General features: G+C 44.9%; 3 protein-coding genes across 16 annotated transcripts in view; 1 reads left to right on the top strand and 2 right to left on the bottom strand.

Annotated features, from left to right (window-relative positions):
- Positions 1–44,418: 44,418 nt before the first annotated feature.
- On the bottom strand, positions 44,419–156,014 carry WARS1 (tryptophanyl-tRNA synthetase 1). Of its 2 annotated transcripts, none has more exons than XM_083166969.1 (11): positions 155,857–156,014; positions 148,491–148,678; positions 146,767–146,962; positions 144,534–144,642; positions 132,978–133,097; positions 94,683–94,865; positions 75,239–75,339; positions 74,862–74,974; positions 60,566–60,739; positions 59,712–59,852; positions 44,419–44,733 (listed from the first exon to the last, which is right to left on the bottom strand). In XM_083166969.1, the coding sequence occupies exons 2-11, from the start codon at positions 148,602–148,604 to the stop codon at positions 44,575–44,577; spliced, it is 1,410 nt and encodes a 469-aa protein (XP_083023095.1). In that variant the 5' UTR covers positions 148,605–148,678; positions 155,857–156,014; the 3' UTR covers positions 44,419–44,574. The 2 variants fall into 2 exon arrangements, with proteins under 2 accessions (XP_083023095.1, XP_083023096.1); XM_083166970.1 differs by lacking the exon at positions 155,857–156,014 and adding an exon at positions 155,801–155,820.
- Positions 155,977–393,748, top strand: WDR25 (WD repeat domain 25). Of its 2 annotated transcripts, none has more exons than XM_083166968.1 (7): positions 155,977–156,129; positions 191,004–191,630; positions 283,210–283,357; positions 302,260–302,390; positions 355,860–355,949; positions 364,019–364,159; positions 393,502–393,748. In XM_083166968.1, exons 2-7 carry the CDS (start codon positions 191,028–191,030, stop codon positions 393,721–393,723), a joined length of 1,335 nt encoding a protein of 444 aa, XP_083023094.1. In that variant the 5' UTR covers positions 155,977–156,129; positions 191,004–191,027; the 3' UTR covers positions 393,724–393,748. The 2 variants fall into 2 exon arrangements, with proteins under 2 accessions (XP_083023094.1, XP_083023093.1); XM_083166967.1 differs by having other exon boundaries at positions 355,860–356,030.
- A 16,319-nt stretch (positions 393,749–410,067) lies between these two features.
- Positions 410,068–433,383, bottom strand: part of BEGAIN (brain enriched guanylate kinase associated) — a 330,134-nt gene continuing 306,818 nt past the window's right edge. For 11 of the 12 annotated variants that reach the window (XM_083166756.1, XM_083166758.1, XM_083166764.1 and 8 more), the window contains 3 exons: positions 432,102–432,209; positions 415,750–415,833; positions 410,068–412,031 (listed from right to left, as the gene is read on the bottom strand). In XM_083166756.1, coding sequence (XP_083022882.1) covers positions 410,655–412,031; positions 415,750–415,833; positions 432,102–432,209 — 1,569 coding nt within the window. In that variant the 3' untranslated portion in view covers positions 410,068–410,654. The remainder of the gene's footprint in view (positions 412,032–415,749; positions 415,834–432,101; positions 432,210–433,383) is intronic. The other variant, XM_083166763.1, reaches the window with a different exon arrangement.

Genomic DNA, 433,383 nt, shown 5'->3' with positions numbered 1-433,383 from the left:
TGTCATCCACCATCTTTAGCTAGTTTTGAAGGTTTTCAATTAGACTAGGGTGAGGAAAGACCTAAGTAAGTTATGGAAAACAAATAAATCCCTTATGCAAATTAGTTTGGAAATTAGACCATCTGATTAGTTGATGCAATTCTCATTAGGGATGGCCATCAGCCATCGATGTTTATAAACCATCGATGGGTTATGGTCGATATTCAATAGTTTTTACATCGATGGGTGAGAACCAGATGGTTTCACACCATCAATGTCAAGCTCAAACTACTAGTTTTGTTTTGCTATTTCCTGGCACACAGAGCATAGCTCCACCCACGACACCAGTGAAGCCCCGCCCCCATATTCTGATTAGCCCACAGGCCAGTCAGTCAAATACAATGGATGACCACTGATATGTAAAAACATTGATGGCAAAGGCAACAATGACCATCATTAATACTCATTCAAAACAATCCATTCCGATTGGTTTATGTACTGTCAGCCAACAGTTTTCTATTTTACTACTTTTGATGGGACCATCATGCAATAGTTTTCAACCAGGAAGCCAATTGGCCAAGAATGTTCTTGTTATCAACCATCTTTAACCAGGTTTGTAAGTTTTCAACTAGACTAGGGTGAGGAAGGACCTAAGTAAGTTATGGAGAGCAAATAAATTCCTTATGCAAATTAGCTTGGAAATTAGACCATCTGATTGGTTGATGCAATTCTCATTAGGGATGGCCATCGGCCATCGATGTTTATAAACCATCGATGGGTTATGGTCGATGTTCAATAGTTTTGACATCGATGGGGTTGAACCAGATGGTTTCACACCATCAATGTCAAGCTCAAACTACTAGTTTTGTTTTGCTATTTCCTGGGACACGGAGCATAGCTCCACCCACGAGATTAGTGAAGCCCCGCCCCATATTCTGATTGGCCCATAGGCCAGTCAGTCAAATACAATGGATGACCACTGAAATGTAACACACATCGATGGCAAAGGCAACAATGGCCATCATTAATACTCATTCAAAACAATCCATTCCGATTGGTTTATGTACTGTCAGTCAACAGTTTTCTATTTTACTACTTTAGTATTACCATCATGCAATAGTCTTCAACCAGCAAGCCAATTGGTCAAAATTGTTCTGGTCATCCACCATCTTTAGCTGGTTTTGTAGGTTTTCAATTAGACTAGGGTGAGGAAGGACCTAAGTAAGTTATGGAGAACAAATAAATTCCTTATTCAAATTAGGTTGGAAACCAGAACATCTGATTGGTTGATGCAATTCTCACTAGGGATGACCCTCAAAATTTATAAAACATCTATCAGTTATGGTCGATGTTCAATACTTTTGAAATCGATGGGGGGAGAACCAGATGGTTTCACAACATCAATGTCAAGCTCAAATGACTAGTTTTGTTTTATTTCCTGGGACAAGGAGTATAGCCCCGCCCCCATATTCTGATTGGCCCACAGGCCAGTCAGTCAAATACAATGGATGACCACTGATATGTAAAAACATTGATGGCAAAGGCAACAATGACCATCATTAATACTCATTCAAAACAATCCATTCCGATTGGTTCATGTACGGTCAGCCAACAGTTTTCTATTTTACTACTTTTGATGGGACCATCATGCAATAGTCTTCAACCAGGAAGCCAATTGGTCAAAAATGTTCTTGTTATCAACCATCTTTGGCTGGTTTTGTAGGTTTTCAATTAGACTAGGGTGAGGAAGGACCTAAGTAAGTTATGGAAAACAAATAAATTCCTTATGCAAATTAGTTTGGAAATTAGACCATCTGATTGGTTGATGCAATTCTCATTAGGGATGGCCATCGGCAATCGGCCATCGATGTTTACAAACCATCGATGGGTTATGGTCGATGTTCAATAGTTTTGACATCGATGGGGGATAACCAGATGGTTTCACACCATCAATGTCAAGCTCAAACTACTAGTTTTGTTTTGCTATTTCCTGGGGCACGGAGCATAGCTCCACCCACGACACCAGTGAAGCCCCGCCCCCATATTCTGATTGGCCCACAGGCCAGTCAGTCAAATACAATGGATGACCACTGATATGTAAAAACATTGATGGCATAGGCAACAATGGCCATCATAATAATCATTCAAAACAAACCCTTCCGATTGGTTTATGTACTGTCAGCCAACAGTTTTCTATTTTACTACTTTTGATGGGACCATCATGCAATAGTCTTCAACCAGGAAGCCAATTGGTCAAGAATGTTCTTGTTATCAACCATCTTAGGCTGGTTTTGTAGGTTTTCAATTAGACTAGGGTGAGGAAGGACCTAAGTTATGGAGAGCAAATAAATTCCTTATGCAAATTAGTTTGGAAATTAGACCATCTGATTGGTTGATGCAATTCTCATTAGGGATGACCCTCAACATTTATAAAACATCCATGAGTTATGGTCAATGTTCAATAGTTTTAACATCGATGGGGGGAGAACCAGATGGTTTCACACCATCAATGTCAAGCTCAAATGACTAATTTTGTTATTTCCTGGGACAAGGAGCATAGCTCCACCCACAACACCAGTGAAGCCCCGCCCCTGTATTCTGATTGTCCACAAGCCAGTCAGTAAAATACGATGGATTAAAATCGATATGTTACAACATCAATGGCAAAGGCAACTATGGGCATCACTAATTCTCATTGAAAATAATCGATTATGATTGGTTTATGTACTGTCAGTCAACAGTTTTCTATTTTACTACTTTAGGTGGGACCATCATGCAATAGTCTTCAACCAGCAAGCCAATTGGTCAAAATTGTTCTTGTCATCCACCATCTTTAGCTAGTTTTGTAGGTTTTCAATTAGACTAGGGTGAGGAAAGAGCTAAGTAAGTTATGGAAAACAAATAAAGCCCTTATGCAAATTAGTTTAGAAATTAGACCATCTGATTGGTTGATGCAATTCTCATTAGGGATGGCCATCGGCCATCGATGGTTATAAACCATCGATGGGTTATGGTCGATGTTCAATAGTTTTGACATCGATGGGGGAGAACCAGATGGTTTCACACCATCAATGTCAAGTTAAAACGACTAGTTTTGTTTTGCTATTTCCTGGTACACGGAGCATAGCTCCACCCACGACACCAGTGAAGCCCCGCCCCCATATTCTGATTGTCCCACAGGCCAGTCTTTCAAATACAATGGATGACCACTGATATGTAACAACATCGATGGCAAAGGCAATAATGGCCTTCATTAATACTCATTCAAAACAATCCATTCCGATTGGTTTATGTACTGTCAGCCAACAGTTTTCTATATTATTACTTTTGATGGGACCATCATGCAATAGTCTTCAACCAGGAAGCCAATTGGTCAAGAATGATCTTGTTATAAACCATCTTTGGCTGGTTTTGTAGGTTTTCAATTAGACTAGGGTGAGGAAGGACCTAAGTAAGTTATGGAGAGCAAATAAATTCCTTATGCAAATTAGTTTGTAAATTAGACCATCTGATTGGTTGATGCAATTCTCATTAGGGATGGCCATCGGCCACCGGCCATCGATGTTTATAAACCATCGATTGGTTATGGTCGATGTTAAATAGTTTTTACATCGATGGGGGATAACCAGATGGTTTCACACCATCAATGTCAAGCTCAAACTACTAGTTTTGTTTTGCTATTTCCTGGGGCACGGAGCATAGCTCCACCCACGACACCAGTGAAGCCCCGCCCCCATATTCTGATTGGCCCACAGGCCAGTCAGTCAAATACAATGGATGACCACTGATATGTAAAAACATTGATGGCATAGGCAACAATGGCCATCATAATAATCATTCAAAACAAACCCTTCCGATTGGTTTATGTACTGTCAGCCAACAGTTTTCTATTTTACTACTTTTGATGGGACCATCATGCAATAGTCTTCAACCAGGAAGCCAATTGGTCAAGAATGTTCTTGTTATCAACCATCTTAGGCTGGTTTTGTAGGTTTTCAATTAGACTAGGGTGAGGAAGGACCTAAGTTATGGAGAGCAAATAAATTCCTTATGCAAATTAGTTTGGAAATTAGACCATCTGATTGGTTGATGCAATTCTCATTAGGGATGACCCTCAACATTTATAAAACATCCATGAGTTATGGTCAATGTTCAATAGTTTTAACATCGATGGGGGGAGAACCAGATGGTTTCACACCATCAATGTCAAGCTCAAATGACTAATTTTGTTATTTCCTGGGACAAGGAGCATAGCTCCACCCACAACACCAGTGAAGCCCCGCCCCTGTATTCTGATTGTCCACAAGCCAGTCAGTAAAATACGATGGATTAAAATCGATATGTTACAACATCAATGGCAAAGGCAACTATGGGCATCACTAATTCTCATTGAAAATAATCGATTATGATTGGTTTATGTACTGTCAGTCAACAGTTTTCTATTTTACTACTTTAGGTGGGACCATCATGCAATCGTCTTCAACCAGCAAGCCAATTGGTCAAAATTGTTCTTGTCATCCACCATCTTTAGCTAGTTTTGTAGGTTTTCAATTAGACTAGGGTGAGGAAAGAGCTAAGTAAGTTATGGAAAACAAATAAAGCCCTTATGCAAATTAGTTTAGAAATTAGACCATCTGATTGGTTGATGCAATTCTCATTAGGGATGGCCATCGGCCATCGATGGTTATAAACCATCGATGGGTTATGGTCGATGTTCAATAGTTTTGACATCGATGGGGGAGAACCAGATGGTTTCACACCATCAATGTCAAGCTCAAACTACTAGTTTTGTTTTGCTATTTCCTGGGGCACGGAGCATAGCTCCACCCACGACACCAGTGAAGCCCCGCCCCCATATTCTGATTGGCCCACAGGCCATTCAGTCAAATACAATGGATGACCACTGACATGTAACAACATCGATGGCAAAGGCACCAATGGCCATCATTAATACTCATTCAAAACAATCCATTCCGATTGGTTTATGTACTGTCAGTCAACAGTTTTCTATTTTACTACTTTTTAAGGGAACATCATGCAATAGTCTTTAACCAGGAAGCCAATTGGTCAAGAATGTTCTTGCTATCAACCAACTTTGGCTGGTTTTGTAGGTGTTCAATTAGACTAGGGTGAGGAAGGACCTAAGTAAGTTATGGAGAGCAAATAAATTCCTTATGCAAATTAGTTTGGAAATTAGACCATCTGATTGGTTGATGCAATTCTCATTAAGGCTGGCCATCGGCCATCGATGTTTGTAAACCATCAATGGGTTATGGTTGATGTTCAATCGTTTCGTTTTTACATCGATGGGGTTGAACCAGATGGTTTCACACCATCAATGTCAAGCTCGAACTACTAGTTTTGTTTTGCTATTTCCTGGGACACGGAGCAAAGCTCCACCCACGACACTAGTGAAGCCCCGCCCCCATATTCTGATTGGCCCATAGGCCAGTCAGTCAAATACAATGGATGACCACTGATATGTAACACACATCGATGGCAAAGGCAACAATGGCCATCATTAATACTCATTCAAAACAATCCATTCCGATTGGTTTATGTACTGTCAGTCAACAGTTTTCTATTTTACTACTTTAGTTGGGACCATCCTGCAATAGTCTTCAACCAGCAAGCCAATTGGTCAAAATTGTTCTTGTCATCCACCATCTTTAGCTGGTTTTGTAGGTTTTCAATTAGACTAGGGTGAGGAAGGACCTAAGTAAGTTATGGAAAACAAATAAATTCCTTATGCAAATTAGTTTGGAAATTAGACCATCTGATTAGTTGATGCAATTCTCATTAGGTATGGCCATCGATGTTTATAAACCATCGATGGGTTATGGTCGATGTTCAATAGTTTTAACATCGATGGGGGGAGAACTAGATGGTTTCACACCATCAATGTCAAGCTCAAATGAATAGTTTTGTTATTTCCTGGGACAAAGAGCATAGCTCCACCCACGACACCAGTGAAGCCCCGCCCCTGTATTCTGATTGTCCACAAGCCAGTCAGTAAAATACGATGGATGAAAATCGATATGTTACAACATCAATGGCAAAGGCATCACTAATTCTCATTGAAAATAATCGATTATGATTGGTTTATGTACTGTCAGTCAACAGTTTTCTATTTTTCTACTTTAGGTGGGACCATCATGCAATAGTCTTCAACCAGCAAGCCAATTGGTCAAAATTGTTCTTGTCATCCACCATCTTTAGCTAGTTTTGTAGATTTTCAATTAGACTAGGGTGAGGAAAGAGCTAAGTAAGTTATGGAAAACAAATAAAGCCCTTATGCAAATTAGTTTAGAAATTAGACCATCTGATTGGTTGATGCAATTCTCATTAGGGATGGCCATCGGACATCGATGTTTATAAACCATCGATGGGTTATGGTCGATGTTCAAAAGTTTTTATATCGATGGGGGAGAACCAGATGGTTTTACACCATCAATGTCAAGTTAAAACGACTAGTTTTGTTTTGCTATTTCCTGGTACACGGAGCATAGCTCCACCCACGACACCAGTGAAGCCCCGCCCCATATTCTGATTGGCCCACAGGCCAGTCATTCAAATACAATGGATGACCACTGATATGTAACAACATCGATGGCAAAGGCAACAATGGCCTTCATTAATACTCATTCAAAACAAACCATTCCGATTGGTTTATGTACTGTCAGCCAACAGTTTTCTATATTACTACTTTTGATGGGACCATCATGCAATAGTCTTTAACCAGGAAGCCAATTGGTCAAGAATGATCTTGTTATAAACCATCTTTGGCTGGTTTTGTAGGTTTTCAATTAGACTAGGGTGAGGAAGGACCTAAGTAAGTTATGGAGAGCAAATAAATTCCTTTTGCAAATTAGTTTGTAAATTAGACCATCTGATTGGTTGATGCAATTCTCATTAGGGATGACCATCGGCCACCGGCCATCGATGTTTATAAACCATCGATTGGTTATGGTCGATGTTAAATAGTTTTTACATCGATGGGGGAGAACCGGATGGTTTCACACCATCAATGTCAAGCTTAAACTACTAGTTTTGTTTTGCTATTTCCTGGGGCACGGAGCATAGCTCCACCCACATATTCTGATTGGCCCACAGGCCATTCAGTCAAATACAATGGATGACCACTGACATGTAACAACATCGATAGCAAAGGCACCAATGGCCATCATTAATACTCATTCAAAATAATCCATTCCGATTGGTTTATGTACTGTCAGTCAACAATTTTCTATTTTACTACTTTTGATGGGACCATCATGCAATAGTCTTCAACCAGGAAGCCAATTGGTCAAGAATGTTCTTGCTATTCATGCAATAGTCTTCAACCAGGAAGCCAATTGGTCAAGAATGTTCTTGCTATCAACCATCTTTGGCTGGTTTTGTAGGTTTTCTATTAGACTAGGGTGAGGAAGGACCTAAGTAAGTTATGGATAGCAAATAAATTCCTTTTGCAAATTAGTTTGGAAATTAGACCATCTGATTGGTTGATGCAATTCTCATTAGGGATGACCCTCAATATTTATAAAACATCTATGAGTTATGGTCGATGTTCAATAGTTTTGACATCGATGGGGGGAGAACCAGATGGTTTCACACCATCAATGTCAAGCTCAAATGACTAGTTTTGTTTTGCTATTTCCTGGGACAAGGAGCATAGCTACACCCACAACACCAGTGAAGCCCCGCCCCGGTATTCTGATTGGCCCACAGGCCAGTCAGTCAAATACGATGGATGAAAATCGATATGTTACAACATCGATGGCAAAGGCAACTATGGGCATCACTAATTCTCATTGAAAATAATCCATTCCGATTGGTTTATGTACTGTCAGTCAACAGTTTTCTATTTTACTCTTTTTGATGGGACCATCATGCAATAGTCTTCAACCAGGCAGCCAATTGGTCAAGAATGTTCTTGCTATCAACCATCTTTGGCTGGTTGTGTTGGTTTTCAATTAGACTAGGGTGAGGAAGGACCTAAGTAAGTTATGGAGAGCAAATACATTCCTTATGCAAATTAGTTTGGAAATTAGACCATCTGATTGGTTGATGCAATTCTCATTAGGGATGGCCATCGATGTTTGTAAACCATCAATGGGTTATGGTTGATGTTCAATCGTTTTTACATCGATGTGGGAGAACCAGATGGTTTCACACCATCAATGTCAAGCTCAAACTACTAGTTTTGTTTTGCTATTTCCTGGCACACAGAGCATAGCTCCACCCACGACACCAGTGAAGCCCCGCCCCCATATTCTGATTAGCCCACAGGCCAGTCAGTCAAATACAATGGATGACCACTGATATGTAACAACATCAATGGCAAAGGCAACAATGGCCATCATTAATACTCATTCAAAACAATCCATTCCGATTAGTTTATGTACTGTCAGTCAACAGTTTTCTATTTTACTACTTTAGTATTACCATCATGCAATAGTCTTCAACCAGCAAGCCAATTGGTCAAAATTGTTCTTGTCATCCACTATCTTTAGCTAGTTTTGAAGGTTTTCAATTAGACTAGGGTGAGGAAAGACCTAAGTAAGTTATGGAAAACAAATAAAGCCCTTATGCAAATTAGTTTGGAAATTAGACCATCTGATTAGTTGATGCAATTCTCATTAGGGATGGCCATCGGCCATCGATGTTTATAAACCATCGATGGGTTATGGTCGATATTCAATAGTTTTTACATCGATGGGTGAGAACCAGATGGTTTCACACCATCAATGTCAAGCTCAAATGACTAGTTTTGTTTTACTATTTCCTGGGACAAGGAGTATAGCCCCGCCCCCATATTCTGATTGGCCCACAGGCCAGTCAGTCAAATACAATGGATGACCACTGATATGTAAAAACATTGATGGCAAAGGCAACAATGACCATCATTAATACTCATTCAAAACAATCCATTCCGATTGGTTCATGTACTGTCAGCCAACAGTTTTCTATTTTACTACTTTTGATGGGACCATCATGCAATAGTCTTCAACCAGGAAGCCAATTGGTCAAAAATGTTCTGGTTATCAACCATCTTTGGCTGGTTTTGTAGGTTTTCAATTAGACTAGGGTGAGGAAGGACCTAAGTAAGTTATGGAAAACAAATAAATTCCTTATGCAAATTAGTTTGGAAATTAGACCATCTGATTGGTTGATGCAATTCTCATTAGGGATGGCCATCGGCAATCGGCCATCGATGTTTACAAACCATCGATGGGTTATGGTCGATGTTCAATAGTTTTGACATCGATGGGGGATAACCAGATGGTTTCACACCATCAATGTCAAGCTCAAACTACTAGTTTTGTTTTGCTATTTCCTGGGGCACGGAGCATAGCTCCACCCACGACACCAGTGAAGCCCCGCCCCCATATTCTGATTGGCCCACAGGCCAGTCAGTCAAATACAATGGATGACCACTGATATGTAAAAACATTGATGGCATAGGCAACAATGGCCATCATAATAATCATTCAAAACAAACCATTCCGATTGGTTTATGTACTGTCAGCCAACAGTTTTCTATTTTACTACTTTTGATGGGACCATCATGCAATAGTCTTCAACCAGGAAGCCAATTGGTCAAGAATGTTCTTGTTATCAACCATCTTAGGCTGGTTTTGTAGGTTGTCAATTAGACTAGGGTGAGGAAGGACCTAAGTAAGTTATGGATAGCAAATAAATTCCTTTTGCAAATTAGTTTGGAAATTAGACCATCTGATTGGTTGATGCAATTCTCATTAGGGATGACCCTCAACATTTATAAAACATCCATGAGTTATGGTCAATGTTCAATAGTTTTAACATCGATGGGGGGAGAACCAGATGGTTTCACACCATCAATGTCAAGCTCAAATGACTAATTTTGTTATTTCCTGGGACAAGGAGCATAGCTCCACCCACAACACCAGTGAAGCCCCGCCCCTGTATTCTGATTGTCCACAAGCCAGTCAGTAAAATACGATGGATTAAAATCGATATGTTACAACATCAATGGCAAAGGCAACTATGGGCATCACTAATTCTCATTGAAAATAATCGATTATGATTGGTTTATGTACTGTCAGTCAACAGTTTTCTATTTTACTACTTTAGGTGGGACCATCATGCAATAGTCTTCAACCAGCAAGCCAATTGGTCAAAATTGTTCTTGTCATCCACCATCTTTAGCTAGTTTTGTAGGTTTTCAATTAGACTAGGGTGAGGAAAGAGCTAAGTAAGTTATGGAAAACAAATAAAGCCCTTATGCAAATTAGTTTAGAAATTAGACCATCTGATTGGTTGATGCAATTCTCATTAGGGATGGCCATCGGCCATCGATGGTTATAAACCATCGATGGGTTATGGTCGATGTTCAATAGTTTTGACATCGATGGGGGAGAACCAGATGGTTTCACACCATCAATGTCAAGTTAAAACGACTAGTTTTGTTTTGCTATTTCCTGGTACACGGAGCATAGCTCCACCCACGACACCAGTGAAGCCCCGCCCCCATATTCTGATTGGCCCACAGGCCAGTCTTTCAAATACAATGGATGACCACTGATATGTAACAACATCGATGGCAAAGGCAATAATGGCCTTCATTAATACTCATTCAAAACAATCCATTCCGATTGGTTTATGTACTCAGCCAACAGTTTTCTATATTATTACTTTTGATGGGACCATCATGCAATAGTCTTCAACCAGGAAGCCAATTGGTCAAGAATGATCTTGTTATAAACCATCTTTGGCTGGTTTTGTAGGTTTTCAATTAGACTAGGGTGAGGAAGGACCTAAGTAAGTTATGGAGAGCAAATAAATTCCTTATGCAAATTAGTTTGTAAATTAGACCATCTGATTGGTTGATGCAATTCTCATTAGGGATGGCCATCGGCCACCGGCCATCGATGTTTATAAACCATCGATTGGTTATGGTCGATGTTAAATAGTTTTTACATCGATGGGGGATAACCAGATGGTTTCACACCATCAATGTCAAGCTCAAACCACTAGTTTTGTTTTGCTATTTCCTGGGACACGGAGCAAAGCTCCACCCACGACACTAGTGAAGCCCCACCCCCATATTCTGATTGGCCCATAGGCCAGTCAGTCAAATACAATGGATGATCACTGATATGTAACACACATCGATGGCAAAGGCAACAATGGCCATCATTAATACTCATTCAAAACAATCCATTCCGATTGGTTTATGTACTGTCATTTAACAGTTTTCTATTTTACTACTTTAGTTGGGACCATCCTGCAATAGTCTTCAACCAGCAAGCCAATTGGTCAAAATTGTTCTGGTCATCCACCATCTTTAGCTGGTTTTGTAGGTTTTCAATTAGACTAGGGTGAGGAAGGACCTAAGTAAGTTATGGAAAACAAATAAATTCCTTATGCAAATTAGTTTGGAAATTAGACCATCTGATTAGTTGATGCAATTCTCATTAGGTATGGCCATCGATGTTTATAAACCATCGATGGGTTATGGTCGATGTTCAATAGTTTTAACATCGATGGGGGGAGAACTAGATGGTTTCACACCATCAATGTCAAGCTCAAATGAATAGTTTTGTTATTTCCTGGGACAAAGAGCATAGCTCCACCCACGACACCAGTGAAGCCCCGCCCCTGTATTCTGATTGTCCACAAGCCAGTCAGTAAAATACGATGGATGAAAATCGATATGTTACAACATCAATGGCAAAGGCATCACTAATTCTCATTGAAAATAATCGATTATGATTGGTTTATGTACTGTCAGTCAACAGTTTTCTATTTTACTACTTTAGGTGGGACCATCATGCAATCGTCTTCAACCAGCAAGCCAATTGGTCAAAATTGTTCTTGTCATCCACCATCTTTAGCTAGTTTTGTAGGTTTTCAATTAGACTAGGGTGAGGAAAGAGCTAAGTAAGTTATGGAAAACAAATAAAGCCCTTATGCAAATTAGTTTAGAAATTAGACCATCTGATTGGTTGATGCAATTCTCATTAGGGATGGCCATCGGCCATCGATGTTTATAAACCATCGATGGGTTATGGTCGATGTTCAAAAGTTTTTATATCGATGGGGGAGAACCAGATGGTTTTACACCATCAATGTCAAGTTAAAACGACTAGTTTTGTTTTGCTATTTCCTGGTACACGGAGCATAGCTCCACCCACGACACCAGTGAAGCCCCGCCCCATATTCTGATTGGCCCACAGGCCAGTCATTCAAATACAATGGATGACCACTGATATGTAACAACATCGATGGCAAAGGCAACAATGGCCTTCATTAATACTCATTCAAAACAAACCATTCCGATTGGTTTATGTACTGTCAGCCAACAGTTTTCTATATTACTACTTTTGATGGGACCATCATGCAATAGTCTTTAACCAGGAAGCCAATTGGTCAAGAATGATCTTGTTATAAACCATCTTTGGCTGGTTTTGTAGGTTTTCAATTAGACTAGGGTGAGGAAGGACCTAAGTAAGTTATGGAGAGCAAATAAATTCCTTTTGCAAATTAATTTGTAAATTAGACCATCTGATTGGTTGATGCAATTCTCATTAGGGATGACCATCGGCCACCGGCCATCGATGTTTATAAACCATCGATTGGTTATGGTCGATGTTAAATAGTTTTTACATCGATGGGGGAGAACCGGATGGTTTCACACCATCAATGTCAAGCTTAAACTACTAGTTTTGTTTTGCTATTTCCTGGGGCACGGAGCATAGCTCCACCCACATATTCTGATTGGCCCACAGGCCATTCAGTCAAATACAATGGATGACCACTGACATGTAACGACATCGATAGCAAAGGCACCAATGGCCATCATTAATACTCATTCAAAATAATCCATTCCGATTGGTTTATGTACTGTCAGTCAACAATTTTCTATTTTACTACTTTTGATGGGACCATCATGCAATAGTCTTCAACCAGGAAGCCAATTGGTCAAGAATGTTCTTGCTATTCATGCAATAGTCTTCAACCAGGAAGCCAATTGGTCAAGAATGTTCTTGCTATCAACCATCTTTGGCTGGTTGTGTTGGTTTTCAATTAGACTAGGGTGAGGAAGGACCTAAGTAAGTTATGGAGAGCAAATACATTCCTTATGCAAATTAGTTTGGAAATTAGACCATCTGATTGGTTGATGCAATTCTCATTAGGGATGGCCATCGATGTTTGTAAACCATCAATGGGTTATGGTTGATGTTCAATCGTTTTTACATCGATGTGGGAGAACCAGATGGTTTCACACCATCAATGTCAAGCTCAAACTACTAGTTTTGTTTTGCTATTTCCTGGCACACAGAGCATAGCTCCACCCACGACACCAGTGAAGCCCCGCCCCCATATTCTGATTAGCCCACAGGCCAGTCAGTCAAATACAATGGATGACCACTGATATGTAACAACATCAATGGCAAAGGCAACAATGGCCATCATTAATACTCATTCAAAACAATCCATTCCGATTAGTTTATGTACTGTCAGTCAACAGTTTTCTATTTTACTACTTTAGTATTACCATCATGCAATAGTCTTCAACCAGCAAGCCAATTGGTCAAAATTGTTCTTGTCATCCACCATCTTTAGTTAGTTTTGAAGGTTTTCAATTAGACTAGGGTGAGGAAAGACCTAAGTAAGTTATGGAAAACAAATAAAGCCCTTATGCAAATTAGTTTGGAAATTAGACCATCTGATTAGTTGATGCAATTCTCATTAGGGATGGCCATCGGCCATCGATGTTTATAAACCATCGATGGGTTATGGTCGATATTCAATAGTTTTTACATCGATGGGTGAGAACCAGATGGTTTCACACCATCAATGTCAAGCTCAAATGACTAGTTTTGTTTTACTATTTCCTGGGACAAGGAGTATAGCCCCGCCCCCATATTCTGATTGGCCCACAGGCCAGTCAGTCAAATACAATGGATGACCACTGATATGTAAAAACATTGATGGCAAAGGCAACAATGACCATCATTAATACTCATTCAAAACAATCCATTCCGATTGGTTCATGTACTGTCAGCCAACAGTTTTCTATTTTACTACTTTTGATGGGACCATCATGCAATAGTCTTCAACCAGGAAGCCAATTGGTCAAAAATGTTCTGGTTATCAACCATCTTTGGCTGGTTTTGTAGGTTTTCAATTAGACTAGGGTGAGGAAGGACCTAAGTAAGTTATGGAAAACAAATAAATTCCTTATGCAAATTAGTTTGGAAATTAGACCATCTGATTGGTTGATGCAATTCTCATTAGGGATGGCCATCGGCAATCGGCCATCGATGTTTACAAACCATCGATGGGTTATGGTCGATGTTCAATAGTTTTGACATCGATGGGGGATAACCAGATGGTTTCACACCATCAATGTCAAGCTCAAACTACTAGTTTTGTTTTGCTATTTCCTGGGGCACGGAGCATAGCTCCACCCACGACACCAGTGAAGCCCCGCCCCCATATTCTGATTGGCCCACAGGCCAGTCAGTCAAATACAATGGATGACCACTGATATGTAAAAACATTGATGGCATAGGCAACAATGGCCATCATAATAATCATTCAAAACAAACCATTCCGATTGGTTTATGTACTGTCAGCCAACAGTTTTCTATTTTACTACTTTTGATGGGACCATCATGCAATAGTCTTCAACCAGGAAGCCAATTGGTCAAGAATGTTCTTGTTATCAACCATCTTAGGCTGGTTTTGTAGGTTTTCAATTAGACTAGGGTGAGGAAGGACCTAAGTAAGTTATGGATAGCAAATAAATTCCTTTTGCAAATTAGTTTGGAAATTAGACCATCTGATTGGTTGATGCAATTCTCATTAGGGATGACCCTCAACATTTATAAAACATCCATGAGTTATGGTCAATGTTCAATAGTTTTAACATCGATGGGGGGAGAACCAGATGGTTTCACACCATCAATGTCAAGCTCAAATGACTAATTTTGTTATTTCCTGGGACAAGGAGCATAGCTCCACCCACAACACCAGTGAAGCCCCGCCCCTGTATTCTGATTGTCCACAAGCCAGTCAGTAAAATACGATGGATTAAAATCGATATGTTACAACATCAATGGCAAAGGCAACTATGGGCATCACTAATTCTCATTGAAAATAATCGATTATGATTGGTTTATGTACTGTCAGTCAACAGTTTTCTATTTTACTACTTTAGGTGGGACCATCATGCAATAGTCTTCAACCAGCAAGCCAATTGGTCAAAATTGTTCTTGTCATCCACCATCTTTAGCTAGTTTTGTAGGTTTTCAATTAGACTAGGGTGAGGAAAGAGCTAAGTAAGTTATGGAAAACAAATAAAGCCCTTATGCAAATTAGTTTAGAAATTAGACCATCTGATTGGTTGATGCAATTCTCATTAGGGATGGCCATCGGCCATCGATGGTTATAAACCATCGATGGGTTATGGTCGATGTTCAATAGTTTTGACATCGATGGGGGAGAACCAGATGGTTTCACACCATCAATGTCAAGTTAAAACGACTAGTTTTGTTTTGCTATTTCCTGGTACACGGAGCATAGCTCCACCCACGACACCAGTGAAGCCCCGCCCCCATATTCTGATTGGCCCACAGGCCAGTCTTTCAAATACAATGGATGACCACTGATATGTAACAACATCGATGGCAAAGGCAATAATGGCCTTCATTAATACTCATTCAAAACAATCCATTCCGATTGGTTTATGTACTGTCAGCCAACAGTTTTCTATATTATTACTTTTGATGGGACCATCATGCAATAGTCTTCAACCAGGAAGCCAATTGGTCAAGAATGATCTTGTTATAAACCATCTTTGGCTGGTTTTGTAGGTTTTCAATTAGACTAGGGTGAGGAAGGACCTAAGTAAGTTATGGAGAGCAAATAAATTCCTTATGCAAATTAGTTTGTAAATTAGACCATCTGATTGGTTGATGCAATTCTCATTAGGGATGGCCATCGGCCACCGGCCATCGATGTTTATAAACCATCGATTGGTTATGGTCGATGTTAAATAGTTTTTACATCGATGGGGGATAACCAGATGGTTTCACACCATCAATGTCAAGCTCAAACCACTAGTTTTGTTTTGCTATTTCCTGGGACATGGAGCAAAGCCCCACCCCCATATTCTGATTGGCCCATAGGCCAGTCAGTCAAATACAATGGATGACCACTGATATGTAACACACATCGATGGCAAAGGCAACAATGGCCATCATTAATACTCATTCAAAACAATCCATTCCGATTGGTTTATGTACTGTCATTTAACAGTTTTCTATTTTACTACTTTAGTTGGGACCATCCTGCAATAGTCTTCAACCAGCAAGCCAATTGGTCAAAATTGTTCTGGTCATCCACCATCTTTAGCTGGTTTTGTAGGTTTTCAATTAGACTAGGGTGAGGAAGGACCTAAGTAAGTTATGGAAAACAAATAAATTCCTTATGCAAATTAGTTTGGAAATTAGACCATCTGATTAGTTGATGCAATTCTCATTAGGTATGGCCATCGATGTTTATAAACCATCAATGGGTTATGGTCGATGTTCAATAGTTTTAACATCGATGGGGGGAGAACTAGATGGTTTCACACCATCAATGTCAAGCTCAAATGAATAGTTTTGTTATTTCCTGGGACAAAGAGCATAGCTCCACCCACGACACCAGTGAAGCCCCGCCCCTGTATTCTGATTGTCCACAAGCCAGTCAGTAAAATACGATGGATGAAAATCGATATGTTACAACATCAATGGCAAAGGCATCACTAATTCTCATTGAAAATAATCGATTATGATTGGTTTATGTACTGTCAGTCAACAGTTTTCTATTTTACTACTTTAGGTGGGACCATCATGCAATAGTCTTCAACCAGCAAGCCAATTGGTCAAAATTGTTCTTGTCATCCACCATCTTTAGCTAGTTTTGTAGGTTTTCAATTAGACTAGGGTGAGGAAAGAGCTAAGTAAGTTATGGAAAACAAATAAAGCCCTTATGCAAATTAGTTTAGAAATTAGACCATCTGATTGGTTGATGCAATTCTCATTAGGGATGGCCATCGGCCATCGATGTTTATAAACCATCGATGGGTTATGGTCGATGTTCAAAAGTTTTTATATCGATGGGGGAGAACCAGATGGTTTTACACCATCAATGTCAAGTTAAAACGACTAGTTTTGTTTTGCTATTTCCTGGTACACGGAGCATAGCTCCACCCACGACACCAGTGAAGCCCCGCCCCATATTCTGATTGGCCCACAGGCCAGTCATTCAAATACAATGGATGACCACTGATATGTAACAACATCGATGGCAAAGGCAACAATGGCCTTCATTAATACTCATTCAAAACAAACCATTCCGATTGGTTTATGTACTGTCAGCCAACAGTTTTCTATATTACTACTTTTGATGGGACCATCATGCAATAGTCTTTAACCAGGAAGCCAATTGGTCAAGAATGATCTTGTTATAAACCATCTTTGGCTGGTTTTGTAGGTTTTCAATTAGACTAGGGTGAGGAAGGACCTAAGTAAGTTATGGAGAGCAAATAAATTCCTTTTGCAAATTAGTTTGTAAATTAGACCATCTGATTGGTTGATGCAATTCTCATTAGGGATGACCATCGGCCACCGGCCATCGATGTTTATAAACCATCGATTGGTTATGGTCGATGTTAAATAGTTTTTACATCGATGGGGGAGAACCGGATGGTTTCACTCCATCAATGTCAAGCTTAAACTACTAGTTTTGTTTTGCTATTTCCTGGGGCACGGAGCATAGCTCCACCCACATATTCTGATTGGCCCACAGGCCATTCAGTCAAATACAATGGATGACCACTGACATGTAACAACATCGATAGCAAAGGCACCAATGGCCATCATTAATACTCATTCAAAATAATCCATTCCGATTGGTTTATGTACTGTCAGTCAACAATTTTCTATTTTACTACTTTTGATGGGACCATCATGCAATATTCTTCAACCAGGAAGCCAATTGGTCAAGAATGTTCTTGCTATTCATGCAATAGTCTTCAACCAGGAAGCCAATTGGTCAAGAATGTTCTTGCTATCAACCATCTTTGGCTGGTTTTGTAGGTTTTCTATTAGACTAGGGTGAGGAAGGACCTAAGTAAGTTATGGATAGCAAATAAATTCCTTTTGCAAATTAGTTTGGAAATTAGACCATCTGATTGGTTGATGCAATTCTCATTAGGGATGACCCTCAATATTTATAAAACATCTATGAGTTATGGTCGATGTTCAATAGTTTTGACATCGATGGGGGGAGAACCAGATGGTTTCACACCATCAATGTCAAGCTCAAATGACTAGTTTTGTTTTGCTATTTCCTGGGACAAGGAGCATAGCTCCACCCACAACACCAGTGAAGCCCCGCCCCGGTATTCTGATTGGCCCACAGGCCAGTCAGTCAAATACGATGGATGAAAATCGATATGTTACAACATCGATGGCAAAGGCAACTATGAGCATCACTAATTCTCATTGAAAATAATCCATTCCGATTGGTTTATGTACTGTCAGTCAACAGTTTTCTATTTTACTCTTTTTGATGGGACCATCATGCAATAGTCTTCAACCAGGCAGCCAATTGGTCAAGAATGTTCTTGCTATCAACCATCTTTGGCTGGTTGTGTTGGTTTTCAATTAGACTAGGGTGAGGAAGGACCTAAGTAAGTTATGGAGAGCAAATACATTCCTTATGCAAATTAGTTTGGAATTTAGACCATCTGATTGGTTGATGCAATTCTCATTAGGGATGGCCATCGGCCATCGGCCATCGATGTTTGTAAACCATCAATGGGTTATGGTTGATGTTCAATCGTTTTTACATCGATGGGGGAGAACCAGATGGTTTCACACCATCAATGTCAAGCTCAAACTACTAGTTTTGTTTTGCTATTTCCTGGCACACGGAGCATAGCTCCACCCACGACACCAGTGAAGCCCCGCCCCCATATTCTGATTAGCCCACAGGCCAGTCAGTCAAATACAATGGATGACCACTGATATGTAACAACATCAATGGCAAAGGCAACAATGGCCATCATTAATACTCATTCAAAACAATCCATTCCGATTAGTTTATGTACTGTCAGTCAACAGTTTTCTATTTTACTACTTTAGTATTACCATCATGCAATAGTCTTCAACCAGCAAGCCAATTGGTCAAAATTGTTCTTGTCATCCACCATCTTTAGCTAGTTTTGAAGGTTTTCAATTAGACTAGGGTGAGGAAAGACCTAAGTAAGTTATGGAAAACAAATAAAGCCCTTATGCAAATTAGTTTGGAAATTAGACCATCTGATTAGTTGATGCAATTCTCATTAGGGATGGCCATCGGCCATCGATGTTTATAAACCATCGATGGGTTATGGTCGATATTCAATAGTTTTTACATCGATGGGTGAGAACCAGATGGTTTCACACCATCAATGTCAAGCTCAAACTACTAGTTTTGTTTTGCTATTTCCTGGCACACGGAGCATAGCTCCACCCACGACACCAGTGAAGCCCCGCCCCCATATTCTGATTAGCCCACAGGCCAGTCAGTCAAATACAATGGATGACCACTGATATGTAAAAACATTGATGGCAAAGGCAACAATGACCATCATTAATACTCATTCAAAACAATCCATTCCGATTGGTTTATGTACTGTCAGCCAACAGTTTTCTATTTTACTACTTTTGATGGGACCATCATGCAATAGTTTTCAACCAGGAAGCCAATTTTTTTTTTTTTTTTTTATAAAACCATCAGGTTTAAAAGCAATCGCTTAAATAGTCTACCCTTTAGACTATCTCTCACGTGACTTTCTGAGCGATAAACTTTTCTCCTTCATCAACTGTTTTTTTTTTGCTTTTTTGAAATGAAAAAAAAACTTACAAAGAACCAATAAAAATCACCACAATACCATATCCCCTCTCCCCTAAACTATACAAATTTTACAACATGCATCCATTGCTTTACTTTCCACACTCCCTCTGCATCCATACCACCTCCACCTTCTTTATCAAACAAATAACATGTATACAATTTCCCCAACACCATCCTAATACAATCATTCACACTTTTATCTTCTTTCTTATACACATACATATTCCTATTATCCCACAATACTTCCATTACACAACACATTAATAGCCACATCACTCTTTCTTTTATTTTCCCATTTACTCCCAAACCAAACATTGCCAACCTCCATGAAATCCCATTTACACCACACAATTCTCTACATAATCCACTCATACCCTTCCATACTTTTTTAGCAAAACCACATCCCCACATTACATGCAATACTGTCTCATTTATTCCACATTCTTCTCTCGGGCATATTTCTATTCTTGTCAAATCTCTCTTTTTAAGTACCATTCTTACAGGCAAGACACCATGCATAACTTTCCAAACCACATCTTTTTGTTTATTTGACATCCCATTCATTTCCATTTTCTTCCACACCACTTCTGCTTCTTTCAATCTCAAATATACAATATTGCATACAGTTTCTCTGTCTTTCAAAATCTTTATTATTTTCTTCCTCCCCATAAAATCTTCCATACTCATACTTAACAAATCATTCTTCCTAATAAATCACTCCACAAACACATACCATTCTGGGCAACTAAAGGCCATTGGCACACTCAAAGACCTCTTCATCCATCCAATCCCACACAACATCCATCCACCCAGGTATTTTGTCATATATGAGGTTTTTGAACTCCCCTTTAACAATCTCGCCACAATTGCCACATAATTCACTCCTATAAATCTATCAAAATTTGGAAAATGTCCCCCTCCTTTAATCCTAGATTTAACCACATTCTCACGTCTCAACCACTCCATTTTACTACCCCACAGAAAAACAAAACATTTCCTTACAATTTTTCTAAAAACACCATTTGGGGGGGGGGGAAACACACATGCAACATACAATATTATGGGAAGAATCACACTCTTCACAACTAGTACTTTCCCTGTCATTGATAAATTTCTTAATTTCCAGAAATCCAATTTCTTCATAATCTTCCTATTACATTCATTCCAACTATCATTACCTTTTAAGTTATCATCGAAAATTAAACCCAACACCTTTATCCGCCCTGCCACTCTTGTAATCTCATTCACTTCCACATTAATTTCACCAAACACTCTATAATTACTTTTATCCCAATTAATTTTAAAGCCTGAAGCATTACAAAAACCCCCCACTAATAATCTTGTCCTGTTTAAGGCTGCTTGGTTTTGACACAATACCACCACATCATCCATGTACCCCATTACTTTAGCACTCTTACCACCACTCCCAGGTATAAGTACTCCTCTCACAACCTTATCACACCTAATCATTTGTAACAGTGGCTCCATCACACAAATAAACAACACAGGGGACACAGGACACCCCTGCCTTACACCTGATTTAACCATGATCTCCTCACTCACATTCCCATTCACCAATATACGACTCGATGCCAAAACATACAAACTTCTTACCCTTTCTACAAACCCAGCGGGAAACCCCATTTTTAACAAAACTCTGAACATAAACTCATGTGCAACTTTATCAAAGGCTTTTTCAAAATCAAGACTCAAAACCACACAACCTTGTTTCCTATCTTTACAATCTCTCAATATATCCCTTAATAAAATCAAATTATCACTAATTTTACGTTCCGGTACAGCACATACTTGGTCTTCATTCACAATTTTTCCTATTACACTTCTCATTCGATTCGCCAACATTTTTGAATATATTTTGTAATCTGAATTTAACAAAGTTATAGGCCTCCAGTTGCCCAGATCTCTTCTATCATTCTTTTTATATATTAAAACTACAACACCCTTACCCATAGACTTGCCAATTATACCATTTATCCACATAAACTGGCATACTTCCACTAAATCACTTCCCAACATATCCCAACACATACAATATAACTCTACTGGCAATCCATCTTGCCCAGGAGTTTTGTTTTTTCTTGCATTCATAACCACCATTTTTACTTCTTCCACACCAATATCTTCCATCAAAACACTTTTATCGTCCTGACTCACTTCATTCTGTAATACACTTAAAACTTCATCTCCCATATCACTTTCAATACTTTTTATTCCATACAATTCTTTGTAAAACTTAACTACTTCTTCCGTTAATTTACCACCACTAACATCCATTCCTTCTCCATTCCTTAATACATCCATATCATTTTTCCTTTTACATATTTTCCGGAAAAAAAACCTTGTACATTTCTCATTTTTCTCTTGATGCTCAACTTTCGCTCTAAAAATGATTTTTTTCCCCCTAGTTTCCAAATAGTTGTTTAACACACACCTTTCTTTCACAATCTCTTCACTCATGTCAAATCCTAGATCTCTCATTTTGTAAAGATACCTCATTCTTACACATAATGCCTCATGCCTCATTCTTTCCTTCCTTACTTTTTTGATTCCCCATTTTCTGAAAAAACACCTCATCCTAACTTTCAGCCACTCCCACCATACTAATATATTCTCAAAGTCATTTTTTCTCCTCTTCCATATTGTATACATCTTAACCAAATCATCCCTTACTTTACAGTCTTCTAGCAAACGAACATTTAATTTCCATATACCTCTACCATATACATTGTTTACATTCCCTTGGACTTCACATATAATGCATTCGTGATCTGAAAAAGGCATTCTTACCTGCTCTCCATTCATACATGATATACCTTTGGATATGAAAATATAGTCAATTCTGGAAGTTATGCCTCCTCTATCAGCAATATACATTGGTGGAGGTGGCTTCCCCATACACACCGCAGCTGCATCTATAAAGGAAAAATCCGTAATAATCTGATTTAATATATTCCCGGTTATATCAACACTCCTAGTACTTCCATATCCTCTCCCACTTTTCTCAATTATACAATTGAAATCCCCCATTAACATAAGGGGTGTTCTTCCAAGAAGGAATAACCTTATCTTATCAAACAATTTCTTTCTTTCTAATTTACAAGCAGGAGCATATATACACATGATCCTAAACCTCCACCCTCTAAGACTAAAAGTCCCAACAATACACCTCCCTTCTTCCACCACAAAAAAATCCTCCCCTATAATATCCCTATTATTTATTACAATACCCACCCCATCATTTTTATTTAAACAAGACCCAGACCAAAAACTATCCCCTTTGTCCCATTCTTCTTTTTTAATGGGCTCTGAAATCCCACATTCCTGTACACAAATTATATCAGCTTTTAAGTTTTTTAATATTTCAAAAACCGCAGCACGCCTGGGTCTGCTTGTTATCAGCCTGACATTTAATGTTGCAACTTTTACGCTAATGTTGCTTTTAATATTAGGCATAGGTAGATTTTGAAGTCCCGTAAATAATTTCAAAGTAGTTGGATTACAAAAACACAACTTAAATCAGCATCATCCAATTTCATCATAGTTCTCCTTCCCAGTCAAACGTGCGATTGACTGTTTGGATGCCCCAAAAATATTGGAAGATTCAGTGGAAGATGGGGAACTGGCATTGTCTTCGGAACTTAAGGTAGTATCCATACCATCTGGTTCAATTGCTGGGGGACTGTATTTAACCCTTTCAATTCTGGCTTTTTTAACAGCCCTTCCATCAGGAGTTGCTTTCCTCAGTTTTATAGACTCCTCATCAGACAATAAGGTATCAGCACTTTGAATATCCTCTGAATCTAAATTTTGACTTTCAGCTGAGCTTTCATCACTCTCAATATTCTCTGTAACGAGTTGACTAGCCTCAGCTGCAAAGACTTTCAACTGCTCCTCACTGTGGTCAGTTGCAGTATCAGCAGTTTGCATTGCCTTAACTGGCTGTTGTGGATCTGGTGTAGCCTGTGCCTCCACCTCCATCTGTACTCCATTTTGCACAACAAGCACCGGGGCTATACATGTCTTTTTAGCCTCCGTTGTGCGAGTATCCTTAGCCATTTGGCATGCTGCCTCTCTGGCTTCTCTTTCAGCTTGCTCAGCTAATCTTCGAGCACCTTGCTCTTTTCGAGCTTTGGTGAATTCTGAGCATGTTTTAAAAGAATGTCCAGGTTCCCCGCAGAGGTCCCATTTGCGTTCCTCTGGGCACCGGTTTGCTTCATGCCCCTCTTTTCTGCAGTTTCTACAGGTTCTCCCTTTCTCACACTCTTCCCTTGTGTGGCCATATTCAAAACATTTTCTGCAGAATCTGGGTTGGGTGGGGTAATATAGGAAGCACCTGTTGCCTCCAATTGTGAAATTTGCAGGGGGATGCATTACCCCACCTGGACATCTCTCATCCCTCCTTAGTTTACACCAAAATTTTCTTTTGGCATTAAAGATACCCATACTGTTTTTCAAAAATTCCCCTCCTCTCACCGAACTGCAATACCTTGCAAGGAAAGCAAGTAACAAATCATAGTTCATAAACGGATTGTAAGCATGTACTGTGATTGGGACTTCTTGTGCAGTAAATAGGGGAAACATTTCTATCCCCTCCATTTTAGGGTCCAGATATTTCTCTTTTAACATTTCATAAACTTTGTAACTGTCTTTCCCATCGAAAAAACTGACATCATACATGCCCTGGTTAGGAAAATCTTGGATACAAAAAATAGTACTTCGCTTCACTCCTGCCAGCTCCACCAAAACTTCCCTCACGAGATGATAAAGTCCACAGTCTTTCCTCCTTCTTTCTTGCACGAAAAAACGGATTGAATTCTTCAGTCCAGGTGTTCCAGCCATGATGCTTCAAAATTCCTGCGGTGTTGATACCTCCTCAGCGTAGTAGATCCCACAGAAAAGTTTCCCAACCTCACAACCTCAGGCCCAGACCTCAGCCCGGGCCAAAGGGCTGCGAAGCTCAGACAATTGGTCAAGAATGCTCTTGTTATCCACCATCTTTAACCGGGTTTGTAGGTTTTCAACTAGACTAGGGTGAGGAAGGACCTAAGTAAGTTATGGAGAGCAAATAAATTCCTTATGCAAATTAGCTTGGAAATTAGACCATCTGATTGGTTGATGCAATTCTCATTAGTGATGGCCATCGGCCATCGATGTTTATAAACCATCGATGGGTTATGGTCGATGTTCAATAGTTTTGACATCGATGGGGTTGATCCAGATGGTTTCACACCATCAATGTCAAGCTCAAACTACTAGTTTTGTTTTGCTATTTCCTGGGACACGGAGCATAGCTCCACCCACGACACTAGTGAAGCCCCGCCCCCATATTCTGATTGGCCCATAGGCCAGTCAGTCAAATACAATGGTTGACCACTGATATGTAACACACATCGATGGCAAAGGCAACAATGGCCATCATTAATACTCATTCAAAACAATCCATTCCGATTGGTTTATGTACTGTCAGTCAACAGTTTTCTATTTTACTACTTTAGTTGGGACCATCATGCAATAGTCTTCAACCAGCAAGCCAATTGGTCAAAATTGTTCTTGTCATCCACCATCTTTAGCTGGTTTTGTAGGTTTTCAATTAGACTAGGGTGAGGAAGGACCTAAGTAAGTTATGGAAAACAAATAAATTCCTTATGCAAATTAGTTTGGAAATTAGACCATCTGATTAGTTGATGCAATTCTCATTAGGTATGGCCATCGATGTTTATAAACCATCGATGGGTTATGGTCGATGTTCAATAGTTTTAACATCGATGGGGGGAGAACCAGATGGTTTCACACCATCAATGTCAAGCTCAAATGAATAGTTTTGTTATTTCCTGGGACAAGGAGCATAGCTCCACCCACAACACCAGTGAAGCCCCGCCCCTGTATTCTGATTGTCCACAAGCCAGTCAGTAAAATACGATGGATGAAAATCGATATGTTACAACATCAATGGCAAAGGCAACTATGGGCATCACTAATTCTCATTGAAAATAATCGATTATGATTGGTTTATGTACTGTCAGTCAACAGTTTTCTATTTTACTACTTTAGGTGGGACCATCATGCAATAGTCTTCAACCAGCAAGCCAATTGGTCAAAATTGTTCTTGCCATCCACCATCTTTAGCTAGTTTTGTAGGTTTTCAATTAGACTAGGGTGAGGAAAGAGCTAAGTAAGTTATGGAAAACAAATAAAGCCCTTATGCAAATTAGTTTAGAAATTAGACCATCTGATTGGTTGATGCAATTCTCATTAGGGATAGCCATCGATGTTTATAAACCATCGATGGGTTATGGTCGATGTTCAAAAGTTTTTATATCGATGGGGGAGAACCAGATGGTTTTACACCATCAATGTCAAGTTAAAACGACTAGTTTTGTTTTGCTATTTCCTGGTACACGGAGCATAGCTCCACCCATGACACCAGTGAAGCCCCGCCCCCATATTCTGATTGGCCCACAGGCCAGTCATTCAAATACAATGGATGACCACTGATATGTAACAACATCGATGGCAAAGGCAACAATGGCCTTCATTAATACTCATTCAAAACAAACCATTCCGATTGGTTTATGTACTGTCAGCCAACAGTTTTCTATATTACTACTTTTGATGGGACCATCATGCAATAGTCTTCAACCAGGAAGCCAATTGGTCAAGAATGATCTTGTTATAAACAATCTTTGGCTGGTTTTGTAGGTTTTCAATTAGACTAGGGTGAGGAAGGACCTAAGTAAGTTATGGAGAGCAAATAAATTCCTTATGCAAATTAGTTTGGAAATTAGACCATCTGATTGGTTGATGCAATTCACATTAGGGATGACCCTCAATATTTATAAAACATCTATGAGTTATGGTCGATGTTCAATAGTTTTGATATCGATGGGGGAGAACCAGATGGTTTCACACCATCAATGTCAAGCTCAAATGACTAGTATTGTTATTTCCTGGGACAAGGAGCATAGCTCCACCCACAACACCAGTGAAGCCCCGCCCCTGTATTCTGATTGTCCACAAGCCAGTCAGTAAAATACGATGGATGAAAATCGATATGTTACAACATCAATGGCAACGGCAACTATGGGCATCACTAATTCTCATTGAAAATAATCGATTATGATTAGTTTATGTACTGTCAGTCAACAGTTTTCTATTTTACTACTTTAGGTGGGACCATCATGCAATAGTCTTCAACCAGCAAGCCAATTGGTCAAAATTGTTCTTGTCATCCACCATCTTTAGCTAGTTTTGTAGGTTTTCAATTAGACTAGGGCAGTGGTTCCCAAACTTTTTTGAATCACGGCACCTTAGTGCATCAACATTTTTCAAGGCACCCCTAGGCCAAACGTTTCTTTTTGATAAATACATAAACAAATATTAAATTAAGTAGATTGTATTTATATGTCAACCTACTGGTGAGTTATGTGGTAAGGAACAGAATAGGCTTCTATTTGTACACATATGTTATGATTGATGGCCGCAAGCGCTGGTTTTACCTTTTACATTGAACATAAATATATCAAATTAGTCTTGGACCATCAATCCAAGGCACCCTTGCAAGTTTCTCAGGGCACCCCAGGGTGCCTAGGCACACAGTTTGGGAACCACTGGACTAGGGTGAGGAAAGAGCTAAGTAAGTTATGGAAAAAAAATAAAGCCCTTATGCAAATTAGTTTAGAAATTAGACCATCTGATTGGTTGATGCAATTCTCATTAGGGATGGCCATCGATGTTTATAGACCATCGATGGGTTATGGTGGATGTTCAATAGTTTTGACATTGATTGGGGAGAACCAGATGGTTTCACACCATCAATGTCAAGTTAAAACGACTAGTTTTGTTTTGCTATTTCCTGGTACACGGAACATAGCTCCACCCACGACACCAGTGAAGCCCCGCCCCCATATTCTGATTGGCCCACAGGCCATTCAGTCAAATACAATGGATGACCACTGACATGTAACATCATCGATGGCAAAGGCAACAATGGCCATCATTTATACTCATTCAAAACAATCCATTCCGATTGGTTTATGTACTGTCAGTCAACAGTTTTGTATTTTACTACTTTTGATGGGACCATCATGCAATAGTCTTCAACCAGGAAGCCAATTGGTCAAGAATTTTCTTGCTATCAACCATCTTTGGCTGGTTGTGTAGGTTTTCAATTAGACTAAGGTGAGTAAGGACCTAAGTAAGTTATGGAGAGCAAATAAGTTCCTTATGCAAATTAGTTTGGAAATTAGACCATCTGATTGGTTGATGCAATTCTCATTAGGGATGGCCATCGGCCTTAGCCATCGATGTTTATAAACCATCAATTTGTTATGGTCGATGTTCAATAGTTTTGACATCGATGGGGAGAACCAGATGGTTTCACACCATCAATGTCAAGCTCAAACTACTAGTTTTGTTTAGCTATTTCCTGGGGCACGGAGCATAGCTCCACCCACAACACCAGTGAAGCCCCACCCCATATTCTGATTGGCCCACAGGCCAGTCAGTCAAATACAATGGATGACCACTGATATGTAAAAACATTGATGGCAAAGGCAACAATGGCCATCATTAATACTCATTCAAAACAAACCATTCCGATTGGTTTATGTACTGTCAGCCAACAGTTTTCTATTTTACTACTTTTGATGGGACCATCATGCAATAGTCTTCAACCAGGAAGCCAATTGGTCAAGAATGTTCTTGTTATCAACCATCTTTGGCTGGTTTTGTAGGTTTTCAATTAGACTAAGGTGAGGAAGGACCTAAGTAAGTTATGGAGAGCAAATAAGTTCCTTATGCAAATTAGTTTGGAAATTAGACCATCTGATTAGTTGATGCAATTCTCATTAGGGATGGCCATCGGCCATCGATGTTTATAAACCATCGATGGGTTATGGTCGATATTCAATAGTTTTTACATCGATGGGTGAGAACCAGATGGTTTCACACCATCAATGTCAAGCTCAAACTACTAGTTTTGTTTTGCTATTTCCTGGGACAAGGAGCATAGCTCCACCCACAACACCAGTGAAGCCCCGCCCCGGTATTCTGATTGGCCCACAGGCCAGTCAGTCAAATACGATGGATGAAAATCGATATGTTACAACATCGATGGCAAAGGCAACTATGGGCATCACTAATTCTCATTGAAAATAATCGATTCTGATTGGTTTATGTACTGTCAGTCAACAGTTTTCTATTTTACTACTTTAGGTGGGACCATCATGCAGAAGTCTTCAACCAGCAAGCCAATTGGTCAAAATTGTTCTTGTCATCCACCATCTTTAGCTAGTTTTGTAGGTTTTCAATTAGACTAGGGTGAGGAAAGACCTAAGTAAGTTATGGAAAACAAATAAAGCCCTTATGCAAATTAGTTTAGAAATTAGACCATCTGATTGGTTGATGCAATTCTCATTAGGGATGGCCATCGGCCATCGATGTTTATAAACCAACGATGTTCAGTAGTTTTTACATCGATGGGGGAGAACCAGATGGTTTCACACCATCAATGTCAAGTTAAAACGACTAGTTTTGTTTTGCTATTTTCTGTTACACGGAGCATAGCTCCACCCACGACACCAGTGAAGCCCCGCCCCCATATTCTGATTGGCGCACAGGCCAGTCATTCAAATACAATGGATGACCACGTGGTCCTGCTCATCTTCATCCAATGCCATGAGTCTAATCTGGCGAGTCATCACCTCAGATGTATCTGGTGTCTGCCTTGGCCTTTTACGGCCTCTCCTTGGTGGACCTTCAGACTGCGTGGCTTGTTTAGTGCTGGTTGTGGGTGTAGGCGTAGAGCAGAGGAGGGGTGAAGGCAGCTGTGAGGGTACATCCAGTGTCGGTGAACACTGCTCTTCCGCAAATAGAGAAGGCTGTAAAACATAATGTAACAACAAAATCACTGATTTGTTTTGTAAAACCTCTTTACTTCTGTATTTCAGTTCCATACGACTACTGAGTAGTGGCAAGCTATTGGCCAAGATTTCAAGGATCTTTGGAATTTCCCCAATTGTGGTGGTGCCATCGATGGAAAGCATATCCGAATTATTCACCCTGCTAATAGTGGCTTTTTTCTATAATTATAAGGGCTTCTTTAGCATTGTTTTAATGGCTATTGCCAATGCCAAATATGAATTTACCTTTGTGGACATTGGCAAAAATGGCAGGGTTTCTGACTGTGGGGCTTTGAAAAGACCATGTTCCATGACAAACTTAAAAACAATGGACTTAATTTACCAGAGTGGACACAGAATGTGCATGGTTTGAACTTTGTTTTTGTGGCTGACGAGGCCTTTGCCTTGCACACCAATGTTGTGAAACCCTACCCCCAAAAGGTCCCTTAACAGAGAACGTAGAATTTTCAACTACCGCCTGTCAAGAGCTAGGCGAGTGGTTCAAAATATATTTGGCATACTTAGCAATAAATTTAGGATTTTACATAGTGCCATAAATCTGCGACTAGATAAAATAGACAAGGTAGTTACAGCCTTTTGTGTGCTGCAAAACTATCTATGCAGAAAAACACTGTCTCACACCCCATTTTCAACCATGGATGACAGTGAAACAGTTGAGGAGCCAGTAGGATTGACATGTTTGGAGACCAATCTAAACTCAAAAAATGCTACTATGCACGCAAAATTAACCAGAGACGAGTACTTGCAGTACTTTAATGGTGTAGGCACAGTGGATTGGCAGGATGACATGATCTTCTAAAAGTTGCTATGACATGCTACATTTGTACTGTACTTTCTTTGTACTTTTTATCTTCATTTTCAATAAATATTTCAAATGTGTAATCTGTGTACTGTACTTACTGTGCCAGAGAGGATTTCCTCAGCAGGTTCAGTGTTTTGAGATGTGGAGCATGGGGCAGCCTGGTCCGCAGCATAATTGCCGATGGAGTCCCTCGGCAGCTCTTGGTCCACCTTGAATGCCAGTAGATCGTAGTACCAGAGCCTGGGCACATAAACTTGGTCCGTACCAGCCCCTGATTTTTTGGATCCCTCAACCTTGTTCAGCTCCTTTTTGAACACGGTCCTCATGTTGGCAATCCTTGTCTGCACCCATTCGATGTTCGCCGTGGGGTAATAAGGGAGGCTGACCTTCACCAACTCCTCCAGCGTGACAGCTCTCTTCTGCCTGTTGGAATAGTCTCTGGATTTACTATTCCAGAGACAATTCTGATCTCTGTAGGCCTCAATGAACTCCTTCATAAACTCCACGTTCTTCTCTGCCATTCTCGAAATTTCTGCTAAAAAATAAAACATAATGGACATTACTTTCATGGGGATGCAGTTAATATCCCGGCGGTCGGGATCCCGGCGTTCAGAATCCCGACGCCGGAATCCCGACCGCCGAAATGCCGACACATTCTCCCTCCTGGGGCGTCCACGACACCCCTGGAGGGAGAATAAATTAGTGTGCCGAGCGTAGCGAGGCACCGGGCCCGCTGCGTGGCGAGTGCAGCGAGCCCGCAAGGGGGGGCGATCCACGTCCCCCCCCTTGTCGGCATTTCGGCTGTCGGGATTCCGGCGTCGGGATTCTGTACGCCAGGATCCCGACCGCCGGGATTCAATACTGAATCCCTTTCATGATACACACAATACATCAATACAGCATTTGTCATAACTGTGGTTGAGTACTCACCAAAGGAAAGCGTGAAAGGAAGAGTGTGTATTCTGCTGTTTACGTCCACATAAGGAAGAGTGTGTATTCTGCTGTTTAAGTCCACGTATTCCACCAGAATGAAGATTCTTTTGTGTCGCAAGTATAGAAAACTGTGATTGGTTAATAACTGTACACGCTTTCCCCGGTCTTTATAGCAGCCGGCAGGGTGACTAGGGACAGATACGGCAATCTGCTACAAAGATGGGGTGCATGTATATTATTATTATTTCTTTAATCATACATGGGGAGAGGTGAACACTTCATGTGCTGTAGGAGACATCATGCAGCTATGGAACGCCCACATGGGCGGAACGCTTTGGCAGTATAGTCGCAAGAAAGTCCAGCATATAGATCGAATGTGCGTACACACTGCACTTTTGTTCCGATATTGGCCCGGCCGGATGAAAATTAAACAGCAATGAACCTTTGACCGACCAAGTATGGATGGACATGACCGTTTTTGGACGTTTATCGCTCGTACGAGACAGCGTACACACCTATACAATTGGACGGCCATCCGACAAAGAATGGAAGAACGGCCCGACGATTGTATGTATGTGTACCCAGCTTTACACTGACGATCTACAGGCAGGGCTTGTATTAGCAACATATTAAAGGCTGGCTAATACTTAGTTGCAAAACTAATACACAGCAACACTAACCATATAAAATAATTTCTAGGTACAGACTTATTTTGGGGACTATAGCTCATTGATACACACAGGTACTACTCCCTATAACATATATGGAATTGGCCACGTAGCCAAACAATTAAATGGAAGGAAACACAAGCACTCACTCCGATTAATCAGAAAAAACTGTATATAAGGAGGAAGACACATGGTGACCCCGCACGTGCTCTTTTAACAAGCACTGTATTCACTTTGTCTGTGTTTTATGTTATATGTAGTTAGTTATATTTCACATTTTTTATTCAATCTGATTAAAGGTACATTTTATAGTATTCGCTTTCTATTTTCTTTTGGTGCACCACACCGTGACAAACTATACCCTCAGTGATAACATTAGGCAGATAGAGAATGACTGTATACAGATTCGGGATGCAGTCAATTTACCTATTGTGAAAATAACAACCACCATTGACCGACAATCAAAGTACAGACACATTCAAAATACTGACATTCATTATGCCGACCGACATGGTCAAAATACATACATTTAAAATGTTAACAGGTCAAAAATTAACATTCATTTTTCGTGATTTTTTTATTTTAAACCGAATTATTCATACTGTACAATCCCAGTAGACGTGGCAGGGGAATAGAATAGAGTGCCGCAAGGCACCATTCCAGAATAAGTGTACCGCATCCGTTTGCATGGTGAGCGAGGAGACACGGTACACTTGTACGATGTCCAGGTCGGCAGACCTAAAAACAGATCCACTTTTTGATTTGGCGATATTTTAAATATCGCCATTTTGCCATAGGCCAATGGTGGTCGAAATTTTGACCTTCAAGATTTTGATTATAGGTAAATCATACTGAACCTAAGAATGACAGCTAAAGGACTATGGGGGTTATTCAGATGTCATAGCTGTTGTGCGAATTTGCATGGCGATCGATTATTGAACAACAGCGCCTGTGTATATGTATCATAGCATGCATGTGCAAGGCCAAACAGCAACAAAAATCTGAGATCTTTTTTATCGCAACCCCCCTCAGAACTTGACTAACAGGAACTTGGCATTTGGGGGGTGGGGGTGGTAAGCGGCCGTTTTCTGAAAGTATCAGGAAAAATGCAGGCGTGCCCAGGCATCATTAGGGAGGGTCTGTGACGTCAGCTCTTGTCCCGATCAGCCTGTCTGTCACACAGTTGTGGAAGGGTCAGCGTTCCACACAGACTGCACATATTGGGAAAATCATTCTATGGTGAGTGAGTTGTGAATGGATTTGCCATTCGCAGACTTGCACGGAGTGGGATTTCACCATCTGGGATGCGGCCATCTGCAAATTCACCCATCAATGATCAAGTCTGAATCAGGCTCAATGGTTTATGCTCTGCAAACTTGTTGTGAAAATGTGTAAAAAAAAAATAAAAAAGAAAAATTCGACCCACAGACCCACACTCACTGCTAAACTGCATAATGAACAATGATTTCAGTGCCAATGTGACGATATCGCCAATGTGTCCGGCAGAGGTATCCTGTGTAAGATGTGGTTGATTAAGCCCATCCTTTACACATAGGGCAGGTGGTGGACAATGATCAGATACCAGCACAGGTATCCCCACCTCAAGTTACACTGTGATGGTGCTTAGTACGGTGTCAAGCAGAGGTAACCGCAGAGTGTGATACATTTAGGGTGTATAATGTCAAGGATTGACTATGTATTGGTAGCCGAATCCTTTTTCGCCTCTATTAAATCTATTACTATCCAGCCTCCAATCTTATCGGACCATGGTCTCATATCTGTAGTCTTGAATCTGTCCAATACATCAACTCCTTCGCGGGGTTGGAGCTTCCCCTCACATCTAGCTCAATCAAGATTTGCGAGATAAACTAACATCCACGTGGCAAGAGTATTGTAAAAATAACCCTAGCGATGGAGAATCCAATCCTATGACATTTTGGCAGGCGGCCAAAGCAGTGTTACGAGGAGAAATGATTGCTTATGTCTCCAGACTTAAAAAAAAGGCAAAAACGCAACTATCTAGATTTACAACAAAACCTAACAGACGCATGTGAGGTTATCAGATTCACTGTAAATCTGTAATTACTATATTTTATTAGGTGTAGTAATTAATGTACTATTTTAGTCCGTCGGTACCCTCTTGTTCTCCATATATGTCTATATACTCCCTATATGTGTGTGTAGTTCCAGATCAGATCGCTCTCGCCCTAATATGGTCTGCCAGGAAATACCCAGGAAATAAGTCACCAAAAGGTTATGTCCCATTACCATACTTTTGTTCCTGCTATCACAGGAGGGTGGAAGCTGAGGGGCAATCTCCACAGGGGGGTTTACAATTCTTTGCAAACCTCTGGGCTCTAGCAGACTTTGTGGAACCGGCCACCACAGGGGGTGATCAGCCCATAATGTAATCAGCCGATTATTGTTCCTGCTGTTTACATGAGGGGGATAGCTGAAGGACAATCACCACAGGGGGTGATCAAATTCCCCTACTATCAACAGGAGGGTTGTCCACAGGGGGTGACCACCACATAATGTAATCAGACTGTGTTTTATATCTTGTGTTGACTCTGCTATGCATATCTTGGCTACTTCCAGACTTTCTGGAACCGACCCCAGCAGGGGGCAGAAGCAGATGGGCAGCAGCAGTACCTGGGAGGGGGGATAAACCTGACTTGAATCCACCAATAGGGATTGAGTGCAAGCCCACTGATGGTATGGAGAAGCGTGGGAAATTGGAAGTTTTTAAAATGACTTGTACACCTGCCAGCTCAGTATGTTAGTCGCAATCCGGTCTCAGGGGTCCTACCCTTCACTGGATCTTGTGGAACACATCGTTTGCCCGGGAAGGGGGCATCCTACCAAGCTCTGGTGTGGAGCGTCTGTGTTGTGTGGATTTACACAGGTTTCGGCTATCACTGCTGTGTGGATTAAGTGATAGTTTTGTGCTTTGGAACTGCTGCTACAAGGACTGCCATTGGACTGCTACCCGATAACGTTTATATGCTACATTTGACTCTTTTTCCTGTCTTCATCTACTTTCGTGTGCTGTGATAAAAATAAACCATATTTTGGTTTCATCTGCTCGGTGTCTGAGTGATTGAGGAACTCGTACCCTCACATTTGGCGGCAGCGACAGTGGGATCATTCAGACACCAACCATCGAGCACAGAAAGCACAGAGAACAAAGGATCAGACCATATGTAAGGAAACGGAAAATGCAATAAGGTGATGTTCAGCAAGTGAGCAGGTGTCAGTCCTGTGAAAGGGAAAATGTTTCCAAGGAAAGAAAATCGATGCCTCAAGACCCCTGTAGCAGAGGAGCTCAGGGATGGAGGTTCTTCAGTGTATCGGCAGGCTGGGAAGCCGGATCTGTTATTTATTGTCAGGAAAATGCAGTATATCTGGAAGTACTGGGAAGACGCTCAGCAGATGGTCAGCGGGTGGAGAGTATCCAGCATACAGGACAAAGTGTGTTACCTGGGGGATGCATTCCTGCACTGTAAAGGTGAGGCCACTTCTTGGAATCTGCTAGGAGAGCCAGAGTTTGTAGAATTTACAGAGGAAGTGATTGCTACAGTTACCCAGATGCTACAAAGAGGACAATATTCTGAGGCTGAAGGACAAGTCCAGAATAAATTGATGCCCCAGATAGAACCAGAGGAAAGGTCTAGAAGGGGGCTACTGCAATCTGGGCAGACAACCGAGGGGTCTGCCACAGAATTAATTGTTACCGCAAGAGAAGGGTCGTTGTCAGGGGGGCCCCTAACTGCCCTTGAAGAAATGAGTATGGAGGAGCTGATAGCAGAAGGTCAGCTGCGAGGTATACCCATCCAATCCTGCACTCGCGGGGAAATCCTTCAGCAGATCCTTCACGATCAGGGAGATCCTACAAATGCATTTGCTGATTATCGAGCCTGGATCCTCCATTTCGGTGCCCAGTTGAGTGTGTGGGAACAATTGCAGTGTCTGGAGGAGTGCTTCGTGGTGGCAGAGGAAGAGGCGATTGATCGGGGGCTCCTGGATACCCCAGCATGGCAAGATCAGTGTCGCAGGGGGCGTGATGAAAGGCACCGTTTGCAATTGCTTCTCCCCCATCCTAGGGAGGAGCTGCACTACTGCTTCCCTTTTGCTGAGGTGGGAGATGCAGAGCTATTATCCTGCTGCCAGGGGATCTATGAGGACTGCGTCCAAGAAGAGATCGCCGTGGTTAGAGGAGTATCCGACAACATCCAGGCCACCAGCCCACCAGTCACAGATGACGTCGTGTTTCGGGCTGCCCAGCATACTCAGCTGGGGAAGGAGGCTATCGCGGAGAAGGAGGTGTGCGCAGAAGTAGCTGCAGGTGAGCATCTGGCTTTTAAGGGGACAGAGCTGACACAGCCTGTCCTGCAGCCACCAGCGGAATTGTTTGTGATGGAGGGTCCCTCCTCAGCCCTGGACATTGAGACCAAATGCTGGACTGAAATGTGCCATGCCCCTAGTTTGGGTTTGGGGGAGGAAGGACATGACGGGGTGGTGGAAGTGCCAGGGCCAGAGCCCCTATATTGGCCTGCTGTTTGGCCCCTGTTCCTTGGGCAAGAGGGGGAGGTGGAAAGTGGTCCCTGCCCCATTGTGCCCGAGGCAAAAGTATTAGTAGGTTACAATGTTGCAGAGGGGGGGTACCCAGAATCCGAAGAAGAGGAATTGCTACAGCCCTTGTTAGTTCCAATGTATGACTTAGACTGTAATCATGCCCTTGCTGGTTCTGCAAACCAGCCGCCTTTTACAAGATGGGTTTGGTATGATGTCACCCTGTGGGACTCAGGTGGTATATCCAAACCCCAGATTCTCGGCTCTGCATCCCGCTATTCCAGGTTGTTATTGGTTCCTGAACAGCTGGGTACCGGGACTACAATAGTAGGGGAAGGAATGTGAGGTTATCAGATTCACTGTAAATCTGTAATTACTATATTTTATTAGGTGTAGTAATTAATGTACTATTTTAGTCCGTCGGTACCCTCTTGTTCTCCATATATGTCTATATACTCCCTATATGTGTGTGTAGTTCCAGATCAGATCGCTCTCGCCCTAATATGGTCTGCCAGGAAATACCCAGGAAATAAGTCACCAAAAGGTTATGTCCCATTACCATACTTTTGTTCCTGCTATCACAGGAGGGTGGAAGCTGAGGGGCAATCTCCACAGGGGGGTTTACAATTCTTTGCAAACCTCTGGGCTCTAGCAGACTTTGTGGAACCGGCCACCACAGGGGGTGATCAGCCCATAATGTAATCAGCCGATTATTGTTCCTGCTGTTTACATGAGGGGGATAGCTGAAGGACAATCACCACAGGGGGTGATCAAATTCCCCTACTATCAACAGGAGGGTTGTCCACAGGGGGTGACCACCACATAATGTAATCAGACTGTGTTTTATATCTTGTGTTGACTCTGCTATGCATATCTTGGCTACTTCCAGACTTTCTGGAACCGACCCCAGCAGGGGGCAGAAGCAGATGGGCAGCAGCAGTACCTGGGAGGGGGGATAAACCTGACTTGAATCCACCAATAGGGATTGAGTGCAAGCCCACTGATGGTATGGAGAAGCGTGGGAAATTGGAAGTTTTTAAAATGACTTGTACACCTGCCAGCTCAGTATGTTAGTCGCAATCCGGTCTCAGGGGTCCTACCCTTCACTGGATCTTGTGGAACACATCGTTTGCCCGGGAAGGGGGCATCCTACCAAGCTCTGGTGTGGAGCGTCTGTGTTGTGTGGATTTACACAGGTTTCGGCTATCACTGCTGTGTGGATTAAGTGATAGTTTTGTGCTTTGGAACTGCTGCTACAAGGACTGCCATTGGACTGCTACCCGATAACGTTTATATGCTACATTTGACTCTTTTTCCTGTCTTCATCTACTTTCGTGTGCTGTGATAAAAATAAACCATATTTTGGTTTCATCTGCTCGGTGTCTGAGTGATTGAGGAACTCGTACCCTCACAACGCATATCAGGCTTTTAAAACTAATTCATCTCAGGAGAATAGAATGAAATACCAGTCAGCTAAATTACATTTCGAAGAATACCTCAAACTACAAGGAGACAAATATCTTTTTAACGTTAATTTAAAAAAATTTCAATTTGGAAACAAAGTAGGATCTATGCTTACTAACCTCTTAAGAGGATCTAGAAAGAAAACAGTAGTGCACCCATTAACTAAGGAAGATGGTTCCAAGACTGATTCAGATGAACAAATAGCAGAAGAATTGAGAAAATACTATATGAAACTTTATACACCCCCTTTAACTCCCTCCGAAAAGAGACCAACCACAACCCCCTAACACACATCTCCCTTCTCAACCTAACCCCCCCTCTTTTTGGGATTTACTCCCCCTTCCACAAATAACAGAACAATCACGTAAGGCACTGATTGATCCCATTAGTGCTGAGGAGGTATCATGGGCGATTGGGAAGTTGAAACTTGTCAAGGCTCCTGGCCCTGACGGGTATTCCAATGAGTTTTATAAGCTCATGGAACCACACATTGTTCGGCCCCTGACCGCTTGTTTTAATCATATTATAGAGCAAGAAACCTTGCCTCGCTACTTCTCGGATGCAATAATACGGGTTATCCCCAAGGCAGGAAGGGATCTTAGTAACGCTGGCTCATATCGTCCAATCTCTCTGCTAAACACAGATTACAAAATATTCACAAAAATTTTAGCAGAGAGATTGAAACTGATATTACCAACGATAATCCACAGAGACCAGACAGGACGCCATTCTGTCACTAATGTGCGTAGGGTTCTAGCAGCAATACAACATTCCAACGCATCCCACAACACTAAAGATACACCTAACATGATTCTCACGATTGATGCCGAGAAGGCGTTTGATTTAGTATTATGGTCCCATCTATTTAAAACCCTCACTCAATTCGGATTCCCCTCTAAATTTATAGCAATGATCCGTACTATTTACACTGAACCTAGATCTTCTATAGCCTGCAATGGACTTCTGTCAAACTACTTCCAGCTTGGCAGGGGAACCCGGCAAGGATGTCCCCTATCCCCTTTGCTTTTTGCCATCGCGGTTGAGCCAATGGCGATGGCAATTAGAACTTCCCCACTAATAAATGGCATAAAGATAAACACAGAAGAACTCAAAATAGCACTCTGCTGACAATACCCTGATATTCCTCTCAAAACCCTCTCAATCTATACCAGCAGTTTTAAATCTTATTCAGTCTTTTGGAGTGATATCAGGATACAAAGTTAACATATCAAAATCTGAAATCTTACTTCTAGCAGGAGCAAACCCCTCTACCCTTCATAACCTTAACATCCCCTTCGCTCTTACTCAATCTAGCTTCAAATATCTAGGGATACAGATTCCTTCTGACCTGACTAAGATTTATTCACTAAACTTCTCTCAAACCATAAACACCATAGCGACTAAATTAACAGCCTGGAAAGATCCTTTTGGGGCGTCTGGCGATCATAAACTCAATAATTTTTCCTAAAATATTCTATAAAATGCAGATGCTCCCAATAGTGCTTACACGGACTGACATCTTACGTTTAGAATCCATGTTCTTGAAATTTATTTGGCAGGGTAAGAGACCTAGAATTGCTAAGACAAAACTGCAAACACCACATTCTGAAGGAGGTTTTGGATTACCAGACTTAAAAATCTATAATCATGCTATCTTTTACAGATACATATCCGATTGGATTTTAAATAAAGCCTCTTATACTGATCCCATATTGGATAGAGCCGTATTTTACCCTTATGCCCCAGGAGCTTTGATCCAAACAAAACTCTCTGCAATTCCCACAGCTATTAGAAATAACATATTGCTTAGAGACACTCATGCTGCATGGATAATGATAAACAAGATGTCACAATCCTGCCAGAACTCAGTGTGTTTGTCCTGTCTTACCTGCCTGTCAGTCTTGTTTCTCAGCCTGCTGCAGCAAGATCTGAGTATGTGCTTGTAATGAGCACCTGGGTGATTCTGATTCAGCCATTAACTCTGTGGTTACCACTTGAAAGGATGTATACAAGTTCCCTGTTGGCCTCATCCAGAGACTGTTCTAGGTGTGGCCATTCCCAATCACCCGGATGGCCAATCAGTGCTGCTCTGAGGGGTTATCCTCCCAGCCCTGCATAGACGCTTTGCTTTTGCATTGTTGTCAAAAACTTGGGAGGAAGCTTCAGCTTGTGTTCCTGCTTTAGCTCTGTGGTATTCCAGTTACCCAGCATTTGTATCCTGCTTCCAAGACCCTGCACCAGCATTTCTACACCTGCGTGTCTCCAAGTACCTGCTCCAGCATTCCTACACCTGTGTGCTTCCAAGACCCTGCACCAGTGTTCCTGCACCTGTGTGCCTCCAACACCCTGCACCAGCGTTCCTACACCTGTGTGCCTCCAACACCCTGCACCAGCGTTCCTACACCTGTGTGCCTCCAAAACCCTGCACCAGCGTTCCTACACCTGTGTGCCTTCAAGACCCTGCACCAGTGTTCACCTGTTCCTGCATTACAAGTACCTGCACCAGTGTTACCCTGTACCTGTATCCAGTACCTGCTTCCTGTCCCAGCACCTGTGTTCCCGAGTCGCCTGCACCTGTGTTCCCGAGTCGCCTGCACCTGTGTTCCCGAGTCGCCTGCACCTGTGTTCCCAGTTACCTGCACCTGTGCTTCCAAGTTATCTGCACCTGTGTTCATCTGTGCCAGTGTTCATCCGTACCTGTGCTTCCGAGTTACCTGCACCTGTGCTTCCGAGTTACCTGCACCTGTGCTTCCTGCACCTGTGCTTCCGAGTTTCCTGCACCTGTGTTCATCCGTTCCTGCATTTCGAGTTACCTGCACCTGTGCTTCCGAGTTACCTGCACCTGTGCTTCCGAGTTACCTGCACCTGTGACCACTTGCACCCGCACGCTCCAGCATCTGCACCTGTCTCTGCGTGCCTCAGTACCTGCACCCGCAACCACCTTCACCACTGCCTACAGTGCTTCCGGCACCTGCTCTCCAGTGGCCATACTCTGTGCTTTCCAGCTCCTGTGCTCCCGTGCCTCTACTACGTGCCTCCAAGTAACTTATCAGTTCCCAGCTTTCCAAAGACTTTTACAGACTTTCTAATGTCCCCTGTACCAGTTCATTCTATGCAATAAACATTACCCATTTGTATCCACTTGCCTCCGTCCTGTTTCCATTGGGTTGTCAGCTAGCCACCAAGGTCACTCCTGGGTCCCAAATCCCTAGTCGTGACACAAGATTTGCAAGAGGAATCCCTTTATCTCACAATATATACACCTATGGGGAAACCCATCCTTTACTCCCTCTATTTCTAATCCGTTGTTTAATTCTTGGAGGAACAGGGGACTTGACCTATCCAGCAAAGTGTTTGATCCCGGTGGCAATATACATACATTTTTATTTCTCTCCCAAAAATATGATCTACCACAATCACACTTCTTTCTATATCTCCAAATGAGACACTTCCTTCTCACGATAAAAGCACCACATGCCTCTCCAACACAACCTACATTTATCTCCCAAGTTACCTCTTTAGATTTACTTTTTAATTATTTTGAGATTAAACAATATAAATTCAAATATTTGTACCAATTCCTTATGAAACAGAAGTGTTTAGACAACACACAGTGGAGGTTACTTCTAAATAAATGGATACAAGATATACCCCAGATAACAAATCTAGACGATGTAATTGGGCTACATATGGTCTCCTTGAAAACACTAAAGTCTGTGTATTTGCAGGAAGTATATCTCCGCACGGTCCATAGGGCGTATATTACACCTCACAGACGCAAATATATGGTACCAGAAGAGACAGGCAAATGCCTTAAATGTAAATATGTAACAGCAGATTTTGCACATTGTATGTGGTTATGTCCCAAGGTTAGGAGATTCTGGTGGAAAGTATTGAATCTCTTATTTGAAATATTTCATGTCAGATTCTCTATGGAACCTATGGCGTAAATGGGCTTATCCTTCCGGTTATGGCCCACGGATAAAATCAAGGGACCTAATCTCTCACTCCTAATTACAATTCTAGCAGTTGCATAGAAATGCATCCTGATTCATTGGACTCAGAAGACCGCACCACAGTTGAGGACTCTACAGCAAAAGCTCATACAGATACTATACTATGACAGAAAATATGCTAAAACAGACTCAACAAATGGAACTCTAAAATTCCTCCAAAAATGGAATCCTTTGATAGAAACATTGGACGCATCTACCAAGTCTCATATTCTTTCGCGGTTTATTAATACATGAGAATATAGGTGTTGGCTATATTATTTGGTGTACAATATCATAGACAAATGGGATGATCTGGTTTCAGATCATCACATTTAATGGATAATAACTGGTAAACTGGAGTGTGGTCAGCCTTTCTCTTCCCGAAACTCGTGGGAGTTTAGCCCAGCTACTTCTCCTTGCTTTTCGTGCGGAGGGGGTTGAATCTATACCCTTACATGTCTATTTATGTGTCTTCTGTCCTAGGCTTCTGAGAAACTTATAGAATCACTATTTTGTTAGCTCATAACTTACTAAAAAGCTATTAGTACATGGTTGGCTCCTGACGTGGGTATGATGCTCCCCCTCTTTGTGTCTAGACACATAACACTATTCTATAGCAATACCTGGATTATATAAGATTCAACTTTTATTAGCATGCTTCTAACAAAAATAACAAAAATATAAAAGACATATAAAATGATAGGTATTCCAGTTCCCTCCCCCCCCCCCCATCCTTCCTTACTTCCCTTTGTATGTTGTATGTCCTATGTCTTTTGTCTTTAATACATAATCTGCCTTGACTGATTAAGATATGTCATCCACTAAAAAATATTGCGCAATGAATAAAACTTTTTTGGAGGGATTTGAAAAAAGGGGGGTTTGATGCAAGCACTTAGCTCTGGAAAAGATGAATGAAGGTAGTTCATGTGCCAATATTGTTATAGTTACCAGCATATGGTTAGAACATCAGGGTCTCATCTGGGGACCTGAAGATGGTACCGGTTAATTCCCAGCTTGTAGGTCCGAAATACCTCGGATGGAATTGGAGCAGGAATGGTAGGTGGATAATGGGATGGCCACCGCCGTGAATCTCTGCCAAGGAGGTATGGACCTATGCCTCAGGAGGATAGAAGCAGGGGTGGTGGGTGGAAGATGGATTGGCCACCGCCGTGAATCACTGCTGGAGGAGGTGGGGACCAATTGGCCCAAGATGGTGAAAGCTGGTCCGGGATAGGATCACTGGGTACTTATGTATTATCTGGACTCCCATGTTAAATGCACCCCATTTTTTCATACCCCCACTATCCAACTACGCATGGAGTTGATTTTATATAGTGTGGCGAGCGCAGCGCGCCACCGTGCCCGAAGCGTGGCGAGCACAGCGAGCCCCGCGAGGGGACACAGTCTCATAAGAAAACCGGGAGCCCAGATATTACATAAGTACCGATCACTGTTATGGAGCCTGGTTCAAGATGGTCTCGGCTCTCAATTAGAGTCCAAATGAAGGATAGGACTTTGGTGGATGTCAGGATATGGCTCAACGCGTTTCAACGTCTCAAACGTCTTCATCAGGAGCAGTTTTATCCTTAGAGAGTACTCTCTTAACTTGTATTTGTATAATAAATGTATTTGTAATTTACTACATTAAGTGTGTTGTGGTCATCATTCAGAAACTACCCAGCGCTGTATACCTCCTTTTCTCTGTTCCACATACAGGGAGCCTTACACACTCCCATATACAGCAGCTTTAACTGGTTTCGAGGTTCACGCTTTTCTTTCTGATTAAGATATGTGCCTGTTGGTTCACACCTCTCTTTAAGGGATTATCACCAAGGCTTGATGTTTGTTCTGCATGTATCATTAATATTAATATTACATATTTCTAACTATAGTACCCTATGATATTGTTTGGTACACAGCATTATGTCAAAATGTCATATATGTTTATGTAAAATTATATACCCAATAAAAAGCATTTAAAAAAAAAATAATGCAGCTTCTGTGCATTTATGGGTTACTTATTCTTCACTTTCAGCAGAATATCAAATCAATTATGCGCTAATAAACTATTTAGTTCAGTATAGCTGAAAAAGTTTACTCACAAAGCAAGAAATAAGTTTAACAGATGAATGTCATTATAAATTTATTGCAATAATTTACAATATCTGTTCTCAGAAGGAGAAATCGGACGATACTTGGACTTAGAATGTTCCGGAATATGCAAACTGAATCAGGTTATTGATAAATTACAGAGGCCAACATGGAAAACTTCTAGAAAGATGCTAAAAATCAAACGCCAATTTGCGTGGAGTCATAAATCTCTTCACCATCTCTTCTGTAACTTGTTTCCGCCGCTCCTGATGTGCTGCAATCATGGGCTGTAACGTATCTATCAAGGTTTTCTTCAGCTCCCCTGTGAGCAGCGCCCCACTGGTATAATCCTGTAATCCAGAAGAGAAAGGAGTAACCAACATGATCACATATTACATGGCAGGGAGAGTGCTAATGGCGGTGGTGCCAGAGACATATGGCACCCAGCTAAGATTCCACCAGAGCGTATGCTTTTGTGCTGCATTATAACATGCTATATACAGTATAAGTTGTGTCCAAATGAAAATGATACTTCTGCTGTAGTGGTGTTGTATCTAATCGGTTCATGTGTTTGCCGATAGAAGGCTTTTCCCCAGCTTCGCTTCAGTTTTTTCATTCTTGGAAAGTTGTTTTGCACGGTCGGATGCATGATGGATTCCTCCAGACCAGCATGACACCATGGAAAATTGGATACGTCAACAACCCAGGAGTTTCAACACTCAAGCCACCCACTCCCTTCCTACACGTTGGAATCAGTGCATCAATGGCAATTATGTGTAGTTTTATTGTTACACATGAACTGTACTTAAATATTCTTAAATTAAAATATTCTTCACTTACAACCGTAGTCTCCTTTCATTTTTGCACACCTTATGTAATGCGCTCTGCACAACTGCAGAAACATAGAAATGTTGGTAAACAGATGGAGCCGCTCTCATTATAGCGGCTCTTGGCAATCTGATCGCCATCTGCCGTCCCCCGCCAGCGCACGCCGTCCCCTTCCATCGGCCACGCACCCACCAGAACTATGGATAGGTCGCACTGGCTCCATCTGTATATGGATAGGTCACACTGTCTCCATCTGTATATGAATGGACAGCGCATTTGCAGACACCTAACAGCATAAGTGAAATAATTTATAAGACTTTGCCATTTGTGGACAAACCGTGAATCAATGAGCCACCAATGTGTGCACAGATGTGTATGAGCATGCTCTGCCCCCAGTATTGGCGCATCCCCCAGGAAAAATGAAGGTTTATATACCTTCGCCGTTGGTGACTCCTGGAGGAGAATCAGTGTTTCTAGGTCCTTCCTGGAAGCCACGCCCAACTAGTTTCATTACGGGGTGGTTACTACACTGCCCAGTAGATAACGAGATTAAGGTCTTACCTGTTAAATCTCTTCCTTCGAGGACATCAGTGACCACAGGCTTAAAACTGGGTAGTGGAGTGGTGAAAGAGCATTTCAGCACCAGAAAGGTTAAACTTCTTGCTGCCTCCCAGACAGCCAGGCTCCTCTCCTCCTTTACCCCGCCACCAGGCCAGGGAGCTCAGTTTTTAACAAGCCAAGGTAGGGGGCAAGAGAGAAGGAAGAGAAAGACCATAAAGAAACACATTCCGAACTTATGGGAGTTCCCTCAATGGAGGAACTAATAACTCTAACATAACTAAAGCAGGTGTGGCAGGTAGGGATCCCTGTGGCCCCTGACGTACTCAAAGGGTCCAATAAACGTAAGGGCTCAAACAGTGGGGCCTAAAGAGCAGTGAGTACCTGGGAAAGGTCCCACAGGACTACCTGGGGAAGAGAGAGAGGCTGGATATGTAGTACGCCCTGCAAAAACGAGCAGAGTACTGACAACAGCGTCAACTTCCGACGGAACAAGATGGACAAAGCTGAGACCTGTACCTTCAAAAGTAGAGAAACGCAACCCAGCCTCCAGGCCCTTTTGTAAGAAGGACAAAATCCTGGCCAGGCGGTAAATCCTGGGATTGAAGTGGCGAGCATGACACCAGGAAAAGTAAGCCCCCCAGATGTGTTGGAAGCAGTGCCACAGAAGGTTTGAGTGCCCTAAGAAATGTTGAGATTACTCTTGTGTTAAAGCCTTTAGCCAGTAACAGGGAGGTCTCAACAGCCACCAAGTCAAAGCCAGACGCTGTAAATCGGGTGTAGACATGGTCTCAGAGAGCTGATCTCGACGTAGAGGTAGACGGATCGGAGGGACCAATGTCAGTGCCTGTAGATCCGAGAACCAGAACCGTCTGGGCCAATATGGAGCCACCAGGCTCAAAGTGCCGCCCCCCCCCCCCAATCCAACTTGCAGACCACTCGCAAGAGGAGCGAAATTGGGGGGTGGGAAGGCATGGAAGAGAGCAAAACGAACCTAGGTCCACCATGCAAGCCTTTGGGGTCACGAGACCTGGACCCGTACAGGGTGACCTTGAGGTTGTGGCACGATGCAATCAAGTCCACTCAGGGTCTGCCGCAACCGGGTACCAGCATCTGGAACACCGCCGGATGGAGAGCCCATTTGCCGCCATCCAGAGCCTGTTCCCAACTGAGAATTCCTGGAAAAAAGTTTACTGAGAGAGCAGGGATCTTTATCTCCGCACTGAAAGATGCGGGATGTTTGCACCATGGCAGCCGGACTGCGAGTGCTGCCATGATATAATCCACAGCCATCGCATTGTCTGACTGGACCTGCAGATGGCGATTTCCTAGCCAGGGGTCCTCTGGTGGATCCAAAATGGTCTCCCCACTTGAGGGTCAGGCCTAGAAGCCACCAGTAAAGCAAGAGATGTACCGCCAGTGTTTAAGGCTATCATCCGGATGTTGTGGTAGGATACTGACCGCTTGGTGAGGATCACCCCTGGGAATATTCCGCCATGCCGGAGGTCGATACTATCAAACCTAGTACCCTCATGCCAGTATGCATGGACACCCGGCCGAGGGAGAGGAGATGTCAGATACGTGACCACAGTGTCCCGCGACATTCCTCTGGCAGGTAGATATTTTGATGTGTTGTATCTAACCGGGCTCCAAGATGGATCATAGACTGAGCTGGAAGCATGGATGACTTGGGCCAATTGATGATCCAGCCGACATGTTCCGGGACAATCACCACTGTAGGCATTTGGTCCTGGTAAACTTCTGTTGGGTGCGCCAAAAACAACAGGTCGTCCAGATATGGAAGTATCCAGACTCCCCGGGTGCGAAGCCTGCTGTCCGAAAGGCAGAGCCTGAAACGGAAGGTCTTGCAGTGCAAACTGCAGAAACTGATGATGTTCCGTCCCGAATGGGATATGCAGATATGGATCCTGGATGTCCAGGAAAACCACAGTCTACTGGTCGTAAGTGCCAAAACTATGGATCACAAAGTTTCCACTCTGAACCTCAGGACCCCAACAAACTTGTTGAGTCATGTTAAGTTGAGAATGTGACGGCATGACCCGCTGGGATTTCTGCACAGAAAAAAGGCTGGTGTAGAATCCTGAGCCGAAGGGACAGGTTAGCAGGAGCTTCTGGCTGGAGTGTTCCAGAGCCCTGAACTTTACCCAGTTCTTTGGAGAACCCATGGAAAAGAACAAATTGGGTGGGCAACGGCAAAAGGTTAGGGATTAGCCTCGGGGGACCACATCCCGAACCCATGCGTCAGTTGTGGATACCAGCTAGACGGCTGAAAACCCCAACAGGCGTCATGCGAAGGTTTGCCCACTGGCTGAGAGTCAGGGCGCCTGGTGGCCCAAGGATGCTTACACCTGGCCCGGAGAACTTGGCAGGCTGGGGCCAGGTTCTTCAAAAAAAATGTCCCATAACACAGGGATGGGGTGTAAGAGTGAGTGGTAGGAAAGCTGCTCTGGAAGCTGCTACCTTAGCCACAATTTTATCCAGTTCAGACCCAAACAAGAGGGAACCCTCAAAGGGAAGCGCTTCTGAGGTTTTCACAGAGGCCAGGTCCGCCATCCAAAAGCACAGCCACAGGGATCGCCGTGCTGCAACAGGATAAGCAGACACACGGGAGGTTAGGGGAACAGGGTCAAGAACTGCCTCCCCCAACTAGGGTGTGGCTTGATGTACCCCTCTCAAGGTGGCCCCAACGCCTGGGGGATGGGGCAATCCAGTGCAATGAGGAAGGTGTAACAGGCTGTAGGTACGGGGCAGATGAGAGCCCATCTACTAGCTGCGCCATCATCTGAGTAAGTGACGTGGCCCAAGCAGGCTCCTAAGAGGAGGCTGGAGCTGTGAGTGGTGCTTGCGCATTGTGTCAGCTTGCGCATAAGCCGTCCTGGACATAGTCCTGGGGGGGTAAGCCAGCATGACATGATGTACAAAACAGCAATGTTGGGGCCCCTGTCTTATTGAATTTATCCTTAGACGACACTAACAGGCTCTGTAAAACACTGAAAAAGTAAAATAAACAGGCAGCTTAAAAAAAAGGTACAGCTAACGCAGTATACTTCTGACAGGCAGTTATAGTGTTAAAGCAGTACAAAGCTTTTACAAGGCATACAATGCAGTGAAATAGACAGGCGGCCTACAGATGGAGCAGCTCCAGATGGAGATGCTCCTGGCGATAGGATCGGCATCTGCCATAAGCCCCCGCAAACCGACGGCAGGTCCCGTTCTGTCTGAGCCCTCCGTTGCCAGTCCCCAGCTTCCCCCCCCCACTCTCTGTCCGTCTCCGCCGAACTGCTCCGTGCAGATGGGGATGCGCGTGCCTGTGAGACGCTCGCGTGTCCCAGTCAGATGGAGCGCCTCTCCACCAGCTAAGGAAATCTGGGAATTCCCAGCGCTGGTTGAGAGGCACCCCATCTGCATATGTACACAGTACACATACAATGTTGCAATGCAAAATGGTCACTAGGCTCCTTAAGCAGCCATGGCTGACTGGAGCATAAACTCTGTAACCCGACTCCTTGGAGGAGAGTTACAAGCAGGACTGTCAGAGTGGATAGCTGGGTGGCTGATAAGCTATCTGTGTCCCTCCACATTTGCTGCCAGGCAGGAAGGATTAGTGGCTGTAACTTGTATGGGCATGTCTTCCTACTGTCCCTGGGGGAGGAGCTGTGTGAGGGGAGCCCACTCTCCCTGCTAACAAATGGCAGCCAGGGAAGATGACTTCATGCGAGCACCGTGCTGCCCCACTTACCGGCGCCACTGCCCACACACTTTATCACGGGTGGTCCAGCAGGAGGCGTATCAGCCATCCGCTTGCTAGCGCAGCCATAAAATACGTATGCGCAGTCAAACGCGTTACCTGATGCCGTGGCTGTGGTGTCCCAAGTGCCTGGGGACAGTTGAGGTCACTCAACTGTCCCCAGGCTGGTAATCATTTTGCCAGCCCCCGGCAAGATGAGACCTACATCTGTAGTAACACTGATCCTCCCTCCTCCAGGAGTCACCAGTGGCGAGTGTACGGCTGTTTCCTGGGTCTCACCAGAGGTTCATTTTATGCCTTGCTAGCAGCATGGCAGGAGCTAATCAATGTTTCGGTCCACCAATGGGACCTTTGTCAAGACTTGACAAGTCTTGACAAAGGTCCCATAGGTGGACCGAAACGTTGATATTTGTTGTGAGCAGGCACTCCCACGGGGATGTATCAAAACGGTACTGACCCGGTGCCCTCCAGCGTGGACTCGCGGTCCTGATACAGGGGTAGGAATCAGGCGGCACTCTCGGATTTGATGCAAAGTGAAAAATTATTTATTCATCCGACATGTTTCGGGCATATAGCCAGTCCTCAGGGATAAACATAAGTGATAATGCCACACATATAAATACTAAAACAAGTGAAAAAAGCTCCCCCATGATCAATCTGCGCCGCCCCTCTCGCCTGCGCCATCCAGGGCCGGTCCCTGCTTCCGTCTCCCCCCAGCGTGTAGTCAAGTGTGCTACGCCGTTGAGAAGGCTGTACTTCCGCCCGGCACTTCTCGCTGACGTCATCAAGCGTCAACCACGCTGCGGGTCAGCTGGACAGCCAGGCCTCGCTCTGGATCCCGCAAGAAGGGCGGTTGCCAAGGTGACCATAAATATTGTACCGTGATCTAAAACAACAAACAGCAATTCAAATATGAAAATCGTGCAATAAGAGGCTATGGTATAGCCATTTAAAAGGTGTGAATACGCCAGTGCATATGAAAATACAATAAATGACAAAATGTACATGAACACATACATACAAAAACAATTAAAAAATCTGCAGATTGTTACAAATGCACAGTTGCACAATGCATATTTACATCTTTAGATACATGCAAATATAGCGAGCTATAATGTAACATATCTAGTATCTTGCATAAGCGATAAAAAGATCTATATTTCTTATACATTTATTAACCATTGCTACGCTATGCATTTTAGGGCCATGGGCATTCTATTTGTTAATAATCAAAAATTATGGGTGCTAAATTTATTACCTTCTGGTCTTATGATATTGCCTATAAGAAGTGATACAACCCATGTTGCTCATTTAACCCTCTAGGTGCGAGCGTGTCGAGCTTGTGAATCCACCTTGCCTCAAGCTGTAGGAGCTTTTTCTTTCTATTGCCCCCTCTGGCAGGTATGGGAACCTGGTCTATAATTTTAGATCTTATACTAGCCCGGTTGTGTTTTCTCTCCGCACAATGCCTTGCCACTGGCTGTTCGCTTTGGCCAGATGACAATGCCTGTCTTATGGCTAGGCGATGATTCGCCATTCTTTCTTTAAATTGGCACTCTGTCTTGCCCACATAGTACAACCCACATGGGCAAGACAGAATGTATATCACATACCTGCTAGAACAAGTGACCAGTATGGGGATGGCTCACCGTATCTCCTATAATCATGGAGCTACAGGTCACACACCCGTACATCTGTAACACCCCTTGGGTCGGGACAAAAAGTGGGATGGTTTGCTGTCTTTGGCTAACCTGGCTATGTCAGTTTTTACCAGCAAATCTGCCAGATTACGTCCTCTTTTGTACGCTGGCATGATTTGCGGGTTGTGTAGGCTTTTAAGATCTTTATCTGACGTTAATACGGGCCATAATTTTTTGTAACAGGACTCTACACTTGCATACCCCACACGGAGGGGATGCGGGCTGTGGAGAACCTGATCAGCAACAATGAGACATACAAAGGTCCGCCAATTCCTTTGTTTATGGATTTGTTGTATTTGGTTTTTGTGAAAATTAGTCTCAATCACAACCAAATAGTGACATCACTATATATAAAAGAGACAGACCGCAATACCCTCCTTAGGTATGAAAGTTGCCATCCCAGAGCATTGCGAGAGGGACTGCCCTACTCGCAAATGCTAAGAGTACGGAGGATAGTCAGCAATGAGGCCCAAGCACACACAGAATTGGATGCAATGCAAACCAAATTCGAACAGAGGGGTTACAAAAAGAAAGAATTGTCCAAAATTAAAGAAAAGGTGTTGAACATCCCACGCGAAACAGCACTAAAAACTACCACCAACAAGAAGGAATTAGGGTCCAAAATTCCCTGGGTTACACAGCATGCGATGGGCAGTTGTGAAACCACAAAAAGAGTTAAAAAATTATGGCCCATATTAACGTCAGATAAAGATCTTAAAAGCCTACACAACACGCAAATTATGCCAGCGTACAAAGGAGGACGTAATCTGGCAGATTTGCTGGTAAAAACTGACATAGCCAGGTTAGCCAAAGACAGCAAACCATCCCACTTTTTGTCCCGACCCAAGGGGTGTTACAGATGTACGGGGTGTGTGACCTGTAGCTCCATGATTATAGGAGATACGGTGAGCCATCCCCATACTGGTCACTTGTTCTAGCAGGTATGTGATATACATTCTGTCTTGCCCATGTGGGTTGTACTACGTGGGCAAGGCAGAGTGCCAATTTAAAGAAAGAATGGCGAATCATCGACTAGCCATAACACAGGCATTGTCATCTGGCCAAAGCGAACAGCCAATGGCAAGGCATTGTGCAGAGAGAAAACACAACCTGGCTAGTATAAGATCTAAAATTATAGACCATGTTCCCATACCTGCCAGAGGGGGCAATAGAAAGAAAAAGCTCCTACAGCTTGAGGCAAGGTGGATTCATAAGCTTGACACGCTCGCACCTAGAGAGTTAAATGAGCAACATGGGTTGTATCACTTCTTATAGGCAATATCATAAGCCCAGAAGGTAATAAATTTAGCACCCATAATTTTCGATTATTAACAAATAGAATGCCCATGGCCCTAAAATGCACAGCGTAGCAATGGTTAATAAATGTATAAGAAATCTAGATATTTTTATCGCTTATGCAAGATACTACATATTTTACATTATAGCTCGCTATATTTGCATGTATCTAAAGATGTAAATATGCATTGTGCAACTGTGCATTTATAACAATCTGCAGATTTTTTTATTGTTTTTGTATGTATGTGTTCATGTACATTTTGTCATTTATTGTATTTTCATATGCACTGGCGTATTCACGCCTTTTAAATGGCTATACCATAGCCTCTTAATGCACGATTTTCATATTTGAATTGCTGTTTGTTGTTTTAGATCACGGTACAATATTTATGGTCACCTTGGCAACCACCCTCCTTGCGGGATCCAGAGCGAGGCCTGGCTGTCCAGCTGACCCGCAGCGTGGTTGACGCTTGATGGCGTCAGCGAGAAGTGGCGGGCGGAAGTACAGCCTTCTCAACGGCGTAGCACACGCGACTACACGCTGGGGGAAGGCGGAAGCAGGGACCGGCCCTGGATGGCGCAGGCGAGAGGGGCGGCGCAGATTGATCATGGGGGAGCTTTTTTCACTTGTTTTAGTATTTATATGTGTGGCATTATCACTTATGTTTATCCCTGAGGACGGGCTATATGCCTGAAACATGTCGAATGAATAAATAATTTTTCACTTTGCATCAAATCCGAGAGTGCCGCCTGATTCCTACATATATATATATATATTTCTTGTACCATATATTTATACTACTTGCTCTACTCCTGATACTCCATATATATGTTTTAGACTATTTCCATAGATGCGGTTACAAATCGAGATTAAGATCTACATAGGATCTTTTCTTACACCCCTTCCATATTGGGTCAGAAAACTTCTGACATCTGGAGCTATAACATCTGCATTCAAAGTTAAGTTGCCTACAGGTATGTACATATAAAGCCTCTAGACACATTATTCCATTCTATGTTCCTAGTTAGTAATATGGCTTCTCTCCACCACCTAGAAAGCTACCCCTGAGGAAGTCTTTTATCGACGAAACGCATTGGGTTTTCATTGCATTTGACCGAACTGAACCAATGTCTATATACAGATGAAAAAGTGTTTTATTGTCTTTTAAAAATTGTATTAAATAGCTGTACTATAATTCGGCTGTTGTTTTTTGGACATCCGGTGGTGGACACTGCCAATTAGGGGCACACTCTGTTTCTTGCTACCTATCCCTTCACCATTCCCCCACTAACAGGGGGGATTAACAAAGTTGCTGCCCGCCTACAACCTCTAGCGCACTGAAAGGGTACCTCTTCTTGTTATATAGCGTGGTGCGCTGATCCCGGAGCCCTGCAGGCCATATGCCAGAGTGCTAGATATAAATCATGTGGTAATTTTATGCCACACCAGATGATTTATTCGGTACGAGATTTATCTTTTGGTCTGTTTTAAAATAAAATTTTACTACAATTAAATAAGAAGCTTACTGCACTATGAGACTGTGGTGTGTGTGTGTGTGTGTATATATATATATACAGGTTGAGTATCCCGTATCCAAAATGCTCGGGACCAGGAGAATTTTGGATAACGGATTATTCCGTATTTCGGAATATTTTAATATTTCAATGATGTATTTTGAAGTATCTTGCATTTATGCTGTATAAACACATAATATACACACAAATATATTTTATTACCACATAAAATACACACAAATATATTTTAATTGTTCAAAAAACAAGGTTTCAAAACGTGAAACAAAATTTGTGTACTATCTCAGCACTGAATTTGAATGCCAAGCAATCATTGTCTTGCACATATATAGTGCCAGTTACATATCATGTCCCCAGTGATGCTGTTACAAATGTCCCCAGTGAGTTTTTAGCAAAAAAAAAAAAAATTTCACTTTCTGGAAAGTCCGTATTTCGGAATAATTTGGATAACGGATATTCGGATACGGGATACTCGACCTGTATATATATATATATATATATATATATATTTTTATTATTATTATTATTTCGTGTGACTGGCACTCACGCCATTTTCTGCAGTTGTTTCACACCCATAGGACGAGGATGGTTCTAACACAGGGGAGTGACGGTCTTCACATTTGGACTCTTGAGTGCATGGTCATCTTTGAGACAGTATCTCAGTGACCCTTGTGGACTTTAGCGCACCTATATAGTTTGTGTATATATATATATATATATATATATATATATATATATATATATATATATATATATATATATATATATATATGTATATATATATATATATATATATATATATTCCAATAAAAGATGTCACTCACCATCACTTTTTGACTGAGTTTACAGACTGGTGAGTGACATCTTTTATTGGAATTTGGATTTAGCCTATGGTTCACTAAAAACCTAAGGTTTTGGATTGTCACCCCAGCAATTGGATTTAACCCTAATGTGAGTGCCAGGCATTCGGAATATAAATATATATATATATATACATACATACACACATATATACATATAAGTACATACACATATACAAATATGGAAACAAAGGTGCGCTCCATAGTGCATTAAAAGAGTTTAATCGGATAAAACACAATATCCCAGGTACATTACAAAAAAGCCTTGTACCAAATATATTAGCGCTGTGGGCTGGGTACCACAAGTTTTGACATATAAGGCAAAGCTGCTCATGCTGCTGGAACAGGGTCCGCCCGATATCCCTCGGATGGTCCGCCTGGCTGGATTGCCGTGCAGGCAAACGGGGGGGGGGGGGGGGGGGGGGGGGTGTCCTCGAGAACGAGCCAGCTACAGGAACAAACACTGGTGGGAGACGTAGGCCACGCCCTGACGCGTTTCGTCAGAGGACGTGGTCACTACGTCCAGTCCCCGGTGCTTTAAGGTAGAGAACTGTCAATCAAATGATGACAGTCGGCGGGATTGGTGTACAGTGCAAGGCGTGTGTTGCCTTGGTCCACCCGCTTTATAATAACAAACCAGACCTAATAGACCTTGACAGCCCCACTGCTCCTTTAAAAATATGCCCCACTGCTCCGTTAAAAAAACGCCCCAGTCCACAATTCCCATCCCAGTCAACCAATCTTCCACATGCCCCCACCTGCCCCACCTGTTTGTGTTTGTGTACCGGATCTCAGCCCCGCCGGCGCTGTGTGCACTGATCAGCAGCCGCGTGATGTGCGCGGCGTGACATCACGCCGCGCCTACCGCAATGCATCCCTGGGAACGGGAGCCGCGGTATTACTGAACAGGCGAGGTGAGCGGAGGTGAGCGGGGCTGAGCAGGGCTACACTTTGACAAATGCAAAAAAATACATGGGAAATTTCATAGGTCTTAATTTCGGGGGAGGGCTTATTTTAGACAAATGGTCCAAATCTGGGGTAGGGCTTATTATCGGGGTAGGTCTAATTATCGGGGAAACACGGTATAAGAACAATGGCCACACTTGTATCAATGGTCCCTGTTTCTTTATCATAATTAGCAGAAATCACCAGCAGGGCATATTAAATGTATAGTGTATAGTAACATGCCTATATTCATATTAGTACCATAATTAAATCCATACATAATACCAGCATCAAAATATGGCCCATTATGAAATGCTATTAATTTAAGAACTCTTTTTAATTGATAAATGGAGTAATTTCAAGACCTTCATTAAGGCCAGCAGGAGCCAGTGTGTTCATTTTAAGTATCCACATTGTCTTGCGCTTAAGTAAAAATTTCATGGGTATTATATTGTGTGATGAAAAGGGCATCTGACGATTTCTTATGCATGGGGGAACCAGTAGACAGCGTCTCATTAGGGTATAATAGTTTTTCTCTTTCAAGACTTCTGGCTCTAGTAAGCGAGCCTTGTACAATCCCCGTAGGGTACCCTCTTTCTTTAAAACGCTGTGTATACACACAAGCTTGTTGTTCGAAAACCGCAGTATCAGAGCAGTTCCTTCTTAATCGAAGGAACTGCGAAAAAGGAATGTTGTCCTTCCAGGCATTAAAATGGCAACTAGAGTAGTCTAGGTAGCTATTTGCATTTACCGGCTTGAAAAAGGTAGATGTTTAGATTTTTCTTTGACCCTGGGAACCTATTGCACTCAGTACAATATCAAGAAATTCCATTTTGGATTTGTGGAAATTCGATGTGAATTTCAAATTGTAGATGTGAATTTCACATTGTGTTTAATTTCATTAACTGTAACTCCACATACCATATATATTCGAGTATAAGCCTACTTTTTCAGAACATTTTTTATGCTGAAGAAGCCACCTCTCGGCTTATACTCGAGTGAGGGTCCCACTTGAGTCAATACATTTTCCCAGTTTTTTGTTGTGAAATTAGGTATCTCGTCTTATATTCGGGTTGACTTATACTCGAGTATATACAGTATGAGGTTTATTTGATAACCTGTGGTTGCGATATTAATTACATTTGAAAGACCAAAAGATGTTTGAAAATAAGAATCCTTGAACATCTTTGAAATATCAAGCACGGGCTCATGAACCACAGTTTGTCTCGTCACTCTCGGAAAAGCATAACTGTGACCATAGTAGCTTGTCCTTTAAAGGTATCGAATTAGTAACTAAACATAAGAGAGGTGGTGACCAAGAAAAAGTTTTTACTTATGCGCTAGACAATGTGGATACTTAAAATGAACACGCTGGCTCCTGATGGCCTTAATGAAGGTTATGAAATTACTCCATTTATCCATTAAAAAGAGTTCTTAAATTAATAGCCTTTCATAATGGGGCCATATTTTGATGCTGGAATATGTATGGATTTAATTATTGTACTAATATGAATATAGGCATGTTACTATACATTTAATATGCCCAGCTGGTGATTTCTGCTAATTATGAAAAAGAAACAGGGACCATTGATACAAGTGTGGCCATTGTTCTTATATATGTTTTATTTTCAATGTTTCTTAACATTAATGTGTCTGTGCTCTTTTGTAAAAATGTTTATTTTATATGGACAAAGTTTGTTTATGTATATGCAGATAATACTGTGTATCAGGTGAATTTGCAATAAGCCGCAATACCGATTATCAATTGGGTTGTGAATATATCATTTATCTAAGTGTATTATTACAACTTTGGTAACTTGAAAAACTTTCTTGTGTGCTAAAAGGCAATGCTGTTAATATTTTATTAAGTCTGGTTTGTAATTATAAAGCGGACGGACCAAGGCAACACACGTCTTGCCTCTGTACACAATCCCGCTGACTGTCATCATTTGATTGACAGTTCTCTACCTTAAAGCACCGGGGACTGGACGTAGATACTACGCCCTCTGTGTTTGTTCCTGTAGCTGGCTCGTTCTACAGGAGTCTGTTGCCCCGGGACCCCCCCGTTTGCCTGCATGGCAATCCAGCCAGGCGGACCATCCGAGGGATATCGGGCGGACCCTGTTCCAGCAGCGTGAGCAGCTTTGCCTTTGGCTTATATGTCAAAACTTGTGGTACCCTGCCCACAGCGCTAATATATTTGGTAAGAGGCTTTTTTGTAATGTACCTGGGATATTGCGTTTTATCGGATTAAATGCTTTTAATGCACTATGGAGCACACCTTTCTTTCCATTTTTGCCTAGATCTTGCCTCTGTGGATCCCAGAGGTTCCCCCATCCAAGAAAGGTTGCTGCATATATATATATATATATATATATATATATATATATATAGATAGAAAGAGAAATAGGGGTGGCTATACATATAATGAATAAAAACCGTATTTTTCATAAAAGCAGAACAGCATTTATTAAAGGTTCATCCAACAGTAAAAGAATCTTTCATTTGTTTAGAGTTTTTCAGACGTGTGCCACATACACTGTAAATCCGCGTCCCAACGCGTTTCGTCCCTTAGGACTTCATCAGGGGCAGTGAATCAATCGGAATGGATGTGGTCTTCTTTGACCAAAGAGCAGGGTTTGCACAGATCAATAGATAAATAACAGTGTGGGTTTCTTCAGATTTCTAGCGGGTGTGTTTATAACCCTTTAGGGTGGAAAGATGGACTTCAACACCAACAATGGAATCACATATACAAAAAAATTGTGATATCCCTCCGTTCACAAAAGGATGCAATTTCCTTTAGGGTGGAAAGATGGACTTCAACACCAACAATGGAATCACATATACAAAAAAATTGTGATATCCCTCCGTTCACAAAAGGATGCAATTTCCTTTAGGGTGGAAAGATGGACTTCAACACCAATACAAAAAATTTTTTGGGGTATCCCTCTGTTCACAAATAAATGCAATTTCTAAAAGCGTGTAGACCAAGTATCACAGGGTCTCCAGGAGTTTATGTGCAAATGGCTGGATAGGGCACCTAGAAAGCGTGTCAACCGAGTATCACGGAGTCTCCAGGAGCCTGTGTCACACTTTGGTGATACCCTGCTGCTGGCTGCTGTTCTAGGATCCCTGTATACTGATGAGATTATACATCAGGGCCATCTGTAGTGATATCAATTCAAATTGCCTGCGGTGAATTTTATTTGAACTACCTGCTGTGATACTTAAAAGACACTTCTGTTTGATTCCGAATATTGAAAAACCATCGGATTATCCTATGAAATCTATGTCTTCAGATTCTATTCGATATAAGACACGTATAATGTCTACTGGCTATGCTATCTGCCCCTGATGAAGTCAGGAACTGACGAAACGCGTTGGGCTATTTTCTGCTGAATCGAACAATATTCATGTGAACCTGTACAAGCATATGTGCCTTATCCTGTATTAAGCAGTTTTATGAGTATGTGTATATTAGATGTATTTGTGATACCCCATTAAGGGTTTTTTTTCCACTTTTATATTAAACGGTAAAAACCGATCTGTACCTGATTATTATTGGCTAGCGCCCTCTGGAAACCCCCCTTTTTCCCATTTCTATTCTGGGTCTTGTCTAACAGAGGACCCCCCAGAGGTGCTGCTCCCACTTTCTCGAGCGCAGAAAGGGTACCCCCATTTTGCTATATATATATATATATATATATATATATATATATATATATATATACATATATATATACATATATATATACACACACATATATATATATATATATATACACACACACACACACACATACATACATACATACACATTCACGCAGGTCTCATACTTGTTTAATTTTTTCCAGCTTCTCATCATCTTCAAGAAAAAAGGTCAGATACATGTAACACACGTCAACCTCACAGTTGCCCCCGTACTTCTGGTGTTCTTCTACAGTGTCTCTGCCCCCGGAGAATGCATGCTTGTTTATCTGTAAGAGGAGAAAGGAGCCGGGTTACTTAGTAATGCTAGGAAGAAGTAGAAAGCAAATGTTTTCATATAGGACCACCAGCAAACTAACTTACTGTAGGATTCGGTGGCAATGAACTAAAACCTCTATATCGGCTACTTACTACTGGTGCAGGGAGGGTCACAGTAATGACCCCTTTCATAATTTCAAGAGCAGTAATTTTCAACCTTTTTCAAGTAGCAGAACAAACAAGATTTTAAAATTGCAAAGGCATACCAGAAGATACATTGGTCTCCAAAGAAATAAAAGCAAACCCATTAGCCCCATATGAAAAAACAATCACACCGATAGCAGTTGAACTGGTGGTGGTGGCGGTTGTAAACTGGTGTTGATATTTTCAGATCTGGTGGCACACATGAAAACAGCTCCCAGAGGGACAAACAGCAAATACTGTATAGGTGTTCAGCAATGAGCATGTACTGTATATGGCCAGGCTGGCATTAGGGTCCAGGTGTACCTTGTACATTCCAAACAGAATGAAAATTATGTCTTATTTTGCAATTACTGAGATTATATTTTACTAGTCTTCAGGCCTGTCCAACGGATGGAAGAAAGTTTATGCTTAAGCAATTCTTGTTCCACCTACCCTTCCCAACCACATACTAAAAAGGAAAATAGACAGCGCTGTAAATAATCACCAAAGCAGCAGATGACTGATCAGTACGAAGCTGTACCTTAGTTTTGATCTGCTTGGCTGTGTCGGTGAGGAAGATGGAGGAGTTGGGGTCACTTGCACTCATTTTGGTCTGTGCTCCTTGTAATGCTGGGAAGAAGGTAGAATGCAGTAGGGCTGGCTTAAGAAAAGTGATCCTTGGTGCCACGTCTCTAGTCATCCTGAAGTAGGGATCCTAATGCAGAAAAATGCAGAAAGGACACGAGATATCTTAAATATCTGTAAAGAAAGAATCTGGTCATCTGAAATGTAGTGTGTCCAAGAACATCCTCAGGGAGATGGGACTAGACTGCACTCTTACATGTGTCCATGCCCCCTATTGGTGGAAGATCCTCAATTCCCTGAAGCTGCCATCGCCATAGCCTTTGTAACAAGTGGCAAAGGCAACACGAAAAGCCTTGCTTGTTTATTCATCAAGCAGAGAAAACAGTGGAGGAGTTGCTCATGACAACCAACTTTGAAGAAACAGTTAAAAAATGCACTAGATTAAGTTAAAGGTAGTAGCTAATTGGTTGCCATGGGCAACTTCTACACTGGCTCACTTCACCACTCTTTCTTCTTCAGTCCATAGGAGACACAGGACTGATGCTGGGTACAGGTTGACAGACCTGGCAGGCAATAAATGAGTTAAAAGATTTGCCTCCGGGCAAGCCAGGCTCCTCTCCTCCTATACCCCGCCTCCAGGCAGCCAGCTTTTCATTTGATGGGGCAGGAGCAGCACCTTTATAAACGGGGGCTGCCTTATGCAGCCAGTTTTTCATATTTGTACTTTTTATTTGGGCAAGCAGCGCTGGGCGTCCTGGGGATGCCTGCGCTGCGGCGCCAACACCACTAGCAGCACCACGACTGGGTGAGTGACCTCGGCCAGGATCCTCTGCATCGGGACCCACAGTCACAGCCGGGAGCAGGTAAGATGTGTCACTGCTGTGCGCCTATCGCGGCTTGCAGCTCCGGTGCGTGTGGACCATGCTGATCAGTGGGGACAGGGTCGTTCGCTCCCCCACTAGACCACCAGGGTACTGGGCGACGGAGACGCAGCACTGGCAGCGGGACGGCTGGCCGCTTCGCTCGTGCTGTGGGAGGCCACCTTCCCTGGGAGGCTCTGGAATCAGCAGGGGGAGGCAGGCTCACTCCGTCGGCCCCTCCCCCAGGTCTGTAGGTGCCAAACTTACAGGGTTTCCCACCACAGGCTCTCTCCTTCATCTTCCTCCCTGGTTAGGATGCAGAGCGGCCATTACTGCCTGGGTCTACACTCCTGGTGCACCATCCGGAGAACTTGGGCTGTCCCCAGTATACCTCTTCTCCACAGGTTAGGCTGTACTAGCTTCCTCCTGCTAGCTTTGGGGCTTTGGTCAGTGAGAGCTGCTGCATTTATTATTTTTCATGCATTGTATGGTCTGTTGTGTGTAGTGCTGTGTGGGTACACCAGTTAAACCACATCCCTGCGCCTGCAGTTCGCTTTGCTCAGATATTTTTCACCTACATGGTGTTGGGGCCTAGTTGCCTGACGTTACTAAGTTTAGAGGCAAGGCACCTAAGGAGGTGGGAGCTCCTGTGCTGCAGGTCTGTCCCCTCAAGATGAGTTATATGGCGACCTATGCACATGCTGTCACAAACATCAGCGGGAGGTTTCAACCACCACGTCCACGGCTGAGCCGGCATGGGCCTTTTCCCTCACTCAGATCATGGCACAGCTAGTGGACAGCCCCCCACCCCCCTGCACAGCCTGCTCTACCGGTGGCCCCTTCCACCTCAGTCCATGGAGACTTGCCCTCTATGTTAGAGCTCGCTGACCGCTTCAGTTCAGGGCTGGCAGCAGATGCTAAGCAAAAAGCCATCTAAACTGCTGAGAGGGATAGCTCTCCCTCTCAGCTTATGGGTGACACCGACACTGACTCGGATTCTGAACAAGAGACAGGATATATACCTAACATGGGCCCTTATTCTGGTCGGTGCGGATATATCCGCGTGCGTTCGGGTCGCCAATGTTTTGTATCTGCGCATGTGCAGAGGCGTCTCTGCGCATATGCGAGCGGGGCGTACGGCCAAATCCCGCATGATATGTGAACACTCCGAACAGGGGGTGGAGAGGGGCGTGAAGGGCTATTTGGGCTCATTACCATTTGCATACGCCCCGCGTTTCATGGGCGTTCCCATGCAAACGCTGGGCGTACGTATGGTAATGCGGCCGTGACGCACGTGTAGGGGGCGGACATATGACATCGCCAGATGTCAGCTGCCCGCCCAGATCCCTGCTTTTGCACGGAAAAATGTCCGTGTGGTCTGAGGTTGCGGGAGCTGGTGGAGCACTCGGTCCTGCATTCGATGGTCTGCGACCATCGAATGATGGGGGAGGTTCCCTTAGATGGAGGAGGCGTATTCCGTGAAAAATACACGTGCGGTCCGTTCGGCCAGCTTCTTACCGCGTACGGACGGAGTTGGCGATCCGTATGGAAGGCGGGGTTTCGCACGCACGGTCCTGGCCGCATAATCGGATCCGGCCGCACCGATCAGAATAAGGGCCATAGTAACATAGTAATTAAGGATGAAAAAAGACATTAGTCCATTGAGTCCAACCAATCTAACTTGTGACTACTGACTTGAGTTATATCTATAGGATTCCCTTAGTGGCCAAAAATTCATACAGTTTTGATTCAAATTAATCAGTAGTTGCTGTAATCACCCCCAGCGGCAGAATTTTACTACTCTAATGGTGAAGAATCCTCTTCTTAATTCAGTATGTAATTTCTTTTCCCCATACGATTCCCAATCCTGTATTTGAACATAATAATCATATCACTTCTCAACCTCCATTTCTCCAGTGAAAACACATTCAGCCTGGTTAACCTATCTTTGTATTCTAGTGATTCGAGACCTTTTAATAGCTTAGTCGCCCTTATCTGTACCTTTTCTAATTAACGTCCTTTTAAAGGTGCGGTGCTCAGAACCGAACACAATATTACAAGTGTGGTCTCAACAATGCCTTGTAAAGAGGCACTATCACATTAGCATCCCTTGAATCCATACCCCTCTTAATGCATGCCAGTGTCCTGTTTGCTTTTGCTGCTGCAGTTGAGCAGTGTGCACTATTACCCAATTTTTAATCTATGATGACTCCCAAGTCCTTCTCTACAGCACAACTAAATATAATAACTCCATTTAGCCTATAAGTGGCTTGTTCATTTTTGTTCCATAATGAATTACTTTACATTTTTCAACGTAAAACTGCATTTTCCACCTTTCCAGTTTTTTATTTAAGTCACTTTGTAATGTCCCCACATCCTCTCCTGAGTTAATTTCCTTACTCAATTTAGTGTCGTCCGCAAATATTATATATAATATTATATTCACTATGTCACTTCCAATATCATTAATGAATATATTGAACAAGTTCGGTCCCAAAATTGAACCTTGTGGGACTCCACTTTGGACCTTTACCCCAGATGGAATGTATACCATTTACCACCACTCTCTGTCCCAGATTTTGCAACCAGTTTTTAATCCAATTACAAATGTTATCTCCTAACCCTAAATTACCTAGTCTCATTAATAACCTTTTATGAGGCACCAGGTCAAAAGCGTTAGCGAAATCCATCAGTATTACATCAACAGATTTCAAGCCCCATACGGACTTCCTCACAGAAGCAAATAAAATTAGTCTGACATGATCTATTTTTGACAAACCCATGCTGAGCCTTACTTATCACTTTCTCCTGTTCTAAGAAACTTTGGATACAATATCTTATTATTGCTTCTAATATTTTCCCCACAATGGCTGACCGGTCTATAATTTTCAGGGTTAGTTTAGCTACCTTTCTTCCATACTTGGAACGGTGGCAGAGTTCCCAGATATCAGCTCTGAGCGGTGCAGTCCATCAAAAGAATCACCTTGCACCTCCGGCTTTCCCGCAGCGGCGCCGATCAGGCTGAATAGCCACACGTCTGGGACGGGTAATATACCTATACTTACCATTGTATTATCTGGACACACTAACTGTACCTCAGCGCTGGATGCGCTTGTGTCATGAGAATTGACTTGCTCTAAGTACAACAAAAAAACTGGCGGTTGGAAATTTATCTGCCAAAAAAGCTCCAGCATGGAGTTTTTTTGTATATAATTATATATGGTATATAATTATATACAAAAAAAAACGGAGGGTAACTGCACTTAATGTTGGACAGACATGCTTCATTCAAGGCTGACCCCTCATTCAGTATAACATCCCCTACTTATTTCATTTACTTTCCTAAAAGTTATTATTGACTGTTTATTCATTGTTTCTTTTTTTCATTATTAGTATTATTATTAGTTTCATTTTTATTTATTTAATATTATTTTCCTTCTATATTTTTATTTTATTTTATTTTGTTTCTGTGTATTTTATTCATTCCTTTAAAATTCTTTTATTATGTGTATTTCTAATGTGATTATTGTTGCAAAATTTGCACATTAACTAATATGAGATGTGTACCTAATAAACTTTATTGATTTTAACTGTCTAGTGTGTCACTTCAGCGCCCCATACTATTTTTTGGTATTTTTGTGGTATTTGGAGAGGTTGGCATTCCTCCAGTACGGTGGCTGCAGTAGGTACACTGCCCAGTACACGCTACGCTAGCCCCGAGCGCCGTAGACATTTGTTGTTCCAATGGGTAACAGACAGACTTGGAGGTAGGAGGGCCCTACTGCAAGTTTACAATCTATAGGGACATAGGAGGGAAACACAAGGATATGCACCAGTACATATGCACCAGCACAGCATAGCAATCCCACCAAGTTGCAAGTCCAGAAGGGGAGCTATATAATACATAAGTGCCTCAGAGGGTTATACATGTAGAACTTAAATTGGATAGGCTTGCCTAAAGAGGTGAGTTTTCAGGGAACACTTGAAAAGTCTGGCGGCTAGTGGAGAGTCTGTCTGTGCGTGGAAGGGCATTCCATAGGATGAGAGCAGCCAGATGGAAGTCCTGTAATAGTAAATGGGAGATAGTGATCCATGCAGAAGAGAGACACAGATTTTGTGCAGAGCGCAGTGGTCGAGATAGGAGATATTTTGTGATAAGTAAAGAGATATATGCTGGTGCAGTATGGTTAATAGCTTTATATGTGAGTAGAAGTGTTTTATATTGAATACGGTAAGATACAGGCAACCAATGGAAGGACTGGCAGAGCGGATCAGCAGATGATGAGCATCCTGCAAGGAAGATCAGCTTAGTAGCAGCATTTAAAATGGCTTGCAGTGGTGAGATTCTGTTCTTGGGAAGACCAGTTAGGAGGCTATTGCAATAATCAATGCGGGATATAATGAGTGCATGGATAAGAGATTTAGTAGTGTCTTGTGCGAGATACGGTCGTATTTTGGATATGTTTTTTAGATGCATGTAACATGATTTGGAGATAGATTGAATGTGAGGAAGAAAGGACAGTTCAGAGTCGAGGATGACCCCAAGGCAACCAGATTGCGGGGTAGGGTAGATTGTCGAGTTGTCAACAGTTATGGAGATATTAGTATGGTAACTGTTCTTAGCTGGCGGGAATATAAGTAATTCCGTTTTGGAAATATTGAGTTTGAGTTGGCGAGAAGACATTCAAGATGAGATAGCAGAGAGACATTCAGAGACTCTGCCCAAAACCACTGGTGGCAACTGAGGTTGATAGATAGATTTGAGTATGTTTCGCATATAAGTGATACTGAAATCCGAGAGAGCGGATTAGTTTGCATGAGAGGAAGTATAGATTGAGAAAAGCAGAAGACCCAAAACTCAGACTTGCGGAACTCCAACTGACAGAGGAAGTAGAGTCAGAGAAGTGAACACAAAGAGCGATCAGATAGATAAGATGAGAACCAGGAAAGGGCTGTATCATTAAGACCTAGGGAGTGTAGTGTTTGTAAGAGAAGAGTGTGATCCACAGTGTCAAACGCAGAAGAAATATCTAGAAGAATATGTAGTGAGTAATGGCATTTAGACTTGGCAGTTGCCAGATCCTTCACCACTTTAGTCAGTGATGTCTCAGTGGAGTGCTGGGAACGAAAGCCTTACTGAAGTGGGTCTAATAGGGCGTGAGAGTTAAGAAAGTATGTGAGGCGAGAGTAGACAAGTCTCTCCAGTAGCTTGGAGAGGCAAGGGAGCAGAGAGATATGACAGTAGTTAGAGGGAGAGTTAGGGTCAGAATTGTGTTTTTTTTTTTCAGAATGGGAGTAATCACTGCATGTTTGAACAGAGAAGGAAAAATACCAGCAGCAGAAGAGAGATTGCAGATTTTAGTTAAGGTTGGAATAAGCACAGGAGATAGAGTTTTAATGACTTGTGCAGGTATAGGATCAAGAGGAGAGGTAGTAAAGTAGGAGGATAAGAAGAGTGTGGCTACTTGCTTTTAATTTGTGGGCTCCAATGAAGAGAAAGTGCCAGAGGGTTCAGCAGGGGAAAAAAGTGGGTTAGAGGTTGAGGAAGAGTATAACATTTCATATCCAATGTTATCAATCTTGTCCTTAAAGTAGGAGGCAAGTTCTTGTGCACTGATGGTAGCCGGTGGGTGAGGGTAAAGAAGAGACTTAGATGTGTTAAAAAGTTGCTTAGGGTTGGTGGCATGAGAAGAGATGAGAGATTGGTAGAATGTTCGTTTGGCAGTGTCCAAAGCATTGCAGTAGGAGTGGTAGCTAGTCTTATATGTGAGGAAATCAGAGATTTGTGCCATTGGCGTTGTATTTTCTGTGACTGATTTCATAGTTGTCTTGATGTTTTGGAGTGCCACGGTTGGCATCTAAGCCTACGTGGGGTGTAATGGAAGGCTGGAGCAATTTCATCAAGGGCTGTTTCAAGAGTCTGGTAGAGGTGGGAAACAGCCGAGTCAGGAGAGCTAAATGTAGAAATGAGTTAGAGATGTTGTTGCAGGGAGGTGGAAAGTTGTGGAAAATTAATAGCATTAGTATTTCTGCGGGTTACAGTATCTTGCGCTATTTTACGTTCAGTCTTTAATTTAGCCATCTTGATTGTATTTTTACATTTCTTATTACATTATTTATATGCGCAAATGATTTGGGTGTCCCATCTGGTTTAAACACTGAGGTTCAGACCCCCACGACCCATGAGGAGGCTCCTCCTTCCATAGAAGTTGATGCCTTATTCAAGGCGGTCATAGAGACTTTAGACATGGGGGAGGAGGTGGTTTCAAGTAACTAAGGGCCCTGATTTTAAGCGTAGAAATAAAGCAGCTGCTTTATTCCCTAAATCAGAGCAGCTGGAGGACATGTTAGAGGAGGCTTGGGCTACCAGTAATCGAAGGATTCAGCTCCCTATGAGGTTTCTATCCCTTTATCCCCTTCCCTCTGATAGGGCCAAATGAGAAAACTCTCCCACAGTGGATGCCCACGTTGCCAACTTGGTACGGGCTTCTACTCTGCCTATCCCCAATACTGCTATTTTGAAGGAGCCCACCAACAGAAAGTTAGAAATCTTTCTAAAAGTCATTTATTCACATGCGGGCACTGTCGCTAGACCTGCCTCAGCCTCTGCGTGGGTCTCTAAAACTCTTGCTGACTGGGCTGAGGGTGGGCAGAGGGTTATCTGAGGGCACTCCCCGCAAGGAGCTACTTCCATTGGCGTGTCACGTCCAACAAGCTGCCTCTTATTTAGGAGAGACTGCCCTAGATGCTGGGGTTCTCACTTCTAAGGTTTCGGCATCTGCAGTTTCCCCCCCAGACGAGCCTTGTGGCTCCGTTCTTGGTGAGCAGCCGCGGACTCAGACAGGGCTCTAGGTGCCTTGCCCGTCACCGGTTCGATCCTTTTTGGTCCGGAACTAAATAAGATAGTGGGCAGCACGGATGGTGTAATGGTTAGCATTACTGCCTCACAGCACTGAGGTCATGGGTTTGATACACACTATGGCCCTAACTGTGTGGAGTTTGTGTATTCTCCCTGTGCTTGCGTGGGTTTACTCCGGGTACTCGCCGTTTCCGCCTCCCTTCTAAAAATATACCGGTAGGTCAATTGTCTTCCAACAAAAATTAACCCTAAAATGGCTGTGTGTGCGTGTACATGTGGAAGGGGATATAGATTGTAAGCTCCATTGGGGCAGGGACTGATGTGAATGCTCAAATATTCTCTGTAAAGCACTGCGGAATATGTATGCGCTATATAAGAAACGGTTAATAATAATAATAATAGTGGCTACGGTGGCGGCTTCTAAGAAAGCATTTCTGCCTTTCACTGCGGGCCTGGACCCCGTCCTTTTGGTCCTTTCACCCACATGGTAAGGTGCGCGGACATTCCCCAGGTCACCGCCTCAGCCTTCCAGACCTCCTAAACAGCGAGGTAAACAGGCCTGGTCTACCCGCCGTACCGTGCCCAAACAGTCGGACAAACCTAGACCTTCACCTGGGAGACCCCAGGATGGGAGGTCGTCTGTTGCACTTTTTGGCCGTATGGCTGGACATAACATTGGGTCCACAATGTGGTTACGAGGTTACACACTCACATTTCAACATCGGCCCTCATCTCAATTCTTTTCCATAAGTTTACCAGGAGATCCAAGCAAAGCTCCGGGAATCCATTCAATCACTACTCCGATCCGGGGTAATTGTACAGGTTTTCTTGACACAACGGAGCCTGCGGTTCTACGCCAGCTTATTCCTGGTACGCAAACCCAATGGGGCGTATCGACTGAAACTCCCCTTCTAATACCTCAATCGGTTCCTCCGGGTCCCAAAATTTTATATGGAATCCCTGCGATCTATCATTCTGGCCTTGGAGCCGGGGGAATTCATGGCATCCCTGGATAACCAGGACGCCTACCTTCACGTGCCCATTCATCGGGACCATCAGAGGTTCATGCACTTTGCTCTGCTAGGAGAGCACTTTCAATTTTGTGCACTGCCCTTTGGTCTTTCAACTGGACCTTGGGTGTTCACGAACATCATGGCAGGACACCTCCAATGACAGGGGATCAGAATCTTCCCTTATTTAGATGACCTCCTTCTGTTAGCACAGTCTCTGTGGGTACGCCAGATCACATTCAGCAGACTTTGTCCCTCTTTCAGAGGCACGGATGGATTATGTTGATCCAAATTGGCTGTCATTCCATCTCAGCGGATGGTCCATCTTGTGGCCCTCTTGGACTCCAACCTTCAGAAAGTTTTACTACCAGAGGACAGACTTCGGACCCTGCAGTCCAGAATCCGGGATCTTCTCGGGCACAAGAATGTGTCCGTTAATGCGGGTTCTGGGCATCCTTCGAGATGGTGGAATACGCCTAGTTCCACTCCTGGCCACTTCAACTGGAAATCCTATCCAAATGGAATGGTTCTCATCAACACATCAAGACTCAGAGGATTATTCTCTCCTGGGAGGTTTGCCTGTCACTGATGTGGTGGCTTCTCTTTCGGAACCTGCAGATGGGCCGTCCCTTCTGGAAACAGGAATGGGTCGACAGATGCCAGTCTGCACGGCTTGTGGGTCATCACCTGTCAGAGATCCTTCCAGGGGTTATGGTCTGTGACAGACAGCCTTCTATCCATTAATTGATTGGAGTTGAGGGTGGTATACAGTGCCCTGTCCAAGTGCAGTGAACAATGTTATGACACCAGCATCCATCAACCACCAGGGAGGCACTCGCAGTCGAGGCGCCATGGTAGAGACCAGATGCATCTTCCAATGGGCGGAGAGACGTGTCCCAGCCATCTTGGTGGTTTTCATACCAGGGGTGTTGAACTGGGAGGCGGATTTTACTCAGCTGTCAGATGCTCCACTCCACTCTGGGGAATGGTCTCTTCATCCAGACATGTTCGACCGACTAGTGGACAGATGGGGAGTTCCGGAAGTGGACTTGATGGCGTGTTGCCAAAATCGCAAAGTCCAACGGTATGGATCTCGCACCTGAGATCCAGAAGCCTGTCTCACAGATGCCCTGTTGGCCCTATGGCCGTTCCACCACATGTATGCATTTCCTTCTTATACCGCTCCTTCCCAGGGTTCTCCGCAAGTTCCAAGATGAAGGGGGAAACTTGATCCTAATGGCGTCGGAATGGCCTGGACGGGTCTGGTACGCCGATCTCCTGGGTCTGTCAGCGGCATCTCAGTTCCTTCTTCCTCAATGACTGGACCTCATCAGTCAGGGCCTGCACCAGGACCTGTCCCGTCTCCATTTTATGGGGTGGCTCTTGAAACCTCTTTCTTGAGAGCAAAATGCTTTTCTTCAAAACGATCCAGACGATGCTTCAAGCATGTCGCTCTTCCTCTGCAGGAGTATACTACAGGATCTGGAAAGCCTTCTTTTCTTGGTGTGCGGCCAGGGGTCTTAAACCCAGGATCTATATATTGGCTAGGGTCTTATCCTTCCTCCAGTCGGGCTTGGATGCCGGGTTGCGCCTTTCCTGCTTGAAGGTGCAGATCTTGGCCTTGTCAACTATTTTCTTTCCAGAGAAAACTGGCCTTCCTTCTAGACATCTGTACCTTCTTACAGGGTGTTGTCCAGATCTAGCCTGTTTGTCCCTCCGGTGGTCCCCTGGGTCCCCACTTGTAAATCAGATGCTCTATTTGTCTTAGCAGCGGGGCTGACCTGCATCTTAACAGATGACCCATTGGTTCAGATGTGCTATCCGTCACTTATGTTGAGGCAGGTCTTAGGGTCTCGAACGGGGTCCAGGCTCACTCCACAAGGTCGGTAAGTGCCTCTTGGGCTGTCCGTGGGGGGGGTGCTACTGCGGAGCAGCTGTGCAGGGAGGCAACATGGTCGTCCCCTTATATTTTCCTGCACTTCTATGCGTTGGATACTTTTTACACTTCTGGGGACTCTGCCTTAGCGCCGCTCAGGCGATGTCCTAAAGTAGGGGTGTCCAAACATTTTTGCGACGAAGGCCAGATTTGGTGAGGTGAAAATGTGGGGGGCCGACCATTCAGCCTGACATTCTTTGAATCATTAATCACATCAGAATGGTCCCCCACTCTGCCCCCATTCACTGTATGTCCCCCAGCCTGCCCCTCCTTCACTATATGTCCCCACTCTGCCCTCATTCACTCTGTCCTCACAGCCTGACCCCTTCTCTTAATGTCCATCAGTGCCTCCATTCATTGTATGTCCCCAAGCCTGACCCTCCTTCACTGTATGACCCCCATACACTATGTACCCCACTCTGCCCCAATTTACTGTATGTCCCCCAGCCTGCCCCCCCTTCTCTGAATGGCCATCACTGCCTAAATTCACTGTATGTCCCCCAGCCTGACCCTCTTTCACTGTATGTCCCCCACTCTGCCCCCTCCCTTCTCTGTATGTTTCCCAGCCCCTTGAGTGAGCCAGAGGAAGGAGAGGCAAAGCAGGCACTGCAAGGACAGGAGATGTTTGGGCTCCCGATGCTGCCCTCCTCCACTCTGCATGTTACTGGAGCAAGCTTCCCCCTTGCTGCCCCCCTCCCCAAACACTGCTGTCACTGATTGTGGAGCAGGGTGATACACGATTGCAGCAGCAGGGGTAGGACGCCAAACACATCTGACTGTGTTGGCCGGCACCTCCTCACTGCAGCAGACAACAAGGTAAAGGCGCGCTCGCCGGAGCTCCACCTTTAGTGTCCTGTGCTGTGCTTCCCACATCTGATGCTCTGCCCGCTTCCAGATGGAGGCTGCGGGCCGCTTTAAATGACAGCATGGGCCGCATTTGGCCCCCGGGCCTGACTTTGGGCATGCCTGTCCTAAAGCAACACCTCAAAGGTGGTCCTTTTTGCTTTAGGACATCCCAGCGTCAGCTCTATCTCTCCTATGGCTCGAAGAAAAGGAGATTTATGTTACCTGTTAAATCTCTTTCGAAGAGATCCATAGGAGACACAGGGATCACTCCCTGACGCGCCTGCTATTATACGTTTTATTACAGTTTACTGGTTTACTTTTAGGTTAGTCCCAATGTGGACTTTTTTTTTCTTCTCTCTTTTCTCCTGCCTTGGGGATTGTTACCAAAACTGGCTGCTGAAGGCGGAGGTGGGGTTTAGGAAGGGAGGAGCCTGGGTTGCCCGGAGGCAAATCTTTTAACCAGTTAACCAGCGTCAGTCCTGTTTCTACTATGGATCTCAAAGAAAGAACATAAATCTACTTTTTCATGGCTTCATAAATAACGCCCCTAGACCAGTAATAATGAGGCTGGATGAGAAACCTGAGCAAAAACAGATGTTCATCCCAGAGAGGAACATGCAGGTAATCATCTGTGAGGCTAAAGACTGCAGGGACTTCACATTTACTATGAACAGGAATGGCCAATCAGACGTGCGCCCTCTGGAAGCCACAATTAGCAACTAAGGACACAAGCCTCACTGCTGGCTCCTGTTCACGCACTATACCTCAGTATTCCACTATTCCACCAAGAGGTCACTAATACCCCTTTTACACCAAAAACCCTGGTCTTTGAACGCTGGAGTTTCCAGGGTCTGACCCTGCTTTATACACCATTTACACAGCACTTCGACCTGGGTCGGACCTGGGTCTGCATCATTTACACTGAACCTGGGGCAGCCCTGCCTTTCCATTGTGATGTCGTTAAAAAGGCTTGCTCGTTGCCAAGGGAGGTGAAATTGCTCGTTGCCAAGGGGCAGGGCCATGCTAAGATCATAAGGGGCCCCGGGCAAAGTAGTGCAGTGGGCCCATATATATATGCCCTCAGCCCCACTCTCACTGTGCAGTACCCCCAGCCCCACTCCCACTGTACAGTACCCCCAGCCGGTACTCACACTGCATACAGGGACTGTCAGAGAGTGAGTGACAGCTCAGCATAGGCAGAGGTTCTGCAGCAGCTGTGACACTACTGCCAGTAACACGTGGTGCTGGAGTGGACTGTAGCCCCAGTCTCCCCCTGGTCAGTGGTGCTGTGCAGCGCAGGTGCAGTGGTGGTGGGTGGGTGTGCGACACAGACCTCGTGCATTTGTTATAGAAACAAGACAAGTGTGGAGAGACCCCGGCAGCACTGGGGGGTACCCCGCCACCTACCCGGCAGCATTGGTGGGAACCAGCCAGGCGGATGGGAACTACTCGCTGCAGGGACCCCCGCCACTTACATCCCATTCGCTGAAGGGACCACCGCCACTGATATCAGCTTTGCCGCAGGTACCCCACGGCTGCAGGGGTGAGTTACGAGTTCCGTCTCCCCGCTCAGCAGCCTGACAGCTTCCTCCCCACCCCTCAACAGACATCCCCCTCCTCCCACAGCAGAGGGGACACTGACAGCTTCCCACTCTGCAGGCCGTGCACGGACCCGCTGCGGGTGTCTCAACCCGCAACGGGACCATTTACACCGGCCTCTACACGGGTCCTGACCGTGTTCTACCCAGGTCAGGACCTGGGTAGAGGACCTGTGTAAATGGACACTGCTTCACCCCATTTACACCACCGCAGATCCGGGTCTGACCCGCCGCTGACTCTGATTTTTCGGCGGTGTAAAAGGGGTATAAACCTGTTATACAAGTATGTCTCTCTGCCGGCTTCTGTCCATGCACTATACCTCGGTATTACACTATCCCACCAAGAGGTCACTCATAGTGACTAACCCTGTATATACCTTACTGCTGGCTCTTGTCCATGGTCATCAGCAATTATACTGGAGGTACAGTATAGGCTGCAAATTCCTATTCTTACTATAGTTATGTGTTATTTATACCATAGAACAGTGGTACCCAAACTGTGCGCCTAGGCTCCCTGGGGTGCCTCTGAGCATTTACAGGGGTGCCTCAGGTTGGTATTCCAGAACCAATTCAAATTATTTATGTTCAATCAAATGGGCAAAATCACTGCTTTTAGATTCCAATTATCAAATATGTGGGTAAACAGAAGTAAATAATTTTCTTCACAAAATAACTGGGCCTGAGAATAAGCTTTAATAACAACTTCAATTTTTTCTAAAACACTCAGTAACAAACTTTTGGCCTAGGGGTGCCTTAAAAAAATATTCTTATACTGTAGGGTGCCGTGATTCAAAAAGTTTTGGAACAACTGCCATAGAACAAGAGTTACATAGAGACCTAGATGTGAATGGAATATGCAGCAATAACATAGTACAGAATTATGGCAGTTCTTTACACACCTAAATACCACAGAAGGAGAAATATCAGGTTCAAAAAATGACATTGTAGAGGCTACGGGCTGTGCAAATATATCTGAGAATACATATAAGTTACTTCGGTGAGGTGTGAGACATAAAGTACCTCATTGAAGTTACCCCTAATTCTGTATGCACACTATGGCACAGAGCCTAGGGAAGGTTGTATGGCACCATTTTACTGGCAGAAGCAGAACATAACATTATCCAGCACAGTAGGGTTCTGTACCTGGTCTATAGCACATGGGATCAGGCACTGGACATCCTTCCTGCCATGGAATATTTCCGGGAAGGAGCTGCTGAAGGACGGTGCGGCCTGGATTGCAGGGAAGCTGATCTTACCTACAACACAAGGCAGTGCATGTCAGGCAGGTGACACAAACACACAAGGCAGTGTACAGTATGTGAGGCAGGTGAGCCAAACACACAATGCAGTGCATGTCAGGCAGGTGACCCAAACACACAATGCAGTGCATGTCAGGCATGTGACACAGAAACTCACAACGCAGTGCATGCAAGGCAGGTGACACAGTAGAACACAATGCAGTGCATGTCAGACAGGTAACACACTGATACACCACATCCAATGGGGTGACAACATCTTACCAATACAGTCGCTGTCTGTGAAGCCAAATATCCCTTTCACTTGGTTGAAGGTCACATGCTTCTGGACTTGGACCACATTCTTGTAGAAACCAGAACTCTGCCTTAAATTAAGTTTCAGTTGCATTATAAGTTTAATACATTTGTGTTTCATAAGAAATAAATGAACAGGACAAATAAATCCCACCACAGAACGCCGCTCTACTCAGCTATTACAGTAATGCCAACTGCATAACCTCAAAGCACAGGAACACATCTGAAAATATGTACTGGGACTAAAATTTCTTGGGGAGCGAGTAATGCCCCTTTCCCACTTTCCCGCAGGTCTTAAACGGTAAATTGCCGTTTTTTCCCCACTATTTACCGTTTAAGGCTGCAGTGGGAAAGTGCCAGAGTTGATTTACCGGTTAAAGACACGTCCTACACGTTTCAGACCCGTTTTTTTTGTCAGTGGGAACGGGTCTGAAACGGTATTTAGGACCCCAACACCAGTCAACCCCCTCCCCTGGTACCTGGCTTACAACCCCCGTACCTGTCCATCCTGCATGCCACCCCCCTCCCCTGGTACTTGCCAGCTCGCCGGATCATGCAGCGGGGCCCGTTCATTGAATCCCTGTGGGTGACAGCTCCTGACTGATCTCTGCTTGCAGTCAGGGCTGTCTTGGACAACCCCCCCCCCATGACCCAGTGACCCCCTGCCATGTATGACCTCCCGGCCGGGCAATGCAGGGACATGCATGGGGATTGCAATACAAAAACAGGTGACAGTAGGTACGTGGCGCAGTGCTGCCTTGAATCACAATCCCTGAAGGTACACCTTTACTTCAAAATACAAATGTGGAAAAAGAGGTGGGATATCGACACAATGGCGCAAAATAGATACTTGAAGTCGTTCTTTTTAACTTCTATTTTCATATGGTTAGCTTGGTCTCAAGTGAAGGTGGTCAAGCAGTATAAATTCGTGAAAAACAAGAAAAAATAAACAATAATTAAAAATCCGTGTGTGTGTCTTATTATAAACACTCTAGTGAGTGATATCGTAAATGCTGAGACAAGTTGAGTTCCACAAGGCGTACCAAGACTCACGTTGGTTCTAGATGTTATCCTTCTTATAAAGGTTTCTTTGGTCGTAGTCTCGGGGAGCTCAGCCTCTCAGCAGCGATGGATATATTCTCATATATGGCGGTTTTCACCAGTGCTCAATAAAGAGAAAAAGTAGTATCTCAGAAACAAAGTGACTTGTTTTTTAGGTAAGTGGGAGCTGTACAAAAATAATGTCTTGCCAGCGTACCTCACTTACGTTTAAATCAAATATTATACACACATAAAGGTTTCTTTATATTGAATGACGTGAAGGCGTACCCCTACTCACGGTGTGTTTAGTAGTTTTCAAACCTATAAAGGTTTCTTTGTGTTGATGGGTGAGGTGTTAATGAAGCCGGATATGTATCGGTTAGCCCGGTAGCTCCAGTATATCAGGGTTTTCACCAGTGCTCACTTACGTTTAAATCAAATATTATAGACACATAAAGGTTTCTTTATATTGAATGACGTGAAGGTGTACCCCTACTCACGGTGTGTTTAGTAATTTTCAAACCTATAAAGGTTTCTTTGTGTTGATGAGTGAGGTGTTATTGAAGCCGGATATGTACAGTTGTCTTCAAAATTATTCAACCCCCACTGAAATTGAATGTTTTGGCCAGTTTGACATTGATTTTGATCATTCAGTCATCTTGCTTACATTTACATGAAAGAGGCACTTGTAGGTCAGAGAAATATAAACTTAAGTTTATAATGAAATAACCACAAATGTCTTTTCTGTGCTCACATCATTATTAGTTTTTATTCAACCCCTAAGTGACATTCAATCTTAGTACAACATCCTTTTACAGTTATAACAGCTTTTAAACGTGAAGCATAGCTTGACACAAGTGTCTTGCAGCGATCTACGGGTATCTTCGCCCATTCTTCATGGGCAAAAGCCTCCAGTTCAGTCAAATTCTTAGGCTTGCGCACTGCAACTGCTTTCTTTAAGTCCCACCAGAGGTTCTCAATCGGATTTAAGTCTGGTGACTGCGATGGCCACTCCAAAATGTTCCAGCCTTTCCTCTGCAACCATGCTCTAGTGGACTTGGAGGTATGCTTGGGATCATTGTCCTGTTGAAAGGTCCAACGTCTCCCAAGCCTCAGGTGTGTGACGGACTGCATCACATTTTCATCCAATATCTCCTGGTACTGAAGAGAATTCATGGTACCTTGTACACGCTGAAGCTTCCCTGTACCTGCAGAAGCAAAATAGCCCCAAAGCATAATTGACCCTCCGCCATGCTTCACAGTAGGCAAGGTGTTCTTTTCGTCATATGCCTTGTTCTTCCTCCTCCAAACATAGCGTTGATCCATGGGCCCAAACAGTTCTAATTTTGTTTCATCAGTCCACAGAACACTATCCCACAACTTTTGTGGTTTGCCCACATGACTTTTGGCATACTGCAGTCGACTTTTCTTATTCTTGGGAGACAGCAAGGGGGTGCGCCTGGGGGTTCTGGCATGGAGACCTTCATTACGCAGTGTGCGCCTTATTGTCTGAGCTGAAACTTCTATACCCACATCTGACAAATCTTTTTTCAGTTCCTCAGCAGTCACACAGGGACTTTTATCCACTCTACGCTTCAGGTAGCGCACAGCAGTCGAAGTCAGGATCTTCTTTCTTCCACGACCAGGTAGCATTTCAATAGTGCCCTTTGCCTTGAATTTGCGAATGATGCTTCCTATGGTGTCTCTTGGTATGTTTAACTTCTTTGCAATCTTCTTATAGCCATTGCCCTTCCTGTGAAGACAAATCACCTCTTCTCTGGTCTTCCTGGACCATTCTCTTGACTTCACCATGTTTGTAACCACACCAGTAAATGTCTAGAAGGAGCTGAGTATCACAGTCATTTTAAAGCTGCCTAATTGGTGCTTATTATGCTTGATTGGTGCTCGGTGACATCCACAGGTGTTTTCAATACCTGATTGAAAACACCAGAATTAACCTCTCTTCTTCAGAGTGGTAGTCTTTAAGGGGTTGAATAATTGTGGCAATGAAGAAACCACAAAATACACATTTACTACTGTGTTATATAAACAATTGATGTCAGTTTAGTTGCATTTGGTTCTTTAAAACGTCCTTGTAGGATTTCATTCTGAATACAATTCCAAATGTACACTATAGTCCCTAAACCCCTTTACAGCATTGGGGGTTGAATAATTTTAAACACAACTGTATCTGTTAGCCCGGTAGCTCCAGTATATCGGGGTCCATAAAACATAAAAGTGTTTTTTAGGGGAGGTAGGGTGTCACCAAATTTGTGTAATCGATCTATCTTGCCAACCAGTAGTGGCGTACCTTCCTCACCCCTTATAGAGGGGGGCAAAAGCCCATAGCAGTTTCTTTTCCTATTGGTGGGCATTCGGATTTTAACAGGAATGAAGCCGGAGATTCAATTTTGATAAAAATCTTTCACAACGTTTTAATCCATATAAAAAAGTATGTCCCATATACAGTCATGCGGACATAGATGCGAGACAAAAAATACAAAAATACAAAAAAGATCCAAAATGTCCAATATGATCCAAAAACATTAAAATATAGCTAAAAAAGCACATACATACATCCAGGAGTGTGGCTGCTCACTTTCCTCTGACAGGATCTACGCGTTTCGGTCTAGCTGACCTTTATCAAGATGAAGGTCAGCTAGACCGAAACGCGTAGATCCTGTCAGAGGAAAGTGAGCAGCCACACTCCTGGATGTATGTATGTGCTTTTTTAGCTATACTTTAATGTTTTTGGATCATATTGGACATTTTGGATCTTTTTTGTATTTTTTGTCTCGCATCTATGTCCGCATGATCTGTATATGGGACATACTTTTTTTATATGGATTAAAAAGTTGGGAAAGATTTTTATCAAAATTGAATCTCCGGTTTCATTCCTGTTAAAATCTGAGTGCCCAACAATAGGAAAAGAAACTGCTATGGGCTTTTGCCCCCCTCTATAAAGGGGTGAGGAAGGTACGCCACTACTGGTTGGCAAGATAGATCGATTACACAAATTTGGTGACACCCTACCTCCCCTAAAAAACACTTTTATGTTTTATGGACCCCGATATACTGGAGCTACCGGGCTAACAGATACATATCCGGCTTCATTAACACCTCACTCATCAACACAAAGAAACCTTTATAGGTTTGAAAACTACTAAACACACCGTGAGTAGGGGTACGCCTTCACGTCATTCAATATAAAGAAACCTTTATGTGTGTATAATATTTGATTTAAACGTAAGTGAGCACTGGTGAAAACCCCAATATACTGGAGCTACCGGGCTAACAGATACATATCCGGCTTCATTAACACCTCACCCATCAACACAAAGAAACCTTTATAGGTTTGAAAACTACTAAACACACCGTGAGTAGGGGTACGCCTTCACGTCATTCAATATAAAGAAACCTTTATGTGTGTATAATATTTGATTTAAACGTAAGTGAGGTACGCTGGCAAGACATTATTTTTGTACAGCTCCTACTTACCTAAAAAACAAGTCACTTTGTTTCTGAGACACTACTTTTTCTCTTTATTGAGCACTGGTGAAAACCGCCATATATGAGAATATATCCATCGCTGCTGAGAGGCTGAGCTCCCCGAGACTACGACCAAAGAAACCTTTATAAGAAGGATAACATCTAGAACCAACGTGAGTCTTGGTACGCCTTGTGGAACTCAACTTGTCTCAGCATTTACGATATCACTCACTAGAGTGTTTATAATAAGACACACACACGGATTTTTAATTATTGTTTATTTTTCTTGTTTTTCACGAATTTATACTGCTTGACCACCTTCACTTGAGACCAAGCTAACCATATGAAAATAGAAGTTAAAAAGAACGACTTCATGCATGGGGATTGACAGCGCAGGAACAGCAACCCCACTGCTCATCACTCTCCCAGCAGCAGTCCCCTTACTACAAGCGCTGAGCATACAGCAGCCTCGGAGCACAGGTACCCGGGAGCGCAGGAATGCTCGGTGCTGGCTGCACATGCGGGCACCCGGCACAGCATAGTAATCCTGACCTGCAGCCTAGTATGCGATCTATAGGGGGGGACATGGCACAGGTGCGTCCCGGGACAGCGGTACATCCATCCCATACACACATGCTACCAGGGGCGGATCCAGGATTAAATGACAGGGGGGGCACCATGATAAAAAAGGGTTTGGGTGGGGGAGGGGCGGTGTTAGTGGTGCCAGTGTACATGCTAAGAGAGCGGCAGGAGAGGGTGGGAATGGAATTAAAAATAGGCCCTGGCATTTAAAGTACGCAGGCCCACCATGGCGACAAAAGGCGCGCTCCGGAAAAGGGTGTGTGGCCACTCAACAGGGGCGCGTGTCAACACCATATACAACTTCTACACATTATGCAACAAAATACTAGACCCCATTATACTTGCCCCTTACACATGATGCCAAATGGAATGAGCCAAAATCGACATAATGCCACATGGATTGAGACAAAATTCAAATAATGCCACATGGATTGTGTCAAAATTCACATAATGCCACATGGATTTAGACAAAATTTACATAAAAACACACACGGATTAAGCCAAAATTCACATAATGCCACATGGATTGGGAAAAAAATTCACATAATGCCACACGGACTGAGCCAAAATTCCCATAATGCCACATGGATTGAGCCAAATGCATAAAATGCCATACGGATTGAACCAAAATTCACATAATGCCACATGGATTGAGCCAAAATTCCCATAATGCCACATGGATTGAGAAAAAATTCAAATAATGCCACACGGACTGAGCCAAAATTCCCATAATGCCACATGGATTGAGCCAAAATTCACATAATGCCACACGGATTGAGCCAGAATTCACATAATGCCACACAGATTACACAAAATTCACAATACACTTCATAAACAGGGACATTGTCCACCAAAGGCTTGCATTAAACATTTACACCATAATGTCCATTACACATTAAGTTACACGCCATTATGTCCATTATGTATTATGCCAAACACCATAATGCTGGGGTAGCCAACCCTAGTCCTCGAGAGCTACCAACAGTGCATGTTTTGCAGGTCTCCTCACAGAAACACAAGTGAGCTAATTAGCTCCATCTGTGTATCTTTTAAAATGTGTCAGTGATTAATGAGTGCAGCTGTGCAGCAGCTAGGTTGTCTGGAAAATGTGAACTGTTGGTAGCTCTCGAGGGCTAGGGTTGGCTACCACTGCCATAATGCCTATTAAAAATTATGCTACATAAGTGCTGCTTCTCTACATGCTCATTGCCAAGGGTTCCATGCTCATTGCCAGAGGTTCCATGCTCATTGCCATGTGGGATTACATGCTCATTGCCAAGGGGGAATACATGCTCGTGGTAAATGGGGGACAGCCGCCGCCAGGCAGAAGTGATAGCCACTGACAGTGGCAGAGCCTAGCAGTATTCAGAGCACTGCAGGTCCCGGATATTTGAAATACCCCTTTCAAACCAGAAAATGCATTCCTAGGTTGGCCCCTTTTACACCAGCCTAGTCCCTGAATTTTCTGGTGTGAGGGGGAGAGAAAACCACCCCTCCCCCCTTTAACCAGTTATCTAATTTAACTGGTTATATCTTCGGAACCAACTGACCCATTTACATGAGACAAGTATTATATTGAAGAACTTTTGAGTGGGCTTTGAATGATTTTGGTCCAGTGAAACTGGAACGTTTGGTTCCAGAGTAATCTGCCCTCAAAGAACATGAACAGCCATGAAATTACATTTCAAAAATAAAAAAAAATCGGTTTACACGCAATATCTCTGGAACCGACTGACCGATATGGACCAGCCTGGTATCATATTGAAGGCCAAGCGATTTGGAATTGAATGAAATCAACCACAAGCTTCTGTGATACCAGGGCGGGAACTGGCAGCCGTTGGAATCGAGTGGGGGTCAGAATTGACGTGTCCCATATTATCCTATGGGGAAAAAAACTTTACAGGTTTGCCAGGCGATATCTCCGGTTCCCGGGGGGCTAGAGACACGGGGCTGGGCTCGTTGGAAAGCCCTGGTCCTCAGCTACAAAATTAATGACAGGGGGCACGTGTCCGGGCAACCCCCCCCCCCTGAATCTGCCACTGCATGCTACGGGGAAGCACGCAGTTGGCTATAGCAGTAGCGGGGATGAGGGCTGGCCGTAGCCGCCGCAATACCCGGCACCCCCTGCTGTGTGGAGCCCCCCCCCCCGCACAACTATCAGATCCTGCTGCCAGCATACACGATGGTGCAAGCATGGGGGGTGATACAGCCGGAGCCTCCACAGCGTCCAAAGGAGAGTGTGCTGCGGAGTCAGGAGCTGTCACCCGCCGGCACTGCAAGAGTCAGGAGCTGTCACCCACCGGAATTCAATGAACAAAGCATGATCCGATGCACTGGCAAGTACCAGGGGAGGGGGGCGGGTGTGCAAGACAGGTACAGGGTTTGTAGTTTGTAGGCCAGGTACCAGGGGAGGGAGGGGGGGTGCAGGGCAGGAAAGACAGGCACTCTTTTTTAAACGGTACACTGCAGTGGGAATAGCACTTAAACAGTATTTAAAAACGGTAATCTAGTGCAATGTGAATGCTAATACCGTTTTAAAAACCGTTTAAAAATACCGGTACTTTAACTGGCTCTGCAGTGGGAAAGCAGCAAGAGAGTGTCACTTTGTGATGCACCAAAGGGTATAATAAAACATAACCTTTATTATTTTATTTCCTAAAATCTGTAGCGAAAATAAAAGGACACAATACAGACATATAACATAGACATATAAAAAAAAGGAGAAACATATCCTTATAACCGTGGGGTCCCACTCCCCAATATGTATATAAATGGTTTTTTTTTTACTTGAGCTGCAATTGTGTGTTGTTCTGTAACTTAGAAGCAAGTATTGCCGATTTATTTACTCATAGAACGTTTTTCAGTTACTAGCGGTATAGACTGTGCACATCGGAGTAAAATATCCGGTTAAAGCTGGGAGGTGAAAAATGCCCACAAAGATATGGTCACACACCAAGCGATAATCTTTTAATCAGAGTGGTGAAATATACGGGCCTGCTAAATGCACCAATCGGGTACCCAAAATTTATCTGGTGTTACCCCGGGCTCAGGCAGCATAAATACACCATGAGAGTAGCTAGGATCACAGCACACTAAGCAGTTGAGAAGTGCTGTGTGCCCGGTCTGTCAGCTGGGACGGCGGGGCTCGCAGTGTCAGGGTGAAGTACACTGCGCCCGCTTGTCGCGTCGCCTCGCCAATGACGTGGCCAGGTAAGCACCGTATGCGGCAGTGGCCGGGTAAGCCTGTAGGGCTGTAAGCCGCTACGTAAACAGCACTGGAGTCAAGTAATATACGCCGTGCTAGTGTGCCGGAAATAAGTGCTTAATGTAAGCCGCTAGATTACCGCTAGTGTGTATGTTAATATGGTTGTGATGAATACAACCCATACATTGATAGATGAGTGGGGGAAGACAGAGTATGTGCAGAATTACATCTTATATACCTAATTTATTATAAGGCTGAGCAGAGTCTTCTCTATGCATGATATGCAGACATCCTATTACCCATTAAATTAGTGGTACATGTTGAAGTTGTATGCTGGAGAGCAATGCTGGTTTGGACATAGGTCGACATGTCGACCATGTAAAAATAATGGTGCTGATTGGGGTGTGTAGGATTCCGGGCCAATATTAGTATAATACCTGTTATTTGGTGGATATTAATTTGGAATAGGGAGGAAATCCTAACACATATAAACATCCAAAATAGCGGGATGCTGATGTACACTGGCTGTTTGTCGACCACATATTGTTTAGAATGAATAGGATTCCCGGGCCAGCGTGAAGACATTTTATTTGAATACCCCTGATCCTGTGTGTAATTGACTATCTCATAAATACTTTACAATTTTTCTGTGTGTCATAAAAAGCTTCACTGTGTATATTACACTGAAAATCAGTGCATTACCATTAACTACCAGTAGATGGCATCAAAGGATTACCTATAAATAAATGGTATAAAATAAAGATATTTCCAACAAGATCCCTATCTGATGAAATCAGTGCAATATAATTAATCACCCATAGGTGGCACCAAATGGTGGACAAATAAAATATATTGCAACCAGAACACAAAACATTCCTGAGATCTTTATTGGATATCATATAAATCCTATAAATCTTTATTGACACAACAGATTAGTAGAAGCTCTTTACACCATTACAAACGGTTACCCACAGAGGGAGAAAATTATATGTTGCACAACGTCACTGACAGAAATTAAACTAACATTTTTCGAATTGGATTCAAATGTGATTTTAAAACACTATTTCTTTCTTTGAACACAATATATGTTTGTATGTCAAAAGTTTTTTAACCCCTATTTTTCGCTGCAAATCCCATTTCCCGCATAGTAAATTCTGGGAATATTAATGATTCAATAAATAAAAGTTAACATTTTATGATTTTTTGCTCTCTTAGTGCGTTCCTCACACAGCAGTCCCTTTTTTTCTCCTGTCCCAAAAACCATAATATATTAATTCAAAATGAAAGAGATCCCTTAACATGGATATAGTATTTCAAAATGAGGAAAAAATCCTAAGACATGTAGACATCTCTTATAGCGGAATGCTGATGGACAATGGTTGCTGATAAGGACATTGTAAGAGAAATGCGGTTAAGAATGAGTACATTGTATGTGGGGTTACAATTCTTGTGCTAACATACGCGTTATTGATCTTGGAAAATATGTGGAGCAATAAAGAATTTGATATAAAGAGTTAGTTGTCTCTATGGGCAGTATTCAATGAGAAAAGTTCTCCGTGTTTTGTGGAGAATTTGTGCTTTGTTCGCCTTGGACGGAGCATTTTGCTCTCCAAAAGCGAGCAACCCTATTCAATGTGAAATATTCTCCGTCTTTCTAAGTGATTTTCTCCGTGTCTCTCTGTGTAGCAATTCTCCATCTTTTGATGGGGAGCTGGAATGTGAACTTTTAAACTAAAAGGTTTTTTTTTTTAATTTTGGTGTAAAAAAATCAGGTTGTTTTTTTTCTGTGAAGGGGCATGTTATTTTTATTCATGTGCTTATAGCACATGAATATATATTTAATTTAAAAAAAAAAAATATATATATATATTTTTTTTTTACACAGTGCAGCCAGCAGGGGGCCGGAGCGCTCGAGCCGCTCATTAGATATTCATATATTCACTGCACCCGATCGTTAATATGCACGAACGGGTGCAGTGAATACTGGGTCCCCCGCTGGCTATAGGGGGGGGGGCAGCCTGTGCTGCCTGGGTCCCGGAGAGCCCCCCTCCCCTCCACAGTCCTCTGGAGCAGCCAGGGAGACTTTAATCTCTCTGGCTGCTTCCGTCCCCCGGCTCCCTGAAAGCTCCCTGCCGCGGACGCTCGTCCGCTGCAGGGGTTAAGACTCGCCGCGAGTGGCGGCGAGTCTTAACCACATTGAATAGAGGGAGCAGGAGTGGCAGCGAGCCCTCCGAAACACGGAGAGTGCATGGAGAGCGAAATAAAACGCTCTCCATGCACGGAGAACTTTGTCATTGAATACTGCCCTATGTAGAAATATAGAAAAATACAGAGGGGGAAAGAGAAGCAAACGTTATACAGGTTGAGTATCCCGTTTCCGAGTATCCGTTATCCGAATTATTCCGAAAACCATACTTTCCAGAAAGTGCAAAAAAAAATATTTTTTTTTGCTAAAAACTCACTGGGGACATTTGTAACAGCACTACTGGTGACATGATATGTAACTGGCACTATATATGTGCAAGAAAATGATTGCTTGGCATTCAAATTCAATATCTGAGATAGTACACAAATTTTGTTTCATGTTTTGAAACCTTGTTTTTTGAACAAATAAAATATATTTGTGTGTATTTTATGTGGTAATAAAATATATTTGTGTGTATTTTATGTGTTTATACAGCATACATGCAAGATACTCAAAATACATAATTGAAATATTCCGAAATACGGAATAATCCGTTATCCGAAATTCTCCTGGTCCCAAGCATGTTGGATACGGGATACTCAACCTGTAGTATATTCTATGTGCAGAGAAAGGCCATCGAAGCCAATAGAGCATATACTCAGAGTGGGTCACAGTCTGCCCCCATCCAAATGTGCTTCGGGGTATGTGTGATATATTTAGACACACATCCCTTTGGCACACAAGGGTGGCGGCTGACCGTTGATGACAATAAATTTGTGACATGGTGTGTATACAATAGTAGGGTGTGTGCATTTATTATAATGTAAGGAGTAAGACAATATAAATATGAATACACATTTGCCATGGTACAAAAAAGTGGGTTATGTTGAGGTGATGGTGATTGTTGTAATGTGTGTAAATGTAGAGGGAAAAAAATCCCATATATTAAAGTATTGTGCCTTAAGACGAAAAGACAGAGAATTAGAAGGTGACGGGATGGAGAGGGACTGGGAAATTGTATATATCCATATGTGTACACATAAGTATACGCATAAAGATACATACACACATATATATGTAAAAAAGTGAGGGTGTAGCATGCGTGCAAACATAATTCATGTGACAAATAAATACGTGATCTGTGGTGGATGGGGAGAAGAGAAGGAAGGGGTGTGAAAAAATGTTTTTATGCTATGTGTATATGATGAATAAATGGTAATGTTCATGTTCGGTTTTAATGGTATTAGATCACAGGAAGACTGTATAATTATTTTCTTCATTGAGACCTATAGGGGACATAGTTCCCCTATAGGTCTCGGGGATCCTACTCATTCTAAACAATATGTGGTCGACACGCAGCCAGTGTACATCAGCATCCCGCTATTTTGGATGTTTATATGTGTTAGGATTTCCTCCCTATTCCAAATTAATATCCACCAAATAACAGGTATTGTACTAATATTGGCCCCGGAATCCTACATACCCCAATCAGCACCATTATTTTTACATGGTGGACATGTCGACCTATGTCCAAACCAGCATTGCTCTCCAGCATACAACTTCAACATGTACCACTAATTTAATGGGTAATAGGATGTCTAAATATCATGCATAGAGAAGACTCTGCTCAGCCTCATAATAAATTAGGTATATAAGATTTAATTCTGCACATACTCGGTCTTCCCCCACTCATCTATCAATGTATGGTTTGTATTCATCACAACCATATTAACATACACACTGGGTCAAATCTCCTGACCAAGGACCAACTATTCCACCTTTGCATACTGACAACCAGATACGTTATTAACTAAACAAGCAATCAATCAATCAATCAATCCACTGGTGATGTAATTAGCGACAGTGAGCCAGACCTCATGAATATGTATGACCAAGCAGGTACTTATTGGGCTTCCAGACAATACCCAGGTGGTCCTGACGAAGCTCAATAGCGAAGCGTACGCCGACCGTACACTCTGTGGTGTGCTCCCACTTGCCCTCCCTTACATGATTGCATTTTGATCTGTATTTTTTTCTAGCGGTAATCTAGCGGCATGCATTAAGCACTTATTTCCGGCACACTAGCACGGCGTATATTACTTGACTCCAGTGCTGTTTACGTAGCGGCTTACAGCCCTACAGGCTTACCCGGCCACTGCCGCATACGGTGCTGATAGCCGGCCACGTCATTGGCGAGCCGACGTGACAAGCGGGCGCAGTGTACCTCACCCCGGGCCCCGGCTGACGGACCGGGCGCACAGCATTTCTCAACCGCTTAGTTGCTGTGCTCCTAGCTACCCTCATGGTGTATTTATGCTGCCTGAGCCCGGGGTAACACCAGATAATTTTTGGGTACCCGATTGGCGCATTTAGCAGGCCCGTATATTTCACCACTCTGATTAAGAGATTATCGCTTGGTGTGTGACCATATATTTGTGGGCATTTTTCACCTCCCAGCTTTAACTGGATATTTCACTCCGATGTGCACAGCCTATACCGCTAGTAACTGCAAAACGTTCTATAAGTATATAAATCAGCAATACTTGCTACTAAGTTACAGAACAACACACAATTGCAGCTCAAGTAAAAAACACAACATTTATATACATATTGGGGAGTGGGACCCCACGGTTATAAATGTTTCTCCTTTTTTATATGTCTATGTTATATGTCTGTATTGTGTCCTTTTATTTTCGCTACAGATTTTAGGAAATAAAATAATAAAGGTTATGTTTTATTATACCCTTTGGTGCATCACAAAGTGACACTCTCTCTCTTGCTACCCTAGAAATTTTGCTCTAAATTCCGTTTACAGTGTCGCACACCCTCATTTCAATAATGTATTCATACACCATGATTATTTGAGGGGGACACACAATATCTATCACCAATATACTTTCCTGTGCGATTAACCCTTTTCTCCTTGTAACATGTACTGGGACTAGAGGATACAAGCCTCAAAGTGGGAGGAGGAACACATTTGGAACAATAATGTGTAGGGAGCGAATCTGTCTTGTGGCATCGTTACATTAATGTGACCTTTTTCTGGCAAGGAGTGGAGGAGGACTTGCAATCCTTCTGCCAATCTTTGAACAACTTCAATGTCAACTTGATATTTTCCTTTAAAATAAGCAAAACAGAAATTCACTACTTGAACTTGACTATATACGGTACTTTACATACAAAAACTTTCCGCAAGCCCACCAATACTAATAGCTACATCCAGAGAGAAAGCAAAAGTCAATTCCTTCGAGTTAGAAGGAACTGTACCGAAAATTACACATGCCAGGATCAAATGGAGGACAAGATGACTAACTTTATAACCAGGGGCTATGAAGAATCCGAATTAAGAAAAAACTAAAAAAAAAGTAAACCCAGAAGATGGAGAGAAAACCACTCTTGGAGAAACAGAAAAAAAGACAACAGTGAACAAATACGCTTTCCTCACCACTTACGGCTCAACTACTAAAAACTGGAGTCCATATTTAAGAAACACTGGCAAATACTTCAAAAAGACTCCATTTTAGCCAAAGCCCAACTTAATTTACAAAAAAGCTGAAAATCTCCAAAACTGTGTCACAGCTGATCTCAGCGTGAACATTATGCCGGCTATCACAAGAACTGGTTTGGATTTTAGAACGTTTACATGTGAACTTATAGGATTGCACTAGTGGTTAGTAGTCTATGTCTGGAATTAGGCCAATTTCTGTGAATTGTATGTTTGGGTATAAATACCCTGGCAGAGGAACATGTCTCCAAGCCTTGATAAAGGACAAAATCAGTCTGAAACGCGTTGGCGGAGGGGATTTATGCGCTTTGGACAGACCACCAGGACCGGGAGATCCAGCAGCATCCAGGGACGCCTGAAGTAATTACCATCTTATGCTGTTTGAGTCTGCTTTTGTTCAAGTAGACATCTCATTCTGGTGAGAGTCCAAGACATATATCCCAATTTCATGTTGAATGTTTTTTAATTTTGTGTCTTCATTAAAACGGTATTTCACCATATGGAGATATCTTCTTATATATTCTCTATTTACGGGATAAATATGGAGGAATAAGGAGGACCACATTTGAGAACCTGGCTTCCAGATTTACTAACCACATGCGCAGATTGTCTACTTAATTGGTGGACAATTCATTAGGGTACGGTTCCCATCAAAATATACCACTTGGAATTTATTCATTCATTTTTTTATGGTTTTACACTATATCATTGTCTTTTCCTTACATGTCATATGAGTAACCCTTTGAGACACATGTGAAGGAGTGACACAAAGAAGGAGCGCCTGAAAGAACTGTCGGTATTTTGTCTGTTGTAGTTCTATGTGTAGTGTGTTTGGTGACACACTTGCCGTGCAGGTCAGGCTGCCCCACAGCGCAGTATTTAATTTCAACAAAACCCATTATATTGCTCGTAAAGAAATTCTTTCTACTAGCTGAATGAAATCTTTTTTCTTCTAATCTATATTCATGCCCTCGCGTCCTAGATTCCTTTCTAGTAGAAAAGAGGGTAAGTGGCAGTTCCTTATATTGGCCCTTGATATACTTGTACATGTTGAGCATGTCCCCCCTTAAACGTCTCTTTTCTAATGTAAATAGTCCCAAATTGCTTAATCTCTCCCCGTAGCTTAAATTTTCCATTCCCCTAATAAGCTTTGTTGCTCGCCTTTGGACTTTTTCTAATTCTATGATGTCCTTTTTATAGTGTGGGGCCCAGAACTGTACTCCGCACTCTAGGTGAGGTCTCACCAATGCTTTATATAGTGGCATAATTACCCTTGAGTCCCTAGTTTCCATTCCCCTCTTAATACATGCCAGAATTTTGTTGGCCTTTTTTGTAGCTACATTACAATGTCTATTTGGACTCCTAGATCCTTTTCAAGTATGGAATTACCCAGTTCCTCTCCGCTAAGGTTGTAACTTGCACACTGGTTGTGTCTCCCAAGGTGCATAACCTTACATTTATCTACATTGAACCTCATCTTCCATTTTTTTGCCCACTCATCTAGAATTGCAAGATCATTTTGAAGCATGGTGATGTCTTCTGATGATTTGATGACTTTGCTAAGTTTTGTATAGTCCGCAAAGATGGATACATTGCTGAGTAACCCTATCCCAATATCGTTAATAAAAATGTTAAACAAAATGGGCCCCAAAACCGAACCCTGGGGCACTCCACTTAGTACCAGTATCATATCTGATACGGCACCATTCACAACCACTCTTTGTTCTCTATTACATAGCCAATTCCCTACCCACCTGCAGATATTTTCACCCAATCCTAGGTTCTCCATTTTATTAATCAATCTCTTGTGTGGGACAGTATCAAATGCTTTAGCGAAATCTAGGAAAATCACATCTACAGCATTTCCATTATCGAGGTTTTTGCTAACCTCTTCATAGAACCCTAGTAGATTAGTTTGGCATGAACGATTTTTCACGAACCCATGTTGGTTAGTACTGAGTAGACGGTGATGGTCTAAATATTCCTGGATACCATCCCTTAAAATCCTTCAAATAGTTTAACATCAATTGATGTTAAACTAACGGGTCTGTAATTAGCGGGATCTTCCTTTTTTCCTTTTTTGAATATTGGCACTACCTCTGCTATTCTCCAATCTTTTGGTACTATACCTGACGATAGTGACTTGCTAAAGATATAATGTAGGGGGGTAGCTAGTTCATCCCTTAATTCCATTAATACCCTCGGATGAATCCCATCTGGCCCTGGTGATTTATTTGTTTTGAGTTTGCTTAGCCTCAGTATTATTTCCTTCGGCGTGAAATCCACAATGAGATCTGGCTTATTTGTCCCGTTTGTGGTAAATGTTCGTTCCACAGTCTGCTCTCCCTTAGTAAATACTGATGAGAAGAACTAATTTAACAGTTTTGCTTTTCCCTTGTCCTCAGTAACACTTTTCCACTAGTATCAGTTAGTGGGCCTATGTTTTCCTTAATTAAACGTTTACTATTTATGTATTTAAAAAACTTCTTTGGGTTGGTTTTGCTTTCAGTGGCCCCAGGTAATCCCCCTGGTGCCTGAACCTTACACCCAACGCGTCCCACAGCCTAACCCCTAACACGCAAAGACATACTTACGATCAGGTTTCCAGTGTCTGGAGTTTGAGGTCCGGAATGCCAACAACTAAATACATCCAAGCTTACATTTTTATACCCACCAATGATGGAAGCATGTTGTACCTGTATAACACAATATTTTGTAGCTCCACAAATCAGTAGTAATAATCTAAGAACAGACTGGCTGCCATAAGATATAGATTGCAGACCCTGGAGCACAGCAGATGTACAGATGTGTCCTCTTACATCCTTGCTGTAGTCACATTACATAGTCCAAGTCACCCCACTCCATAGCACCTACTGATGACATTTATGTGACAAGCCTTTGTATTGGAGAGAAAATGCAGCTGTATCTGTGTACGGAATGCTGCATTAGTGTGAGTAATGTGATATGTGGTGTGTGTATACTGTATCTGTATATGGAATGCTGCATTAGTGTCCATAATATGATATATGGTGGGTATACTGTGCGCATGACCGCAGCTGTATCTGCATACGGAATGCTGTGTTACAGCTTTGGTAAAATGATATGTGGTGTGTGTATCCGTGGCTATATTTGCATACGAAATGTTGCATTATAGTGTCAGTAATATGATATGTGGTGTGTGTAAACTGTGTGTGACCATGGCTGTATCTGTATATGGTTAACTTATTTTTTTATTTGGGATGGAGATGACACTTCTATCACTTCTTTCGTATCTCACCTCAATTCCAATAAGTTTAATTTGAAATTTACTCACACTTCTCACCCTCACACTATTCATTTTTTAGACATCACTCTTAGGGGGGTATTCAATTTCAGGGGTACGGCTGTCGAGCAAGCTCGACAGCCATGCCCCTGTCCCGTTCTCGTTTTGCTAGACTGGAGCTCGGCGGTCGGGATTCAATGTCCCGGCCGCCGAGCGGTGAGAAAGGGGTGTGGCTACGAGTTGAGGGCGGAAAGAGATGAGCTCCGGCCAGGAGCTCTCCTATTTCTGGCTTTTCTCGGCAGAACGAGCCCGACAGCTTGTTATGTCGGGCTCGTTCTGCGGAGAAACCCTGTTCAATGCTGTATTTTCCACTTTTCAGCTTTAAGTTTTATTAAATGTTAGATTCCCCTGACTCTGGTTACAAGGAGTATACAGCTGCACCAAGTGTCTTCCGTTTCATCTAGATATGAATCTTCTAAGGAATAAACTCTGTTATCTCCGTTTATCTCCAGTATTACATGTGAATAAGAACGCAATGTGAGTGCTGACATGCGCTTGCATATAAAAGACTTGTTTGTAGACTCCAGTCATAGGGTCGAACATTAATGGTCGACACGGTCAAAAAGGTCGACATGAGTTTTTAATGTTTTTAGGGTGTCAACATAGGTCAACATGGACACTGTCTACGTGTACCGTGTCCCCTTGCATGGATCGCTATGCTTCGGGCTTTGTGGGCTCAGCACACTATTGTATTCTCCCTCCATGCCCTAGTGGATGGTAGGGCATGAAATACCACCTGCCGGCACATATCTGCTGAAAATTTTGTAAAAAATTGCATGCCGACCTTGTTCATGTCGACCTATTGCCTGTCGACCTTTAAACCCTGTCTAAGTATTGTATGTTGACCTTTAAACACTGTCGACCATATGACTTTCTATGATGAGTCAGTCTATGATTAGTCCGGATACCCCCTGCGGTGGCTGGGCAGTCAGCGGGGTTCCTGCGGTGGATGGGCAGCCAATGGAAACTAGTAGCAGTATTGGCGGCTCGGGAAATGGCTGCTGAATGTAAAACCATATTTTGAAAAGAGAGAATTCTCTCAGCCAATAAACAGCCAGCCAGTCTTTTCAAAATATAGTTGCACGCTCAGCAGCAGCTTTCCACCCCGCCAATAGCGCTACTAGTTCCCATCCACCGCAGGGACCCTGCCAGTGACTGCCCATCTGCCACAGGAAAGCCACTGCCTCCCCAGCCACTGCCCGCCCCACGGACCCCACTGCTGCACATAACGTGGGATGTCTGCACATGCAATTTGGGACCATTTCACGGCCCAATACATCCGCTACTAGTTCCCATCCACCACAGGGACCCCGCTGCCTGTCCCACGGACCACACCGCTGCACAAAGGTGTGTGCCAGCAGTGCTTCACCGCTGGCACACACCTTGGATCGGACCAAATACATTGCGGTGCTAAAAAGCATCCGCGATGTGCCAGTGGTTGGTGCGATCCGATAAATTTAATGTGGGATGTCTGCAAATGCGATTTGGGATGATTTCACAGCCTGATCCATCTGAATCGGGTGAAGTCAGGCACAACTCACATAGTGTATGGGGGCCTTTAGCTTTGTAGACCCTAGGGCTACTAACCGAACACTCAAAGGAATTCATTTAAAAAACAAAATAAAGTAACTTGACCCTGATGTACAATATCTCCACATGCTTCCATACAGTGACTGGCTTTCTGCACTCCGATTGGTAGAGACCTCCAGCCATCCACCAATCTGCTGCTCTATTAATTCAAAAGCAAGTTTGGACATGTTTTAGAGGTAATGTACTGCGTAACCTGCATGTGTGCCCAAGACCCCCCTGATGCTTCAGGTTACAAACATTGTTGTTTTGTTTCTGGTTGAGAGTTGTGGATCTTCCTTCACACCCTATGTTTTGGATCCACTAGCGTCTTGTTTGTCTCTACTTTATGCACCTATGCGATTTGGACTTTGTACATTGTTTACATATGTACAGATTAACCTTTCAGTTGTATACTTGTGTTGTGCATTTCAATGCTTTCTTGCTTTAACAAAGACATAGATGGTTGAGGTTGTAAGCCGCATCCTAAGTGCCAGTATTAGGCAAGTCACTCACCCCATGTATTCCAGGTCGGAGAAGATAAAGGTTTTCTCCACATCAAAACCACATGCTATAATGTCTTTGGCGTTCTCAATCGTGTACTTATAAGCTTTTTCGATGCTCAGATCTTTCCAGAGATACTTCTCATCGTCAGTCATCTGGACAACAAGAGGGACGTTAAACACGTCTTGTAGCCACCTGTTCATAGGAAGAGAAGCAATCAGTCATGTTAAACATTTCATCAGGATTTTGAAAGCAGCGAATTATACTCACAGATAATTCCATTTCTGGACAAATACTTCCCACTAGGGAAAACTATAGCACTGTTTTTTTTTTTTACTATAAGGAGCTGCCATAAAACGAAATGCCTGCCAATCCTACTAATAATTATTTCTGAATAAACACATAATATAAGGAATCAATTGGCTTGGGCAACTGAAAAGTCTATTTGTAACTCAGGGAGACCAGACAAGTTAACGTGCAAATAAACTGTTTAATGTGGAGCTTCTGAACTCCAGTGATTTTGTCTGCTCCCAACAACAGTAAAGGCCCCCATACACTATGCGATTTTGGGCCGATAAATCGGGTGAAATCGGCCCAAAATCGCATGTGTTTGACATCTGATCTGATGCGCGGTCCCGCGTGCATCGGATCGGATCACGGTGTCGGACCTGCAGAACATAAGATATATCGGAATCTGAGCCATCATGGGTGCTTTTTAGCACCCACGATATTCAGATCCGATATATCTTTATATACAGCCCCCCTGTCTTACTAGCAGTGCCCCCCCCGCATTGACGGCTCCCGGCGGAGGTAGTGCAGGCGGGGACCGCAGGCGTCACAGAGCAGAGACCGTCGGCGCGGCGGGAGAATAGGAAGAAATCCTATTCAAAAGACTGGGCGGCCGCTGATTGGCTGAGCTCAGCGGCCGCCCAGTCTTTTGAATAAGATTTCTTTCTATTCTCTAGCCGCGCCGACAGTCTCTGCTTTGCGACGCCTGCGGTCCCCGCCTGCACTACCTCCGCAGGGAGCCTTTAATGCGGGGGGGGGGGGGGGGGGGGCGCGCTGCTAGTAAGACAGGGGGGCGCTGCGGGGGACACAGAGTTGGCAGTACAAGAGCTGGGCAGGAAAAGCTGTCAGCGCTGGAAAAAAAAGCCCATACAAAGAATGGGCAGCCTGTGATTGGCTGAGCGCTCTCTCAGCCAGTCAGCAATTGGCTGAGAGAGCACTCAGCCAATCACAGGCTGCCCATTCGTTGTATGGGCTTTTTTTTCCAGCTCTGACAGCTCCCGCCTCCCCCTGCCCGGATCTCTCACTGTCCCCCGCAGCATCCCCTGCACGCTGCCTTAGCAGCGCCCCCCACCAGCAGCCCTGTTCTGCAGCTTCCCCCCTGCTCCCCGGGTTTACATGTGATAAATCAAGACGATTTATCACATGTAAAAAATGGCACATCAAGTGCCAATCTTATCAAGCTGCCGGGGAAGCTCAGGGGGAAGTCGGCCTAGTGTATGGGGCGCCTTAACACTTAATATACCAATCCTTTCAAATAAACTGATACTTAGTACAAAACTATCATTGTACAGTAGAAACATATAGGGTTTTGGTCTAACCGTGTATCCAGACATATCAAATTATCCCAATCAAAACAATACATAAATGAAACGACACACACAGCTACAATAATTTAATACTCATTTTTATTAATTTTCTGTTCATTTTTAATTCATTTCAAGTCAAATTTTCTTTTAAATAAATATCAATAAAAAGGCACATTTTTAAATCATTCTTCTTTTCTTCTTTAAGTGCGCCAACAAAGAGACAATCCTTTTCTGGTTTTTTCATTGTACACTATTGTCCTTGGCAGCACCCCTAACAACCAAAATCATAATAACTAATAAATCGTTTATAATTAAAGAATTGGGGCCATTCATGGGTACAATAAGTACCTACCTGTGCAAAAGTAACTTCCCCGTTCCCCTTTCCTCTAAGTATTCTTCTTAGAGATTCCATGGCAGCCATGACACTGGGATATCTTCCCCCTCCTCTAGTTTAGACAGGATGTTTTTCTAGGGACCGCTCCCACCTGGTGGTATATAACCGCACTCCTCCCTTTCTGTCTCCTTACTTAAGTCCCTGGAAAAACACTACAAGGGGAGGGCATTCTGATGGCTGTCATGGGATCTCTAAGAAGAAAAAAATGGTACTTGTGTAGTATCACGGCTCGCATCGCATGCCATCGCATGCCAAATGTTGTGGCATGAGATGGCATGCGATGCGATGCTTCCCGGTTTTTGATGCATTTTTTTAAAAATTTTGATCACAAATGCATCCAAATTAGTAGGAAACATGTGAAAAGCACCCCAAATGCCATTTTTCACACTGTACCACCCCCACTATCAACGCCAACCCGAAGCGTCCCCTCGCGTGCTTCACAGGTGTCCGCGTCCCGTCGCAGGGCTCGCTGCGCTCGCCACATTTTCTATTCTCAACTCCACGCCGACGTGGATAGTGGGGGTATGAAAAGGTCGTAGGACGCGTACCGCCGCTGCTCGCCACGCTTTGGGTTAGCGTTGATAGTGGGGATGGTACAGTGTGTAAAATGGCATTTGGGGTGCATTTAACATGTTTCCTACTAATTTGGATGCATTTGTGATCAAAATCGCATGTGATGCAATTTTTTACTATACGATGCCCATCGTGGGAGCCGTGATACTACACAAGTACCAAAAAAATCAGTGAGTAGAATTTGCTGCTTTCTTCTACAATCCCCATGGCAGCCATAACCCTGGGACATACCAAAGCAGAATAAAGGGTGGGAAACCATAAATGCAACATGATTTACTTAGCAAGAGACCTTGCAAGACAGGATCCCCAAGTGTGTAGCAACATTTAAAGCATAATGTTTAGAGAACGTATGAATAGATCACCAAGGTGTTACTTCACAAATGTCCTTTCTGGAAACCTGAGTCTTCCTGGTCATTGATGGCTAACCTTGACACTCCAGCTGTTGTTGAACGACACATCCCAGCATGCTCTGCATCAGATTTATCAAGGCCAAATAGCAAAACTGAAGCAGAGCATGCTGGGATGTGTACACGTAGTTCAACAACATCTGGAGTGTCAAGGACCTAGGCCATAAAGTCTCCACAGCCCTGGTTGAGTGTGCCTTGATTAAAACCTGAACCTCTCAACCCTCATTTCTTTAGATCAATATAATCAGTAGGGCGGAGTGAAAATGATGAAATAAGTTAGCCTTTCTGAAGTTTAGTATTTTTGTCGATCCTTTATGATGTAATTTACTGAAGTTGATTTCCAGTGAAACCATATTGTGGTCACTGTTCCCTAGGTGCTCAATTACTTTTGTGTTTGTGTATAGGGTGATATTTTTAACTACTTTTTGGACGCCATTTTGTCATGTATAACCTCCATTTTGTATCTGTATAACTTCATTGCTATATAAATGTACTTTACATTAGGATTAGTGTTTTTACAGACATATAGGCACCAGTTAGAAATATAGTTCCATTCTAAGTGCCAGCTGTTTTTTACCCTTGACCTGGTGCGAAAGATATAGTGTGTGGGAAGGGTAGCCAGTGTTTAGGCAAACTGATTATAATAAATATATGTTCCTGCTATCAGTATGTCTGATGGAAACGGTCTAGTAAGCTGTATGGGCTATTGTGTCCATAACTATGTGAATGGGAATCGTGTCATTTTGGATAATTTATATCATGTGAACAGACTGCTAACATCTAGCTTCACAGAATAGGTATAAAGTCTAGAGACTTTTACATAGCAGAAGGTCCTGAAGCTAGGTCTGTCTGCAGCGGACATAGATTTCTAAATCACCTCAGTGTAAGAACTCAGTAGAGTTACTTAAAGAGGGACCCTAAGGACGACTGGACTTTTATTCTTTAAACTACTGATGACAACCATCCGGGACAGATCTTAAAACATCTTAGATAAAAGCTGAGTATTAACTTGTTACTTATTTGCATGTTTTTATTATTGTAGCTTAAATAAATGTTTATCTTTGTTTTGAAATGTCCTGTGTCAGTCTCCATATTTAACACATTGTATCCTAGAACCTGGTCGCTTGAGTTATTACTTTCAACCGACAACATTTGGCGTAGTCGGCAGGATACACACACACCTGCACACGTACGCCACACACACCTGAGCACGAACGCCACACACACACACACACCTGCACACGAACACCACACACACCTGCACAGGAACGCCACACACACACCTGCACACAAACGCCACACACACACACACACACACCTGCACACAAACGCCACACACACACCTGCACACAAACGCCACACACACGTGCACACAAACGCCACACACACACACACACACACACACACCTGCACACAAACGCCACACACACACACCTGCACACAAACGCCACACACACCTGCACACAAACGCCACACACACACACACCTGCACACAAAAGGATTCAGTATTGAATCCCGGCGGTCGGGATCCCGGCGTTCAGAATCCCGACACCGGAATCCCGACAGCCGAAATGCCGACAAGGGGGGGACGTGGATCACCCCCCCCCTTGCGGGCTCGCTGCGCTCGCCACGCAGCGGGCCCGGTGCCTCGCTACGCTCGGCACACTACTTTATTCTCCCTCCAGGGGTGTCGTGGACACCCCAGGAGGGAGAATGTGTAGGCATTTCGGCGCTCGGGATTCCGGCGTCGGGATTCTGAACGCCGGGATCCCGACCGCCGGGATTTTAACTGCATCCCACACAAACGCCACACACACTCACCTGCACACAAACGCCACACACACACACTCACCTACACACAAACGCCCCACACACACCTGCACACGAACCCCCCCCCCCACACACACACACACACACACACACCTGCACACAAACGCCACACACACCTGCACACGACCACATACACACCTGCACACGAATGCCACACACACACACACACACACACCTGCACACGAATGCCACACACACACCTGCACACGAACGCCACACACACACACACAGCTGCACACGAACGCCACACACACACACCTGCACACAAACGCCACACACACACACCTGCACACAAACGCCACACACACACACGCCACACACACCTGCACACAAACGCCACACACACCTGCACACAAACGCCACACACACCTGCACACAAACGCCACACACACCTGCACACAAACGCCACACACACCTGCACACAAACGCCACACACACCTGCACACATACACCACACACACAAATGCCACACACACTCACCTGCACACAAACGCCACACACACACTCACCTGCACATGAACGCCACACACACACTCACCTACACATGAACGCCACACACACCTGCACACAAATGCCACACACACACACCTGCACACAAACGCCACACACACCTGCACACGACCACATACACACCTGCACACGAACGCCACACACACACCTGCACACGAATGCCACACACACCTGCACACGAACACCACGGGAAGCGGTCATCTATTAGAATGAACTTAGGTCTACAGTCATTAGGTCGACCCCACAAGGTCGACCTGACTTAAGGTCGACATGGGCCAAGGTCGACATGACTTAAGGTCGAATTTGCATAAAGGTCGACATGAGGAAGGCCGACTGGTCATAAGGTCGACATGGGTTTTTCACTGTCTTTTTGGGCCGACATGTGCCGACAGGCGGTATTTCATGCCCTACCATCCACTAGGGTGTGGAGGAGGTTATTAAAGCTGTGGCGAGCGAAGCGAGCCACCGTGCCCGAAGCATTGCGAGCGAAGCGAGCAATGCGAGGGTCCGATTCTCATTGCCAACTGTGTCTATGTCGACTGTGTCGACATTCGGGTAAAAAATCAATGAAAAACCCATGTCGACCTTATGACCAGTCGACCTTCCTCATGTCAACCTTTATGCAAATTCGACCTTAAGTCATGTCGACCTTGGCCCATGTTGACCTTAAGTCAGGTCGACCTTCCTGCCAGTCGACCTAGTGGGGTCGACCTAATGACTGTAGACCTAAGTGTGGTCTGACAGATGTACCGATTCCGAACGCCACACACACACACACACCTGCAAACGAACGCCACACACACACACCTGCACACGAACGCCCCCCACACACCTGCACACGAACGCCACACACACACCTGCACACGAATGCCACACACACACACACACACCTGCACACGAATGCCACACACACACCTGCACACGAACGCCACAAACACACACACACACACACCTGCACACGAACGCCACACACACACCTGCACACGAACGCCACACACACACACACACACCTGCACACGAATGCCACACACACACCTGCACACGAATGCCACACACACACACACCTGCACACGAATGCCACACACACACACACCTGCACACGAATGCCACACACACACCTGCACACGAACGCCACACACACACACACCTGCACACGAACGCCACACACACACCTGCACACGAACGCCACACACACACACACACACCTGCACACAAACGCCACAAACACCTGCACACGACCACATACACACCTGCACAAGAATGCCACACACACACCTGCACACGAATGCCACACACACACCTGCACACGAATGCCACACACACACCTGCACACAAACGCCACACACACAAACACACACACCTGCACACGAACGCCACACACACACCTGCACACGAACGCCACACACACACCTGCACACGAACGCCACACACACACACCTGCACACGAACGCCACACACACACACACCTGCACACGAACGCCACACACACACCTGCACACAAACGCCACACACACACACACACCTGCACACAAACGCCACACACACCTGCACACAAACGCCACCCCTGCATATCTATGCCCCTCCACACACCTGCATACGTACGCCACACACACACAAACCTGCATACGTACGCCACACACACCTGCATACGTACACCACACACACCTGCATACGTACGCCACACACACAGCTGCATACTTACGCCACACACGTACGTAACACACACCTGCACACCACACCTGCAAACGTACTTAACACACAACTGCATGCATATGCTACACACACACCTGCATACGTACGCACCCCCCACACACACGCATACATACGCACCTGCATACGTATGTCCCCCCCACACCAGCATACCTACGCCACACACACACACACACACACCTGCACACGTAGGCCACACACACACCTGCACACGTAGGCCACACACACACACACACACCTGCACACGTATGCCACAAACGCACACACCTGCACAGGTACGCCACACACACACACACACACACACACACACACCTGCACCAAACACACACATACCTGCACACGTACTCCAAACACACACACACCTGCATACGTGCGCCACACACTACCTGCATACGTACGCCACACACAACCTGCATACGTGCGCCACACACAACCTGCATACGTGCGCCACACACAACCTGCATACGTGCGCCACACACAACCTGCATACGTGCGCCACACACAACCTGCATACGTGCGCCACACACAACCTGCATACGTGCGCCACACACAACCTGCATACGTGCGCCACACACAACCTGCATACGTGCGCCACACACAACCTGCATACGTGCGCCACACACAACCTGCATACGTGCGCCACACACAACCAGCATATGTGTGCCACACACACACTGCATGTGTGCCACAAACACACAACCTGCATACGTGCGCCACACACACACAACCTGCATAAGTATGTGCCACGCACACACCTGCATACATATGTGCCACGCACATACCTGCATACATATGTGCCACGCGCACACCTGCATACATGCGCCCCCCCCACGCACTCACCTGCATACCTACGCCACACACACCTGCATACGTACGCCCCCCACACACTGTGGAAGTCGAAATTGTACCTCTACGCCATTAAGGTATTACGACCGCCCTCTGCGCAATTCCATTACGCCATTTGCATCTTATTAGCTTAAACGTAACAACCAAGGTCGGACGTGAAACATTAATGGTTAATTCTTAAAGATACTGTATGTTCCCTTTTGTCTCTTTATGGGCCAGATTCTCTAAGCTTCAAAAGTGATACAATGGAGAGTGATAAACAACCAGCCAATCAGCTCCTGCCTGACATTTTTCAAGCACAGTCTGTGACATGGCAGGAAGGAGCTGATTGGCTGGCTGTTTATCACTCTCCATTTTTATCACTTTTGAAGTTTAGAGAATCTGGCCCTATGTTTGTGTGAAACTCTCTGGGCCGTATTCAATGAGAATATTCACTGCGTGCAGCAAATCCTGTTTAGGATTCGCTGCACAGTCGCCACTGCCTGCCGTGTTCCGGAGCCTCGCTGTAACCCCTATTCAACGTCGCTGGGGCTCGCTGCCCCTGATGGCGAGTGTGAATCCCTGCGGTGGACGCCGCAGGGAGCCTGATCACGGTGGTAGGCAGGGAGATGGAAGCCTCCCTGCCTGCCCCAGAATGTATGGGGGGGGGGGAGGTGGGCTCCCAGGTATTCACTGCAAAAATCACTTAGAAAGACGGCGAGAAGTGCACGTTGAATAGGGCGATTCGCTTTCTGACCCAAAAAAAATCACCTTCCAATGCGAAAATAGCACAGATTCGTCGTGAAACAGGGCGAATTATCCTCATTGAATACTGCCCTCTGAGTAAACCCCAATTGCCGTCAACAGTCGCAAAGGTCAGTATAGTAAAACAATCACTATACTGCATATGACCTTACAGATACCTAGTCTGTGTTATAGAATGAATCAGTGTGCTTAAGAAACAAAAGGCTAGAATTCCAGCTCACACCAGTTCTCAGTTTCGCCTCACCCCAAGAACAAAGAAAACAAGCATGCTCTGACGAGATTCCCATGAACAGGAAATCGTACCCGTGATGTGGAGGACCAAAGAAGAGATGCCTAGTCCCTTTACCGCATCCAATGATATTCCATCTTTTCCCCACTCCCCCTTGCTTTAAAGTCTGGCCCCGGGATCGCTCAGGGACACATGTGATCTAAACAGAACACATTCTCAGGATAATGGAGGAAACCTATCCAATCATGGTATCTGCTCTTTTCGACGGTAATTGCATCCTGTGATAGTTCTTATGTGTGTTGGCGGAACCTGCAATTAAATCTGTTGTAGTAATGTCTCTATTCCATGTATAAGCTGCAATATATATATATATATATATATATATATATATATATATATATATACACACACACACACTGTATACCGCGGCAGTTCCCTTTCAGCAGATGAGTGCCAGTCATCCGAGCTCTACAAAGAGGAACAACTTTTACAGTTGTCCCACGTGTCGAGGTACCCGCAATACCATTGATATTATAAGATTACTTTATACTGGTTTCACCACAGGCTGCACAGGAATGTAAGCTCTTTTCTTCACCAGTCACTATATACCGTACCGGTACCGCAGCACCAGCTCCAGATGGAGCCTGCACAAAAGGAGGGCCTAACATTTCAAGAAATTCAGCAACATCTGGATGAGACCTTCTCCTACACACAGGAGCACGTACAGTCCGTTTTATTCAAGGAGGACCATCTGTCTATACAAGCCAATAAGTCGGCAGATGATATATATAATATCCTGCTTAAGCTGCAGAAAAAAGAAATAGATTTTCAGCTGCACGGCTCCACCCTCTCTGACTACTACAGGGCACAGAGAATCCCCCGGGGCTTTCGAGTATCCAATATCCCCACAATAGGGAGAAACAACCCTCAATTTTGTCTAAAGTGGATCTCTATTCTAAATAAATGTAGCCAGGACCTAATGGTCCTGGTTATAGAAGAAGCTGGTCACACCTTACAAACAACTAGATCCAAGATCACTGAGGTGAAGAAGGAACACAAACACCTGCTTCAAGATAAAAAATTACAAGCCCAATGGGAGAAATTGGAGACACAAATAGCCCAACATAAGAAAGATCTAGAAAAGTTTAAAAAGAGAAAGTGGCAAACAGTGGAGGCCGACTATGAGGACGGGAGAGTGTATCGGTGGTTGTCTGGAATGACCCCCCAAAAACCCAGAGGCCGACGCCAACAAAGACCCAGTTGGAGAGACAGACAGGGAAGGGACCAATCCCGCTACACAAGCGACAGCGACTTTTATGTCGACGATTCAGACGAAAACCCATCAACTTCTGCCCTCCCTTTAGGCCGGACCACCCGGGCCAGAACCGGTTGTGCGCACGGCACTGGACCAGAAGAGGGGGCCAAACGAACCGGATCTACAAAACCGTCAAGCAATGCGAACAAAAGGAAACCATAACCTTTAACCTCTCATCACGACCCCTCACAGCAGCTGAAGAGAAAATTCTAAATAGAGGCCTGACATTCATTCCAACTAACCGACACAACCATTTCAAATGGAACACAGAACTACACAAATTTGGGAGATCACTTCGAGTCAAGGAATTCTTTCAGAAAGCACCTACTCCGACCACAGATGTGCATGAAACATTTCTGACCAAACATTTCCATTACTTTTGACCCGCAATCACATAACCCGTCGATTAAAACGTTTACCAAATTAGTTGATGACTCAGTACAAAGATTTGACCTTACCACCAACAAAAAGTGGTCCAACATCAGTAAAGAAGAGTCAGAGGCTTTAAAAACACTGGCCAGTTGTCCAGAAATCACTATACGCCCCGCTGATAAGGGCGGGGGTATAGTGATACAAGACACAAGTAAATACATAGCCCAACTCGATACTCTATTGGCTGATGAAACAACCTATATTAAACTGACGGGCGATCCAACTCGGGTGTTTAAAAAGGAGCTGGATTCGGTTCTAAAATTTGCATACCAACAAGGACTATTCAGCAAGAAAGAATTTTAAACCCTCACTCAAGACCACCCAATAGCTCCTGTAATCTATACTATCCCCAAAATACACAAAGACGCCATAAACCCGCCAGGCAGACCCATAATTTCTGCCCGTGGCTCATTATTCCAACCTATATCACAGTTTTTGGACACATTAATCCAACCTTACATCTCTACTCAAAAAACCTATCTGAAAGACACGACTCAACTCTTGATCAAATTGAAACAACTCGGCAATATTCCCCAGGACGCCACTCTGTGCACAATGGACGTGAAAAATTTATACACCGTGATACCTCATTCACAAGCCATAACAGCCATGAGCACCTTTTTGCACAGAGTTAATTTTTTTGCACTTGACATCCCCTTGTTTTTGGAATTATTACAACTCACACTTACCAAAAACTATTTTTTGCACAATGGACATTATTATTTACAGCTCACTGGGTGCTCTATGGGATCGAATGTTTCCCCCTCCCTTGCAAACGTGTTTATGTTCGAACAGGAGAATGACTTTTTCTTTACAGACAGCAACATCTCTCGACAGGTCATCCTGTATACACGATATATAGATGACCTCTTAATGATATGGTCTGGACCCGAGACATCCCTCAAAAATTTAATTGAAGAAATCAACCAGAGAGAAGGTCCAATAAAATTCACATACTGCCTGGACAAGAAACAAGTGAACTATCTCGATGTATCTATTAAAATCCATCAAGGTACAATCAGTACATCAATATTTCACAAACAAACGGACAGAAACACGTTATTGGAGTACAGCAGCCACCACCCTCCAGCCCTCAAAAGGGGCCTTCCTAAATCACAAATGATTAGAGTGGTGCGCATAACCAGTGAAACTACCCAACTCGCTACTAATTTAGACATTATGCAAAAAAGATTTGCTGATCGGGGATATGATCAGACTATACTAGAAAAACAGAAGAAAGAGGTCCTGGCTATACCGAGGGAAGCCCTATTCAAAACAAAAGAAAGAAAAACATTAGACAAGAAGATCCCCTTTGTGTCTACATTCACACCGGCAACACAATTACTATCCAGGGCGACAAAAGCACTCTGGCCAATCGTCTCAAGCGACAGTACTCTGCCAGCATTCAAGGACAAAACTATCATGCCAAGTTACAAACGGGGAAAAAATCTCAAAGATATATTAGTAAAAACCAATATAACAATTAAACCCAGTCCCACATTATTTGGCATCCAAACCAAAAAACCAGGCTGTTATAGATGCCCTTCTTGCACAACATGCAAGACAATGGAGATGGGCCACAAGTTCGAACATCCTCAAACAGGACAACAATTTAAGATCCGACATGTTCTACATTGTAGGTCACAATCTCTTATATATTTAGCCAGATCTGTCACTCAACCCCTGTGTAGAACGTTCCTGTGTAGAACATTTTCATGTGTATAACGTTCCACCCCCTTGAAATCACCTCCCCCAAGCAGCCAGGGCTACAGTACACGCCCACCATCCACCATTACTCCTGCACATCCCTACCCTCTGCCAGGACCCCCGCGTCCCCCCTCCTGCGTTTCGCGGGACCCCTGCGACTCCCCCGATTCGCGGGACCCCCATGACCCCCCCCCCGCGATTCACGGGACCCCCGCGACCCTCCCGCGAATCACGGGACCCCCGTGAATCGCGGGACCCCCGCGACCCTCCCGTGAATCGCGGGACCCCCGCGACCCCCCCCTCTCCCGCGATTCGCGGGACCCCTGCAACCTCCCCTCCCTCCAGCGATTCGCGGGACCCCCGCGACCCCCCCTCCCGGCATTAAAAGGGCCCCCCGCGACCCCCCCTCCCGCGATTTGCGGATTACCGCCCCCTCCCGTGATTCACGGCACCCCCCCTACTGCGATTTGCGACCCCCCCTCCCGCAATTCGCGCCCCCCCTCTCGCAATTCGCGGAACCCCTCAGCACCTCTCGCGATTTGCGACCGCCCCGTAATTCACACACCACCTCCAGCGCCCCCTCCCGTGATTCGGGGACCGCCCTCTCCCGCGATTCACGCCCCCCTCATGCAATTCACAGCACCCCCCCCCCACACCCCACCTCCTGCGATTCGCAGCCCCCCACGACCACCCCTCCTGCGATTCATGACCCCTCCCGCGATTCACGGACCCCCGCACCACCCCCCAGCGCCCCCCCCCCTTGACTCACGGAACCCCCCGTGCCCCTCCCGCAATTCACGGACCTCCAAAACCCCCCCTCCCGCAATTCACTAACCCCGACAACCCTCCTCCCGCAATTTGCGGACCCCCCTTCCCACGATTCAAGCCCCCCGCACCCCTCCCACGATTTGCGGACCCCCGTCCCCTCCCACTAATCGCGGATCCCCGCACACCATCCCCCCCCTCCCGCAATTTGCAGACCCCCTTCCGGCAATTCCACCCCCCAGCGGACCACCGCAACCCCGCTCCCGCATTTCACGTACCCCCGTGACAATGGGGGATCCTGTACCGCCACAAGCAGGTACCGCCCCTAGGTGGGAAATCCGGCCCTGGCTGCCGCACTGCAGGTTTCCCCACTGCCCTCTGCACCAGCGCCACAACTTTTATCAATGTCTTGCCCACATACCACTATTATCCAGCCTCCTGCTCTCATGCACGCTCACTCCCTCTCAGTGGGAGGAGACGCTCACCCACTGCCGGGAGCTGCATACTGTCCCCCACCCTCCTCCAGTTCTAGGGATGCCCATCGACCATCAATGATTTCAAATAATCGATGGTTTATGGCCGATGTTGAATACTTTTGCCATCAATGTGGGAGGACAAGATGGTTTCCCTACAACGATGGCAAAGGAGAACCGATCAAGTTTCAAATTTTTTTCGGCCACCAAGTTCTGATTGACCCACGGCCTATTCAGTCAGATATAATGGATGACCATCGATAGCTACAACAATCGATGGTTATCCAAGTAATATGTTACTACTATCGATGGCAGGGTGCAAAATCGCCATCAATGCCAACCATCGATGGTGTCTGCACCAATGCCTATCCCTATTCGGCAACAGCCAAAAACCTTTATTACCCCTCATGCCCACACACCTCTATCACTGCCCTGCCTCCTGTTCTCCGGCCCCGTAACTTCCGCCAGTGGGGACCCGCTCACCCTGTGTTGCCCACATTCCCCTATCATGCTTTACCGCCCAGCCTCCTGCTCTCATGCACCCTAACTCCCACCCAGTCGGAGGAGACACTGACTCAGGGCCACCGTCCTGTACTTCTGTGCTGCCACGCTGGACCCTCACCCACTGGCAAAAGCTGCACAGTGTCCACCACCCTCTTTAGTCCCCTGTATGCCCACACACCCCTATCACTACCCAGCTTCCTGCTCTCCTGAACCGTAACTTCCACCACTGGGTAATCGCTGACGCTGTGTTGCCCACATACCCCTATTATGCCTCATATCCCAGCCTCCTGCTCTCATGCACCCTAACTCCCACCCAGTAGGAGGAGACACTGACTCAGGGCCACCGTCCTGTACTCCTGTGCTGCCACGCTGGACCCTCACCCACTGGCAGAAGCTGCAATACAGGGCATCTTTCATACAATTCTAACCATATTTCTCACAATACAAACGTTCACAAATTAAGAGGCGTAGCCCCTTACGCCGGTGTGAAGAGCGCCTGTAGGGCGCGATGAATCACCTAGTACATTATATATACCATCAGATGCCCGTGTGGCAAAATATATGTGGGACAAACAATTAGGACGCCATCCGCCATCATGTCTACGGCAAAGGGGAAACCAGTAGACTAACCCGTTGCTAGGCACTATAGAGAAAATGGACATACAGTATCAGACCTAAAAAGTCAAATCATAGACCATATCCCACCACTAATGAGAGGTGGTGATAGACAAAAACTATTATCCCAAAGAGAATCAGAATGGATATTTAGACTTAATGCCATGGCACCGTCCGGTCTTAACGAGATGATAGCCTGGAATGTATTTTTATAAATTGAAGCTACTAGTGTCTGAGTTTCTGGTGAGATGCACTTGTGTCAGGTTTAATAATTATGTTTAACTGTACATGCTTTTGTAAATGGGGAAAAAGGTGCATACAGTGCTGCTACAACGAATCCCTCAGTATCCTAGTTACAAAATACATACAATAAGCTACCGGTACTTTAAAATAATGCTCAACCTTTTATATGTAATTCACGTCACAATAGTAATTCACAAACGATGGCAGACTGATTTTAATTGTTTTATTGTGCTACACATGTTTTTATATCCAGCGTTTTTTGTTACAGCTGGTCTTCTTAAATGACGAATCTGACAGCGGCAGCAGGGAGACACAATCGCGCTCCGGACAGCGCGAGTTGACAGATCCAGGATAGCGTTGCCAGGTAACCAGCGATACACAGACCCTTCGGCCAATAGGAAGATGTGTCTGGTGGTTGCTGGGGAACAGCCACGCTAGAGCGGAAGAACGTCACTAGCACTTCCGGACCGGCGGACCCCGCACGCAGCAGAGACGCCAGTTAGTTGCACTATCAGTCAGCTATTTAAGGTAAGAAAAGCACACACCTTTATGCACCGCACTTTTTCACAGCACTTTATGCACCTTGGAGGACACACGTCCTGATGAAAAGGCCAGTCGGCCTTGAAACGTCGACATGACGTCCCTGCAATTTATCTTGATGAAATAAACACTGTCATCCTTTTGAATCAAGCCCGCTGAGTGCCACTTTCTTTCTTCCCCTCGGGGGGCTGAAAAATCGAGACTGCATCCACATTTAAGGAGGCACCGCGGCAGTTCCCTTTTTAAAGGAGGCACCGCGGCAGTTCCCTTTCAGCAGAATGCCAGTCATCCGTGAAAATATACATATACACATACATATATACATATACATACATACACATACACACACACACACACATATATATGAAAGACCGCACTCTCACCCAATCAAAACAACAGCGGGGTGCCCAGCAAGGGTGCATGCAAATTGCATGTCCCAAAATGTAGTCCAGAATATCTGCACATAGTTGTGCAGATGCGGAGCACTCTCCGTAATCACAAATCAGCCTTGTGATAAAAGCAAATAAGTATTTTAATCCAACTGGGTCAACACAGTTATATACATCTGAGGAGCATACATACCTCAGATGTATATAACTGTGTTGACCCAGTTGGATTAAAATACTTATTTGCTTTTATCACAAGGCTGATATGTGATTACGGAGAGTGCTCCGCATCTGCACAACTGCGTGCAGATATTCAGGAATATAATATAATACCGTGTTTCCCCGATAATTAGACCTACCCCGATAATAAGCCCTACCCCAGATTGGAACATTTGTCCAAAATAAGCCCTCCCCCGAAAATAAGACCTATAAAAATTTCCCATCGATTTTTTTACAGTTGTTAAAGTGTAGCCCTGCTCACCTCGCCTGTACGGTAATACCGCGGCTCCCGTTCCCAGGGATGCATTGCGGTAGGCGCGGCGTCACGCTGCGCACATCACGCGGCTGCTGAACAGTACAGCACACAGCGCCGACGGATGTTTTGGGGCCATCAATACCGTACCGTACGGAGTTCCGGTAAACAAACAGGTTTGGGGCCATCAAGAATGTGGGGGCATGTGGAAGATGGATGACTGGGTTAAATTTTGAGATGGTGGTCTATTAAAATAAGACCTATGGTCTTTTTTGAGTGAAAAAAAAATATCAGATTCTTACCTGATAATGTGTTTTCTTCTACTCCACCATGGCAGCCATTACAACATGGGTTCCTCCCCCGTGGGTAGTGACAGGAAAGGGAAAAAAAGACACCATCCCCCTATATTAGGGCGCCTCCTCCTTGGCTCAGTGTCTTTTGACTTTTCCAGCTTAAATAAAACACAGTTAGTACATACCAGCATAATACAACACAATTGGGTCGGGAATATATGCTGCCATGGTGGAGTAGAAGAAAACACATTATCAGGTAAGAATCTGATATTTCTTCTACCTCCCCATGGCAGCCATTACAACATGGGTACTATCCCAGCAGTTACCTCACTTGGGAGGGGAAAAAACCATAGGTTAACAACATAAATTTTTCATATATATACACATATAATTTTTTTTTTTTTTTTTTTTTTTTTATATTACCGCACTAAGGACCTTCCTACCAAACTTCGCGTCTGCCGAAGATAGGACATCAATCCGATAGTGCCTGGTAAACGTATGGATGGACGACCACCCTGCTGCTTTACACAGATCTACTGCCGAAGCTGATTCTTTCTCAGCCCACGATGCGGCTACTGCCCTAGTAGAATGTGCTTTGAGCCCCATGGGCGGTTCTTTTCCTCTGATCTCATATGCTTTAATTATGCATAACCTGATCCATCTTGCAATTGTGGCCTTTGAGGCCATATGACCCTTGTTTCTTCCACTTGTAAGCACAAATAGATTCTTTGCCTTACGAAAACTCTTGACTCTTTCCGTATAAACAGTCAATGCCCTTACTAGGTCTAGCTTATTTAATCGGTCTTCTTTCTCATTCCCTGGATTCATACATAACGAAGGCAATACTATTTCCTGATTAAGATGAAATTCCGATACTACCTTCGGCAAAAACTTAGGATTTGTACGTAACACGACTTTATCACTAAAAAAATTCAAAAATGGCTCCTCCGCCCATAACGCCTGCAGCTCGGACACCCTCCTTGCTGAGGTAATTGCTACTAAAAAAACAACTTTCCAGGTAAGAAGACTTAGATTAATTTCTTCCAGTGGTTCGAATGGCTCAGCTGCCAACACCCCCAATACTAGATTCAAGTCCCATGGTGCCATTGTTGCCCTGACTCTTGGTCTTATTTTCTTGGCTGCCTGAAAAAAACGGCGTACAAACTTATTGTCAGCAATTCTACGATCCATCATTGCTCCAAGCGCTGCCACCTGTACTTTAAGCGTGTTGACTGCTAGTTTCATTTGTAACCCTTTTTGCAAAAACTCCAAAATAGAAGAAATTTTCTTCGGAATCATTTGATTCTCACGACACCAAAAAATGTATTTCCTCCACACTTTATAATAGGACTTTGAGGTTGAAGCTTTCCTTGCTTTCAGAAGTGTGTTTATAACATTCTTTGAAAAACCTTCACTTCTTAAAGAGTTGACCTCAACCGCCAGGCCGTCAGCCTCCAGGCCTCCGGCTGCGCCTGACGTACTCGGCCTTGTATCAGAAGGTCCGGTGTTGATGGGAGTGTCCATGGTTCGTCTACCGCCATCTGGAGGACTTTGTTGAACCAAGCTCTCCTTGGCCAAAAAGGTAATATTGCCAGAACTTCTGTCTTCTCTCTCTGGATCTTCCTGAGTAATTTTGCAATGATCGGGAAAGGTGGGAACACATATGCCCTTGCCATGTTCCAAGTGGCCGTCAGCGCATCTATCTGTGATGCTTGAGGTTCCTGAAACCTTGAGAAAAAAACTGGAACCTTCCTGTTGGCTGCTGTCGCCATAAGGTCCACTTGTGGGACCCACCACCTGCTTGTTAATGCTGCAAACACTTCGTTGTTGAGCTCCCATTCGCCTGGCTGACATCTTTTCCTGCTCAGCTCGTCCGCGATTTGGTTCTCTTTTCCCGCAAGAAAGACTGCTATGATTGATGGGACTTTGGTTTCTGCCCATTCAAACAACTCTGTTACACCCTTCATAAGTTGACGACTTCTTGTGCCCCCTTGTCGATTGACATAAGACACTACTGACTGGTTGTCGGACCTCACCACAACTTCTTTTCCGACCAGTTCTTCCTGAAAGAACTGACAAGCCAGCACTACCGCCTTCATTTCTCTCAAGTTTGAATGCGCCTCTCGCCAAACTCTTGACCACTCGCCTTGGGCCACCTTTTGTCCGCAGGTCGCCCCCCATCCTGATTGACTGGCGTCCGTAGTCACTATGACTTGTTCGATTGTTGCGAACGACTTGCCTCTCTTTAGGCGGTTCTCGTCCGCCCACCATTCTAGGTCTGACCTTGCGGCCTTTGTTAGGACGATCCTTTGTGAAAGATCCTTGCTCTTTCCGTCCCATTGCGCCAGGAATGCGTTTTGTAATTTCCTTGTGTGCCACCTGGCCCACTGTACTGTATCTAGTGCCGCTGCCATGAGGCCTAGCACTGTCATACAGTCCTTTGATGACACCACCATTCTTTTGGACATTGCTCTTGCCTGGTTCACAATTTTGTTCCTTCTTTCTTCTGTCAGTTTTACTGTCATTCTTTGAGTGTTTATCACCACCCCTAAGTACTTTATTTGTTGAGTCGGAGTCAAATGGCTTTTCTCCCCATTGATTAGCCACCCATGCTCCTTTAGACACTGGATAACTTTTTCTGTGTCCCTTCTCGCCGCTTCTTCCAATTTTGCGACTACCAGAATATCGTCTAGATATGGCCAAAGGGTAACACCTTCTTTCCTTAGTTTTGCTATTACCACTACTAAGACCTTGGAGAAGGTCCTTGGCGACGTGGCCAGGCCGAATGGTAGTGCCGTGAATTGGTAACAAACGCCTTGTATACAGAATCTCAGGAACTTTTGGTGTTTCCAGAAAATGGGGACGTGTAGGTAGGCATCTTTTAAATCTATAGATGTCATATAGTCTCCTTGCCTGAGATCCGGAAGAATTGATCTGATTGACTCCATTTTGAATGGTCTGACTATCACAAATTGGTTTAATTTCCTTAAGTCCAATATGGTTCGAAAACCTCCTGTGGCCTTCTTTACTATAAAGAATCTGGAGAACCACCCGATCTGTCTTTGATCGCTTGGCACAACTTCGACCACCTTTTGTTGTAACATTAGGTCTAAACTTGAGAACAGCGCTTCTCGTTCTTCTTTTTCTCTGGGGACTGGTGATTCCAGAAAACACCTCCCCGGATACTTTGAAAACTCTATTTTGTATCCTGTGTGTGTTATCTCTAACACCCACTGGTCTGTGGTGGTTTGTTGCCAGACCTGGTGAAATTGCAATAGTCTGGCCCCTACCACCGGAGTCCTGGCGTCATTGACTATCCTTCTGGAACGTGGACTTATTGTCCTTTCCTCTTTGGGTCCGAAAATTCATCCTTGAATTCCACGACCCTCTTCTGAATGCTCTCCCCGGCCTATAGGCCCTTGTATCTCTATAGTCTTGCGGCTGAAACCTGCCAAACCTGCCGGTGGTATTCTTTTTTGCCACCTTGTCCTGGGGCAGCCATACTGACTTGCCCCCTGAAATCTTTGTGATTAACTCATCCAGCTGCTTCCCAAACAAGTAGTTCCCTTGGAACGGTAAAGAGATCAATTTGTTTTTTGACTGGACATCAGCTGCCCAAGGCTTCAGCCACAGCGCCCGTCTAACTACAGCTGTAGTTGCTGCTGCCCTGGCCGCTAAACGTATCGAATCCATGGAAGCCTCGCACATGAACTCAATGGCCAGCTGGATATCCTGGATACTTTTTAGTAAATCAGACCTCCTGATACCGTCCAACAAATCTGCCTCCAATTGGTGGCACCAACCTCTAGCCACTCTTGACGTGACCGCCATAGCAGCTGCCGGTTTTAAGGACGCACCCATCATAAGGTGTTGTTTCCTTAACCCCAATTCTATTTTTCTGTCCATGGGGTCCTTAAAGATATTCGCTTCTTCGAGCGGAAGCGTAGTCTTTTTAGACAGGCGTGCAACTGCTGCATCTACCTTAGGGGATTCATCCCAAGATTGGACCTGATCCTTTGGAAAAGGGTACATTTTCCCTACTTTTAAAGGAACCGTGACCCTTTTGTCAGGCACTTTCCATTCCTCTGCTATCACCTCCTTTAAAGACTGGGATAAAGGAAATGTTTTCCCCTTTTTTTTTTTTCTTTAAATAATAGTTCTTGAAGATTCAAATCCTCTTGTGGGTCTTCTATATTAAGGGCTGTATGGATCAACGTGAGCAAATTGTCCACCATATCTGGATTAAAATCTTCATCAGATTTATCCAACCCTGTATCATCCTCATCGTCAATACTCTGACTTAACATAGGCTCCTTAGCTGGCCCTTCTATTGCATCATCAGAGTCCTCACTTAAGACTGCATGCTTCCTTTTGGCCGTTATTTTAACCAAATCCTCCTTGGTTACAAAGGAACCTGCGAGTGCACTTCTAAGCATCTCCACCAGGCTTGCCATCTGCGCCGGGGGCAGAATCTGAGGCGATTTACATCCATCGCAAATATTGCCCACATGCTTTTCTGGCAGCAAAAGATCACATAAACTGCACTTAGGCACATTGACTTTTTTTGGTTTAGCCTTGGACTCCTTGTCCTTGCTTGACTCTGATCTACAACACAATAAAAATAAAAAATATTTTACCCTCAGAAAAAAATCCCTGCAAGCTATACACCAACAATCACAGGGAAACAGGCTTACCCTGACTTTTTAACAGACTGCCGTTTTTCCTCCTCCATGGTATCAGGGGCGCAGCACTAGCAATAACAAAAACCAGAGTGAATCCACCATATGGAAAACACATTTCACTCCTCCTGCATAATGAGTGATCCTACCTGCACCACTTTCCAACACTAGGTAACAGCTGAAAACACAATACACAGCCGCACTTCTCCGCAATAATGCTAACCTATCAACACATAACAGAAAATACATATGAGCCCAGCGCTCCTTTAAGTGGTGCAGTGGAGGGATAGGTAAGCGAAAAAAATATACCGTTGGTGGTATAGTGCTTACCGGCGTCTCCGCGTCCTCGTGCGTTCACACAGAACGCTGTCCCCCGACTTCCGCCACACTCCGGCGGAAGTCGTCACTCTTATGCGCCGCCGCCGCCTGATGACGTCCGCCCGCTTTCCCTATGGATGAACGCAGGCCCGGCGTGACGCGCGCTCCAACCTGCCGATGTGCCACGCCGGGGACGCCGCCGCTTGTAGCTCACCCTGGGGGTCGCATGCAGCACCTGGAGCCGATGCTCCCAGAGGCCAGCTCCACCTCTCCTCCGCTTGCCAGAACGCCGCAGCGGTGGCTTGGGAGATATCTGCACTTCACAGGGTAAGCCCTCACACCTTCACTACCCCGGAAAGGGAAAAAAAAGACACTGAGCCAAGGAGGAGGCGCCCTAATATAGGGGGATGGTGTCTTTTTTTCCCTTTCCTGTCACTACCCACGGGGGAGGAACCCATGTTGTAATGGCTGCCATGGGGAGGTAGAAGAAAAATAAGACAGTGTCTTATTATCGGGGAAACACGGTATATATATATATATATATATATATATATATATATATATATATATATATATATATATATATATATATATTTTTTTTTTTTTTATTTTTTTTTTTTGCTACACTGTACCCCCCCTGTCTACTTTAGACTTCAATATATAAGGCACGGGGTCAGATCCGTGATCACCACATAACCAATGTCTGGGTGTATTATTTCTTTATAATCAAGCAAGCGTCTCAAAACGCTTTATCAGCTGTAATCGTAATCAGTGTGCAATACGACTGATGGAATTGGTGAGCTGATTGTGTACTTAAGGTTATAAAGTAATATTAATTTCATAAACTCTTATTGAGAGTCTAGTTCGCAGATGCGTTTGTATAGTACGTTTTAATAGCCGTGCGGCTGCATTAGACATTATATAAAGGGTATAGCTTTAATTCCTATATAGCAGGGAACAGGTTAATCTTGTAAGGAATCTGTACAATAGAGCCAGCAGCCTCTATTCATATGCAAATGTGGTTTACAACCATTCACATTGTTTGTGAAAGGGGAGAGACATGAAATCAAGAAGCACAAAGATGATGAATGTTTAATGTTATAATGCACAAAATCAGAGAACCCTCTGAAAGGTGGTCAGAGGAAACTTTGTAAGTTTCCATTGGTGTCCCGGAGAGTGGAAGTGGATAGGGAATAGCCCTATCAGGGGTGTATGTAAGGGTATAAGGGAGGAGGGAGTGTATAAGGGGGTATAGGGAAGTAAGTATCCTTGATGGGTAAGGTATACAGGGTGGGGGGGGGGGGGGAGGGTGGGCTAGGGAAGGTAGATTGCAGGAAAACGTTCTATTGAAAGGTACATTACTGAAAGGAGCACTAGTGACTAAACAAAGAATAATATGGAAAGGCACTGTCACTAAAAAGTTGAAATACAGCACGTTTAAAATAAATGTAAAACTGGTTTGAATGGTAAATTTTCTGTATTGGAATGTTCGTGGGTTGAACGATAGTATAAAAAGAACCACTGTAATGTCACAAGTTAAAAAATATGATGCACAAATAATATGTTTAAGTGAAACACATTTATGTGGAGGTAAGGAGGGATTATTAAAAAGGCAGTGGATTGGCGCGCCATATCACTCCACATTTACAAATTGCGCACGAGGGGTATCGGTCCTGATACACAAAAATGTCCCATTCTTATTGAATAGGAAGGAAATAGATAGGTATGGAAGATATGCGTTTTTGGAGGGTGAAGTTAACAGAATTAAAGTGTGTATATTAGCAATATATATTCCCCCACCATTTCAGTATGCAGTGCTAGAACGGGCAAGTTCAATTTGCGGCCAAGATAACAGATGCAGAAGTGATCTGCCTGGGTAATATGAATAATGTGATGAACCCTAGGATTGATAAATGGAATAGAGCAAGTGGTGGAGGAAGTAGGGGGAATAGAGGCCTTGACGGATTTATAAGTGCAATAGGATGTCGAGATGTATGGCGTGAAAAGAATCCAGAAAAACTGTCCTACACATGCTACTCCAGGTCTTTGGAGGCCCTGTCCCGTATAGACTTGATATTTACAGATGATAAAATGTTCCAAAGGATAGGGAAAGTAGAAATACTGCCACATGGGATATCAGACCATTCACCCATACTGGTACAGATGGAGGTACAGGAAAAGAAAGGATGTAAACCCTGGAAGTGCCACCCAGTGTGGATAGAACAAATGGGAACTGGCATAGAATTGGAAAGGGAATGGGACATGTATTTTCAAGAAAATCAAAATTCGACACCTCAGGCGACTGTATGGAATGCAGGAAAAGCAGTTATCAGAGGGACATTAATTAAAAGAATAGCCCAAATAAAAAAAACACCAGACAAAAAAAGACAGGAGCTGCAAGACCAAAATAATAAATACCAGATCCAGTACTGGCTGAATAAAACGGAGCAAAATAAATTAGAATGGACCCAATCAAATGAAGTATGGCTAAGGGAGATAAGAGAGGAGATAGTAAGGCAACAAGGTTCAGGACCCACTATAGGTATTTAAATGAGGATAGGCCTGGGAGCTACCTGGCCAAATTAGTTAAGAAACATATAACTAAGATACAGGTAGATCAGGGTAACATGGTAGAAAATGCACAGGTCTTTGTCGACTACTATAGGGAATTGTACTCCTCAACACTCGAATATGAGGATATGCAAATCAGGCAATTCCTGGAGTATATTCAACTTCCTAAGATAACAAGGGAACAAAGAGAAAGGCTGGAGGAAGAAATAACGGTAGAGGAAATTCAACTGGCAATTAAACATCTTCCTAATGGGAAGGCCTCGGGGTGCGACGGCTTACCGGCCGAAATCTTTAAAAAACATCAGGAGAAAATGACACCCTGGATGAGGGCACTATTTAATGGAAGCCTAACAGCAGGTAAACTGCCCGAATCTATGGAGGAAGCTCTGATAGTGGTAATCCCTAAGGAGGGCAAAGACCTGTGCAAGACCAAATCATATAGACCAATATCATTGATAAACGTAGATGCTAAGAACCTAGCAAAAGTCCTGGCCCACAGGTTAGAGAGTATAGTAGATGAGGTCATCCACCCGGACCAATCGGGATTCCGCAGGGGGAGGTGTACGAGCGATAACATCAGAAGGCTATACACTAACTTACAATTAGAACAAATGCAGGAAAATGGGACGGCCATAGTGGCATTAGACGCAGCTAAGGCGTACGACAGTATCGAATGGAGGTATCTGTGGTTAGTCTTAGAAATATATGGAATGGGCCCGAACTTTATACAATGGGTTAAATTGCTATATAAGAACCCCAGAGCCAGGGCCCAAATAAATGGATATTGTACGGAGCCATTTGACCTTGCCAGGGGGACAAGGAAGGGGTGCCCACTGTCCCCTGCCTTGTTCAACATGGCACTGGAACCACTAGCATGCACCCTGATGGAGACAGAAGAGTTAAGGGGAATTGAGATCGGAGGAGGGCATAGAGAAATCATATCTATGTATGCTGATGATATGCTGGTATACTTAAGGAATTATGGAACTGAAATTCCGGCCCTCCTAGAAATAGTGGAGAAATTTGGCAGATACTCCGGATTAAAAATAAACTGGGGGAAGTCGAATGTAATACCAGGTAGGGGAAGGTGCCAGGAACTAAGGCAGAGGACGGATGGCTTGAGGTGGGCAGATGAAACCAGATACTTGGGGATCAATATTACAAATAGAACAGAAAACTTCATAAAAAACAACATAGAGCCATTCACCAAATTTTACCAGGAAAAGGCTCGATCATGGGTAATACTACCGCTAACTATGACGGGGAAAGTTAACCTAACAAAGATGGTAATTTTACCAAAATTACTATATATAATTCAGAATTCTCCAGTATACTTACCAAAAAGTTTGTTCAAAAGGATAGAAAGTATACCAACATCACTGATATGGGGAGGAAGTAGGGTCAGAATAGAAAGTGAAATCTTGAACAAACCTAAGAAAGAGGGAGGCCTTGGCCTACCGAACTTCTATAAATATTACATGGCCGCACAGGCAACCCAGCTTCAAGGGTGGATAAACAAACAGGATAATTATGTAGTGAATAGGTTAATAGCACAAACATACGGAGTGCTGACCCCAAGACAAAGCCTAGTAATAGGAAATATTAAAAAAGCCCATAACCCAATAATAAAGCAAGCCAAGAAAGTGTGGGAAGGGGTGAATAAAAAAGGGATTTTTGTAAGAACTTACCGTTCGAATCCCTTTCTCTGATATGGTCCTAGTGACACAGCTCAACATTGGGATGTAGGAGGGTCCGTAGGAGCCAGGCACCTATCCTTAAGCTTTTGGAGGGTAGGCTCCTCCCTTCTGCATCCCAGACTCCTCAGTTCAATCTTTCAAAGCCACTGGAATACATTAACTCAGTACAAAAACCTGCACATATCATATGCACAATTTCAAAAATAACTTTTCAACCATATAGAACATGAAACATCATGAACACTGGCATACTTACTGAGCGTAAGGAAGGGATCGCTGTGTCACCAGGACCATATAAGAGAAGTGGATTCGGACGGTAAGTTCTTACAAAAATCCCTTTTTCTCTTTCAATGGTCCTGGTGACACAGCTCAACATTGGGACGTTCCAGAGCCGGTCCTTTGGGTGGGTACACTCAGGTCTGCAGCTCTCATCACTGCTCGCCCGAATGATGCGTCCTCCGACACGAACTCATGGAACCTATAGAATTTGGCAATAGTGTGAAGAGATGACCAAGTGGCGGCCCTGCAAACCTGCTCAGCTGTGGCCCCATGTCTAACCGCCCAAGAGGTGGCGACCGACCTGGTGGTATGCGCATTAATCCTGGCCGGCACAGGCCTACCAACCTTAGCATATGCAAAGGCAATGACAGAACGCAACCACCTAGCAATGGTCTGCTTAGAGGCAGGCCAACCAATCTTGTGCACATCATACAAGACTAGCAAAGTGTCAAGTCTTCCTGACACCCTTCACCCTGTCCACATAAATGCGCAACATCCAAATTCCTCAATTTGTCCCTTTTTCTTGAACCCTCTGGGGGTTGAAACACAGGCAGAACTATCTCCTGATTCAGATGAAAAGCAGAGACTACTTTTGGCAAACATTGGGGTACTGTTCGAAGAACAGCCCTGTCATCATGAAAAATAAGAAAAGGAGACTTGCATGACAATGCTCCCAACTCTGATACTCTCTTTGCTGACGCAACAACCAACAAAAATACAAGCTTCCATGCAAGGAACTTAAGGTCAGCCGACCTCAGCGGCTCAAAGGGCGCCTTTTGAAGACACTCCAGTACCAGCGATAAATCCCATGGAGCCACTGGTTGCTTGTAGGTAGGTTTCAATCGTGAAACCCCTTGCAGGAAAGTTTGCACCTCCAGTGGCAAAGCTATCCTTTTCTGGAAATAAATCGACAAGGCCGATATCTGTACCTTGAGTGATTGAAGGCTTAACCCAGACGAAAAACCATCCTGCAAAAACTCCAACAATTTTGAAAGTTGAAACCGCGATGTATGCGACTTCTGCCTTTCACACCACCTAATATAGGTCTTCCAGACCCTATAATAGTTTGCTGAAGACACTGACTTCCTAGCTTTTACCATGGTGTTAACCACAGCCTCCGAGAAACCCTTGTTCTTCAAGATAGCGGTTTCAATAGCCAAGCCGTCAAATTTAGCCGAGCTGAACCCATGTGTAAGAACGGCCCTTGGTTTAACAGATCTGACCTCAGAGGTAGACGCCACGAGTCCACAGACAATCTCTGAAGCCTCGAGTACCAGGACCTCCTTGGCCAATCCGGGGCTACTAGAATCACCGGAATTCCTTGGGACTGGATTCTTTTCCATACTCCCGCCAGCATTGGAAACGGCGGAAAGGCATAAAGCAGATTCCCCTCCCAGGGAATAGTCATTGGATCCACTGCTTCGGCCCGTGGATCTCTTGTCCTGGCATAAAACCTGGGCACCTGATGATTTAACCTCAATGCCATCAGGTCCACCTCCGGAGTTCCCCACTTCAGTGTAATCTGATGAAACACCTGTGGGTTCAGGCTCCATTCCCCTTCTAGCAGCTCCTCCCTGCTCAGGAAATCGGCCTCGATATTCTCCACCCCCGGGATGAATATCGCTGACAACGCTGGAACATTCTGTTCCGCTCACAAGAAGATCCGGGAAACCTCCCACATGGCCAGCTTGCTCCCTGATGATTCAGGTACGCCACAGCCGTGGCGTTGTCGGTCTGAATCCTTAAAGGAAGACCCTGCAATCTTTTTCCTGCCAGAGATATCACTTTCCACACAGCCCGCAGTTCCAGGATATTGATCGGCAAGGCAGACTCCTCCGAGGTCCATAAGCCCTGGAAGCGCAGGTCCAAAACCACGGCCCCCCAGGCCCTGAGACTGGCGTCGGTAGTGACTACCAGCCAGTCCCAGGACTGCAGAGACCGACCCCACTGAAGGGAATCCACCTCCATCCACCAATGCAGGGAAGACCGTGTTTCTGGAGACAATACTATGTGCTCTGACTTCATGGTCTGAGTATTCCCTGACCAAGATGTCCAGATGTTCCACTGGAACACTCGAGAGTGGAACCTGGCGAACTGTAGCGTCTCGAAAGTCGCCACCATTTTCCCCAACAGTTTGAGACACCTCCAAACCGATGGGCTCTGAGACCCCAGGATCTCCTGCACCAAGGAGGCCAGGTCCCTGGCCTTTGTCTCTGGTAGGAATACCCGATGTAGATGGGTATCCAGGACAACTCCCAGGAACTGGAGTCTCTGTGACGGCACCAACTGAGACTTTTGTAAATTTAAAAGCCAACCGTGAGCCTGCAAAAACCTGATGGCTTCTGCCAAGTGACTCTGCAACCTTTCTGCCGACTCCGCTTTGAACAGCAGGTCGTCCAAATACGGAATCACAGTGATTCCCCTCAGTCGGAGGGCCGCCGCCATTACTGACATTATTTTGGTGAATAACCTTGGCGCTGTGGCCAGACCAAAGGGCAACGCCTGGAATTGCAAATGCAGGTCTCCTATCACAAACCTCAAGAGAGCCTGATGTTCCGGATGGATTGGCACATGAAGATATGCGTCCTGGACATCCATGGACGCCAAAAATTCTCCCTGGTCCAGGCTTAGCAGCACAGACCGTAGAGATTCCATCTTGAAATGGTCTACCCACAGATGGAGATTCAAGGACTTTAGATTTAAGATTGGTCTGAAAGACCCGTCTGGCTTGGGCACCAAAAACAGAGTGGAATAAAAGCCTTTCTTCCACTCCACTCGAGGGACCGGGATAACCACACCTTTCTCTAAGAGAGATTGAGTCGCCGCCAAAAGAGCAACACAGAGCCGCGACTCCTTTGGCAGTGGTGTAGGAATGAATCTTTTCGGAGGAAGACCTTTGAAGGTAATTCTGTAACCCTGGGATACAATGTCTAGCACCCAGGAATCCCGGCCCAACAATGCCCACGCATCCCTGAACCATCTCAGACACCCCCCCCACCTTGACCACCGCTGGGGTATTCCCCAGGTAGTCATGCAGAGGGCTTGTCCTCTCCTTTGGTGCTTGGTTTCTTATGAAAGGAACCAAACTTTGACTTTGGGGCCTTGCCCCTGGAAGACTGAAACCTTCCCCTAAAAGAATGTCCTCGAAAGGACGCACCCCCTCTAGGGGAGGGCCGAAAGGACGGCCTAAAAGCAGAAAACCTTGAGGCCTGCTTAGCTGCAGGAGCCGGCAGGAAGGTACTTTTGCCTCCTGTGGCCTGCTTAATAATCTCTTCCAGCTCTGAACCAAACAACAGCTTTCCTTTAAAAGCTAATGCCTCTAAGGCCTTTTTTGATTCGTTATCCGCCTTCCAGGCTTTAAGCCAAAGCACTTTCCTGGCATTGACGGATACCGTGGATACTCTGGAAGCCATTTTGAGCGCTTCCTCTTCAGCCTTAAGCACATACTCTGCAGCTGCCTTTAGCTTCTCAGCAAGCAGTAACACACCTGGATCAGCATGCAAAATTGTACATAAGTCATTGGCCCACACAATCATCGCCTTAGAGACCCAGGCTGATGCTATAAGAGGGCGTAAAGTGAAGCCTACCCCCTCAAATATTGCCTTGAGGTTACCTTCCAGCTTCTTGTCTATGGGGTCCTTAAAGGCTGCCCCCCTGGACAGGTAGCACCGTGGCTTTAGAAAGCCGTGCCACAGAAGCATCTACCACCGGAACTTGTCTAGATGAGCCTCAGGCATTGGGTATAGACTTAAAAATCTCTTAGGCATCTGCAGCCTTTTATCGGGTGTTTTCCAAGCCCCTTCCAATAAATCCTGTAAACCTTCATCCGCAGGGAAGGTAACAGTTTCCTTACGCTGCCTTTTAAAAACACCTTTTGCAGGAGTTTTATCCTCCACAGACAAGTTCAAAGCCTGTTTAACAGCAGGAAGCAAATCCTCCACCCCTGAGGCCGAGGGATCCCAGGGGATGTCTGTGTACTCTCCCTCCTCTTCAGCAACAAGTAATGGCACTGAATAAGACCTTTTAGGGGTCCCCACTGTATCACCATCAAATTTGTCTAACAAATCATTAAACCTGCTGATCCCCTTAGCAGTATCCTGCATGACCTGTAAGAAGCTAGGATCTGCCTGAGTCAGAGGCAAGGAGCCAGAGGACTGCTGAGATGATGACATAGGTCTCGGGGAAGCTACCAACACATCACTCTGCCTGTCCAGCAATTGCACTAAGGCATTAACAGACCTTCCCAGGGCACTGGCCCACGCAGGTTCCGATTGCTCTACCCTCTGGGGTTCACTCCCCATGGGTCTCACAGCAGCGCAAGTAATACACAAGCCCCCCTTGGCCATCTGCTCAGGGACAAAATTCAGTGTACAAACACTGCAAGCGCTCAATGCATTAAGGGCTCCCTCCCCCAAAGCCACAGACTGTTGCTCAGACATGATGTAAAATTAACACAGTCACAGCGCAAAATGTACAGGCGTTTTATACAGAGCCAATGTACTCAGTCACTTATCTGTCTGAAGCGTTCACAGTGGGGAAAAACGATGCCCAGGATCTGTCAGCCAGCTCAGCTCCGCTGCAAGCGTTCCAAATGGCGCCAAAACAGAGTGAGGGAAGAGACCAAGTCCCTGCTGCTGCGGGGTCCGTGGCTTTTGGCGCCAACCACCCCCAGACAGCCGCTCTCACTGCAGGATCTCCAAGTTCCAGTGTCTCCCCCTCTGCTGGGGACCACTTGGAACATGCCTGTAACACACTGCTGTCCTCTCATATAGGAGCTCAGTGTGTAAGCTCCGCAGAAAATGGCCGCCGCCATCACGGAGCGCCTGTCCCTCATGTTCCCCACCTAGCGTGAAGCCAGTTTCAGAGCGCTCCGGAGCCCAGGCAGCTTCTTAATAACAGGATTTCTGTACTTACCGTAAATCCCTTTTTCCGAGTCCACAGGTGTCACTGGAGCATAGACAGTGGGGATAGAAGGGCGACCACAGGGAGCTAGGGCACTATGTAATTTCAGTGTGGCCAACTCCTCCCCTTATACTCCCCCCCCCCCCCGGCAGTCTCAAGGATCGTGCCCAGAGGGAGCTGGAAGATAGAAACACACTTCCGAAGGAGAGGTAAGAACACTTTTAACTCAACACAGATGCAGATAGAGAACAGAGTAAAGCAGTGATGAAAGAAACATAAAACTGAACCACAGTTAATCACACAAGAACTAGTTAGCAGGAAGAAACCCCCCAAAAAAGGACTAGAAGGGTCCTTTCCTACCTATAATCGGCAACAGTGCCGAGGAGGGCGTCCAGTGACACCTGTGGATTCGGAGAAAGGGATTTACGGTAAGTACAGAAATCCTGTTTTCTCCTTCCTCCACTAGGTGTCACTGGAGCGTAGACAGCGGGGATGTCCCAGAGCTCCCAACACGGGTGGGAAGGCGCTGTGAACTCCAAGAACTGCTCGGCCAAACTGAGAGGCCGATGAAGCAAACGTGTCAAATCTATAGATCCTAACAAAGGTTTGCCTACCCGAACACGTAGCAGCTCTGCAAAGCTGGTGGATGGACACCCCTCGAGCAGCCGCCCAAGAGGGTCCTACTGAAGGTGTAGAATGTGCCGAAATGGAAGCGGGTGGCGTCTGGGCCGCTGCCACGTACGCTTGTCTTATAGTCAAACGAATCCATCTCGCCAGAGTCTGTTTAGACGCGGGCCATCCACGACGGATTGAATCATAAGTGACAAAGAGACAGTCGAATCTTCTAACTGAAGCTGTTCTAGTGACATAAATCTTCAAAGCCCTCACTACTTCCAAAGATTCTGCCTGTGGATCTTCTGTGAACGCAGGGACTACAATAGGCTGGTTAAGGTGGAAGGAAGATACCACCTTTGGAAGGAAAGATAAAGATGTACGGAGCTCCGCTCTGTCTGCGTGAAATACCAGAAAGGGTGAGCGACATGAAAGAGCTCCCAGTTCTGAAAACCTTCGGGCTGAGGCCAAAGCTAGTAAGAGAATCGTCTTCCAAGTGAGGTATTTGAGATCTACCTCTTCCAAAGGTTCAAAAACTGAGGAACACAGATAATCTAGGACCAAATCCAAGTCCCATGGGGCAGTCGGAGGTCGAACAGGAGGCTGCAAGCGTAGCACTCCCTGAAATAAAGTTTGTACCTCTGGTAGCAGGGCTAAACGTTTTTGGAAAAAAAAAACGGATAATGCGGACACCTGTACCTTCAGTGATCCTAAACGCAAACCTGCAGACAGCCCCGTCTGAAGGAATAACAGAAGTCTGGCCTTTTTGAATGCCGTTGTGGAGACCCCACGGCCTTCACACCAGGCCAAATACGATTTCCAAATCCGGTGCTTTGATGTTACCTCCTTTCTTGCACTCATCATGGTCGGGATTACCGTCCTAGGAATCCCTGCTTGTCTTTGGATGGACTTCTCAGTAGCCAAGCCGTTAAATGAAGCAGCTTTAAGTCTGGAAAGACGAAAGGGCCTTGAGTGAGTAGATCTTCTTGCAATGGTAGAGGCCACGGCTCTTCGACCAGCAGAGTTGTGAGGTTGGTGTACCAGGCTCGGCGAGGCCAGTCCGGAGCGATTAGGAGAGCCAACACCTTCTCCCTCCTTATTCGTTGTAGAATCTTGGGTATCAACGGAAATGGAGGGAACAAGTAAACAAAACTGAATGGCCAGGGAGCCGTCAGGGCATCCACCCCCGCTGCTGCTGGCTCTCGGGTCCGTGCGAAGTATAACGGAAGCTGATGGTTGAGACGTGATGCCATCAGGTCGACTTGAGGATAACCCCATTTTCGAACCAGTCGCTGAAAGATCTGAGGATGAAGGCACCACTCTCCCTGGTGGACATCCTGCCGACTCAGTAGTCGGCCTCCCAATTTTCCACTCCTGGAATGAAGATGGCTGAAATGGCCGTCGCGTGGTCCTGAGCCCATAGCAGGATTCAGCTCACCTCCTTCATGGCTGCCCGACTTCTTGTGCCGCCCTGTTTGTTTATATAGGCTACCGTTGTTGCGTTGTCGCACTGAACCCGTATTAGTCGACCTTGAAGGAGGGGTTGCGCTTGGATGAGAGCGTAGTATACTGCTCTGAGTTCCAGGAGATTTATATGCAGGTGAGATTCCTGACAAGTCCCTGAAATTGATGGTCCAGAGTTAGTGCTCCCCATCCTCGGAGACTCGGATCCGTTGTGATGACTGTCCAGTTCCAAAGAGCGAAACTTCTCCCTCCCTGAGATTGGCTGAATAAAGCCACCAAAGGGAAAGTCTCGCTCTCGGGGACAGGGTCACCAGACGTTGTAGGTGCAGGTGCGAACCTGACCATTGTCTCAGAAGATTGAGTTGAAAAGGTCTTGACCTGAAGCGAGCATACTGGACTGCTTCGAAGGAGGCGGTCATCTTCCCCAGCAGACGCGTACAGAGAAGCACCGAGACCTTCCTGTGTTGTAGTACTAGACGTACCAACTCCTGAAGCGATCTGATCTTGTCTTCCGGTAAGAAAACCTTAAGTTGTATGGTGTCCAGGATCATTCCCAAAAACTGCATTCTCTGAGATGGTTGCAGCAAGGGACTTTTCGTAGTTCAGGATCCAGCCATGTTCTACGAGTATCTTCTTGGTTAGATTGATGTTTGTCAAGAGTTCCTCCTGTGAAGAGCCCTTCAGAAGGAGGTCGTCGAGATATGGGATTATCGTAACACCCTTTGAGCGAAGAATCTCCATCATTACCGCCATCACCTTGGTGAACACCCGTGGTGCTGAGGAGAGTCCGAAGGAATTTGAATTTTTTTTATCTGGATGATTCCAGGCTTGTACTACAAAATCATCCAACTCCTCCGATTGAGGGAAGTTTGATGACTGCTTGGTTTTTTTTCCGAACAGCGAAGGTCTTTCTGGAGTCTCAGAGGTATCCACATAATCAGTGGCTAATGTAACCATGGCAATTAAATTCTCTAAGCCATGTACTACAGGATCTGGGTCGGGAAGAACAACCATCTGAGGACCCTGAGCCTCTGGAATAAAGCATTCTCCTTCCTCTAAATCAGGCATGTCATCTGAGTCAGAGTCGGCGACATGAGTAAACTGCCTTCCCCCTTGTGAGAGAAGAGGGGGTGCAGTTGAGGATGCCTGGCCCCGTTCAACAGGAGCCACAGGAGTAAGGGCCTTAGTTAACCCCTGTACAGCCATGGCTAAAGAGATCTGCTGATCTCTTGCCTGCTTTCTGTCTTTCTGTGAAGCAGAGAGTTCAGAAGACAGATGTGTCATAACATCTGTGAGCTGTGAGGCCCACACAGGAACCTCCTGAGCTTTAGATGAGGAGGGGTTAACAGTACATTTCTCACAGAAGGTTTCTCCAGCTTCAGAAGGAGTAAACTTCCCCTTACAGCCCTTACATTTGGTGTTCCCTCCTGCCATAATGAACAGTATATGACACCACACACTCACTTCACAATACAGAGGTTAGGAGTGAGACTGACAGGGGAGACAGCAGAGAAAGGGTTAAGAGCTGGCCTGGCCAAACTTGCTTTATAATAAAAGCACTGAAGCCTATATTTTTGCACAGCCCAATCTGTCTCACCCTACTCTAAACCCCCGCTGTGTACCTCACAGACTGGGTAGAGTCTATAGCAGGATGGTCACCGGAGGCTTATCAGCAGCGTGCAGAGGCGCCAAATGACACAAAAATGGCCGCCCGCATCGCTGAGAGGGGTTGGACTATGCAGGGTTAACTGCAGCTGCCCGCGTTAAGCCCCGCCCCCTCCGGTCCGTTCCCGGAGCCAGGTTAATAAAAAAAAAACCTCTGCTAGCCGCCTTGCAGTCTGACCTCCTCCACTAGCTGGAGAGAGGTCAGTAATACTCACAGTAGCCGTCTGAGCTGGCCGGTCGGCGGCTTGGCTCGGGAAGCGTCCGTCGCCGCCATTTGCATTATGGGGCGCGTGATGCCACACAGAGACTGAGGTCCCTTCAGCCGGGATCACGGGCGCAGTGCTTTGAAGCAGCGACCGGGTCCCCACCGGCAGCTTCCCGCGTAGCAGGCAGGTAGAGACAGCTAACTGCCTGCCTGTCCTCTTTCCCTAAACTAATAACTCTGCCCAGGAGCAGTCATGAAACATGCCCAGCTCCCTCGGGCACGATCTAAGACTGCCAGGGGGGGGGGGGGGGGGGGGGAGGAGGAGTTGGCCACACTGAAATTACATAGAGTGCCCTAGCTCCCTGTGTTCGCCCTTCTATCCCCACTGTCTACGCTCCAGTGACACCTAGTGGAGGAAGGAGAAAGAAGCTGTAAGCGCTGCACAGGGAGACCAGACAGTGTCTCCCCCGTGCACAGTGAGCTGACAGGACGCGCTTCTGTCAGCTCCTGCTGCGCTTCAGTGAGAATCCTCACACTGTGCCTACCTAGCTAGTGTAAAAGTTAATAAAATAAAAAACTCCTAACTAACTCTAATCCTTCGGCTACTCCAGCAGCCCTTTAGAATAGCACCCACTCCAGTGGGCACCTAACACCAACTGAGGAGTCTGGGATGCAGAAGGGAGGAGCCTACCCTCCAAAAGCTTTAGGATAGGTGCCTGGCTCCTACAGACCCTCCTACATCCCAATGTTGAGCTGTGTCACCAGGACCATTGAAAGAGAAATTCTGGAATATGAAGGTATAGATCCGGAAGTGCCAGTATGGGTGAAGGGAAGAATAGAGAAGAGGGGAGGAGTTAGTGAAGAAGTAGTAAGAAGTACCTGGGAAAAGGTAGGGATAAGTAAGATCGGCCAAGTATATCAAGATGGGAAAGTGAGATCATAGCAAAGTTTAGAACAGGAATACCAGCTCCCTAGAGGGTATACCTTTAGATACCTGCAATTAAAAGGGCAATTAAACCAAAGATATGGGACGGGATATGTGAAGGTGGAAGATTCCCCACTAAAAATACTGCTAAATAAAGAGAAAAAAGTGAGGGTGGCAGAAATGTACAAAATATTAATAGATAAAGCCCACCACCCAAGAATAGACAAAGTAAAACAGGAGTGTGAGCAAGATCTGGGGCAAATAAATGCCCAAGCATGGAAAAGTGCAATGGCATCGCCCACGAGAGCGACAAAGGCGATAAAAACACAGCAAATCCAGCTATATATATTACACCGGGCCTATGTCACCCCAGTAAAAAAGATAAAATATGATAAGAACACAGATGACTTATGCCCTAAATGCAAAAAGGAACCAGGCACCTTTATCCATATGATATGGAAGTGTGAAAAGGTCAAACAATTCTGGGACCAAATAGGCCATATAATGGTAGAACTGGAGTTAGATGAGAGGAATTGTAACCCGAGGCTGTGTCTGCTGAGTATATGGGACTATCAAGGAATAGAGGAAACAAACAAACATTAATAGAAAAAAATCACTGCACTGGCAAAGACAATGGTGGCCAAGAACTGGTGGGCAAGCGAAACACCCAGAATAGAACAATGGGAAAAACTAGTGAACAATACCCTAGAACAGTGGTTCCCAAACTTTTGTGGATCAGGGCACCCTAGAGTATCAGATTTTTTTCCATGGCACCCCATGGGAAAAAGTTTGATACCAAGAACTTCAGAAAAAAATATTAAATTAAGTTGCGCTTATATGAATATATATAAAGATTAATAATGTACAATATAGGATGGAATCAAGCAATCGGAAGGGAGGGGAGGGAGGTAAACTGGGGGTTAAGAAATTAGGGAGGGAGGGGGGTAAGCAGGGTAATATAAGGTAAAATGTATAATGTATGTTGTAATGTATAACTCATGCTGATAATGCACTGTAACCATTTAAAATTGTATATGGATTATAACAAATATGGATTATAACAAATGAAAATAAAGAAATACTGAATTAAAAAAAAATTATATATATATATATATATATATATATATATAATAGAGAGAGAGAGAGAGAGAGAGAGAGAGAGAGAGAGAGAGAGAGAGAGAGAGAGAGAGAGAGAGAGAGAGAGAGAGAGAGAGAAAAAATGTTGACCTAAACACTGTCGACCATTCAACCGTACCCCTTATTGTGCATCACACAAAACCATCATCATCATCATACAATGTCCTAGTTATCATGTGTACATCACTGACCTCCCCAGGCATCAGCCCATTGTGCGGGTGGCTGCAGTCACCTGGGCACCACACGCCATCATACAGGTGTTCCTTCTCACAATGAGACACTATCCTCGTTATTATGAGCACATCGCTGACCTCCCCAGCTATTACGTCAATAGTCAGTCTTGCATCCCTAAATCAGCAGCGATTTCCATATACAGTAATGGGGATGTACACATGGTCGATTAGGCTTGCTATTATAGTGTTCCCGCTAGACTGTTTTAGCGGGGCGCTGCGCCCTGCCCGATTTTTAAAGGGCAAAATGCGCCCTGCCCCTCTCGCAGCGCCCCGCTAAAACAGCCTCACGGGGAAGCCCAGCGTCGCCGTAGACGGCGATGCCCGGCTCTTCCCCGGCAGCATAGTGGCTTTGGAGGAGCCGGTCCCACCCCCTTTGATGACGCCGGCGGCCCGGGCATGCCCCTTTGATGACGCCGGCACCCCGGCACGCCCCTTTGATGACGCCGGCGGCCCGGGCACGCCCCTTTGACGACGCCGGCGGCCCGGGCACGCCCCTTTGACGACGCCGACGGCCCGGGCATGCCCCTTTGACGACGCCGGCGGCCCGGGCACGCCCCCAGCTGTGGCCCGGTCCGCCCCCCGGGCGCCCTGCCCGGTCTGAATCCTAGAGTGAACACTATATTATATACGCATTGGATCAAATCGCACGGCAAGCAACCTGACATATATGCGATTTTGACTATATAGTGCAGATCTGCACTATATAGTCATTGCTGCCCGGTATATCTGGATTTCGATTTCTGCTGTCCCGGGACTATATATTAAAAATTGTATGCTGTATGTACACACCATTAGTGTCTCAGTCAGAAAATCCTATTCTACAGATGGGGATATAAAAGCCATAATCACCATCTGATCACACGACTCGTCCAACAATTATCGTGTTTCCTGTGCAGTATGAGTATAGTGACACCATTACTGCGCCTATACATCTCACTAAGCTTTGTGCTCATCATAGCAACTGATGCTTTCAATGACATTTATACTGAACAATTACAGCACAGTGCTGATTTATGGCCAACAGCCACCCCACTTACTTGGTGAAGATAAAGGGAATGAGGTGTCCTACATGCATTGCCTCTGACGAAGGCCCTCTTCCAGTATACAGGTAAAATGGTTTATTTTTCTCAGCTGCATCCAGAATCTGGTGCATGTCCCTAGGAAGAAGATGACAGCACATTTTGGTTACACGTACTAGTCCATGTGATCGGCTTATACAAACACCACCCACAAAGACCAGTACAGGCTCTAGTGATGACAACAACTAGTGTTCCCGCTAGGCTTATTTTACAGGGCGCTGCGCCCTGCCCCTTTAAAAGCCGCCGATTTCCGCCCTGCCCGTTTTTGCCCGCCCTGCGCCCTGTACAAGTTAATAACTGCTGTCAGCTATTCCATCAAGCATCCCTCCTCCCCCCTGCCACGCTGACATGCCGCTCACCTCCTCTTATGTGAGCGGCTGTCAGCTATTCCAAGGAGCATCTCTCCTCCCAGCGCACCGTCCGCTACAACCCCCCCCCCACCCTCACCTGATCTGCCCCGCATACCTCCGCCCTCAAAGTTTAGTGCACTCGCAGCTCCCCCCCCCCGCCCGCATAGCTGAGTGCTGTGTGTCAGCGCAGGAGCTGGTGTCAGTAACAGTCACTGCTCCTGCGCTGTTAAAAAAATAAAAAAACACAGCGCAGGAGTAGTGACTGTTACTGACACCAGCTCCTGCGCTGACAGTTGGGGGGACGACACACTTTGTGCGCACCACCAGAACCCGCTATCGTAGCCCTGCGGGTGGACCATGCATGGAAAAAAAATAAGACCTCATCTCTGCCTGTGCCGAATCAAGCCCCGCCCACCGGGCCCGGGAGGAAGGCACAGCAGGGACACCAACACCATCTTCCCCCCATCAAGCAGCAAGAAGGGAGAGCAGCGGCACCAGCATGTTTGCCATGGACAGGGACTCTGCACGCACAGCCGGCCACCCCTTACAACTGGTAAGTGCAATCCCATCTGCACTTTATGCCTTGTGGGGTCTTGTAGAGAAGGCAGTCACCGGGCTAAGGAGCAGCCATGCACATTCTGACAACAGGGGGGCCTTATAATAGGTCGGGGGTGGGGGGCGGCAAAAAATGTAGTGCCTATGGGCGGTCAGGCACTTAAATCCGGCCCTGGTTTGGGGGGGGGGGGTTGTCGCGGATGGTGCGCTGGGAGGAGAGAGGAGAGCCCTACAACTTAGCACACCGCCACCGCGATGACAGGCGCTGCCCTATTTGCTGCTGCTCTTTCCCATCCCTGTCTTCCCACTGGCGGGTAGGCAGTAGCAGCCGGAATATAGTCACATGCGCGGCGCTTGCTCCTCCCACCTGCAAAGGGACAGGAGCGCAGTGTCACATGAAAAGCACATGACTTCACTTCATCACCTCACCCTCCTCTCTCCTTCCATCACCTTACCCCCTGATATGTGATATAGGTGATGGAGGAATAGGCAGGTATTCAATGCCACTGCGAGCGGCCGACGAGGGGGTTAAACAACGAGGATCGCAGAAAACCAGCGATCCTCCCTGTTTAACCGATGCGCCGGCCGGTTGCACTATTCAACGTTATGGGGAAATCCTCGCCATCACAGGATGGCGAGAATTCCCCTAAACAGCGAGACCTGCAGCTAATGCAGCAAACTCACTGTAATTAGCCGCAAGTCTCGCAGCTTCTACAGCCACATACGCCGATTCCCCCTCACTCAAAAAACGGAGCGAGGGGGAATTGGCGTATGAGGGGGGGGTTAGTTGAATACTGACAGGGTGAGCGGTGACAGCGAGCAGAAAGCCCTGCTCGCTGTCACCGCTCCCCCACGACATTGAATACACCCCAATATGTGTGATGTAGGGGCTGGAGGCATTATGTGTGATGTAGGGGCTGGAGGCATAATGTGTGATGTAGGGGCTGGAGGCATAATGTGTGATGTAGGCATAAGGTGTGATTTAGGTGACCGAGGCATGAGGGGCTGGAGGCATAAGGTGTGATGTAGGGGATGGAGGCATAAGGTGTGATGTAGGGGATGTGGGATAAATATGCTGATGGTGTGACGCTCAGGTGTCACAAGATGGTTATATAGCATAAATGTGCTGATGGTGTGACGCTCAGGTGTCACAAGATGGTTATATAGCATAAATGTGCTGATGGTGTGACGCTCAGGTGTCACAAGATGGTTATATAGCATAAATGTGCTGATGGTGTGACGCTCAGGTGTCACAAGATGGTTATATAGCATAAATGTGCTGATGGTGTGACGCTCAGGTGTCACAAGATGGTTATATAGCATAAATGTGCTGATGGTGTGACGCTCAGGTGTCACAAGATGGATTATATAGCATAAATGTGCTGATGGTCTGACACTCAGGTGTCACAAGATGGTTATATAGCATAAATGTGCTGATGGTGTGACGCTCAGGTGTCACAAGATGGATTATATAGCATAAATGTGCTGATGGTGTGACGCTCCGTTGTCACAAGAGGGTTTATATAGATGTGCTGATGGTGTGACGCTCCAGGGGGCAGTCCTTCACATCGCAAAGCACAAAAAGTATGTGCTGCACATACTTTTTAACTAGATGCGATGTGATCTAGTTCAAAATGCATGGAGCACATCGCTTCATGTATGGGCACCTTAACATGAATTTTGTCTGATTCCGTGTGGCATAATGTTTATGGGGCAAGTAAAAGGGGATCTACTATGTGTTACATAATGTACATAAGAGGTACACTCAAGGACACGTCCCATTTTGTCGCGGATGGTGCGCTGGGAGGAGAGCCCTACAACTTAGCACACCGCCACCACGATGACAGGCGCTGCCCTATTTGCTGCTGCTCTTTCCCATCCCTGTCTTCCCACCGGCGGGTAGGCAGTAGCAGCCGGAATATAGTCACATGCGCGGCGCTTGCTCCTCCCACCTGCAAAGGGACAGGAGCGCAGTGTCACATGAAAAGCACATGACTTCACTTCATCACCTCACCCTCCTCTCTCCTTCCATCACCTTACCCCCTGATATGTGATATAGGTGATGGAGGAATAGGCAGGTATTCAATACCACTGCGAGCGGCCGACGAGGGGGTTAAACAACGAGGATCGCAGAAAACCAGCGATCCTCGCTGTTTAACCGATGCGCCGGCCGGTTGCACTATTCAACGTTATGGGTGACGCTCAGGTGTCACAAGATGGTTATATAGCATAAATGTGCTGATGGTGTGACGCTCAGGTGTCACAAGATGGTTATATAGCATAAATGTGCTGATGGTGTGACGCTCAGGTGTCACAAGATGGTTATATAGCATAAAGGTGCTGATGGTGTGACGCTCAGGTGTCACAAGATGGTTATATAGCATAAATGTGCTGATGGTGTGACGCTCAGGTGTCACAAGATGGATTATATAGCATAAATGTGCTGATGGTCTGACACTCAGGTGTCACAAGATGGTTATATAGCATAAATGTGCTGATGGTGTGACGCTCAGGTGTCACAAGATGGATTATTTAGCATAAATGTGCTGATGGTGTGACGCTCCGTTGTCACAAGAGGGTTTATATAGATGTGCTGATGGTGTGACGCTCCAGGGGGCAGTCCTTCACATCGCAAAGCACAAAAAGTATGTGCTGCACATACTTTTTAACTAGATGCGATGTGATCTAGTTCAAAATGCATGGAGCACATCGCTTCATGTATGGGCACCTTAACATGAATTTTGTCTGATTCCGTGTGGCATAATGTTTATGGGGCAAGTAAAAGGGGATCTACTATGTGTTACATAATGTACATAAGAGGTACACTCAAGGACACGTCCCATTTTAGGTGATCACGCCCCCTTTTTCTGGAGCCTTCGGCGCGCACATAACCCCAACCTTCATTTTGCCCTTTAAAATTAAAATGTGCCTTCCTGACTGAAAAATGTGCCCTCACGATTGAAAAATGTGCCCTCCCCGTGGTCAGCACCCTGCCCTAAAAAGTTTCTAGAGTGAACACTAAACAACCACTGTAAATTCTCCTCTCTGTAGATTACCATTGCCAAATCCCCCACCCCTATATTGTAACAAGCATGAGGACACCACCTGGAGGACGCTGGTCATCACATGCTGTAGAGAGCAGAACCTGTGTGATGTGCGGAATTCACCATCCTGAGAAAAGCATTGTGGTTCTAGCTCTTGCACTGTACCCAGTAAGAAGCACCTTTATTATATACGTGTACCCGCAGTATATACACAATATAGCAAAGGATTATACTTACGATAATTCCTTTTCTTCGGAATACTTCATGGCAGCCCAACAATGGGTTCATCCCTCTCTCCCTATATACTTAGGCAGGTAGTTTTTCCCTAGGACACGCCCCTTCTTCCTCCTGCATATTAACCAACTCCTTCCCCCATGCCTTCAGTCTTTTGACATGTCTCCGCCACCGATCCTAGGGAAAAGCACAAACACCTACTTCATGGCAGCCCAACAATGGGATATACCAAAGCAGTAGGGTGGGCTACAATACCTTAGATCAAGGCCTGATGTAGGACCTTGCTCCCAAACTGATCTTCGCACACATCCAGTGCATAATGTTTAGCAAAGGTGTGAATGGACAACCATGTCGCTGCCTGTCATATGTCTTTGACCGAAACGTTAGCCTCTCTCCCCCAGGAAGTTGTCATTGCTCTAGCCGAGTGTGCCTTTATGCCCTCTGGAACTTGTCGACCTACTTTCTTGTACGTGAAACTAATTACTTCCTTGAGCCATCTTGAGATGGTTTGTTTGGAAGGAGCAAATCCTCTCTTTGCCCCTTGTGGAATAACATAACGACTTTGTCTTCCTGAAGCTGGCTGTTCGATCCAAATAATTTTTTATTGCCCTAACCATATCCAACGTATGGAGATCCTCTTCTCTTCTACTGGTTGGATTAGGAAAAAATCATGGTAAAATAATATCTGGATCCATGTGAAAAGAAGAAACAACCTTCGGCAAAAATGAAGACCTGGTCCGGAGGACTACTTGGTCCGGAAATAACTTAAGATAGGGTTCGGAAAATAATAAAGCATGTAGCTCCCCCACTCGCCTCGCTGAAGTGATAGCTACAAGAAAAAACACTTTCCATGTGAGAAACTTCAGTTTAGACCTATCACATGACATGAGGCCGTTTAAAACTAAGTTGAGATCCCACTGAGGGACCACCGACCTGATCTTTGGCCGAATCCTTTTTATTGCTTGACAGAACCTCTTTATTAGAGTGTGTTCGGCCAATCTTCTATCCAGCAACGCACTAAGTGCCATAAATATGTACCTTCAGCATTGCTACTGCGTGTCCTTTGTTGAATCCTTCACAGAGGAACAGCAGAATATGTGAGATGCTTGCGTCAGGAAAATGGAACTGATCTTTCGACCACCCAGCAAAGATTATCCAGGTCCTGTAATATATGTTCTAAGACACCTTCTTCCTTGCCTGTAAGACTATGTCGATCACTACCGGAGACAGACCCCTATCTATCAACTGCTTCCTTTCAATCTCCACGCCGCTAAACGTAACTTCTGTGGATCCTGACACAACACTGGCCCCTGCTTCAGTAGATTGTGAGATATTGGGAGAAACCATGGCTCTGCCACCACCATACTTTCTACCATTAGGAACAAGGACCTCATGGGCCAATATGGAAGAATGGCTATTGCTTGAACTTGCTCCGACCTGATTTTCCACAAGACTTTGCGAATGAGTGGGAACAGTGGAAATATGTTCACGAGAGCAAACTTCCACCTCTGGGACAGGGCGTCTACACCTTCGGACCCTCGAGCCGGGAACCTGGAAAAGAACAGAGGTGTCTTCGCATTCTTTGGGGTTGCCATGAGATCTATCTGTGGTTGTCCGAATCGATACACTATTGGTTGGAAGACAGAGTCCTTTAGCTCCCACTCCCCTGGCAACACTTGATTCCAGCTCAGAAAGTCTGCCAGTTGGTTCTCTTCCCCTGGTACGTGCAGTGCCGAGACAGACAACAGGTGTTCTTCTGCCCAAACCATACTAGAAGAAATTTCTTCCAACAGTGAGAGGCTCCTTGTCCCTCCTTGCCGATATATGAGACTGTGGTTGCATTGTCCGAAAAGACTCATAAGTGGGATTGGATCCTACTACGTTTGGACTGAAAGCTTCTATGGTCATACGTACTGCTCTAAGTTCTCTGTGATTTGATGACAGATCTGACTCTTGAATGGACCAGATACCTTGGGTAGTTTTGCCTAAACAATGTGCTCCCCAACTCTGTGGAGCTTGCGTCCTTGTTAATACCACATACTGTGGGCTTGACAGAGACGTTGTCCTGGAAGCCAGGTATTCGCTTTGCCACCAGAGTAGGGATTGGATTACTGACCGCAGCAACATGATTTAACGGTCTAGTGATACCCGACTTTTGGTATACCTGAGGAGGTGCCACTGTAATGTCCTCATATGCCACCTGGCCTAAGGGACCACGTCCACTGTTGATGCCATCATCCCTAAAAGACTTATTGCTAGTCTTAATGGGATCTTCTGATTTTCATGAATAACACCAATGAGATCTTGAATCTTGTCGCACCTTTGACTGGTCAAAGCAATTTCGAACTTTGCTGTGTCTATGACGATGCCCAAGTACTGAATAGTTTGAGTAGGGGTTCGATGGCTTTTGTCCCAGTTGATCAACCAACCGTGTTCCTGTAAAAACTGGATGACTGCGTCTCGAATGGCTTCGCTCTCTGATCTTGCAGAAATGAGTACCGCAATATATTTCTTCCATTTCTTCCTTAGACACTTTATAATGACCATTAACACTTTTGTGAATACCCTCGGTGAGGATGTAAGGCCAAATGGAAGGCAGGTGAACTGAAAACGGTTTTCTTTTTTTTACGCTAAACGTGAGAAACTTTCTGTCTAGTGAACAGATAGGGACATGAGAATAAGCGTCCTTTAAATCTATTGAGATGAGGTAGTCGTTTCTCCTCAGCCCCATTAAGATAGACCTGGCTGTCTCCATGTGAAACTTCTGTTTCCAAATTCTGGTGTTTAGGTCTCTTAAATATAAAATAGTCCTGAGTCCTCCAGAACTTTTTGTTACCACAAATAGACGAGAGTAGAACCCTAGGCCTTTTTCTGCCTCTGGAACGGTTTCAACCACTCCCGATTCTAGCAGGTCTTCTATACTTGAGATCAGAGCTTCCCGTTCCGCCCCTGGGCATGGGAGCTGCGTCTCAAGACACGCCGGAAGGAGGAAGTAGCTGATCGCTATGTTCAACCTCTACAAACCAGGACCGGACTTTCCACGATTCTTATGTACATGTGCCGCACACCATATATATATGATTTATGATCTGTATTGTGGTAATTTTTATATATGTATTATATGTAATGTATTAGTATGTATGCAATTTTATGGAATCATGTTTTATGCAAGTTTTTTAAAGAAAGAAAAAAATGTTCCGCTCCATGTTTTATCTTTTTCTACCTAAGGGAATAATTGGCAAGGGTATAAATACCCTTCAACATCAAGCTCCTTCATACCTTGAAAAAGGGTAAATTACAAAGACCCGAAACGCGTTGGTGAGAAGGAGGATAGCCACCAGAAGAACCCTGAAGTCCCTGACCACTTTTTTCATCAGTGTGGTATCCATCTTGGTTCTCTTCCCGGGTGAGATCAAGTTTGCCTGTTTTGGGCCCAGTGGTTCTCTGGTTCTATCTGGATATATTTTTTGGAGCTTTTTATTGTATCTTTCATCTGGAAGTGTGACGTTCCTTATTGTTGTCCTATGGCGAATAAATCTTTTTGGAATTTATCCATTGGTTTCCTGTGAGCAGTCCTTGTCTCTTGGCGGAGATCGTGACTAAAAGAAACCCTTATATGCACATAGGGCATAGACACAAGGTGAGCACTTTCTACCTATGAGCGGGTGACCTGACGGGCAACAAAGATACCTTTATGTGAAAATAGGGCAAGACGAAAAGGTCAGTTACGGAGTACCCCTGGTGTGAATGAATATCCATTGACATCTGACTGACCATTTTCCCTTTGTCTTCTTTTACACATCCCCCCCATCGAAGTTTGGGGTTCACAAGGTTCTAAAAGAATCTCTACAAGCCGAGGCAGCGCAACTGTAGACATCAATTTCTGGCTACATTGTTTCTATGAGGAGTGGTAATCCTTGGGTGGCTACAGTGCAGCAGTCTTTTGGCGCAATCGTTTCAAACTAATCTCTTCAATTCTGTGAAATTAAAATCTTTCCCTTCTGGGTTTTGAAAGGAACTCTAACAGACACCGAGGAGACCACTTCTAGAACCCAAGTGTCTCGGACAGTTTGCTTCCATTTGGGAGCGAACTGTAACAATCTTCTGGCCACCTGAACTCTCCCCACGGGACATGGTTTGTCACTGTTTTTGATTACCTCTTTTACCAGTTTGTCGGAAGAATGCCCTGAAGATCCCAGATGTATACCTCTCCCCAAATGGCCCATAGGATCTGGCTTGCCTTAAACTTTGTCTGTGGAAATAGTCTGAGGCCCTTCCCCTTTTATCCTGAGGCAACCTCACCGACTTGCCTCCTGACATTCTCTGTATCATTTGGTCAAGCTTACTACCAAAGAGGAATTCCCCCTCGAATGGCAAGGTAGCTAATTTATTTTTAGAGTGGGAGTCCGCTGCCCAGGACTTAAGCCACAGGGTCCTCCTCGCCACTACTCCAGATGTTAACGATTTTGCTGAATAATCCAGCACGTCTAATGACACCTCACAGATATAGTCAACCGCTAGCTGTATTTGAGCTAGGCTACTAATAATGTTCTCTGGCCACTCGCTCCTGTAGAGAGGCACACCAAATTCTGAGAGCCCTTGCTGAAGAAGCTATGGCCACTCCTGACTTAATTAATACCGAGCTGGAGATATGTAGTCTTTTCAATGCACTCTCCATCCTCTTATCCATTGCCTCTTTAAGAGAGGCGCCGTCTTCTAAAGGAATAGTGGTTCTAGTGGTGACCTCTGACACCGCCGCATCTATTTTGGGAATATTGCAGCATTTCAGGAACTCCACATGCTCTATCATGCACTCTTAACTGAACCAATACGTTTGTCTGTATTGGCCCACTCTTTTGTAATGATTTCTTTAACAACTTTATGAACCTTCTCTTTTTGGATCTATCCTCGAATAATGCGTCATACTCTGTTTTCACTGTTTGTTTGTAATTCAATGTTTTATATAAATCTTTGAGAACAACCTCCACAAACTCCAGATTAAATGAGTGTTCCTCTTCTACCAATTCACCAGACTCTGCACCAGAGCCCCAGATCCATCATCATCATCAGTATCCACAATACCAGGTACCATGTCAAACTCTTGGTCTAAACTTGTTTGTGACCTGGACTTTTAACCTTGAAACTCCTTTTTAGTTACAAAGTTTTTCTTCATTCATGTCATTAACTCAATAAGTTGAGACACTGTACCAATACTAGCAGCAGCATCTTGAGAACACCCCTGACACATGGGGTGAGATTTAATAGGATGAGAGATTCAGAAAATGAGAGATTGTGAGAAATCTCCAGTTTTTTTAAAGCGGCAATCATTTCAACTGCAAAATCAAACTGGTATTGCAGTGTAAATGACTGCCACTTTAAAAAAACTGAAGATTTCTCACAAAATCTCTCACTTTCTGAATCTCTCATCCTATTAAATCTCACCCATGGACTTTTCACCAGTGAAAACTTTATCACATCCAAAGCAAGTCTTAGTAGCATGCTTCTTCTTAGCAAGTTTCTTCTTAGTCACCACAGGCCCACTATAATTAAACAAATGATAATCACTAACTAACCTAACAGCAATAAAATAAAAATAAACCAGTCCTCTAAGAAGAGGACTTACCTGGGCAGCAATGCAGAAACTTTCTGAGAGGCTTCCTCTGTGTCCATCGCTATGTCCAGCAATCTCTGACACAAACACACAGGACTTTGGAAGTGCCTATTACACTGACCAGGCGCATAATATAGGGCACTTCCGCCCCCGCTGGAATGCACGTCGGCCTGGAACGCGCAGCGCTTCCGGCCAGGCGTCAGTAGACAAGACGCGCGTCACTCTGCGCGCCCGCCTAGTTGGAACGCACAGTGCTTCCGCCAGAAGGACAGGATCGCGTGTAGTCCAACACACCTGCTTTCAGCAGCTACTGACTAACAGCGCTGCCTGGTTCCAGCGTCTCTCCTTCCTCCGGACGCCATGCCTGCCATAGCCCATCCAACAATACTTACAGCCACCAACAGCACCGCAATAAAGGAGAGTCTGTGCTATATTTGTCCACGCCACAGGCCAGGACTTCTCAAAGGGAACTGGCACCGCCATCCCTATGCTGCACAGGACTGGCAGCATAAAGCCTACCAGTAAGTGCAAAATAAATAAATAACCTATTCTAACCTGTCTAGTCTCTTAGGAGACAGGAAAAAGACTGAAGGCATGGGGGAAGGAAGTTGGTTAATATGCAGGAGGAAGAAGGGGCATGTCCTAGGGAAAAACTACCTGTCTAAGTATATAGGGAGAGAGGGATGAACCCATTGTTGGGCTGCCATGAAGTAGGAAGAAGAAATAAAGGTAGCATTAATATCAGTCACAAATAAGACTACAGTGTGCATTTACTAAAGCTTCTAATAATGGAAAGAGGTCATGTTGCCCTTAGCAACCAATCAGATCCTTTCTATTTCTAGGCCGGAAGTATGTGAGCTTGTGTAGCTGCACGGCTATGAGACTGCAACTTGCCGATCCCAGCCGCACGCTCTGCACATGACTGCATGCATGGGACAGCTGGGAGTATGTGAGCTTGTGTAGCTGCATGGCTGTGAGATAGCGACTTGCTGATCCCAGCCGTATACTCTGCACATGACTGCGTGCATGGGACAGCTGGGAGGGAGCATTCTCCTTGGCTTTCTTCAGTGTCCTCAGTTGCTTTTTGGCTTGAAGGTAGCCCTGCTTAATGGCCGGGACCTGATGCCTCCTAAAAGCAATTAACTGCTATGGTTTGCCCAGTATCTGGTGCAGCCCCTTTTTATCCCACTGTTCAGTACATGGATTGGGTGACATAGCAAACCATTATATAATAATCAATATAATCACTGACAAGTGCCTTCCCCACTCACCGAAAAGTTACGGTGTAGTGATCACCACCAGGTAAAAAGCGATGGAAGAGTTTGGGGGCGGCCCAGCATTTCCGTAAGTGATGGACGCGCCCCACATGAGTGACGATGGAGCCACACCCCCTTTTCATGCTCATGGATACAGTGTCTGAAACTTCAGCTCACACTACCCCTCTCAGAGCCTAGCAGGAACACTAATACCTCTACTCTACTAATACCTCTTCATGTGCAAACATATCAGGGTTTGGATTCATCAAGATAGTGTCCAAAACTTTCTGGACTCGTAGGGTTATTTATTAAGCATCTGGTTCTAAAAACGAGCACCGATAATAAAATCATTGCCCTTTTAAACTTAAGGCATAGACACCAACAGAAACGCCGGCTTGACAAGTGGTAGCTTAATAAATGTTAAGTCATATTAAATGCTACAGCACAGAGAGAAATTAGATTACCTGTGTGAAAAGAAGATGCCCCTTCGTAAGAAATGGTGCGCCTTGTGCCCAGTGACATGCTCTATCCGATCAATAAGGTCCTGATCGATTTTGCTGCTCCCAAACCGAACTATGGAAGAGTGAGGAAACTAAATGAATGAGATCAGGCAGGTAGAGAAGTGTAACACGCTGGGGTTGCGCTATGGGACAGCACCCAAGGACAGCACGTGACACTTTATGTCCGGCTATCTCTAAGGCAAGATAATAGACAACAAGTTGTCTATTTAGAGGTGCTTATAGAATGGGGTGCTTCTCCAGTGTCAATCTCCTGATATAGATAAAAAGGAAGAAAATTAGGTTATGCTGCGCTTCTTCTAAAATAGATAGACTTTTAATAAGCAACAAATATAATAAAAAAACTTTTTTACATATCTAAAAAGAATGACAACATAAAAAGGTGCAAATGTTTAGTGCAGTATAATCACCCGCCACTTTATCAAGTGTCACAAATTTCAATTTCTGTAGAGCCAATCTGTCCCAAAATAATTGGAAGAAAAGCGTCTCTCTTTGTCCTGGGGCAATATGCAGATTCCTTTGGCATATTTAAGGCAAGGTGTCTTTCCTTTGTGGTGAGACAGCAGTAATCTGTATGATGTCAGCAGGATGGATATGTCTGTCTCCCTTAGTGCCTTATTCAGATCTGAGCTCAATACAAATTTGTTTGGAAAATGGGCAAAACCATGTGCACTGCAGGAGGGGCAGATGTAACATGTTGAGCATCTACCACTATCTGTATGTATGTTGTTAGAGGCAGAAGGGAGCCCATATTAGGAGGAGATGTGGGTCCTGATATGCCACATGGAGTAGTCTGGGGTTGCTCCAAGGTAGGTAGCTCTTAGTTTGGATATATCAAGTAAGGAGCCATTATCATATGGCTCTTTGCTGGTTAATCGTAGACCCAATTTATGGTAACGGTGGTGTGGGGTGCGGTGCCCCTGGACTGGTTGGCTTTAGTGCGGCACACCCTTACATTCTATTAACACTTTTCCCTCACTAACACTATCTCTGTCTTATTTTAATTACATTTCATTTTATCTCTCTATATATATACAGGTTGAGTATCCCGTATCCAAAATGCTCGGGACCAGGAGAATTTTGGATAACGGATTATTCCGTATTTCGGAATATTTTAATATTTCAATGATGTATTTTGAAGTATCTTGCATTTATGCTGTATAAACACATAATATACACACAAATATATTTTATTACCACATAAAATACACACAAATATATTTTAATTGTTCAAAAAACTAGGTTTCAAAACGTGAAACAAAATGTGTGTACTATCTCAGCACTGAATTTGAATGCCAAGCTATCATTGTCTTGCACATATATAGTGCCAGTTACATATCATGTCCCCAGTGATGCTGTTACAAATGTCCCCAGTGAGTTTTTATAAAAAAAAAAAAAAAAATTCACTTTCTGGAAAGTCCGTATTTCGGAATAATTTGGATAACAGATATTCGGATACGGGATACTCGACCTGTATATATATATATATATATATATATATATATATATATATATATATATATATATATATATATATATATATATATATATATATATATATATATATATATATATATATATATATATACATATATACATATACACACACACACACACACACACTTCGGCTTCCTATCACTAATTATTAACACTATAGTATCTCACTGGCGTGCCACACTGGGCTTCCTAGCTTATGATATTTTTTGGGGCGCCGCACCCTGCACCCTAGATATAGCGCTAGGGACCCCCAATATACAGAGAAGCCTTGACGTGGCTTGGGGGCACATCATACACCTGTGCAGGTATATGTAACCAATATCTCTGAATTCTATTATCAGTAGTGTTCAAGATTGGTTACTAATACTATTCAGTGAGCTGGGGGAAAAATGTCTTGTTTACTTACTCAGTATTAACCCCTCCTTCATGCATCCAAGTAATATTACTGAACTAATTGAGCATCTACCACTATCTGTATGTGCATTCATAAATGTATTTATATAACTGAATACTGTTCAACCAATGTAAAGTTATAGTGGTATCAGTTATAAGTGCACTAGTACAAAAGCCATTATGGATGAGTATAAATTCAAGTAAAAGGACATGCAGCAATTTGACGTTATACTGAAGATGCACTCTCTGTTACTAATCAATCAGCTTTGTGATGTAATTCTTCTCTTACCTATAAGTTTGTCATAGTCCACCCCCTTCGCACTGCCTGTCTGCACCGTCCATGGATCAACAAAGTCGTCCCCACAGTTGTTAGGAACAGGAGTGAGATCTGTTGGGGGGGAGCCGGGTTTGTAATCCTGCCCTACAGAATTCTTATATTCCACTTTCAGAGCCAAAAGCAGCTTCAACGCAGCATCTATTTCATCCTGAAAATAAACACACACACACCAATGTCATCTGACACAGGGATATGGCAGTACAAAAGCACACTATTAATGATAAACAACTCCAGCTTTGACTGGATGCCCCTTCATTACAAATTTGGTAACGAAGTTTAGGGACACTGAAATATAAGGCGCAAAAACAGCTCCACAATATCCAAAAAACTTGTTTAACCAAAACAAGTAGAAAGACATTATAAAGGAAAGGTTTAAGATATATCCAGAGTGCTGTCAATATAGATTCTTCTATCTTCTCCAATTCTCACCATATGGTTTATGTGGAAAAAGAGAAGAATTAAATGTGTAGCATTATGACTTTTAGAGTGGGAAATGGATAAGGGATGTGGATTTTCACAAGACATACCACACTCACTATAAAGTGTGTATAACACTCACAAGACATTTGTATCTCATGGGACCTGGCAGATAGGGATTCCCTCTTCCCGTCAGTAATTGCTCGTTACCGACAGGAGTATGTTGCAGTCACCACCAGGTCCTACCACTGGCCCTGGAACCACTTTACTGCTCAGGCACCATCCACCTGAATACCACTTACTGCTGTGTATGCATAGTCATGCTGCCATACCTCCTGGTTGGCATTGGCTGGTTCTCCACTGATCAGTCCCCTGCATCGGAAGACGATGCTGGGGCACATTTCTAGAATGGAATAATGTTTTGTACAATTCTGTGGTCGCTGGATCAGGACGCAAACATTGTAAAGGCAAGATGTTTATTGCTTAAATAGCCTTAAAAGAAGACTCTTCTGTATTTCTGGGTGATACAGCATATAAGATGTTAGCAGCAGTTCAGTGCTTCTTGATGTCACCGAAAGTATATACACAAGGCACACAGGGCTACTTTATATCAAGGGCCATATACTACAGCCCTTTATAAAGCAGGATGTGCATCTTTATACCATATACTACAACACTTACTAAAGCAGGATGTGCATCTTTATACAATATACTACAACACTTACTAAAGCAGGATGTGCATCTTTATAACATATACTACAGCCCTTTATCCGATATATGACAGCCCTTTATAAAGCAGGATGTGAATTGTTATACCATATACAGTCTTTTATACCATTCTATATACTCTATAAACTGAGGTATCTGCTGAGAAGTGACTAACTACTTTTTGCCTCAATATTTACAATCACACATGGAGAAAAAAAAAAAAAACATGTTACGTTGCAGCTCGATTTGTATCACAGTAAGGAAGGTAGTGCTGTCTGCTGTGGTTTTTCTAGCAAAGGTCTGGTTTGCATATTGCTGATATACAGACCACTCTGTGCTAGAAGCACTACAGCAGACAGCGACACCCCAGGCAGGGAAGAGGAACTGCATGGGTTTTCAAAGACAGCGGGTGCTGGAATGAACACTACTATAGGTGTCTCCTGTCTGATCTGTGCAAGTACCACCACTAGCATTAGTCCTAGCAGCAGTAATACTCACAGAACATTTTCTATATGACAAACATTCTCCACACATACATATAATACACATACCTTTGTTGCCTTCTCTGTTTTCAGTGCTCGGACTTTGTCACCTTGCATGGTTACCTGATTATACAGCTCACTAGGAGAGATTTGCCTGCAACTACAATCCTCAGGGTCTGCCATAACTTTGTAGAAAGGGCTGTTAAATATGTATCACAACTGACAAGTTTACTGTAGATTTCCGAACAGTGTCAATCCTGAGACAGAAATGAGATATCAGAAGAATATTCCTTCATTGTGGGAAAGATATGACAGCTGAGCCTTCATTAGATAATGTCTGTATACGTGCAGAGAGCTTGTGTCACGCAGCAATGACTGGAGTCTCTGCTAACCTCCCTTACATTATTACATCTATAGATATAGGACACCTGTACATCTGGCAAGTCATACTGATGGCCCAATCTGCAAGGTCCTCTCTGCTCTTGTTCTAGATGGGTGTGGATCATTAGGTCTACAGCATGTTGGTCGACAGTCATTAGGTCGACACCACTAGGTTGACATGCTGAAAGGTTGACATGGGTCTAGGTCCTTGATGGCTAACCTTAACACTCCAGCTGTTGTTGAACTACACATCCCAGCATGCTCTGCATCAGATTTAGCATGGCCAAATAGCAAAACTAAAGCAGAGCATGCTGGGATGTGTAGTTCAACAGCTGGAGTGTCAAGGTTAGCCATCAAGGGTCTAGGTCGACATGAGACAAGGTCGACAGGTGATTAGGTCAACAAGCATTAGGTCGACATGGGGTTTTTCACTGATTTTTGACCCGAATGTCAGCAATCGACATGGACACTGAGCATAGCACCGTGTCCCCTTGACCCTGTCCCATATCGACCTAAACCCATGTCAACCAATTGACCATATCCTGTCCTAGACAAGTGTAGTTCTCACATTGTTTTCTGCTGTCGTTTGGTCATTTTACAGATCCTACCTGCTGCTGGTAGGATCTGTAAAAGATCCATTCAACTGGATACAGACTCAGATCGGATTGGGATCAGATTGGATGCAGATCGTTAGCATCACAATGCACTTTGTACGTCATGTTTGAGGCACTTACCTCATGCACGTCACATACAAGTTGCTTATATTGTGTATAGTAGAAGGGTATATTTACAAAAAGAGCAGCCAGGTTTTTAACGTTTGTGTGATCCCATATCATATGGTGATCTCCCATGTATAAATAGGCTTCGGCCCCGTACACACCAGAACGATCCTGATTGTTAGTAGATCGTTAACAGATTGTGTGATGGTCGCACGATCTGTTGGAGCACACAATCTGCTAACGATCTGCATCCAATCTGATCCCAATCCGATCTGAGTCTGTATCCAGTTAAATGGATCTTTTACAGATCCTACCAGCAGCAGGTAGGATCTGTAAAATGACCAAACGACAGCGGGGACGTGCATTGGATTGGAATTGGATGTAAACATGCCCAATCTACATACAATCTGCATCCAATCGGTCGGAATTGGATCCAGATTGATGAAATTGAGCCCTAATCGTTCTGGTGTGTACCCCCTTACTTTCCTACCTCTTCACCCTGGGACATTCATGGATTACACAGGTTCTGTGGCAGGCTGATTTCTAGCTGGCATTTCACATTGTTTTATACCAGCCAAATAACCTGCGTAAGCCATGAATGTGCCGTAAAGGTGAAGTATGGGAATTCTATGCATGCATATTGGCCCTTATTCTGGTTCACCTGCAAGGGCAAATTTCTTCTCAAATGGATAAAACCATGTGCACTGCAGGGGGGGGCAGACAGTGGTGCAAGTAGAATTTTTTTCTTGGTGGTACTGATAACCTCCACCAAAATGGGCGTGGCCATGTGTCTAAATGACAATAGTGGTGTGGCATCAGGAGACAGGGAATGAGAAACATGGAATGACTGGGGGTGGGTTGGCTCTTGCTTGGGGGGGAGCCGAGCAACTTGTGCTTACAATTGTGGAGCCTGCTCTTCATGCTGTCGGTGCTGCTGATGCCAAAAGTAGCTGGTAGCTGCATAACGCTGGGTGTGGATGCATTATATTTAGACTTAAAATAAAAATAGAATTGACAGTGGGTCAGGGGGTAAGTGGTACTGCGTACCTGCAACATATTTCTTACAGGTACTCCGTACCACGCCGTACCCCCTTACTTGCAACACTGGGGGCAGATGTAACATGTGCAGAGAGAATTAGATTTGCGTGAGTTATTTCTGTGCAGGGAAAATGCTGACTGCTTTATTTTTTACACTGCAATATAGATCTCACTTTAAAGTGAAACTCCACCCAAATCTAATTCTCTCTGTATAAGTTACATCTGCCCCCCCTACAGTGCACATGGTTTTGTCAATTTGAGAAGGAATTTGCCTTTGCTATTGAACCAGGTTAAGGGCCATTGGGGTAGATGTATCAATCTGCCCCATAAGTTTTAATAACGGATCCCGCTTCTCCTGCATAACATGTAGAAGCGGTCACCAGTTATGGGCAGATGTATTAATCCCCCCCCCCCCAGCTGATAAGGAGAGCCGTTAAGCCCAGTGTTAACGGCTCTCCTTATTGGCGGCCCTGCGCATGCGCAGTCATGCGGTCCCCATCCCGGCAGTACTGGGCATGCGCGAGATCTCCATGCAGGAGCCAGCAGTAGGGCTAGCGTTGTCCCCACAGTGGGGGATAGGACAACGCTAGCCCTGAACAGGTGAAAGGGGCCGGGGCAATTTAACACCTGGGCGGCTGTTAATACTTTGCTCGGCCGCTAATCACTGGGGAGGATTGCAGGAGACAGCCCCGCTGAGCTCGGCGGGCTGCCACTAGCGCACATCAGGTTCACTAGTAATACATTAGGGAAACAGAAATCCCCCCCCAGTTAACTAGCGTTAAGTGAATTTCTGCACTTAACGCTGGTTAGTACATCTGCCCCAGTGTGAGCAAAGAACTTGTAACCTGGTGCACATCATTCCATACGATAAGTACATGTAACAGTGTGTATGCTGCATATCTGTACAATGTATACGTACACCGTATTACGTGTGTGTGTGTGTGTGTGTGTGTGTGTGTGTGTATGTGTAATCCCCAACCAAGTAAGAATTTATTTTCCAATAGCCGTAGGTTGGACTTCTCACTAAGGTAAGTATGACTCTTCTCGTCTTCTCAGAAAAGCTCACGTAGAGAATTTTAAACGGTTTATTTCAATCCAGCTTTGCATACAATAGATATAAACAATATTTCAAAACAGTACATATTTAGTAAACTCTTGTCAATATGAAAATCAGACAGTACACCAGTTGCTTTTATTGTACCGGAACATGCACTGTTTCACCGTGTATCTCCTCCGGTCCAGACTGCCTCGGCTAAACGAATATATTACCTTACCGTATATACTGTAAACAAGACCTTTAAGTACAACACTGTTAATGGTAACAAACACTTTTATACACAGCAAACCTCAAGGTTTTTCTTCTGTACTATTTTTCAGTTATACTAAACTCATCTATGTTCTATGTGTTAATTAACACCTTATCATTGCGCAATAATAATTTTAACTTATTCCTTATCTCTATTCTATACAGTAAGCGCTTCTTTTACCCTTACCGAGCTCTACCTAGTGGCCACAGTCCAGGAAACGTTCCAGTCTACAACGCGGATTGACAGGGCAAGAGAAGGTAAGTAGGGTATGATTAGTCTCCACCAACGGTGACACCAAGTTATAACCTAAATCTGTATGTAGAATGCATTCTCCTAAGTTGAATCAACACGTTATCCTTTCTGACCCTTATTTGCTACAATGAAGCCTGGCTGTTAGTAAGATGGATCCTTTCTTGTTTCCTAGCGTGGCTGCAGATCATCAGCTGACTTCCCTTTCCTGACTGCCTGTTGTCCAAGTCTCCTGTGATACTGGACTGCGATGAAGAGGTATACTCCCTCTTTTGGCCTTCCCCTGGCTCGCAAAGCCGGGTTTCGCCTGTTTACTGCACTGTAGTTTAGATATAAGACTCAGTCTCTGGTTTAAGCTCCTTTCCTTTGGGCGTCCCCTGACGTGAATTCGTCGGGTTTAGCCCGGGTTCCTCTGCTAATTGTCTTTATATGACTATGCTCAACCGTTATAAACGCTGGTTTAGATTATCTGTCCCTGAAGGAAACTCAACAACTACCTCCTGGTTCCAGCTACTGTAATTCTCTAAAAAATTTCCTCGTATTATCACTGACGGGCTTTATGAATACACTTAGTTTGGTTATCCTACCGTAACAGTTCGGTAACTTCTTTTTAGCAGGAGTAATTATAGAAATGTTTAGCCCTTCCTGGAGAAATGTTTTACATCAACTTAAACAGGGTCAGATATTTTATGCAATCCTCTCAGTTTATACTTTAACAGGAATTAGTTCCTATTCTTCAGAGACCTGGTTTTAGTATCTGGTTCTGTCACCGCTGAGCGAGATTTATTAGGGTAATAATACTCCACTGCCAGTGAATCTGTCTTCAAACACAGTCTTTTAATATCAACTTTGCTTTTGCTAGCAAATGGTTTAGAGCTCACAGTTTTAAGCGTCTATTGGCTACCTCTGAGGTAAACTGTGATATGTAGTTATAAAGTCTCTCTGTGAGTGATTACTTGCAATTACAACACAAACTGCTGGTGTTATAGCTGGTGCTGGGCTATGACACTGCTCCCTTTCTCCTGCACTGAGCCTTTTTCTACATTGCCTGTCACTCAGTTCTCATAGTCCTCCCTTGACTTTATTATGGGCAGGAGGGGCGGACCTGGCTTCAATATGGTGGGGCTGGGTAACACTCACCACACCTCATCTTCTCCTGCTGTAGCTGGTCAGCGTCTCCACAAAGCCCGCCTGGTCTCCGCCTCTGTTCCGCCTTCCGGATGATGCGGTCTCCTCCGTCCTCCCCTCGGATGACGCGGCCGCCTGCAAGACGCGACTCCTTCCTTCTGACAGGGCCGGGCTACCGATGACGCGTCTGGGATTCCCCGTGAGTATGGGAGTGCTCCTGTCACCTCCCCTCCGCCTCCGGACTCACGTTGCGTCCCGCCTCCCGGTGCTTGCTGCTGGACTTCAGCAGATGAAGCTGCGGAGACTGTCCCCGTACACTCCGGCTCCGTCCCCAGCAGCAGAGGAGGCTTAAGGAACCTCCGGTAAGCGTCCCTCTTTACCAGCACCGCTGTCCGCCGCCTATCCAGCTGCGCAGCTCTGCTTTACACCAGTTCCCTCAGGAATTACCTCAGCGTACCCTGCGGCTCCCCTTTATATCAGCTGTTTGAGCGGGCAACAACAGGGGCTCGCGCTGGTCGCGAGTCCTCCAACTTTATTAACCATTTACATCTCAGTTTTACAATGTAAGGAGCATAGATCCTCCCTCTAGTGTAGGGAGATTGGTATAGTCCACGCAGCTTTTCCAAAGATCAGGCTGTCTGGAATAGTCAACTTCCCTCTGAGAGGGGTGTTTTAATATGCTGTGCATACTTTCCACGAAGGGGTTCATGTGTACACTATAATCTTTACATTAAAGTCCATGTTGCCCTCCATGAGGGTATTTGTATGTCCCACTATGAATCAAGGGCTAGCTATTCTTCTGTGGAAGTCTATATTGCCTTCTGTGAAGGCAGTTCTGTATATGCCAATATAACATTAAATGTCCCCTATGGAGGTGGTGTATATGGAACTAATTCCTGTTAAAGTATAAACTGAGAGGATTGCATAAAATATCTGACCCTGTTTAAGTTGATGTAAAACATTTCTCCAGGAAGGGCTAAACATTTCTATAATTACTCCTGCTAAAAAGAAGTTACCGAACTGTTACGGTAGGATAACCAAACTAAGTGTATTCATAAAGCCCGTCAGTGATAATACGAGGACATCTTTTAGAGAATTACAGTAGCTGGAACCAGGAGGTAGTTGTTGAGTTTCCTTCAGGGACAGATAATCTAAACCAGCGTTTATAACGGTTGAGCATAGTCATATAAAGACAATCAGCAGAGGAACCCGGGCTAAACCCGACGAATTCACGTCAGGGGACGCCCAAAGGAAAGGAGCTTAAACCAGAGACTGAGTCTTATATCTAAACTACAGTGCAGTAAACAGGCGAAACCCGGCTTTGCGAGCCAGGGGAAGGCCAAAAGAGGGAGTATACCTCTTCATCGCAGTCCAGTATCACAGGAGACTTGGACAACAGGCAGTCAGGAAAGGGAAGTCAGCTGATGATCTGCAGCCGCGCTAGGAAACAAGAAAGGATCCATCTTACTAACAGCCAGGCTTCATTGTAGCAAATAAGGGTCAGAAAGGATAACGTGTTGATTCAACTTAGGAGAATGCATTCAACATACAGATTTAGGTTATAACTTGGTGTCACCGTTGGTGGAGACTAATCATACCCTACTTACCTTCTCTTGCCCTGTCAATCCGCGTTGTAGACTGGAACGTTTCCTGGACTGTGGCCACTAGGTAGAGCTCGGTAAGGGTAAAAGAAGCGCTTACTGTATAGAATAGAGATAAGGAATAAGTTAAAATTATTATTGCGCAATGATAAGGTGTTAATTAACACATAGAACATAGATGAGTTTAGTATAACTGAAAAATAGTACAGAAGAAAAACCTTGAGGTTTGCTGTGTATAAAAGTGTTTGTTACCATTAACAGTGTTGTACTTAAAGGTCTTGTTTACAGTATATACGGTAAGGTAATATATTCGTTTAGCCGAGGCAGTCTGGACCGGAGGAGATACACGGTGAAACAGTGCATGTTCCGGTACAATAAAAGCAACTGGTGTACTGTCTGATTTTCATATTGACAAGAGTTTACTAAATATGTACTGTTTTGAAATATTGTTTATATCTATTGTATGCAAAGCTGGATTGAAATAAACCGTTTAAAATTCTCTACGTGAGCTTTTCTGAGAAGACGAGAAGAGTCATACTTACCTTAGTGAGAAGTCCAACCTACGGCTATTGGAAAATAAATTCTTACTTCGTAGGGGATTACATATGTATGACAGGCATGGCCAAACTGTGGCCCTCCAGCTGTAGTGAAACTACACATCCCAGCATGCCTTGCCATAGTTTTAGCATTCCATCAAAGAAAACTGTGGCAAGGCATGATGGGACTTTTAGTATGCCAACAGCTGGAGGGCCATAGTTGCATGCCTGGTGTATGATGAGGGATGGGAGGGGGAATGAGCCTATAGGACATTACAGGAATGATGTGTATATATATATATATATATATATATATATATATATATATATATATATATATATATATATATATCAGATCTGGAGAACGGCGGCACTCGTTGCAATAACGACAGAAGACCACATTACAGGAATGATAATTACAAGTGACAAGAATTACTATGGGGGACTGCACCCTCTCACGCAGCAGCTGCTCTCACCTCTCCCAGCGTGTTATAATACCAGCCACCACCAGCAAGCAGATGCTGCAATCCCAGGAACAGGCAACCGTCCGAATGCACTACTTTCCCCCACTGAAACATAAGTCGCACAATGGTTCCGACTCCACCCGGAACCTTTAGGAACACTGCGCCTATGCACTCATTTCCTGGAGGAAGGATTTGTGAACGGACACAGTGGAATTTCTGTGCACTGCGCTGAGGACCGCTATCACCAATTGGATCCAGGTCTGTAGGCGGGCTGAGCGTCTGGTGGTAAGTAGCGCAGCGCTAGTATGTACACACAGACCCTCAAGCGTACCCCGGGTAATCTCAAGTGGATTTGGGCTTGTTATTTATTTTAGTAACTTTTTTTTTTTATTTGGATGGTCGCCCCTTGTTTTGGGCTTATAAATTTTTTTAGTAGCTTGTTTTGGGCTTGTTTTATTTTGGGCTTAGTGGTTTTGTTTTTTTGTAAGTCAGTCATTCAGCACAGACACAGAGATAAGGGACAAACACATAGGTGAGAACCAGTAGAACTAAGTAGAGGCTTCCTCATCTTTGCGGCCACAGTTTACACTACGGAACTTACATAGTGTAACCCGCACCACCCTCCTGTGTCCACGCCACGATTTATTACCTTTAGTAAAGTTTAGGCGAGCGAAGAGAGACACCGAGCCTGAGGCGTGGCGAGTGGACAATGGTGCTATAATGAAATCGGCTAACGTAACTCGCGTAAACTGGGGGGTCATCTAAACCCCACCTGCATGAAGGTCCACTCGCAGATTTCACTTACACACATGCGAATGGATGTTTTGTGTTAACATTCATTCGCAGCTTGCATGTGGGGCAAATATCATGTGATGTTCGCTGAACATCGAATGATTTCTTTAATGCTCGCAGATCTAAGACACTCTCTGGTGTCTTAGATCTGCAATGCCCCTGTACAGGAAGAGGGCGGGCAGGTGACATCAGCTGGCTGCCCCATCACCCGCGTCAATGGCGAATGCCTATTAAACGCTGGGCAAGAAGCCTGAAGAGAATAGAAACTGTGCGCATGCATCTATTCTTAGCTGCTGCCCTACGACCCCCGCCCACACTGCTATGTGCAAAAGGGCTGGCAAATAATCAATTTGCCGATCCCGATTGCACAAAGAGGCTGCACGTGCACAGTAGCTAAATATTGCTACCCTGTACGAACGCGCAGGGGAGCGCTCAGACCAAAATTAGGGCCCATTTATAGGCACCTTTAGAAAAAAAAATTCCCAGTGCATACAAAAGGACCACTAATGTATACAGTGGGCAATGTACACTTGAGATTTTTCTTTAGAGAATTTATTTTATTTTTTTTAAATAAAATCTCAAATTCACAATATCTCATATTGCACTATAATATTTACAAAAATTCCAGTATTCTTTAAAAGCCAGTTTTGTGCTGATAAAATATCGTTGTTAAGGCATTAAAGGCAGATTGTATAAATAATATGTATTTTAATCAAACAATCAAAAATGTTTGTTGTTATTATATAAACAAACCAGATTTAACTTGGGCTTTTTAGATTGATTTGGGCTTGTTTTTCATTTCAGAGTTTGCACCACTGCTAGGGTGTGCGTGATGATGGAACTCATACAGAACCCTATCTAACCCTACCTATCACTACCAACAGGATAGCCTTAACCTACCTCAAATTGAAGCCTAGCTTTACCCATCACTAACTGTAGCCTATGCTCTGTTCCTACACTTCCCTGGTAATGTACGATTGTTAGGTCATTGATAAGAAAGCTGTTTCACCACAGTGATGGCAATTGTTCATTACCAGGGAAGTCCAGGAACAGAGCATTTTCTCTCTGAAGGAGAGGTTTACCTATCACTTTCCACATCCTAGCCCTAATCTGTCCCTTATCTAGCCCTCACCACAGCCTAGCCCTAATTTAACTCTAAAGGCCCATACACAATTGCCGATTTTCAGCTTAAAGTCTGCAAGTGTGTATTGGCCACTGATGCCCGACGGGACTGCGCATCATCGCTAGTGAGGTGGTTCATCTGCTGTGTTACTAGAAGATGTAGTGATGATGATGATGGATGATTTTTCATCCATCATCGCTGTGTATGGCAAGTCGGGCTGAAAGATTAGCCACTTTCAGCCCGGCTGACCACCCCGCTCCTCCCCCCCTCCCCCCCCTCCCCCCCCCCCCCTGCTCCCCCACATTCTATACTCACCTGCTTGCCGCCCCCATCTACGGCTGCTGGCTCTGACTCCGAGCCCTGCTCCCCCGCCCGGCATCTGAGTGAAGCCCCACAGGGAGCACTGCTTGCCCCGCCCCCGGCTCGCCCCACCCCGCCGCCCTGCTCAATCCTGCGACCAATGTAATATTTCTAAGCCAGTACATACGTACATTGCTGGCACCACTGCCCACCAATGTCTATATTTTTATATGCAAAATGGCACCAATGAAGTGACTATGTACTGTATATTGCCGGTTTGCACCAAAAAAAAAATATATATATATATATATATATATATATATATATATATATATTATTATATAATATATATATATATATATATATATATATATATATATATATATATATGTCCAATGCACTCACGGTTACTGATAATCCTTTGGGTGGTGCTCCCATCAGGCTCGTATTTAACTATACGGTCCAAATCCACAATTTCTCAAAGAATCAGGGCACTTGCCAAACAGCAGTAGATCAATGCTTTTTATTCCATCAAAGTAGTTGGTAGTAAGCCGACGTTTCGGACCTATTCAGGCCCTTAATCATGGCAGTCCAACTCCCACATAAAAATGCAACTGCAAAAATGCATTTCTCTTTCGTTCAGTCCGGTGACACAGCTCACGATGGGATGTAGGAGGGTCTGCCAGGAGCCAGGCACCTATGCCAGGCTCCTCCCTACTGCATCCCATAATGCTTCAGTTCGTTTTAGGTGCCACAGGAGTGGGTGCTATGCTGCGCTGCAGCTGCGTTTTTTTCTTTGGATTTTTTTTCAGATAGTTAGGTTTTTATTATTTTATTAATGCACTAGCTTAGAGCAGGTTTGAGAGTGTGTTGCTTCTAACTGAAGCGCATACACGCTGAGAGCGCAGCAGAGGCTGACAGAAGCACATCCTGTCAGCTCTCTGTGTGCAGAGGGACACCTTTTTATTCCCTTTGCACATCGCATAGTCTCTCTGGGTAAGAGGCTTTCCTGGGCCCCGGGGGTGTCCTAACCGGCTCCTTTGAGAAGGGGATCTTGGGGGACGGACCCCCCGCGATGGTGCCCGCCATCTTGAAGGGTTTAGGGATGGAAATCCCTCCAGGGAAGTGAACTCCCTTACAGGAGTCCAGTGCTGCTGGACAACTCCATTGTGGTCCCATTGAAGGTAGGTACAAGGAGGTGAGAAGAGACAACTGCGGGAGGTGGGAGAAAGCACCAGATGGGCTAGTCTCCCCGCTGATGCAGAGACTTGGTCTCTTCCTACACTGTGTTTTGGCGCCTTTTCCCCATGCTGTGAGGCTGACAGGGTGATTTTTACACAGTCTCCAGTCTCTTCAGAGAAGCGCTTCCCTCGCTGATCGCTGACAGGATTACCAGCTCAGATAAGTACACTGATACATTGCTCTGTGCGGTGCCTGTTCATTTTGCATTGTGTTTAAATACATGGCTGAGGGGTTTACTTCTGCTGCTGTGGAGGAGGGAGCGCTGGACATGTTTATTTACGGCAAAAAGTGTGAGGCTAAATTTACATGTGAACATGCGGATCAGGGGGATTTATGCCCGTCCTGTGAGGCTGTTCCCAGTGGGTCACGCGCCCCCAGAACGGAGATAGCTGAACCTGCGTGGGCTTTGGCGTTGGGCAGGTGTATGAATGCTCTTACTGAGGCTTTGAATAGGCAGAAGGACTCCTTGTTAGGGTCTCCTGGCCACTTTACTTCGTCTCAGGTGTCTGGGGGTCTGTTACACCAGCTCAGGGGGGCCCCATTTTGCTGCAAGCTTCGCAGGATACTGCTCAAGGGGTTCATAAAATGACTGCCTTAATGGAGCAGTTTACAAAATTCTCTGATGAGTGTGCTTAGGCACCCGGTTTCTACACCACCTATTTTACAGGATTTGGATGATGATGGTGTGTGTGAGGAGAACTGGAGTTGGGACAGGGGTGATGAAGCCAAGGCCTTAACTTCAGGCATTGAGGATTTGATTGGGCTGTTAAACAGACTAAAGGTGCCCATACACGTTACAATTATTGTATACAATATCGCATCTCATCGCATATCGGTTTTGCGATGAGATGAGATCTAGTACAAAAAGTATGTGCTGCACATACTTTTTGTACTAGATCTCATCTCATCGCAAAACCGATATGCGATGAGATGTGATATTGTATCCAATAATTGTAACGTGTATGGGCACCTTTAGGAGTCTTTTCCTCCTCCGTAAGATTCAATCTCCTCTGTGTTTAAAAAGAGTCACAGGGACCCTGTGTGTGTTTTCCCTCTGATGAGGGAATGACATCTCTTTTAAATGAAGCAGGAAAGACTCCTGATAAAAGATTGTTGATGGCAAAGAAGTATGCTAATATGTACCCCATGCCAGAGGAACATAGCAAATTATGGGGAAAAGCCCCATTAGTGGATGCATCAGTTGCTAGACTGTCTAAAGCCACTGCGTTTCCTGTCCAGGGGTTGCTGCCTTTAAAGACCCAGTGGACAAGAAAGTGGAAGTTTGCTTGAAGGCTATTTTTGAAGGCGTGGGTTATACCTTGAGGCCTATTATTGCATCTGCTTGGGTTACAAAAGCTATGATCAAGTGGGCGGAGGAGCTTAGTGTGCTACTCCACCAAAATTCGGAGGCCTTTATACTGGCAGAGAAATTGAGATCTGCCGCAGAGTATGTTTGTAAGGCTGGTGAGGAAAGAGCTAAAATGGCGTCCAGAGTGTCTATAACCTCAGTCTCTGCTAGAAGGACTCTTTGGCTCAAAGTGTGGGAAGCTGATAGTGAGTCCAAGAAGTCTCTTGAGAACTTGCCCTTTAAGGGGGAGTTATTGTTCAGCTCTGAGCTGGAAGCCATCATTAAGCAGGCTACTGGGGGTAAGAGTTCAGGCTCCAAGTTTGGACTTTTCAAGCCGTCCTTTCGGGGTGGGGCGTCCAACAGAGGACAGTCTGGCCGGGGCAGATTTCAGACCGGCAGAGGAAAGGTTTCCAAGTCCCGGTTTGGGGCCTTTACAAAAAAGCATGCAGCAAAAAGGGATGATAAGTCCTCTGCATGATGGGGTGGGGGCTCCCCGTTCTGGGCTCAGAGTGGGGGGTCGCCTCCTGCACTTTCGGGACAGGTGGAGGTAATCCGTTGTGGATCCTTGGGTCCTTTCCATCATTTCCGAAGGTTACCGGATAAATCTCAAAGGCAATCCACCCAAGAGATTTCTTCCTACACCTTTGCCTCGGGCCGCGTCACTAAGGTCCGCTCTTCTGGGGGCAGCTTTGTCCCTCAGGGAAAAGGGAGTAGTGATTCCGGTGCCTCAGGAGGAAAGAAAACAGGGTTTTTATTCTATCCTCTTCCTAGTCCCCAAGCCAGACGGGTCGTTCAGGCCTATTCTAAATTTAAAGTCTTTAAATCTTCACTTATGGGTAGATCAATTTCGCATGGAGTCCCTGCGTTCTGTGCTCCTGAGCATAGAGCAGGGGGAGTTTCTGGCATCGGTAGACATTCAGGATGCGTACCTCCATGTGCCCATTTACAAGGATCACCAGTCCCTTCTCAGATTTTCAATTGGAGAGAACCATTGGCAGTTTCAAGCCCTGCCGTTCGGTTTGGCTACGGCTCCGAGAGTGTTCACAAAAGTAATGGCGGTTATGGCTGCAGCTCTCCGTCTGAAGGGAATAGTAATTATTCCCTATCTGGATGACCTTTTATTCAAGGCGGAGTCGTCGGGAAAACTTCAGGAACACCTGAGTATTGCGACACAGTTCTTGCAAGAGCAGGGCTGGGTGCTAAACCTTCCCAAGTCACATTTAACACCCACTCAGAGTCTGCAATTCCTCTGGGTAATCCTGGACACACACCTTCACAGGGTGTTCTTGCCACATCCCAAGGCAGTGGAGATTCGGCACATGGTGCTGACACTTATTCAGGCTCCTGCACCGACGGTGTGGCAGGGAGTAAGGTTGCTGGGCAAAATGGTAGCGACTTTCGAGACGCTACAGTTTGCCAGATTCCATTTGAGGTGCTTCCAGTGGAACATCCTAGCATGCTGGTCTGGCAATGCAAAAACAATGAAGCAGGAACGACTGGTCTTGTCAAGGAAACAAGAGTAACCTTGGAATGGTGGACGGACATAGAGACTCTGCAGATGGGGAGGTCCCTTTGCTCCTTTGATTGGTTGGTCATCACGACGGATGCCAGTCTCATGGGTTGGGGGGCAGTGGTGCAACACCGAATGTTACAGGGCCTTTGGTCCGTGGAGGAATCCAGACTTCCTATAAACATACTTGAACTGAGAGCGGTATGGAATGCCTTGTGCCAAGCAGAGGAGTTTCTGAAAGGATTGCCAGTACGAGTGCAATCCGACAATGCCACAACAGTGGCATACCTGAACCATCAGGGCGGAACTCGCAGCAAGATGTCGATGACAGAGATTGTGAGGATTTTCACCTGGGTGGAAGTGCAGGTGCCAGCACTGTCAGCCGTATTCATTCCGGTGATCCGGAATGTGGAGGCGGACTATCTCAGCAGGGCGGATCTGCTGGAGGGGGAGTGGTCACTCCATCGGGAAGAGTTTCAGAAAATTGTAGACCGTTGGGGACTGCCAGACAGATCTTAAGGCGTCAAGGATCAATTGTCAGGTGCCGAGGTTTTGCTCTCGGTCGAGGGACCCGTCGGCTTGGGCAGTTGATGCCATGACAATTCCTTGGTGTTTCAGTCTGGTCTACATCTTTCCCCTGTTTCCAATGATCTCGAGGATAAAGAACCAGAGAGTACCGGCCATACTGATTGCACCAGATTGGCCCAGGAGGTCATGGTACTCAGACATACTGAGATTATCGATGGAATCGTGGCGACTTCCTCTTCAGCCGGAGTTACTAAGTCAAGGACCGTTCCTACACCTGGTCCTAGCTCATCTCAATTTGACGGCGTGGCATATGAGTCCTTCTTATTGAGAAAGAAAGGATTTTCAGAAGAGGTTATCCAGACCATGTTACGGGCCCAAAAGCCGGTGTCTGCGGCTAATTACCATAGGGTGTGGAGGATATACATCAGGTGGTGTCAACGGCAGAGAGTTCATACATCCAGGTTTAAGGTAGCGAGGCTACTGGAGTTCCTACAGGATGGCCTGTCATCTGGTCTAAGTTTACAATCTTTGAAAGTGCAAATTTCGGCGCTTTCCATTTTCTTTCAAAAGAGGGTGGCTCTGTTGCCAGAGGTGCAGACCTTTTTGCAGGGTGTGACCAGGATTAAGCCTCCTTACAGGTAGCCAGTTGCACCGTGGGACTTATCCCTTGTTTTATCTATGCTCCATTTGAGCCACTGAGATCAGCTGAGCTCAAATATCTTTCCTGGAAACTTACCTTTTTATTGGCCATTGCCTCGCCTAGGCGTGTGTCGGAGTTGGGTGCCTTGTCCTGCAAGTCACCATTTTTTATTTTCCATGATGACAGGGCTGTACTCAGGACAGTACCTAAATTTCTACCTAAGGTAGTATCCTCATTTCATTTGAATCAGGACATTGTGCTCCCGTTTTTTTCAACGCCTGAGGGAACGAGGAATAGGGACAGTTTGAAAAAGTTGGATGTGGTTCGCGCATTGCGAATCTATGTCAGTAGGGTAAAGGATGTTTGCAAATCTGATTTGCTGCTGGTTTTGTACGATGTACATAAGATTGGGTGGCCTGCTTCAAAGCAGACAATTGCGCGTTGGTTGAGATCAACTATTGCGTTTGCCTACTGTAAGGCAGGTAGGCCTGTGCCGTCTCGCATAAATGCCCATACTACAAGATCAGTTGCTTCTTCGTGGGCGGTGCGTCATGGGGCCACAGCGGAGCAGCCATGCAGGGCAGCCACCTGATCCTCTGTTCACACCTTTACAAAATTCTACAGGTTTCATGAGTTCACGTCGGAGGACGCTTCATTTGGACGGGCAGTGATGAGAACTGGCAGTCTGAGCGTACCCTCCCAAAGGACCGGCTCATGAACGTCCCATCGTGAGCTGTGTCACCGGACTGGACGAAAGAGAAAAGGGGATTTTTGTAAGAACTTACCGTTCGAACCCCTTTCTCTGAGTCCAGTCCTGTGACACAGCGATCCCTCCCTAACGCTCAGTAAGTTGTACCGTTCATGGTTGCCATGTTATGTGTTATCAGTTGCATATATGATGTTCAGGCATTTTACTGAGTTGTGTATCCTAGTGTGCTGCTGAAGTTTAACTGAGGCATTATGGGATGCAGAAAGGAGGAGCCTGCTCCCAAAGAAATTAGAAGCATTGGCTCCTGGCGGACCCTCCTACATCCCATCGTGAGCTGTGTCACCGGACTGGACTCAGAGAAAGGGGTTTGAACGGTAAGTTCTTACAAAAATCCCCTTTTTGAATCTGAAGTCACTGAACCCTTTTCTTCGGGTGTTCAAATTCAAAATGGAGTAGCTCAGGTCGGTGATTGCCTCCCTGGAACAAGGAGAGTTCCTGGCCTCCGTAGACATCAAGGATGCCTACTTGCATGTCCCGATTTGGCCTCCCCATCAAGTCTTTCTAAGATTTGCGGTGGGAAGCAGCCATTACCAATTTCAGGCGCTACCCTTTGGGCTGTCAAATGCCCTGCGCGTCTTTACCAAGCTCATGGCAGAAATGATGTTTCTTCTCAGGCTCCAGAGGGTCAATGTGATACCCTATCTGGACGACCTGCTGATCAAGGCCGGATCAGAGTAGGCCCTGAGAAGTGCACTCAATCTGACTATGTAGGTACTGAGGGACCACGGGTGGATTTTAAATATACCAAAATCCTCATTGATCCCGAGCCGGAGAATTGTGTTCCTGGGTATGACTATGGACACGGTGGAGCAGAAGGTATTCCGGCTGGTCGACAAGGCCTCGGCTACACAAGAGTTGGTAAGAGAGGTCCTAACAAACCCTCGGGTCTCGGTGCACCTCTGCCTCAGGCTGCTGGGCAAAATGGTTGCTTCATTCGAAGCTATCCAGTATGGATTTGCCTGTCAATGCAGACCAAACTCTCCCTGCAGTGGTGGCTCTATTCGCCAAATCTCTTGGCGGGTCACGGTTTCCAGAACCAGGACTGGCTTCTGCTTACCACGGATGCCAGTATCAGAGGTTGGGGAGCCGTGATACATGCATATAAACAACCTGGAATTGAGGGCAATCTACTACGCCCTGTTACAGGCAGAGCCAATGCTGCAGGGCAGGGCGGTGCAAGTCCAGTCTGACAATGCAACTACGGTTGCTTTTATCAACTGCCAAGGAGGGACGAGGAGCATGCCTTGTATGAGGGAAACCAACAAGAAATTCTCCTGGGCAGAATGCCATGTGAAGGCCCTGTTGGCAATCTTTATACCGGGAGTCGACAACTGGGAGGCGGATTTCCTCAGTTGTCACGACCTCCACCCCGGGGAGTGGGGACTTCACCCATAGGTGTTCCAGGACATTGTGGATCTTTGGGGGCTCCCTCAAATCGACCTTATGGCCTCTCGGTTGAATAGCATGGTGGACAGGTACTGTGCACGGACCAGGGATCCAGGGGCAGTAGCTGGTGTACCTGTTCCCACCGATCCCGTTACTGGCGCGGGTGCTAAAAAGGATTCGGCACCAGAGAGCAGAAGCCATCCTAGTGGCACCAGACTGGCCTCGAAGGGCCTAGTACGGGGACATTCAGGCCATGCAGGTAGAAGACCCGTGGCGTCTTCCTCAAAGAAAAGATCTTCTCCTCCAGGGACTGTTCCTCTTTCAGGACTTACCGAGGCTGCGTTTAACGGCCTGGAGGTTGAACGGCAGATATTAGGCCACAAGGCCTACGTCCCTCGGTCATTACCACCATGACGCGTGCCAGGAAACCAGTCACGGCTTCTCACTATCATGTGATATGGAAGAAATACATAGCCTGGTGTGAAAGAAATACCTTGCCACCAGCTGTATTTCGTCTTAACAATAAGATTTCTTTAAGCCGGCTTGAAGCTGGGCCTCTGGTTGGGTTCCTTGAAGGTCCAGATCTCGGCTCTGTCTGTATTTTTTCAAAAGAAACTGGCGGTTTTGCCTGAGGTCCAAACCTTTCTGCAAGGGGTGCTGAGGATTCAGCCTCCTTTTGTGCCACCTACTGCACCTTGGGACCTGGAGGTGGTTCTCACCTTTCTCAAGTCCTCTTGGTTCGTTCCTTTGGAACAAGCTGAGTTAAAACAAATTACTTGGAAGACTGTGGTCCTGCTGGCGTTGGCATCAGCCAGTCGGGTGTCTGAGCTTGGGGCATTGTCCTGTAAAAGCCCTTACCTGGTGTTCCATGAGGATAGGGCGGAGCTCAGGACTATGCCGCAGTGCCAAAGGTTGTTTCGGCATTCCACCTTAACCAACCTATTGTGGTTCCTTCCAGCAAGGTACATCCGGAGATACCTCTCTCTTTGGATGTGGTACATACCCTCAAGGTGTATGTTAAGCGCACGGGTATAATCCGGAAAACGGATAGTCTCTTTGTATTGTACGATGCGCAAAAGAAGGGCTCTCCTGCTTCTACAAGAACCATAGCACGTTGGATTCGGTGCACGATACAACAGTCCTATGCATCGGCTGGTTTGTCCCTTCCTCCGTCATTGAAGGCCCATTCCACCAGATCTGAGGGAACTTCTTGGGCGGCGGCCCGAGGGGTCTCGGCCCCCGCAACTTGGTCAGGGAATAACACATTTGTCAAGTTCTACAGATTTGACACCCTGGCCAGGGAGGATTCCCAGGTCGGACAAGCGGTTCTACAGCAGATTCTGCACATTCCTGCCCATTCTGGTAGCTTTGGGACCTCCCCATAGTATTCAACCCAGTATCCCATTGGACGGTAGAGAAAATAGGATTTTCTCGGCTACTGATTGGAAAAAAATGTGATTTTGGCCGTTTTGCAAAATAAATTGCCAAAGTCAGATTATCTCAATCCATAGAATGTCACCCATGATGTAAACCACAGAAAGGGAAATCCGGCGCTCAATAACCAAAAATTAATGATATTCTCTATATGACATATAAAAATTACTCAACCTGTGTGTGTGTGTGTGTGTTGTGTGTGTGTGTATATATATATATATGTGTGTGTGTGTGTGTGTGTGTGTGTGTATATATGTATATGTGTGTGTATGTGTGTATATATATATATATATATATATATATATATATATATATATATATATATATATATATATATATAGAATCCAATGAGACACGTCACTCCAGGTCTGGTAGATTTCAAAACAACGTTTATCTGGGCACCAGATAAACGTTGTTTTGAAATCTACCAGACCTGGAGTGACGTGTCTCATTGGATTCTATGCATGTGGTCAGGTTTTTCCTGCACACGGAACGAGCACCCGGGCAAGTTATTGAGCATACTGGTGGGCAGTGCCGGATTGACAGGAGAGATATATATATATGTATGTATGTATGTATGTATGTATGTATGTATATGTTGAGTATCCCGTATCCGAATTATTCCGAAAACCATACATTCCAGAAAGTGAAAAAAAATCTTTTTTTTTTCTGCTACAAACCCACTGGGGACATCTGTAACAACACTACTGAGGACATGATATGTAACTTTCACTATATATGTACAAGAAAATGGTTGCTTGGCATTCAAATTCAATATCTGAGATAGTACACAAATTTTGTTTTATGTTTTTAAACCTTGTTTTTTGAACAAATAAAATATATTTGTGTGCATTTTAGGTGGTTGATGTGTTTATACAGCATAAATGCAAGATACTTCAAAATACATCATTGAAATATTTAAATATTCCAAAATACGGAATAATCCGTTATCCAAAATTCTTCTGGTCCCAAGCATTTTGGATACGGGATACTCAACCTGTGTGTGTGTGTGTGTGTGTGTGTGTGTGTGTGTGTGTATGTATATGTGTATGTGTGTGTATATATATATATATATATATATATATATATATATATATATATATATATATATATATATATATATATATATATATATATATATATATATATATATATATATATATATATATATATATTTCTGAATAGTAATAAAATTCAATCAAAATGACATATATAGGACACTTCTGAACATGCACAATTTTTAGTGATCAGCAATTAATTGTATCATTCACAGTGGAACACACATTCTTATCTTATTCTCTCTGCACGAGTAACATCTGTCCATCTAAGAAGGATTTTGTCAGAAAGAGTGAACTAGAATAAGGCCATTAGTCTCTAACACATAGAGTCTACATTGCTATACTTTCACACTGCATACTGACACCTGTGTGCCTTACAGCAGTGTGTGTGTGTGTGGTGTGTGTGTGTGTGTGTGTGTGTGTGTGTGTGTGTGTGTGTGTGTGTGTGTGTGTGTGTGTGTGTGGTGCTGTGGGGTGTTTACAGGCTCCATAATGGTAAAGAAATTGACCTGCATGGTTTGCTACACCAAATTCATTCCAGCTTCCCAGGCACAAGTTACCTGTGAACCGTGCATGTCACCACAACCTAGTGGTGTAACCCCTCAGGTCAGTGGCGTGCCCCCACAACTTTGTGTCACAGGTTGAAAGCCAGGGGAGAATAAAATCACTGCTGGACACTGTATCTTCCCAGCTGGCTGCCAATAGTCAGCAGACCCAGAGGGTGCAGAGGGATTTGTCCATCATATCTGCATGGGTTGATATCCTCACCCCACTCCCGGGCCAGCCTCAGATAAGGCCCATTACAGCACTTGAACCTGAGACTGATGATGATGAAATAGTGTAGGAGGGGGAGGAGGAAGAACAGGAGCCGGGTTCAAGAGCAGGCACCAGCATATGTGCGTACCATCAGATTAGTGGAATATTCTCATATAGTGATATCTTTCTTTCAAACAACCTCCTTCCCTCGCTTTCTCTACTGTAGGTACGTCTCAAAGGAACATTCCAATCATAGGGAAAAGTCGCAAGAGGAGTGTATTATTACAGGTGGTTATTTTTATGATTTAGTAGATTAATATTTATAGGTGCTTGTGCATAAGGAATATTGGTTGGTGAAAAATGCCACCTTGTAGTACAGTATGTTTAAATTAATGCACATGCTAGTCACCTCGTGAAAAAAAGGAAAATGTTTAAAAAAGGTATATTCAGGAGACTCACACTTGGAGCATGTATATGTACAATAATTAAAAAAGTATGCAGACATCAAAGCAGTAAAAAATGGACCCGTACATTGTCAAAAAAAGATATAGCTCTTATCTGATTTGTGATGCCAGTGGGGGATGGAGAGGTATTCTACCCAACCGGTTTTGTCCCTTTTGATCCTTATAGTGGGACTTCCTCAGGGGTTAAGTCAAGTTAAGTTATGCATACTTTTTTTAATTATTGTACATTGTTTTTTTTTTTTAAATAAATGTCTTGTTGTTTATATAAACAATATTACGCTATGAATTTTTGCCGTTCTGAGACTTTTCTGGTTTTAAGGGTTCTGGACATCACTTGTTGAAATACACCTGGATATACATGCTCCAAGTGGGAGTCGCCTGAATATACCTTTTTTTTTTTAAACCTTTTCCTTTTTTCACGAGGTGACTAGTATACCACAAAGTGGCGTTGTTCACCAACCAATATTCCATATGCACAAGCACCTATAAATATTAATCTGTCACAAAAATAATCACTTGTAATAATACACTCCTCCTGTGACTTTTCCCTATGTTTGGAATGTTCCTTTGAGACGTACCTACAGGAGAGAAAGCGAGGGAAGGAGGTCGTTTGAAAGAAAGATACCACTATATGAGAATACTCCACTAATCTGATGGTACGCACATATAAATATCTAAGAAGGATTATTAATACACTGAAGGCGCAGAAGTCATACCACTATAATACCATACTATAGTCATACCATACCATAAAATAGTCATACCATACTATAATAAACAACATGCTGGAAAGAACCCAGCATGCATATAGATGTTATAGTGAATGGTTGATTGAAAATATTATTATTAAACTGGATAAGTGACTTCTAGCCATCTAGTACTGGAATGCACCCGGAACCATGTTCCACTGATGCCATGCACAGGGTCAGGGATAGTAAAAAGGTCAGCCCGGACGTCAGCACTATTGTTGACCCCACAAACATAAATAAACTAAACTAGTGATATGAAAGCACAAATAATATATAATGAAAAACACTAATGCTTTCATGCAAATTATGGACAGATTAGTAGCATACCCATATACAATACAAATAATACATGCATTAACATAGAAAAAATAACACTATTTTGTAAAATAACATCATGTCATCCCCCACACACCTCAAGGACACTACGAGTTTCCTAAACAAATTAACCCAATGTCCACTGGTCACTAAAGACACTGTCCTCTGCACGATGGATGTAACCGCATTATATACATCCATACCGCATCGGCAGGGCCTGGAGGCCATGCAGTCCATCTTATCCAGCTTGGGTGATGATTTTGGCTTCGACACTACGCTGTTCCTCACATTAATGGAAAAAGTCCTCACTAGGAATTATTTCCTATTCGATGGAAACATCTACCTACAACTAGAGGGATGTGCGATGGGGTCGGCAGTGGCCCCATCGTACGCCAATGTGTACATGATCCAACAAGAGCGTACCCTGCTGTACAGTCATCCATCCAGTCACAAGATTCTGATGCTATGTAGATACATAGACGATCTTTTCCTGCTATGGGCAGGTAGCCCTGAAGAATTCATGAAAATGATGGAGGACATCAGTGAATACAATAGCCCCATAAAGTTCACATCCACATGCAGTCGTGAGCAAATAAATTTTCTAGATGTGGTAGTGACTTTAAAGGACGGTAACATCACCACAAATCTATATTGCAAAGACACTGACCGAAATACCTTGTTGAGAGCCAGCAGCCACCATCCTCCCTCCCTGAAACGGGGCTTGCCCTTTAGCCAAATGCAATCTGTAGCGATAACAGCAAGCTACCAGAACAACTGGATACAATAGTTGACAAATTCCATCAGAGAGGATACAAATTAAGGGCCTTATTCTGGTTGGTGCGGCTGGATCCGAATATGCGGCCAGGACCGAGCGTCCTAAACCCCACCTTTCATACGGATCGCTCACGGCGTCCGAATGCGGTAAGCCGCTGACCGCACAGAGCATGAGTGGATTTCTCAGGTATAGACCTCCTCCATCTCTGGGAACCTCCCCCATCATTCGATGGTCGCAGCACCCGTGTGCTCAGACCACTCGGGCATTTCTCCGTACAAAAGCAAGGATCTGGGCGGGCAGCTGACATCCGGCAATGTCATATGTCCGCCCCCTACACGTGCATCACGGCCGCATTACCATACGTACGCCCAGCGTTTTCATGGGAACGCCCATGAAACCCGGGGTGTACACATATGGTAATGAGCCCAAACAGCCCTTCACGCCCCTCTACTCAACCTGTTCATGGTATAAACAATTCATGCAGAATTTGGACGTATGTCCCTTTCGCACATGCGCAGATATGCCTGTGCACATGCGCAAACACAAAACATCGGCGGAACGAACGCACGCGGACATATCCGCACCAACAGAATAAGGCCCTAAGAGACCTGCATCTACAAAGGAGAAAGGCTCTGCGGCTAGATAGACAAGTGCTTCTGGAACAAAACAAAGTCAAACAAAAAACAGATGTATTTCCATGGACCAGCAATTATGACACCGGCATCCCGGTTCTCTCAGTAGCCAGCAAGGCACTTTGGCCAATCATAAAAACAGATAGAGATCTTTCATGTATGGCACAGTTAAGACCAATGGCCTGCTTTCGAAGAGGACGAAATTTGAGGGATGCTCTTGTCCATACGAACATCACAATTGTTGGTGAAAACTGACATCAATTATAAATCACTTTCTAGCAAATCAACATGGCTGGGTGGACAACCAACAGGCAACTTCAGATAACATGTGTTACCTGTCAGTTTCTACAAACAGGAGACACATTCAACCATCCGCACACTGGCAGAGCATACAAGATTATATCCCATTTTATGTGCAACTCAATTTCATTGTGTACATGATAACCTGTCCCTGCAGCTTATGTTATATAGGGAAAACTGAGCGTAAACTTAAGGAACGCATGTCCATGCACAGATTTGCTATACTTAATGCCATTTAAAGCGGCACTAGTGACCAGCCGGTGGCTAGGCACTTTGCCGAGTTGAAACAGCCCTTATCAAGTTTGAAAAAGAGGGGTGGTGATCGGGCTAGAGCACTTCTTAGGAAGGAATCATGGTGGATCCATCAATTAGATACTATCTCCCCACGAGGCCTTAATGAGCAGTTCCCATTAGGCGTGTTCAGATAGACTGTCTAGATGCGATACGATTTAATTGTGATATATGTTTACATTGCATGTTGTTGTGACGCTATATTGGGTCTCAGCCTTTGGTTGTCAAATTGGTTTCCATGGTGATGGGTTTTCACCACGTGACACATCCAAGTAGGATGATGTCATCATTTCTGGACGGAGGGGCGGGTTTGATCCCATCCCCACCGCCTGGATCTGCACATGGTGATCAGCTATATTAAGGTTAGTGTTTGTACTGTTTTTTATCCTGAAGACAAAATAATGAAATTTTGAAACGTTGAAGTACGTACTCCTTTGTCTTCACCTACTTGGAGTCCCCGAGTGCCCTTTTTCTGGATTTGTATTATTGGAGCTGCAAGGTTCCTTATTGCAGGCACCGGGCAAGGTACTTTGGCTTAAACCCAAGCCCGGGAGTGCCAGTTCTTCTGGAATATATATATATATATATATATATATATATAATATATATATATATCTCCTATATATTTGGCTACATCTGTCACTCAAAGTGGGTGTCTGTGTCTATAACGCTCTGTTCCTGGACTTTCCTCTTAATGTGTGATTGCCTTCATCTGTGCTGAACACCTTTCTGAGAAATTAACCTGTTTAAAACAGGTGATGGCAATCATACATTAAGGGGAAGTCTAGAAACAGAGCATTGTGTCCCTCCTGGAGAGGGTCATGTTGGGAGGTATGTGACAGAGAACCAGCCCAGTGAGCCCACAGACAGTGCCAGACACCCACTGCCTTCCCATGTTGCCCAGCACTGCTACTCCACAGCCACCAGGTGAGCGCCCCCCTCCCGCGATTCGCGGCAAAAACACCCGCTCCCCCGCGACCCCCCCCCTACCGCGATTCGCAGCAAAAACACCCCGCGACCCCCCCTCCCGCGATTCGCTGCAAAAAGAACCCCCCCACGACCCCTCCCGCAATTCGTGGCATAACCACCACCCCGCGCCCCCCCTCCCCGCGAATCGCGGCAAACCCTCCCCCGTGACCCCCCCCCGCGACCTCCCTCCCCACATTTCGCGGCAAAAAGAACCCCCCCGCGACCCCCCTTGCACGATTGGCGGCACCCCCCCTGCGACCCCCCTCCCGCGATTCGCGGCACCCCCCCCCCCCCCCCGCAATTCGCAGCAGCCCCAGGATTAAATGGCACATGCAAAACACTGACATGGCTATGGTCGACAATGAAAAAGGTTGACATGAGTTTTTGAAGATTTATTTTAATTTTTTTAAATTTTTTCATATTCATTGTCATGTGTCGACATGGACACCAATGAAGTGGCACACTTATGTCAACATTTACATGTGTTGACCTTTTCTGTGTTGATTTTTTCTTGTGGCGATTCGCGTCACACCCCCCGCAACCCCCCCTCCCGCGATTCGCGGCACCCCCTGTGACCCCCCACCTCCCGCAATTCGCGGCAACCCCCCACCGGAACCCCTGTGAACCCCACCCTCCCGCGATTCTCGGCACCCCACCCCGCGACCCCCCCTCCCGCAATTCGCGGCACCCCCCCGTGATTCGCGGCAGCTCCAGAATTAAATTGCACATGGAAAACACTGACATGGCTATGGTCGACAATGAAAAAGGTTGACATGAGTTTTTGAAGTTTTTTGTCATTTTTTGAATATTTTCATATTCATTCTCATGTGTCGACATGGACACCAATGAAGTGCCACACTTATGTCAACATTTACATGTGTTGACCTTTCTGTGTTGATTTTTTTCTTGTGTCGATTCGCGTCACACCCCCGCAACCCCCCCCTCGGCGATTCGCGGCACCCCTCTGCGACCCCCCCTCCCGCAATTCGCGGCAACCCCCCACCGGAACCCCCATGAACCCCGCTCTCCCGCGATTCGCGGCACCCACCCCCGCACCCCCCCCCTCCTGCAAATCGCGGCACCCCCGCGATTCGCGGCAGCCCCAGGATTAAATATGGCACATGCAAAACACTGGCACGGCTATGGTCGACAATGAAAAAGGTTGACATGAGTTTTTGAAGATTTATTTTCATTTTTTGAATGTTTTCATATTCATTGTCATGTGTCAACATGGACACCAATGAAGTGGCACACTAATGTCAACATTTACATGTGTTGACCTTTCTGTGTTGATTTTTTTCTTGTGGCGATTCGCTCACACCCCCCGCAACCCCCCCTCCCACGGTTTGCGGCACCCCCCGTGACCCCCCACCTACCGCAATTCGCGGCAACCCCCCACCGGAACCCTGTGAACCCCGCCCTCCGCGATTCGCGCACCCCAACCCCGCGACCCCCCCCTCCCGCAATTCGCGGCACCCCCATGATTCGCGGCAGCTCCAGAATTAAATTGCACATGGAAAACACTGACATGGCTATGGTCGACAATGAAAAAGGTTGACATGAGTTTTTGAAGTTTTTTTTTTCATTTTTTGAATATTTCATATTCATTCTCATGTGTCGACATGGACACCAATGAAGTGCCACAACTTATGTCAACATTTACATGTGTTGACCTTTCTGTGTTGATTTTTCTTGTGGCGATTTGCGTCACACCCCCCCCCCCACAACCCCCACTCCCGCGATCACGGCACACACACACACACCTCCCCCGCGATTCTCTGCACCCCACCCCGTGACCCCCCCCGCGCAATTCGCAGCAACCCCCGCCCCGTAACCCCCCCTCCCGCAATTCGCGGCACCCCCCCGCGATTCGCGGCAGCTCCAGAATTAAATTGCACATGGAAAAACCACTGACATGGCTATGGTCGACAATGAAAAAGGTTGACATGAGTTTTTTGAAGTTTTTTTTCATTTTTTTGAATGTTTTCATATTCATTCTCATGTGTCGACATGGACACCAATGAAGTGCCACACTTATGTCACCATTTACATTGTTGACCTTTCTGTGTTGATTTTTTCTTGTGGCGATTCGCGTCACACCCCCCCACCCCCCCCGCAACCCCCACTCCCGCGATTTACGGCACACACCCCCCAGCAGATTCTCGGCACCCCACCCCGTGACCCCCCTCCCGTGATTTCACGGCACTGCCCCCGCGACCCCTCCTACCATGATCCGCCGCAACCCCCGCCCCCGTAACCCCCCTCCCGCGATTTGCGGCACCCACCCCGCGATCCCCCTCCCGCGATTCTCTGCAATCCTCCCCTCCCGCGATTCGCAGCATCCACCCCACCCCACCACCCCCCTCCTGCAATTCGCGGCACCCCCCCCGCGCGATCCCCACTCCTGCAATTCGCGGCACCCTCCGCGACCCCCCCTCCCGCGATTCGCGGACACCTAAGTTGCAATACAGGGCCATCTTTCATACAATTCTAACCATATTTCTCATATACAAACGTTCACAAATTAAGGGGCGCAGCCCCTTACGACGGTGTGAAGAGCGCCCGTAGGGCGCGATGAATCACCTAGTATATATATATATATATATATATATATATATATATATATATATATATATATATATATATATATATATATATATATATATATATATATATATATATATATATATATATATATATATATATATATACACATACATAAAGAAGCAGGGGGTTAGCACCTCCAATGGGACCAAGCGCCTTTGCAGACTAAGTGCAGGCTTGATGAATAAAATTTCAGGTAAACCAACGTTTCAAAACCCGAAGGTTTTTTTATCAAGATGTAGCGTGAGAACAAGTTACAGGCATTAGTGTTCTTACCTAAATAGGACAGGCTCCCCTCCGTGTTCCACGTCGGCGCCGGCGGGGAGGCGCCGGATAATGACGTCATCTCCCCTCAGCACGCTTGCTGGGGGGCACGGCAGGAGGCCGGTCAGTGTGAACAAAATGGTAGTCATGGAAATGACGTGTTGCTGTAAACAAAAAACGTGCATAATCAACCAAGTGAAAACCAACCAGAGTATCAAAGGCAAATCGTGCAAATAAAACAGCTCGTCATAACAGTGCATTAAGGGGGTACCAGTGCTTAATAAAATGTTGAATAATAATAAAGAAGTGTGGCTGCAATATAACTGGATTATGCTGATAAGGTATATAAATGCGTTCTCTGTAACAAAAAATCTGTTACAAAAAAAATCACGTGGTGCGCAGAATCACAAGTGATGTAAATGAAGTGCAAACCAGCCCTTGACAAAATGGCACAAACATTTGTACAAAGGGGATACCCTCAAGACAGGTCCTACGTACCAAGAACAACATAGCTGCCAAGTCAAGAGAATCCACCCTTATCAGCAAACCCAAGCCAACGCAGACAGAGAAGATAATATGGGTCAAATCTTTCATACTCAAAGTACAGAGATAAACCGCATTGGCAGACAGCACTGGCCAATCATACAAACAGATCAATCCCTTACCGGCGTTGCATCTAAGACCCTGATGAGTGCTACAAAAGAGGCAAAAGCCTCAAAAACCTTCTAGTGCACAACAATATCCAGTACCCTAATAAAAATCCCCTCCACCTTCCTAGGGACACCCAAACCAGGCAGTTACCGCTGCTGTGGTTGTACCACATGCAGCCATATGATTCCTGGTGACACGTTCTACCATCCCTTTACCAGGGAAGAAAATTCAAGATCAGATATCGACTTGGATGTATGTCCAAATATGTGATATATCTTATTAGCTGCCCATGCGGCCGACACTGTCGGCAAAACAGACCGCACATTTAAGGAAAGAGCAGCCACACATAGATCAGCCATCAAGAGTGCGATAATTACAGGTAAAAGTGGCCCGGCACTTTTTGAGGCTAAACATCCTATTACATCCCTTCGATACAAATAATTGACCAAGGTACCGCCCCTGATGAGAGGTGGCAATAGATCGCTCATGCTGCTGCAAAAAGAAAAGCCGCTTGATCTTTATGTTAGACACCCTTGCCCCTAAGGGCTTAATGAAATTTAGGGTTAAATTGCTTCTTATAACTGCACCAATCCGCTGTACGATCTAAGCAACTATTCTACTAACATGACCCTATGTCATATATCAGATGCCAGATAGCTGTCAAATCCTGATTCCCTATACTTAAGTTATCTTTATAGATAACCTCGCTTGACCATTAATTATTTTTCGTTACAGAGAACCGCATTTATATACCTTATCAGCATAAATCCAGTTATATTGCAGCCACACTTCTTTATTATTATTCAACATTTTATTAAGCACTGGTACCCCCTTAATGCACTGTTATGACGAGCTGTTTTATTTGCACGATTTGCCTTTTGATACTCTGGTTTGTTTTCACTTCGTTGATTATGCACGTTTTTTGTTTACAGCAACACGTCATTTCCATGACTACCATTTGTTCACACTGACCGGCCTCCTGCCTGGTGCCCCCCGGCAAGCTTGCTGAGGGGAGATGACGTCATTATCCGCGCCAACGTGGAACACGGAGGGAGGCTGTCCCTATTTAGGTAAGAACACTAATGCCTGTAACTTGTTCTCACGCTACAACCTTGATAAAAAAACCTTCGGGTTTTGAAACGTTTGGTTTTAATACCGCCTGTTCGTGTATTTTCTATCTGAGTGCCGCCGCCCCCACACCTCATATATACATATATATATATACTAGGTGATTCATCGCGCCCTACGGGCGCTCTTCACACCGTCGTAAGGGGCTGCGCCCCCTTAATTTGTGAACGTTTGTATATGAGAAATATGGTTAGAATTGTATGAAAGATGCCCTGTATTGCAACTTAGGTGTCCGCGAATCGCGGAGGGGGGGTCGCGGAGGGTGCCGCGAATTGCAGGAGGGGGGTCGCGGGGGGGTGCCACGATTGCAGGGAGGGGGGGGTGTGGGGGGGTGGATGCTGCGAATCGCGGGAGGGGAGGGATTGCGAGAATCGCGAGAGAGGGGGTCGCGGGGTGGGTTGCCGCAAATCGCGGGGAGGGGGTTAACGGGGGCGGGGGGTTGCGGCGAATCATGGTAGGGGGGTCGCGGGGATGTGCCGTGAATCACGGGAGGGGGGGTCACGGGGTTGGGGTGCCCAGAATCGCGGGGGTGTGTGTGTGTGCCGTGAATCGCGGGAGTGGGGTTGCGGGGGGGTGTGACGCGAATCGCCAAAGAAAAAATCAAACACAGAAAGGTCAACACATGTAAATGTTGACATAAGTGTGGCACTTCATTGGTGTCCATGTCGACACATGAGCAATGATATGGAAACATTCAAAAAATGAAAAAAAAACCTTCAAAAACTCATGTCAACCTTTTTCATTGTCGACCATAGCCATGTCAGTGTTTTCCCATGTGCAATTTAATTTTGGAGCTGCCGCGAATCACGGGGGTGCCGCGAATTGCGGGAGGGGGGGTCGCGGGGTTGGGTGCCGCGAATCGCGGGAGGGCGGGGTTCACAGGGGTTCCGGTGGGGGTTGCCGCGAATTGCGGGAGGTGGGGGGTCACGGGGGGTGCCGCGAATCGCGGGAGGGGGGTTTGCGGGGGGTGTGACGCGAATCGCCTCAAGAAAAACTCAACACAGAAAGGTCAACACATGTAAAATGTTGACATAACTGTGCCACTTCATTGGTGTCCATGTTGACACATGACAATGAATATGAAAACATTCAAAAAATGAAATAAATCTTCAAAACTCATGTCAACCTTTTTCATTGTCGACCATAGCCGTGCCAGTGTTTTGCATGTGCCATTTAAATCCTGGGGCTGCTGCGAATCGCGGGAGAGCGGGGTTCATGGGGGTTCCGGTGGGGGGGTTGCCGCGAATTGCGGGAGGGGGGGGGGGTCGCGGGGGGGTGCCGGGGTGCCGCGAACGCCGGAGGGGGGGTTGCGGGGGGTGTGACGCGAAAACGCCACAAGAAAAAAAATCAACACAGAAAGGTCAACACATGTAAATGTTGACATAAGTGTGGCACTTCATTGGTGTCCATGTCGACACATGAAAGAATATGAAAATATTCAAAAAATGACAAAAAACTTCAAAAACTCATGTCAACCTTTTTCATTGTCGACCATAGCCCATGTCAGTGTTTTCCATGTGCAATTTAATTCTGGAGCTGCCGCGAATCACGGGGGGGTGCCGCGAATTGCGGGAGGGGGGGTCGCGGGGGTTGGGTGCCGCGAATCGCGGGAGGGCGGGGGTTCACAGGGGTTCCGGTGGGGGTTGCCGCGATTTTGCGGGAGGTCGGGGGTCACGGGGGGTGCCGCGAATCACAGGAGGGGGGGTTGCGGGGGTGGTGACGCGAATCGCCACAAGAAAAAATCAACACAGAAAGGTCAACACATGTAAATGTTGACATAAGTGTGCCACTTCATTGGTGTCCATGTCGACACATGACAATGAATATGAAAAAATTAAAAAAAATTAAAAATAAATCTTCAAAACTCATGTCAACCTTTTTCATTGTCGACCATAGGCCATGTCAGTGTTTTGCATGGTGCCATTTAATCCTGGGGCTGCTGCGAATTCCGGGGGGGGGGGGGGGGGGGGGGGTGTGCCGCGAATCGCGGGGGGGGGGGGGTCGCACAGGGGGGGTGCCGCCAATCGTGCAAGGGGGGTCGCGGGGGGGTCCTTTTTGCCGCGAATCGCGGGAGGGAGGTCGCAGGGGGGGTGTTTTTTTCCGCGAATCGGGGGGGGGGGGGGGTCAGGGGGAGGTTTACAGCGATTCGTGGGAGGGGGGGGTCGCGGGTGGTGGTTATGCCGCGAATTGCGGGAAGGGGTCGTGGGGGGTTCTTTTGCAGCGAATCGCGGGAGGGGGGTCGCGGGGGTGTTTTTGCTGCGAATCGCGGTAGGGGGGTTGCGGGGGAGCGGGTATTTTTGCCCGCGGAGGGGGGGGGGCGCGGGGGGGGGGTTTGCCGCAAATTTCGGGAGGGGGGCGCTCACCTGGTGGCTAGGGAGTAGCAGTGCTGGGCAACATGGGAAGGCAGTGGGTGTCTGGCACTGTCTGTGGGCTCACTGGGCTGGTTCTCTGTCACATACCTCCCAACATGACCCTCTCCAGGAGGGACACAATGCTCTGTTTCTAGACTTCCCCTTAATGTATGATTGCCATCACCTGTTTTAAACAGGTTAATTTCTCAGAAAGGTGTTCAGCACAGATGAAGGCAATCACACATTAAGAGGAAAGTCCAGGAACAGAGCGTTATAGACACAGACACCCACTTTGAGTGACAGATGTAGCCAAATATATAGGAGATATATATCGAAAAAAAAGATGGTACAAGCGCCAAATGGATCCCCCCAAAAGGAATAGTTCTGTTCTCTTGGTCACAAGATGTGTCTGATCTCCCCCGTGTGCACCGTTCCTCTTTCTCTTTAAAGAGTGGCAGCTCCTCTCCTATTGGTTCCTGTTCCAGAGAACCCTCGCATAGAGATCTAGAAAAAGAGTGAGATGGGCGCCTTCTGGTGCAGTAGGTTTATGTTTTAAAAATGGATCCCTTCACCTTTAGTGAATGATCATCCCAAATGTGTACATGTGTACCGTCATTGGTGGATTCCAACCACTTTATAATGAGCGTGTTTGCAGGTAAAACATCCAGGACACCTTGGGTTTTCTTATCCCCATGTGTTTGTCTCTCAGACCATCATGGTGGAACACAAAAATAGGAATAGAATAGTGTAATATTGCTAACACAATTTATTAATCGCAAAAAACAGACTTAAAATGCTCGTACAATATCTAAAAAGATATATAGAATTTCCCTCAACGCGTTTCATCCCCCGCCAGTGGGCTTGAACTTCGTCAGACACTCCTGACGAAGTCCAAGCCCACTGGCGGGGGATGAAACGCGTTGAGGGAAATTCTGACAGTGTGATGACGATAGACTGACCTCACCATTGCACCAGATAAGCCTATATCTTTTTATATATTGTACGAGCATTTTAAGTCTGTTTTTTGCGATTAATAAATTGTGTTAGCAATATTACACTATTTTATTCCTATTTTTGTGTTCCACCATGATGGTCTGAGAGACAAACACGTGGGGATAAGAAAACCCAAGGTGTCCTGGACGTTTTACCTGCAAACACGCTCATTATAAAGTGGTTGGAATCCACCAATGACGGTACACATGTACACATTTGGGGTGATCATTCACTAAAGGTGAAGGAATCAATTTTTAAAACATAAACCTACTGCACCAGAAGTGACCACCATGTTCAGGGCACCTCTATTGAGGAGGTTCCTCACACAGGAGGTTCACAATTCTGAGGCGCAGAGCACCCCCAAACCTGTCCAGAAAAACCACCCTAGGGCATCACTAGGGTTGCCACCTCATCCCTTTTAAAACTGGAGACATAATAATTGCACAGATTCTGTGGCTGATTAAAAAAATACAGTTGGAATGAAGTCTGATGGCTGTTAAAAAAAAAAAAAAAAAAACAAGACTTCATTTCAACTGTTTTTTTTTTTTTTTTTTTAACAGCCATCAGACTTCATTCCAACTGTATTTTTTTAATCAGCCACAGAACCTGTGCAATTAGTTTGTCTCCTGTTTTAAAGGGATGAGGTGGGAACCCTAGGCATCACATAAAGTGTAATCGAGTATAAGGTGTCATAGAATGTAGGGTATGTGGAAGTAACTAATAGTGGGGCAGATGTATGAACGGTCGTTATGGGGGAGAAGGGGTATCAGCGCACGTTATGTGCACTGATACCGCTTCTCCCCCATGTATGAAGCGGCCGGGATGCGGTAATGGACAGGGGCGCTATGCGCCCCTGTCCATATCGGCGCTGCTATCAAAATGATAGCAGGCCGAATGTATGAACGGTCAGCATCGCTGACAAGCCGGATTTGGCTTCGCCAGCCTCAGGCTGGCGAAGCCCTATCTAAACAGCAGGGACAGCGCTGTCCCTGCTGTTAGGTCTGGGCTGCGCTGGGGATCTCGCGTGAACAGCGAGATCCCGCGCATTCCCAGTGCGGCCGGCCGGGGGACAGGAGATAGCGCATCAGTATTAACTGATGCGCTATCTCCAGAAAGGGACATCGCCGGAGGGGGGAGTTAACGCTCCCCCGCTTTGGCAGACAAGATGTTAATACATCTTGTCGATGTCCCTTCCTGCTTCGCCTCGCTATTGAGGCGAAGCAGGAAGTATCATAGCGGCGCGATAAGCGCTGCTATGATACATCTGCCCCAGTGTTAAAAGGGTACTTTCTCATCTTTGCGGCCACACCTTACACCAGTTACGTTAGCTGCTTTTAGAATAGCACCATTGTCCCCTTGCGGGCACGCTTCGCACGTCACGCTTCCGGCACGGTGTCTGGCTTCGCTCCCCACAACTTTACTAAAGATAATAGATGGTGGCGTGGACCTAGGGTGGTGTGGGTTATGCTACATAAGTTCCATAGCATTAGATTGACTGTGCAGGCAAGCCAATTTTGATAATTACTAGACAAAATCGCTTAGTCAAAATCTCCAGTGCATCTAGCCAAAATCTCTTGATTATCTAGTCCAATGGTGTCAAACTCATGGCTCTCCAGCTGTTGTGGAACTACACATCCCAGCATGCCCTGCCACAGATTTTTTATAATGGATTGCTAAAACTGGCAACAGCTGGCGGGCCATGAGTTTGACAACACTCAAAATCAAAATAGCTTCTTCAAAACTACCCATTAGCCAATGTCTCACCATGTATACGGGGCTTTAAAATAATAGGATTTACTTGAAATTATGCCTTGTTCACAATTGTGCAGTCCCTGCTTAAAAACCATTTGGGGGATGGGTGCTAATCTAGGAAGTAGCCATCTCAGACTTGAAGTATGCACAAAATATAGACTACTCGAGTATAAGTCGACCCGATTATAAGCTGAAGCACCTAATTTTACAACAAAAAACTGGGAAAACTTATTGGGCAGTATTCAATGAGAAATATTCTGCGTGCATGGCGAGAGATTTTTTCTCTCGCCATGCCCTCGCCCTGTTCCGGAGGGCTCGCTGCTCTCACTATTCAATGTGGTTAAGACTCGCCGCCACTCACGGCGAGTCTTAACCCCTGCACCGGACGAGCGTCCGCGGCAGGGAGCTGGCAGGGAGCCGGGGGACGGTGCCAGCCAGGGAGATTAAAGTCTCCCTGGCTGCCCCAGAACATATGTGGAGGGGAGAAGGGCTCCCCGGGACCCAGGCAGCACAAGCTGCCCCCTCCCCATAGCCAGCTGGGGACCCAGTATTCACTGCACCCGATCATGCATATGTAATGATCGGGTGAAGTGAATATATGAATATCTAATGAGCGGCTCAAGAGCTCCGGCCCCCTGCTGGCTGCTCTGTGTAAAAAAATTTTTTTTTAAATATATATTTTTTAAATTAAATATATATATTCATGTGCTATAAGCACATGAATAAAAATAACATGCCCCTTCACAGAAAAAAAATCCTGATTTTTTGACACCAAAATAAAAAAAAAAAACCTTTTAGTTTAAAAGTTCACATTCCAGTTCTCCATGAAAAGATGGAGAATTGCTACACAGAGAGACACGGCGAAAATCACTTAGAAAGACGGTGAAAATATCACATTGAATAGGGTGGTTCACTTTTGGAGAGCAAAATGCTCCTTCCAACGCGAAAATAGCACAAACTCGCCATAAAACACGGCAAATTTTTCTCATTGAATATGGCCCAGTGACTCAAGTGGGACCCTCACACGAGTATAAGCCGAGGGGGGCTTTTTCAGCATAAAAAATGTTCTGAAAAAGTAGGCTTATACTCGGGTATATATGGTGTATATAGAAAAAGGGGTTTAAATTTGCATACTAGACAAAGGGGATGTGTGCAGGTGCACTATGCATATACAGATGTGATCGCCAGCCTGGGCCTCCCTTGCCCAGTCCGGCAGAATGGGGCACATGCGCATGAGACGCCCGCATGTCCCATTCTCGGCAATGGTCCACTGGCCCCGCCTCCGCTAGAGATATGTCATGCTGGCAGGTGCACTGAGAACGGCTCCATCTGTATATTCCTTTTTATATGTAATTATGAAGTTATTGGCATACATTTGGCCAAAAATATAAACCTGCCCACCACGTTAAGGTTACCTCTTATCAAGCAGGTCCCTGAAACTCAGGATCATGTCTAGTGTGCAGTATAACCATAATGTAGCCATATATAATGATTGTCACTTCAGGAACAGACCTCCTCAAATAGATATAATTAATGTAAATCCAGCTGTTGTAATCGCCTGTCTACATAATGTCATACAGTAGGTGTCCTTTTCCGAAAGGAAAATTTTCTGCATGTGGTGTATTATGCAATTATTTCGGGTGTGGGTTGTTAGGTCTACACCAACTGGGTCGACATGGGTCTAGGTCGACAGGACATTAGGTCGACATGGGGTTTTCACTGATTTTTGACTCAAATGTCGACAGTTTGAAGTGCACCGCATCGCTCGCTTCCACTATTTTATTCTCCCACCACGCCCTAGTGGATGGTAGGGCATGAAATACCGTCGGCACATGTTGGCTCAAAAAACAGTGAAAAACTCTGTCGACCTTTTGACTGTTGACCTAGTCCATGTCGACCTAATGACCTGTTGACCTGTTCCCAGCCTAGCCCTCGTCTAACCCTAGGCGTAGCCTAGCCCTCGTCTAACCCCAGCCGCAGCCTAGCCCTCGTCTAACCCTAGCCGCAGCCTAGCCCTCGTCTAACCCTAGCCGCAGCCTAGCCCTAACCAGAGTATACCTCTAACCGCATCCAAATGTAACTCTAATCACAGCCTACTTCTAACAGAAGCCTATCCCTAATCTTTAGCTTGACATAAGGTATTCAGGCTTCATACATTGGGAATGTTTTTTCGCCAGTTGCTGAGAAATAGCCACTGATCTAATCTTTCTTTCTCTAACGTCCTATGGGATCCTGGGGTTCAATACTATGGGGATAGAGTTCCTCTGCAGGAGAGACAGGCACATAAGATCTTTCACTGTGGGTGCACTGACTCCTCCCCTCTATCACCTCGCACTTTCCTCAGTTTAGAAAAAATGTGCCTCAGGAGAGGCAGCACTTCTGGTAGCTCCAGAGGATTTTTCTTCAAACTTTTATTACGTTTATTATTTTGGGGCACTGCTTTTGGACCAAAGCAGCAGTCCTGCTTCGAGGGTGCCAGGGGAAGGGTCAGTCACCGGCCTCTTCAGACGCAGAGCTGCCCTGGTGCAGGACTTTGTCCTGAGAGGGGTTTCTGTCACTGCACAGCATTGTGCTGGGGCGAGCAGACCTCCCAGCTGCCGCACACCCCTGGCAAGGTCTGTAGACGTCGAGCGGTGAGTACCAGTCAGGGTTCCCCACAGGGGGCACCCTGACTTTTATGTGCAGCAAGATGGCGGTGGCAGTAGTGGCGGCCCTCACGCAGGGACCGCGCAAACCCCCATCCTTAAGACTGACACACACAGATAGCCGCTGGACCACCAGGGCTATAACTTAAATCTGTTTTTTACACAGATAAGCGCAATATTGTCAGAATAATACACTGAAGGTGACAGCTCCGTGCAAGGGGGTGAGGCTTCACTCAGAGCCGGGACCAGGCTCTGCTTGGTGCGTTTTTATACTGTTTACTGCTTCACTGCATCTGAGGCGCCATTACAGGAGCTTCAGCGGTGCTGAGATCCTGAACAAGCAGAGACAGCAAGCTAAATTCTATTTAGCACTTGTATAGTGTTGCCTAGCTTATATCACTGTGTAGTTGAGACACTGTGTGTATTATAACAGAACCTGCTCTCAGATCAAGTGAGCTTAGGTTAGACGCTGGTCCCCATGTAGCTCTGATTCTTACCCCACTGACTAGTTAATAAGCGCTGTTAACACACTGCAATTAGTCTCTTACACTTAGTCTATACTGCTATGTTATTGTGGTGACTGTACAGCAAAATGGTGAAATGACCTGCATGGTTTGCAGCACGAAATTTGCATCTCAATCACAGGTTACCTGTGAAACATGTATGTCACCACAGCCTAGTGGGGATATCACACAGGTCTGTGGGATGCCCCCACAGTTGCGTGGAAGGTCACAGGTTTAAAAGAGAGCCTGTGTGGGCCAACAGTATTCACACTGCTGGACTGTTTATTCTCAGTTGGCTGCTAATAACAGCAGACCCAGAGAGTGCAGAGAAAAGTATCCATATTTTCTGCAAGGGTTGATACTCTCACCCCCCTTCCTGCACAGCCTCAGAAAAGGCCTGCAGCAGTGTTTTCCTCTGCAACAGAGGAGGATTTGATTGAAGAAGGGGAGGAAGAGGAAGAACAGAAATCTGTTCAGGAGGAAAGCTCTGGCACAGGAGTCCTAGCCCTTGATTAGATCTATAAGAGAGGTTTTAGACCTTCCTCTAGAGCAGGGCTGGGCAACACCGGCCCTCCAGATGTTGATGAACTACACATCCCAGCATGTCTTGCATCAGTTTCAGCATGACCACATAGCAAAACTAATGCAAAGCATCCTGGGATGTGTAGTTTACTAACATCTGAAGGGCCATTGTTGACCAGCCCTACTCTAGAGGAACCCACGGATTCCTTCTTTATGACCCAGAAAAGGCAGCCTGTCTATTTTCTGGAACAATTGGAACTAGAAGGCACTTTTAAAACCGCATGAATGAACTCGGAAAAGAGGTTCCAATTAACTAAGTGGTTTGTTAATGCATATCCCTTCGACCCTGCAGTTAGGAAAAGGTGGGAGGAGCCACCTGTTGCAGACTCCTCAGTTTCACGCCTTTTAAGGAAGGTATTGCTTCCTGTCCCGGGAGTATCCACTCTTAGGGATGGAGCTGACAGGAGACTTGAAGTTACAGTTCAAGTCCATGTATGCAGCAAGTGTGGCTTCACAGCGTCCTGTTCTAGCCAGCTGTTGGATGGCCAAGGCCATTTATACCTGGTCCACACAAATCCAAGAGGGTTTGTTGGGGGACATGTCTGTCACACAGCTAGGTAAAAAGCTGCGCCACATTCAGGACACAGCAAGGGTACTTTGAAAAGCACAAAAGGAGCTGGGTGCTAGGAATGCATGCAATTCAGCTATGGCTGTGTTGGCCAGAAGAGCCCTGTGGCTACGTCAGTGGGTAGCAGACGCGGACTCAAAACGCAGTATGACATTCCATTTACAGGAGATAGACTGTATCGGAGTTAGCTAGATGAGTGGATTTCCAAGGACATGGTAAGTCCACATTCCTCCCATCAGCACAAGCTACAGTGAAACGTCCATCACGACTCTTGTCCAGCACCAGAAACCACTTCAAGCCCAGGGGTGCCAAATGCCAACAGAGGATCCAGATGTAAGTTTAAAGAGACTAATACCTCAGGACAAAAGGACCATGCGGCCACTGCAGCTGCCTCAAGTCCTTGGCATGACAGGGTCTGCCCACCACGAGACATTCTCGAGGTGGGAGCTTGACTGTCACACTTCAGCCACGTTTGGGAAGCCTCGTGCCTAGTTTCCTGGGCCTGAAATCTTATGACAGGGCTACAGGCTGCAGTTTTCCAAGCCTCCCCCACAAGATTCTTCTGATCGGCCTTTCCAGCATCGGCACAGGATCGTACACTCCTTCAGGGAGCCATACAGAGACAGTCAAAGGTCGTTATTAGGGTTCCGAGGCAGGAACAAGGTCAGGGTTGTTACTCAAACCTCTTCCTTGTACCAAAACCGGATGGGTCGGTAAGACCCATTCTCAATCTGAGATGCTCGAACCCTTTTCTTAAGGTGTTCATGTTCAGAATGGAGCCGCTCCTCTCAGTAATTGCCAGTCTTGAACAAGGGGAGTTTCTAGCCTCCATAGATGTGAAGGACGCCTACCTACACATACCTACTGTATATGGACCCCGCACCAAATGTTCCTAAGATTTGCGCTGGGCGACGGCCATTATCAATTTCAGGCGTTGCCGTTTGGTCTATTCAAGGCACCACGCATTTTCACAAAGATAATGGCGGAAATTATGTCTCTCCTCACCAAGGGGTAAATGTATTACCATACCTGGACGACCTGCTAATCAATGCAGGATCGGATGATGCCTTAAGGAGTTCAATCCAGCTGACCATGAAGACATTGACACATCATTGGTGGATTTTGAAACTGCCAAAGTCATTGCTGGTCCCGAAACAGAAAATGCTGTTTCTGGGTATGATCCTAGATACGGTAGAACAGAAGGTTTTTCTACCAATGGAGAAGGTAACAGCTCTTCAGCTGTTGGTGGAGGAGGTGCTAACGACCCCTCAATTGACTGTTCATCTTTGCTTCAAACTTTTGCGCAAGATGGTGGCTTCCACCAATCTCCTGGCAGGTTGGTGTTTCCAGATCCAGGATTGGCTCCTGTTAACCATGCCAGCCTAAGAGGCTGGGGAGCGGTGATTCACGGAGTCAGTCTTCAAGGCAAATGGTCTCTATTGGAATCCAGGTTACACATCAACAAGTTGGAGCTGAGGGCGGTTTATTATAGAAGGAACAAAGAGCCTGACTTGCATGATCGAGACGAGGAAGATCATCTCCTGGGCAGAACAACATGTGATGGTGTTGTCAGCAGTATTCATCCTGGAATTGGACAACTGGGAAGCGGACTTTCTCAGTCGTCAAGACCTACACCCAGGGGAATTGGAACTACATCCCCAGGTGTTCAGGATCATTACGAATTTTTTTTTTTATGGGGGGGGGGGGCTCCCTCAGATAGACCTCATGGCCTCTCGGCTAAACAACAAGGTGGACAAGTACTGTTCATGGACCAGGGATCCAGAAGCAGTGGATGCCCTGACTTGGCCCTGGAGTTACCGGATGGTATACCTGTTCCCACCGCTACCTTTCTAGGCGTGAGTGGTAAAGAGGATTCAGCTTCAAGGAGCAGAAGCCATCCTAGTGGCACCAGATTGGCCTCGAAGGGCCTGGTACGGGGATCTTCAGGCAATACAAGTGGAAGATCCATGGCGTCTACCCCTCAGAGAGGATCAACTGCTCCAAGGGCAGTTCGTCTACCAGGTCTTACAGCAGTTGCGTTTAACGGCTTGGAGGTTGCGCAGCAGATTTTAGGCCAGAAAGGCCTACACCCCTCAGTCATTTTTACTATGACCCGAGCCAGAAAGCCGGTTATGGCATCCCACTATCATCTCAGTTGGAGAAAATATGTGGCCTGGTGTGAAAAGAAGAACCTACCACCAGCGGATTTTAAGCTGAACAACCTATTGAGGTTTCTCCAAGCTAGTTTGGACTTAGGACTTCGATTGGGTTCTTTGAAGGTCCAGATCTCGGCATTGTCACTCTTCTTTCAAAAGAAGCTGGCGTCCTTGCCGGAGGTTCAAACTTTTCTGCAAAGGGTTGTCAGAATTCAGCCCCCTTTCGTACCACCTACAGCGCCTTGGGACCTGGATATGGTTTTGTCCTGCTTGAAGTCGTCCTGGTTTGATCCGCTGGAACAATCTGATCTGAAACACCGTACATGGAAGACGGTGGTTCTGCTGGCAGTGGCTTCAGCTAGATGGGTTTCTGAACTTGGAGCTCTGTCATGTAAAAGCCCTTACCTGGTGTTCCATGAGGATCGATCGGAACATAGAACTAGGCTGCATTTCCTTACAAAGGTTGTGTCGGCGTTTCACCTCAATCAACCTATTGTGCTTCCTTCCAGTTCAGCTTATCCTGAAATCCCTCCTACTTTGGATGTGGTCCATATACTTAAAGTGTATGTAAAACTTACTGCTCGGACTTGAAAGTTGGATTTCCTCTTTATGCTGCATGATGCACAAAGGAAGGGCTCTCCAGCATCCAAGCAGACCATTGCCTGTTGGATTCACTATACAACAGGCTTACAGAATGGCTGGTCTTACACTACCGCCTTCATTGAACTCTCATTCAACCAGATCAGTGGGGACTTCCTGGGTGGCTGCCCAAGGTGTCTCGGCCTTACAGCTCTGCAGAGCTGCAACTTGGGTCATGTCAACACACATTTGTAAAATTTTACAAGTTTGACGCTCTGGTCAGGGAAGATTCCCAGTTCGGACAAGCGGTATTACAGCAGACTCGCACATACCCTCTCGTTCTGGTAGCTTTGGAACCTCCCCATAGTTTTGAACCCCAGTATCCCATAGGACGTTAGAGAAAATAGGATTTTAGATACCTACCGGTAAATCCTTTTCTCGTAGTCCATATGGGATATTGGGTGCCCGCCTCTGTGCGGATATTCTGCTGTCCAGTCGGACCATTGAGGTCTAACCTCTGAAATTTAACATACTGTAACTTCAGTTATGTTGGCTTGTTGCCTTGTCAATTCTGACAATTGCTTGGCTTGTGGCCTTGTTGTCAATTCTTCAATTGCTAGGTGACATCTGTATATTAAGTATTCACCTGCGGTTTCTTGTTTGACTGGTGTGCTGGTGCAAATCTCACCACACTGACTGATTCACATACCTCCTCATACAGTCGCCTCTCCTTCGGCACAGTTTTTCATTAACTGAGGAAAGTGGGAGGTGATAGAGGGGAGGAGCCAGTGCACTCACAGTGAAAGATCTCATGCGCCTGTCTCTTCTGCGGAGGAACTCTATCCCCATAGTATTGAACCCCAGTATCCCATATGGACTACGAGAAAACGATTTACCGGTAGGTATCTAAAATCCTATTTACTCTTTTCATTGTCACACAAACATCAGCCTTATTGTCACCTGTTATATTTTGAGTGTCCTCCATGCTGTCATTTTTCATAGGTACTGACCCAGCACATTACAGGAATGACGTCATTAGTAGCCTATGATGATTCAGGTTCTGAGACTGAAGCAGTAGAGGACGGGGCGATGCCTGGGACATCTCACACTGCTCTTCATCCAGTACCGCACCTTGTACACAGCGACTTTTACCTGCCCCCTACTGGTATGGCTGGGGTGACAGGTTTACCTTCTATTATCACAGATGGAACTATATCAGACTGTAAAAGCAATAGAAATAATTATTATATTACAGCTTCAAATATGGCTTTGCTTAACTCTGAAAAAAGTGTCCAGCCTGCACACAAGAGAGCTCCCACTTGTGAAACTGTGGTGAAGCCTTACATTCCTAAAAAACTCCGGCAGGAACAATCCAGCATGACTGAAGAGGTTGAAGGTCACAAATCGGAGAGGTCACATGACCACACAAGGCACATAGAATGGGACATCTACAGAGTCTCTGAATATCTCGGTCCACATTTACAGTTAAAATATACAACGACTGAGATCCCCAGGAAGGTGGTATTTCAGATGAGCGAACACAGAGGCCCCGTGAATAGAGTCCAGTGGTGTCCTGTAAACAAGTCCAGTCATCTGCTTCTGTCTGCTTCCATGGATGCCACCTTTAAGGTAACACGCTGAGCTAAATATAGCAGCCTCTGAGTTGCCAAAGTTGCAGGATTCTGTGTGAGTCTGCCAGGCTGGCTTTGCCCATTAACATAGGGGTAGAATTATTAAGCTCTGTGAAGTGATGAAGTGTCTGGTTTTTATCACCAGCCAATCTGCTCCTACCTGTCATTTTTCATACCAAGCCTGTAACTTCACAGGAACTGATTGGCCGGTGATAAAAACTAGACACTTGATCACTTCACCAAGCTTAATAAATCTGCACATAGTAACATAGTAATTAAGGCTGAAAAAAGACGTTAGTCAACATATTTTACTTGTAACTATTGACTTAAATCATATCTATAGTATTCCCTTAGTGGCCAAAAATGTATCCAGTTTTGATTTAAATTCATTAACAGTAGTTGCTGTAACCACCCCCACCGGCAATGAGTTCCAGAATTTGACTGCTCTAATGGCGAAGTATCCTCTTCTTAATTCAGTACAGAATTTATTTTCCTCGAGCAATGAGTTGCATAAATAAATTGAGTCTAATAAATGGTGAAGAGTCCTTCATTCATTAAGAATGAAATTTATTATACTCAATCCTCAGTACATGCACATGTGTTGTAAGTATAGGCCTGTTAGTGAACAAATCATCTACCAGTTCCATATGATTCCCAATCCTGTATTTGAGCATACTAATCATGTCACCTCTTAACCTCCATTTCTCCAGTGAAAACATATTCAGCATGGATAATCGATCTTTGTATTCTAGTAATTCAAGACCTTTTACTAGCTTACTAGTTGTACATGTTCCAATTAATTTATGTCCTTTTTTTTTTTGGTACTTGTGGAGTATCACGGCTCCCACGACCTTCATCGTATCCTGATTGTATGCTAAAAATCGCATCGCATGCGATCAAATCGCATGCGATGCGATCGCACCCGATTTTGCACTGAAATGCATCAGAATGCATTGAAATGTGTATTAAACTTGTGAAATGCCCCCAAATGGCATTTTTCATAGTGCACCACCCCCACTATCAACGTCAACCCGAAGCGTGGCGAGCGCAGCGAGCCCGCGAGGGGCGGCGGTACGCGTCCTACGACCTTTTCATACCCCCACTATCCACGTTGGCGTGGAGTTGAGAATAGAATAGTGTGGCGAGCGCAGCGAGCCACCAAGCCTGAAGCGTGGCGAGCGGACGCGGATACCTTCACAGCTATACACATCCCCTCGCGGGCTTCACAGGTATCCGCGTCCCCTTGCTGCGCTCGCCACGCTTCGGGCTCGGTGGCTCGCTGCGCTCGCCACACTATTCTATTCTCAACTCCACGCCGACGTGGATAGTGGGGATATGAAAAGGTCGTAGGACGCGTACCGCCGCCCCTCGCGGGCTCGCTGCGCTCGCCATGCTTCGGGTTGACGTTGATAGTGGGGGTGGTGCACTATGAAAAATGACATTTGGGGGCATTTCACTAGTTTAATACACATTTCAATGCATTCTGATGCATTTCAGTGCAAAATCGGGTGCCATCGTAGGAAATTTTTCATCTATGATGACCCCCAAGTACTTCTCTACAGCAGAAGTCCCTATAATAACTCCATTTAGCTTATAAGGAGCTTGTTAATTTTTGTTCCCATAATTAATTACTTTACATTTATCAACGTTAAACTGCATTTTCCACCTTTCCAGTTTAATGAAGTCACTTTGTAGTGTATCCACATCTTCTCCTGAGTTAATTTCCTTACTCAGGTTTGTGTCTGCAAATACTGCAATTTTACTTACTATGTCACTTCGTATATCATTACTGAATATATTAAACAAGGTGGTTCCCAATATTGAACATTGCGGGACTACACTCTGGACCTTACCCAAGCTGGAATGTATGCCATTTACCACCACTCTCTGTCCCCGATTGTGCACTCTGTTTTTTTTTTCCATAATAAATTTTTATTAGGTCATAGGAATAAGTCATACAAGAGAGTGGTATATGAAACATGGTACAGACTTACATAATACATGAACATGTATATCACCTGGTACAAATGGTCAAGTAGAACGTTAAGAGGTAGAGGAAGTACACTCCGTTTTTAATCCAATAACAAATGATATCTCCTAACCCTAAATTACCCTAATCCTAAATTACCCTAACCCTATAATTTTCAGGGTTAGTTTTGCTACCTTTCTTCCATATTGGTACTGTGTGAACTATGCACCAGTCCTTTGGCACTATCCTCGATTTTTATTGATTCCTCGAATATCCGATTATAATGGTAGTCAGAACTCCATTATTTTAGTGTTCTAGGATGTGTTTCTTCCGGGCCAGAATAGATTTGTTACTATTTAGGTACTGTAATCTATTTTTGACTATTTCCTCACTCAAACACACTGTTTGGGAGCAATCAAGAGTTGAGCATTTAATCTGTGGGAGAGCTTCTGAAGATTATTCTCTTGTAAATACCGAAGCAAATAATTAATTGAATAATTCTGCTTTCTCTTTTCCTTTTATTATTGGGGTACCCTGCTTATTTTTTTGGGGCCATTATTTTCCTTCTTTAACAGTTTCCCATTTATATAACTAGAGTTTTTGGGGATTAAATTAGCTGTGTGCGGCTATTTTACTTTCAGTCCATCAGTTTCCTTTTGACATTTGTTCTTTTATTTACCCTAGGAATAAATTTATCAGTGCCCTCCTGCAGTATTTTTTTTTTTTTTTTTTTTTTTTTTGTTTGCCAACTTTTAGTGGTATCCATATCTCTAAATAATTCCTTCCAGTTTATATATGTTGAGGACTCCTCAAGCTTACCAAAGTTTGCTTTTCTGAAATTTAAGGACCTAGTTGCTCCAATGTAATCTTTATTTAAATGTAACCACTTGAGTGGTATGCCCTGCGCAGCGGGCTGTCCTGGAAAATTTCCGGGCATACCACACTGTAGTAGGTGCACACCAGTGGCTCCTCCGGCGGAGCACCACTGGTGCACCACCTTTAGGCCCCCGTCAACCTTTAACTTCCTGTCACCCCCCCACCCTCCTCTGGCCCCCTCCACTCTGGCGATCGTATGCCGTAGCTCCCCAATCGCCATACTGCAGTGATGTAGGTGGCAGGCTCGGATGTTCGGGGCTGCTCGTAGGGATTTGGGATCACTCAGGAGTTCAGGTGCCCGAGTCCTCCCGAGCCGCCACGAACATCCCCGAGCCCAGCTCCAGCGTACACACGCCGGAGGTGAGGGGGGGGGGCTTCCTGCGTCCTGTGGTGGATTTTGCAGCGGCAGGACAAACTTGCCCTGGTAGGGTTGTCCTGCCCCAGCAAAACCCTCAAGGGGTTAACTCAGATGTGATCATATTGTGATCAATGTTCCTCAATGTCTCCCTTATGGTTATGCTAGTAAGAATTTCCCCATTGTTGCTTATCAAGACATCCAGGATTTTGTTATTTCTGGTTGGACTTTCATTAAATTGATACAAATAGTGGTCATTCAGGGCATCCACATTTCCCTTAGTGGTACTACTTGACCTATCTTTCCAATTTATTTCTGGGTAGTTAAAGTCACCCATAATTATAATGTCCCCTAAGCTGGCCCCTTTTCCCATTTGTAGCAAGAGGTCTTTTTCCTCCTCCGTATTTATATTGGGTGGTTTATAAAATGTTCCTACTATAATTTTTTAGCCCCTTTTTAATATAACTTGTGATTTTAACCCAGACCGATTCTACAGACTCCATTGTGCTCTCGTATATGTCTTCCCTTATGTATGGTTTTAAGGATGGTTTAACATCTAAACGTACCCCCCACCTACCCCTAATCGATTTATTTTTTCCTAAACAAACTATAATCTTCTATGTTAGCCTCCCACTCATGTGGTTTGTCCCACCAAGTTTCGGTAATACCTATGAGATCAAAATCTTCCTCCAAAACTAGGGTCTCTAGTTCCCTCATTTTACCAGTTAAACTCCTAGCATTCAGATAAAGGCATTTAAGATCTAATTTTTCCTTTGCACATGTTATGTTACCTGTTACAGTTGCAGAAGGTTCCTGAAAAGATAAATCCATATCATGGACAATGTTTGTATTTGGCTGTGTGTCTCATACACCTTTCGTATACATTGTTCATTTGTTCCTCCCTTCCCCTTGCTTCCTCCACAATGTAGCTGTCTTTGCCCTTTATTCTACACTCATTTATTTGTTTAAGGTTTCTTACTATACCCTCCCCCACCCTCCTAGTTTAAAATCTACTCAAGCCTTCCCACCATCCTGCCCCCAAGTACACCTGCCCAGTCCTTGTTCAGTTGCAATCTGTCATGGCAAAAGAAGTCCGCCCAGTTTTCTAGGAACTCAAATCCCTCCCTCCTGCCCCAATCTTTGAGCCACACGTTAACCACCCTAATCTCCCTCTGACTCCCTGGGCTAGCTTGTGGCACAGGCAATATTTCTGATATTATTACCTTCAATGTCCTCACCATAAGTTTATTGCCTAAATCCCTAAAGTCATTTTGAGGAGATCCCATCTACCACTGACTTTGTCATTGGTGCCAACATGCACCAAGACTGCTGGGTCTTCCCCAGCCCCTCCCAATAATCTGTCCACCCGGTCTGTGATATGTACACGAGCACCCAGGTCCCGATAAGAGATTGTCCTATCAACTTGCCTAATTATTGAATCCCCCTACCACCACTATCTGCCTTGGGCCCTTTCTCTCTGAATTACCCTCCCTGTCAGAGGTTGTATTCCTCTGGTTGCTAGAGGAACCCTTTCCTGCCAGCTCCTCACTCCCAACCATAGTTTCTTCATCCATTCGGTCTGATCTACTAGGGTTTGGTAGCTCAGAGGTTGCCTGACGCTCCCTTCATCATCTATTCCTCCTAGACCCCCTAACTGTTAACCAGCTAAAGATCCTCTCTTCCTCACTTGACTCATCCTCCGACATCACCCCCCCCCCCCCCCCCCTGGGCCTCTAATGCAGTGATGGTTAGCTGCAAACTCTGCTCAAGGTGATATATCTCCCTCAATTTGATGCTCTGGATCATTGACCTTGGTTTCCAGAGCAGACAACTGCTTGCATCTGGTACAGACATAAACTAAATCACACCACTCAGTAATTAAATACCAGTACAATAGTATTACAGAACAGTTATTAACAGTAATCAATCAAAAAGATACTTAACTGTCCTGCAGTCGTTCTGACACTCCTCACAGTGTCCGGCCATGCTCTGGTGCAAGATTGCGTGTCTGCCTTAATGTGAAGATTGCTATTGTGCACTGTGTGGATCCCTTAACAGGTCAGGTATCTGGGCCTCTTCTACTCCTTCTTGGATGTAATGCCACACTTAAACAATGGCACTTTACCCAATGGCAGTTGAATTCACAAGCTTTAAATTATCACTACACACTGGGTCGGACTTACACAAATTCCAAACCCCCGGTAACTTGGATTCTGTTATATTTACCCCTCCCACTGTACAGCATTATCTTTGTGTGCCTTCAAATAATCTCTGTAATAACTTTAGCTATGCATCTATGTAAAATATTTTATGTTTAATTACTAGTAAGCCTGCTGTAAGCAAATGCTTTGAAAGCTAGTCTGCTACCTTGTGATTGCCTCTGTGTTCATGCATGTGTGAGAGAGAAAGATGTAGTTTCACTTGCTGCCAATAGATGGCAGTGCTTCAGAGTCACATAGACACTTGATAGAAAAAAAAATATATATATATGACGAAGTCATCAGTGACGAAACGCGTTGGGGCGTGGTCACCTGACGTATCGGATCTCTTCCACTGTGGTTCCCGTCTGTTTGCAGTCCTCGTGTCTGGAACTCCGTCCTCGCCGCTGCTGTTTCCATCTGCCGGTTCCCTGGATGCCCTCCGGTGTCCGTGCTATGAAGCTGACGTACTGATGGTGATTCCTACACATGCTGATTACTGCTTATTGAATTGTATGTGAGCCTACACTTTTCTTCAGTAAACACTGTGCAATTATACTCACCTGTGTGCTCCTCCTTTCTTTCATTCTATGCACCTTACTGAGGCCGTGACAAAGCCTATTTGGAGTGAGCAGCACCACATACTGGAGAGACGGAACCCATTGATTATGTGCTAACCTTGCGCAGATCTTTTACCTGTATGTGTTTGTGTGTGTATGTGTTTGTGTGTGTATATGTACAGTCGGGCAAAAAAGTATTTAGTCAGCCACCAATTGTGCAAGTTCTCCCACTTAAAAAGATGAGAGAGGCCTGTAATTTTCATCATAGGTATACCTCAACTATGAGAGACAAAATGAGGAAAAAAAATCCAGAAAATGACATTGTCTGATTTTTAAAGAATTTATTTGCAAATTATGGTGGAAAATAAGTATTTGGTCAAAAACAAACAAGCAAGATTTCTTGCTCTCACAGACCTGTAACTTCTTCTGTAAGAGGCTCCTCTGTCCTCCACTCGTTACCTGTATTAATGACACCTGTTTGAACTCTTTATCTATATAAAAGACACCTGTCCAACACTTCAAACAGTCACACTCCAAACTCCACTATGGCCAAGAGCAAAGAGCTGTCAAAGGACACCAGAAACAAAATTGTAGACCTGCACCAGGCTGGGAAGACTGAATCTGCAATAGGTAAGCAGCTTGGTGTGAAGAAATCAACTGTGGGAGCAATTATTAGGAAATGGAAGGCATACAAGACCACTGATAGTCTCCCTCGATCTGGGGCTCCCCACAAGATCTCACCCCGTGGGGTCAAAATGATCACAAGAACGGTGATCAAAAATCCCAGAACCACACGGGGGGACCTAGTGAATGACCTGCTGAGAGCTGGGACCAAAGTAACAAAGGCTACCATCAGTAACACACTACGCCGCCAGGGACTCAAATCCTGCAGTGCCAGACGTGTCCCCCTGCTAAAGGCAGTACATGTGCAGGCCCGTCTGAAGTTTGCTAGAGAGCATTTGGATGATCCAGAAGAGGATTGGGAGAATGTCATATGGTCAGATGAAACCAAAATAGAACTTTTTGGTAACAACTCTACTCGTCGTGTTTGGAGGAGAAAGAATGCTGAGTTGCATCCAAAGAACACCATACCTACTGTAAAGCATGGGGGTGGAAACATCATGCTTTGGGGCTGTTTTTCTGCAAAGGGAACAGGACGACTGCTCCGTGTAAAGGAAAGAATGAATGGGGCCATGTATCGTCAGATTTTGAGTGAAAACCTCCTTCCATCAGCAAGGGCATTGAAGATGAAACGTGGCTGGGTCTTTCAGCATGACAACGATCCCAAACACACTGCCCGGGTAACAAAGGAGTGGCTTCGTAAGAAGCATTTCAAGGTCCTGGAGTGGCCGAGCCAGTCTCCAGATCTCAACCCCATAGAAAATCTTTGGAGGGAGTTGAAAGTCCGTGTTGCCCAGCGACAGCCCCAAAACATTACTGCTCTAGAGGAGATCTGCATGGAGGAATGGGCCAAAATACCAGCAACAGTTTGTGAAAACCTTGTGAAGACTTACAGAAAACGTTTGACCTTTGTCATTGCCAACAAAGGGTATATAACAAAGTACTGAGATGAACTTTTGTTATTGACCAAATACTTATTTTCCACCATAATTTGCAAATAAATTCTTTAAAAATCAGACAATGTCATTTTCTGGATTTTTTTTCCTCATTTTGTCTCTCATAGTTGAGGTATACCTATGATGAAAATTACAGGCCTCTCTCATCTTTTTAAGTGGGAGAACTTGCACAATTGGTGGCTGACTAAATACTTTTTTGCCCGACTGTATGTATGTATATATATATGTATGTATGTATATATATATATATATATATATATATATATATATATATATATATATATATATATATATATATATATATATATATATATATATATTTCTCTTTCAATGGTCCTGGTGACACAGCTCAACACTGGGATGTAGGAGGGTCCGAAGGAGCCAGGCACCTATCCTAAAGTTTTCAGAGGGTAGGCTCCTCCCCTACTGCATCCCGGACTCTTCAGTTCGTGTTAGGTGCCCACTGGAGTGGGTGCTATTCTAAAGGGCTGCGGGAGCAGCTGAAGAAATAGAGTAGTTAGGGGATTTTTATTATTTTATTAATTTTACTCTAGCTAGGTAGGCACAGTGTGAGGATTCTCATAGTGAATCCTCACACTGCTAGCGCAGCAGGAGCTGACAGAAGCGCATCCTGTCAGCTCGCTGTGCACTAGGGAGACGCTGTCTGGCCTCCCTGTGCAGCGCTTACAGCTTCTTTTAAGAAGCTGCCTGGGCTCCGGAGCGTCCTGAAACCGGCTTCACGCTTAGGTGGGGATCATGGGGGACAGGCGCTCCGTGATGGCGGCGGCCATTTTCTGCGGAGCTTACACACTGAGCTCCTGATATGAGAGGACAGCAATGTTGTTACAGGCATGTTCCAAGTGGTCCCCAGCCGAGGGGGAGATACTGGAACTAGGAAATCCTACTAAGGGAGCGGCTGACTGGGGGTGGTTGGCGCCAAAAGTCACGGACCCCGCAGCAGCAGGGACTTGGTCCCTTCCCTCACTCTGTTTTTGGCGCCTTTCAGAACGCTTGCAGCGGAGCTGAGCTGGCTTACAGATCCTGGCAGAGTGTTTGGATTTCCTGGGCATCGTTTCCCCGCATCTGAAACCGACAGACAGCTAAGTGACTGCGTGCATTAACCCTGTATAATCGCTGTTGTATGCACTGTGTAGGTTACTTTACATCATGTCTGAGCAACAAGCTGTGGTTTTGGGGGAGGGAGCCCTTATTACACTGAGCGCTTGTAATGTGTGTACACAGAAATTTGTCCCTGAGCAGATGGCCAAGGGGGGCTTATGTATTGCTTGCGCTGCTGTGAGACCCATGGGGAGTGAACCCCAGAGGGCAGAGCAGATTGAACCCGCGTGGGCTAGTGCCCTGGGCAGGTCAGTGAACGCTTTGGTGCAGTTATTGGACAGACAGAGTGATGTCTTGGTAGAATCTCAGAGACCTATGCCATCATCTCAGCAGTCCTCTGGTGATGCAGGATACTGCAAAAGGGATCAACAGGGTTAGTGAAATACTTGACAAAATTGATGTTGATGTTGGGAGCCCTAAAAGGTCTTACTCAGTGCCTTTCATGGTAGATGAAGAGGAGGGAGCGTATACTGACATTCCCTGGGACCAGGGTGATGTTTTGGAAGATGCCTCATCTGCAGGGGTAGAGGATCTTATTACAGCTGTAAAACAGGCTTTAAAACTGTCAGTGGAGGATAAGACTCCTGCTAAAGGGGTGTTTAAGCGACAGCGTAAGGAGGCTGTTACATTTCCTTCTGATGAAGGCTTACAGGAATTGTTGGAAGGGGCTTGGAAAACCCCTGATAAAAGGCTGCAGATGCCTAAGAGATTCCTAAGTCTGTACCCCATGCCAGAGTCTCATGCGGAGCTCTGGGAAAAAGTGCCAGTTGTGGATGCCTCTGTGGCGCGTCTGTATTACCAGTACAAGGGGGTGCAGCTTTCAAAGATCCTGTGGACAAAAAGCTGGAGGGTAACCTCAAGGTTATATTTGAAGGGGTGGGATTTACCCTACGTCTTCTTATTGCTTCAGCCTGGGTCTCTAAGGCCATGATTGAGTGGGCTAATGATTTATGTACCATTTAACATGCGGACCCTGGTGTATTGCTGCTGGCGGAGAAGCTTAAGGCAGCTGCAGAGTATGTGTTGGAAGCGGAGGAGTAGGCGCTCAAAATGGCGACCAGAGTGTCCACAGTATCTATTAATGCCAGGAGAGTACTCTGGCTGGCTTAAGGCCTGGGAAGCAGACAATGAGTCTAAGAAGGCCTTAGAAACATTAGCTTTCAAAGGAAAGTTATTATTTGGATCCGAATTAGAAGAGATCATTAAACAGGCCACGGGCGGCAAAAGTACATTCCTGCCTGCCCCCACGGCTAAGCAGACATCCAGATTTTCTGCCTTTAGGCCGTCCTTTCGGCCCTCCCCTAGAGGTGGTGCGTCCTTTCGAGGACAGTCATTCAGGGGAAAGTTTCAGTCTTCCAGGGGCAAGGCCCCGAAGTCTAAGTTTGGCTCCTTTCAGAAGAAACCTGTCACCAAAGGAGAGGACAAACCCTCCGCATGACTGTCAGGGGATTTGCCCGGCAGTGGTAAAGGTGGGGGGGCATCTATCACATTTCAAGGACGCATGGGCTTCTCTAGACCAGGATGCCTGGGTGTTAGACATTATAGCCCAGGGCTACAAAATTCCCTTCAAAGGTCTTCCTCCGAGAAGATTTATCCCCACGTCTTTACCAAAGGAAGCTCGGCTCCGTACAGCTCTTGTAAGAGCAGCTCACTCCCTGTTAGAGAAGGGGGTGGTAATTCCGGTTCCTAGGGCAGACTGGAAGAAAGGCTTTTATTCCACTCTGTTTCTGGTGCCCAAACCAGACGGGTCTTTCAGACCAATACTAAATTTGAAGTCTCTGAATGTCCATTTATGGGTAGACCATTTCAAAATGGAGTCTCTACGGTCAGTGCTACTAAGCCTGGACCAGGGAGAATTTTTGGCGTCCATGGATGTCCAGGACGCATATCTTTATGTTCCTATACACCCAGAACATCAGGCCCTGTTGAGGTTTGCTATAGGAGACCTGCATTTACAGTTTCAGGCATTGCCCTTTGGCCTGGCCACTGCGCCGAGGGTATTCACAAAAATAATGTCTGATGGCGGCTGTGCTGCGGCTCAGGGGAATCACAGTGATACCTTATTTGGACGACCTGCTGTTCAAAGCAGAGTCAGCAGACAGGTTGCAGAGTCATTTGGTAGAAGCCATCAGTTTTTTGCAGGCTCACGGCTGGCTGTTAAACTTACAAAAGTCTCAGTTGGTGCCGTCACAGAGACTCCAATTCTTGGGAGTCATTCTGGATACCCATCTACATCGGGTATTTCTCCCGGAGTCAAAGGCCAGGGATCTGGTCGCCTTAGTCCAGGAGATTCTCAGCTCTTGGAGCACATCAGTGTGGAGGTGCCTCAAGCTGCTGGGGAAAATGGTGGCGTCGTTCGAGACGCTGCAGTTTGCCAGGTTCCACTCTCGGGTGTTCCAGTGGAACATCTTGACGGCTTGGTCAGGAAACACACAGACCATGAAGTCAGAGCAGATAGTGCTGTCTTCGGATACTCGAGACTCTTTGAAATGGTGGACAGACGTGGATTCCCTTCAGTGGGGTCGGTCACTGCAGACTTGGAACTGGCTGGTAGTAACTACCGACGCCAGCCTGAGGGGCTGGGGGGCAGTAGTCTTGGACCTGCGGCTGCAGGGCTTGTGGACTCCAGAGGAGTCTGCTCTACCGATCAACATCTTGGAGCTGAGGGCTGTCTGGAAAGTGATTTCTCTGGCGGGAAACAGGTTACAGAACCTCCCTTTAAGGATTCAGACCGACAATGCCACAGCTGTGGCGTATCTGAATCACCAGGGAGGTACACGCAGCAAACTAGCCATGTGGGAGGTGTCCAGAATCCTCCTGTGGGCGGAACAGAATGTTCCAGCAGTATCAGCTATATTCATACCAGGTGCAAGAAAAAGACTGCCCTAGGGCGGTCAGAGGGCGCTGTTAATGGGATGTGAGTCTGCTACTTAAAGGGACTGAGTGGGTCCCTAAAAATACGAATAAAGGAAAAAGAGAGAAGTAGCGCTTGCCAATGAGGAATATCAATGTAAAAAACATTTATTACACATATAAAAAAATTGCATGAACATCATAGACAATAAAAAATATATGTTCCTTGAAAAAGCTGCCCCTAGAGGCAGTGAAACGCGTTGGAGGCTGCTTGCTCTCAAGGCCCCTCTCTGCCATCGCCACACCGTGTCAGTTTTGGATCCAACCAGCCGTCTTTCATCTCCCCACTTTTGGAGAAACCTACTGAGACCATCCACCTGGCTCTCCACAAGTATTGCGATTCCCAAGCGGAGAAGATTCCACCCATCCCCTTTACGGAGATCACAGCTTGTACAGCAGTCCTACATGGATACAAGACTCCCAAGGGACAGTCAGTGGTAATTATACCTAACTTCTATCACGCTCATTTGAATCCAGTGGAAAGCTTTAATATATCTCTGTTCAAAAGAACTGCATCGGTCCAATTGGGACTCTTTACCAAACGGCACAAATAGGACGGATCCTATCATTATTTCCTGCACAGTGGCACTTAGAGAGGGCCAACCTGAGCTTTTATATTGTATATTTTTTATTGTCTATCATGTTCATGCAATTTTTTTATATGTGTAATAAATGTTTTTTACATTGATATTCCTCATTGGCAAGCGCTACTTCTCTCTTTTTCCTATATTCATACCAGGGGTGGAGAATATAGAGGCCGACTTCCTGAGCAGGGAGGAGCTCAAGGAAGGGGAATGGAGTTTAAACCCTCAAGTATTTCATCAGATCACCTTGAAGTGGGGAACTCCAGATGTGGACCTGATGGCATCCAGGTTCAACCATCAGGTGCCCAGGTTTTATGCCAGAACAAGGGATCCACTAGCAGAAGCAGTGGATGCCATGACTATCCCCTGGGAGGGGAATCTCCTTTATGTTTTTCCGCCAGTCCCAATGCTGGCGAGACTCTTAAAGAAAATACAGGCCCAGGCGATTCCGGTGATCTTAGTGGCTCCAGATTGGCCAAGGAGGTCCTGGTACTCGAGGCTTCAGAGATTGTCGGTGGACTCGTGGCGTCTACCTCTGAGGCCAGACCTTCTAAAACAAGGACCATTCAATCATCTGGATTCAGCTCGATTAATTTTGACGGCCTGGCTGTTGAGACCGCCATTCTGAGAAATAAAGGATTCTCTGAGGCAGTGGTTCACACCATGATAAAAGCCAGGAAGTCAGTATCTTCGGCAAATTATTATAGGGTCTGGAAGACTTACATTCGATGGTGTGAGAGATGGAAGTCACAGACATCTCGTTTTAAGTTGACAAAAATGATGGAATTTTTACAGGATGGTTTCTCCTCTGGGTTAAGCCTCCAATCATTAAAGGTGCAGATCTCGGCCTTGTCCATCTATTTCCAGAAAAGGATTGCTATCTTACCGGAAATTCAGACTTTTCTACAAGGGGTGTCTCGGTTGAAACCTCCATACAAACAACCAGTAGCGCCTTGGGATTTGTCGCTGGTTTTGGAATGCCTTCAGAAGGCACCTTTTGAACCTTTAAGGTCGGCAGACCTTAAGTTCCTCACATGGAAGCTGGTATTCTTGTTTGCAGTGGCTTCGGCTAAAAGGGTGTCAGAGTTGGGAGCATTGTCATGCAAGACTCCTTTCCTGATATTTCATGAGGATAGGGCAGTTCTTCGGACGGTACCTCAGTTTTTACCGAAAGTAGTCTCTGCTTTCCATCTAAACCAGGAGATAATTCTACCTGTGTTTCAACCCCCAGAGGGTTCTAGAAAAAGGGACAAATTGAGAAATTTGGATGTTGTGCGTGCCTTACGCATTTATGTGGACAGAGTTAAGAGTGTCAGAAAGACTGACACCTTGTTAGTGTTGTATGACATACACAAAATTGGTTGGCCTGCATCTAAGCAGACCATTGCTAGGTGGTTGCGCTCTGTTATAGCATTTGCATACATTAAAGTTGGAAGGCCTGTGCCGGCCAGAATAAATGTGCATACCACCAGGTCAGTTGCCACCTCCTGGGCGGTTCGACATGGGGCAACAGCTGAGCAGGTTTGCAGGGCTGCCACTTGGTCATCTGTTCATACCTTTGCCAAATTCTATAGATTCCATGAGTTCGCGTCGGAGGACACATCATTCGGGCGAGCAGTGCTGAGAGCTGCAGACCTGAGCGTACCCACCCAAAGGACCGGCTCTGGAACATCCCAGTGTTGAGCTGTGTCACCAGGACCATTGAAAGAGAAAAAGGGATTTTTGTAAGAACTTACCGTTCAAATCCCTTTCTCTGATATGGTCCTGGTGATACAGCGATCCCTCCCTTACGCTCAGTAAGTATGCCAGTGTTCATGATGTTCATGATGTTCATGTTAAATTGGTTAAAGAAACAGTTATTGTTGAAAAATGTGCATATAATATGTGCAGGCGTTTGTACTGAGTTAATGTATTCCAGTGGCTTTGAAAGATTGAACTGAAGAGTCCGGGATGCAGTAGGGGAGGAGCCTACCCTCTGAAAACTTTAGGATAGGTGCCTGGCTCCTTCGGACACTCCTACATCCCAATGTTGAGCTGTGTCACCAGGACCATATCAGAGAAAGGGATTCGAACGGTAAGTTCTTACAAAAATCCCTTTATATAATCCAAAGTCCGGCGGCACTCAGAGTGTAATGACAAAACGACAGCCAAAGCAATGTTCTGCCAACGTTTCAATTAGGTTTACTAATTTTCATCAGGGCAAGATGAAAATTAGTAAACCTAATTGAAACGTTGGCAGAACATTGCCTTGGCTGTCGTTTTGTCATTACACTCTGAGTGCCGCCAGACTTTGGATTGTATGGGACCTGCTGGTTCCTAATTGCGGATGGCAACGGGAGGAGTACAGCTGTTATAGCTAGTGCCAGAGCCCATCCACGTGTGTGTGTGTGTGTGTGTGTGTATATATATATATATATATATATATATATATATATATATATATATAGTGGTAGAGATGTGACCCACTCGGGGTGAAGCATCACACGGCACTCCAAGGATTTTCAAGTGAATTCAAAATGGTATTTATTGCAACAGTTTCGAGGCTGCTTGGCCCCTTCGTCCCCTTCGGCCCCATTCTTGATGTAAGCCTGACGAAGGGGCCAAGCAGCCTCGAAACTGTTGCAATAAATACCATTTTGAATTCACTTGAAAATCCTTGGAGTGCCGTGTGATGCTTCACCCCGAGTGGGTCACATCTCTACCACTATCTACTGCCTACAAAGGCACCCAGGTTTTTGATTCCAGGACAGCGGAGTGCCGGGTCGACACCACTTAGAGATACAGAGCAGGAACAGAGTGCACTAAGAGTGAAAGTACACAATTTTTCCTCAATTTATAAAATATTTAATAAAAGCCAACAACACGGCTCATAAAAGATACAAAGTTTACACGGTCATTTAATGGAATCAATTGACAAAATATGTGGTGGTTCAATACAACAGCAGGCCCAACGTGTTTCGTCAACCACGTGACTTCATCAGGGGCATTTGACGACTTGATTTACAAAGCTGCAGTTGCTCTAGAAATGACAATAGAATATATAAAAAAAACATGTATATCTCATTTTGACTAAAGAAGAGATTCGAAGGGAGAAGGAGGACAATGGAGAAGAAGGGAATTAAGACCGGTATAAACTGCTGTACCATTGATATTTATATCAATGGTAGTTTATATATCAAGATATTGTATATATCAAGATATTGTAATATAACATAATAGATTGAGTCCCTGGTCGCTATTATAGGGCGACCAGGTGGCTTCACTTGATCTTTGTGAAGCTTTGGTATGGTGTATAACACCGGAGCCACTGGATTGTTCTGAAACAACTTGCAGGTAGGATCTTCAGGGAGATGTCTATATACTGTGTGGTCTTCCAATTGGCGGTATATCTCCAAGCGATACTGTTCAATGTCCTGCACCACAATACCGCCCCCCTTATCTGCAGGGCGTATTATAATTGACTGATCCTAACTCAGTGCTTTCAGTGTTTGCATTTCTTGTTTACTGAAATTACCAAAATCTGTGGGAGAAGGAACACTTGTATTGTTTCCTTGTTCATCCACTAATCTCAAAAAGCACTTCAAAGAGATAATGTTATTGTGAGGGTCAAAGGTGGAATGTGGTCGGAACCGATTGATTGGCTGAATGATGGAGTCCGGGTTCTGTTCAGAGGTGGCATAATGTTCTTTGAGGCGAAGATTGCGTCCAAACCTGTAGGTGTCAACCTTCCACTGAAATTTATCCAGCGGGCGAGAGGGCACAAATGACAAGCCCTTAGTCAGTGTCCTTTTAGATAGGTTAAAGACTATTTCGTTTTTTTGCTCCTGGCTCTTCCTTTTCCAGAGCCTGATGTTTTCGCCGCCTCTGCATGTCGGTCTTTGCCGCTGTGCGCGGGTTAATACCCCTAAAGGGGGTTTACCGCTGGATGATGGACGGTTTGAATCTGCGTCGCTTGGTGACGAATATCCCCCACTGGAGGTCTCAGTATCACCGGCAGCTCTCGGAGTTCTGCGTCTGTTGTATTGCTTTCTTCTCCCCTCAGGGTTATATACCCATGAATAAACTCTAATTTTTGAGTAATCCCGCTGGACTGTTTGGAGTTTGTCCCGTTTGAATTTGATAAATTCCTTCTTGTAGTACTCAATGTCTATTGTCAATTTATCAAGCCACTTAGTTTCAGTGTCAGATTTCAGTAAGTCAAGGTGTGCAGTCTCAAATGCAGCGCGCTTCTCCTTAATTACAGAAAGTTTGCGTGCAGACTCCTCGATCACTAGTAGTACAAGATCCAAGCTGCACTTATTTAAAATAGCTACCCACTTACGGCAAAAGTCCTGATTGAACTTGCCGATAGTAGGAGCGTTGCGAACTCGGAACCCCCTGGGGATCAAGCCACTTCGGTGGTAATCCGAGAGGGTTACCCCATGCATATAAAAATAATTGAATAATAATTTGTTCGGTATCATACATATATCAGTTTCATATTGTGCTATTATTATTTATTTTTTGGTATTGTATTGTGTCCTATTATTTGGCAATTCTCTGTATATATTTTGCCGACATTTATTTGTTCAGTAATGTATATGTGTTTTCTGACACAGGTGCACTGGATCCCTCCGTGATTCCCTAGGTCTGCTGCAGCGGAGTGACGTCACTTGCATGCACCCCGCGGTGACAGCACTGACAGGTCTCGCGGCAGGGATCCACAGGTATTTAGGTAAGATCACTTGTGTTTGTAAATTGTTCTCTACACACCTTGATAAAGGAGCCACAGAGCTTTGAAATGTTGGTGACCAAAACACCGGCTGTTGTGTCATTATTATTCGAGTGCCGCCGCAACCCCCCTACGCTACAGATAGTACCCACAGCTATTGCTGTGTTCTGCAGGAGGGCACCGACTTGTTTGTCTGCTTTACTATACCAACAGGGAGTGCCACCAAAGGAAATATATCTATATCTTTAGTTTTGTACTCTGTATACCACTGACCAGTGAATGTTTTCTTAATACAGTACTTATGTTTTACACTTTAGTTTAATAAATATTTATTTTTTATTTTGGTACTTGTGTAGTTTCACGGCGCCAGCATGGCGCCGTGCTACTTCCGGGTGTACGCTCGCCACGAAATATGTCCAAAAAAGTAACTTAACTCCATGCCAACATGGATAGTTCATACCTCCACTATCCATGTTGGCATGGAGTTGATTTTAAATAGCGTGGCGAGCGTAGCGAGCCACCGAGCCCGCAGCGTGGGCGAGCGAAGAGAACACAGCACGGGCACTCAGACGCATGGCGCCATGCTGGCGCCGTGAAACTACACAAGTACCTTTATTTTTACATACATTGTTTCCAGCGCGTTCTATGTATTTTCTCCACTGTTTTGTCTTTTGTGGGAATGGGCATTTCCCTATATAAACGCTGCTAGAGCCTTCTGCGTACAGACGTGTACACACATGCTGAGATCTGTGTGTGCATATATAAATATAAAAATAATATATATTTTTATTTGCATTCATATTTATAATTTTAGCTCATCTGTGTGCATTAGTGTATATGGTCTACACCCCCTAACCATTATAAGAGTAACATTTGTACTTATTTATTTATTATCAGTTTCTTATATAGCGCATACATATTCCGCAGCGCTTTACAGAGAATATTTGAACAATCACATCCGTCTCTGCCTCAGTGGAGCTTACACTCTATATTCCCTACCACATGTACGCGCACACACAGACATTCTCGGGTTAATTTGTTGGGAGCCAATTGGCCTACCAGTATATTTTTGGATTGTGGGAGGAAACCGGAATACCCGGAGGAAACCCACGCAAGTACGGCGAGAATATACAAACTCCGCACAGTTAGAGCCATGGTGGGAATCGAACTCGGCCAGTAATTCTAACCATTTCACCATCTGTACTGCCCCACTGTTTAGTGCTGAAATTTATTTTCCTTGTGTTCTTCCAATAGGCATCCCAGACTATTTTCTATCCTTAACTGAAGCATACCTGTCTGAAGTTCTCATCCAAATTCATCCAGCGGAAGGTCCTGAACATACTTTCCATGTCCTTGGCATGCCCAGCACACAGTGGTCAGCGCCTCGATCTGACCACATTTTTTTTTTTAAACCTCATGTCCTCTAGCCCCTCCTTTGTTATGCAATGTTGCCATATATTGCTTCCCTGACCCACTTTGGGTAGTGGCCAGACCCCTTTTTGGGCCCTTTGGGTAGGGATTGGTGGCACTGAACCTAATCTGAACCCAATCAAACTACTTCAATTTGGTTTTGTCCAAATCGATCCAACAGTGTCCAATTGCATACCGGACAAACAGAAAAATAAAAGATGACAAATATGTAATTATGTGTACACCTTAGAATTAATGCCATGTGACCGTATAGAGGCCAGCCATACTACCAAGACAAGGGATGTATTGTTGGATAGTTATATAATGGTGGATTATATTTTTGGCTTGGAAGAACAGAAGCCGCGCTGCTGAGGGGAATTTGTGTATAATCCCAAAGCTTGTGCTATAACTGGCCGCTGTGTTTTTAATCTCCTGGGAGCCTTCAGCTCATTTACTTTTCTATTTGAAGGCAATTTAACCCATTTTTTGGCAGAAGTCTCACATTCCTCCAGAAATGTCCATTTTAATTGCTTGTATTATGTTTCTTCCAGGCTCTGTGATTAATATTGTATTTGTCACAGAATGGAAATGGGTTTATGTTGTGGTTATGTATTATTTAATATTTTAATGTAATTTGATAGAGTATATACTATTCTTAATATCTCAGAAGCTGGTTATTGTCACTGGCATTTTGTAGCAAAAAAGATGGATACAAGTTTGCAGTTTATACAGTCTAATATTGGAACTGAAGCTGTTGTCATGTTGGGTATGTGGCGTGTCTCCGGTATTGTGCATGTATAATTAGCTAATGTGATGTGCACCTGGATTCTTAGCTTGACACACAGTAAGGGCACATCTTCCTTATACCAATATCACACAGCAATCCTGGCTTCAGTCCATGCAACAATGGCCTGAAACCCTCACCGCTGGCTGGGCGCGGGATCTCTCCGCTGGCTGGGCGAGAGATCCACACAGCAGTCTGGCGCAGGATCCTCACCACAGGCTGGGCATGGGATATTCACCGCAGGCTGGGTGAGGGATTTTGCTGGTGCTTGGAGATGACAACTTCTCAAGGGACCAATGACTCGGCTCTCCATGGGAACCTGTGTTTTGTGACCTATTCACACTGTCCTGTAACCTGCCCACACACTTTTTGGCACTGTTCTGTGTAATGTTCCCTACGTCCTGTGGTGCTGTTCTGTGTAATGCTCCTTTCTTTATGTGGTGCTGTTCTGTGTAATAAGCCATACTTCCTGTGGCGCTGTGCTGTGTCATGCTTCTTACTTCCTGTGGCGCTTTACTGTGTAATGCTCCCTACTTCGTAAAATAGTAATTAAGGTTGAAAAAAGACAGTCCATCGAGTTCAACCTATCTAATCTGTAACTACTGACTTGAGTAAGTCATATCATTCTCTTACTGGCCAAAAATTTATCCAGTTTTGATTTAAATTCAATAACAGTAGCTGCTGAAACCACTACCATCGGCAGTGAGTTTCAGAATTTTACTGCACTAATGGTGAAGAATACTTTTTTTTAATTTAGTACGGAATTTATTTCCCTCGAGCCTCAGTACATGCCTGCGTGTCCTAAGTATAGGCCTGTTAGTGAACAAATGTTCTCCCATTTCCATATGATTCCCAGTTCTGTATTTGAACATACTAATCATATCACCTCTCAGCCTCTGTCCAGTGAAAACATATTCAGCCTGGTTCACCTATCTTTGTATTCTAGTAATTCAAGACCTTTTACTAGCTTAGTTGCCCTTCTCTGTGCTTTTTCCAATTCATTTATGTCTTTTTTTAAGGTGCGGTGCCCAGAACTGAACACAATATTCCAAGTGTGGTCTTACCAATGCCTTGTAACCAGGCACGATCAAATTGGCATCCCTTGAATCCATATCCCTTTTAATGCATGACAGTGTCCAGTTTGCTTTTGCTGCTGCACTTGAGCAGTGTGCACTATTACCCAATTATTCATCTATGATGACCACCAAGTCCTTCTTTACAGCAGAATTCCCTATAATAACTCCATTTTAGCCTATAAGTAGCTTGTTCATTTTTGTTCTCATAATGAATCACTTTACATTTTTCAACATTAAACTGCATTTTCCACCTTTCCAGTTTACTTAAGTCACTTTGTAGTGTTTCCACATGCTCTCCTGAGTTAATTTCCTTACTCAATTTCATGTCGTCTGCAAATATTGCAATTTTACTCACTAGGTCACTTCCAATATAATTAATTAATATATTGAACTATTAAAATATATCTATGAATTATATTTAGATAACGATGTAGAACTGTATACATTTGCTCTCTCCTACAAATAGAAAAATATATATATGTTTGGGTTTTTTTTAAGGTGTATAACAAAAAGGTACTATGCCTGTTGTAAGGATTGAATCGGGTATCACCTGAATCGAATTAACATCTGACCAATAACAAACTGAGTTTCAATTTAGACCAGTTATATGAAGGCTGCAGATCTCATTGTCCTTCACTCTTTGAAAAAGCTCCTGTGAGCGAAACGCGTTAGTGGATTCATGAGATACTAAGCAGCAACACCTGTTGTCTCCATATTGCCTCCTTTGCCCTTTCCGGTCCAATTTGCCATATTAATCGCCCATACAGCAATACACAGACTTTTTTGCCATTTATTCTTTCTGCCGCTGGTAGAGAAGTCCTTAATTACCAGCACCTGGAGCGGAAGGGGAGTCCCACACACCAGATTGCCTACAGCCATCATCATACTTAAAAGCCGGCAGCCACAAGCATAACACCCAGCTCCCGGCCAGGGAGACACGGCGGGTGAGATGCCATACAGAGACAGTCCACAGTCAGCACGAACACATCATCTGCCGCGGCTGTTAGTATCCTCACATCTCCGGGATACAGCGGGTGTGAGATGCCGTTACCCTTGGACAATTACCATCTGGGAGGCTGACCGCTGAGATTAACATCCAGGCTCTCTTGATCCCCGGCGCACAGCCACCATACTACAAGCTCCAGCACACTTGGACCCCTGCTGTGAGTGTCAAGTCCCGGCACCGCAGCAGAGACCAATGGCATTAATATCATTTACCCTTCAACAACTGTCAAATGTACATTTAATCAGACTATAAGAGAAACTTGTATTTCCTGTGCACCATTGTGCACAGGAAATACAACTAAAAGTATCAATTGATTAAGCGTATTAGATGTTTTTATTTATTATTTGCTAGCTACATTGCAACTTTTTTTGTATAACATATCAAGTGTATATTTTATATGTATGATGAATATTACTGTTAATAATTAACTGGTGGCCACCCAGTATTTTCTATATACAATTTTTTATAATATATTAAAAATAAAATATATAAAAAAATAAAAACAAATACATTTTATTGAAGCGTGTACATTCATACAGTATATGGTGCAATCAATTATTTAAAGTGGAAATTGGGGTTAGAAGAACACTCAGCGCTAATATGATAGGGGTTCGCCTGTTCTGAGTAGGGAGATATATCCCCTAATCCCCAAACAATATGTACAAAAGGCAGTATAGGTAATCAAAGCAGCTAAAATATTATATGAAGAGTGCATAGCCACTGAAAGCAAAACCAACCCAAAGAAGTTTTTTAAATACATAAATAGTAAACGTTTAATTAAGGAAAACATAGACCCACTAACTGATACTAGTGGAAAAAGTGTTACTGAGGACAAGGGAAAAGCAAAACTGTTAAATGAGTTCTTCTCATCAGTATTTACTAAGGGAGAGCAGACTGTGGAACGAACATTTACCACAAACGGGACAAATAAGCCAGATCTCATTGTGGATTTCACGCCGAAGGAAATAATACTGAGGCTAAGCAAACTCAAAACAAATAAGTCACCAGGGCCAGATGGGATTCATCCGAGGGTATTAATGGAATTAAGGGATGAACTAGCTACCCCCCTACATTATATTTTTAGCAAGTCACTATCGTCAGGTATAGTACCAAAAGATTGGAGAATAGCAGAGGTAGTGCCAATATTCAAAAAAGGAAAAAAGGAAGTTCCCGCTAATTACAGACCCGTTAGTTTAACATCAATTGTGGGTAAACTATTTGAAGGATTTTTAAGGGATGGTATCCAGGAATATTTAGATAATCACCGTCTACTCAGTACTAACCAACATGGGTTTGTGAAAAATCGTTCATGCCAAACTAATCTACTAGGGTTCTATGAAGAGGTTAGCAAAAACCTCGATAATGGAAATGCTGTAGATGTGATTTTTCCTAGATTTCGCTAAAGCATTTGATACTGTCCCACACAAGAGATTGATTAATAAAATGGAGAACCTAGGATTGGGTGAAAATATCTGCAGATGGGTAGGGAATTGGCTATGTAATAGAGAACAAAGAGTGGTTGTGAATGGTGCCGTATCAGATATGATACCGGTACTAAGTGGAGTGCCCCAGGGCTCGGTTTTGGGGCCCATTTTGTTTAACATTTTTATTAACGATATTGGGATAGGGTTACTCAGCAATGTATCCATCTTTGCGGACGATACAAAACTTAGCAAAGTCATCAAATCACCAGAAGATGTCACCATGCTTCAAAATGATCTTGCAATTCTAGATGAGTGGGCTAAAAAATGGAAGATGAGGTTCAATGTAGATAAATGTAAGGTTATGCACCTTGGGAGACACAACCAGTGTGCAAGTTACAACCTTAGCGGAGAGGAACTGGGTAATTCCATACTTGAAAAGGATCTAGGAGTCCAAATAGACAGCAATCTAGGATGTAGTGCCCATTGTAATGTAGCTACAAAAAAGGCCAACAAAATTCTGGCATGTATTAAGAGGGGAATGGAAACTAGGGACTCAAGAGTAATTATGCCACTATATAAAGCATTGGTGCGACCTCACCTAGAGTACGGAGTACAGTTCTGGGCCCCACACTATAAAAAGGACATCATAGAATTAGAAAAAGTCCAAAGGCGAGCAACAAAGCTTATTAGGGGAATGGAGAATTTAAGCTACGGGGAGAGATTAAGCAATTTGGGACTATTTACATTAGAAAAGAGACGTTTAAGGGGGGACATGCTCAACATGTACAAGTATATCAAGGGCCAATATAAGGAACTGTCACACACCCTATTTTCTACTAGAAAGGAATCTAGGACGCGAGGGCATGAGTATAGATTAGAAGAAAAAAGATTTCATTCAGCTAGTAGAAAGAATTTCTTTACGGTCAGAACAGTCAAACTCTGGAACTCTCTTCCCAGAGAGGTGGTAATGGCTGGCTCATTAAATGCGTTCAAGGCAAAGTTGGACAAACATTTACTGGAGAAAAACATCCATGGGTACAAATAAGAAATATAATTTGTCTGTAAAATACCAGAACCTACCAAATCAGCAATGGATATCTATACCAGGTTGAACTAGATGGACGCAAGTCTTTTTTCAGCCTTACCTACTATGTAACTATGTAACTATATATTCTGAACTGGGTACTCCTCCTATGGACACTTTAGGATCTATCAATAAAATTAAATTGTGAACATTTAAGACTACTCCCCTCCTTCGGTATATTCCTTGGTCTCCTTGAATAGAGAATCTGGTTATTTTGAGCCTTCCTCTCAGATTTTCCTCAACGTTTATTACTTGGGTACAGCAAAAACATCAAAAGACGTCCAGGAAAATCTGAGAGGAAGGCTGAAAATAACCAGATTCTCTATTCAAGGAGACCAACTAATATACCGAAGGAGGGGAGTATTCTTCAATTTTCACAATTTTATCAATTATTTAAAGTAATAGCACGGTGCTTACATTCTTTTTCCTCTTCAAACTTTGGGTCCCAATATTGAACCTTGTGGGACTCCACTTTGGACCTTACCCCAGCTGGAATGTATGTCATTTACCACCACTATCTGTCTCTGATTGTGCAACCAATTTTTAGTCCAATTACAAATTTTATCTCCCAACCCTAAATTACCCAGTTTCATTAATAACCTTTTATGAGGCACCGTGTCAAAAGCTTTAGCAAAATAAGCAGTATTACCTCAACCGATTTCCAAGTAGTCCAGTCCCCTACTGACTTCCTCATAGAAGCTATTTAAATTAGTTTGACATAATCTTTTTTTGACGAATCCTAAGCCTTACTTATCACTTTTTGGATACCATCTCTTATTATGCCTTCTAATATTTTCCCCACAATGGATGTAAGGCTTACCAGTCTATAATTTTTAGGGTTAGTTTTGCTACCTTTCTTCTATATGGGTACTACATTAGCTATGCGCCAGTCTCTTGGTACCATCCCCGAGTTTGATTCTTAGAATATCAGGTATAACGGTAGTGCTATGAAATAACTCAATTCATTTAGTATCCTAGGGTGTATTTAGATCGGGCCATGAGATTTGTTACTAATTAGGTTCTGTAAACTATTTTTGACTATTTCCTCACTCAAACATACAGTTTGGGAGCAATCAAGAGCCGAGCATTTAATCTCTGGGAGATCTTCTGAAGAATATTCCCTTGTGAATACGGAAGCAAAAAAATAATTGAAAAATTCTGCGTTCTTTTCCTTCTAATACCAGGGTACCCTGCTTAATTTTTAGCAGGCCAATATTTTCCTTCCTTAACCGTTTCCCGTTTATGTAACTGTAGAATTTTTTTTAGATTAAATTTGCTATTTTACATTCAGTCTCTAATTTTGCCACTTCATGTGGCGCTGTACGGTGTAATGCTCCCTATGTCCTGTGGCACTGTTTTGTGTAGTGCTCCCTACTTCCTGTGGTGCTGTTCTGTGTAATGCTCCTTACTTCCTGTGGTGCTGTATTGTGTAATTCGCCCTACTTCCTGTGGCACTGTACTGTGTAATGCTCCTTTCTTCCTGTGGTGCTGTTCTGTGTAATGCTCCTTTCTCACTATGGTGCTGTTCTGTGTAATGTGCCTTACTTCCTGTGGCGCTGTTCTTTGTAATGCGCCTTACTTCCTGTGGCGCTGTTTTGTGTAATTCTCACCAACTTCATGTGGCACTGTACTGTGTAAGGCTCCTTTCTTCATGTGGCGCTGTTCTGTGTAATGCTCCTTTCTTCATGTGGCGCTGTTCTGTGTAATGCTCCTTACTTCCTGTGGTGCTGTATTGTGTAATTCGCCCTACTTCCTGTGGCACTGTACTGTGTAATGCTCCTTTCTTCCTGTGGTGCTGTTCTGTGTAATTCTCCCCACTTCCTGTGGCACTGTACTGTGTAATGCTCCTTACTCCTATGGCTGTATCTATGGGCCCAATTCAGAGCTATTAGCAGGGCAGTGAATTCACAACCCTGACGATTATCAATAGACCGCGCATGTCTGTGTGCTAATACGTGAGGTCTACCTGCTAACCAAGCCAGTGATGCCGTTTGCATGATTGACGGACAGAGTTTGTGGGCAGCACTCTGGCATTTTCTGGGAGTGCCGCCAGAGAAATCGCAGGTGGCGTCTTGTCAAAGGGAGGTTGGGGCGTTAATGTCATCAGTGGCCCCGATCTCCCCACAGTCAGTGCAGTGTTGAGTTATTCAATGGTGAGTGTTTCCAAATGGATTGTCCCCTGTTCTCACTGCTGCAAACACATTTGCAGCTGTGCACAGGGATGGGGAGACACTCTGGCGAGGTGGCATTTACCTGCTTGCTGGTCTCTGAAGATTTGAAGGCATCAGGTCTGAATCAAGCACAATGTCACTCCTACATATTCCTGTTGTGTAGCTGTAGGCCTGTATGTGTGCTATCTGACAGTGCAGGAATATTGCGGTGTAATGCTTGGAGGATTCTTGTCTATATTTGGCCTTCCTGTCGCCACTTCTGTCACTGCACGTCAGGTGAAGTACCCAGTACTTTTCCTATTAGAGAACATACACGTACGTACAGCCTTTCCTCTGCTAGGATCCAATGCTTTTATGCTGAATGAGAGACTAATCATGCTCTACATACTGTATATGAACACTTGAGCGATATTAGGAGCTGGGGGATAATCACAGAGCACTTGTCAGTAGTTGAAATTGACAGCAGCACCTCATATGTTTTTTTATTTTTCATTTCAATGGGTTTTTTTGTTATGGTTGTTGCAAGCAGGATTATGCAGCATTTCCTGATAATAAGCTGCCAGTATGTCAGATCTTGTTGGAGAACTCCCATACACCGCTCAGACATTACTGTGCCAGAGGTAGGGCTGCTGGGATTCTACAAAACATGGGACTCAGAACTTGTTGGAGGTAGCAGTACAAGGAAAATTAGACTCTCAGCCTGTAAACAAATATTTTACCTATATTTAGTAGTATCCTAAACCAAAAATGATGTCCACCATCCTCACATGCTGAGTGTTTGTCTACATGTGCACAGTAACATCTTCAGGATATACTTTGTAGCAGTCAACGCAAATAAATGTTTTTTGATATTCTTTTAAACACAATCTAGTTCATTATTTTTCATTCTCTCTCTTGTTCTGTACACGGAGTGCAGGTAACACTGATCCTGTAAGCTGGTGTAATTTATGTATCTGTCACACACAGTATACTGTACAGGTGTCAAATATTACATCACTCAGCACAGTCTGTTCTTTATACAGCTTCAGTCACACAGGGTATACAGGTGTCATATAGCACATTACTCAGTGCAGTCTGCTCCGTATACAGCCTCAGTCACATGCAGTATACAGGTGTCACATATCACATCACTCAGCGCACTCTGCTCCGTATACAGGTTTTAAATATCACATCACAGTCTGCTCAGTATACAGCCTCAGTTACACACAGTATACAGGTGTCACATATCCCATTACTCAACACAGTCTACTCCAGTGATCGCGAAAACCCCAAAAAATCATGGGTCCCTGGGACTCCTCACTTACAAAAATCGGGGTCCTACTTGACCTTTTCTGGGTCCCTTCCCCAGCATGGCACATACAGAAGCCTCCTCCTCTCTTCCATATGGCATATACCCTGAGCTAAGGGCACCCCAAAACTGTGGCTATTGTGTGTTGGTGGGGGGGGGGGGGGTTAAATCAATAGGCAATTTACCCACTCACATAAAGCAAGATACACATATACTGGAAAAAGGCATGAAGTCGGAATAGGGACACCTGTGCTGCACCAATCAGGATTGTAAAAGTAATGGCAGGAACAGGAGGGATATGGTTAGTGAAATCCCAGCAGAGTCTATAGGCTCCTCTCCTACAGGCAGCTCTGCCTGTTAAGAGTTAATTGGTGAGCTGCAGCCTCTTGGTCAGCCGTGCAGTGAGGGGAGGAGGGGACAAGTGGGCCAATAACAACCAGCACTCAGAGCCTGGAGGAGGGGACAGTGACACACAAGAGAGCAGCACCGCGAGGTAGGAGAGGAAGAGGGAAGTCTGCAGCCCGAGTCCTGCTAGCAATAAATCCCCTTACATGACAAAGCCAAGCAGCCTGCTAAATGGACCACGCACCCCTCTTACCTCTACTTCCTGCACGGGTCTGCTCCGTCCTCACTGTCACACCTCCCTGGTTCTGGCCCCCAATGCTGGTTTCAGTTCCTCGTGCTCCGTCCTCACACCAGCCGCAGCTCTGTTCCCCTGCTGAGCAGCTGCTTCTGGTGTTGACTCTGCGGTGACAGGGACCTTTTCATTTTCACGCCCAGCAGATGTATGAAGCGGCCGTAAGTCACGCTGTGTCTTCTCCACGGTCGCATCACAACTGAGGGGGAAACAGATCCCTCCGCCCTTGTCACACATATTAGGGGACCCAGCCATTCATAAAAAATGGGTCCCTGGTGCACCAAAGTGGGTAAACTACTCGCTATAGCGAGTATTTGCGAACCCTGCTACTCTATACAGCCTCAGTCACACGTGGTATACAGGTGTCATATATGTAGCACATCATATTTAGTGCACTCTGCTCGGTATACAGCCTTAGTCACACGCGGTATACAGGTTTAAATATCACATCACAGCCTGTATACAGCCTCAGTCACACACAGTATACCAGTGTCACATATTACATAGTTACATAGTAGATAAGGCTGAATAAAGACTTGCGTCCATCTAGTTCAACCTACGTTTTAATAGCTTATCCCTTGTAAAATACAGAATATGGTTCTTATTAGTACCCCTGGATATTTTTATCCAATAAATGCTTGTCCAACCTTATTTTGAACGTATTTATTGTATCTGCCAACACCACCTCTCCAGGAAGAGAGTTCCAAAGTTTGACTGCTCTGACCGTAAAGAAATTTTTTCTTTTGAGGGAACGAAATTTTCTTTCCTCTAATCTAAATTTGTGTCCTAGTTTCCTTTCTTGCAGTAAAAAGAGTGCTTGAGAGTTCCTTATATTTGCCCCTGATATATTTGTACATGTTGAGCATGTCCCCCCTTAAACGTCTCTTCTCTAGTGTAAATAGTCCTAGCTTGCTTAATCTCTCCTCATAGCTTAAATTCTCCATTCCCCTAATAAGCTTTGTTGCTCTTCTTTGGGTTTTTTCCAATTCCATGATGTCCTTTTTATAGTGTGGGGCCCAGAACTGTACTCCATATTCAAGGTGTGGTCTAACCAATGCCTTGTACAGTGGCATAATTACTTTTGAGTCCCTAGTTTCCATGCCCCTTTTAATACATGCTAGAATTCTGTTGGCCTTTTTTGTTGCAATGTGACATTGAACACTGCACCCCAGCTTATTATCTATATGGACTCCTAGATCCTTTTCAAGTGCTGAAGTACCCAATGCCTCCCCGCCTAGGTTGTAACTTGCACACTGGTTACGTCTCCCGAGATGCATAACCTTGCATTTATCCACATTGAACCTCATCTTCCACTTTTTAGCCAACTCATCTAGTTTGTTAAGATCATTTTGAAGTATGTTCACATCCTCTGTTGATTCAATAACTCTACTCAGTTTTGTGTCATCAGCAAAGATGGATACATCGCTGAGAATCCCCATCCCGATATCTTTAATATAAATGTTAAACAAGATGGGCCCCAGTACCGAACCCTGTGGCACTCCACTTAGTACTGGTATCATAGTTGATATTGCACTGTTCACAACCACTCTTTGTTCTCTATTACACAGCCAGTTCCCTACCCATATTCCATTACTCAGCGCAGTCTGCTCCGTATGTAGTCTCAGTCACACATGGTATACAGATGTCACATATCACATTACTCGGCACAGTCTGCTCTGTATGCAGCCTCAGTCATACACAGTATACAGGTGTCACATATCCATTACTCAGCGCAGTCTGCTCAGTATACAACCTCAGTCACACGCAGTATACAGGGTCGCATATCGCATCACTCAGCCCAGTCTGCTCTGTATACAGCCTCAGTCACATGCAGTATACAGTTGTCACATAACACATTACTCAGCACATTCTGCTCTGTATGCAGCCTCAGTCACACACCGTATACAAGTGTCACATATCACATCAATCAGCAGAGTCTGCTCCATATACAGCCTCAGTCACACATCACATAACTCAGCCGGTCTGCTCTGTATACAGCCTCAGTCACACGCAGTGTACAGATGTCGTGTCTATCATACAGCGCCGGGAATCGCCAGATTGCCGGCGTAGAGGCACTCCATCTGACTGGGATAGTCACTCGGGGGCGGGGATCTGAAACCCTGCCCGTCTCCTCTTCAGTGAGACAGGCAGGGTTGGGGGGGGGGGGGGGGGTGCATGAGCGTCCCCTACTGGTGGCTGGTGGGGCTTGCGGCTGGCGATTCTAATGCCAGCCACCGGCAAGATGAGAGGCACTCCATCTGTATCATGTTACTCAGCCCAGTTTGCTCCATATACAGCCTCAGTCACACAGGGTATACAGGTGTCAAATATTGCATTACTCAGCGCAGTCTGCAGCCTCAGTAACACACACACATAGTACACAGGTGTCACATATCACATCACTCAGCACAGTTTGCTCTGTAGACAGCCTCAGTCACACGCAGTATATTGATGTCACATATCACATCACTCAGCGCAGCACAGTACACAGCAGTCCCACATCACATAACTAAGCCAGTCTGCTCTGTATACAGCCTCAGTCACACGCAGTATACAGCTGTCACATATCCCATCACTCAGCACAGTCTGCTCTGTATACAGCCTCAGTCACACATGGTATACAGATGTCATATATCAAATTTTTCAGCACAGTCTGCTCTGTATACAGCCTCAATCACACCTCACATAACTCAGCCAGTCTGCTCTGTATACAGATTGTGACTTTCGGGCACATTCCCTGTGTCAGAATATGAATTTCAGGCTCATTCCCTGTGTCAGAATGTGAATTTTGGGCTCATTCCCTGTGTCAGAATGTGAATTTTGGGCTCATTCCCTGTGTCGGAATGTGAATTTTGGGCACATTCCCTGTGTCAGAATGTGAATTTCAGCTCATCATGTGTGACATACTGTAATGAGAATTTTGGCTCATTCCAAGTGGCATAATGTGTAAGGGACATATTACATTTGTAGGGGCAAATTTTACACAGGGGTAGATGCCGGTAAGTAAGTGTACAAAAAGTAGATCCCGGGGTGCAAAAGTCCGGCCACCCCTGGTGTGTACAGTATATCACACATGATGACCATTGCTTGTGATCACAACATGAATCGAAACCATGCGTGGTTGAAATAATAATAACAATGTAAACCATTAAAAAAAAAAGGTACTTATGTAGTATCTGGGCTGCCGATTTCTAAATCGGGTCGAATCGGGCACATCGCATCGCATCGCATGCGACCATCGATGCGATGCGATGCGATGACCCGATTTTTCCATAGGAATCAATGTTAAAATGGACTGAGTCCATTTTAACATGGAATTCAATGGGAAAAAGGGGTCCTTTTCATACCCCTACTATCCAAGTGGGCATGGAGTTGGATATAAACCTGTGGCGAGCGTAGCGAGCCACCGAGCCCGAAGCGTGGCGAGCGTACACAGAATACCGGCCCCTCGCGGGGCTCGCTTCGCTCGCCACGCTTCGGGCTCGGTGGCTCGCTACGCTCGCCACAGGTTTATATCCAACTCCATGCCCACTTGGATAGTAGGGGTATGAAAAGGACCCCTTTTTCCCATTGAATTCCATGTTAAAATGGACTCAGTCCATTTTAACATTGATTCCTATGGAAAAATCGGGTCATCGCATCCGATGGTCGCATGCGATGCGATGCGATGCGATATCGCATCGCATCGCATCTGATTGTATGCCTTAACTTAAGGCATACAATCAAAAAATCGGCAGCCCAGATACTACATAAGTACCAAAAAAAAATTGGGTACTTATGTATTATCTGGGCTCCCATGTTAAATGCACCCCATTTTTTCATACCCCTACTATCCAACTACGCATGGAATTGATTTTATATAGTGTGCCACCATGCCCGAAGCGTGGCGTGCGCAGCGCGCCCCGTGAGGGGACGCGGTCTCATAAGAAAAACGGGAGCCCAGATATTACATAAGTACCAAACAATAATATTGAGACTATAATAAATAAAATTTTAGATCTGTGACTAGCTGAGCCACATTACTGTCCTTGCAAGGTATAAGAATAGCACTCCCTGTTTAGATAAAAGTACTTTGATGCCGGCGTCCCGGCAATTGTTTCAAACAATAATCCTTTACAGGAAAGGATACACTCACCGCACTTGTCACTGGATGATATGATTTTAACCCCTTCCCGACATTTGACGTACATTTACGTCATGGTCGGGATGTACTTCCCGACACATGGCATAAATGTACGTCATGCCATTTAACTGTCTATAGACGCGGTGACAGAGGGACGATGTCTGCTGTCCCTGACAGCAGACATCTTCCCTCATTGCCCAGGGGGGGGCATCGATGCCCCCGCCCATCGGCGATCGCTGTGATTGGCTGTTCAATGTGAACAGCCAATTACAGCGTTTTCTGTGTACCGGCGAATAATGTTCGCCGGTGACACAGGGATCGGTGGTGATTGGTGCTGTTAAGTACAGCACCAATCACCACGGGGTGTAAGGGTGTCACTGGTGGTCACCCCACCTCACCCCACCTGCCCCCAAAGGCTGTGATTGGTCCGTCGGACCGACGGACCAATCACAGCCATTACACCTCAAATGAGGTAACGGAGACAGCCCTGCAGCTGCCATTCCGGTCAGGAACAGCGTGCAGAGCGGTCTCCGTGCCCATCTGTGCCCTATACTTACCTGATCAGCGTTGGTGGCATCCGTGCTGCCAGCTATTGGTTGCTTCCTGGTTGCTCTTGCTTCCTGTCTGCTTGTGCTGCTGCTGCAGCGTCATTGTGTCAGAGCTATAGATATTGTGTGATATAATTTTGTATCTGCTGCCCCCTGCTGCCCCCCTTTTGTGCTGATCAGTATAAACTAACTGATCAGCACCTTTTTTGGGGTGCAGGGTTTTTTTTTTTTTTATATATACCCTGTCAGGTTGCACCCACAGCTGTGTGCCTGCTGCCCCTCACTGCTAATCACTGATCAGCAGGGTTTTTTTTGGGGAGAGTGCTGTGGGGTTTTTTTTTTATTGTTTTTACACCCACGGTGCTTTTGTGGGTGTCCTGTGGCCGCTGAGCGCTGATCAGTGACGTACATCACTGATCAGCATTTTTGGCACAGGGTTGATCTATTTTTTTTTTTTTTTTATCAAATTTCTGTTGCCTTTGACTCATCAGCAGTTATTTTTAATTTTTTTTTTTTGGAGAGTGCTGTGGTTTTTTTTTTTTAAATAGTTTTTACACCCACGGTGCTTTTGTGGGTGTCCTGTGCCCGCTGAGCGCTGATCAGTGATGGACGTTACTGACCAACATCTGTGCTCAATTTTTGGCGCAGGAGCTTTTTTTTTTTTCTTTTAACTTACACGTGTTAAAGCACTACATACACACTACATACCCCCCGTGTTGAAATAAAGTTTGTACCCCCCCCCTACACTATACACGTGTTGAAACACTACACTTAAAAATAATAAAAATGTCCCAATCATCGCAAAGACTGTTTTCAGCGGAGGAGGCATATGCCCTTCTTGCCTCTGACACTGACACAGCCAGTGAAGTAAGTGATGAATTGGCATTTGTCTTAAGCTCCTCTTCCTCCTCTAGTGATGAGGGACCCCCTCAAAGACGCCCCCGTAGAGCAGCTGAGACCCCCCCCCCCCCCCCCAATGATTGATCTCGTATGGACCCCACCACCAGACAATTTTGAGCCCCAGGTTCCTGAGTTTTTGGCCAACCCAGGAATCCAATTTGATAGTACAGGCCTCAAAGAAATTGACTTTTTCAAAGTCTTTTTCTCTGATGATTTTATAAATTTAATGGTGGACCAAAGTAATTTATATGCCCAGCAGTTTATTGCCCAAAACCCCACGTCATCATTTGCTAGGTGGACCCCTGTAGATGCAGTAGAGATGATGACGTTTTGGGGTCTGGTGTTACATATGGGCATAGTTAAAAAGCCAGAAATTAGGCAATATTGGAGTACAGATGTACAGCACCCCACTTCATCGTATGGCCATGACCCGGACTCGTTTTGAGACGATCCTTAAATTTTTGCATTACAACGATAATGCACAGTGCCCACCCAGAGATGATCCCACCTTTGACCGGCTATTCAAAGTCAGGCCGGTCATTGATCATTTCAGCGCCAAATTTGCTGAGATGTACATCCCCCAAAAATTCATTTGTGTAGACGAGTCACTTATACATTTTAAAGGAAGGGTTAAATTCCGCCAGTACCTTCCCAATAAGAGGGCAAGGTATGGCATAAAAATGTATAAGCTGTGCGAAAGTACCTCAGGGTACACCCACAGGTTTAGGGTATATGAAGGGAAGGACACAAGAATTGAACCGCCAGAATGCCCCCCCTCCCTCGTAGGTGTTAGTGGAAAGATTGTCTGGGATTTAGTGCACCCCTTCCTGGATAAGGGTTATCACCTCTATGTGGATAACTTTTACACCAGCATCCCCCTGTTTAAGGCCCTTGGTTCAAGAGGTACAGCAGCTTGCGGTACTGTGCGCAAGAACCAAAGAGGCCTCCCAAAAACGCACATTGCCCAATTACTGAGAAAGGGTGAAAGCAGGGGAATATGCACCGAAAATATGTTGTTGGTCAAATATAAGGACAAGAGGGATGTCCTTATACTGACAACAATTCACGGAGACAGTACCACCTCCGTCCCTGTACGAGGTACCAGTACCCACACCTCAAAACCTATTTGTATCCTAGATTACAATAAGTACATGGGCGGAGTGGATCTTTCAGATCAGGTACTGAAGCCGTACAGTGCCCTGCGGAAAACAAAAATATGGTATAAGAAGCTGGCCGTGTATATCATCCAGATGGCACTGTATAACGCTTACGTACTATTCCGTTCTACCAGCCAGACGGGGACATTTATGCACTTTCAAGAGGAAGTCATAAAGGGCCTAATATTTGGGAACCAGCAGGCAGAGGGCCCCAGTACTTCTAGTACTGGCCCCAGTACTTCTAGTACTGGCCCCCGTATTGTATCAGGGCAGCATTTTCCTAACGAAATCCCCTCCACTGGAAAAAAGGGCAGGACACAAAAAAGGTGCAAAGTTTGCTATAAAAAGGGAATACGAAAGCAAACTATTTTCCACTGTGAAACTTGCCCCGACAAACCCGGCCTATGTATGAAGGAGTGCTTTAAAATATACCACACATCTATGGATTATTAGGTTCATCATTTCACCGTGCTTCGGGGGTCTTGCTAATGCGACATAGCACCCACCATTCATTCCACCAGAATGTGTGCTGCAAAATCCAAATATCACTCCTTCCCTTCTGAGTCCTGCCATGCACCCAAATGGTATATTTTGGTCACATATGAGGCATTGCCGTACTCGGGAGAAATTGGGGCACAGATTTTGGGGTACTTTGTCTCCTTCATTCCTTGTGAAAATGAAAAATTTTGAGCCAGAACTGCATTTTTGTGTAAAAAAATGTAATTTTTCATTTTCACAGCCCAGTTGTACCAAAATTGGTGAAACCCCTGGGGGTTTGAAATGTACACTATACCCCTAGATGAATTCCCTGAGGGGTGTAGTTTGCAAAATGGGGTCACTTGTGGGGGGTTCCACTGTATTGGTGCTTTGGGGGTCTTGCTAATGCGACATAGCACCCACCATTCATTCCACCAGAATCTGTGCTGCAAAATCCAAATATCACTCCTTCCCTTCTGAGTCCTGCCATTTTTTGGTCACATATGAGGCATTGCCGTACTCGTGAGAAATTGGGGCACAGATTTTGGGGTGCTTTGTCTCCTTCATTCCTTGTGAAAATGAAAAATTTTGAGCCAGAACTGCATTTTTGTGTAAAAAAATGTAATTTTTCATTTTCACAGCCCAGTTGTACCAAAATTGGTGAAACCCTTGGGGGTTTGAAATGTACACTATACCCCTAGATGAATTCCCTGAGGGGTGTAGTTTGCAAAATGGGGTCACTTGTGGGGGGTTCCACTGTATTGGTGCTTCGGGGGTCTTGCTAATGCGACATAGCACCCACCATTCATTCCACCAGAATGTGTGCTGCAAAATCCAAATATCACTCCTTCCCTTCTGAGTCCTGCCATGCACCCAAATGGTATTTTTTGGTCACATATGAGGCATTGCCGTACTCGGGAGAAATTGCGGCACAGATTTTGGGGTGCTTTGTCTCCTTCATTCCTTGTGAAAATGAAAAATTTTGAGCCAGAACTGCATTTTTGTGTAAAAAAATGTCATTTTTCATTTTCACAGCCCAGTTGTACCAAAATTGGTGAAACCCCTGGGGGTTTGAAATGTACACTATACCCCTAGATGAATTCCCTGAGGGGTGTAGTTTGCAAAATGGGGTCACTTGTGGGGGGTTCCTAACTTTTAGCATCTTATGGTGCCTAGAAACCTACATGGTGCCTAAAAAATAATCTCATAAAAAGGAGGCTCCAAAATCAAGTAGGTGCTCCTTCTATTATGAAGCCTGTGGTTTGGTCAACGTGCACACTAGGGCCACATATAGGATATTTATGAAAACAAAAGAATTGGGGGAATCAATTTTTAGTCACATTTCTCTAGTAAAATCTACTGTGTTCCTTAGAAAAATGTATTAAAATTGAAAATCTGCAAAAAAAAATGAAATTTTGAAATTTCACCTACACTTTGTTTTAATTCCTGTGAAACACCTAAAGGGTTAACAAACTTCCAAAATGCTGTTTTGAATACTGTGAGGGGTGCAGTTTTTGAAATGGCATAATTTATGGGGGTGTCTCACATACAAGTCCCTCAAAGTCACATCAGAACTGAACTGGTCCCTAAAAAAATCAGTGTTTGAAATTTTCTTGAAAATTTGAGAATTTGCTATTCATATTTTAAGCCTCCTAGTGTCCAAAAAAATTAAAAGGAGGTTGAAATAATGATGGAAACATAAAGTATACATATGGTCTATGTTAGTTATTAACTATTTTGAGTGGTATGATTATTTGTCTCACAAGCAGAAAATTTAACATTTTGCAAATTGCAAAATTTTCAATTTTTTTACGACATTTTGGTATTTTTCACAAAAAAACACAGACTGTATCAACCAAAATTTACCACTAACTTGAAGTACAATGTGTCACGAGAAAACAATCTCAAAATCACTGGGATAAGTAAAAGCAAAAAAAAGTTATCCCCACTTAAGTGATACATGTCAGATTTGAAAAAAAGGGCTCTGTCAGGAAGGCAAAAACAGGCTGCGTCGGTAAGGGGTTAAGGCAATCCTTCTTAGTCCTTAAATATTGGGCTCTTTGGGTGGGAGATTGTAATATGCCCAATAATGAGAGGGTTGTTCAGGCTATAGCACAAGGATAAGAACCGGGCAGACTGCAGATGTAGCAAACTTACAGGTGCTTCAACCGCTGGTGCGTGCGGGAGTACCCGGCTGGGAGTGGAAAGCATTATGTGTCCCAGATCCACTATAGATGAAAAGCCGCTGTGAATGACCAGGCCAGCGGTTCTGTGCACAAGACTTGCTGCCTGTAGTTAGTGATGCTGCGGCTGGGTTGCTCTGTCTCTAGGCAGCTGGCTGGTATGTGTATTGTGCATGAAGCCACTTCAGGGTAAGTGCCAGGTGTGCTACTGCGGCAGGTGTAAAGGCCCATACACACTTAACGATTTTCAGCTGAAAATCGGTCAAAACAGCCGTTTTGAGCGATTTTCGGCTGAAAATCGCCCAGTGTGTATGCACCGGAGATTGACGACTAGCGATGATGCGCGCTCCCGCATCATCGCTATGAAAGTGGGTCACCTGCTGGTTTTACCAGCAGATGTGGTGATGATGGATGGTTTTCCATCCATCATCGCTGTGTGTGTACGCCTGCCGGGCTGAAAGATTAACCACTTTCAGCCCGGCGGACCTCGCCCCCCCGCCCGTCATACTCACCCTGTGCTCCGTCTGGCTGGCCGGCTGGATGCTGCTGCTGCTGCAGAGACCTGCTCCCCGGCCAGGCTAGCCCCGCCCCCAGCCTAGCTAAACACACGGAGCAGACAGCACTGCTCCCTGCTAACACCCTGCTGGGCACCAATAGTTATATTATTCTGCCCACTGCCACCAATGTATTCATTTAAATGCACCAACAATATATTATAATATATATATATATATATATATATATATATATATATATATATATATATATATATATATATATATATATTATAATATATTGTTGGTGCATTTAAATGAATACATTGGTGTCAGTGGGCATATAAAATATAAACATTGGTGGGCACCTGTGTGCGTCGCTATCTGCTGGGGACGGCTATGGATAGTGTAGGGCACGGGGCGCCCCAGGCGGGGAGGGAGGGCGCTTTGGCGCTTACCCGCTTTGCTCCACAGGGGAACTATGCGGCCACATCTCACCGAGGGAGGGAAGGGGCTGGAGGGGGATGCATTGACGGCCGCAGAGTCGCTCCAGGGGCACATGGGGGGGGGTTGCATTTAAATAAATATACATTTGTGGCAGTGGGCATATAAATATATAAACATTGGTGGGCAGTGTTGGCAGTAACGTATACATTGCTGGTCTGTGCCAGCAATGCATAAATCATGAATTAGCATCAACACTGCCCACCAATGTTTATATATTTATATGCCCACTGCCACCAATGTACTGTATATATGGAACCCTTGGAATTCAAACCCAGACCATTTATAATGAAAGATTTTCAGCAAAGTCTTTCGCCTCCTGAAAATCTCTTGCTCTTTGGGGAAAATAGCTCAGTGTGTACGCACTACTTTGGTGAAAGATATAGCTATCAAAGATTTTGGCAAAGTCTTTTGAAATGAAAATCTTCAAGTGTGTATGGGCCTTAATAGCCAAACTCACCGTTTGTGTCCGGCGTTGCTGCAGCTGGGTGTCTCTCTCTCTCGGGGTTACTTTGGTTCACTCTTTCTGACAAATTCCTTCTAAAGGCCCATACACACTTGAAGATTTTCATTTCAAAAGACTTTGCCAAAATCTTTGATAGATATATCTTTCACCAAAGTAGTGCGTACACACTGAGCTATTGTCCCCAAAGAGCAAGAGATTTTCAAAAGGGCGAAAGACTTTGCTGAAAATCTTTCATTATAAATGGGCTGGGTTTGTATTCCAAGGGTTCCGACGTGGCAGCCCTCACCGCATCTCCCGCCGGCCTCCCCCCCCCCGTGGAGCCATGCAGCGCCGGCCGCATCACCCGCAGCCCCTTCCCTCCGTCGGAGCGATACCCATGGAGCAACGCGGCACCCGCATCACACACCCTTCCCCCAAGTACTGCTAATAAAATACCAACAAATGCACTCATACATTTTTGAGGTGACTGGATTATCCCATAAGTGGTGATTGTAGTATTGTTTCTCTTATTTCTTGTGATCCTGTAAATGTGGATGGGTTAAACATATTTGTGATGAACTATTAAGTATTCTTTCTGTCTGAATACTTAATAGTCTTTATAAATTTTCTTTTGTTTATATGTGAAACGTGCTGTTAGTGTTATGGGTGATGTGTTGATCTTGTAGTGGCATATTATATTAAGTGTGTATATGTATTTTTATTTTGTGTACTTTATTTTTCCTTATTTCTTTTTCATATACATGATTCCCTATTTTTCTCGGCTTCATTACTGGTTATTTCTATTTATTTATGTATCTATTGTGAACAAGAATTTTTGTTAGGGGTATTGTATTAAAACAGATATCATCAAATTAGATTTGTTCAATATCCTATACAGTAGTTTGATGAGTTTTCCTCTACCTCCCCCATGGCAGCCAACACCTGTGGGTTATCTCCCTTCTGGGTAGTACTTGGAAAGGAAAAAAGACACTCGGCCCCTATATAAGGCTCCTCCTCCTTGGCCTCCTTGTCTTTTTTCCTTTCCAGCAGGGTAGTGCATGGAGACAGCAGGAGGAAAAACTGCAGGAAAGGTTTTGGCTTACCCCAGGAATGAGGACTGATCCCGCCGACGCCTAGAGCGCTCCGGCGGGATGGAGAAGTTGATGCCGGCCTTATAATGCCTCGGGTGCTGCATGCCGCTTCCTAGAGGAGTAGGCTACACGCGGCGGCGTCCTCAGGCGGCACAGGAGCTTACAGCTGTGCGCGCCTGGTCCGGGTTAATCAGCACGTGAAACCGGACGGGCGTCATAGGGGGCGCGGCGCATAAGGATGACGCGGCCGTACACGGAAGTGCCGGAGCTGAGACGCTGTGTGCGGCTGCTGGAAGTGCGCTGATCTGCCCGGAAAGCCTATACCCCATACAATCTGCAAAAGAGTGAGTACGGCTGGTGTATACCAGTATGGATAAAAACATGCGGTAGGCTATGCTGTGGCTAAAGTTAGTGTGTTTTTAGCAGTGAAATTGAAGCAATATGGAGGAGGAAAAACGGCTAGTCGCAAAAAAATCGGGGTAAGCCAGATGTAAATCATGATATCTGATAGGGAATGGGTGTATTGCTAATATTGGCTAAACACTCGGTGTGTTTTGTACAGGTGGGACTCCAGTAAAGACAAAGGGGACCTTAAGGCAAAACACAAAAAACTGCACTTAGCTAAATGCTTGATGTGTACTAAGGATCTGCCGGATAATAATATTGGCAGTGTTTGTGAGCAATGTAAATCACCTCAAATACCCTTAGCCCAAATGACGGGACTAGTGGACATGCTCAGAAGTGCCCTGGCTGACACCTTTGTAACCAAGGAAGATTTTGTAAAAGCTACAGGCAAGAGAAGCCGATCTGTAGTGAGTGAGGATTCTGCAGGTTCAGCAGATGACTTAGGGGCAGGAGCTTTGGTGGATGAAGATGAGGTGATACCAGACAAATCAGACTCGGATTTTAATCCAGATATGGTAGAGAATCTCATATTGTTAATACATAAGTCTTTGGAAATAGAGGATAAACAGGAAGATGTTTTGCCTCAAGATCTTTTGTTCAAGGATAAAAAGAAAAAGGGAAAAACTTTCCCACTATCACAGTCCCTTAAAGAGGCGGTTACAGAGGAGTGGAAGCATCTGGATAAAAAGGTTTCGGTACCTTTAAAAATAAATAAAATGTATCCATTCCAAAGTGACCAGGTCTCGACATGGGAAGAGCTGCCCAAGGTAGATGCAGCTATAGCTAGAATTTCAAAAAAGACGACACTTCCTTTAGAGGATGCAAACATCTTTATGGATCCTATGGAGCGAAGAATAGAGCTAGGTTTGAGGAAACAGCACCTAACCACAGGAGCAGCCTTAAAGCCAGCAGCATCGATGGCTATAACAGCGAGGGTCCTCAGAGGGTGGTGTCAACAGTTGGAAGCCGACTTACTGGACAGTATTAAGAGATCTGAAATAATAAAAGGTGTGCAAAATATGCAATTGGCAATTGAATTCCTTTGCGAGGCATCTATGGACTCCGTGAGGTTAGCAGCAAGGGCAAATGCCACAGCAGCAGTGGTGAGGCGGGCCCTTTGGCTCAAACCACGGGCAGCTGACGTACAATCTAAAAATAAGCTGTTGAAACTGCCGTTTCAAGGGGATTATTTATTTGGAGCACAGCTAGACGAGATAATAACAAAAATCTCGGGAGGAAAATCAGTTTGGTTGCCCCAAGACAGACCGACTAAAAAAGGCCCAAATAATAAACCGTTTAAATATCAACCGCAGGATTATAAGGATGCTAGGGCTTATCGCCCAGGCAGAGGATACAGGAGAGGAAATTGGTCTTCGAGATCAAATTTTCGTGGCCAAAGAGGAAGAGAAAATAGATTTTTCTCAAAACAGAATACTCAATGACGCCAGACCACAGACTGTGGGGGCCTGGCTACGCTACTTCGCAAAGGTTTGGGAAGATTCTACGTCGGACAAATGGGTCAGAGAAATTGTAAGAGAAGGTTACAAGATAGAATTCAAAAACAGGCCAGGAAAATTTTTTACAGAATCCCCAGTACCCAAGGACAAAGCGGAGAGAGAAGCTTTACTATCAAGCCTCCAAGTCATGATACAACAAGTGGTTGTGAAGGTGCAGGAAGCTCAAGTAGGCGAAGGCTGGTACTCCCGATTTTTTTGTAGTAAAAAAAGCATCGGGCGGATGCAGAACAATATTAGATCTGAGAAGATTAAACCGTTTTATTCACGTAAGAGCGTTCAAAATGGAATCGGTTTAGAACAATCTTGCCAGACTTAAGACAGAACATGTTCATGACCGCTATCGATTTAAAAGATGCTTATCTTCATGTGCCAATTTATCAAGGACATCAAAAATTCCTGCGTTTCTCCCTCAACGGGATAAGTTATCAGTTCATAGCACTTCCATTTGGACTGGCAACCTCCCCAAGAACTTTTACCAAAGTGCTGGTGGTAGTAATAGCAGTACTGAGGAGACCAGGAATAATGTTGTGGCCTTATCTAGACGATATACTAATCGTAGCAAATTCAAGGGAACAGGCAGTGGAGCATACACAGAAAGTGTTGGAATGCCTATCAGACCATGGTTGGCTTATAAATTTGCAAAAAAGCAAGTTAGTTCCGTCGAACCAAAGAGATTATTTGGGAGTGACGTTGGACACGAGGTTAATGAAAGTGAAATTAACCGAGGAGAGGAAACAGAAGCTATTGCGCTTCTTAAAATCGATGATAAAGAAATCGGCGGTGTCCTCAGAAATGTGTATGAAAGCCCTGGGTCTAATGTCGGCGGCACTAGAGACCATACCCTGGTCGAGGTTCCACATGAGGAAAATGCAGAACTGTTTACTGTCCCAATGGGATGGAGACAGCAAAAACCTAGCACAAAAAATTGTGCTGTCAAGAAGAGCAAAAGAAGACCTAAAATGGTGGTCGGATGTGAACCGATTGGAGAGCGGAAAATCTTTTGCGGTGATAGAGCAAATTGTAGTAACTACGGATGCCAGCCAGACAGGCTGGGGGGCGACGTGTGGTCAACATCTAGCACAAGGACTGTGGCCGACCAATTTTCAAGCAACACACTCAAATCTAAGGGAAATGTGAGCAGTATATCTAGCTTGCAAACATTTCAACCATGTTCTAAAAGACAAAGAAGCGGTAATCCGTTCAGACAACAGTACAGTAGTGGCCTACATCAACAGGTAAGGAGACACAAGGAGCCAGCATATGATGAGAGAAACAGAGAAGCTGTTAGTTTGGGCCGAAAACAATGTAAAAAGCATGGTGGCGATATTCCTGGCAGGGAAGGAGAATGTGTTGGCAGATGGGCTCAGCAGAACCACATGTGTACCAGGAGAATGGGGACTGAACAAGTTGGTCTTCGAATCCCTGGTGGAGATGTGGGGACTTCCAGAGGTAGACCTGATGGCTACAAAAGAAAACAGGAAAGTCCCGAAATACTTCTCAAGGTTCAAGGAGCAACAAGCGGCTCAAATAGACGCCCTGACCAGCAGTTGGCCAGTAGGACTCGCATATGCTTTTCCGCCTATTCCAATGATACCAAGATTTCTAAGGAAAGTGCAAAAGGAGAAAACAGTAGTAATAACGGTGCTCCCATATTGGCCAAGGAGGCCTTGGTTCCTGAAGTTACTTCAGATGGCAATAGACAAACCGTGGAAGCTCCCTCAGTTACCAGATTTGCTGATACAGGGAAAAGTTCAGTGTCCACAGCCCGAGTCATAGAACTTGACGGCGTGGCTTTTGAGGCCGGAAATTTAAGAAGGAAAGGGTTTTCAGGTTCAGTAATTGGCACTTTACTGAAGGCAAGGAAGGAATCTACCTCTAAAGCATATTATAAAGTATGGAAGAAGTATAGCTCTTGGTGCATGGAAAATAAACAATCACCAGGAGAAATTCCGGGAATTCTTGAATTTTTACAAGGAGGTTTAGAAAAACGTTTGTCATTGAGCACAATAAAAGTACAGATTTCAGCATTGGCGGCTATGCTAGACCAAGATATAGCCAAAAACAAGTATGTTAAAAGATTTATACAGGCAGCAAAGAAATTGAGGCCAACTTTTAAAAGTCCTATAGCACCATGGGACCTAAATATGGTCCTAAAAGCTCTTATGGATAAACCTTTTGAACCCTTAACAGATATTCCGTTAAAATTCTTAAGCTGGAAAGTATCCTTCCTGGTAGCCATAACCTCGGCCAGAAGGGTTTCCGAGATACAGGTGTTGTGGGCGGAGGAGCCCTTCTTGAACTTTTTCGAGAGTAAGGTGGTGTTACGCACAAACCCACAATTCCTACCTAAGGTAGTTTCTAATTTTCATGTAAATCAGGAGATAGTACTTCCGTCCCTCTGTGCAAACCCGGTAAATGAGAAAGAAAGAAGATTAAACACGATAGACCTGGTGAGAGCTCTAAAAGTGTATGTAGAGAGAACAAAGGAACTCAGGAAGACAAAGAATTTATTCGTCCTGACAGAGGGATGCAGGAAGGGATCTGGTGCTTCAAAACTGACACTCGCCAGATGGATCAAAAGCTGTATCCTAGAAGCATACAAATTAACCAAACAGGTGTTACCAAGTGGATTAAAAGCGCACTCAACAAGGGCACTAGCCACATCTTGGGCAGAAAAAGGAGAGGCGTCAATAACAGACTCGTGTAAAGTGGCAGGATGGGCATCGGCTCATACCTTTACTAGGCATTACAGAATAGATGTGATGTCCTCCGCGGATGCGAAGTTTGGACGAAAAAGTGCTGAGTGCAGCAATATAAGCCAAGCGGTGGTTTGTATATGTGTGAAAAAAAAAAAAAAGATTATGTATTGTGTGTGTTATTGCATGTACAGTTGTTATGATTGGGGGAACCCACCCGGATAAGTACTGCTCGGGTACCTCCCACAGGTGTTGGCTGCCATTGGTCCTGACGAAGCTGCTAGGCGAAGCGTACGCCGACTGTACACTTCGTGGCTTCTCCCCCTGCTCCCCCTACCCCATTTGAAATGCATTTTGATCTGCTTTTTTCCTGAATCATATAGGTAGCGGCTCCAGCGTATACAAGTCTGCCCGGCAGACACGCGCTGTGTGTGACGTCCACACAAGCGCTTACTTGTCTCCCGTGTGTGCTTAACAAGCCGCAGCACGCTATACTGTCCATATACGGCTCCATATATAAGCATCGGGCTGCCGCATCAGTAGCAACCCGTGGCGATTCTTGTTATCTGCCTATTGAACGCTAAAAAGTGGCCAAATATTACTTACGCCACATTGCAAGTGAAGACCACAATTTGGTCATACACACTGGGCAATTTGAGCTATTGAGTGGCCAAAACGATCTTTCTGATTAAATGTTTATTTCTGATACACCTAGCCACTATTGACAGTAACATCCAGGTGATCATCACCGAGTATTACCGCCTACCTCAGGAAATAACTGTGTATTAACACTTAAACTGGTACCAAGTTAACAAACCAGTCCAATCACAGATCAATAAACACCATTACAAATAATAAAAGTTTATTATCAAACTTGCATGGGACAGGGGGGTCCCACGTTGTGAGGATTTGATTATCCTTTTTATTTAATTGTCCATGTATGTGTATGTGTATATGTATTCTGTCTTTTATTTCGCTTAAATTTTACTAAGTATCAATTAAAAGTTACATTTTACTCTTTTTTCATCTCTGGTGCACCACACAGAGACATTCTCCTGTTGCTTTTTGTCTCTTCAAAAAACCACAATGTTATGCTTAAATTAATGTCCAGTGGTAGCACACCCTTTTTGGCAAATGGTATATGTTCCATAAAATTACCAAAATACAAGGGGCCATATAAAAATTATATATCAATAAACCTGTGCGATTAACACCCCTCTTCTTGTGTGTTAAAAGCGCACTCAACAAGGGCACTAGCCACATCTTGGGCAGAAAAAGGAGAGGCGTCAATAACAGACTCGTGTAAAGTGGCAGGATGGGCATCGGCTCATACCTTTACTAGGCATTACAGAATAGATGTGATGTCCTCCGCGGATGCGAAGTTTGGACGAAAAAGTGCTGAGTGCAGCAATATAAGCCAAGCGGTGGTTTGTATATGTGTGAAAAAAAAAAAAAAGATTATGTATTGTGTGTGTTATTGCATGTACAGTTGTTATGATTGGGGGAACCCACCCGGATAAGTACTGCTCGGGTACCTCCCACAGGTGTTGGCTGCCATGGCGGAGGTAGAGGAAATATCAGATTCTTACCTGATAATATGTTTTCCTCTACTCCACCATGGCAGCATATTTCCCGACCCTGTGGTGTTGGATTGTTGTTGTGCAATAATTGTTAATTTATATTAAAGCTGGAGAAGTAAAGACAAGGAGGACAAGGAGGAGGAGCCTTATATAGGGGCTGAGTGTCTTTTTTCCTTTCCAAGTACCACCCAGAAGGGAGATAACCCACAGGTGTTGGCTGCCATGGTGGAGTAGAGGAAAACATATTATCAGGTAAGAATCTGATATTTATATTTATAATATTCCTGCCTGTGGCTTTTTTCTAATATATTTATGGTTCTACCTTATGACATCAAAAATACATAATAACATAGTAATTAAGGCTGAAAAAGACGTTAGTCCATCGAGTTCAACCCTATCTAACTTGTAACTACTGACTTGAATAAGTCATATTTATAGGATTCCCTTAGTGGCCAAAAATGCATCCAGTTTTGATTTAAATTCATTAAAAGTAGTTGCTGTAATCACCCCCACCAGCAATGAATTCCAGAATTTTACTGCTCTAATGGTGAAGAATCCTCTTTCAGTATGGAATGTCTTTTCCTCGAGCCTCAGTACATGCCTGCGTGTCCTAAGTATAGGCCTGTTAGTGAACAAATCATCATCTCCCAGTTCTATATGATTCCCAATCCTGTATTTGAACGTACATCATATCACCTCTCAACCTCCGTTTCTCCAGTGAATACATATTCAGCCTGGTTAACCTATCTTTGTATTTTAGCAATTCAAGACCTTTTACTAGCTTGGTCACTCTTCTCTGTATGGAGGACAGCATAAGCCATAATTATCTTGTAGAGCGCTTCTGATGTAAATTAGACTCCTGATACATTGTATAAGCATAAACACCCTGTACAATCCAATGATACAATGTGTACAATAAAACACACATGAAACCACATTGGTCAGAAGCTATAACTGCAAACCCTAGGAATCTAGGTATAGGAATCTAGGTATAGGAATAGAATAAGTGTCTATAGACATAGTATACAAATACTGTCAAAATATTAGTATCCACATCCTGGTTTTAACCACCGTTTCTTTTCTCTCTGCGCATCTTCAACTATTGTCTTATTTAAGAGGTTGAAAGATACACACCTTTTTAATGAACCTAATAAAAGTTACATTTTAGAAATTGTGAATATATCAGTTGGATGTCCCCCTAACATACCTTCAGAGTGCACCCCAAGAATCTCCAAACTTTCCCTTTTCTCATACAATGTCGCTCTTCTCTGTATCTGTTCCATAGTTACATATGAAAAAAGACTTGCGTCCATCTAGTTCAACCTGGTATAGATATCCATTGCTGATTTGGTAGGTTCTGATATTTGCAAGGAGCAAACCAAAAGACAAATGTGCCTTTTTGGGCGCACTCTTTATTGTAAAAAAATTTTTGATATGATTACTGCATTAAAACATAACTTTTAATTGGCTTCTTACACTAAAATACTATGAGCATTCTACCGTTTCCGATCAATCGCTTGGTGAATATTCAATTTTTATTTAACAGTCAAAAGACAAAAATCACATATAACATAGAAATAAGACATGAACAGACAAACAGTAAAAAACATACTGTGTCCCTGGCTTATCCCAATGTGCAACCCAATATCTGGTCACACTCGGAAATTTAATTGCCTCACAAGATATCAATTACATGTATAGTATTATCAACTGATTTGTTAAAAGATATATATGATGCCTCAGCAAAATATCAGATGACATCTCAGCCGCTTCAGCTCTGACCCTCTCTCATGCTCATCGATGGAAATACCAGGTCAATTGTTGCCCCTTATGGTAAGGTGGAAAAAAGACAAAAGAAGAGGAAAGGGAAATCCTTATCAGAAAATTGAGAGGAATCACCCTAGTGAACAGTACTCCTACAACCGGTGGCTCCTGTATGTCTACTGTTCAATCACCCGTCTGAGTTACCAACCAGTCAGGTCGCCAGGAGTCTCCTCTCTGGTTAGTGAACTGGCCCCATCCAGGCACTGCTGGATTACGGCCTCTAGGGGGTGTATAAAGGTAACCTGTTGGACTGAGTGTTGATAGAGAGTACCAGGTTGGTTGTTACATGGGAGTTAAGGTACAGTGCACTTCTGCTGTCCAATTCAGCCACATGAGTCACCTTGGTGCTTTGTAGTATTGCAAGGAGACACCGCGGACTGAATGGATGAGAGAGTGTTTTGAAAAAAGTGATTCCCAGTGATAGATTGTAAGTTAACCAATAAATAGGACTTCTGCTTTCAGAGATCTGCAAGCATCGAATCACTGATGAGAGAGCCCCAGATGAATGGATGCCTAACCGACATACGATGGAGGTTTATAATTAGATAACAGGTAGGATTGTAATAGAAAGAAAAAATAGAAAGATAAGGGTTTTATAGAGCACTCTAGATCATCTCCAGGTACTGTATACTTGGTTGCACTGGGTGACTGAAAACAGGCAAAGCTCTAGATGTCCCAGTGTGTATCAAAGTCTCAACCAGTTTCTTGATGGTCCTCTGAAAGAATAAATTATCACCTGAGAAGGTGCAACAGATTTATTTATCAATCAGTCTACAGGGCAGTCAATTGCCTGGGCATTATGTCACTACTGCAGTTTACTCAGTGGCTTTTATCTAAAATGGATACAGTATGAACTAGATGCCTGTATTCAAACAATAGTAACATTAGCATTAGATATTGTTACACTTGTGCACTGGTTAGTTGACACTCTATATACTTTTGTAAGCTGGCTGTTTAATAAGAGGTCAAATTAGGCTCATTAATGCAGCCACTAACAATAATGCATACATATGTCTAGCATTTGTGAATTCAACTGTAACCACACAAATTTAAACATGAAAAAGAATAATGTGAATTACTATCAAAATAAACAACTCAAAAAGCCAAAAAATGATAAGTGACTGTTAGCCAAGCATGAGAGTGAAATTTCTGACCTTGTCGTCTCTCTTAATGAGAAGTAATGCTGCTGGCAATATCCCAGGAGCTGCAAAAAAAATACCTGTATGCACCTGCAAAAATCAGTCTCAGATGATAATTTATATCTATAAGAATTCGCTCTCCGGGTATAGCCATTCAATTCTGTGCATTTAAGGGTGCATATTGCCGCATATGTTTGCTATATAGAATCAGTCAATGGTTATGATCATAACCATTGACTGATTCTATATAGCAAACATATGCGGCAATATGCACCCTTAAATGCACAGAATTGAATGGCTATACCCGGAGAGCGAATTCTTATAGATATAAATTATCATATGAGACTGATTTTTGCAGGTGCATACAGGTATTTTTTTTGCAGCTCCTGGGATATTGCCAGCAGCATTACTTCTCATTAAGAGAGACGACAAGGTCAGAAATTTCACTCTCATGCTTGGCTAACAGTCACTTATCATTTTTTGGCTTTTTGAGTTGTTTATTTTGATAGCAATTCACATTATTCTTTTTCATGTTTAAATTTGTGTGGTTACAGTTGAATTCACAAATGCTAGACATATGTATGCATTATTGTTAGTGGCTGCATTAATGAGCCTAATTTGACCTCTTATTAAACAGCCAGCTTACAAAAGTATATAGAGTGTCAACTAACCAGTGCACAAGTGTAACAATATCTAATGCTAATGTTACTATTGTTTGAATACAGGCATCTAGTTCATACTGTATCCATTTTAGATAAAAGCCACTGAGTAAACTGCAGTAGTGACATAATACCCAGGCAATTGACTGCCCTGTAGACTGATTGATAAATAAATCTGTTGCACCTTCTCAAGTGATAATTTATTCTTTCAGAGGACCATCAAGAAACTGTTTGAGACTTTGATACACACTGGGACATCTAGAGCTTTGCCTGTTTTCAGTCACCCAGTGCAACCAAGTATACAGTACCTAGAGATGATCTAGAGTGCTCTATAAAATCCTTATCTTTCTATTTTTTCTTTCTATTACAATCTTACCTGTTATCTAATTATAAACCTCCATCGTATGTCGGTTAGGCATCCATTCATCTGGGGCTCTCTCATCAGTGATTCGATGCTTGCAGATCTCTGAAAGCAGAAGTCCTATTTATTGGTTAACTGACAATCTATCACTGGGAATCACTTTTTTTCAAAACACTCTCTCATCCATTCAGTCCGCGGTGTCTCCTTGCAATACTACAAAGCACCAAGGTGACTCATGTGGCTGAATTGGACAGCAGAAGTGCACTGTACCTTAACTCCCATGTAACAACCAACCTGGTACTCTCTATCAACACTCAGTCCAACAGGTTACCTTTATACACCCCCTAGAGGCCGTAATCCAGCAGTGCCTGGATGGGGCCAGTTCACTAACCAGAGAGGAGACTCCTGGCGACCTGACTGGTTGGTAACTCAGACGGGTGATTGAACAGTAGACATACAGGAGCCACCGGTTGTAGGAGTACTGTTCACTAGGGTGATTCCTCTCAATTTTCTGATAAGGATTTCCCTTTCCTCTTCTTTTGTCTTTTTTCCACCTTACCATAAGGGGCAACAATTGACCTGGTATTTCCATCGATGAGCATGAGAGAGGGTCAGAGCTGAAGCGGCTGAGCTGTCATCTGATATTTTGCTGAGGCATCATATATATCTTTTAACAAATCAGTTGATAATACTATACATGAAATTGATATCTTGCTGAGGCAATTAAATTTCCGAGTGTGACCAGATATTGGGTTGCACATTGGGATAAGCCAGGGACACAGTATGTTTTTTACTGTTTGTCTGTTTATGTCTTATTTCTATGTTATATGTGATTTTTGTCTTTTGACTGTTAAATAAAAAAAATTTAATATTCACCAAGCGATTGATCGGAAACGGTAGAATGCTCATAGTATTTTAGTGTAAGAAGCCAATTAAAAGTTATGTTTTAATGCAGTAATCATATCAAATTTTTTTTTACAATAAAGAGTGTGCCCAAAAAGGCACATTTGTCTTTTGGTTTGCTCCTTGCAAACCCCCCCTTCTACTCAGTTACAAATACTGAATGTGTTGGGCGCACCACCAATTCATGACTACTCTAATTTAACAACAGTAGTCTAACATATTGGTCAGACTTATGTTTCTCCTTCATCCACTAGGTGTCACTGGAGTTACACTGGGGAATAGAAGGCGACCACAGGGAGCATGGGCACTTTAAATAAAAGATTAGAGTGGCTAACTCCTCCCCTTCTACTTCCCCTCCAGGTCAGTCTTAGTTTGTGCCCGAAAGGGAGCGGACACACACTAGGTGCTCTCTGAGCACTTCAGAGATTTTTTAAGCAGCATGGGTTTTTACTCTGCACTAGATCCTTTTCAAGTATGGAATTACCCAGTTCCTCTCCGCTAAGGTTGTAACTTGCACACTGGTTGTGTCTCCCAAGGTGCAATACTTACATTTATCTACATTGAACCTCATCTTCCATTTTTTTGCCCACTCATCTAGAATTGCAAGATAATTTTGAAGCATGGTGACATCTTCTGATGATTTGATGACTTTGCTAAGTTTTGTATCGTCTGCAAAGATGGATACATTGCTGAGTAACCCTATCCCAATATCGTTAATAAAAATGTTAAACAAAATGGGCCCCAAAACCGAACCCTGGGGCACTCCACTTAGTACCGGTATCATATCTGATACGGCACCATTCACAACCACTCTTTGTTCTCTATTACATAGCCAATTCCCTACCCATCTGCAGATATTTTCACCCAATCCTAGGTTCTCCATTTTATTAATCAATCTCTTGTGTGGGACCGTATCAAATGCTTGAGCGAAATCTAGGAAAATCACATCTACAGCATTTCCATTATCAAGGTTTTTGCTAACCTCTTCATAGAACCCTAGTAGATTAGTTTGGCATGAACGATTTTTCATGAACCCATGTTGGTTAGTACTGAGTAGACGGTGATGGTCTAAATATTCCTGGATACCATCCCTTAAAAATCCTTCAAATAGTTTACCCACAATTGATGTTAAACTAACGGGTCTGTAATTAGCGGGAACTTCCTTTTTTCCTTTTTTGAATATTGGCACTACCTCTGCTATTCTCCAATCTTTTGGTACTATATCTGACGATAGTGACTTGCTAAAGATATAATGTAGGGGGTAGCTAGTTCATCCCTTAATTCCATTAATACCCTCGGATGAATCCCATCTGGCCCTGGTGATTTATTTGTTTTGAGTTTGCTTAGCCTGAGTATTATTTCCTTCGGCGTGAAATCCACAATGAGATCTGGCTTATTTGTCCCGTTTGTGGTAAATGTTCGTTCCACAGTCTGCTCTCCCTTAGTAAATACTGATGAGAAGAACTCATTTAACAGTTTTGCTTTTCCCTTGTCCTCAGTAACACTTTTTCCACTAGTATCAGTTAGTGGGCTTATGTTTTCCTTAATTAAACGTTTACTATTTATGTATTTAAAAAACTTCTTTGGGTTGGTTTTGCTTTCAGTGGCTATGCACTCTTCATATAATATTTTAGCTGCTTTGATTACCCATTTACAAGTTTTCTTTGATTCTTTGTATTTTGCGAACGCCTCCTCATTCAAGTGATTTTTTTATAGAATTTAAAGGCTCTGGGGTACTATTTACTTAGAAGGGCGCCCATCATGGCCATCTCGGGCATTGAATGCACTAAAAAATCGGGTGCGATGCGACCGACGAGATGCCCGAGATTTCCCATAGGGAACAATGTTAAATGTCTCAATTGACCAGATTTTCCTGTTCAATGCCTCAATTGACCCAATTTTTCCATAGGAAACAATGTTAAATGGGCCACAGAGGCCAAATAGGCACCCTGAAGTGTATAAAAGCCACCCGAATTGTTAAAGCCACCCCACGATCAACGTCAACCCGAAGCGTGGCGAGCGCAGCGAGCCCGCGAGGGGCGGCGGTACGCGTCCTACGACCTTTTCATACCCCCACTATCCACGTCGGCGTGGAGTTGAGAATAGAAAGTGTGGCGAGCGCAGCGGATACCTTCACAGGTATCCGCGTCCCCTCGCGGGCTTCACAGCTGTCCGCGTCCCCTCGCGGGGCTCGCTGCGCTCGCCACGCTTCGGGCTCGGTGGCTCGCTGCGCTCGCCACACTTTCTATTCTTAACTCCACGCCGACGTGGATAGTGGGGGTATGAAAAGGTCGTAGGACGCGTACCGCCGCCGCCTCGCGGGCTCGCTGCGCTCGCCACGCTTCGGGTTGACGTTGATCGTGGGGTGGCGTTAACAATTCGGGTGGCCATTATACACTTCAGGGTGCCTATTTGGCCTCTGTGGCCCATTTAACATTGTTTCCTATGGAAAAATCGGGTCAATTGAGGCATTGAACAGGAAAATTGGGTCAATTGAGACATTTAACATTGTTCCCTATGGGAAATCTCGGGCATCTCGTCGGTCGCATCGCACCCGATTTTTTTAGTGCATTCAATGCCCGAGATGCCCGATATTTTTTACTAACGATGCCCACGATCAAAATCGTGGGCGCCGTTCTAAGTAAAGAGTACCGGCTCTGGTTTTATTGTTGATAGCTGACCTTACTACTTTGTCCAACCATGGTGGCTTTTTTTTGTTGAATTTACCTTTAGTTACTTTAGGAATGTATTCAATAGTTAGTGAATCAAGCACCTTTTTTTAGAGTATCACACCTTTCCTCTGCATTTTTTCCCTCCATAACCGTTTCCCACCCAATTCCTGTTAGGGCTTCCCTGAATAATTCAAAGTTCGCTTTTCTGAAGTTTAGTATTTTTGCAGATCCTTTTTGATGTAATTTACTGAAGTTGATTTCAAGTGAAACCATATTGTGATCACTGTTCCCTAATTGTTCAATTACTTTTGTGTTTGAAACTAAGTCTGTGTTATTTGTTAATACTAAGTCCAAGAGTGCCTCATCACGAGTTGGAGTTTCTACCGTTTGTGTAATAAACTGGTCTTTAAGTAAGCTTAAGAACCCATTGCTTCTTGCTGTTTTACCGGTTTTGTTTTCCCAATCAATGTCAGGTAAATTAAAATTCCAATTCATGTATATCCTTTTTAAGGTGTGGTGCCCAGAACTGAACACAGTATTCCAAGAGTGGTCTCACCAATGCCTTGTAAAAAGGCACTATCACATTGGCATCCCTTGAATCCATACCTCTTTTAATGCATGCCAGTGTCCGGTTTGCTTTTGCTGCTGCACTTGAGCAGTGTTCACTATTACCCATTTTTTTTATCTATGATGACCCCCAAGTCTTTCTCTACAGCAGAATTTCCTATAATAACTTCATTTAGCCTATAAGTAGGCTAAATGGAAGCTAACGCCACCACACGCCAGGCTACTGATTGGGTGAAGGATGTGTGACTCCCCCTGTGACGTAATTTAAGCCTAATGTTCCTAGGATAATTATGACCCCTGTTCCGGCGACACTACTTTATTGACTGTATTGCACCTCCTTTATCCTTTTTTTAATTCAAAATGTTCTCTTACAGATTGTTATTAATCAGTTAATTCCAGTTATGCTAAGGTGTTGTTCCAGATAATAATATTGTTCTTTATTTGTTCCGTTTAAAATGCGGCATCTATATGCCTAGGTTAATCATTTCACAATGCCATTTACAGTATTTCCTCCTCACCTATCTTTTGACTACTATAGGGTCAACCCCCTCTTCTCCCTCTCCCTTCTCTCCCTCTCTCCCTCCCTCTTCATCCTTCCTTCCCTATTCCCTAGCTTTCCCAACTCGTTTTCGTCTCTGCCCCCCCACCCCTCCCCCTCTCAAAGAACTTGTGGCAGGTGCACTGCTAACCAAAAGTTTAATCTTTACTATGTTTCTGCTCCTTGGTAAAGAAGTGAGCCCCCCACCTTTAAAAGCTATTACACATCCTTAGAGTCGTGTTAGATCACCTATATGTTAGGAAGTCATTATTGTTATTGTACTCCCCACCCCCTATCCTCCCTTCCATCTCCCATTCCCTCCCTCATTATGACAGCGATTTTAGTTTCTCTAAGTGATTTACATGTGCATGTGTCTCCCCTAACTGGTTCTTAGCATTTTACCCCACCTCCTGTATTTTGCAATGTCTATGCTGACTATTGGTAGTTGAATGTGGGTGGGATAATGCCCCTCAAAAATGAAAATGCATACTGATGTATTTGAATAAGCTTCGTATTGATATTGTGTTTGCAGAAAACCAGCCTTACCCCAGCAAAAAAAGCAAAACTCCAAATACTCCAGTGGCAAGTCCTATCCTCCGCATCTTTTAACTCAAAGGCTCATGATCCTGAGCAGGAGACAGATGCCATTAATGGCCAAAACATTACATTCTGACCCGGAATGATACACAATATGCCGCATAACTATAACACAATTCCAATACTTTATACTTTAACGTATATGCCCCCAATTCCTACTAGAAAACATTCTTTCTCACTATAATCAAATTACTCACCCATTATCTCCACTTACCAATCTTTCTATGCATAGATCTTAATTTAATTTCTAACCCAAACCTACAGTAGATAGACAATTCCACTCAACTAGAACCTTACCCAAACTAGGGGTTCTGGCCTGGCAGAAAACTCCACCTATTTGACATCTGGCGGATATTTACCACTGCGGAGCGGGACTACACCTGCCTCTCTGCTGCCACTGGCACAATGTCACGAATTGACTATATATTAACGTCTACTGATTTATTCCCAAAGGTCATGTTGTCCAACATAGATCCGATATCACTTTCAGACCATTCAGTAATTTGGCTAACTTTACGTCTCTCTCCCGAAATAGTGCTTTTATATCTTGGAGATGCCCATCTTCCCTCACCACATCAGATTCTTTGAAGTCCGTTATGCTGAAGGCATGGGATAACTATGCCCTGAACAACCACTCCACAGCCCAATCAGACCCCACTCTATTCTGGCAGGCCTCCAAAGCCACCGTTAGGGGAGCCATTATATCACGTACCTCTTACCAGAAGAAGAACATAGCAAAATAATTTGCTCAGGCCCAATCTACCCTGACATCGGCATTCCTTAAATACAAAGAAAAAAATACTGTCAGACTGAAAGTACTACTCCCCATTTTAATACACACTGGCCAAACAGGATTCGTGCTTGGTTTAAACCCTGTTACTAATATTAGGAAAGTCCTATCTGCACTACAGCACTCTCAGGGGTCTATGTTGTGCGTCCCGCTGGTGATTTTATCACTAGATGCGGAGAAGACATTTGACATGGTCCACTGGGGCCATTTATATAATGTCTTGCATAAATTTCCCACCAAATTCATTACACTATTATGTACATTATATCATGATTCCGCATCCAGAATATTATGTAATGGTATTTTATCAGATCCTTTCCCCATCCTACGAGGGACCAGGCAGGGATGCCCCTTATCACCCTTACTTTTCACCCTCGCTCTAGAGCCCTTGGCTTTAGCTCTCCGCCAAACCCAGACTTTTCAAGGTATCCAAATAGGCACAGTAGATCTCTGCGTGTCTCTGTTCGCAGATGATATGCTATTATTCCTAACATCCCAAGAACACTCTCTAACTGCTGCCCTCCGTATAATTCAACAGTTTAGTTCCTTTTCGGGATACAAGATAAATGTAAGTAAATTAGAATTAATGATACTGAAGGGGCCCCCCGCTCTTCTCAGACAGAGAGGACCTGCGATCGATTAAATTACAGTCCTCCAGATTAAGTACCTGGGGGTGCAGATTCCTGCATCCATCTCCAGAGTATATTCTTCCAATTACGATCCACTGATCCCGTCATTGTTAAGTCCATGGACATGTGGAAAGACCTACCCCTGTCTTTGCTGGGAAGAAATGAGGTCATTAAATCCATGTTATTACTTAAGGTGCATACACACTGTACAATTTTTTTGACCAATTTGGTTGAAAGACATTTCCATTGAACCCAGTGTCCTGGACGAAAGATGTTGACAAAAGATATTGTCAACAAACAAACGATGAATGATGATGCGCATACCCGCCAGTTGTTCATCAAGATTGTTCATCAACTGTGCATGCAGCTCAATTTGAATATCTTTCAAAAAGAGCCTATAAACTGTAGCTAGATCTTTCTTCTTTCGTCTGTCGTCAATATTTTTAGTCAACATCTTTAGTCCAGGACACTGGGTTCAATGGAAATGTCTTTCAAAAAAATTGTACAGTGTGTATGCACCCTTAGATTATGTCATGCAAATGCTCCCTGTTAGAATATTAAATTGTGACATCCAATGACTAAACTCCCGGATATCTCAATTCTTGTGGAACGGTAAAAAATCTAAAATTGCCCTCTATAAACTACATTTACCCAAAGCACTGGGATGCCTGGGTGTCCCTGACTTAAAACAATATTGAAGAGCCCTACTGTGCCGCTTTGCTTTGGGTTGGCTATTAGAAATCAACAACTACTCTGAATACATAATCAGAGTAGTTGTAGTTGTGTTTGTCCCTTACCCCCAGGGGCCCTTTTACATACCCCCCGATCCTGCATTCCCCCACATATTGTACACAACAAACTATTCCGCAACACACTGTCTCTAAAGCTCTTGGGTTGCACCCTGAGATCTCCCCTTGGCTGCCTGTCTGGGGAAATCAAATGTCTCCGCAGGGGTTGACAGCTACATATTTTATTGCCTTCATCACAAGGGATTAAAGAGTATTTTGCAAGTATTTGATCACGTGACCGGAGCAGAGAAAGTTATGCCAATACCATCCAGTAACCATGGACACGCTAGCTAAGATGACGCGCCGCACCCGGAAGTGGGGTGTGCAAAGGCCGCGTCACGTGATTGACGTAGGAGTCGTGCGGCACCCAGAAGTGGGATGTCCAGCGACCGCGTCACGCTATGGACCGCAGCCAGGACACTATAAAGATGGATCCGGACACACACAAATCATGCCTTGAAAAAGGATCCAGACCGGATCCAAAACGCGTCGGCGGCCTCCAGCAGTGGACTTTGGTGCAGGATCGTGGGACCAGCTGCAGCATCCCGACCCAGGTTGTGCCCGGGCGACCAGGACTGTATGCATGCGCACTTTGAACTGTATATCCTACGGTTCACATACCATCTGGTAACTAGATTCAAGCACCTTTCCATTTTTGCCCTTGGCACTTTACCATTGGATTTTATGTGTGTGTGACAATACTTTTATTGTAAATTGTTTGACCCTGATGTTTATGTCCTTCTCCCTTTTGTATATGATTTTTATGTGTGATTATTAAACGGTATGCACTATGAGAATTATATGCTCTTCTTACATGTACAACTGAATTGAAGGAGCTGAGAGTGATACCGATTCCTAAAAGGACATAGGAAAGAGGGAAGTAACATTATTACATTGTATCTAGCGCTGGTGGTGGGCAATCCCTGCTTTTTGCAGTTATATCCACTTTCTTTGGGGTGCCTGAGAAACACCCCAGGGAAACGCATACCCTAGCTGCTACTGCGCACTGGGTGAGACACTTTGATCTGTATTTGCATAGATGAAGATAACACGGAGGCTGTGTGGGCAGAGATAACTGATAATAACAAAAACCTAATAATACAATTTTTTTTTCATATTTTTCTTTTATTGAAGCATTACATACAATAGATGTGCATCGTGATTACATTCCCATTGTATAAATCACAATCTGTAGTCACACAAAAAAAAATTCTGTGTATAAAGAAAAGAAAGTAGGAATAAATAAGTTGTTACAAACGTTTAGCATCAGTGTCTTTTGTTATAAACAGTCAACATAATACGTAAATAGGGAAATAGAAAAATATTCCTGGATCCGCGCCTATATTCTTCCCAATCCCGACTAGGGAAGCACAGCAAATGATATTGGGGGGTCCTGAGTACACATATGTGTTTAATACCATAAGGTATTCTTGAAACACTTTCATATTTGTTCCTTTATAGAGCCTGACAGAGTCTCTATGTAGCTTTCCCATGTTTCAAAGAATTTCTCCGTAAATTTTTCTTTTTGTAATGAAGCCTCAAGCCATTGCATTCTAAAAATATGGGACAATTTATCCAAAAACATTGAGAATGGGGGGGCTGTAGGTTGTATCCATAGTTGGAGGATGCATTTTTTTGCAGCCGCGGACACTATTATTAGCAACAGGACCGTGTTGAAATCACCTCCAAGTATTAGGTTATAATTGTGTCTACTAAGTAGAAGTTGGGAAATAGATTGGTAAAAAGCCTGTTGTTCGTTATTTGGCGCATAAACATTAAGTAGGGTGAATTTAGTGTCTTGAATTTGGACATCCATCAATATGTAACGGCCCCCTGGATCAAGAATAGTGTCCAGGATAGTGTATGGGAGGTGGCGTGCGAAAAGTATTGCCACACTTCGGGATTTGGAGTGATAGGAAGCTGCTATACACTTGCCAATCCAACCTTCACGTAGTGTGGAGTTGTCCTCTTTTTTCCAGTGTGTCTCCTGCAGGTAAACTATGTCAGGATGGAGCTTTTTAAGGGATGAAGTGATTCTCTTGCCCTTAATTGGTGTATTCAGGCCACCTGCATTCCAAGTGACTATTTTTATCGTGGGTAGTGGTTGTGCTTGAGGACTGCAGGGTATTTGAGCTAGTGATGTCATCCTACACCTGTTAATGGGAATTTCAATACTAGAGTATGCGCAGTGGTGATGGGTGTACCCCTGTCCCAGCTAGCAGGGGCAAACCCAAAAGCTACTCTCAATAGACGCAGATCCATTTCAACAAGGATAAAAAACATTGAAAAATCACATGCTTCAACACATTTTCAAAAATTTTCCTTACCAAAACGGTTTTATGCCAGTCCCTGCTGTGTATCTCAGGGAGTGACAAAAGTTTCAAAACAGTTGCAACACATAAAGCAAATAGTTTAGTTTTGTAATAATAATTGAACGTTCCGTACATACATAGCTGTATTAAAATCAAATACAATTCCGGGGGGAAGTTTAGTGAAAAGGTATATCAAACTAGGAAGTCAGGAAGACTCATGTTGTGGGGGAGGAACTTAGTGGAGTGCGGGCAGGGGGGAGCCCCTGAATGAGTCCCCTGACATACAAGCGCCCGAGCAGCTTCCGGGCTGTCAAACAAAAATGTTTGTCCATTATCAGTGAGTGATATAGAAGTGCAAATATTTTGTTATTATCGACCAGGTACTTGCAAAGTGGTGAGAACTCTTTTCTCTTTTGGGCCACCGCGGCAGAGTAATCCTGAAAAATAAGAATGCGGCGATCATCAATGAGCAGTTCTCTCTGCCTTTTGAATGCCACAGGATCCTCTCCTTGTCGCGGTAGTCCAAAAACTTCGCAATCAGTGGGCGGGGGCTGCTTTTGGGTCTATCTTGCTCAGGTCCCAGTCTATGTGCCCTTTCAATATTTGGTGTACCCAGGTCTTCTGAGAGGTGGAGGGACTCAACTAGTTGCTTACTCAAAAAATCTGTACTTATGTATTATCTGGACTCCCATGTTAAATGCACCCCATTTTTTTCATACCACTACTATCCAACTACGCATGGAGTTGATTTTATATAGTGTGGCGAGTGCAGCGAGCCACCGTGCCCGAAGCGTGGCGAGCGGACACGGTCTCATAAGAAAACCGGGAGCCCAGATATTACATAAGTACCAAAAAATCTATCAAGGCTGGACCTCTAATATTGTTCAGGTATGCCGACAAAGCGGAGATTGTTCAGTCTATGGCAATTTTCGAGATCATCCACCTTGTCAAGCAAGGATTGACAGGAAGCGGTAGTGGATTTGCACACTGCCTGTACTGCAATCACACTATCCTCGACATCACTAATCCTTTGTTCTGCTTCATCTAGCCTTTTGGCATGGTCGGTCAGCCAAGTCAGTGCTGAGTCTAACGAGGTTTGCAATTTATCCAGCCTCTTATCAATTCTGGGCACTAACTGATCAAATTTCTCCTCAATTCTAGGCAGAAATTATTGCAGTTTGTCATCAATCAAGGGCATGAGAGATTCAAATTTTTCCTAAATTTTTGGCATTATGGCTTTTAATAATGCTGCCGCTATGTCTTGGCGATCTAGATGGGGGTCACCTCCACCCATGTCTGGGCCCTCCCAAGGTGATGAACCCTGTGAGGAGGGTGGTGAGGGGCCCCCTTTGGCTGGTGTTTTAGATGGTTTAACCATGTTACGGGCTGAAGACCTAGGAGGCAGTGGAGATTGAGCCCTGTTGATAAATTTGTCCATACAAAGTGAGTCTCCTGAAAATTGCAGGGTTTGAATAAACAAGTCTAGGTTGTAGGGTAAGAAATTCCCCCGGAATACCAAAGGAAGAGAAATTACATCTCTAATTTGACATTTCAAACCTCTAAAGATGCAGTAACGGGCAATTCACGTATCAAAGTATAGTGTAGTTCGCTTCTAACCAGTAAAACAGAAATTTACCAGTAATATAATGGTAAACTAGTTAATTGTAGAATGATACAAGCATTAGGCAGAATTATATAGGGTTAGATACTTAGAGAAATTACCATTAATCCTAAATGGCAAACATAATCAGGGAAATAAGGAATAATGCTCTAGTTCTTGGCGCAGTAACGTTATAGATGTACAGTAAATGTAACGGTTTCCACTGAGACCTCAGCAAAGGAGACCGCTCACCAGTACGGTCACAATACCTTCAGGAGTGGAAACTATTAAACAGGTGGATTTTCAGTAAAACATGTTGGTATTACTAATAAAATAACCGTAGTACAGATGTAATGTGATATAATTTGCAGCTCTGCAATATAAAACCAGGAGGTGGCCCTAGATTATCAGAATTAGAGACAGAGTCTTATTTGGTGAGAGGCACAATAATCACCAAGACATCCACTAAATAGCTGTACCCTGTTATTGCAATATGAAGCCAGAAGGTGGCACTAGGTTATCGGAGTTAAAGACTGAGCCTTATATGATCAGAGCCACATTAATCTCCAAGACATTCACTAAGTAGCTGTACCCTGCTATTAAGTTTGTCCAAAAAACTACAAAGTTATGAGGGTATGCTTTTCAAGAAATAGAACAGTATAAAGAAGAACGACCTCCATATCAACAAGTGAATATAAGATAGCTACGACAGCATACAGAAACTCACTCCAGAGTCTTGGCAGTGTCCAATCAATGCCAATATCTGGGTGCCAGTGCCTCCCGTTGTTCCTGAGGGCTCCTACACGACAGGGGTTATCTTCAATGCTCCCAGAGGGGTATACTGAGTCAGGTATGCCAAGAAAGGTTTTCACAGATAGTAGAGTTGTCCGTATCAGGCAACAATATGGCAAGGGAATGTTCAACTAGAGTACTTATTAAAGGGCTCCCGTTATGGTCACACACGGGGTGCAACAAGGGGCAGTGCACCTGTATAGGGTGGAATATGATTGATTGATTGATTTAAACCAAATCAAAAAATCATCAGATCAGGGGCAGGTACTAATTATTGGGGATTTTAACTTACCAGACATTGATTGGATAAATGAGACGTGTACATCAGCAAAAAGCAGAGGGTTCCTAATCTTCCTCAAAGATCAGTTTATCACACAAATGGTAGAAGCTCCAACTTGTAATGAGGCACTATTGGATTTAGTATTAACAAATAACATAGATTTAGTTTCAAACACCAAAGTAATTGAACATCTAGGGCAGTGGTTCCCAAACTTTTTGAATCACGGCACCCTTAACTATCAGAATATTTTTTGCGGCACCCCTAGACCAAAGGTTGGTTACTAATTCCATGAAAAAATATTAAGTAAGCTGTGATTAAAGGTTTTCCTTAGGTCCAGTTATCTGTTTACCCACATATTCTTAATTGGATGCCACAAGCACTGATTTTGCCTATTTCATTGTCCATAAATAATTTGAATTGGTTCTGGACCACCAACCTGAGGCACCCCTGTAAGTGCTCCAAGGCACCCAAGGGAGCCTAGGCGCACAGTTTGGGAACCACTGATCTAGGGAACAGTGACCACAACATGGTTTCACTGGAAATCAACTTCTGTTAACTACAACATACTGTACAGGACCGGCAAAAATACTAAAATTCAGAAATGTTAACTTCAAATTATTCAGGGGAGCTCTAAAAGAAATTGAGTGGGAAGTGGTATTTGAGAGGAAGAATGCAAAATAAATGTGGGATACACAAAAAAATGTGCTGGAATCATTAACTATTAAATACATACCAAAAGTCAATAAGGGTAAATTCAATAAAAAAAAGCCATCATGGTTGTACAAAAAAGTAAGGACCGCAATCAACAATAAAACCAGAGTGTTTATATTCTATGTTACTATGTAACTACTGTATATAACTATGACATCTGCCATGTACAGGAAAACAACAGCAAATAACAGCATATTACATACAGAAAGCTCACACTTGCCATCCGCCATAAGAGGAGTTTCAAAAGGCGAATTTCTCTGCACGAAAAAAAATTGTTCTGATGGAAAGAAATTTGAAATCAAAGCAGTCTAACTGACAGAGACTTATAGCTAGGGGATACAGTAATAGAACAATAAAAAAAGGATTCAAAGCAGCAAAACACAAAAAGAGAGAATCCCTGATATTCCCCCAAAAAAGTTATGAAGAAAAGAGATGAGAAAATAAACTTCTTAGGCACTTTTTGCCACTAATGGAAAGAAATTCAGGATATCCCCCTGAAGCTTTGGAATATTTTCACAACAGATCGAGATATTGGGTAATCGAATTCATACAAGTTGAAGGAAATCCCCAAATGTAAAAGATATCTTGGTTCATAGCCACTTCATACAAAACAAACCGAAGGAAAATAAATTCCAAGGGTGCTTCAAATGTGGAGACTGCAATACCTGCAAGTACACATTACAGTTCAAAGATATCAAGGATAGGTTTTGGAAAAAACATAAAATACATAACTTGTTAACTGCAAAACCATGGGAGTGATATACTGTTTGCACTGTCCCTTTGTAAAGAAATTCGTAGGACTGACAAGCAGTCAAATGAGGATAAGGTTAATGGAACACATCAGAGGCATTAAAAATGCAGAAAGGGGGGGGCGTGGCCTGCACGGGAGTGACATAGGACGCTCTTTCTCCGTGGCTCCTGAGTCTCACTCAAATAACTAATTGCAGGGACCCCTCCTGATCCCCCACAGCACCCGCAGGTGTTCCCCAGCCCTGCGAGGACCCTCCGATACTAGGGTGAGTGTGCTACAGTGCCGGGGAGTCGAGAAATCCCTTCCTGTGGGTTGCGGCCTACAACCTGCTTCAAGCCGCGGCCTCGATTTTTGCTTGTGCCCGCGGCGGGGCTCCGGACCCAGACTGCAGCCACGAAAAGCATAGCGGACCCCCCAATGGCTACCTCTGAGGTGCCCCAGCCCGCTCCCCACCTGATACCACCTGCCCATACCTGTGGGAACAGCCTCGGAGCCGCGGCGGCCATCTTGGAGGAGGCAGACTCAAAGTCTGCACAACTGCCGGCGCTGACCTGCTGCTGAGCCCCCTGCTGAGGTGGGGAATTGAGAGGAGACTGAGCGCTGTCTGATCTGAGGCATTGTGGCTGCAGGGCTGCTTGAAGATCAGCACATCTGTCACTGGGAGCTACCGAGGCGGCCATCTTGGATGAGGCAGCCTGAATGATTGCAGCCTCTGCTTGCCTGTCACCTCTCCTCCCTGTTACACCGAACACCCTCCTGCCCTGCGATGCCTCACCTGGACCCTTCATAAAAGTGCTGGGGGTCTGGTCTCTCCCACCCAACACCGCAGCAAGAAAACAGTGATGGAACACACCTCCTCACACCTAATCTGTTCCCGGGGACACTGTGGGACAAGCCAACCGATCATGGGGCTGGACGGGTCAGCGATGGACGTGACAGGTGGCCGTCTTTCCTTCCCTCCCTGGCTGTCCCTACGCAGACACTACAGCGGTGTCACCGCCCTGGTCCCTGGAGGAGGATTACCTCAGCGGTGAGCCACAGCACCCTTATACCTGTTCACCACATAGCTCCCTGTTGAATACAGAGACATTCTCGGATTGCTGCGGCTTGGGGCCTCCCCTTACCCTGAGTTAGCAGGCCACCTGCGGGACCTTCTGAGCTGCCTACAGTCCCACAATTGGTGTTTTTCCTGTTTATACTATAAGCTAGAGTTAGCTCTTGAGCACTTTTACTGCTGGCTTCTCCCATCCGCCTTGGTCATAGACCCCTCATATGATGTGATTTAAGAGCAGCGCGCTCCCCCCCCCCCCCCCCCCCCCGCTCCTGGAAATTATATTAAGCCCAAGGAGACCTATTTCAAGACAACAAAACAAAAACCACTTAAACCTAATAGTTATTATGAGCAGGGCGAGCACGCGGGCCAACAAAAGAGCACCACAGGATATATCCAAACACTTTCCACATAAAGAGAAACCAGCTCCCGCTTTGCAACTACCGTCCTCATCACCCTCGCAAAAGATGGACCCTAAAGACGCCCCATCTACCAAAGAAGATATCCAATCTATCCAAAATATGTTAATGGACCTAAAAAACTCTTTCACTTCAGCTCTCCAGTCAGCCATAGGAGAACTCAAATTGGACATATCTGCCTTAGAATCCCGTACCACATCGGTAGAAATACAGTTAGAAAAACATCTAGAATTTCAGAACAAAGTGGGTGAAGATATGTATCGTCTATACGGTGAGCTGGAATTTCTTAAAGAGAAACTGGAAGATAGTGAAAATCGCGAAAGACTGAACAACCTGCGAATCGGCAATATCCCGGAAACGATAACTACACCCGAACTTGAACCGTACCTCAAACGGCTCTTCATCTCTTTGGTACCATCTCTTACTGAGCCAGTGATCCAAATAGAGAGGGTACATTGGCATTAAGACCTAAACCAAAGGACTCAGACCCACCCAGGGATGTTATACTTCGGTTCCTCTCCTTCAAAATTAAAAATAACATCACAATGGCAAGCAGAAACTCCTCATCGATCTTATTTGAGGTAGCTCGCATCCAGATCTACCAAGATTTGTCCCCAGTGACTATCGCTAAAAGACAAGATCTACGTATTGTCACCTCCATGCTACGAGACAATCGATACAAATATCGCTGGGGTTTCCCCTTTCGTTTAATAGTAGACATTGAGGGAAAGGTTCAAACCATCCGTTCACCTGAGGAAGGGCACCGCCTATTACGTAAACTCCAGTTGGTACCGCCGCCTGGAACTGATCCAGCAACATCTAAAGCTTCATCCCCGGGATGATCCTTCTCTCATCGGATCGTTCCCCATCCATTTCTGTTGAAACTAGTCCGCATGTATAAACATTTTTCTGTCCTATGCTGCATTAGATCGGACTGCTCCTGGGTATGGTACAAATCTGAAAGTTAATGTTACAGTTTAATCTCTAGATAATCTCTCTTTACCACTTTGGCTGATTGAATATCAGCCAGCCATACTCTAAAATTCAGTACTTAGATGTTATTGCTATGTTTTGGGTTTCCATTTTTGCTGCCCTGCACGGTGTGATGGACGCAATTTATGTGGTACCTTGTGGTAGATACACTCAAAGGAGTTACTATTTAACGCTCCGCGCTTGCATACCTGTCAGCGCCGTGACCCCCGTTACACTTCTTTACTTGTTGGGTCTCTGGGCTCTGTTAAGTATTATCTACTTACTTATGTTTAAAATCAATGGTGGGGGGGGGTAGCCGAGCCCTCCTCCATTCACTGGGATAACTGTTGTGCTTTTACCTGTTGGGTTTAAACATCATCATTCACATATTTCCCACCGGTGAGCTCAGTTTGGTATAGAGCTCAACCTTAGTAGACAATCCCTGGTTTTCCAGAGTATCTTGTCTACTTATTTATATTTTTCCCTCCCCTACTCCTCTCCTTTCTATCTTTTTTTTTGGTACGGCTTTCCTAGCACGGCGCCCACGATCTAGATTGTATGTGTGGGGCTGATATCTCAAGCATCTCATGCATCTTATGTGTTTGTGCGGCATAAGATGCATGAGATGATGCAATCGACGCGATCGGCGAGATTTTTACATTGGAATCAATGTGAAATGGTCCCTGAGACCCAATGTTACATTAATACCCCTTTCACACCAGCCTAAATTCCTGGGTTGGGTCCGGGAACAACCCTGGACTAGCTCTGGTGTGAAAGGTTCCAGGGACAAATTCCCGGGTTAATTTGCCGGCAATTCAACCCTGAATTACTGGCTGGTGTGAAAGGTGCAGGGACGTGTCCCTGCTTCCCGTGTTGCCTCTGCTAGTGCTGATTTGCTTGCTGTTGTGGTGGACGCTCACAGACACACCCAGAGGCAGCATACAGCGTGCAGGGAGAAACTGTGCATGTTCTGTGGCATCACAGACCCCAGAAGTTCATTTTAACCCCTGAAAGCCTGCAAAGTGTGCCATGTCTTGAACAAATGAGGAGGTGAGAGAGCTATTAATCATTAGAGGGGAAGATGCTTTCATATGCCTTTTATTTTGTTTTATATAAGCAAACAAAGGCTGAAACACTACAAATGTTTTGTGTCTTAATTATTAATAATCAATAATCTAATGTGAGCCTAAAAAAGCCCATTTTCAATGCTATTCTCATAGAAATGCAGGGTCATCCAGGGTTCAGTTTGAAAGGTGCTGACCCGGGTTATCCCTGCTTCAAAAGCATGTGTGAATGGGTCCCAACCCGGGAATGTCCCTGCTTGTCCCTGGAATTTAATTTTCCGGGTTTGTCTTTGCATTTCTGGTGTGAAAGGGGTATTATTCCAATGTAAAAAGCCCCCAAAACCCCAATTTTAATTACTAACTCCCCTCATGTGTGAAATGGCCCCACCATTGTTAACGCCACCCCACTATTGACGCCAACCCGAAGCGTGGCGAGCGGCGGCTGTACACGTCCTCTGACCTTTTCATACCCCCACTATCCACGTCGGCGTGGAGTTGATTTTATATAGTGTGGCGAGTGCAGCGAGCCACCGAGCCCGAAGCGTGGCGAGCGCACGCGTAATTCATGTGAAGTAGTCCGCGTCCCCTCGCGGGGCTCGCTGCGCTCGCCGACGTGGATAGTGGGGGTATGAAAAGGCTGCGCTCGCCATGCTTCGGGTTGGCGTTGATAGTGCTGGTGGCGTTAACAATGGTTTTTGGGGGCTCACGATTTTTTATCTCATGGATCTCATGCATCTTATGGATGCATAAGATCCATGAGATGCATAAGATGAGATCCATACGATTAAAAAATTGTTTCAATTGTATTGATTGTATGCCTTAAGTAAGGCATACAATCAGTGAGACGGGCGCCGTGCTAGGAAAGCAGTACCTTTTTTTTCTCTCCCCTCTCATCGGGGTCTGGGGTCTCATACTAATTACGTACCTACGTAAACTAAACTCTGATCTATTTATATCATGCCTTTGCAGTGTGTATCCATAAATGTTAAAGGCCTTAACACGCCTCAGAAACGCTCCCACTTGCACAGATCACTAAAGACCTTACGAAGCGATGTAGTATTCCTACAAGAAACGCACTTAAAAGGTAGCTCTAACCCCTCCCTGACATCTAAATTTGTCCCTCTAGCATGGTACTCAAAGAATTCAACTAAGCGATGTGGTGTAGCTACTCTCATTATAAATTCTATCACCTTCCAATTTCAAGATTCTAAATGTGATAGTGAGGGTCGATATCTTATAATTAGAGGCAAACTTGGACACGAAGAGGTTACACTGGCCAACATATACGCCCCTAAAACTGGGCAAGCTAAATTCTTTAGGAAATTTTTCCGGGTACTTGAAATGTTTAGATAAGGCAAGACGCTTATAGGAGGGGATTTCAATATGGTTCTTACCCCCATGGATAAATCTGGCCCTGTACAAGATAACCAAATCCCAAACTCAACCACGTTAAGTAACTACATTGCCGGAGCGGTTCTGTATGATATATGGAGATGTCTTCATCCCACTACCAGAGACTATACTTTTTTCTCTAAACCACATAATGTTTATTCACGTTTAGATCTGTTTCTGGGTTGCTCCTCCTTATCCCAGTCTGCCCAGAGTGCCTCAATAGTCCCCCTTACATGGACTGACCACTCTGCATTAGTCGCTTCCTTTGATATATATGAAATCTCCACCTGTAAACCTTCATGGAGACTCAACGAAACAGTGTTGAAGATCCCACAATTTCAAGAGTTAATTAAAACTACTATTCAGGAGTATTTTGCTCATTATCTACAGGACGACTGCAGTGAATCAACAATTTGGAGAGACCATAAGGCAGTCATTAGGGGGACCATCATTCAATATCTATCTAGATGACAAAAAGAGCAAGAAAAGCGTATTCAAGCTCTCAATGCATCCTTAATGGAACTAGATAGAGAACATAAACGCACCCACTCCCAGCAAGTCCTGACGAAACTTTCAAACACACGAGCCGAATTACAATCCCTCTTAGCGGAAAAAGTGGAACGCTCTTTACGCTGGGCCAACCAATCGTTATATGACAAAAATAACAAGGCCCACACCCTTCTGGCAATCAAGTTGTGGAGGAATAAAGCGAACCAAACAATACATTCTATTAAAGACTCCTCGGGTAACCCGACATTTGACCCTAAAAAAATTAACAATATTTTCTTAGACTACTATAAAGCTTTATATAACCTGGAGACTCCTCCAGATCCCGCTAACCAAATTCATAAGATATGTCAATACCTAGACTCATGCGCCCCCCCCCCCCCCCCCCCACATAGATGACTCAGCAAATTTGATTTTAAACGCCGATATTACATCAGAAGAACTAAAGGCGGCTCTGAAATCCCAAAAACCGTCTAAAGCCCCTGGCCCCGACGGTTATCCAATGATCTATTATAAGACCTTCGCACCACAACTCATCCCGCACATGGTCTCCCTTTTCAACAAAATTATGAAAGGAGCCCCTTTCCACAAAGATTATATGAATTCCCGTATTATTGTCATCCCGAAACCCGGCAGGGATCCTACATCTTGTTCTAACTACAGGCCCATCTCGCTCATTAATCCAGATTTTAAGCTTTTTGCTAAGATTCTGGCCTCTCGTTTAAATTCAGTTTTGGCCTCTCTGATAAACCCAGACAAAGTAGGATTCATCCTGGGCAGACAGGCTTCTGATATTACTAGGCACACTATCAACCTGATACACCACATCTCCTCTTCCAAAATTCCAGCAGTCGCCTTAGCACTCGACGCCGAAAAGGCGTTTGACCGTATCTCTTGGCCCTTTCTATTTACAACGCTCTCCACCTTTGGCCTTCAAGGTCACTTTCTCACGGCCATTAAAGCCCTTTACTCGCAGCCCTCATCGACAGTAGCGACTAACGGTCTCAATTCCTCGCGGTTTCAGTTGAATAATGGCACACGCCAAGGCTGTCCCCTTTCACCCCTAATTTTCGCCCTGTGCATTGAGCCCCTTGCAGCTCGTATCCGTTCTAATATTGACATAGGAGGTATCAATATCGGACATCCATACAAGATATCGCTTTTTGCGGATGACGTTCTTTTAACCCTTTCTAATCCACTGATATCTCTTCCCAATCTCCAATCAGAACTTAGTCTATATGGTTCCTTCTCAGGCTACAGAGTTAACCACACCAAATCTGAAGTGATGGCATTCAATATCCCGTCCCAAACATATGCTTCCATCACCTCATCATTCCCCTTCCTCTGGAGACCACATTCCATTAAATACCTCGGCATAAATATTACCAAAACCTATTCCGCTCTCTACAAGGCTAACTTTGACCCCATTATTAAGGTACTTACACAAGATATGAACAACTGGAACCGACTATACATTTCCTGGATTGGCAGAATAAACACCCTCAAAATGAACCTACTCCCACGCATTCTATACTTGTTCCAAACAATTCCAATTTCGGTACCGCGATCAACCTTTACTTTACTCCAAAAACTGTGTCACAAATTTGTCTGGGCCAATCGTAAACCAAGAATACGGTGTTTGATTTTAAACAAACAGACCGCTCTGGGTGGACTGGGATACCCTAATTCAGTGGTAGCCAACCCTAGCCCTCGAGAGCTACCAACAGTTCACATTTTCCAGACAACCTAGCTGCTGCACAGCTGCACTCATTAATCACTGACACATTTTAAAAGATACACAGATGGAGCTAATTAGCTCACTTGTGATTCTGTGAGGAGACCTGCAAAACATGCACTGTTGGTAGCTCTCGAGGACTAGGGTTGGCTACCCCAGCCCTAATTTATATGCATACTACGTAGCCTGTCAACTTAACCATGTTCTATCCTGGCACTCACCACAAGACACTAAGAAATGGGTGGATATTGAAGAGTTTAAGATTTATCCATCTCAGAGGCCAAAATGCCCCGTCCTCCTTTGAGGAATGCAGAGAGTGTTTTGGAATACCTCACTCTTATAACTTTCAATATATCCAAATACAAAGCTTTCTCAATTCTCAAACGAGATCTACTACAATGAGACAGCCTTCCTCATTCGAAAGGCTAAGCTTATCATCTAGTTGCAGCAAAGAGAACATTTCTACAATCTCCTATTCAATTTTGACCCCCGACCCACCACTCCGTGAACAACATGAGTTAGCCTGGGAAGCAGATCTTTCCCAATCATTGGAAGATGAGCAATGGGAAGTAAACAGATTGCGTATAGCCAAATTCTCCTTAAGCGTAGCAATTAAAGAAACCTGTTACAAGGTTTATACCCGTTGGTACTTAGTGCCCGCCAGGCTACATACCATATTCCCCGCTACATCGAATCAATGTTGGAGGCTGTGTGGTCAAGTGGGTTCCTTTTTTCACACATGGTGGACCTGCACTTCTCTTCGCCCATTTTGGAACCTGGTTGAAACCTTGATTAGACAATGTTTAGGACAAAGACTCGACCTCTCCCCCTCTATCGCCTTACTCCACGCCCCTATCCCCGACCTCCCTAAATATCATGACAATTATCATGCATATATGCATGGCAGCTAAATCTCTAATAGCTAAACACTGGAAAGACCCTAATGCACCTTCCCTAAATGCTCTGATAACTAGGATTAACTACATAGCCGAAATGGAATATATCACTAGCCTCCGGAATAATACTGTAGCCAAGTTCCACACAATTTGGTCTCAGTGGCATCTCTTCCGTGTTGTACCACTACCCGGACTCCGCTGAGAGGGTTCTTCTTCTCCTTCTTCTTCTTTTTCTTCTTCATTTCCTTCCTATCTTTCTTTTGCCTGCTTCCTTGCTTCATTGTCATATCATTCTGCTGCATTTACATATCGGTTCTTTCTATTCATTTAAATATATAAATGTACATATATATGTATGTGCATGTATACAAAGCTTTGAGTGTATTTATGCATATCTGTCTCTCTCTTTCCTTCTCCTCAGTCCCCCTCCCTCCCCCTTTTCCCATCCCCCCCATCTCAATCCCCATTAACCAATTTTCATGGTTTTGTATTAAGTCTGTATTGATCATAAAACACAAAATTATTGGCCACATGGAATAGTAATTAGCATTATACCCATATTGAGTGTCTTTTTATGTTCTCTCTACTTCCCCAAATACGCTCTCTCAATCGTGTATATTGTACTCTAACTTACTTTACATATTGCTATTGCTAAGATGTTATACCTGGCCATTCTCAATGAAAATCTATTGATTAAAAAAAAAATGCAGAAAGAGACCAAAATAATTAAAAAAAAACCTGACAAGTGTCTCAAGACATTTTTTTTAAAAACCATCAAGGTGATCCAACAAACCTCAGGATCCATGGCTTGGAGAGAGTACAGTTGGAGTTTAGAGGGGGAGATATGAAGAACAAACTTTTAAGAAAAGAATCGAGATGGATTTTCTTAATGAATAGCATTAAACCACTGGGGATGAATGAACACAACCGATTCTCCTCGTTTAAAAAAAAAAATACTTATTCAAATGCATCTTTTCTCTCCTCTATTCAAACTAAAGGCACATTAACCATAGTTAAAGGAGAACTGGTATCATAAAGTCTGAAATACTAACTAGAATCATAAAGTCGGAAATACTAAGATAACACTTAATAAAGGGAGAATTCTTCTCTTTTAGACAACCTACATTCCTTGAACAGTCTTAAGTCTATTAAAAATGTCTCCTCTGTAATATTGGCATCTGTACCTAATGAAATAGTATGAGGATAAATTAACTATTCATCATTAAAGATAGGGTCCCGGAATACATATACTCTAGAGGGCCTAACCAACAATCATTAGAGAACCAATTAAAGCGATTGGTGTTGGTTTTTTGGGGTTCCTGCGCACTGTTCCCAGTTGTCGGGGTTAGCTGTGTGGGGGGTAGGTTGGCCTACCTACCCCCCACACCACAACTGTTCCACCCCGGACCCAGCATCCAGACCAACTTCTGGGGACCCCCTGAATTGGAACATTCCCTTTACCCCACCGTACTTTTTACCATCATCATTCTATCCCACCATCGTTATATGTCCCCCCCCCCATATATTTGTCTGTATGTGTAACCACACCAATTGTCTGTATACTTGAACCCTTGTATATTCTTGCATTATTACCAGTAAAGGTCATTTTAAGCACCCAAAAGCTGCCTAATATTTGTAGCATCGCACCCAACACCAAAGGGGCTGTGCGCTACACTCAATCTACCTTCCAATAAAAACGATTGAATTATGTCTTCCATCCTCTCTCCCAGTTTCGGTATAGATTTACCTGTATATCCCTATGTCTATACAATAATATTTTTAATAATGAATAGACATTAGTGGATTATTCAGAAAAACACATCAAAGTGCATATTTTTTGAGATTTTTCTCTTCAATAGACATCTCTATCAGAATCCATCCCCATTATTAGTCTACAACCAGACTAGTCTTTGTGGACTATAGACACAGCCACTCTCTGACACAGACTTGATCTGCTATACATACCTTTAAATAATCAACCCTGCTATATTGAACATATAGGCAAATTCATCCATCAGCAATAAAATGGTGAAGGTATTCTTTCAAAGAGATCTCCAAATTAAGGAGTCTAGTACTTGCAGGCAACGCATGGGCAATTTTTAAAATGCACTTTATTCACTCTGTTCAATGTTTTATGTAGTCTGTTATATTTCGCAGTTTTAAGAAAACTCATTAAAAGGTATATTTTACTGTGTAACAGTTTTTTATCTTTTTGTGCACCACACATGTCACAATCCCTACTCTGTCTCCAATCAAGTATTTGAAAACTCTCCAGAGGGTAAACAGGTTGATGCCTTGAAGAAGCATTGGTGAAACGGTCATTGTCTTCAATGGCCGCAGCTTCCATGTCCTTGTCTGATTGTGTGATAAATCAATTCAGAGCAGTGAATAGAAATGTATGTTGTAATGCAGTATTAGACTTAACAGCAGTGATAATGGGCTAACTAGTGTACCAGCGGTCAGGGAGATGGAGCGGGTATACACCGGCAAAGAGAGCCGGCTCGCAGTCTCACAGAGCCCAGACACAGTAATATAGCAGTCAGTATGCTAACTGTGAAAGGCTGTAAGACAGCGTTATTAAGACTGCTACCAGGCAGATGGGCGTCGCTAGTCAGTACCTGGCAGCACAAGCCGGTTTGCGGTCTGCAAGAGCCTTCAGTGTAACCCGGCGGTGCAGGAAATTAAACTGTCTCCGGCTTCTCTATATAGCCGTATGACAGCAATTATTGACTGACTGGGTACATAGAACCAGCTAACAATGGGCTGAAATGAGCCTGGGTAATGGCAGTACTCTACAGCAGTCCAGAAGTGACTTGTCATTTATAGCTATAGGACTGGGTGCACATTATAAGCATCCTATACTTATAATAGTCTAATAGCAGTCCATAAATTAAGTCAGACTATTTATATCACATTATAAACAAAAGCATTCTCAAACATATTAAAACGCTGATGACCGCCTAATAAACAGCTTATTTTGATATATCCTCAATGGAGAGGTGAAAATAATAGCTGTTTCATAATTACCAGCCAATAGAGTGTAAACACTATATAAAAAATTTAAGTCTTCACAGGTAGCATACATAAAACACCTCAGCGGGAAACCGAATGAAAGAGATAGTGTGCAAAGAGGCTCAGATTTACAAGCAGATACACTGAGACTTTAAATAACATTCCCCACTGCAGCTTATAATATCACTAAAATAAAATGCTTGTTATACTACTTCACACTTATTACATATTACTATTTGTACTCCTGTATGGTGGTCCGTGTATACCCATTTATCTTTATTACCTATGTCAAATGTACCTGTAATTTGATGTTCATTGACCTAATATGCAATGTCCAGTATTTTGTATTTCAATAAAAAATTATATTAATATATATATATTGCAGTATTTGCTTGCCACAAAATTTGAAAATCTTTAAGTGCCTCTTTGTAAATAGTACCCTGTGCATATATGGTGAAATAATAATAAAATAAATAATTACATTTATAAAAAATAACTGGTAAAAACAATAAGACAATAAAGAATAAAAAGATGTCTTGATTGTTGTCGCACCATGACCTAACACACCACGATATGTAACAGAGGTGAGGATTACAGTTACTCACAGAACGGTACTCTCTAAATAAATAAACTCAAAATAACTGCACGAGGGGCTTAGAAGTATCAGGAAAAATAAATAAATGTGTACTGTAATTGATAGGTACTCTTTACCTAGAAGGGCGCCCATCGTGGCCATCTCGGGCATTGAATGCACTAAAAAATCGGGTGCGATGCGACCGAAACGATGCCCGCAATTTCCCATAGGGAACAATGTTAAATGTCTCAATTGACCCGATTTTCCTGTTCAATGCCTCAATTAACATTGTTTCCTAAGGAAAAATCTGGTCAAATGGCCCACAGAGGCCAAATAGGCACCCTGAAGTGTGAAATGGCCCCCACAATTGTTAACGCCACCCCACGATCAACGTCAACCCGAAGCGTGGCGATCGCAGCGGTACGCGTCCTACGACCTTTTCATACCCCCACTATCCACGTCGGCGTGGAGTTGAGAATAGAAAGTGTGGCGAGCGCAGCGAGCCACCAAGCCACCAAGCCTGAAGCGTGGCGAGCGCAGCAGATACCTTCACAGGTATACGCGTCCCCTCGCGGGCTTCACAGCTGTCCGCGTCCCCTCGCGGGGCTCGCTGCGCTCGCCACGCTTCGGGCTCGGTGGCTCGCTTTGCTCGCCGCACTTTCTATTCTCAACTCCACGCCGACGTGGATAGTGGGGGTATGAAAAGGTCGTAGGATGCGTACCGCCGCCCCTCGCGGGCTCGCTGCGCTCGCCACGCTTCGGGTTGACGTTGATCGTGGGATGGCGTTAACAATTGAGGGGGCCATTTCACACTTCAGGGTGCCTATTTGGCCTCTGTGGGCCATTTAACATTGTTTCCTATGGAAAAATCGGGTCAATTGAGGCATTGAACAGGAAAATCGGGTCAATTGAGACATTTAACATTGTTCCCTATGGGAAATCGCGGGCATCGCGTCGGTCGCATCGCACCCGATTTTTTAGTGCATTCAATGCCCGAGATGCCCGCGATTTTTTACTAACGATGCCCGCGATCAAAATTGTGGGCGCCGTTCTAAGTAAAGAGTACCAATTGATATTTTGATTCTTTTGTAACAGAACTGTCTGTAACCATTGAGAAGATACAAAGTTTCACTCCAAGCCTATAAATAAAGCCAGTGAATATTTGAGTTTACAAAAGATACATAGCAATCATTTCCTGTACACACTACTTACCCTTGCAAGTGGTAGACATGGAACAGCAGCAGCCATATATGTTTTAATCTTTACATTTTCTCATATTTACCTTTATCTACTATACAGTATTTTAATATTTCACCTTTTTATTGAATACAAATAAAAGTTACATTTTATGTATTATTATTTGACTTTCAGTGCACCTACATGAATACTTACCTTTTATTGTTGAGTCTGTGTATTGTATTGAGGCTAGGTGTATGAGGCATGTAGCGTATAGAGGTTAGTTGTATAACTTACTGTATGTGGCGTATTGATGTTAGGTGTATGAGACATGTGGCGTATTGAGGCTAGGTGTATGAGGCATGTGGCATATTGAGGCTAGGTGTATGAGGACACATCTGTATTGTACTTTTCAGTATTAATCATCCAATCACATGGGCTGTGACCTATATGGGCTCATTCCTGGAACCGGCTCTGACCATTAACCAGGCTTACCTGACCTCTTCCATCATTTCAGCTCATTCTACTAGTACAGTGTGGCCTTCATGGGCTGCTGCACCCACGGCATGACTTAGCTGTGTAGAGAGCCATATGGTCTCATTCGCACACCATTTGTGGCCTCGGTGTCCCGGTTTGGCCAAGCAGTGTTACAGGATGTATGAAGATTGCAGTGTCCCCTAGTGGATGTAGGAGAAAACAGGAATTTAGTCTCAACGACCATCCCGTTTCTCCGATTCCACTGCACTGCTCCAAACCCAGCGCTGCTCTTTCAGGTGTGTCCTGAATACCTTGGTTGTTGTAACTCTATGCTTCTTCTTGCTTGGTCCTGTACTGTATGTCCCTGCTTCTCTGGAGATCCCCTGGCCTCTCTTCTCTCGGGCACAGTTTTCTTAGACTGAGTTCTGGGAGGGGGAGAAGCCAGCCACACTAATAATTTTAAAGTGCTGACTCCTTCTATCACCCCTCTATCCCATGTAATAAGGCTGCATTGCCCCATGTGGTATCAGAGAAAAAGGGATTTTTGTAAGAACTTACCGTTCAGATCACTTTCTCTGTGTCCATCCTGGTGACTCCGCTTAACTCTGGGATGTAGTCGTGTCCAGGCACTTATGCTATGCCTTTAATAGGCAGGCTCCTCCTCTGCTGCGTCCCAGAAGACCTCAGTTCAACTTCAAGAGCCCACTAGGAGAAATTACTCAGCACAGCGCCTGAACACATTATGCACAATCCACAAAAACCATATAACATGAAACTTAAAAGAACATGAACAGGTATAAATCCTTACTGAGCGCAAAGGGAGGGATCGCTGTGTCACCAGGATGGACTCAGAGAAAGGTATCTGAACAGTAATTTCTTGCAAAATCCCTTTTCTCTTTCTTCCATCCTGGTGACACGGCTTAACCATGATGTTCAAGAGCCGGTACTTTAGGAGGGCATGCTCTGGTCCACAGCATGTAGAACTGCTTGCCCAAATGAAGCATTCTCCGATGCAAACTCATGGAAACTGTAACATTTAGTGAAAATGTGAAAAGTGGACCAGGTGGCAGCCGTGCACAACTGCTCCACCAAAGCCCCATGACATGCAGCCCAAGAGGAAGTAACTGACCTCGTGGTATGGGCATTAAAACTAGCTGGAACTGGTATACCAACCTTTGTGTTGGCAAAGGCAATAACCGACGTCAACCAGTTAGCAATAGTTTGTTTGGAGGCCGGCCACCCTTTCTTATACACATCATAAAGAACCAGTAACAGATCAGTCTTTCGAAAAGGCTCAACTCTGTCCAAGTATATGCACAGAGCACGAACCACATCTAACTGGGACAATCTGTTCCTATTCCTAGCCTCCTCAGGAGGACTAAACATCGGGAGTACAATCTCCTTGTTTACATGAAAACCTTAGGTAGAGACTTAGAGACCGTTCGCAGAACGGCCCTGTCATAATGAAACACCAAAAAGGGAGACCCCTAACTCCGAAACTCTCCTAGCCGATGCAATTGCTAGGAGGAAAACAAGTTTCCACGTAAGGAAATTTTACATCAGCAGACCTCAATGGTTTGGAAGGTGCCTTTTGCCAAACCAAAAATACCTGGGATAAGTTCCATGGCACCTCCAGCTGACGGTAAGGAGGCTTAATGCGCACACTGCCATGCAAAACGTTCTGCACCTCCAGAAGAAGAAGCCACTCTTTTGGAAGACATTGGCAAGGCTAAAAGTTGCACCTTTTAAATACTCAAGAATCAACCCAGCTGAGAATATATCTTCTGCCGTTCACACCATTTAACATATTTTCCAAACCCTATGATAGTTTGCTGAAGAGACCGGTTTTCTGGCCTTCAGCATTGTCTGAATAACCACATCTGAAAATCCCCTTTTTCAACATGGAGGTTTCAAAAGCTAGGCCGTCAAATTTATCCAAGCTAGGTCCTGAATGAAGAATGGACCTTGTCTTATCCAGTTGCAGTGGAAGACGCCAGGGTGGTGCTATTGATACCGAATAATGTCCGAGTATCAAGCCCTCCTGGGCCAATCCAGTGCTACCAGAATTACCTGGGTCTTCTACTCTATTAACTTTTTTGAGCACCCAAGCTATCCCACCTATGATAGCCCCCTGCAGCTTGTCAGTTCCTGGAACACTTCCGGATGCATACACCGCTCACCCTCTAGTAATTCTGTCCTGCTGAGGAAGTCTGCCTCTACATTCCGGATCCCTGGAATGAAAATTGCAGCCAGAACTAGAATATGAAGTTTCGCCCACCTGAAAATCTGAGACACCTCCCGCATAGCCATCTGGCTGCGAGTGCCGCCCTGATGATTCACATAAGCTACCGCTGTAGCATTGTCCAATTTAATTCTCACAGGGAACCCCCTTAAGACCTCCTCGGCTTGTTGAAGCGCCTTCAATATCGCTCTGAGTTTGGAAGAGAAGAATCCATCCATGACCAAAGCCACTGAAGCCTGAGGTGCAGAGCTATTGATCCCCAAAAACCCAGAGGCTCGCATCGATGGTGACCACAATCCAGGACCAGGTCTGTAAGGAGCGACTCATTTGTACATTTTCAAAATCCATCCACCATTGAAGAGACTCTTTTTTTTTTAAGACTACCTTCTCCTTCTTCGTGGCCTTGGGATCCCCTGACCCACAACTCAGAATGTTCCATTGGAACATCCGTGAATGTATTTTAAGGTCGCAAATGTGGCTACCATCTTGCCCAACAGTTTCAGGCACATCCAAATTGATGGTCTGGATGTTTGGAGGATTAGAATCACGAATGATGTATTCCTTTGACATGTAGATGTGTGTCCAGTATCACCTCCAGAAACTTTAATTTCTTTGGTAGGGTCAACTGAGACTTCTTGAAGATCAGAATCCATCTGTGATCTTGCAAAAACTGTATCCACACTCTGAGGTGTTCTTGTAGTAACTCCTCTGACTCCGCCTTGAAAAGGAGATGGTCTAATTATTGAATGATCACTATTCCCTCCAGTCTGAGAGCTGCTGCTATGACCGCCATCATTTTGTTGAAAACTCTGAGCGCCGTCACCAGCACAAAGAGAAGGGCATGGAATTGAAGATGCAGTCGTCCCACTGCAAACCGTAGTAGAGACTGATGCTCCTGAAAAATAGGAATGTGTATATACGCCAGAAATTCTCCCGGCTCCATGCTCTGTAAACCATACCGTAGAGACTCCATCCTAAAGTGATCCATCCACAAATGTTTGTTTAGGAACTTCAAGTTTAGAATAGGCCTGAAAGAGCTGTTTGGCTTGGATTGAATAGAAACCCCTCTTTCCCTCCGTTTTGAGTGAAAGATGCCACCGCCCCTTAAGGGCCTGTCTCATATGAGCTTCTTGAGTTAAGGCGGTTGGAAGAAAAGTTTTCGGAGGGTCTCCCCTGAGATTTATCCTGTAAATTGCATTCTGTACCCAAGGGTATTGAGTTGACTGCAACCAGCTGGTTCAAAACTGCAGGAGTCGACACCCCCCCCCCACACACACACACTCTGAAACCAGACAGGGGGGTCCTCATCCCGTCATGCCGCAGATTTATCCTCTTCCTTTGAGGAGGGCATCTTAGCAAACGCACCAAAACAGGGCTTGGCATATTTTCATCTGCCAGATGGTCCAGCACTTCCAGACTCTCAGTACTACACAAGCGGGAGCCCGCAATACACCAACACCGTTTACACAACAAGAAAAGACTGCAGCACTCCAGTGTTTTTGCAGAATATCTTTAGTGAACAAGCAACGTTTCAACAGCGGTGTGTTTTCATCAGGCTTAACATACATATATAAAACTGAGCTTAAATACCCCAGATGCCACTCACATCTGCGGAAGTCCATCCCGCTGGAAGCAGCGTGATACTCAGTGACATCATCAAAAAGTGGCATATATACGCCATTCAATGTGTTAAGATGGTTGTCATGGGGATCGAGCACAACATTTTTTGTCAGCACAACATAGCATCTCGTCCATACGGTACAGAATGATTGATCATTTGCCATCCTCCCTAAGAGGTGAAATAAGAGTCTTCGACTTCTGCAGAAAGAAGCGCAATGGATTATGAGGCTTGATACCATAAACCCTAAGTCACAGGTCTTCAACCTGTGGCCCTCCAGATGTTGTGGAACTACATTTCCCAGCATGCCCAGACAGTTTTGGCATGCTCTTATAGGAAAAAATGTGGCAATGCATGTTGGAACATTTAGTTTCACAACATCTGGAGGGCCATAGGTTGAAGACCCATGCCCTAAGGGATTAAATGAGGCTGCTGGCCTTAATGTGTTAATTTGAACCTTATAGTTGAGGTATTGTGTGCTATTTTCCTTGAGTTTAACCCTGAGAACTAACGATTTAAATCATAGGTTGCTTTGCAGTGATAAGGTACCAGTATGATAAATAGGGGGGTATCCCTCTTCTTTTCGCTAATTCTGGAGGTGATTTGGTATGCAAGGGTCTCCATACTATTGGTTCTGGAGAATTAGTCTCCATACTTAGGATTAACAAATAACCCAGACTTAGTTTCAAACACAAAAGTAATTGAAGAATTAGGGAACAGTGATCACAATATGGTTTCACTGGAAATCAACTTTAGACAATTACATCAAAAAGGATCTGCAAAAATACTAAACTTCAGAAAAGCGAACTTTGAATTATTCAGGGAAGCCCTAACAGGAATTGGATGGGAAACGGTTATGGAGGGAAAAAATGCAGAGGGAATGTGGGATACTCTAAAAAAGGTGCTTGATTCACTAACTATTGAATTCATTCCTAAAGTAACTAAGGGTAAATTCAACAAAAAAAAGCCACCATGGTTGGACAAAAAAGTAAGGTCAGCTATCAACAATAAAACCAGAGCCTTTAAATTCTATAAAAATAACTTGAATGAGGAGGCGTTCGCAAAATACAAAGAATCAAACAAAACTTGTAAAGGGGTAATCAAAGCAGCTAAAATATTATATGAAGAGTGCATAGCCACTGAAAGCAAAACCAACCCAAAGAAGTTTTTTAAATACGTAAATAGTAAACGTTTAATTAAGGAAAACATAGGCCCACTAACTGATACTAGTGGAAAAAGTGTTACTGAGGACAAGGGAAAAGCAAAACTGTTAAATGAGTTCTTCTCATCAGTATTTACTAAGGGAGAGCAGACTGTGGAACGAACATTTACCACAAACGGGACAAATAAGCCAGATCTCATTGTGGATTTCACGCCGAAGGAAATAACACTGAGGCTAAGCAAACTCAAAACAAATAAATCACCAGGGCCAGATGGGATTCATCCGAGGGTATTAATGGAATTAAGGGATGAACTAGCTACCCCCCTACAATATATCTTTAGCAAGTCACTATCGTCAGGTATAGTACCAAAAGATTGGAGAATAGCAGAGGTAGTGCCAATATTCAAAAAGGATAAAAGGGAAGATCCTGCTAATTACAGACCCGTTAGTTTAACATCAATTGTGGGTAAACTATTTGAAGGATTTTTAAGAGATGGTATCCAGGAATATTTAGACCATCACCGTCTACTCAGTACTAACCAACATGGGTTCGTGAAAAATCGTTCATGCCAAACTAATCTACTAGGGTTCTATGAAGAGGTTAGCAAAAACCTTGATAATGGAAATGCTGTAGATGTGATTTTCCTAGATTTCGCTAAAGCATTTGATACGGTCCCACACGAGATTGATTAATAAAATGGAGAACCTAGGATTGGGTGAAAATATCTGCAGATGGGTAGGGAATTGGCTATGTAATAGAGAACAAAGAGTGGTTGTGAATGGTGCCGTATCAGATACGATACCGGTACTAAGTGGAGTGCCCCAGGGTTCGGTTTTGGGGCCCATTTTGTTTAACATTTTGGTACTTATGTAGTATCTGGGCTGCCGATTTTTTGATTGTATGCCTTAAGTTAAGGCATACAATCAGATGCGATGCGATGCGATATCGCATCGCATCGCATCGCATGCGACCATCGGATGCGATGACCCGATTTTTCCATAGGAATCAATGTTAAAATGGACTGAGTCCATTTTAACATGGAATTCAATGGGAAAAAGGGGTCCTTTTCATACCCCTACTATCCAAGTGGGCATGGAGTTGGATATAAACCTGTGGCGAGCGTAGCGAGCCACCGAGCCCGAAGCGTGGCGAGCGAAGCGAGCCCCGCGAGGGGCCGGTATTCTGTGTCCCCTCGCGGGGCTCGCTACGCTCGCCACGCTTCGGGCTCGGTGGCTCGCTACGCTCGCCACAGGTTTATATCCAACTCCATGCCCACTTGGATAGTAGGGGTATGAAAAGGACCCCTTTTTCCCATTGAATTCCATGTTAAAATGGACTCAGTCCATTTTAACATTGATTCCTATGGAAAAATCGGGTCATCGCATCGCATCGCATCGATGGTCGCATGCGATGCGATGCGATGTGCCCGATTCGACCCGATTTAGAAATCGGCAGCCCAGATACTACATAAGTACCAACATTTTTATTAACGATATTGGGATAGGGTTACTCAGCAATGTATCCATCTTTGCAGACGATACAAAACTTAGCAAAGTCATTAAATCATCAGAAGACATCACCATGCTTCAAAATGATCTTGCAATTCTAGATGAGTGGGCAAAAAAATGGAAGATGAGGTTCAATGTAAATAAATGTAAGGTTATGCACCTTGGGAGACACAACCAGTGTGCACGTTACAACCTTAGCGGAGAGGAACTTGGTAATCCCATACTTGAAAAGGACCTAGGAGTCCAAATAGACAGCAAACTGGGATGTAGTGCCCTTTGTAATGTAGCTACAAAAAAGGCCAACAAAATTCTGGCATGTATTAAGAGGGGAATGGAAACTAGGGACTCAAGGGTAATTATGCCACTGTATAAAGCATTGGTGAGACCTCACCTCGAGTACGGAGTGCAGTTCTGGGCCCCACACTATAAAAAGGACATCATAGAATTAGAAAAAGTCCAAAGGCGAGCAACAAAGCTTTTAAGGGGAATGGAGAATTTAAGCTACGGGGAGAGATTAAGCAATTTGGGACTATTTACATTGGAAAAGAGACGTTTAAGGGGGGACATGTACAAGTTTATCAAGGGCCAATATAAGGAACTGTCACACACCCTCTTTTCTACTAGAAAGGAATCTAGGACACGAGGGCATGAGTATAGATTAGATGAAAAAAGATTTAATTCAGCTAGTAGAAAGAATTTCTTTACGGTCAGAACAGTCAAACTCTGGAACTCTCTTCCCAGAGAGGTGGTAACGGCTGGCTCATTAAATGCGTTCAAGGCAAAGTTGGACAAACATTTACTGGAGAAAAACATCCATGGGTACAAATAAGAAATATAATCCGTCGGTAAAATATCAGAACCTACCAAATCAGCAATGGATATCTACACCAGGTTGAACTAAATGGACGCAAGTCTTTTTTCAGCCTTACCTACTATGTAACTATGTAACATACTATTGGGAATGGATAAGCAGTTCATTGGATTTACACGACAATGTAGGAGGTTCAATACCTATAATATAATTATTCACGCTATATTATAGGCATCGGGGATGTATCAACTATTTATTAGGTGGTTGAAATGGCCTTTAGATTGACCTTGTATATTGGTTGATAGGCTCTGCAATATTCATAAGCATAAATTTAAAATGTTTAAAATTATATAGACAGATAGATATTCCAGACATATGACGTATATATACGTCATGGTCGGGAGGTACTTCCCGACCGTTGACGTATACATACGTCATGGCTTTGAACTGTCACCGCGTCTATAGACGCGGTGACAGTTTGGAGATGTCTGCTGTCCCTAAGCCGCTCGGTAACACAGTGATCGGTGGTGATCGGTGCTGTTAAGTACAGCACCGATCACCACCGATCGCCAGCCCCCCCCCTCCCACCCGGCAGCCCCCCCTCCCACCCACCCGGCAGCCGAAGCGCCAGCACCCCTCCCACCCCCCACCAGCCGCAGCGCCAGCCCCCCTCCCCCACCATTCATTCCACCACCAAATATCACTCCTTCCCTTCTGAGTCCTGCCATGCACCCAACTGGTATTTTTTGGTCACATATGAGGCATTGCCATACTCGGGAGAAATTGGGGCACAGATTTTGGGGTGCTTTTTCTCCTTCATACCTTATGAAAATGAAAAATTTTGAGCCAGAACTGCATTTTTGTGTAAAAAAAATTTAATTTTTCATTTGCACAGCCCAGTTGTATCAAAATTGGTGAAACCCCTGGGGATTTGAAATGTACACTATACCCCTAGATGAATTCCCTGAGGGGTGTAGTTTGCAAAATGGGGTCACTTGTGGGGGGGTTCCACTGTATTGGTGCTTTGGGGGTCTTGCTAATGCGACATAGCACCCACCAAAATTCCACCAGAATCTGAGCTGCAAAATCCAAAAATCACTCCTTCCCTTCTGAGTCCTGCCATGCACCCAACTGGTATTTTTTGGTCACATGTGAGGCATTGCCGTACTCGGGAGAAATTGGGGCACAGATTTTGGGGTGCTTTTTCTCCTTCATACCTTACGAAAATGAAAAATTTTGAGCCAGAACTGCATTTTTGTGTATAAAAATGTAATTTTTCATTTTCACTGCCCAGTTGTATCAAAATTGGTGAAACCCCTGGGGGTTTGAAATGTACACTATACCCCTAGATGAATTCCCTGAGGGGTGTAGTTTGCAAAATGGGGTCACTTGTGGGGGGGTTCCACTGTATTGGTGCTTCGGGGGTCTTGCTAATGCGACATAGCACCCACCAAAATTCCACCAGAATCTGAGCTGCAAAATCCAAATATCACTCCTTCCCTTCTGAGTCCTGACATTTTTTGGTCACACATGAAGCATTGCCGTACTCGGGAGAAATTGGGGCACAGATTTTGGGGTGCTTTTTCTCCTTCATACCTTATGAAAATGAAAAATTTTGAGCCAGAACTGCATTTTTGTGTAAAAAAATGTAATTTTTCATTTTCACTGCCCAGTTGTATCAAAATTGGTGAAACCCCTGGGGGTTTGAAATGTACACTATACCCCTAGATGAATTCCCTGAAGGGTGTAGTTTGCAAAATGGGGTCACATGTGGGGGGGTTCCACTGTATGGGTGCTTCAGGGGTCTTGCTAATGCGACATAGCACCCACCATTCATTCCACCACCAAAAATCACTCCTTCCCTTCTGAGTCCTGCCATGCACCCAACTGGTATTTTTTGGTCACATATGAGGCATTGCCATACTCGGGAGAAATTGGGGCACAGATTTTGGGGTGCTTTTTCTCCTTCATACCTTATGAAAATGAAAAATTTTGAGCCAGAACTGCATTTTTGTGTAAAAAAAATGTAATTTTTCATTTGCACAGCCCAGTTGTATCAAAATTGGTGAAACCCCTGGGGGTTTGAAATGTACACTATACCCCTAGATGAATTCCCTGAGGGGTGTAGTTTGCAAAATGGGGTCACTTGTGGGGGGCTTCCACTGTATTGGTGCTTTGGGGGTCTTGCTAATGCGACATAGCACCCACCAAAATTCCACCAGAATCTGAGCTGCAAAATCCAAAAATCACTCCTTCCCTTCTGAGTCCTGCCATGCACCCAACTGGTATTTTTTGGTCACATGTGAGGCATTGTCGTACTCGGGAGAAATTGGGGCACAGATTTTGGGGTGCTTTGTCTCCTTCATTCCTTGTGAAAATGACAAATTTGGAGCCAGAACTGCATTTTTGTGTAAAAAAATGTAATTTTTCATTTTCACTGCCCAGTTGTATCAAAATTGGTGAAACCCCTGGGGGTTTGAAATGTACACTATACCCCTAGATGAATTCCCTGAGGGGTGTAGTTTGCAAAATGGGGTCACTTGTGGGGGGGTTCCACTGTATTGGTGCTTCGGGGGTCTTGCTAATGCGACATAGCACCCACCAACATTCCACCAGAATCTGAGCTGCAAAATCCAAAAATCACTCCTTCCCTTCTGAGTCCTGCCATGCACCCAACTGGTATTTTTTGATCACATGTGAGGAATTGTCATACTCGGGAGAAATTGGGGCACAGATTTTGGGGTGCTTTGTCTCCTTCATTCCTTGTGAAAATGAAAAATTTTGAGCCAGAACTGCATTTTTGTGTAAAAAATGTAATTTTTCAGTTGCACAGCCCAGTTGTATCAAAATTGGTGAAACCCCTGGGGGTTTGAAATGTACACTATACCCCTAGATGAATTCCCTGAGGGGTGTAGTTTGCAAAATGGGGTCACTTGTGGGGGGGTTCCACTGTATTGGTGCTTCGGGGGTCTTGCTAATGCGACATAGCACCCACCAACATTCCACCAGAATCTGAGCTGCAAAATCCAAAAATCACTCCTTCCCTTCTGAGTCCTGCCATGCACCCAACTGGTATTTTTTGGTCACATGTGAGGCATTGCCGTACTCGGGAGAAATTGGGGCACAGATTTTGGGGTGCTTTGTCTCCTTCATTCCTTGTGAAAATGACAAATTTGGAGCCAGAACTGCATTGTTGTGTAAAAAAATGTAATTTTTCATTTTCACTGCCCAGTTGTACCACAATTGGTGAAACCCCTGGGGGTTTGAAATGTACACTATACCCCTAGATGAATTCCCTGAGGGGTGTAGTTTGCAAAATGGGGTCACTTGTGGGGGGGTTCCTAACTTTTAGCATCTTATGGTGCCTAGAAACCTACATGGTGCCTAAAAAATAATCTCATAAAAAGGAGGCTCCAAAATCAAGTAGGTGCTCCTTCTATTATGAAGCCTGTGGTTTGGTCAACGTGCACACTAGGGCCACATATAGGATATTTATGAAAACAAAAGAATTGGGGGAATCAATTTTTAGTCACATTTCTCTAGTAAAATGTACTGTGTTCCTTAGAAAAATGTATTAAAATTGAAAATCTGCAAAAAAAATGAAATTTTCAAATTTCACCTACACTTTGTTTTAATTCCTGTGAAACACCTAAAGGGTTAACAAACTTCCAAAATGCTGTTTTGAATACTGTCATCATTTATGGGGGTGTCTCACATACAAGTCCCTCAAAGTCACATCAGAACTGAACTGGTCCCTAAAAAAAATCAGTGTTTGAAATTTTCTTGAAAATTTGCTATTCATATTGTAAGCCTCCTAGTGTCCAAAAAAATTAAAAGGAAGTTGAAATAATGATGGAAACATAAAGTAGACATATGGTCTATGTTAGTTATTAACTATTATGAGTGGTATGATTATTTGTCTCACAAGCAGAAAATTTAACATTTTGCAAATTGCTAAATTTTCCATTTTTTTCCGACATTTTGGTATTTTTCACAAAAAAACACAGACTGTATCGACGAAAATTTACCACTAACTTGAAGTACAATGTGTCACGAAAAAACAATCTCAAAATCACTGGGATAAGTAAAAGCAAAAAAAAGTTATCCCCACTTAAGTGATACATGTCAGATTTGAAAAAAAGGGCTCTGTCAGGAAGGCAAAAACATGCTGTGTCAGGAAGGGGTTAAGGCAGCCCTCTATCTTTTTATCTACAGGGTCCTTAAATGCTGCTTCCCCTTGTATAGGGAGGGTTGTAGCTTTGGACAGACTAGCCACAGGTGCTTTAACTATGGGAACTTTTTCCCATAACTTAATTTGGTCCTCAGGCATGGGGTACAAATTATCAAACTTTCTGGGCATAACAACCCTTTTATTCTGCGTTTTCCACACTGACTATAAGGTCAGACAAACTCTGGTCTGTAGGAAATGTCAATCCAGACTTTACAGTAGCTGCCTTTTGAAAACACCTTCTGGCTGAACCAGGTCCACATCAGCAATGTTTAAAGCCTGGCGAACAGCCATAATTAAATACTCCACTCCTGGGATAGAGGTATCAATATCCTCCTTATGCCCCCAGGGATTACCCTCAGTAAATCCGCCCTCCTCCTCCTCCTCTGAATCTGTACCTAGAAGAGGATGAGGCAGCAAGGGGCGCCTGGTAGTTTGGGTGACAGGGACCCTCAGAAACTGCTCCATAAACAAACTCATCTTATGCACTGTGTATTATAGTGTGCTGTATTACCTGCAGAAAGGCAGGGTCCCCTTGTGTGAGTGGAGGGGAGCTCAGAGTAGGCTGAGAAAAGGGAAAAAGCCTAGGGCAGCTGCTAAGATCATCCCTCTGTTTGTTTAAAGCCTGTACTAGGTAAGCCACAGATCTGCCCAGGGCTGCCGCTCAGGCTACTCTGCACTTGATCACCACTGTGAACAGCTTTGCAGGCAGGGCATAAATCCTCCTGGTCCAACTGTTCACTGGTTACTTTAGCTCTGCAAAACCTGCAGCAAATTAACATGGCAGATGCCCCTCCTCAGCAACAGCAGCATTTCTGTCATTGTTATATACAGTATTAACACAGTGCAATTGTCAGGCGCTATACATCGTAATGAACCAGTGGTACTTATCTGTCAGCTGCTGTTGTCGCTGACCCTCAATGGTCACAAGGAATGGCACCGCTGCACAGGAATCTCCGCTGAAGACTGTAACGAGACAAACTCCTTTCAGCTCCAAGTGTATGGTGAAAAAGAGCGCCAGACCACAGCCAGGAAGAGAAAGTCCCTGCTTCAGTCGGGAGAGTGTGCATTTTGGCGTCCTCCCCCTTCAGCTGCTCTAGCAGGGAGCTGGTGAAGTGTCCCCCCAGGGCCCAGGAGACCTTTCCATGTTCAAAAAACAGGGAGGTCAGAGCACTGAGCTGGATGAAAGCAGTGCTTTCTTACCAACTCACAGGACTATGGGCAGTATTCAATTTAAAAAAATCGCTGTGCATGGCGAGAGATTTTTTTCTCTTGCCATGCACCCGCCCTGTTCCGGAGGGCTCGCTGCCACTCCTGCTCCCTCTATTCAATGTAGTTAAGATTCGCCGCCACTCGCGGCGAGTCTTAACCCCTGCAGCGGACGAGCGTCCGCGGCAGGGAGCTGGCAGAGAGCCGTGGGACGGTGGCAGCCAGGGAGATTAAAGTCTCCCTGGCTGCCCCAGAACATATGTGGAGGGGAGGTGGACTTCCAGGGACCCAGGCAGCACAAGCTGCCCCCCCTATAGCCAGCGGGGGACCCAGTATTCACTGCACCCGATCGTGCATATGTAATGATCGGATGCAGTGAATATATGAATATCTAATGAGCGGCTCGAGAGCTCCGGCCCCCAGCTGGCTGCTCTGTGTAAAAAACACGGAGAGAGACGGCGAAAATCACTTAGAAAGACGGCGAATATTTCACATTGAATAGGGTTGCTCGCTTTTGGAGAGCAAAATGCTCCGTCCAAGGCGAAAAAAGCACAAATTCGCCATAAAACAGGGCGAATTTTTCTCATTGAATACTGCCCTCTGACAGGGAAGCGCTTCTTTCAGCTCCTGTAGAACTAAATAACAGTGTAAAGAATTTTCCTAAGGAAACATCACACTGAAGCCTGCAGCTAGCTAAGAGAAATTAATAAAATAAAAATCTAACTAACGCTAATGTGGCTGCATTACGCAGCCCCATAGCATCTGCACCACTCCTGTGGGCACATACACAAAACTGGGGTCTTCTGGGATGCAGTGTCATAGCATAGGTGCCTTAGCTCCTCTGGACCTGACTACATCCAATGGTTAAGCTATGTCACCAGGATGGATGAAAGAGAAATGGAATTATTGGTGAGTACCAAATTCCTGTAATTAAGCGTTCTCTTGTCCTTCTTGGAACAGTCTGCTTTCTGTACAACCAAATGTCTCACATCAGAATCCACTTTATTGTCCAGGTACAGTATACTTGCGTATACTAGGAATTTCATTGAGTCATCAGCCCAGAGCACCTGCTGCCATTGTTATGTACCCCAGTTCCTATGATTTCCTGCATAGTTGAAACAATTGGCTTTGTGTCCATGTTGATTAAATGACTTTTTGGAAGCAACTCTTCCATGAAGATCACTTCTAGACAGACTTTTTCAAACAGATGGTTGTCCCTGGGTCAAACTTGTTTCTGCCAGTTCTGGGCTGATGGCACTGCAGGAAATCTTCTGATTTAGAAGGGAAGTAATCATGATGTCTTTCATCTGAGTTCCCTTGGCGACTCCTGAGTCTATGGATCTCAATGTTGCCCATTTCTTTGTTCCTCTTAAAAAGAGCGTGAACAGCACATCTTGAAACCTGTCTGCTTTTAAAATTTTGCCTAGGAAAGACCTTGCTGATGCAATATAACTACCTTGGGTGTAATTTAATAGGATGAGAGATTCAGAAAGTGAGAGATTTGGTATGAAATCTCCATTTTTTTTTTAAAGCGGCAATCGTTTGACTTTGAAGTGTAAATGATTGCCAATTTCTTCTGAATCTCTCCTCCTTTTAATCCCCCCCCCCCCCCCCCTCTTGTGTCTTATTTCTGTGCTCAGAGTTTGGCTGTTCCTCACTCACTTTTAAACCCAGTGTATGATAACAAAGACATGTAAATTATATTGTTACTGCTTCTCCGTACTGAATCCATATTTCCTATTTTTCAGGTTTGGGATGCTGTGGATTCTGGGAAATGTTTGCGCACATTCTTGTGCCATCAATCAGCAGTACGTGACGCACAGTGGTCTGTCTGTGGCCAGAGAATTCTGAGTGGTGGCTTTGATTCCAAGCTGTACTTAACAGATGTTGAATCAGGTCTGGCTTAAATATTTTTCTGTTTAGAATTAAATGGCCAAATTATGCTTCTCATCCAACATGCAAAAAGAGAGAGAAAACCACAGTATTATTCATCAAATTTGTCGAATTGTCACTGCAAAAAAAACTTTTTTTGCAAAATGAAAGCAGCAACCAATTATTATTGTGTATCTGCATATATGGTTCTACAAAAGCTTATTAAAATCCACAAGCTGACTACTGTGCGACTCAGTGATCGTGACTCATCAGACCCGATGATTGTGTGACTCATAGACTGTGACTCAACAGGGCCTATGACTGTGGAAACGGTGACTGTGAGACCCAGTGGCAGTGCCTAATCAGACCCGGGGACTGTGTGTCCGTGATCGTGACTCATTAGACCCTCTGACTGTGTAACCCGTTCACTGTGCGACCTGATGGCTGTGACTAATCAGACCCAGAGACTGTGCCACCCGGTGACTGTGACTAATCAGACCCAGTGACTGTGCTACCTGGTGGCTGTGGGTCCCGGGGTCTGGGACTCATTGGACCCGGTAAATGTGCAACCTGGTGACTGTGTGACACGATGACTGACTCATCAGAAAACCTGGTGAATGTATGACCCGGTGACAGGGAGATCACCCAGTAATTGTGCGATCTAGTGACTAACTCATCAGTCCTGATGACTGTGTCATCCCGTGACTGAGATCACCTGATGATTGTGTGACCTGGTGACTGTGACTCATCAGACCTGTTGATTGTGAGAGCTGGTGACCCAGTGACTGTAACTCCTCAGAAATGGTGACTCTGCGACCCGGTGACTGTGATGCATCAGACCTGATGGTACTTATGTATTATCTGGACTCCCATGTTAAATGCACCCCATTTTTTCATACCCCTACTATCCAACTATGCATGGAGTTGATTTTATATAGTGTGGTGAGCGCAGCGAGCCCCGCGAGGGGACACGGTCTCATAAGAAAACCGGGAGTCCAGATATTACATAAGTACCGACCTTGATTACTGTGTGACCCGGTGACTGTGAAACATCAGACCTGATTACTGTGTAACCTGGTGACCGTGACTCATCAGACCTGATTACTGTGTGAGAGAAAGTATATTCACTAGGAATAGTCAGGCGCTTGGTAATGAGCTGAATCCTCATTGGAAACAGCTGCTCAAATGTGGGGGTAGTCACTCCCCACTCAAGAAAAGAAAGAAAAGGACACGCACTAGGCAAGTCGAGCAGCGCTTGTATTAATAGACAATACCAATTGGTTGGAAAAATATAACAAATTTTACTGTATTAAAATACATGCATAATTACAATATTACATAAAATATATATAAAAAAAACACAATAATGTAACAGGTAGGGTGGGGAATAAAAAGTAAATTGGAATGAATGAAAATGAATATAATAACCAAGACTCAATGGATACTTCTGGATATATATTGTGATCACTTTTTGGGGGACGGGTAAGTGCAGGTTACCAATTGATGTATTAGGGTCCTTTCTAGGTGGTGTAACCGGGGGTCCTCACGATGTCTGCGGCTGAGTGGAATTGCCACTGGAGGAACAATTGCTCGCTTGATGATGTTCAGTCCTCTGATTTAGGGTGAGAGAATGATGTTTTTAGCTCAAATCACCTGGAGGAATCTCTGAAGCGATATACCCGGTGGATATTACAGCAATGATGTGGAGTGTGGCTTCCTTTCCCAGTGATGGTACTCCCTGGTGTGGATGTTGTTCACCTGGGGTGCTGAGCAACACGTTAGTTGATCCTCCCAGCCTCTGGATATTGCTGTGAACCCCCTCCTTTTTGCGGACACCCTTTCATCATTCATCCAAACTTTGGACACCATGCTCAGCACCCCAGGTGAACAACATCCACACCAGGGAGTACCATCACTGGGCACGGAAGCCACACTCCACATCATTGCTGTAATATCCACTGGGTATATCGCTTCAGAGATTCCTCCAGGTGATTTGCGCTAAAAACATCATTCTCTCAACCTAAATCAGAGGACTGAACATCATCAAGCGAGCAATTGTTCCTCCAGTGGCAATTCCACTCAGCCGCAGACATCGTGAGGACACCCTAATACATCAATTGGTAACGTGCACTTACCCGTCCCCCAAAAAGTGATCACAATATATATCTAGACGTATCCATTGAGGCTTGGTTATTATATTCATTTTCATTCATTCCAATTTACTTTTTATTCCCCACCCTACCTGTTACATTATTGTGTTTTTTTATTTATATTTTATGTAATATTGTAATTATGCATGTATTTAATACAGTAAAATTTGTTATATTTTTCCAACCAATTGGTATTGTCTATTAATACAAGCGCTGCTCGACTCGCCTAGTGCGTGTCCTTTTCTTTCTGATTACTGTGTGACCCGGTGACTGTGACTCTATTATTGTTATTATTATTTTGGTACTTGTTTCCTATCACGGCGCCACCGATATTAATTGTATGGAATCGGGTCGCAAAAATCGGGTCAATCTCATGGCATGCAACCAAATCACATGCGATGCGATCGACCCGACCGACCTGATTTTTTACATTGGAACCAATGTTAAATGGTCCCTGAGACCCGATTTTACATTGGCCTCAGTGACGAGCGGCGGCGGTACGCATCCTCTGACCTTTTCATACCCCCACTATCCACGTTGAGTTAATTTTATATAGAGTGGCGAGCCCGAATACTTCAGACGTATTACGTGTGCGCTCGCCACGCTTCGGGCTCGCTGCGTTCGCCGCACTATATAATATCAACTCCATGTCGACGTGGATAATAGGGGTATGAAAAGGTCAGAGAACGCGTACCGCCGCCCCTCGTGGGCTCGCTGCGCTCGCCATGCTTCGGGTTGGCGTTCATCGTGGGGGGGCATTTGACATACAAATTACCCATCTAGGTGGCTATACAATCAAAAATCAGATATGGGGGGCCATTTAACACTGGTTCCTATGTAAAATCGGGTCCATCGCATTGGTCGCATCGCATGCCATTATAATGGCATGCGATGGACCCGATTTTTACATTGTAGGGAAAGCTGTAAAAAAGCCCGAAATTGGGGCGGTCGGGTCCCATCGCATACCTTAAGTTAAGGTATGCGATGGCACCCCGATGGGCGCCCTGCTAGGAAACAAGTACCATTATTTTATTATTATTATTTTTATTATTATTATTATTATTATTATTATTATTATTATTATCGTTTATTTACATCAGACCTGATTACTGTGTGACCCAGTGATTGTGACTCATCAGACCTGATTACTGTGAACAGCTAAAAGTAGTAGGAATCCGCACTTCCTATTGGGATAGATATATTTATTTATTTTATCTATTAACAGTTTCTTATATAGTGCAGCAGTAAATAGTGAGATCATTTGATTCAAAGTCCTTCTTTGTGGTCCTCAGTCCAAATTCACAACCATATCAAGGCCTTTTCCAAGGCCAAGGAATATAGCGTAGATTGGGGGTCACACTTTAAACTTGATTCCTTTTTAATCCTCCAATTTTCCTCAGAAATATAAACCTATAGAGGAAAAACACATTGCGTAATAAGTAAGTAAATTTATTCACGTTAACAGCACACAAACACGTAAAAAACAAAGCCTGTTACCATATCTGGCCTTTCACAAAAGGCTATATAAGAAGCATATGTGGGGTCAGATGTTATAACCCGGGTAGACCTCCTATTAAAGTCTCCAGAAAGTAGTCCCAGTGCTAGGTTACAAATAGGGATTCCAGGTACCTCCGAACAACCAACACATTTCGACCTGTAAGTCTTCCTCAGGGTGTATGGAGGTAACCTGCTGGTATCCATATTTAAACCATAATGAGGACCTCCTCCCAATTTCTTCTTCCTGTGTGGGAGGACCTCACTTTAAAAAAAAAAAAATACATGATTCTCTGCATAATTGGTACATTCTGAAAACTTTCTATTAACCAATTTAAATATTATGAATAATACATATAAATGCAATTAAAAGCTTAATAGCTTGTGTCACGGAAAATACCGAAAACTGGAAATGGTCATGCATTCCAACTCTTTGGAACGCAGGACACCTCTTTCCTGTTTACAAAAAAGAGAGTTATGCCGGAAACAGAATCCATATATATAGCTTCTTTCTGCTATTATAGCAATATTTGCGCTCCACAGACCTCCGTCTGTGGAGCGTATTGGGTTCCCGGCCAGAGCCTCCGCTCGGGCCGGAAGTAACGAGCGCGGAAATTACATATGCGTTCCACATACCTCTGCATGTTTAACGCATCACCTAACTCCCAGCCGGAGTCTTTGCAACAACACCGGAAGTATCGTGTGCGCTTCACAGACCTGCATGTGTGAAACGCATCCTTATACCTACTGCAATTTTACATTTATATATGCAGTCCAACTGATTGCTGGGACACAGGATAATGTTACTCCTGCATTCAAACTTTATTACATCCATAGATGAACAAAATAATTACCAAACACAAAATACATTTACAATTATAATGATAGGGGATTACAAGAGATATTGGACGGATTTGCTCATTACAAACCATAAAAGGAACTACAGGTAGAGTATCCGGTATCCGGACATCCCTTATCCGAATTATTCCAAAAACCGTGGTTTTTGGAATCATTCGAATTTTTTTTATTTATTTTTTTAACCCCTAACCCTCTTTTCATACTTACCAAGTCCCCGAGCGTCCACAGCAGGCCTCCGGCATCTTCTCCAGGGTCTCCAGCGGTCCCAGGAATGCATTGCGCGAGTGTGCGCGGCGCGCGCACACTCGTCACCGGTGACGTCACCGGTGCGCGCGCACACTCGCGCAATGCATTCCTGGGACCGCTGGAGACCAGGAGAAGATGCCGGAGGCCTGCTGTGGACGCCCGGGGACTGCGCGGACGCCGAGGGACGCCCGGGGACCATCAGGGGACAGGTAAGTATGGCTGCAAAAAAAATATTCCAAAAAACGGAAAATTCCTCTATCCGAAATGCTCGCGGTCCCGAGCATTTCGGATAGGGGATACTCAACCTGTACATATAAAGAGTCCTTTAAAAAGCATTTACATAAAATACTTAATTTATAAAAACCACTTTATCTCAAAATTTAGGCCGTTATGTTCCATTGTTCCAGCATCATAAGTTAATTTCATTTCATTTTTAGCAAGTTCTTGTTCACTTCCCTTAACTCTCCAATTACAGTACCTTCTATTTTCTTAATTCCTATTATACATTTTATCCTTTCTATTGAACAGTTATGTTTTTCTTTGAATTGTTTTGAAACGGAGTTGTTTTCATAACCCTTTTTAATATTTTTAAGGTGTTCCCCATCTGTCTTTAAATTTTCTATTAGTTCGGCCAATATATTGTAAATTACACGTGCATTCCAAAATATATATGCAGTTTGTGCTTTTTAAGGCCCATACACACTGGGCGACTTTGAGCTGAAAGCTGCTCAAAACAGCATGTTTGAGCGGCTTTCAGCTCTTAGCCGCCAAGTGTGTATGCCCCAGCGATGAACGATGAATGCTGCTGCGCGCTCACGCATCATCGCTGGGAAAGCGGCTCTTCTGCTGGTAATACCAGCAGATGAGCGGCTTTGAGGATGGCTTTGCATAGTGCTGTGCTACGCAAAGCCGTCCTCTCCCCTCTGTTGGCATCGGGCAGGGGGAAAGCCGCTCAGTGTGTATACACTGAGCGGCTTCCCCCCAGCGATGAACGCTATCATCACTTTCCATACACGCTGGGCATAGTCACCCAGTGTGTATGGACCTTTACCTTTATTGATCGGAATTCTACCACTTTTGTTGGCATTTTCTTATGGGAGCAGCAGACTAAACAGTCCGCACATTGGTGGAAACCTTTTGTTTTAATCCTCTCAGATTTATTTTCCATTACAGCACTTTTTACTAGTCGATCTTTTAAATTTGCCGCTTTGCTATATATAAAAACTGGCTTTTCTGGGATGATATCTTTTAAAATTGGGTCTTCTTTTAATAAATACCAGTACTTCTTAAAAATATTCTCTGCTAATTTATATTCATCATAAAATGTAGATATAAAAGGTTAAGATGTTTTTTTCACTTCATCATTGTCCATATATTTTAAAAGATCTTCCTCAGGGATATTTTCAAATTCATCAATTAATGTATCCATTTTAGTTGAATCATATCCCATATTTTTACAAATGTCTTTTTAGTATCACCCACTTGTTCCCTGAAAATTGTTTTGTCAGAGCAGTTTCTTCGTAGATGTTGTATTTGTCCTTTTTGGATGATGGTGGCTTTTGGTACTTTTATATAAGAATTGCTGTCCGTGGGTTTACTATAGATTCTGGTTTTCACATGGGGCCCCTCGATATAAATATTGAGATCTAAAAAAATCACTTATTTTTTGCTTTTAATAAAAGTTAAGTTGATATTATGAAATTGGTATTTAAAATATTACAAAATTTTGTCGAGGTCTGTATCACTTCCCTTCCATATAAGAAATATATCATCAATAAAACGAACCCATAAAAGAATTTCATTCAAATAGGGATTATTCTTCCAAATGGTTTAGTTTTCCCACCAGCCCATAAATAAATTAGCATAGGACGGGGCAACATGAGTCCCCATGGCTGTACCTTTTAATTGTATATAAAACTGCCCCTTAAACCAAAAAAAGTTGTTATTTAAAATAAAGTCAATAGATTATTTGATAAAATCAATTTCAAATGCTCTTTGGCCAAGATACCAGTATCAAGTTTAATTATAGTACAAAGAGATGTAACGTCAGCGGTTACTAGAGTACAATCATTGGGTAGGGTAATTTTTTTTTTTTTTTTTTTTTTTTTTAGCTTGTTATTTACATCTATAGTGTCTTTCACATAAGACTTCAGTTTAATAACTTCTGGTTGCAGAAAGGATTCCACATAAAGACTTAAATTTGCAGACACTGAATCAGTGCCTGCAATAATTGGATGCCCAGGTGGATTTAGGGCGTCTTTGTGGATTTTAGGGAAGACTTACATTACAGGTAATATGGGGGTTTTCTTTTATAATGTATTTATTTGTTGTTTGGTGATGGCACCTGTTCTTAAATTATGTTCTACCATAACTCTCAATTTCTTTTCAAAATTTTCTGTAGGATTTCCTCTCAGAAGATTATAAGTTTCTTTATCCCTCAGAAGTCTTAAGACTTCCTGATTATATTTCTCCATGTCCATGGAGGTTTCACTGTAAGATTTCTGTTTTTTTTTCCAATCTGGTAATCGCTTCTTTGTTGATATTTGGTGTCATTGTTTTCTTTGGTTGTAAACGATTGACCTCCGTACATACAATTTGGTACTTATGTATTATCTGGACTCCCATGTTAAATGCACCCCATTTTTTCATACCCCTACTATCCAACTACGCATGGAGTTGATTTTATATAGTGTGGCGAGCGCAGCGAGCCACCGTGCCCGAAGCGTGGTGAGCGCAGCGAGCCCCGCGAGGGGACGCGGTCTCATAAGAAAAACGGGAGTCCAGATATTACATAAGTACCTACAATTTTATTAAAACTCTCCACCAAATGGCCCCTACTGAACGTTGGATTAAAAGTGGACTTAGGTTTAAATTTATTAGTTTGTATTTCTTCTTGATAGTCCATCTGCTTCTGTCCTAAAAAGTATCTCTTCAGGCTCAAATTTGACCTGGTGACTGTGACTCATCAGACTTGGGGATTGTGAGAGCTGGTGACCCAGTGACTGTAACTCCTCGGAAATGGTGACTGTGTGACCCGGTGACTGTGCGAACTGGTGAATGTGATGCATCAGACCTGATTACTGTGTGACCCAGTGACTGTGAAACATCAGACCTGATTATTGTGTGACCTGGTGACTGTGTCTCATCAGACCTGATTACTGAGTGACCCGGTGACTGTGACTCATCAGACCCAGTAACTGTGACTCATTATTATTATCATTATTATTATTATCGTTTATTATATCAGACCTGATTACTGCGTGACCTAGTGACTGTGTCTCATGAGACCTGATTACTGAGTGATCCGGTGACTGTGACTCATTATTATTATCATTATTATTATTATTATCGTTTATTATATCCAACCTGATTACTGCGTGACTGTGACTCATCAGACCTGGTCACTGTGTGACCCGGTGACTGTGACTCATTATTATTATTGTTTATTTACATCAGACCTGATTACTGTGTGACTGTGACTCATCAGACCTGGTGACTGTGACTCATCAGACCTGATTACTGTGTGACCCGGTGACTGTGACTCATCAGACCTGGTGATTGTGAGAGCTGGTGACCCAGTGACTGTAACGCCTCAGAAACAGTGACTGTGTGACCCGGTGACTGACTCATCAGACCTGGTGACTGTATAACCCGGTGACTGAGGTCATCTAATGATTGTGTGACACGGTGACTGTGAGATCACCCGGTAATTGTGCGACCTGGTGACCCAGTGACTGTAACTCCTCATAAGCGGTCACACTGCCCAGTGACTGCCAGACCATCCAGGTGACTGTTCAACCCGTTGACTGACTCATCAGAGCTGGTCACTGTGCGACCCGGTGACTGTGCGACCCAGTGACTGTGAGACCCATTGACACTGAGCCAGTGTGATGTTATGACATATCACACCTTCGGACACACTGCATGATCTGTTGTACAATGGTGTAGTGTATCATTACATGTGACACTGCTTTAGCCGTGGAATTATCCCATTAGATGTGAGGCACACCCATTGTAATGATTGGGTATAACTCTGGTGCAAGGGCACAGAATAAGCGGCCGTGATGTTGTACCTGGATAGGGGAAGCCTGGCACTGGGCACAGAATAAGCAACCATGCTGTAGCAGCTGTATATGGGAAGCCTGATGCTGGGCACAGAATAAGCGGCCATGCTTTAGTACCTGTATATGGGAAGCCTTGTGCTGGGAACAGAATAAGCGGCCATGCTTAAGTGCCTGGATATGGGAAGTCTGGTGATGGGCACAGAATAAGAGTCCATGCTGTAGCCCCTGAATAGGGATAGCCTGGCACTGGGCACAGCTAAGCGGCCTTGCTGTCGTACCTGGATATGGGAAGCCTGATGCTGGGCACAGAATAAGCGGCCACGCTTTAGTACCTGTATATGGGAAGTCTTGTGCTGGAAACAGAATAAGTGGCCATGCTGTAGCGCCTGGATATGGGAAGTCTGGTTCTGGGCATATAATAAGCACCCATGTTGTAGTACCTGGATATGGGAAGCCTGGTGCTCGGCACAGAATAAGCGGCCATGCTTTAGTACCTGTACAGATGGGTCAGGTCCCATCCTTGCTGGCAGGTCGCCATGGCGTCTGCGCTGGCGACCCGCCAGCAGCCACGCAAGCGAATGCACTGAGACGCGCGTGCGTCTCACGCGCACGCGTGTCTCAGTCTCCGTCGCCAGCGCGACGGAAACCCTGTCCGTCTCCGCCTCAGGGAGACGGACAGGGTTAGGGGGGGTTAGGGGGGGATGCGGGCAGGCAGCGGGGACCCGGGGGAACGGATGGAAGCGCCGTCGGAAGGGGACGCGCGCGCCTCTCGTGCGCGCGCGTCCCCTTCTCACCATCGCCATGGCGCTGGCGGGGGATGGCGGCTGGCGACGCCAGCGCCATCCCCTGCCAAGATGGGACAAGACCCATCTGTATATGGGAAGCCTTGTGCTGGGCACAGAATAAGTGGCCATGCTTTAGTACATGGATATGGGAAGCCTTGTGATATCGTAGGGTCCAAGTTATGATGCAAGACTCATATCATATATAATTGATTAAGGATACATAATAAAATAAACATTTAAACATATAATAAAATACAATATTTGATTACAGTAATTGAGAACAGTTGAAACTGGCATCCCCGAATAAAAATAAAATAAAACAGGCAGCAATTTGTTATTAAAAAAAAGGCAGGCAAAGCATAAAGTTAAAATAACATAAAGATGTAGTGCTTATCATCTTTGCAGAGGCTGGCGGTGGATTCACCAGCTGCCAGCCACAGGAAGGTGATGTGGACGAACGAGACGCACCTGCATCCCCTTTAACTGGAGCTTCCCCCGTGTCCCCGCCACCTCATCGCAGGTTCCCACGCCATCCCCCACCTCCCCGCTCCCCCAACCCTGCCCATCTCCCTGAAGCAGAGACAGACAGAGTTCACGTCTCCCGCCGACTGGGACGCGCGTTCCAATCAAATGGAGCGTCGGCTCGCCACAGGGGGCGTTCTGGCGAGCCCCAGTGCTGAATTAAGGGTGCTCCATCTGTATTACTAGCATGTGCAGGCTTACAATGGTTAATAGCTCCTGTTCATCAGAAAAGCAGGAATTTCCATATATATATTTGAGTATAATCCGACTTTTTCAGCATGTTTTTTTATGCTGAAAAAAGTCCCCCTCGGCTTATACGCGAGTGAGGGGTGGGAGGAGGACACAGTGCTTGGCCTGGGGGAGAGAGGGAGCAGTGGCACCCGGCTGGGGAGACAGTGAGCAGCGGCGCCCAGCTGGGAAAAGAGAGAGCAGCGGCGGGGTATACGGGCATGTGAGGAAGAATCTGGGGCACAAATGAGCATGTGAGGGAGAATCTGTGGGGCAGATGGGCATGTGAGGGAGAATCTGAGGAGCAGATGGGCATGTGTGGGAGAAGCTGGGGGCAGATCGGCATGTGGAGTAGAAGCTGGGAAGAAGATTTGTATCTATATTTATTTTTGAAATTTACCAGTTTCTGCTGCATTTCCCACCCTATACTCGAGTCAAAAGGTTTCCCAGTTTTTGTGGTAAAATTAGGTGCATTGGATTATATTCGGGTTGACTTATACTCGAGTATATACGGTAATTTGCTTGATGTGTCCCACTTTTAACTGTGTTTCTCCAGACATTAAAAAAAATAGCTGTGGCACCCCATCAGAGCTTGTAAAGACATTTATTACACTTAATGTATTTATCTGTTATGGACTGCTGTGAGCCAGCCTCAGGTCACATGACTTAGAAGCTGCTAGAACAAGTTACAGCTGGCTGAGGCAGACTGTTAGGGCAGTTACCCAGAGTCCCCGGAGGTAGCAGCTGGAAAAAAGGGAGATGCGCAAGGAAGATGCCGCCTCAAGTAACACTGCGGCTATTATCTGTGAGAGGTGGTGAATTTGGTGACTGGCAGCTGGGAGAAGTGGCACTGAGGTGCTTCTAATTGACAACGGCAGATTGGAGGAAGGGTCTGGAGGTGCAGGGAAGCAGGCCAGTGACAACAATTACTACAGAGGTATAGACAGTCCAGCCACTGTGATACAGACCAGGTCTGTCATTTACAATTACACTGCATCGCTCATACCACAGGCAGAGGAGCAGGTGGATGGTGATTATACCAGGGACAGAGACACTATTTCCCCACAAAGTATATGTGGGCAGTTCATCTAGATGCATGCAGCACCCTCACCATTAACAAGCAGCCACCATCTATAGACTACTGATACAGGAGGTGACAGGACTTCGTGAAAGCAGTGTGGCTAGGACTGACAGCTTTTACTAGCGAGCAGGGCCTTACACCAGCTAGAGCAAGTAACACCTTGCAATTCAGCCATAGACAATACTGAGCTTTGACTTTATTCACCAACCACTAAGCAAGAACCACTGTTGTACCAAGATTATTATTGCAGCTCAGCATAAAAAGGACACTGTTGCATGGAGCATTAACTATCTTCAGAAAGAAAGGAGTTACAACACTAACTAGAGAGTGCTACGTTTTTATCTTCTCATCGCCCATTTGCAGCATCTACTTCAGGCTTTTAACATTTGTTTCAACAAGATTAGATATTGTCACTAAAAAGTGCACTATAAAATTAATTCAGCTGGCTATAAAGGTAAACGGGGCCCCGACTATAGAGTCATTTTAGAGAGAGATTTTTGCTTTGTGTATATAGGTAGCTACATTGTAATATGCATTGTGTATACTTTATTGGTAAAAAAACATTTTTAAGTTCTTTTAGTGAAGGAAAGGCTTCACAGATTCATTGTATTGTAATAAAAATACAGAAAGGCAATTGTGTAATTAGTGGCTGTGAGTAATGTATTTTGAACTGTATTGTATTGTGCATTACTAGTAAAACTTGCTTCCCATTAGACACCACAAACACCAGGTTTAGGTGAGAAATACCAGAAGAAATAAAGTAACACCGTCAACCAGAGTATCACCCTTCCTAATACTTACCTGTAAATTAATACCTTTCATGACACTTCCCACAGAGTGTTACATTTGGCGTCACACGAACAGTATACGAACACATCCCGTCATATGATGAATTAGCTGCAAATAGATCATCAAATAGTCATCCAACCATGGCCAGTATAAGTCCTTTAACGTTGCCTTATTACTTTGGGGCCCCATGGCTTCCAACATATTCTGGAGATGATCAAGGCCTAGGCAGAAACACCCTTAAAGAGTTTAAAAAAAAGATGAAATCAATTTTTACTATATATTCACTTTCAGAGACACAGCAAGTAGAGATTCTGATTGGCCAGTTGAAAGGCACAGCCCTGAGAGAAGTGGATTCATGGCCAGTAGATCAAAGGAAAACAGCAGACCTGATCCTCAACCGACTATCTACCACATTTGATGAAAGAACATTGTCAGAACTTAAGGTGGCCTTTTATGCGAGGAAGCAACAGCCAGGAGAATCCCTTCGTGACTTTGCACTCAGCCTACAGGATGCACTCCGAGAACTACAGGCCATTGATCCATCAGAGGTCCGACCAACCGATGAAATAGTGATTAATCAATTTATAGAAGGGTCCCACAATGAGATTTTGAAGGTACATTTATGTCTCCTTCATCTACAATTACCAAACAGCTCTTTTTGTAACTTCAAAGAAATTGCCATAAAGGTGATAGGAACACTACAGCAGCAATACATTTCCTATCCTGAGAGGCTGGGGTACCAAGAAAAGAAAAACAATCCAAAGACCACAAAGCAGGAAATCATGGAACTGCACACACTGGAAGAAGCTGATGCACAAGGTGCCCAGGCCCCAGATACAGATCTATTAAGTATTATAAGAGTGCAAGTGGCTGAACTGACTAATGGGATAACTGAAATGTCACAGCAATTGCGGTATCTCATGCAGAAAGACCTAAAGTGCAGAGGAAAGACAGACTGGAGCATCAACAAAGAGCAGCCCAGAGGTGCGCACATTTGTCCTGTAGTCCAGAATCAAATCGAAGTGGTTAGTACATCAGCTACAGACACAGAATCTAAAGTCGGTGCAAGAAAAGTTATGGGGAAAGTCATTTGGTTTAATGTGCAAAATGGTTATGGCTTTATAAATTGGCATGACACCAAGAAACATGTATTTGTACATTATACTGCCATAAAGAAAAATAATCCTGCAAAACATTTCCGTAGCCTGGACAGAGGAGAATTGGTTGAGTTTGATGTTGTGAATGGAGAAAAAGGTCTACAGGCACAAAATGTCACTGGTCCTGGTGGAGTTCCAGTAAAAGGCAGTAGAGATGTACAGGATCGCAAATATTATTGGCCTTATCCATGTTGCAGAGGTACTTCATATAAATACCAGGAATCCTACCAATATTATGAAGAAGGAGAGAAGCCTAAAGAGGTGAAAAGTGTGATGAAAAGAATATATCAAGAGCCTTACAGGGGATGTCGCAACTCGCCATATTGTAGAAAGAGACTATATGGAGGGACACAGCGATATCCTGTTGTTTCAGAGCATAGTGAATTCCTTGGACTAACAGATGAGCAAATAAATAAAGAAAATGTAAGGGTGAACATGTAACAAACATAGCAGTTTATATGATAGTTATGTAAGAAAATGCAACTGATAGAATTGTTTAATGTATGGTTGCAATATGGAAAACTGAATGTTTCAATAATGCTTATGGAGAATTTGTAAAACATAAGTTATATTTTGAAAGTTAAAATTCTGGTATTGTTATATGTAATGTTACTGAATATTGTCTAATGAAAAATTGTATTTAAATGTCATAACTACACTGTTTGCTGGTGTAGCAAAATGCGTGCGGACACGCATGATTCCAGTGGGGCAGTATGTGGCACCCCATCAGAGCTTGTAAAGACATTTATTACACTTAATGTATTTATCTGTTATGGACTGCTGTGAGCCAGCCTCAGGTCACATGACTTAGAAGCTGCTAGAACAAGTTACAGCTGGCTGAGGCAGACTGTTAGGGCAGTTACCCAGAGTCCCCGGAGGTAGCAGCTGGAAAAAAGGGAGATGCGCAAGGAAGATGCCGCCTCAAGTAACACTGCGGCTATTATCTGTGAGAGGTGGTGAATTTGGTGACTGGCAGCTGGGAGAAGTGACACTGAGGTGCTTCTAATTGACAACGGCAGATTGGAGGAAGGGCCTGGAGGTGCAGGGAAGCAGGCCAGTGACAACAATTACTACAGAGGTATAGACAGTCCAGCCACTGTGATACAGACCAGGTCTGTCATTTACAATTACACTGCATCGCTCATACCACAGGCAGAGGAGCAGGTGGATGGTGATTATACCAGGGACAGAGACACTATTTCCCCACAAAGTATATGTGGGCAGTTCATCTAGATGCATGCAGCACCCTCACCATTAACAAGCAGCCACCATCTATAGACTACTGATACAGGAGGTGACAGGACTTCGTGAAAGCAGTGTGGCTAGGACTGACAGCTTTTACTAGCGAGCAGGGCCTTACACCAGCTAGAGCAAGTAACACCTTGCAATTCAGCCATAGACAATACTGAGCTTTGACTTTATTCACCAACCACTAAGCAAGAACCACTGTTGTACCAAGATTATTATTGCAGCTCAGCATAAAAAGGACACTGTTGCATGGAGCATTAACTATCTTCAGAAAGAAAGGAGTTACAACACTAACTAGAGAGTGCTACGTTTTTATCTTCTCATCGCCCATTTGCAGCATCTACTTCAGGCTTTTAACATTTGTTTCAACAAGATTAGATATTGTCACTAAAAAGTGCACTATAAAATTAATTCAGCTGGCTATAAAGGTAAACGGGGCCCCGACTATAGAGTCATTTTAGAGAGAGATTTTTGCTTTGTGTATATAGGTAGCTACATTGTAATATGCATTGTGTATACTTTATTGGTAAAAAAACATTTTTAAGTTCTTTTAGTGAAGGAAAGGCTTCACAGATTCATTGTATTGTAATAAAAATACAGAAAGGCAATTGTGTAATTAGTGGCTGTGAGTAATGTATTTTGAACTGTATTGTATTGTGCATTACTAGTAAAACTTGCTTCCCATTAGACACCACAAACACCAGGTTTAGGTGAGAAATACCAGAAGAAATAAAGTAACACCGTCAACCAGAGTATCACCCTTCCTAATACTTACCTGTAAATTAATACCTTTCATGACACTTCCCACAGAGTGTTACATAGCCTTAATTGCAGGTTTTAAGCATTGAGTTGACCTGCCTTAAGTAGGCTGAAATAGGAGACTGTACCTGGCCGGGAGTCCTGGAAGTAGTGTATCCCCGGAATCCATACTGTGGCGTCTGCAAGTTGGTAAGCAGCCACTGTCCGTCTTTTGGGAGCAGTTCAGCGTGTGTTGCCCTGGCTGTATTAGCAATGGTCCGGCTGTCAGGAACCCCGGTTCTCATGCCGCTCGTGTGCGCCCCTTACCGGCATGCTGGGGTAATATACTCCGTAGATCTGCTTCCGGTACAGTCTGTAATCTCTGGCGTGATGTCTCCTGCTTCCAAGTCATCCCCTGCGTCACTTAGAGCTCCAGGTGTATTCCCTGATCAGATTGCAGGTCACATGATCCAGGTAAGCTCCAACTCACTTCCTGGTCTGTGTGCTGCTGCTGCAGCTAATTCCCACACCTGCGTCTGATTCCCTCATTACCTGGAGGGATAAAAGCCTGTTTCACAATCTCCTCCCCGTCTTGAACAACTCGTCAGTTTCCCCTGAGAGTTCTCCAGCATCAGCTCCTGTCAAGACTCCCCACTTGCTCCAGAGGTCCGGTTACCTGAGTCCGCTGTTGCCTGTTCCATCCTCAGCGTCCCTGGTTATTCCACTCCTGCCAGAAGCCTCCACGAGTTCCATCTGCCGTGTGATCCAGCCTTCTCTGCGCAGCCCAGGTTATCTCCTCAGCGTCCGGATACTAGTGGGTTCCCATGCCCGATCCCTCTCGGCTTCCAGGCAGCCCCAGCGACCCCCAGTGATCTCCAGCTATCCCCAGTGTTCACCATCGAATACCTTCGACCGACTCCCAGGCCGCATCTCAGGGTACTCAGTCCCCAATACTGTGTACACCCTGCTACTCATAATCCTCTGTGCCCTCCGTGTTGCTTCCAAGCTTTCAGTGCCATCGATCCCCATCGATGGTTTTAGTATCCCAACAAACATCATTGCTCTAGAGATACAAGAGTATCAAACCCTGCCAAAGTCACAGAGGAACCTGGGCAGAGGGCCGCAACCTGGTCTGCAGTTGCAGCTAAGTCCATATCCCCTTGCGGGGGTCCCTGGTGAACACCGCTGTCGGCTTAGACCACGCGCCTCTGCTTTAGGTCTTAGCCAATCCTCTGTGTCCCTGGCAGGTCATTCTCAGCTATCCTCCGTGCATGAACTCCAGCTACCCCAAGCCTCCCCGCTTCCGGTTCCCTGTGCCCTCCACTGGCGCACCCAGCTCAGTGCCGGGAACACAGATAGTCCAGGCCGTGACACCGGCTACCGTGGCAGTGGGGAACAATCACTGCTTCATCCACAATGGAGGAAGGTAACGGACAGGGTCAGGCTATAATGCCTGTGGACCAGGTATTAGCAGCTGGATATTGCAGTCAGATGGTGCTTTAAGTGATGCTCGGCTGGAGAGAGGTGTAGTTTGCTGCTGCCATGACAGGTCGAATGACCAAAGACGGGGCGTCAACACCTTTCATCTCCTAGCAATGCAGAATTTTGTATGCTGACCCCCTAGCAATAGGGAAGAGACTTTTTTTTAAGACTGTTGAGCAAATAAATATCTTCTGCCTCAAGATGACTGCTTCATCTTGTAAATAGCAGTGTATGGCAAAATTAGCCCCATTCTACGTCTGTCCTGGTACGAGCCCAGAGCCTCCAAGCTCTGCTCTCTGCCATCTACCACTGTATAGGACTGGTCTGTGGTCAGTGACCAGAGGGAACCAGCTAATGCCAGCCAGCTGTGTCAGCAGCATGTTGACGCATACACAGCAGCAAGAAGTACTCTGGTGCCAGTGTTATTACCTGAGCAAGTGACCGTGGTTTCAGACACCAATAGTGTAGGTGTCTGGTGGTGACAGCAATATACCCACTCACTGCGTAATAGGCGATTACCAATGGTTAAAAGAAATCCCCTATTTTCCAGGTCACGTGAGACCAGAACCCGGTCTGTGATCCTGAAGAGCGTAGCCAGCGAGGGTGCCCCCTGGTATCATCCTGACAGTTCACATCCTGACAGTTCAAATGCTGACTGTCAGGATCCCGAATGACAGGGGCTTTTCTACCTCCTGGGGGACCACTACCCATAATGAGGGAGAATAAAGCATGTTTGTACTCGCCCCCCTGTTGGAGTACCGGCAGTTGGGATCTTGATATATTGAACGCCTTAATCCCAACTGTCGGGCCCGCATACAACCCTCACCAGTAATACCCCAGTCCTGTACAGTGGCATGTAATTCATGTGATCTCTAGAGGGGAACCTTAAGGCAGTGGGATCACCGAGGGATTCCCCTATACTCCTGTGGGCAATTCCAACCCTGAGTATAACTTGTATAAAATATATATTTTTTTAATTTATGTTGTCATGGGTGCAACCTTGTAGACAACTAGACATACGGTATATGGCCAAACCTGTCTTCTAGATCGACCAACAGTTCATGTTTCCCAGAACACCTAGATGGCACACAGGTGCAGTCATTACTGTCACCTTTCCCAGGTCCCCCAGCTGGCACACAGGTGCAGTCATCATGATTAACTGTCATGTTTCTCAGGCCGCCTAGCTGGTGTGCAGGTGCAGTCATTAATAACTGCCGCATTTCCAAGGCCTCATAGCTTGGCGCACAGGTGCAGTCATTACTAATGGTCACGTTTGCCAGGCCCCCAGCTGGTGCACAGGTGCAGTCATTACTAGCTGTCACATTTGCCAGGCTACCCAGTACAGGTAACTGTCATACTTTCAAACATGTGCTGCAGTCATTCCTAACCGACATTTTCTACAGATCTACAGGTGGCCTGGGAAACATGCACTGTTTTTAGGTCTCAATGACCGTTTGGCCACCCCAGCTGTATTCCATAGGGTCCCGCATAGGGCTGCAATATGCTTTGATATCCCTTTTGGATACAGTATATATGTATATATACTTTGTGTATATAGCGGTACAGTGTATGCTTCTGCAGTAGGCTGCCCCTTGCTTTAGTCTGTAATATAGTATTACTGATCACAGTATATAGAACTAGTTATTAAGGGTGCGAGGATGAGGGGATGGTGACATCATACTATGTCACTTATAAATCTTTGTAAATAACAGTGGCTGGAAGCCACATACATGAAGCAGTCTCTCAGCTGTGAGACTGTTTGACAACAGTTTTGTTAATAAAGTTTTCCTGCATAACTGGCTAGCGCTCATAATTCCATACATAATTACATCTTACAGTGTTGTCATGGTAACCATGTTTTCTCCCCTTTTATATCCTAGTTTTATTTTTCCTGGGGAAGCAGCAGCTTTGTTGTACAATAAAACAGAGATTTTTAGCACTTTATTCTTAATTAAGAATTGTGTTTGGATGCAAAAGACAAAGCCACATTTCCACATGTTCTACTTTAACAATGAAATAATTATATTGGAGGTTCAGTCATTTGTGCCTTTTTAATTTGAATAATGTATTTTTTTTTTTTGAAGGAAAGCACCTGTTCAGTGTGAAGAATGAATGCAGGATCAGCCATGTCCGGTTTAATCCCAGTCACCCCAATCTTTGTATATGTGGGGGATCCTCTGCAGTGATCAATGCATGGGATATGCGTACAGACAAGGTATGGTACCGCTGAAATTCTGCACACAGACGCTGCTAGCTCACGTACACGAGTATTACAGCAAATGCCTCAGTGTTATTACTTATTACTAAGGTCTTCTTGGACCCGCAAATATCAGTCACAAAATACATGTCAAATCGTTGGTTGTATACCAGAAGAAAGTGCACAACTGTCTTTCCCCTACTGCTACCGGATCATATATGTAAGGGGGAAATTTGCTAAGATGGGGGTTCTATTTCACATGGGATGCTGCTATGAGCAACCAATGAGAATCTACGTCTTCTTTATTTAGCACCTTCTAGAAGATAATAGATAAACTCTGATTGGTTGCCCAGAGCAACATCCCATGTGAAATAGATCTCCCATCTTAGTAAATATTCTCCGAAGTGTCCACTATTGTAATATGTAGAGATGGCCTGGCCACATAGGACCATCGCTCTGTGCTGCATGTCATGTTTCTGGGAGGAAAAAAACATGAAAATTAGAAATTTGGAACAATGTAAAGTTGATATTGGCCAGTTTTTTCCCTCCACTTCCCGTCTCATAAAAGTAATGGATTATGTACAAAATCCCCACAACCTTAACCCAAATTCTGGAGTAGGTGAAATAGAGAAGACTTTTGGCGCACTGAGTGATACTGCACATAATTTATTGTTTAAAAAAAATGAAGGGGGGGCGTCGTGATGAAAAGGACGCAGCGGAAGTCCAACGTCCGTGGCTTCCAGTCCGCGGACATCAAAGTTATCCATTCATAGCGGCCATCTTGATGGAGGGAAAAGAAGCTGGCACAGAAGGGGATTTTGTTTGAGTGGAGATCATATTATTGTCAGTGGTGTTGTTGATAGGGGGGAGATTCCTTATTTCTTCATAAAGACAAAAAAGGGTGGATAAGGCGATTAGTGTTTGTAAGAATGGATACAAAACAAACAATTCCTTGTAAAGGAATTGTTTGTTTTGTATCCATTCTTATGAGATCTCCGCAAATCAAAAGCCAGGGATGGAGGACTTCCACTGCACCCTTTGTGCTGTGTGTCACATGGAGCATAGCTGTGTCACGGCGTGGCTGCGTAAGAGCCAGCGCCACAGGAGCAGAGAGAGGTGGCCTGGTGGGGAGGATGTGGTGGCCTGTGGTGTTGCTGTGGAGGGAGAACAGCCAACTTTGAGCAAAGCTTACTGTATGGCCAGTCACAATATATACAATGAGCAGCACTAATGTATTTAAACCATAAAATAATGAATTGGGATTGCCTGCAATAGTATAACAATTTATTAAATACAAATAAAAACAATAAAATAAAACAAGTAAATTCTGAAGGAGCAGTTTTTTGTAAACCCAAGGGGAGTTTTCTGGTAGGGATTAAGTCCTCTATTATTTGGCCGAATGACTGGAATACAGCTTTAAATGTCTCACCAATATTTTGTTGGGATTTTTCCGGCTTGGGTCCAGAGTTCTCACTAACGTGCGGTTGAGCAAAGATGGTAGGGGGCCGCTGGAGGATGATCACGGACCTTATGGGGCTTCCCAGGATGGTGGAAAAGATGATTTTAGCTGTAATGGAGATGAATGGAGTCCAATCTTTTTGGTTTTGTAGCTAGGTGGAGGAAGAGTATTGTTGCCAGTGTACTCCGCTCAAGGGTCTGCTCACTGTGTCACCAACGCGTTTCACTGAACTGTGTCAGCTGTTTCAAGGTGATGGAGTGGTGTGGCCATCTTGGGTTTATATACCGTAGGTAATTAATGATCACTAACACATGTGCTAGGCAATCCCATTAATAACATACATTTTTACAAATAATAATTCTAAAACTATATAAAAATTAACAGAAGACAAACCTGTATAGATCGTTTACATTTAATAATGAAAACGAGTGTGAGAAACTATTGGGAGAAGAGCTATATTTTCTTATATCGGAACAGCGGTATTTTCCGCTGTATTTCAGGGTTCAGACGCTCCAATGACGTGTATCCGCCCTTTGGAGCGCACAGTGCTTCCGGTTACCGGAACGCACTGTTGTTGGTGTCTGCATATATCCGCCCTTTGGAGCGCACAGTGCTTGTTGTCGGAACGCACTGTTAGAAGTATCAGCGCCGTCATATTTTTATGTGAATGAATGGCTGAAAACCCTTTAAAGGAGCAGGACCCATTGGTCGCAGTTCTGAGTCATGTATATTAAAGTGCAGTACATAATTACTAAAAAAAATGGAGAGGCAAGCTACTGGTTAAAAAGTGATCTGCCTTTTCGGCATTATATAGTATTAATATTATATTAAATACAATTTTGTATCGATTATTCATTATCTAAGCCTACTAATGCGGCCAATGGATTACTGCTACCCCCAAAAAGTATATTTAAATAATTGATACATATAATAAACTAGGTGATTCTTCGCGGGGGGGGACTAAAGAGGAGGGTGGTGGTCCATCGTGGTCGCACAGGAGTACAGGACGGTGGCCCTGAGTCAGTGTCTCCTCCTACTGGGTGGGAGTTAGGGTGCATGAGAGCAGGAGGCTGGGATATGAGGCATGATAGGGGTATGTGGGCAACACAGCGTCAGCGACTCCCCAGTGGTGGAAGTTACGGTTCAGGAGAGCAGGAAGCTGGGTAGTGATAGGGTTGTGTGGGCATACGGGGAGGTGCGGCGAATCGCGAGAGGGGGGGGGCGCGGTGGGTTGCCGCGAATCGCGGGAGGGGGTCGCGGGGTGGGTGTTGCCACGAACCGTGGGAGGTCGCGGGGGTACCGCGAATTGCGGGAGGGGGTCACGGGGTGGGGGGTGCCGCGAATCGCGGGGGAAGGTTGCCAGCGAATCACCACAAGAAAAAATAGACACATAAAGGTCAACACATGTAAATGTTGACATAAGTGTGGCACTTCATTGGTGTCCATGTCGACACATGAGAATGAATATGAAAACATTCAAAAAATGAAAAATAAATCTTCAAAAACTTATGTCAACCTTTTTCATTGTCGACCATAGCCATGTCAGTGTTTTGCCTGTGCCATTTAATCCTGGGGTTGTCGTGAATCGCGGGTGGGGGGTGTCCGCGAATTGTGGGAGGGGGGTCGCGGGGGTGGGTGCCGCGAATTGCGGGGGGGGCGCAGGGGTTGCCGCGAAACGTGGAATGTCGCGGGGGCACGAATTGCGGGAGGGGGGGGTCACGGGGTGGAGGGTGCCACGAATTTTGGGAGGGGGGGGTGCCATGAATCGCCACAAGAAAAAATAAACACATAAAGGTCAAAACATGTAAATTTTGACATAAGTGTGGCACTTCATTGGTGTCCATGTCAACACATGAGAATGAATATGAAAACATTAAAAAATTGACTATAGCCATGTCAGTGTTTTGCTTGTGCCATTTAATCCTGGGGTTGCCATGAATCTCGGGGGGGGAGTTGGTGGGTCGTGGGGGGTGCCGTGAATCGCGGGAGGGAGGGTATCGCGAATCGCAGGAGGGGTGGTCGCGCGGGGGGTGCCGCGAATCGCTGGAGGGGGGGTTGCGGGGGGGGGGCTGCCGCGAATTGGCACAAGAAAAAACACAGAAAGGTCAACACATATAAATGTTGACATAAGTGTGGCACTTCATTGGTGTCCATGTCGACACATGAGAATGAATATGAAAACATTCAAAAATTTAAAAATAAATCTTCAAAAACTCATGTCAACCTTTTTTCATTGTCGACCATAGCCATGTCAGTGTTTTGCATGTGCCATTTAATCCTGGGGTTGCCGTGAATCGCGCGGGGGGGGAGGTGGGGTGTGTCTGTGAGGAGGGGTTGGGGGGAGGCAGGGGGGTGTCGCGGGGGAGGGGTTGCTGCGAATAGCGGGAGGGGGGGTCACGGGGGGGTGTGCCGCGAATCGCGGGAGGGGTGGTTGCGCAGGTTGCCACGAATCGAGGGAGGGGGGGTTTGCCGCAAATCGCGGGGGGGTCACAGGGGGGGTACCACGAATTGCGGGGGGTGCCGCGAATCGCGGGGAGGTGGTGCCGCGAATAGCGGGAGGGGGGAGGCGGGGGTTTTGCCGCGAATCGCGGGAGGGGGGGTCGCGAATCGCAGGGGGGTGTCGCGAATCGCGGGAGGGGGGTCACGGGGTGGGGGGTGCCGCAAATCGCGGGGTCGCGGGGGCGAATCGCGGGGAGGGGGTGCCGCGAATAGCGGGAGGGGGGAGGCGGGGGGTTTTGCCGCGAATCGCAGGAGGGGGGTCGCGAATCGCGGGGGGTGCCTGGAATCGCGGGGAGGTGGTGCCGCGAATAGCGGAAGGGGGGAGGCGGGGGTTTGGCCGCGAATCGCGGGAGGGGGGGTCGCGAATCGCAGGGGGTGCCGCGAATCGCGGGAGGGGGGTCACGGGGTGGGGGGTGCCGCGAATCGCGGGGGGCGGGGGGTTTTGCCGCGAATCACGGGAGGGGGGGCGCTCACCTGGTGGCTGTGGAGTAGGTTCCTGGGCAACATGGGGAGGCAGAGGGTGTCTGGCACTGTGGGCTCACTGGGCTGGTTCTCTGTCATGTGAGTCTGTCATGTGAGTCTGTCATGTCAGTCAGAGGCTCCACCCAGTGTTAGAGACACACTCACACACTTTGAGTGACAGATGTAGCCAAATATATGAGATACATACAGTAGGACCCCCGTTGTTTACATATTTATATCATATATTTATATAATAAATGATGAGCTTGAGATAATTAGGGGACATAATAAAATTAATATTATTATTATAAGAGGTGGTTAATGTTCCACATGTATTCTCATACATACGACAACACATATGGAACAACACATATGGATTATAGACAAAAGTGTATATCAAAAGATTTTTACATAGAGGCATACAATCATAAAAATATATATACATTAGTAGTCATACAAAGAATATATACATAGTATATCGTCTGTCCTCCCAAATCCCTCTGTCTGCTTTCACTAACCTACCCTCTCACCTTCGGTTCCTCATGGCTGTTAATCTCTCAACTTCACTTTCTCCAACTGCTCCTCCCCCCTCCCATCCCATACCTATCCTGACCACTCGCCTCCGCACCCCCACCCTCCCAACGACCCCCCCTCGCTTCTGCAATCCCAAAAACCTTATCCACATAAATACACAACCCACCCCCCCTCTTTCCTGTGCACTATGGAACGCCAGATCCATCTGCAACAAACTCCCTGCCATCCATGACCTATTCATCTCTAGAGCATTCCACCTCCTTGCTATCACCGAGACCTGGCTCTCCACCTCTGATTCTGTCTCTCCGGCTGCTCTCTCCCACGGTGGCCTCTCTTTCTCTCACACTCCCAGGCCGGACGGTCGCCAAGGTGGCGGCGTGGGTTTTCTCCTCTCAGCCTCATGCACCCACAGTGTCATTCACCCTGAACCCTCTCTCCTTTTCTCCTCCTTTGAGTCTCACTCTATCCGTCTATACTACCCCTACCACCTCCGTGTTGCTGCAATCTACCGCCCCCCTGGCCCTATCTCCCAATTTCTTGACCACTTCGCCGCCTGGCTCCCACACTTCCTCTCCTCTGACCTGCCATCTGTCATTCTTGGTGACTTTAACATCCCCTTGGATAACCCCGCTGATCCTGGCACCTCCAAACTCCTCTCTCTCTGCTCCTCTCTTGGCCTATCTCAGTGGACTACCTCTCCCACCCACATCCAAGGACACTCCCTCGATCTCGTCTTCTCTCGCTCTTGTTCCCTTACTGACTACACTATCTCGGCTTTTCCTCTTTCTGACCATCACCACATCCCCTTCTCCCTCACTGCTTCCCCCTCTCCCACTCCCCCTCCCAAGCGCATTGTCTCACGGCATAACATCAACACACTTGATCTTGCTGCCTTCTCAAACACGCTGTGTCCTCTTCTCGCCCCAATCACCGCCATGTCCTGCCCGAACCTCGCCGCCTCCCTCTATAATGACACGCTATCTTCGGCATTGGACTCTGCCTGCCCTCCATCCTCTATCCCCCTTCGATGCTCCAACCCCCAACCGTGGCACTCGCCTATCACCCGATTCCTTAAAAAGTGCTCTCGCACTGCTGAGCGCTTCTGGAAGAAATCACGCTCCCTCGCGGATTATCTCCATTTCAAATTCATTCTTTCCTCCTTCAGCTCTTCCCTTGCTCTGGCCAAGGAATCCTACTTTAAGTCCCTCATCCTTTCCCAATCATCCAATCCCCGCAGGCTCTTCGCCACCTTCAACTCCTTGCTCTCCCCCCCTCCTCCAGCTCTTCCGTCCTCCATCGTAGCCGCTGATTTTGCTACCTACTTTTCAACCAAAATCTCCTCTCTCAGGACTACCATCACTGCTGCCATAACCTCACCCTCTCCCTCCTCCCCTCCTACATCCCCACTCCCCTCCTTCCAACCCCTGTCCTCATTTTACCCCACCACTGCTGCTGAAGTCCACTCTATCCTTCAATCCGCTTCTCCCTCCACCTGCCCGCTCGATCCTATCCCCTCCAATATTATCCGTCGTCTCAGTCCGTCAGTCTGCTCTCACCTGGCTCACCTCTTTCCCTATCCTCTGGGATCTTCCCTTCCTCCTTCAAACACGCTCTTGTCTCCCCAATTCTCAAAAAACCAAATCTGGACCCCAACTCTCCATCCAACTACAGGCCCATCTCCCTCCTCCCTTTTGCCTCCAAGCTCCTAGAACGTCTGACCTATAATCGTCTCCTAAGCCACCTTACTGCTAACTCCATTCTCGACCCCCTCCAATCCGGGTTCCGCCCTTTACATTCCACTGAAACTGCCCTGACCAAAGTCACTAACGATCTAATATCGGCTAAATCCAAAGGCCTCTTCTCTATCCTCATCCAGCTTGATCTGTCGGCTGCCTTTGACACTGTTGACCACCCTCTCCTGCTCAACACCCTCCGCTCCTTTGGCATCACTGGCACGGTATTCTCCTGGTTCACCTCATACCTCTCCGATCGCTCCTTCTCCGTCTCCACGCCGAGCTCCTCCTCTCCTACTACCCCGCAGCCAGTCGGTGTTCCCCAAGGGTCTGTCCTTGGCCCTCTCCTCTTCTCTCTCTACACCACCTCTTTGGGCACCCTCATCAGCTCCTATGGTTTTCATTACCACCTTTATGCTGATGATACCCTAATCTATCTCTCTTCCCCCGACCTATCCCCATCACTCCTGTCCAAGGTCTCCGAATGCCTCACGGCCATCTCAGCCTGGATGACCCAACGCTTCCTGAAGCTAAACATGGCTAAAACTGAACTTCTAATCTTCCATCCCCCGAACATCCCCTCTTCTCCCACTATATCCATCAGTATTGGTGAAACCGAGATCACCTCTACCGACCAAACGCGCTGCCTCGGTGTCATCATTGACTCCTCCCTCTCTTTCACCCCCCACATTCGTGCTCTCTCACAGTCTTGCCGCTTTCACCTACGCAACATCTCACGCATCAGACCATTCCTCTCCACTGACGCGACCAAAATTCTCATTCACTCTCTTGTCATCTCCCGCCTTGACTACTGCAACATCCTTCTCTCTGGGCTACCTCTCACCCGCCTCGCACCTCTCCAATCCATTCTTAACGCTGCTGCTAGGCTCATCTTCCTCTCCCGCCGCTCTACCTCCGCCTCCCCCCTCTGTCTATCTCTTCACTGGCTCCCCATTCCTTTCCGAGTTATCTTTAAACTCCTCACCACCACCTACAAGGCTCTCTCCTCCTCCACCGCTCCATACCTCTCTTCACTGATCTCTATCCACACTCCCTCCCGTCCTCTTCGCTCCATCACTGACCGCCGACTGACCTCTCACCTAATCACCTCCTCCCACTCCCGTGTCCAAGACTTCTCTTGCGCTGCCCCCCTGCACTGGAACAACCTCCCGCCACCCATCAGGCTTTCTGATTCCCTTACCTCCTTCAAGCGCTCCCTTAAAACCCACTTTTTTCGACTAGCCTATCCCTCCTCCTAACCTCTTTTGATCCTCCTATCCTGCCTCCGTTCCCCTCCGTTCCTACTTATCCTATTGTTTTTCGTTCGTCCACCCACCTATTTTTAGTATGTTAACTCTTATGAGTAGGGCCCTCCTTCCTCACGTACTCACCCTACCTCTTTACCTCACCTGTGCTCCTGTCCTGTTCTTCCGTTCCTCTACTTCATCTTTAGTCTCCTCGACAATTTTGACACCTACTTCTGAACTGATGCTGATTTTAGTTCTACCAGCTATACCCCTATTTATACTGTATTTTTCAACACACCCTGTACGTTACCTCGTAATTTTTTTGTTTGCTATGTACGGCGCTGTGGACACTTTGCGGCGCCTTATAAATAAACGTACTACTACTACTACTAGAGGTTATTAATTGATGTTATTTAATTCCACTGTTTCGTTCAGCCCTTCTGGATGGAGTTCATTTTAAACATCCACAATTTTTCTTGTTTACAAAGTTTCAAGAATCTGTTGCCTCCTCCTTTAGTGGAGGGGATATGTTCTAAGCTTGGGGTAGCCAACCCTAGTCCTCGAGAGCTACCAACAGTGCATGTTTTGCAGGTCTCCTCACAGAATCACAAGTGAGCTAATTAGCTCCATCTGTGGATCTTTTAAAATGTGTCAGTGATTAATGAGTGCAGCTGTGCAGCAGCTAGGTTGTCTGGAAAATGTGAAATGTTGGTAGCTCTCGAGGGCTAGAGTTGGCTACCACTGTTCTAAGCCAATGATGGTAATTTATTTTGGATCACCATTATGGTATAAGGAAAAATGTCTAGAGACACTATGGGTTTGTATTCGATTTAGGATGTTTCTCCTGTGTTCAAGAAACCTGGTTTTAAGAGATCTAGTGGTTCACCCAATGTACTTCAAGTTACAACTACAAGATAGTAGGTAAATAACATAAGATGTATCACAATTGATGAAACTATTTATTATATATGGTTTTTCACCAGTGGCGTAACTAGTAGATTGTGGGCCCTATAACAAAATTTTGAACAGACCCCCCCATTTAACCCATCAGTACCCCACTGTGGTGCAGAGTAAGTTCTTACCTGCTGATGGGGAGGGAGAGGTGCGGGGGTAGTACGGAGGGACTAAAGAAACCCAGTGCATTAGGGAGGGAGATGTAGGGTGGTAGGGAGTTGATAAATAGATAGATAAGGCTGAAGGGGGCAGGGGGAGAGAAGGATGCCGTGGGGTAGGAAAAAATAGATGCAGGGCAGTAGGGAATATGAAGAGGATGTAATGTGGTGGGTTTTGTATAGATAGACGCAGGATGGTAGGCAGGGAATGGAGAGATGCAGGGTGGTAGGAAGCGGGGACCGCAGCGCAGAAATGATCCTGCCAGAAGCATTTCACAGATAGATAATTTGCTTTCTGTGGGCTCCTTTGATCCCGAGCATGGTACAGTAGTACAGGGTATACTTCCCTCATGGTGGCCCTGTGTGCAGGGGAGCTGCGGGCCATACAGGCAGCTGGGGCCCATAGCAGCTGCATCCCCTGCACATATGGTACTGTAGTTACTCCACTGGTGCAGGGGTGCAACAATTGTGGGGCATTATCTTATATCCTTGCTGCCTCATGGTGGCCCTGTGTGAAAAACAAGAAAAAATAATACTTTGATCTTTAGTGAGTTTTTTTTAGGGCTAAAGTCATTTCTTCTCTTCTTTTATGTGTTCTTATATGTGGGATTATTTGGAGTTTTAATATCCTTGCATAGTTTTTTCAAATCCTCTAAGGTGACTTTATAGAAGTTATCTATGCTAGAGCCTTTAGATTTTATCGGATAAAATTCTGATTTCTCTTTAAATCTGCTCCTGCTTTCTTCCAAATTATAGAGGAGTTTTGATTTAGGTATCTCCATTTGACTTTCCTCTAAAAGTGTTTCCAATATCTTTTGAGTTGGTTGATCACTTTGGTCTAACACAATCCTAACACTGGGGCTTAGGACTTTATAAAGAAAAGCATCTTTAATCTATCTTCCAAAGACCTAAGCCCCAGTGAAATAAGTGTTTTGAATAAAGTGCTAAAATTCACCCCATCCTCAGAACCAAATATATATGACCTTTTTGTAACATTAGATGTCCAAAGTTTATATTCCAATATTCTGCAAAGTTTACGCACCCAAGCAATTGAACAAAAATTGAAAACAGAGAATGACCTCTCCGAGGATCATCAAAATTTCATTTTTGGGGACCAGGTTCGCATACAGTTACGCCAACCTCTACATGGGGAGGTCGAACACCACCTCGTGTGTGTGTGTGAAGGGGGGCGGGGGCGCGAACCTGGTCCTCTACAGCCGCTATATAGATGACTTGTTTATAATTTGGAAAGGAGATATTCATTCTATCAACACTTTTCTAGCACATTTGAATAATAACAATTATAATTTAAAGTTCACTCATCGCAGTCACTCCACGACTATTGATTTCTTAGATATTACTTTGGAAATCCAAGATAATAACATAACCACTCGTAATTCCACTAAGGAAACAAGTACCAATAATTATTTACATTTTTACAGTTCACATTACAGACTGTGGGTCAAAAATGTACCAAAAGGACAGTTCCTCAGGTTGAGCAGGAACTGCTTCGATCAACTCGCATTTGATTCCCAAGCAGCCCTAATGAAAGAAGGGTACTTATGTATTATCTGGGCTCCCATGTTAAATGCACCCCATTTTTTCATACCCCTACTATCCAACTACACATGGAGTTGATTTTATATAGTGTGGCGAGCGCAGCGAGCCACCGTGCCCGAAGCGTGGCGAGCGCAGCGAGTCTCGCGAGGGGAAGCGGTCTCATAAGAAAAACGGGAGCCCAGATATTACATAAGTACCGAAAGAAGCATTCATAGATAGGGGTTACCCCTCAACCTTGGTTACCCAAGCACTAGATCTGTCCCAAATGAGAAATAGAAGTAAACTTATTGATGGTACAGAAAAACAACAACAAAAAAACTTATTTCAAGAAAAGAATCTTCCTTTCATATCAACTTATAAGGATTATTCTGGAGATATCAAAAGGTTATAAGAAAACACTATGACATTCTGAAACAGGACAATATATTAAGAACTACAGAAAAATGGGAAGACATGGGAGGTCGCACAGATATGTACTGTATATAGATAGGATATTTGGTGGACCCTATAAGAATAATTTGTTCAATTTTATGGTTATCACCTAGGAGGGTGTGCTACCACTGGACATCAGGAGATCAACATACAAGAGAAAGGAAAGTATGTCACAATGTGGTGCACCAAGGAGAATTTTTAAATGAAATATAACCTTTATTGAATAAATCTTAAAACCGTTGCGAAATATAGACCCACATATACAAACATGAGACACGGACAGTGCACTCGGGCAGTATCGTTGATGAAAGGGGAGTACCTGACATGCTCAGTGCTGCCTCTGATTAAAAACTCTCCCATGACAAGGCTGCTGCTATGGGCCTGAGAATCATATGATGAGCTCCACCAAGCAGAGCTCAGCAAAAGCCTCTCATCCTCTGACCTCTTGTGCAAAGTGTTATGGGACTTATTCAACTCCCAGTAATGCATTGAACACTTGTGCAGACATGCTCCTTATCACTGAGAGCCCCCTCTTTCCTAACAGCAGGAGCACCAAAAGAATTCATTAGCTTTAGCTCCTCTGTGTATTTTGGGGCAGAGCTCGTTACTGCATGCTGATTGGAGTAGACAGAGGTGAAAAAAGACTTCTGCCTGCACCCAAGAGACAGCCAGGCAGTGCTCAGTGCTGCTCAACAAATGCTGGGCACCGGGACACCCTAGCCTCCATTCTCATGCCCGCCATTCTATGCCCCGCTCACCGCGGCCCGCTAAGCCCAGCCCATTGTGCCCTAACTGTATGGCACAATTTTTTCATGTAGATGCCGGGCACAGCATTCAGCCCCCTGCAGCTGGGGGCAGAGGGAGGCCTCTAGCAGGGAGCTTGTGCTCCACTGGAACTGTCCTACCTACACCCCAGCCCGTGTGCTCTCGTGCGATCGCGGGGACACTTCCTCCCCAGGCTCTCTATCTCAGTGTCTCTTCCCTTCCCCTCGCCGCTTGTGCTGTAAAAAAAAACAGTAGCCTGGTTAGCACTACTAGCCCTGGCATCTGTTTCGCACAGTTTGAGACCAGCTGCACTATTTATTATTATTATTTATTAATAGTTTCTTATATAGTGCACACATATTACGCAGCGCTTTACAGAGAATATTTGAACATTCACATCAGTCCCTGCCCCAGTGGAGCTTACAATCTACAGTATATTCCCTACCACATGTACACGCACACAGACATTCTAGGGTTAATTTTGTTGGAAGCCAATTTACCTATCTGTAAATTTTTGGGGGATTGTGGGAAGAAACCGGAGTACCCGGAGTAAACCCACGCAAGCATGGGGAGAATATATAAACTCCGCACAGTTAGAGCCATGGTGGGTATTAAACCCATGACCTGAGTGCTGTGAGGCAGTAATGCTAACCATTACACCAATACATGCCCTATAGCCTTAGTGAGCAATGTGGGCTACTGTGTTGTCTCCAGCGCATTGTTCCAGTGTTAACCCCTTCCCGACATTTGACGTATATATACGTCATGGCCGGGATGTACTTCCCGACACATGACGTATATATACGTCATGACTTTAAACTGTCCCCGCGTCTATAGACGCGGTGACAGTTTAAACATGTCTGCTGTCCCTGACAGCAGACATGTCCCTGCATGCCCAGGGGGGGGTGGCGATGCCTCCCCCCCGTCGGCGATCGATGTGATTGGCTGTTCAATGTGAACAGCCAGTCGCAGCGTTTTCCTGTGTTACCGGCGAATCAGACGCTCGGTAACCCAGGTGTCAATCACCGCCGGGTGTGAGGGGGCATGAGGGGGTCACCGGTGATGACCACACCTCACCCCACCTCACCCCACCTGCCCCCAAGGCTGTGATTGGTCATTTAAACTAACGGTGACTGCGCTGCAGACGCCATTCCGGTCTGGAATTGCGTGCAGAGCGGTCACCGGCCACTCTGTCGTGCTATACATACCTGAACCTTGCCTGATACTTACCTGATCACCGCTGATCACCGCTGGTAGCGTGCTGCCAGCAGCTGGATGCTTCCTGGATCTTGTGACTTCCTGTGTCCTTCTGCTGCAGTGTCATAGAGTCACAGATCGTGAGAGATAGTGACAGAGAGTGACAGAGAGTGATAGAGAGTGCTATATTTTGTGTCTGCTGCACCCCTTTTGTGCTGATCAGTATATCTGTGCTGATCAGCAACTTTTTGGGGTTTTTTTTTTATATATATACCTGTCAGTTGCACCAAAGGTTGTGCTGCCTGTGCAACTGACTGCTGCCCCCCCTTTTGTGCTGATCAGTTTAAATTAATTAACTGAATCCTTTCTTGTGTTCACATACTGTAGCAGTTTCTTTAACCCCTTCCCGACATTTGACGTATATATACGTCATGGCCGGGATGTACTTCCCGACACATGACGTATATATACGTCATGACTTTAAACTGTCCCCGCGTCTATAGACGCGGGGACAGTTTAAACATGTCTGCTGTCCCTGACAGCAGACATGTCCCTGCATGCCCAGGGGGGGTGGCGATGCCTTCCACCCGTCGGCGATCGCTGTGATTGGCTGTTCAATGTGAACAGCCAGTCGCAGCGTTTTCCTGTGTTACCGGCGAATCAGACGCTCGGTAACACAGGTGTCAATCACCGCCGGGTGTGAGGGGGCATGAGGGGGTCACCGGTGATGACCACACCTCACCCCACCTCACCCCACCTGCCCCCAAGGCTGTGATTGGTCCGTCGGACCGACGGACCAATCACAGCCAAGGCGCGTCATTTAAACTAACGGTGACTGCGCTGCAGACGCCATTCCGGTCTGGAATTGCGTGCAGAGCGGTCACCGGCCACTCTGTCGTGATATACATACCTGAACCTTGCCTGATACTTACCTGTTCACCGCTGATCACCGCTGGTAGCGTGCTGCCAGCAGCTGGATGCTTCCTGGATCTTGTGACTTCCTGTGTCCTGCTGCTGCAGTGTCATAGAGTCACAGATCGTGAGAGATAGTGACAGAGAGTGATAGAGAGTGATAGAGAGTGCTATATTTTGTGTCTGCTGCACCCCTTTTGTGCTGATCAGTATATCTGTGCTGATCAGCAACTTTTTGGGTTTTTTTTTTTTATATATATACCTGTCAGTTGCACCAAAGGTTGTGCTGCCTGTGCAACTGACTGCTGCCCCCCCTTTTGTGCTGATCAGTTTAAATTAATTAACTGATCAGCAACTTTTTGGGGGTCCAGGTTTTTTTTTTTATATATACCCTGTCAGGTTGCACCCACAGTTGTCTGCCTGCTGCCCCTCACTGCTAATCAGTGTTGCATCACTGCATCACTGATCTGCAGTTTTTTTGGGGGGGGAGATTGCAGTGGGGTTTTGTTTTTACACCCACGTTGCTTTTGTGGGTGCTTTTGTGGGTGTCCTGTGGCCGCTGATCAGTGACGTACATCACTAAACAGCATTTTTGGCACAGGGTTGATATCATTTTTTTTCTGCAGTTTTTTTAAATTTTTTTTTTTTTTTTGGAGAGTGCTGTGGTTTATTACACCCACGTTGCTTTTGTGGGTGTCCTGTGGCCGCTGATCAGTGACGTACATCACTGAACAGCATTTTTGGCACAGGGTTGGTATAATTTTTTTTCTGCAGTTTTTTTAAATTGCTTTTTTTTTGGAGAGTGCTGTGGTATTTTTTTTTTTTAAATTGTTTTTACACCCACGTTGCTTTTGTGGGTGTCCTGTTGCCTTTGAGCGCTGTTCAGTGACGGACGTTACTGACCAACATCTGTGCTCAATTTTTGGCGCAGGACCTTTTTTTTTTTTTAACCCCTTCAATTTTTTATTTTTTTTTATTGGGATCAAATTCCTGTATAAAGTATTTTTTTTTCTGCACTACATACACACTACACACTACATACCCCCCGTGTTGAAATAAAGTTTGTACCCCCCCTACACTATACACGTGTTGAAACATTACACTTACAGAAACACAAAAATAAAAATGGCATCCCAAATGTCATCCCAAATGTCATCCCAGTCATCCAGAAGAATGTATTCAGCGGAGGAGGCATATGCCATGCTTGCCTCTGACTCTGACACAGCCAGTGATGCAAGCGGGGAATTTGAAGGATTCGTCTTAAGCTCCTCTTCCTCCTCTAGTGATGAGGGACCCCCTCAAAGACGCCCCCGTAGAGCAGCTGAGACCCCCCCCCAAATTATTGATCCCGTATGGACCCCACCACCAGACAATTTTGAGCCCCAGGTTCCTGAGTTTTTGGCCATCCCAGGAATCCAATTTGATTCAACAGGTCTCAGAGAAATTGACTTTTTCAAATTATTTTTCTCTGATGATTTTATAAATTTAATGGTGGACCAAAGTAATTTATATGCCCAGCAGTTTATTGCTCAAAACCCCACGTCATCATTTGCTAGGTGGACCCCTGTAGATGCAGTAGAGATGATGACGTTTTGGGGTCTGGTGTTACATATGGGCATAGTAAAAAAGCCAGAAATTAGGCAATATTGGAGTACAGATGTTCTGTACAGCACCCCATTTTACCGTATGGCCATGACTCGGACTCGTTTTGAGACAATCCTTAAATTTTTACATTACACCGATAATGCACAGTGCCCACCCAGAGATAATCCCACCTTTGACCGGCTATTCAAAGGCAGGTCATTGATCATTTCAGTGCCAAATTTGCAGAGATGTACATCCCTGAAAAATTTATTTGTATCGACGAGTCCCTTATACATTTTAAAGGAAGGGTTAAATTCCGCCAGTACCTTCCCAGTAAGAGGGCAAGGTATGGCATAAAAATGTATAAACTGTGTGAAAGCACCTCAGGGTATACCCACAGGTTTAGGGTATATGAAGGGAAGGATTCAAGAATTGAACCGCCAGAATGCACCCCCTCCCTCGTAGGTGTTAGTGGAAAAATTGTCTGGGATTTAGTGGATAAAGGTTATCTTATGTGGATAACTTTTACACTAGCATCCCCCTGTTTAGGGCCTTGGTTCAAGAGGTACAGCAGCTTGCGGTACTGTGCGCAAGAACCAAAGAGGCCTCCCAAAAACGCACGTTGCCCAATTACTGAGAAGGGGTGAAAGCAGGGGAATATGCACCGAAAATATGTTGTTGGTCAAATATAAGGACAAGAGGGATGTCCTTATACTGACAACAATTCATGGAGACAGTACCACCTCCATCCCTGTACGAGGTACCAGTACCCACACCTCAAAACCTAATTGTATCCTAGATTACAATAAGTACATGGGCGGAGTGGATCTTTCAGATCAGGTACTGAAGCCGTACAGTCCCCTGCGGAAAACAAAAATCTGGTACAAGAAGCTGGCCGTGTATATCATCCAGATGGCACTGTATAACGCTTATGTGCTATTCCGTTCTACCAGCCAGAGGGGGACATTTATGCACTTTCAAGAGGAAGTCATAAAGGGCCTAATATTTGGGAACCAGCAGGCAGAGGGCCCCAGTACTTCTAGTACTGGCCCCCGTATTGTACCAGGGCAGCATTTTCCTAACTAAATCCCCTCCACTGCAAGAAAGGGCAGGACACAAAAAAGGTGCAAAGTTTGCTATAAAAAGGGAATAAGAAAGGATACTATTTTCCACTGTGAAACTTGCCCCGACAAACCCGGCCTATGTATAAAGGAGTGTTTTAAAATATACCACACATCTATGGATTATTAGGTTCATCATTTCACCGTGCTTCGGGGGTCTTGCTAATGCCACATAGCACCCACCATTCATTCCACCAGAATCTGAGCTGCAAAATCCAAAAATCACTTCTTCCCTTCTGAGTCCTGCCATGCACCCAACTGGTATTTTTTGGTCACATATGAGGCATTGCCATACTCGGGAGAAATTGGGGCACAGATTTTGGGGTGCTTTGTCTCCTTCATTCCTTGTGAAAATGAAAAATTTTGAGCCAGAACTGCATTTTTGTGTAAAAAATGTAATTTTTCATTTGCACAGCCCAGTTGTATCAAAATTGGTGAAACCCCTGGGGGTTTGAAATGTACACTATACCCCTAGATGAATTCCCTGAGGGGTGTAGTTTGCAAAATTGGGTCACTTGTGGGGGGGTTCCACTGTATTGGTGCTTCGGGGGTCTTGCTAATGCGACATAGCACCCACCAACATTCCACCAGAATCTGTGCTGCAAAATCCAAATATCACTCCTTCCCTTCTGAGTCCTGCCATTTTTTGGTCACACATGAGGAATTGTCGTACTCGGGAGAAATTGGGGCACAGATTTTGGGGTGCTTTGTCTCCTTCATTCCTTGTGAAAATGAAAAATTTTGAGCCAGAACTGCATTTTTGTGTAAAAAATGTAATTTTTCATTTGCACAGCCCAGTTGTATCAAAATTGGTGAAACCCCTGGGGGTTTGAAATGTACACTATACCCCTAGATGAATTCCCTGAGGGGTGTAGTTTGCAAAATGGGGTCACTTGTGGGGGGGTTCCACTGTATTGGTGCTTCGGGGGTCTTGCTAATGCGACATAGCACCCACCAACATTCCACCAGAATCTGAGCTGCAAAATCCAAAAATCACTCCTTCCCTTCTGAGTCCTGCCATGCACCCAAATGGTATTTTTTGGTCACATGTGAGGCATTGCCGTACTCGGGAGAAATTGGGGCACAGATTTTGGGGTGCTTTGTCTCCTTCATTCCTTGTGAAAATGAAAAATTTGGAGCCAGAACTGCATTTTTGTGTAAAAAATGTAATTTTTCATTTGCACAGCCCAGTTGTATCAAAATTGGTGAAACCCCTGGGGGTTTGAAATGTACACTATACCCCTAGATGAATTCCCTGAGGGGTGTAGTTTGCAAAATGGGGTCACTTGTGGGGGGGTTCCACTGTATTGGTGCTTCGGGGGTCTTGCTAATGCGACATAGCACCCACCAACATTCCACCAGAATCTGAGCTGCAAAATCCCAAAATCACTCCTTCCCTTCTGAGTCCTGCCATGCACCCAAATGGTATTTTTTGGTCACATGTGAGGCATTGCCGTACTCGGGAGAAATTGGGGCACAGATTTTGGGGTGCTTTGTCTCCTTCATTCCTTGTGAAAATGACAAATTTGGAGCCAGAACTGCATTTTTGTGTAAAAAATGTAATTTTTCATTTGCACAGCCCAGTTGTATCAAAATTGGTGAAACCCCTGGGGGTTTGAAATGTACACTATACCCCTAGATGAATTCCCTGAGGGGTGTAGTTTGCAAAATGGGGTCACTTGTGGGGGGGTTCCACTGTATTGGTGCTTCGGGGGTCTTGCTAATGCGACATAGCACCCACCAACATTCCACCAGAATCTGAGCTGCAAAATCCAAAAATCACTCCTTCCCTTCTGAGTCCTGCCATGCACCCAAATGGTATTTTTTGGTCACATGTGAGGCATTGCCGTACTCGGGAGAAATTGGGGCACAGATTTTGGGGTGCTTTGTCTCCTTCATTCCTTGTGAAAATGAAAAATTTGGAGCCAGAACTGCATTTTTGTGTAAAAAAATTAATTTTTCATTTTCACTGCCCAGTTGTACCACAATTGGTGAAACCCCTGGGGGTTTGAAATGTACACTATACCCCTAGATGAATTCCCTGAGGGGTGTAGTTTGCAAAATGGGGTCACTTGTGGGGGGGTTCCTAACTTTTAGCATCTTATGGTGCCTAGAAACCTACATGGTGCCTAAAAAATAATCTCATAAAAAGGAGGCTCCAAAATCAAGTAGGTGCTCCTTCTATTATGAAGCCTGTGGTTTGGTCAACGTGCACACTAGGGCCACATATAGGATATTTATGAAAACAAAAGAATTGGGGGAATCAATTTTTAGTCACATTTCTCTAGTAAAATCTACTGTGTTCCTTAGAAAAATGTATTAAAATTGCAAATCTGCAAAAAAAATGAAATTTTGAAATTTCACCTACACTTTGTTTTAATTCCTGTGAAACACCTAAAGGGTTAACAAACTTCCAAAATTCTGTTTTGAATACTGTGAGGGGTGCAGTTTTTGAAATGGCATCATTTATGGGGGTGTCTCACATACAAGTCCCTCAAAGTCACATCAGAACTGAACTGGTCCCTAAAAAAATCAGTGTTTGAAATTTTCTTGAAAATTTGAGAATTTGCTATTCATATTTTAAGCCTCCTAGTGTCCAAAAAAATTAAAAGGATGTTGAAATAATGATGGAAACATAAAGTAGACATATGGTCTATGTTAGTTATTAACTATTTTGAGTGGTATGATTATTTGTCTCACAAGCAGAAAATTTAACATTAAAATTGCTAAATTTTCCATTTTTTTACGACATTTTGGTATTTTTCACAAAAAAACACAGACTGTATCGACCCAAATTTACCACTAACTTGAAGTACAATGTGTCACGAGAAAATAATCTCAAAATCACTGGGATAAGTAAAAGACAAAAAAAAATTATCCCCACTTAAGTGATACATGTCAGATTTGAAAAAAAGGGCTCTGTCAGGAAGGCAAAAACATGCTGCGTCAGGAAGGGGTTAATTTTGTCCATGAACATTTATACTACAGGTTGAGTATCCCGTATCCGAGTATCCGTTATCCAAATTATTCCGAAAACCATACATTTCAGAAAGTGAAAAAAAATATATTTTTTTGCTAAAAACTCACTGGGGACATTTGTAACAGCATCACTGGGGACATGATATGTAACTGGCACTATCTATGTGCAAGAAAATGATTGCTTGGCATTCAAATTCAATATCTGAGATAGTACACAAATTTTGTTTCATGTTTTGAAACCTTGTTTTTTGAACAAATAAAATATATTTGTGTGTATTTTATGTGGTAATAAAATATATTTGTGTGTATTTTATGTGTTTATACAGCATACATGCAAGATACTTCAAAATACATAATTGAAATATTAAAATATTCTGAAATACGGAATAATCCGTTATCCAAAATTCTCCTGGTCCCGAGCATTTTGGATACGGGATACTCAACCTGTATAACTAATGGTCGACGAAGGTGGTTTTTATTCTTACTAATATGTGACTATAACGAAAGTGTTGACTAAATATTTGTCCATGTTGTAATGATTAAAACTGACTAGACAAGAATGTTGTATCATATTCGTCAGGACACCACATTTTTCGGGTGATTGATTTTTGATTCTGTAATTAATAATACTGTACATATATATATTAGGGTGGAGTGAAAAAAATTGAAATTGAGAAATTCAATATCGGCTAGTGTGGAAAAGTTGTGACTTGACCTGAATAAGAAACGTGCAAAAGCATTTTGATCTGAGTCAACATCTTCTGTTCTGCGAAGTTTAACTTTTTAGTTGAAAATAATGAAACATATGAAGAAGCTCTGATCTAGTTAAAATTATGTCAGGATGTATTAGAGTGGTTCATTAATATACTTTAGCATAGTAAAAAACAGTACGAGCTTGTCCTAGTGCAAAGTGACTGACTTTGACGGGAGAAAAAAATCCCTGATAATTAACCCATTTTCATGGTCACAGTTGTGACACAAAATAGATATATAACAAGCGATAGTATGGTATAGCCCCCAGAGACCATCCAACTCTGGATAAAGACACAGGAATACAATGCACACACAGAGCGGTCAGCGGGGCGGCTGGAAGATCATATACAGCCCAGCTGACCGATCCGTGTGTCTGCAGCACATGGAACTGTGAGGACGCTGTATACCATCTAGTTGGAGTTCCTTTATCAACGGACTTGTTTTATTTATTTTTTTGTTTGTGCGTGTGGATTTTAATCAATCTTTTTTACCTCCATCACCGGCACAAGTTTAAAGAACCTGTTATGGGCATGCAGGACTGAATAATAAAGTAAGTTATTATATCCCATTTTTCCGTTTGCTGACTGCCATCCGAGTTTTATATTATTTATGATTCATCGATTGTCTTCTGTGTGATACCATCTAAAGATACCTTTGAGTGAACTTGAGACTGAAATTTAAAGTACTGTAAGTGTCTGTCCTTAGAAGTGTATCCCTCAGATTGATCCTGCTGAAGGACTTTAACCCCTTCCTGACGCAGCATGTTTTTGCCTTCCTGACAGAGCCCTTTTTTTCAAATCTGACATGTATCACTTAAGTGGGGATAACTTTTTTTTGCTTTTACTTATCCCAGTGATTTTGAGATTGTTTTCTCGTGACACATTGTACTTCAAGTTAGTGGTAAATTTGGGTCGATACAGTCTGTGTTTTTTTGTGAAAAATACCAAAATGTCGTAAAAAAAATGGAAAATTTAGCAATTTTCAAAATGTTAAATTTTCTGCTTGTGAGACAAATAATCATACCACTCAAAATAGTTAATAACTAACATAGACCATATGTCTACTTTATGTTTCCATCATTATTTCAACATCCTTTTAATTTTTTTGGACACTAGGAGGCTTAAAATATGAATAGCAAATTCTCAAATTTTCAAGAAAATTTCAAACACTGATTTTTTTAGGGACCAGTTCAGTTCTGATGTGACTTTGAGGGACTTGTATGTGAGACACCCCCATAAATGATGCCATTTCAAAAACTGCACCCCTCACAGTATTCAAAACAGCATTTTGTAAGTTTGTTAACCCTTTAGGTGTTTCACAGGAATTAAAACAAAGTGTAGGTGAAATTTCAAAATTTCATTTTTTTTGCAGATTTGCAATTTTAATACATTTTTCTAAGGAACACAGTAGATTTTACTAGAGAAATGTGACTAAAAATTGATTCCTCCAATTCTTTTGTTTTCATAAATATCCTATATGTGGCCCTAGTGTGCACGTTGACCAAACCACAGGCTTCATAATAGAAGGAGCACCTACTTGATTTTGGAGCCTCCTTTTTATGAGATTATTTTTTAGGCACCATGTAGGTTTCTAGGCACCATAAGATGCTAAAAGTTAGGAACCCCCCCACAAGTGACCCCATTTTGCAAACTACACCCCTCAGGGAATTCATCTAGGGGTATAGTGTACATTTCAAACCCCCAGGGGTTTCACCAATTGTGGTACAACTGGGCAGTGAAAATGAAAAATTATTTTTTTTACACAAAAATGCAGTTCTGGCTCCAAATTTTTCATTTTCACAAGGAATGAAGGAGACAAAGCACTCCAAAATCTGTGCCCCAATTTCTCCCGAGTACGGCAATGCCTCACATGTGACCAAAAAATACCATTTGGGTGCATGGCAGGACTCAGAAGGGAAGGAGTGATTTTTGGATTTTGCAGCTCAGATTCTGGTGGAATGTTGGTGGGTGCTATGTCGCATTAGCAAGACCCCCGAAGCACCAATACAGTGGAACCCCCCCACAAGTGACCCCATTTTGCAAACTACACCCCTCAGGGAATTCATCTAGGGGTATAGTGTACATTTCAAACCCCCAGGGGTTTCACCAATTTTGATACAACTGGGCTGTGCAAATGAAAAATTACATTTTTTACACAAAAATGCAGTTCTGGCTCAAAATTTTTCATTTTCACAAGGAATGAAGGAGACAAAGCACCCCAAAATCTGTGCCCCAATTTCTCCCGAGTACGGCAATGCCTCACATGTGACCAAAAAATACCATTTGGGTGCATGGCAGGACTCAGAAGGGAAGGAGTGATTTTTGGATTTTGCAGCTCAGATTCTGGTGGAATGTTGGTGGGTGCTATGTCGCATTAGCAAGACCCCCGAAGCACCAATACAGTGGAACCCCCCCACAAGTGACCCCATTTTGCAAACTACACCCCTCAGGGAATTCATCTAGGGGTATAGTGTACATTTCAAACCCCCAGGGGTTTCACCAATTGTGGTACAACTGGGCAGTGAAAATGAAAAATTAATTTTTTTACACAAAAATGCAGTTCTGGCTCCAAATTTTTCATTTTCACAAGGAATGAAGGAGACAAAGCACCCCAAAATCTGTGCCCCAATTTCTCCCGAGTACGGCAATGCCTCACATGTGACCAAAAAATACCATTTGGGTGCATGGCAGGACTCAGAAGGGAAGGAGTGATTTTTGGATTTTGCAGCTCAGATTCTGGTGGAATGTTGGTGGGTGCTATGTCGCATTAGCAAGACCCCCGAAGCACCAATACAGTGGAACCCCCCCACAAGTGACCCCATTTTGCAAACTACACCCCTCAGGGAATTCATCTAGGGGTATAGTGTACATTTCAAACCCCCAGGGGTTTCACCAATTTTGATACAACTGGGCTGTGCAAATGAAAAATTACATTTTTTACACAAAAATGCAGTTCTGGCTCAAAATTTTTCATTTTCACAAGGAATGAAGGAGACAAAGCACCCCAAAATCTGTGCCCCAATTTCTCCCGAGTACGGCAATGCCTCACATGTGACCAAAAAATACCATTTGGGTGCATGGCAGGACTCAGAAGGGAAGGAGTGATTTTTGGATTTTGCAGCTCAGATTCTGGTGGAATGTTGGTGGGTGCTATGTCGCATTAGCAAGACCCCCGAAGCACCAATACAGTGGAACCCCCCCACAAGTGACCCCATTTTGCAAACTACACCCCTCAGGGAATTCATCTAGGGGTATAGTGTACATTTCAAACCCCCAGGGGTTTCACCAATTTTGATACAACTGGGCTGTGCAAATGAAAAATTACATTTTTTACACAAAAATGCAGTTCTGGCTCCAAATTTTTCATTTTCACAAGGAATGAAGGAGACAAAGCACCCCAAAATCTGTGCCCCAATTTCTCCCGAGTACGACAATGCCTCATGTGTGACCAAAAAATGGCAGGACTCAGAAGGGAAGGAGTGATATTTGGATTTTGCAGCACAGATTCTGGTGGAATGTTGGTGGGTGCTATGTCGCATTAGCAAGACCCCCGAAGCACCAATACAGTGGAACCCCCCCACAAGTGACCCCATTTTGCAAACTACGCCCCTCAGGGAATTCATCTAGGGGTATAGTGTACATTTCAAACCCCCAGGGGTTTCACCAATTTTGATACAACTGGGCTGTGCAAATGAAAAATTAAATTTTTTACACAAAAATGCAGTTCTGGCTCAAAATTTTTCATTTTCACAAGGAATGAAGGAGACAAAGCACCCCAAAATCTGTGCCCCAATTTCTCCCGAGTATGGCAATGCCTCATATGTGACCAAAAAATACCAGTTGGGTGCATGGCAGGACTCAGAAGGGAAGGAGTGATTTTTGGATTTTGCAGCTCAGATTCTGGTGGAATGAATGGTGGGTGCTATGTGGCATTAGCAAGACCCCCGAAGCACGGTGAAATTATGAACCTAATAATCCATAGATGTTTGGTATATTTTAAAACACTCCTTTATACATAGGCCGGGTTTGTCGGGGCAAGTTTCACAGTGGAAAATAGTATCCTTTCTTATTCCCTTTTTATAGCAAACTTTGCACCTTTTTTGTGTCCTGCCCTTTCTTGCAGTGGAGGGGATTTCGTTAGGAAAATGCTGCCCTGGTACAATACGGGGGCCAGTACTAGAAGTACTGGGGCCCTCTGCCTGCTGGTTCCCAAATATTAGGCCCTTTATGACTTCCTCTTGAAAGTGCATAAATGTCCCCCTCTGGCTGGTAGAACGGAATAGCACGTAAGCGTTATACAGTGCCATCTGGATGATATACACGGCCAGCTTCTTGTACCAGATTTTTGTTTTCCGCAGGGGACTGTACGGCTTCAGTACCTGATCTGAAAGATCCACTCCGCCCATGTACTTATTGTAATCTAGGATACAATTAGGTTTTGAGGTGTGGGTACTGGTACCTCGTACAGGGATGGAGGTGGTACTGTCTCCATGAATTGTTGTCAGTATAAGGACATCCCTCTTGTCCTTATATTTGACCAACAACATATTTTCGGTGGATTGTGCCCTGCTTTCACCCCTTCTCAGTACTTGGGCAATGTGCGTTTTTGGGAGGCCTCTTTGGTTCTTGCGCACAGTACCGCAAGCTGCTGTACCTCTTGAACCAAGGGCCTTAAACAGGGGGATGCTAGTGTAAAAGTTATCCACATAGAGGTGATAACCTTTATCCAGGAAGGGGTGCACTAAATCCCAGACAATTTTTCCACTAACACCTACGAGGGAGGGGGGGCATTCTGGCGGTTCAATTCTTGAATCCTTCCCTTCATATACCCTAAACCTGTGGGTGTACCCTGAGGTGCTTTCACACAGCTTATACATTTTTATGCCATACCTTGCCCTGTTACTGGGAAGGTACTGGCGGAATTTAACCCTTCCTTTAAAATGTATAAGGGACTCGTCGATACAAATAAATTTTTCAGGGATGTACATCTCTGCAAATTTGGCACTGAAATGATCAATGACCTGCCTTTGAATAGCCGGTCAAAGGTGGGATCATCTCTGGGTGGGCACTGTGCATTATCGGTGTAATGTAAAAATTTAAGGATTGTCTCAAAACGAGTCCGAGTCATGGCCATACGGTAAAATGGGGTGCTGTACAGAACATCTGTACTCCAATATTGCCTAATTTCTGGCTTTTTTACTATGCCCATATGTAACACCAGACCCCAAAACGTCATCATCTCTACTGCATCTACAGGGGTCCACCTAGCAAATGATGACGTGGGGTTTTGAGCAATAAACTGCTGGGCATATAAATTACTTTGGTCCACCATTAAATTTATAAAATCATCAGAGAAAAATAATTTGAAAAAGTCAATTTCTCTGAGACCTGTTGAATCAAATTGGATTCCTGGGATGGCCAAAAACTCAGGAACCTGGGGCTCAAAATTGTCTGGTGGTGGGGTCCATACGTGATCAATCATTTGGGGGGGGTCTCAGCTGCTCTACGGGGGCGTCTTTGAGGGGGTCCCTCATCACTAGAGGAGGAAGAGGAGCTTAAGACGAATCCTTCAAATTCCCCGCTTGCATCACTGGCTGTGTCAGAGTCAGAGGCAAGCATGGCATATGCCTCCTCCGCTGAATACATTCTTCTGGATGACTGGGATGACATTTGGGATGACATTTGGGATGCCATTTTTATTTTTGTGTTTCTGTAAGTGTAATGTTTCAACACGTGTATAGTGTAGGGGGGGTACAAACTTTATTTCAACACGGGGGGTATGTAGTGTGTAGTGTGTATGTAGTGCAGAAAAAAAAATACTTTATACAGGAATTTGATCCCAATAAAAAAAAAAATTGAAGGGGTTAAAAAAAAAAAAAGGTCCTGCGCCAAAAATTGAGCACAGATGTTGGTCAGTAACGTCCGTCACTGAACAGCGCTCAAAGGCAATAGGACACCCACAAAAGCAATGTGGGTGTAAAAACAATTTAAAAAAAAAAATACCACAGCACTCTCCAAAAAAAAAAAACAATTTAAAAAAACTGCAGAAAAAAAATTATATCAACCCTGTGCCAAAAATGCTGTTCAGTGATGTACGTCACTGATCAGCGGCCACAGGACACCCACAAAAGCAACGTGGGTGTAATAAACCACAGCACTCTCCAAAAAAAAAAAAACAATTTAAAAAAACTGCAGAAAAAAAATGATATCAACCCTGTGCCAAAAATGCTGTTCAGTGATGTACGTCACTGATCAGCGGCCACAGGACACCCACAAAAGCAACGTGGGTGTAAAAACAAAACCCCACTGCAATCCCCCCCAAAAAAATCAGATGATGCAACACTGATTAGCAGTGAGGGGCAGCAGGCAGACAACTGTGGGTGCAACCTGACAGGGTATATATAAAAAAAAAACCTGGACCCCCAAAAAGTAGCTGATCAGTTAATTAATTTAAACTGATCAGCACAAAAGGGGGGGCAGCAGTCAGTTGCACAGGCAGCACAACCTTTGGTGCAACTGACAGGTATATATATAAAAAAAAAAAAAAGTTGCTGATCAGCACAGATATACTGATCAGCACAAAAGGGGTGCAGCAGACACAAAATATAGCACTCTCTATCACTCTCTGTCACTCTCTGTCACTATCTCTCACTATCTCTCACGATCTGTGACTCTATGACACTGCAGCAGCAGGACACAGGAAGTCACAAGATCCAGGAAGCATCCAGCTGCTGGCAGCACGCTACCAGCAATGATCAGCGGTGATCAGGTAAGTATCAGGCAAGGTTCAGGTATGTATAGCACGACAGAGTGGCCGGTGACCGCTCTGCACGCAATTCCAGACCGGAATGGCGTCTGCAGCGCAGTCACCGTTAGTTTAAATGACGCGCGTTGGCTGTGATTGGTCCGTCGGTCCGACGGACCAATCACAGCCTTGGGGGCAGGTGGGGTGAGGTGTGGTCATCACCGGTGACCCCCTCATGCCCCCTCACACCCGGCGGTGATTGACACCTGTGTTACCGAGCGTCTGATTCGCCGGTAACACAGGAAAACGCTGCGACTGGCTGTTCACATTGAACAGCCAATCACAGCGATCGCCGACGGGGGGGAGGCATTGCCACCCCCCCTGGGCATGCAGGGACATGTCTGCTGTCAGGGACAGCAGACATGTTTAAACTGTCACTGCGTCTATAGACGCGGGGACAGTTTAAAGTCATGACGTATATATACGTCATGTGTCGGGAAGTACATCCCGGCCATGACGTATATATACGTCAAATGTCGGGAAGGGGTTAAAGAAACTGCTACAGTATGTGAACACAAGAAAGGATTGCAAAGTAAGTGTGGTTCTATATGGTGATTGACCACACCACCTGCTTTCAGATCTGTGGGCTCACACCTGCGCTGGTTATTCCCATATTCTTGTTTGTATTCCAGTGTATTTTGTACAGTTGTATCGATCCTCTCTGGCCTTAGATTTACTTACTTGTGCTGTGGCTACACAACAAGGCTGTCATGAGAATCACTCAGTCAGTTTATGTAGCTAGCGAATTATTTACATATATATTATATTATAATATGCATCCTTACAGCTTCATTTTATTTTTGCAGTAGACTAGTACGGTACTACTATATACTACTACTTATTTGTATTAGGCAGGTTGTATTTTCCTTTAACCCCTTCGCTGGCACTACTGAGAATTTTTCGGGCTATGCACCACTGCCCAGACTAGCAAACACGGAAAATCCTTAGCAGTGCCACTGCCTGCGCTTCCTTCTTCTGGGCGGCACAGCTGAGATCAGCGCTGCGTTCAGCATCAGCCGCTGCCCGTCTCCTGCTGCCCAGCCCTGGCCCCCACCCCCCGGCTGTGTGCGACATGAACTTGCTAATGTCACACCCCACACAGCTGGGTTGCCTGGGGTAGGGACAGGCACTGCCCGTTCCCTGGAAACACAGTGGGGTTTTTTTGGGGAGCGCTCCCCCAAACTTGCCCAGTGGGGAACGCTCCCTAAAAAAAATAACCCACTGTGTGTCCAAGGGCCGGGCAGTGCAGAGCACTAGATCAGCCTTCGCCACGCCCTACCCCAGGCAACCCAGCTGTGTGCGGCGTGACGTTAGCAAGGTCACGTCGCACACAGAGGTTAATTATTTAAATTAACATTTTTAATAAAAAACTAAACACATAGTGAAAAGTATACAAAGTATTCAAGAGAAATGATCTTCAGCAAAATCCATGACCGTATCAATAAACTGCAAAGCTAGGACTAAATCAATAACTAAAATTAGACAAAAATGCTCGCCAAGGGGGGCATGGCCTGGCTGGAGAAGAGAGAAGACGTGTCCTCCATGAGCTCCTGCCCAACATCTCTATATAAGCTGTGGCTGACGGCTCAATCCCTTCCCTGAACCTCTCCCTTCCCTCCTCGAGTGCAGGTTATCGAGGGGGAACTAGGCGGGTAGTAGCTGCAGAGCCGGGGAGTGTTTTTAAACACTCTCGCAGGTTGCGGCCTACCTGCCCTTCTGAAGCCGGGGACTCAATTTCTGGAGCCGCCCGCCGGAACCTACGCCGGCGCGTGGGAGACGGAGCCAGAATCGGCGGCAACACAAGTGGGAATCCGGATGGCCACACATCACACAGGCGCGGTAAGACACTGCCGCCCGACAAGCCTGTGTCACCCGGCTGGGAGACACCTGCGGGAGGCGGCCGACATCTTGGCATGGATCGCGGCTACACGCCAGCCTGCGGGCTGAGATGCCGGGGTCCCCCTCTCCCCCCCTATCAGCACTCACCCCATTGTGTGATATGATGCAAACAACTCACCAGAGCCAGTAACACAGCACTGCCTGCAAAGTACAATAAATAGGAAGCTGTGATCCTGATCACAGCAACCATAAAGAACAGCAGGTCAAAGTGCACTGCCTAGTGCACTCCCCAGCTATTCCATAAGAGGGGCTGAACATCTCACCCATAGCTGCCTGGCTACATATCCCTGCTGTCTGCAGCCCACAGCCCCCTTCCCCAGCTACATAGGTCTGGGGGGGGGGCTGAGGACCAGGCTGCAGGGGCCAGATACCCTGATGTATGCCCTGGGACACTAGGGGAGAGCTCAAAATAATAAGCAATCCCATCCACCCAGATGTGACTCAGCCACACTCTGACATGTAATACCTTGACCGGGCCTCGCTGAGGGGACTATGTGCTAAGCTGCCTACTCCACACTGCATCGCCCGAGACACACCACCAATGGACAATCCACGACCACATGGCTAAACGCCGCCGCTCTAGATCACTGGTGACCACCTCTGCTAAATCATCTCAAGTGGCCTCATTCCACTCCCTGTTTGGCACCCCTGCATCTGAATCGGCCTCCTCAGCCCCGTCATCTCCCTCCCAACTTGCTGATACCATAGAAGACTCCATGGCGGCGAACTCTCCTTCTCAAAAGCCGCTGGAGGGGCCCCAGATATGACGGCCATCCTTGCCAAATTGCAGTCGTTGCCGACACGCCAGGAGATGCAGCAAGACCTACTGACCACGGAAAAGAGGCTAGAAGAATCCATGCAAACCCACATCTCCGTTATTAAAACCGTTGTCAAACAGATTGCGAACAGAGTGGTCATGCTAGAAGAACAAAGTGAAGAGGCGGACTCGAAATTCTCCGACCTTCATGATCTTGTCTCACGCCAATCCCGCTCGCTAGTGGAAATGAGCCGCAGGCTTGATGATATGGATAATCTGGGGAGAAGGAACAATCTGAGAGTAAGGGGCCTCCCAGAATGGTCTTCTAGGATCCGATCCTAACTACCAGATACTATTTGATAGAGCGCACAGGGCCTTACGACCCACAGGAACCCCGACAGAAAAAACAAGTGACGTGATCTGCAGGTTACATAAGTTTCAAGAAAAGGAGGAGATTCTTGGAGCGGCTAGGCGCAATCCGGATGTGGACTTCGAGGGCCACAAGCTCCAAATCTTCCAGGACCTATAATGGTCCACCTTACAACAAAGACGCCTGCTCCAGCCTCTCACAGACGAACTTAAAAAACGTGAGATCAAATTCCGCTGGGGCTTTCCACTAAGTATCCAGGTGAATCACAAAGGATCGCTACTAACCCTCCATGACCCAGCAGACGTTGAAGACTTCTGCAGCGCATTGGGAAACACCCCCCTGGCCCTACCCAACTGGCTGGACCCTTCTGAACTTTCCGTTCCACCCCTGCCCCGCAGGGAACGATGGCAGACTGTTCAAGGATCCGACAAGAGGCAACGGGCAACCGCCTCTGGTGGCCCAACCTCTGGAGGGGAGGGCCAACATCTACACCAACAGCCGAAGCGACCAGTTACCGCTACTCCTGACACGTGAATATTAGATATTTTTCTTCTCTGTTACAGTAGCCATGTGTAATACAATGTTTCACTAAGTTAGACGGAGGTCACTTCTCTTAAGACGACCCCAGTTAAAGTTAAAATTAAATGGTCCTGGAATATGTTTGTTAGAAAGGTACCACTTTATAGTGCTCGAACTCTTAATGTCTCGGGAGGGTGCATGTTAGCACCACTCTACTACTGCCTATTTATATGTTTGAAGGGTAGCTTACTCTAGTTCCCCTCTACCCCCCTGCTCTGCTGTAAATTTGTAGACTATGGGCCTTTTCCGGTTCCCGGGACTATAGACGCAGAGACTATCTGTTCCATTAACAATACGTATTTTCAACATTATGTGATATGTACCCCTCCCCTCATGTGTTTACACCCAGCTCTCCCCCCCCCCCCCCCCCCCCCACACCTGTACCTACTTAGCAGGATGCGGTACTATAAGATGTTACTGAAACTACTATTAATGAATGGCTAATCTAAAAGTGATCTCCCTCAATGTGAAGGGCCTCAATATACCAGAGAAGAGAGCTAAAATTCTTCACATGATGCACACAGACAGGGCAGATGTAGTCTTCCTACAGGAGACCCATTTTAGAAAGGGCGCAGCTCCGAGATTGTCCTCCAAACACTTTCCAGTGTTTCCAAGGGCGTAGCAATTCTATTTGCTAAAAATATACGTTTATCTGCAGTAGTAGAGATTCCGATAGGCGACGGTAGAGGTTTGATGGTTAAGGCGACTATCGCTCATCAGACCTTTACATTTGTTAACCTATACCTTCCCAACAAAGGCCAAATTCACTTCCTCAGAGAAGCTTTGAAACAGATAGAAGATGGCCTGGAGGGGGTAATAGTGGAGGGAGGAGACTTTAATTGGGTCTTGGAACCAGAAGTGGACACCACAAGCGCACCTAATAGAGCCTCACTAAGGGACACTAGAAGATTCAAAGCCCTGTTACACGATTTCCAGCTGATAGATACTTGGCGCTTAGCCCACCCCACAGACAGGGACTACACTTTTTATTCACACCCGCATAACTCATACTCCCGTATAGACTATCTCTGCGTAGACCATAAATCCCTTGACCTCGTAGTCGAGGCCTCAATAGGACAGATAGCGAGCTCAGATCATGCCCCTGTGGTTCTTTGCCGGTCCCTGGGCCACCCACCCATTCGCCAGTGGAGATGGCGCTTCAACGAACAATTCCTGTGGGACGATGCTTGTCGGACTCAGATAGCAGAAACCATTGATGATTACATAGCCCACAATAACATAGATGATATGTCACCGGTATCTTTATGGGAAGCACACAAGTGCGTAATTCGGGGCAAATGCATCCAACTAGGTTCCCGTCTGAAAAAGAAAAAGACAGAATGCAGGGAGGCCCTACTTGACAAAATTAAGAATTTAGAATTGATACACAAATCCTCCCTGACTACAGGAAGCAAGGTCTGCTTTAAATAGCCTACTCAACAAAGGCACCCGCAGAGCGTTCCGCTGCTGCCGCCATAAATATCATAGATGGGGAAATAAGCCTGGTAAGCTACTTGCCAGAGCCCTAAGGGCCCAAAGATCCCAGACCTATATCAAAGAGATGAAGGATCCGGCCGGTGTCCTACATGCATCTGATACTAAATTGGCAGAAATCTTCCATGGTTATTACACGACTCTCTATAACCTGACATCCGGTAAACCCCCCCCCCCCAATGACCCCTTAGTCCATGAGCACAAGGTGAAGAAATACTTAGAGGAAATAAATTTCCCTACTCTCCCAACGGATATTACATCCACACTGAATGACTCCTTCACAGAGCCAGAACTATTAGCCGTGTTGAAGACATCCCAATCTGGCAAAAGCCCGGGGCCGGATGGCTTCACGGTAAAATACTACAAGGCGTTCCAGGAGAAGCTCCTACCTCTCCTGTTACACGTCTGCAATACCGTTTCCCAGGCCTCCCCATTCTCCTCCCAATCCCACATAACAGTCCTCCCAAAAGATGGCAAGACCCAACCTTACCATCCAGCTACCGACCCATATCACTGTTAAATGTAGATGTCAAATTATATACAAAATTATTATCCAATCGTCTGGCACCCCACCCAGACCAGGTGGGCTTTGTCCGTGGGAGAGAGGCAAGGGACAACACTATCAGAGTTATCGACCTGATTGCACACGCGCAGTCAACCAAGACCCCTACTATGCTCCTCTCCACGGACGCAGACAAAGCGTTTGACCGAGTAGACTGGGTATTTATGGAGGCGATCCTACGACGCATAGGCATAGGCAACATGTTTTGACAAAAGATTCTTGCACTATACCGATCCCCTTCCGCCCAGGTGAGAGTCAATGGCCTGCTGTCTAGTCCGATAACCATATCAAATTGCTCCAGACAGGGATGCCCGCTGTCCCCTTTAATATTCGTACTTTGTATGGAAGCTCTGGCTAGAACCATTAGGTCGAACCCTGATATCGATGGGCTGACAGTGGGTAATACTAATCATAGACTAGCATTGTTCGCTGATGATCTCCTAGTGGTGATCACAAACCCCACAGTATCCTTACCCAACCTTATGAAAGAATTTTCACGCTTTGGCTCTCTTTCAAACTTCAAGATAAATTATACCAAGTCCATGGCTTTAAATGTCTCTCTCCCCGCCAACCTAGCCTCCTCACTAAGACTAACGTTCCCCTTCTCATGGCACCCGACACATATTAAGTACTTAGGCATCTCCATCCCCTCCTCATTGCAGACTACTGTAACTCTTAACCATATCCCTTTACTGCAGAACTTGCGGAAAGAAATGGTGCAGTGGTCGACGCAGAAGTTCTCCTGGCTAGGCCGAATAAATATTGTTAAAATGAACATATTACCCAGGCTCTTATATTTATTCCAGACCATCCCTTTAAAACTCCCGTAAAAATTCTGGTAAAATCCTTACCAGAATAGCGAACTTAATGTCAATGGGACATATCACACCCTTCAGTGAGCTTAGAACAGCTAACAAATTACCTGCATCAGACCACTGGTTTTATCTGCAGATACAACACTTTGCCAACTCGAAAAGGACCCCCGCCCAGCTAGCAAAGGAACTTACGCCATTTGAAGTACTGTGCTCCCACCCCTCGGAACCCGTCCATGTTATCTCAGCAATCTATAAGATTGTCCTTCACAGTCATCCCAGTGAAGCTCCCTCATTTTATGCGGCATGGGACTCCGACCACTCCCCCCGGGGGATAAAAATAAATTGGTCTAAACACTGCAAGACCATGGCCCGCTGCTCCACGAGTTTGGAGGTTGTGGAAACGCAGTACAAGCTATTCACCCGGTGGTACCGCTGCCCACCTCTACTACATAAGATCTTCCCTTCAGTCTCCCCCCTTTGTTGGCGCTGCGATAGCGACAGGGGTACACTGGTGCACATATGGTGGGATTGCCCTCGGATCGCGGTCTTTTGGAATAAGGTCATCCAGCTTTCCTCGGAAATACTAGGGTTCCCAGCTCCCAACAACATTGACTTCTGGTTGCTCTCCCACATCACCATCCCTATAGCAAAATACAAACAATCCCTACTTAAACGTCTTAACAATGCAGCGAGAGCAATAGTGCCAGTTCATTGGAGGTCAGCAGACCCTCCGGTGATTTGGGAATGGTTTCAGAGGATAGAATTCTATAGGGCCATGGAAGACATATATTATTCAGCACTGGAAAAATGTTACGACTATCAAGCCACCTGGTTAGCCTGGATTAATTTTAAATCCTTAGACACGTATAGAAGCTATGTACCCCGTGACCCAACAACGCCCTAGCAAAGTGCATTACCCGGCCGCACAGTCCAAAGTAGCTGAAAACTCCAGACATAATTAACTCATTTGCATACTTGTAAGACTATATCCCTTCCTGCGTCCTCCACCCCCCCCCCCCCCCCTAGCCTTTCCTTTCCTTCCTACCCCTCCCCCCTCTGTCACTTATGTTCCAACATTCATGATATCCAGCACAATTTTTTTTTTATTATTAGACAGAAGAATTCAGGGAAGTTGTTTTTCTTTCCCATTGCCAATTTTATTGTTTGTTAAAGATGCATTGCATCACTCTTATATTCTGTTTGAATTTATGATACTACTCCTTGCTACCTGTATGTTTCAAGATGTCAAAATGTTGTGTACTGTCGGTACTTATGTAATATCTGGGCTCCCGTTTTTCTTATGAGACCGCGTCCCCTCGCGGGGCTCGCTGCGCTCCCCACGCTTCGGGCACGGTGGCTTGCTGCGCTCTCCACACTATATAAAATCAACTCCATACGTAGTTGGATAGTAGGGGTATGAAAAAATGGGGTACATTTAACATGGGAGCCCAGATAATACATAAGTACCATACTGTCTTTAAATCCCTTGAAAAATGTAAATAAAGAATATATTAAAAAAATAAAAAATTTTTGCCAAGATCCACTGACTAAAACTTGACTAAAGGTCCATACACACTGGGCAACTATGCCCAGCTTGTATGGACAGCGATGATGCCTATCATCGCTGCGGGGAAAGCCGCTCAGTGCATACACACTGAGTGACTTTCCCCCTGCCCGGTGCCGACGGAGGGGGAAGGATGGCGTTGCATAGCGCAGAGCTATGCAAAGCCGTCCTGAAAGCCGCTCATCTGCTGGTATAACCAGCAGATGAACGGCTTTCCCCGCGATGATGCGGAAGCGCGCAGCAGCGCGAAGTGCTCATCGCCGGGCCATACACACTGGGCGGTTTTGAGCTGAAAGCCGCTCAAACTGGGTGTTTTGAGCGACTTTCAGCTCAAAGTCACCCAGTGTGTATGGGCCTTAACATGAAATTAAAAAGTTTTACTAAAATGTGACCTTTAATTTCGGCAAATTGTAGTAAAGTGACTAAGACTAAAACTAAATTGAAAATCCCTGATGAAATTCAGACCTAATTTGGGTGGGGGTATTCAAACTGAAATCTAAAAGACAGGGTAAAAATAAAGCAGCCGGTATTTACCCTGCACAGTAACAATATACCTCACCCAAATCTAACTCTCGCTGCACCTATCATTATCATACAGCACAGTGTCCTGTGATCAGCTCTGAATCATGCCCTTTGTCCTTCTTTCCGTCTATAATTGTGAGTTCCTGAATAACACGGGTGCCCGCTGTGTGCCAGGAAGCCATTGGCATAGACTTTTGAATTCTTGTATTTATTTGCTTAATTGCTGTACACCAATCCATAAATAACACCTGAGTGTCTCCATACACTATTCTGGCCACTTTCCTGAGCTGAATTGTAATCTCTTCACTATACTTCTGATTACTTGCTGCAGAATTGCATAGAATTATGTCTGCACAATATGATAGGTGTACACTGTAAGTTAAATTTTTATATGAATGTGTTGTCATTTTCATGGTGTATAGTTGTACAGTTGCTGTAATTCAATAACAAATTCCTTTTGAAACCAGTATAAATAAATGAAATATTGCACTTTTATGGATCCTATTTATCCTTCCATAGGTGGGAGAAATGCATAGGGTGCAAGTTTGTGTACACAGTCTAGACTATCCCAATCTGTACATCCTTACTAATCCTACTGTCAGTGAATGAGAGATATAACACCATTTCATTGCAATATCCTTGTCAGCGATTGCAACCATTTCTTCAGAGTGTTTGTTGGTTTACATTCATCCTCCTTTTATACTCCATTTAGTTTTTGCTTTGCTCATGCAATGAGCAGTTGCCCTAGGCATGGAAAAGAGCTATACAAAGCAATAAAATACATTCTTCACCTCTCTCTGTATTAAGCACCATTAAAGGCCCATGAGATGTTAATGATTGTATTGATCTTGCATCTGTGGCAACTGCTTCCTATGATGACCCTGCCGCTGACCCCACATGTAATAATGAATACTGGAGTATTGCATATAACAATAGAGTGACTTTCGCCTGCAGTAACAGGATAACTGTGTAGTAAGTTGAGTGCAGAATCCTTAGTTTCCATAGAAACTATATGTGCACATTAGGGTCTGTTAGCAAATTATATTCTGCCTTGGTTAAATTGTTTGAGATAATTTTCACTCGTTACAGCCTGCAATAAACCCACTGAGCATCAATGTTGACCTTAAAATTTACAGTACTCCCATCTGTCACAGTAAATACATTTTTCATCTTCCAAATAAGGTACTAAAGGGGAATTCACCTTTTTTTCTACATGTATCTGGTGAAATAACCCAATTGATGAGTCAATGGTTAATGTTAGCTCATAAATACAGTAGTTGTATAATGGTCACAGTGTTATATGTGCGCAGTGGTACCTGCATGTCAGGCTGCAATACTGCTCTGTGTGCTGCTCACTCTCTCCCTCCTGTACATGGAACCTCAGACATGCTGTCATCAGGCTCCACGCCTAGTAACATATTTGTTGAGGTTTAAAAAAGATGTGTGCAGATCAAGTTCAACATTTGAGCTAGATTTGTCATCCCCTCTTTGAAATATTAGTTTTGTTTTAATATTCACTAAATAGTGGTTATAGGGTTACCCCATAATCTTTTTTTTTTCCAATGAATGTTTATCTAACCATGGGGGTTATTTTGGTTCACTCTTTCTGACAAATTCCTTCTTAGATGGACAAAACCATGTGCACTGCAGGTGTGGCAGATGTACCATGTGCAGAGAGAGTTAGATTTGGGTGGGGTTTTATTTCAAAGTGAGATCTATATTGCAGTGTAAAAATAAAGCAACCAGTATTTACCCTGCACAGAAACAAAATAACACCCAAATTTAATTCTCTCTGCACATTTTACATCTGTCCCCCTGCAGTGCACATGGTTATGTCCATCTAAGAAGGAATTGATCAGAAAGAGTGAACTAGAATAACCCCCCCTTATTCTAAATGTGTCTGTCACCACCACCACTTCTGGGAGAGAGTTCCAGACCCTTCCTGCGGGTACGGAATCTTTTTTTCTTTCTGGTCTTAATGCATGTCCTATACCCCTTTTCCACTAGCAACCTGGGTCAGACTCGGTAAAATGTACCCGGTTCGAACCCGGTTTGGACATGGGTAAGAAACACATTTCCACTACAGTGCTACCCGGTAAATTGCCTGATTGACTGTTTTTTCCTATAGATTACATAAGAAAAAGCTTTTTTAAAGGGCTTTACCAGGGGAGATCACAAATCCTGGGCCACCATTAACACCAAAAGGGCCACCTTTAAAAACATTACCATATTAGAATAACAGACCACACTTATTTCTTGTAAAATAACATCTTTTTTTTTTATTTTCCTGCCAAAAATGTAATCTTTGGAACTTTCAAAAGTGTCTTCACACAAGACAAGAAAAGACATGTTTAGGTACAATGTTTGCCGTATACCTGAGCCTTTGGCGTGCACGTAAACATGTTAAAAAACAAGTGCCCATAAAATTGAAAAAAGTGCAAGTTGTAGGGTTTAACCAAACTGTGCCCACAAGGCGACTGAATGCAATAGATGCATTGGTACTCTTTACCTAGCACGGCGCCCACGATTTTGATCGTGGGCATCGCAGGTAAAAAAATCGCGGACATCGCGGCCATTGAATGCACTAAAAATCGGGTGCAACACGATGCCCGCGATTTCCCATAGGGATCAATGTTAAATTTCTCAATTGACCCGATTTTACTGTTCAATGCCTCAATGGACCCGATTTTTCCATAGGAAACAATGTTAAATGGCCCACAGAGGCCAAATAGTCACCCTGAAGTGTAAAATGGCCCCCACAATTGTTAACGCCACCCCACGATCAACGTCAACCCGAAGCGTGGCGAGCGCAGCGAGCCCGCGTGGGGCGGCGGTACGCGTCCTACGACCTTTTCATACCCCCACTATCCACGTCGGCGTGGAGTTGAGAATAGAATAGTGTGGCGAGCGCAGCGAGCCACCGAGCCCGAAGCGCGGCGAGGGGACGCGGATACCTTCACAGGTAAACGCGTCCCTTCGCGGGCTTCACAAGTATCCGCGTCCTCTCGCGGGGCTCGCTGCGCTCGCCACGCTTCGGGCTCGGTGGCACGCTGCGCTCGCCACACTATTCTATTCTCAACTCCACGCCGACGTGGATAGTGGGGGTATGAAAAGGTCGTAGGACGCGTACCGCCGCCCCTCGCGGGCTCGCTGCGCTCGCCACGCTTCGGGTTCACATTGATCGTGGGGTGGCGTTAACAATTGTGGGGGCCATTTCACACTTTAGGGTGCCTATTTGGCCTCTGTGGGCCATTTAACATTGTTTCCTATGGAAAAATAGGGTCAATTGAGGCATTGAACAGAAAAATCGGGTCAATTGAGAAATTTAACATTGTTCCCTATGGGAAATCGCGGGCATCGCGTCGGTCGCGTCGCACCCGATTTTTAAGTGCATTCAATGCCCGCGATGGGCGCCGTGCTAGGTAAAGAGTACCGATGCATTCAGCATTCTTATTGCTATAATGTAATAAGAAAAAGTATACCAAAGAAAAAAACAGGTATTTCTTATGGCAAATTACGATATACCGTAAATTCAGGGGAGTCTAGGTTTGGCAGCAGTGTAGTAGATGTGTTGTCACAGCTAGTGGTGTTTGCCTCACTATACTCTGGCATACCTCCCAACTTCTGTGTTGGGGAAATAGGGCCCTCGCCGCGCGAGCGCCCGAAAAGGGGGTGTGGCATATGCAAATGAGGGTGCGGCTTATGCTAATTAGTCGCTACCTCATTTTCATACGAGAATAGACGCTGTGCGCATGCGCACAGCATCTATTCTATTAGATTGGGGGGTCTCCCAACTGCCACCCCCCGCAGCGGGACAATGCCTGCCGCGGGTGGGACAGCGGGACAGGGCCCGAAAATCGTGACAGTTGGGAGGTATGCTCTGGGTTTAGTGGGGCACTGGTAGCAGTGCTGGAGGCATAGCTAGTGGAAGTGTTGGGGGTGTAGCTAGCACCCGTGGTTTGGTGGTAGCTAGTTGCTGTGCTGGGGGCATGGCTACTGGGTCCTTTATATTGTAGAGGCTCTCAGTGTGACTGGTGCTAACACTAAGTACTTTGGGCAGAGGGAGTTGGCCCACTAATGTATTGGCCATATGCATTCTCCTGGTGTGCTGGGGCCTGTGGAGCATGTGGTGGATACTGTGGATAATGCGGAGGCGGCGTATACCCACAAATAAGTATCTGTCATAAGAAGGACAACTGTCTGTCCTGCATGTCCTTTAATTGATCCAAGAAAGAGTGCTGCAGCTGTCTTTCATTTGCTAAAAACTTCTCCATACGAGCATCCTCTTTGGCCTGCGTGTCGGAGTCCATTTCCCGCAGTTGTTCTATTCCTCGCTGCTTGTTCGGAACGGTTTTGTTTTTTCTTCTTTGTCGGCATGTTGTAAACTGCAAGTGGGACAAACAAAAAACACTATAAACATAAAATAGCAGAGGTGTTTGCAGACATGTGCTTGCGGCCCTATCCTACCTGCACACTTGCGGCACTCAAGAACATATACCGTTGATTACTAGGAAAAGTAATTTTTTTACTTACCATTTGACCGCAGTTTTGATGTTTGTTTTCGAGTCGGCTGCTCCGTTGTTGTCTCAAACCCCTCCTCCACCATTAACTGTGCGGTGTCGGACAAGACAGACCTATCGAGTAGACTGCACTCTTCATCGCCATCTTCCGAAATCAGGAGTGGAGAAGTTGGGCAGCACGGTGACATTGCCATGATGGACTGTGTCAGGTGGCTCCTGGCTACTCTCCATCTGGCTGGCCAACGAGGATGACAGTGCCACAGGATTACTCAGAGCTGTGTTGCCAAATGCTCTGCAGCATAGATCGTAATGGACCCACTCGTCACGTGCGGTACCACTTTTTTTCCTGTTCTGGTCAGAGACCTTGGGGAACTGCCTCGTCGGTGATTTCAATTTGTTAAGCACTTGCTGGTGAGAGCAGTGTATCCCCCTAGACTCCAGCATCTGGGCGATATTTCTGTACACAATCGCATCTTTTATGGTACCAGTCACCTGGCGCTTGATTTCCTTCTCTGCCCTAATGAGCAGCAGCTCCATCACTTCAGCATCAGACCAATTGCAATGATGTTGTGCTGCGGGATAACCAGCAGTATCCGCTGGGGCAGCCTGTGGTGCTGGCGGCAGAGTGGAAGTTGGCTGCTGGAGTAGCCTCTGATGCAGCAGGGGAAAGTCAGCAGGACATACATGCAGTACATGTGCGCAGAACGCTGTCCTCCATACCATGTGCACTGTCTGCAGGGCTCTGAGTGATGACATCACTCATCAGCACCCCGGCAGCACCAATCAATGAAGATTTTAGCATTGTCAGACAAATAACCCAGTTAGGAAGCGTTTACCTGGGTAGGATTGCCGTGGAATCCAAACCGGGTTTTTTGACAGGGAGCATTTTCACTAGCAGAAAAACCCAGGTAGAAGTGTGTTCCTGTGGAGATTACCGGGTTATTTCTGCTAGTGGAAAAGGGGTATTAGTCCCTGACCTGAAAGTAAAGAGGATGCCTGATAGTTCACTATATTGTCATATAGTCATGTAATGTAATTATATTCTGGTACATATAGTTATTTGAATGTGTTCTATTTCCTAGGACACCCATGTTAAACTCCTCCCCCCCCACGCGCACACACACACACACATCCTTATACCACTAAAGCAGACACCCTCCCTGATAACGGGACAAGAGATGACCGTTATACCACATTGAGACTAAAGGGTGAGGGGAACTGAGGTGCCATAGGGCAGGCTCCAGAGTGAGGGGAACTGAGGTGCCACAGGGCAGGCTACAGGATGAGAGGAACTGGGGTACCACAGTGCAGGCTACAGGGTGAGGGGAACAAGGTGCCACATGGCAGGCTACATAATGAGGGAAACTGAGGTGCCACAGGATGAGGGGAACTAGGTGCCACAGGGAAGGCTACAGGATGTGGGGACCTAGGTGACACAGGACAGTCTACAGGATGAGGGGAACTGATGTTCCATAGGGTAGGCTATCTTTGTACAAAAAATTCTGCAGATGATTCATAGGAACCTTCAAGGTATTGTCTTACTGAAATTAGCCTTATTAACTTTCTCTCTTGGAATGCTGAGGTTAGAGGGAACGTGGATTCAGTATGTGCAGAACCAAATGACACACCATGGAATGTTTTAAGTAACTGCCTTTCCACTACTGTTGACCATAAGCAGGAGTTGATCTGTGCATGAAAGAACCCACATATGTAGTGGATAATACTGCTATGGGTAGGTGGGCGATGCCATTGTGATATTTCAAATGACATTTTTGCTGTATCCAATACACAGGTCAGAATTGATTGTCGATTGTCGAGCTAGATAGCTGACCAGGTACTTCTGGTAACATAGAAATCTTCTGATGTTCCTCATCTACTTCATGTGTTTTACATAAAGTAGATGCTATTTTGTTATTCAGCAGTTAATAGCTATATAAGTTGATTTGTGATCTCTTATTTGTATTGATTTCTAAATTGTCATCTTTGTAAAGTATTGGGTACAATATGGGTCGGGAGTGGCACTGGAAAACTATGATAAATTGGTATTCATGTACAAAAATTAATTGATTGAACCAACATAACTACCACCAATAGTAAATCAAATAATGGTATCTGGTTGGTGGTGCTCCCAAAAGTGTTCAGCGTTACAACTGAAAAGATGGGGGGTCACGGGGTGACCAGAGAGAAGGAAGAACAACAAGGCTTTTTGGGGCACACTTTGATTATGGATTATGAAGAAATTTAAAACTTAACTTTTACTGAATATTAAATGCTAAAAATTGGGTACGTATTGACAATTAATAAATCAATGATTTAAGATACAATCATGAATAAGAAAGAATTTCTTTTGTCATATGACGGTAACAATTTCGTCGGCGAAATGGTCAAACATGGGATCCCAAATTGTATTTTGCAGATTCTATGGTGTGTAGGTAAGCCAGATCTAGTCCACCAAAATAAATTATTGGTGAGAGAAAACTTCAGTGTTTAACCTATAAGAGATAGGAGACCCATATTATAATACATATCTTAGATCAACCCTCACACACATGAAGGGAGTCCTTTTGAAGACTGAAATGAGGACTGTAATCTCATGTGGGGTAATTTGCAGCTGAGGCAACAGAATATCATATAACAGCCCCTAAACACAAACAGCACACTTTGTGAAGGTTAAGATAATCACTTATGCTCATATACAGGGTAATTGGCAGTTAGAGCAGCTAAATGACATGAGGCAAACACCACACATATACAGGGCACTTTGTTAAATGAGCCCAGGGTCACCGGGGACAGCACCAGGCTTCAGCCTGGTCAGGTAAATCCTGGAGGGGGGGGGCCTTCATTGGGGTGGTCCCCACTCCCCCAGGGCCCCTGGCCAGGCTGACTGGTCGGTAGGGTTAATGTTTTGGCCGTGGGACCTTATATCATAAGTGTCCCCCAGCTGTGACATTACCCTGCTGGCTGGTTCTTAAAATACGGGGGACACCTAGTCATTTTGTCCCCGTATTTTGGGAACCAGCCCCGGACCTGGAGCCTGGGGCTGGTTGTTAAAAATCGGGGAACCCCTATTTGTCGGGTTCCCTGATTTTTAATTACCGTCTCTTTCAGCCTGGTGCTGGTTACAGCTGTGGGGGGGACCCCACGCCGATTTTTTTTTTATATTTATTTATTTTTTTCTATTTTTTTTACACTAAAGCCTGCACGGATCTGACTGATCCGTGCAGGCTTAAAGCAAATATGACAGGGAAAGCAAGGTGTATTTTCCTGTCGTATTTGCGTGGGTGTTTTACACCAATTAGCACCCGTATTATCAGTACGGCTGCTTAGTAAATCAGGAACCACCATTCTTTTGAATGGTGATTTCTGTCGTATTCTATCGATGGTGTAGACAATTACGAATGTTCCATCTTTAGGAATACGAATTGTTGTATTTTCGGGATTGTAAATCCCGAAAATACAAATGTGTAAAAAATAGGTGTATTTCTGCCTACGAATACACCTATTTTTTACGAATCCATTTTGGTAAATTTCCCCCTTACTATCCCGAAAATATGGCAATTCGTTTTCGTATTGATAGCACATCAATACGAATACAAATTGCCGTATTTTCGGGATAGTAAACGTCAAAAATGAGTGTATTTCTGGATACAAATACACAAAAGTTTTTTACAAATTTCCTTTAGTAAATTTCCCCCTATATGTCATGTTATTATAACAAGCATTGTTAATATTTAAGATCTACTTAATCTTGATAACCTCAACTGAGGCACTATGGAGCCTTATCCCCATGTTTGACCATTTCGCCGACGAAATTGTGACCGTCATATGACAAAAGAAATTCTTTCTTATTCATGATTGTATCTTAAATCATTGATTTATTAATGGTTATCTATAATGGCTGCTCAACCTGCACCCATATAATTATAGCTACTCCTCCTTAGTCCCACAATTGCTGACCATAGAGAGTAACAACTACACCTGTGCACTTGCTAGGTGACTTGGTAAATGTGCAGAGCAATACTGTAGGTGATCCGGAAAATGTGCAGAGTAATGAGTACACCTGTACACCTTCTGGGTGACCTGTTTGTGGGCAGTGGGGATTCTTTAAGCATAATTACAATGGCTGGTAGAATGTATTATTAGTGGGATACACACAAGCTATGTAATGTGATGAGTAATGGGTCTGAGTCCGGTCACTAAACACATGAGGGTAGTAAAAGACCAGAAAAATTGGGAGGTGGCAGTGCTTAAATTTAGAACAAATTTTACATACAAAAATTACAATATAAGGAATAGACTAATTTTACATAAAAAGTTATTTAATTAAATAGTACAGTAGGTACTTATGTAATATCTGGGCTCCCGGTTTTCTTATGAGACCGTGTCCCCTCGCGGGGCTCGCTGCGCTCGCCGCGCTTCGGGCACGGTGGCTCGCTGCGCTCGCCACACTATATAAAATCAACTCCATGCGTAGTTGGATAGTAGGGGTATGAAAAAATGGGGTGCATTTAACATGGGAGTCCAGATAATACATAAGTACCGTACAGTATGTACAGTAACATTAAACAAAACATGCATTTCTGGTAAAAAGGGGTGATGCAAGTGGGCCTCACACATGGGGGATGTTATAGCTGTCCGTTCCTAGTATGCTATGGGAAAATGGGAGTTTGGCTTGCACTGACTTGTATTGTTCTGATATTTTTGTACCAGCTTGTATTTTAATAAGGATATAAATACCTGAAGGTATTTATATCCTTATTAAAATACAAGCTGGTACAAAAATATCAGAACAATACAAGTCAGTGCAAGCCAAACTCCCCTTTTCCCATAATGTACAGACATACTGAGTCAGATCTCAGTTTCAGGTCTTAGCACGACTCACATCATAACGAGATATTAGAGATCAAAAACTATAAAATTGTAAAATATTGTGGAGGGTACCCAAATATAAAGAACAGCAAAAAATCTCCATCTGAAAACGTGATCTCACGGATCTTCACAAAATAATAAAGAAAAATGTCCACCTTCTCACTCAAGAATGAACTTCAGGCTAGAAGGAAAAATGTGGGAGACCTGGATAACATCTTCCCGGATCTAAGCCTAGGAGAAAGCGCTCGGACACGCTGGAATGAGGACCTAACTAATCTGAGATACAAACTTCAGAAAAGAACAAGGACATCATGGGATCTAACCACGCTAGAAAATTATGTGAAACAAAAACTAACCCCTAGAGGGCTAAGACCCAGAGTATTCCCAGCATTCCAACTGGCTAATGACAGCCTAACAAAAGACTGGGAAGAAGCTCTGTTGAAATGCTCTCAGGAGTTGATGTCTCTCTTGATAAAACACAACCACTTGGTCTTAAGCCAATGCGAGAAAGAGATAGAAGAATTGGGTGTTAAATTAGAACCTTGGGGAAAAGACCCAACATTCCAGAAGAATTTCGAGAAATTAAACAAAGATCTGGATAATTATGAACAAGAGATCATTAATAGAAAACGGAATAAATTTAACCGCGATCAGAAGGATTTCGAGACGGGAAATATTTTTAGATGGAACAAGATGGAAGACAAACGACGACTGCGTAAACCCAGAGACGTTCCTGGCTATACATATTCCAAATCGGAATCATCTGGTGGAGAAGAATTCTCAGACAATAGCGGAGCAAGCAGTATGGAGAGGGACCACAGGAGAGAAACATTCAACGAACAGAAATCTTTTTTAGAAGGTGGACCTGGAGACAGGGCGAGGTACCGACAAAGAGGAAGACGAGGAGGAGTCGGAAGAAATCGAAGAGAAAACCCCGACTGGACCTACCAGCGATCCTCCCGATACCCTGTCAGGGAGAAGAAATAAATGACCAAATGATGAATGAGAGAGGAAATTTGAAAATTATCAATCTATCGACAAAAACACTAACTACTGAACAGATACAAGTACTAGAGAAAGGACTATCCTTCTCGCCATCCAAACAGTTCAATCGTTTCCAATGGGAGAAAGATCTTAAGCTCTTTGGGAGGAAAATACTTTAAAAAAAGTTCCTTCTACCAAAGGAGGAAGCAGAAACTCATGAAACAACCAATCAGGCACAGGAATTGGGAGAAATGTCTAGGATTGAAGTGGAGGACATGGTAGCTCTGGCAAACCTGGAAGATCTCCAACAAGAATCAGAGGAATCCGGGAACACATCCCAACATTCTGCTAATAACAGGCCATTATGCCATACGAAGTCAAATTTCTTTCCCTCAGATCAAAATTGCTCACAAGTGCAAATCTTCCAGAAATTGGTAGCCCGCGATCTAGACAAGCTGTATCATGCATCCCGGAAAAACAAAATACAACATAACAACCTCCAGGAAGGTGAGCTTAAAGCCCTCAAGGAAATCAAATAATGGGATAACATACAGATAAAACCATCAGACAAAGCTGGAAATATTGTCCTTTGGCCCACCAGCATGTACCAGAAAGAGGCCCTAAGACAACTTCAGGACAAAAGTTGTTATGAACATATACTCTTCAATCCAACTGAGAATTATAACAACATTCTAACTCGGAAACTGGACAGAGCTTTGGCCAATGGTATCATACTATCATACTAAAACAATAATATGACTTCCTGAAAATCTCCCACCCAAAAGTACCAACGTCTTATTTATTGCCCAAAGTGCATAAAAACTTATTGGAACCATCTGGTCGCCCAATAGTGTCCGGAATAGGTGGCTTAGCAGAAAACCCGAGCATCTTTATCGACATGCACTTACGCCACCATGTGCTCACCCTACCGTCGTATCTACAAGACACATCAGATGTTTTGAGAAAATTGAATGACATCCGACTCGATGAGAATCACATCTTGGTGACGCTAGACCTAGCTGTATACCAGCATCCAACATTCAGCTCGTTTGGAGGCAGTTAAATACTTTCAACAGATGGAGGGGCATACGGACTTCCACAAATTTATTGTGGAACTCTTGGAATTTACTTTCCCGTAATTATTTCACATTTGGAGATCGCTATTATCTACAAACGAGGGGCACCGCTATGGGGGCAGCGTGTGCCCCTACATATGCGAACATCTTCCTGGGATGGTGGGAGATGGAAACCGTATTTAGCTAAATCAACGATCGATATACCAAACACATCATTGGGTGGTGGAGGTATATCGACGATATCCTGCTGATATGGGAAGGAGAGGAAGAAGCCCTACTCTCATTTATTAGTCACCTCAACGAAAACCAAATAAATATCAGGCTTACGCATCACATCAGTAAGCATATGGTACCATTTTTGGACCTGAATATCTATAGAGATGAGGATGGCACAATACAAACACAACTTTACAGGAAAGAAACGGCAACCAACTCTATACTCCACCAAACAAGCTCCCATTTTCCACCGACTGTGGATAACCTCCCTAAAGGGGAGTTTCTGCGACTACGCAGAAACTGTTCGGACAAACATCAGTTTGAACAACAATGTGAAGAATTGGGGGAAAGGTTGAAGGAGAGAGGATACAGCGGGAGAAGGATCAAACGGGCAAGAAGGGAAGCATCCCAAATGAGGAGAGAATCACTGGTCTTCCCCAATAAAAAGACAAAGCAAGAGACACAAATAAGATTTGTGGGCAATTTTTGTAGGGAGTTGGAGAGACATTCAACAAATTATTCAAACTCATTGGCCTGTCCTCTTATTGGATGAAGATCTTTCCCAAATACTGGATCCCAAAGTAGCAATGAGCTGGAGACGCTAGAAAAATCTAAAAGATGAACTTGTTCGGAGTCACTTTGTTAGACCAACTAACAAAAGTTCAGAAAAGTTAGTTGGATCATTCCCATGCGGAAACTGCAAAGCATGCCGCTATATGAGGAAAACCAAGGAAATCCCAGATAGATACGGTAACAATGTTAAGATCAACAGCTACATTAACTACAACACTACAGGAGTAGTTTATTGCATAACCTGTCCCTGCAAAATGAACTACGTAGGCATGACGACAAGACCCCTTAAGCAGAGGATATTAGAGCATGCAGGAACCGTGAGGAATGCAATTTCAGATCTGGCAAAATTTAAAAAACTCACATCTGTAGCACGCCATTTCATGCGACGACATGAAGGTTCCTTTCAGGATGCTGATATCTGCGGCCTAGAAAAAGTAAACCTAGGAATTAGAGGTGGGGACATACAGAAAACATTAATGCAACGAGAAAGTGAGTGGACTTTCAAACTCAATGGACTTACACCGGTTGGACTAAATGAATACATCATCTATCAGGTTTTCATCTAATATATAGCGGATCATTTCACATCAACTTAAATTACTATTAAAGAGCTCCCTCTGAAAGAAAATGAGGCCCCACTTGGGAACAAAGGATCACAATAAAATAATAATAAAAAAAGAAAAAAACAAAAAAAGAAAAAAGATATCAACCGAGAACATGAGACTCACAGGCACGGTTTTTATTTTCATTTTTTAACTCCAATTTTAGTTCACGCTTGTTTTTCTGACACACAACCATATGGATAAGTTTAATATTGCCTCAATCTGATAACCAGGGCTGGCGCTACCCACTCAGCAGCTCCTGCAAAGCAGGGAGGCGCCATGCTGAAAAGGCGCTGTCTCCCTCCCTGCTCTGCTAAAGCTGCCTCAGCCCTCACTGTCACTGACTCCTGCACACTGCCCACAGCGCCTGTCTGACAGTGGGTGGCAGTATGGAGAGGCTGAGCAGCTCCCTGCACCGCGCACACACTGTCCTCCTCCTGTGACCTGCCGTCTTCCTCACGGACACTTGCGCTGAGGCATGTAGCGCTGTCTGTGAATGCCTGGATGACAGGTCATGTCCGGCTCCACCCCCTACCCATTGCTCCCTGCGCCTGTCAGCTGTCAATCAAATGTCGAACAGGCAGCAGCGCCGCCTCCCCTTCCTTCCCTCTTCTCAGTGTGCTGTGCCAGTGCCACTGCCAGTCCTCAACACTCCGCCCCCTCTATCTCCTCCCCTCTTCTTCCATCTCCTCCTTCTCTCCCCTCAGTCACGAGTGCTGCACATACTGTACTGCTTTCGGATCGCATTGCACACACATTGCATGCATGCCGTGCGATGCGATCTAGCCCATACAGTATGCGATTCTCAACATTTTGCGGACACAGCACTGAGATGGTGTATGCATACATGTACATGCACCCGAGATCCTCCATAGGATCACATGTTGCATACACTCCCACAATCGGTCTGCAGCAAGTTGCAATGGCAATGTGAGGGGCGCAAAATGTATGGTTTGCAGGAGGGCGCCGGACACCCTAGCACCGGCCCTGCTGATAACTCACAGCTACCACACACTAAACATATTAGCAACTTGCCCAATAGGGACACCTGACACTACATAAGTAATCACCATACCCAGCACAGTGTGAAGTTAGTTCACATTCACAAGAGAGAAACACCGTAACGGCTAAATAATGTACACTAACATCTGGTATCAGATATCACAAGAAAATCCCTCAAATGTAACACAAGCACTACACATTCACCTTTAATAGACCCCCAAAAGGTATAACCAATTCTCATGTAAAAAGCAATAAGCAACAATTGATAGGTAACCAAAAATAATCATTACCCAAGGACAGCCCATAACCAATAACACTATGATAATTAGTAAAATCACCAGCAAGGAATACAACACATATACTAATCTGCCCTAACCGATAAACCATATAATTGCAGCGGGCATAGATATTAACCTACGAGATAATATATACATGATCTATACAAGCAATATAAATCCATCCTAATTTGCTCAATATAAGAATAATCTACACATTATTGACATCGAGACATGCCCTGCATAATTCCATCTCTGCGGATGACAAATATTATTTAGGATAACCCCAATAGAGAAGAATATTTACACAACCCCATAAGCGGTCAGAAAATTACGACCATGTCCGGAATACACACGCCAATTGCGTGAAATACATCTGCAGTAAAATTATAGCATTCGGGGTTTAGCAGTCCAAGGAAAAAAAAAAACTTTTTTTCTACACAAAAGAAAACTACAACTACAGTAGTGGTGATACAGTTAAAATAGAGTATTCAAGGCATTGCAGCCCAAGTAAAAACCACACATTTTCATGTACAGTATTCCCGGGACATACGTACCAGAAGCACTCTGGTCATTGTAGTCCAACAAGTAACTTTCCATTCATTCATTCTCTGTATAAATGATAACAGCAACCATAGTATAGGATCTTGTAGCCAAAACGTAGCAAACTGGGTACTAGAGCATTCTGGGTAGTATAGTCCATTCAGAAACTCTCCATTCACGCATTTCCTATACAAATGTAAACAGCAACTAAAGTATAGGATCATGTAGTATAAACGGAGCATTTTGACTATTGGAGCTCCAGTCAAGACATCCCATTCATGTATTCTCCGCACATGCATAATATGATACCATTGGGTATTATACATAAACGGCAATACAAGCAGAGCATTATGGGTAATGAAGTCCGGAGAAACGTACTGACGCCTGTCACAGTATCAGCTGTAGGTAACCCAGGTAACAAAGATACAATAGGGATTACACAGCTGAAAGAGACGAGAGCGCACCAATCAGAAGCACAGCCGCATACACGTAGTCAACAGCGTGACACGTGACTCGGCCACGCCTGCAAAGGGATTGGTCAAAGCCCTTCTCCAATGGAATACAGGCGGACAGGGAGGGGAATACGTAGAGCCCAACCAATCAGATAGCCGCAACCACATATGACATATCAGCTGTAGAGAATTACCGGCAAAGAAGCCGGCTATTTAAACAGCACCTGCCAGCAACTATGCACACTGGTGAACAAGCCCACACACAGGCGAAATGCGCATCCAGCAAGGTGGACTGACGGCCACTGAAGAGACCCCTGTGCTACATAGCACTGAATAGCACACACAGGATGGATAAGTACCTGGGAGGTTGGGATTGTATGCTTAGACAATTGTGTCTGTAGTTTCCCCAGTATCATTTAAAAGGGACAACTACCCACTATCCCTTTAACCTATATATCTATTTAGAGGTACATACATAACACGGTGTGTGCAATTTTTGATATTTATGAAACTGCATGTGAGCTAATTTTTAAACTGTATATTATACTGTCATTCTTGCTTGCACTCTAAGGATATAATTGCGTGAGTCACAGATAATTGTGAACGTGTGTTACTTTCAGTATATTCATCAATTGAGAAAATAGTAATGGGACATGAGATTATTCCCAAGCATTTGATTAGATCTTGGGATAAGTAAACCTTGTGCGAACATAATTGAGAGGAGCCATATAACCTGACAGGAGCAGTGACAGGCACTTCTTTTGTGGAGCCACCCAAGTGATTTTCTGCATGCATAACGAATCAAACCACCATCTGTGGCATTATAGTAGATGATGTGCTAAATATTTGCAGTAAATTATTCTATAAGTCTTATACAAAAGTAATGGTGAGCCCGGTATCACATAATATTGTGTACTTAATAGAGTAACATCTGTGCCTGACCAACTCTTTGAAACCTGTCACTATTACTCATTTACTCTCACTAAGGGACACTCATTGCGGCCTGCCAGTGAGTGACCCCCTGCACTGGTTCTCCAACAGGGGTGATCCAAGGGCCAGACCCCAAAAGCAGATCCCGGTATCTTCCTTCAGTTGCCCCGATAATTAGTGGCCCCTCAACCTGTACACCACTCAACCCGTTCACTGCCAATTGGCACACGGGCAAGCAAGGAACAGGTGGGACCCTATGGGAGCACACTATCCTCACTATTTTTCCCAATTACATAGCTCTGAATCAATGTATGCAGCATATGTGTTTTAAAGCACAATAGATAAATATAACTGGGGTCCTCTGTTAGTGGCTAACACCACCAAATATTAACATCATCGCCATCGTTTTATCACTTTTATAGTAATTTTCACAATTTCTTGGTGCACATAGCACATGAATTAATATTTTATATCACTAAGCATATAAAAAAAAAAAAAAAAATTCAGCACAAACGATCAATTGCCCCTGTGGTTCTACGGAACACAGCATATGGAAAAATTGATTAATAACAGCTGAAACAATGACTCATTTTTGTGCATATAGTGGCAGTACACGGCTATATTGTGGTGACACAGACATACCAGGAGTGATAAGGCAAACTCAGGCCGACGCACCCAGGTACAATCTGGTTCACCGTATGGGTATCACACCTTTCTAATACTACACACTATACATATTTAGTCTTCTCTCTCAAACGTCCAATTTAGTGTCTCCCTACAGACTTATCTGTCCAGGGCTCCATAACAAATTGCTGTTCGGCCCTTTGAAGTACCCCCCACTTATTCTATTTGTAATATGTAAGAAAATTTAATTTACATTCAAAGTAGTGCCCCCAAAAAAAGAGTTATCTTTTTCGTTTCTAGTATGCCTCAGGGGACCAAACCACAATAGTATACTGGTAGAAGGATATCATATTTGCGTCCACTTTTGTTGAAGACCATAATGTCTATTTCATCCCAGAGGTTCAAAAACCTGGACAGAATAAAATGGATTGTTCTTCAAATTGAGGGAGTGGTAGACCGTATTGCTGGTCAAAGTGAGTGGCGGGTAGAGTCCTTTTCCAGGTGGAGTGTAGGTTCAATAATAAGTATCCTGAGGCTGGTCCGGATCAGTCCAAACTCCAGGTGTGGGCAAAGGGCTTATTGAAGGTGTTTGCATGATGCATCTGTGGAGTTCTATATAAGAAACTGTAAATAAATAAAAATATATACCAGTCTGGCAGGACATTAGTAGGTCACATGACAAACAGAACTCACATAATCAACATAAATAAAAATAGAAAAGAATTGCAGAATCGAATATATAAAGTTGAGATATACTATTGTGGTTTGAGGCATACTTGGAATGGATAATGTGTGAGGCCCACTTGCATCACCCCTTTTTAAATAACTCTTTATGTAAAATCAGTCCAATCCTTATATTTTATTTTTTGTATGCAAAATTTGTTCTAAATTTAAGCGCTTTTTTCTTGTCTTTTCCTGTCTCAGGTTTGACTAACCTGAAACTGTAGCAGCTGCTAGCGAACCACCTCACATCGTAGCGCCATCTTCCCTCTTTCCCCCCTACAGGGGAAATACATTTCTTTACATGTGGGTAGTAAAATATACACACTCTGTATAAATCTCTATTACTAATAGTAATTTGTGCTATCTCTATGGCGTTTATGTAGGTGATACACCGGTATAAGGCAGCGGTACAGCAGCACTTTGACGTCCTCTTCCTCCCCGGAAATAAAGAGTTTGTCAGCACTACGGATTCAGTGAGTCGTGATTCTGCCGACCGTACCATTATCGCATGGGATTTTTCCACTGCAGCCAAAATATCCAATCAAATATTCCATGTATGTATTTCTCCCAGACATTTACCCCATAACTAATGCACTGTAATAGTGATGTAATTGGTGAGGTCACAGGCTGTATAAGAACTCCCTATGCTTGCATTGTCATCTTCTGATCCTGCCACCCTTCCTGCTGTATAAATGAGCAGATTCTTACCAGCATTCTGCAGATGTAGGAGAGGTGATGGGCAGTATTGATGCACTTTTCCACCTGCATAAAGAATGGTCTCAGGTACAGTCAAACAGAAAAGAATCCTCCAATGAGTCCCTAAAGAAATGAATAATATAACACCTAGCACTGGTGTAGGAGGACACAAAGTATTGTGAATAAGGTTCTTAAGATCGTTTAATTGAGCAACTTACAGTATGTAGTGGTACATTAAGTCCTCTGAGTCCAGTGCCAGAGATTATATTATTTGCTTCTGTATTGTATAGCAGAGAGCGCAATGTTGTATTGTGGTGCATAACAATGTCCTGGCAGTTGTCACTGCTGATATGTAGAGTGGTTAGGTCCTTTAGTGACACCTTTACCTATGAGGGTCTGTGCTTCCTGCAAGTCATATATGTCACCTGATCGTCCTCTTCATCTTCTCCATTATCTCACCTGTCCATGACCATGTCTGACAGCTCCCACTCTTGTTTCTGCTGAGATGTAAAGGTTTGTCCATCCCTGTATGTCAGGCTCTGTGTGACGCCTTACCTACAGTATGAGGGTCATGTATGTCACCTGATTGTCCTCTTCCCTGTTATCTCATCTGTCCATGACCATGTCTGACTGCTGCCAGTCCCCTTACTGCTGAGATTTAGAGGTTGGTGCATCCCTGAATGGCAGGCTCTGCGTGACACCTTACATATGAGGGTCTGTGCTTCCTGCATGTCATGTATGTCACCTGATCATCCTCTTCCCTGTTATCTCACATGTCCATGACCATGTCTGACCGCTGCCACTCCCATTACTGCTGAGATGTAGAGGTTGGTCTGTATGGCGGGCTCTGTGTGACACCTTAGCTATGAGGGTCTGTAATTCCTGTAGGTCATGTATGTCACCTGATTGTCCTCTTCCCTGTTATCTCACCTGTCCATGACCATGTCTGAATGCTGTCACTCTTGTTTCTGCTGATATGTAGAGGTTGGTCCATCCCTGTATATCAGGCTCTGTGTGACGCCTTACCTACAGTATGAGGGTCTGTGCTTCCTTCATTTCATGTATGTCACCTGATCCTCCTCTTCCCTATTATCTCACTTGACCATGACGATGTCTAACTGCTGCCACTCCCATTACTGCTGAGATGTAGAGGTTGGTCTTATAAATAGGATATACATCACTGTAAGTGGTTATCTAGCAATGTGGTATAAGTAAGATTTAGCTGATAACTCTGACACTCTTGTTCTCATCACATTCCATTTATTTTATATAGGTTGGGTCACCCTAATATTAGCCTCCTATTTTTCTCTTTCAATAGTCCTGGTGACACAGCTCAACACTGGGATGTAGGAGGGTCCGAAGGAGCCAGGCACCTATCCTAAAGTTTTCAGAGGGTAGGCTCCTCCTCTACTGCATCCCGGACTCTTCAGTTCGTGTTAGGTGCCCACTGGAGTGGGTGCTATTCTAAAGGCCTGCGGGAGCAGCTGAAGAAATAGAGTAGTTAGGGCATTTTTATTATTTTATTAATTTTACTCTAGCTAGGTAGGCACAGTGTGAGGATTCTCATAGTGAATCCTCACACTGCTAGCGCAGCAGGAGCTGACAGAAGCGTGTCCTGTCAGCTCACTGTGCACAAGGGAGACGCTGTCTGGCCTCCCTGTGCAGCGCTTACAGCTTCTTTTAAGAAGCTGCCTGGGCTCCGGAGCGTCCTGAAACCGGCTTCACGCTTAGGTGGGGATCATGGGGGACAGGCGCTCCGTGATGGCGGCGGCCATTTTCTGCAGAGCTTACACACTGAGCTCCTGTTATGAGAGGACAGCAGTGTTGTTACAGGCATGTTCCAAGTGGTCCCCAGCCGAGGGGGAGATACTGGAACTAGGAAATCCTACCAAGGGAGCGGCTGACTGGGGGTGGTTGGCGCCAAAAGTCACGGACCCCGCAGCAGCAGGGACTTGGTCTCTTCCCTCACTCTGTTTTTGGCGCCTTTCAGAACGCTTGCAGCGGAGCTGAGCTGGCTTACAGATCCTGGCAGAGTGTTTGGATTTCCTGGGCATCGTTTCCCTGCATCTGAAACCGACAGACAAGTGACTGCGTGCATTGACCCTGTATAATCGCTGTTGTACATTGTATGCACTGTGTAGGTTACTTTACATCATGTCTGAGCAACAAGCTGTGGTTTTGGGGGAGGGAGCCCTTATTACACTGAGCGCTTGTAATGTGTGTACACAGAAATTTGTCCCTGAGCAGATGGCCAAGGGGGGCTTATGTATTGCTTGCGCTGCTGTGAGACCCATGGGGAGTGAACCTCAGAGGGCAGAGCAGATTGAACCCGCGTGGGCTAGTGCCCTGGGCAGGTCAGTGAACGCTTTGGTGCAGTTACTGGACAGACAGAGTGATGTCTTGGTAGAATCTCAGAGACCTATGCCATCATCTCAGCAGTCCTCTTGCTCCTTGCCTCTTACCCAGGCAGATCCTGCCTTAATACAGGTGATGCAGGATACTGCAAAGGGGATCAACAGGTTTAGTGAATTATTAGACAAAATTGATGTTGATGTTGTAGGGACCCCTAAAAGGTCTTACTCGGTGCCTTTAATGGTAGATGAAGAGGAGGGAGCGTATACTGACATTTCCTGGGACCAGGGTGATGATTTGGAAGATGCCTCATCTGCAGGGGTAGAGGATCTTATTACAGCTGTAAAACAGGCTTTAAAACTTTCAGTGGAGGATAAGACTCCTGCTAAAGGTGTGTTTAAGCGACAGCGTAAGGAGGCTGTTACATTTCCTTCTGATGAAGGTTTACAGGAATTGTTGGAAGGGGCTTGGAAAACCCCTGATAAAAGGCTGCAGATGCCTAAGAGATTCCTAAGTCTGTACCCCATGCCAGAGTCTCATGCAGAGCTCTGGGAAAAAGTGCCAGTTGTGGATGCCTCTGTGGCGCGTCTGTCTAAGGCTACTGTATTACCAGTACAAGGGGGTGCAGCTTTCAAAGATCCTGTGGACAAAAAGCTGGAGGGTAACCTCAAGGTTATATTTGAAGGGGTGGGATTCACCCTACGTCCTCTTATTGCTTCAGCCTGGGTCTCTAAGGCCATGATTGAGTGGGCTAATGATTTATGCACCATTTTACATGCTGACCCTGGTGTATTGCTGCTGGCGGAGAAGCTTAAGGCAGCTGCAGAGTATGTGTTGGAAGCGGAGGAGGAAGCGCTCAAAATGGCGACCAGAGTGTCCACAGTATCTATTAATGCCAGGAGAGTACTCTGGCTTAAGGCCTGGGAAGCAGACAATGAGTCTAAGAAGGCCTTAGAAACATTAGCTTTCAAAGGAAAGTTATTATTTGGATCCGAATTAGAATAGATCATTAAACAGGCCACGGGTGGCAAAAGTACATTCCTGCCTGCCCCCACGGCTAAGCAGACATCCAGATTTTCTGCTTTTAGGCCGTCCTTTCGGCCCTCCCCTAGAGGTGGTGCGTCCTTTCGAGGACAGTCATTTAGGGGAAAGTTTCAGTCGTCCAGGGGCAAGGCCCCAAAGTCTAAGTTTGGCTCCTTTCACAAGAAGCCTGTCACCAAAGGAGAGGACAAACCCTCCGCATGACTGTCAGGGGATTTGCCCGGCAGTGGTAAAGGTGGGGGGGGGTGTCTATCACATTTCAAGGACGCATGGGCTTCTCTAGACCAGGATGCCTGGGTGTTAGACATTATAGCCCAGGGCTACAAAATTCCCTTCAAAGGTCTTCCTCCGAGAAGATTTATTCCCACGTCTTTACCAAAGGAAGCTCGGCTCCGTACAGCTCTTGTAAGAGCAGCTCACTCCCTGTTAGAGAAGGGGGTGGTAATTCCGGTTCCCAGGGCAGAGTGGAAGAAAGGCTTTTATTCCACTCTGTTTCTGGTGCCCAAACCAGACGGGTCTTTCAGACCAATACTAAATCTGAAGTCTCTGAATGTCCATTTATGGGTAGATCATTTCAAAATGGAGTCTCTACGGTCAGTGCTCCTAAGCCTGGACCAGGGAGAATTTTTGGCGTCCATGGATGTCCAGGACGCATATCTTCATGTTCCTATACACCCAGAACATCAGGCCCTGTTGAGGTTTGCGATAGGGGACCTGCATTTACAGTTCCAGGCGTTGCCCTTTGGTCTGGCCACTGCGCCGAGGGTATTCACAAAAATAATGTCTGTGATGGCGGCTGTGCTGCGGCTCAGGGGAATCACAGTGATACCTTATTTGGACGACCTACTGTTCAAAGCAGAGTCAGCAGACAGGTTGCAGAGTCATTTGGCAGAAGCCATCAGGTTTTTGCAGGCTCACGGCTGGCTGTTAAACTTACAAAAGTCTCAGTTGGTGCCGTCACAGAGACTCCAATTCTTGGGAGTCATTCTGGATACCCATCTACATCGGGTATTTCTCCCGGAGGCAAAGGCCAGGGATCTGGTCGCCTTAGTCCAGGAGATTCTCAGCTCTCGGAGCATTTCAGTGTGGAGGTGCCTCAAGCTGCTGGGGAAAATGGTGGCGTCGTTCGAGACGCTGCAGTTTGCCAGGTTCCACTCTCGGGTGTTCCAGTGGAACATCTTGACAGCTTGGTCAGGAAACACACAGACCATGAAGTCAGAGCAGATAGTGCTGTCTTCGGATACTCGAGACTCTTTGAAATGGTGGACAGAAGTGGATTCCCTTCAGTGGGGTCGGTCACTGCAGACTTGGAACTGGCTGGTAGTAACTACCGACGCCAGCCTCAGGGGCTGGGGGGCAGTAGTCTTGGACCTGCGGCTGCAGGGCTTGTGGACTCCAGAGGAGTCTGCTCTACCGATCAACATCTTGGAGCTGAGGGCTGTCTGGAAAGTGATTTCTCTGGCAAAAAACAGGTTACAGAACCTCCCTTTAAGGATTCAGACCGACAATGCCACAGCTGTGGCGTATCTGAATCACCAGGGAGGTACACGCAGCAAACTGGCCATGTGGGAGGTGTCCAGAATCTTCCTGTGGGCGGAACAGAATGTTCCAGCAGTATCAGCTATATTCATACCAGGAGTGGAGAATATAGAGGCCGACTTCCTGAGCAGGGAGGAGCTCAAGGAAGGGGAATGGAGTTTAAACCCTCAAGTATTTCATCAGATCACCTTGAAGTGGGGAACTCCGGATGTGGACCTGATGGCATCCAGGTTCAACCATCAGGTGCCCAGGTTTTATGCCAGAACGAGGGATCCACTAGCAGAGGCAGTGGATGCCATGACTATTCCCTGGGAGGGGAATCTCCTTTATGTTTTTCCGCCAGTCCCAATGCTGGCGAGACTCTTAAAGAAAATACAGGCCCAGGCGATTCCGGTGATCTAAGTGGCCCCAGATTGGCCAAGGAGGTCCTGGTACTCGAGGCTTCAGAGATTGTCTGTGGACTCGTGGCATCTACCTCTGAGGCCAGACCTTCTAAAACAAGGACCATTCAATCATCTGGATTCAGCTCGATTAATTTTGACGGCCTGGCTGTTGAGACCGCCATTCTGAGAAATAAAGGATTCTCTGAGGCAGTGGTTCACACCATGATAAAAGCCAGGAAGTCAGCATCTTCGACAAATTATTATAGGGTCTGGAAGACTTACATTCGATGGTGTGAGAGACGGAAGTCACACACATCTCGTTTTAAGTTGACAAAAATGATGGAATTTTTACAGGATGGTTTCTCCTCTGGGCTAAGCCTTCAATCATTAAAGGTGCAGATCTCTGCCTTGTCCATCTACTTCCAGAAAAGGATTGCTATTTTACCGGAAATTCAGACTTTTCTACAGGGGGTGTCTCGGTTGAAACCTCCATACAAACAACCAGTAGCGCCTTGGGATTTGTCGCTGGTTTTGGAATGCCTTCAGAAGGCACCCTTTGAACCTTTGAGGTCGGCGGACCTTAAGTTCCTCACATGGAAGCTGGTATTCTTGTTGGCAGTGGCATCGGCTAAAAGGGTGTCAGAGTTGGGAGCATTGTCATGCAAATCTCCTTTCTTGATATTTCACGAGGATAGAGCAGTTCTTCGGACAGTGCCTCAGTTTTTGCCAAAAGTAGTCTCTGCCTTCCATCTAAATCAGGAGATAATTCTACCTGTGTTTCAACACCCAGAGGGTTCTAGAAAAAGGGACAAATTGAGGAATTTGGATGTTGTGCGTGCCTTACGCATTTATGTGGACAGAGTTAAGAGTGTCAGAAAGACTGACACCTTGTTAGTGTTGTATGACATACACAAAATTGGTTGGCCTGCATCTAAGCAGACCATTGCTAGGTGGTTGCGCTCTGTGATAGCATTTGCATACACTAAAGTGGGAAGGCCTGTGCCGGCCAGAATAAACGCGCATACCACCAGTTCAGTTGCCACCTCTTGGGCGGTTCGACATGGGGCAACAGCTGAGCAGGTTTGCAGGGCTGCCACTTGGTCATCTGTTCATACCTTTGCCAAATTCTATAGATTCCATGAGTTCGCGTTGGAGGATGCATCATTCGGGCGAGCAGTGCTGAAAGCTGCAGACCTGAGCGTACCCACCCAAAGGATCAGCTCTGGAACGTCCCAGTGTTGAGCTGTGTCACCAGGACCATTGAAAGAGAAAAAGGGATTTTTGTAAGAACTTACCGTTCGAATCCCTTTCTCTGATATGGTCCTGGTGACACAGCGATCCCTCCCTTACGCTCAGTAAGTATGCCAGTGTTCATGATGTTCATGTTAAATTGGTTAAAGAAACAGTTATTGTTGAAAAATGTGCATATAATATGTGCAGGCGTTTGTACTGAGTTAATGTATTCCAGTGGCTTTGAAAGATTGAACTGAAGAGTCCGGGATGCAGTAGGGGAGGAGCCTACCCTCTGAAAACTTTAGGATAGGTGCCTGGCTCCTTCGGACCCTCCTACATCCCAGTGTTGAGCTGTGTCACCAGGACCATATCAGAGAAAGGGATTCGAACGGTAAGTTTTTACAAAAATCCCTTTTTGTTTGTATCGCATCAATAAAGACCCAGAGCTGTCTGGTTTTTCTTTTCAGCTTTTCACACGTGTTGTTGTGATGATGATTTGCATTAGCGTTAAAAGACATGTGTTACTGCACTATGTTTGAGCAGCTTCATCTATTTGGAATAATCTATATATAAAATTAAATAGGAGCACTTTTAAAATGAATGGAAATAAAATAAATGAAATAATAAGTAATGAAAATGCTTACATTTAAAGAAAAAGGAATGAGTTAATGCTTTGCGCATTATCAAATCTTTACAGCCCTTCTCTGTGTTGGTAGGGGAGCGATATGCTCACGTCCGGCTTGAAGCCGGAAGTTCGGGTAGCATGTTTCCAGATGGTGGATCGGGGCTCTGGGCTTCTGTATCCGGAAACACACTACAAAAATGTCAGGCTTCAAGCCGCGCTGCAGATGGGAGATGGAGACTCATAGAAGAACTTGTAACTGCACCGCACGGACCCTGCAAACGGACACGAGGTATTGTAGGGAAAGTGCAGGTTGCTGTCAACATTTTGTGATCCACAGTGCCACCCCGCTTATCGCTCCCCCAACAACACAGCTACTCAGAGAAGGGCTGCAAACAATGTGCAAAGCATTTCGATCCCTTCCTTTTTCCGTAAAGGCAAGGACTTTCATTAGTTATCATTTAATTTATTTTAGTTTAATTGATTTTAAAATCACAAGCGCTCCTACAGTATTACATTTTCTATATACAGTAGATTTGCACTTCCAACATCCAATAGGTCGGGTGCGAATGCGTGCGCCTCTGAATTTGTCTGTATGTCACCTATAGAACATAGGAACCCTAAAACCAGAACATACAATGACTGTTGCATTTGTTTTTGTTCCTCACTGTATTAGGAACGATACACGTGCCCGAGCCTCACCCTGCACCCGAATGACCCTGTGTTTGCTGCTCAGACTAATGGTGATTACATTGCTATCTTTTCTACCCAGCGTCCTTACACTATGAATAAGAAAAAGCGATTTGAAGGACACAAGGTATTGTGTGTGTTTGTGTCTATATGTGTGTGTCTGTCTCTATGTATATGTGTCTGTATGTATGTATGTATGTGTGTGTGTGTGTGTGTGTTGGCGTTAAAGATGAGCACATTTGGATTGGGGGAACCCGAGCACCCCTGAACACCCCCAATCTGAACCCGCTTCCAAGCCTGCTCTAATTTTCCCACCCAGACTCAGAGCATGCGTTTCCGGAGCTCGCGAGATCCCGCTGTCAGGTCTCGCGAGATCCAAACCCTTCACTCCAGCCTTGGAGATTGAAGAGGGAGCACGTCCTGGCCATTTGCCTGCCTGCCCGTGTGCTCACTCTCCCGCCCGCTGCCTGTGTACCTGTGCCTCATAGATAGCTGCTTACCTGTAGTAGTTTTAACCAGAGGCATAACTAGAACTCTTTGGGCCCCATAGCAAAATTTTGCTTTCGGTCCCCCCCATCCAATCATTCCGCTGGGAGCCAAAAATGATGCTGGTGTGAGATGGGTTTTCAGGAAAAGAGAAGGAGAGGAGCAAGAGAGAAAGGGAGGGGTATGAGCAGGAGTGAGAAAGAATGTTGGAGGGAGGGAGAGATTCTGGGAGAGACAGTGCCAGGTAGAGCGACAGAATAGGGGGGGGGGAGAGACAGGGGGAAATGGAGGAGAGGGGGGGGGGAGAATAGGGGCAGAGCAATGGAGGGGGAGTAAGAGAGGGTTGAAATAAAGCAGGTGAATGGGGAAAAAAAACAGTAGAGCGAAAAAAGGAGAAGAGACAAGTGGAGGATGATAATGATGGGTAGGGGGAGAGAGAGACAGAGGCAGAGAGATGGCTTGTTACCTGCACTGCACATCGGCGCCGGGCCCTCGGCAGCAGTGGATCTTATCAGTGGCATCCCCTCAGCGGCGCGCATATCTGGTGCCAGCTCACTGCCAGCAGCAGCATTATTCTTTTTGCGCGCCGGGGCTGGTCACCAGACAGTGACGTTGAGCCCCGTCAGCGTTAGAGATACAGGGGGGAGTCTGGGAGAGCAGAGCAGAGGCTGGATTAGCCGACTAGCTCCTCCCCTTCATTGGCCAGACCAAGGTGCTGCTGCCGGAGGGGGGGAAGACGAGGCACGGCGTGCGGTCAGAGCAGGGGAAGAAAGGAGGGACGGGACATCGCTGCGGCTGCCGAGGCACTAAATAATTAAAAATGTCTAATGGGTGCAGGGGATGCCTGCTTAGCCCTCGGGCCCCCGAAAGGCCCGGGCCCCATAGCAGTTGCACCCCCTGCACCCTCCATAGTTACGCCACTGGTTTTAACTACTACAGCTCCTTCCTTCCGTTCGGTAGTCCAGTCTAGTTACACTGACAGTCTGTGCCTCATAGATTATATTTACCGGTCCTGTAGTAGTTTTAACTACTAGGTACAGTTCTGTAGTCCAGTCCAGTGGCACTGACAGTGTATTTGGGTAGTACTGCACTGCTGCTGCATAAGTGCATACTGCCATTAAGTACACTGATATATTGCTGATTGATTCCAGTCCAGTGGCACCACCCGTAAAGTCCATTTGGGTAGTACTGCACTGCTGCTGCACTGATCACTGATATTGATATATATTGCTGATTAAGTCCAGTAGCACTGACGTTAAAGTCCAGTGGTCCAGTTGATGTCCAGTGGTACAGCTGTACACTGTAAAAAAAAAATATATATATATATATATATATTTATTTATTTATTTTTTCAGATTTTTTTCTGTCTGTCTCTTCCGTGTGTGTGTAAGGGTACTACCCTCCTGTGAAGGCCGCATAATATTTTTCCAATAAAGGAGTTATTAATATAATCCCTTTAATTTTTTTCTGTCTCGCATTTGTGGTTTAGGGGTACACTACACTCCTTTGCCACCAGCATAATGTGTGTAAGGGACAGGGTACACTACTCTCCTGTGCAGGCCACATAATATTTTTCCAATGAAGTACTTATTAAAAATCCCTTAAATTTTTTCTGTCACTGACGTGTGTGTGTGTGTGTGTGTGTGTGTGTGTGTGTGTGTGTGTGTAATTTAGGGGTACACTACTCTCCTGTGCCGCATATATTTAACTCCAGAAAGATAATGGAGAACAAAAATATGGAGGCTCCAATAGTGAAAGAACAAGAACCACTCCCTCCGAGTGCTGAAGCTGCTGCCACTAGTCAAGACATAGTACATGAAATGCCGTCATCGTTATCTGCCAAGGTCAATGCCAAATGTCATCGTAGAGGGCATGTCAAATCCAAAATGGCAAAGTTCAGTACGTTGAGGAAAATAAATAAATGTAAATCCTTGGAGGAGAAACGTAAGGAACGGTTAAGGCCCTGACCTATGTTCTTGACTAGTGGTTCAGCTTCACACGATGATCACGGCCCTCCCCCCCCCAAGAAATGTAAAGAGAGTTAAGCTGTCAACAAAAACACAGCAAACAACTCTGCCTTCTAAAGACATGGTATCACAAATCCTCAAGGAGAGTCCATGGGTGTTGGCGGTTGTGAGGCCTGATCTCTGCATCGCTGTACCGGAAGAGGTGGCTCCTTCCACCAATTGCAGTACGCCCTCTGCATATTCTGGAAGGATCACCCCCAGTCCAGTTCATGATTTTGAAGTTGCCAATGTTGTACACAGTCCAGTTCATGATTTTGAAGTTGTCAATGTTGTACACCAGGAGGAGGAAATTGATGTAGCTGGCACTTAGGAGGAAGATGAACCAGGAGGAGGATTCTGCTGATAGTGATGTGGTTTGCTTACATGAGGCACCGGGTGAGACAGTTGTTGTCCGTGGGATGCAAAATGACATCACCATGCCTGGGAAGAAGACCAAAAAATCCACCTCTTTGGTATGGAATTATTTTTTTCCAGATGCGGACAACAATTGTCTCGCCATATGTAGCTTATATAAAGCTACAATAAGCAGGGGTAAGGCCGTTGGCCACCTAGGGACATCCTCGCTTATGCGTCACCTGAAGTTAGTTTAGAAACTGTGGCTAGGACCGTAAGCAGTCCAGGCACACCTAAATACCTTGATCCTGTTGTATCCAAGCACCTGAAAACCACACCAGCAAGTCATCAGTTTCCTCCTCCATCCGGATCGGAGGTAGTCCTGCAGGCCATGTCACCGGCATGACTGACTCTTCCATTCAGGATTCCTCCGGAGGTTAGCTTACTACTGCTGCTGTTGCTGCTGGAAGTCTGTCATTGTCCCAGAGGGGAAGTCATAAGACCGCTATATCTTTCAATAAGCAATTCACTGTCCTACAGTCGGTCACCATGAGGACGAAATAAGTCAGCAGTCATCCTATGGAAAGCGGATAACTGCAGCCTTGACAGCTATGTTGGTGTTAGATGTGCGTCCGGTGTTCGCCATCATTGGAGTGGGATTTAGTCAGTTGATGGAAGTATTGTGTCTTCGGTACCAAATCCTATTTAGATTCCCCTTAACAAGGCAGGCGATACCAAGGATGTTCAGAGACATCCAAAAAAGTGTCCTCGGTGCCCTGAAAAATGCAGTCATGTCCATGGACAAGTGGTTCAGGGCAAACTAAGGCCTATATGACTGTGACAGCCCACTGGGTAAATGCATCACAGCAGCATCTCCTGCATGCCAGCTCCTTCCAAGGCAGGCTACGCTGTGTATAACCGGTTTCAGTAAGAGGCACAACACTGACACCCTCTTAGAAAAAGTGAAGGAAATTATCTCGCATTGGCTTACCATACTTAGACTCTCCTGCGGATTTGTGGAGTCGGACAATGCCAGTAACATTGTACAGGCATTACATATAGGCAATTTCCAACACCACCCTATATATGCTGCAGAAGATGGAGTATCAGTCTGGATACTGTAACAGAAGCAGCTGGAAAAAGTGAAGGAGGAGCTAAAGCTTTGCGATTCCACAAAGCATGTAGCTCTTGTTGATGAATCCCTCCATACGCTTTGCCAGGATACGAGGGTGGTCACTTTGTTAACCCCTTCCCGACATTTGACGTACATTTACGTCATGGTCGGGATGTACTTCCCGACACATGGCATAAATGTACGTCATAAATGTAAACTGTCACCGCGTCTATAGACGCGGTGACAGAGGGACGATGGCAGACATCTTCCCTCGTGGCCCAGGGGGGGCAGCGATGCCCCCCCCCCCCCCCATCGGCGATCGCTGTGATTGGCTGTTCAAATGTGAACAGCCAATTACAGCGTTTTCTGTGTACCGGCGAATAACGTCGCTCGGTAACACAGGGATTGGTGGTGATTGGTGCTGTTAAGTACAGCACCAATCACCACCGGGTGTAAAGGGCTCACTGGTGGTCACCCCACCTCACCCCACCTGCCCCCAAGGCTGTGATTGGTCCGTCGGACCGACGGACCAATCACAGCCATTACACCTCAAAGAAAATAACGGAGACAGCCCTGCAGCCGCCATTCCGGTCAGGAACAGCGTGCAGAGCGGTCTCCGTGCCCATCTGTCCCCTTATACTGACCTGATCAGCATTGGTGGCATCCGTGCTGCCAGCTGCTGGTGCTTCCTGGTTGCTGTGGTTGCTGTTGCTTCCTGGTGCTTGTGCTGCTGCTGCTGCAGCGTCATTGTGTCAGAGAATATAATATTGTGTGATATAATTTTGTCTCTGCTGCCCCCCTTTTGTGCTGATCAGTATAAATTAACTGATCAGCAACTTTTTTGGGGTGCAGGTTTTTTTTTTTTTTTATATATACCCTGTCAGGTTGCACCAAAAGTTGTGTGCCTGCTGCCCCTCACTGCTAATCAGTGTTGCATCACTGATCAGCAGGTTTTTTTTTTTGAGGGTGCTGTGGGTTTTTTAAAAAAAAAAAAATTTTACACCCACAGTGATTTTGTGGGTGTCCTGTGGCCGCTGAGCGCTGATCAGTGACGTACATCACTGATCAGCATTTTTGGCACAGGGTTGATCTAATTTTTTTGGGGGGGATCAAATTCCTGTTGCCTTTGACTCATCAGCAGTTTTTTTTTATTTTATTTTTTTGGAGGGTGCTGTGGGGTCTAGTTTTTAAATTTTTTTTACACCCACGGTGATTTTGTGGGTGTCCTGTGGCCGCTGAGCGCTGATCAGTGACGGACGTTACTGACCAACATCTGTGCTCAATTTTTGGCGCAGGAGCTTTTTTTTTTTCTTTTAACTTACACGTGTTAAAGCACTACATACACACTACATACCCCCCGTGTTGAAATAAAGTTTGTACCCCCCCCCCTACACTATACACGTGTTGAAACACTACACTTACACAAACACAAAAATAATAAAAATGTCCCAATCATCGCAAAGACTGTTTTCAGCGGAGGAGGCATATGCCCTTATTTTTATAACTTTTACACCAGCATCCCCCTGTTTAAGGCCCTTGGTTCAAGAGGTACAGCAGCTTGCGGTACTGTGCGCAAGAACCAAAGAGGCCTCCCAAAAACGCACGTTGCCCAATTACTGAGAAAGGGTGAAAGCAGGGCAATATGCACCGAAAATATGTTGTTGGTCAAATATAAGGACAAGAGGGATGTCCTTATACTGACAACAATTCACGGAGACAGTACCACCTCCGTCCCTGTACGAGGTACCAGTACCCACACCTCAAAACCTATTTGTATCCTAGATTACAATAAGTACATGGGCAGAGTGGATCTTTCAGATCAGGTACTGAAGCCGTACAGTGCCCTGCGGAAAACAAAAATATGGTATAAGAAGCTGGCCGTGTATATCATCCAGATGGCACTGTATAACGCTTACGTACTATTCCGTTCTACCAGCCAGACGGGGACATTTATGCACTTTCAAGAGGAAGTCATAAAGGGCCTAATATTTGGGAACCAGCAGGCAGAGGGCCCCAGTACTTCTAGTACTGGCCCCAGTACTTCTAGTACTGGCCCCCGTATTGTATCAGGGCAGCATTTTCCTAACGAAATCCCCTCCACTGGAAAAAAGGGCAGGACACAAAAAAGGTGCAAAGTTTGCTATAAAAAGGGAATAAGAAAGCAAACTATTTTCCACTGTGAAACTTGCCCCGACAAACCCGGCCTATGTATGAAGGAGTGTTTTAAAATATACCACACATCTTTGGATTATTAGGTTCATCATTTCACCGTGCTTCGGGGGTCTTGCTAATGCGACATAGCACCCACCATTCATTCCACCAGAATGTGTGCTGCAAAATCCAAACATCACTCCTTCCCTTCTGAGTCCTGCCATGCACCCAAATGGTATTTTTTGGTCACATATGAGGCATTGCCGTACTCTGGAGAAATTGCGGCACAGATTTTGGGGTGCTTTGTCTCCTTCATTCCTTGTGAAAATGAAAAATTTTGAGCCAGAACTGCATTTTTGTGTAAAAAAAATGTAATTTTTCATTTTCACAGCCCAGTTGTACCAAAATTGGTGAAACCCCTGGGGGTTTGAAATGTACACTATACCCCTAGATGAATTCCCTGAGGGGTGTAGTTTGCAAAATGGGGTCACTTGTGGGGGGGTTCCACTGTATTGGTGCTTCGGGGGTCTTGCTAATGCGACATAGCACCCACCATTCATTCCACCAGAATCTGTGCTGCAAAATCCAAATATCACTCCTTCCCTTCTGAGTCCTGCCATGCACCCAAATGGTATTTTTTGGTCACATATGAGGCATTGCCGTACTCTGGAGAAATTGCGGCACAGATTTTGGGGTGCTTTGTCTCCTTCATTCCTTGTGAAAATGAAAAATTTTGAGCCAGAACTGCATTTTTGTGTAAAAAAATGTAATTTTTCATTTTCACAGCCCAGTTGTACCAAAATTGGTGAAACCCCTGGGGGTTTGAAATGTACACTATACCCCTAGATGAATTCCCTGAAGGGTGTAGTTTGCAAAATGGGGTCATTTGTGGGGGGGGTTCCACTGTATTGGTGCTTCGGGGGTCTTGCTAATGCGACATAGCACCCACCATTCATTCCACCAGAATCTGTGCTGCAAAATCCAAATATCACTCCTTCCCTTCTGAGTCCTGCCATGCACCCAAATGGTATTTTTTGGTCACATATGAGGCATTGCCGTACTCGGGAGAAATTGCGGCACAGATTTTGGGGTGCTTTGTCTCCTTCATTCCTTGTGAAAATGAAAAAATTTGAGCCAGAACTGCATTTTGTGTAAAAAAATGTAATTTTTCATTTTCACAGCCCAGTTGTACCAAAATTGGTGAAACCCCTGGGGGTTTGAAATGTACACTATACCCCTAGATGAATTCCCTGAGGGGTGTAGTTTGCAAAATGGGGTCACTTGTGGGGGGGTTTAGCATCTTATGGTGCCTAGAAACCTACATGGTGCCTAAAAAATAATCTCATAAAAAGGAGGCTCCAAAATCAAGTAGGTGCTCCTTCTATTATGAAGCCTGTGGTTTGGTCAACGTGCACACTAGGGCCACATATAGGATATTTATGAAAACAAAAGAATTGGGGGAATAAATTTTTAGTCACATTTCTCTAGTAAAATCTACTGTGTTCCTTAGAAAAATGTATTAAAATTGAAAATCTGCAAAAAAAATGAAATTTTGAAATTTCACCTACACTTTGTTTTAATTCCTGTGAAACACCTAAAGGGTTAACAAACTTCCAAAATGCTGTTTTGAATACTGTGAGGGGTGCAGTTTTTGAAATGGCATCATTTATGGGGGTGTCTCACATACAAGTCCCTCAAAGTCACATCAGAACTGAACTGGTCCCTAAAAAAATCAGTGTTTGAAATTTTCTTGAAAATTTGAGAATTTGCTATTCATATTTTAAGCCTCCTAGTGTCCAAAAAAATTAAAAGGAGGTTGAAATAATGATGGCAACATAAAGTAGACATATGGTCTTTGTTAGTTATTAACTATTTTGAGTGGTATGATTATTTGTCTCACAAGCAGAAAATTTAACATTTTGCAAATTGCAAAATTTTCAATTTTTTTACGACATTTTGGTATTTTTCACAAAAAAACACAGACTGTATCGACCCAAATTTACCACTAACTTGAAGTACAATGTGTCACGAGAAAACAATCTCAAAATCACTGGGATAAGTAAAAGCAAAAAAAAGTTATCCCCACATAAAGGCCCTTATTCTGATTGACGCGGACTTTACCGCGTACTTACGGATCGCGTCTTTATGGCGTCTGCGCATGCGTGGAGAACGCTACGCGCATGTGCCACGCCTTGACTCGGTACCAGTTCGGCCAAATCCCGTCCAAAACTGTTCACCGCTATCAGTCGGGAAATAGGGGCGTATTATGGGCGTCATGCGGAATGACACATGGGCGTAGTTTCAAAGTGGGCAAAACGGGGCGGAAACATGGGCGGACACGGGGGAGTACACTTATGTTGGGGGGCGTACATTCGGAAACCACTCCGAATGCACGCGATCAAAAAGGGCAGAAATGTGCGGTGTCCACAAGTGTACCATTGCTTTGCGGACACCACTCGTTCATGCGGTAGGCGAACGTACGCCTAATGACTACAACCATTAACACCTGAACCCAATAGAATCTACTCCTTTACTCATTACTCACTAATAGGACGCTTGTCAGTGCTTTAATTGAAACCATTGCTGCTTCAAGGAACCCGTACTAAACACCCACATATGCTGTACTTGTCAGACACTTTCAAACTGCTAACAATGGACATGACAGAATATTAATACTAGCAATACACATGTGTATTTGACATGTACTCATGAAACCACACATTTTGGGTAAAGTAAACACATTTATTTATATTCATGCACTTACATTGCTGTAAGGGTTAATGTGTGCAATGCATGTGTTAGGCATGCTTGTAAGGATATATTGGCATCTAATTGATTCCAATTCCAAATAAGCAGTTTTTTATGAGGATAGGTAATTGAATAAGTGGGTCATGTGATGTATTGCAGAAGATACTTCATAGTGGGTTGTTTGGCGTAAATACTCCGCTTACGTGCGGTAGCACCGCTTGGCTCCCGTTCGGATGCGGTATTCCCGAGCATACCTGTAATACTCTGTAATACCGTGCCGAATCGGAGTGTTTCTCCCGCACACGCATGCTTTGTATGTCGTCCGTAAACACGCCCTGTTCTTAAAGAGTGAGTCCGTCCGAATGCGGAGGACACGTGGGCGTTTCGACGGACGATGGCCGCATGCGGCAAAACGCCGTGGCGTGCGGACCGCTCCGTAAGAATGCGGGAATTTCCGCACAGATCAGAATAAGGGCCAAAGTGATACATGTCAGATTTGAAAAAAGGGCTCTGTCAGGAAGGCAAAAACAGGCTGCGGCGGTAAGGGGTTAAAGTCAGAGGAATACATTCTGGCTACCGTGCTCGATCCTTGGTTTAAAGCGTATGTTATGTCTCTATTTCTGGCAGACACATGTCTACAAAGGTGCAAAGACCTGCTGGTCAGGAGAATGTCATCTAAAGTGGACTGTGACATGGCAACAGCTCATTTCTCTTTCAATGGTCCTGGTGGCACAGCTCAACATTGGGATGTAGGAGGGTCCGTAGGAGCCAGGCACCTATCCTAAAGATTTCAGAGGGGTAGGCTCCTCCCACTGCATCCCAGAATCCTCAGTTCGTTTTAGGTGCCCACCGGAGTGGGTGCTATTCTGAAGAGGCTGCTGAGCAGCCGAAGGTTTAGAGATAGATTAGGTGTTTTTTATTTTATTAATTTTACACTTAGTCAGGTAGGCACAGTGTGAGGATTCTCATTTAATCCTCACACTGACAGCGCTGCAGGAGCTGACAGAAGCGTGTCCTGTCAGCTCACTGCGCACAGAGGAGACACTGTCTGGTCTCCCTGTGCGGCGCTGACAGCTTCTACTAAGAAGCTGCCTGGGCTCCGGAGCGCACTGAAGCCAGCTCCACGCTAGGTTGGGGTCATGGGGGACAGGCGCTCCGTGATGGCGTCGGCCATTTTCTGAGGAGCTTACACGTTGTACTCCTTCCCCAAGAGGACAGCAGCCTGTCACAGGTGCATTCCAAGTTGTCCCCAGGCGAGGGGGAGACACTAGGAATAAGGAAATCAGTTAGTGGGTGCGGCTGACGGGGTAGTTGGCGCCAAAAAAGCTACAAACCCCGCAGCAGCGGGGACTTTGGTCTCTTCCCTCACTCTGTTTGGCGCCATTCGGGAGACGCAGTCTGCGGAGCTGAAGTGGCTGTATCCTAACAGTTTGTGGATTTCCTGGACATCACTTCCCCCCTTCTCTGGAAGAAGCTTCAGTCAGATAAGTGGCTGTGATATACATTAGCACTGAGTATAACGCCTGTTCATTGTGCACTGTGTGATTTCTTTGCATCATGTCAGAGCAACAGTCTGTGGCTTTGGGGGAGGGAGTCCTTATTACATTGAGCGCATGTAGTGTTTGTACACTCAAATTTTCCCCTGAACAGATGGGCAAGGTTTGTGTCTTGTTTGCGCTGGTGTGAGACCCATGGGCAGTGAACCCCAGAGGGTAGAGCAACCGGAGCCTGCGTGGGCCAGTGCCCTGGGCAGGTCTGTTAATGTCTTAGTGCAACTGTTAGACAGGCAGAGTGATGTTATGGTATCTTCCCCAAAACTTATGTCATCCTCTCAGCAGTCTTCAGGCTCCTTGTCTCTGATCCAAGCAGATCCTGGCCTCTTGCAGGTGATGCAGGACACTGCTAAGGTTATTAGCAGATTTAATGATTTGATTTGATAATGATGCCGTGGGGACCCCAAAAAGGTTTTATTCGGTTCCTTGGCTGGCTGTTGAGTCTGGTGAGGAAGGAGAATGCACGTCAGACATTCCCTGGGATCAGGGTGATGATTCTGAGGATACCTCGGCCCCTGGGATGGAGGATTTGATTGCTGCTGTTAAGCAGGCTTTAATTTGTCTGAGGAGGACAAGACTCCTGTCAAAGGGGTGTTTAAGCTACAGCGTAGAGAGGCTGTTACTTTCCTGGCAGATGAAGGTTTACAGGATATGTTGGAAGGGGCCTGGAAACCGCCCGATAAGAGGCTTTAGATGCCAAAGAGATTTTTGAGTTTGTATCCTATGTCGGAGGCACATGCAGACCTCTAGGAAAAAAGTGCCTGTAGTAGATGCTTCTGTGACAAGGCTTTCAAAAGCTACTGTGCTACCAGTCCAAGGGGGTGCGGCTTTAAAAGACCCTGTGGACAAGAAACTTGAAGGATACCGTAAAGCCATGTTTGAGGGGGTGAGGTTTACACTTTGGCCCCTTATTGCATCAGCTTGGGTCTCTAAAGCTATGATTGTTTGGGCGAGCAATTTGTGTACTATATTGCACGCTGATCCAGGTGTGTTGCTGCTGGCTAAAAAGCTGAAGGCAGCTGCTGAATATGTGTTTGAGGCAGAGGAGGAAGCTATCAAGATGGCTTCTAGGGTATCCACTGTGTCCATTAATGCCAGGAGAGTCCTGTGGCTCAAAGCCTGGGAGGCGGATAACGAATCCAAAAAGGCCTTAGAAGCGTTGGCTTTTAAAGGGAAATTGTTATTTGGATCTGAGTTGGAGGAGATTATTAAACAGGCCACGGGAGGCAAAAGCACTTTTTTGCCGGCACCCGCAGCTAAGCATGCTTTGAGGTTTTCAACCTTTTGGCCTTCCTCTCGGGCCTCCCCTAGAGGGGGTGCGTCCTTTGGAGGACAGTCTTTCGGGGGAAAATTCCAGTCATCTAAGGGTAAGGCCCCAAAGTCAAAATTCGGTTCTTTCCATAAGAAACCGAACACCAAAGGTGATGAGAAGCCCACGGCATGACTGCCTGGGGAGCCCCCCATCTGTGGTCAAAGTGGGGGGTCGTCTGCTATCGTTCCGGGACACTTGGGCATTGTTGGAGCGGGATCCCTGGGTGTTGGACATTGTATAACAGGGATACAAAATCCCTTTCAAAGGGGGCGTGGCCGAGATCAGCATGGAGTAGCACGCATAGTGCAGGCTCTCCTCCCCCTAATCCTGTCTACACCCATCCTGCGCTGCCCTCCTGGGGCAAAAACCTCACTGGCACAGCAGTATTATGCCCTGGTACCTGCAGCCCTAGATGTGACCCCCATCCGTTCAGTCCGGGACTCCTGCAGCTCACCACCGGTGTTGGGGCCTGTGGCGCGAAGACACTAAAGGAGACGCACTCACCGCCGGAAGCCCGCCTGCCTGTTCTCCCGCCCGGGTCCTGATGCTTGGGTGAGTGACCACGGATGGCTGAGCTAGCCGCATATCCTCTCCCCCGCTCCGGCGCTGACTTGAAGTGACGGCGGGGTTCCACCCTGCCGTGCGGCTCTCCTCGCTCCCGGCCACTAGACGTGACAAGCGGTCGGATCAGCCGCGTCTCCTCCCCCCTGCCTCTGACAATAGCCCTGAGTGGCGCCGGGCTCCATCCCCGCTGGGGTAATCTCCCCTAGATCCTGCACTGGAGACGGAGAGCAGCTGGGACAACGGCATCTGCCTCTCCCCCTCCCTACCTCCGGCGCTGACCCGGAGTGGCAGCGGGGCTCTGGTCAGTTGAGGCACTCTCCCCCCTGCTGATCTCTGAGGGGAGCAAGGACTCCATTTCCAGCACTGGCAGGGGCTCACCCTCTCCCCCCGAGACCTTGCTCTGCAGTAAATAAGCAGCAGATTGACACCTTGACAGCAATTTATCCCCTGTAGGGCAGCCATAAATAACTGACTGAGCTGACGCCATTGCTGGGCCAGCCGGGTGGTGCCCTTTGATTGATTGAGGGCCTGGTCTGCACTCACTACGCATCTTTATGTGCATGCTCTGATCTATACCTCTTATATGGACACTGCCCACCTCTGACCCTCAGTCAATCCCCTACACCCTAGCTTAATATTTTGGGACCTAGTAATACCCAATTGCAGACCACTACTGTTATACCTCCGGCTGCTTATCCTACCTCCTATCCGTGACACCCACCACAAGTAGAATGGGGAAAAACAACCCAGCTACAACGGCGGCAAAACTGGAGAGATTTTCCAGAAACCCCTCTCAGGCTAAACCTCCTGAGGTCCTACAGCCCGAATCCCCTCCTGGCGCTGAATCTGTCCCACCTGAACAACCAGTAAACCCCTTCCAGAGACTGTTGGACGCAGTTGCGGCCACCGAAAATTGGCGGACAAAATTGCCCAGGTTCAGTCGGACTTATCCATTATACATCACGACCTGCAGCGGGTGAGGGAGAGGGTTGGAGAGGTCGAGACTAGAATCTCCACACTGGAAGATACTGTAGCCCTTTTGGACCGGCGCACCACAGCCGTTGAATCCCAACTTCAAGGAATCAACAAAAAACTGATGGATATGGAGGGACGCCTCAGACTAAACAATGTCCGCTTTGTGGGCCTCCCTGAAAAAGAGGAGGGTGGCTCCCCGGAACAATTCCTGGAGAAATGGCTCACCGACACATTTGGCTCAGAGGAGTTTTCTGCGCATTTCGCTGTTGAACGTGCTCACCGTGTGCCTATGCGTCCATTACCACCAGGCGCCCCACCCCGCACCTTCATCGCCAAATTCCTGCATTACCGTGACCGAGATGTGGTCCTCAGGCTGGCCCGGACCAAGGTCCCTCTCAAGTGGAATTGCTCTCCTGTTTCAGTTTTCCCTGATTTTGCTGTTGACGTCCAGAAGGACAGGGCCCAGTTTGTACCCATCAAAAGGAGGCTGAGGGAGCTTAATATTCCGTATGCTATGCTCCTTCCGTCTAGGCTGCGTGTGGTCGCTGATGGAGAGACTAAATTCTTTGCAACACCGCGGGAGGCTGCGGCTTGGCTGGACAGACACCGACCGCAGCGTCACGCCCTGGCGCCTGAATGACTATACTTTCCTTTCTTTGAAAAAAACTGATGAGTATATGCATATATAAGATGGCTGATATCACTCCTCTCTATTAGAGGCCTATGCAAATGTTTACATAATACCGTTCTTGTTTGTTGTTATCATTCATATAGTGCACACTCCATCCTGCCATGGAGGAGCACATCTAAATGTGCTCCGTACCCGAGATACAGAGGTGCACTGTCTGTGTATACCTTCACAGCCCCGGGAGGCTGTGTGTATATATATATATATATATATATATATATGACCTAGGTGGGAAGCCGCTCAGGCTCTAGGTCATTAAATTCTTTGTCCCCTTGAATTTGTGTTTAGTACAATAGGTATACCCTAAGTATACTTGTTCATTTAGTCACTCTTTATAGTCATGTTATCCCCTTGGCCTTTGTTTTAGAGCCGGGGGACAGTTAGGTATCTATGTGGTGATTTACCGATAGATACAGGGTTTTTTCTATGGTACTTCTCGGGGCTCCAGGTGTGCCGCAGTTGGGTAATGGTATACGGGGTGGGGGGAATGGGTTTAACTGCTCTTTTGGGTGCACCTGCACCTTGTGTTTCTTTTTCACTTCTCTGTGTCTTTTCTGTGGTTTTTTTTTTTTTTCTCCTGTGTTATGACCGTGTGGCTTTCTCAACCGTATTTTTGTGCAGTGTGAAATGGTTTGGGTGTGACAATGGGTACGCTTAACTTTCTGACGTGGAATGTGAGGGGCATTAACGACAAGATAAAAAGATCCCTGGTTATTAGACAGCTGAGGCAATACAATTCTGATGTCATTTGTCTCATGGAGACCCATCTCGCGGGTAGTAAAATTCTATCATTAAAAAAGCCGTGGGTTGGATGGGCCTACGACTCTACTCATACTTCTGCATCTAGGGGTGTCTCTGTTCTCATTAAGAAAACTGTATCCTTTTCCCTAGATACCGTCCAGACGGACCCATGGGGTAGGTTTGTGTTTATAAAATGCTTCAGCCAGTCTATCCCAATCCTTCTCATGGCGGTATATATTCCTCCTCCATACTCCCCCTTTGTGTTAAAAAAAAGCGGCAGAATTTATGGCATCATACCCAGGGGTTCCCACAGTGTGTCTGGGCGATTTTAACAATCTACTGGACCCTGTATTAGACAGGATTTCCATGAAAAACCCCCATGTGCGACCAAAAATAACCCCCTTTGCCAAGGTTATTGCAGAAATGGGACTGGTCGACATATGGAGATCCAGACACCCAACTGATATGCAATACTCGTGCTTTTCCCACTCCCACTCGACATTTTCCAGGATAGACTTAGCTCTCGCTACATTAGATATACTACCCAGAGTCCGCTCCTCCAGGTATGAGAGTAGGGGTGTTTCGGACCACTCTCCCCTGTCATTGAGATTGGACTTCGATTGTCAGAGGGGCCAGGCGGTCTGGAAGCTCAACCCATACTGGCTTACGAATATGGGGGCTGGCCTGGAACTGGAGGCTGCATGGAAGGAGTTTTTTGAGCATAACTCAGAAGGGGTGTCTGTGGGACTATTATTGGATGCCTTTAAGGCATTCCTTCGGGAAACATTAATTCAAAGGATCTCTAGCTTAAAATCCTTCTTTAAAATACGGGAGCTTGCCCTAGACGCTGATTGTGTTGCAGCAGAACTGCGATACTTAAGTGATAGTCTGGACTCCTCCAAATCCTCTTGGTTGGATGCTCAGAGGGAGTGGAGGAACTGCCTGTTGGATAAGACACGTTATAAAATGTTGTATACCTCCCACTCGGTGTATGCATCTGGTGATAGACCGGGTAGCTTTATGGCTCAAATAGTAAAAGATGAGCGCAGGGCCTGTACAGTTACTGAGCTACAGACTTCACGGGGCGATATAGTCACACAAACCCCTGATATCACAGGTGAATTTATGTCCTATTACAGTACACTGTATGAATCTAAGGACACTTATGCCCTGGATGTCCTTCACGCTTACCTACATACCATCCCACTACCCTCACTGACCAGTGAACAATGACACCTCCTAGACTCCCCCCTCTCTATTACGGAGATCAATGCGGCTATACAGGCTTCCCCTTGCGTTAAGGCCTCAGGCTCTGATGGTATTCCATCTGAGCTTTATAAGAAGCACATCACCTTCTTTGCATCACATCTGCATTCAGTCTTCCAACAAATATATGACACGGGGACCCTCCCAGGCTCCATGTCTGAAGCTATAATAATTATCATACCAAAACCTGACAAAAATCCTAAACACCCCGAATCGTACCGCCCTATTTCGTTACTACCTACAGATGTTAAGATTCTTGCTAAGGTCCTGGCTACTAGGTTGACACAGATTATCATGCATATTATACATCCCGACCAGACGGGCTTTATGCCCAACAAATCCACTTCTGTCAACCTGAGACGTTTATTCACATACCTGCAGTTTCCCAGAGAAGATACATCTACATCGGCCATTGCCTCATTAGATGCAGCAAAGGCCTTCGACTCTGTGGAGTGGGGCTATCTCTGGGAGGTGCTAGATAGATTTGGCTTTGGGCCTAAGTTTATCAGACTTATACAAACTTTATACTCCACCCCGACAGCCAGGATTTTGGTTAACGGGTATGTGTCAGGCTCCTTCCCCCTCTATAGGGGCACGAGACAAGGCTGCCCCCTGTCCCCACACTTGTTCGCTATAGCCATTGAACCCCTTGCTTGCTTGATCAGAGACTGCACTTCAATCAAAGGACTGATGGTGGGATCTAGGGAGGATAGAATAGCGTTGTACGCTGATGATATCCTTCTATTTATTCACGACTACCCTCCCTCCCTACCTATAATATTTGGAATTATTAACATGTTTGGACACTTCTCGGGTTTACTAATAAACTGGTCCAAATCCTCAATTACCCCATTGAGAGGGCAAGCCCCAGACCCCTCGTCCAATCAGTTTCAGCTCCCTTGGGCAGACAAATTCAAATACCTGGGTGTCTGGGTTTCTAATACCCCAAATACGTATTTACATCTGAACCTGCTCCCACAAATCTCATATTTACGCTCCAAAATTCCAATATGGAGCAAACTGCCATTTACGTTTACGGGAAGGGTTAATCTACTTAAAATGGTTTTCCAACCCAAATTATTATACGTCCTCCAACAATTCCCAGTCTACATCCCTCAAAAATACTTCACTCAAATTAACGGCCTTTTATCATCTATTATATGGGCCAATAAACGACCAAGGATCAACATACAAACACTAACCAGATCTAAAGGCAACGGAGGTCTGGCGCTCCCCAACTTCCAACATTATTATTATGCGTCGTAATTACTATACATTTGGGAATGGCTGAATGAGACTGACAATGCCTCTTTACATATGCAAATGATAATGACCGTCTCCCCTGACTTGACCCCCCTACAGGCATTTTTAAGCAACAATGCAAAGATTGTTAAAATCCCTATGCTTAAACAGGCAACTACCATATGGCAGTGGGTACATAAGCTAATGGGAGGTCGGGGGTGGGATCCTGACACTCCTATATGCAACCCTGGGGGTCTACCAGAACTCTCCTCTTTGCAGGTACGGGAGACATGGAATAGCTGGGGTGTTAGTACACTGGGAAACTTGTATGCGAACAACACCTTGAAATCTTTTCAAGATTTACAACTGGAATTCCCAATCCCCAACTCACAATTTTACAGATATCTACAGATGCGACACGCCCTTAACACACAATTTAAAACACCCCCTCTGACTCTCCTAAACTTGTGCACTCTGGCCAAAGTATGTATAGCTAGATTGTGGTTGGCTGGAGAGGCCCCGGGCATAAACACCTGGGTGTCCCTGGTGAATGAGGTGCTGAGCCACGAAAAGTTTGTGTATCTAGCCAGGAAGGCGGAGAAAAAATATTACTCTATATGGTCCAGGTGGCTCGAATCCACATACTCAGGGATAGTAGCGCCTGACGTCTAGATGCCACAACCTTGCTCTCGTGTCTGTATGGGGCTGCCTCAGATAAAACCACTGACTACAGCCCAAATGGGATATACGGGTAGGAACATATTTTCGGGCCCATGCGACATGACCTATTTGTCAACATGCTTCTCACCCCCCCATGCATCACACTCGGGATCCATGATGCCTAGACCCCGAACACTGTACTTATACTTCAAGCTTATATTATGGGACGGAGCCACGTGGTTACTTATGTTACTTATATAAATGATAAACTTTACTTTATGAATGTACTGTTTTATTCTCATAACATCATGTCATACACTTCGCAATAAATGTTAGATGAGTGCTTAAGACATTCTACGGGCAAATCCTGCCGACTCCATAAATACACCATATTCTCTGGAATGATGTTATACATGCTTCTTGATATGTTTTATTTATTTATTTTTTTATTTTACTTTTCTTATTGTCTTTCTTTCTGTTCTGGTGTTGTTCATGTTTAACCTGCAAAATTCAATAAAAAACGTTTGAATTAAAAAAAAATCCCTTTCAAAGGTCTTCCTCCGAGAAGATTTTTGCCCACACGTTACCAAAGGAGTCTCGACTCCGAACTGCTCTTTTGGGGGCGGCTCAGTCCCTTCTAGAAAAAGGAGTGGTGATCCCGGTCCCTCAGGTAGAATGGAAAAAAAAAAGGGTTTTTACTCCGATCTGTTTTTAGTGCCCAAGCCAGACGGTACCTTCAGACCGATCTTAAATTTAAAATCTTTAAATCTCCACTTGTGGGTGGACCACTTCAAGATGGAGTCTCTGCGGTCTGTGCTTCTCAGCCTGGACCAGGGAGAAATTTTGGCATCCATGGATATCCAGGACGCATATCTACATGTCCCAATTCACCAGGAGCACCAAACACTCCTGAGGTTTGCAATAGGGGACCGGCATTTCCAATTCCAGGCGTTGCCCTTTGGACTGGCCACAGCTCCAAGGTTGTTCACCAAAATCATGTCGGTGATGGCGGCTGCTCTCCGATTGAGGGGTATCATCGTAATACCTTATCTGGACGACCTGCTGTTCAAAGCAAATTCCGCAGAGTCTTTGCAGAAATACCTAGCGGAGGCTATTCAGTTTTTGCAAGTTCACGGTTGGCTTTCAAACTTACAAAAGTCTCAACTTGTCCCATCACAGAGTATTCAGTTCCTGGGGGTGATCCTGGATACTCATTTACATCGAGTATTCCTGCCGGAGACAAAGGCCAAGGACATGTCTCTCTTGGTAAGGGCGATTCTGGATTCACCGAATTCCTCGGTCTGGAAGTGCTTAAAGTTGCTGGGCAAAATGGTAGCGACTTTCGAGACGCTACAGTTTTGCCAGGTTCCATTCCCGGGTATTCCAATGGAACATTCTGACATCTTGGTCGGGGAATACTCAGACCATGAAAACAGAGAGGATGGAGCTGACTTCAGAAACCAGATCTTACCTCCGATGGTGGATGGATGTGGATTCCCTGCAGTGGGGTCGGCCTCTTCAGGCTTGGGACTGGCTGGTAGTCACTACCGACGCCAGTCTCAGGGGCTGAGGGGCGGTAGTCCTGGACTTAAGGCTTCAGGGCCTGTGGACTACGGAGGAGTCAGCACTGCCGATAAACGTTCTGGAGCTTTGGGCTGTTTGAATGGCACTATCCCTAGCAGAGGACAGGCTGAAAGGTCTTCCCTTAAGGATTCAGTCAGACAACGCCACGGCTGTGGCATACTTGAATCGTCAGGGGGGCACATGCAGTAGGCTGGCCATGTGGGAGGTTTCCCGGATTTTCACGTGGGCGGAGCAAAAGGTTCCGGCCTTATCTGCAATATTCATTCCCGGGGTGAAAAATGTCGAGGCAGACTTCTTGAGCAGGGAGGAACTGCTCGAGGGGGAATGGAGGTTGAACCCACAGTTTTTTCAGCAGTTAACATCTCATTGGGGGACCCCGGAGGTGGACCTCATGGCGTCCCGGTTTAACCATCAGGTTCCCAGGTTTTATGCCAGGACACGGGATCCTTTAGCATCGGCGGTGGATGCAATGACCGTTCCCTGGACAGGGAGTCTGGCGTATGTTTTCCCGCATTTTCCGATGATTGCAAGGGGTCTGAAGAGATTCAGGTCTCAAGGAATTCCGGTAATTCAGATAGCTCCGGATTGGCCAAGGAGGTTCTGGTATTGGAGTGTTCGGAGACTGTCAGTGGACTCGTGGCACCTGCCTCTAAGACCAGACTTACTAAATCAAGGCCCATTCTTCCATCTGGATTTAGCTTGGCTGAATTTGACGGCGTGGCTATTGAAACCGCCATCTTGAAAAGCAAGGGTTTCTCATAGGCGGTGGTGAATACCATAATTAAGGCCAGGAAGTCAGTGTCTTCGGCCAACTATTATAGAGTCTGGAAGACCTATATTAGGTGGTGTGAGAGACAGAAATCTCATACATCGAGGTTCCGTCTCTCAAAGTTACTTGAATTCCTTCAGGATGGTTTTTCTTCAGGTCTCAGCCTCCAATCGCTTAAAGTACAGATATCAGCTCTGTCAATCTTCTTTCAGAAGAGGATAGCGGTGTTCCGGAGGTGCAGACCTTCCTTCATTGAGTTTCCAGGTTGAAACCACCATACAAGCAACCAGTGGCACCCTGGGATTTGTCTCTGGTGCTGGAGTGCCTTCAAAAGCCACCATTTGAGCCATTAAGGTCGGCTGACCTTAAGTTTCTGACGTGGAAATTGGTGTTTTTATTGGCTGTTTCCTCTGCTAAGAGGGTTTCGGAGCTGGGGGCTTTGTCCTGTAAGCCTCCCTTCCTTATATTCCATGATGATAGGGCTTCCATTTGAATCAGGAGATTGTTCTACCTGTGTTCCAACCCCCCCAAGGGTTCGAAGAAAAAGGACAAATTAAGGAATTTGGATGTGTTGCGCACCTTGCGCATTTACAGGGTGAATAGGGAACAATGTAAAATGCCTCAATTTACCCAAATCAACATAGGGAACAATGTTAAATGGGCCAGAAACCCCAAAAAACACCCCTGAACAGTGAAATGGCCTCCCAAAATTAGTTAACGCCACCCCACGATGAACGTGAACCCGAAGCGTGGCGAGCGCAGCGAGCCCGCAAGGGGCGGCGGTACGCGTCCTCCGACCTTTTCATACCCCCACTATCCACGTCGGCGTGGAGTTGAGAATAGATAGTGTGGCGAGGGGACGTGGATACTGTGAAGCCCGTGAAGGGACGCGTTTACCTGTGTAGGTATCCGCGTCCCCTCGCGGGGTACGCTGTGCTCGCCACGCTTCGGGCTCAGTGGCTCGCTGCGCTCGCTACATTATCTATTCTCAACTCCACGCCGACGTGGATAGTGGGGGTATGAAAAGGTCGGAGGACGCGTACCGCCGACCCTCGCGGGCTCGCTGCGCTCGCCACGCTTCGGGTTCACGTTCATCGTGGTTTGGCGTTAACTAATTTTGGGGGGCCATTTCACTGTTCAGGGGTGTTTTTTGGGGTTTCTGGCCCATTTAACATTGTTCCCTATGTTGATTTGGGTAAATTGAGGCATTTTACATTGTCCGCGGGCATTGCGGCGGTCGCATCGCATGCGATTTTTAAGCCCGCATGCGATGCGACCGACGCAATTTTTTTACCTGCGATGCCCGAGATCATGATCGCTGTGGCCGTGCTAGGAAACAAGTACCATTGGTTTTGTACGATGTTCACAAGATAGGTTGGCCTTCTTCTAAGCAGACGATTGCCAGGTGGTTGAGGTCAGTTATTGCTTTTGCGTATACTAAGGTTGGTAGACCTGTTCCGGTTAAGATCAACGCACATACCACCAGGTCTGTTGCCTCCTCTTGGGTGGTTCACCATGGGGCTACAGCTGAGCAAGTATGCAGGGCCACCACTTGGTCATCTGTTCACACTTTTGCCAAATTCTACAGGTTCCATGAGTTCGCGTCGGAGGACGCATCATTCGGGAGAGCAGTGATGAGAGCTGCAGACCTGAGCGTACCCTCTCAAAGGACCAGCTCTTGAACGTCCCAATGTTGAGCTGTGTTACCAGGACCATTGAAAGAGAAAAAGGGATTTTTGTAAGAACTTACCTTTCGAATCCCTTTCTCTGATATGGTCCTGGTGACACAGTGATCCCTCCCTTACACTCAGTAAGTATAGCAGTGTTCATGATGTTTCATGTTATGATGGTTACAAAGAAATGTTAAAGTTGTGCATATAATATGTTCAGGCGTTTGTACTGAGTTGATGTATTCCAGTGGCTTTGCAAGTTGAACTGAGGATTCTGGGATGCAGTGGGAGGAGCCTACCCCTCTGAAATCTTTAGTATAGGTGCCTGGCTCCTACGGACCCTCCTACATCCCAATGTTGAGCTGTGTCACCAGGACCATATCAGAGAAAGGATTCGAAAGGTAAGTTCTTACAAAAATCCCTTTTTTCTTCCATACCTGTGGCTGCGAGGAAACAGCTGAAATTTCCAACACAACCCGCTGGCAGGGATGCAGGGCAGGCAGGAGGGAGTTTGGAAATCTGGTCTGGACTAAAGAACCTGCCAACGATTGCTGACATGTCTACTGTTGCTGCATTGGATGCTGTCACCATTGAAAAACTGGTGGAGGATTACTTTGGTGACAGCATCCAAATAGACAGTCCAGTCCATATCTCTACTGGCAGGAAAAAAGGCAGTTTGGAGGCCCCTGTACAAAAGATGATGTTCATCAAAATGAATTATCAATTCTTGAATGAAAACCAGAAATTGCCTCCAGAGTCTACAGAGGGACCTGTGATTTTGGAGTCCAGTGGGGATTAATTGATAATCAGTGAGGATGAGGAAGTACACACTGAAGGGGGTGAGGAATCGGCAGATGAGGACGACATCTTGCCTCTATAGAGTTTGTACAGGGAGAGGTGACTTGCTTCTTTTTTTGTAGGTGCCCAAACAAACCAATCATTTCAGCGACAGTCGTGTGGCAGACCCTGTTGCTGAAATGATTGGTTTGGTATAATGTGCATGTCCCATTTACGCAACATAAGGGTGGGTGGGTGGGAGGTGCAAGATAGGTGGGTGTCAGGGCCCAAGGACAATTCCATCTTGCACCTCTTTTTTTACCATTATGTGCTTTATGGAGCCTAGTTTTTCAAACTGCCATCCTGTCTGCCGCTGCAGTGCCACTTCTAGATGAGCCACGTGTTTGTGCTAAGGTTGAACTTGATGGACTAACGTCTTTTTTTAGCCTTAATTACTATCTTACTATGTTATGTTACTTGTGTGGCTTAGCCCTAAAAACAATATTGTGAGGTGTTCAGTATACTGTAGACTGGAAATGATTGGAAATGAATGATATTGAGGTTAATAATAGTGTAGGAGCAAAAAAATAAATAAAATTCTGCGATTTTAGTGATTTTTAAGTTTTTTGGCAAAAAGTACAGATCCAAAACACGAAAATAGTGGTATTTTGGAACAGATCCAGACCCAAAACACTGCCTGAGATACTGACCCAAAACGCCTTTCACAAAGCACCAAACGTGTCCGATACACATCCTTAGTTGGTATGGGTCTGTATGTATGTGTATCTGTGTGTTTATAGAACTGTGTGTCTGTATGTATGTGTCTCTGTGTCTGTATCTAGATGTGCCTCTGTGTCTGTATCTATATGTGTGTCTGTTTGTGTGTCTGTATATTTGTATATCTATATGTATCTGTGTGTGTCTCTGTATATGTGTGTACTGTATGTGTGTCTGTATTTGTGTGTCCGTTACTCTGTGTTTATGTGTCTTTATAAGTGTGTATCTGTATGTGTCTGGGTTTGTGTGTCTGTATTTGTGTGTATCTGTAACTAAGTGGGTGGGATGTGTCTCTCTCTGTATGTCTGTATATGTGTGTGTCTATCTGTATGTATGTATGTGTGTGTCTGTGTCTATATGTATGTGTCTCTGTTTTTGTGTTTGTATATGTGTTTGTGTGTCTGTATGCATGGGTGTGTCTGTATCTATTATTTATTTACAGTTTCTTATATAGTGCAGCAGATTCTGTTGAGCTTTACAACAGTAGACAATTTTGCCCTTCTGCTCCACGGGAGGCTTTTTCCTCACTGAGCTCGCCTTGTGTCTCTGTGTATCTGTATGTAGGTGTGTGCCTCGGTCTGTATGTGTGTATCTATATGCATATGTCTGTATCTCTATCAGGGTTGCCGACCCTCCCGAAATTTCCGGGAGTCTCCCGAAAATCGGGTCCCCCTCCCGGCCCCCCGGAAGGGTGGGCAACCCTCCCGGATTCAGGAGGGACATTAAAATGCCGCAATCCTCGGGTCTCAGAGGAGGGGGCGGATCTAAAATGACACAATTCGTGTCATTTTAGCCCCGCCCCCTCCATGGAGATCCCTGAATTTGCTGGTTTACCAGCACGGGGGCGGGGCTAAGTGAAGTCACGCTTAAGCCCCGCCACCTGAGCTGCTACTGAAACTCTCCTCTACGGGCTTCTCCCGGAGAGGAGAATAAGAAGGTCGGCAACCCTGATCTCTATGTGTCTCTGTGTTTGTGTGTCTGTATATGCATGTTTATCTGTATGTGTCTCTGTGCATGTGTATATGTATGTATCTCTGTGTCTCTGGATGTGTGTCTCTGTGTATGTGTTTGTCTGTGTTTCTGTATGTATATGTGGAAGCGGTACATCTGTCAGAATGAACTTAGGTCTACAGTCATTAGGTCGACCCCACTAGGTCGACTGGCATGAAGGTCGACCTGACTTAAGGTCAACATGGGCCAAGGTCGACATGACTTAAGTTCGAATTTGCATAAAGGTCGACATGAGGAAGGTCGACTGGTCATAAGGTCGACATGGGTTTTTCACTGTTTTTTGATCCGAATGTCGACACAGTCGACATGGACACAGTTGGCAATGAGAATCGGACCCTCGCAGCGCTCGCTTCGCTCGCGATGCTTCGGGCACGGTGCCTCGCTGCGCTCGGCACACTATTTTATTCTCCCACCACGCCCTAGTGGATGGTAGGGCATGAAATACCGCCTGTCAGCACATTTCGGCTCAAAAAACAGTGAAAAACCCATGTCGACCTTATGACCAGTCGACCTTCCTCATGTCGACCTTTATGCAAATTCGACCTTACGTCATGTCGACCTTGGCCCATGTCGACCTTAAGTCAGGTCGACCTTCCTGCCAGTCGACCTAGTGGGGTCGACCTAATGTCTGTAGACCTAAGTTCATTCTAATAGATGACCGCTTCCCGTATATGTGTGTATCTGTATGTTGCAGTTGCAATACGTACTGTACAGCAGACTTGCACTCACCGCTAGTCCTCCTATATACACCACAGTTCTTATAAAATAATGCAAAGAAAAGCTGTATAAGTTAGAGAGCAGACATGAGGTGTGTACCCTAAACACTTGTAAATCCCTTTGTACACCCAATAAAAGGCATGTCCTGCTTGTAACTTCCCACCTATCTGTTCCCTGTTTTTATTCGCAATCCTGGGCCATATTTATGTTATTATGGGCCTTATTTTAGTTCACTCTTTCTGACAAAATTCTTCTTAGATGGACAAACCATGTGCACTGCAGGTGGGGCAGATGTTACTTGTGCAGAGAGAATTAGATTTGGGTTAGTTATTTTGTTTCTGTGCAGAGTAAATACTGGCTGCTTTATTTTTACACTGCAATATCGATCTCACTTTGAAGTAAAACCCCACCCAAATCCAATTATCTCTGCACAGGTTACATCTGCCCCACCTGCAGTGCACATGGTTTTGTCCATCTAAGAAGGATTTTGTCAGAGTGAACTAGAATAAGGCCCTATGTGTGTGCTAAATACTTCCAGTTATTGCAAGAAAAACCAAGACGTGGAACTCCTTAGCGCTACCTCCGGCGATCTCTTGATCCCTTTTTGTATACGTAGGGGGAGAGTGGTACTCTCCGAGTGTATATAGGGAAAAAAACAACACAATTTCCTTATTAGTGCAAATCAATGTGCAATTTTCTATAGGTATTCCGTCCCAGATTGACTCACCTAGTCAAGCTAGGAGATGTTCCCGTAGCAGTTTCTTTTATAAGTGGACAAAATATACTCTAAATAAGTTCGAGAACTCACCAGGGGGCAATGCCCTATGTTCGTCAAAAGGTTTCTTTTTATTTCAGCAATCGACAGGCCAAAATCATACGTATATTCAGAAAACGAAGACTTTTATTCCATTTAAAAGCAGGACATCCACCCTTTCCACAACACAGGATTGGCCTTTCCCACCCGGAATGAGAAAGTAGAGACCCAGGTTGAGCGTGGTTGGTAACTTGCACAAGGTTAGGGGTTCAGTCCAAAGTTTAAAAGGTCCTTTAACACCCACGCGTTTCGAACTTTTGAAGTTCTTCCTCAGGGTGTGGAGCAGAGGTGCTCCACACCCTGAGGAAGAACTTCAAAAGTTCGAAACGCGTGGGTGTTAAAGGACCTTTTAAACTTTGGACTGAACCCCTAACCTTGTGCAAGTTACCAACCACGCTCAACCTGGGTCTCTACTTTCTCATTCCGGGTGGGAAAGGCCAATCCTGTGTTGTGGAAAGGGTGGATGTCCTGCTTTTAAATGGAATAAAAGTCTTTGTTTTCTGAATATACGTATGATTTTGGCCTGTCGATTGCTGAAATAAAAAGAAACCTTTTGACGAACATAGGGCATTGCCCCCTGGTGAGTTCTCGAACTTATTTAGAGTATATTTTGTCCACTTATAAAAGAAACTGCTACGGGAACATCTCCTAGCTTGACTAGGTGAGTCAATCTGGGACGGAATACCTATAGAAAATTGCACATTGATTTGCACTAATAAGGAAATTGTGTTGTTTTTTTCCCTATATACACTCGGAGAGTACCACTCTCCCCCTACGTATACAAAAAGGGATCAAGAGATCGCCGGAGGTAGCGCTAAGGAGTTCCACGTCTTGGTTTTTCTTGGTGTAAACTTTTTGGGTTTGGTATCCCAACTTTTGTGGTTACTCCTAGCAGCAACCTTTTTGTAAGCGCAAGCAGCTATAGTCATTCTTGTATCTATTGTGACTTCCAGTTATTGCCTGTAATTCCTGCATCCGGTGCAATCCTGTACATCATGTCACTGCTGCAGGTTGTAGGCAAGAGCTTTTTGTAACTACTCATATATTATTCATCCAAATCTCCTCTGTGTTGGTTCTGCCTGTGGCTGGGACACTGCTTGTGTGGTGTAATCATAAAATGTAATATTTACTGTGATTGACGTGTGCGTGTGTGTTTATAATATAAAATATAGAAAAAAGGTGTGAGGCGACATTCGCAGCAAAAACAAAACCATAGAAATGGTATCCAGCAACATCTCAGTGCTTCTAAATGAAGATTTCCATCAGGGTGTACAAGTACAAAGGGCAGTAGTGAGTTACCTAAATAGACCCTTCAAACTGTCCATGACACCGATACCATGCGCAGTTCCGGCGCAACACACTGACGTCAGACGCATTGTCCTGCAATAATAAACCACCTTTCCACAAATTCCATTGCCTTGTTTCCTGCTACGTTTGCTTCTGTCTGCACCGCAAGTAAGAAAAGTATTCAGCAGCAACTGTTCGGCCCTTCAGGAGATAGTCGGTCAGTAAAATACCTTTTGAGGTGTGTGGTACAAGGGTCTGACAGTCGGGATCATTAGCCCAATGTTGGGATCCCGACTGGCCGGACCCAGACAGCATGGTGAGCGCAACTAGGCCCTTGCTGGCTCGCTGCGCTCGCCATGCTGCAGGTACGGTGGCTCGCTACGCGTGCCACCTATTATATACTCCCTCTATGGGGGACGTGGACCCCCACGAGGGAAAATAGCAGACGGCCGTCGGGAACCCGGCTGTCGGTGTTTTGACTGTCGGGAACTCAAATTGCTGCAAAACCATGTTGGAAGTGTCCACTCATTTTATAATTCTCATCTGCGATCAGACATTGGGCACCCACTGACCTCTTCTGCATATCCATGAGTCCAACATGCACCCTGGATATCTAAAATTCACCGATCTGTCAATAACAAGTCATGAACACAATCAATATTTCCAGTTGTGGTCACTGCTGAAGGCCTGCCAGATCTGGTCACATCTGCATCTCCACGCTGATCGTAGGCACACCTGGCTTAAGAAGGGCGCTTGTCACTGTGGGGGAAATTTACTACGAATACGATATATCGTATTCTTAATACGAATGAATACGACAGAATATGGCCATATGCAAATATGTGTTACGGAGGGTTATTTACAAAGCAGTCAAATATGACTGCTTTGTAAACCTCCAATGTCCTATTGATTCGTATTAGAGGCCATATACGGCCTCTAATACGAATGTGTCTGGGCAGTCTGCAGGAATCAGTCAGATCCGTGTAGGCTGCAATGTGAAAAAAATATATATATATATATATATTTAAAACACGTCGTGGGGCCACAGCCGTAACCAGCACCAGGCTGAAAGAGCCGGGGCTGGTAAAAAATCAGGAAACCCGGCAAGCCCTATGGCTGGTGGGACACCCTATGGCTGGTTGGGCCTGGGGCTGGTTATTAAAATACGGGGGAACCCTACTCATTTTGTCCCCATATTTTGGGAACTGGCCCTGGAGCCTGGGGCTGGTTTTAAAAAATCGGGGAACCCCTATTTGCCGGGTTTCCTGATTTTTCATTACCAGCCCTGGCTCTTTCAGCCTGGACGCCATGCCGTTTTTTTTTTATTTATTTATTTTTCCATTCTTTTTTTACACTGAAGCCTGCACGGATCTTACTGATTACAAATACGACAGGAAAATAAAGTGTATATTCCTTGCGTATTTGTCCGGCCATACGCGGCCGTTTTACGCCAGTTAGCGGCCGTATTTTCTATATGGCCGCTTAGTAAATCAGGAATCACCATTCTTTTGAATGGTGATTCCTGTCGTATTCTATCGATGGTGAATTCATTCATATTTGTAAATACAAATACGACTGTCCCATCAATACAAATACGAAAAATCTTATTTTTGGCATAGTAAATGCAAAAAATACGAATACGCCAAAAAAAATCGTATTTTCTTATGAAAATACAATTTTTTTAATCTAATTCATCTTAGTAAATTTCCCCCTTTATGTTTTCGCATCATACACTGATGGATTTCCTTTGCTTTCTTCTGCAGGAACAGAAACGCCATGGTAGCCCGTAGTGCCACATGTACAGTACAGTGGAGCCAGACATTTGTGTGTTTTGAGAAAGATCATGGTCTTTTGTGAGATGTGAGATGCACAATACTGGGGAAATGTAATAATAAACAAAATGCTGCAGTGCAATGACGCCCGCTCCCACTTCTGCATAACACGCAGGTTGATATTGGCAATATGGCCAACGAGCCGCATACATGGCAGGTTTACTGATATCGTTCAGTGTGTACACTGAGCATAATTTGTTGGGAGTACAGAGAGAATCACTGCCGATATTGTGCATAGAGCATATGGACTGGTGTGAATGGGGCTTTAGTTATGGTAAGGGGAAGAATATGCATCATGTATTCACAATGTAATCATGTCCTTGCAGTGGTGTTGGAAGTTCCCCTTATGTATTGTCTTGTCTCTCCCACAGGTGGAAGGATTCTCAGTGGGCTGTGAATTCTCCCCAGATGGATCCCTTATTGTTACGGGAAGTTCAGAAGGGACCATTTTCTTCTACAGCTACCATACATCCAAAATCATCCAGTCTATTCCCGGCAATGGGAGTGCGTGCGTCAGTGTCACTTACCATTCGATTCTGCCATCACTGCTGGCAGCATCTTATTGGGATGGACAGATCTGGATCTGGCAGTGACCACATACTTCTTGCTCAGCCACAGGTGACTCCATAGCATTGAGATGTCTGTGAGATACACTTGCTAGAGGCTATAAAGGCACACCAGCGCTGCATAGCTCAGTGCAGAATATGATTCCGATGCTGAAATACCGAACGCCGGCCATCCGATTATATCCCTTTGAGATAGACTTGCTAGAGGCTATATAGGCACACCAACGTTCATACCGGAATACCGAATGCCGGTCATCCATCTGTATCCCTCTTTGGTAGACCTGCTAGAGGCTAATTAGACACACCAGCGCTCATACGGAATACTGAACACCGATCATCCGCTTATATCCCTCTGAGATAGACCTGCTAGAGGCTATATAGGAACACCAGCGCTGCATAGTCCAGTGCAGATCTGTACTATATAGTTTAAATTGAATGAGATGTACATGGCGCCATGTGATTCTATCTTGATTCAAACAGGATCAAATCTGGATTGAATAGAAAGTACATTGCTCCCCCCCATTGCTCCCCGGGAGGCTCACATGCGATCTGGCACTTGATGTGCCATTTTTATATGCAATAAATTACATGCGATTTATTGCATGTAATTCTCCCGGGGGGCTGCTTTGGGGGGCTGGCAGCGGGCTCCGGCCAGCTGGTGGTGGAGGCTGGAGCTTGTAGCAGCATTTTGCTGGGTGGCGGTATGGACTGCTGAATATTTTGAAATGTCTGTCAGGACATTGATTGGTTGAATCTCATCCAATCAACGTCCGGCCAGTCATTTCAAAATATTATAAATATTCAGCAGCCTCCCAGCCAACACCGCTCAGACAGACCCAGGGCCGGCGCTACCACTAGGCAGCTTTAGGCAGCTGCCTAGGGCGCCGGCCACTGGAGGGCGCCTCTTCAGCCCAACAATTAAATCAGCAGCAGCATTCTAAAAACTGTCCCTGCTGCTGGCGATGGCTGCCTAGCGCTGGTGGTGAGACACTGGTCCCAGAAGATGCCGACCTGCCCCTCACCATTGGCGTCAGTGGGGAACAGTGCCTCTGTGGCAGCAGCGCTACGCAGTCAGTGGCTGCAGCAGGGACTAGGGACGGATCTCCCCGCCAGTCGCAGAAGAAGGAACCGCTGCACGGGTCCTGACCTGTGCAGCGGTGAGTGGCACCAGCGAGGTGAGTGTCACCTCCTATACCTTCCGCCACCCCCCAGCCCCGGGAAATGATGCCGGGCATCACCCCCCGCCCCAAAACGCAGCGGTGGGCTGCCGGCGCAATCACCGGCACCCCACGTGTACAGCGGCCGGGTGAGCATCACAGCTCCCCCCCCCAGCGTCGCGGCGGCCTGCCGCCTCAATCACCAGCTCCCCTCCTCCTGTACAGCGTCCGGGGGGCGGGTGGGCACCGGAGCGTCCACCCCCGCCTGGGGCGCTCCGGTGCCTCGCACCGGCACTGGACAGACCCTGTTGCCTACCACTACTATGAGCTGCCCGCCCAGGTCGGGTGGTTGGTCTGACCACCTGCTCGGGTCCAATGTGCACGGGACTGCGCATCGGACCTGAGGGGACATCAAACTGGGCTGATTTCATGGCACAATTCGGTGAAATCGGCTCAGTGTATGGGCACCTTGATAATACAAGTGTCCTATTAATTTATTCTATTCATTTAGTAACATATTTATTTACATATTTAGTTATTTACATATTTAGCGAAGTTTGTTTATTCTCCCCGTGCTTGCGTGGGTTTCCTCCGGGTACTCCAGTTTCCTCCCACAATCCAAAAATATACGTATAGGCTAATTGACTCCCACGAAATTAACCCTACAGTGCCTGTGTGTGCGTATACATGTGGTAGGGAATATAGATTGTAAGCTCCACTGGGGCAGGGACAGATGTAGATGTTCAAATACTGGGGCAGATGTATTAAGCCTTAACAAGAGATAAATGGGTACTTGTTTCCTAGCACGGCCACAATCGCGGGCATCGTGTGCCTTAACTTTAAGGCACACGATGCCCGCGATTTCCCCATAGGCTTCAATGTTAAAATATTTTAACATTGGAGCCTATGCACGTCCGACGCGATGCCCCCGATTTCTCCATAGGCTTCAATGTTAAAATATTTTAACATTGAAGCCTATGCGATGGACCCGATTTGTCCATAGGCTTCAATGTTAAAATATTTTAACATTGAAAATGAGTGCATTTAACATAGGTAAAAATGGGAAATGGCCCAATATGGGCCATTTCTCATTGGGTACGGCCCCGGCATATGTGTGTAAAAAATAATGGCCCCCCATTGTGACCGCCACCCCCACGATTGACGCGAACCCGAAGCGTGGCGAGCGGCGGCGGTGCGCGTCCTCCGACCTTTTCATTCCCCTACTATCCACGTCGGCGTGGAGTTGAGAATATATAGTGTGGCGAGCCCGAAGGGTGGCGAGCGCACGCGGATACCTGTCAAGCCCACGAGGGGCGTCCCTCGCGGGCTTGACAGGTATCCGCGTCCCCACGCGGGGCTCGCTGCGCTCCCCACGCTTCGGGCTCGGTGGCTCGCTACGCTCGCCACACTATATATTCTCAACTCCACGCCGACGTGGATAGTAGGGGAATGAAAAGGTCGGAGGACACGCAACGCCGCCCCTCGCGGGCTCGCTGTGCTCGCCACGCTTCGGGTTCGCGTCAATCGAGGGGGTGGCGGCCACAATGGGGGGCCATTATTTTTTACACACATGCCGGGGCCATAGCCAATGAGAAATGGCCCATATTGGGCCATTTAACTTTTTTTTCTATGTTAAATGTACTCAGTTTCAATGTTAAAATAATTTAACATTGAAGCCTATGGAGACGCGATGGACCCGATTTCTCCATAGGCTCCAATGTTAAATTATTTTAACATTGAAGCCTATGGAGAAATCGGGTACATCGCGTCGGTCGCGTCATGTGCGTTTTGGTATGCGACCGACGCAATTTTTTTCCGACACGACCACCACGATATAAATCGTGGTGGCCGTGCTAGGAAACAAGTACCGATAAATGCAAGGGTGATAAAGAGAGATAAATGTCCAGCTCCTTACTGACTTTTTTCAAACACAGCCTGTAAAATGGCAGTTAGCAGGTGATTGGCTGGACATTTATCTCTCTTTATCACCCTTGCATTTATCTCTTCTTAAGGCTTAATACATCCTCAATACACCACACAGCGTAAGATGCCTCAGTACACCATACAGCGCGGGATGCCTCCTGCAACCAGCCTCAGTACACTATGCAGTGCGAGATTCTTCTCATCCAGCCTCCGTACACCCACTCCTGACTCATACATCCAGCCTCAGTACATCATGCAGCGTGATACAGTACCTCATACATACATCCTCAGTACACCATGCAGTAGGAAATGCCTCATACATCCAGCCTCAGTACACCATGTGTAGCTAGATGCCTCATACATCCCGCCTCAGTACACCAGTCAGAGCAAGATGCCTCCTACATGCAGCCTAGTACACCATGCAGCGCAAGTTGCCTCCTACATGCAGCCTAGTACACCATGCAGCAAGAGGGGCCTCATACATCCAGCCTCAGTACACCACACAGCGTAAGATGCCTTATGCATCCAGCTCCAATACACCATGCAGCGCAAGGTGCCTCATACATTCAGCCTCCGTACACCCACTCCTCCCCACACACACCGTTCCTTTTCCCCTCATTCCAGCCTCCTCTCCGCCCCCCCCCCCCCCCCCCCTCTCATCTCACCAGCCTTTCCTTCTTCACCCAATCCCCTCACCAGCAGGCTCCTCCCCCTCGGCTCTGGCCTTTAAGTCCTCCCGCATGGCTCCTTATCTCTCTGGCCGGTATAGGTAGTGGGAGCAGTGCAGTGTCCTCACTGCCCTGTGTCTGGGTTGGCTGGGCATCCGCACTGTGTAGCTCCCCTGATGTCTCTTCCCGGGCTGTCAGCATTCAGGAGTCTATAAAATGACCAGGGTGCTGCACCTGCAAAAATACCTTAGCAGTAACACTTCATACATCTGCAACAATATGCCCCTCCAGTCACCCTATATACCCCCCCCCCCTCAATTAATATACTGCTCACATTCAGTTTACCACCCCCAGACATCCCTGTCCATCCACTGCTCCCCACCCCCCAAAATGTACGACACACATATTTACTATACTACTAGCCAGTTCAGTTCATAAAACCCCCCAAAAAATGTTCTGCACATACAGTACTATAATACTACTAGCCACTTTGGTCCATACAACCCCCAACAAAAAAATATTCTGCACACATTTACTGTACCATTCCCAGCCAGTCATATCCCTCATGTTCCCTTCTCCTCAATGTGCTGCATATACATTTACTGTACTACTCCCAGCCAGTCCCAACCATCCTGTCCCCCTGATGTGCTGCACACACATTCACTGTACCACCCCCAGCCACTCCTATCCATCCCGAGAAAGCCTGGATACGAGCCCTACAATGCAACATTTGAGGAACAAAAAGAAAGGTTTATCTGTCAATATGAATTAAGGTTCAGTTGCTATGGCCACAGACACCAGTGGGAGCCTGTCCAAACACTAGAAAGTGTCAGGATGGAATGTTAGCCATAAATATGAGAAACCAAGATACTGAAATAATTGTATGTGCTTGAAGCTGCCAAACTAGAACACTATTGAAAGATGTCTCCAGACATCCACATCGAAACTTATACAAAACAATAACAATGAGTTTCTGGTTTAGATATGACTTGAAGAAAAAAAAGCTCACGTAGAGACTTCCTGAGATGCGACCACACACAAGTGCAATACCATCACTAATGAGCAGCTCTGTGTGTCTTTTTCTATATGTAAATGAATCCATACCATATGGAATAGTCTACCCAAGATAATAGACAACGTGCACATAGAGGATACAATCCTGTCTTTGGACAACCAGGAACCGTAGGTCCTCATTGGCTCACCATTTTCACCAGCATGAATGCTCATTACAAATTAAAAAAGCTTGATATTGTTATATGGCTTTAATGATACAAATATAAAAACATATACTATATACAATATGGGAATATTATATACTATATACAATATGGGAAGGTCTGTGATATGGAATGCTGGCATTCTGTATCTACATCGCAGAACGAGGCCAAGTGCTGTCCTCAGACTTCCCACACACACACAACCTTGCCAATCTGATCCACATCTCACCTGTCCCTTACCTCCCTTTCTCCTGTGCACTATCTGCAACAAACTGCTGCTATACTTGACATCTTTATCTCCAACTCTTTTAACCTTCTCACCAAAACCTGCCACTTTTCCTGAAACCCCACCTCTCCTCTTTTCCTCTTCTATGGGGGGGGGGGGGGGTGTTTCACTTTTTTACCCACTTTGCCAGGCCTGATGACCACCAAGGTGGTGGAGTGGGCATCCTCCTCCAACAAAACTGCTCCTTTTGTGTCATTTTGTGCTCCTTTCTCGCCTTCTCCACCTATCCCTTCCCATTCCTTGACAACTTTGCTGTCTGGCTCCCCCACTTCCTCCCCTCCATCATCCTGAGCAACTTAAACATCCCTGTGAAAAAGAAAAAGGAGTTGTGGAGCGCTTGGAAATAATTGTAGATGGGTTGATATTATGAATTATAATAAAAATAACTAAAAGGTCAATAGGGTATCACAATTCATGTACATTTATTAAGACACTAAAAAGTTGACTAAGTGGAATAATGCTCTTATTCACATAAATTTAAAACAACACAGAAGTAATGAAAAAAAAGATACAAAAATAGTATCAATAAAGGAATTGATAAAATAAATAGGACTGAGCCATATACTTATAGCGTTCTCCCTTTAGTCCAGTAACTGGATCGATCTGTCCTCCTTAGTGGTTGGAAGTTTAGTAGTTTGGGTGTCCATGAACCATGCTGGGATAATTGTAGCCACTTTGTTTATAAGAATTGCTGCCTCTGTAGATGGAGTAACAGGTATCTGTAGGCTAGTGGTGGATTTTCCCAATAATGAGATGGTGGTGGTGTCCCGAAATTTTTCCTTCCAATAGCAAAGATCAAATATATTGTGTAGATCGGAGGTTGGTACCAGACAATTGGTGGTGTAGGGAGTGTCCCACAATATGGCTCTAAGTCCAGGGTATAAGTAATACTGACGCGTTTCGTTACCTATAATGGTAACTTTTTCAAAGGAACCAGTTACTGGACTAAAGGGAGAACGCTATAAGTATATGGCTCAGTCCTATTTCTTTTATCAATTCCTTTATTAATACTATTTTTGTATCTTTTTTGCATTACTTCTGTGTTGTTTTAAATTTATGTGATTAAGTGCATTATTCCACTTACTTAACTTTTTAGTGTCTTAATAAATGTACATGAATTGTGATACCCTATTGACCTTTTAGTTTTTTTAATTATAATTCATAATATCAACCCATCTACAATTATTTCCAAGCGCTCCACAACTCCTTTTTCTTTTTCACATATATTTCTAGGAATTGCGCCACACAGAGACATTCCTTTCTCTGTCCATCGTCTTTCTATTTCTAGGAATTGACATTCCTTGGTGTGAGCAGCTGGTACCACATACACCCCATTTTTCTGGCGCCCACTTCTTACCTTGTGTAAGAAAACCACCTCTTTTTTAAACATCCCTATTGACATTACTCAGTGAACCTCCTCCACCCCAACACACACCAACTCAACCTCTCCCTTGAGCTGGTCTTTACTTATCGGTGTGACCCTTCTGTCACAACTGAAGGGCTGGATGAAGTTGTGTGGTGTGTAGCAACCGGAGGCGGACCAGAGGAGGAAGGATTAAATCGTGCAGGTTTAATAATAGAATTCATCAATGGAAACAATACACCCTTGAATACTTTCTTTAAGTGGCAGTTAGTGGTAAATAATACTTGAGCCAGCAAGGCACTTTTAGAAGAAGAAAGTTCATTTGAATAATGACAGTTCAATAGCACAGGACGACAGGCAGGGGTCTTGAAGAATAAGAGGATCGGGAAAGAGAATGTACTTGATGGTAAATGAAGAATCCTTGAAGACTGGAAGAAGATGAATGATGAAATGAAGATTGCAGAATTGCTTGGAAGCAGGAGACTTGAAGAGCTAGGCCAGGAAGCTCAGGGATACAGGCAGAGGCCAGACTGTGGAGAGAACTGGCAGCGAGGGGGTTAAGCAGTAGCCTAGACCAGCACAGAGCACGAGCAAGGCACCAAGGTCAGGAGAGGTGAGTCAGAGAGCCGGAGTCAGCTGGGAGCTGTGAACGCCTCGGGAGACTCTTTGTACTGACACTGAACAGCCCTAGGCAGATCCCCTATATCCCAAGAGGGCGGCTGCCATTGGCTGTCAGGTCAGTATGGGCGGAAACCTCAGACCTGGGCCAATCTGCTATTTGCCCTTAACCAAGATGGCGGCGCCGGCCTCCCGGCGCCATTACAGCACACACTGCTACACCTGTCGGCGTCCCACGCTGCCTGCTGCCCACCAGACTGCCGCTGCCCGCTGCCGCTGACCCGGAGACCACTACACGCTAGCCGACGGCGGGAGCGAACGGGTGAGTAATATGCCTGCCGCGGCTGCGTGTGACACCTTCTGACTTCTCCAGCTATCTCCATTCCCTTTTCTGACCACCATCTCCTCCCTATGCTTAGACTTCCTCACGTGATGCAATCGCAAAGGTCTGGACCCCACTATCTGATCCTCACTCTGACGGATTTTCTTAATTTCAAGATAATTTTCTCTTCCTACAGCTCTGCCCTCTTCTTTCCCAAACACTTGTCTATTCTCAGTCCTACAGTCCCTGCTGACTCTTTGAACACTCTCCTTTGCTCAAACCCATCCTCCCTCACTGCAAATTAATTTGTATATGAAATCTCTTACCTTGGCCTTTTTCTGCAACTCTGCTGCCTCCACTATCCTCTCCCTCCATCCTTCCCATATTGTGCTCCTTCCATCTCACTACAAACAAGGAAGTCCTCTCTCACCCTATCCTCTCCCCCCTCCACACATCACCTGGACCCCTTTACCCAGTCGCCTCCTCTGCCCTTTCTCCCTCACTGCCTGCTCTCACCTTGCTCAACTCTTCAACCTAGCACTCTCAACCAACATCTTTCCTTCATCATTTAAACATGTTTGTCTCACCTATTCTTTTAAGAAAAACACTTGCCTCGTAATTACCCTCTTTCTACTACTCAATCTTTCTTTTCCTGTTCTGCTCCAAACTACTTGAGCGGCTTTTATACAAACTTTTTACTTGCTACCTCTCTGACAACTCCATCCTTGATCCTCTTCAGTCTGGCTTTCACCACTTACACTGAAACTGCCCTGGTCAAAGTCACAAATGACCAGGCTAGGGGTCACTTATCACTACTTATCCTACTGGATCTTTCTGCTGCTTTCAACAATGAAGATCATTCTCTACGCCTCCAGATTATTGGCCTATCTCACATTGTTCTGGCCTCATTCACCTCTTACCTCACTAACCACTCCTTCAAAGTGTCTGCCTCTGGCTCCACCTCACCTCCTTTCATCCTACCTGTCTGGGACCCCCAGGGTTCTGTCGTATCCCCCCTTCTCCTCTCCCTGTACTCCTCTTCCCTGGTGCACACATAAACTCCTTTTGAGCTACAGTATGCAGACGACAAGCAACTATAACTATCCTCACCTGACCCCTTCCCATCTATCCCATCTGCCATCTCCTCCTGTAGAGCATGGGAATGAGGGGGAAACTCAAATGTAGAAAGACAAATTAAATTAAAAAAGTCACATCTATTTCTTCATAAGCAAGGTAAAAATGGTAGTTAAAAAGACCAATTGTCCAAAATACCATCAGTGTCCAAAAAATAAAACAAAAAACATCACATGACATCAAATCCTCAATAGATTGTAAGCTTGCAGCAGGGCCCTCTAACCTCCAAGTCTGTCTGTTGTTACCCAGTTTGTTTTATCACTGTCTACTATTGTAAAGCGCAACTGAATCTGCTATGCTATATAAGAAACCGTTAATAAATAATAAATAAACAAAAATCCCTTCTTCCTTATGGTGAAAAGAGCGCTAATGTCACTAATTGTATGCACCGGCGTTCCCATGCTATACCATTGTTAACTGGAGATTGTACCAGTTTTTGAGAGGGTATTTCTGGCTGCAAGAGAAGCACACTTATTGTAAACCGTCTAACCACATTGCATCTTCTCCTGTATGTCTGAATGCTCCCTGAAGTTCAACATAGACAAAACCAAACTCCTCATCTTCCCTCCATCCAGAGTCTCTATATAAATCGAGATAATTCATTCCAGTGAGGAGGCAGAGCAGGCAAAATCTTGTATATGCTCATGGGATGCAGTGTCGGACATTGACTAATAGTACCTTAAGACTCTCCCCAACCTTGCAATGCTTCAAACTTTCACTGAAAACCCACCTGTTCATCAAAGCATACCCTCCTTCATAAACTAGTACTGAGGCTACTCTCCTTACCTGCCGCCTCCTGTCCTGGCCATCCCTGCCATGCTCGCTTTCTGCCTCCAGGCCTCCTTGCCTGCACATCCTGTCACTTGTCTGTCTCCCCTCCCGCTAGACTGTAAGATCCTTGAAGCAGGGCCCTCTTGCACCTCAGTTACAGCTCTCTCCTCCTCACTTGTAAATGTTTGTATCGACCAAAGATGACCCACCTTGTAGTACACAGAAATCTCTTCCCTCTATCCCATCTGTACTGTGTAACACTTACTTACATTCTAGGCTTGCTCAGAGACTTCCCTCTATCCCATCTGTACTGTGTAACACTTACATTCTAGGCTTGCTCAGAGACTATCATCCAGGTCTGCGCTGTGGCGTTCCAGTGTCCAGCTGATGCCAGCTTCTCCTGCGATATTATCTCAGCAGGCACCGCTGAAAACAGTCTGCGGCCTTGTTGCTCACAAACTCCCAGCACTAGGCCTTCTTTCCATTACAGGCCTCAGGCCTTTCCACATACAGAAGAACCAGAATAGTTATTATTATAACCCTTTCCACATACACACCAAACATCATTCCTGTCTCCAACATGGGCACAGCCATATTGGTTTGACTCACAGGACCTCCTTGGCCAATCCTGGACTGGCTATTATGACGTCACTCCACTACAACCAATCCACTGCACTCTCTGCCTAGAAGTATGCTGAAACTGGGCCAAGCAAACAGTAGGTGTATTCTGTTACCTCTGAGTGCTTCCTGCTTTCCAAAGCAACTTTGGCTTACCACCTTGCTGCAGCCTGACTCCCTCCAGTGTCCAGACTGGGAAATTGCCTTGGGTCTACCAAGTCCAGTACAAGCTTCATTGTTTCCACTACCATCGATCATTCATCATTCCTGCTACCTTCTCTACTTACTTCTACTAATACCTGCTCGCATATCCATTACCAGCAAACATTCAGAGTCAACATCGATACCACCACCATCGGTGTATACCATCGTTTACAGTCCTCATCGGTGGAACTCTCCAGTGTCTGTGTTAGTGGTACCAGCTTGATGGTTAGCGAGGCTGCTGGCGGATCGCCAGCGCTGACATTCTGGCAATTCGCCTGCAAAGAAGAAGCCTGCCCCATCTGTACCTGCAGTGCTCACATCATATCCTCCACCATTGATGGTCTACATCAGTGGTTCCCAACCCTGGTTCTCAAGTATCTCCAACAGTGCATGTTTTCCAGGTCACCCAGCAGGTGCACTCATTATTCATACACATTTTTAAAAGATCCACAGGTGGAGCTAATTATGTCACTTGTGATCCTGTGTGGAGACCTGGGAAAATGTGCACTGTTGGGGGTACTTGAGGACCAGGGTTGGGAACCACTGGTTTACATCGACTGAAGCCGAACATTGTTTAAGTTATTCTACTTACCTCAGTCCTCCAGTCTTTCAGTGACTACTTCAACACTCACACCTTTGGCCTTCTTCATTGCTTTCAGTGGTTAGCATTGTGTACATGCATCCGTTTCACTCCAGCCTCAGTACAAAGTCACCCCTCAGACGTGACTTACTGAGCATTGTGCTGCAGTTACCTATGCTATTGTACTGTCTCAATCACTATAATGTTCTGTGTCCCCTTTTTTGTTCTTAATGTGTGCCCTATGTACGGTGCTGCCCCTGGTAGTACACAGACACTTCCTCTGCTTCCCTACATGCCACAATAGGCCACAATAGAAAACTATGGGGGAGGCGGCCAGTGGCGTGCAGGAGGGATCGAAGCAGGGATTAATATTTGCGGCTATCCGTTTTCAGGGATTTAGCCACCAATATAGAATGATAAATGGGCCCCATTGTCTCTCATTTCTGTGCTCATCAGTTGTGTTTTCAATCAGGCAAAAATTATTCTGTGCGTGTTAGAGAACTTAGCATCCATCAATAGAGTGAGAATTGAAGTGCTAAATATTCTGTATTATGCATCTGGCAACAGGACCGAGCTTGCAAGAAACATGGCTGGAAAGGCTGGAAAGGGACCAGGAATTCACAGTGTGGTCTGGCCATACCTCACTCATACAGGGACTCAGTCTGTCTCATGGTGCCACATACATAATACAATGAGCATCATTTACAGCCTTGCCTCGTCCCAGGACAAGAGGACAGAAAGGAGCCCAGTGATGCCACTTACCCCCACATAGTCTCTAGCAGGGCTCCTGATCCTGGAAATGGACAAAAGTTCATCCACTTTCCTCATAAGCAGATGGTAGATTCCAGTTTCCCTTTCCACATATCACAAAAACCCAAACCATCATCTTGAACACTATTTTTTTTTATTCTTCTTAATCATTGCTGAAAATTACAAAATATTTAAAAATGCATTCTTCATGTTATCTTTTTTGCTTTTCCCCCCAGAAAACAAAAGTTTACATTTAAAAGACTAAAAGAATATACATTTGGAGATGTCATAGGGGGAAGAAAATGTGGCAGCAAAATCTAGAATCATTGATTTGTTTCTTGCATGGAGCAGTTTCCTAGGGAACCAAACCTTGAACAATGATGGTGCACACACAGACTCTCGCCTATTACACCGTGCCTGCCGTGATCACATTCATGTGCACGGCCCCTGGCAGAAACCATAGAAATACAAAATGATTTCTAATCCGGCCACGTCTATTCAGTGGCATTGCAGATGTCCGATGGGAGAACGTATTCCTGAGAGAGGGTTTAACAGAGGAGCCAACTTGTGCTGAATCCACACAACTCTGTGGCAATCAAAACAGAGGCGTCCAGCTGTAGGGAGCACAATGCAGGAAGGAATTGTCCTCGCAGACGTGGTGTCCATTGGGACTGCTATTGGTTACAAACCAGTTCTTAGAAAGACATACTCATAAAAAAATTCAATATTTCAACTTGTTGCTTTCATTGAGTTATGCCAAATACAACACTATTAAGGACAGTTCATGCGTCGTTACCAATATAAATGCAAGCTTATAGAAAACATATTAACAAAGAGCCCCTCACTTACTTCTGAAGTAGTACATGAGGGGCACTTAAGATGCCCATACATTACTGCGATGTATCGCAGCAGAGCATGGGCCATCTGAGCCACCCGGGACCTCCCCGGGAGGCAGGATTGCATGCGATACATCACATGCAATGTATCAGATGCAGCCCGCTCCACGCAGCCGGGAGTGGGCCGAGTCAGAGGTTGGATGGGCAGCAGGTTCAACCTCTGGCTCAGGTCTGATACGCAAGGGGCCACGCATCGGACCCGACGGGGGCCATCAAAAACATCTGATTTGGGCCGATGGGATCGGGTGTAATAGGCCCAAATCATATTAGTGTATGAGCACCTTTAGGGTCTTGTCTGCACTGATAAAAAAATTACTTTCGTAAGCCACTGGCCCAGACCCTATCAGCATAATGCACTCTGCTCATTGCCAGATACAGAAGAGGTGAGATAACACTTAATACACTTATAGGGGAATTCCCACACCCAGCAGTGTAGCATAATGCAGGCTGGAGTGCTTGCTCTCAGCAGGCCGACTTTCTCTACATATTGCAGACTGGAGTCCAAGTGCTCACTTCCAGCAGGGTGGCTTTTTCTGCATATTGCAGGTTGGAACCCGAGTGCTCGCTTCCAGCAGGCTGGCATTCTCTGCATATTACAGGCTGGAGTTCGAGTGCTCGCTCTCAGCAGGCCGTCTTCCTCTGCATATTGCAGGCTGGAGTTCAAGTGCTCACTTCCAGCAGGGTGGCTTTCTCTGCATATTGCAGGTTGGAACCCGAGTGCTCGCTTCCAGCAGGCTGGCATTCTCTGCATATTACAGGCTGGAGTTCGAGTGCTCGCTCTCAGCAGGCCGGCTTTCTCTGCATATTGCAGGCTGGAGTCCAAGTGCTCGCTCTCAGCAGGCCTGCTTTCTCTGACTTCAGTCTGCAACATGCAGAGTGCTCGCTCTCAGCAAGACGGCTTTCTCTGGATATTGCAGGCTGAAGTCAGAGTGGTCGCTCTCAGGAGGCCGGCTTTCTCCGACTCCAGCCTGCAATATGCAGAGAAAGCCGGCCTTTTGGGAGTGAACACTCTGCTGTAGTCAGAGAAAGCAGGCCTGCTGGGAGCGAACACTGCATATTGCAGCCTGGAGTCATATGACATCATACACCCATTCATGAACCAGCCAGTCATGCTGGTGCATATTACACATATATCACTGTGCTATGTAGTTTCAATGAATGGGTTTCTACTACTACTGTATATAAAATTGCAATTGGTAAATCAATGCAATCTGCTTAATCTAATGCCTTTGCTCTGATCACAAATTGGAGGCCCAAAATTCATGTTAATGGGATCTTGCCAATGAATAATCCTAGAAAAATAATTTTGGTTTTAAGCAGAATTGGATTTATATATATATTTTTAAAAAAGGAGAAAAAACAGTGCATAGGGATACAAGTTTAGGAATATATAAGCAGCCTGTGGTTCTCCAGCTGTGGAAATACAAGTACATTAGTAACAACTGAAGAAGTAGACACTGCCCAAACCAGATCTATGGTAAAAACAAAGGCTAAACCGCGGACACCATGCAAAAGGTCCTGTAAACTGGGCAGAACTCACATTGTAGAGCTGAAAACCTGAAATTGTCATATTTTCCTGCTATGGAACAATCACTTTACTAATAATAACTTTCCTTCTGTAGTCTTGGATTTGATGGCTAAGCAAGAAGTCCTTATTAAGACTTTGGTTACAATACGTGTTGACCCTTATCCTGGCCCTATAAATAACAGTTTACATTATTTAAAAACAAATTGTACAAATCTTTTTTTTGATTCTTCAAATAGCCTTGTGCAAAAATATAAAATGAGGGCGCTCTCATCCAGACAAGGCCTATACAGTCATTTTTGTTATATTGGAAGCTTTTCACAAAAGTGTTATATATTATACATGGGATGCGGTCATTTTGTCTACAGCATGATGGTTGACAGTCATTAGGTTGACATGGTTCTAGGTAGAAAGGTCATTAGTTCAACAGGTTGTTAGTATGCCAGTGTCTAGGTCGACAGTGAAAAGGTCGACGGTATTTCGGGCCCTACCATCCACTAGGGCGTGGTGGGAGAATAAAATAGTGTGCCGAGCATAGCGATGCACCATGCCCAACGTATAGCGAGTGCAGCGAGGGGATGCGGTGCACCTTTAACTGTGTCCAAGTCGACTGTGTTGACATTCAGGTAAAAAAAACAGTGAGAAACACCATGTCGACCTTTTGACTGTCGACCTAGACATTGTCGAACTAATGACCTGTCGAACTAATGCCCTTTTGACCTAGAACCATGTTAACCTTTTCCCATGTCGACCTAGACCCATGTTGACATTTTCCAATGTCGACCATCATGCTGTAGACCAAATGATCCCAACCCATTATACACATACACAGCGGTTCAAAAGTTTGGGGTCATTCAGAAATTTTCTTATTTTTATTTTTAAGCTTCATTAAATTATACCAGCAAAATGTCAATGTCTACAGTGAAGTGCTGACTCCGTGATGCTGGCCTTCTTTTCATAGTGGCAAAGAAAAAGCCATATCTGAGACTGCCAATATTATTCTTTTCCTTTTATTGGCCAAAGAACATAGACATTGGACAGAGGAAGTGTGTAAAAGTGTTGAGGTGGTTGGATCACACAAGAACATTTGAGAGATGCAGACAAATGAAAATATGTCTGAGCATGGTAAAGGTAATGTGATGGTTTGGGGATGCTTTGGTGCTGGTAAAGTGGGAGATTTGTGCAAAGTAAAAGGGAATTTAAATAAGGAAGGCTATCGCTCCATTTTGCAATGCTATGCCATACCCTGTGGACTGCGCTTGATTGGAGCCAATTTCCTCCTCCAACAGGACAATGATTCAAAGCAAGAACTGTTTAGGGAAGAAGCAAGCAGCTGGAATTCTGTCTGTAATGGAGTGGCCAGTGCAGTCACCAAATCTCAACCCCATTGAGTTGTTGCGGTATCAGCTTTACCATATGGTACGCAAGAAGTGCCCATCAAGCAAATCCAACTTGTGGAAGGTGCTTCAGGAACATGGGGTGAAATTTCTTCAGATTACCTCAACAAATTACAGCTAGATTGCCAAAGGTCTGCAATGCTGTAATTGCTGCACAAGGAACATTCTTGGACAAGAACAGTTTGAAGGACAACATTATTATTTAAAATAAAAATCATTGGGGCAGATGTATTAAGCCTTAACAAGAGATAAATCCAATGGTGATAAGGAGAGATAAACGTCCAGCCAATCACCTGCTAACTGCCATGTTACAGGCTGTGTTTGAAAAAGTCAGTAAGGAGCTGATTGGCTGGACGATTATCTCTCCTTATCACCCTTGCATTTATCTCTTAATACATCTGCTCCATTATTTCTAACCTTGACTATATGTTCTATTCATTTTGAGACTCATTTGATAGAGTCAGTTTTCATGTAAAACACAAAATTGTCTGGACGACCCCAAACTTTTGACTGGTAGTGTGTGTATAATATATATATAGAGAGAGAGGGAGAGAGAGAGAAAAAACAAACAGTGTGTCCATCACTCCACAGTGATGCCGCTGTTTGTTTTTACATCCCAGTCTACTGTTCCAGAAGGCACCCACAGACATTGACACCACCGTTTGGAGAGTCTCACCAGTAATATATATATATATATATATATATATATATATATATATATATATATATATATATATATATATATATAAATACAGGGCTATTTTTCAGCAGGAACTCAGGCCCTTATTCTAGTTCACTCTTTCTGACAAAATATTTCTTAGATGGACAAAACCATGTGCACTGCAGGTGAGGCAGGTGTTACTTGTGCAGAGATAATTAGATTTGGGTGGGGTTTTACACCTGCCTCACCTGCAGTGCACATGGTTTTGTCCATCTCAGAAATATTTTGTCAGAAAGAGTGAACTAGAATAAGGGCCTTAGTTCCTGCTGGAGCCTGCTGAAAAATAGCCATGTATAAATACAATATGGCCTCAGTATTGCGCTAAATGATTTTAGTAAGCTGCTACTCCGATAAGACTCTCCTGTTAGTGAGAGTCTGACAGCAAAGATACACAAAAAGATGGGTTTATCAGAGAGCGCTGGACTTAGTACCACCTAGACAGTTAAACAGCAATTATTAAAATCATAATAATTTTATTATTAACCCCTAGGGTTTCAATAAAGAACTTTTATCCCAAACAAATTTCTTGTGTCATTCTGGAAGGGGAAAAGGTTTTGTCATATCAAGTGTGATCAATTAGATTTTAATAATTGCTGTTTAACTGAGTAGGTGGTACTAAGTCCAGCGCTCTCCGATAAACCCATCTTTTTATATTTATATATATATATATATATATACACACACATAAATGTAGTAAGTAAATGTTAATATTGGCACAGCAGAAACATGAGGAACCAACAGCATTGTCATTGCCTTGTGTCAATGCCTATACCCTCCATAATTTTGCTTATTGCATTTTGGAAGATCATTAATTCAGAAGTGTCCCATATAGTTGTGCTTTTGTTAGACTATCTTTCCTAGTTAACCCAATGCTCCCAGTTCTTTGGAATTGCTGGGGCTTCCCTTGAAAGCTTGTATGTCCTTGATCAATGGAAGACTGGAGTACATCTGAAGCCTCCAGAGGGCTTGGACTGAGAGATTCTGTAGAGCTATTTGGACTGACGTCCACATATTCTCTCTTGGCTGCCACATTTGTGTCTGCATTCTTATTCCCCATCTGAGCTGACATCCGCTCACATTTTTGTTCTCTTGCCTCTTTAGACTTAAAGCTAGATAACATTTCTTGTTTGCAGCTAGCGCTGATGTCAATTTTCAAACCAGAGTCTGTTCGTAGGAAGCAGGAGTCGCCCATTCTGCTCTGACACACTTCCTCTCCTTCAGAAAAGCTGTCCTGTTTGTAGCTTCCATACAAGGGGCTCATCCTGCTCTCCAACTGTTTAACTGGGCTGGATGCAAAGTATTGTTCTGTAAAACCACACTGTGACATTCGTCCATCATTGCTGAAAGAATATGCACCAATATCCTCCACACTTAATTGCCTCCACTGTGTTGGCAGGTCATCTTCTGACAGGTGGGAGCTCCTGCATTCACTGTGCGACTTGTTAGTGCCTAATGCCTGCTGGGAACGCATTCTGGAGAACTGAAAAGGTTCCTCGACATAGGAAGAGGACCTTGTAAAGTTGGGAGATGCTGTGTTTTCAGGGTTGCGCTCCATGTGTTGGACAGACAAAGATTTTACAAACCTAGGACTTGGTGCATTCTCATAACCTGTGGTGGACTTCCTTTCAAATAGGTCATCCCTGTTTCCCATGTAGATGGCCTGCTGTGAGGCTGTCATAGTATTGGCCTGGTTGTTCTCCTTCTCTTCTGAAGTAGCGCTGAAACTGGAATAGGAACTAGATGTGGGTAAAGATGCTACATATTCATTGAAGGCTTCATGTGAGAAGCTGGAGTGGAACCCATCTTCTACCGTGCTGTCAGTAGAGTTCTGAGATCTTAAGAAGACATCCTGTTTGACTTGCACATCAAAGCTTTGCCTTCTGTCTCTTTTCCTCTCATCTGGGCAGTAGAGTGCTGTGTCACTGCAGTAGATCTCAGGCTTGAACTGCTGCCTCTGACAGAGTTTGTCTTCAGAATCTCGAGCTCCATCTTCGTAGCTGAGGTCTCTCATAGAAGCACTTGATAGATGTGAAGACAGGCTGCTGGGGTCAGGTTTCTCCAGCACCTTAGCAATGACACAAGTAGGAATGCTATCAGCATATGAGGTGCTAGAAAGTGGCGCACTTAGGTTACACCCATGCTTTTCCAAGTGTTCACTTACTCTGTCCTGGAAGTCAGTGGGCAGCTGTGGACAAAGGAGGAGACATGTAATCACTCAGTGCATTATAGCAGTGGTATGGACAGGCAGAACTCTACGAGACAATGGAGAAGCCAGATAATCGCTCAGTGCATCATTATAACCATGGTATGGACAGGCAGAGTTCCAGTAGACAATGGAGAAGACAGGTAATCGCTCAGTGCATTATAACACTGGTATAGACTTGAAAAGCACCAAAAGACAATTAAGAAGACAGGTAATCACTCAGTGCATCATTATAACCATGGTATGGACAAGCAGATCTCCAATAGACAAAGAAGATGGCGGGTGGGTTCACTAAGAACTGTTGTTAATTGCATGGAAGGCAAGAAAAAGGTTTATGGCATCAATAGATATTAAGGTTGCTAGGTATTGTATAATATGGTTTTCCTCGCTCTTCAAACCCATCTCTCTCACTAAACTCCTCCCCTTTCCCCTATTTGTGCCGCAGTTTTACTTCTCTCTCCTGTGACCCATACCACGTGGTCCCTCTCTCCTGTGACCAATACCACCTTGTCCCTCTATCCTGCGACCCATACCACCTTGTTTGGTCCCTCTTTCCTGTGACCTATACCACCTGGTCCCTCTCTCCTGTGACCCATACCACCTTGACCCCTCTCACCTGTGACCCATAGCAACTGGTCCCTCTCTCCTGCGACCCATTCCACCTGGCCCCTCTCTCCCTCGAACGATACCACCTGGTCCCTCTCTCCTGTGACCCATAGCACCTGGTCCCCTATCTCCCGTGACCCCTTGTCTAGGTCCTGTGATCCTGGGTCATAGGATAGGGGGACCAGATGGTATGGGTTGCGGGACAGAGGGACCAGGAGGTATGGGTCAAAGGGGACAAGGTGGTATGGGTCATACCACCTTGTCCTGTAGCCCATACCCCCTAGTCCCTCTCTCCTGTGACCCATACCATCTGGTCCCTCTGTCCTGCGACCCAGGCCACCTTGTCCTCTCTGTCCTGTGACCCTTTCTCTTAGCCCTGTGATCCTTTCCTTCTGCCTCTCTAGCTTGTCACCTTTCTCCTGTGACCCATACCACCTTGTCCCCTCTGTCCTATACCACCTTGTCCTCTCTCTCTTGTGACCCGCATCTCTCGGCCCTGTGATCCTGCCCCACTAGCTTGTCACCTCTCTCCTGTGACCCATACATTGTGGTCCCTCTATGGCCCATAGCATTTTGTCCCTCTCTCCTGCGACACAAACCACCTGGTCCCTCTCTCTTTTGACCCATACCTCCTTGTTACCTCTGTCCTGTGACCCTTAGCATATGGTCCCTCTCTCCTGCCACACATACCACCTTGTCCCCCTCTCTCCCATGACCTCTTCTCTCGGTCCTATGATCCTGCCCCACTACCTTGCCATCTCTCTCTTGTGACCCATACCACCTGGTCCCTCTGTCCTGCGATCCATACCACCTTGTACCCTCTCTCCTGTGACCCCTTCTCAGCCCTATGATCCTGCCCCACTAGCTTGTCACCTCTCTCTTGTGACCCATACCAACTGGTCTCTCTCTCCTGTGATCCCTAACCCCTGGTACCTCTCTCCTGTGACCCATAACTTCTGCTCCCTCTCTCCTGTGATCCATATTATTGGTCCCTCTTTCCTGTGACCCATACCACCCAGTCCCTCTCTCCTGTGACCCATTTCACCTTGTCCCCTCAATCCTGTTACTCATACCCCCTAGTCTAGTGGTAGCCAACTCCAGTCCCCGAGACCTACCAACAGTTCACATTTTTAATCACCTGGCTGAGGCACAGGTGCACGCATTACTGACTGACACATTATAAATGATCCACAGGTGGAGCTAATTACTTCACTTATGATTCTGTGAGGAGACCTGGAGAACCTTAAATGTTGGTAGCTTTTGAGGACTGGAGTTGGCTAGTCCCACTATCTTGTGACCAATATCACCTGGTCCCTCTTTCCTGTGACCCATAGCATCTGGTCCCCTCTCTCCTGCCACCCCTTCTCTCGGCCCTATGATCCTGCCCCACTATCTTGTCACCTCTCTCCTGTTCCCTCTGTCCTGCAACCCATACCACCTTGTCCCCTCTCTCATGTGACCCTTTATCTTGGCCCTGTGATCTTGCCTTCTGCCCCACTACCTTGTCCCCTCTCTCCTGTGACCCATACATTGTGGTCCCTCTATGGCCCATAGCATTTTGTCCCTCTCTCCTGCGACACAAACCACCTGGTCCCTCTCTCTTTTGACCCATACCTCCTTGTTACCTCTGTCCTGTGACCCTTAGCATATGGTCCCTCTCTCCTGCCACACATACCACCTTGTCCCCCTCTCTCCCATGACCCCTTCTCTCGGTTCTATGATCCTGCCCCACTACCTTGCCATCTCTCTCTTGTGACCCATACCACCTGGTCCCTCTGTCCTGCGATCCATACCACCTTGTACCCTCTCTCCTGTGACCCCTTCTCAGCCCTATGATCCTGCCCCACTAGCTTGTCACCTCTCTCTTGTGACCCATACCAACTGGTCTCTCTCTCCTGTGATCCCTAACCCCTGGTACCTCTCTCCTGTGACCCATAACTTCTGCTCCCTCTCTCCTGTGATCCATATTATTGGTCCCTCTTTCCTGTGACCCATACCACCCAGTCCCTCTCTCCTGTGACCCATTTCACCTTGTCCCCTCAATCCTGTTACTCATACCCCCTAGTCTAGTGGTAGCTAACTCCAGTCCCCGAGACCAACCAACAGTTCACATTTTTAATCACCTGGCTGAGGCACAGGTGCACGCATTACTGACTGACACATTATAAATGATCCACAGGTGGAGCTAATTACTTCACTTATGATTCTGTGAGGAGACCTGGAGAACCTTAAATGTTGGTAGCTTTTGAGGACTGGAGTTGGCTAGTCCCACTATCTTGTGACCAATATCACCTGGTCCCTCTTTCCTGTGACCCATAGCATCTGGTCCCCTCTCTCCTGCCACCCCTTCTCTCGGCCCTATGATCCTGCCCCACTACCTTGTCACCTCTCTCCTGTTCCCTCTGTCCTGCAACCCATACCACCTTGTCCCCTCTCTCCTGTGACCCTTTATCTTGGCCCTGTGATCTTGCCTTCTGCCCCACTACCTTGTCCCCTCTCTCCTGTGACCCATACCCCCTGGCTACTCTCTCCCGTGACCCATATCCCCTTATCCCTCTCCTGTAACCCTTAACCCATGTTCCTTCTCTCCTGTGACCCATACCACCTGGTCTCTCTTTCCTGTGACCCATACCACCTTGTCCCCTTTCTCCTGCGACCCATACCACCTTGTCCCCTTTTTCCTGTGAACCATACCACCTTTTCCCTTTGAACCATACCACCTGGTCCTCTCTCTCCTGTGACCCCAACTCTTTGCAATTCCACCTCATCCAGGAATGACTTATTTCTGCCTTTCTTCTGTCCCTAACAGTCACTAGGATCTATGAGGGGAGAAGACAATAAATGAGATCAAGGTGCTCATTAATCAATGCAAAAAACGGAGGTGTATGATAAATGGTGCTCCAGTCAGCTCCTAACTGTCATTATTTAAACATAAGACATGATGCATGAAATCTGATTGGCTGCAGCTAAATTTATTATATGTAACAATTTTTATCACTTGTTGATAAATGAGCCCCACAGACACCATTACAGTAAGATCAGTGTCTTTTATGTGTGATGTTGGGGAGGTAGTGTGACAATGTGTGTAACTTACCTCTGATAGCTTGTGTGCTCTGTAGTAACTTTTGCTACATTGCAGCAACTGAGAGGCCAGATTGCAGTCTTTTCTATACAGTTCCTAAAATAATTGCAAAGCAAAGTTAAAAGGATCACTGTCCATATTAATGTGTGTCAGTAATATGTAAGCTTAGATATAAATACATAAACAGCAAACTCACTCCTAGGACAACAAAGATTATATTGGTGCCAGTATCCTGAAACAGTCCTAATGCTTCTTATAGCACAGAATGTTTCATTAGAAGATGCTCTGTAAGCACCATTACACGCAGGTCGCCAGGTCTTCATCTCCACTACAGTGTGGCGGCTTACAGATTTGAGTGAGCAGCGGAAGAGAGGACATTGCTGGATGGACCAGGTGAGTATGTGTGACCGAGAACACTTGATGTAGCAATATACCTGCCCACTGCATTGTGAGGGGAGTCAGTAACAGGTGGTTACCAGACAGGATGAGCAAGCTGTGTCCTGCAGGGATGAGCAGAGACAGGCTGAGTATGCTGTATATCCTGAAGGGTTGAGAGGACAGGCTGAGAAAGCTGTGTGTCCTAAAGGGATAAGCAGAGACAGCCTGAGTACGCCGTGTGTCCTGCAGGTATTAGCAGAGACTGAGTGTCGCGATCCGGTCAGGTGATAGATCAACAAAGCATGCCTCCTGTTATTACTATGTGTGAGATCAATGTATTTATGGTATTGTTTGTAAAATCGTGTCTTCTATTATTATGTGGGAGATCAGGGCATGTCTTGTATTATGGGTGTAAACTTAATGTGACCTAAAGGGGGGGGGGGGGTTTGCCTGCCATTTCCCCCTGCAGAGTGTAAGCATGGTGGACATTCCCTCAGAGTAACCATCTGTATAGTTCTCTGAAATTAGGATGTCAGATACGATCTGAGACCCCTCATAAACCAGATTGGGGGTTAGAGCAATAGTGCCTAGGCAACAGTCCAAAGGAGCTCCCCCCCTCTACTAAGATCTCATCACTTGTGGATTGTGTACCAAACCACTTCAAAGCAGTGGACCAATTCTTCATTCATCCGGAGACATTCCCTAGTGACCCGCAAGGAAATGGTCAAAATCCCAAATCCCAAAGTGGGAGGGATAAGGGAGCCTGCAGGTATATCTGCTTCTCTTATCTCAGTGTTACTTCTTGGGGGAACAGCAAACTGGCTGGAAGTGACCGGAGATTTCTTGTGGAGACCCCCCACTACAGAATGAGTTCTTGGGTGTAAGATACAGTTCTGTAATTTTATACTTCTCTTGTGTGTACTTTTAAAATCATTGTAATATCTTGTAACCATTTTTATCACTAAAGCTCTGAAGTATTTTCTTGGAATAAATAATACATATTTCCAGTTCTGATTTTGTGTTCTTAGGACCTGTAAGCCAAAGAATAGTAAATAACGTTATGATTGTTTTATACTGTATTGTGTGGTCAGGTGTGAGCAAGGTGTACCTTGCGCAAATTGAAAGCACTAAATCAAGCCTGCTGGTGGCGGCGTACCTCATAGAGGGGACTTGTGTGTCCAAAGTGAACCCTAGTCACGGCCGGTGCTGCTCAGATTGACGTATCTGAGGAGGCGACCAGGTTTTTCCGTGACATTTGGTGGCAAGCGGTGGGATTGAGAATTAATTTAGGAACTTAAGTGAGTGTGGGTAGAATTTTGTGAGAAATACCCACATCACCAGAATCAGAACTCAGACCGTTACTATAATTTTAAAAAAGTCACATAGTGAGTGCAATCTCTGTTCCCCTACCTTCTCTTTTTTTTCTTTCCTATCTTTTTTATTTGACAAGTGTGAGACTCAGGATGGCTGATTACCAGCAGATGGAGAGAGAGAGGTCCTGGCGGTCATGTGTATGCAGAGGAATATCCCTTGGTCTGGCCAGAGTATAGAACGTGTGATTTGGGCACTCGTGGATGCCAATCAGACTGTAGCTGCTGGAGGAAACCAGTCCATGGACAATCCTACCCCAGGGGCTCAGTCAGCACTGGACATTACAACCAATGTCCTGCCAGGGTCAGATACTTCTGCTGGACCCAGCAAGTCTACACTGCAGAGTTACCTTCTAACAGCTATCAGGCAAATGAAGGATGTGAACCCAGCATTTGCCGTCCAGCTGATGCAACACTACCAAGCAATCGTTGACAGAGAAGTTGCGGAGCGCAAAGCCGTACGAGAGGCTGCGGATTGCAGAGCCCAACGAAAGGCTGATGCTGAGGTTGCAGAGCGTGAGTACCAGTTGGAGCTGGTGAGGCTCAGAGGCCTGATCACTGTTGGTGAACCAGTGGATGATGATACAGAGCATTATGATGGCGAACCTCTACGTGAGACTTTATCTGCCGTGGCTACTGAGTTAGCAGGAAATGGGCTTCGTACTGAACTTTTACTGTCTGTGGAAGTAAATAATGTGTTGGATCACGATGTGGACAAATTGTTACTTCTTCGGGGAAACCGCAAACTGGCTGGAATCGACCAGATATCTCATGTGGAGACCCCCACTACAGGATCCGCACTTAGGTGTAAGATACAGTTCTGTCCTTTTTCCCTTTTATTTTGAGTTGTATCAATATGTGTACTTTTAAAATCTTTGTTACATCTTGTAATCATTTTTATCACTAAAGCTCTGTAGCATTTTCTTGGAATAAATATTTCCAGTTCTGATTTTGTGTTCTTAGGACCTTTAAGCCAAAGACCTCATAGAGGGTGTCCAAAGTGAACCCCAGTCACGGCCGGAGCTGCTCAGGTTGACGTACCTAGAGAGGCGACCGGTGGCTCAGTGACACTGAGTATGCTGTGTGTCCTACAGTGAGGAGCAGAGACAGGCTGAGCATGCTGTGTGTCCTGCAGAGATGAGCGGACAGGCTGAGTATGCTGTGTGTCCTGCAGGGATGAGCAGAGAGGCTGAGTACGCTATGAATCCTGATGGGATGAGCAGACATGCTGAGAAAGCTGTGTGTCCTGCAATGAAAAGCAGGGACAGCCTGAGTACGTTGTGTGTCCCGCAGGGATGAGCAGAGACAAACTGAGTATGCTGTGTGTCCTGCAGGGATGAGCAGAGACAGGCTGAGTATGCTGTGTGTCCTACAGGGATGAGCAGATACAGGCTGATTATGCTGTGTATCCTGCAGGGATGAGCGGACAGGCTGAGTATGCTTTGAGTCCTGCAATGAAAAGCAGGGACAGCCTGAGTACTTTGTATGTCATGCAGGGATGAGCAGAGACAGGCTGAGTATGCTGTGTTTCCTGCAGGAATTAGCAGAGACAGCCTGAGTAGCTGTGTGTCCTGCAGGGATGAGAGGACAGGCTGAGAACGCTGTGTATCCTGAAGGGATGAACAGACAGGCTGAGAACACTGTGTATTGCAGGTATGAGCAGACAGGTTGAGTATGCTGTGTGTCCTACAGGGATGAGCAGAGACAGGATGAGTATGCTGTGTGTCCTGCAGGGATGAGCGGACAGGCTGAGTATGCTGTGTGTCCTACTGGAATATGAGCAGAGACAGGCTGAATATGCTGTGTGTCCTGCTGGGATGAGCAGAGACAGGCTGAGTATGCTGTGTGTCCTGCATGGATCACCAGACAGGTTGAGTACACTGTGTGTCCTGCAGGGATGAGCGGACAGACTGAGTATGCTGGGTGTCCTGCAGGGATGAGCAGAGACAGGCTGAGTATGCTGTGTGTCCTACAGAGATGAGCAGAGACAGGCAGATTATGCTGTGTGTCCTGCAGGGATGAGCGGACAGGCTGAGTATGCTGCGTGTCCTGCAGGGAGGAGCGATCACGCTGAGTACGCTGTTTGTCCTGCAGGGACATAATGAGTATGCTGTGTGTCCTGCAAGGATGAGCAGACAGGCTGAGTATGCTGTTTATTCTGCAGGGATGAGCAGAGACAGCCTGACTACGCTGTGTGTCCTGCAGGGATGAGCAGGGACATAATGAGTATGCTGTGTGTCCTGCAAGGATGAGAGTACAGATGATGAGAAGAGACTGACTTAGTATGCCATGTTTTCTACAGTGATGAGCAGAAACAGGCTGAGTATGCTGTGTGTCCTGCTGGTTTATGAGCAGAGACAGGCTGAGTACACTGTTTGCTTCACCTGTGTCTGCTTATCCCTGCAGGACAGAGTGTCCTGCACGGATGAGCAGAGACAGGCTGAGTACGCTACGTGTCCTGCAGGGATGAGCAGACAGGCTGAGTATGCTGAAGGGATGAGTGCACAGGCTAAGAAAGCTGTGTGTCCTGCAGGGATAAGCAGAGACATCCTGAGTATGCTGTGTGTCCTGCAGGGATGAGTTGACAGGCTGAGTACACTGTGTGTCCTGCACGGATGAGCAGAGACAGAGATCCAGATGTACTAAACTTGAAAAGTGATAAACAGCCAGCCAATCAGCTCCTACCTGCTATGCCACAGGCTGTGTTTGAAAAATGACAGGTAGCAGCTGATTGGTTGGTGGCTTATCATTCTCCATTTTATCACTTTTGATGGCTTAATACATCTCGCCCAGACTGAGTATGCTGTGTGTCATGCAGGGATAAGCAGGGACAAGCTGAGTATGACAGCTTGTGTGTTCTGTAGGGATGAGTGTACAGGCTGAGTACACTGTGTGTCCTGCAGGGACGAGCAGAGACAGCCTGAGTATGTTGTGTGTCCTGCAGTGATCAGCGGACAGGCTGAGTACACTGTGTGTCCTGCAGGGATAAGCAGAGACAGGCTGAGTATGCTGTGTATCCTGAAGGGATGAGCGGACAGGCTGAGATCGCTGTGGGTCCTGCAGGGATGAGCAGACAGCTGAGTACGCTGTGTGTCCTGCAGGCATAAGCAGAGACAGCTTGAGTACGCTGTGTGTCCTGCAGGGATGAGCAGAGACAGGCTGAGTGTGCGGTGTGTCCTGCAAGAATGAGCAGATACAGGCTGAGAATGCTGTGTGTTCGGCAGGGATAAACAGACTGGCTGAGTACACTGTGTGTCCTGCAGGGATAAACAGAAACAGGCTGAGTATGCTGTGTGTCCTGCAGGGATGAGCAGAGACAGGCTGAGTATGCTGTGTGTCCTGCAGGGATGAGCAGAGACAGGCGGCGTACACTGTGTGTCCTGCAGGGATGAGCAGAGACAGCCTGAGTACACTGTTTGTTCAGCAGGGATGAGCCGACAGGTGATGAGCAGAGACAGGCTGAGCATGCTGTGTGTCCTGCAGGGATAAGTGGAAAGCCCGAGTGAGTATGCTGTGTGTCTTGCAGGGATGAGTAGACAGGCTGAGTACGCTGTGTGTCCTGCAGGGATGAGCAGAGACACGGATGAGTACACTGTGTGTCCTGCAGGGATGAGCAGAGACAGCCTGAGTATGTTGTGTGTCCTGCACCTGAGTACGCGGTGTGTCCTGCAGGGATGAGCAAAGACAGGCTGAGAATGCTGTGTGTCTTGCAGGGATAAGCAGAGACAGACTGAGTAAGCTGTGTGTCCTGCAGGGATGAGCAGAGACAGGCTGAGTATGTGGTGTGTCCTGCAAGAATGAGCAGAGACAGGCTGAGAATGCTGTGTGTCCTGCAGGGATAAACAGACTGGCTGAGTACACAGTGTCCTGCAGGGATAATCAGAAACAGGTTGAGTTGCTGTGTTTCCTGCAGGGATGAGCAGAGACAGGCGGAGTGCACTGTGTGCCCTGCAGGGATGAGCAGAGACAGCCTGAGTACACTGTGTGTCCAGCAGGGATGAGCCGACAGGTGGTGAGCAGAGACAGGCTGAGCATGCTGTGTATCCTGCAGGGATGAGTGGAAAGCCTGAGGATGCTGTGTGTTTTGCAGGGATGAGTGGACAGGCTGAGTACGCTGTGTGTCCTGCAGGGATGAGCAGAGACAGGCTAAGAATGCTGTGTGTCCTGCAGGGATGATCAGACAGACTGAGTATGATGTGTGTCCTGCAGGGATGAGCAGAGACAGGCTGAGTATGCTGTGTGTCCTGCAGGGATCCGCGTTCAGGCTGAGTACACTGTTTGTCCTGCAGGGATGAGCATAGACAGGCTGAGTACACTGTGTGCCCTGCAGAGATGAGCAGGGACAGGCTGAGCATGCTGTGTGTCCTGCAGGGATGAGCAGAGACAGGCTAAGAATGCTGTGTGTCCTGCAGGGATGATCAGACAGACTGAGTATGATGTGTGTCCTGCAGGGATGAGCAGAGACAGGCTGAGTATGCTGTGTGTCCTGCAGGGATCCGCGTTCAGGCTAAGTACACTGTTTGTCCTGCAGGGATGAGCATAGACAGGCTGAGTACACTGTGTGCCCTGCAGAGATGAGCAGGGACAGGCTGAGCATGCTGTGTGTCCTGCAGGGATGAGCAGAGACAGGCTGAGTATGCTGTGTGTCCTGCGGGGATGAGCGATCATGCTGAGTACGCTGTTTGTCCTGAAGAGTTGAGCAGAGACAGCCTGAGTACGCTGTGTGTCCTGCAGGGATGAGGAGAGACAGGTTGAGCATGCTGTGTGTCCTGCTGGGATGAGCAGTGACAGGCTGAGCATGCTGTGTGTCCTGCAGGGATGAGCAGAGACAGACAGAGCATGCTGTGTGTCCTACTAGGATGAGAAGACAGGCTGAGTATGCTGTGTGTCCTGTGGGGATGAGCGATCATGCTGAGTGAATCAAGCATGCAGGACACTGTTTGTCCTGCAGGGATGAGCATAGACAGGCTGAGTACACTGTGTGCCCTGCAGAGATGAGCAGGGACAGGCTGAGCATGCTGTGTGTCCTGCAGGGATGAGCAGAGACAGGCTGAGGATGATGTGTGTCCTGCAGGGATGAGCAAAGGTGGGCTGAGTACAATGTGTGTCCTGCAGGGATGAGTGGACAGGCTGAGTATGCTGTGTGTCCTGCTGGTTTATGAGCAGAGACAGGCTGAGTATGCTGTGTTTTCTGCAGGGATGAGCAAAGACAGGTTGAGTATGCTGTGTGTCCTGCAGGGATCACCACACGGGCTGATTATGCTGGGTGTCCTACAGGGATGAGCAGAGACAGGTTGAGCAAGCTGTGTGTCCTGCTGGGATAAGCAGTGACAGGCTGAGCATGCTGTGTGTCCTGCAGGGATGAGCAGAGACAGACAGAGCATGCTGTGTGTCCTACTAGGATGAGAAGACAGGCTGAGTATGCTGTGTGTCCTGCGGGGATGAGCGATCATGCTGAGTACGCTGTTTGTCCTGAAGAGATGAGCAGAGACAGCCTGAGTACGCTGTGTGTCCTGCAGGGATGAGGAGAGACAGGTTGAGTACGCTGTGTGTCCTGCAGGGCAGAGGCGTAGGGAGGGCGGAGCCGGCGGAGCGCAAGCTCCGGGCGCAGAAAGGTCATAAGGCGCCGGAGCCGTGCATCGCAATGGCATCCCTGCCCTCCCTGTGTGCCATAAGTACCCGCTGCCGGAGAGAACCTGCTGCCGCTCTGTGCTGACGGCGGCAGCAGGGGGAGAGGCAGTGGCGTCAATATGCAGCCTTTTAATCTATTTAAATGATGCTGCATGGGCAGCATTGTCGGCGGCGCTGTTCCGCCTTCCCCTTCCCAGTCAGCACGGCAGTGTTAGCTGTCTGGCTGATCCAGCCTCCTTGCCTGTCCCCCTCCCCTCTCCTCTCCCCTCTCCCCTCTCTGATGCTGCCGGCCGGGGCTCAACGCCACTATCTAGTGACCAGCCCCGGCGTGAATCAAGCACGCAGGACCCGTGCGGCGTGCTGCTGCTGCGAGGAGAGCCCAGCGCTGACCAACCTGCAGGAGAGATGGCAAAGCTGGGAAGCAGCACTGACCAGGGAAGCACCCAGCGCTGACAAGGAAGGACCCAGCGCCGACCAGGACATATACAGCAGCACTCCTGCTTGCTTAAGGGTGAGGGGATGAGGGTGAGGGGGAGGGACACACAAAACAACACAGCATGTACTCAGCTGGTAGAGGGGAGAGATTGAGAATAGAAGGAATAAAGTGCACTACCCCTGTTTCTCCCCCCTCTATCTAACTTCTCTCTCTCTGCCAGCCTGCCTGCCTCTCTCTCACCCCCTCCCCCTCCATATATCCTCTTTATCTCTCCCTCTCCTGCACTCTCCCCCCTCCATCTATCCTCTTTATCTCTCTCTCCTGCACTCTCCCCCTCTCTCTAACCTCTACCTCTCTCTCTCTCTCCCCCTTCTGCTCCATCTAACCTTTTCTCTCTCTCTTTACACCCGCCTCTCACTCACTCTTCATCTAACATCTTTCTCTCTCTCTCTCTGCTGCAATCTCTCCATTTGCCTCTCACCCCTCCCCCTCCATCTAACTTCTCTCAGAAGGAGGGGGGGCAGCCATCTGAGAGCTGGAGGGGGAGGGGGGGGGGCGTCAAAACATGCCCTTGCTCCGGGCACCCTGGCACCTAGCTACACCGCTGCTGCAGGGATGAGGAGACAGGCTGATTATGCTGTGTGTCCTGAAGGGATGAGCAGAGACAGGCTGAGTACGCTGTGTGTCCTGCAGGGATGAGCGGACAGGCTAAGTATGCTGTGAATCCTAACGGGATGAGCAGAGGGGCTGAGAAAGCTGTGTGTCCTGCAGGTATAAGCAGGGACAGCCTGAGCACGCTGTGTGTCCTGCAAGGATGAGCAGACAGGCTGAGTATACTGTGTGTCCTGCAGGGATGAGCAGAGACAGGCTGAGAGCGCTGTGTGTCCTGAAGGGATGAGCAGAGACAGGCTGAACATGCTACATGTCCTGCAAGGATGAGCGGACAGATGATGAACAGAGACTGACTGAGCATGCTGAGTGTCCCGCAGGGATGAGTGGACAGGCCAAGTACGCTGTGTATCCTGAAGGGATGAGCGGACAGACTGAGAAAGCTGTGTGTCCTGCAGGTATAAGTAGACAGGCTGAGTACGCTGTGTGTCCGGTAGGGATGAGTGTACAGGCTGAGTACACTGAGTGTCCTGCAGGGATGAGCAGAAACAGCCTGAGTACGCTGTGTGTCCTGCATCAATGAGAGGAGAGAGGTTGACAGTGCTGAATGTCCCAGGGCCGTCTTAACATTAGGAAGGGCCCCTGGGCAACCTAGTTCACTGGACACCCCCCCCCCCCCCCACAAATTAGTTTGCCCAGGAGCCCACAGTCACCTCCCCAACCCTCACCTCTCTGGCTCCGTGCGGCAGCCAGTCAGCTTCCGGCGTAATGTCCCTTACACATAATTCCCCTCGTAGTGCCCCTTAAACATTGCCCATATTAGTGACCACTAGAGAACAAATTCTCTATAAATCAAAGGATCCCTTAAGCAGTAAGGAACAGAATTCCATTAGATTTGTGGGAAATTTTTGCTTAGATTGGAAAGAAATCAAGCAAATAGTGCAAAAACATTGGCCTATTCTGTTGAATGACGAGGACCTTGCGGAAAAACTAGGACCAAAGGTCAACATGAGCTGGAGGAGGGCCCCCAGTCTGAAGGACCAGTTGGTTCAAAGTCATTACAATAATGTACCAACCACTACAACAAAAAAGACAATAGGCAGCTATCCGTGTGGCGGCTGCAAGGTTTGTCCATACATAAGTAAAACCACCAAAATGGTGGACAAATATGGCAATAACATGTCGATCAAAGATTACTTTAATTGTAAAAGTAAAAATGTGATCTACTGCCTAACATGTAGCTGTCACCTAATGTATGTGGGGATGACGTCACGTATGCTAAAGCAAAGAGCCTTGGAACATCTAGGCAATATAAGGAATGCCACTACGAATCAGGCTAAAATGAGGCAGATAACAACAGTGGCACGTCATTTCCTGCACAAACATTCGGGCAAACCTGCTGGCTTTCAGATTTGGGGCCTAGAACAGGTCAAATTGGGTCTAAGAGGAGGAGACCTCATGCAAGCACTCCTAAAAAGAGAGAGCAAGTGGATTTTTCTTTTGGGGTCCTTGACACCAGGAGGCTTGAACGATAATATCAACTATGCAGCATTCCTGAATTAATTACACTTATTTTGATTTCAATCTCATTATTCATCACTTCCTTAAATATTTATATCATAGAATATTTGGACTTATATTTCGGTATCCTCAAACTTTTCCCTTTTGTTTATTCATTCACCAGTTGTTACTTTGTTGCGCACGGTTTGCAGTGGCTTTAGTTTTCAGGTTTAGTTTGTTCTACGCACTTTTTTATGACTCCACAGTACAAGCATCACTAAGCAAATACAACTAATAATAGTTTCACAATAATTTTTACAGTCACGGCAATAAGCCATCTTCATTAATAAAGGCTCACGGTTAAAACTGTGACCCGCTCTTAAATACACAATTACACCAATTGGTATCTTGCTTACTCACATCCCTCCACGGATGGTACCTTGATGAATAGGTTCATCCTCTCACTCTTTCCCTCTACTGTGTGTATAATTCTTAAATTTGCGCTAATAATTTCCAGTGATTAATTTCTCACTCCTCACATGTCATTTTTCCTGTTCACTCCTTTTTTCTCACAAACTTAGCATTCTTCCAGGAATGTAATTCGATTCTTATCATTAACATAAGCCATGCTGCTTTTAGCAATTGCTCAGCATTAAGGAACCCCAATAGTGTCATCCCCACACTCTTTTGTCTCCTCATACCGTACCCTACAGGTATATGTCTGTTTGTCTAAATGCACTGCAGTGGTAGCAGCAGTATAGTGAGCATTCTTCACCCTCTCATCTTACTATTATTGCCATTTAATCATATTTGATTTGGGGCTTATAACCTTAAATGAGAGATAAAAATTGATATCATCCGGAAGCAGTTATATAACCTTAAATTAGAGATAAAAATTGATATCATCCGGAAGCAGTTATATATGAACAGCTAATGCCTGACTCCATCATGCGACTAGACCTATCAAGTTACCCCCAGGTAGAAATCATATCTGTCATCATAAGTATTTTCTGAGTCTCCATGTCCTATCACGTTTTTCAGCAATGCTGACAGGTGTGAGGGCATCATCTATCATGTCGACCAAACCATTGCGCAGACAAAACAATATATGAGCAATGGTATATTAACCAATTAAATCTGCGAATTATAGCTTCAATCGCAATTGAGATTAATCTCAATATAAGTTACTCACCATCACGCTGGAGCCCCTTTGTTTAAATGAGATAATCCATATAAGGGTTATAACTCTAAATATCTAGAGCAGGATCAGAATCATTTATGGATACATAGTTATTTAACTAACACAACAGTGTCACTGCACTGGTAATGAGTATTCTTCATTCAATAAGGTTCAGGCCTACGCTAAGGTTCATACGCGCTGAGCCATAAACATACAGGCTCAAGGGGATGTCAATCACAGCTCTCCACCAATGGTTAATCCGGAGACCTGAGATAAGAAGTGGGCAGGTGCCCACAAGCATGATGGCGGACTGAGGAAGCCCCAGGCGAAACGCGTCCCCGCCACCGCCAGCCGCCAACACCAGGACCATCCTCTGTCTCACACACCGACAGGAGGAATAGAGCAAACACCGCCAGCCGCTGTACCCTGGAGACGCTGTTCCCGGCCGGGAAATACAAGCGCATACGGGAGGTAACCTGCGCCGCAACTCAGCTGAGTTTGCGAGCGCTATACACCAGCATAGTCACATTCATTGTGTCATACTGTTTTATCCAGTCTCTCTCTTTTTTCTGCGCTATAAATTGCAATTGGAGCGTGTCCCTATATGCATATATACACTGTGCTTTTACAATGGTACTAGCAGTGTGTCTGTGTTAATTTGATAACTGATCTGCGCTATACACCGCACAGTCACATTCATTGTGTTATACTATTTTATCCAGTCTCTCTTTTCTCTGCGCTATAAATTATAATTGGAACGTGTCCCTATATGCATATATACATTGTGCTTGTGCATTGGTACTAGCAGTATGTTTGGGTAAATTTGATAATTGATCTAACTCACATATGTCTTTGCATGTGTATGTGAGCGGAATCCAATTGCTACACACTGATAGCTAAAGCTTTGGTATTAACCTTTTACACTACATCTTGCAAAATTAGTGCCAATATATGTAATTACTCTCCCTGCAGCATTTGTGAGATGGCCGGCAGTATAATTCTGCAGCAATTGGTTTAATATGATTTATTGATTATTTTCTGTGTTTTGGTAATTTAACAGCAGTATAAACTGTTTTCTTTTGGTTCAAACTTGTGTGGTTACAGTGAAAACTTCAGAGACAAGATATATGTATATGCCTCTTTTACTGTGCACTTACTGATTCTCCTTCTAAAACAGTTACTTAATATAGATACATATAAGTGTCAGTAAATACTTAAATGTAACTGTTTCCAGGAGAAGGATACTTTCTGTCGGAACATATACATAGAGGTTACACTGTATCCATTGTTGATATAAAGCACTGATCTATCACCTGAGCAATAGATCATTCACTATAAGCCATTATACTGGCTATACCCCTTTGGGGACACATTTTTTCTAACAAGGGAGCAATAAGCGATTGGCTGACATCCGGTACACACGGGGAGATCTGTAGTTGTGCTGGATTTCAACTTTCTAGAGAACAACAGCATTTATTATTAGTTACAGGTGATTATCACTATTTAATTTGATTTTCTCCAAAAAATTTTCTCTCTTTATTTCAATCTTACCTCCAGTCTATCTTTATACCTTATAATTAAATGTCAGTTAGGCAGCCATTCATTTGGGACTCTCTCATCAGAGATTCGATGCTTGCAGATCTCTGAAAGCAGAAGCCCGATGAATTGGTCAGCTGACAACTTAATACTGGGATTCACTCTTTTCAAAACACTCTCTCATCCACTCAGCCCGTAGTGTCTCCCTGCAATACTGAAAAGCACCAGGGGGACTCACGAAGCTGAAATCGACAGCAGAAGTGTACTGTACCTTAACTCCAATATAACAACCAACCTGGTATTCATACTCAACACTCAGTCCAATAGGTTACCTATACCCCCGTATAGGCCATATTCCAGCGGTGCCTGGATGGGGCCAGTTCATTGACCAGAGAGGAGACTCCTGGTGAACTGACTGGTTGGTAACTTAGACGGGTGTATGAACAGTAGATACACAGGAGCCACCGGTTGGAGGAGCACTATTCACGGGGGCATTTCTTCTTATATACTTCTTTATTGATTTTCAATCACTACTTAGGGACCTTTCCCGTCTTCATCTGCAATATCTTTAATCACCATCCAGTGACACCTCCCCTCTCCACTTGACCATAAGGGACAGCAAGTTATTCGGTGTTTCAATCTAAAGAGCATGAGTGATGGTCCGGGCTGAAGCGGCTGAGTCATCAGTTGATATCTTTGATATTCTTTGCTAAGGCAATTAATAACAACATTTATTATATCTTCTGATTATATAACCAGAACAATTGGTATCATACCAACACCATTACAGATATCAGAGCAATACTATGATGGACATCAGGACAAGCCAGTAGCATAGCATGTCTCTGAAATGTGTGTTTGTCCATGTGGTATCTTAATGTTATATGTGATATTTTTGTGAATTTTTTTGATTGACAGTCAACCATGTATTAAACGACTGATCACGAAATGAGGAATACTCTCAATATTTTAGCATAAGAAGCCCATTAAAAGTTACGTTTTAATGTAATAATCATATCTAATCTATACAATAAAGAGTGCGCCCAAAAAGGCACATTTGTCTTTTGGTTTGCTTCTTGCAAACACCTCCCTTTACTCAGTTACAAATACTGAATGTGTTGGGCGCACCACCAATCCAAGACTACCTCGATGTTATATGAGTAGTCCAGTATATTGGTTTTTTGAATGCTTTTCATATCATAATAAAAACTATGTATTAGTCTGTGCGGATCCATACCCTCCCTCTTCCTTGCAAACATAATTCCCCTCGTAGTGCCCCTTAAACATTGCCCATATTACTGCCCCTTACAGAATTCCCATACTGATTCCATATAAGAGGAGAGACCTCATTCCCTCTATCCCCACCACAAACACCCTGTCCCCCAACATACACCCCATAACCCTCTATCCCCACCACAAACACCCTGTTCCACCCACAGACCCCCTATAAAGCTTTACTCACATATACACCCTAGTCCCCCTGTTTGTGCCACATTCACTCCCTATTCCTCTACACCACTCCCAATTACACACCCTACTCTTTCACTGTCCCCAACATACCCATACCATCCAACACCAGGGTGGTGAGTCTGGACCTCTTTTAGGTTTGTTATACTGGAGCTCGAGCATGGTCCCCCTTCTGATGGCCACAACTTACCAGCACATTGGGAGCCGGGTGGGCGGGATGATGATGTTAGCTGCTGCGGCTGTGATGGCTGTCACGAGAGGGGAGCAGTAGCAGTGCCGCGGATTGCCCCTGCGCGCAACATCTGACAGTGGGGACCCCCCAGCTGCCCGCTGCCCAGGCGCTCCCAGTCCCCGCTGTAACAGTGCACTAGTGTGTGCTGCTGCGCCTGCTATTTAAGATTCACATATCCCGCTGGACCGTGCTAGCCAATAGGTGCTCGCGGTCCAGCAGCCACCAGTTGATTGGCTGCTGGACCGCAAGCGCCTATTGGCTGGCGGTCCAGAGGGAGACGTGAATTTTAAATAGCATCACGTCTCCCGCACACAGCGAGCCGCGGTGGGAGCTAGCGGGGGAGATGGAGCGGGCGAGCTGGCAGTGCTGGGACGGCTCCGGCGCCAGGATAGCTTCCATCGCCCGGAGCTGGTGCTCCACCGGCACCGCCCTCGCTACGCCTCTGCCGCCACCGCCCTGATCCCCCTGCCCGGATCCCCCAGCGAGGGTGAGCGGATTCCCGGACCCCAGCCACCATCTTTCCCATTGGGCTGGGCCGGGGGCCCCTAGGTCCTAGGGCCCCCGGGCAACTGCCCATCGTGCCCAATGGGAAAGACGGCACTGGAATGTCCTGCAGGGATGATCACAGACAGGCTGAGTAAGATGTCTGGCAGAGTATACTGTGTGTACTGCAGGGATGAGCATAGACAGGCTGAGCATGCTGTGTGTCCTGTATGGATAAGCAGAAACAGGCTCAATACCCTGGTCTCCTGCAGGGATGAGCAGAGACAGGCTGAGCATGCTGTGTTTCCTGCAGGGATGAGCAGAGACAGCCTGGCTATGCTGTGTGTCCTGCAGGGATGAGCAGAGAGAGGCTTACTATGCTGTCTGTCCTGCAGGGATTAGCAGAGACAGGCTGAGTACACTGTGTGTCCTGCAGGGATAATGGGGATAGGGGAAATGTTAGAAAGAATTACTTCACAGAAAGGGTAGTGGATAAGTGGAATAGCCTCCCATCAGAGGTGGTAGAGGCTAAGACAGTAGAACAATTTAAACATGCTTGGGATAGGCATATGAATATCCTTACAAAGAAATATGGATTAAAAAGGGTAAAAAAAGGGGCAGATTAGATGGGCCAAATGGTTCTTATCTGCCGTCAAATTCTATGTTTTTATGTTTCTATGATGAGCAGAGACAGGCTGAGTATGCTGTGTGTCCTGCCTAGTACGCCTTGTGTCTGGCAAGGATGAGCAGAGACACTCTGAGCATGCTGTGTGTCCTGCAGAGATAAGCAGAAACTGTCTGAGTACACTGTGTGTCCTGCAGGGATAAGCAGACTGGCTGAGTATGTTGCATGTCCTGCAGAGATGAGCAGACAACCTGAGTATGCTGTGTGTCCTGCAGGGAAGAGCATACAGGCTGAGTATGCTGTATGTCGTGCAGGGATGAACAGATACAGCATGAGCATGCTGTGTGTCCTGCAGGGATTGTAACAGAATTCTGGAATTAAAATAATCATGCCACATATCGTTTTACTCAGCAGAAGTAGCTTTGTGTCCCTAGCTCCACGGTCAATAGAAACATAATTTCCTACAATAGCAGCAGCAGTGAGATTTAGGGGGAAATTTACTAAAGGAAATTTGTAAAAAATAGGTGTATTTGTATTTAGAAATACACTTATTTTTTACATTTACTATCCCGAAAATATGGCAATTCGTATTCGTATTGATAGCACATCAATACAAATACGAATTGCCGTATTTTTGGGATAGTAAGTGTAAAAAATAAGTGTATTTCTAAAAACAAATACACCTATTTTTTTTACAAATTTCCTTTAGTAAATTTCCCCCTTAGTTTCTAGTTTTGTAATGGTTTTGCCTTTAAAAAATAAAAAGCCACTTTAAATGTACTGTAGCTACTATATAACCTGTCCTGATTATGTTCATTATGGTTTATGCAGCGTTATATTATTACAGACTTTCTTTGGTTGAGAATAGATATTAGCATGACAAATTCTAATGAGCCTATAAACAATAACATACTTACATTATCCTCTGATAATTTGTCAATGGTCACCTTGGCCTCCAGCAAATGGTTATTCAGCGCTATCACCTCATGTCCCAGAGCTCTCTTCTCCTCCTCATAGTGTTGGCCCTGCAAATACACAGTGGACATTACGATCAGTTGCCGGCCACCATTTTGCAGGAGTGGCGAGGCCAATGACTGCGTAATGAGATGTTGTTTTCTAAGCTTGCAAACCATTCAGTGACGATTTGACCATGTGATGGATCAAAGAAATTTGTGTCCTGTTATTATTATTATTATTATTATTATTATTATTATTATTATTATTATTATTATTATTATGTGTGCTATGTCTTCAGTACTTATGAACTGTTGGTGACCCAGGGGGGAAACTAGGAGATTGGTTCTGTATTCCCTCAGAGTGAGAATCTGTAGAGTTCTCTGGAGTTAGGATGTCAGATAAGATCTGAGACCCCTTATAAACCAGATTGGGGATTAGATCAACATTGACCAAAGAGAGGTCAGAGGTGTTCTGGAATGCCTACACCACAGGGCAATGCCCATTTGGGGCATGGCAGAAGGTGCTAGTACTGATCTCAGTGAGTCAAGCCAAACTGCCGGCTGCAGGGGAGACTCCATGCCTGAGAGTCCAGCACACATCTGGGATGGGCTGTGACATTGCCAGCGACGATGGACACAGTTTCCACTATATCAGTGTGCACACTGACTACTGCGGCAGGGACATCTGTGCGCCTGCAGTTTGCCGTCCCCTGGGAGAGGAGCAGGAACCAGGCCCCTTGCTTGCCCTAGGCGCAGCTGAGGCATTAGGTGGTACCCTGACAGAGGCCAAGTATAGGAAAGTGTTGGTAGAAATGCAGCAGAGTCAGTGGTCAGACACCCCGCACCCGTACCAAACCTGCTTTGCAGGGAGGCCAGGAAAAATGCACCTAGGTACCAATCAGGAATATACAGGTAACGAAACACCCCTGAGACAGCCAGCACGCAATGGCACACTGGTACCAGGTGGGTGACATGCAGAGCCTATGGGTGATACACGAGTCCTGGAGTTCATGGGTCACACCCGTAGCGCTTATAATAACATGAGAACTGTGTCAGTCTGTCTCAGCAGAGACCACTGCTACCCATCAGGGTAGCTATTTATGTAATAAATAGCACACTGATGAGACAGTGATGTAGGTCACCGCCTGTTATTATTATTATGTGTGCTATCAATGTATTTCTTCAGTATTTGTGGACTGTTGGTGACCCATGGGGGTTGACTATGAGACTGGTTCTGTTTTCC

Source organism: Crinia signifera, chromosome 12 (genome assembly GCF_055691185.1).
Source record: "Crinia signifera chromosome 12, ASM5569118v1, whole genome shotgun sequence".
Taxonomy (NCBI): Eukaryota; Metazoa; Chordata; class Amphibia; order Anura; family Myobatrachidae; genus Crinia; species Crinia signifera.
This window is presented reverse-complemented; position numbering and strand designations above follow the sequence as displayed.

What these genes read in the sequence shown, in the direction of transcription:
- WARS1 (XM_083166969.1), bottom strand. Translation starts at nt 148,604, where the DNA reads ATGGCAGACCCTGAGGATTGTAGTTGCAGGCAAATCTCTCCTAGTGAG. An exon ending in AAACAGAGAAGGCAACAAAG is followed by an intron (nt 146,963 to 148,490) that starts GTATGTGTATTA and finishes GTTTATTTTCAG; the next exon opens with GATGAAATAGATGCTGCGTT. An exon ending in TCCCATGTGCTATAGACCAG is followed by an intron (nt 60,740 to 74,861) that starts GTACAGAACCCT and finishes TTTCTGCATTAG; the next exon opens with GATCCCTACTTCAGGATGAC.
- WDR25 (XM_083166967.1), top strand. Translation starts at nt 191,028, where the DNA reads ATGACGTCATTAGTAGCCTATGATGATTCAGGTTCTGAGACTGAAGCA. An exon ending in GGGATATGCGTACAGACAAG is followed by an intron (nt 302,391 to 355,859) that starts GTATGGTACCGC and finishes GCGTTTATGTAG; the next exon opens with GTGATACACCGGTATAAGGC. An exon ending in AGCGATTTGAAGGACACAAG is followed by an intron (nt 364,160 to 393,501) that starts GTATTGTGTGTG and finishes TCTCTCCCACAG; the next exon opens with GTGGAAGGATTCTCAGTGGG.